General features: G+C 36.5%; 61 protein-coding genes and 3 long non-coding RNA genes across 147 annotated transcripts; 36 read left to right on the top strand and 28 right to left on the bottom strand.

Annotated features, from left to right (window-relative positions):
• Window positions 1-966: 966 nt before the first annotated feature.
• LOC126869436 (actin-binding LIM protein 2) lies at window positions 967-31,711 on the top strand. Of its 14 annotated transcripts, XM_050625971.1 has the most exons (16): window positions 7,496-7,955; window positions 18,288-18,448; window positions 18,851-19,016; window positions 19,827-20,064; window positions 20,472-20,790; window positions 21,967-22,038; window positions 22,678-22,864; window positions 23,033-23,292; window positions 23,372-23,633; window positions 23,714-23,800; window positions 25,080-25,184; window positions 26,252-26,349; window positions 26,566-26,635; window positions 27,424-27,464; window positions 28,806-29,009; window positions 29,273-31,711. In XM_050625971.1, the coding sequence occupies exons 1-16, from the start codon at window positions 7,865-7,867 to the stop codon at window positions 29,384-29,386; spliced, it is 2,475 nt and encodes an 824-aa protein (XP_050481928.1). In that variant the 5' UTR covers window positions 7,496-7,864; the 3' UTR covers window positions 29,387-31,711. The 14 variants fall into 14 exon arrangements, 13 of the variants coding, with proteins under 13 accessions (XP_050481921.1, XP_050481927.1, XP_050481928.1 ...); XM_050625964.1 differs by lacking the exons at window positions 7,496-7,955; window positions 26,252-26,349 and adding an exon at window positions 967-1,168 and having other exon boundaries at window positions 25,080-25,180; window positions 27,424-27,506; XM_050625959.1 differs by lacking the exon at window positions 25,080-25,184 and having other exon boundaries at window positions 27,424-27,506.
• On the bottom strand, window positions 30,971-36,478 carry LOC126869445 (26S proteasome non-ATPase regulatory subunit 2-like). The gene is made up of 12 exons (XM_050626004.1): window positions 35,644-36,478; window positions 35,351-35,527; window positions 35,092-35,278; window positions 34,714-35,013; window positions 34,555-34,637; window positions 34,241-34,476; window positions 34,044-34,182; window positions 33,565-33,966; window positions 33,406-33,496; window positions 33,052-33,339; window positions 32,779-32,973; window positions 30,971-32,693 (listed from the first exon to the last, which is right to left on the bottom strand). The coding sequence occupies exons 1-12, from the start codon at window positions 35,982-35,984 to the stop codon at window positions 32,484-32,486; spliced, it is 2,649 nt and encodes an 882-aa protein (XP_050481961.1). The 5' UTR covers window positions 35,985-36,478; the 3' UTR covers window positions 30,971-32,483.
• A 154-nt stretch (window positions 36,479-36,632) lies between these two features.
• On the bottom strand, window positions 36,633-74,758 carry LOC126869437 (facilitated trehalose transporter Tret1-2 homolog). 5 transcript variants are annotated; one of them, XM_050625977.1, is made up of 7 exons: window positions 61,914-62,012; window positions 55,557-56,010; window positions 44,861-45,050; window positions 44,430-44,601; window positions 44,072-44,344; window positions 42,569-42,877; window positions 36,633-40,219 (listed from the first exon to the last, which is right to left on the bottom strand). In XM_050625977.1, exons 2-7 carry the CDS (start codon window positions 55,786-55,788, stop codon window positions 39,794-39,796), a joined length of 1,602 nt encoding a protein of 533 aa, XP_050481934.1. In that variant the 5' UTR covers window positions 55,789-56,010; window positions 61,914-62,012; the 3' UTR covers window positions 36,633-39,793. The 5 variants fall into 5 exon arrangements, with proteins under 5 accessions (XP_050481934.1, XP_050481929.1, XP_050481931.1 ...); XM_050625972.1 differs by lacking the exons at window positions 36,633-40,219; window positions 42,569-42,877; window positions 44,072-44,344; ... (1 more) ...; window positions 44,861-45,050; window positions 61,914-62,012 and adding exons at window positions 69,188-69,450; window positions 69,553-69,755; window positions 70,020-70,325; ... (1 more) ...; window positions 71,863-72,035; window positions 72,608-72,875 and having other exon boundaries at window positions 55,563-56,010; XM_050625974.1 differs by lacking the exons at window positions 36,633-40,219; window positions 42,569-42,877; window positions 44,072-44,344; ... (1 more) ...; window positions 44,861-45,050; window positions 61,914-62,012 and adding exons at window positions 69,188-69,450; window positions 69,553-69,755; window positions 70,020-70,325; ... (1 more) ...; window positions 71,863-72,035; window positions 72,115-72,265 and having other exon boundaries at window positions 55,563-56,010.
• A 3,218-nt stretch (window positions 74,759-77,976) lies between these two features.
• Window positions 77,977-89,754, bottom strand: LOC126869442 (protein Star-like). 4 transcript variants are annotated; one of them, XM_050625986.1, is made up of 6 exons: window positions 87,904-89,754; window positions 82,583-82,774; window positions 80,668-80,881; window positions 79,852-80,016; window positions 79,537-79,728; window positions 77,977-79,373 (listed from the first exon to the last, which is right to left on the bottom strand). In XM_050625986.1, exons 1-6 carry the CDS (start codon window positions 87,975-87,977, stop codon window positions 79,188-79,190), a joined length of 1,023 nt encoding a protein of 340 aa, XP_050481943.1. In that variant the 5' UTR covers window positions 87,978-89,754; the 3' UTR covers window positions 77,977-79,187. The 4 variants fall into 4 exon arrangements, with proteins under 4 accessions (XP_050481943.1, XP_050481946.1, XP_050481944.1 ...); XM_050625989.1 differs by lacking the exon at window positions 87,904-89,754 and adding an exon at window positions 85,997-87,886; XM_050625987.1 differs by lacking the exon at window positions 87,904-89,754 and adding an exon at window positions 83,292-84,596.
• A 4,865-nt stretch (window positions 89,755-94,619) lies between these two features.
• Window positions 94,620-115,806, top strand: LOC126869439 (serine/threonine-protein kinase 32A). 3 transcript variants are annotated; one of them, XM_050625981.1, is made up of 12 exons: window positions 94,620-95,077; window positions 98,333-98,494; window positions 98,584-98,827; window positions 99,781-100,903; window positions 102,013-102,068; window positions 103,148-103,316; window positions 103,753-103,950; window positions 109,878-109,967; window positions 110,152-110,318; window positions 110,696-110,976; window positions 112,381-112,593; window positions 113,454-115,806. In XM_050625981.1, exons 4-12 carry the CDS (start codon window positions 100,855-100,857, stop codon window positions 113,617-113,619), a joined length of 1,389 nt encoding a protein of 462 aa, XP_050481938.1. In that variant the 5' UTR covers window positions 94,620-95,077; window positions 98,333-98,494; window positions 98,584-98,827; window positions 99,781-100,854; the 3' UTR covers window positions 113,620-115,806. The 3 variants fall into 3 exon arrangements, with proteins under 3 accessions (XP_050481938.1, XP_050481937.1, XP_050481936.1); XM_050625980.1 differs by lacking the exon at window positions 98,584-98,827; XM_050625979.1 differs by lacking the exons at window positions 98,333-98,494; window positions 98,584-98,827.
• A 6-nt stretch (window positions 115,807-115,812) lies between these two features.
• On the bottom strand, window positions 115,813-119,252 carry LOC126869440 (methenyltetrahydrofolate synthase domain-containing protein). The gene is made up of 5 exons (XM_050625982.1): window positions 118,600-119,252; window positions 117,972-118,357; window positions 117,540-117,886; window positions 117,217-117,448; window positions 115,813-117,132 (listed from the first exon to the last, which is right to left on the bottom strand). The coding sequence occupies exons 1-5, from the start codon at window positions 118,616-118,618 to the stop codon at window positions 116,743-116,745; spliced, it is 1,374 nt and encodes a 457-aa protein (XP_050481939.1). The 5' UTR covers window positions 118,619-119,252; the 3' UTR covers window positions 115,813-116,742.
• A 219-nt stretch (window positions 119,253-119,471) lies between these two features.
• Window positions 119,472-121,794, top strand: LOC126869441 (isocitrate dehydrogenase [NAD] subunit beta, mitochondrial). 2 transcript variants are annotated; one of them, XM_050625983.1, is made up of 6 exons: window positions 119,472-119,587; window positions 120,067-120,126; window positions 120,195-120,404; window positions 120,491-120,882; window positions 120,958-121,147; window positions 121,229-121,794. In XM_050625983.1, exons 1-6 carry the CDS (start codon window positions 119,546-119,548, stop codon window positions 121,457-121,459), a joined length of 1,125 nt encoding a protein of 374 aa, XP_050481940.1. In that variant the 5' UTR covers window positions 119,472-119,545; the 3' UTR covers window positions 121,460-121,794. The 2 variants fall into 2 exon arrangements, with proteins under 2 accessions (XP_050481940.1, XP_050481941.1); XM_050625984.1 differs by having other exon boundaries at window positions 120,067-120,130; window positions 120,199-120,404.
• Window positions 121,795-121,876: 82 nt separating this feature from the next.
• On the top strand, window positions 121,877-123,641 carry LOC126869444 (vesicle transport protein SEC20). 3 transcript variants are annotated; one of them, XM_050626002.1, is made up of 4 exons: window positions 121,877-121,953; window positions 122,086-122,207; window positions 122,521-122,965; window positions 123,044-123,641. In XM_050626002.1, exons 2-4 carry the CDS (start codon window positions 122,127-122,129, stop codon window positions 123,229-123,231), a joined length of 714 nt encoding a protein of 237 aa, XP_050481959.1. In that variant the 5' UTR covers window positions 121,877-121,953; window positions 122,086-122,126; the 3' UTR covers window positions 123,232-123,641. The 3 variants fall into 3 exon arrangements, with proteins under 3 accessions (XP_050481959.1, XP_050481960.1, XP_050481958.1); XM_050626003.1 differs by lacking the exon at window positions 121,877-121,953 and having other exon boundaries at window positions 121,981-122,207; window positions 122,521-122,676; window positions 122,794-122,965; XM_050626001.1 differs by lacking the exon at window positions 121,877-121,953 and having other exon boundaries at window positions 121,986-122,207.
• Window positions 123,434-125,965, bottom strand: LOC126869443 (hippocalcin-like protein 4). 10 transcript variants are annotated; one of them, XM_050625996.1, is made up of 5 exons: window positions 125,613-125,965; window positions 124,484-124,636; window positions 123,911-124,280; window positions 123,641-123,839; window positions 123,434-123,547 (listed from the first exon to the last, which is right to left on the bottom strand). In XM_050625996.1, exons 2-5 carry the CDS (start codon window positions 124,602-124,604, stop codon window positions 123,500-123,502), a joined length of 738 nt encoding a protein of 245 aa, XP_050481953.1. In that variant the 5' UTR covers window positions 124,605-124,636; window positions 125,613-125,965; the 3' UTR covers window positions 123,434-123,499. The 10 variants fall into 10 exon arrangements, with proteins under 10 accessions (XP_050481953.1, XP_050481947.1, XP_050481948.1 ...); XM_050625990.1 differs by lacking the exon at window positions 125,613-125,965 and adding an exon at window positions 124,709-125,606; XM_050625991.1 differs by lacking the exon at window positions 125,613-125,965 and adding an exon at window positions 124,718-125,606.
• A 29-nt stretch (window positions 125,966-125,994) lies between these two features.
• Window positions 125,995-127,934, top strand: LOC126869447 (uncharacterized). 2 transcript variants are annotated; one of them, XR_007690932.1, is made up of 3 exons: window positions 126,017-126,449; window positions 126,804-127,096; window positions 127,205-127,934. It is a non-coding gene; the product is annotated as an uncharacterized LOC126869447 (long non-coding RNA). The 2 variants fall into 2 exon arrangements; XR_007690931.1 differs by having other exon boundaries at window positions 125,995-127,096.
• LOC126869435 (phosphoinositide 3-kinase regulatory subunit 4) lies at window positions 127,212-134,154 on the bottom strand. 3 transcript variants are annotated; one of them, XM_050625957.1, is made up of 18 exons: window positions 133,958-134,154; window positions 133,522-133,702; window positions 133,295-133,438; window positions 132,967-133,121; window positions 132,697-132,887; window positions 131,863-132,602; window positions 131,483-131,791; window positions 131,030-131,413; window positions 130,624-130,947; window positions 130,227-130,556; window positions 130,002-130,152; window positions 129,788-129,901; window positions 129,523-129,715; window positions 129,292-129,457; window positions 128,944-129,214; window positions 128,525-128,855; window positions 128,270-128,432; window positions 127,212-127,496 (listed from the first exon to the last, which is right to left on the bottom strand). In XM_050625957.1, the coding sequence occupies exons 1-18, from the start codon at window positions 134,047-134,049 to the stop codon at window positions 127,212-127,214; spliced, it is 4,524 nt and encodes a 1,507-aa protein (XP_050481914.1). In that variant the 5' UTR covers window positions 134,050-134,154. The 3 variants fall into 3 exon arrangements, with proteins under 3 accessions (XP_050481914.1, XP_050481911.1, XP_050481913.1); XM_050625954.1 differs by lacking the exon at window positions 127,212-127,496 and having other exon boundaries at window positions 127,566-128,432; window positions 133,958-134,146; XM_050625956.1 differs by lacking the exons at window positions 127,212-127,496; window positions 132,967-133,121; window positions 133,295-133,438; window positions 133,522-133,702; window positions 133,958-134,154 and having other exon boundaries at window positions 127,566-128,432; window positions 131,863-132,595; window positions 132,697-132,843.
• A 1,187-nt stretch (window positions 134,155-135,341) lies between these two features.
• Window positions 135,342-142,414, bottom strand: LOC126869650 (uncharacterized). The gene is made up of 8 exons (XM_050626482.1): window positions 142,007-142,414; window positions 140,737-141,865; window positions 140,494-140,672; window positions 140,191-140,428; window positions 139,947-140,116; window positions 139,722-139,856; window positions 138,291-139,652; window positions 135,342-136,079 (listed from the first exon to the last, which is right to left on the bottom strand). Exons 2-7 carry the CDS (start codon window positions 140,995-140,997, stop codon window positions 139,604-139,606), a joined length of 1,032 nt encoding a protein of 343 aa, XP_050482439.1. The 5' UTR covers window positions 140,998-141,865; window positions 142,007-142,414; the 3' UTR covers window positions 135,342-136,079; window positions 138,291-139,603.
• A 124-nt stretch (window positions 142,415-142,538) lies between these two features.
• Window positions 142,539-148,215, bottom strand: LOC126869524 (glutamic acid-rich protein-like). The gene is made up of 9 exons (XM_050626174.1): window positions 147,975-148,215; window positions 147,549-147,710; window positions 147,293-147,467; window positions 147,113-147,214; window positions 146,771-147,040; window positions 144,709-144,734; window positions 143,246-144,283; window positions 143,005-143,140; window positions 142,539-142,905 (listed from the first exon to the last, which is right to left on the bottom strand). The coding sequence occupies exons 1-9, from the start codon at window positions 148,136-148,138 to the stop codon at window positions 142,699-142,701; spliced, it is 2,280 nt and encodes a 759-aa protein (XP_050482131.1). The 5' UTR covers window positions 148,139-148,215; the 3' UTR covers window positions 142,539-142,698.
• On the top strand, window positions 145,185-153,806 carry LOC126869647 (uncharacterized). Of its 4 annotated transcripts, XR_007690966.1 has the most exons (6): window positions 148,645-148,856; window positions 149,104-149,605; window positions 149,838-150,433; window positions 150,501-151,694; window positions 151,771-152,780; window positions 153,667-153,806. XR_007690966.1 is itself a non-coding variant. In XM_050626474.1 (5 exons), exons 2-5 carry the CDS (start codon window positions 149,113-149,115, stop codon window positions 152,458-152,460), a joined length of 2,973 nt encoding a protein of 990 aa, XP_050482431.1. In that variant the 5' UTR covers window positions 145,185-145,397; window positions 149,104-149,112; the 3' UTR covers window positions 152,461-152,886. The 4 variants fall into 4 exon arrangements, 3 of the variants coding, with proteins under 3 accessions (XP_050482431.1, XP_050482430.1, XP_050482432.1); XM_050626474.1 differs by lacking the exons at window positions 148,645-148,856; window positions 153,667-153,806 and adding an exon at window positions 145,185-145,397 and having other exon boundaries at window positions 151,771-152,886; XM_050626473.1 differs by lacking the exon at window positions 153,667-153,806 and having other exon boundaries at window positions 151,771-152,886.
• Window positions 151,771-157,086, top strand: LOC126869648 (cilia- and flagella-associated protein 91-like). Of its 3 annotated transcripts, none has more exons than XM_050626479.1 (8): window positions 151,771-151,879; window positions 153,770-154,053; window positions 154,117-154,325; window positions 154,415-154,763; window positions 154,851-155,179; window positions 155,276-155,497; window positions 155,576-155,871; window positions 155,948-157,086. In XM_050626479.1, the coding sequence occupies exons 2-8, from the start codon at window positions 153,774-153,776 to the stop codon at window positions 156,183-156,185; spliced, it is 1,923 nt and encodes a 640-aa protein (XP_050482436.1). In that variant the 5' UTR covers window positions 151,771-151,879; window positions 153,770-153,773; the 3' UTR covers window positions 156,186-157,086. The 3 variants fall into 3 exon arrangements, with proteins under 3 accessions (XP_050482436.1, XP_050482435.1, XP_050482434.1); XM_050626478.1 differs by lacking the exon at window positions 151,771-151,879 and adding an exon at window positions 153,521-153,666; XM_050626477.1 differs by lacking the exon at window positions 151,771-151,879 and having other exon boundaries at window positions 153,726-154,053.
• A 486-nt stretch (window positions 157,087-157,572) lies between these two features.
• LOC126869651 (F-box only protein 28) lies at window positions 157,573-159,077 on the bottom strand. The gene is made up of 3 exons (XM_050626483.1): window positions 158,832-159,077; window positions 158,505-158,753; window positions 157,573-158,441 (listed from the first exon to the last, which is right to left on the bottom strand). The coding sequence occupies exons 1-3, from the start codon at window positions 158,916-158,918 to the stop codon at window positions 157,680-157,682; spliced, it is 1,098 nt and encodes a 365-aa protein (XP_050482440.1). The 5' UTR covers window positions 158,919-159,077; the 3' UTR covers window positions 157,573-157,679.
• Window positions 159,078-159,215: 138 nt separating this feature from the next.
• Window positions 159,216-166,793, top strand: LOC126869644 (importin-7). 2 transcript variants are annotated; one of them, XM_050626471.1, is made up of 19 exons: window positions 159,216-159,426; window positions 160,086-160,164; window positions 160,241-160,391; window positions 160,508-160,666; window positions 160,783-160,939; window positions 161,041-161,405; window positions 161,481-161,626; window positions 161,725-161,888; window positions 161,963-162,082; window positions 162,163-162,489; window positions 162,568-162,754; window positions 162,843-163,066; window positions 163,153-163,245; window positions 163,343-163,569; window positions 163,676-163,881; window positions 163,968-164,240; window positions 164,335-164,478; window positions 164,581-164,677; window positions 166,748-166,793. In XM_050626471.1, exons 1-18 carry the CDS (start codon window positions 159,343-159,345, stop codon window positions 164,646-164,648), a joined length of 3,174 nt encoding a protein of 1,057 aa, XP_050482428.1. In that variant the 5' UTR covers window positions 159,216-159,342; the 3' UTR covers window positions 164,649-164,677; window positions 166,748-166,793. The 2 variants fall into 2 exon arrangements, with proteins under 2 accessions (XP_050482428.1, XP_050482427.1); XM_050626470.1 differs by lacking the exon at window positions 166,748-166,793 and adding an exon at window positions 165,051-165,446.
• LOC126869652 (NEDD8-conjugating enzyme Ubc12) lies at window positions 166,461-168,274 on the bottom strand. Its single transcript, XM_050626484.1, has 4 exons — window positions 168,005-168,274; window positions 167,216-167,310; window positions 166,952-167,158; window positions 166,461-166,792 (listed from the first exon to the last, which is right to left on the bottom strand). Exons 1-4 carry the CDS (start codon window positions 168,105-168,107, stop codon window positions 166,652-166,654), a joined length of 546 nt encoding a protein of 181 aa, XP_050482441.1. The 5' UTR covers window positions 168,108-168,274; the 3' UTR covers window positions 166,461-166,651.
• Window positions 168,275-168,768: 494 nt separating this feature from the next.
• Window positions 168,769-172,686, top strand: LOC126869649 (FAS-associated factor 1). 2 transcript variants are annotated; one of them, XM_050626480.1, is made up of 12 exons: window positions 168,769-169,048; window positions 169,689-169,757; window positions 169,839-170,121; window positions 170,197-170,374; window positions 170,463-170,739; window positions 170,801-170,903; window positions 170,969-171,114; window positions 171,184-171,338; window positions 171,412-171,607; window positions 171,669-171,772; window positions 171,932-172,244; window positions 172,401-172,686. In XM_050626480.1, the coding sequence occupies exons 1-12, from the start codon at window positions 169,010-169,012 to the stop codon at window positions 172,479-172,481; spliced, it is 1,944 nt and encodes a 647-aa protein (XP_050482437.1). In that variant the 5' UTR covers window positions 168,769-169,009; the 3' UTR covers window positions 172,482-172,686. The 2 variants fall into 2 exon arrangements, with proteins under 2 accessions (XP_050482437.1, XP_050482438.1); XM_050626481.1 differs by having other exon boundaries at window positions 168,770-169,048; window positions 171,932-172,257.
• Window positions 172,687-172,828: 142 nt separating this feature from the next.
• Window positions 172,829-177,020, bottom strand: LOC126869645 (exosome RNA helicase MTR4). The gene is made up of 10 exons (XM_050626472.1): window positions 176,826-177,020; window positions 176,620-176,721; window positions 176,052-176,294; window positions 175,762-175,969; window positions 175,415-175,681; window positions 174,510-175,338; window positions 174,264-174,436; window positions 173,764-174,195; window positions 173,137-173,674; window positions 172,829-173,045 (listed from the first exon to the last, which is right to left on the bottom strand). Exons 1-10 carry the CDS (start codon window positions 176,939-176,941, stop codon window positions 172,888-172,890), a joined length of 3,066 nt encoding a protein of 1,021 aa, XP_050482429.1. The 5' UTR covers window positions 176,942-177,020; the 3' UTR covers window positions 172,829-172,887.
• Window positions 177,021-177,423: 403 nt separating this feature from the next.
• LOC126869504 (uncharacterized) lies at window positions 177,424-185,156 on the top strand. The gene is made up of 8 exons (XM_050626136.1): window positions 177,424-181,125; window positions 181,758-181,953; window positions 182,125-182,340; window positions 182,422-182,768; window positions 182,840-183,579; window positions 183,836-183,872; window positions 184,795-184,864; window positions 184,974-185,156. The coding sequence occupies exons 3-7, from the start codon at window positions 182,153-182,155 to the stop codon at window positions 184,827-184,829; spliced, it is 1,347 nt and encodes a 448-aa protein (XP_050482093.1). The 5' UTR covers window positions 177,424-181,125; window positions 181,758-181,953; window positions 182,125-182,152; the 3' UTR covers window positions 184,830-184,864; window positions 184,974-185,156.
• A 485-nt stretch (window positions 185,157-185,641) lies between these two features.
• Window positions 185,642-187,386, bottom strand: LOC126869509 (46 kDa FK506-binding nuclear protein-like). Its single transcript, XM_050626143.1, has 4 exons — window positions 187,203-187,386; window positions 186,936-187,025; window positions 185,876-186,764; window positions 185,642-185,801 (listed from the first exon to the last, which is right to left on the bottom strand). Exons 1-4 carry the CDS (start codon window positions 187,210-187,212, stop codon window positions 185,720-185,722), a joined length of 1,071 nt encoding a protein of 356 aa, XP_050482100.1. The 5' UTR covers window positions 187,213-187,386; the 3' UTR covers window positions 185,642-185,719.
• Window positions 187,387-187,581: 195 nt separating this feature from the next.
• LOC126869505 (microfibrillar-associated protein 1) lies at window positions 187,582-189,848 on the top strand. The gene is made up of 4 exons (XM_050626137.1): window positions 187,582-187,923; window positions 188,091-188,767; window positions 188,844-189,013; window positions 189,092-189,848. Exons 1-4 carry the CDS (start codon window positions 187,827-187,829, stop codon window positions 189,525-189,527), a joined length of 1,380 nt encoding a protein of 459 aa, XP_050482094.1. The 5' UTR covers window positions 187,582-187,826; the 3' UTR covers window positions 189,528-189,848.
• Window positions 189,849-189,999: 151 nt separating this feature from the next.
• LOC126869502 (exocyst complex component 1) lies at window positions 190,000-194,597 on the top strand. The gene is made up of 12 exons (XM_050626131.1): window positions 190,000-190,693; window positions 190,780-191,328; window positions 191,510-191,664; window positions 191,746-191,973; window positions 192,089-192,325; window positions 192,394-192,634; window positions 192,712-192,929; window positions 192,997-193,187; window positions 193,272-193,639; window positions 193,736-193,881; window positions 193,961-194,155; window positions 194,227-194,597. The coding sequence occupies exons 2-12, from the start codon at window positions 190,881-190,883 to the stop codon at window positions 194,377-194,379; spliced, it is 2,580 nt and encodes an 859-aa protein (XP_050482088.1). The 5' UTR covers window positions 190,000-190,693; window positions 190,780-190,880; the 3' UTR covers window positions 194,380-194,597.
• A 161-nt stretch (window positions 194,598-194,758) lies between these two features.
• Window positions 194,759-195,701, bottom strand: LOC126869521 (uncharacterized). Its single transcript, XM_050626172.1, has 3 exons — window positions 195,505-195,701; window positions 195,013-195,173; window positions 194,759-194,938 (listed from the first exon to the last, which is right to left on the bottom strand). Exons 1-3 carry the CDS (start codon window positions 195,548-195,550, stop codon window positions 194,864-194,866), a joined length of 282 nt encoding a protein of 93 aa, XP_050482129.1. The 5' UTR covers window positions 195,551-195,701; the 3' UTR covers window positions 194,759-194,863.
• A 139-nt stretch (window positions 195,702-195,840) lies between these two features.
• LOC126869523 (uncharacterized) lies at window positions 195,841-198,633 on the top strand. The gene is made up of 2 exons (XR_007690940.1): window positions 195,841-196,223; window positions 196,315-198,633. It is a non-coding gene; the product is annotated as an uncharacterized LOC126869523 (long non-coding RNA).
• On the bottom strand, window positions 198,143-203,654 carry LOC126869512 (GTP-binding protein Rheb homolog). 3 transcript variants are annotated; one of them, XM_050626150.1, is made up of 6 exons: window positions 203,426-203,654; window positions 202,469-202,589; window positions 202,035-202,106; window positions 199,001-199,208; window positions 198,754-198,883; window positions 198,143-198,679 (listed from the first exon to the last, which is right to left on the bottom strand). In XM_050626150.1, the coding sequence occupies exons 2-6, from the start codon at window positions 202,515-202,517 to the stop codon at window positions 198,590-198,592; spliced, it is 549 nt and encodes a 182-aa protein (XP_050482107.1). In that variant the 5' UTR covers window positions 202,518-202,589; window positions 203,426-203,654; the 3' UTR covers window positions 198,143-198,589. The 3 variants fall into 3 exon arrangements, with proteins under 3 accessions (XP_050482107.1, XP_050482109.1, XP_050482108.1); XM_050626152.1 differs by having other exon boundaries at window positions 203,461-203,654; XM_050626151.1 differs by lacking the exon at window positions 203,426-203,654 and adding an exon at window positions 202,906-203,046.
• A 2,137-nt stretch (window positions 203,655-205,791) lies between these two features.
• On the top strand, window positions 205,792-208,249 carry LOC126869516 (uncharacterized). Of its 3 annotated transcripts, none has more exons than XM_050626165.1 (5): window positions 205,792-206,363; window positions 206,743-206,801; window positions 207,009-207,176; window positions 207,446-207,570; window positions 207,653-208,249. In XM_050626165.1, the coding sequence occupies exons 1-5, from the start codon at window positions 206,349-206,351 to the stop codon at window positions 207,730-207,732; spliced, it is 447 nt and encodes a 148-aa protein (XP_050482122.1). In that variant the 5' UTR covers window positions 205,792-206,348; the 3' UTR covers window positions 207,733-208,249. The 3 variants fall into 3 exon arrangements, with proteins under 3 accessions (XP_050482122.1, XP_050482123.1, XP_050482121.1); XM_050626166.1 differs by having other exon boundaries at window positions 205,792-206,377; XM_050626164.1 differs by having other exon boundaries at window positions 205,792-206,490.
• Window positions 208,250-208,417: 168 nt separating this feature from the next.
• Window positions 208,418-211,040, bottom strand: LOC126869513 (uncharacterized). 5 transcript variants are annotated; one of them, XM_050626156.1, is made up of 4 exons: window positions 210,905-211,040; window positions 210,196-210,264; window positions 209,093-210,099; window positions 208,418-208,777 (listed from the first exon to the last, which is right to left on the bottom strand). In XM_050626156.1, exons 3-4 carry the CDS (start codon window positions 209,338-209,340, stop codon window positions 208,522-208,524), a joined length of 504 nt encoding a protein of 167 aa, XP_050482113.1. In that variant the 5' UTR covers window positions 209,341-210,099; window positions 210,196-210,264; window positions 210,905-211,040; the 3' UTR covers window positions 208,418-208,521. The 5 variants fall into 5 exon arrangements, with proteins under 5 accessions (XP_050482113.1, XP_050482114.1, XP_050482112.1 ...); XM_050626157.1 differs by having other exon boundaries at window positions 210,909-211,015; XM_050626155.1 differs by having other exon boundaries at window positions 209,093-210,264; window positions 210,909-211,015.
• On the top strand, window positions 210,971-212,130 carry LOC126869519 (NADH dehydrogenase [ubiquinone] 1 alpha subcomplex subunit 12). The gene is made up of 3 exons (XM_050626170.1): window positions 210,971-211,220; window positions 211,452-211,534; window positions 211,794-212,130. The coding sequence occupies exons 1-3, from the start codon at window positions 211,117-211,119 to the stop codon at window positions 212,033-212,035; spliced, it is 429 nt and encodes a 142-aa protein (XP_050482127.1). The 5' UTR covers window positions 210,971-211,116; the 3' UTR covers window positions 212,036-212,130.
• Window positions 212,131-212,839: 709 nt separating this feature from the next.
• LOC126869517 (outer dynein arm-docking complex subunit 4) lies at window positions 212,840-220,102 on the top strand. Of its 2 annotated transcripts, none has more exons than XM_050626167.1 (3): window positions 212,840-213,775; window positions 214,638-214,782; window positions 219,176-219,632. In XM_050626167.1, exons 2-3 carry the CDS (start codon window positions 214,651-214,653, stop codon window positions 219,476-219,478), a joined length of 435 nt encoding a protein of 144 aa, XP_050482124.1. In that variant the 5' UTR covers window positions 212,840-213,775; window positions 214,638-214,650; the 3' UTR covers window positions 219,479-219,632. The 2 variants fall into 2 exon arrangements, with proteins under 2 accessions (XP_050482124.1, XP_050482125.1); XM_050626168.1 differs by lacking the exons at window positions 212,840-213,775; window positions 214,638-214,782 and adding exons at window positions 217,485-217,706; window positions 219,977-220,102 and having other exon boundaries at window positions 219,176-219,497.
• Window positions 220,015-222,241, top strand: LOC126869510 (exosome complex component RRP42). 3 transcript variants are annotated; one of them, XM_050626146.1, is made up of 6 exons: window positions 220,015-220,230; window positions 220,342-220,538; window positions 220,717-220,882; window positions 220,965-221,159; window positions 221,315-221,470; window positions 221,880-222,241. In XM_050626146.1, the coding sequence occupies exons 1-6, from the start codon at window positions 220,174-220,176 to the stop codon at window positions 221,904-221,906; spliced, it is 798 nt and encodes a 265-aa protein (XP_050482103.1). In that variant the 5' UTR covers window positions 220,015-220,173; the 3' UTR covers window positions 221,907-222,241. The 3 variants fall into 3 exon arrangements, with proteins under 3 accessions (XP_050482103.1, XP_050482101.1, XP_050482104.1); XM_050626144.1 differs by having other exon boundaries at window positions 220,016-220,230; window positions 221,891-222,241; XM_050626147.1 differs by having other exon boundaries at window positions 220,018-220,230; window positions 220,346-220,538; window positions 221,891-222,241.
• Window positions 222,242-223,381, bottom strand: LOC126869515 (uncharacterized). Of its 5 annotated transcripts, none has more exons than XM_050626160.1 (4): window positions 223,243-223,381; window positions 222,703-222,965; window positions 222,511-222,612; window positions 222,242-222,432 (listed from the first exon to the last, which is right to left on the bottom strand). In XM_050626160.1, exons 2-4 carry the CDS (start codon window positions 222,949-222,951, stop codon window positions 222,301-222,303), a joined length of 483 nt encoding a protein of 160 aa, XP_050482117.1. In that variant the 5' UTR covers window positions 222,952-222,965; window positions 223,243-223,381; the 3' UTR covers window positions 222,242-222,300. The 5 variants fall into 5 exon arrangements, with proteins under 5 accessions (XP_050482117.1, XP_050482115.1, XP_050482119.1 ...); XM_050626158.1 differs by having other exon boundaries at window positions 222,703-222,971; window positions 223,243-223,341; XM_050626162.1 differs by lacking the exon at window positions 223,243-223,381 and adding an exon at window positions 223,179-223,235 and having other exon boundaries at window positions 222,703-222,971.
• LOC126869507 (phosphorylated adapter RNA export protein) lies at window positions 222,974-228,362 on the top strand. 4 transcript variants are annotated; one of them, XM_050626140.1, is made up of 5 exons: window positions 223,407-223,551; window positions 226,223-226,299; window positions 226,558-227,173; window positions 227,241-227,516; window positions 227,584-228,362. In XM_050626140.1, the coding sequence occupies exons 2-5, from the start codon at window positions 226,249-226,251 to the stop codon at window positions 227,847-227,849; spliced, it is 1,209 nt and encodes a 402-aa protein (XP_050482097.1). In that variant the 5' UTR covers window positions 223,407-223,551; window positions 226,223-226,248; the 3' UTR covers window positions 227,850-228,362. The 4 variants fall into 4 exon arrangements, with proteins under 4 accessions (XP_050482099.1, XP_050482098.1, XP_050482097.1 ...); XM_050626139.1 differs by having other exon boundaries at window positions 223,409-223,551; window positions 226,071-226,299; XM_050626142.1 differs by lacking the exons at window positions 223,407-223,551; window positions 226,223-226,299 and adding an exon at window positions 222,974-223,118.
• Window positions 223,903-226,064, bottom strand: LOC126869511 (oligoribonuclease-like). 2 transcript variants are annotated; one of them, XM_050626148.1, is made up of 5 exons: window positions 225,386-226,064; window positions 225,084-225,163; window positions 224,851-225,012; window positions 224,539-224,762; window positions 223,903-224,458 (listed from the first exon to the last, which is right to left on the bottom strand). In XM_050626148.1, the coding sequence occupies exons 1-5, from the start codon at window positions 225,462-225,464 to the stop codon at window positions 224,329-224,331; spliced, it is 675 nt and encodes a 224-aa protein (XP_050482105.1). In that variant the 5' UTR covers window positions 225,465-226,064; the 3' UTR covers window positions 223,903-224,328. The 2 variants fall into 2 exon arrangements, with proteins under 2 accessions (XP_050482105.1, XP_050482106.1); XM_050626149.1 differs by having other exon boundaries at window positions 224,310-224,480.
• A 1,145-nt stretch (window positions 228,363-229,507) lies between the features above and the next one.
• On the bottom strand, window positions 229,508-236,555 carry LOC126869501 (uncharacterized). 2 transcript variants are annotated; one of them, XM_050626130.1, is made up of 15 exons: window positions 236,329-236,555; window positions 236,079-236,249; window positions 235,717-235,988; window positions 235,458-235,633; window positions 235,187-235,386; window positions 234,784-235,101; window positions 234,526-234,718; window positions 234,322-234,447; window positions 233,185-233,850; window positions 232,958-233,114; window positions 232,338-232,893; window positions 232,028-232,256; window positions 231,067-231,813; window positions 230,091-230,198; window positions 229,508-229,925 (listed from the first exon to the last, which is right to left on the bottom strand). In XM_050626130.1, the coding sequence occupies exons 1-14, from the start codon at window positions 236,406-236,408 to the stop codon at window positions 230,148-230,150; spliced, it is 3,942 nt and encodes a 1,313-aa protein (XP_050482087.1). In that variant the 5' UTR covers window positions 236,409-236,555; the 3' UTR covers window positions 229,508-229,925; window positions 230,091-230,147. The 2 variants fall into 2 exon arrangements, with proteins under 2 accessions (XP_050482087.1, XP_050482086.1); XM_050626129.1 differs by lacking the exons at window positions 236,079-236,249; window positions 236,329-236,555 and having other exon boundaries at window positions 229,508-229,719; window positions 229,808-229,925; window positions 235,717-236,005.
• A 189-nt stretch (window positions 236,556-236,744) lies between these two features.
• Window positions 236,745-238,187, top strand: LOC126869522 (uncharacterized). Its single transcript, XR_007690939.1, has 3 exons — window positions 236,745-237,222; window positions 237,400-237,625; window positions 238,086-238,187. It is a non-coding gene; the product is annotated as an uncharacterized LOC126869522 (long non-coding RNA).
• Window positions 238,188-239,609: 1,422 nt separating this feature from the next.
• Window positions 239,610-243,554, top strand: LOC126869520 (ejaculatory bulb-specific protein 3-like). Its single transcript, XM_050626171.1, has 2 exons — window positions 239,610-239,994; window positions 243,266-243,554. Exons 1-2 carry the CDS (start codon window positions 239,811-239,813, stop codon window positions 243,457-243,459), a joined length of 378 nt encoding a protein of 125 aa, XP_050482128.1. The 5' UTR covers window positions 239,610-239,810; the 3' UTR covers window positions 243,460-243,554.
• A 152-nt stretch (window positions 243,555-243,706) lies between these two features.
• LOC126869506 (cyclin-dependent kinase 10) lies at window positions 243,707-246,185 on the bottom strand. The gene is made up of 6 exons (XM_050626138.1): window positions 245,998-246,185; window positions 245,418-245,572; window positions 244,730-245,330; window positions 244,336-244,632; window positions 243,997-244,130; window positions 243,707-243,927 (listed from the first exon to the last, which is right to left on the bottom strand). Exons 1-6 carry the CDS (start codon window positions 246,005-246,007, stop codon window positions 243,892-243,894), a joined length of 1,233 nt encoding a protein of 410 aa, XP_050482095.1. The 5' UTR covers window positions 246,008-246,185; the 3' UTR covers window positions 243,707-243,891.
• Window positions 246,186-247,032: 847 nt separating this feature from the next.
• On the top strand, window positions 247,033-250,271 carry LOC126869503 (BTB/POZ domain-containing protein 9-like). 3 transcript variants are annotated; one of them, XM_050626135.1, is made up of 10 exons: window positions 247,033-247,864; window positions 247,925-248,077; window positions 248,138-248,327; window positions 248,461-248,683; window positions 248,743-248,875; window positions 248,950-249,087; window positions 249,155-249,285; window positions 249,347-249,475; window positions 249,549-249,738; window positions 249,851-250,271. In XM_050626135.1, exons 1-10 carry the CDS (start codon window positions 247,535-247,537, stop codon window positions 250,046-250,048), a joined length of 1,815 nt encoding a protein of 604 aa, XP_050482092.1. In that variant the 5' UTR covers window positions 247,033-247,534; the 3' UTR covers window positions 250,049-250,271. The 3 variants fall into 3 exon arrangements, with proteins under 3 accessions (XP_050482092.1, XP_050482091.1, XP_050482090.1); XM_050626134.1 differs by having other exon boundaries at window positions 248,449-248,683; XM_050626133.1 differs by having other exon boundaries at window positions 247,034-247,864; window positions 248,428-248,683.
• Window positions 250,272-250,843: 572 nt separating this feature from the next.
• Window positions 250,844-254,483, top strand: LOC126869657 (ankyrin repeat domain-containing protein 13C). Its single transcript, XM_050626494.1, has 9 exons — window positions 250,844-251,601; window positions 251,707-251,748; window positions 251,841-251,945; window positions 252,033-252,164; window positions 252,403-252,614; window positions 252,708-252,839; window positions 252,939-253,100; window positions 253,161-253,561; window positions 253,683-254,483. Exons 1-9 carry the CDS (start codon window positions 251,478-251,480, stop codon window positions 253,696-253,698), a joined length of 1,326 nt encoding a protein of 441 aa, XP_050482451.1. The 5' UTR covers window positions 250,844-251,477; the 3' UTR covers window positions 253,699-254,483.
• A 1,151-nt stretch (window positions 254,484-255,634) lies between these two features.
• Window positions 255,635-257,270, top strand: LOC126869664 (thioredoxin reductase-like selenoprotein T homolog CG3887). Its single transcript, XM_050626503.1, has 4 exons — window positions 255,635-255,938; window positions 256,087-256,216; window positions 256,291-256,474; window positions 256,558-257,270. The coding sequence occupies exons 1-4, from the start codon at window positions 255,805-255,807 to the stop codon at window positions 256,668-256,670; spliced, it is 561 nt and encodes a 186-aa protein (XP_050482460.1). The 5' UTR covers window positions 255,635-255,804; the 3' UTR covers window positions 256,671-257,270.
• Window positions 257,271-258,512: 1,242 nt separating this feature from the next.
• Window positions 258,513-261,626, top strand: LOC126869659 (PPP2R1A-PPP2R2A-interacting phosphatase regulator 1). Its single transcript, XM_050626498.1, has 5 exons — window positions 258,513-259,434; window positions 259,537-259,600; window positions 259,809-260,209; window positions 260,299-260,439; window positions 260,525-261,626. The coding sequence occupies exons 1-5, from the start codon at window positions 259,319-259,321 to the stop codon at window positions 260,844-260,846; spliced, it is 1,044 nt and encodes a 347-aa protein (XP_050482455.1). The 5' UTR covers window positions 258,513-259,318; the 3' UTR covers window positions 260,847-261,626.
• Window positions 261,627-263,129: 1,503 nt separating this feature from the next.
• LOC126869656 (anaphase-promoting complex subunit 7) lies at window positions 263,130-265,919 on the bottom strand. Of its 2 annotated transcripts, XM_050626493.1 has the most exons (7): window positions 265,879-265,897; window positions 265,571-265,704; window positions 265,075-265,398; window positions 264,601-265,010; window positions 264,035-264,449; window positions 263,610-263,884; window positions 263,130-263,473 (listed from the first exon to the last, which is right to left on the bottom strand). In XM_050626493.1, exons 2-7 carry the CDS (start codon window positions 265,637-265,639, stop codon window positions 263,251-263,253), a joined length of 1,716 nt encoding a protein of 571 aa, XP_050482450.1. In that variant the 5' UTR covers window positions 265,640-265,704; window positions 265,879-265,897; the 3' UTR covers window positions 263,130-263,250. The 2 variants fall into 2 exon arrangements, with proteins under 2 accessions (XP_050482450.1, XP_050482449.1); XM_050626492.1 differs by having other exon boundaries at window positions 265,571-265,919.
• A 368-nt stretch (window positions 265,920-266,287) lies between these two features.
• LOC126869661 (ubiquitin-like-conjugating enzyme ATG3) lies at window positions 266,288-270,117 on the bottom strand. Its single transcript, XM_050626499.1, has 6 exons — window positions 269,897-270,117; window positions 268,946-269,134; window positions 268,336-268,605; window positions 268,050-268,199; window positions 267,810-267,937; window positions 266,288-267,722 (listed from the first exon to the last, which is right to left on the bottom strand). Exons 1-6 carry the CDS (start codon window positions 269,966-269,968, stop codon window positions 267,560-267,562), a joined length of 972 nt encoding a protein of 323 aa, XP_050482456.1. The 5' UTR covers window positions 269,969-270,117; the 3' UTR covers window positions 266,288-267,559.
• A 48-nt stretch (window positions 270,118-270,165) lies between these two features.
• Window positions 270,166-275,930, top strand: LOC126869655 (myosin-8). 5 transcript variants are annotated; one of them, XM_050626486.1, is made up of 13 exons: window positions 270,211-270,469; window positions 271,334-271,517; window positions 271,808-272,445; window positions 272,691-273,203; window positions 273,288-273,508; window positions 273,577-273,739; window positions 273,997-274,288; window positions 274,477-274,709; window positions 274,816-274,959; window positions 275,053-275,217; window positions 275,278-275,435; window positions 275,566-275,698; window positions 275,809-275,930. In XM_050626486.1, exons 1-13 carry the CDS (start codon window positions 270,464-270,466, stop codon window positions 275,884-275,886), a joined length of 2,928 nt encoding a protein of 975 aa, XP_050482443.1. In that variant the 5' UTR covers window positions 270,211-270,463; the 3' UTR covers window positions 275,887-275,930. The 5 variants fall into 5 exon arrangements, with proteins under 5 accessions (XP_050482448.1, XP_050482447.1, XP_050482443.1 ...); XM_050626488.1 differs by having other exon boundaries at window positions 270,213-270,461; XM_050626487.1 differs by having other exon boundaries at window positions 270,214-271,214.
• LOC126869665 (uncharacterized) lies at window positions 275,340-277,117 on the bottom strand. The gene is made up of 6 exons (XM_050626504.1): window positions 276,887-277,117; window positions 276,681-276,813; window positions 276,504-276,627; window positions 276,307-276,424; window positions 276,008-276,093; window positions 275,340-275,657 (listed from the first exon to the last, which is right to left on the bottom strand). The coding sequence occupies exons 1-5, from the start codon at window positions 277,017-277,019 to the stop codon at window positions 276,074-276,076; spliced, it is 528 nt and encodes a 175-aa protein (XP_050482461.1). The 5' UTR covers window positions 277,020-277,117; the 3' UTR covers window positions 275,340-275,657; window positions 276,008-276,073.
• Window positions 277,118-278,410: 1,293 nt separating this feature from the next.
• On the top strand, window positions 278,411-279,766 carry LOC126869663 (ER membrane protein complex subunit 8/9 homolog). Its single transcript, XM_050626501.1, has 5 exons — window positions 278,411-278,660; window positions 279,032-279,108; window positions 279,170-279,239; window positions 279,300-279,394; window positions 279,483-279,766. Exons 1-5 carry the CDS (start codon window positions 278,451-278,453, stop codon window positions 279,652-279,654), a joined length of 624 nt encoding a protein of 207 aa, XP_050482458.1. The 5' UTR covers window positions 278,411-278,450; the 3' UTR covers window positions 279,655-279,766.
• Window positions 279,767-281,364: 1,598 nt separating this feature from the next.
• On the top strand, window positions 281,365-283,803 carry LOC126869666 (nuclear receptor 2C2-associated protein). The gene is made up of 3 exons (XM_050626505.1): window positions 281,365-282,970; window positions 283,171-283,261; window positions 283,473-283,803. Exons 1-3 carry the CDS (start codon window positions 282,933-282,935, stop codon window positions 283,749-283,751), a joined length of 408 nt encoding a protein of 135 aa, XP_050482462.1. The 5' UTR covers window positions 281,365-282,932; the 3' UTR covers window positions 283,752-283,803.
• A 195-nt stretch (window positions 283,804-283,998) lies between these two features.
• Window positions 283,999-290,510, bottom strand: LOC126869654 (sterol regulatory element-binding protein 1). Its single transcript, XM_050626485.1, has 8 exons — window positions 290,271-290,510; window positions 289,171-289,758; window positions 288,852-289,083; window positions 288,372-288,766; window positions 287,302-288,234; window positions 286,876-287,183; window positions 285,130-285,285; window positions 283,999-285,052 (listed from the first exon to the last, which is right to left on the bottom strand). Exons 1-8 carry the CDS (start codon window positions 290,368-290,370, stop codon window positions 284,699-284,701), a joined length of 3,066 nt encoding a protein of 1,021 aa, XP_050482442.1. The 5' UTR covers window positions 290,371-290,510; the 3' UTR covers window positions 283,999-284,698.
• A 244-nt stretch (window positions 290,511-290,754) lies between these two features.
• Window positions 290,755-294,252, top strand: LOC126869658 (lipoyl synthase, mitochondrial). Of its 3 annotated transcripts, XM_050626496.1 has the most exons (8): window positions 290,755-290,893; window positions 290,965-291,132; window positions 291,236-291,541; window positions 292,981-293,137; window positions 293,220-293,277; window positions 293,381-293,536; window positions 293,613-294,148; window positions 294,199-294,252. In XM_050626496.1, exons 2-7 carry the CDS (start codon window positions 290,974-290,976, stop codon window positions 293,971-293,973), a joined length of 1,197 nt encoding a protein of 398 aa, XP_050482453.1. In that variant the 5' UTR covers window positions 290,755-290,893; window positions 290,965-290,973; the 3' UTR covers window positions 293,974-294,148; window positions 294,199-294,252. The 3 variants fall into 3 exon arrangements, with proteins under 3 accessions (XP_050482453.1, XP_050482454.1, XP_050482452.1); XM_050626497.1 differs by having other exon boundaries at window positions 290,787-291,132; window positions 291,239-291,541; XM_050626495.1 differs by having other exon boundaries at window positions 290,789-291,132.
• Window positions 294,238-296,037, bottom strand: LOC126869662 (proteasome subunit alpha type-1). Its single transcript, XM_050626500.1, has 5 exons — window positions 295,864-296,037; window positions 295,377-295,627; window positions 295,102-295,261; window positions 294,812-295,021; window positions 294,238-294,514 (listed from the first exon to the last, which is right to left on the bottom strand). Exons 1-5 carry the CDS (start codon window positions 295,864-295,866, stop codon window positions 294,305-294,307), a joined length of 834 nt encoding a protein of 277 aa, XP_050482457.1. The 5' UTR covers window positions 295,867-296,037; the 3' UTR covers window positions 294,238-294,304.
• A 361-nt stretch (window positions 296,038-296,398) lies between these two features.
• LOC126869410 (60S ribosomal protein L21) lies at window positions 296,399-297,448 on the top strand. Its single transcript, XM_050625900.1, has 2 exons — window positions 296,399-296,517; window positions 296,923-297,448. Exon 2 carries the CDS (start codon window positions 296,938-296,940, stop codon window positions 297,415-297,417), a length of 480 nt encoding a protein of 159 aa, XP_050481857.1. The 5' UTR covers window positions 296,399-296,517; window positions 296,923-296,937; the 3' UTR covers window positions 297,418-297,448.
• Window positions 297,449-297,769: 321 nt separating this feature from the next.
• Window positions 297,770-301,520, bottom strand: LOC126869405 (ubiquitin carboxyl-terminal hydrolase 46). 2 transcript variants are annotated; one of them, XM_050625887.1, is made up of 8 exons: window positions 301,267-301,518; window positions 300,824-300,904; window positions 300,510-300,726; window positions 299,987-300,067; window positions 299,602-299,894; window positions 299,396-299,533; window positions 298,143-298,286; window positions 297,770-298,050 (listed from the first exon to the last, which is right to left on the bottom strand). In XM_050625887.1, exons 1-8 carry the CDS (start codon window positions 301,267-301,269, stop codon window positions 297,943-297,945), a joined length of 1,065 nt encoding a protein of 354 aa, XP_050481844.1. In that variant the 5' UTR covers window positions 301,270-301,518; the 3' UTR covers window positions 297,770-297,942. The 2 variants fall into 2 exon arrangements, with proteins under 2 accessions (XP_050481844.1, XP_050481845.1); XM_050625888.1 differs by lacking the exon at window positions 299,987-300,067 and having other exon boundaries at window positions 301,267-301,520.
• A 156-nt stretch (window positions 301,521-301,676) lies between these two features.
• LOC126869399 (condensin complex subunit 2-like) lies at window positions 301,677-304,760 on the top strand. The gene is made up of 2 exons (XM_050625875.1): window positions 301,677-302,176; window positions 302,437-304,760. The coding sequence occupies exon 2, from the start codon at window positions 302,441-302,443 to the stop codon at window positions 304,529-304,531; it is 2,091 nt and encodes a 696-aa protein (XP_050481832.1). The 5' UTR covers window positions 301,677-302,176; window positions 302,437-302,440; the 3' UTR covers window positions 304,532-304,760.
• A 742-nt stretch (window positions 304,761-305,502) lies between these two features.
• LOC126869409 (cysteine-rich hydrophobic domain-containing protein 2) lies at window positions 305,503-308,019 on the top strand. The gene is made up of 4 exons (XM_050625898.1): window positions 305,503-306,055; window positions 306,397-306,607; window positions 307,328-307,444; window positions 307,768-308,019. Exons 1-4 carry the CDS (start codon window positions 305,937-305,939, stop codon window positions 307,816-307,818), a joined length of 498 nt encoding a protein of 165 aa, XP_050481855.1. The 5' UTR covers window positions 305,503-305,936; the 3' UTR covers window positions 307,819-308,019.
• Window positions 308,020-310,502: 2,483 nt separating this feature from the next.
• LOC126869404 (probable G-protein coupled receptor 139) lies at window positions 310,503-314,509 on the top strand. Its single transcript, XM_050625886.1, has 8 exons — window positions 310,503-311,310; window positions 311,443-311,599; window positions 311,703-311,893; window positions 312,036-312,208; window positions 312,282-312,498; window positions 312,560-312,742; window positions 312,814-312,997; window positions 313,102-314,509. The coding sequence occupies exons 2-8, from the start codon at window positions 311,499-311,501 to the stop codon at window positions 313,430-313,432; spliced, it is 1,380 nt and encodes a 459-aa protein (XP_050481843.1). The 5' UTR covers window positions 310,503-311,310; window positions 311,443-311,498; the 3' UTR covers window positions 313,433-314,509.
• On the bottom strand, window positions 313,490-319,556 carry LOC126869403 (uncharacterized protein B0303.7). Of its 4 annotated transcripts, none has more exons than XM_050625882.1 (6): window positions 319,161-319,556; window positions 318,585-318,669; window positions 318,255-318,381; window positions 317,422-318,177; window positions 317,090-317,353; window positions 313,490-316,720 (listed from the first exon to the last, which is right to left on the bottom strand). In XM_050625882.1, exons 1-6 carry the CDS (start codon window positions 319,180-319,182, stop codon window positions 316,583-316,585), a joined length of 1,392 nt encoding a protein of 463 aa, XP_050481839.1. In that variant the 5' UTR covers window positions 319,183-319,556; the 3' UTR covers window positions 313,490-316,582. The 4 variants fall into 4 exon arrangements, with proteins under 4 accessions (XP_050481839.1, XP_050481841.1, XP_050481840.1 ...); XM_050625884.1 differs by lacking the exon at window positions 319,161-319,556 and adding an exon at window positions 318,822-319,154; XM_050625883.1 differs by lacking the exon at window positions 319,161-319,556 and adding an exon at window positions 318,846-319,154.
• Window positions 319,557-320,385: 829 nt separating this feature from the next.
• Window positions 320,386-346,755, bottom strand: LOC126869406 (tribbles homolog 2). 3 transcript variants are annotated; one of them, XM_050625889.1, is made up of 4 exons: window positions 346,250-346,755; window positions 343,354-344,069; window positions 332,064-332,365; window positions 320,386-323,349 (listed from the first exon to the last, which is right to left on the bottom strand). In XM_050625889.1, the coding sequence occupies exons 2-4, from the start codon at window positions 343,642-343,644 to the stop codon at window positions 322,899-322,901; spliced, it is 1,044 nt and encodes a 347-aa protein (XP_050481846.1). In that variant the 5' UTR covers window positions 343,645-344,069; window positions 346,250-346,755; the 3' UTR covers window positions 320,386-322,898. The 3 variants fall into 3 exon arrangements, with proteins under 3 accessions (XP_050481846.1, XP_050481848.1, XP_050481849.1); XM_050625891.1 differs by lacking the exon at window positions 346,250-346,755 and adding an exon at window positions 346,049-346,210; XM_050625892.1 differs by lacking the exon at window positions 346,250-346,755 and adding an exon at window positions 345,211-345,356.
• On the top strand, window positions 345,635-388,735 carry LOC126869407 (probable RNA methyltransferase CG11342). The gene is made up of 3 exons (XM_050625893.1): window positions 345,635-345,878; window positions 386,918-387,134; window positions 387,666-388,735. The coding sequence occupies exons 2-3, from the start codon at window positions 386,928-386,930 to the stop codon at window positions 388,218-388,220; spliced, it is 762 nt and encodes a 253-aa protein (XP_050481850.1). The 5' UTR covers window positions 345,635-345,878; window positions 386,918-386,927; the 3' UTR covers window positions 388,221-388,735.
• Window positions 346,837-390,852, top strand: LOC126869408 (chromatin complexes subunit BAP18). 4 transcript variants are annotated; one of them, XM_050625896.1, is made up of 5 exons: window positions 346,837-346,982; window positions 389,083-389,278; window positions 389,609-389,700; window positions 390,239-390,337; window positions 390,432-390,852. In XM_050625896.1, the coding sequence occupies exons 2-5, from the start codon at window positions 389,261-389,263 to the stop codon at window positions 390,703-390,705; spliced, it is 483 nt and encodes a 160-aa protein (XP_050481853.1). In that variant the 5' UTR covers window positions 346,837-346,982; window positions 389,083-389,260; the 3' UTR covers window positions 390,706-390,852. The 4 variants fall into 4 exon arrangements, with proteins under 4 accessions (XP_050481853.1, XP_050481852.1, XP_050481851.1 ...); XM_050625895.1 differs by lacking the exon at window positions 346,837-346,982 and having other exon boundaries at window positions 388,874-389,278; XM_050625894.1 differs by lacking the exons at window positions 346,837-346,982; window positions 389,083-389,278 and adding an exon at window positions 389,285-389,437.
• A 155-nt stretch (window positions 390,853-391,007) lies between these two features.
• On the top strand, window positions 391,008-394,443 carry LOC126869402 (major facilitator superfamily domain-containing protein 1-like). Its single transcript, XM_050625880.1, has 7 exons — window positions 391,008-391,517; window positions 392,620-392,896; window positions 392,964-393,380; window positions 393,459-393,770; window positions 393,848-393,960; window positions 394,038-394,276; window positions 394,348-394,443. Exons 1-7 carry the CDS (start codon window positions 391,379-391,381, stop codon window positions 394,390-394,392), a joined length of 1,542 nt encoding a protein of 513 aa, XP_050481837.1. The 5' UTR covers window positions 391,008-391,378; the 3' UTR covers window positions 394,393-394,443.
• A 400-nt stretch (window positions 394,444-394,843) lies between these two features.
• LOC126869400 (ATP-dependent RNA helicase DHX33) lies at window positions 394,844-406,926 on the top strand. Of its 2 annotated transcripts, none has more exons than XM_050625877.1 (7): window positions 394,844-395,681; window positions 396,725-397,342; window positions 398,435-398,667; window positions 400,444-400,794; window positions 404,002-404,200; window positions 404,866-405,034; window positions 406,166-406,926. In XM_050625877.1, exons 1-7 carry the CDS (start codon window positions 395,455-395,457, stop codon window positions 406,340-406,342), a joined length of 1,974 nt encoding a protein of 657 aa, XP_050481834.1. In that variant the 5' UTR covers window positions 394,844-395,454; the 3' UTR covers window positions 406,343-406,926. The 2 variants fall into 2 exon arrangements, with proteins under 2 accessions (XP_050481834.1, XP_050481833.1); XM_050625876.1 differs by having other exon boundaries at window positions 404,758-405,034.
• Window positions 406,927-422,632: 15,706 nt separating this feature from the next.
• Window positions 422,633-428,499, bottom strand: LOC126869397 (uncharacterized). Its single transcript, XM_050625870.1, has one exon. The coding sequence runs from the start codon at window positions 426,268-426,270 to the stop codon at window positions 423,205-423,207; it is 3,066 nt and encodes a 1,021-aa protein (XP_050481827.1). The 5' UTR covers window positions 426,271-428,499; the 3' UTR covers window positions 422,633-423,204.
• Window positions 428,500-448,007: the final 19,508 nt, after the last annotated feature.

Genomic DNA, 448,007 nt, shown 5'->3' with positions numbered 1-448,007 from the left:
GCACTTGACCGCATGGTGCAGCACCTGTACCTTGAAACAACTAGATCTACGGGCGTGAGCATTCTCATTTCCTTTCCGATGGAAGCATTAAAAAGAGAAAAAATTGAGAATCAATGATCTTTTTATCGCTAACGATATTGTCATTATCGACAACGGTAATGTTCAACATCTATATAAATCTCTACGGTTTTTGAAGCTTACGTTATTACATGCTGATATCGAATATTCCACGAGAATTACAAAATATTAAGCTATATTTTCAAATAAAGATATAGACAGTCGAATAATATCAATCTATATTTAAATAAATAATTGTATCCTATAGCATATTACAAAATCATAGTCTAACCGTATTTCCTATTCGAATTCATTTGAAATTCAATCACCGACATTATCCCATTATATTTGCAAAAATGCAAATGATATTCGTTGTATTAATGAATTATTTATCCCGCGTAATACGTAACAATAAATTTATAACGTCGTTCGAACATTATGATGTCAATTAAGAACACATTAAATATATGTACTTACTACATCGAAATTTTGAACTGTAGCGAAATAGATCGAGATTACGCAGGAAATCGTTCAACTTGACCATTTACTGGCGATGAAACACGATCCAATAAGCCGCCAATTCGTAATTTCACAAATACAGAAAGTACGAAATAAACGGAAACGTTACTCTTGTTTGGCGCCATTTTGCGAAAACATACGAATAAAATTTCAATCTACAATAGCATAATACAGGCTTGCTTTATTTTGTCGTTGCACCTCAATTTATTAACGACTTTCTTAGAAATACATGGAATAGGATAACTACGAACAAAGGGACAATAAAATATCGCTGAATTTATCAGTAGACGAAACGTTAGAAAAATTTTCCCAAAATTTGTCCGACGCGTACAGTTAGGCGATTGGAATCGTAGATACGGTAGTGAAGACGATGGACGCGCCTGCGCATTGTCGCGCTCGCTTGCCACTACAATGTCGGACGTCGAGCGTTCGGTAGTAAGACGGTCTCTTGCGTTTTTCGCGATTTCCTAAGTGAAATTTCGCGGCCGTGTCGTTTCTATTCGTAACCGATATTATAATATGATCGTGTAACCGATCGTCTACGACGAACCGCCGTTAGAAGCATCGTAGCTTGTGCCAGTCGGAAAGATGGGTGAGTAAAAGGCGGAAACCAAGTGGTGAATGCCGGCTAGCTTTTCTCTCTCTCCGCGGCTTCGCTATTCTCGGCGAACGTGTGTGCGTGGCTCGTGTGCTTCCCGTTGCCAAAGAGTTGGAAACCGTGTGCGTGCGGGGTACGCCCCTGCATCGTGCGGTTTCCTTCTGATTTTCACGGTCTTTTCCTCGTGATGAAGACGTCGAATGTTTTCTGAAAGGATCGTATCTCTAAACTCACTCGGGGGGCTATAAATAGGTGGATCCATCGGTTTGACGTTTCCTAGGGTGAGCCCCCCCTCCGACGTTTGTACCTCCACCGACTGTTTCTCCTGTTCATTTTGTTTTCCCGCTATTTGAGAGTGACCTGCATTCTCGAGTGGTGCTGGCTCGTATCCGATCTTCATCTAGGGTTGCCACCTTTACAGCGATTTTCACGGGAAAGTCCACTTCTCTTTTCTCCTAGTCACGCTTTTTTCCACGAGCTTCATTGATTTAACAGAGGCAGAAAAACAAAGTAACGCATCGCGTGCCATTCAGCCTTTTCAACGTGCCATAACTGTTGCGTAATGCCGCGCGTTTAGAATACAAATGTTAATTTCTACAATTCCCGGTCTCTTCGACGCCCAATATACACGAGAGTTTCTCGCAAAATACATGGAATTATTTCAAGGAAATAATCTATAGCGTCGTTGGTTCGCATAAGACTTTTCGACTCTGCTATTCTCGTGAACCTAACATATATATACATATATATAATAGGCAAGTGGAGATTGTTTTTTTCCAAACGACATAAAAGCATTCTTTTCGTTGATCGTCTGAAGCGTAAAATATGGACTCGAGTCGAATTCTGTCCGTAGTCCGTGTGCGCGTAGCAGCTATTGCAGGACAGAATCTGAGGACGCCACGCTCGTAAATTTGCTCACGCAATTATGCGTTCTACCCACGCAACCGTACCTCGCACGATGTGCCGTGTGTGCGCTTCAATGCCTATGCAACGTCGAGAGGAATAACGACGTACTGCAACGCGAATTTCACGAGCTACAGTACTGCATTCTGCGACAAAGGCTACGCTACTGCCCATTATTTTTTTTCTCGTCTTTCATTTTACTTCGATGCTACTCTATTCGGTTTCGCTTTCTCGATATATTTAAATACACTGATTTCAATTTATTCGATCGTCTACTACGTAAACGGGTCAACGAGAGGGAGGCTTATCGTTCGTTAAACATCGAATTGAATATCAATCCTGCACATACGAGGCGAATATAGCGGCGCGCTTAATGAATCGTCCCGCTTTTTCTAAAGTAATATGTAGCGTGGCGTCGTGCGCGTCCATTGCCTTTAAATATTGACTTTCCTCGAGTATAATCGCCATATTATCTGTGCCGCAGGAAATTACACTCGCCATTAACGTGCTTAAATTTTGTCGCATACTTGGCATATTTCGACGTCGTTACGTAGCTATCTTTATCGCGTACTATATATCCTACGTATAGCACACCGTCGAGAATATAGCGTATAATTAGAAATAATTCACGTTCAGATCGATGTTCGTATGGAACGACTTAGGTCGATCACCCTGAATTAGTCGGTCCTTTTCGCAGAAATCGAGCTACGTTTCATCTCGCGCCTATTCCAACCAAGTTTTAAATAATACGCCGATCCACGAGTAGTATTGATTTTTCTTTTCTTTCGCGTCCCTTGTATATTGACATACATTTGGTACAAGGGTCCTATCCGTGGAGAATGTCGTTAACTCCGTTGCCGGCTTTCAGTGAAACTGCAAGCGCTGCAGATCGATACCCGCCCCCTCGTGCCCGATTCACGCTGCGCCAGTAACCGGAAGGGACAATCCCGTCGAGCGAAATGCATCGAAATTGGCGTGGTCGTGCACCCTTTTTAACGCAAGCGGTACACGCTGTGCATACGGTGGATCTTGCACGAACGACCACTGAAAATCTGAATGCGTCAGAACCGTGCCACGTGGAGTCGCGCAACTCTTGGAATCTTATCGCGGCACCGTAATAAACGGTAAATAATCGACGAGGAAGTGGTTAAACGCGAACAAGTTGATCGAAACTACGGAATTAAGCCGTTTTTATACCGAGATTACGTTCTTCTTGAGAAACCTGATTCGAAAATAGAGCAAGTATGGCTGCAACAATGTTTCTATCCGAAGAAAGAGACAGATCTTTGCCGCTGCGGTTACGCGAGTTACGTGTCGGGTGCGTTCGAGGGAATCCAATTTATACAGGGTGACCCAATTTTAACGATTCCCATAAATCCTGTAGATAGTTTAGGAATTGCGAATAAAAGAAAAGCAACGTCTTAGGAAATGTAGTATTGCGCCAGGTTTTGTCCTCGGGCTTTGTTCCAACAGAAAGTCGGAGATTCAAAAGGATTTCATCTACCTCGGATAAAGGGCATTCACCCAAATCGATATTCTACCTACCTCTAGTCGTATTCCGGAAAGGTTACTGGTAGGTGGAGGTCCTTCGAGGAAGTCACCGGAGTGGATATAACGTAACTCCTTGATTACACAAGCCGTGAATTGCGACGAGATATTGTTTATTATCCCATAAGCAGATACGGTTACGTCTGAATATTAATTCGTCACGTTCGTCTGCGATTCTCCTTGTTGCCCACGGGCAAGTGGTAGGAAAAAATACGTGTTCTTTTTCTACAAGCATCTATATATTATGCTATATTAAAATTTCGCGCTAAATTCCTAGAGTATATATTTCCTCTTTATCGAGAAGTCGCTAATAACCGTTGCAAGCTACTAGAGTCTCCGACACGAGCAAAATCGATGTTAAATGTCAGGGCACACGGCCGAGGCTAGCTGGAAGCAACCGTTGAAAAAGCAGGAGAAAGCAGGAGTGTGTACGTCGAAGCGAGAACAAACGAAAGTTGTCTTCCGAAGCTCGATTCTCTACTCTCGCTGCATCGATCGATTAAAGATGCCGATTAAAATGTATAAATTCGTAATACGTGTATTCGAATAGATACGTGTATTTTTAAGCCGCGGCTTGATCAACCGGTCGAATTGCGAACAAATCGAGAAAAATAATTTATCGCGTACGAACGAGCTACGAACCAGTTAGCACGAGATGCGAATGCTGCTCGATTTGCGGAGGGTTAACGCGTATCGAATTCGCGAAACGCGGAAAGAAAGAAAATCACGCGAGTCTCTGACTTGCTATTTAATTGTCTTATCGTGGAAACGAGTTGAGCGTGACAAAATGGTAACGCACGAAGGACTTAAGTCTTCTTAAACGGATTGACGTTTTCTACGTACGTACGCTCTTCTATACGATCTTCTCGCGCGTTGTTTAGCCTGTTGAAAGCATTATAAAGTCGATGAGATAACGGAGACGTTATTGAGTAGAGATTTCCGACGTCTCGCTTTTTCGCGAAGACAAGTGCACGCGCGATAACGTATCGAACGACGATCAGAGTTACGAATGGAAAAAATGATGGCGGAGTAAGGACGGACCGGTCGTCGGAAGCGCGGCCTTTCGATAACGACTGGACACCAGGTAAGAAAGGAGGTTTAAAAAGCCGCTACGCGACTCGGTCACGCAGGTATCGACACTCGACGCGCATCACGCTCTGCCGTCTTATTTTTCTCTCTCGTTTCGCGTTTCTTCGATTCGTTGCACGATACCAGTCGTCACGCATTCCTGATCCGCGCCCTGATCGATCATGCCCCGCTCATCTTTCATCCACGCGCTTCGTTCTTTCTCTCTCTTCTTACTCTATTAACAGAATCGTTGTACATTCAAGGCGTTTGTCTCCTCGCGAAAATTTCTTAGATTTGTCTTTACGTTATAGTTACATGTATATCGTTACGTACATTACAGATTCGTAGACGATTCAAAAGGCGACAGAGAGAATTTTCTAAGCGTAGTTTGAAATTCACGGTATATGAATATAGACAGGTAGTATCCTCCCACCTTTCATAATGGTCCTTGTTACGTCCAGTGACTCTTTATATAAACCAGAATCCATCCCTCGGTCAAGACTGCAACCAGCCTTGCAAATAAGGCGTCATAATCATAAGAAACTGTCATAAGATTAAGAGCTTCTACTTTACTATCGATGCCCTTAAGTACTATACAAACATCTTCGAGTCGAGACGTTCCTTACGATTATCGTTCGATCAGATAGAAAATGGGGAAAGCAAGTTTTTGGGATAGCCAACACAACCTTATTGTATTTTCATCTTTTGATCAGTCGCTATCTCCGTTGGTTTTCCGTTCATTGATCGGTCATCGTCTTAATTTGTTACCTGCACTTCGCTGAGAATACATCTACACGCACCACGCCTAACTACTTATATCTACGGGGTTGTTAAAATAAACTGTATATTTTAATCTGTTAACTGAGTGTTATCGTGAATTCAATCGCCAGTATTGTCCTAACCGAAATAGGCGATCGACCGAATCGTGGCGAACAGTCTCGTTGCATCGAGACACCCTGTATTTATGTATCACTCTATAAATGAATGTACAGTGTACACGCGTGGCGCGTGCGGGAACGTACACAGGTGTTCGATGACTATAATCAAGCATCGCAAGCTGTTTCAGTTTACAAGCGAAACGTACTTCGTCGTCGAAGTACCGAACCTTTTCTTTTATGACTAATCCGTTAATTTTAATCGTTTGAACGATCGATGAACGTAGTGCGTCGAACGATCGTCGTCGAATATAGAACGCAAAAATCGAAAAAGACATTTAACGGATATATGTACATCTAAATCCTGTATTTCCAATCGCCATTGCGTAAATTTTATATTTGATCGCGAGGTATTTATTAATAACGTGTATACGTGCCTGTAACGCATACCAGTACTATCTGAAAGCAGATAAGCCCCGGTCGGTATAGAATTCCCTCTTGTTGCATATACATCTGGTAATGTAATAACACGGTCGCGTAATTGATTTCGAGATAAAACACGGTCGTATCGTGCGCGAGCTATGGCCAGCTATTCGAATCTCGTTTTCATCCTTGATCGAGTTTCTTCTCCAAAATGGAGATCCATCGACCGAAATGTTAAAAATTGGGCCCATCAAAGCGACCGAATTATCGTGGAACTTTGTTCGTTTTAACCAACTATCGAGAATCCACAACTTTATCGTCTGACAATGAACATTCGTCGTGTATGGCAGCTGATTGCCGATGGTCGAAATTGCACGTACAAGTTTCTGCTTGTTTTTCTCGGCAAAGAAGGGTAAATAGAAATTTATGCAAGCTCTCTTGCGTGTTCGTTCGTTGGTCCTCGACCTAATGACACCGCTCCCCGCGCCGCCTGTGTAGTTCTGTCGTTACCATACGTGACTCGATGCTGCAAATAGTACCGAGAAACGTGAATGAGAACTGCAAAGTAAGATTATCATATTTTCCAGTCCTACCGTTAATTATTTCAAGAGGACGCGACGCTGGTTATTATTCCGCTGCTATGCTAGCACGTAGGATTTCTTTTTCGTGATACGCCGCGTATTTTGATGACCCTCGCATGTAGACATCGTGTAGACCCGTTGCTTCCTCGGCAGTCGAAAAGGCGATTAGGATTGCCACGCTCTTTTTAAGCGTTTGATCACAGCGTCGTCGTAATCGTATCCGTTATCTTCGTTTACCCCTTAAACGCGATAATTGCCCACCCGTACATGGAGCTATGGCAAGTTATTTTAAGAAAAAAAAACGAAATAGCGACGCGCGATGCAAGATACTCCGGTTTTGAAATAATCCGCGAGGTATCGCCCGATTAAATATACCTGCACGCTGACTGGAAACAGCTCGCGTTCCATTAATAAGCCTTCCATTGCAAATAATCAGCGCTTTGGTGCTCGCGGATGATTTTACATTTCGTACTTCCGCCGCTATGCGATATCCAATGTTATTTCGTAGCATCTACTTAAGGCAATACGAACAAAGGCATCCAGTCCTCCGTTAAAAGGGATCTTTGCTTTTAAATCATTTTCTTAGAAACGCGTCGACAGGCAAGAAAGACAAGAAACATGGAAACACCACCGAATTACGTAACAGTCGTCGGGTTTCGTCGGTCTCCGAGCGCAAAGACTTCCATTTACGGCTGGACGCACGAATTAATCGTGGCGAGATGGACGCGTCGATACACAGATATTTTCGGCGTGGATCGAGCAGCCGAGATCGTCGATGTGCACGCGTGCAATCACGGCGGAGGGACGGCCGTGAAAAGTAAACGTCAGTCTTGCCGCAGTCGGTTGACAATCGGAACTCGACGCACGAATCTCAGCGCCTTCGGTCTCGATCGCTCTCTGCCGCCGCCGCCGCCGCCGCCGCTCTCGTCAGTCAGTCGGCGATCGGCGCTCGTGCTGTTGGTTTCGTACGCTTCGGTGACTGCAGATCTGTTACATCGATCGCGATCGCTACCCGTCGTACGCGCGTTCGTGCGAATCTTTCAAAGTGTCGCCGAGTGTCTCGAAATTGTAAATTTTTCGTTCGAAAGTTCTGTCCCGCCTTGTATTCGTTATTTCCTTTTGCTCCTCGGGGTGATCGTATCGAGGAGTTTGATAGATCCTTCGTTGCTTCCAATCGTGATACGGATCGATTATCTTATCGCAGCCCGACGAGAGACGAGAAGAGGAGAAGGTGTAGATCGCCTTGCGGGATTATCGCGAATATTACGCGATCATCGCGAGCAGCCGATATAATGAAGTCGAAGACGAGCGAGAATTTTATTGCGAGTGAAAGTAACGGGGTCAAGAGGGACCAGCAACTGAAGCAGAAACAGCTCAAGAGTGGTAAGAGGTTGTTTTCGCATCGAATAAAAACTGCAACCCGAGACAATCGCGCTTGAAAATGACGCCGAGTTATATTTAACGGTACGAAAAATCGCGTGCAATGGGTGTTTGGAATCGAGCCGTTTTGCCTTCGCGATCCTCCGATCGTATCGAGCAGCGGTGTTCTTCCGCTCTGATTAAATTGAAAAGATCGAAAACGTTACTCACTCCCACTCCCCCTATCCCGATATTATTCCGCAAATATTTACCTCGGAACAAGCAAATATAATATACTCGCGAAAAAAACTTTCGCGAGCGTTGACTCGGTCGCTGCCTTACGATCTAACTCCAGAGTTCGGCAAAGGGACCTTGAATTTCTCGTTAATCGATCGACCACGATAGGCAGATGTAATTGCGTCGATTCGCAAAATCGCACGTAACGCTCGACCACCGTGTGACATCATCCGCGATTCTTAGATAACGCCGAGAAGATTTTGTTTTTGATGGAAAATGCTCAAATTTGAAATCAGCGACGACAGGATATTAGACGCGATAGCGACTGCACGATTAGATAAGGCGACGAATAGCCAAGTAGAACATTCGCCGATCTCGAGAAAGAATGGAAAACGATAATGGCCACTCGCATAATCGACGTTTTCCTTCGAGTTCGCTCGCTGACACGCGAAAAGTTCATCGGTACGGTCCCTTTCTTTCCGTCGTTTCCTCGAACGGCTCGTCACGATTTTCTCCCCCCCCCCCATGTTCGTGACGTGACCAGCAAAAAGAACGTGACTGCTCAGACACGATCGATGCATCTTTAAGCAGAGAACACCGATGAAAAGCCCCGAGAAAGGAGTAACAACTTTCTCGTTACTCGCACAAACATAAATAATCCCGTGTTTCGAGATTTTTTCCCTCCTTCGAAATTCATCTCGCGAATTTTAATATTCCTTCGCGTTAGTTTTCCATCGACTCGTCGAACATTCTCTCGTTAAAGATGTTAACCTAAGGTAGGTTCCCATGTTGCGCACGGTGTTTCCCACGTGCGAAGCACGGTTCGATATCGTCTAGCGCGTAATTGTTTCTCATTGATTAGAAATTAATGGAAATCAGAGAAAGACGAGAAAGCTGCACCACGTGACTCCTTCGCATCGTGGCTAGTAATTATCGCGATATCGTTTCGCTAATCGCTCGGCAACGCCTCGATGAAAGTTAAGTGGCCGTTGTATACAGGCCACTTTGTAATTCAATTCTTCGTGCATTCGTTTCTCGTGGGCTACCGCCCGATCATGTTCGATACATTATTAAATAGTTGTAACACACAGCCACGATGCGGTTAATTGCACACAAAAGATGCATCGCATCCTGTTGCATAAGCAACGAACGATTACGGTGTTTCGCTACGCGATGCGTCCTTTTAATTACTTCGGGTTACAGCGAACGTGCTTCGACATCGATACTCTGCTACTATCGTTTCTTTGTCCTTTTGGAATTTTCGAATTTTCAAAAAGCGTTTACTCGTATCTTCTACTTGTATCTGTCGGAAATTTCAAAACTGGATATCGACGATAACGCTTTGGACTATTATCGAATCGTAACGAACGATTTAGTGACGCATGGTTGATACTGTTTGATAGGCTGTGCAAAAATACCGATAACCGTAGAACGAGCGTTTAAAAGCCTTTGATAAGGTGGAATCGCCGCGACGGAATCTTAGTCTGTACGTAATCGTAGTAACGGTTGGAAAATACCGCAGTTATACGGACCAAGAAATTCGTAAGTCGAATCTTTCTAATAACTCTTCGATGTTTTGGTATCGAACGACAACGGTGTGGCGCCTACGTTCGTCTAACTCGTGCTAGCTTTCCGTAATATTCGACGAAAATTTGCAAGTTGGTTTCTGTTACTCGAAAACGATGCGTAATTATCGATAGTAATTCGTAATATCCATTAGATACGTTCGATCGTCGGTCGATTCGTGTGTGACCCAGAGTGCATTAGGAGAAAGAGCCGGCCACTTAGGGGTCGTCGTGTTTGACCCCACTTTACGACATCCTATTTAGACCACTTATGAATCATATTAACATACCGAAGCGGAGAGGAACGTACGTGGAACGGGTTACACTCTGGATGATGGATTGCCATTACGAGCCGAATCGTGCGACATCGTGGAGCGAGCGAAACCGGTTTCCTCCTGCGTCGAGGGAAAAAAATCCGCGTGGTTTTCAGTGGTTTCGTCGATCACAGTAACGTTATCTAACATCGTGGAACGGTGAATTGGCAGCGTGATATCGAACGAACGTGAAACGAATCGAACGTAGAACGGACGTTGCTGAGTTCAAAGTTCCTTTTTGTCCGGACGCGTACATCCGTGGCCTTAGGGGATCGATTAATTTCCTCGAGACCAGAGAACAACCAGGGCACTCGTCTTACTTCGTTTCGTTATTGCTGCGACCCGCTTTAAGGGATGAATCAAGGGTTGAAAGGCGGTAAAGTCCCGCGGTTTGTTTAAAGTAACCCTTGTTACAAAAATGGATACGAGAGAATCGATCGGCTGCCATTTATACGAACCTTCCTGTAGCCTCTATGTCGTCGTGCGTCCCTTGCAAGTACACGAACACCACCAACGCGCTCGCGCGTCTTAATCAGATTAAATAGATTCTAAACCAGTCCGTGTATTTATACCTCAACGGAGCAAGATTCGTTAAGGAGAACCGAGTACCACGTTGAACGAGTAACGTAACGGAAATATAGCACACGAGCAGGTCTTTGACCCGTGGAATTAATAAACAAGGAATTTAGGATCGGGTTTTCGGTAACCTGGAAACACGGTTTCGCCCGACGTCCCATTTAAACGAGCTTATGAATCGTATTAACGCGATGAGGTGTACGTGGGACGACGCGTGTGTGGGTGAACCGCAATTGCGTAACTTTTCCTTTTTTCCAGATCCGTGTTCCGTCGTTTCGAACACGTAATTATTTACGTCAATGAATTCCCATCGTGTTGGAACGTTTAACGGGATGTCCGAAAGAGCTCGGCGGCGAACAACGAAGAAAAAGTCCAAGACACGAGCTCCGAGTGTTCGTAGGTGCCGTAGATCGTAGAATCGTTGTCGACGCTGGTTCCGTTCGATCGTCGTTCGTTAAAAATTCTGGCCTCCTCCTACGAACTCTTAGCGGATTGCGCGCGATTAACGCGCTGGATTCCACGCCAGAAATGTCTGCGGGGACTATCGAGCATTGTTTCTACGCGGCGCGTACAAATGGCACGCGCGTTCGCCGTCGCAGAACGTCACACGCGAGAATGGTGACAGGTCGAGGAAACGGATAAACGTGCTCCATTTTTGCCAAAGCGATCGTCGCTTTCGACTATTTCTCCTCCATCTTATCGTTGCTTATCGCCGCTTTGGCTTGGAATCGGAACGAGGTCGTCTGAGATTACTCGTAGACGGGATTTCTCGCTCGTGCGCTGGTATGCGTTGCTTGCGGTAGCTGGTCCATCCGATTGTTCCAATCAATCGTCCTAATATTATAGCGTTTTGAAATATTTCTGCAAAGTATAAATGTGTCGAGGTGGTCTTTTGCGCATATCTGACAGAGCATCGGCCTCGTTACTAACAGTCGGTGCGAACGATAAATAAGGCCAAAGGCCTTCCATCATCCTCACGACGATATCACAATGATACTGTACAGTTTGTATTCGTCGTTCTTCCCGTCATTTCGTTCTTCACGGCCATCATCGTGACTAACCGTAATCAACCACTAATAGTTTCACGGCTACAATTGAACGGACCTCCGTAGAAGTTCCGTAAAAATTACGAACGGAATGTTGGTAAAAAGTATTTTAGGATCGTTCTAAACCCGCTACGATTCAACGAGTAACAGCTATCGCGTGCTAAAAGGTTAAATCAATGGATTCTACGGGGGTGCTATTCGCGCGATCTTGCGCCGGACTTGCTCCGATGAGTAGCTTTTAATCCTACACGAGCAGTCGATCGAAAGCTAGCGTAAATTTAAGGCGCCAGTGACGCGTGGTCGTGGAGGGTGTGCCGTTTCGACGGAGCAAACTCTGTTTATACCATACAGAACACGCCTCGTATCGAAGTTTCTCGCTAACAATGAGTTTCATGGCGGACTCGCGATATCGTATCGTATCGTATCGATGTGGAAATTGCAGCTTTGTTGCCAAATGGAAGCAAATAGAGAATCTTCGTCTGTGAAACCGCAAATAATTTCTGGCGATATTGTTCCTTGATTCTGTGCACCGTCGCGTTTCAACTATCAACGAGCGGAGCAGGTAGATGGAAATTGCTCGTCATCCAGCCCCCCCCTCCCCCCTCCCCCTATAGACAGTTAAAATCGCTCGCGGAAAATACAGCCGCGTGAGAATTGCCTTTAACTCACGTGACAGCACGGTGACGTCAAATATACGAACGGCGAGTCGGCATGATGTCATCGCGTATTTTTAAATTTGTCGCCGTGTGAACGTGGTAAACACGGATTTTTGACAATCGTACGTATTTTTGGATCTATTTTATCGCGATCGATAAAAAGAGTGGAAAGAATTTTGGACAGGTGCGTTTGCAATTTCAATTATACTATATTAATGGCAGGAGTTACGTCCGAACGCTTATCTTATCTCGACTTTTCGATAAATACTTCGATAAATATTTCGATAAATAAACGGTTTGATCTGACTCGCGATTCGACCACATCATTCCGTTTGAGTGTATCCATGATTTGGCGATTCAGCTCGGTGTCACCATGGCTAAACGAGGCTAAACGAGACGAGCGAGAAAGCTTGATTTATACATCCGGAAAACGAGACCGATCGTCTCGCCGTAGCGAAAAAATGTCACGTATCTCCTGACAAATCGACGCCTCTTTGATACACTCGGTACGATGTAATTATTTGGCTCGCGTATACGTACAGGCAGATTCAGAAGTTATCTAAATTTAACTTGAAAAGCTATTTTGTACATTTACCACAAACACGCTCGTTAGGTTCTACTCTCCAGGTTTGCAAAATGTTACGCGTTGCACTGCACGAGGTAACGGCAATAAACTATTCTTATCTGCGTACGTTCTACGTGTTGTTACACGCGAAAATATAATTTCCTCGAGTCGTTATATCGCGTGAAAGCTCGCACCGACGCGACCAATTAAAATTGGACCTTCTATTCGTCTCCGATGGCCACCGAAATCCGGCGGTCTCATCTTTGAATCATCTCGTATTTTCGTTCGGATGATGGCATCGCCTTCGCCGTCGGCAGACACACGAGTTTCATACGTGAAATTTGCACACGAATCGTAGCCGCATTTTTTTCACGAAAGAAAAGAAACCCAAGTATCCATCGATCCATCGAGAAAGCGAATTGCGAAATAATCGAGTTGCTCCTGCCGCGACCGCCAACTGTTCCACCATACTCAACGGAAATAAGGTTGTTTGCATAACGATCGATCGACTCCGAACGACGAGATAAACCAGTCTTCCTTCTTTTCCGGTCGACGAATCTTAGGTTTCGTCGCAGTCTCGTTTCTTTTTCCTACGTAACAATATTCCAATTCGTAGATAGATGGAGATAATTGATGAACGCCGTGTACACGGAGAAAGGAGGAACGAGGGATTTCTTGGCGTTCGAAACAACTTAACGATGAAACGGCTCCTGACAGGGGACTGAATCATTGAATCAGTAGAACCGGATTCTCTCGTACACATGGGAAAGTTCTTCCATCGGTTCGTCATCGAGGCTGTCACGCGAACCTCGAAGCTCTATACCCAGTCTAACGAAGATTAATCCTAGATCGGCATCCTTGCATCATAGAGTCGATTCCCCCGTAATTTGAATCAAGTTATATACTTGATTGTCCTTGCCTTTGGTTTATTTAGTATCTCCTGCGTCTTAGGTGACGAGGACCACGCATGGAATTTACCGTATAGACAATAAAATACGAATCAAAAGTAAATAAAGTGTAACATAAAGTATCGTGATTTAACGATAGGACTAATAGGAGAGCATTTCCAAGGTAAACCTTCGAGATCGCTCGGATTTACTAGATGTACGTTAATTGAATGGTCGTTGCGTTTCCCGAGGCGAGAAAGGAACGTTTCATTTCACCGCGAGGAAGCCGTGAACGACGGAGAAAAAGTTGCGGCGTGAGTCAGCCCGCCGCTCGGACTGGTCGTGTGACGATCGTACTGTTATTTCCTTTAACGCGTTTGCCGGTCGTTCTACTACCCGAGCAAAGAGGTACTTATTTACGTTCGTGGTTGTCTTCTCGCTAGTCATCGTCGTATACGGAGCTGGTAGCCGGATATTAAAAAGTAAAAAGGAAAGAGTCGATCCAAGTTGCGTAACCAAGCATATCTCGAGCTGTACGTATATCCGTTGTTCCAACCTTTGTCTTCCTCGATGACAACGCAGACGCGGGGGATAGATCGCGTCGTTACATCAAGGGTGGCTAGTTTTAGCTTGTCCAAACATCGAGTCGGAGGTTCACGCCTTAGGAGAAACGTGGCGCTACGTTGAAATAAACTCGAGCAATTGGCACCACGCGCAGGATGTTGGAAGGTGTAGCGTTATAAAGAAATTTATTTTTAGCTTGCTAGGAAACTTGGTATATATTACTTTAAGAATACCGTAGGAAGCGCAGGAAAGATATCGCGGTACAGATAAAATAAAGTAATTAGAATTATACGAACGATAGAGCAGAGATACTACGATAATAGTTTATTCGTGATTCGTTCAACGTGGCACGTTTCTTTCAGACTCTGTTCTCTTTGAACTTTGACTCTCACTCCCAACTTCGACGATTCCCGCTGACACACGACGCGCATGCGACTAGAAAGACACCTAGCACTTGCTTTACGCGCGTTTCTTAAATCGCTCGTCGATCGTTTCCGATAGTCTGTCATAAGCGTCCTCCTCTCCGTCTTCTTTCGTCCGTTCGAATTCTCATTCCTACGATACCGAGAACTGGAACAAATTCCTACTTTATACCGAAGTTTCAAAACTCGACCCTGGACTCTGGAGAACGTGGTAATATACCGAAAACCTCGAAGTTTATATCGTCGAGGACGCGATACTACGTTAGAAACTCGCCGATCCAAACCACAAGGGAACGTAATAATACCTGAGAAACAGTAAAGACTTGATTTACGGAGAACACTGTGTCCAAGGATGTCCTAGATTCGGTTTACAGCAGGAGATAGTAACATCTCGACACCTTACGACCTTGGTAAACTACTCGCGTCAATGGCGTCTAACTTTTTCCGGTTAATCTGCTCCGTGAGACCGCTTATAAGCTTTACGTAATCGAACCGTGCACATCCGAGTATTTACTCTCTAGGTCAGCACAGGTCACGTCGATATAAAAAATCTGGTCGAGTGGTACGAACGTAAGCGTATCGTTACGCGATCAGCGATCCCCGTTCTCCCTTCTCTCCCGCCTTCCTTCCAAGAAAACTTTCTTCTTAATCGTTTTATCGAGAGGTTTCATCGGTCGAACGTTGTCTTGACGCACGGCCAAGTATTTGCCACGTCATTCAAACGTTAATTACGATCGACGCGAGGTACACAGTGATTGGTACGATCGCCGTTAAACGGCGTATCGAGCGAGCGTCCAATTAACGTAAAAACCGGGCGGCCGTGCCGTTTTTGCGTTACCAAGCACGTGGATAATTGAAAAGTAGACGCGAAACACACCGAAATGTCCATTAACCGAATGGAAAGCGGCAGACGTTGAAAATCATTGCGAAAGATCTTTGCATCGTGCAGGTTTTATCGTACGCGACGGAATCCTTCTTTCGAACCGACATAGTCTTGACGACCACAAATTCACGACCGCGTTCGAGACTACACCTGGCCCGACCGCTTCCAACGCTGGTAAAAGAGTCAGACCTTCACCCGGATTCGATACGCGGCTCGCGTGTAAGCGTAAGCACTCCGACAAGTGCTCCAGCCGCCTTTTTCTTCGTCCCCCTCCATCTTTTTCGCTTTTTTTATTTTCGTTGTTCTCTCGCTTTTTTCTCCATTTTTTCCTCTTGCTCTTCGTGTCGCTTCGCAGACGGCACGTTGACGCACGCGGTAAGCAGGCTTTGAGTCACGCTTTAGAAGTTGGACGACGAACGGATTACGCGTGTAACGCGCCATATTCGAGCGATACGTGCGTCGCGTGCCGATTGCACCCAACTCCATTGAACAAGCCGATCCGCCAGGAACACGATCATCTTACGAGTTTCGCGAATCGATCGTGCTCCGGTGTATGCGCGGGTGAAACAACGGGTAGCTTGACCGATCCGACTGAAAATTCACGAGAGACGCGGCAACTTACCTTTATACATCACGACAGATCTATCCGTTAGTTTTTGAAATAATTAGAAGAGAAAGAGGCGGTAATTGTCCGTGTGGAGTTAGGCCGGTAGAAAGGTAAAAGAGAAATCGCGCTCGATCGCGGCAGATAAATGGAATTTCGAGACGCGCAGGACTTTGTTTGAAATTTTCATCGTTCTCACAGCTGTTCTCCGTCGTTCGATTATTTGATCGTTGCGAATTGGCGATGCTGGCATAAACGTTGTTGAAAAGACTGGTATCTAGGACGTTTGTATCGCGCAAGAATATCACTGCTATTACCATGATCCAATTAGAGAGCTGCCGTTCACAAACGATAAGAATCAAAAGCTGTTTTTAAAGAAACGGCAGTCGATGCAACGAGAACGTTTCCGCTTCCTAGAAACAAGTTACGGTAGAGGATGTAAAACCCACGAGCAGTTCCACTCCATTTGCTATTAATTGGCGTGACGGGTAAATTTCAGAGCTATCCGTCCGAGTCTGGACAAGTCTGGTCGGTCAAATTTCTTCGTAAAGAACGCGACTATTATTCGGACAGAAATGGATAAAACGAAGGAGTACTCGTTTGTGCGCGACTTTTATCCCCGACGAGTGAAAGACCGACAGTCGTAGATAAAAGTTCGGGCTGGGAAGAGATTTCCTTTCTCCTCGCGAAAACAATGCGTCGAAGAAATTAACGGTCGACGATAACGAGACCGGACCAGTCTGGATTCGAAGCACGGACAGTCTTTAGTACATAGTATATATAGATCGTTTGCTCGAGATCGGTTGCGAGGACGATCGTTGCACGTGGCGCGAGCTCGTTGTGGTTATGGTGTTCATCGAACTAAGATCGATAAATTGAGTTGGCGGCACAACGTTAACCCTAATAAACGCGGTCACAGAACGACACCCGTATCACCCTTCGCGGCATTTCGCGATCGCGATAAAAATACCAGGCAATCGGCCTGTCAGACATCAGCCCGTTAGTCATTTCGCGCGATTAACCATCCGACGTTGAATGCAGAAACGAGCGAATGTAGAAATAGTTTGTTTTTGATTTGCTGGATTTATAGCGTACATCCTGATTATCGCGGAAAATAGTTCTACTATCGTTCCAGCGTACAACGAGCCACGTGTACTGTTTGAGTTCCTAGAACTCGGCTGCTTTGTACACGCAATACGGACCTTTTTCTCGTTTCACCGTCGTGGATCGAGTCTTAAAGTATTGGTTGCGAATAAAGGGCGAATCTAGAAATGCGAGTGGAGATTCGAATGCGCGTTGGTACGTGCAAAGATCGAATCTCGTACGTGAGAATTCTTTAAGAGAGCAACATGACGAAGAAGAGTCAGAGTTGTTGGAGAGTTGTCAGAATGTTGTGGAACGGACGTCGTGCGGACAGCAACTTCGTAGTCGCATAGTGAACGCTAGCAAAGAACGTTTCGTTTGGTCTGTCTGTTGCGAATTCTCAACTAACCGGCGGTCAGTGAGGTTGCGACCGGTCGGTTGGTATCGCGAACCTTGAACGAGATTTAAGGCTCAAGGTGGAGGTAACTTAAAGATGCGCAGTGGTATTGTATTCAGTTAATTTATTTGCACTGTATAACGAAGAGTACGACGATCTGACGAAGACTATTGTAAAACTTCTTCAAGAAGCTTAGGCTGATCCTTACATACTGACTCCCGTCCCTGGGTTTTCCTTCTTACCATGGCTTTTATGCGATGGAGATCTATTCCTTCCGATCTTGCAATTGCGTACCCTCCTGGCCGCATATCCATTGGTATAGTCGATTGATGCGGGATGTTTACTTCAGAGCGGATCCATCGGGCACTTAGGCACTGTTAATTAGCCTCTTAACGAGGTCCTCGTCGTAAGGTTTAAAACTTGGCAGGTGTGTGTTGTCCGAGTGAAACGGACGGCCACTCGAAATCCCGAACACTATCCACCGATGCTGCTACAGCTTAAACGATTCCTTGTATCCTGTATCTCGTATAAAATCGCGCCGTTCTTTTTCATTACAGGTAAAACATTCTGTCAGTCTTGCAAGAAGAAGTGCAGCGGGGAGGTGCTACGAGTGCAGGACAAGTATTTCCACATAGGGTGTTTCAAGTGTGCTCAGTGCAACGCGAGCTTGGCACAGGGTGGCTTTTTCGCGCGCGAGGGCTCTTACTACTGCACGAAGGTACTGGAACGTACGAATAAGAAACCAAGGCGACGATAAGAATGACGTAGAAAGCGAGAGGACCGCGATTATGTAGAGCGCGTTATGTAGTAACTCGAACCGCGATAAATAGACTTCTTTGCTTTTCTTCTTGTTTCCCGTAGTTTTGCCTCGAAATATTTGACAAAGAGCAAAAGGACGAAACAGTCGCGGTATATCGCGTTACAGAACGTTGCAGAAATTCCCAATAAAATCTCCGCGCAAGATTCGCTAAAAGCTGTTCGTTCGTTCCGAGTATTTATCTTGGCAAATACGCAAATAAAGCATCGCGTCCGGTGCGACGACGAATTTCACGGGCTGTCTGCGCGATACGATGTCCGGTGAATAGTCGGTAACGGACTCGTGGGTTTGTTAATTTTTCAGGATTACAGAGAACGCTGGGGGACAAAGTGCGCAGGTTGCGGAGAATACGTGGAGGGCGACGTGGTCACCGCAGGAGACAAGCACGCCTTCCATCCGAATTGTTTCCATTGCCAGCGGTGTAGGCAACCGTTACTCGGCCAAGGGACCAAGGTGTCCCTCGTTCAAGGTGAGCTTCCTTTCAGGATCAGCGAAACGGTCGTACCTCGTAAGGAGTGCGAGGATCGAGTTCGTTGCTATTCGATCGGCGCAATTGGAGTACCGGTAAACCTGTTAAAGCAAATTACCACTTAGGTGTATATCGCCATCGAACGAGGCTACGCTCGCGTGGCCTTGTAACGATTACGCGGCGAACGCTTAAAAATATGCGTGCGTCGAAACGAGCGTATCGCGAGTTAAACTTGCCCCGTTTCGCTTCTCCCCATTGTTTTCCCGTGCAAATATTTATGCGCATCTTTTACCATTGCTTTATCGATCTGGCTGGTCGAGGATGCCGATAAAGCTGCGTATTTTTAGAGCGCTAGTTCCACAAATACACGCACGAAGCTTCGATTCTCTGTTTCTCTTTCCGACCTTTCAACTCCACCGATTACAAGCACATAGAGCGCGTTCAGAGAAAATTGGCCCTCGAAAGGACACGGGGAAACGCGTTTATCGATCATCGTGAGAACTTGATCGATCGTAACGATGCACGGCGGCCAAGCACGGTCGTACGGTCGGTTATTTATACGCGAAAATACGTAAATCGAACGACCGAACAAGCCACGAATGCTTCTTCTCCGCGAGTTGACGTTAAGCCGCGTTGTTTGGACGCGTACAAACGATGAATCAGCCGCGAAGATACGGCGTGCATGATCGTTGATTCGTGTTCGTTTCTCGAATAAAAGACAATAGAGCGTATGCGTCAGCGAGTCGGTCGTTCGCGGTCAGATCGTCGACCGGATCTGTCCAATCTCGACTAACCGAGCGTTATCTATAGGTCAAGCTCTGTGTCATCGATGCGTCGGTATCCCGGTTCGAGAGGCCTCGACGCCGGTCGGCAATAGCTCCGCTACCAGAGGATCCGGAGACGGGCCCTCCGACCCCGGTGCCTGCGCTGGTTGCGGAAACCAATTACGGGAAGGTCAAGCTTTGGTCGCTCTCGATCGACAGTGGCACGTATGGTGCTTCAAGTGTCACACCTGTGACACCGTTCTTCACGGAGAATACATGGGAAAGTGAGTGGAAAAATTGGTTATCCGTTTCTCATCCCTCGAACACCCGCTTTACATTCCGTATCTCCGATTTATTATTCCACGATCACTTCGATCGTATCGAGAGATTTCTAATTGGAGATCGTAGAGCTTGTAAAATTTTCATCGAATAGATAGGTGTAGTTTACGTAGCTAGGTGAAAAAGAAACTAGAGAAAGCACGATTTAGAAAAGAGGAGCTCGAGCAGCGTTGAAATTTCGCTGGTTTTTGATAGCCAGAGTAAATTGCCGGGCATTAATATTTACCTAGTGCGCGAGATTAGGATCGGAGAAAGCTAGTCACTGGTCAAACGTTAGGTAGCCGAGTTCATCCAGAACGTCCGCCAAACACAGATACCGGTACCAACGAAATTCCTCCGCTTTGATTAACAGAGATGGAGTGCCTTACTGCGAGAAGGATTATCAGAAGCAGTTCGGCGTGAAATGTGCCTACTGCAACCGTTACATCAGCGGAAAGGTGTTACAGGCCGGAGACAATCACCACTTTCATCCGACCTGTGCTCGTTGCACCAAGTGCGGCGATCCTTTCGGCGATGGAGAGGAAATGTATTTGCAGGGTGCAGCCATATGGCATCCCCGTTGCGGTCCGGGTCCTAGCGGTCCGAACGGTATCGTGAATGGTCACGGCGAAGCTCACACGCCACAGCATCGAGAGTCAGAACGGATTTCCAGCAGCGCTTCGGAGATGCAGGTAAGACCGCGAGCATCCAAGGGATGGAAGAAGCGAAAAGTTCAAGACCGTCGGCCGTTTCGCTATTTTCATCGAGATGACGATCGCTTTCGATCGATCGTTAAGAAAATAGGATCGTGGTTTCCGAGTTTTACTTTATCGTAACCGCGAACCGTTAAATTGGAACTGGCGAGAACTGTATATTGTTTCTGTAAAATATTGTATCATACGTGTATATTCGTTGTTACTGCGTGTTCGTTTGTGTATAGATGGTGGTCGGTCCGTTTGTTTCCTCATTTTATCGTTGTTCGTCTTGATCACTGAGCAGCGATTGTTTTGCCATTCATTTTTCACGGAATCATTCACGCGTCATTGAACTTGGTAGAAGAAGCGCACACCATTAGCATTTTTCGTGCGGATGTGATATCTAACGTCGCCCGCTTCTATACGTTACGTTATAACGCCGTGATCAATCGCCGCATATCACATTCATTTCGAACGTCGACATTCGTAATTGCACGTCGCTGTCTACGTCCGCCAATTGCATTTTTTCCTCGTTCAGTTGCATCGTACACCGTTGAACGACCTAAATCGTGTCCGTGCGCATACTTGAATTTTGAGGTTTGCTATATCCGATCGTGTAGAGGAGACAAAGAAGTAACCAAAAGAGGAGGAAGTATGTTGCCTTCGAGCCGATTCTGGCCCGAAAAAACACGAAACACAAAGTTCAGCTTGCATCGTGCTTATATTTGGACTGTTGTACAACACGTATTCGTGCGAGACGTTTTTTTGCTGCTCGGTTAATTTTTCTGTTCGATATACATAGCCATTTAGAGTAGATCGTTCTAGAACCTAAATTTTCTATCTTTTTTTACTCGTAACCAGCTTTGTGTATAGCTTCGTTTCCATTTTATTCGACGATATACATACGTATTACGTGGCTTTTAACATGCATTTGTTCCTTAACATGTCGTACTTTTGCCGCACGCTTCGATGTCCCAAGTTTTATATACACACATATGTGTGTGTGTGTGTGTGTGTATATGTATCTGTATATATATATATACACACATATATACGTACGTACATCAACAGTTTACTATATAATTTTTTATCTTTTTTATTATTTTTCATTTTTATTATTGCTTTCTTAATTGTTGTTTCCTTTTTTTTTTTTGGCACGGTCATTGTGTATAGTTTTCATTGCGGTCACGCACGCCAAGCCTGAACGGATCACTCTGCAGCCCTTACAGCAGCCTCAGTCGCAAGGTATGCCATGTATCTCCTAGCCTAGCACAAGTACTCTCTCAAGAGACACCTTCGATTACTTAATAAATACTACTTTAAAACGGTTCGTAGATCTCCGCGATTTCATCCTGTAACGGTTAGTTTCGTTAACGGTTTGAAACCTTTCTTCGCTGGTGGTGGATGGTGTAGCACCCTCCGATATTTTCCATTACTCGGTCATCTTTTTACTTTAAAACGATCTCGAGTAACTACGATACATACGACTTTGGATAAACCTTCCAACGGCAATGCATAATTTCCAACTAACCTTGTATCGCTCCTCTGCCCAGCCTTCGAACGATATTAGAGTGTCTTGAATATAACGGGGCTTCCAGTCAACAGAGATACCACGTTTCATCAAAAACCTTTCAAGATGACGTCATTATGTCAATTTATTCGCAAATCCTTGACGAAGCTGGCGTATGCGATCGTACAAGGTTTTTTAGTGGTATTCCTAACAGCAGGTTATCTTGAGAGAGAATAGAAGCGCGTTGAGTTTTTTTTTTTTTTATCTTCATTTGCCGAGTAAATAGCTAAAAATTAGCCGTATGAGAGACGCTTTACGATCCATCGAACAGAGAGAACGAGTTTAGCCGTGATAATATACGTTAATTGCCTCAGTATTACCCTGCGCGAACTGGCAGTCCTGGACTGATATTGCGAGAGTACGGACGTGGTCCATCCGAAGACGTGTCTAGGATTTATACTTATTCGTACTTGACCGAAACGCCGAGCCAAGGGTACTTGAGACGTCCGATACAGCCGTACGACAAACCACCGACTAGCCCACACTTTCATAGACCTAGCTGTAAGTATCTACGTTTCTTTGTCTTAAGATCGAATGAAACGAAATTCTACTGCGAACGAGAAAAAGAAAGGATAATCGATTCTCTGGCGCAGCGTAGTGAAATATAGAAATTGGATAGTGGACGATATACACGCGTCGCTAAAATAACGTGTCATCGTTTTATTTCAGCGTCACGTTCGATAAGAAGCAGTGGCGGACGCAGCAGCCGATCTGGAATGCGTGCTCTGGTCGATGCTCTCAGCGAGACCAGGCCCAAGTCACCGGCCAGTCAAGTAGATAATGACGAGCCAATAGAGCTAGCGCATTATCCGGACGCCATGAAACCTCCTCCTGGAACCAAACCGCCGATCGAAAGAGACGATTTCCCTGCCCCACCTTATCCCTATACAGATCCTGAGAGACGTAGGCGATGGTCTGACACTTACAAGGTATTGCCGCGGACGCCACTTACTTTGTAAGCTTTCTACGTGTTTTATTCTCGATTCGACGTTTCATCCACGATTTCAGGGTGTACCTGCATCGGATGACGAGGACGAGGTGGACAACAAGACGTATATAAAAGAGGTGGAGGAGAAGCTAAAGAAAGAACAGGACGAGCTAAGTAAAATCGACACTGGAATAGCGAAGGTGTTCTTGCAAGATCGTGAAAAGGATCGGGAAAATTTGAGACACAAGGCCGCGAACGTCGATCCAAGAAACGCATCGAGAACACCATCGGCTGCCAGAGAACCGACTTACAGATTACGATACGAGAGTCCGGTTGGCGCTTGTAAGTTATCGCGATTCACTTTTTACCCTCTCTGTCTGCCCCGGTGCTCGTACTTAAATTGCATAAATGTTTTCGCGTAGCGCCATCGAGAAATATAGATCACGCCCGACCGTGGGAGGACGACGATGGTTTCAGTTACAGATCGAGTGTAGGACCCAGCTATAACGGTAAGCTTCTTTCAGATTCATATTGAATCTGGTCGTCGTTAAATATTTATATATATATATATATATATACATATATATCTCATGATCGTTTCATTAACATTAAGTGATAATCTCATCTCATACATGTCCACACGTTCGCACATAACACTAACATTTACCACTCTACCGTTTAATGCAACATCGGCTCGTTAGATTTCGAGGCGATAGCGGGGGGGTGGGGGCCAGCGAAAAAAGATCGTTCCTTTCGTATCGCTAAAAAAGAAAGAAGGATAGAAAGATATAGAATAAAAAAATAAAAAATTTTCTCTATCGTGAATCGCAACGTAGCAACGTGCGAATCTTGCAGTGGGAAGGGGTGATGATGCTCGATTAACGAACGATAACACGCAGTACGTGTAAACTACTCGAGCAGGAGTTTATAAGTTAAGTGGCATAGCACCAAATACCACAGCACACACTGGGCGTCCATTAACGTGACAGGTGATGTATTTATTCCGCTTCTGCATGTGGTCGGCATATTACCTTCGATGTGCTTGCCTCTTCTTATCTCTCTCGATTATCTCTCCATACGCCAATTCGAGTAACGGAAATAGTGTGCGTGAAAAGTTCATCCTCTTTCAAGTAGCGTAATATCGATTCCCATTATTTCATACGTGATCATTCACCGATGTTTATATCTACGTATACCATAACCTAGTCAACATTTTTGCTATTCCTCTCTTCCCCCTTCTGGCATGGTAATATCTGTTACAGATTCCACTCTTGGCAACTTCATTCATTCATACACAAACACATATCGCTCCAAACTTCATTCTCTCTCTCTTTCTTTCTCTCATACCTTTTTGGAATGTTTTTTCTTTTTTTTTCTTTTTTTTTTTTAATTACTACACAATGTTGGAAGATAATCGTAATATACGCTCAGTACGCTATTGTACATTTTCAATATCGTGCTATATACATATATGTACGTATATTTGCGTGTACATATTTTCGTTTGGGCGCATGAAAGTTGTATCTCTTCGGCATTGCATTACTTTGTATCGCTTTGCGTACAGGAAAAGGAATATTATCGTTACAGTACGTATACTTTTCGATAGTAGGCTGACGTATTTTTGCGAGATATTTTAGCCTGGTAGAACTGGCAATATCTTCCAATGTTGAGACATTCAAAGAAAAGTCGATAGGATTTATCGCTATCTACGTTAGCCAACACCGCTACCTGTATCATCGTGTCTCTATTTGTGTTTTTGTGTTTGTGTTGTGTTTGCGTGGGCGGCAGTTGGGAGGTCATCGGCACGTTCCCCGGCTCCCAGAAACTATCCACCCCTTGGTACTCAACGCGCCTTCACTCTTCCAAACGCCGCTAGGCACTATCATTCGGTGAGTCCGAGAACTTTCCAATTTACCTACCGTTGATCTCAAGTCAAGTCCAAAATTAGCGTACACCGTAAAGAAAGGAACAGAGATTCTCTTTCTCTTGTCAGACAACGTGGCAGTGTACTGCAAGCGAGTTTCATTGGTCTGAGATTCGTTTTTTCAGCGAATCGTGAAAAGAGAAAAAGAAAACAAGAAAAACGTACGAGACTTCTTAAGAGCAGCCGTCGCGTAAGAAAGATCGAGAGAAAAACGCTTTCAACCGACGCGATGATTCGTTGACTTGTCTTCACGGGAGGCATGCTTTTTGTTCTCTTAAGCTTATTTGGAGAAACATACGTTGATCGTACTTATACACATAGGTGCTGGCTTCTTCGTACATACGTATTATATATTTTGTGTGTGTATGTGTGTATATATATATGTATACACACGTACGTACATATATATTTATATATACATATTCTTTTTAAATCTTTTTTCGTTGTACACACGTACGTGATACCTTGCACAGTATTGAACGAGAAATAACGCTTGTGCACTTTGAACATCGGGTACGTTCCACCATCTTGCCGTGGAGATGCGATATAAACAGGTCGACAAAACTTGAAGTTAAAACTCGAACGAAGAGGGTACTACTTATCTTTACACAGTAGTAAGATTTCTTTACTTTTTTTCTCTCTCTCTCTCTTTTCTATTCCACCTTCGACGATTTTCTTTTCTATGCCTCCCCTTAAAAGGAAGATCGTCAAAGAAAAACTTCGATCCTTTTGTTCGCGAAGCGAGATAAAACGTATATAAGATAACGGAGTAGAGTGAAATCCCTCGATGATTCAATCTTGTACACGAGCGAAACCGAGACAACCTCTGTAATTATTTTAATTATACACAGAATGTGTGTTTTTCTCACTTTTTTCTTCTTTTTTTATTTTTATTTTTTTTTTCTTTTTATTTTTCTTCCCCCCTTAATGAAACGTATTTTTTGGCGAACGTTGGGCATTCGTATGGGAATGAACGATTCCATTATTCCCGTTGACACTAATCAGTAATACTGTCGATTGACTGATTTGAAACCAGTTGTGAGCTCCCTTCGGCACATCCCGAAGCCAGGGTACGGTCTGGCACCGCGAAGTCACACCTTCTCCTCGACCGGCGGTTCTGTATCTGCTCTCCCTGTAAGTCTTGCACCGCGTCACAATCGACGACCAAACAAAAAATCTTCTTGCACCGTTGTTGCTGATATTTACAAAATAATAAAGAATGAAAAAAATAAAAATATATATATATGCTGTAGAGATAACGATACACGTTTTAATTATCGTATCCGTTGATTATATCACGGATCCCTGTGCCTCGGTTGTTTCTAAGATTTACGCTTTTCTGTCGTCTAGGGTGATTATTCGTTCAGTGGGATGGGAGACAAGACGCACAGCACTGATTTCTCGTCTGGCAAATCAGATAGTGAGTAAACCCAGAAAGGAAACCAATCACACATAACATATACGCAAACACACACACACACACATCTTGCAGTTCTCTTTTTCGAAAGTACAATCAAACTTTTCAGTTTGTACATGCTTTTTTTAAATTTTTCATTTTTACTTCTTCTTTCTTTTAATTCACGAGTAGAAAGAGCTCGTGAGAATGACTATTTTGTTCTCGATTATTCTACCTGATTATACGGCTTTAATATCTGAGCATGCTTTACTAATGCATCATTGCTCTATCATAGACACTATCTCTTCTTTTTTCTATCTTGATTTAATCATTACGCCTGAGTATCACGATTCGAACGGTACGATTCCGTGTTAGATTAAAGATTGCATAATAAGATTTGTTTGATCCATTAACCAGAGGAGTTTATAGTGTGCCCAAATGACAGTACCTCCTATTCGCCAATAACGCGACTTAATGACACGATAACTCTTTGATCATCGACAGCTGGTACATCGTGTAGCTTAGAGACTGAATTCAAATCATATGTATAATATAATCATGGAACATTCGCTTATAGTTATTTGATCGAATCGATCGTATTCCCGATCGCATTCCTCGAAAGTTCAACTGGTTTCGTTAACCCGTTGACGTAACGTTATCTCTTATGTTTTCCAGTTTTCTTTTTCCATCGATATGGAATACGATCGATCGCGTTCGATCGATAGAAAGAAAAGATTGTACTTAACATATCGAAATGGTTTGTGCAATATGGTTTGACATGGTTTTCTTTCCCATTTTTCCCCCAATTTTAGTATCGACAGGCAGCATCACGGATGTGGATCGACGGGCATTGGTATGTACCACAGCCCCATACTACTCCCGGCGAATTAGCATGGTTTGTAGCTTGTTTTGCATATGAATTATATTTAACAGCATATTAACCACAGCCGCGCATTAGTCGTAACATTAAACACTTTCGTGAGTTCTCGAGACACGGATGGTTTGCGTAGAACTGAGAAATCGAGCGTCGGCAAAATCGTTCGACTAGACCGGTCGGATTAAACGTATTTGTACATAACGAGCACTGCCGGTTTGTTCATATATGTATAATATAACGTTTGTACATACTAGATTGTACATTGATCGACGCATGCACATGCTGTATATTTGCTGCGATATTCTTTTTTTAATCGATCTTTTTTTTTTTTGCATCTTTTTGTACAAGTTTTTTTTCTCGCCTTGGCATATTTGAAGTTTGCATTTGATTTCGTATCTTGCGAAAGAATCGGACACGATCGCGAGATTTTAGCTGAACGTTCGCAATTGTCTTAGTATAGACCGAAAGTTGAATCGGCTTGCTCATTCTTTAGACCGATAGATCCATGACGTATACGTAGTTCGTTATTTTCTTTTATTATTTCCTTATGATAACACGATGTGAGTTTCGTGTGCGATGATCGTGATCCTCGAACGCGTGTACGAGTTTCGAAAATAGATGAAATCTCGAATAACGCTAACGAGACTGTCGCGTAGTTGCGCTGTTCTCACGATTTGACTGCATATTCTGCATCCATGGCATAATTTGTGCGTACGTGACGGAAAACGGAACTATACGCCTAAACTGAAATTAACGTGCACGAGTTTGTGCGTGTGTGACGCGTGCCCCGATTGCTTTCTTGTCTTTCTGGTCTGTCGAAAGTATTTAAAAAAGTAAAAGAATAAATCGTGCAACAATTGTATCGACTAGTTTAATGCACATGCACGCAACGATTTCCTATCGTAAAGCAACGAGTCAAAGGATTAATCCGTAAAATGCCAGTTCCTATCGTTCGTTTCAGTCTAACTATGTGGTCATAGTTCTGTGGTCTGTCTCGTGTTAAGTTGCGTCGAATCGGTCATTAACAAACGCGGTGTTTTGCCAACTTTTTTGTTGCTGCGATATATCGATTCTTGTAACGTGCAACAATAGGTTCGTTGCAGAGATGAAAGATTCTCGCAAATTTTTCAGAACGTGTACGTTTCTCTCTCTTCTTTTTTTTCTTTTTTTTTTTTCTTTTACCGTATCGATTCAAGCGGAAAATCAAAATTGAAATTTCATGCGAGAAGCTTTTGAACGGCTGCACCGCTATTAACGCTCATCACACGTCATAATGAATCGCGTTACGACGAAATTAACGATCGAATGGTGCTTCAGAATGATGGTGGAATGCTGCCATCATCTACCACGTATACAGGTGGCCTAGGTTCGGTAGTCGGAAGTCACGGGGGCCATCACGTAAGGAGATCACTGCCAGATATGGGAACGGCGCCGTCCGAACCGCCGAAACTCTACCCTTACCACTTGCTTGTCATCACCAACTACAGGCTGCCCGCTGACGTGGATCGTTGCAATCTCGAAGTGAGTTATTAAAACGTTTAACTATAACCGCTGAGTCTAGAACACGTAGAATTCCTTTTGGAACGCTAGAATAACGCTTGAATTTCTCTCCAATAAATTCCTCTTTTACTTTGTAAAAAACTGAAGTATAGGACCTAGAGAAATTGGTGGATGAATGGATCGAATGATCGTGACTGACGAAGCGATTATCGAGTAAATAGAAAATTTCTCATCCGGCACGAATAGAGACGATTATTTTACCGATGTTTAATTGTGTTTTGCAGCGGCACCTTTCTGACGCGGAATTCGAGGCAGTTCTTCAATTTACTCGTGCCGAGTTCTATAGACTACCGCAATGGCGTCGTAACGAAATCAAAAGACGCGCCCGGCTGTTTTAACCGGCAACAACCACGCTACGTGTTCTACTTATTACCTTCATCGTGTCACGACTGTGTTATCGTGTTATAGAGTGTACATTCCTTCAGCGTGATAGGTGTATAACGAGAGAGAAGAAAATGAGGAACACATGTTCGGGGAACCAACGATCCGTACTGGTCTTTGATCGCGAACATCGATATCAAATCATCGTCGTCGTCGTCGTCGTCGTCGTCGTGGATGAAAAACGATCGAGAGAATCTCGATCGTACGCTCATACACTCACAAATAAACGTATAGATGCGTACACACGCGTATAAACATGTGTTCGACGTCCACACGATGGCGCAAACTCATCGACACAAAGGAGCGCACTACAATTCGATGTCAATTTTGTTCTCTCAGCAACGAATCCACAGGCAGCTTGACTCTAATCATTGACAAACTACTTCATCACCCTGTGACTTCGGTGCTTCTTTCGGGACAATCTTCGCTGTTCATAAGAATAAGGGAGAGAAATATGTTTATCCGTTTCTGTGCTTAACAAAAAAGACCTGCCGTACGTATAAAAGTCGAAGACGAAACGGAGAATGGAAACAAGTTGAAACCTTCAAACGCTTGATCCGACATTATTAACGAAGGAAGGTGGTACATCGACTACTGTTATCGATGATCGTTTCAGAGGGAACGATTTGAGAAAGAGAAAGCTGTCATCCTGTATCTAACATGTACACTTTCATGACCATGAATTTCACGGTTTGAAAAGTGAAAACGGTAGATGGGTAATAATTTTAGCGAAGTAGCTGAATATAAGGGTGACAAACATCGTCTGAGGTTTTATCATTTAACAGGAACATCGTCTTGTAACTTAGAGTTTTTCCCCACGAATGTCGACGTATAAAATAGCGCGGCGGGAAGATGTGCAAGATTTAAAGCGAATAAAAACCAGAGAAATGGTAACACTATGTAGCTGACATACATGCGTTGTTGTAAATAAACGAATGAACCAGAAAGGATGAAAGAAGCAACGGAAGTACGAGGAAGTATATATATATATATATATATACTTATATATGTATATATACGTTCACATACGTATATACACCATTTTGAGAATTCGCTTGAATCACAGAACACATTTACTATTTGCAAAAGGTTATAACACAAACGCGCTGCCTGCTATCATAGGAGCTATCACTATTATTATTATTATTATTATTATTATTATTATTATTATTATTATTAATTTTTAACTATTATTATTATTATATTTTACTATAAGCAACATGAAAAATTTAAGATACATGTAAGTAGATAGGAAGTTCAGCTTGCCGGATGACGTAATTATCAACGTATTTAAATACTATCGTTAATTTTGCATGTTGTTTCACTATTTCAACACATGCGTACAGACGACGTATCTGTTGGCAAACTACTATACATAGGTATAAGATTTTCCTTAACTCGATTTCCCTTGACTCGTATCGACGATACACGAAAAAGAGTTCTGCAGTGCGATTAGAGATATATATCGCGAACGTATTTACGTGTATTTGGATAAGCGAAAATTATGGAGAAACGGGAAAATAAAAAAGGGGGAAAAAATAACATTTATCACAGACAGTTGTTCTACCTTATGCGAGTATGTCAGGCGGCAAGCTGAAGACGCGAAAGAAAAGGTGTGCGTACGTTGAAATGCAACCGTTAAATTTGATCCAACGGGATACAAATTTTTGTACGATTTCGTGGAGCGTAACGTATATCTGAACCGGTCGCGACTCTGCAACGCAATGAAAAACGTAAGAAAAAAAAAGTAAATAACGATGGGGGGGTGGGTGCGTTTTCGATCTGGCGGGAAAAACATACACGCGGGGATGTGCGTCCTTTGAACGAGCTGAAAATTACATTTTATTCTACATTTCGCCTCGCCCTGAGTCATACGTGCCTATATATATATATATATATAAAAATCGGCGGAGATTTCTGAACACGTGAAGTCGCGAGAGAGCACTTTCGATAAAGTACGCGTTGCGTACGTTCGTGAAATTTCTTGCAGTGTTTTTCTCACGGCTTCGCTACGAGAAGATGGGAACGTGCTCCATGATCTTGTGCAATGCGACTTTGCGAACTCACCAGACGAAGAGAAAAATAAACAAAAACTTTAAGGAGAAAAGTAACCATGTACTCTGCGTGAAAGAATATATCATTTGTGTGTATATTTAGCAAAGCAAACGAAAAAGGGACAGGAACAGAGAGTTCTCTTATCCGCGTGATATCGTTTCTCGTTTCCTAGTTGTCCGCTTTTGTACACACTTTCAGAACCAATAAACTGCAATATTCCTCTTTCATTTGCAATGTTTTATCGATAGAAGCCAAATTTCGATCGTTACTCGAGCTTACTTTCGTTTCTTTCGTCGATCGTGCATCATCTTTTACGTTTTTTCATCTCGTTTTCTCTCATACGTCTCGCTTCTGTTTAATTCCTTTCTGTCTTTTCGTCCTATTGCGTTTTACCGGCTCGTTTTTAATCGAACAAGAGTCACGCGTTAACGATGTATTTTAATTTAGTGACCGCTGTCAGATCATGGTGCACCGTGTCATATATTACCGTGCAATGCGAACCAATGTATATTTCTGTTGTATAGAGCACATTGCTTCCGCTAGTCCCTCGAATTAAATGAACGCAAACCTACGCCTAGTATTCACGCGGTCTCTTCGCATTCTTATCGATGCATTCAACGACGCGATCGAACCTTTGCTCGTGTCACTTGCGTACTTTCCACGTCTCGTCGTTGTCAAAGTGATGCGTTACAAACATGTGTGGTATCGATCCGTTATTGTACAAGATTTTCTTCAAACGACTCTTCTTTCTCGAAAATTTTACTCCTACTTTTTATTAAAAACAGCATGGAAAATTATACATTACGATATATCGTATAAACGATTCGTCGTTCGCACTTTGGTTCCTAGTAATTTCTTCGCCTTACATAATACACTTCTGTCGATCGTATTTCTTATTACTATCTCATGAAATAAATAAATCACTTGTCCCAGCGTTGCCTTTCGCAATCTGCCGTGTTCTTTTATTATCCACTATCTTCTATTATTCCAGCGGAAAATCTAAGAAACGTTCGATTTCTCTCGAAGAATAACGAAGCCCTCCAAAACGCTGGACAACGCCTCGTACTCGTCTAGAGCAAGTTCTGCTCTTTCTCCGGAGGAAAGCAACGTTGGCGTCGTGTGAACGTATCCACCAGAGATGGATTTAGGATTGCCAGCTTTGCCCACGATGTCTACAGCCTTTCCAACCCTCACAGACACCGGTAGACTCTGATCAAAATACAATCCGATCGGTCTCGAATATTCGCGTAGCGTTAAATTATCTTTGCCCACGAGGAAAATGGTCAATACATACCTGCAAATTTTCATCCAAGGTGACCAACCATCTAGGTTCCATCGCAAGCGCCAGACAATACATCAAATAATGTGATTTCGACAGGATCAGATTTTGACAATCAAGAAACGCCACCAGAACTACCAGTAATCCAGCTAAGGCGACCTTGTCCAACACCTTGGAAGCGTATCGCAAAGGAGATATCGACAACGTACCCTGATAAACAATTTTTTATTTACTAAACCAATCGTTCGTCGATTAAGATCGACACAATTTTTAATCGGTCTTTTTTACTTTGCCAAGATGGACCAAGCCTTGGGAAATTCGAACGAGGAACAGGTGCGTGGGGTTCTTCGCGTGGTAACAGGCCAGTTGCCTCAGCATAGTGGCGAGACGCGCATTATTCGTCCCAGCACCGACAAGACCGAGAGCAAAGATCGCATTGTTAGCTACGTCAGAATCGTTGTCGTGGCTGTATTTGTTCAGTACATCCAAGACTGACAAGTCTGGATTTGACAAAAAGGATAGACCTAGAGCGAGTGGCATCGCGCGTCTCGCAGCCGTGGGACCGTATCTTCCTATCTGAAGAACGATCGTTCGTGCAAACAGACTGATCGCTTTTATTCGCGTTTAAGGACTTTTTATCACCTGTCCGAAGATCCTCGAGTCCTCTTTTCCCTCTCCTAACCCAACGGCAGCGACACCCAAGGTAGCTATGGCCTGCGTCGATCCAATATTCCTGAAGAGTACGCAAGAAATTGTAGAAAAGTGCCGGTAGATATTAACGATAGATAAATTTCCGATTACTTTGATCCTGCATGCTTCTCTTCTAATTTCTCTTTCGTTCTCTTCTCAGAAAATTCGACGATTCGAGACCGCTGATCGCAGCAGCAGCTCGTAGGACTGTTAACCGGGGTGACGGGAACGCCTTCGCCGTTCGCCGGTTCCGAACAAATTCGTAATAGTCCTTGAACGATCAATACATCTCCTGTACCGGCATATGCACACACCTGAGACCAATGAAATATTTTCGAATCCTGAAGATTATGATAGATCATAGAACATTTTAACAAAGAAGAAAGCATTGCCTCCAGCATAGTCTGCGCAGCAAGCTTGTAGGGGTCAGGTAAGACTTCGAGCGCAGCTGAAGGTGCGTCTATGATGTCGCGACAACCCATGTAGATCATACCCAGCGCCAGCGGTAGAAATCTACAAAAACAAGGTCAAACGAACCCTCGTTCGCACGGTCGTGAAACGTATTTGATAGATATACTTCTGTCTTTAACCTGGAGTAGGTACTAGACAGCTTTTGAGGTGTAAGCTCTATCAATCTCTGCAGAAGCGTCGACGAGGCTTCAGCGTCGGCAGAGCCAACGTTTATCAAACCTATCGCGATTGCTCCGAGAGACACAATTTCCATGGTACCTAAAATTCGTTAATCTCCAAAATATCTCTTGGTGGGAGTTAATCATCGCAAACGTACTTGCTTCGTCTACCAATACTCCGGTTAAAAGTTCCGTAACATCAGACCTCTGCGAGCCAGCGTAGGCCAAACCCAGTCCTAAAACTGCGCCGATTCTCAGTGTAATGTTTTCGGAATACACGTAGTCGCTGAGGAGCGCCAACGCTGGATCGCATTCGTTGCGAACACCACAGTTAACCAAACCTATCGCGAGCAAAGCGCCTGCTTTGATGTTGTGATCGTTGGTGTAGAGATACCTGCGAAGTAAGCGTATCTTAGACCGCGGGCGTTTGTCTATAAATCATAGTCGCATTACGATAAGAGACGCGATTCACTTGTCGATCGGTACCAGACCACCGTCTACGTCCCACATGTGTATCAGTCCCAAAGAAGCGGTTGCCGAGAGCATTCCGTGCTCCTGTCAAACAGTTTTCTTCGATTTGAGCTGTTTCGAAAGTTTCTAGTTCAAGAGTCTCTGATATTTATGCAAAAACCTTATTTTTATAAACCCAGCAATCGGCGGTGTTCGCCATCAGTTTGTCCTGACCGAAGCCAGCGTGAACGAAACCGGAAACGAACGTAGCTGCTAGATTGGCCCTGGCTGAGTCGTATTCCGCTCGTCTCAGGGTATTAGTTTCCAGCCAGGTTTTGTAAATGTCATCCGGATGTTTGGGTTCCAGAATGTCGAGTTCCCTCGCCAGCAAATGATAATGATTATTGACGTGACTGTTGCTTAAGATAGCTTCGATATCCTTGGCATCGCCTCCTTCGTAATCCTTCTTTAATGGATTCTCCTGAACAGCGATGAATTATGCGAATGGAAAATAGGGTATCGCGTATAAGAATAACTCACGTAGAATCCGATGAATTACCCTTTGTCTTACGAGTATAAATGACAATTGTTTTCGCATTAAGTCGTCAGGGCAGGTGGTGAGACATTTGTGCACGAGATCCGAGTCTCCTAATTGAAGGGCCACTAACATTGCTTTGCAATATTCTTGAAATCGTAGATAATGGTCGACCACGGTTTGCAATATTTGTCTTCTTTCGATATCCTCGCTGACCGTTCGAAAGTGATTAAAAAACGGGATATAGATGCTTAAATTTTAGTTGTCGTTTCGGAAAATTCACCTGTAGGCCGCGCAACTCTCCAGATACCGACAAACCCTCTCAAAATTCGTATTATCCAAACTTTCGTTTAAAAAGTTCAATTGATCGATCTCCAAACATAGATCGCATCCAGGTATTTCGGCGTTGTGCTTCATGTCGAATTTTATGATACCGTTTACCAAAGGAGTAAGCTGCGTTCTACCATAAAGAGAAGGAAACAAATAAATAAAAGATTCCATTTCGTTTCTCACAATCCATTCATTTTATATATCGTCGCCACAGATATTATCACATTTCTTCGTATCTAAAAATACCTGATACGGTCCTCGTCCTTTACAAGAGCGTTCGTCCACTCGTCTACAATTTCAGCTTCGAGCTGTCTGACGTACTCGTGACCCCACTCACCAGGATTCGTCACTTCACCGTCGGTGCAATATCGCAAACATTCTTTGGAACCAGGCGTGGCTCCAGCCATCGATAATACGCTCAATACTTCCGCGAATTGCCGTTTCACATCCCTCCTTCGAATCCTTTTATGCGCGTTCTTCATATCGTTGTACGAGTTCTTCAAATACTTGAGAGGTTTCGGTACGGAAGTCATCGATGTTGTCGAGGTTTGCATCAACAATCGAAGTTGACTCAGGGATATCAACATCGCATCTTCGTCTTTCCCCTCGAATTTTAATTAAAAAATGCGATCGATGTGACACCGAAGGTTTGAGTTACGATTGGATTTGAAATTGTTTTAGCAGCTAACGCTTTATGAAATGTAATTACATGCGTATCTATGACAGTTATTAGGTTAAGAAAGCGAATTGCATATAGCGTTATTGTTACCATCAACACGTCGACCAACTGGTACAGCTCTTCTTGCAAGCGTGCGTCTTCCTCGTTCTAACAAATGTTTCCTCGATTAGAGACGAATGAAAAACTTGGTATTTTTCTTTTTTTTTTTTTTTTATTAATATGGTTACCATTTCCGACTCCTTTTGCGGACCGAGTTTAGCCATCGTTGCAGTTTGCAAAATCTCAGTGAACCGTTCTTAACGGAGAATTATTTTTTACATCGACGAGATTCGTGAAAATATTTGATGACGCTTTCTCGACTCTTCGTGTAACGGATTCGATTCTCTTTTTTTTCGCTTGTCAGTTACACAGAGTAATCAAGGCCCTGCGAACCTCTCGAATTTCAATCTTTGCGTCTGACACAAACAGACTCGTACTACTAAAACAGTGGAAAGGATGGGACGCAAGATCGAGGTACAAGAAAGAAAAGGAGGAAGAAAAAGATTTCACCTGTTACTTAACGAGTAATACTTTAAAGTTATAATTTATTTAGTTGTAACAAAAGTATCGTAATTACACTATACGTTTAATGCGTAACAATACGTACATACGTATATATATATGTACATATATACAGTTGCATAGGATATATATATATATATACAGTATCGTCGATAAGAAGTTCCTAAACTTGATTTCCTTTGTACCCTGATTATTTATTTGAACGTTATCACATTCTCTCATTGCTTCGTACGCGATATTCCACGTGATCATCATACTCTATTTTAAAAATCTACTTTGCTGACAATCGCGTGGAAAATCGTTATCGCTGGATCTGTCTAATCGCTTCGAAGGCCTCGCGAACAATGCGCGTACTTCAATCTTTTTTTTTTCCTCCGTGAACAGTACAATTTCCTCTAAACATGACGTTACTTAAATTAAAAAACAAAGATAATAACAGGTTCTGCGAGCGCTTCTCTTCTCGATCCAAGTGGAAATTCCATACACCGGGTAATTCGAACGTCACTTGGCCGCGGTTCTCTTTTTCCTGCCATATTCTTTTGTTTCTTAATCGAGTTTTTAAATTACGTTTTACACGCGCGTGCAATCGGGTCATCTTAAGCATATCTTAGGAAAAGTCTTATTGCTCTTTGAAATAGAGGAACATTTCAGGAATGATTCTGCAACGTCTAGCTCCGTTTTCACGATCGGAACGAAGAACAAACGCATCGGAAGTCATTGCTGCGTACAGATTCGCGCAAAGGAAAATTAGTTTCTATCAATGACGACGATTTCGCATCCTCGAGAAGTTTACCATGGACGATATGTTTCGTCCCATACTCGGACGATTCTGACCTCGATAAAATCCGATCGAGGCGCTCGACTTTTCATCGCGATGAATATGTACGCAACGACCGACTCGATCGATCGTCGATCGTTGTACACGCGGTCGGTCGTTCATTCTCCCTTCGTTATTTCCAGTGTCTTTCTTTTCCTTCGTTTCGCTAACGCGCACGCATCAACGAATAACCGCGTTTCGTTACACATCGCGTTACCAAGCCGATAATTTTTCCTCTCTTTTTTATTTTCTGATCTTTCCGCGCGTATCGTTCGAGATAGGTACATCGTGCTAGGCTCGATGAATCGTTTTCTACCTGAAAGATATGTCAAGCTCGATTAACCGCTACTCGTCGATATGTCTCGTTTCTCCGACCGTATACCTTAAATGTCGCGACCTTGTTAGAACGGTATATATTTGGCAAATCTTTAAGGCTATCGCGTAAATGCAAATACAATTGTCGTTCCTAATCGTTAAGAAAAAAAAAGAAAAAAGAGTGTTGCGCACACGCGTATCGCCGATGCGTGAAGGATATCTCATCGAGGAAAATTCTTGCGATCTTTTTCATACTATAATCCGAAACGAACGATTCAACGGAACCGGTGTTAATTGAAGTGAGATATAAGTAAGCACGTCCGTTGCTAGATCGCGCGAATAACAGAAAACGAACTCTATCGATACTCGAATAAAAAATAGTTACGTTACGACTTACTATAGACAAAATTATGCTTAAGAAACCAACGTTTAGACTTAACATCGCGCAACGAATGCTCGCGAGATGCCGTTTATAACCAGGGTGAGAAATTCGTCGAAGAAAGAAACGAAACGCTAAAGGAAGAATGATCTCCGAACGCCACCGCACGAAAAAAACAAAGAAATAGGAAATGTGCGCGCTAACGTTAAAACGTGTCATCGATCTCGCTCGGTTTTGCCCGCTGCTACGGAAACACGTTGTCGCTTGGTTTCTTGGTCACAGAAATTATGCATCGGCCTTCCTAAGAACGGGACGAGAGTCGTCCAAAGTATAGCGCAATAGTTTCAAGAAATAATTTTCCGTAGAACGATCTTCTCTCGAGTTTCGTTGTTGCGTTTAAAAGTCTACTCTTGATTAGAAGGATAAAGACGACAAGAAACAAGAAGGAACGCGAGTCTCCACGAACGTTCCAACAATCGCGTACGAAATAGGAATGTGCTCTCTCCCTGTCTGATCGTTCGTTACGATAAGATTCGCTTCTCTAATTAATCTTCCTGCATCGTCCCTAAACGCAATTAACGCGTCCCGCTCGTGGAAACTCCACGACTCAGCGGTGAGCGACCAAATACCGACTACGTCATTTTCTTTTCTTTTCTTCTTTTATTTTTTCTTTCAGTTTTATTCCGCCTGACGCGCACGAGCACACCACACGTCTCAGATAAAGATCGATCGTTTTCGCGGAATTCCCGCGTGCAAATCGCTCGTCCGTTCCGCTTTACAATCGTACGATTTCGCGACTGCATCGAAGAACGATCGTCGAAGACTCTTTTTCTCATCTCTGCGCCATCTTTCTCGCGATTCTACGGAACTTACGCGATCGAAAACGGAATACGCGTCGGTGCGATCGTTTCATGGTCGGTGTAGCGGATCTCGTCCTCGCATCTATACGTATCTAACGCGGCGTTGAATTATTAAATATTATGGTACTTGGAAGGATCGGATAAAATCTTACGTACAAAGGAAACGACGCGTACGTTAAACGGCTAGGGCTTGTCAAAAAATAAATACATTCGTTAACTACTATCGCGCGTACGAGGCGAGAAACGCGCAGTAGGCGAGTACCGTTCATTAGCTGAGCTGTTCGTTCCTCGGAACATGGAAAAAGTAGACGTTATTCGTTCTATCGCTCGACATCTCCACCTTGTTTACGTATCGTTTGAACAGATTATAGAATGAAATAGGACACTCGTTCGAATCTCTGTCGCGTTTCCCTCGTCGTTCTTTACGATCGATAACGATAATATCGGATCGAATGCGCGCCGACGTCTTATCACATACGCGTATACCTAAGACCTAAAAGTCACGAGCGTCGTCGTTCCGGCCCGTTTCCTATTCTAACGATAGGTTAGATTCTAACGACAAAAAAAGAAAACAGTATGGGATCGTCGCGTGTCGCGAGGATCCAGAATCGCCGTGATCCATGGTCTTTGGCAGTATAAAGGCGCGCTTAACGTATATACGTAGTATACAGAAATAGGAAGAGCAAGAACCGTTCGACGAATACGATTGGTCCGATACGCGAACGAGGGTGAAATCGAATCTCGAGATCGTTCTCGAGTCACCACCCGAAACCGCAATACTGTTTTCACTTTTTACTCGAGCTTCCGAACTCGGGTATCTCCGAATGTTCGACGCCGCTCAACACGTCTTGAATCTCTTGCAGGCTCTTTCCCTTCGTCTCCGGTAATATCAGTACCGTGAACAACACGCTGGCCACGCAGAATACGGCGAAGATCCAGAACAAGGCGAATTGGCCGAATACATCCTGTAGATTGTTAGCGAACTTGGTGATGAAGAAAGAGACCAACCAGCACACGCACACGGTGATTCCGGAAGCCTTCGATTTCACGTTCGATGCGAACATCTCACCCATGACGGTCCACGGGAGGGGACCCCAGCCTATGCAATATACCGCGATGAAGATGACCAGCGACACGATAGGAAGCCACGATATGGCGCTGACGTCCGACTTTGTAACATCTTGGAGGAACATGTACAGACCCAGGGCGATCTAGAAATCAAACACACATAGCTGTAAATAGGAAACTCAGGTGGCGGGATATTTGGTAAGAAAGATAATCAGCGCGGCGATGCTCCACTCGCTTCGAATAAACTTCAACTCCGATCGTTCGGACGGTACGCGTCCGACGATGCTCGAAAGGCGGGAAAAAGAATTCGCGATCGGCCGATTATCAGATGATTATCAGAAGATCGGCGCTGTCGGTAATTAACCGCATTCCAGACATTTCCGGACGCGTCTCGTGTCTCACCGATCGACTTCTCTGTCTCGTCGTTTTTTCTTACCTTCGTCATCCGTTCACCGTTATTACGAAATTCAGAAAACAGCGTTGTGGCTGGCGAAGCAACGATCGATCCTGCGTACGCGTGCACGTAACGAGGCATTGACATTGATCGCGGCCGCGGATCGGTGCAACAATCTACGGCTATGGATAATTAACTGCTCGACCTCACGATTCCAGATGCGTGAAGTCATCGGAACGACCGACGATTTCCGTGTCGACGCGTCGCTTCTTTCTGTTTGCGGAAATTTTCTTCCAGGCACGCGTTGCGAACATTACGGTAAACGAGCAGCAAGCGTAATTTTATTAATTAATTGATTCAAATTATTAATACCTATATCCGTATAGTTGGAGGTTCAGCGAGCTGTTCGACGTTGAAAAAGAACGTTCGTTCCGTTTAAAAAAAAAAAAAGCAATCAAGGATTCATTGGCCGTGGTAAATCAGTAGGATGTCGAGAACGCGTAGAAGCGTAAGAAAAGCCTCGATAAACGTGCGTGAAAAACCACTTGTACCGCGTTATAGAAAATTCAATCGTGGATTCCAAAAATCCATTCGTCGTCGAGAGCGATTTTATTGGAACGCGTGAAATGTATTTTCGATAATCGAAGATAAGCGAAAGAAGTTATCGCCTTTGTTTCGTGTAAAAATTGGATCGAGAATCGAGCGACGAAGGTGGATCACTGGGGCGACCGGTGAAGAAAAGAGCGAACGAAGGTCGTGCGTTCGTGTTGCACCGTTGCGATGGAATGCGACGCGCATCAGAAGTACATCTACACGCGATCGCGAGGTTACATAAATCGATTTGAATAGGCGTCGCAAGGCCGCGATCGATTTGTTGCCGCTATTTTGCAATACCTGCGAAAAGTACGCAATGGACAGTGGATCAAGGCCACGGAAACGCGATACAACGACAAATCGTTGCAAATTCTCCACGAGGATCTGGTAATCTCTCTCTCTCTCTCTTTCTCTCTCTGTGTGTCCCCTTTGTTTCGACGATTCCGAATTTTTCGAACTGCAATCGTGATTCAAAACGATGGAATGTACGTTCTGGTTGTTTGTGCAACTTGTCGATGATACTAATTGACCGATAATGTAATTTTAAAAGAACTGTCAATCTATCGTTGAAACAATGGGACTTGTCATTGAGATGAGAGATAAGACCGATTATATATGCCGTCTCTCCGACACGAAGAACAATAGTTTCGACTTGCCAGAGACGTAGATGGGTCCGCGTGACATTGGAATTTTTCCAAGCAAATCACGATCTTAGAACGTTTCGGAATGAAATCGCTATCAATCGTTATCACTGTACCGGAGAAGTCGATCAAACGCCAGACAAATTCTAACCGCGAATCTCCGCGGCATCGCTGATATTCCAGGTGGAATAGTGGGGAACATGGCGCAGGTACTTACGAAATACCGCGAAAATTGCACGTTACGTAACTCGATTAGGTAACTGTTCGAAAAACGTGGTTATGTGACCGTCGAAACGCATCGTCACCGACGAGTTGTTTTATAATCGAGGTGGCCACGGAGCGAAAGCGTAACTCGGGGTCCGCGTTATGCTGCCTGGAATGACAATCGATCGCGTTTCGTACGTTTTGAACGATCGCGGAATAATTTGTTCGCCATTAACCGATGCTTCCAAGCGTTAAAGTAGCCTTTACGAAATATCGTTACGACACCGGAGGGTACGAGACCCGGTTAGCGTCCGGAGAATCGTGCCTCTCGCTCGTAGCTGTCGTTCGATTCCACGTGCACGCGTTCGATCGAGGACGATCGATAGAAGCGTTTGCAATTTTATATTTCCAAGTCGCGAGGACTAACATCTCCATCGCCTTGTTTTTCGATAAACACGACTCACGCGGTAGCATCGTAAAGAAATACACGGCGATCTTAATTGCGGCGAAAGCAATACGATAACGCGATAGCAAGGGAGCGACAGTACGTTCTTTGTACGATACAATTGCTACTTCCGTGGAGTAACGTAGCTATGCGACTAGAACGTAACGCGATAAATTTGTACGATAAACACGGACTTTGGAAATATTTCACTTACCAAGGAGGCAATCTCGCCAACGCCGGACGTAATGAGCAGCATTCTCCTACCAAGTCTGTCAACGATCACCGGCGTGACCCCGGAAGCAACCACTTGCACACTACCGACGATCAGAGTCGATATGGAGTCAGGTAACGCACTGTGCGCAGCCTGGAAGATGGATCCCATATAGAAGAGGACCACGTTGATGCCACTGCACTGTTGGAACGTCACGAGCAAGCACGTATATATCAAAGCTTTAAGGTTCGCCTTCACGTTGAATAAATCGCTGATCTTCGCTTCGCTCTTGAATGCTTCGTCGATGGCAGCCTAAACACCAAACAAACAGATTACGATCGACTATCTATTTATTCATTCGAACCATATCGCAAACGCTGATGTTAGTCGCTTTCCGTACCAAAAGAGTCGAATCATCTTCCATCGACAAATCCAAGAAAAATTTGCATTAAGGGCTTGATAAACAAGTTGCGCGCAACTTGTCGCGAAGAAGTGTGAAAAAGTTGAAGGAAAACGATGGAAGAAGAGATCGAAGAAACGATGGACGACGAAAAAAAAAAAATATCGGTTCGGCGACCTACCGATCGAGATCCATTAGAAATTCATCGAATTTTAACAACGCGGTCGCAAAAATCGAAAGATCGAACGTGGATACGCGTGACGATCGCGTTGCTGCGGCATGTGACACGTTAGTCAGCCGACTACGCAATAGGGCATACTCGGTAGCGTATAGAGGCACGTTGGAGGTTGCAGGAACGCTGCTCCGCGCTGTCATCATTGACGGATCAAGGAACGACCTTACCCCCGGCCTCGTTAAGCAAACGTCACCCGAACGCCGCACTGATACGACGTTGCGCCGCTCGCTCGCGCTTTACCACGCGATCGGTCTTATCGTGGCGCTCCTCTTATCGACTCTCGCCCTCCGCATCGATTTTTGGTAAAATTCCTGTGTTTATGCGAGACCTTGTTATCAATCCTTCCGATTCTTCTTCTTTCGTCATACAAAACTCTGTTTATATTTATCGTTTGCTGGTTGCTCGTTGCTTCTATAAACGATGCAAACTCTTGCGACGGTTTTAAAACCGTGCAAACGTTATTCCTTTGTATCTATTCTCCTGCACTTTGCCGTTACGTACAACAAGGTGCTGCATATTGCGTATTAATATTCCTGCGTTATCGGATTACGATTATTCCTAACGCAACCGCGCCTGGTCCATTTAACGCGCCGGAAAAGATCTCGAGGCCTCGTTCAATTTCGTCTCGCATAACGACGGTCATCTTGGTCGGTGTTGCGACATTCAGGCACGTGCTTCGTATGTACGAGCTTCTCTCGCGATCAACGTGACCTTTCCGACGCGTGCTGGCGGAAATTGTTCTAGTCTCGACAGCACACGGAAATAGTCGGTACCGCGCGGAAATAGAATTCAACGGACGACAACGACAACGTTTCTGAACTACTCTCGGATCGTATTTTTTTTTTTTTTTTATTAATTTTCCATTACATACCTGCATTTCGTCGGCTTCCTTTTGCACGCTAGCGGGAGACTTGCATCGTAACCAGGCCAAAGCTTTGATCGCCTCTTCTCTCTTGCCGATCTTCAGCAAATGGTACGGTGATTCGGGCATCATGAAGAAACAAGCGACGAATACCACGGGTATAATGCCGCAGAGTATGGCAAACGTCAGATACGACACGAACGGTCCGATGCAGTACGCATAAAGGAGACCGAAGCTGACGAACAGTTGCAAGAAGGATCCTAGAGCTCCTCTGACGGACGTCTACGTAATTGCAAACAGGATGGAATATCGATTAGACGCGTTATAACGAAGCACTCGGATTGGAAAGAGTGGATGCGACGTTTACCTCGGCGATTTCGCCGCAGTACATAGGAACGACCGTGAAAGCGAACGACAAGGCGAAACCGAGAACTATTCGTGCCGCGTACAGTTGATACACGACGCCAGCCGTTGCCACTAGGATCCAACCGGTCAGAAATGGTATCGTACTGAGTAGCAGCGTCATCCTCCTACCGCATCTGCGAACCGATTAGATCGGATTAGACGAACCGTCTTGCGTTTACGTTTTTAAAACGGTGTGCGAATTTCGAGCGTTAAGCGTCTATACGCGCGATAATTCTGTCGAAAGACGTTCGAAGCTCGATCAGCCGCGTGGTCAAGGCTTCGAGTTGAAAGCCTTGGCCAAGTTTGACCACTCTTTAGAACGTGCTAGGTCTATCAACCAGTACACGCGATAACAGATAATAATACGATTGTTCCGTAGAAATCGCGATGTACCTTTCCGCTAAATATCCAGCTGCGAAACTGCCGATCACAGCACCCACGGAGACCAACGAGCCGATCCAAGAGTTTTCATCCGGGGTTATCTTTCTGCCGAGAGGATTGTCGTCCACGCTATCCTGTAGCCTAGGTAATATCGGACTGGTCCATCCTAACAAAGCACCGGCTGCAACGCAGCACAAATTTGCTGAAATCATAACGTTCGTTGTTATTAATCTCTTCGTCCGTCTGGTGCAACGGCATCTGCGCGAGAAAACGACACGACATATTCGAAAACGGTACAGACGATTAGTTAGCCTCGTTTCGCGCGATTCAAGATGTACGATTAACGAGGGTAAACGATAACGAACCATCTCCTCCAAGTATATATTTTTCGCGTGCGCGATAGTCACGGTTAAGTTACGTCTGCTGGCAGAACGACCGCTGGTCACGTTTGTCTCTCGCGATTCCCGATTCTCGTCGTGATCCGTGCGCATAATCGGCGTGCGACGTCGGAGACGAGAACAACCAATGTTTCGAACAGATTTACGTGAGAGAGAAAGGGACGGAGATTAGACGATGCGAACGCCAGGCACGTGGAACAATTTGCCAACGACGCCATCGGTAACGCGTTCAAAAAATATACGAACAACGGCTCGCACGTCCGATAAACTCCGACCGGAGAATGTTTTCGTGCCCGCCCAGATCGAATTCTTTACGAAATTACTTTTTCGTCTTTCTACGGAGTCAACGATCCTTCCGAGTCGTCCACTTAGAATCGCGCCGTCGCTTTTACTCTCGCTTCTTCGCTCTCTTCTAATCGCTCGTTGAACGTCTCCTACGAAACGAGAAGCAAAAAAATGATCGCGCTGTACTCTCTGTCAACGCGCGAGACAAGAGGAGAGCGATTAAATCGATACGCGATAGCAAGGTGATTTTAACGCCGGATCCATCTATTACGTTAATTATCGTTCGTACTATCGCTTTCGATTATCTGGTCGTCTTCGACGCTTTCCGTGTCTGCCCCCCCCCCCCCTGCCGTCCCTCTTTTACCCCTGTGGCGTTCGACGCGAGAAGTTCGATCGTCGATACGCGAAATCGAATATCTCCGATCGTACAACGGTCGATCACTGGCAGAGCGAACCGATAAGAAAGAATGGAATCGCGAACGCGGCTGCATTTCACGCCTGACTCTCTGTCCTCGTTGCGGAGATGATATCATCGAGAATAACATAAATCAGGAACGTTTTGTCATGTTATGCACGTTCGAAAACGTCCGATGTCTAACGCAACACTAAACTTTACTACATACGTACACGGCCTAGCTTAAACCTACGCTTATCGACGTAATTAGAACGTTTGATTCGTCCGCTGTGGGATCTTGGTATTTTCGAAGATGAAGCTTCCGAGTCCTCGACGAGAGAATTCGACGCTCCTGTTAGCGAACGACAGCGAGCATTTTCATAGGCAAAATGTAACGCGATAGCTTGTATCTTGCCGCCTGCTTTTCCGCCGAAACGCGGTTACGAGGATCGGTAGTTCGAGGGCGTTTCGCATGATCGGCAATTTCAAAGACAACGCTCGAGAATCTCGGCACACCTGCCCATATAAAGATACGAGAACCCGACGTCCAGTGGAGCACGGTGTTCTTGAATCGAAGAAATTGGATGGAATTGAACGAGACTACGTTAAAGCAGATTGACTAATCGAATTAGACTGGTTAAGATAATCGGCGGATGAATAGTTTAAGTCTTTATCCAGCGCTGTAAAATCTCGATTAAGTGCGACTGGTCGATCATGTTACGAGGAATCCAAGGTAGCAGAAGTCTCTCGTTGCGCTACTGTGCGTAATTGAAATGGACATCGAACGTTAGAACGACGGAACGTCGGAATATCGCCGGTAAAACGAAATAAGATAACTTTTTCTAGGAAATCGAAGAAAGTGTCAAACTAGACAGAGTCTAGCGATTTCGAAGTGGCGATCGAAGGTAAGGAACGAAGGAGTCCGAGTACGACCGTCGTACGCGACGAAACGACACGTTAAACGTTGTAGCCGAGAGCAATGCAACAGGTTTACATAATCGCCGCGGAATCGCTCTTATATCATCGGATCGCGTGCGACATTGCAACGCGAAATAAAAATAACCAGGCGTGTTCCTCGCGACGAATGGTTGCGCCGGTCGCCGCGTGAAAAATCTCTTTCCGGGATATCAACATCGGACATCGTCGACTTGTTTGTTCGCTACTAGGTCTGCATTCTTGGATCTCTAATAATCGAAAAACGAGATAATCCATGTTTGCGTTCTTCTTGCGTAAAGTATCTGCCGTTCTTCTGTCAAAGCATCGGAGATATCATCGTTTATTCGAAAACGCGTAGAAGGAAAGGACACGACTCGAACGCGATTCGTTCTTCGAAGGGGATAAACGTGAAAAGGAACAAATCGTTATCGATCGGCGAATTACCGCAACCTCGTTGATCGTTCTAAATCGTTTTAAACTTCGCGTAAATGGATCGATTAATTTCTTCCGTTCTACAGCCGCGGGAAACGTGCAACGAAATAACAAAGAAACTTCACCATCGAAACGTTTAATTACCGTAATATCGCGAGCGGAGACGATATACTGCCGGAAGCGGCGTTCGGATCGGCAGGAATCGTCGTATTAACGAGTCCGTCGAATCTCGTGTTTTAATAAAAATAATCAACGATAGGATCAGATACTCCGCGACGCGTTTCCTTCGTCGATATTCGTCGTAAAAGAAAAGCGAAAAGAAATTCGATTCTTTCGATCGATCGCGAACGAATTTATCGATTACTTGATTTGAACAGATGTCTCGCCAATTGGCCTGCCTGCCAATTACCATTGGCATCCGCGACCAAACAACTTGTTCTATCGGCTTCTTTAAACGACGATGACTTAATCGATGCGCTCTGTCAAACATTTCGATCGTCATTGAAAGGTGAAAAAATAGTTTTCGTCGGCGATTACGAAAGAGAAAGAAACCGATTCGTTTGCTTTCGATCGTCGCGATTCTCCGTCTATCGTAGTTAGTCTATTTCCTTCGAATCTGGATTTTTCAACTGATAAACTTGACGGAAACGATATCATCTGTGTACAGAATGGTGGCAAGCTGTTATTAACGCGCTGAATCTTTCGTTTGTCGCTACGTGGTAAATCTGCGCTCTGGCAAACATAGATATCGGTTCAGATACTCGTTTATAGACACGATCATCTTCCACCACTGTATACGTTAATCTCGTACAGTGCTACAGATTATAGTAAATCGTCGCGCACTCGAAAATCTTTATCGTTCTTCCCTAAGCGCTATATCGTACGAACGATTCACGACTCGCGCATGCTTCTTCTATCGACTGACGATTCGGAATGGCCGAATTTTGATTTCCCATGGTTTTTTTAATTTCTCGTCGTCGACTCTTCGATCGAATCGAAATGACATCGGCGATACGTCGCGAGCCATTTATCGTCGCTATTTTTGTCCAGGGACAAGAAGGCCGCTATCGGTGACAGCGGAGAAACGATGGTCGTTGGTGCGTGATTTATCGATAACGAAGCTCCTAGGGGCGTCTAGAAACTACGTCGTTGTAAATTTATGCGATTAGACAAGAACGGAGTCGTGATTACCGTTGAATGGCAAAACAGTAGCCGGCGCTAAAGAAAAACAGAAGCAAAAGCAGAAGCAGAAGGGGTATTGGAACATAGGAAATTTTCAAGTCGATAAGAATTCTCATGAACTTGAGAACGTTGCGTTATCAAGTTGTACGATATGCTTCGATGAAGTATTTCGACGACGAAAGAAACCGTTTTTTTCCTTGCTTCGAAGAGGGGTGGAAATACCTGTGCGTCGAGTTGTCACGTGTATCAACTACGGCTAGATAATACGCGAGCTAACTTTGTCAACTCCTGTGTGGTAAAAAAAGATAAAATAACGGCGATTAATAGTCGAAACGATAGCGGTAACGTCACCGCTACTACAACGAACTCTCTATCGTGAAACTAGCAAATTCAGCGATGTTTCCACTGTTTCCTCGCTATATTTTGCATATCCAATTAAGCGTGTTTACAAATTGCGCAAACGCGGATTTCCATTCATTTTTCCGCGATAAAATTCTAGATCCTTCGAGGGATTTTTTTCCGATTCGAAGCTTCTGACTCGCAAACACAGTCGTCTAAACATAGACGGTATTAAACAGCCGCGAAACTAACGTTTTCAAACATTCGCCAACGCGTCGTTAGCTTGAAACGCGACGCACAATTCCCATCGCGAATAACTCGCGGTGGGTGTCGATCGACGAATCATCTCGCCAGACCGCGGATAAACTTTCATCGTGGCACGGTCGCAGGAAACGGACCGCAATGCGAATTTTCGTTTTTCGTTCGTTTTCCCGTTATTACGTTCGTAACTTTGTAATTCTACGTATACGTTAATTTTCCACTCCTAGATTACTGGAACGAACTGAACGTGAATAAATATCGTACGTCTGGCGTCAAAATCGTATTACCGCTGGCAATAATAATTATTATAATAGTTGTTGCTATAGAAAGTTCTGAACGACGATCGCGGAAAAACAGGAAATTGTCTCGATAGCGGCATTAGAAAGTTGGTCGTTTCTCGCGCGAGAGTCTCTGATTGTCGCGTATTTTTAATTAAAAAAACAGTCGCGATAATGAGCGGGTAGAAAGCAAGAAAGTACGGAGCAATGGTCGTAACCAACCGGTACCTTTAATAACGAGGAAACGGAACGCGGTAAACTCTCATTCGCGAATAAGCAATATCGTCGAATAAATGGAAAATACGAGCAATTTAAATTGCCAATCTTTCGTCAAAGATATTTTACGAATAAGCGAAAGTTTCTGGCGGCAGGAGAAATTGCTTAGGCGCGACGTTGTTTCGATATCGTTGGAATACGTCATCGATGGGTGGATCCGTATAGACTCGATGTTTTCATGCGACTGGATTAAAACGAGAAAAACCAGATTATCGTAGATTTATCGTCGTCGGCTTTATTATTCGATTCCTTTGGTTCTTCGGTCTTGCGGAATCTTTTTTCTACAAAAATAGCGCGGGAAAACGTAAATATTTTTATTCACGGAGGCTCGATCGGACGAGCGCGAATTCAACTTTGATATCGAACGATGTCTGACCAGCCTCCCTTGACGCAGTGCTCTTTCGTCGCGATAAAGCACGAATCTTTCGCAAATTATCTAAATCCACTACGATATTGACTTTTCACCTTTCGCCGACGTTCGTCTCGATCCTCGCTCACAATTAACCAGATAACGCTATCGATGAATTTAAAAGAAACTCGTGAAAAATCCTAATTCCATCAACAAAGATTCTAGGGTAAAATCGGCATTCCGTTTATTCTTGTTTATTATTTATACCGCGCGGTAGAGGATAGCCGCGATCGACGAGGTTCCAGATCGAAGATCAAGCGAAAACTACTATCTAGAGGCTATATTAGATTTATCGCGTTATCAGTTCCAGGTAATAACGTGAAAATCGCGACTACCAGAAATATAGTTATCGTAGGTATCTTTTCGCGATCCTGGTCGAATTAATTTGTTTCTTTTTCTTTTTTTTTCGTTCGAAAGGGAAGAAAAAGGTTCGAAAAGTATTATTCGTTGAAACTTTGCTCGAGCTCGAAGACGGTCGACTTATTATTCGAATCGGTACGATATCTTTGCGTGGCATCGATGCGTTTTAAGACTGTAATTATATCTTAAGGCGATATATGGGGCAATTGGACGAACGACGAGCATATTTTTGCAAACGGAACGTCTCGTTACGAGATTCGAGAAAACGTACGTAGCGTGGAGCTATTCCGTTTTGTGGCAAACATTCGTGATCTTTGACACGAAGGAGATATCGCTACTCGAATGTTTAACAATAACGAGAGATAAGAATTTATAAGGTAACGAGGAAATTGTTGGAATACACGTGGCACGATACGCGCCTCTGGTCGAGTAAGATTCGTCACGTCGAACGGGCAATTGGCATCATCGAGGGAGCGAGCTTCGAGTCGCGTGAGAGAGACGAGCGAAGCAGGTGAAAGTGACAGGGCATACGATCAAATTAATCTACGTATACCTCGCCCATCCAACCTATTAAGATTCGACGTATTAAGTACTCGATCGTCTCGAGATTTGAAGATAATCGCAATTGAATTAAGAGCTCTACGATTACGATTTCACGATGCGTTGTCGTTTGCGAGCTTTTTTCGGGATTCCTCCGACTGGAACCGCGCGCGATTTTCTTAAAGTTAGTTAAAGTCGAACGCGGCAAATTTGGGAAATATGGCGCGAATCGAAGCTGATCCGGAGAACTTGGACAATCTCGCCGGAGTTTACAGATCGATCCTGCGAACGAAGCTCGACGCTTCGCAAGTTGCAAACCGCGTTTTCGTGAAATTTTCTATTCGGTAGCGGTGATTCGCCGGTTTTGCTGCAACCTTCGAGAAATAGTAAATCATAATTATTCGTAACGCCTTAGAGATAACTGATCTATTTTTTCGAATGCTAATAAGGGTGAACTAGCAGGCTATGTATACTAATAAGCAGAATCGTATTTATTCCGATGAAGGATTACGCAAGCAAGCACGCTTTTTTAACCAGACCACTATCTGGCTATAATTACGTCTTTATCGAGCCAACTGACACTATCATTATTTTTAACGAATCGTCGCGGTAGCTCGTCATACATCTGGCATCGATCCTGTACGATCGACCGGTAGTTACTAGTCGAACAAAGCGCAAATACTCTAGTCGACCGATCGATTTTTTGTTTTCGCGCTCTCGACTAATCTTCGATAATCAATGCATTATCTTGAAATCCGTTATGTAAAACTCTCCGTTCGGATAAGATAAAAGCACGTGGGCAGGGACGAGGGAAAAGGTTTTTAGAGCTTAGCCGTCGCGATCCGACGATTTTATTCGACGCGAAGAATCGATTTGTTCGATGCAGAGAGGCGACCATCGCGTGGCACGAATTTTCCGAGCGCATACATCGGCGCGTAAATCTTTGCATAAGGCGGTAAAAAATTACTTTAACGCGCGGATTACGAAATGAAATTTAACGACTTGGTCGAAACGAAGGACGCGCGTCTCGTTTCTTCGAGATAAACGCGAGCCACGACCGTCGACCACGCCGCAGGAGAGCCTCGATTTCTCGAATTCTTCGCGGCCTTGCTGCAACGCAACAACGTTACGACGATGCGTAAAACGGGAAAAACCAAACGAAAAGCTGCTTTCGTGGCAGTTCCCAAACGATTCGATTTTCCCTAAGACGTTGTAGGGCGTCTCTACCTATGTAGAAGGAGCGAAGGCGTAGCCTCGTGAAAATGGATAAAAGCTCGCTCACGGATCGTTAAAATCGGACGATGTGGGCGGACAAACCTTCGTAGGTCAATATTCAGGCGTGAAAAACGGCCGTTCGTCACCGTTTAAAAAATCTAGTTTTAGCTGAAAAATTTCCAACGATATTCGAGAGGACGACCGCAAGATTTACGTGGAAATTCATCTTTGAAATATTCGGGACGTTTGACGCTTATACGCGAACGAGATAGTCGATACGTACGGTATAGGAGGGGGGGGGGGGGGGGACGAACCTTTTACGAGATTTATATCGGTAGAGCAATCGACGCGAGAGAACGTGATCGAGAATACGGTCGAACGAAATGCGAAGATTGTCGCGTGCAGGACAATGGGTTTACGTGGGAGCAACAGTCGCGAGGAGAGGTTCGTGTCCTCGAACGGCCGCGAATATTAAACGATTCGCATCCGGCGTCCGTCCAAATTGAATCACGCCCGCTGAAGATTCCAATCAACTCAAACTACATCCTTGTTAGTCACAACATTGGTAACAATTCGGTCATCCGATACGTAAAACCTCGAAACAAATCGCGCCGTTTCCAAGCGTTTAGACTCTTTCGTCCGATATTTTTGTCCGTGATTTTTCAAACACTGTAACTGGCGATTACTCTAGATTCGGCTCTCTGTTGCGATCGTTCCGAGCGCTCGAAAATTTTGCCAAATCGCGCCCGTATATTCGTCGAATCGACGCACGAATCGATACCGCGTGTTCGCGTTTCTCTTCCACTTTGTTCCAACTTTGAACCAGCGCCGACTTTGCCGCGTTCCCTCTCTTTCCTCCAGTTTCGTTTCTTTCGTTTATCGCGTCACGCTATTTCCTTCGCGCCTGTCACCTACGAGAGCCGCGTTAAAGATAAACGGCGTTATTTTCAGTCACGGCATACCGATTTTCTTCCTTGACACTCGTACGGTGCTATTCGAGGTCTTCCTTCCTCGATCTGTTCTTATTATTCTTTCCGTTTCTTTCTTTTCTTTTTCGTCGCCTGAGAGATTACATTTCGATATATTTAGAAAGACAGTCACTAAATATACCGAGAGAAGGGCGAAGAGGAACGCGAAAGAGAAACGAAAAACTATGGACTGTCGATGTCGACCGGTTGGATCGGAGCAATGCCAACAGTTGTTGTTTCTCGTTCGAGTCTCCATCGTCGAGCGTTTGTCCGATTTTACGTCGCTCGTTACGAGAGGCTGATGGAATTCGTCGATTCAAAGTACAATAAAAGAAGGAGGGCGTGTAGGATGAATCACGGGAATGCAGATTATTTCGAGCGAACGTTTTCCGCTCGAACACACGAAAACGATACGATGTTCGTTGGACGGCGTGAACTATCCGAATACGTATTTTCACAATGAGTTATAGAAACGCGAGAAATGGTCCGTGAAACACGTGGATGCCACCGTTCTGTCGCCGACAACGTTATCTCGTCGTTTTCAACGGTCCGATCCACGTAACTCGACGGCGAAATCTATTCCTCGCTAAAGCATCGACCATGCGATTTCTACGTGGAATCTCTACGTCCGCCTACGCGCACGATCGTAGTCGGGAAGAAAACGAAGCGTTGGGAAACCGAGATTTTACTTTATAATTACGTATAACTCGATGGCTACTTGGATCGTGGCGGCAAACATTTAAACAAATATCGCCGATTGTCGATAAACGCGACGTTGCATAGTCTCGCGATACTCTCATAAATTTGGACTCTTGAACGATCTACGCGTCGTTTCCAACGGAAGCAAAAGTCCGACGTCGAGAGTCGTGGAATCGCGATACTGTTCGTCCCTGCTCGATCGCAAATTCATATTTGCTTAGCTGTCTGGTATAACGTACGCCGGATTATTCGACACGCGCTTCTCCTAGAGGAATAGAACTCTAGAATTTTCAATTCTCATTTTCGCGTGTTTCGTTCGTTTTAATCGAGAAAAATTATACGAGTCGTCGTGATCTACCGAGAGCCAGAAGTAAACGTCCGCTAGGCTCTACCCCTTAATAGCTACCATAGCGGTAATGATAATAGGAATCTTTGAAAAAGACACGCACACGAGGAAGAATATATCCGTAGCATGACGTCGCGTATTCTTGCGACAAAGTCGGTGCGCGCGCGTTTCCAGCCTATATGGCTTCGAAACGCACGCGACCAGCGAAAACGCGCTCTCGTCCGATCGTCTGTTTACATCGCTTCCTTGTTTTGCGCACGAACACGTAAATTCACTTTTGTTTGTCCGTCCATACGTATAACGCGCTATACTTTACGCGATCGTTTTGCTCGAACGTCAGCGATTAAGTAAGAAAATCGTTTGCTCGTTACGCTGTTACTTCGTTTGGGCTATTTGTTAATTATCGAGCGAGGAGTCGAAGATCGTAAGATAACGGTTTTGCCACCTGTACGTGAAACGTTTTTAAAGAAAATTTACGCACGTTACGAGCGAACTCGTTATACCGTCATCGTGTCACCGTGGTATCGCGGTATAGCATGATAATAAGTCAATTACGATTCGATTCGGCCGTTTAACGTTACGACGGTGAAACATTCAGGAACGAGCGATAAGAACTAATTTCATAAAGTAGCAGTCGCTTCGATTCTACTCTACTCGAAGATCGCGATTCTTTCTCTTCTTGCCACGAAGAATCACCACGAAGCACCAAAGTTTCTTCTTCTCGAAGCGTTGTACGATGAAAGGCGAATCGGTCGACGATTAACGGAGAATTACACGTAGAATCGATCTTTCGTAGTAGTTCGTCAGTGGAATCGAGTCCGTTGAATTTATCTAATCCGTATCTTGGAAATCTTACGTCGTACAGATATTATCGACGTTCGACGGACTCGTTAGCGCGGTAAATTTCTTTCCGCGGCGTCCGATTTATCGAATAAACTTTTCCACGAGTATGTCAAATTCTACGAACGATACGATACCTCGCTGCTTTCCAACTCTAGACCGCGAATACCGCGTTTCGTTCGCTCGAAAATTCGAGTAACCTTTGAAAACATCGAGCTTTCGATACGCGCACCTGATAATTACAGATAATCATTGAGCTGCTTATCGCTAAAAGATTTCCACGCTCGTCGACCACGTCGATTTCGTACTTTCGCGTTCCATCGAAATCCATCGATTTTCGAACGAGAATTCCACGATCCCTCGAACAGCGGCGCGTCGTGCGAAAATGAAACGCTTGCCAACGGAAAAGGTGGCCAACGACGAGCGGCTCCGGGGTCGCTAAACTCGGGTCGACGGACGGCATCGTCGATAGATGCGACTCCCCGAGAGAGTCCTGGCACGCGGATCGAACGTCCGCGTTTAGCCATTGAGAAAAAGGGTTGGAACTTACCCGCTGCAGCGGCGAGATACTGAAGCAACGTCGAGCCCTTCTCCGTCATTTCTGCGGCAGGACACTGGTCACCGATCGTGCGATACTTGGGTAAGCTACCACCGAACTTTATGGGATATTTTCCAAGGGTGGGTGAATAGTACACCGTCGAAGTGCAACTCGTTGGTACAGGGCTATAGGCATACTCTTTATAGCGCCCCTCTATTTCCTCCTGGACGTGGGTGGGGGCCATTTCTCTCTCCTTTTCTGTTTCTCCCTCTCTCCTTGCGCGTCGCTTCAGCCCGTTCCTGTCTCTCGCACGTACACGGCCCCGTTCGATAAGCCCCGCTCCACCTCCTCTCCCTTCCCTCGTGCTTCCTCCTTCCTGCGAAACGAGCTTCGTCGGTTCGTCCTACTCTCGCACGCTTCGCGATTCTCCCTCCAGCTAGCGACGACCAGCAGTCTCCTTCTCCGGCTGAAATTGCAACAACCGTATACCGTGAGTTTTCGACCCTGCGGCCAGCTACGGATCGTGCCAAGGTCGCGCGATCGTCGGTCGATACGGTCGACCGACGGGGTTGAAACGCCAACAGGCGCCAAGCGGCGCCGATCGTTTCGCTTTTTCACCGCCACGGATAGTCGTGCTGCTATTCGCGCGGCTATCGAACGTGTTAAACAGGCTGTACGAAAATCTATGGTTCTGGATCGGACGATTACTTCGCGTGGTTGTTGCTTCGCCTACGTTTCCCGTTTCCAAGCTGCCAAGCTCGTAAAGCCGGACGCTTTTAACGCGAACGTTAGCGTTAGCGTCGCCAGGCCGAAGGTCAGGGTCGTGCAACCTGCAATGGCCTGGCCAAGTTAACGATCGTCCTACGTATTGTCGCTTACGTTCCATCGCGGATTCCATCGTCTCGTCGATCGTTACGTTGTATTATATAATTATAATTACGGAACATTTTTTCTTCGCGTTCGTTATCGTTTGCGTATCTCGTCGATCTACGCAGCTGTCCGAGAGAAATTTTATCATCGGAAAGAAACGAGTTCGCTCGAGTAAGAAAAAGAGCCGAGATCGGGTGTGTTTCTCGGTCGTTGGAAACGCGATGCAAAATCGCGATATAAAGAGAACGACGCATAATTCCATCGTTTTCGTTTCGCGCTTTTGCAGGACAACCTACTGAACGCGATAGCCCGTTGATCTTTGATTTTCTCAAGGAAACTCGAATTAGCCAGAACAGGCTAAAAATTTATATCATCGTGTCTTTCTTTACCATTCGGATGGAAACTTTGCAAGCGAATCTAAGAAAAAGGTTGCGATAGACGCGTAAAAAAGAAGTGCCGTCATCGAGAAATCTTCGCTCGTCCTTCTCTGTATATCGCTGTTGGACGATCGCGATTGTTCTCCGTATCTGCATTATCTAACGTATCGGATTTTTCTTCGGGTTTCGAAACGTTTGTCGCGATCGAACGAATACGTCTGTGGCGTAACGGCCGCGAATTAAGTCGGTCAGCAGCGGCGGTTAAAAAGACTTTACCCTTCGCCTATTACGCGCCCCTAGCATCGGCGCAAAAGATCGATACCAAATCGGACTGCACGTGTACCACGGCAGCTGTACTCGTGCGAAAGGGTTGGACGCGAGCTAACGGGGTTGGAAATACGAATGCCAAACGTTCAACGTCGCGATACACACGCTGTCACGAACAGGTTTCGAAGGAAACGATCGAATTGGAGTGCTATATATGCTAATCGTTACGTCGAACGACCCTCTACCTAGACCAGGCCATACACCGCGGGCCAGACGGGAACCAGATGTCCGCTCATCCTTACTGCGTACCCTCGATAGTCTGAAAGACCCGTGGTAAATCCCAGTAATTCGCTAGCTAAGGTCCTTCCGACCGAACAAATCTTTTTTCTAAATCGCTTTCTAAAGAGTATCGTCACCTACGGCTTGACACGGGTACGACCCTTCCTAGTCCACCGAGCTTCGTTTATCCAATCAGAAGCAACGTACGCTGCCCTCGCTTTCCTGACCAAAAATGTCACGAACAAATCCGACGGTCCCGTGCGCTAGACACGCCCGTCGCTAGCTTTCCTTCGACACAGCGTCGTCGCTGTACCTTATTTATTCTACAACTTTAGAATAGCGTCAGTAACGGGTTCTGCCTTTTCCCTTTTGCTACGTCAACTATAACAAAACTCTAAGAGCCTTGCTCGATCACCAACGAATGTCGTGCCAGTGTATCGCATCCGTATACGTCAACTCATTGTCGACGATATATATCGTAAGCAACGGTGTAACTCAAGCGTTAAAAATAAAAACCTTATAACCCTGTGAATCACAGTGTTATACCCTCCCAACCACCCCTATTATCTTAACGGAAATCAGGGGATCGATCGACTCGTGGTGTCGATTATTATGATCGTAACGGGAATTTGCGACTGCCGTTGACGCGTTTCCTCGCGATTGCGTCTCCCCGCGATTAATCGAAAATACACTAACGTACGAATGCAGATAGTAGTAGGGTGGACGTAAATCGACGATAGAAGAGAAGAGAAGAGAACGACGGTCGCGTATGAATTCCATTAGCCACGTTGAACGATCGTCTACGTACGACTATTAAATAAATAACGACGCGTTCCTTTATATCGTTTATATAATCTTTCGACGTCAATGATCGCAGTTTCAGTTGCGTCAATGATCACAATTTCCCGGATGTCGAACTTTATTTTATCTTTGACCGACGTTTAGCCGACTCGAGTTGCATCGTCCAAGACGGCTGCGTGTCTTTGCTACTTCCTCGTCCTACGCGTCTATCCATGCTCATTTCAGTTTCATTCACACTCGCAACGATCGTTCCGCTCGTCGATTTTCATTCACGCGCTACGCGAACACTCTGCAGCGTACTACAACGATTTGCCTAGTACGCGAAGCGCGTTACATTCGTCTCACGTACAAGCTTTTCTCGTACTCGTTACTCGTCGCTGGTCGTTACGATCGCTCGACGAGATCGAAGGAAAATCGAAGCGAGATGCTGCGTGTTACCGTGTAACGCTCGCAGTGTAAGGCTTGAAAAAGAAACAAAAAAAAAAAAAAAGAAAGAAGAGTGAAAGTTTATAAACGTAAAGAACGGCGTTCCGACGATAGTTTGTTTTAAAAACGAGGCGAGTTCCATCCGATGTTTATCGGAAAGATCGATAAAGATGAAAGAGGAAAGGTATCGGTACGCCGTGATCAAACGAGCGGGGTCTTCTGTGCTCGTACGTTCGGAACCTGGGGCCGAGTTAATTGATTTCTAGAATCTCGGGATTACCGAAGGTTGCATCGACCAAAGTGCTGGCAACGAGAAGGATGTTACAAGAGCCGGAAGCGTTTTTTCATTAAAAATCCGCTCCGTTGGTTCCTATCCCGGCAAAGAGTCGATAGAAACGAAGATTTTTATTATAAAATCTGAAGCAAGTTCTCTGCAAAAAAATGTTAATTTCTCGTAGAATCCGAACAGAAACTCGTTTCGTTCTTTAAATATTACGACAAGTGCTTTGTACGAAATATTTTGTACATTGTCGCGTATTACGCGTAGCCTGAAAATTTTGTAAAATTGTACGCATACATACGTACACATACGTATAAATAAAACGTTAAATGTTTGAAATGTAAGCGCGGAACACGTAACATACGTAATGTTGTACGTTACACGCGGAATGTAACGATAAGGAGTACGCGCAACGCGTGTCCTCTTCGTTCGAATGCCGGCGCCCGACTGCCGCAATTCGGAAATCCCCTCCACAATTCGACGCCTCTAAGCAGACGCGTCGCTGCGTTCTCGGTTTTCGCGTCGTTCGAATCAATTTTCGGTAATATAATTATTTTCGTTACGCGAAATCGTATCGAGGAACAACATCGACCTCGATACCGTCTGCTCGCGAAATAAACGTTCTACCGGTATTTGCAACGCACATGCAATGCTAAAACATTACGTAATTTATTTCGTTTTCTTAGTCATTTTTTTTAGACCACGATGTCTTAATTACACGATAATTAGACAAAGAAACAACACTGGCGTAACGTACAACTACAACGATACTCGGAACGTCGATGGTAAAACGGAGTATCGTATATTTACACGACAGGCGCGTCTCTCGAAGAAAAGGTAGCTACGCGATTAGATCGTCTGTTTTCGTTCTTTTCTGTTTTCTCATTTTTCATACGCCCACTCGCGATATGTACAACGCTTCGCGAGCAAACATAACTGTAATAACATCGATGGTGTTTACAAGAATACGCGCGACGCTTTCGTACAAGTATTTTCGATATCGATCGATCTCTATCTCGGCAGCGTTCCTGTCCTTTCGCGTGTATTTGTTTAAATACCTTCAACGACGAACGTTTTTCGGCTCGCGATACTAGTTTTAATTCGAAATATTCGTTCCGAGATAATTCCACGCCGATTATCGAAATTATCAGAATGCCGCGAGTGCTCGAAACAGGGCAATTAAAAGCTCTTGGTTAATTTCCAAATCTCCGGTATCGTTCCCACCACCACTACCATTCGCGGTATCTATCTCGTTCCAAGAAGTTTTTTCAGCGTTACGCGACTACCATCGCGATACCACTTAAATGGAAATGCGAAAGAAAATCGCGAATTATGTTCGACAGATTATCTACAACTCGAGAACCACTTATTTGTCACGGCCATTATCTGCTACCGAAAAAATGTTATCGGCCGATAAGATGGAGAGGAAACCGCGTACGAGAAATCGCGCGAAAGAAGGGTTCGTGGCTGGAATATTTGGTCGACGATGACGAAATCGCACCCGTGCTCGACCCTCGAATTCGCGTACGCGAATCGTTAGCTCGGATCGATGAATCGTGCTCTACGACCGGAATATGACCGCCGAAACTCGCACCAGAGATTATTTCTGCCCGCTAACCGATCGTCCGCTCTTGCGGATAGAGGTGAAAAAAGAAAATAACGATTTGTTACCGTTCCGATCTGTTCTGTTCTTTCGAACGCGTTCGATCTTGTATTTGATCTCGACCCCGTGTTTCGTATCTTCTGTCGTTTATTTGCAGCCGATATTAAACCGTTTCGCGAAGACGAGCTTTCCACGGAAGATAATCGAGGATCGCTTACACGCATTGCGAAAACGTGCGTCGAAGAAGATATTTTACAATTACGAATTCGGTTATCTGCCATCGTACGCGTTCGAGTACTCATTTAGCCTTAAAACGCAAGCGAGTTGTTAAATATTGCCGATTCTATTACCGATCGATCAAAGATTCGTTTGTTGCCGTTGCCGTAAATCGAATTCGAGGCTCGAAGCAACGAGCGGAGATCTTCCCTTTTTCTTTGACTTTCGGACGGATCGTCGGGTGACGCAAACCTCTAGACATAGGTGGAGCATTGTTGAAAAAGCGAACGACTCTGGTAATTTCAAGACCACGTTGATCAAAGCGAGAGGTAATCGCGCCGACGCCAGGGACGAGGCACGTCGTCGATCCTGAATCGTTGTACCGCGCGATCTATTTCGTTCGGTAATCGTTACGTTATCGGAAACTACGTGACCAATTACGAATCGATTCGAGGAAGACGATGCTCGAAGACGATCGGTGCTATAATTCCGACGTTTCGCGATCTGCTACGTTTCCGTTGGTTTATCGTTCGTGTCTTTCGTTTGTATAGGTGCGTCGATAGTAGGCGGTACGATTAAACGACGATACAGACGCGCGAGCAAAAGAAAGAATCTCCGAGTAATCGGCACGTTTGTTCGCAGGGTTCAACGGTTGCGATTCTTTTTACAAACGATCGCAGGTTTCTACGAACGATCAGTCACTGCTCGGAAATGAAATTCTCGTACGGTGGAACAAAAGCGTCGCGAGAACGTGGATCGTACGTCGATCTGAAACTCGCTTGGACACGGAGGAACGCGAGGCAACGAGTTTTCCTTCGAAGTGCTCGTACCGGCGATCGTCGAATCACCGGAATCTTCGTTTCGCAACCTTTCGTCGCTCGATCGTGAACTCTTGGAGAACGCGACGGGTAAAAACGTTCTTCGAGGATCGTTCGTCCTCGACTTCGGGGACGCCGATGGGATCGGAGTTATCGATTCCGGTAGATTTCCTGGCGACTGGAAAGTCCTATTTTTCGTTGGATCCAGACTTGCCCAGAAATCGATAAATCTTCCACCCTCGAGTCTCCCAGCGTCGCTGTGTATCTCTACGTGGAGAGAAGAAACATAACATAACGCGGTGGCGCGTCAGCCAAGAAATATCTCCAATCGAGATTCGGGAAAAGAATCGGGGAAAGGAAGATACGACGCGAGAAAAGGAGGGACGCGAGTTTAGCGCGAAACCAGAGAAAATGAAAGAACGATCCACTTACCGTCAAGGTGGGCGCACTTTGTCAAAATGGTATTTTCCCTAAGAAACACCCGTAATAGAGACACTCGATAATCGTTATACAACGAACTGGAACCGTTCTTTATCCGAGAATGTGTACCATCGGACACACACGGATAAACGTTTCTCCACGCAACAGTCCGCGGAATATAGCCGTCTCTGTGACTGACCCTCGATAACGCGACGATCGCCACTCCAACTGAGCGTAGATCGAGAATTAAACGCTAATTAACGTCTCGTCGTTCGGCTAATCCGCCCCACTCGAAAAGGTAAATATGGCACGAAGATGGTTTCGACGGTTTAAAATAGGACAGGATGATCCATTTGGCGAGATCGCATCTTGCGTCATGTATTTTTAATTACGCATGCACGAAGAAATTTCGATACACGAGAGAAGCGGATGATGCCGGCGTCGAATCTCGTGACACGGCGCGTCTTCTCCTCTCGTTGCCATCGGTATTTTGCCTATGCACACCGAGAGACGCAATCCTCGAAACATCGGTAGAATTTCGTTTTGCAATTCGTTTTTAACGGTATCGTACGTGTCGCAGCAGAAGCTTATTTGTAGCTCTATTATTTAAAAAGAAAAAAGAAGGGAACGAAGGATAGATCGAACGTGTGTTCTTCGATAAAAATAAAGTCTAGTTATCGCCTGCGCGTATCCCACGCAGCTTCCTCTCTGCAACGTCGTGAAATTCGACGCCGTACAACCACCATTCGATCCACAGTCCCAGATCGCTTAATTAGAGCCCCGTTCCCAAAGATCGCGACACCGTTCTTATTCTTATTCTTAGCCTTTCCGATCGGCGATCAGCCGCTAAGAACGCAACGCGTTTATCGACCATTTACACCATTGCCATCCTGAATTATAACAGAACCGCGAACAAACGTAATCTTATCGATAATCGTATGGAATTACGACCTCGATCCAACGCCAGTTTCGGCGAAGGAGTAAACGAACGAGCGTACGAAACGGCTGGCAGATTGTAATCGAATCGAGATCATTAAACGTCAACCACGCGCGTTGACACGAATCCTGCCGATCAACGACAACTACGAAAACAAAATCGTCGTATCGATCATAGTAGATCAATCGCGCGTTTTGTTTTGAAATTGATGGATTAATTCGCGTCGACCACTCGAAACGAGCGATTCTCCACGAGAGATTTTAATGAAATTCGCGCGATATCGCTGTTTAAATTTGTAAAACGGCTCGTGCTGCGAATTTCTTCGTACACATAAGCGAGATAACATCGTCCGCGGATAAAATCGGTTACGTACGATCGATCGTGTCAATCGTATCTGCTCTCAAAGCTTCGAAAGCGCCGTTTGGATTTAAAATGTCCAACGACAAAGACGACAAAGACGACGAATAATCGAGCGGATCGTTGTTTCGATTCGATCGAAGATCGTCGTTCGTTCTACGCGACTCGCTCCATGGCGACGTCAACCTATCGCACGAACCGAGAGAATCGTTGCAACCGTTCGCCGTCCTCTTCGCCTCTACGGCGTTGTTGCTTTCCAATTCGAGCTTTCCATCCGATTCGAAACGTCGTAAATACGAAAAAGTATCGAGCTTATCTGAGCGTTAGTCATAGTAGTGTCAAAGTCGTCGAATACCTATCTAACATCACGATTTTGTCGAAATACGTGAAATATACGAAATATTCCTTAAAACTTCAACGATATTAGATTTGGAATAGGTTTTACTAGATTTCGGAATACGTTTCGACCGCCGTACAACGCGAACTCGAAACAAAGAGGATCGAACGACGAAATGTAAAATCTCAAGCTGAAAACGTCGCGCAAAGTACGGTGGCGACTCGGTGGCGAATTATATAATCTAATCTACGGATCGAGAAACGTCTCCGAGACGCTGAAAACCGTAGGAAAGGGCGGGCGTTTACGGACATCGATCGATACGCGAACCTTGCCTCGTAATCAGCCAACATATACGCGAATGGTAAAAGCGACGCGACGCCGATGAATCGTCCGTCGCCGTTTACTCTTTGTCCTTGCTCGAGACGTCACTAGAGTCCCTCGTGCGACGATCGATCGGCTATATTCAGCCGCTAAACGATTTAAGAAATTTTTCCTATCGTTCGACGAGAGACTCGTGCCAATGATTACGTTGGCCGGCGAAGTGCCGACAAGCTACGTCGATCCGTCGAACGTCGAACGTCGAACGTCGAGTATCGAGAGAAGCAAACGAAGAGGATCTCTACTTACGTTTCTTTAACGTCGACGGCGTCTGGTTCACCGGCTAAAAATTCACTCGCGAAAAATTCCTAGTCGTTGCCAACGATCAAAGCTCCTACCATCTTCGGGCCTCTTTCGAATAAACATAGAGACTGTGACTGTGGCGATACGATGGGCGAACAAGAGGATCGCGTTTTTCGACCGCTGCGTCCAGCTGGAGACTCGTCGGACGACGTGACTTCGTGAACGTTGACTCGATGACAACGAACTTTGATATCGCCTTCCTTATCCTCTTTATATTCATGAAAATTTGTTCTTTGGGAAGAAATAACGCACGACGATGAGGCGACAAAGGCACCGTCAGAGGGGTGAATAAATTAGAAGAGAATTAAGGGAAGTTATAACGAGACTGTAAACTCGAGAGTATAATAGGACAGGTAGACGAAGTTCCTGCTGCATATTAAACGATATATTCACCGAGCAGCCAGTATCTATATCCAGTTTTCGACTCTTCCAAAATTTTAATCGCGATCTCTATCGAATCCACAACTTCCTAAACTCGTATTTTCGTAATTATTCTCGCTTTTCGTTAAACGCTCCGTACGTTGCAAATCGTTTAACACCGATCGAAACGAAACGGTAATTTACTCGCTAAACGATGTTAAACGTTTTTCGGTAACGCGCTCGACGAGCTAATCGAACATTTCGCGTACTCTCTCGACTTTCGTAAATTGGTTGCGTTTCCGCGTATTCGAAAAATATTTCGAAAAATTAATAGGTCTCGGTTTTCATGGTCGGATGGTAACCGTTGGCACGCTATTTACGGCGGCCAGCGATATAGGACGATGGATCGAAAAGTCGGTGCAACGGAATTTGCATAAACACCTCTCCGTCGTCGCAAAAGCTTCTTCTCCGTTGACTTTCTCGCGAATATCGTCGCGGATATCCGCGGCCCTGCCCTTCCGCGAACTACCATACAGCGCAATAAGCTTCCACGCGAGCAACGAGGTTCGCTCGGCGTTGCGGGAAACACGTGAATTTCGATAATTAACGGTTACTTCGTATCTAGCGAAGAATGTTGGATCGATACGATATTGCTTTTTTAGTCCTTCGAGTACTTTGGCGTCGAGTGTCGATAAATCGACGATTCGATCGCGATAAAAAATGAGGCTGAAAAGATTGTAATAACAACTGCGAAGTAAGAAAGTACGAGCTGATTCGAACGAGGAAAATAAAACTACGCAAGTGGCAAGTAGCAATTAGCTATTATCTATCGGGAATCGACGTATCTCGTCTCCCTTCCCCTCCAACGAAGTTTCGTCCAATTCTTTCTTTCGTTGGATCAAGAATCGCTGGAACGAGGAACATCTGAAAATTGCGTCCGCTGTTTTCAACGAGAACGCGTTCCCTTCTGCCCTCGCGTAGCCACTTTTATCGAGGCGGATACCTACGAGGCGTCTACGTGCATTTACAACGCAAACGGTGCCCTCGACCGTTTCGGAACCGAACGAAGACGACACCTCGAAATTAATCGACACGCGCGTATTTTCTTGCCACCGCGTTTTTTCATTCCCAGTTATCGTTCGCGCCGACGGTTACTCCGTTAACGTTCGTCTTGGACGAGACCAGCGTTTAAATGACTTTTTGCTTCAACGAAGAGCGTAATAAGGAAGATACCGGAGGAGGAGAAGAAGGAGGAGGACGACAGAAAAAAACCGTTTAACTTTAAAAATAAAGTCTTTTAAAGAAGAGGTATAGCCTTTTAACGACGTATCACAGTTTGCGTTCCGTGTAACATTAACCTAGCTCGATGGAATATTTCGCGAATAATTTAAAAATCGCCACGTTACTTAAGAAGCTTGAAACTTTAGAATCGAGAATATTTACGTGGAAGCAAGAATACTTATTCCCTGGAAAGGAAATTACCTCTACGTAAAACGCTCTCGGCTGAGTGCATTTCTCTAAAAAAAAGAAAAACGATTCTCCGATTTCTATTCCCGAATTAAGAATTCCATTCGCAAACCGTGTTCCAAAGCGATCTCTAAAAAATCCGCCGAAAGCGCCAACCGATCGAACACACGCGAAACGCTTGACCCGAAAATTTCGTCGTGTCAAACTCTCGATGCTTCTCGAGTACGCGTACTCGATCACGTACAATTCCACGGAGGTACCTCGTACCTCCGCATGCCCGTTCCATTCGCATCACGAAATTTCGCGGCAGCTCGATCCTCGATTCGAATCTAATACAAACTCGATCGAAAGTTAGTCCAAAGCTAAGCTAAAGGTAATCCAAAGCCAGCCCGATCCGGAACATACTTACGATCAGGTTACACGGACGGTTACGGAGAAGGACGACGATCTACTACGCGGTATCGAGCCGAATGTTTCGGCAATTGCTCGTTTTTCGACACGCGCAAGTTCGATCCTCGCTACATATACAGCGGCTAACGAGTCCGCATGTGCGAAAATCGTCACGTTGCGTGGAAAGTTTCTTCTCTGCCTGGTCTATTTTCGTTGGCAACGATCCTCGAACTCGTGACCGCGCATGGTAATTAAGGTAGGTTGATCTTTTCGGGGATTCCTTTGAAAAGAACGAAGAGGAGAGGAAGGGGAATAATGGCAAAGGAAGCGAAGAATAGCAGAGTGAAAGCGAGGGAAATCCAAGTACCGGGTACTTGAGTCACTCGGGGACTCCTTCGATTCGGTAATCCTCTCCAAAACGCCATTAGACGTTACGGGACCGGTTTCGACGACCGACGTTTCCCGTAACCGACGTTACGCCATCGAAACCATTCCGGATTTCTTCGAGGATTCCCGTCGAAAGATGCTACGTTGGATATGCGTCGTATACGACGGCGTTGCTTCGTATTTATCGGAATAAAATACCGAAATCGATTTCGATCGCCAGAGCGCAGCAACGAAACGTGTTAAAGTCCCGGTAGAGACTTTCTAATTGGTCGATCGAAGGTACTTCGACGCAGCGATGCTCCGTACGATAAATACGTACGTCGCGTAGCATGGAACAGAAGCGGAGAACATTTAGGAACAGCCTGACAACGCGTAAACCGTGGAGCGGAAAATTTCTCGATGACACGCTTTCTCTAGGAAATTGAAACCAGTTCCAGTTTTTAGGCGCGATCGGTAGTTGGTGTACGCGGTGACGTAGACCACCGGTCACCGCCGACTCCGATAACGATAACTGGCGATCTGCTTTCTTTGTTCCTCTTCGTTTACGTTTTCATCGGAAAATTTCGATCGCTGCAATTACGTCGCCGTGCGAATCGTAACTTTTGCGAGACTCGCGGTATCGCGGTTTTACCGCGTGAAACAAATAAACGCGCCGCTATAATCGCGTGGATAGGTGCTAAAAATCGGAAAATTGGGAGCGCAAACTATATCTCGCGATCGAGGAACACGAAGCGCGAACATCGAGTAACGTAAGCGATCGATGGTTTCTCGACTTTTCGTCGTCACTCCGATTGCTTGGAATATTTGCACAGACACGGAGGCAATTGCACGGACTAACGGGACGATTGTCGAGTACCTGACGTCATTATCCAACTTTCTCGAGTACCACGAACAACCTTGGCCGCCGTTCGATTCGTTCGGATAAAATTCGCGTTTTCAAATTTCTTTTATCGTGATTATCTATACATCTAGCCGTGATTGCGTTTTAACGACATCGAGAATTACTCGATCTAACGATCGCTGTATGAAAATATTCGCGAGCATATCCGTGATTTCGTTCGTTTATTTCGATTACGTTGCTTGGCGGCGATTAACTCGCAATTATCCTTTTTCCGTTTTCCGCGACAGAAGGAAGACCGACGAATACAACGAAGAGGAACGATCACAAAGGAACAATAGCTCGCATACGAGTTTAATATTTACGCTTTATTGTACGCAGCGTGACTGTCTTCTTACATTTTTAATGTTATAAATCTTCTTATACGTAAGAAGGTAAAAAAAAGTCGAAAAAGTCGTGTACGATTCGTCGATACGATCGTGTCGGAAAATGTATCGTAAAGGTGGAAAAAGGAGAAATGGGAGAGAGAGAGAGAAACAGAGGCTATAAAGAATCACGCGTCGATCGCTCGATTAGCAGACTAGACGATAGCCTCGCAGCAGTTATCGTGGTTATCGGCACGAGACACTCGTCCCGCGGTCGCCGTATCCGTATCCTCGATCTCTCGAGGAAAATGTAAAATAAAAGACGATAGCGCGAGATACGTGGAACGCCCGACGATGCAACGGCGAATCTTTCCATCGTGAACGTCATTCAGATAATCGTCCACTGGCGATAACGATGTCGGGCGTGGGCACGTTCCACGACCGCGGGATCGACATTACGAAATTAAACGACCGAAAAACGAGAAACTCGGCGTTGCTCCTTGTCGCTGGGGTCACAGCGAATCGTCGCGATTGATTCGCCCGAACGAAAATAAATCGCTTACGAGAACAACGATCAAATATGAATCGACGATGGAGCACCGTATCGAACGGATACGCTTTCATACGGGCAATAAATACGGGGACGTGATAAAAATTGCAAGAGGCAAAGCGTCGACGGTTGGCAGAGGCTATGTCGGAGCTTTTTCGGACGTCGGTAATTCGATCGACTAGAAATTACGGTCGTAGGGCATATTCGATCGATCGCGTTCTCTACCACGACGTCCGCGTTCGTTTCGCGCGAAAGCATCTCGAGCGCTTGATCGCGTTGCTTGCAACAGCACCGCGCGATTGATCGATAAACGAAATAATTAAATCGATCGGATCCGTCGGACGAGTGGAGATGTTACGAAACTCCGTACCATTCTGATGGTGATTTTGTCGGAAAAAATAACAACAAATCGATTTTAGGCGACGGTCGTGCGCCATCGATAAACGAGATCGACGATAATACGACGTTTAAAAGCGATGGAAAGACGATTCGAACGCTTCGAGTGGATGAATGTACGAAAAGGTTGGAAATATTTTTCTAACGTTAAGATCGTCGTCGATATCGCTTTCAGGCGATAGCTTTCAACTGTTGAACCGATTTATCCACGGTAGGGCCACCTTGAAGTTCGTCGTGGATCTGTTGGTAGGTTTTGCCCTTGGTTTCCGGGACCAGGACGTGCGTAAACGCCGTGGCGCAGGCCATCACCACGGCGAAGATCCAGAACGTCATGTCGGTACCTAACTCCTTGTTCATCATCGGGAACGTTTTCGTCACGATGAACACCAACAACCAGTTTAACATGACCGCGACGCTGGAGGCGACTGCTTTCGTTTCCGCGGCGAACAGCTCACCCATCAACATCCATGGTACCGGACCCAATCTAAAAATAACAGATCCGTTTCATCGGACCGACGTTTAAAAGTCTTTCGTCGATACTTCGAACTTTCGATCCGAACTCGTCCAATTAGCAAAATCGACTTACCCGATGGAGAAGGCGACCATGAAGACGATCAAGGAGGCTAGCGGCAGCCAGCCCAGCGAGCTCACGTCGTTTCCGCCGTCTTTCTGCTGGAAGTAATATCCAAGCGCGATCAGGCTGACCGACATAATGCTGGTGGAAATCATGAGCAGCGGCTTCCTTCCTGCTCGATCCACGATCAACGCCGCGACGCCTGACATTACCAACTGCGCATAGAACAACGTTTACACCGTCAACGTCTCTCGCGAACAGATCGCTTCGTCGATTCGCGGCTGGAACGCGATCACACGAGTCTCTTGCGGCAAACTGGAATCGAATTTCGTCGGGCAATCGGGTCGCTGCGACGAAAAGTTCCCTTCTCCGTTTGTTGCAAGTGGCGCGAACCTCCGAGAACCGTATTTTACCGAGTTTCCCAAGAGTAGTCGTACGATACGAAGATCGATCGAGGAAATACGTTAAAGCGAACAAACCTGAACCAACGCGACGAGAATGGACGCCAGTTCCGGCGCCATCGAGCTTCCGGATGCCTCGAAGATCATCACCGTGTAGAAGATGACGGCGTTTACGCCGGAAGCCTGCTGAAAGAACATCATACCGAAGGAAGCGATCATAGCCTTCTTGTTAATCGGGTCTTTCGCCATATCGCTCAGGCTGGGCTTTTTGCCCGCGCTGGCCTCCGCTTCCTTTTGCATCTCGTTCAGTTCCTGTTTCGGATCGTAGTCCTCTCCTCTGAGCACCGACATGGCCGACGTGGCTTCTTGCTTTCTGTTTTGATTCTAAAAGCATCGACGGATCGTCAGCGAAAGTCGACGTCTGAACGTCGTAGCCGCGAAAGCCGCGAAGATAGAAATTCTTCGTTACTAACCACCAACCAGACGGGAGATTCGGGCATCCAATAGAAGGTAGCCAAGAAGAAAGCGACGATGAGAGCGCACACGAGGGCTAACATGGTGTAGTTGAGAACGCTTCCGAGGATAAACGCGACAAAAATTCCAACGGTGAGGAACAGCTGAAACAGCGCGCCCAGCGTTCCTCTGGTCGAGACTTCGGAGATTTCGGAGATGTAGGTTGGTCCGAGGACGCATCCTGCGCCAACGCCGATACCGACCAAAAATCTGGCGATGTAAAGAAGCTTTACCTCGGTCGCCACAAGGATGATACCCCAGGAGGCCAAGAACGGAACGGATAGCAGAAGAAGAGACTTTTTTCGTCCCATTTTGTCGGCCATCGATCCCGAACCTAGAGCACCAGCGATGGCTCCCAGTGCCAGCAGAGAGCTGATCCAGGAACCTTGTTCCTTGGTGATGACCAGCCACGAATCGGCTGCGTACAGCTGTGGAAGCACCGGCGAGGTCCATGCCAGAGCCGTGCCCACACCGACCACCAGTATACACGCTGGAAAACAAAGCTTCCGTTAAAACGATCGCAAGCAAGTTCAAAGAATTCTTCGAAACCGTCTGCCCGATTTTCACTCGCAACTTTTATTTCGCCCACCTGACGCTCGTCCATCGATCTCACGGTTTACGTAACTACGCAATTATCTGCCGATAATTGTACCTTCTACCGACACTCGTGTATTACACTTAAATTCAATTATAAAATTGCGTCACGTCGAGGATACGACGAGGCACGGCCAGATAACGTCGAGTAGTTGCCAGAAAATTCGTATCACGAACGTGCGTGGCGAATACGAAGCAGGCAACTCGTACGTGTAAAATAAAATATCGCGATAATCGATCGACCTTACGACCGACATCGAAGAGACGCGTTGTTCCGACCGAACGATTTCCAGGATATCTTCGAGTCGCGAATCGCCGACTCCGCGGAACAGTAACCCCGTTGTCTCGCGATCGGTTCCAACGAGAACCTGTGTTTTTCCACTCTACGTTTTATCAGTATCGCGTCATTTTTTCCACGAGTATACACAATCGATTTTCAAGTAAGTTAGTTCGAAGCAAACAGAAATCGAAGGTAAATGGAACGATAAAAACGAGCAGCTTTCGAATCTTGAAACTTTTTAATGGAAAGTTTCAAAACGGTCGAAACGAATGGCTAACGCGTACGTTACCTACCTTTCTTTTTTTTATATTTTATATTTTATAATTATATACCACGAACTAACTTCGTTAATTACATCGACGCTCCGACGAGACCGTCACTCTGCCTTACCAACTACCCCGCTCCCGTTCCATCGAAACGTCTGGCATCTCGATAAACTCCGAGTTACGACGAGCGTAACGAAGCTGCGAGAAATCGTAAAAGAAGAAGAAAACGGAAAAGGTTAAGGTGGATTGGCCGTTTCCGTGGAAATACCGGAAATAGAAGCGAGGTACTGCCACAGCTTCCTGCTCTCCTGGCGGACGGCCGCGTCGTTAATCATTCCCGTGCCTTCCATTTCCTTCGAATTAGCGTTCCCCTGGTCGATCGGTGAATCTGCACTCGAAGAACGCCACGTACCACCACCACCACCAGACCGAGACGATTTACTGAAAAATCAGCGATTCGACGATTGAGCGGCCGTTCGACCGTATCGAATCGTAATCGGTGACGAGCTTCTTCCTTTACCTCCTCTTTCTCTCGATTCTTTCTTTCTACCTCTCTGCTGCGAGAAAATTCGAATCCTTCGACGCGTAAAACGAGCACCGTTTATCGATGTTGGAATCGACGCGACGAACACTTTAGGTAAACCGCATATTTCGGATAGAGCAGAGACGATCGAGTGAAACCGAATGATCTCGGTGACAGCGAGGGGCCAGCATATATCGCACCCGCCACTATCTGACCATCATTATCACTAGTCTCGTTTATTATCGCTTACGATCAAAGTGAAAAAAAAAACAGCCGTAGAAATCACGACGACGTATCGATGTTTACAATGAATCGGAGCGTTAGCACGGGTTACGTTCGTCGATTTCCAAGAGCCGAAATTTCCGTCAGAAGAAGGAGAATGTAAGAACGAATTAAAATTCGGCTCTCTTATACGCCGAATCGGCGAGGAAGATCTTTCAGAAAGGAATTAAGAGCCGGTGGTGCGCTTCTCGCTTAATTTCGCTGGTACCTTCTATACGTTGAATTTTCAGAGAAACGTCGTGCGAGGTGGTGCAGGTGAAAATTCCACGGTAGTCTCCACCGTCTTCCATTATACGCAAAATAAAATTGCGAGCCGCTGTTTCGAAACATCAACCGTCGACGAGCAACGTTTATCTAGGTACAAGGTGTGGTACCCTTTATGGAAACTTCTGCTTGAATTCATCGGAAACACGACGTTGGATCGATGGATTATACTATTGTGCCATTGGTTAACTAGCATACGATGTAATTCGCAATTTCATTTGCATTCGACGAACAAACGTGTACACGGACGGTTTATCGATACGTACAGAGTATATTCGACTCTCGGTTTGGCTAGGGGGTTCCAATTAAATCCCGATTTAACTAAAAGCCTACGATTCGAAAAACGTACGACATTAGCCGAACGATAATTACCGATGCAACGGCACGTTGCTCGTCGATATCTGTTCGTATCGATCGCGATCAAAGCGACGATCGTTTCAATTGCATCGCATAACATGTTTGTCATTTTCGTCCTTCTCGTGCTCTTGATTCGAAAGAAATGCGTTATCGTGCTTTTTACGTCGTTTGTAAAATACAAAATAAAACATAAACCAAAGTGTAAAAATTCTTTCTACGCTTATCTTCTTCTTTTCGCAAGTAACAGGTGATTCCTCCCTCTTTGATCGATAAAATTACGTTCCTTTTCGTTAAACGTTAAAATATCAAACATAGCTACCGTGTCGTTTAAATCGCCGCTTTTCCATAAGCTTGCGCTTAATTTCCACTAATCCGAGTAAATCGGTCGGTAAACAATTTTTAAACGCGCCTCTTCGATCGATTCCTCTAAAATCCTCATGGATCAACGTTATCTCTCGATCGCGTTTCGAATCGTCGTCGATCTAATCGCAATTCGACCATCGACAGAAATTTTAGTTTCTTCCGTCGTGTTTCTCGCAACTTTTCCCCTGCTTCTTATTTTCGCGAGTAACGTTAAGACCGTGCCAGGCCGAAACTCAAACCTTCACCGGTGGAATCTCCAATTATTTCCAAATATATTGTCCTTTAATGTTAACTTTTTCCTATACATATAGCCGTCTTTAACTTTACAGCTCGGCTTTGATCTTCGACTTACGAACCAATTTACGTTCGATCATTCTTCTTGTACACTTTTGTTCGTGTATATTTGCTAGCCCCTATACCGATGATAATCTTAAAATGAAATTTAAATAACGAGCTTAAAATTTTCCAATCAGGAAACCAGAAACAGCTGTAAGAAAGTCAGCCCTTTGACGCGTTTAAACGCACGAAACGAAGCGGGCGAGTGGAAAAACGTCAAACGACCCGTCCGCGATGTTCTTACGCCGAAAGGAACTCTGAAAATAGAGAGTCTAAAGAAGATCCGAACATCCAGCCTGGACATAATTGCAGGGAAATTCGAAACGAAAAGGTACTTCGACCTGGCCGCAACGCGAACGTTACGCGTAGGGACCATAATTCCGACGAACGGTGACCGCGCAGACCTCGTTATTCGGCAATTATAAATTGGTTCGCTGGCACGTGTAGCAACGACGAGCGATACGTTATCTCCGTAGATCGAGGTTGGTCGAGCCACCGCAGGAATTTAATTATTCGAACGAAGCTCGTCAACGTGGACGTGCTCCGCTTCCGGATACCGCTGCACGTTAACGGGAAGACGTAATTCTCGGCAACGTTTTACGATAAAGTTCATTTCGAAGAAACCGATTATACCCGAGAGAAGCAGAAACGGCCAAAGTAAATTACTCCATGGATGTTTCATCGATGATAAAACGGCGCGTAATCGTTAAGCGTAAGCCCGCTATCGATATTTGAAAAGAGCGTTCTAATCGAAATATAATTGCAGCGTTATAATCAGCCCAAACGCGAACAAAAGCGATTAAATGGGTCGATTTATCAAGCGGTCCGATTCGATTTCATCGGTTAGAACGTGCTTGCTTCGCCGTCGAATCACCGTTATCGGTTTCTCACAGTGCTCGAAAATCGCAAATCAGGAACTCGCGTCGCACCTTGGCTACGAATCATCGCCATTACTCGATACTCATTCCCTTTTCTCGAGCGGATCCGCGAAAAAATGAGAGAAACAAACGGAAGCGAAGTAAATCGGAAGGCGTGAAAAATAAGACGCTTCGATGTAATTAAAGAACTCTGATCGTCGGTAGCGAGCGGCGAAGTCGCGAGTGATATACGAGCAGCGCGATAAATCAAACGGTTGACAATGAAACTTTATCTTAATTCGTTTGGAATTCGTTAAAAGAACGGGGAAGGAGCACCGTCGATAAATCTCGGTTTGATCCCAAACGATAACAAACACTTGCGCGCGCCGTTTGCAATCTTTATCACGGCGATGATACGGCCAAAGAAAAGAAAAGAAACTACCGAAGGCAAACTTTCCGAGATAAACCGACGTCTTATCAGCGACATCGGATTTTCCCTCCGTGATTAAACGTCCAACCATGATCTTGCGTTAAACTATAATATACGGTAGTCGCTACGATCTGGTCACGATCTAAATTAAAGCACCCTGCAGCGACGTCGATCGATTAACAGACAGATCGACGGAGTTGCATCGATCGTTTCGCATTTGCTTTCCCTAGCGTAGAATCGAGCCAAGGATAACATCGAACACTCGCCAATTTATTTTCCTTTATTTTTACCTTTCGTAACATCGATTACGCGGCTTTTCTCCTCTGTGATTCGTTTAATCGTTCATTACCGAAGCTGTATACATATCCTACTGACATACGTATAAACAAAGTGGTAACAAACTACTCTGAGAACGCGATAGACTCGCGAATTACGCTCTTAAACGTACGCCATTATACGGAAATCCGGAAATCGAATATCGCGTCTACCGAGCCTTTAAACGATTTTGAAGTGGAACGAACCGCGGTAACCGCTACCGTTAAGTTCACCTTCGCCAGATCTCACCTTGCCGCTTTAAAAAACTGTAAAAACTGGTTTCCGACTTCGGTTCGATCGGATCGTTCCATCGTACTTGTTGCGACACTCTCGTCGGAAAATTTGCGTCGAAGCGCGAAAAAGCCTCGCAATAGAATAATTCAGTGGCAACGTCCTCGAGAAAAAAGTACTCGGGTATCGATCAAGTTCGCGATCGATCGCGAACGCCCAATCGCGAGATACGTTCGCGATACGAATCAAATTTTCCTCGTTATCGCTGACGCGTCTTGCCGTCAGTCTTTCTTCGTTTACGTCGATTTATTATTTTCAGTTTTACGGAGAAGCGGCAGAATGATCGATCCCGGCAGAATGTAACAGCTTCCCGTCTCGGAGTTCGTGTTCGCTAACTCGGAATTTATCGCGAACGAACGACTGGCCAGTTTTTATTGCCTTGTTGCGCGCTTCCAGGGAAAACCGTGTTATTTCGTGGGCTGACCCACTTGCCGGTGATCGATTCGGATCGCGTGCCGCAACAAGGTAACGAAAAGTCAAAATGAGAAGTAGCGCGTGGTCTGGCGAAAAGTTAATTAATTAAAACGCAGGAAAGGCAACGAGGATGATGCCGGCGAGATAGAACCTCTTCCGTTCCACGTTCTCTGCGTGGCTAATGAAAAAGAATTATACGTTGAATGACGCGATCACAGCTGACCTGGATGATGCTGCATCCGACGGTAATTTTCTCCGCTTGTGTCGCGAGAGGCAACGTATAAAATTTCACGACGATCCACCACGTAGATAAATGTGTAATAATACGGTGAGCGATAAGAAAATTTTAACGAAACAACCGGCAAAACGTCCTTTCCCTCTGACAAGTATTTCATCAGGATGACGGATCGCTGGAACATTCCACGTTTCCCAGGAAACTACTCGCAATGAGAATTTCTCTTCCCGAAATTTCTTCCCGAAGTCTTGTTTGGACGATCGAACTCCCAACGATTATAAATCGTTCGTAAAGCACACGGAGGACTATCGTCAAAGAAGGATCGTAATCTTCGATCCGAGTTTTCAACGACTCGAAAACCTTCCACGTCGAATCGTAATCGTTCCTTCGGTGAAAAAGAAATCGCTGGGAAAAGTCGAGTATACCGTTTCCAAGACGGTTCTCCGTTTTCTTCCACTACCTTTCAAGCGTACGTACAAGAATCGCAAACCGTAGAGATATTCGCGAGCTACGTCGTCCCATCTTCCTCGCAGAACGCTCGAGGCGACCATCGCGTCGAGACGCTTCGTCGATGAAAACGCGGTGCGGTAGGAGACGTATTAAAAATATAACCCGCGCGATTTGTCGCTAAATTGCCATATTTTCTCCGATGTATTCGGTCCTTGAACGTGCAAAGAAGAACGGTACAAGTAGCGTCTTTGTTAACTTTACTTTAGTGGTTTGCCACTTTACTATTAGAACGGACCTTGTAAACTTTTCCCACGGAAGACAAAGAAGCGAGAATTTGCGTGGTTCGGGCCATAGAATGGAGCAATTAGCGCCGTCTATCGAATGAAATTTTCCACGAGTAGCGGAGGACGGGTAAAAGAAGCTTAACGAAGACCGTCGTTTTTCAAAATTACTGATTTTATTTTAAAAAACAAAAATACACTTTTCTTCATTGGAATATAAAAAAAACGCGAATTTCCAAAATATCTACGCATATTCTTCTCCGAAAGAATCGGCCCGCTTCTCTCGGAACGAAATAACACGCGTTACAAACATCTTGTTCTCGGGGTGCTTTCGAGGTGAGAAAAAAAAAAAAACAGCTGAAGAGGACGCGTCTCTCGACTGGACGATCAGGGAGGCGGTGGTTGGCAGACCTCCGATAACGTAAGTACAAACGAGCGAAACCCGTACGAGTGCGTGTACGAGTGCGTACGTGCGTCTATGTGTCGGATAATTGCAAGCGCAGCTCGTAATTCTCGACCAGACCGACAGCGACGGGTCGTAGGTCGTAAGGCGTATTATCGTATACCGTCTGTCGTATCTGGCCGAATACGAGCCGAACATCGCGAACAACGAACGTTCCGTCGAAATAGGAACGATCCGTTTCCTTCGATCGAAACCATCGGACGAGACGCTGGTCGAAAATAAATTGCCATTTGCTCGACACCGGTGACCATGGCCAGACGACCGATAAACCCTGCTAAGTTTATCGCGAGAACAGCGTAATTAAGTAATCGCGCTCCCTGTAATCGGCTATCGTTTTGCTCGAAGCGCCACGCTGGACGCGTTCGTACCATCGGATTTCCTCCGCTCCTACGATGGTCTTCGCAAGAAGCGTAAGAAATCGTTTCAACTCGAAGAACCTTCCTATCTAGGTGGAGTTCGGAACGGCAAACTTCTCGAGATCTGTCGTACGAAGGTCTTTCGTACAAAATGGCAAAAGGTGGCCAACGATCGTATCCCTGTCCTAAGAGAAAATAGAACGAAAGCGATCGCTTGCTTGCGGGTCGGAGAATAAGCCGTAGGCCAAGAACGGCAACGACCATCGTGAAAAATCAATAAAGAAAGCGAGCAGATGGCAATTTTGAGCTCGAATATGATTGGTGTCGAGTAACTTGGAAACCCTGCCCGCCCCCGCTTCTACCCCCCGCTCCCGCCCTACGATAAAGAACCTACTTTATCCTGGTCGTAAAAGCAACGACTGCTGGGATCCTACGAAAGACTCGATAAAGGGGCACGGCAGAGCAGCCCTTGGTAAGGAGCAGAGGACAACAAGTTTATCGTATCCTAGTATAGCTTAATTAAGTATCGACTTACGTGCTAATAAGGCCCGTGGTGTAGGTAATCAAATCCGTTATCACTGTGACAGAGCTCGTTAAATCGCGAGTAACGATCGTTTTTGGTGGGTACTACTAGTAGGTCACGATGCTGTCGATCTTTGACAAAATAAAGTCTACGTTATTCGTAAAACGTGCCAGTATCGTCCTGATCCGACGCTGGCTCCACGTTAGATTAAAACGAATCTACGCTAAAATACGAAAATACGAAACTAAATACGCTTGTTTCTCTCGATTCTTTTCCTTCGTTCGCCGTAAAGCAAAGCGCGTACGAGCTTGTCCGCACCAAAAACGACGATCGATCGATCGTTGAATCGTACGTTCGTACGAAGGAGATTCGACGCCGGAGACTCTGGTCGATCAGCGTCGTTGTGGATAACTATACTTCGGGGAAATAACTCTCGACTCAGTCTTTGTCGCGGAAAGAAAGATAAACGAAGAACGAAGAAACGGCTAGTCTATTCGTCGATACTAGACGCGTATCGATGTATATAAACGGAGGAAAACGAAAAATCTTGGTCGTTCTACGATCCGATACGCGCACGCTCGGTAAGAAACATATTTTTATAGAAAATAAAAGGTACGTTCGACGACGGAGTTCGCGTCTCCTTTGATTCGACGACGAAGCGAGAATCGTTCCGGCGACCCAGATTTCGTTCGATCGTTAAAGGAAAGTCACGAACGCCGTTCCGCCAACGATTTTTCATTTACTCGAAAGAAAGATATTTCTCGTCGCTGTTGGAGCCCGTGTTCGTTTAAAAACGCACGAAGAAACGTAGAACGGTGCTGCGTCGGTGGAAAACAAGCCTAGTCAAGCATGTTCAAATCTTAAGCAACGCGTTGTACAAGAAGATCAAGTTCCCCGTGTCGGTCGTGTACATCAGCTTGTATCGTCTGCTAGTCATCTTATCGATCAGGCTTTTCGTCTCGGTTTCGCTATGATGAGGACTCCAGCGAATAGACACTACGGATATCCTGGTGGTCTCCCAGGGGATCGTATCCAGAACCTGCACAAACACGATCAACGTGAAAAGAAAATATTTTCTTTGGACGGTAACGATCCACGCTGGACGACGGAAAAGTTAAGGAACGGACCGTCGTACGAAAACAGGAGAAAATATCATAAAACGTATTGGATACGGAATTTCGGAAATCCCTAACGATATTTACCTGACTGTCTTGCGCATCCGGACTATCTAGACTCAGGTAATCCAAGGTAGTGGCACTGTACGCCAATAAAACGCTGTACAAAGGGAAGCATTTCAATCTCGTGGTCGGGAAACCATCGTCCGACGGCACGAGGCTGTTCGGCCCTTCGCCCAATTTGGTAACTTGAACCTCGGATTCTTGATGATAGGTAATCTACAAATTCGAACGAGCTCGCATAGAGACAAAAGCGTCGTCGTAGGTAGATTAGAATTAACGAGATTTGTCTGGATCGGCGGAGCGGATACGAATCAAAGAACATTTCGAATATACGCTCACTTCTTTGGTATCCTTGTCGGTACTGAGGCAAGCGTGAAGAACTCTGGTCTTTGGATTTCTGGTGCTTCTGTGCGCCTCGAAGAAGCTTCTGGGATCAGTCAGGATCAGAACGCCTTTCCAACTTAAGTTACGTTCCAACCAGCCCGTACTGGAAATGGCACCTATCTGCGAAACGAAATAATTCGTATAATTCTTAAATAAATCTCGCGATAACATATTATCTGCGTATCCGAATTCTAGACAGGCGATCTTTTCTCCGCCTACTCCCTTCTCCGACTTTAAGAGCGAAAATTCTAACGAAAATGCTTCGGACGTAAGAAGTCGATAAAAATAAAAGAAATTAAAAAGGTCGCATCGACGCGATCGAATCCTTTTCGGGCTCTCTTATCGTCAACCTAAAGCATCGAACGCGCGCACAGCCAACTGCTTCGTGCCATCTCCTTGTTAACGGTAGTTCTATTCGGCAGAAATTCAATTAGTCGTCGAGTGCTCCGACTGAAATTTCGACTCGATAAATATAGTCCCGTTTAAATATACGCGCTACTTAAATATTATTCTAGTTAGCCGAGTGGCGAATCGAAATATCGCGTTAAAATAATCAAAAAGTACGCGAAACCGCTTGAATTCCTCGCTGATTCGTAATAATAAGATAATAAGATGTCTACGAGACGAAGCTCGACGGGGAAACAAATTTTCCTACTTTGACTGATATTCGCTGCTTATTAAAACTCGGGAGGAAATCAACCTCGGAGGTAAATTAGCTGACGGCACTCGTGGCCGTCGTCGGCCGAACGAACGAGAAAGATCTCTCCTTACCCTGCTGATGTACTCCACGTACACGCCCTCGCGTTTTCCCTCGGTCAGACCCGCCACGTACCTCTCCTGCGTGGTTTGAGTGGCGTTCGACGGATCCTGCTGCGTGGTCGGCTTCAATTGAACCTCTCTGATGTACGCGACTAATTCAGGATTGTCCATCGAGACGCTGTTCAACACGTAGTCCCTGGTCATGTTGGCGTCGAACGCCTGCCTCCTGCAACGAAACGTCCGCTTTAACGTAAGTACACATGGACGGCCGAGCTCTTATTAAGCCCGGCATGTACACACGTGGTTGATGAACTGTTTCTCGTTTAGGCCGTGTGTACGTTCTATTGACGGACGTTCGAACGCCTCCGCGAATGCGTCTATACCCGTTTGTTTATCGGGGAAGCGACTACACGGACGTCGAAAAGTTTCGAACGATCGTATCGTTGGACGGATCGTTCGATTCTTGCGCGGAAGTCGAGGGCGTAATTTATCTGTTCGTACTTGTCGGATTTAGCGTAAAATCTGATTTGCTGGAACTCGGAGATCCGACGATGAATCGCGATTCGCGTGGGCCACGTTATTCGCGTCATCCGCGTCTATCTTTATTTCACCGTTGTTACGTTCCGCCGTTGCATCGAGTCAACGATAAAACGACCCGAGTATACGTAGACGATCGCCAAGAATGCGAGCTCTTTAATATGCAAATATTTTCGAGTACGACGCGGCTACGTAACTCGTGGACGCTCGAGATTAAAATTCAAACGAGTACAGCGAATTAATTACGTCGATTAATTAACAACGTTCGATATTAATAGCGATCCTGTTTCGAGTAAACGTTGAACGTTCTTTCTTTGAAAGACCCGTGTCGTGCGCGGCCTTTGTCACGAGGGTCCCAGGGAAAGGATAATCGTCTCGAGCGACCTAGTAATTAACTTCGTTTAACAATCGTATTTCTTTAACGCGACTGGAAACGTGCTCTTTGCAGATCTCCGGAGATAAGGGACTGGCTGTTTCACGCGTCTCGAACGAGGTATCGACTACTCGCGAGGTATCAAAGGTGTTTCCACGCTTTCTTTTTTATCTACTCTGGCATTTACACGCTAATATTACTTTTTGTATCGAAAACGATGCAACGTCGTCAAAACGAAACGACGCAATTAATCGAATCTCGCTCGAAGGCAAACAACAACTTGTACATCGCGCTTGTAAAGTATATTTTTTTTTCTCTTTTTTTTTTTGCCTGAGAGACGAATCGCGTCATAAAAGTATAAATTACGAGCGAAATTACACAAATACCTCGTCAATCGGCGTTGATAACAGTTGAAACGATCTTTATCAATTATCCGGATTACCCGTGTTTTGATCCGAATCTCGATGAAAGCCTGCGATCAAATATTTAACTTTCTACGATAAACGAGCTCGAAAAATGGCCAGACGACCGGTCGGTTTCGCGATGGACCAACACGCATGCGTAATTGTGGTAGACATCAATCGAAATCAGCGATACGGTCCGCGATTTGTCGTTCGTTTTTCCCTGATTGCCATAAATTGACACGTGGATTACTGTAAATTTCAACGAACTGGATACGGAATATTGAGAGAGAGAAAGAGAGACAGGGGGAGAGCAACAAAAAGGGACACTAAACATTCTCGCTGGACTAACGGGGATGAGCGACGATAGCTTCAGAAGCATCCGAGTTTTTCATTTTACGGCGTTGTAAAATTTGTACGCAGCTACATGTACGCTTTCAAGGTACGGGACAACGAGGGTAAGAAAGGAACCGTATTTAAATTTTGAAGATCAACTTTCATATTTCTTAAACGTACTAAACGGAGCGACAAACGAGATTAAAGCATTCGCAGAAAACGAGCAACGACCGGATACTCTTTTCCTCCTGTTTTTAGCTTCGTGTACGAAGAAACTTACCTCATGGTCGTGGCCTCGCTCCAAAGGAGAAGCAAGGTCATGGCAGTGGAAAAAGCGGCGAGAAACGCCAAGCAGGAGGCCACTCTTCTCCAGCAGCTTTTCTTGTAGTTTGCTATCGTGCTCCCTGACAGAGTCGATCCCGTGGATGACTGTAGAACACCGGTCACCGGAGGAATCCCTGTAGGAGCCATTCTGCAACCATAAGACCGTTTACCCTCGATGCTCGATTATATCGTACCGTAACGCAAAAAAAAAGCTCGAGAAACGATAAAAATCCGCTTACGAACGATCGTTCGCTGGAATATATTCGCGAATGGTACTTCCGATCGAGCAAGGTACGTTCGATCAGAAAAATCGAGTCGACCGAGAGGAAGAGTTCGATCGAATCGAGCCAACGGTCCGTAACGGTGCTGATAATTCAACGTCGTAAACCGTGGTATAATTCGATGCTTATTTCGTACCTAGGGGGAAGGACGATTCGTCGAATCGTACGCGTGGCGGTTCGTAAAAATTTTACGTCCCTTTAAATTCCACGAGAGTTTACCGTCGTAAACGACTGTGCCGCAGAGCCCGCGGCATCGACCTTTCGGTTTGTCGTTTCCTATCTACGAAAGGAAGCCTCGAGGGCTTCGATGTCACTCGATCCTCGCCAAGCCTCTATTTAAGAGTACTATTCGAAGTTCGTTTGCCGTTTTCTTCCCAAATATACCTACTCTTTAACGTTCCAACGTCTAAGGACTTTCGGCGCTCGGACGAATTTAAAAGGAACATAAATGTACAGAACGCGGGAGGATGCAGCGAGGGAAGAAATGCGACGAAAAGAAAGAAATAGAAAATAGAAAACAGGAGACGCGGAAGCGAAGGAAGACCAGAGCAAAGGATAACGTTTCAACAAAGTCTCTCGACACGCTCTATTCGTCTAGTCTACGGAGTTACGGAGCCACTTGCGAACCACTCGCAACGCGTGCCGCCTTACGTTAGTTCGGACCGCGATACGATCGTCGCGTGCACGAGGCTTCGTTGCAATTTGACTTAATGCCGTGTTTAAATTCACCGGGGAACCAGCTGCTTGCATAGGTACGTACCTCGCAGCGCTGTAATAACCAGATAACGGGCACGAGATCCTGTTGCAATTCGAATTCGAAAGGGAACTCGATCCGAGCGCGGGAAAGGACGAACACCGACCGGGCAGAAGGTAAGATTCTCGAAGAGTTAACTCATTCGCCGCGTTATATCCGCGGTAAGCGAAGTATTCCGTCTGTCTGTAATTCCAGTTATTACCGTAACGTCAAGCTCGACGACTTTAAAACGAGAATCGTTTCTAAGAGTGGAAAATTCTAGCCGGGTGTACTCTCAGAGAAATCGTTCTATCCGCCGGACGAGTAAATTCAAAGTAAATTTACCCTGCCAGCGTAGTACGATATATCTGCGTCTCTTCGTTTTTTTCATTCTCCATGGCGGCGACGAGTGTCGTTGCTTGGAGTTTCACGCGATGCACCGTGCCTCGAACGATTATTATAACGCAAGACGTACCCAGTCGACACACGCCATAGTCGTAAATATAATCCGAAGGATCGTCCCGCTGCATAAAAGTGCGATCGATGGCCGATCGTACTTATCGACTACGCACGAGTGTACATGGTCGTCGCGGACGCGGGACGAAAGAACAAACCAGACGATCTGCACGGAGGATATTCATCTACGCGGAAGTGAAATCGACTTTTTCGATCGAGATTCGAGACGATCCGGTTTCTGATGTCATCCGTGTTACGCTCACCGTGCGAATAGCTAAACTTTCACACGATGCCGTAACGCAACCGCATCTTAGCTGATGCAACTATCTTTCCCTCGCAACGTGGCCCCGTTTCTCCATCGATCCACGTGATATCACGATATAATATCGTTACGACTTCGTTATAAGGCGCTATAGAGCCGTTCTAACTGCGAGAAAATGGCAATCAATTCGTTCCATCCTGCAACGTGCGCAAAATCACGCGATATCTTCGTCGGCGAAGCTTACCACGGACAAGCCTTTGGCCGTTGAATACGAAGAAAAGTAAAAATTCCAAGGTTATCGTCCAAGAAACTAACAATTTTGGTCTTCGCTCGCGATCTCGATACGAATTTTGCCAATGAAAATGTCACGCGTCGTTGTGCGAAGATTTGTACGGAGAAATCGGTTTGTCGTACAGAGAGACTTATCGAGGGAATTTGATCTACCGTCGGAACGATCAACGAAGTGCCAGAAATCCGAAAGGACGACAGCAACAATACGCTCGGTTATCGGTTGTCGTTTCTTCCTAGCGATGTTCCGTTCCTTCGTAACAGATTACGCGTCTCGTTTACTCCATTCAGACTTCGTTTCAGCAATTTTCTTCTCGTCTGTTCGAGCGAGAGCACCGAGGGAAGGACGACGGTCGGTCGAAGCGAGCCTCGTTACGCGGAAGGATGTTAACGCGGAAACGGTGTTACCTCGCGTTGCAAAATGAAAGAGACTAATGGGGGGAAAGTAAGTTGCGAGTAGCGACGAACGTTCCCTATTGTTTGAACGGACTGGAAAGTCGTCGTAGGCAACGTTATTCGACCAGAACGCGGAACAAACTGAATTTTTAAATCCGTTGTTTTAGACGGAAGCTCGTCTTCGAAGTAACTACGGAACTCTAGCGAATATTACAAAAGTTACGTTCCTCCCACCGGAGAAGTCTTCCAACTACCAAACGTTCCATATTCCGGCAATCGTGAAACAGAAGCGCGGACATTCGAGTAACCGTGCGCTTTCTAAGCGAGTTTCCGCAACTCCGGTAGCCACCGATCGGAACCAACTTGCCACGCGCAAACCTTCGGATACGATATTCCGCCAGAAGAATACCAACCCTTCCATATCTCCGAAAGCCACGTATTTCGATATTTGCGAGTAAACCTTGTTTCGTACGAAAGACCATAGAAAGAAATTTATTTCCGTATTTATCCTACGTCTCGTATCGTCAACGCTCGCAAACCGATTTTTCCTCCGAATCTTTGGACAAGATGTCATCGATGAATCGATTCGAAGTAGCGCGCATCGCGTAAAACCACGCGCTTTGTCGCGGCCTAATTTCCACAACGCGACGATAGTTGACACGTCAGAGAGCGTTTTACGCGTTGAACGCTCCCTGAATTAAACGACCCAATTTTATTGCCGAAGCTCGAGCGCCTTGCTTCGATCTTCGCATATTCCGTGCATCGCGTCTCGACTTCTTCGTTCCGATCGTCGATGGACGTACCGAGTTGCGAGTTCTAGCGCTTAGGGCGACGACGAAAGACGCGCGAATGGACGGAATATAAAAGGCAGCTTTGCGCTTTGATCGTCGGATCGATCGGTCAGCCTGCGATCGTTACTCCGACGGTGAGGTGTAAGCAAATACGAGTATGTACCCAGGTCTGTTTGAATACCGTTAGCAACGTGCATCGTCCCGTGGTCGTGGTCGATCCAACGTACGCGAAATCCGAGTTGTTTCTGCCGTGATAGTCGTACGGCAAAAAAGAGACAAAGTTACCGTTTCAAAGAAGAATATCGTAAACGAGACCTCGGTTAATCGCAGATACAGTCCTTCGACGGAGGAAGTGTCGTCGAAACGCGTACAAAAGTCGACGCCCATTCGCGGAACTGACGCGATTGCGACGAAAATTGGAGCGGCGACATTTCGATTATCAACGCGTCGTGGAAAACTCAATTTTCCAAAGTATCGCGGGGATGTTGCGCGGCGAATTTGCCGAGTTCGATTCAGCCGTACGAACGCGTGACCGTATTCGATTGCCGTTACGCGCACAATATCCGATCAGAGATGACGTTTTGCTACCGCGCTTTACAAACGCGATAATAACGATCGCGACGGTAATTTTATCAAGCCTGTTCGCACGTAAGTCAATCGTGAATGGGAATTTGGCGACTCGCGTAGATAGTTAGAGCGACGAATTACGTAGATTCGAGTCATTAGACGCGCGTCCTCGTTTTCGCTCCTACTACGCCTTGCGACCTTCGCAAAGATCGCGAGACGCATCAGACGACAAAGACGACAAAGTACGTTCCGTGACGCGCGCCACGATTATGGAAAATGATAGATATAAAAATCCGAAACGATACGGAAGATTCACTTCGGAAGACCCTTTCGTACTGCGTTGTCATTGGAGAGAGAAGAAAGAAATTTATTCGAGCACGAAGAAGGCTCTATCCTCCGACGGAGCAACTCCGCCATCGGGAAGAAAACGTCGAACAACGACGATTATTTTTCCCATTTCCCCCCTTTCTATTTGGCCGTCTCGTTCCCGATCGACTTTTTCCGCGTATTCCCCAGTTCCGGTGGATCGATGGTCGTCGAACCGAGTCACGAAATATTTACGAATTTCTTCGCGAGAGGAGATATCGGGAAAACGACGTTTCTTGCGAGTTTGCCTGGCAATGGTATCGACGTCAGCTCCATTCGTCGCGACCGGAGTAAACTCTATTTCACGGTTGTCCGCGCTCGAAACGGTAATGTCGCGTCGAAGATAGTAATAAATAGAAATTTGGAAATCGGACAGGCGTGCGTGCGACGCAAAGCGCGTCGATTGAAAAACCCGTCGAAGGTGAAGGCTACGAGGAACGTTTGGCGCCATTTCTCATCCAGAGATTCCTGCTCGGTCGAAACGATTAGTTAAGCGCGACGCGGGGAGAAATAAAATCATGGTAGAAGGAACAAATTGGAAGGAAATTGTTCGTGTAAAGAGGAGAATCGTTCGAGAAGCACGGGAATAAGAATCCGAGAATTTACGAACTGGAAGATCTCGTTGTAACTGGAATATTCGAGCGAAAACTTTGAGCTTAAAAAGTAGAGAGGATGAGATAAGGGAAAAGCGGCTTATTATCGTTGATAATTGTAACGAAGAGATATTTGCGCGAGTAAACGATATATATCGATATGGTGCGTCGGTGCGTCGGTAAAGAAAGGACCTAACGGAACTTGTTTAATCAAAAGGAAGTACAGCACATAGCGAACAAAAGAAAAGCACGAAAAAACGACGTCGACGTCGGCGAAAACGCGGCTTTCTACGATATCGCTCGTCTCCGTTCCAGTCTCTGAATCGTGCGTATAACGCGTACAAACTGAAAACAACGATCTCGAAGTTAGTCCGGAGATGCGAACTGGTCGACGAAGCGTCGCGGCAATTTAATATCGAGCGGAAACCAACGTAGATCGTGGACGAAAGGCGGCGGACAAAGAGCCGAGACACGCGCATCGTCGACGAGTTTCTCCGACTCTGCGAAATTTCCCGCAGTTAGCTGATGTATGTAAACTACGTACTTGGCTTTCACAGGTTCCATGCCGGTCCAGAATAATTCGCCTGGCGGGAAGGAAGATTCAACGAGGTACAACATTCGCGTGGCTCGTGTCTCGCATCCCGTACGTAACGTGACCGTCGCCCGGAAGACATCGACCAGGCTGTATCACCAGGCCGACCTCCTGCACATCCTCCTCCGTCGATGCCTCCACGTCTCGCCAACACTGCACTCGGCCGGTCGGATTACGTTTTTCTTCGCGCAAGATTCGCACGTTGAAACGATCGTCGATAAAAGCGAGTAGGAGCGTCTGCTCGTTTCGTGACTCGTCGAGACTCTCTCTCTCTCTCTCTCTCTCTCTCTGTTTACAAACCGCCGGATTTTCTGACGCGCGGGGAAAAACGCGTCGACCGTCGCTCTACTTTTTCCCTTTCTCTCGCAAATCGATTCACGAAATCCTGAAATACCTCCGCCTATCGTACTTGGAACGCGCGATCGTTTCACTTCTTCACCACATCGATCATCGCGAAAGCAACTACCGTCTCGATCGGAGTGAAAACCGCGTCGTTAGAAACCGGCCCTTACGAACGTTCCCCACGATCCTTGTACAGTCACGTAACTTTCTTCTACGTATATGATATACGTATACGCGAGACAAGCTCGCGCGAGCGTATCGACGAGCGTGCGGCGTCCGATCGACTCGCGGATTCGAGCAGCGTCGAGGTCGAAGGAGTCGCGGGAACAAAGAGAAACGGCGTTTTTAAGGCGGCGAAGAGAGCACGGGTCCGTAAGCGGAATCAGCGAAGGAGACGCGGAGGAGCGCGCGTGTGTACGAAAGTTGATTAGCACTCGGTGTGCCGTAGAAGGGACGGGAAGCAACGAGCGTGTGTTGTCGTCGAATGTCGCACTGCAGAGCGGCACACGATCCACAGCCGTCCCTGTCGCTTCTTCCCTCCTTATTTTCCTTTCTTTCTTTCGTTCTCTTTCTCTCCTCGACTCTCTTTCCCCCCTGTTGCCTTTTACTCGGTCTCGCTCTCTTCTCCCCCCTTCGCTCTCTCACTCTCTCACTCTCTCACTCTCTCACTCTCTCACTCAATCTCTCTCTCTCTCTCTCTCTCTCTCTCTTTCTCTCTCTCTCTTTCCCGTCGTCAATCCTCTCCCACTCGCGCGCGTTTCGCCGGCTGTGCGTCCCGATTCCCGGTGCAGACACACGACGACCACGACGACGACCACGACCACGACCACGACCACGACCGCGATGACGATCGGTCCGTTTCGCTGGCTAGTGGCTAGAGAAACTCGGCAAAAGCCGCGCGTCGCTTCTCTTCTGTCTTCTGCGGCGTTCTCCTCTTGAAGAAACACGCGGCCGTCGCTGCGTGCGATCGACGAGGCACGACGACGATTCCTTTCGTTCGCACGGAGAAGGAAATGCAAGCGTATATGCCCGTCCCGTGGCGAGAGCCGACTGCCCTCCAGCACCTGGAACGGCTGACGGTAACCGGGTACAATGCCTCCTATATCGAGTGTCCTTCTTTAAACACCAGCCCGCCATCCGTGTCCTCCTCGTCTATCCCCTTCAATCTCGCCGTCCCTCTCGCTCGCTTTTACGAGGACATTCCGTGCTCTCCGCTCTCCTATTAACGACCAGGTAGAAGCCAGTGGTGCTCAATAATCCCATACGACGGTGTTTCTCCTACGGTGTTCTTCGGTTCTGCGTAATTACGTACGTAGGTAAACACGGATACGTATTGGATCTGCCAGATCCAACACTAAGCGAGTCTTTCCCTCTACGCTGCCTTCTATCCGCACGGGGTGTAGCGACTCCGGTGTAGCTCGCGTCGAAGGGTCACGCGGCCAGCCTCTACGCCGTTGGTCATCGCGTTCTACGCCTCGTTCCACGTACATGTCCGGTAGCGTTCTAAAGGCGTTATCGATCCTGCGACTCGTACTCGTAGCCGCCTTTGTGTTACACGCTCGACGGCCGCAATCCCGACCGTCGCGCCGACGAGAACGGTCGCTTGGTTTCTCGATCGATCGGATAGCAACTCGTCTCGTGGCTTTGCCAACGATCGTTAACGCTCTCGAGTAACGATGGAGAGACCCGTGTGCAGGCACCGATTCGATCGCAGCCGGTTCCACTCTCGTCTACGATTCGCGAAGGCAAGTTTGAACGATCGCTCGGACGAAAGATCGTTTCAATGGGATCGCGCGACAGTTTCGGTCAATGGAAGGTTGAAACAGTTTTTCGTGATTTCCCTTGTACCTTTGACGTTGTAAGGAGAATACTATAGAGACGGCAGGTTCACTTTGAGGTCGTAGGGTTTGCGGTTGTGGAATATTAAGTTACTCCGATGGAAGAGCAAGTTTGCCATTCGGCATTTTAGCTCGGCGTTTATTTTTTACGCTACGATATCCCTTTTAAGAGTAACTTTTCTGGATAATGGAAAGATAACAGTAGTTTTTTTTTTTTTTTTTTTTTTTTTTTGTAAAGAACGTTTCGTTCGGCGCACGTACGTCCGTGAATTCTCCTTGCACGTTAAATAGCAAAGCTGCAAGACCAAATTTCCTTTTTTTCAAGCGACTCTCGAAGGACTCTTTTGCTTTCCACCGTGCGATCTTCGTTTTGTAAACAAAGCGACTGGAAAGTACGTTTGCCCGCTGCTAGGCTTACGATTTAAATCGCCGGGAAGAAATACACGTAGAAGGGCGCTTAAGAGACGGTATTTCTCTTCGTGCCGTCGAGAAACGGCTTCGTTTTCGGATCGATTCGACCGAAACATCTTGCTCCGAGTCTCTGTTTTCTCCGGACGGAGGATATCCGTACACGGCCGATCGCCGATGCATTCCGACTCGAAGCATTTTTATCGAAGCGCGGCTGTACCTTTCGGACGGTATTTCGATAAAACCCATTTCTCACGAGTCGGAGACTATTCTAAATTAACCATCCCGGTTGATTGAACGGCAGAGGAACGGCCACCTTCACCGAGTTCCACTCGAGGCGTAACTGCAAAAATAAATGGGCCGCGCCGTAAATAATTTCTCGGCCGCAGACTCCTCTTTAAAATAGAAACCTTCTTCGGATCCTTGCTGTGCAACGCCGTCTTTTATACCGATGTACAGCACGTTTCAAAAGTTGCAACATTTTCTCGGAAAATGCCTCGAAGGTCGATGTAAGATTCGACGCGAAATAAGAAACTCGGCCGCTTTTCGACAAGAAAATAGGAAAACAGAATTTATACGAAAGTGGTAAAAGCTATCGTTTATTCGACGATGGCAAACCGGAGCAACGCGCAGGGCTGATCCATGGAACACCTGGTAGCCCTAACGAAGAAACGTGTCTGCGGTGAAATCTGAAATTCTTCTACGTACGTTCGCTCATCGAATAACCGCGTACAACGGAAGGTTAAATAAAGATCTATCGCCTCGCAGAACCCATCTTTAACGCGTCCACCGCGTGCTTGTCGTTCCTAGTTGACACACAGCCCTTTCACCGTGTAGAATACGAATTAAAAGCTACGAACTTCGAAAGAGAGGATTTCACAACGTTTCGAATAAAAGTTTTGTTGCCTATAAATTTCACGACGAACGAGTAATATTCTGCGATATAAAAATCGACTTTATATACGCGTCGTGTATGAAGATTACGCGTCAGCTTATCGGCATATCCGGAGAAGGGAGGCAGCCAGAGGTTAATCGCGAGAACAACATTTCGTGGAAATAACGGTTTAATCGTTGGCAGAGGTAGCCGGAGCACGATGTTCATCGAGGCACGACGTAAAGAGGGTGCGAGTTATGCGCGCGAGCATGCACGTCGAAGAGGAAAAGTCAGGCGTTCCACAGCGTGAAAACAACGGCCGATCGAAGTGAAAGGAAGAAACAACGTCGTCGAGTTATACGGTTCGAGCGTAGACGACCGCGTGTGGGCGCATGCAAAACGCGAATTACTATTGACCGGACAGGACACGCGTGTGTACGTATAACGGAAGCGGCAACGGCAGCTGCGATAACAACGAGAAAGTTGGATGTCGGGTTTCCGATAGCTTCGACCAGATTCCCCGTTTCGATGAAACCGAACAGAAGCAAACCACGTCGTTGTTTCTTGAGCGCTGTTTATCGTAGCGTGGAAACGCCTGGCCGATCTCAACACCGCTCGAACGTCGCTCGAACATCACCGTTGCTTCGCGCCGCGTTTTCGTCGTCTTTTCCACGTCGTACGGGAAAAGAAGCGAAGCGAAGCGAAAAACCAAGTAGCGAGATCTCCGGACGAGACAATAGCCTCTTGTGATAACGAGAGAAAAATATGGGCGCTGTTACGCCTTTCAGCGTCTTAACAACTCCTTCTCGCGACCACGGAACGAACAATGAAATACGGTTGCGCTTTCATCCAGACTTTTTCTTATTATCGAAGGGAAATATTTTATTTTATGACAGCAGAATATATGGCCTTAGCGATATTAAAGATAATGATGGAAAAAAGGCTGAACTCGGATTAGCGTTCAACTCGAATATCGAATATTTCACACTCTGGGGGATAAGGTCGAAGGTAAAATTACTTTTTGTCGTTTATTAACGACCAGAATTTTTTTTTTTTTTTTTTTTTTTTCACCAGTATCTTGATACCAGTATCGGATAGGCGAACCTCGAACGTAACGCTGCGTCAGGTTAAAACGTATTCGAACGATATATCGCGACTGGAAAACTAGAGAGATTCGTTTCGATCGTTTATGACATTGAAACAAAAGCGACGAATAATCGCGTGCCGTCGCGTTCGAAGCGGAACAGTCCGATGAAAACCGAACGGAAGAGTCGCGTCGTTCTATCGTACGTAGCTCACCCTCGATCCGATCTCGAGGATGCAGATCGAATCGAAGGAAGAATAGGGTCCTGGTAAGAGAGTTCGATTCTTCGGCGAGTTATCCGGTCTCGAAAGTTATTAAGACCGACGTCTTGCCGGTTATTCGGACTTACAGCGATCTTCGGCGTTACTTTTTATCGCGCGCCTTTTATTTTCGGTTCTATTCAATTTTTCAGTCGCTTTCATTCTCAATGGATATTTCTGCGAGTTAGCACGGTCGACGGAGGGAATATGATCGAAGTCCTACGAAAGAGGCCAAAGGAAGTATATAGCTGTGAATTAATGCAGCGGTGCTACCAATTGATGCAGCGACGCTCAGGGCCGCAGCCGTATTTTACCATTTTCTTTATATATGTCGGACTCGCGAGTATCTAGACTTTCGAACATACAGCCTTACATCGTGTTAATTATTTATCGATTATCCTTTTAACACTAAGGAGGCGATAATAACTATTGCACATCTTACAAGTAGGTTAGCACGTAAAATCCTTAAGGGCTTACTACGTTACTTTAGCTTATCGAAGAATTATATATCGACTTGAGCGTAAAAGTAGTACGGACCACTTACCGGCAACCAGGTGCTACTCCAAGTTGAGCGTCGCTCGTCCAAATTTATAAAAGAACGAGGTGGCCACCACCATTTGGCCACTTTAGATCAAACTCGTTCCTACGTTTTCGATTTTTGCGAACATCGAGATGCCGATAGCTGGTCGGTCTGTGCTGTCCAACCGACTCGCGATCTACTATTCGCCTTTACGTTTCCTTCGAAATCGTTCCCGTATCCTATTTCCTGATTTATAGCGGACGTTTCCGAGATTTTCTTTCTCCTACAACGCAGCCGCAAGCATGAAATCCTACCGTGCAAGAATCGCCAGATGCGAAGCCGATCTATCAGCGGTGGCAATTTCAGGAATGAAAAGCATCGCGTCTTGCCGAACCACCGACATGAGGTTTTAACGGATGCACGAATAAAAAGTAGCGGAGAGATAAGAAAAGGCGAATAAAATGGACAAAAGGACAGGTGAAAGCAGGAAGAACGCGTGCTCGAGCGAAAACGTATATCACAGAAATCTGGGAGTGGCGAGTTCGAGTTGGCTAGAAGTTTAGCAACGATCGACGATGCGAACACGAGGCACGATATACACGGCCGATGATCCATACCCGTGCTCCGACCTTATCCAACGAACGAAGAACGTTGCATGGAAATCGGCAGGTTCCAACGTCTATCAATGCCGCTATTTGCTTAATTCGAGACTTCGCTACATTTCTTTCATCGACGCTATCACCGAGAAAAGAACCGAGGAGAAATTCGCATTAAATGTGAAACACGAATTCCAATGTTTTTCTGACTATTAATATCCATCGCGGAGCTGTGGCCGATGGGTCTTTGGACTCATCTATCAAGTCGCCGAGCAAAAACATACAGACTCGTTTAAAAAGACAGAAAGGTGACCCCGTAACGAGAAAATACCTGCGGCCACCGAGGAATCGTTATCGACAGGCAGGAATCGTTATCTCTCACTCGCAAAAGAGCCCGTTTCTCGTAAAACAAAGCTCGACCTTATACAGGCTATCGTCTATATAAAACTATGATCTACTCTTGCCGAAGAGCCCGTAGCTTTCTCCCTCTCGATATCCCTCGTTATATTTCTCGCAATACATCAAAGGACCCCTCGAACGATCTCGCCAAATCACCCTTTCAATGTTCCCGTGCACACGACAGTTTCCACCAATTTCCATCGATCAATTACCCACGGATTCTATCTACGATGCCACGACTACACGGAGATGATACGCGCGAGAGGACGCGCCGCACCGCGCCGCCGAAACACGCACAGCACGCGCGAAACGCAGCCACGAAGGCGGCGTCTCGGCGCAGACGCCGCAGTAGATTCGCGTACTCGAGCGTCGTTCCGTTGAACCGTCTAGGAACATCGACACTCGTGCGGCGACCGCGACCGCGACCACGATCGCCACCGTCGCGATTTTACGGACCTTGGCGATTTTTTCACGCGCGGTTTCGCCATCGATCGTTGCGTCGATCCTCCTCGTCATCGTCGTAGTTCGGCTGCCTCCTTGTCTACGATGATCCATCGCGCGCCACCGGCTCGCGAACGAACCACGCTCGATCGTCAGCGCGCGATTTTCTACGCTGCCACGAAGAATCAGCCGCGAAAGTCGTCTTGTGCGCGCCACCGCTGACATCGTTGTTCCGGTTGCTCGTTTCGTTCGAGTCAGCCTCGGCAGCTGTCTCGGATGTCTCTTTGGTACGGGGGAAAAAGTTCTTCCGCAGGAAGATGTCGGTGAATCTGTTTCTCACGATTAAGAAGTCGTAGACGAATCAGTGAGTGAACGTTATCTCCATTTGTCTTTTCTTTCGCTTCGATTATAGGATTCGGGCGTGCTGCTGGCAGAAACGAATGCCGTTGATATTCGTAACGCGGTTCGGACACGTACGAAAGTCGCGCAAGGAAAGTTTGAAGAAAGGCTGAAGATAGCCGATCGAACGAGAATACGCGTCGATAACGAATTAAGTTCAAAACTTGATGCCAGAATCGCGCGATCGAAATTCGAATGAACGTTGCGCGAGTTACATAATCGACGGTGGTCGATGGAATCCGATTAGATCTGTTCGTTTCGACAAATTTATTCGATCGGAATCGGAGCGTTTTACCTGGTTTACCATTCCGCTCGATTATTCCGTCGCGTCTCGAACCAACTCGACAACGTCGCGATTCAGGTATCGAAAATTCTTTCATTTCGCGTTTTCACGTTTCCTATCGTCTTAAATTTACGTTCGCCGAACGGTTCGTTTAGCGGCAACTTGCTGAGAAAACGGGATCGATCCACGTTCGTATCAATTCCCTTCTTCCTTGTCGAACATGATCGATCGATATCGTCCCGTCCTTTCTCGCGAATATATTTACACGATATTATCATAATATTATCGCGCGGATAATTACGCGCTATTCGAATGTTTTCATTATGTTTTCATCGTTACACCACGTTATTACACGTTGCCTCGTTTACGACGTAACATCGTTCCGTATTTCGCGTATCATGGTGCATCCAGGTGGATGCGAAGGCAAAGGATATTAGCGGTGAAACAAGGTTCGCGCGATACTTCGTAAAAAATACTCGCCAACGTATTTTCCAGCGAATGAGACGAGTTAACCGTTCAATGGCATTAAAGAGCATCTTGGTTCTTTTTGTATCGCGTGATAAAACGAGGAACGACACCAAGACCGGTGGAAGAAAAAAAGGAAAGACGTATACGAGTCGGAGATTTTACGTCGGTATGAACGTAAATAACCGTCGTTGCTTTAATAGCAGCACGTAGGAAAAAAGGTTCAAACGTGTATCTGGCAGTCCTCGCATAAAAAGGGACACGCACAAACGCGCAACCACGCGAAAGCAAGGAAAGCGGAAAAAACAGAAAATCTAGACACCGCGAAATAAAAACGAATCGGCGACAATTTTTTTCCCCACATCGGCCACGATGTTTTCGACGTGCAGGATTTTCAAAAATCTCGCCCGTTCGAGACAGTGTACGAGCTAGAAAAAAATCCCGTTCTATCGCATCCGCGTGCTACATCCCGTGCTATATTGCGAGTGGACGAACGAACATAAACGAACATAAACATAAGCGATAATTGCGAGTAATATTCGACGTTTCGAAAGAATAGAAGGATCGCGTGCAATTGGAAACGCGGAAGGATAACCTCGAAGCGAACGAGGCTGTAACGATCGCGTTAAATAACAACGAATCAGTGACCAGACCGGGAATAAAACGATGTGCCTATTGCTCTAAAAGAACGAACGTGGAAAAAGAGAAAAATTCAGCCGAAGACGTTGTCACAGGATGCTTGGAACGTGAGTGAAAACCGCGAGTACGGACGGTAGCGGCTTAGAAGGGTAAATTAAAGAAAAGCAGGAAAATTCGAAAAGACGAGTACCGCGGCTCGCGAGATGAAATTGATTTTGCTGGGTTCCGAGCCCGGCGAACCTCAAAAGTGACTGTAACTTGGAAACGGGGTCAGACCTAACCCTCTTTTTTCGCCGTCTTTTTGTCTTCAGCTGGCTTTTCGAACGATATGCACCGAGCACGGTACGTGATCGTCGGCATTAGCACGACCAACGTCGCGTTCGTTAGCCGTACGAACAAATTGCCAGTCCGCGCTTCCGACGCCGCGAGACTCGTTCGTCCCGCTTACGATACGCGCTTCCTTCGGCTGCCTCTTTCGCTCTCTGTTTCGCTTTCCTTTGCCTCTGATTCGCGAGAATACGTTGGGCGGATAAGCGAGGACGAAAGGTAGCGGGAAAACGTTGCTTCGCAAGAACGCGTTTAGATAGCCGCGCGAAAATAGTGTCGAAGTTTTTTACGAGACACCGCGAGAGAGGGTGGTCGATCGGATCAACGCTGGTATCTCTTGGAATTAGGAAAAGGTCGACGTGTACGTGGGAAATACGTAATTGAAACGAAGCTGTATCCGCGTGTATTTCACGAACGATCTATTATATTTAAAAAAATGTCCGTGACCAATTAAATAGCCGCGATAGTTTCGATATTAATTGCTTGTATCTCGTGAAATCACAATCGCGTGCATTTATCGATCAACCGTAAACAAGCAGAGCGTTTAATTAGATAATAGAATGGCATGGACAGTTACACGCGTTTTCACGTTGGCCTGTCTTCGTACCGCAACTTGCTCGTGAATAGATCAGAAACAGGCGGGACAAAGGGTAAAACTAGGACGATCGTGAATTGACAACTGCCGTTTACGTTCCGCGATATCCTGTAAATTATCGAGCCGTCGGACATTTCGTCCACGCTCGTTATAATCCCGTGGCAGAAATAACGCGGGAATTGATCAGAGGACGCGAGTTTTACGAAGAAACAAAGCCTTCGAACGATTGAATATCGAACAACGTCAACGTGCGTACGTGTATCGTGCGCGTATATGCAATCGAAGGAAAATATAGCTCCATTTGAAAGATTATATTTTCAAAATTTTTGCGAATCAAAATCAAAATTTCTATTCATACGCGAAACGTTACGGGGGTGGCGCGTCTTCTCGAATAAAGAGACTCGTTCGACGTAGTCCAACGACGAGACCTACGAAACACGGTGGTCATCGAAAGAAAAGTTCGCGATAAGAAATCATAAGGTTGCTGCTTTTTCCCTGTTTCGTCAATCTCCGGTTTATTACGATCTCGAGGAAACGCGTTTCACCGTCGAGCAAACGATGAGAAAGAAAAAGAATAACGTACATGCGCGTCGCATGTGGAAGCACCGTAATATACCGTGGTCAATAAATTTTTATTTGCCAGAACAACGAACAATGAATCTGAAGCACGAAGGGAACAAACTCGTTCTGGAACGAAAGGACGAAAGGAATTGCATCGATTCTACGTGTCATAACGTCGGGAATTGCGACGGTGTTTCGTGGTCACATCGATTCCTTCCTAAAGGAATAGATTGCTCGAAGCTGTAAACGTTGCTGTTCAAAATCGTCGTATAAATCGATGATTCGACGGAGATCTTCGTTTCTTCGTGTATTCGGCGACGCCCTTTGATCAGTTCCATTAAAATTGGCAGAATAATTGGACTCTGGAGTGGAGAAGCGGAGGGAAATAAATAAAAGTCGAAGAAGAAAGCGAAGCAAGGGAGTGAGTCGGCTGGAAATCGAAGTTTTCGATAATTGGCCAATTATCAAAAATTTCAATCGACCAGAGCGAGGATACTCGGATCGTTTTCTCGGTAAGAAAGAAATAATTAGCGCAAAGATGCTACGATTCTTTCGTTGGATCAAAGGAGACGAAAGAAAAGCTTTGTTTCGTACTCGCTAGGATTGCAGCGGAATTAACGTTGACCGCGTAGCCTGGGTGAAAGGAGTTTGAGATACGTTCGGTGTCGGGTATCGAGCGTTATCTTTCGGAAAGACAGGCAACGAAAAAACGTTGAAAGGATACGACAAAGGGATGGTTTTTGCGGTAGGGGAAAGTTACGTACGAGTCAAAAGTTACAGTTTCTGGAAATCAATGGCAGAATCGTATCAGCCGACGTCGGATCAAAGCATTCGTCGCGTTAAAGGTACTATCTATTATCTCGAGCGTTTCGTTTCAATGCTGTTACTAAACAACGTGTAAACTGTAACTTCGTGCTAAGAAATGTTGGCCGACAATTTCTATGCGAACAAAGACTATGTGATCCAATTTAAGATGGGATCCGAGTTAGGGAACTTTCCCCTATGTCCTTGGAAATCTCCCTTTGAATTTCACGATACACGGAACTTCCGTTAGTCTGTTGCTTCACCGACGGGAGAAACAAAGTAGAGGAGAAACGGTAGTTTGTCAAACGAAAATTAAGGGTGTATGCAAATTATATATACTCGTCCTTTCGTCCCTTTCGTTCCCGTTGGACCGAGTAATTGCGTTTACGATGCTTCTTCTTTTCACTGGAAAATTCGGAAAAATTGCGCGAGCTTCTGTCTGAAACATAAGCAAGGATATTCGGCGGAACGTTCTTCGATTCGTCTTGTTCGTTCGTCCGTTATACCGCGATAAAAACGACGCGAATTAACGAGATTTTCGAAAAGCAGCGCGTTCCAACCGCCGGAAAGGCGGAAAATTCTCGTCGTTTGTAAAATTTTGTCCGTATTACAGGATTTCGCGATCCTTTATTCGCAGGGGATTTCTCTCGAACCAGCATGGTTCGTTCGCTTATTTTCCAAGCGTCGAAGAATCGTAATAAACGAAATTCAGCTTCCGAACACTCGTTGCCTTTAAACGCAATCGTCTTCTCTCGCGATCCCACACTCGCGCGCTGTATTCGTCGATCGTTGTGAAAAAGCAGGCTGTAATTGGCGATAAAGTCCCGGGGAACGATATTTCGAACGATTTCCAGTTGGAAACGGCCAGTTCTCTCGCGCAAGGATCAATGAAATCGCGATTTTCGTTCCGCGAATCCGCAAATTACCGATTACTTGGCCGATTAACCGGTTTCTACGGAATCTGTCCCACCGATAAACGTCTACTCGCTTGCAGGCCACCATCCACGAGCCATCGACCGTCATCACGGAACAGCCATCGCGCTTCCGCCGCTTGTTATTCCGTGAATTAACGGCAGGTCACCGTTAATTAATCCACGAATCGGCGCAGCGGTAATTAACGCCGCAGCCTTCGTCGCTTGGATCGGTCGATCGATCGCCCAAGATCTACGCGACTTCTCGACGAATCCCTTCGAGACCGGCAACCAGAAATTGCGAAATCTCGAACGGAAAGTCCGAGGTGGAGGCAGTTAGCGATAAAAGGGTGCAAAGACGTATATACGTATTAGGAGGGACGAGGACGAAACGGCGACAGACAAATCAAAGCGGAGGCGGTGGAAGAGCGCGAAAGCGAGGGAAGTAGGGTTCGAAAATCGAGCAAGAAGTTTCGCCAAGTGTCTAAACTCGGCGAAATTGGACGTAAAGCGACGACGAACCGGCAGAGACAGGTAACGGGATAGGAAGTTTGAGAGGCGACGCTGAAAGGGTCGTCAGAGCGGTGACATATTTCAGCGACGCGGCTGTATCTGACGAACTCGGAGGGAAGACGAGGGCGGGGAGGAATAAAAGGCGAACGTCGAAAAGCGACGATATCGAATCGAAGGAAAAGCGCAACGGTAGTGAAAAAAAGTAAACAGCCCTGTGCGGGAAGTGAAAGCCGTGAAAGCCGTGAAAGCCGTGAAAGCCGTGAAAACCGAGTGGAAGAAACAAGGTGACGAGTTAAGAGCAACGAAAGAATCTCGACGGAGAGAAACGACCTTCGGGCTAGAGATCTAATAACAGGGAGACAGTAGGCTGGAGAGAATACGAAGAAAAAGAAACAAGATTAAGTGGTTGGGGCAACGAAACGACGACAAGGGGGCGGCGGCAGAGGCGGAGGAGCGAATAAAGACAAGAAATCGACGGTGGAAAAAAGAAGACGTTCGATCAAATGAATAACCGAGCCGTGAGTGGGTGGAAGCATGAGAATTCTAAGTGGATGTCTTTTCTCGGCCCGATCAAAGTATTCGGCTACACGTTACACAGGCCACCGGCACTCGCGTCACGTATCCAGATCCACTGAGGGGCAAAAATGGGTGCCAACCAGTCGACACGGAACGAGCCTACTCCTGGGGAAGAAGGTAAGCCTTCGACTTTTTTCCGTTGAACGTGCGTCTATCGTTAACTACGCGGCGAAAAATCGTCAACGTAACGGACAAACGTCGAATATTTATCGAAATACCACTTGCAGAGTTCGCGATAACGTTTTATCGACGTTTCCGATTCCGCCAGGGCAGAAAGTCAACGAAACTGTTACGTTCGATCGAATCGATTTGCATCAAATCGTTAAACTTTGCCAGTGGATCGCTATACGTCGAGAAATCTCTCCTTCGTTCGATTCGATATTCGTAATAACCGTTATATCGCAACGAACGGAAACCGTGCAGTCGTACGACACGCACACGCGCGCGAGATGCGGGCGAAAAAGGCAACTTGCTTCGGGAGCAAGGTCTCCGGAGAGAAATAGGAAGGTGGGGAAATAGACCTTGTCTTTGCGTTCGAATTAGTGAAATTAAAAAATGAAATCACGCTAGATTCGCGAGTTTAACGTGGAATAGCCCCGTTAAAGAACGGTTTTATTAAAACCACCGCCTGCTTTCTAAGCTTCTCGACTTTGGGGTAGCTTTTAAGATCGCTCTGAACGAATTTTCAAAGACGATTGCCTCCACGGATCTAATTAGAGGAACTAGGGAAACGAAGAGAGTCGTTTTGCCGTCAAATGCGATACGCTAATCGCGTCTGGTACGTCGGACGTCGACCATCTACTTAGCATTTAGGCATTGGATCGTTGGCGTGTCGGCGACGCAGAAGGTCGAAAGTTGTTCAAATTTCTCCCGTCGCCGGATATTTAGCCGGGAAACGACAGATGACAGGATACGCCGACACGATTTTAGGAGGAGACCGCCTGGCCGCTACGTCAACGACTATAAACTTCCTGTGACGGTTTTTCGCCTAGTTTACACAGCCACCGCAAGTTCCGGTGCTCGTGTGCGCAACTTTTCGCTCCATCGGTCCTTTGTGAACAACATCGCTTTGTACTACGATGCTACGTAGACGCTGCAAACGTTCGATACGATTCGCCGGTTCTATCGATGAAACGAGATTTCGCGAAACCGTTTTGTTCGTTCCTTTTTCTTCGAGCACAGGATACGGTCTTTTATTATTAATTCCACGCCGTTTCTCGTTTCAGTGAACTTCGATCACTTTCAGATCCTGCGAGCCATCGGGAAAGGAAGCTTCGGAAAGGTACGAGAGACAAACATAACTCTGACTAAAGTTATTGGCACGCTCCTAGCACGATGGCTTCGTTCCTTTTCTTCCGAATCGTAAAAGTCCGTTTTTGTTCACGGAATCCATAATTCCGAAATCGTCCCCTCGAATAATCGAATTAACGTAGAGATAATAACACCGCGATGATACCTGCATCGGTTACCGAGCCGATATCCGATTAATATACATCGTTCAACTTGTATCGTTATTTGAAATTCGACCGTTTAAATTTCAATGTACGTATTGAAATTTTCACGTTGAAATTTGCCAAACGAAAATGTTTCGATGCGAATAAATTTCCGTTAAAAATTTTATACCTGTGCGTACTCGCGTAAATCGAACCCGATCGCTGGAAAAAATACGATGCACTTGATCTGCGGACGAGATAACGCTCTGCCCCCCTCCCCTCACCCAGGCTATCTTATATCCATGCCAATTATACGGCAAAATTCTATTCATCCGAATTTCATTTATCGGAGAAAAATTTCGATTAACGCTCGATTATGTAAACGAACTTCCGCCGACCGAGTCGCAAGTTTGGATAAGTAGAAATCATAGATGATAACGAGAAGAGTGAGCGAACTCGCGTTACGCGGATCAATTGTCTCCGACAGATTTAGATAAATAGAGTTGTAGCGCAACTGCCTGTAAACGTCTCTTCCTCTCGTAATTTATCATCACTTACATCCACCACACGTGTACCGCAATACGTTTGTCATCGAATCGCGTTACGACGAATCAGCATTGCAAACTGCATCTACTTCCACGTTTTCCTATCGACCGCGAAATTTCGCCCGCGAAAACGTCTCTACCCTACTACGTCTCTTACTCGTGCAGACCGTTCGCGATGAAGAAACGTCGTCGTAACTCGTCCACCGTTCATTTTCAACCGTAACAAAATTTCCACCCACCGTCGATGTCGCTTCTCTTTCTCCCAAAAGTATCCATCCTACTCCAATTAACGCGCGCTTTATCGTCTGATGCGAGAATCGGCCGGAAGCGGCCTCGTAATTCACCGCTCATCCGGTAACGGGCAATCAATTATTCCTTGATAGGTGTGCATAGTGCAGAAACGAGATCGTACTGGAAACATGTACGCGATGAAGTACGTGCACAAGGGTGAGTGCGCGATGCGGGGTGCGTTGAAGAATGTCGCACGGGAAGTGGAGATCCTCTCGCAGCTGGAACACCCCTGTTTGGTGAACCTGTGGTTCAGCTTTCAAGGTAAGCCGATCGTCCGTCCGTCTCTCGAATACCGTCAGTGTCCTTCCATCGTTAATATCGATTTTCCCACGACGAACGGTACTAAGGGCATTAGGCGAACTAACTCGATCGACGATCTTTCTCCCTTGGTTTCCGCTTGTTTCACGCTTGTTTTCCTCGCTTCCGCTGTTAACCACGAAATTCCGCTATTAACCAGAAAATCACGGTTAAGAGGACGCAAGTACGACGGTTAAGAGGATAATTTACGGAGGTCTCCGAGTTTCTTTCATCGTGTCGTTTTATCGAGATTGAATTTTCCCTCGTCGATTATATTATCTCTCGCGTAGACGACAATCGGGCTAAAAAAGAAAATCTGTTACGAATAATTGCTCCGATAAACGTTAATCGGCGTAAAGAGAAAGATGAAAGAGGAGACTCGCTCTTTTCTCTGTTTCAGACGAGGAAGATTTGTTCATGGTCTCCGATTTACTGCTTGGCGGCGATCTCAGGTATCACATCCAGCAAGAGGTCGTCTTCTCCGAGGAAAGCATAGTGCTCTTCGTCGCCGAGATCGCTCTGGCCCTCGATTATTTGCAGAGTCACAAAATCGTACATCGCGACATAAAACCCGATAACATTCTGTTGGACGAGGAAGGTACGTGGCAGCCGTCGTATAAAAGACATTAGCCGGGTGCCAGGTTTCCTTCGCGCGAACCTCGACGAACCGACGGATCTCGCCTCTCTATTCCGTACATCCGCCGTGTTGGCTGCGCCAAATAATTCAGCGATTCGCTGCGGGATCTTTCGCTTCTCGAAAGAGGGAATCTCGCGTAGAGTCGCGAGGAACGTCGAACGCAGGAACCAACGAGAAGCCAACCGATTTGCCAACATCGATTTTCGAGAGAAAATGCTCGTCGAGGGGCCGACTATTTCGCTTCCCTCCTTCTTCGCAGGAATCGCGGCAATTTGTAAAATAGGAACGATATCGTTTCCACGCTTTAATCCCCTTTTAACAACGGACAATTTCAAAATTGCCGACAAGCCGGGAACGGTTTAATAGGACGTCGATCGCTTTTAAGGGAAATTTCACAGAGTGCTCTAATTCTACCTAGGTCACCGAATTAGGACCACTCAAAACTTCCAACGTTCCTCGATTTTTTTAATAAAATTGAAAGGTGCAAGCGAACGCTATACACGCAACGGTAAAGTTTATTAATCACTCGAGCCGTAATACGTACGCGTAATTTTTGCATCCGCGTTCTCGCTCGACGATCGGCAACTGTATTCGATGATTTATCGTTGAACCTCGAACCAGCCAGATCGAATCGAAGCGAGTCGTGACCGAATTTAATCAATTTCAAGCACGCGAAAGTCCATTCTTTTCTTTCCGATCGAGTCAATAGCGAATGTTGGTCGTTCACCACGTAAATTACACGCAATTCCGAAACTATCGTATTATCGACTGACGTAGGGTTTATTGTTAAAACGACGGCCACGCCCGCAAACCGATCAAATCACGTTCCCGAGATAACACGAATTACGTTATGCTCGTTCTACTCCTACGGACTACAAATACGTCGCTCTGTGTGCAAATTCCCCGGTACGTACTTAAACCGCGACCAACCGGCTTTCTACCGATTTAACGTGTCCACGGGCTATTAACCGACAAGGAATTACCGCGCAACACGGGTACGCGATGTCAAGGGACTAAAGAATTTAGCACGTAACCGAAAATTACGACGTATCATCGTTGGTATTCGTTAACTTTGCCGATGATCGCCAGCACGAAACGAACATAAACGAAGAAACGTAACGCGGAAAGATAATGTTTTATTTGCGTTCGTTGACGTCTCGTTGAAATATAAATTCGTGGTCGTACCAACGAAATTACGTGCTTGACTCGACAGTCTTTCGCGCAATTTTTTACAACACCAAGTACCTCTAATCTTTATTTCCAGTCTAGACGAGACTCCGCGGTATCTCTGCATCTCGGTAAAACAAAGCTTCGGTACGTGCGAGTTTCTTCGAGACATACCAACGAAAAGTATAAGAAAACCGGGGACACCGTTCGTTCCCAGAAGAAAGAAGAAAAATCGATATAACGGCCGGTACAAAGAATAGATAAGAACAGGGATAGAACTCGATAGCGAGAAAGTTAAGAGCTTACAACGGTAAACAGTGTCGGCGCCGGCAAACTTTGTATATCAGCGTAGTGGAAAATGGCCCGTCCGACGATCCAATTTGTCGCTCGAAATAATTAGATGATCGACTACTCGAATGACTTTGTCGTTCATCGAGGTGTCCAATATTCTTAGAAGCTTCCGCGTATAGGACTACGGACGGTGTTTCGTCATCGTCGGAATACGCCTCGCGAAACGAATTCGTCGCGTCGACGGACGACGAAAGGCAAACAGTTACACGAACCACGCGGGATTAACTCCATCGATCTACTCGCGATTAAGACCGCTAGATTTACTCACGATCGTCGGGCTCGCGACAAAAATGTCGACGCTCGGATATCCGCGCGTATACACCGCGTTCGTTCCGCACCTTTGTTTAAAGACAAGAGCGTATAACTGCAAAACAGGGCCAAACGACGATTCCCGGCTCGCGGAAGCTCTAACGCGTTTCTTCTCCAGTCTTTTTCATTGCATTTGCGTTTAATGCTTTGAAACTCGTCGAGAGCGAAAATCGTCGAACGATTTCGAGCAAAGACACGCGCGCGATAACCAGGATGAAAATTCCCCGTGAACGTTTCCTGGAACGAGGTCCCGTATACGTGTAACTCGACCGAAGATCCATCGAAAAGCCCTGAAAAGAGCGCAAATTTGCCTTAAGACTCTCGCGTCCCTCGAACGGGATACAAGTTACGTTTCGTACGAACGAAAGCGAAATAAAGGGGCAAAAATGTGGATGAAAGTTGGCTCGGATACACGGCGAATTACAAGCGGTAAACGCGGAAACATAGCCACTCTCTTTTTAAATAAATGCCATCGAAAAGAAAGGGAGGAACGTCGGATTAAGCGAAAAGAATTTGCTACGCTCGAAACGCGGTGCTTCCGCCGTGCTTCTTTTTAATTAGCAACATTTAACGCCACGCGTTCGTTGAATATATTCAACGTCGAGTTACCTACGACGCTGACGACCGGTATTCGAAATTCCGTAAATCAAGTGCCAGCATCGTAAGCGAACGTACGCTTCGTTTGCTCGTCAACCGAACCGTTTACGCTTCGTTTCCACGTTCGTCGATGACAAATGCATCGTTCGAACAATCCGTACGTTCGATCGAAGCAGATCGCGAACATTGGATTGCTTCGTCGATGATTCCGCAGCTGATCGATCGAATTTTCATCGAACTTTGGGAAATTCACGTGGAAGAAAAATATATGGTAACTATAGAGAATGTGCGTGTATGTGTCGCCTCTTAGTTGTAAAGAAAACTCGTTTAAAAAAGCCATTCCTTTAAAATGAATGACATAAACGAAAATCGAGGAATGTTTATTGGCACTTAGATTTTCTTCTACAGAGGCGACCATCTTCTAGCATTATTAATGGCTATTTAGAAGGGGAAAATTCCATTCTTAAATTCTATACTGCGGCATTCTCGTCGGTACGTAAAACAATTTCCAATGAAAAATCCAAATTTTTCAATTTCCCCGTTTACAGCGTTTCCTACGAGCATCCTCGAAACATACTAAGGCTAACAAATTACCGTCGAATAACGACGACTGGGCTGAAGTTTAGAACTTACATATTGAAATCCGAATGATATTTGCCCTTAAAAGCAACGTTGAAGATGATTCAGATTTTAGACGATATCCGTGGCTTCGTCTCGGAGATGTTACAGATAAACAAGAAGCACCTTGTTAGTTAACTCACCTCGAAGTTGCTTGATTACAACAAACGCGTCTACCCTTTCGTACGATGATTTCAATGGAAACATAAATTCATGATATTCCACGCTGAGTGAAGGAACCAGCCTCTGTGTTTTGATATTTCGTCGTCGACCGACGTGGCACCGACCCGCGGTACAAAAATCAATAGCATTTACCTCTATAACGCTGCATGATAATGTTCGACTGGACAACTAGTTTATCGTTGACGATTCGGAATTGTATTTTGTCGTGTTTTGTAATTTCAGCTTCGGTGGAAGGGCGCGATTTAAAACGAAAAATCTGCGACCGAACGAATTTCTCCGAACTTGACGCAACTTTGACATATCTTTGACGATGAATCGTTGACAAATAGCACGATCGTTACACGTTAGACAACGATGCAACAGCGGTAAATAATTTGAAGAAGAACGTCGCATTACCAAGCTTCTATCGTCTTACTTCGACGAGTATCACGCAGTTTTCAAATTCGATGACGATTTTTCGCGCCGAGTTGGCGAATCGCCGATCCTTCGCGAAAATTCATCTTTTTATTAAACCGTCGACTAATATTTCTTCTTTGGAACGATAAGGAAAGAGACAGGAGTTGAACGAGTTGGATGAAACTCGAAAATCAAAGTTTAAAAGCGGTCCGTGAAAGAGGGAAACGGTCACGGGATTCTAACAAAGTCTGGAAAGAAGTTGCTCGTACGAAGGTTCGTTTAACCTCGTGCTCACCGAACAAAATATATTTCGCGTCTAAATGAACGTTCGGTAGCTTATTCCACTTTCGGTAGACGGACAATTTACAAAAGCGAACAAACTAATTAAAATCGTCGTTCCGTTAATACCAATCCGCCGATGCTCGACTCGTCGGGATCCGTTCAATTTCGGATTCGACGTCGATATTCGTATGCGCTAAAGTTAAACGATCGAGCGACTTGTAGCATAACGACGAATAGATCTTCGATCAGTTAGCGTTTGTCCATCGAGTTTCGTTACAAACTCGTTGAATTCCACGATGGAGAACCGCTTCTGATTTCTCAGCAAAGGTCAAAGAACGCCTACAATAGAGAACCGCGTTATATTCCGGTGACGTAGCAGGCCGCAGATCCGGTCATTTTCCTCTCTTTCTCCCTCTTTCTCTCTGTCTATTAGTCGCGACCACGGACAGGCTGACTCAGCCCATAAATAATTTTACGCTTTCCATTCGACCTCCGAGGCCATGTGCTTCGGAAATTTTACCTTTCACCCTTTGACCGTTCGGTACGACGCCGGAAAAAGAGCTCCGCGACTATCGCGAGAACCTAACTACGCGCGTCCCGCTAAAGGTTCGAAAGACGGACGATTCGATTTAAACGAAGTTCAATTTTGTCGCGAAAGGTTTTCTCGTCCACCGGGGAAATTTTCTTCTCCGTTACGAAGCAACCATGCGACTCGGGTTTTCAGGCATCCGTCCATCTAGCAATAATCTACGTTAACGGAAAAAGAGAATCTACTACCTACTTACTTAAACTTTTCGCCACGAACCGGCACTCGAGAAATACTCTAAAAGAATTTTCAAAGTTGCCAATCCTTCGCCTATAACTTAGTATTAAATATTAAATATTAAACGACGTATGCCTTTTATCGCGATCGAAAGAAATTGTATTTTAAAGTTTCAAGGGATCGTTTCTCGGTTGTTGGCATAGCTAGATTTATAATTCAAAGGCCAGGCCCGAAGAAAGAAGCGGTACGATGGCGTCGAGTTGAAAACGACTGGTCCAAGGACACTCGTATTCCCCGTAGAAGGGTAACCCTAATTTCCTGCTGCATTTATCCGACAGCTGTTTGTGCCTCGGAATTGCTTCTGCATCATTTAAAATTACCGGGGCCGGCTGTCGACCCGGCTCGCGTTTCATCTCGCTCGCGCCATTCCCGCCCCTATTGTTCGTGAAAACGTCCTCTACGCGCGAGGCGCGTTATCCCGCCGCCTTTTAACTCTTTCATCGATCAATGACCGAGCCGGTGAACCAGGCTGTTAAAAATTCTCCGTAGATCGCGTTTCATTCGTTCGCAGAAACGCGAAATTTATCTTCGCCTGTTCGTCCCGGCAATTTCTTTAATTTTGTAAAACCACTAAATCGATTCTTAATCGTAACGTACGATCGTTCGCGTTAACGTTCGAGCCAGGAAAAAGAATGGTAAATTGGAAATTGGCGAGAAGGTAAGAAAGAAGATAAAGAACGAAAGGAAGAGAAACGAATAGAAAGATGTGGTTCGTGTGCCGCGCTGTTAAAAATAGGCGACAGTCTCGACTGTCTCGTACGCTTTCAACGATATTTTACACGTGTTTACTCTGAAACTTCATATTTCTTCTCGTAAAGGTGGTAAAACACGAAACTCGGCTAACATAATGATTCCACGCGTAAAGAATTCCGGATATTCGACCCTCCAAGCTGGTCCTTCGAGTCAAGCATATGGCATCGTTCGCGTCAGATGTCATACGACGGATAACGAACGATCGCTAACGATCAATGGCTCACCGACTAATCGGATTCGCGCTATTATTGCTCGGCTAATTCGAAGAGCTAAAAGGGGAATAGTAAAATCGACCGGGAAAGGAAAGACGACGATGTAGTGGCGCCACGAGGCTATATCGAACGTTGCTCGATTGCCCGGTCTCTGTTAGACGTAGATGCTGCGATTATAGGTTTATTGTTCTGCTTAGGACACGCGCACGTGACGGACTTCAACATCGCAACGGTATTGGAGGATGGAGAATTGGCTACGTCGATGTCGGGAACAAAACCGTACATAGGTATGAATCGATTATACGTATTCCGATCGATAGATGGATTCGGTTAATCAAACGTGGTAAAACGCGACGATGAATAATTCGTGGCGAACTCTACGAACTACGAACGACCGAGATAACGATTTTTCTATCGTCGTTACCTTCGTGTCGCTTGGATAATATTTCTTCGAACGTTATTCCGAGACAGCTCCGGAAATTTACATGTGTTCCTGCGAGGAATACGGCGTTCTTGGCTACGGTTTTGCCGTAGACTGGTGGAGCCTGGGAATTCTTGCTTGGGAAACTCTCGCAGGAGAACGTCCTTACCCTCTCTGCTCCACTACGACGCACAGAGAGGCTTTGCAGATCATGCAGGTAAAATTGCCGATCAAATCTTTCCTTCTCTCTGCCTCGTCCTTTGGTATCCGTTCTTTAACACCGCGAAATATCATTGTTCCGTGGTGTTGCGCATCTTCTCTTCTGAAATTTATACATACGCGAAATAAATCGTATTTTCGACGCTTCTCCGTGTCGAACGTCGCCTCGTCTTGAAAAGAGAAAATGTCTGTCGGATCGAGAGTATCGAAACTATTCGCGTTCCTTTAAAAACAAACGCGTTCGCGAAAACGAGTACGTTCGAAAGCGATTAAAAGGAAAAACTTGAAACGTTATTCCGTTGTACGTTGATATTCGATAAGCTTCTCAGCTCGAGTATATCGAGCATACGTTGAAACGAAAGGAACGTTCTTCAGAAAGAAAGACCGACGCCCGTTGACTGGAGCTCCGCGATCTGCGAGCTTCTGAACAGACTGTTAGTCGTGGCACCAGGCGCGCGAATATCGACGCTCAAGGAGCTGAAGCAAGTGAACGCGATGAGGGAACTCGACTTTGACAAAGTGTTGAACAAGCAGATCAAACCCTCGTTCACGCCGCCGAAAGATCACCTGAACTGCGATCCGACGTTCGAGCTGGAGGAGATGATCATCGAGACGAAGCCGTTGCACAAGAAGAAGAAGCGTCTGGCGAAACAAAGGTAAGCGTGTCGCAAAGAAGAGGAGGTTGATCGTCGGATTCTAGTCGATGTCGCGTGATCCTGCCCCTTGCCGAAAGGAGATTAACTTCAAGAATATCGATCACGGTGTGTGTCTCTTACTGCGTTCCGATATTCGTCTTTTTTTTATTGGAAATCGATCATTTTCGCAGCAGATCCCTCGCGATAATATTTATTTCGGTAACGGTAACAACGGTTCTCGCAGAACTCTATTAGAATAGTATCAATGCCTCGTAGTAATGTTACCGACGATAGTAATAGTGGTAATCGAAATAATAATCCCTCGTAACCACATTGATCGTTCACAAATCCATTTCCAGTTTCACTCTAAAATCTCTTCCCCGGTTGTAATTACGATTGTAATTCGCTGGAACCAAATTCGCTCGAAACGAACGAACGAACGCGATATCCTTAAATTCGATCCGCGTTGTCGTATCGGCTCGTTCTCGATTCGATCGAACTAATTATTGTCCCATGGTTTCGATTCTTACGTAACAAAATATTTTACCGAAGCGAGATCGAACTGGTCCGAAACTGAAACGGTAGCGTGAACGCGTTTCTCCATTTACCGTCAACCGTTACGTTTATTTACAACCCGCGATTTTCCCAGTGTCGTTCGGCAAGCCGCACGGTAAGCCGAACAGCGATTCGAAGCGATAAAAAGTTATTTTTTAGTCGCTTTTGGCCAATACGCTTACTTATCTTTACAACTGTGTCGAATTTGTCAGAAATAACTGACCGTACGTGTTCACACGTGTGTCGGTGAGCGTCAGATTTCCGGTTTCCGGTCACGGTCCGATTGCGCGGTCCAATAAACACGCGTACTGGCCGAAAGTCTAACGTATACAAATAAAATAATACACAGCAGTACGTAACAATATATAGCAAGACGCGATAGTGAGCGATAGAGAGCGGTTACCTTGCCCCTGTACGCTGTGCTCCCAACTTACGCACAGTACGTACTTTCCTGTACGAAATTCACGATACGCCGGATGATTCCTATCGCCACTTATCGCAACAAGCAGAAACATCAAACGCGAAACGGTATCTCTTTTAGAAATTCGAGCAAACTGAAAATCGAGTAACAGGAAACGACCAAGAAATTATTCTTTATTAGCTAGAATCGCCGTTGTTGCGACACAGTGCGTCGTGACAATGGCGAAAAAATCTGTCTCTGAACAATCTGAACCGATCGACGATAAACTCGTAATCGGACGGATCCGAACAAGTTCGATCTCGCTGGAGTAAAATATCTTTCCCAAGGATCGGTCCGATCGTGAATGCCTATAATCGAACGAACGAGATGATAGTTCGATCGCATTGACGACTTTCCGGTTGACGAATGGACCAGCAGAGTGCTTGTGACTTCTGACGTTTGGTGCACAGATCTCTGAAAGTCGATCATCTGCCCGAGGACACGGCGATCGGGCTCGCGGAAGGCGCCGGACCGAGCGTCGATTTCAGACGATTGGCATTCATCCCGGAGTACCGAGTGTATAATCGGGAACGCGAGATGGAGAGACAGGAGAGGGAAAGGAAGGAGAAACAGTGGGAGGAGGATTTGAACACTGCCATGAAGGGTGCCGAAGAGAGACTGAAGTGAGTTAAGCCGCTCGTCTAATTACCGCACTACTCCGTCGCGATCGTCGTTTCTTTTTACTCTCCTAAGAGACGAAGGATGGAGGTAATTCCGAGGTAGTTAGGAGAGAATTTAATAAGAGGGATAAATGGGGTTTCGTGATTGAAGATGATGGCCCGTACAAGCCGCGGAGAGAAATAATCGCGTAGCAGAAAGACGAATTGCAACGTACACGTGGACCAGTTTAATTTTCGTTTATCGATTGAAATGGAAAAGAATGCCAGATTAGGTCTTGGGAGATTAGATATTATTACTTCCCTTCGTAATGTAATAAGAAAGACTAACAGCGAATAATTCGTTGCGAAATTCTGCTTTTTTTTTATATAGTCTCGAGTTTTATAGTTTCGCTATGTGTCGATGAAGAGAAGAGAATGGTACTTTTCGAATTAGTCACCGTGATCAGGGAGCTCGACTACCGTACAATGTTACCGAATAAACGATCGATGCTTGTGGCGATCTTTGCAAATTTAAAGTCGACGTAGGAGGAAATGCATCGATCGAAAGCACCCTATATCTGCCTGTACCTCGAAAGTTTCGATTTCGCTTTCTACGATACATTTGGAACGTGGCCAACTGCGAAAGGAGCGAAGCTTTCCGGTGTACAAAGCTCGAACCGTTCGACCGATATGCTTTTCAATTTCACGACACAAAAGCTGATTTCCCTTTGTTTTTAAAATTGCAAGAATCATAACTCGGAAATCTGAAAAATTGTCCCTCTTATTCGAGAAAAATTAAGCGACGCTCCTTTCGCCGTGTTAACATTTTGTATCTTTTCGTATTTGTAATTATTCGAAGGACAATTTTCATTTGATAATTATAGGACGAAACAAGAGCCGGTACATCGAACCGGAAACCGACTGAGCGTCTCTACGACCAGCGTAAAGACACGCATAAACGCATCCCCTAGGCAAGGAAGACGCGCCAGCACCGCAACATCGTCGGATATCGACTACATCGATGCGAGTCCTGAACCTTCCACGTCGTAAATTTCTCCCGAACAATCTGTTGTGCGCGAAAAATAAACGCCGACGCGTATTCTCGGGAAGAACATTCTGCGACAAAGTGATCGTCGTTGGAAATCACATTCGGTTGCCGATTTGTAGCGTATCGAAGAATTTGAAAAGTTCTCGATCGTGGTAAATTGATCTGGTCGTCCGAACTATGGATTTGTTCGGTTCGATGACTGGTTAGAAAGTAACGTGATAATCGATAAGAGTAAGATGATCGCAGATCCAACTTTCCGTCGTCTTTTCGTTTCGTTCTGATCTTCGTAGAAGAAACGATATACTCGAAGTTTATGATAAAATATAGAAAAAAATTACAAAGAAATCAACGTTTCTCTACAGATAAGATTTCTTTTTCGGAGAAACTTAACTCGTACCTCGAACGATTGATCTCACGCCTCTTCTTCGTCTCTCATAAGGAAAAGCGTATCGTTTATTTTTGTAAAGAACGAAAGAAGAAACACTCCCGACCAAAAGTAAAGCCTTTCAAGGACCATTTTGCCAAACCGAAAACTTAGCGCAAAGATATAAGCAGGTACTGGGGACATGGTCTTTCTTCTTCCTCGAACTCACCTTTCCCTTGGAAAGGGACAAATTTCGAGCAAACGCACGGTCCAAGAAATACTCGGAACAATCTTCGTACGACTCGCACGTTTTAATCCATAGTTTCTACCTACGTGCTGTTTAACTTCCCTCGTAGAATGTTACGGAAGTTCGTGTAGTCTCGATTCCCATAAATTTTATAACGTTAAATGAAGTTAACATCGTAAGATAGTAGCGATATACACACGAAGACTCGTATCGTTCGAATGTTTTAGCAATTTACGATTAACGTTACGAGGATCGCGCGTTGTTTCTCGATTCGTATCCTTATCCAATGATACATACCTGCCACACCATTTCGCGTATACCTCGTGTCTTGTATAACAACAGATCAACGATCGCTCCTCTGATAATCAACCGACGAACACCAAGAACAATGTAATTTTATAAATAGTCGTTAAGAAAGAATCCTACGCTGTAACGTGAAATTAAACGATGATTGAACGATCGAACCACTCGAATCTTGTCTATCCCTGTTTTCTCGGCATGGTGTATCGATTATACAATCGCGACCAACGAAAATATTTTTCTCTTTGTTGGAACGATCAAACGAGGAAATACGATCGCTTCTCTTGGTACACGATCTCTCGTCGCACAGGGTACACGTTTGAAAAATGAATCGACGATAAGGAAAAATAAAGTGTACGTTACGTCATGAGGTTCTCGACGCTGCTGGTAATTGGTATTTGACAGAAAGAAAGAATTCTCAATGGACATTTGATATTAAAGTAGAGCACGACCACCGAAGGAAGGAGTGTCAAATAATCGATAGAGGCAGCACCGTTCCGCGGAAAGGAAGAGAGCGAAAAGTGAAACAACAAAGCTAGTTTTACCACTTTCCGTTTCCGACGAAAGAGGCCTTTGGTCTACGACCAGTTTAAACAATCTGTAAAAAGCTGTGTTGTATAAATGCGAAAAGAACGATTCGAGTTCTTAATTTGTAGCGTTCAAATAAAAATAAGATCTTAAGAACGTTTATAGGAAGATAACGATAAGGAAAGATCGATACTGATAAATGTCGTGATCATAAGGGACAAACAATTACGTTTACTTGACAAGGTATTATGGGAAATACAGCGATAGAAAAGGTAAAAGTAAGTACGTGTTATCGGGACGAGATCGAAAGAAAAATTACAAAGCAAACATTAATCAAGATTAATTTGATTCGAGAGTGGAAAATTTTTATCGACAGTACGAACAGACTTCTTCTTTTTCCAATCGATGGATAAGATGAAAATTCTGTAGAGTCGTCGCAATCGACAAAATAACTTCACATTTTCTATTTATTTGTACATGTCTTTCCCGATAGTCACAAACCATTAGATTCGAGTTTAGAAAACGGGACAGATGAAATAAAGAAAAACGAAATTTCATCACTTTCTTGTTATTCAAAAATTTCATTTATTTATTATCCAATAAGAAATTCGAAAAAAAAGTTTGACTAGCGGATTTTTTATATCGTATAACTGAGATAATCGTATAAAAAAAAATCTCTGCTTCTCTTTCCATCTATTTGCGTACTAATGATTTCTATAAAAGCATTAGTAATAAAAGAATTATCAATAACGCTGGTAAAAATAATAATTGCCTATATGTATTTGTGTTCTAAGTATAATTAATCATATCTGTTAATATCACAAAAATATTGCCATTTTCTCGGCTACCACACTCACGTTATCGCTAGTTACCTCTCTTCATTATCCAATTTTTGGCAAAGCATATATGCCTACAACGTACAGCAATATCAAAATATTCTTTCAGAAAAATAGAATATCTAATAAATACATAAACAAAAAGTATTGGCTTTACTTTCGTATGCCTCGCATGTTACCTACAGATTAGCTAAACTATATTTGTCAGTCTGTAATGTCAGATAAGCGTTATCAAGTGCTAGATATGCATCTTACATGATTGTTTATCTTCGTGTAATATATTTTACAAGAAAACGTTTAAATCCGCTATCTTTAGCGTTGAATATCTTTTATATGATCACAGTAAACGTAATTCGAATTATTAATTATTAATGATTATCATAAGCTTATCGATAAAAATAATACACATGCAATTTTTATCGAGAAGTAGTTCACCCGTATAAATATAATACACACTTCAAATTTGGATTCAGTTGAGCAAATCTGGCTCGACTTCCGAACGAACCACTAATTTTCCTATGAATTTTTATCCGATGCAAACTATCAAAAATAGGCTGTTATAAATTAGATATCTTAACGATAATTACACATACTTAATTTGTTATATACAACACGTACGATTATTTTGCACTTATTATGTATAGAAAATACATTATAAATTATTTATAAAGCTTTGTACACTTTGAACTTGTAGTCAACCATCAATTTACAGAGTTAGTAGTCGCTGACAGAGCAAACGCATTTATAAAAAAAATATGCGTCGAATGCCGACAGGGATTGTACAATTACTTGGAATAGTAAGTATTATTCTAAGTAACTGCACATTTTCTAAAATGTATTCAACTGTTTTCTAAACCGAAGTCACGTCCGTGACTTCGATTCTAGATATTGGTTTAGCGGGTTCTACTACTATGAAATCGTTCACATTTCCGCTAGATTTCATCCCAATACATAGCTGTTGTAAATTTGTCATTATTGAATCAACCTGTATCGGTTGTTCCGATAAACTATTATTCTTTCTAAGTTTATTGAAGTGAAGATAACAAATCCCGCGATATCCTAGCCAGGTTATTTCATTTGGTTTTATACCACGCTCCAATAATGCATTTTTCAAATCACGTATTCTGGCACCAGATGAAATATTTGACAATTTTAAGGAAAATTCAAACTGAGATCTAGACTTCAGTCTTAGATTTTTACGACGTTGCTGCATATTCCTATCGTTTCTTTCCACTTTCTCCTAGAATATTGCAATAAATATGTATGATATATGTATAATTTACTAATTAAATATATGTATACATCGATTACAAATATTTCTTACTTCTGCAACATCGGAAAATACATTATCGCCCCCTGATTCGAACTTATTGAATGCACGTTTTTTAGGAAAATGTGGTTTTACTTGTTTCCCTCTTTCTTCATTAACGTCGTCACCACTTGACGCAACTTTTTTTGTTTTGAAACGTCTCTTATTTTTTATGTAATGAGAACGATAAGACTTTTGTATTTCTATGTCTGAATCCTCCTCCTTCAGAGTTACTATTTTGCCTTCTCTAAAAAAAAAAAAAAAAAAAAAAAAAAACACAGCAATTTAGTATATTTACGCGTAAACATATAGTATCAATTACATCTTTCAACGCGTACTTTTCATCCATTTGTTTTAATTGTTGTAATACCGGCATAGATTTAATTCTTCTTTCGCTAAGCATATGCCACATAATACAACTAGGCTTCTTTAACTTTGGATTTACTATTATTGTTTGTGTAGGTGTAACGATTATATCAACAGGTACATCGTATTCTTTAAATATTTCAGCTGGAAGACTATCAAAGACTTGACAGTCATGCACAGTCGTAATAACTATAGTATCCTGTGTGACTGCACCCATCCTCATCATCGTAGCAAATTCTAAATCTGCAAATCCTTTGCCTTTACCAAGTCTGTATCCATCACGGCTTACACACACTGATCCCAATATCACAAGGTCTATCTGACGATAAATAAGGATAATGTATAAAACGATGAAAACAGATCTAACTAATAGCAAATTTCTGTTACAATAATAAATCATATACCTTTATTTTAGAATCTACGCCAAGTGGTTTACCAGCTTCCGTCAAGCCATGAATTTTTGATAATGTCCTCAATTCATTTTTCGAGCAACCGGCGATTGGTGTAACATGAAGAAACAAACCAGTTCTCAGTCTGGGAATTGGAACTAATATTTCCTTATTAGCTTCTAATGCTAAGAATCTTACAGGTTCTTGGGGTTTGTCTGGATTTATCTTTATAATTTTTGCCTCTTTGAAAAATTCCAAATCTGCCAAGCGCTGTGCTGCTTCGGCAGCACCTTTGAAATTCGGTATACGATCATAAACAGTAAGAGGAAAATTGACTAAATCATTCTTCATCAAATAATCCCATACTTTTTGACGAAAACTATGCTTAGTTACTTCTGGTGCTAAAAATTTATCACATTAATGATTTTTACAATATTACACATATTCATTCTTACTACTATTTCTCTAGAAATTAAGACTAACAATTCATGAATTCAAAGCAAAATTTATTATTCATGACTCAAATTAATGTGTCATAAATTCCTATTTCTAAAATCATTTAATATTGTTACTAATATGATGAAATTAAAACATATATATGTATAATAAATAAATATTTATAATACATCAAAGAATTACTCACGCAATTGTTCTTCAGTCATTTTCGTAAAATATTTTTAATGAACTTTCACCGAATATCGATTGTAAATTATAGTAACACTTTTTTTTTATAAAAACCTATATTGTAAAAATAGATTATATGATTTATCTGCAGTCTCTTTTATTCTTGTATTTATTTCTATGGAAAATCATGTCGGCAAACTTGTCGTAATGAAATCCACCAGAATTTTTTTGTACGTATGAAATTTCAACCTCATCGAAAAATTTCATGCATATACATTTCAACAAACGAATCTTATATAATTTTGTGAAACAGCAAAATAGGTTATCGTATTTGACATTTCCGATTACAGGAAAGAGAACAGATACAGCTGATATAACTACACAAACATGTCAGGCGCGAAACATTGGACTATCGTGAAGAAAGAATATTTATCCTTTTCTGTCCTATTGTACAATGCACACAAAAAGTTTGTGCACGATACATGAGTTGATAATTCCATTAACATATTGCCGTAATAAAAATGTCGAATGCAGTAAGTTTATAAAATAAACAAACCAATGTAGAATATATAAGCAAAATAGAGAAATTGTTTAAAATTACTAGCATTGTCCGTTAAGTTTAATATTCATGAAACGTTTATTACATACACTCGTACTGCGATAAAACACGAATTAAAACGATTTCAAATGGCAGGGTCGTACACACAACACATATATTACACTTCCTGGGCACCATTCATAAATTGCTTAATATTAACTTAATATTAATATTTTCAATGAAAAATCGAAATATATAAATTATACTTTTTTTAATAATCTTGTTGTACAGTATAATTAGAAATACATTTATATATTTTTTGTTTTGTTTTTCATTAAATTTCCATAATAATTTTCTAGTTTGATACATTACTGGCGCATGACGATAAGAGTAAAATAGACTAGACAACTAGGGTCCATCGTGAAAAATGGCTCTACTCGCGAGGAACTTCTGCAAAGTATTTTCACAGGTAATGTGAACGTTCAATTAAACTATCACGATTTCTCCTTTTACAAGATCAATGACATTTTATAATATTACAACTATATCAAAATATCGTTGAATATTGTTCATTCATTTAATCAGTTACCAATGACTATTGCAAGGACATTTCATACAAAATACATAACTTCTCTCAAAGATACCTGAAGATATTCTTTAATGGTAAATGCAATTTGAAAAACTAAATAAGTAGCTTGTAGGTGGAAAATATTAAGATAAATGGACTAGTTCGAAATTCAATTCACAAAGTCGGCTAAATGATTGACTTTAATAACCGTGTTATTTAATCACTACGTTCACGTCTATATTGTTATAAATATAACTTCTCAATGGAATATATGTACCTTAATTACACGGAGATAACAAATTTTGTTTGCATCATTAAATTATATTCATCTGACTTTGTTTATACCTTTTATTGATTACAGCATAAAATATTATTTACAGACTGCTCAAAAAGGAGCTGTCAGATGTTTGCATGTAGGAACAGTACATCGACAAGAATCTGTATGTATTAAGTAACCTTTCAAAAATGTTTATCGTATGTATACAATATTAATGATCTTTTCTTTTAGGCAGTTGAACAGGAGGGAAAGGTGAAATGCACGCTTATACCAGGAGACGGTGTAGGGCCAGAATTAGTAGTGTCCGTTCAAAGTGTTTTCAAAGCTGCAAATGTGCCGGTTGAATTTGAACCTTATTTTCTCTCAGAAGTAAATCCAACTCTAAGTGCACCCCTTGAACAAGTATCCAATAGTATTGCAAGAAATCGAGTATGCCTGAAGGTAGTTTTATATTTGATACATTAATAAAAATATTAGTAATTAATGGTAACAGAGATATAGGTTTTAATATCAATTATGTTTCACAGGGTATTTTAGCAACACCGGATCATTCTATGACTGGGGAACTTCAAACTCTGAACATGAAATTACGTAAAAGTTTAGATTTATACTCAAATGTCGTACATGTAAAATCTTTGCCTGGTGTTACGTGCCGGCATAAAAATGTAGATTGTATTATTATTAGAGAACAAACAGAAGGAGAATATTCTGCATTAGAACACGAATCTGTAAAGGGAGTAGTGGAATGTTTAAAAATAGTAACTGCAGTTAAAAGCCAAAGGATTGCAAAATTTGCATTTGATTATGCAGTGAAACATAATCGTAAGAAAGTCACTTGTGTTCACAAAGCTAATATCATGAAGCTTGGTGATGGTCTTTTCTTAAAATCATGCCAAGAAATTGCTAAGATGTATCCTAGGTAATTATGAACATCTTTCACTTCATAAATTATCATTAATCACTTATAATTGTCATATGTTCAATCCAACTTTAGAATTACATTTGAAACAATGATTGTGGATAATTGTACGATGCAAATGGTATCTAATCCACATCAGTTTGATGTAATGGTACTACCAAATTTATATGGTAATATCTTGGACAATGTGGCATCTGGACTGGTCGGTGGTGCCGGGGTGGTTGCAGGTGCTAGTTATAGCCCCGAGTGTGTTGTCTTTGAACCGGTAAGGTCATGGGTATAACATGTAGAAATGATTAAATTTAAGAAAAATTAGAGGTATTGTGAAATTTGGTTCATTATGTAGGGTGCAAGACACACATATTCAGAAGCTGTTGGTAAAAATGTTGCAAATCCTACTGCCATGCTTTTGTGTGCTGTTAAACTTCTGCGCCACGTGAATTTAAAACGTTACAGTGAACAAATTAAGGATGCATTAAATCGTGTTTTAAATGATGGAAAAGTATTGACAAAGGATTTGGGCGGACAAAGTTCTACAACAGACTTTACAACTGCTGTAATAAACTGCCTTCGTTAATTTTTAATCCATATTAAATTTGAAAAGACCTGTGTAAAATAGAATCACATACAATAGAGGCATTGTGCTCATTTCATGTTGTCAGAAGTATTTAATATAACTATGTTAAATTGCATAGTATTATCTCATCGCAAATTTTATGTAACTTAACTGCTTTGGATATAAGTTAGAATCTTATTTAGAGAGGGTTATATGTTATAAATAGAAAAGTATAACATTTTTGTGTCGACACTATATTTATAACTGAGATTGTGTTTGTGAACAGGTAATGCCAGTTGTATGATAATAGTGTAATACTCAAATTGTACATTAATAAATTATACTACCTCATATTACTTTTATGCATTTTACAATATAGCCTTATTATGTATCTTTATTTGCATTACTTTATGTAGGTAAGATATAGAAATTTATAACATTGCGCATGTAGAAGAAACAAAAAGATGTTAATTTAATGGTTACAAATTAATTCTGGTAATATTAAGATCATCACAGTTAAGTACATTAAGCCCATATATATCTTTCGAGTAAAAAGTTTTACGCCAAAAAATGGCCCATGTATGAAATTTTCATTTTTCGTTCATATGTTAATCAGTATTAAAGTCACATTTCTCTTTTACATATAGTAAGTGTCACGTAAAGGAACTGTCAAAAAACACGTGCCTCGATGGACACCGAGCACCATGCAATAGAATTTATTCGTCAAGATATCGTAAAAAATCACCTTCAAGTTACAGCTGTAATACAAGTAAATATTATTTAAAATAAAATCTTTTTTTGTAGTAGTCACAGCATAACCTGATTTGTAATATCATAACGTCAAATAATATCAATGAAATATATATATATATATATATACACCTATAACATTGACAAATTCGTCGTAATTATGTTTATGTTTGTAATTACCATCAAATTAATTATAAAGAATTCATTGATACAAATTTTTACTGTAATACGCTAACAATAACATTATTTGAGGTTAAATAAAAGGCCAGTTATGGCTATATTTTTATTGTAATTTAATTAAGAAAATTCATTGATTAATATGAATTTTTCAGGATATCCAACAATGTATTGGCCCTTTGGAATTACTTAATAAATTAAATGCAGAAGGCAGAGCAAATATAGCAGCTTTAAAGTCATGTATAGATAAATTAATATCACTAGCAGAGAGAGAATCCTCGGAGAAAAAGAAAGTAGAATTGCTGGCAGAGGTAGATACTTACAGGCAGCAACTCAATACTTCTTTAGCTGCATTTCGTAAAGCCAATGTTGTTAGCGTATGTGTGATAGATAAGCTCGCTAAAAAAGAACTGCTCTCCATGTCTAAGGAGCAGCAAGAAATGCTTTCCATACCCGAAGAGGAGCAAGCTGCTATTCGTAGGAGGCATGACAAGCGAAATCTAGCAAATACATCGAGTCAACTTTCTGACAAACTTTTAAGTATATCTAGACATTTAGCTGAAACGACTCAAAAAAGTGCGGATACATTGGATACACTGAGTATGTAGTTTATTTCTTTCAATGTATTTTAAGTATTAAGATATAATTTTTAATTCATATTACTTTAAACCTCTTTAGTAATATCATCGGATAAAGTTACCACTACCAAAGACGAGTTAGAACATCAACAACAAGTTATAGTTCAATCTGGAAAACTTTTAGGCAAATACGGTAGAAGGGAAGTCACCGATAAAGCTTTAGTAACATTGGCATTCGCATTTTTCCTTGCCTGCGTTTTTTACATTTTACAGAAAAGAATATTTTGAAAGTACGAACTATTGTACATAGGAAAGCGAAGATATATATCTTTCATGGGGAAAGAGGAAAGTTGTCTCTTCTGAAGTATTGTTGAATTATTAGTAACTTTATGTATAATTATGTATAACGTTGTTATCCAACTTTTGGGGAAGCTGTTTTGTAACTGCACCATTTTATCATGCAAATAGGAATATTTATGAAACAGAAAACTTTTCAAGCTACCTTCTTTTTTAGTATTAGCATAACTTGGAAATTTCAATGTATACATATATGTCATCACCAGAACTGATTAAATATTGCCAGCTGTTTTTGAATTACACTATCCTGCAATGAAAATATATTATAAAAGCTTGAAACCAATATTTCTGTGATATGTTTTATGAAATTAAGCAGCGAACATTATATAGTTGACTGTACATTTTTACAAATACTCATAAATTCTTCCTGAGATATAACTCCATCCTTATCAACATCCATCTTTTCGAAAACTTTGTCCACGTGTCTGTTTGCCATCCGTTGAATAATCTGTCCGTTATGTAGCATCTCATAAATTGCGGACATTATAACTAGCATTTCCTTTCTTGTGATATAGCCGTCTCCGTTTAAGTCATAAAATCTAATGAGAGGTAAAAGTAGAAAGTAGCATTAAATGTGTCGTAAACTATATTAATCCGACTGAATGATCACCTGAAAATCCAGGAGAGTTTTTGATCTACGTCGCCATTAATAATTAAAGCAACTTCATTAAGGAGATCCGCGAAGCTAACGATACCATCCCTATCCTTATCAAAAGCGTTAAAAACGATTTGCGCGTATTTCGCCGGGTCTCCTAAAGGAAATAGTTTTGCGTACGCTGGTTTCAGATCGTTCGTGGTTACGGCCCCTTTCGGACAATGCTGTTTAAAGACTCGATACAGCTTTCGTATCTCATCCTTCGAAAATCCCGTTTGGTACGTTAAATAAGAGAGCCGTTCCGGAAACACGTACAGCGGTTGTTTCTCATCGTCTTGCATGTTCTCTACGAAAACGCAGTGAGGTTGAACACTCGTCGAAGTTTCTAAAAGTATTGAAAATACTCTTATACGATAATTTTTCCACTCTGTTAAAATTGTGATTGGTATTCTAGTATCAAAGTGTCAACGAGGTAACAGTGCCGCGATGTAATCAATCGAAGTATTTTCTATATATAAATTTACGTCGAGAAATTATTAACTTTATATCGCGCTTCTTTATCGTATGTCCAAATTTTCAATGACATACCAGTTATCTTTCGGATACTCCTCTTCATCTTCTTGAAGCTCCGTTGCATTTTTAACGAGAGGCTTATACGATCTCTAATCTGCTCGATACTCTTATTATCAATATTGAGACTATTAGACATTATCGTGATACGAATATGGTCGTTAAAAATTTCTAGGATAGAAAAAATGTTTGCAATGAGGAAAAAGAGATTTGTTTATTTCAGAATGAAGATAGATGTATTACTTGGCCTACTAAATCTTTAATAGCTTCCATATCAACTACAGAGATGACTTGAAAGGGAGGAAAAATTGCCCGATTAATGAAATTCACGAGAAAATCAAAATGCAGAAGCTTTCTGGATCAGAAGTAAAACAGAACTGACGCACATAGTGCAACTGAGTTAACAGGAGTTGGTTCGAGGAAACTGCTGTTCAAAATATTTAGACAATTTGGCATATCAATAGCTCTAAACCTAATAAATGAATCGCGAATTCTTCGAACATTGCGTTAAAAATAATTCTTAACCATTAACAGTTGCACTGACTGTATCGCCGGTTTATGTTATTGTAGAAATTCAAAAGTGCAGATTACGGCAATGATACTCCAGGATTCGAACTCGAAAGAGTAACATCTATCTCCTATCCTAAACGCAACAAAACGTAATTCATTTACGAAAAATGATGTGTACATTGGATCATCGAACACATCCTATTTCTCTCTGTCTTATGTCTTATTATAGAAGCTATTTATTCGTGTATATTCAAGCGCGCATTACGCGCGGAATACTAATGAACGAACATGCATAAAATACACCTTATTCCACTCAACATTCACGTTTTGTGATTCATCTATTCCTATGGAAAGGTATACTTTTCTTGTCAGCGAAATAGAATCATCTAAGAAGGAAATACGCGGAAATGCGGAATAGACGCGTAATTTATCATTCGCGTAAAAAATTAAACGCACTTAATTTATCAAAATACAATTGACGTAATCAGATACGGTTCACCGTGACCCGCATTCGTTTATCGTTTGTTCTAATTTAGAAAATCGGTAACAAGCGCGAAAGTTGAATCAGACTCGCTCGGAGACGAGGAAACCATTCGAGGGTCACGAATTTCTTAGCGCAAAACTTGAGCGTACTTACTTTCTCTGCCAAATGCTATTAATAGATCGACAGCTTGGAAACCAGCTATTACGGTAATAGGAAATAGTAACGGCTAGTCATGGTGAACCTTAATAAGAACGATTACGTGCAACTCGGTTCAGTCAAAGAACTACGTGTTTGCATGGTAATTTGCTATCTATCAGGGGCAACCGATGCACTTCAAAACTGTCACATGCGACTAAACTACCATTTCTTTATTAATAGAATAATGATTATTGTTTTTCTCGAATATATTAAGATTATTACAAGAATATGCATATAAACATATTAGTGCATTTCTATCAATGTACCTATGCCATTGTACTTGTAACAATATTATATCAATATTGTATCAAATTTGTATCAATATTATATCAAAAGCGTTAACCTTGACATAGGAACACAGCAAATGTAGGACAGTTCACAATCAACGAAATTATCATCTGGTCTGTAATATAATCTCAGTACAGTTTCGCGAACGAGTCAATGATAAGCTTATAACGTCTTCGTGGAATAATTGTGCCTAATTAACAAGTTGGAACAAATAAACGGACGCAATAATAGATCGACTTTTAATGATTCTTTTATAATGGTAATTTAAACATTGAGTGCCTGTACTTGGAGAAATGTGCAATTGCATTTGCTGCGCATTGACATTCCACGTAAACGAGTATCTATAATTAGTCGGTATCCCTTATATTATCTCGTATTTTATTGTGAAAGAATTTGTACACACGTAGAATACGAAAAAAGATGATACGAGCCGTGAATGCGAAATTTGTTGTAATTCACATCAAACAATAAGCAGATGAAGCCTTCTCCAAGTTCAATGCGACGGTAAGACGCATGTCGTTTGTATACGAAAATTCTATGGCGACATGAACTAATCAGTGAAACATAATATTTTCGATAAATCATGACGCGATAAGTATAATCTTTACTTTGACATTTGCTTTTCTCACGCGAAAGATTAGAAACGTTAGTAAAACGAAAACTTCGTTAAATTTGAATACAGCTTTTTAAAGCAACGAATTTGGTCCAATTGTTTCGTTTGAAAAATAGGAAAAAAAAAATCAAACGGAACTCGTCAATTTCTGTGGACAGTATAATATGAAACAATGAGAAGTAAATGTGTAAATGTATACGTGTTTACAAGTATACCATTCAATATATTTTTTTGCCGGGTGGTAGGATCGTGTTGGTCTATAAAACAGCAGCAAGCATCCAGCATCACTTCATTGCGAGAGTGTACTTCTTACCGCGAGTACAGCTCAAATTCTTTCGTAAGTCTGAAAAAAAAAAAAAAAAAGAAAAGAAAAATGTAAATAGTTGGATATTGCGTAAAAATAAATTCTTGCCGGTTCAGTCAATTACGTTTGAACAGCGAAGAAAAGTTGAAGGAGGAAGTGTCGCTAATCAATTTGTTCAGAAAGTGTGAATTTCGAAAGTAAAAATACAAGACTACCGAATACACATTATACGTGGTAATTGTTTGTCATTTAACTTTTTAAGATGAGAATCCATAGCACCGATCCTATGTTCTCCATTAGTACGTATTCGCGTATATGTTCACTCATTTATATTCTTTCCAGATATCCGTTAGCCCTTAAAGCGAAGAATTTCGAAATAGCGCAAACAAAATGAAAATTTTGTTCGTATTTTTATTGTTGATTGCCGCTGGGTCTGCAGCCCCTTGGGTTGAAATTCTTTTCGGTAAACAACCAGATTATGATTATCAACTACCACCGAGTTACAAGAATCAACAATACAGACGGCGACAAGGGAAAGGAGGGAAGGAAAGGTGGAAAGAGATTTGTAGGACGATAAATCCCAATCCTTACGCATTTCCGGGTCAAGTTCCCTATCCTTCTGCACCAGTTTGTCCTTGGTAACCAGATAAATTCGTTCAACGAAGGTATGAAGCATGAACGATTGAACTACATCATATACAAATCCATTAAAAATATGAATTTATTGTAACAATATATCAGGGAATACGAAGATATTCACTGGTTATGAGTATTTCAGTCGGTATACAAGTTTACTATGTATAACCAATGACATGAAAGTACGCAGTCGTATATACCTGCCGGTATAAATTATATATCAAGGGATTCCTGTTAACGATACTTTTTTGTACATTAATCGTATGCGTTAGTACATCTTCCTTTGTATTATGTCCACATGATTAGTTGTTGTTATTACGCTATGTAAAACTAAATGTCATTGATTTACCGCCTTTGTATATTACAGTACAACAAGCTCTCTTTCTCCTTTCTATTTTACGTAGAAAAATAAATCATTTATATCTCACAAGAATCATCGCTGTATTAAAGTAACTTAAATCTTACGTTCCATTTAAGAAATGCATTATATATTATAATTATCACTATCGATGAGCTTATATACGTTATCTATATATTACATATTATGTACAAATAAAATCACAGTATTACTGTAGCACGCAAGTTCGGTCATAAAAATCTCGATGTCTGGTAAAAATGTTTTCCCCAGAATAAATCTGTGATACATTAAAAAAATTTGTACAACGCGTGCAACTTTGTAACGTGACACGATGAAATGGAAAACAATCATTTCCAAACTTGTATTAATCCATCTGTACTACCAGTAAGAATACACGTGTTAGACATAGCTACGGCGGAAATAGTGTCGTGATGTCCAGATGGTGGAGTTTCTGGACCTTGGCCACCTTCTTCGGAGTTTCTTGTTCTAATACTGCTTCCTCCTCCGGATGATGGAGTTGGACCACCTCCAGCTAAGACTTCTTGAACGACATTGGTTCCATCAATTAAACGTTGTCTGTAAAATGTGAAAATATATGTAAATCATATTCCATTAGTCATAATATGTAAACAGTGTTATTTTAAACAAATTCTATTACAAATACTAACTCATATGCCAATGAATTTGGAGGAGTGACATCATTAGCAGCAGGCAATGCAACATACGATTCGTTGGGTGTGTTTAAGTCCCAAAAACGCAATCTCATATCAGTACCACCAGCTAACAAGAAGCCTGAGCGATCGATACATCCAGAATACATTGCACATACACTATGACCACCTTGCGAGTGACTAAGTGGAGGTGCACTTGACGCCCAGAGAACCATTTGACGAAAATCAGTTTCGAGATTCCACATTGAAATTTCGTTGTTTCCTTGAACAGCCGAAATAATCCAGGAATGTTCTGTGGGATGAGTAATTACCTTCCTCACCCTTGCATCTAAAATCAATTAGATTTTATAAAGTTCGAGGATTATTTGATGCAATACATTTTATTCTATACGAATTTAAAACAATAGTAAATTTACTTGTAGGGTGTTTAATACTGGTTATTGGTAATTGAAACCGCAAGTCCCAGCAAGTATGTACGCCAGAACTTGTACCAAGGGTCAACCATTGTTGATAATTGTTTACACAAAATGAGGTAATTACTCCATGTTTTAGGTCATTCTCTAAACGCCATGTTGTACCAGGACACCTTAAATCCCACCCTACCAATGAACCATAAAGTGATGCATAAACAAGGACTGATTGTGAACCAGAGTCTAAATACTGTAAATCAACTGCACATCCCTCTTCCTAAATACAATAATTCAAGGTTCCAGTATTAATTTATTTAAAAATCCGAAAATATAAAGTAAGTAACGTATAATCACCTGAAGATCTAACTGTCTGGTACCGATAACGCTCATTTTACTAGAATTTGATTCAATTCGTAAAACAAATACAGTGCCTGATTGGCTAGCAGAACTTGCTAATGATTGTCCCTGATCACATATAGCTAAGCCAACTAGAGGACCACCTCTATGCATGTAAGTTTGCCTAATGGAATTAAAATACAAGATACATTACACTTAGTCCGATAGCACATTATATAAAGTTCTTACCTAGAACGATTAGCGATATTTCGACCTTCCATTCTACTTGCATCCCATATCTTTATGCATCCATCTGCAGAGCTACTGGCAAATAAACTAGTATCCGGTATAGAAACTAGCCTATTTACTGCAGCTCTATGTTCATGGAGATGTGCGATTGGTACCCCTCTAGGTCTCCATCCACTTGGTAATAATCTTGAACCTTTTTTTAATCAAAAATAGTTATAGTACCGATACTGCGCTTGAAATATATATTTCTATAATTATTAATTACCAGCTTGCCACGCAATGTTATCAGCCCAATGCTGTGCTCTTAACGCTGCAGCATGTTGTTCTTGTTTTCTGTACGTTAGTTGTCTTACTTCTAATCTACAAGGTGCACACCTGTCTACAAAATTACATTAAATTTTCTGTATGTCTTGTAGCAAAAAATAAATAAATAAATAAGTAATACTTTAACGTCCAAAAGTATTTTTGAAAACACATACATTGAATATATGAACGTTCATGAAGAGAATGGTCATTTATACTATTCATGTCAGATAAACTATGTTGTGGTGATAAGTGGATATCCCCTCCATGTAAACTTTGACTAGGACTTCCATTACTTCCTGTCATATCTGACATTTTAACAGTGTGCTATATTATAAAAAAGATTTACTACAATTCTATAAAAATTTAATTATGGACATAGATCATACGTTTCTAATTACCTGAACATTGTCCTGAGCTGCGAACATTGTACGCCATTCTTGATTCATTGTTGCATATGTGCCAACACTATCTGATGTTCTACGATCTAATCGTTTAAATGGCGGAAGACCTAGATCACCTTTTGTATCAGGATATAATATTACTATGTGATGTCGTATCTTGTCCTTCATAGTATTTAATTCTAATTTTCCATCTATCGATTTAGCTGTACTTAGCTTCGCATCCATCGAATTTCTATACTTATTGATTTTCATTAAATGTGGTTTCATTATTAATAATTGGTCTTCAACAGTTTCAGTCATTGACTCCGAACTCAAACGTCTGAAAAGCTAAGAAGCATCGATTAGATTTCTTGAAAATTGCAAAACATATTTACAAAGAAGATCTTTGGCTTACATTCCGTAATGAAGTACTCATTTCACTATATTGTGGTACTATTCCTGTTACTGCTTTAGCTCGAGCAGTTTGTCTTTGTTCAAGAACTTGAAATAGTTCCTCCACATCGTTGTATTTTACAAGGGAATCATAAACAATTCTTGGTATAGGAGATACCAAGGCTTCTAATAACAAAACTTCTTTTTCTATTTGAATTAATGGATGTTTTAAGTAGGGCTGTATTATTGATTGAACTTTGCACTGAACATCTACTAAGTTAAGTGTTCTTGCCGCTGTAGATATGAAACCAACAGTCGCATGTCTTATCCATAAATTTGGATGCACCTACAAAGGAGTTTAAATTCAAGATATTGAATAGGAAAAATTGCAATCCTATAATTATTAGTATTGTTAAAACATAACTTACTAAAAAGACCATGGTTTCATATAAAAGTTGATAAAGAGCAGACTTGTGTAAGAGACCTAATTCTGTGAGAGTTGCCATTGCACTAATAGCCTTTGTGGTTACGAATTCCTCAGGATCTGCTAGTCCTTGTTGAAGAAGAGGCATAAGAATAGGACTACTATGCCAACCAACGTAAGCAGCGACACCAACAATACATTCGAAAAATGAACCTCTTAACTCTTTGTCTTCCTTATCATTTAAAAAAGTAATTACATGACTAAGCAGAATATCATTGGCCTTTTGTTTTCCAAAAAATACACATAGTTTATTTATTCCACTTTCCATTAATGTTTGTTTTACTAAATTCTGAGGATCCGTTAATAGCATGGACACAGATTGTTGCACCTAATAATTATATATATTTTAATATATATATCCTACATAAATATTGTTAAAAATAATTTTATTAATTACCATTTCGTGCAAAGTTTGAAGCTCACTATCATAACTTGGTTTTGGACCTTCTTTGTTACCTAAGTTGGATAAATGAGCATTTTCTAAATAACGTAATGCAATGTGCGCTAAATGTGCAATATTTTCTGCGTAAGCGGCTCTAACAATTACAGCTTCATCTTGTGTGATATGTGCTAAACCAGGTAAAATATATTCTGGAAAGATGTTCACATCTGATGGTGGAATTGATTTTACAAGATGCAAACATTTTGTCAAAGTGTGTATTGCTGATACCCGTACACGTGGAGCAGGATCATGAACTAAATGAAACTGTACAATATATTAGATAAACTTTGTTAACAGTTATTCGAGTTTTATTCATTTCATATTAAAATACTTACGATGTAAGGCAAAATTCGATCCAATATTGTTTCATCTGATGTGTTTTCAGCAAGCTCAAGTAATATTTCTAAACTTTGTAATTTAGATTGAGAATGATGTAAACCTCGTATGCATGAAGTAACGAGCTGAGTAATAATAACCAATCCTTCAACAGGTTCTGAAGACAAAACCTTTTTCTCGCTCTTCAAATCTATTTTTCGCCTTTGACTTTCAACTAATATAGCGTCCGATTGCTGATCTGTTTGACCGTTACAATTAGACTTTTGAATTTGGACAGTTTTTGGATCACTTTGATTTAAATCGCTCTTGTCAAAACTTTGATCACTGTCAACATCTATGATAGTATTATCTTCACTGTGACCAGAATCGTCCTTAGTTGATTCCACATTGTTTTCAAAATGGTTATTCTGTGTGACTTCTGCTTTTCTTATGTCACTCTTCAGTTTTTCATTTTCCTCCGCTTTTAAAATATTAATGATATTACCAATATCTTTTTTAAGTCTATTAATTTTTTCGTCAGGAGATAAAATTGGGGCAGCGGAGAAGATAAGCATATATGGTTGAAGAAATAAATAAAAATATTCTGGAAATACTGTTCCACGAGCTTGAGCTAAATAAATTTCAGCGCTTTTTCTATTTGCTGGATTCCTCTCCAACATAGATGCAAGAAGTTCACGTATTCCTGAATCTTCTATTGTATCCAAATGCTTGCTCACTGAATATTCATTGTTTCTATATGCTTAAGATATCACAATAATGAAATTCTTAAATATTTTATTGAAATAATATTATATACACAACTTATATACAATCTTTATGTATATTACACTCACCTAATAGTTGAGAAAAGTCAAACGGTGGATGTCCTTCATTATATAATTCTGTTAATGCACAGCCTGCAGAAAAGATATCCATCATTGGATGTAAGTCACCTGTTTTTAGCTCTTGTTCTGATAATAATAATGTATTGCTTAATTCTGAAGATAGTGTTTTCACAAACCGTTCTGGAGCTATGTAACATGTTCTGAAATAGGTGAATGAATCATTATTTAAAACAATAATATAACAATGATTATCAAGGATTATGCTATTTGATTGTGTACCTCCTCCTAGAGGTGTCAAAAAAGTATGAAAAATCAGCAGGATTATCTTCAGGTAGATAAGTCGGCTTAAAACTTGCAAAATCTGTGAGTAAAATCCAGTTCCAACTGGTTATCATAATGTTTTCTAGTTTAATGTCACCATGACAGACTCCAAACTATAGTCAAATGAGAAGTAATATTTTAATTTTGTTGTTTAATGTTCTTTCAGGACAGGATTGCAGTTATGTTCATTGTTTAAACATAGTTAACTGACATTTGATAATTGTCTAATGTAATAGTTTCAAATAACATAACTCGTTCATTTAGGAAATTTTAGATATTATCTTACCTTATGAGCTTGATGTAAAGCATACAAAACTTGAAAGGTAATCCATTTTTTTTCTATGCTTGTTAAAAATGGTCTAGTACTAATTCTGTCATAAAGGGAATACTTTACATATTCCCTCATTATTGATCCTGATTTTTCTGTGAGCTTATATAAACACATATTTATTTATAATTATATGTTAATCTATAATATACGGTGGAACGTAAATACTATTTAAAAATACTTACAATCATTCTTTGAAAAGGTAGGCAATTTACGGCAGATGCTAATTTAGACCTAATTTCCTCAAGCTTTTCTTTATAAGAAGAGAGTGGAAGTGTTGGATCATGAATAGCAAAAACTTTAACTACTATAAGACCCTCTTGGCTCCTGGCTCGGGCGACTTTAAAAAATCTAGTACTTCCTAAGCTGTAGACACATGAAGATTAATTGCAAAAACCAAATGGGGATATATAAATATAATTTATATGTCATTTACATGATTCATCATTTACGTTCAATAATTCTGCCTTATACAAAATGCATAGAGATATATTATATTTCTCCTATTAAAAGATATTTCCAAGATTCTTTAATTTAGATTAAATATGTTATGAAAAGCTTCAACAGAATATAAGTTGGTGAAAAGTTAGTCATTTTATAGCATTGGATTAAAATACTCACTTTACATCAAATAATAAATCACTATGGTCCGTCAAATAATGTTCGACTGGAAATATTTGACTAGGCGCAATACCGACTAATTGATTTCCCATTTTGTATATCGATGTTTAGTTGAAATTGATATATTTGCAAGCAGCATCCATTTTGTGCCAACTTCAAGCGCTACATCACATCGCAATACAGCCATACATAAGTTATATCGCAAAAATTTCCTAGGTGTAACGCTCTAATTGTCTTCAATTATTTCAATCAAAAACCCTATAATTAGACTTCTATTATATCTAAACGTTATAAACATTATATTTATTATAGATCACAAATGTTAAGAAGTAGAAAATATGGTCGACTTATGATAATATTGACAATAATATTAGAATAAAACTTGCCGCTATATTCGCAGCAAAATATCTACATTATCAGTTGAGTATATTAAATTACTTTTATACTTAATACTTTTATACTTAATTACTTAATATACTCTTTAGTATTAAATAAATTCAATCGATCGTATTCTATTCATTATATTAGTATTCATCTATTATTATTCTTTATATTAGTATTCATCTATTAAAATAAATTTGATAATCAATACGTTTTTGTATCATACGAACTGTGGTAATGTTCTATCATTCTTGTATCACTTCCAACATTATCGATTTAACATAAAACATAGTTATAATATTGTTAGTGTTGGGAACTAGAGCTGGGTACATACGTGGATACATATATTAAAAATTACTCGTTTTGAGAATCAAAATTAGAAGAGTTTCGAAATGTAAATAAATCAAATAAGTATTTGTAATCTTTTCAAAGTAATTTTGTTCCTTATTATGCAGACTGTGTACATAAGTACACATTTATCACAGTCCTCAAATAAAGTTATTTATGATTTCGTATTAGCATTTTCGAAACGCGAATGGTTCTTTGCGTCGTATTAGCTTATGCGCTATCACGGTTAATATATCAGATTTAACATTTGTTTACTGTCTGGTGCCTGTTAAATATTTTGCACACAGATTCTTTAGAATGTTGAGATCATATTCCGGTTGCATACGGTTTCGCAATTATTATGTATCATTGTGCGTTAATTTTAACAATTTCTCCAATCCGAACAATTAGATAAGATCATTTAAATCGAATTTCAAAGTTAAAAGATCCAGAAAAATATTTTAAGCCACAACAAATAACAGAGAATTATGACTTATATGAGGGCTATTAAATACAGCATCTAATTTTCGGCTCTTTGACTAAAAATGCGCGCCAATATTTGATAGATGCGCGCGCCGATACAAATAACTTTTTGGCAACGCGAAACATGTAAACCGGATAAAGAACTGCTGTTGTTTTAACCGGTAAAGAAGGGGAAAATATAAATGTAGGAAGATAAAAGGTAATTAAAAATTGTATTATGTACAGTTTACATCGTTCTCAATGATAAAAAAAACATTAATTTCTGTTTATCGCAAGAAATAATCGAGAAAGAGATCTCATACTGTATAGAGAATGTTCATGATACGTTGACGATAAGCGATAAAATTTACATAAGTAAATAAATTTCTTTAATCGTGCATTTGTTCCACTTTTATCGTCGATAATCGTTGAACATAGCTGCGTCCACAAAGAGAGCAACTCCATGACAGTGTCTATTATCACCATACTGTCGATGGATAGCTCTCTTCATAGCGCGCGCCTTTTGTCGTTATCCTTCGTTTAAATCACTTCCTTGTGGCACCTAAAACCCTAAGAGTTTTTTTTGCATTTTATCAGCAATATTCTTTACAGCTATAGAGATTTTGATTTTCATAAATTGTATCGTCCTTAACGATATAAAACATTTGAAACGATGCTTCTATTAGAAGAAGAAATTTGACTCACATAAAGCATTTATATCTTATACAATATTAAGCAAGAAAACGCTGAAAGACAGAAAGTGTCGCCGTGGTGGAATATAACATGAGCATAGCAGCTTTGCTTGTTATCAAGGAGGTGCGAGTAACTTCTTCCTCTTTAGCGTTGCCACCTGATTGCGCGGTAAACATAACCTCCGTGCGTTAGCTCGTGCCATGAGTCGTTAACACTTCCTTTTCTTCTTCGTTCCGATGCGTTTGCCGAACGTTGAAACCTAAAAATACATTAAACTGCAAATCAAGATTCAATTAAGGCGATCAGTTCAAAGATCACGATATAACCTAATGATAAATTTCAAGTAATAACAAAACGTACGATACGCAGGGTCGCACTCTAAATTGATCGATAATTCTATCAATCCGCGATAAGTTCGAATAATTCGTTGTTTCGATAACTGTTATCAGATACCACTTAGTTAAAAAATCAATTGTGACTATTTTAGAGATATTCTATAATATAAAGAATCCTAAAGGAGCTAACAAACATCTACAGATCGAGGGAAAACTATACATTTGCAAAATACACTTACAATTGAAATTATCGTGAATTATCAGTATCCGTATAACTATACCGTAACAGTACGTTTGCTGTAATTAACGAATAATAACTAATTTCCAAATAAACTAAAATGAATAAACGCGTTAATTTTCCCAAGGTAGCACCATAGACTCAAAATCTTTATTTATTCAGTTGACATTTTTACTGATTCTGAGCAACTGCTTAAACAGACAAACATTTAATTATACTGGAGTTTAATTGTATTTATATACTATATTTTTCTTTTATTCCTTTTCTTATCATCTACATGATTTTCACAGGCAAAACCATGAACATTAAATCAATCACATGCAATAGCTAGGACGTTTATGATACCTTACCAAAGAGCGTCCGTATTCGTATGAACTTGATTAAAATAATTAAAAAATCGATAATACAGAATAATATGGTAAGTAGCTTAGCACGCAGCCTTCAACTGCGAAAATCTCATAATTATATCATAAGTCTTAAGTTTGTATTACGTCACAACAAAATTTATGCCTTTCCTCGTTATTTCGTTGCACAAAGGAAAACTAGACAAAGTTGCATAATGAAACGTTCAGCATCTTCAATAATTGCTCAGGCACATATCATATTCTTTTTTTAAATATTCTTCTATCGCGTACCCGAAGAAGAATCAATAAAAACACGTTTGTTAAATCTGACGACAAATATCGAATATCACCTTTGAGAGAAGCCAACGATTACACGTTATCAGTAGACGATGCGATAAAAGCGATAAAGAGTTGACTTGTACAGAGTACAGGTATTACCAAAAATCCTCAAGTAAAAGGATTTCGTCGCTCAATTTGCAAGCGACTTGTGTAATCTCGAAATACGATCAAATAAATTGAAATCTTTAATTACTTTCATTCTATACTTTATTCGAAATAATAAATTAACTGAACTTATTAACAGTTTTTCCTGGGAAGATCCTAATAAAGATTAGTTTCAACAAAGATAAAAGAAGATGGAATTAAGCAATACACTGATTCTCTTTATTCCATCGTAGTCTATTTACCGACTTTAATGAGTTTCACGTTATCCTCTTATTTGCGCGCTTATTTGCGAAAAAGTATAGTTTTATTAACATGCCAACGTGTAAAATATTTGTGTGCTTCGCTCGAAGAAATTGAATATTAAAAGCATCGTTCTGAGATTTCTCTCGATTCCGATATTATAGCCATCTAAACAAATACGAGGCACGTTTAACATCGTTATCGCGGTAATTGTAACAATATCATTATCAACGCCAATGTATCTTCTGACGTGTTCATCAATTAAAATTACTATTTCGGACAAATATTCATCCAGATTCCTCGATCAGATGTACGATCCATCTACGACGTTATATTCAATATTTTGCGAGAACACCGTCATCACGATGAAAATACGAAATCTACGAACACTAACCGTGATATCGTAACAATGCGATATTTTCGCTTATCAAAGTATTTCTTCGATAGACAATGTCGCGAAACAAATATCTTGAATGCCTGAGAAACAACGTTATCGGGGTCGTTGTAAAATGTTTCATTACCGATGCCCGTACGTTACATAATCATTAGTTGAAGCGCGAAACTGACGTCGTGTATTCTCTAGTAGCAATTATATCCCTGGAATTTACACATGAAAAGACCACGGCACGAAGAATTCCAGCTGTAGGTACTTGAGGTTGCAGGAACTTCAGCAGCGATGGACATGAGCGCCTTCGACGAAATAAGACTTTTTCCCTTTTCTTCGAAATTCTTTATACAAACAGTCCTCAAACGTATTTACCAATTTCTATCGCATCTTTTTCATTTCTAATACAATGACATTGAAGTAAACTACTTCCGGTATCTTTAGTCTACTTTGAGGCAAAGTTTGTGGCGGCTCAAAGACTTACCTGATCGGTACCCCTGAGTCCCAAAACCGTGAATGATCACGCTAGACTTCCGCATGAACATACAATCCGCTCGCAGCTTCTTCTCGTTGCACGTCATCGTGTGAGGAAAACGTAGTGAGGAATAACGAAGATGTGAAAGGGGCGCGCAACGAACCAACGAGACGGATAATATAATAACCAAAAAACAACTCTTTGCAGAACAAACGAACGAAGAGGTTCAAGAACGAGTGACGTGGATGTCTCTCCGGTGCCACTCATATACTCTACCAGCGCTGATCTGACGTCACGGGTATGCTTCTTATCAGGTAGAAGCGCCAACACCTGTAAGCTCGCACCTGTATGCTTGAGCTTAGCGTCGATGGGAACGCCCTGAACTGAATTTTCTTACGAAAGATATTTCTGCACCAGAGATGCTACGATCGATGTATTTACTTGTAAGATTTCTTAACGCGAATCTCTATAAATATCTTCGTGGCAACATGCAGTCAATCGTCAGTTAGGTTTTCAAAAAAAAAAAACTCCATTTTTAGATTCGGATTCAGAATTGGATTTGAGAATAGAGATTTCGTATAAAATATAGTTGATGGAATAGGATTTCTATTTAGAGGGTTAAAGAAAAGTATAAAAAAAGAGTTCCGCTTGAGCCAAAACCTTCCTTTTCTTGTGAAAGTTTCTACGAAGATATGGGAAAGATGGTAGTATTACTTTGTTTGAACTATATCATATCATTCGAAAGGAAAAGATATACTACTACTTAGAAATAGTAGTGCATCAGTCTTATAGTTCCTTATAGTTTTCTCTTTAAGAAACTTTCCTTTCATCCGATAATTGTAATTGAAAGAAAAACGATAAAGAAAAGTAAATAAAAGAATTGTTTTTAAACATCTCGTTTTTCTAATTTTTAGGGAAAAGTATGAATCTTCCGATGTAGAATTGACGAACGATATCAATGGCAAGAGTTGACGCGTTTACAGTGGTTTAGAGCAAACACAGGTTTTATAAAAGGGGAAAAGGAGGAAGAATAATGAGAGATAGAAACGAAACCGTTGCTTCCACGATGTCACGCGCGTTTACGTGGTGCGTTGCACCTTATCTCGTGTCCTAGTTACATCATCGCACACAGTTTTGTAGTTCTTACACAATTCCATTCGGAAGGAACTAACAAACGTCGATGATCAAATTATGATTCACCGGTGGAACCATTATACTTTAATTCATGATGTACAATCGTAATAAATTCGTTGAGTTTCGCTCCATTAAAGTTATCGAATGTTTTAGACTCTTAGAAGGCTATCGAAAGTTTTCAATTTCGATTAAACTGTAATGGTAGAACGACTACCAATGGGAGGCAGTGGTTTGCTTCTGAAAAGAAAGATCTTCTTTAATACTACTTTTGATACTTTCGTTTTCTCATGTAGCGTTCTTAAATACCTGCAGGCTTCGTGAAAAATTTTTCTAACTTGTTCGTGCATCTGCTTATAAGTCGCAAGGTCCTCAGCTTTGTCCTGTTGCACAGTGTCTAATCTAGCTTTCAACGCGAGGCATTCTTCTTGTAATAACTCCACTCTACATGGCGTTAGGAATTGTTAAATATATCTATGATTTATATATATTTATATGTTTTGTTTGTTTTTAAATGTTGCTTTTAAAGCTTACTTGAGCCGCATTTGTTCAGCATTCATTTCTTTATCACTAGCCTTCGACAATTTTGGTAATTTCGTTTTATAGCCAGTGTCAATTTTAACAATCCCTATTCTTTCTGTCTCCAATTTTCGTATCTTTAATTCCAACTTCGCCGATTTATCTTTCTCATTACGTAACGTGTTCTACATATATAATTCACCTAATTAAAAGTTCAAGCAACAGATAGAAAAAAAGCAATATAGCGTTGAAGACTCACAGAAAGAGTGTCAGCATAGTTTCTCTCTTTGTCCAGACGCCTGTTGAGGATTGTTATTAACTCCAGCAGTCTCTCTCTTTCAGCTTCAGCAGCAAAAGCCAAAGTCACATATTCGTTAGGTTCGCATGTACTTCGAGCGCTATGAGGAGGACCACTGTGGTTCAAATTACTTAATAACTCTTCAGGTTGTGCAATATTTCGAGATTTAATGTCCCATACGTTCGGGACTGTTCCATTTCTACAATAAATAACACATTTGTATAAAAGTGTATTTATACCTAATTTTCTCCAAGAATAAATTACCTCAACTTATCTATCTCGATTTCTCGTTCTTCTAGTCTTCTACGCAACCGATCGATTTGAAGTTGCGCCGACTGCAAATCGTTCTTTAAGTTCGTGTACTCACGTTCGAACTTCTCTGCTCTATTTTTCATATCTATCTCGCGTTCTTCGTGTTTTATTTCGGTAGTTTTAAGCCGATTCTGTTAATTTCGTTTTCATTAACTTTAAGAGGAACGATCAATTTCAATATCGTCGTATACATACATTGAGTGTCTCGATTAAATGATTATCATGAGATCTCTTCTCATTTAATATGGCAATATTTCCTTTCGCAACATTCAACTCATGCTCCAGCACTTTTATTCTTGCCTTCGAAGCCTCTAGCTTCCTCTTGTATCCCTCAACGATGACTTCCGTTTGCCGAAGTTGCTTCGCTGAATCTTCTATTTGTCGCCGCCTCTCTTTCTCAACATTTCGAAGATTTGCCAAATTTTTCCGTTCTACAGACACTAATATACAAGACATACAGCTTATAAATAAAAACCTACAACTCCGGAATTTCGTTTTAATACCGATGGATGTCTTTTGCGTTCCTTCGTATTCCGACAATCTTGATTGTAGTTCCGTTATTTTTTGCTGTAGCAGGTGAATCTGTTCAGCTCTCCCTCGCCATCCAGATTGATTCAATAAATTATTCAAATTCACATTTACACCAATTTCGCTGTACAATAACTAAATTTTCAACTTTAAAAACTATGTATTGCATGCGCGCTCGCTTGTCTGTGTCCTATGTTTTTTTTATTTATGTATAAATTTTCCGATAAAAGTTTTAAAAACAATACCTTATGCAATTTATTAATCTCTTGTTTAAGACTGGCACAAATATTTTTGGATTCATAGAGCTTTATTTGAGTCTGTTGTAACTTTTCGTACAAATGTTTGATTCGATCCTCGTCCCCCTTCGGCTGACTATTCTTGGTACCTTTGTCAAGGATACCATCCTGTATCTCGATCATAATACGACGGAACGATGATGGAAGAATGTAACAGTATAAAAATGTCGTGTACGACTGAAAAATCTTTAATATAACTCACTCTTCTGAGAGGAGTCATCAGTTTTCGAATGTCTCCTTTCATGTCGCTCATTTTCTAATTCTGTTTCTTTGTTAGTTAAATGCACTTTTAGATTTTTGCACTTTGATTTAAGAACTTCAATCTCGGCTATCTGTTCTCGACATTTTCTGCTGAGCTCGATGATCTTTGCTGTTGCTACTTCGTGAGGTTTTCCTAAAATTGTTGAATGCCCCCATTCTGCAATTCCTTGCTTTTTGTGAATTTTCTCCTCCGTCTCTTCGAGTGCCCGACGCAGACAACCATTTTCAGCAATTAAATCCTGTTATTTATTTTGCGATATTAATTTCACTTTATGGTGAAATCGATTTTTTTTTTTTATATATATATATATATTTAATATATTCTATAAATGTCATTTTGAAAGAATGATAAATGTATAAACTGTATTTATCCTAATTACCTGTATCCGATTCCTTAAAAATAAATTTAATTCTTTTGGGAATATGATGTGATCAGGTAAAATTTCCTGTGATGTGTTAAAGATATAAGTTCCTTTTACACTTATTTTACAATTATAATTATTTTATAAAATACTCATTGCAACGAATTCAAAAATAGTACCTCTGTTAATTCTTTGGGCCATGGAATCGTTACGTCAAAATCTAGAGAATTATTTATCTCATCTTGCAACGTTTTATCTATTATTTCTGATTTAGACATTTTTTATAACTTGTCAAAATTCGTTTCTAACCTTTCTTTATTATAAATTGAAGCTACAGTTCCTCAGTTACAATATTCAATATTAGAATTCCTATAAAAAAAAATAACCACATTTCTTTATATATTTACTAGATATAAATTTTGTAGTAATCTCTTTTTATGTTAACATATGAAGTTGAACTTTTGTTCCGATAAATGTATGATGATTTTATTCCGAAGTAGACGATAATTTCATGCAAGTTGGGTTTAGTATCATAAACAAATTAAACATGTTCTAGTAGATAAAACTTTTATCTGTATTATCCAACATGTAAGTCTTTACAATCAGTGATATTGATTACATAAAAAAAACTTAATTCTAAATGTCCAAATAGGGAAATAGCGAAGATAGATTTAAACATTTATTTCAAATTACTTCTATTGATTTAACAATTATGTTTTCACCGTTCGCATATTTTGCTTTCCCTTGTTATTTGCATATTTCTGATTATATCTGTTCCTTCCACCTGCAAATTTTCCTGCCTTTTGCAGAGCATGTAATTTAAAGTTCTTTGCAACAGCTGTTTTCCTGTCAGGTCCAGAATATTGCACATTTATCCTTCTTCCATTAACAAACGAATGATTTAATGAAAGTGCTTTCTGTTAACAAATAAGTATAATAATGTGTAATTAAATATATACAGATGGTTAATTCTAATACTTAAGATAAACGAAGTATTAATTACTACATAAAATTACCTCATAATCTGTATTATTGGCCAGCTCGACATAAGCGAATCCACGTGCTGTGTTTGCATCTTTCCTAGGTATCCTAATATCGACTACTTCACTGACCTTAGTTAAGAAGTGTTTTTTAAGTTCTTCGTTAGTAATACTAAAATATAAGAATTTAATTATTAGAATATGTACATGAATATATATGTATACGCTTTGCATAAGAGAAATAGAAATATATATGTATATATATATATATATTTACTTATATGGCAAATTTCCTACAAAAAGGACATATCTTTTCTTCTTGCCATCTTCTTCTACATTTGCAGATTTACCTTTTCCTTTTTGTACATTACTTTTTTTAATTTCATTGTCTTTTTCTTGTTCATTATTCTTGTTTTCACCCTTTTCTTCCTCATCGCCATCGTCGTCGTCATCATCATCATCTTCTTCTTCTTCTTCTTCATCATCATCATCGTTGTCGTCGTCGTCATCATCATCATCCTCATCACCTTCTTCTACATCAGTTCCATCATCATCTTCACTTAATTCATCATCTATCTCAATATCATCTTTATTTTCCTCATCTTCTTCATCATCCTCATCATTTTCCTCATTCTTTTGCTTTAAAAGAGTTTTACTTTGTTTAGCATTTCTCTTTTTACCCTCTTTATTTGATTTCACATCCACTTTCTCCTGCATCGACTTTGCATTTTGCATTTGTTTTTGTTTCACAATTTCTGGCTTTTCATTCTTTCCCTTTTCTACCTTGCCTACTCCCTCCTCTACCCGTAACCTTTTTTTAAGTGCTGCTAGTTTCCTCTTAGCACTTCTTGTGAGTTCCTCTCGTTTTTCTATTAATCCAATTCTCTTTTTTATGTTTTCAACAGATAAATTAGATGGTAACAAATGTGTTTGCGACAATCTATTTTCTTTACGTTTCTTACGGTATTCTTGTCTCAATTTCAATAGTTCCGCTGTACTTAATGTTTTCTTCTTACTATTTTGCAAACTAATTTCATTTGTTTCCTTTTTCTTAGGATTTTGAACAATTCCTAAATCATTATTTTTCTTTTCATTTTTAAATTTCTTAGATGAATTCTTAGTAATTTGCTTATTTGGTTGCCCATTTTGCACAGTTCCGTTTTCTGTTTTTTTCTTCTTAAAATCTTTATTGAGATATCCTGATGTTTCTGTTTTTTTTTCAGTTATCTCAGACACGCTCGCTGATCGTTTTTTTATATTTTTAACCATATTTGCTTTAGCCATTACTGCCCTATACGATATAAATACTGATTTGCTGTAAATGAAAAATAAAGAAATCAAGGACGCGATCATCTTTTACGAAGAAAAGAGCTAAATCTTGTCTCTGATAAATATACTGAGAAAAAGTTTTATCTACTTGTTATGTATAATTTCCTATTCAACATATTTCATATAGTATATATATAATTTATGTTTCAATCATTTTAATTAAAACATGATATATATACTTAATATTTTAACAAAATATGAACTTGTATGCATATATATATATATATATATATATATGCATATATATATATGGTTAACAATATAATTGCAACTAAAACTGAAATTACTACTGCAAATCCATTTAGTTTTTACATTTACTTTAATTAATAATCAATAATTACTTCGATTAAAATAACATATAAGATACAGAGATACGTACTTTGTTAGTTTTACGAAATTAAACCAACTTACCTATCAAAACGTGGTCGTGCCTGCAACTATAGAGGTTAGCTTTAGCACGCGTCTCTCATATATCTGCTTAGAAGCGTACAGTTCCGATTTCGATTTGCAGAAATTACGCATGCGCGTTCATATTTTATTATACTTTTGTTATATATTATGACATTTATTTCTTAAATTATTCATATTTCTTAAAAACAATATTTTTTAAAGTGCAAATAACGATATATATGTAATTAAATAGTGCGTAATTAAATAAAATAAAATCTTATATTTCCACGTCACTTCCGTTATAAGAAAGGTTTGGTTTTGTTTCATATGTATATATGTATTTTTATAAATAATAGCAATTTTTATAAAGCATAAATAATTTCTTTTCAAATTATTAGCGCAACTATTAACTAGATAGTGTTTTTATATATGTATAATGTAATTAGTAATATCATTGTTAAATGTGTTTAATGTATATATATTATTTAATATTTAAACGTGGTACTTATAAAAGTACAACTGCTTTTTTTGTCTAAATATTTTATAAGCATAACAGGAAATTTCAATCTATGAATTTTAACAAACAAGACATAATTATTACATAATGCATTTATTAGGCAGTTAGCATTACAATTTTTGTACTATCTAGTTGAAAGTTGTTTCCTCATATAACAGTTTTTATGTAAACGTGTAGTTCCTATGCAAAGAATGTAAGCAGTATTACTTAAATATATGTATATCTGTCTGAAATTTAAACTCCAGTTAATATATTCATTGTAAATTAATTTAATACAACAAAATGTAATTAAATATATTTATGATCAATAATATTATTTTCTCTTGAAGCATGTATATGTGTAACACGCATGGAAGACATTTAATACTTCTAAAATAATTACAACGTATGATAAACTATTTTTAGATATTATAAATGCAATGTGTCTCATATATTTTTATTAAGCTTATGTTTTTGACTTGATTTAGCATATGCCACATGTACAATAACCTAAAATTTCGTTTCGTATTAAATAACCATTATAATAGTTGAATACAATGAGTTACATGTAGTTATTAAAAATTATTTACAATTACGAGGTTTGTTGTTATATTAATATCTTTATTTCTGTATTAGAAAATATAAAAGAAAGTGTAACGATTAATTAAGACTACGAAATTTTATGAGTACAATTTACAATATATCAAAAACTTATAACTTGCAGTCATAATTTTATGAAATAATTTAACTCGAACGAATTTCTTCTTCTAAGAAGTGCATTTAGCGTTGTATACAAAATTTGCAGTTTTATAAAAGCAGAAAATACATTGTACAATACAATCATATAAAAAATGTTAAAGCTATCTAATAAATCCTTAACTATATAAGAAATCTGAAAAAATAAGAAAAATGGGAGAAACAGTGTATGTATGTATAAATAATACATGGTTGTTTTGTAATATGGTATATAGAATTTATAAATAAAAAATTTGTACAGGAAAAAATATATTAATTACTTAAAATTAACTATGTTAACAAACATTTAGATTATTTTATGTGAAAATTCTTAAAAAAAATGTAATGAAATGCTGTTGAAAAAAATAATCATTCTATCATTTTATAATACCAAAAGTTTAGTAAAAATAATAGTAATACAATAATAATTGTGACACAATATCTAATACGTACAAGCAAGGAAAGATTCTTTGTATTTGGAAGCGATGATATTATAAATTTACAGTAAAATATTCCGAATCTTACTTTTTAGTATTATGTGTGATTAATGTTCTATAATGTTAAAAACGATACCTGAGGTTAGTTATTTTGCATTTAAAATTTTTTATGCAATATTGAAATTCAACTGTCATATTTGAAAATATTTTGTATGCTTCATATAACTCTAAATTATTAATACAATCGATTATTTCCATCTTTGCTCAAACCCTTAACATTTTTTGACACACATAAAATATTTATGTATTGCTCTTGCTATTCTCATTTACCAAAATGGATTAACATTAAAATGTGCTATTATTTGTCATTTTTACCAGACATTAGATATTTACATACAATAAACTAGTATGTCTAATCAGCTTTACGTGGCTTACGTTTACGAACATTTGGACTGCTTGGTTCAGTTTTGGAATCTTTATCTGCATCTTTTTCTTTTTCTTCTGTCTCTGATCCCTCTTGCTCTGATTCCTCATCTACTAAATCATCCTTAACATGTTCAACAATTTCTTCATCCCGTATACTTTTCTCTTGCATAAATCCACCCGATCCATCTTTTTGTTTCTTTTTGTTTTGAAGCACCACAGGTTTCGGTGGATATATAAAATCAATCAAGCAAACGATAAACTACAAGATATAAGTAACAGTTAGTTTCACTAGTTTTAGTTTAAATGATTCAATTTTATTATTCAAGCTTACCAATCCCAATATTGCACCTGAGACAATGGTAGCAATGGCAATAATCAAGTAACTTCCCCATGTAGGTAATCCAAAATCTTCCATAAACCTATTGTGTATTCCCTATAAGAATAATCAAATTGTTTTATAATGCATTTAAAATTTATATTAGTCCCATTAACATTTAATTTAAATCTTCACCCGCAATACTTGTGAGATTTGAAAGAATTGACCAATAACAGACATCTGAATAGATGTTGGACTTTTCCAGCCAGGAATTGGTTCAATCTTTTCCCAAGTTTTCTCAGACACAAATTCAATTAATGAATCTTTATCTCTAGGGCTCTTATACTGTCTAAATATACCATTTTTAACACTAGAGGAAATATTAAAATGTAATTAAAAATATTTAGAACTTTAAATCATATTATTCTTTTTCCAAAATAAAAAATCTTACTGATATATTGTTGGCAAAGCTGTAACCATAAACCTTCCGCTAAGTCCTGGAGAATCAGTCACATCAACTTTTCCTACATTGATATTTAAACTTTCCTTTTGTGCAGCAAGATGTTCCCAAATTGGTTCCAATGTTTTACAAGCAGGACACCATGGAGCATAGCTAAATCACAAAATAGTCTAGTTATAAATACATATATTACTTTAAAATACAAATAGGTTTCAATAAAATATTTCTTATAGCTTCCTCCTTATATCTCCAATTTGCTTCCAATAAAATTTTTCTTTTGTCTTTTATAATACTTTTATAAAACTTATAGATTTTATACAATTTCAAATAAAACATTAACATACGTATATACAAATGTTTTCAATATGACTTTCGACACGCCATCAAATTTAACGACATTGAACCAATTCAACTTACAATTCCACCATCCATTCTCCGATGAGCATACGATCCCAATTTTCTTCGGTAAGTTGTTCAGCGAAAAAGTTCTTCGACGATGTCTGAGCATTTGCATTTACGAGACCCAAAGATAAGCAACAGCATGTGATATAAAATGAAAAATTGAATTTAGTGTACGACATTTTATGTTAACTAATATCCACCGGTGATACACGCTGCCGGTCACTGGAAGAAGCACGAATTCAATCTGTTATAGTTGGTAGTTGGTAACAATAGTAACCAAGTTTCTTTTATGATGTAGAATGTAGAGAAATATTATATCAGATTTAATACCCTAGGAACGAATGATAACTATAATTAAATTTTTTAATTATAGTTTAATATATTGGTATAATAGGAAAGATGAATAGTTGTCCTCTTGGTCCATTTAAATTTAGATTTAAAGATATATGTATAATATAACTCCATAATATTCCGTCTTTTTTTTTTTTTTTTTTTTTAAGAGCTGCCTTTTAATTTAATCAATTAAACATTTTGGAATAAATTCTCTAATTTATAAGATCAAATTTATGTATCTTAAAATTCTTAATATAACAAGTTCTATTAACGTTACTTAACTGGTAAACTTTTTCATGTATAACTTATATAGATTATTTGTATAAATTACAATATTCAACAAATTAATTATGCTTCTTAATAATGTTTCAAGTTATCAATTACTAAAATTGTAAATGTATCTCAATGTTAATGTTCAATACGAATATGAGTATGAATAACCCTTAAGTATAATATGTATATTTATTGCATCATTCTCATACGACGTCTCTGAAAAATTTAGTGAACAAATTTTATTTGCTTGTTATTTGAAACCAGAATCTTTCAAAAATACGTAAATAAAAAGTATGTTTTAATTTTACTGAATCTCACATTTTGTTATTTTAATAAGTGTATTCCTATCGTATATTTATAAATATAATAACGAATGTAAATATCTTTTGCCTTTAATATTCAGGAACATAAATAGTTGTGTATTGTTAATGCATTTTCTTTTATCATTTTATTAATTATATTACATCTATTTGGAAAAAATATACGTTTTTATTATATAATTTATAAGTAGTTTTTTAAGAATATAAAAATTTTATAGGTGAACAATATGTCTGCTGTTTATCCAATTTTACCTAAATTGGTTGAACGAGATGGTTTTGATGATGAAGATTTAACAGATATTGATGATGAGGTATTCATTAGAGATGGAAAAAATGGCTTCAAATTAGATGATGATTTAGGAGTTAAACAGCCTTTAATGGCACCTCGTAGAAGACGTAAAAGGTCATATAATTTTGCGACATATGGATTATTAAATAGGACTGGCTTTGGTCTTATGGGATTAATAATATTGTTAGGCTTAATTATATTATGCATATATGCCATAAATATAATTCCTGGACGAATGTCAATCTTGAAAACTTTGTTATCACGTGATCTTAAAGATTCATTACATGAATCTAACGAAGTACCATGCACATCTCTTGCATCAAAGATTTTATGGACTAGATCATTTCCAAAATTAACATCTGAATCACCGATAAGAAGCAATGATGTTAATGGTGATGGAGTTGAAGATATTATTATTGGATTTAGTACAGGTTCTTATCTCTGAACAAGTGTATTTCAGCTTAATTTCTTAAAATAATTTTTTATGTGTTTTAGTAGTATTAAATTTTTAGTATATTTACCTTTTGATTTACAGGTCTTAGATTTATAGTTTTATGATTTTGCCAAATATTTCAGTTTTTGAGGTATATCATTTTTGTAATATATCTAGTTGTAATATTTACATTTAATTATAGTAAACAGTAACATTATTTTGATATACAGGACTGGATATGATGGACATTTCAGAATATATTTGTGCATTCTACTTTGATGGACAAGTTCCATGTTTTGGCGGAGTTCTAGCTTTAAATGGAAAAACAGGAGATACCCTTTGGGTACATTGGACGACTCATGCTATTTTTTCAGTTGATTGTGGTATAGACTTAACAAATGACAAAATTAAAGATTGTATTATATGTGGTCGAGGTGGAATACTTCATGCAGTTAATGGCTATAATGGAGCTAGTATATGGAAAACACCAGTTCGAGATTTATCAGTTTCAGAAGAATGGAAACTCTCAGATATCTATGATGCTAAATTTATTGCTGATGTTGATGGAGATGACATTGGAGATATTATTGCATCACACACTATACAATCAAGAGAAATTCATTCAAGTGAAATTCTTATGATATCAGGAATCAATGGAAATATTATACACAGTTCAGTTTTACCAGATACAGAGCAATTGTTTTTAGCACCTCAGAAATTAGTCCATCCAGATGGAGAAAATATTTTTGTCGTTGTTACTAGTAGTAAAAAACAATCGGGTGGATTGTACGTAATTTCTCAAGCGAATTTAATGTATAATAACTTGGTAAGTTCCTTAAATATTTAAAGATAACTTATAAATAGATTATTATACAATTATATGTATGTTATAGAAACTACAAAAACTTCACCATAACACAGGAAAAGGAACTTTGCTACCTCCAATTTTGGTAGATGTAACATTAGATGGAATTGAAGATATTGTTGCTGCTATGTTTAACTCTACAATAATAGTTTATAATGGATTAACTTTTGAACCTATTTGGAATTATACAGTACCTAATTCTGAAATAATAAGTATACCGATTCCTGGTTACTATAATGATGATAATATTCCAGACTTTATGGTAAAACATCAGATAGGTTCGGGTTTTCCAACATATTACTACACAGTTGCAACAATCATAGATGGAAAAACTGGCAAATCTTTATTAGAAAAACCAATAGAAGATAGTTTAAGTAGAGAAATGTCTGGCCTATCTGTTACCGTTGAAGGATTTGGAAATGATTGGTTTTTATATTGGTCAGTTGATTGTCTAAACTATGAAGGAATTAAAGAAAATTATCAGTTCTTAAGAAGTGAAGATTTTATATCTGAATCACGCGCTGATGTTTGTAAACTACGGTTTAACTCTACTTTAATTACAAATTTATATGCTTTAAGCCAACATGTTGGACCACCTGGTATATCATTATATTTTTCTGAAGACTGGAAGTCATTAGAATATAATAATTCTATGAATGTTAGAATAGAATTACCTGAAAATACACCTTTTGTATCTGAACGATCGCCAAAAATATATGAAGATAAAAATAAAAAAGATAGTTCCAAACAAGAACAGGAAGATTCTCATGAAACTTACGAACAATACACACAACAGAAAAAATTTACTCCTATTGGTAGACAAAATAATGTTTTGAAAAATGAGAATGAATGGACTCAGAATATTATACAAACAAGTAAAGATTTTGATTTGTTATATGATGAGAATAATAAAATTAACATACAAAGAGAACAGCCAATAGATTACCAACAAGAAGATGAAGTACGAGAACAAAGAAGCGACAATAATCTCAAATTTACTAATCAATTTGATAAGAGAATAAATAATTCTATGCGAAAAAATATGCGTAATGATGAAACGGACATTACGAATAGTAAGACAAGTACACATGAAACCTCTCATAACTTAGACATTGAAAACAATGCAAGTGATGGAGAAACTAAAATATTAAGTAAAAGAACAATTAATTTGTTGCATTATGACGCAAATAAAACAAAAGAAACAACTGATCAAACTTTTATAGTAAGGCTATTAATTTGTAATAAGATTATTAAAAATTATATTTTATAGGAAAAAAGTACAGAAAAATTTTTTTTAGGATGTAGAAACCTACACTCGTCAGATTTTTAATGTTGCACTAAAAGAAGAAGAAGAAGAAGAAGAAGCTGTTGCTATAAAAAAAATTCCTAAACAAAGATCATTGGAAGGTCAGAATAAGAAAAAGGATACTGGCATAGATTTAAAATTAAAATTAGAATATAAATCTGGATCAAAATTAAAAAAACAAAAAGAAAAGCGGGATATAAAAGCTAACAATCAAATGTATTCAGTACATGGTATACAAAAACAACCACCAACTGGAATATTATTACCATCTATTTTAAAAACAGAAGGAATAAGTTCTATTGATTTAGTATTCTCTACATTTTGGTTACCGTCTTCTGAGGCATCTGTAATATTAGTTCAAGAAGATTTTAATTGTATTCATTGGAAAACATTGCTTTCCGAAAAAAATTTTCAGTATAAACAAAATGATGATATTATTAAAGAATGTTTAGGTGAACGAGGTATCAATTATAAAGCAAATCTGGAAACGAGCAACAAAAAAGATTTAAAAATTTCCCTGGGACAAATGACAATATATAGGATGAAATTAGAATGTATGTGTCCAGAAGATATGTTACCCAATCAAAGTTGCAAAAATATATCTTTGCATCAGAATTGGCCTGAATATTTAGGTTCAGATGGAAATGGATATTTTAAATCATTTTATAAAACAAATTTTTAAATAAGATAGTTATGTTTTCCATAAAGAGCATTAAATCCATTAAAATATTAATACTATTTTATATTTTATTTTTTAATAATAAATATATATTTCTTTTTTATAGGAATATATAAAATTTATCAGAAATATTAGATTTTAAACACTAACATTATAAACAGAATTCAATGAACTACAACTATATATATTATTATTTTTTTAATATATATTTATTATGTAATAAAAGAAATCATTATATATACAAGATTGTAGTACCTACAATGTGGTGCTAACATTCTAAAGATACGATGTTATTGCCTAACTGATATGTCACATAATGATATGTACGTATGTGTGTCTATAATTTATATAACTTACATATGTATAAGTTATAAGATTGTCAATTGTTGTAATATTAATTTATGTACAATATATTCTATTTCCAAGGTATTTGTAATGTTTAACATAATGATATGGAAAATAACTTATCGGTTGTTATTATGTGTAAAATACTGGTATTATATGAAACAGATATCACAACCAGTGTAGTTTTATTAAAACTTGCTAAAAATATTGTTTATTACTGATATAGTAACGGAATAAAACTCTACTATATGATTCTAAAAAGTCTGAAGCTAGGTGTTTGATCAATATCCATTTGATATAGAAGTTTTTCCTAAACAGCTAATATCAACTTCTTTTTAAAAAACAATAGTATATTTTTTATATGAACTATTTAATTAATTAAAATTAAGATACTAAAATAATTTATTTTAAAATAGAGTATGTAACTGTTTAATTCTAAAGATGCCTAGAAGACAAATATTGAACCGTAAGTTATATATTTTATAATACATATGTTATTAATTAAATTTCTATGATCTTGCTATATATTTATATATTCAGAATCTTCATATACTGCATGTACTAATAAACCAAAATTTCAAACATCCGACATGCAAAACATTTTTATGGATGTGAGTTGCTTTATGATATTATTCCTGTTTTTTCTGTTAAATAATAGTAGTACAAACTTTCATACTTATAAATTTGCAGAACATATACAAAAATGATGTGCGTATATATAAAAATGAAGTAAAAAATTTAGAGTATAGCTTGAAGGGACAATGTAACAGTGAGAAAGAAAATTGGATTGCAGAGTTTAAGCAAGTTAATATATTAAATAATGATTTAGAGTAATAAACTAATGTTATAATTTTTAATTTACAGGTAAACCATTTATATAAGTTAAAAATCAATATTTTTATACATTATGTTATAATTAAGAAATGAGTGTGAGCACATACAATTGCTTTATGTCTGATACTTATAGGATAATGGCTGGACATAATAAATTAACCAAAATTGAATACTGTAACAGTTTTAAATGTTTTTATCGACCAGTTGTACCATTTTTAGTATCAAAATCACAAAATATGAATATTCCTGTACGATTCAATCATGATATTTTAAGTAACATAGTAACAAATGCACAAGAACAATGTTATACATTTTCACCTAAATTAAAACCATTTAGAAATATAGGAACCCAAACAGATTATCGGGATAGTGACTCACAAACTGCACCTTGGGATCCACCGTATAAAATTAAATCAGGTATAATATATTAGACATACTTCATATTTTCGCCTGTTGATGAATATTAACATTATTTTCCAGGCCATTATCCTGAAGCATTATCAATAGCACATTTATCTTGGAATCATGGATTACAAATTGGAATTCATGATTTAGAAATCATTAATAGAATGAGAAGAAAAAGAGCATGGGAAGGTGTTCTTCCTCCTATGGATACACCAGCAAACATAAAAAAGCGATCAGCTATAATAAATGCATTAGAAATAGATGAATGGGCATTTAGAGAATCAGTAAATATTTCTTAATTCATAAAATATAGACTGTAATTATGTTCATCTCTAGAATAAAATGCTTAATAAATACAATTTTTTAATTTTAGGAAATTCAAGCAATAGTGGATTATAGGCTTGAATTAATGAATGAAATATCTAAATCACAAGAATATGAAAAAGAAAAAAAGATTCAAGGCCGTTTGGATAGATGGACAAATTTTTTATCTATACGTAGAGATAAAGAAATAAACTCTATTAAACACAAGCTTAGAAGAGAATTGAGAAAACTATATAAAAGACAACAACAAAAATCGCAACCTTTTAAACGTGATATCATTAAAGAACATGATGATCCATCTTCTGAATTGTATGCCCCACAAATGCGTTATGGCGAACATCCTCAAAGAAGACATGAAGTAATAGAAAAAGAGTTGTTAGGAGAAGGCTGTATCGAAAGTAAAAAGAATATATATATATATTAATATTAAGTAATATTATATCTGTATATGATATTTTTTATATTATATTTATCAATTATTTTAGATGTAACTGAAATAAATACATTGCCAAATTGGCTTCCAACATATGAAGAATTAAGTGCATTAAAGCCAAGATCTAAGTCAGCTGATTTATGTATCAGAGCAACAAGATGGACAAAAGAAAAGCTAAGTCAATTACATAGTGACCTGAAAGCAAATAGATCAAGTACTAAGACAATAGAGGCACCACTATTATTGAAACGCAAGTATAAATTGCCATCTCTACCTTCTACACCATATAGAAAAAGCACAGAAGATATAACAAATAAACGTCTGCATCAGTTGTCTATACTTATTCAAAAAATAATTAAAGGAAGAGCCATTCAATGCATGGTAATAATTAGAAACTAAATGATATGAAATGAGACTAAATAAGATATTTCGATTAATACGATAAAAAATTTCGATAAAAAAGTGATCATGTTTTAGATGTTCGAAGGCCGCAATAGATGTAGGGAATTAATCGAAGAATTACAATCATCTTATGGATTAGAAGAACATAGTAAAAAACAACATCAAGAAGAAAAAGCGCATACGTTAGAATTGCAACATTTACAAAGTGAAAAATCTATGCAAGAAGATCGTTTATATGAAATTCTTAATTCTTTAGAAGGAATGACTATATCGGGAATGCTAGATTTTCTTAGCAAAGTACAATTCATTTTGAGTTGCGATTATTAAAAACAATTAAATACAATTTTTATAATATTTCTCACTCTTATTTTTAAGGAATTAATAAGATTAGAGGATGAACGTCGAATACATGCTTTTGCATTATTGGCTGAAAGAGAAAGAGCAACGAGAGAAGCAGCAGAAGCTGGAAGACGTCAATTAGAATATAATCGTCGCAGGGAATTTGACGAAATGTTTAGGCAAACTATGAAAGTTAATCAAGAATCTGTGGAAAGTTATTTAGAAGATATAATAAAAGAAGGCATTGAATGGATATCTGATGAAGCAACTAAAGTATATATTTCGGAATTGTGTGATAAAATAGACATTATATCAAAAGCTGCGCAGAACAAGTATGATGAATATTATACATTTTATAAAATATTTTTGTGACTAATATATTATATTTCCTAATGCTTTATATTTCAGTGCAACAAAATTATCAGAAGAAGAAATGGTTGCTAATATGATTTATAATTTTGTATTACCTGAAGTGGAAAGAACTGCTGTACGAAAAAATATAAGAGAAAAGCAACAAGTTTATTTGCAGAATGCACATGCTGTAATTTATGAAGAGATATTCAATTTACCACTTGTTGAAGACAAAAGTTTATTAGATAAAGAATCTGAAGAAAAACATGGCAAAAAGATTGAATCACAGAATTAAATATCTTAAAAAATTATAGTAAATATTATTATTCCTTAGAATATTTTATTTTCGATCTTTTGTTATTTCATGTTATATTACATTATTTTAGTTAGAAATATGTTCAATAATATACATTACACATACGGAATTAAAATGAACACTTGTAATTCCTTCAAAAGATATTGTAATAATTATGTAGAGTATTATCTCAAGTGTATTTTCGCATATAACCACGTATCACAACATAATATTTACAAAACAAAAATACAATACAGGACACTTTAATTATTTTGTATTGTTATAGATAATAAAAAAACAATCACAATTAACAGAGAGTAAAGGCACATGAACAAATATAATTACGTACACTTAAGTAGAGCCATGATGCAAATGGGTTAATATTATTATTTACACGTCATTGTAGCATTTAAAATCTGACACTTAAAAACTTGCAAGTCGAAATATGATGAGAATAAGTTGGAGTTGCAGGTCGATATTCACAATTAAAAGTCGGAGCGTTAAGGGCTAATATTTTAGTTGATAATTAATATCTACATTTTAATGATACATTTAAAATAACATATGAGTCATATCATGCTGCGTACAATTATATATTTTAATATGTTTATTAATTGTATTTTAAATTTTTACAATAATTTAATATACAATTCGTTATATTTATACGTATATTTTTTTTGTTTAATAATATGCTTGCATCAAAATAGAGAACATCACACATTTCATTTTTCATGTGTTTGTATGTACAGTATTTTCCGCTCATAGACGCAATGTTATTCCACCAGTTTTTGTAATTTTTTACATAGAGCGAGCGTTCGCGTCATTTTTGATCTGTGATCAGGCTATTTCCACAAACAATGAAACGTCAAAATAAAAAAAAGTGACATTTTTATATCTTTTACTTCGTATTTATCTTAATAAAATGTCTGAAGTGTTTTTGGCGAAAATTATAGCTGAAAACGTGACCATATATGAATGAATTTAACATAAAATAACTATCGAATCTTTCCTTTCATTTCACTCAGATTTTCAGACTCTGTTTGTCACTCTTGTTTCTAATATAAATATGTAAGTATTTAAGAAGCGTGCAAGCCAAAATCAGACAATAGCCAGCAATATGTATCTACTTTCCTTAGTATAGTAATAGACGCGACGCGGTTCGGAGTGTGCTTCTATTAAACGAGGACTATTGTATAAATTGTACAATATTATCTATCTGAATTAAAAAGATTTGGTTGTATGTTTATTTATTAAACACAGTATCGCTTTAAAATAACATATCATTTTTTGCATACTACATTTTTATTAAATATTTCGCTATTATATTTTCAAATAATTTTAAATTATATTGTAAAAGCAGTTGTATAGATTTGATTTAAATATGGAAGAAGCTTAAACATTTAAGTTTATTCAGTTATAACATACAAAATGCAAAATACACATAGAATAATAATTTTTTTTTGATATACAACCTCATTATGTACAAATAGTAAATTAATGTGAAGTTGATGGATATGCTTCTATAGCATTACCTGCAAGAAGATCGGTCATAAATTTTTTAAATTTGACATCCTTCGCATCGTTAGATGATATTCTTTCTACAATTAATTTACGTTTCTTTGCTTGCAGTTCTTTTGTTTGCAATGTATCAGTTTCTCGTTGATTAATCATATCTATATGCTTTCTTTTGCAAGTTTCTATAGAATCAGGTTTTTGTGTTTCTTCTCTTGCACGACTTAGTTCAGCTGTTAAATCAACCATTTTTTGTTCCCACTCTTCAAGATGTTTTCTCATTTCAGCTAATTGTGTATCTTGATCATGTATTTTCTTTGCCTGCTCTTGTAATTTTAAGCTTTGTAATCTCATTTGGAAGCCTTGTCTTTTCATTCGAAGTTTCATTTTACTAATTTGACCTTTTATAGACAGAACAGATAATTTATTCTTTTTAGCACGACTATAAATTTTCTTGAAAGTCTGATTCAATCTTTCTGAACTAAAATTGTGTGGCAGTGTTACACTGTTTGAACTTGTAGTATGATGAGAAATCATTAAACTTCCACTTGGCAATTCATAAGAACCTACGTTACTAACAACTGAAGTACAAATACTGTGTTTTAGATCTGGTAAAATCTTTTCATCGAAATGTTCCATAGCCATGCTACTAATATCTCTTAACTCTTGAAGTATTTCATGAGCCCTGGGTGGAGTTTTGGAATCCCGAATTAAACGAAGAACTCGAAAAATTTCATCGATTACCTGATGCAAAAATATATATTAATTAAACATATATCAAAAGAGCTGAAATTATCAATACTCTACCTTTCCAGGAATAAAACAACACAAATTAAGATCCACATATTTTATAAAAGTCATGGATAACATAGATATTCTTGTTTCGATAGCTGTTAATATATCACAATGACGTGCCAAAGGATGACTCCTTCTTTCTGATTCTCTTCGTGGTAATTGACTTTTTACTGCACGCAAACATTGTGCGTGATATTTTTCCATCAAATTGAAACCTCGGTTTAATAACTTTTTACATATCCGATCAAATTGTTTACAAACCTGTTACAATTTTTTTAAAAACTTAGTATATAAGTCTTAGCAAACAATAACACACAAGAAAGATAAAAATAATCTTACAATTCTATATCGAGAAATATCATCGTACGAAAGGTTAGACAAAATTGTCTCTAAAACAATGTCAGGCAGGTTTATTAATTGCAACATATCACTGTTCTTGTTTTAATTAAATTCTTAACACTTTCACTCAAGTGAAATTTTAAAAATATTATTAAATTATATCTTTTTCAAGTTAATGCAATAGTAGTAAAAATGGTGCAGCTTTAACTATGGTGCATACAATTACGATTACAATGTTTTGACCGACCGATGACCTATAAACAAATATAGCTATTGCACATGTATCTGTTTATAACGTAGTTTGCTATCTACAATCTTGCAACGTAATGAATTTGCCAGTTCCCTTTCTAACTCTTATACAGTTAATGGCCGGATATAACGCACATCAGTTTTGGCTGCCATATTGTTGTGTCACGTGATGAGGGAGTAGCGAGGTGAATGCGCCGGGTCGAATTCGTGACGAAGAGTTAAAAATTTGGACATCACCGTCTACTACGAAACCAATTACAAGATGGATGTACGAAAAGTGACAGAATTATTACGAGCCACGATCGACCCAGAGCAACAGAAGCAAGCTGAGGAGCAGCTAAATCAGGTCGGTCAACTTATTGAAAACGTGCTTAAATGACCGATACTCCAACAGAAACATGTGCTCCATTCCTATCATTTTCCTTCATTATTATTCATCTTTTATATTTTCTTCATTATTATTCACCTATGTATATGTGTATACATATATAATTCATTCTTCTAAAACATATTCAGGAAAATAAATTTTTTTATCTTTGTTAGCTAACAATTTCATTTTTTTTATTAATTTTAATTTTCGAGAGGACGGCATTTAACCAAACTCATAATTATGTGGATCTAGAAATTTTTGTTATATATTCTTCCATGAAGTAACATAGATAAATTTTTTAACATTTTAAAACATTATTTTACTGTCTATCAATTCTGAGATATTTACTTATTACTTAATTATTATTACTTAAAAACATTCTTTTTCATTTACAAGATACTCCTAATTTGTTATAATTTAATACTATTATTTATTAACGCTCTTTCTCTTCATTTGTACTATTGAATGTATGCATCATAGTGTTTATATACTCTGTTGAACATTAATAAAAATGAACTATTATTTTATATTTCAAATTATAAAAGATTATATTATAGTTACATATAATGATTTACATACAATAATAACTACACTAGACTAGATTTATAATTTAGAGGATTCCATAATGTTTTCAGATTCACAAAATTATTGGTTTTGCACCAACACTACTTCAAGTTTTAATGACTGCAGAGGAAATGTCTGTAAGACAAGCTGGTAATTAATAAGATTAATCGCTTAAAAAAAAAAAAGAAAAAATTAGTTAACTAATGATAACTTAATACCAATTTAGGTGTTATATATTTGAAGAATCTAATTGCAACAAATTGGGCTGACAGGGAAGATGAAAATGGGTCAGTCAAGTTTACTATTCATGAACAAGATCGTGCAATGATCCGTGATGCAATTGTTGATGCTCTTGTACATGCACCAGAACTTATTAGGTAAATTTTTCTATCACAATCACATTTTCAATTGTAGAAAATATACAATATATATATATATGTAACATGGTATCTTTATAAGTAATCTTAATCAATATATTCTTTTGTCGATTTAGAGTACAATTGGGTGTTTGTGTTAGTAATATAGTTAAACATGACTTTCCTGGAAGATGGACACAAATAGTGGACAAGATCACAATATATTTACAGAATTCAGATGCTTCTTGCTGGCCAGGTGTTCTCCTTGCACTCCATCAACTTGTCAAAAATTTTGAGTATGTCTTATTGGACTTTCTTGTTCAAAGAAAAAATTATTACCAAAACGTGACATATTACATATGTTTCAAATTGCAGTGATAATAGTAGAAACATTTACTGGTATATTTTTTAGATATAAGAAGGCAGAAGAAAGAGGGCCATTAAATGAAGCAATGAATCTCTTGTTTCCTATGATTTATCAATTGATATTACGACTTTTACCAGATCCTTCAGAACAATCAGTATTGCTGCAAAAGCAGATATTAAAAATATTTTTCACCCTTACACAGGTATACATTTTGCTTTTATAGATGTTAAACATATTATTCTGTATAAAAGTATATGTAATCACTTTTTTAATTTCCATTATAATTTATGATTTTTCTTTCAGTATACACTTCCTTTAGATTTGATTTCAAAAGAGGTTTTTTCTCAATGGATGGATGTGGTACGACAAGTAGCTGATAGACCTGTTCCACCTGAGACCAACAATCCAGATTTGGATGACGATGAACGAGCTGAATTGCCATGGTGGAAATGTAAGAAGTGGGCTCTTCATATTTTACGCAGAATGTTTGAAAGATATGGAAGTCCAGGAAATGTAACTCATGAGTACAAGGAGTTTTCTGGGTGGTATTTAAGAACTTTCAGTGGAGGGATACTTGAAGTCCTTTTGAAAATTTTGGACCAATATCGAAGAAAGATATATGTATCACCTAGAGTGATTCAACAATCAATTAATTATATTAATCAAGGGTAAGCAATAAATTCAAACAATAATTCTATTATGTTGCAAGCTACAGTTTGAAAATTCTCTGTTTTAATGTATAGAGTAAGCCACGCATATTCATGGAAGTTTTTGAAACCACACATGTTTGAGATAATTCGTGATGTACTCTTTCCAATACTCTCATATTCTGCAGCAGATGAAGAACTTTGGAATAATAATCCATATGAATATATTAGGGTCAAATTTGGTGAGATGATTTATTTAAAAATAAAGTGTATCCTCTTTGCGTATACTTTGTCTTTTATTATTTTATTTTAATAAATGATATAATTTATTACTTTCTAGACATTTTTGAAGACTTTGTGTCTCCAGTAACTGCAGCACAGACCTTATTATATTCTGCGTGTAAGAAACGTAAAGATATGCTCCAGGAAACTATACAATTTTGTGTGGAAGTACTAACTAGTCCAAATGCAGACCCTAGACAGAAGGATGGGGCATTGCATATGGTAATTATCTTTATGTGAAAAAGTATTTTATAAAGTAAAAAATATAAAATATTCTAAAAATCAGTTTTCTTTAGATTGGGAGTTTAGCGGATGTATTATTAAAGAAGAAAGTTTATAAGGAGCAAATGGATAAAATGTTACTACAATATGTTCTTCCAGAATTTAGTAGTCCTCATGGACATATGCGAGCGAGAGTAAGTAATCCGTATATTATTATTTATTAAAATTTATTGATTATTTGATTTGTAATCCTTTTATAATTATTACACTCCAGGCATGCTGGGTATTGCATTATTTCTCCGAAATAAAATTTAAGCAAGAACAAATATTAGTTGAGGCTGTTCGATTGACGACGAACGTTCTTCTGACGGACCAAGATCTACCTGTTAAGGTAGAAGCTGCTATTGCTTTGCAAATGCTTCTTTCTGCTCAAGAGAAAGCAAAAAAATATGTAAAACCTCTAATTAAGCCTATAACCCTTGAATTATTAGCTATTGTACGAGAAACAGAAAATGATGATTTAACAACTGTTATTCAAAAAATTGTTTATATATATCCAGACCAACTTATGCCAATCGCAGTTGAGATATGTCAACATCTTGTGAGTATTATTCCTTTATTTCTTCCCTTTACAAAATAAATTAAGATATTGAAAAAAAATCTTATTGATATTTTTTAGGCTGCGACTTTCAGCCAAGTGCTCGAAACAGATGAAGGCAGCGACGAAAAAGCTATTACTGCCATGGGATTATTAAATACAATAGAGTCTTTATTAAGTGTAATGGAAAATCGACCAGATATCATATTACGATTGCAACCAACAGTGCTTCAAGTTGTGGCTCATATCTTTGGAGAAAGTGTCATGGGTAAGGCAAATAATAATAATGAAGGCATAGATACTAAATGTAATATACACTTTATTAAAATGACTGGTAATGTATTTTTTTATTTTAGAATTCTATGAAGAATCTCTTTCATTAGTTTATGATCTTACGATAAAAACAATATCAGAAGATATGTGGAAAGTTTTAGAAATGATATATCAGTTATTCCAGAAAGATGGCTTTGAATACTTTACTGATATGATGCCTGCTCTTCATAATTATATTACAGTTGATACTCCAGCATTCTTATCAAATGAAAATCATATATTGGCTATGTTTAATATGTGCAAAGCTGTACGTTGATCATGTTTTTATAAAAATTGAAAAAGACGTTTTTAATTTATTTTGTTAAAAATTCATTTTTTATTTGTACATACTAGGTATTAACAGGGGATGCTGGAGAAGATCCAGAATGTCATGCTGCAAAATTATTGGAAGTCATAATCTTGCAGTGTAAAGATCATATTGATCAAGTAAGCTACACTCTAGATGTATATTTTAATGTGCATTTTAACCTAACTTTATTTTATAAGAATATGACAAATTTCATATGTAATGTTATTCTTTTAGTGCATACCTTCCTTTGTACAATTAGTACTAGAACGTTTGATGCGTGAAGTTAAAACATCTGAGTTAAGAACAATGTGCTTGCAAGTAGTAATTGCAGCACTTTATTATAACCCAGCACTTTGTCTTGACACAATGGCTAGATTGCAAGGAAATTTTAGACAGTCGACAGAACCAATTGCTTCACACTTTATTAAACAATGGATTCACGATACAGATTGTTTTTTAGGGTAAATTATTTTAATTGTTCAATAGTGATTGCATTTTTGTTCTATAATTAAACATTATAAATATTAATTGATACATTTTTATAAAAACAATATTTACATTATTTAGGTTGCATGATAGAAAGCTCTGTGTTCTTGGATTGTGTACTTTAATCAGTTTGGGTCCTACAAAACCACCAGCAGTGAATGAATGCGCCCAGCAAATCATCCCATCTTTGATTCTACTTTTTGATGGACTGAAAAGAGCCTATGCAGCTAAAGCATCTGACGCCGGTGACGAAGAAAATGAGGAGGACGATAGTGATATCGATGAAGGTAGGAATTTCCATTTATCCTCCTATATCTCTTTTCATTCATTTTTATTTTCAAAAACTAATAGTGCTGTCAATATGTTTATATAGAGGTTTTATCATCCGATGAAGACGAAATCGACGATGCTAGTCAAGAATATTTAGAAAAGTTGCAGGAGAAGGTGACAAGGTCATCTACACAACATGGTTTTAATGTATCAGCTTCAATTCAAGATGGACATGGTGATCACAGATCAGATGATGATGGTGATGACTCAGAATATGATGCTAATGAGGAAACTCCACTTGAATACTATGCCACACCTTTAGATTCAGATGATATGAATCAAGATGAGTACATTATTTTCAAAGGAGTAATGCAAAGTGAGTAATCACTATATTCTTATGCTTCCCACATATTTGTACCTCCTTCTATTTGTTGAATGAAGTACATACTCAAACTCTTTTTTATTTACAGATATTGAAAGAACAGATACAGTTTGGTATAGAGCATTGACTGGTCATTTAACTGCAGAACAGCAAAAGGCATTACAGGAAATTATTCTTTTAGCAGATCAGCGTAAAGCAGCCTTTGAAAGTAAAAGAATCGAACAGAGCGGTGGTAAGCCTCCCTTTTATTGATATAAAATATAGGTATAATATAGGTGCTTTTGAGATGCATTGCACTAAAATAATATACATATATTTAATATTTTCGTTTTAGGTTACGCCTTTCATTCACAGACTGTACCTACATCGTTCAATTTTGGTGGAACGCTTTTAAGCCGATAGACACCCGATCGTTTATATTCTTAGCTTAAGTAAGTAAATAAATTGTGAAGCATCCAAGTCGAGTATCCTTAACAATGCAGTACATGTTCCCACTCCGTTAAAACCGAGTTGCACACGAGTTGAATTCAACATGAAAAAAGCTCTCATTTTTGTTTTTTTCTCTCCACGTTTTTGACTTTTCATGACTATATCTCGGTACATACAACAATGGTAGCATCCTTTCGAGCGTTTGGAAATCCATTCCACGATGGAATCTGCGGAGAAGCACGCTTCTTCTCATAACATAATAGTAAAACGTAATTAATTCTCATAGTAGAAAAATGCATCTAGGATAAATAAAGATACTAATTTGTATTTTTTTATATGAAAGATATTTTTGATCATTGTTATTTCGATTTCCAGATTCCAGGGAATATGTTCTGATCTCGATTTCCAAATCACTGTGCTTCTTCGCCGAGCTCACGCCAATCCATCGTTCAGCGCGATCGAATCTTTTTTTTTTTGTACGAGAAAGAAAAAGATATGTATGAAACTAAAAATGGAAGGGTGAAAAGAGAGAAAGAGCGCGTGTATGTATGTGTGTGTTTGAAAGAGGAAAGCAGACGAAAAAGGAGAAAGTAGTTCGATCGCTTTTGAAGCGCTCGAAAAAGTGCCTTCAACATGCTCGACGCGGATGGGACCTAACTTAAACAAAGCAAATTGGATCGAGGCTAGGACGCTTCTCTAGTTTATAAGTTTCCTAAACAATGTACTAGAGTATAATAAATTAATGCTAATTAAAAATGAAGACTTAAAGAACTTAACAGCCTTAATTTCAATAACATTAATTGTAATAATATTTTCAAAAGAAGCATTTTTAAATTGATGCAGAATTATATCACTTTGTACATTATATTACGAGTAAAAGTCATGTACAAAGTTTATGACTTACTAAGTTTCTAATTTAAAGACATTAGTTAAGCTAAGTCCTGTTTTGTAAAAATTGTATAATGCTTTATTAACCATTTTTTATTCATTTATTTAAAGGAATAAAATAAAATTTGATAACAGTTCCGCATAGTAACATTGGTTATCATATCTGACTAGAAAAATGGAAGTTGTATAATTAGGAACAGAATTGACTAACAATTAAAATGCAAAATTTTTTCGTTAACAGCCTTATATTCCACTTTCGATCGATACATAAGTTAAGTTACGTGATTTTAAATGAAGAACTTAGCAGGATATATACATATATCCATTTATGGAAAATAATTTATATCCTGCGAAGTAACCCTCAGGGCGGAGATACATTTATAAGAGGAGCTGCGATGATTGAAATTGTAGATACATTTGCTGTTGCCTATACGCATATATATATATATATACACATACATTTTTATAAATTTTATATATATATATATATATATATATATAATTTATAAAAATGTATATGTATATATATATATATATACACATACATTTTTAAAAATAAGATTAGAACAATTCCAGTTTTAGAGATACTACGAAATTTTCATTTGCGTATAGAAGATTGTAGTTAAAAATAAATTTTTAAATACAAAATAATTATACGCTTATTTTCATGTTTAATCTTGCAAAAGGCGTATCTAGTAAAGCAGTAACTTCTAATCATTAATGGACGTACTTTCAAAAACAACTTTAATAATCGTTATTAGCAATATGTTCTGTTTTCATTATATATACTAACGAATTAACAGTTGAATAAAAAGCTTGCAAGTGTAAATACAATTTCAATTCTTTGTTACATTTGAAAGAAAAAAAAGTACAGAAAGGAAAAAAGTATCCCACAACTCCGAGAAAACAGCACATCGGTGGTATTTTTTACCGATGGTTTATTGACCAAAGGTACGAAGCACTCATGAAGACGCAAAGAGGCCCGTTAAAACGAATGAGATGGATGAGAGGAACACGTTTAGAGCATGAAGGAGTTCTACTCTCGATCTCTTTTCTCAATGTGTCCTCGGATAAAGTGAACGTTAATGTCACTTGAGACACCGTTCGAAATAAAACGCGCCAACATAACCACCTCTCATTGCTTTTGCTACATTCTGCTCAAACGCTCTCCTATTATTTTGCAGGACCTCCGCAGCATCTTTATTCAATGGATCTTCTGGATTTGGTTCCTAAACAAATAATATCTTTTCATAAAAATTTCTTTGCTCAACTATATACAAAGATGTAACATATAACGAATTTGATATAAATTAAATAATTAAGCATTTATGTAGAAAATTCTCTACTTTGTTAAAGAAAATGTAATAATTTTATGTTATACTAAATACCAAGAAAAGATATTGTAATCCATAGACAATAGAATTAATTGTAAGGACTGGTTTCCAATCTTCTCTTAAAATATTTAGACACACATTGCCATCCAAGTCAATATTAGGATGATAAACTTGTGTTTCACATTTTACTTTAGGCGGCTCATGTGGATAATTTGGTCCAACTTTAAAGCTGAAGACAAATCTGCCACCTCTATAAAATCCCTAAAAAATTTTTAAATCATTACCAAGTTGTATATATAAAAAGAAAAATGTTCTTACCTCATCTGGACAAATAATTAGCTTAAAGCTGAGAAGGTCATCTGGATCAGGAAACTCCGTCCCACATGTTTTTGGAAGATTAAGTTCATTTATATCTACATAAAATAAAAATTTCTTAACGTACATGTTAAAGAATAGAAGAAAAAATATATTTCAATTATTCAAATTACATAAGGTTATTTAAAGGTCAAAATAGTGAACAAAATATTTTTAATCTAGGATAGTCTTAAATATTATGCAAATATTAATATTAATAACAAAAAATATAAAAACAAATCAAATCACATTACCTTATTTATTAAGGAATTTTCTTTATAATAATCTTGTAAATAATTCTTTGTTGCTTCATTGGATATAACCATATATTTCTATTATTTATTAAGTTAACTTTTTAAAGTTAAGTTAATTTAAAAATTTTTAAGTTAAAGTTAGCTTAATTTGTCGAAACGTTATAAATAATATTTTATAAACAAGTTATAACATTTTTGTCCACAAATCAACATCTTCAAGAAATACGGAAATAAATCAATTTGTAAATTCTGCATATATGTATACGCAAGGTAAATGAAAGCAAAGAACTAAATATATAATATACGCGTAATATGGTATCAATAAAAATGGACAAATATTGACTGTTACAAAATTTAAAACTAACTACAACGTTGAATCTTAACAAAACTTTTAATCAGCTTTTAATCGATACGTTTTAGTCTTTATATATTAAGTTGGATTTATAGTAACAAATACAACAGACATTGCAAAGGAGACTATGAGTAACCATCAATAAACCTTTTGTGATTCTCAGTTGTGCTGCAGATGCCTTCTTTTGGGTGCCAGCTTTCGGCGACTCGCCATCCTTTTTCGCCTGTTTTAATGAGAATAATTTGATCATGATAGAGTGGCGGTGCCCGGCGTGGAAGGCACAAAAGTCTTCTTCCTCGATCGACCACGCGCGCAGCTACGATGCACGCAACAAAACTTTTTGACAATGGAAACAACTACTGTAAATTTACGACTGGTTTCACGTGGACGGAACAGAACTCGATTCTGTTACGATCACGGTATTAAAGTACCATTTTTCATACAGTAAAGCCTGTATTTCATTTATGCATATATGCACGTGACATGTTCCAAATCAAAATTAAATAATTAGTTCTTTTCGATTAAGACAAATTTTTTGCAATTATGTTTTTGATATTTACCTATAATAATGTAGATTATGGAATATTAATAATTTATTTTATCAGTTTTGAATTAATTTAGTGCCTCATAATTTAGAGGAGCGTAGACTGAAGATTAAATGTTACATAAACTACAAAGCAATTTATGAAAATCAATTATTATTATTATTATTAAACGCTTATAATAAGTAAGATATATTATGATTTGAAGATGTAGAATGTCAAATGTTTATATTACGTTATCATAAGCATAAACGTATAGAAAAGTATTTCGCATGCATTTCTTGTTGTTCAAATATGATTGGAGATCGCTTGTAACGATTTGAGATTCTACCAATCATAATAGTTCACATATATTGGAAACCTTTATTCGTGCAATGAATATATCTTTCTTGGTATCGTTGAATATACGAACAATTATTTGCTGCTACAAGGGAAAATGTATAAACACTATATACCTAGATGGTTCAATGTTCGTTTCGAATTAGAGTGAGGTTTAAGACGTCAATGGCTTACATTAGTTGTGCATGTTGCTTGTAACGATCAAAAAGTAACGAGGTAGCGTTTCGCGATCCGCAAGTATTTTTTAAGTGTGACAGTAAACGACGACACGATGGCTGGGATCCGGGATGAGATTTTAGCTAACTTTCAGGTAATATATTGAATGATTAATTATTCGCCAATATTAAATACAAAATAGAATTTTAGGTTATGCTGTATGCATTAATGACATTGACAGTAGTAAAAAAAGTGCATAAATATAAAACAATATTTTCGTTTGTTTTGTCTTCGATCTGTCAAAATTTTAGCGATATTTTAAAGTATATAAAAAGATAAGCATACACATATATAGGGTGGACTGAAAATCGTAGTACAACCAAAAAGAAAACGATTCTATGAGAAAAAGTACGTAAAAAATGTAGTATGAAGTTTTCTCCTCTGAGAATTTTCAAAAAAATTCTCACAGTTCGTTTTATTAAAAAAAAAAAAGAAAAAAAAGAATGATTTTAAAAATTGGTCAATTTTCATATATTATTAATATTAAAACAATATTCTATGATGTTTAATTCTGTATATTGTTAAACGTCTTTTCACATTCTTTTTGTTTTTGTATTATTGTATTTATAGATCATAAAAACGGATAACAAAGACTGTAAAATTACAAGTACAGAAACAAACTTTAAAAAAGAATTCTGTTGTTAATTAATTCAAAAAATATTTTCTCTATTTTATATTAATATTTATATTAATTATTTGTGAATATTATAAATAAATGTAAACTATTCTTTTAGGCATGTACAGGAATTGATGATGTTGGTGATGCTATTAAATATTTAGAAGAATCAAATTGGGATTTATTGGTAACTTTTTGTATAAATTCATTTATGTATTATATTTAAAAATGCATTAGAACTTAAGTGATATTATATCATATCATATAGGTGGCAGTAAATCAAGCTATGCTTCATGCTACACAACAATTACCTTCTGAAGTAAGTCCAGATATAGAAATGATAGAAGAAATTGAAAGAATGCCTCAGGCACATTCATTATCATCCCAAACCAATTGTGATCCTAAAAGTAATTCCAAAGTAGAAGTAACAGAAAATTCAAAACCAGGGACAAGTAAACCTAAAAGTTGCGAAAGAGAAAGAACTCTTACATTCCATATTAACCATCTTAATAATGAATATAAAATAAATTTGTCTGAATTTTCATCATTAAGTAAGTGGTTAACACTTTATTATATTGTTTGTATACAATAATTAAAATGGGAGTTACACATACATATCTTTTCAGAGGATCTCAAACAGCTTATATGGGTACAAACAAATGTGCCACCTTGCCAACAACGTCTGTATGGGTGGAAAAGAGAGCCAAAATCAGATTATAGATCGTTACAATCATTAGATTTACCTAAAGAAAATACATTGTATATGTCTCCTGCAACAGAAGATGTTGATTTAACAACTGATATGTAAGTAAATTTTCTAAAAAATAATCTGTTTAATTCTATAAAATATTTCAATTTTATGTATAATTACACATATTTATTACTTTTGTAGAGTGAGTTTATCAAATCGAATGACTCAAACATATACTTTGAACATTAAAAATGAAATAAATAAGGAAACATATAACTTGAAATTTCCTGGAACCAATACAATTTTGGATGTAAAATCTGGCATTTATTCATTAACAGCTGTTCCAGTTCGAAATCAACAATGGAAAGGCTGGCCAAGTTCAGTAAAAAATGATAATGTTATGTTAGCTCAGAGTGGAATTTCTTATCCAGAACATGATCTATCTGTTAATGAAATCCCCATAAAAAAAGAAAGAAAGGTATAGTAATAATTAAATTGCAAATATATATAGCTTTAAAATAATACTTATGTACTTACAGGAAGTTATAGACCTAGTTGAAAGTGACAGTTCTATAGATGAAGATGATATAGAAGATGATGTTTTTGTAGATAATGTCAGATCTACAAAAACTCAACGTCTTAGTACGTACATTAAATTTTTTAAATTTAATTTTACATTATCAATAATTTATTTAATTTATTTTTAGTGCCAGAAAATGTAACAGATGAAACAATAGGTACAATGCATTTTGCAGAAGAATTTGAAAAACGGTATGGACCAGCACATCCAGAATTTTTTACTGGTACATTTAAAGATGCCGTTAAAGAATCATGTTTAAAGCCTGCGAAAGAGGTTTGTAATTGATAGAATTATTTACTTTAATTAATATTTTATATAAAATATCATTTTTTAATGTTACAGAGAAAATTGTTAGCTGTATATTTGCATCATGATAATAGTGTATTAGCAAATGTATTTTGCACACAGTTATTAAGTTGTGAAGCAGTACTCCAAGTTCTCTCAGCAAATTTCATTGTATGGGGTTGGGATATTACATTTGAATCCAATAAGCAAAAGTATATATAACAACAAAAGATAATTTCTTAATAACATCAAAACTTTTTCTTGCAAAATGCTTTTAATTTACAGATTTCTTTCATCTGTAAAACAAACATTAGGATCGTTCGCAACATTAGCTATGGAAAATATAGATGTTGATACTCTACCTGCTCTTGTAATTATAATGAGAGCTAGATCAATTACAGAAATGTTTACAGTAATACATGCCAATGTCGGAGTAAATGAACTATTAACGAATTTAATTCACGTTGTTGAAGTATTTCAGGTAAGTGAAAATTAATATATGATGTTAATATAATCTCTAGCATTACATTTTTTCAAAATAGGAACAAAGACGTACCGATATTGGTGTTGAAGAAGAAAGACAAGCTAGAGAAAGAGTAAAACAGGAGCAAGATAGAGCATATCAAGAAAGTTTAGCTGCAGACAGGTACATTAAAAATATACATATAATATTTTGATAAATATATATATATATATATATATATATATATATATATATATATATATATATATATATATATATATATATATATATATATATATATATATATATATCCAAATTGTTTTAATTTCGATATAATTCTAGAGCGAAAGAAGAAGCGAAACAAATGCAAGAAGAGCTAGAAAAACAACGAAAAGAACAAGCAGAAAATGAAAGGTTGGCTGAAGAAGCGAGAAAAGAAGCTCATAGACAAGCAGTAGAATCAAGTTTACCTCCCGAACCACAACAAAGTACTGGTGATGGAGTGCTAAAAGTACGAGTGCGGCTCCCAGCTGGGAAATTTTTGGAACGTAGATTTCAGTCTGATACACCATTACAAACGCTTCTTAATTTCCTTATTGTGGAAGGTTACCCAACAGAAGAATACAAAGTTCTATGTAGTTGGCCTCGAAGGGATGTAAGTAGATGATGTAAGCACTTGAGTTCTCACTACGTAAATGTGCTTCTCATTTTATTGAATTAAACGTGGATAAATGAGCTTTTTACATATGTGTCATTACTTTGTAATAGTGAAGTTAAAATTTATTTAATGTTATTTTTTTATTTGTTTCAGTTAACTTCTATGGATTCGAAATTAACTCTTATGGATCTAAAATTCTGTCCTCAAGAAACAGTAATTTTAGAAGAACGATAAGTAACTTGTTGTAATTAAATTAAAATGTAGAAGTTAAACATCGCAATATTCTGAAAGTGTTATTTATTTAACAAGTTTTGAATAGTTATCAGTTAGTATGAGTTCAGTTTATTGTGTAACTACATTTTTATGCTGTATTTTTTCGTACTATTCATTTGTACGACAAATGTAGTCTTATATTATAAAAAAAGGTTCTTTCCATGCATGTGCATTGTATATTTTAAATTCCTAAAAATAAATTACATTTCAAAAAACCTCAAACAAAAGTAGCCTTTTGTTTGTTGTTACCATGATTGCAAAAAGCATTAAAGATATATTAAAGGAGTTCAATTTGTAACAAATATGAATGGAATTTGTAATAAAAAGATATATTTTGAATAATATTTAATTTTTTTAAGAATTTATATTATAAATATAAAGATGCAGCAAAAACGATATCACGCTTTATAAGTTTAATTGCTTCGCTAAATTTATTCTCTAAATCCGTATTTCCAATGTTTTTTGCTGCTTGACATAACTGTCTAAGAACTTCTTCCGAACGACGCATACATCTTATGATAGAGCCTAAAATAAATTAAAATTGCATTATTCTCTAAAAATAACATGTAAAGGCCTTTGATAATCTAGTAAAAAAGAACAACAATTCTAAACATACCTTCAAATATGTCTGTCATTTTGCAAATTTGCAAAAAGGTAGCTCCTTTACACCAAGCGTATACAACGTCCATTAAATACGGCTTGAATCGTTCTACATATGCGTCTTCATCTAATTCTAAATTAGCTTCTGTAGATACCTTTGCTATCCTTCGAGCTAAATCTTGCATTTGCCTGAGTGGACCACCTAACTCTTCAGTACACTTAGGCATCTCATTTGATTTGTCATCACAAACAAAACAACTAATTAACGCTACCATTTGCGGAACACTTAGCGAATTAAACAAACCATTAAAAATCATTTCTGTCATTAACAATTCATCAGCTCCATTCAGCTCACAAGCAACTCTGCCTTTTAGTTCTATCACATCTGATGCTGTACAATAGGCCATTCTTCGCAATACTCGTTTCCTACATTTTAGTTCATCCATTTGAAGTATTGATTTGGCTTGTTTTAATTCTAGCTTAGCTTGTTTTAGCTGACTACTTAAATCTTCTTTATGTAAAAATTGTTCATATAGAGTATTTACATCAGGATCCTACATTAGCAGAAGGTAAAATATTCATTATTAATGTGAGGAATTAAAACTAAGAAAAAATATGTAAAAACAAAAGATGACTATTTTACCTTATGCAAAGGATGAGCATATAATTTTTCTTCTAATACTTCAATTTTTTTAACAATATCTTTGAAAGCTTCGTCTTCAATATGCATATCTGTAATAGGATTCAATAATGGTGGTCCATCAGGAAATCTTTTCTTTACTTCCTGTATCGTTTTTAAGACACTTTTCCTGTTATCAGATGGTCTTAAATCCCTTGGATAATACAATCTAAGTGAACTAATTTGAGAAATTAATGTGTGTATAACAGGAACTACTTCCACATCACCTTCTTCTCCTTCATGACAAGGTATAGGGCAACCTTCCTTGGAGTCTTTAGAAACATGAAGTAATATATCAATAATAATAGCAGTGCTTTCTTTCATTGGGTTTTTAGGGTTTTTCTTTTTAAAATTCACAATAATACCCCAATCAAACATTTCATTTTCATTTTTTACCTACAATTATCGATATAATTATGAAAAAAAAATGATTTAAAATGTAAATAATATATATAAATACATACTTTTACTAATCTTCCAGGTTGTAAAAAAGGAAGCAAATATTCTGGTTTTGTCAAAAATGACCTAAATTCAGTGCTAAGATGGTCAAGTTGCTCACGTATATCATGATAAGAAGATATATGGTTATATCTATCAATAGTCACTGCATTATATGCAATTTGCAAATCCTTCGCCTCTATAATGATATGCAGAAATAATATTTTATTCTAAATCATAATATTTAATAGGCGAAAAGATAATCCACTTACTGTTATATAGGTCTGGAATAGATGCTTGATTTTGAAATTGATAAAAACTCCTCTCAAGCATATATTCCGGATTAATTTCTTCAACTCTCAAAAGGTTCAAAACCATGTTATAAGTTAAATGAAATGCTGAATTAATAGGATCTGGTTTTCCTTGTACAATTGCTTTACCAACGACAGGACTAACTTGTTCATCTATCATTAATATTACTATTCCTTTCTCGTCCAAACCTCTTCTGCCTGCTCGACCAGACATTTGTATGTATTCTCCGGATGTAATCCAACGAAAGTCTTTACCATCAAATTTTCGCGATGATGTAAATAGAACTGTCCGTGCTGGCATATTTAATCCCATAGCAAAAGTTTCTGTCGCGAAGAGCGCTTTTATTAATCCTTCTCCAAACAATATTTCCACAGTTTCTTTCAAAATAGGTAAAAGTCCACCGTGATGAATACCTATACCTCGTCTTAAGAGCGGTAATACATTTTCAACTTGTGGCAAACGTCGATCTTCTTCGTTAAGAACATCCATAGCATTATTAAATACCTCGTCTACTAACTTCTTTTCTTCTAACGTATTCAAATCTAATTTAGCCAATTGCATTGCATATATCTCACAATCTTTTTTTGAAAAACTAAATATAATTACAGGTGCGAAATTTCTTTCCATAATCATTTTAACCATTTTAAAAATATTTGTTTGCCCAGCATTCGATGGACGAATACCTCCTTTACGTCCTTTAGTATCTCCTTTAGCTGCATCACCATGATGCAAACAAGCCATTGCTCTGTTAAAATTTTCTTCTTTAAATTGTCCCGTTTCATCTACAACCTACATATAAATATAAATATATAAATATATGCTGGTTATTTCATCACAGGCTACTTGTTTATTACAGTCTACAAACCAAGTGGATACCATCACCTCCAACAGGGAATATATAATGTTGTAAAGGAGTTGGTCTATAATCTGTATAAACAACATGGCATGGTTGCTTATGTAAATGTGCAACCCATTCTACAAACTGTCTGGCATTAGGTATAGTAGCAGAAAGAAATACATAGTGCACATTGTCTGGTAATAATATTAATGTTTCTTCCCAAACAACTCCTCTTTCTTTGTCACGCATATAATGAATTTCATCAAAAATTACCCATCCAACTTCCCGCATTACCTAAATATTAAATGCGCTATTGAGATTCTAGATGGTAAGAATATTATTTACATGTAAATTTAAAAAATATTTTAAAAAACCTCAGATCCTCGATAAAGCATATTCCTTAAAATCTCAGTAGTCATGATAAGCACACTTGCTGTTGGATTAATTGTAACATCTCCAGTTACTAAACCTGCATCCTCAAACTCTTCAAAAAATTCTCTGTATTTTTGATTACTTAATGCCTTTATAGGTGTTGTATAGATAACTCTTTGTTTATCTCTCAACGAACACGCTATTGCATACCTACAAAATTTTGCACATTATTTATTATTAACAATACATAGATTATTTAAAATATATCATTTTTTCAAATTCTAATACATACTCTGCAACAACAGTTTTACCAGCTGATGTATGTGCGGAAACTAAAACAGATTGATTATTCTCGATGCATAATATTGCTTCCTTTTGAAAAGGATCCAATACAAATTTGTACTCTTTTGCTGGTTTGCCTTGTTTATTTTCCAGGGATACATATTCATAATCTGGTGGAACTGCAACTTCGTGTGTACATGACTCAATCGTTTCTATCGTATGTATTTTGATACGTGATGTTAATTCTTCTATACTATAAAAATTTGAAAATTTGAAAATATATTATTCAAAGATAATTATTAAGCGAACCAAATAAAACTTTGCAAATAACTTTTTGGTTAGAGGAACAACTACAGTACAGGTTGTTTGCAAAAAAGTATTTAATACTTAAAGAGCTTATAGTACTCACTGAAAGAAGTAGAAAGATGTTTAATCAACATAGACTCTAAAAACAATTCTTACGATGTAAATTTAACTTTTATTATTTAGATGTATAGTTAACGGAAGCATTGAATAGACACTTTTTAGTGCTCTTGATAAATACTATAAGCCCTTATTTTTAACACCTTGCATCTTACTTTAAATCCTCCAATACAGGATCAGGTCGTAATTTTTTAGAAATAAATGCATCAGAATTATTTTCAAGTTCTCGTTTAGTTCCACCTTCTGCATTGGTTCCCCTGTGTGCATATCATTTCTTTTAATTAAACAAATTGCTTGAATTTACTTTCAGAGTACATACATACTTATATTACGAAGAGGTTATGTAAACGTTTATACTAACTTTTCGTTTAACGATGCGTTTATATCTTCATTTCTTGGCTTTATTGGAGTTGGAATCACTTCTATATCTTCTGTTTCTTCAAAAACGTCAAACAAGTCTTCGGTAAAATTAGCCATTACAAATATAAATTTATACTCTAATCACAATTTACATAGATTCTTTACAAAGCTTACTGTTTACATCTATCGACATTCTATATCGATTATTAAATATATCGAAAAAGTGGTCGACTATTAAATATATCGAAAGAGTGGTCGACTATCGATTAATTTAAAATTTCAACAAATTATGTATTTAAAACTTCATACTTTTAATATAAAAGAATTTTTAATTTTCAATAAAATAAAGTGCTTTAATTAATTAGAACATAAAATATGTAAGTAGGATCAAAAGTGTTTTTATTATGAAATTACAACTTATATATACATACAATAAAAAGATATCGTAGAGTATATTGAATAATTCATTTCAAATATACATCAATTTTCTTTACATCAATATTTACACTAATATCATCATCATTTTTATTTTTTAAATAAATCTTATTTAAAAGTTTTATAAGTTTTATAGTATAAAACATATCAGATCAAATAAAAAACAAAACTTTTGTAACTTTATTTTATTTTGCTATAGGTGGCAAAATAATGTATGTATCTGCTTAATTAATTTAGGCAACACAAACAGCAGGTAAAATGGATAATTTGTCTATTCGTTACGTGATTCCGGACGTGATAACACGTTGAAAGATAGAATGGGACCCTCGAATGGGTCGAGTTTATATGACGAAGAAGCAGGACTTTCAGTTTCTTTTAGGCGTTCGCGAGTGGAACGTCGTGAGTGTAACGGTCACGCTGGCACGCGCGTGAAAGTTTTGTATTCCGAGCGCCCAGCCTCCTCTATGCACAAAGTTTATTGACGCAGGAAGAAGATTGAAACAGATACTTAAAAGCGTATGTAGATTTTCGAAAGCAATGAATAATTTAAAATTCAATTTTTATTCAATGATTTTATAATTACTATTACAATTGTAATTCTCAGTTAGTTACTTTTTTATACATCTTCTACTTTATATCAACATACATATTCTTCTTCCTAGTTGTTCTTAGTTTCTCAGGTAGAGAATAGTTTGTACTGTAAATCTTTGTGTGATAATGATGTAATATATCGAATAGTACGCAGTGAAGTAAATAGTTAATAACTAAGATAATCCTTAAATAGTTAGATAAGCGGAGTATGCAAATATACATATGTATGTATCGGAAGAATGTATGGTTAAGAGCAGGGGTGGACTGGGACGTAAATTTTTACCGGGACATTAACGACATGACCGGCCATCCATTCTTAGTTCATTGATTAAATTTTACGTATAACGGCCCCAAAAACCCGACCGGCCCACCGGGAATTACCCCAAACTGCTCGATGGCTAATCCGTCCCTGGTTGAGAGTGCATGGCAAATAACAATAACAATTACTGTAAATCGAGTATCATTTTTTATGAAAATTATTTGTGTCTTACAACGTTGCAACATTTTACTCATAGAGATTTAACTTATTCTAAACTGTATGTGTGTACATATTTTAAAGAAACACGAATATATAGATAATGAATCTTCATAATAGAATCACCGTGTAAATTAATCGATTTGATCATAGAATGTATTAATCAATATGATCGAATGGTTTATATTACTATGTTTTAACAACAAATCGTACTTAATCGTATATCATAAGAATACCTGCAGTATTACACTTGCGATGATGTTACTATTATGTGATATGTTGTTTCAACTACTTAGCTCCTCTTGTTTAGTAATTTACTTTTGTTTTCAATTACGATAGTTCAACTTGATAGGATAGGGTTCTATGGCGATATACGAATGATCTTTTTCTTTTAAATATTTAGTCAATTGATAATTTATGACAATTGCAATTTAAGTGCGTATATCACCCTATCAACTAAAAATCAAAGATACCATGAATTTTAATAATATAGCAAGATAACGAAACAACGATTTAATTAATAGAAGGTGAAGTAAAATTTGTATTGCAAACAAAAATTTGCGAAGAATTCTACAAGTACGCGATACTCTGTGACGAGAATTGCGAAATGGAGTGAGTTTCAACAGAATGGCCATATGTTAGAGTCGAAGGATGAAGGTATAAGAACATGAAACGATCAATGGTCCACGAGTCATCGTGCCGTGGAGCCGTGGGTCGAAAAGTCAGGGCCTGTTCAGAGTCAATTTTTCTTAACCAATGAACGCGTCCTCTGAAGGAATTTTAGTTGTTCATTTTCATAAACCATTGATTTTCGCTCATTTCTACATTAAAAATTTCAATGTATCATAATATCTCATAGTATTAGAACTTGATTAATATTTTAAGCATTTTTAAACAATAATCTAATCATGGAACGAATTGTGAAAAAAAAAATGAAACAAATCATGGAACAACTTGATAACAAGTTACTCGATTTTATTGGTTATCCCTCTGAAGGTTAATTATGAATATTCTCAAAATTATATCGCGTCTTTTTTTAGTTATAAAAAGCATCTTGTGCGATGACATCTATTTCATTGATAGTTTGAATAATTTAGGCTCTTTTTACGATAATTAAATTTAGTAAAAAAAGAATATAGAAAATAATGAACATCTCAGTCAGATGGAAACTAAATCACGTGTATCTTTTTGGGTAATGCATCGCACGTTGACTACCGAAGCACGTACACACATGGACCAGTAAAACTGACGTAATCCTTTGATTCTTCGCTGAATATGCAGGTACACTCATTGCCATGGAACAATTGTTATTTTTGTACTTTCTCCAGCGAAAAGAAAAGCTATAGGTATTACCCTCTGGCTATTTAGCCGATTCCAACGGCCAAAGTTCGTATATCCGTTCAATGATACGAAACATAAATCTGCATATATGAAAGTTGTGGTTTGCCCGGGGCTATTTTGCCTTTCTTGTACCACCGAAAGAAAATTTTTATCGTATGATCGTCTTCTACTATATTGTTAACCAGTAATCTTAAACTTTTATTTCATATTTTACAATCATACAATACACACAATAATACTATGTTAATATTTATAAATTTCTCACTTATCGCTAATTATTGCATTATTTGCATTCTATAAATTGCAAAAAATAGTTACTTTGTAAAAAAACAAGTAAGATAGACAGAAAGACGGAAGATCAATTGATTATAAATTCTATACAGCACTTTCGATGTCGTCAAAGTAAATAGAGAAAATCTTTTTTTTCGAATATTTACATGCTTAATTTATTATTTCCTGCGAGTTTGTTGATTTTATTGTGTAAGAACCGTAATCTAGCATATACGGCGTTTGAAAAAGAAAGTGTGTTTCGATTAATTCCTTTTTGTACATACTTGTATTTCTGAGGATCTGTTAGTCAATTAAAAGAACAAGTTCGGTCCTCTCAAGCGTAGATATGTAGCGTAACAGAGTGAAGTAGCGGGTATTTATTTTCAAGCTGTGGGGCGGTACGTTTTCATACGACGGTCCTGAATGAGTACGAGTGAAAGTTCGTGAGTTAAATATTTTTTGTAACTTCGTTTTGCAGATCGCTCATACGTATGTACGAGCTTCCTATAAGATAAGTTACAGCACGCTATGTTCGCTTCTTAATGAGGAATAAAGCGTATATAGTTATTTATATATCGTAAGCGCACAAAAATTAATCGTAGAATTGAGAAAAGGAACAAAAAAAAAAAAAAAAAAAAAGAAAAAAGAAAGAAAAAATGGAGAAAGCGCACATATTGTTAAATGAATAGAAAAATGACCGTAATGGTTTAAACTACAATTTGAGCCAAAAAAAAAAAAATTACAATTTGAGTTCAAATCGAGATTTGAGAAGAATAAATTCACAATCGAACATTTAATGATTACTTAATTAAATGACCCTAATCTAATAAACGTTTATACGTTTTTCTTTATTTCAACTTTATCCCTTCTCTTTTTGAACATGCAAACTAATTGATATTTACCGAATTAGGTAGGTTTGTAGGTTTAATACAAAACTTTTCCGATTATGCAATGTATCTAAGAAATATTAAGTTTCTGACTGGAGCTGCATTCTTCTCCAAACACAGGACTTTTGTAACGTCAATCGACATTCTAGGGTGCACCGTGTAATACCTGAACACCGGGCAGTGAGTTATAGTGACGTGAAAGTTTCCGACTGGAAGAAGCGGAATGCGGAGTGCTGGGCGCTACGGTGTGTACACTGATCCATGGTACTAGCACAGACGAGTACTCGTCTGTGGTACACTAGGTAATTGTATGGCTGATACCATGTTTATTATACATGTTATGCGTACACGGCTACTTCTGGTATATTAGTCCGGCTGACCGATTCCCGTATCGGATACATATTTCATTTCTATGGCTTGATTCATATGATGGTTATATTTTAATATTGTTCTCAAGAAAATAGTTGATTATTTTATGAAGCTTAAAGAGTATAAAAATATAAAGATTACAAGAAATATTAATTAAACGATAACAAAATTTGTTTTCAAAAATTCGTTGTGTAAATAATTATTGCAAAAATATAATATTATCTTATATTTTCATCAGTCTGTAAAGAATGTCCTATATAACGTAATACTCGTTTCACATTGTCCAATTTCTTACGTGAACATGACGAATGTGAAAGCGACCTTGAAACTTGGGTCATCCATCGCATCAATACTAAGCAGTATGTCCGATAAATATCTAGCTAAAAAAATTGTTATCTGATAGATTCGATCGTGTAGCTAGAATTTCAATGAAAAATTAAGTTGCAGTATTAATTTAGTCAACCTGTAGATAAATGACGAATTAGAATTGGAAATTTCTTCTGTACAGTTTCAACAATCGATGAAATAATACATCGTAATTTTTCATCATAATTTTGTATTATAGATTCAGTGAGTATCAAGAAGAAGGCAAAGAATGATGCTGAAATATTAATGATAATGGAGGAACTTAAGAATGAAAACGCGTGGCTATTAGCCCGCGGGCGATTATTCTAAAAAAGCATGCAACGGTGGTTACTGGCCCTAGATGAACCTGCATCTAATCCATGCGGTAACACCGTCATCAGCCACGAACCATCCGGGTACGAATACATAAATTCGTACGCAATTTATACCCGTATGGCATATTCAATTATTTTTGAAAATCATAGTTGTTTATCTGTATTAATGTTAATAGCTTTTATTGATGGCACCGTTAAAAGTACATACAAGAATGTGATAGTTTTTTAAGACTTCGTGGGAATTTCGTATAGGTGGTACTAGGTTGGATCGTAACAGGGGATGCTGGAACGCGGGAAGTTTTGTTCCAGTGCCGCAATCGCAACGGCCTTGGCAGTTTCAGGTGGGAACCAAACTAGCTCTGACAGTGAAACTACTAAATTGTCTTTATATGCGGCGAATGAGCGATTCACTTGCAATCCTGACAATCTGTACGCGGTACCACGAATTGGTTTACATGAGATAGAATGGTAAGTGAAACTTCTTCTTTTATCACTTTTTAATTAAATATTTTGAAATACTGATATAAAGCAGAAAAAATTATTCTTCAGGATAGAGGCTGACTCGCTAGAGGCTGATGTTTCAAGATTCGTAGCCGGTTCGTCAACAGTAACAACGACCACAACGCGAAATAATCTAAAAAAATGTTGCCGAACTTCGACCAGTTCCGGTTACTCCAGCCATTCTCCGCCATTGTCGGCTGGTTCATATTCTTGTTACACATCAGCAGTCTCCGGTCAGAGTCTTTTTCGAGGAATACCTTTAACAATGAAGGATCAATTCAGCGGAGGTCTTGCTGTAATTCACGAGAGCGAGTCGATTCCACGTCCTATTTGGCCGACTGCATTTCCCAATCCGCGCGAACTCTATCAGAGCGAAGAAAATCCCGAATATGATAGTAAGCAAATAGATTCTTTTTTTCTTTTAATGTCTTATAAAAACAGTAAAACATGTTGCGGTTTATAATAGCTTTGTACACATGTTACGGATGCAGTTGCGCATATACCTATTCATATTGCGATTGGGATTATGAAAAATCTGCAAGTATATCAGCACACGATGTCCTCCTTGAATTATCTCAAACACTAAACTCTGTGATAGAAGGCAAAAATGCTATGACACCAGAAGAGATCTTGCACAATATCTCGTATAAGGTGGCCCAAGGAATTGGTTTGAAAGGAGGACTTTATGAGTACGTTTACCATAATTCCTCTTTTTTACCAAGCAAACGATCGTTCTTAAACGACAAGAATTCGTGTCTATTAAGTAGCAATAAAAATTCGTCGTCGAAAATCAATCCAGTAAACTCAAAACTTTACGATAATACACGACACCTTTATCTGCACAATCCATGGTACACTTGCTTATGCACTTGTGAACATACTCACAGATTTTTGTCGTCTTCTAAAAATGACAAACAAACCAAGACGCACGATGGATCAGAAAACAAAGAAAATCCACCGGTTATACTTTTCATGGATAATCATTGTCAAAGAACAAATTCAGAATTAACACTGCAGAACAATAAAAACACATTTGAGTCGCACGTTTGCAAATGCTTAAATCGTTCAATTGCTCTCGATAAAAAAACGAAAAACATATATTTGAACCGTTGTATTAGAAGTGATACGAAAGAGGCGATCAATATTAATGAAGAAAACAAACAGGACCGGGATAAAGTTATTTCTAAGGAACCAGAATACTCTATGGTAAGTCTATGTGAAATACTTCTGAGCTATAAATTTAACGCATATTGTATAATCTTTTAACCGACTTCTTTACTCGATGCACAAATCGTTACAAATAGATCTAACTCTTTAGAGATAAAAGCAATTACTGCCATATAATAGATTCATTACCTGATTCACCTGTAATGTATATTCCTTTTTGCACATAATAACGTTAAGAGCAAATAACAGTATTCACAATGTCAATGTAACCAACGTATCAAGACTGATGTTTCAGCAGTTGGAGTGCAGTGACGGTGATTCATTCAACAAAGGTAGAATCTTCTCATCCAACAGAAATAATTGGGATTATCGTGTGCGAGGATTTGCCGAAGACTTAGATTTCACGCTCGACGTTTCACGAGCGGAACGCTTAGGTCGTGTAATTGCAAAAGCAAAACGAAAACGACAATGGTGCAGAGCTCTGACCGCCTTCTTCGGACTAGTCTTCTTTGTTTTAAGTGTCGTCATTGTTTCCTTATCAGTAACAAAAGGACGTAAAGTATTTGGAAGCATGTAATTCGATTTATAAATCGTAACAACTTAATCAGAGTACTTTCGTAACTCTAGTAAAAATACTGACTGACACTTGCTTTATATGCTTTTAGTACCTTATATTGTTAAGCTAAAATAATAGGATCTAAATCCTGTTAGCAATATATGGCTGTGACCATGTTTTCTTATGTATGAATATTAATATGCAATGTATATCCAGATAAAGTAATATTAAGTAATATAACTAAGATAAACGATAAGACATGAAAAATTATATGATTAAAAATTTAGTTAAATGAATAAAGAAAATTAAATTTATAAGAGCTTAGCTGATTTTTCCTTAATAGCATGATTATCTGTATTTTTTTAATTCATTTTTACTTAAAAATAAAATTGTTAAAGATATATTAGGTACTTTAATGAAGGAAACATTGGCTTGGATATAGAACATTATTTTAATTGTTGAAGTCAATCATTGCGCATGTTTTCACGTACGTGAGTATACAGTATACGTATAACACAACTACCGTTAAATAAAATTCGATAATTTGAAATATAGTAAAAAATAATACATACCGAATTTAAGTTTTGATAAAAATATTATTCTTTTATGCATAAAATAATAGAATAAATTGTTATGAACTTAAATATTTAATACTTAATCGTATGATATAAAGGTTATATCCCTCTGTATATTTTCAGATTATCTCAATTATTTACTTGCTCGATTATTTTGAGTAATAGAAAGAAAAATACATTTGTTTGACTTAAGGTACGAATTCAATTTTTATTTACATTAATGATGTGAAAGTAGCTGTATAGAAAAATATAATTTTTAAGTTAATCAGTAGTTTAGTATATAATAACCTGCATTGTTCCAGATTTTATTCTAAATTGGCTTAAAATGGTATGTATACCATGTGTAGCTATACCAATATTACTCATTATATGGAGATTCTTGATACAGCCATTATTTATAAAATGGTGGCAGTTCAGAAACAAACAAATAGAATTAACAAATAATGAACAACCCCCGCAACTTGTAAAGGAATGTAAAAATGGAGTTTGTACATTATCATGGACAAAAAATTAAGACGAAAATTCCATGAAAAAGCATTGAAATGAAACTTGTCTATAAACACAATTATTCCGAATATAATTTATTGTATAATATTAAACTTTATATTTGTTTACAACTTTTTAAATAACCATAAGTATATTATGCATATACATAATATACATCTTGTGCAAAGTATTTATTATATTTAGGATGTTCATGTTATTACGCCAAATTCATGGGAGATTTAAAAAGTTTGTTCAAATTATTGTGTTACCTATATAAAAGATAATAAAATTTTATCCTCTTCTGCTTTTCTCGCAAATCTATTACTAATAATAATTACTGATACTAATACTAGAAACAAATAGCTCGTCATCTTGTATATCAATAACATATAGTTATATGAAAATGTAATTTTACTTTGTATTCCAACACAGTTATTTATGTATTCTTATGTTGTATTTTCAAGAAAATTGAAGTTTTGTAAGATAATGAAAAAGGGTATTACATTTATTAGTTTAAAATACATTATACATCACTTAACAATACTTAAATATTCATAAAAGTTTAATGTACATTCCGAAGTTCCACTTCAAACATCAGTGTACTATTACCAGGAATAACAGGTGGCGAGCCTTTTGCTCCATACCTATAACAAACATGTAAAACGTAATATGAATAATATATTTAAATTTAGTTCACAGATAAATGAATGATACATACGCCATAGCTGGAGGTATTGTGATCTGTCGTTTTCCTCCTACTTTCATTCCCTGAATACCAACATCCCATCCTTTAATTACTTCACCTTTCCCAAGCCTGAATTTAAAACCGTCTCCTTGTGTTGTTGCATCAAATTTCTTTCCATTTTTTAAACGACCCACATAATATACAGAAACCAATTTTCCACTTTTGGCAAGAACACCATTACCGACTTTCAATTCTTTTATTTGCACTCCACCTTCTACTACCCTTGTTTTCTGGTCACTTTGGGTATTTATTTCATTTTGTTGCTGTTCCCTTTTATCTTTTTTTTGCTTTGCCTCTTTTCCATTTAGTATTTTCTTTTTTTGTTGTTGTTGTTTATTTCTTTTATCTTTCTGTTGAGGCTTTACTTTCTCTTCCTCTTCCTCTTTATCTTCTTCTTCACCCTCCTCATCCTCATCTTCATCTTCATCTTCATTTAATAGTGATTCTTCATCTCCTTCTTCAGAATCATCAGAATCATTTTCTTCATTCATGCCATCTAGTTCTATATCCTCATCAGAAGATTCTGCTTCAATTTCTTGTTTAAGACGCTTAGTATTTTTTTCATTCTTTAAGGTATCTATAGCTTTTCTTTTTGATTGTTTGTCAACCAACTGTGGTACCTGTTCTTCTTCTTCTTCTTCTTCGCCTTCTACGTCCTCTAGATCATCCAAGTCCAAATCTTCATCAGGTATTAAATAACCAGTTAAATGTACATGACCATGGCCATGACATATAAATGCTATTGTACTTCCCTCATGAAAATTTAAATCAAGTGGTACTTGCCACGTTGAGCTCTTTCTCAAATTGCATAACAAATAACTAGTACCTTCATAGTATAACATCACTTGTACCACACCGTCATCTATAATAAATAAAGTATAAAATGACATACTATTATTATTTAGAAATATAACAAATTTCAATTTTTCAATTACTTATTTAAGATTTGAATAACATGCTAGATTATTATTCAAATTTTAGAACGATTATTTATAAATTTAAATTTAGCATAAGACGAATTTATTAATATTACCGGCTTTTTGAAGATTTAAACTAGCCATTGATACATGGAATGATTTTTCAACGGTCTGTGTATATCGTTTATTTGGTTCCAGTATTAAACCTAAAAAAAAAAATTATAAAATTATTATTAATATTTATACAAATTCCTTTTCGTAAAATATTGTTTTCATAAGGAGCAACCGTTTTTCGAAACCACATGGCGACACCATTTTAAAACACTTTATACCGGTAAATTTTGGAAAACCATCAGATAATTCTTAACCGTGATTATACTTACCCCAAAACATTTTGTCTGTGTAACTTTTGACTCTTATTCCAGTAAAATGAAATATCAATTATAAAACTTTCTATTTTTTACATTCAAATACAGATACCAAGTGCCCTTTACGACCTCGCGCCAACTACTAATGAACAACTAAAAGACTTCATACAGCGCCATTACCTACAAATCAATTTCTGTCACGAACTAATTTTTTTTGTAGATTCAACACCATATTTTAATAACAGCGATTAAAACTTGATGGATTTTAGAACATTTTCTTATCCTTGAAATTCTTAACTTAATAAATAACAATTCTTACTGATAATATCACGTTTTCACTAAAATATTTTTACTTAATTTTTGTACTTGAAGTAATATTTCGTAATTTCATTACGATCATGTTACAGGCGGTACGACATAGAGTTTAGCAACGATTTACAGTTTACAGTCATAGAATCATATGCATTTTTGGCATGGCCTTAAAGAGTGGTCGATAGCACATCTATATCATATATATTTTTAAGTGTAAAATGTTTGACCACGGTCAGGTGTGTTTGACTATTATTGGCAAGACATAGATAGAGTATAATTTATAATATCTTTAGACTGCTTGGAAAATTTATGTTGTGAATTAGCAAAATGATGATGGATTATTTTGTTACAAATAATTCTTTGGCACCTGCGCCAATGGGAATTCAGAGTACTGCTGGTGCCGTACCTGTAAAAAATGATAAAGGTTAGTAATTAAATATTGTAATTAATATTTAACTAACCATAATAATTATCTTCCTCTTTCGTCTAAAAATAGTAACAATAATATAAAGATAAATAGTAACAACAGTTGTTTCTGTGAATTATGTCTTAAGTGTTACAATACCTAAAATATTTTGTTTGAATTTATAGGTGAACTTTCTATGAAAAAAGTAAAGGTACATCGTTATGTCTCTGGTAAACGACCTGATTATGCACCAGCTGCTAGCTCAGAAGAAGAGTCCGAAGAAGAAGATTTCTTAGAAAGGCGTGTACATAAAAGTTATGAGGAAAATGAAATTTCTATAGATACCCCTACACATTCGCAAGTGAAAATATGTGATGAAGATGATCCACGTATAAGAAGATTGACGCGTTTAGAAAAGCAGAAGGAATCTAATACAGAAATTCGTGCAGAGAGACATAGACACATACATGAACCAGAATTAATTGAAGTTGAGCCTGAAAGAACTCGGGAAAGGATAAAGTTAGAAAGTTCAGATTCGTCAGAAGATGAAGAATTATCAGATTCTGAAATTGAGAGAAGACGCGAAGCATTAAAACAACGGGTTTTATCAAAAAAAGAAAATGAAGAAGAATTAATTCATGGAGAAGAAGATGAGAGGTCAGGTGATACCTCAGAGGAAAGTTCCGAATATGAAGAATATACAGATTCAGAGGAAGAAACTGGACCAAGATTGAAGCCAGTTTTTGTACGTAAGAAAGACAGAATTACGGTAATGGAAAAAGAAAAAGAAGCAATGAAACAAAAACAAGCGGAAATTGAAGCTAAAAAGTTAGCAGAAGAACGGAAACGACAAACATTACGGGTAAATCTAATTATATGACTAGTAAATAAATCAATAACTAATAGTGATTATCTCCTTTATTCTATTTATTACATAGATGGTAGAAGAAGCAATAAGAAAAGAAGCACAAGTAGGTAAAACCACCAGTGAGCATGAAGGAAAACTTGAAGATGTTTGTACAGATGATGAGAATGATGAAGTTGAGTATGAAGCTTGGAAATTGCGAGAATTAAAAAGAATTAAACGTGATCGTGAAGAAAGAGAACAGTATGTATCGTTATTACAATAACAATTATTTGATATATATAAAAATTTTTATAATATTTTTTAAAACATTTCTTATAGACTTGAAAAAGAACGACTTGAAGTTGAACGAATACGTAACATGACAGAAGAAGAGCGGAGACAAGAAGCGCGCTTAAATCCAAAAGTCATTACAAATAAAGCAGCCAAAGGAAAATATAAGTTTCTACAAAAATATTATCATCGTGGAGCTTTCTACTTAGATAAAGAGGATAATATATTCAAGCGAGATTTCTCTGGTGCAACTTTGGAGGATCATTTTGATAAAACGATTTTACCTAAAGTTATGCAAGTGAAAAACTTTGGACGCAGTGGTAGAACTAAATATACTCATCTAGTTGATCAAGATACTACTCAATTTGATTCACCATGGATCTCAGAAACAGCACAAAATTTAAAATTCCACAATAATCAAGCTGCTGGAATGAAGCAAGTATTCGAACGACCATCATTAAAAAAAAGAAAAAATGAAAATTAATCAGGATACGTTAAGAATTTTATATTATATTAGAATTAGTAACATATTGTAAAATTGTTTTATTTAAATCAAATTTTTTTTTATTAATTGGGGCTTTTGAATACCTTAAATATGTAACAATGTATAAATACAACTCTTAGTATATCTTATAATCTTGATTTACTTTTTTACATATCAAGGTTTTTAAAGCATGTTATTTAAACTTATTTGTACTCATGAAAATGTTTTATTTTTCCAACAATAATTACTTTTGAAGGTACCATGATAATATTCGTATCATCAATAACAGTTAATTTCCTGAGAAAAATATTATATAATTGTTAAATAATTCTAACAAAGATGAAGTATTAGTTATTACTAATGATACTCAGGAATTGTCTCTTTTAGAATATATTTGCTAATTTGTCTATATTCACTATGTTATATTTGTCTAAATAAAAAATATACATTACCACAAATAATAATAGTTACCTATGGCAAAATATGTTTAGATCGTTAAGTTATTTTTACAAATGTGATTTTTTATGTATAATGCATAGGATTTTTATTACAATTCAAATATATTGACCAGGGTTTAATATCTGCAACTTTCATAAATATAGTTTAAAACTAAGAAATCTAAAATAATACGTTAAATATCCATTTAATGTCATATTGATCAATAAACATTTAAAATAACTTCTAAAATGGTTAAACATTCTGTTACCAAGTATTGCATCACCAAGAAATTCTAATCTCTAATAACATTCAGTAATATTATTCAGTGTATATGAAGAATGTGTAAAGGCCTAAAACATTTAAGTCATTTATTTTAAATTTATGTTTTTCAACTAGGCTAATGTGCGATTTAGTTTTGAGCATTGAAATACAAATCTCTGCATTTAATAAAACACATTTTGAACTTGGCTATGTACCTACTGTTGGTAGTTGGTAGCTGGTAATTGGTAGTTAGTAGAGGTTAGTACCAGGTATCTACCAGTTAGTACTTACATTTGTCAGTAAACTAAAAAACTGGCAAACAAGACATTGTATTTGACAGATTCGTAGACAAATCAAGTGATTGACTTTGATATAAAATATGTAAAATTATATTCTGCCATAAATTTGTAACGAATAATAAATTATAAAAGATATGTGACTGAAATTAAAGTGCACTAACCTAACAGGTATTAATTCTGTAATAATATTTGAAAAATATTAAAGATGACTAAAGTTATATAATTTTGTTATATTCTCAATTTGTTTATTACAGGCCTTTTAAATTAGCGAATTTACTTATAAATAACGTTTTAAAGTGATATTGCTTGTATATTATATAAACTCAAACTTCAACTTCAAACTTCAACTTCAGTTATGGCAGCAATAAGACATACATTACAAAGGGAAGTGTTTACACCTAGTGATGAAAAATTATTAAGCGTATGTTATGTCAGTAAAGCATATAGAAAAAAGAAAATGAGCTTTTTGTGCTTAACTACAACTACAGATTCACCTTCATCTTTACTTTTATACCAAGTAAAAAAGAATGATAAAAATGTATTTAAGAAGAAACAATCATGGCCTTTAAGCGATATTCAAATTGTGGATGGTGTTAAAAATGATTCTATGGATATAGAATTGCACATTGATAAAGTATATAAATGGTCAGTGACAACAGCACAAGAACGAAGGACATTTATAAGTAATTTATATACTTATTCTTGCAATTTAGCCCAAAGGCCACAATTTAAAAATATTCCAAAAGAATTACTTATAGATCCCAGTTCATTAAAGGAAAGTGATAGTATTACTTTCACACCAGGTAAACATTATAGTTTGCTTGTAATTAGCTTATTATTTATTTATATTTTAAATAATATCTGTTTACATATATATGATTAATTGATATTACTAAGTTTATATGAATTTAAAGTTTAAATAGATATGTAATGTATAATATAGACAAAATAATTTCAGTTATCCTAATATTAAAATATTTTTAGAGCTGTTAACATCTCCTATTTCATCTGATTATCAACCTATTACTGAAAAAGAAGCTGCTGATTTAAAACAATTAATGGAGGATTGTGAATATGCAGTCTCTAATGCGGAACTTTTTATGGAAACCCTTTCTAAGGATCTTTCAATTCTTGATGGGGTAAAATTATAGTTTTAGTGAATTATAATTCTTATTAAGAGAAATCTCAATTCAGAGGGAATTTACTTTTTATTAATACAGGAAAATGTACAATCAGTTTTGGCATCAGAAGCCTGTGTAACTCAATTAATGAATAGTATAGAAGCAGCAATAACTGAAGCTTCTATTGTCGAATCTCGTCTTGCAGCCTATGATGAGGCCCTTGGTAGAATTAGGGAAGTTATGGCACGTGTAGGTCAAAAAAATCAGGCGATTCATACAGCTAATAATAATGCACGGCTCCTCTTAGATCAATTGAATACAGTAATAGTAAGTAATTTTTACTTTATTACATTTTACAACTTTTTTTATTTGTATAAAATTCTTATTCTGTAATTATTTTAATCCCAATTCTGTAATAATAAAATAATTTTAATCCTGTAAGTCACAATTAGATATTTCTCCAACTCACCAACGTGTTTTGAGTGAAGCTGAGCTTCCAGGAGAAAAAGAAGAACTTAGCCAAGCAGGTGCTGCTCTATTAAAAGCAATAACAGCTCCTTTACCACCCGGACTTGATAAATTAAGTGCAGTAACAGAACAAAAAAGACGACTTGATAAACTTAGAGTAAAATTTTCTGTAATTGTTGCTAGACATTTAAATAATCTCTTCATACATTTGGTATGTGTGCCTATGAAAGTAATACAAAATTAAAATATCATTGATATTGAAGTATAATATTGTTATAGGGCAATGATGTTGGAGATATGTCTACGTCAATGACAGATTTAATTCTTCCAACACATCAAGCAGTTCATCATGAACTTGAACCATATACAGAGCTAATGCAATTATTAAGAGCATTAGATAATAAGGCTTTTATACAGTTAACTAAAGTATATACAGATACAATGAGTAAACTATATAAAAGGGATTTAAAGCGATTTTTTGAGGAAGCAAAAAATAAACTAATTTGTAAACGCCTTCAAGGTATATATGTTACACTTTTTTTCTTCATTGTTAATAATAATAAATTTTCATTTTTTACAAGAATGTACATTTTTAAGCAAATACATCAAAGTCTAGTGGCCAAAAAGTAGAAGATTTACTGAATCCTGCACCTATTTGCTTATTAAGTGGTGAAACATGGGCACCAGTAGGGGAAGGAAATCTTTTAGACTCGGTACTTGATTGTCTGCTTTCTCAAATGCAACCGGTCTGTCTCGCAGAACAAGCATTCTGCATTTCGTTTCTACAATTAGATTCTGTTCTTTCTCCATCAAAAGTATGTAAATTGTTGTTACAGATTTATTACAATATTCAGAAACTAAGTATCTATCTAAATGTGTTAGAGTAGTGAAATGGAAGAAACAGATAATGTTAGTAATGGAGCTGCAAGTCCTGGATCAGTGACTTCTACAGCAAGTAAAAAATTAGAAAGACAAGTAAATGAAGAAGTGCGTGCTACAATGGCGGCTATATTTCCATCGCTAGAAACTGAATTAAATAATTTTATTGCCTTTCTGGATAAAATCGATAGTTTGTAAGTATTTTATAAAATTTTTATTTCTACAATTAATTTTTGTTTAATTTGCTTACAGAATAATTAATGCAAAAAGTATTTCAGTTGGTGTATGTATGTCTTGGTACGTTTGTCACAACATGTTATGTCAGCGCAAGACACTGGTTCATTTTTATCTATGACATTTGCTTCTGCTCTAATTCAAGTTAAAAGAGCATTTGATAAATTTATGCAAACACAATTACAATCAATTCTCTGTGATACTAAAGTTAATCGCAGAAATAAATGTGGTATTTTACCATATGTAGAGAATTTTGGACCATTTGCAAGAACGGCAGAAAAAATCTTTAAAAATTCAGATAGAAAAGTTGATCTTGAGAAGTGGTATACTAAATTAGTGAGTACAATGTTTGAAGCTATTGTCATCCATAGCAGAGAACATCATAAAACTCCACAAGAGGTTATTAAAATGGGTAAGATAAATCTATTAACTTTATACTTTAATTATGATTGTGTATGTTAATAATTAAAATTATTAGCGCTAAATAAATAATTGTGTTATATTTTAGAAAACTTTCACCATTTATATGATCTTCTATCACAATTAAAAATACCTATATTTGACCATGAACGAAAGGAAGCTAAACAAAAATATCAGGATGCTTTACGTGCATATGTTACACAATATTTTGGGAGACCCCTAGAAAAACTGAATGTTTGTGACTTAAATCTTTTTTCTTAGCCTTTCTATAGTATTTCTTTTAATTATTATAATGTATAATATATACTTACAGCTATTCTTTGAAGGCGTGCAAGCAAAAGTTGGTGCTGGAGTTAAAGAATCTGAAGTTAGCTATCAAATGGCTTTTAGTAAACAAGAACTTAGACGTGTCGTAAAAGAGTATCCTGCTCGAGAAGTTAAAAAAGGTTTAGAAAATTTGTACAGAAAGGTTGAGAAACATTTATGCGAAGAAGAAAATTTATTACAAGTAAATTAAAAATACGAATAATTTATTCATTTTTCTGTATTATATTTTATATTGTATAATTTTTTATTTAGGTTGTTTGGCGTGAAATGCAAGGTGAATTTATCGCGCAGTATATATACATAGAAGAGCTAATTCAAAGGTGTTATCCAGATAGTATGGTAACTCTTGAATTTACTATACAAGATATTTTAGAATTTTTTTCAGAAATAGCTCGATCTCATTGAAAAAAATTAATAATTTACTAGTTGTAAAATAAACGTTTCATAATATATATTAATATTTAAATTGAAATAACAATAACAAAATAATGTAATTTCTTGATAAGAAAATGTAAATACTTAATTTTCATATGAACTATTTAGATTTTTGTTCAGTTTGAGTCTTCTTGTGAAATAAGATAAATAAAACAAGCTTATTTATTTAATAAAATTCAATCTATATACTTCTGGTATTTTTACTCTTAATAATTTTTACATTTCTTAAAAATGTAAGAAAATTTTTTTAATGTAGAGATATTAAAAATAGAGAAGATATATGTATCTTTTAAGGTAAATGTTAAGTTACTAAACTTTATTTGTAAATATAAATTAAAAAAATGTAATATAGGGATTATATATATCATAAATGTTTTACTATTACTTTTTACAATAAAGCAATCATACAATTGTTATAATTATTATCTGCTATAATATTATATTTGAATTCATTTTATTTAGAACTTTTAGGCCTATCTTCTGGTTTTGGTGGACGGAAGTTAAGCCAAAGCAATCCAGATACCCTACCCTAAAAATTAAGATAATATAAGTAAAAATAGTTTAACAAAATTTAAAACAGTAATCTATTTGATATATGCATACATATGCTATAGTAGCACCAAGTATAATGATACCAGCTGCTAACTGTAAGTTATATTTTTGTTGAGCTTTAGCATGTGATTGCTGCCACGAGCCTTGTGGTACAAGCACTTCATCCATACTTGGTGGTCTAAGTTCATTAGGTACATGGTATGATCTTACACCTTTAATGTTATATATGTTATTAATAGAAATATAATAAATAATAGAATATAGGAAATCATTATTAAAATAACTTTTCTCTTGGCTATAAGTAATTTTATGCAAAAATAGAAAATCTTTCTCTTTATTAAATACCAGAAAGTATCAAAAGAATTAATCAAATAAATTACTAATGATAAAGTTAAGAAAAGTGTATGTATATATATAAGCTAAGCTTTGTAATTGCTATTAAACATTTTTCAGCAATATCAAATTCTCAATGTTATATAAGATTATTCAATAATATATTATCTTGGTGTCATGGAATAAAACATAGTAATATTACTAGCTTACCATTTCGTGTATTTCGGACAATTGGTTGTAAAATATGTCGTAACATCTTTACTGTTATAAATTAATTTTTGATACTTAAACAATACGTAGATCCGCCGACAGCGACGAATGAAAAGACAAATAGTATGTACCAGTATATACTATGTAGGTTGGTAAAATCATAGAGTAAAATACGTTCAATACCTATAATTACTGCGCATCTGCGCATGAAACTGTCATAAGCATGCGATATTTAGATACGAAAACTGCTTGTCAAAACTGTAACGCCGTAGCCCGCGCTTAATACTGTTTGTTTCGAATCCGAATGGAGAATACTATCGGGGTAGGTGTATTCTAAGAATTGCCCAGGTTTATCTCTTTTTCGACATGTTTGACTCAGGATTAAGATGCGTCGGAATCACTATCATATAAACAGACCTGAACTCTGAACATTCCTATATCAAAAGCGGAGAAGACATTTTATATTTCAAATTTTTTATAGCAACCGCGAGCTTGCTTTCTGTCTTAATTCGTAAACTAATTAACTAATTCTATATATCGTGAATTATCTAATTCATAACTTTCGAAATAATTTGTGACGATCAAGGAAACCCATTTATTGGTTATCCGTCAAAATTCTAATCTTCTAATCACCATTGCAATTGGCTTTCTTTATGTTAAAATGGAAGGGATGGGAAAGCCTGCACGCACTTGAGTAGCGACATCCTGAGAAGGTGCAGGTAATTGTATGGTGTTCATTTTATTTCCCTTGCATAACAGGTCATGCATCGGCATGCATAACAGGTGTTCGTTCGTTTCTTTTCCATCAAGAGCTCATCGGCGGCCGTTGCCGAAACAATGCAGCCGTTGACCACCAGATGCCCCTTTTTTCAGTATCCATCTTTTATTGACATTTTGAGTTTATTTTTCTCTTGGATTTGAACAACATTATTTCTCAGAGATGGGTTACAGAACGTACAGAAATCGTAAACAACATTACGTTGATTATACTGCAAAATTTTTATTTCGTCGCCAACATAATTTTGTATAATCAAATAACTGAATTTTTTATATGATCTTGTCAACATATTTCAAGGTCAACGAAATCTGTGTGTTTCTTTGTATATATGTATATATGTTTTATAACATATATAATTATTGATAAAATATATATTGATAAAATCCATAGTCCACGTACAATAAATAATAGTACATAATAAAGGGACAAAACACAAAATAAAGGGAATACTCGAGTTATGTTAAAATATCTTGACTTTCTGGCCGAAAGTTGCAAGTTCGATTCTTTTTATCAGTTGTTTATAGCGGAATTGTACCAGGATTGTATCAAAAAATTCAAATTCCTTGATTATATGGGTTTTATCAAATTCTACAAGATTGTATGTACACTCTTGGGAGGCTAGTAGGGGGAAAAAGCTATATTTCTACATTAATTATTTTACACCTTGGGGTCATAGTTGAAGGATTGTCTGTTGCCTCCTCCTTTCTACTAACTCCGATCTTTGATAAGTGAACAGTTTGAATAGGGAATAAGGTTGTCCGGAGTCGTGATAATGAGGGGGGGGGGGGGGAGGTGTAAGCCCCCTTCAAGGATGAACCGTGAGGCAGTGCACGGAGACGAGGGGGGCATCGTAACGTTTCTCGGGGACCAGATATTACTTACGTTTTTCCTGATCCGCTGAAGCAGACCACGATGGAGGTTTTAGCTACAAACATATCTATGATTTTAGTCATTAAAAATCTGAGACTACCCCGAATCTTCCCCTTAAAGGGTTCCAGTGTCTATGAAAATTTAGAAAAAAGATCACAGATCGTGAAATCTTTCATATTTTCTTCCTCCCTCCGCTTCATGCTTCATCATTTTCCTGAAAAATTTGATAATTTTAAGAATTTGTAATTCTGGTAAGCAATCATCTTATGCCTATGAAGAGAATCGGACATTTCTCAGTTCAAAAAAGCTCTTTGGATGTTTTCCATGTCTGGAATTTTCAGTTCAAGGTTCTGCAGTTATGTATAAAATCTTTTAAACAATCAAATGTTCTTTGGAGACAAAAAGACGTCTTGAAGTTTTATTATAATTTACAAAGAGTTATTTCCTTGAGTTCTTTCTCTATAGTGAGAGTTAAATCTAAATTATTTGTAGGAATTGGAATAAGTGGTAAATTCTGTTAAAGGTAGATGGGGCAAAATAGACAAATGCAAGTAAGAAAATGAGATGAGAAAAAGTAATAAAAAAGGAGTAAGTAAAATAGATAATTAACTGACTAGAAGTTTAGAAAAAATGAAAATTACAAAAATTGGTTACAGATAAGTAATAAAGTACATCAGGTAAAGCGATAATAGATAAATGACGTAATTTATGTATCTTTTTTCCATATATTTATTAGTTTTAATTTATTGAAAACAGTTAATTTTTTTTATATTTCTTATTCTCATAGTGAGTAGACTTCGATGCAAAAAAATTAATCTTTAATTTCTTAGCCAAGATTAATTTTGCAGCACCTTTTGTGGCTTAATTTCTACCAAAACAAAAATGTAAAATCTATTTGTAATAGTCATAACATACTTTTTATATATCTGGCACATATATTTTATATAGATATTTGTATATCTCAATAAAAAGTATTAATTTACCAATGTGTAGAAGTAAATATTTTTATTATACATTTTATAATGATTTATTCCAGCATATTTGAAAAAATATAAATGTTTGAAATGTTACTTACATAAATCCAAGTTAATAGTAATTTTATCTCTAGAACTGAAAAATTGTTTCTAAAATATTAAATTTCCTTATATGTACTTTTGCAGAATAAAACTAAATACCGACAACTCAATTCTCTTTTTGTCAAATGGTAATTGCGAAAGTGAATAATAAAAATACTTATAATCACGTATATTCTCAAATAGACGATATTTATAATATTTTACTTATACAGCAAGAAGAAACATATTTGTTTTACATTCGCTATTTTATATTTTTAATATTATTACACTTAATTTGTTTTTGGACGTGTATTAATATAATGCCAATTCTGTTATTTGGTTTTATACATTTACATCATATTATATTTCCAGCTAATATAGCTCAGGAAATAATGCAATTTGACTTTTCTTGTACATTACCATCTGCTTTTTCAATCTCAATCAATAACGTATGAAAAATATCTGCAACAGACTGAAACAAAATAGAATTACATTGCAATCATCCACATGTAACAATGTAATTTAAAAAAGATGAAACAAATTTACCTCGTTTTGTTTTGCACTTGTTTCTAGGAAAGCAGCATGCCAAGAATCTGCTAATCGCTTGCCTTGTTCTGTTGTTATCATTCGGTCTACATATAAATCCGTTTTATTTCCTACTAATACAATTGGGACACTGAAATTCATAAAAATATATTTTATTAAAATTATATATGCTATACATTTGTAATTATATACGCTATCACGCAATCCTTTTATATGAGTTAATAAAGTGAATAATAATATAACATACTGGACTTTTCCTGTTATATCCAATAACTTGTCATAAATAATTTGTACAACTTCAAAACTTTTAGCACTCGTTATGCTATATACCAGGACATAACCATGGATATCCATAGAATACTGTGTAGGAAATATACTGTACTCATCTTGACCTGCTGTGTCTACCAACTTAACTTCATAGTCTTGACTATTTACTCGTGTACTTTTTGTAAATGCTGGAAAATATACAAATGAATTGTATTAAAAAATAAGTCAAAATAGGCAGTAGAACCGACATCTTTCAAATTTTTATATCAAATCTTATTTCTTTTTTGTAAATTTTAATTGAAGAAGCAAAGGATAAATTTGATGATAAGATGTAGGATGCTACTGCGTTAAATACATTCAATTATAATAAATAAAAATTGTAAAATACTTAAATATATAAAAAACAAGAAAACTAATAACTGACGAGTTCATGCATATTGCCAACAATACATCATGCTGTACTCGAACTAATTTGTGTTGTGTTAATATAATTCATAAGGTATGTGTACAAACCGCACATAATGTAAACTAATTCAGACAATAAAATACCTTTTGTACCCGAACATTATTTATAGATAAGAGTAATTTATATGAAATAAAATTGAGAAGCATTTCATGAAAACCAAACCAAATTTTTGAAGATCTTGAAATTTCTGTTATGTAACTTATGACTTATCTATTCTGAATTACGAAGTCATTACATAAATACCATTATATTTGTAAAACAATAAGCTTATCGCTGCTCTGTATTTCTTTTTTATGAGTATTAAGTCACATTAACCATTTTTTAAATTTCATATATGTAAATAATAATACGCTGGTATTACATTATTATATATGTTGATTTAGAAAAAAATATGACTATTGCGTAACACTTTTGCACTACAATTGCGATTGCAACAATGTATAAAATATGCATTTTCCATTGTAGTATCTTAGAAAGAGCAAGAATTTTTATATGCAGGATAAAATCTTTAACAGTTCAATAAACAGAAATTCTATTATAATGCCATAAGAATAAATATTAATATTTTTTCAATTATTCAACTATTATAAATTTTAAAGTTTTAGAATATAATGATATTATTAAATGAAAATTAAATTTACTCACATTTAAAATAATAATATTATCATTAAATTCTATTGCATATAAAATAAATAATATGAAATCATGAAAATTATGTATAATATCAGCTTAATACTTTAGTTATTGTAAATAACAGTATAATTACTAAAATATATAAATAGCTTAATATGTTAATATATCATAAAAATTGATCAAATATATATATTTTAGTATTGTACATGGAAAAATATGTTACTAAAATATCATATTAGATATAACATGATATAATATTAGAATATCTAAATAAATATAATAAATAAATATAATGAATATGTAGATGTTCTAATATCATCATGTAAGATTAGAATATATAAATGCAATCGAAATTTGTCTATATTCAACATAAAAACTGCAATTAAATATATGAAGTGTACAAAGTACATATACTGCTCTGAATATATACAGGGTGAGTCACCTAAGAGTTTAAGCTGAAATATTTTCAATACTACTAATTATTTCAGAAAATGTTCTAGATGAGAGTTGAATGATTCCAAGGGGAGTATATTTTGATGTTATTAGTTTTTTTGTAGGTGTATAGAGGTCATGTAGAGGTCAACTCTGTCTTTTTAAATGGAATTTAATTTATTTTTTATTACATTAGACGATACAGCGCAAGACTCCTTATAGAAAGTTATTAACCTACTTATACTAAAAAACTATTAGTTTAGTAGATATTTTAACTTTCAGTTTGTAAAACTTACTTTATGAAAGACAAGGAAAGATGTAAGATACTACTTTCTTTTTTTCCTGGGACCCTATTTGTTTCCCTTATCTTTCATACAATAAGTTTTATAAACTAAAAATTAAAGTATTTATTAAATTAATAATTTTTTGACATAAGTAGGTTAGCAATCTTTTATAAAGAATCTCACGCTGCATTGTCTATTCTACTAAAAAATATGATTCCATTTAAAGAGACAGAGTTGACCTCCACATGACATTTATACTCCCACCTACAGAAAAGCTAATAACATCAAAACATGTTCCCTCTGAATCCATTCAACTTTTATCCGGAACATTTTCTAATATAGTTAATAATATTGAAAACATTTCAGCTTAAATTATCAGGTGACTCACCTTGTATATTGTTCGAGTTTACAGACTATATCGAGTTTAAAAGTGTTGGAATTTGCAAATGTAGCTTACACTTTAGAACAAAGGGAAACTTTCAATAATTCTCTATTAATACAATTATTTCTCAAATATGAAAACTAAATTTTAGAAAATTATATATATCATACATTAAAAAATTTTATTGCAATGCAAAATCATTAAAAGTAATATGAAGAATAATATACATGTTGTAAGAAATTAAGACGATATGTTGGACTGTATGAAAAATTAACATACCAAATTTTTATACTAAATAGTTATGTCAAATAGTATTCGATATAATGATTTAAATAAATTCATAATATAAAAATAAATACCATGTGTTACAAAATCAAATAAACCTGTATTCGTTAAAATTTATCTTTTGTTTTAAAATGTAAACTGCGTCTATAAATAATTATAATGTCTTTTTAAAACTCTCTTGTATAATTTCTTTATCTCTTATATTTTCTAAAATTTTCTGCTAAATAAGAATGAAATAGCTTAAATATTTTTATACAATTATAGATTACCAACTTTCCATATTATAAATAACTATAATTGGAAACATTAATCTAAAAAATTGATAATTAATTATAAGTTAAACATATTAAACATATTTTAACAATTATTGGCTCATTGAATTTAGTATACCAATTTGCTCATTCAATAATAAGTTTTCATGAATCTCTATTATTTACAGCATGAATTACTAACAGAATGTGCAGAAAATACTACTAACAATGTCATTAGAAATCTTTGAAGTAGCGTGTAAGACGATACAGGTACTTCTTACTATTTTCTATGGTAGGGTCATATGAATCCACAAACTGTCCCTCGACGAATTGTATGCTCAGTGACGACTTGCCTATTAAGAACAATAAAAAAAAAAAAACAATAAGCATTGAGAATACAAGAAACATAAATTTTTACATACATAAAATGTTTGTATGCGTTTATAAATTTGTATAAATATATAAGTATGTTTACATATATAGCAAATAAGTTACATTATTAGATAAATAATTACTTTATAAAGATATTAATTAGTATAACAAAACTAATGTAAGTCTAAAACGTTCCATATTTTTATTAGTCATGATATGATAATCATTTAATTTTCAAACACACTATAAGATAAGCAACTAATCATTGATGTAAATAATAATATTTGTTAACAGATCAGTTGTATATTAAATTATTTCAATTACAATAATAATTTTTCATTACCTACGGATCTATAACCCATAATAGCTATTTTCCTTTGTTTTGGTGGCATTTTTCAGCATTTATAAACAGAAACGCTGCAACTGTAGTCCATAAAGGCTGGTGCATGCTCCAATTAGAACCTCTACATAAAATTAAAATAAGAAATGTGAAAAATTATTTTTTTCGAATAAAAGAATATATTCTTATATTTGAACTAATTGTTAGATACTACTATTATTCTAGAAGATTATTATAATAAATTGATTCTATAACTTATTTTGTACCAAAATAATCAATTTAGATTGAAATAATTTATTTTGAGTTATAAATTATTACATTAAAGGTTATAGTTTAAACTATAATAAACATATTAAAGAAATTAGTTTACAATAAAACATATGTCTAATAACATAGATTGTGATTAAATAGATAATTAAATAATAATTCTATGAATATACTTGATTTTAGTATACTTGTTTCCTTAAATTGTTACTTAGTTTGATTACATCATAAATGTTTTGAAAATTAACTACGACATTTCCAATTATATATAGAATTATCGCCTATATTTGTAATATTTCATTTCATAAAAATTACTAATTGTAATTCGAATTTCAATAAAAGCTAAATAAAGGAATCATATACATGAAATATGAAAATAATGAACGACTCTTTGTGAAAACATATTTTTTATAAAATTACAGTCATTAAATAAAATCTGCAAAAGCTGTGTGCGTAAGTAAGAACGCATTTAAATATGTATTTAATATATGCGTATTAAGCATAGTTGTATGTACATATATAGTATTCTTTACATCATACTCTGTTTACGTATTTATCAATTATATAGTAAATGTTTCGTTGCGTTGCAATAATCAAACTCTTTTATTTTATAACATGAAAATTGCACTCATAAATAGACTTCTCATCGAATTACGTATTATTTAATGCACATGCAAATGCACATGCACTACTCACCAAGAAAGAGGAGGTATATACATCAGTATACATACATTATGTGCGTTTCATGTTAATCGACATATTGACTCCTATTATATATCAAGTATTTAAACAAATAAAAGTTGATATTTGTCTGAATATGATGTCTTAAAATAAACTTTTCAATACTACTGGAAATATTACTATCTTCTTATACGCTGACGCGATAGTTTCGTACTGATATTTTATATAGTGTCACGTCTCTCGAACGTGTATAGACTTAACGAGTGACGGTAGTTCAACAGTAGCCGCAAGATGTCTACTATCTCCTCACAAGTACATAGTAAATTATTCGTTATTCCAGTATTCATTAATTTATATACAACTTCCAAAATTAATTTCAATTTTATAGGCACAGGAATAGAATAGGACCTATTAAATGTAATTCGATTGAGCAGTTTAATTGGTGGTCTTGAGAAGAAACCTTTCCTTTTTGTTCTATCTTTCTCCTTTATTTCGCGGTTCATCCACATGTTTTGATGCTGAAAGTCCGATCTTAGGACTCGATAGTCTTAGATTTTAATCAAATTCATAGGGATTTCCTTTTAAAAAGTTTTTTAATTAATTCTAATTTTTCTTATAATATATTTAAATAATTATATTCATAAACATTGCATTTATAGTATCATATATTTATAATATACAATGCCGCAGAGGGCATTAAGCAAAAGACATTAACCTCAAAGAAGAAAGCAATGGAATCCAATACCGAGGATAACACCGAATATATGCAATGCTGATATTAACTATAAATTTATAAATTAATAAAGATAAAAGCAATGATTTAATAAAATTAAAATTACATGTAATATTTATATACTGATCTCTCAAGAAATGTTTATTTTAGGGAAAACTTTAATGTTTAAATTACATATAACATAGTATTAACACCTTGTATTGGTGACCATGTTTAATAGTTTACAATATAACACTATTTACTTCTTTATTGTGAAAAAACAGAATAAATAAATATTTCCGCGGAAGAAAATTTCTTGATTTCGTTATCTATTGGCAATGAAACATATCTATTTTGTAAGTTTGAAAACAAAAGTGAATTCTATTTCTTACATTTTCCATGTTTTTTTAAGCCCTGTTACATCTTATTTTCTATGTTACTTTTTAAAATACATTATGAAAATCAATTAAGGGAGACCTATGAAATAACTATAAAGTACACCAAGAACACTTTATGATTAATTTTTTTTTTAAATATTAATATTAATTCTGTTTTCAATTTATAAAACAGTTTTATCTATTGCAATTTTTCTTAAATTCCAATTTGTTCATGTTATACTTTTGATTTATTATTTGTTATAATATAATACAATTATAATATAATTTAAAATAATATTAATGACAATTTTTATATTTTAGCTATGCTAATCCATATTTTTGGTATATGGTCTATTGAACATACGTTCACATACATACGATACGATGTGTATAATGCAGTGTGAAACTTTTATTTCGTTAATTATATCGATAATTTTTTTATATTAATAATAATTAATGAGTTTATACTATAATTTAGTGTAATTAATATATATACATTGAATTAGTTGATTTTTGAAAATATTTAAAATAAATATTTTAAATGAACTTTCACAAGATAATGTCTGAATTATATTTTGTAGTTATATTATTTCAGTGCAAAATGTAAGCGAGAAACTATATACAAATCTCTATTTCATTTCATCATTATAAGAGTTCTACATTTTAACATGTAATGTGTATTAGATATGAATAGATAAACTGTAAGTACATACATGTAGTATCGCGAGCGAGGGGCCTAGGAGTTGGCGGGTGAACCGCGTGGAATGTCGCGAGAGCCGAGGCGTTCTTTTCGATCGCGTAGTTTTGGAAAGAGGAGGCCTACGTGATCTTGGCCACAAGCGGTTGCCACGGGACGAGAGACGAATCAACAGTGATTGCGAGTTGCGTTGCCGAGAGAGTGTTGATTGCGTTTATGAAAGTCGAATCGTTGATTAATTATTTAGTTGTGCTGATTATTATACGTTTGCTGCGATTAGTTCATGTTAAACAACTACTGTTTTTCTGTCTGATTAACACCTGTATCATCCATTTATTGTAAATATATTCCATCACGATATTACATACATACCTACGTTACACGAAAAATCAAAAGTGAAACCTGTCCAGCAATAACACGTCAATATCATAGATACGTCCTCTTTATGTCACGAAGCTTTCTCTAGATCATAGATTCCAGAACTGATTCTAGAACAAATTTCGAAAAAAAGACAAAATTATCTTTCTTTCTTACAGTCCTCTTTGATTTGAACTGATGTTTTCTTCTTCTTCTCCTTTCTCCTCCTTTTCTAAAAAAATACAGATTCTTATTATATATATGTAGACAAATTATACATATATGTATTCGCAATGAGTGCAATCAATCTGATGCTTTTATAATTGATCTTGTACTTCCTAAAATGAATAGGTATACTTCTTACTACTTTATAAATCAGCGAAGAACACACGTAAAAAATTTTATTTAGGACAGTTAATGTACGAAATAAGAAGGAAGCGCATCGTAAATCGCTTTTATAACGTTTTCGACTGATATTTTATAGAATCAGGGAATATATACATATATTTTTTATTGTTAATTGTTGATTTTCCCTGGTTTAAACGGTGATATGTCCTTAATTATGAATAAAATGGCTACAATAAGTTATTTATTGATACTTTGAAGTCATTTACAACATTTCTTATGACTTTCTTAAATTTATTAAGGAGTCGATTTCTCCTTGGAATTATTACTGACACATATTTGCTTATGTACATAGAGCATACAATAAAATAAAAAATAAGTTCGCATAAAGCTATATATGAAGTACGAAGAAAAACTACGCAGAACAAAATCCTCGGGGTATACACAGGAATGGAAAGCAAGCGGGTAGATATAAGGAGGTCGTGTTTCATTGGCACACTCAGTTTATTACTCGATCTACATAGCAGATCAGACCGTATTATAAGAGCACGCAAATTAGCATTTCACAATGAAAAGTGAATTATTGTTGCAAGTAAATAATAAAAATTCTAAATAATATGTTTATTCTATACTTTAATCATCAATACTTAAGAAAAATTCGTGTCGATAATTCTTTCCTTTATAGATTTTTATATTTCTTGTGGGCAATATAAAAATTATAAATTCGAAAAATGTAGCTTTTACTTTCAAGATTACAGTGATAATTTGTTGTTCCAAATTTAACATATACATCAGAATACTTAAAATTTAAAAAATATAAATTAGTCTTCTTAATGATTTTCAGTTTATTTTAGTTTTACCGATATTGCTAGTTCCTATGTCTGAAGGATTTTTCTTCGAACAGTAAGTAAAGTTAAATTTTAGTCTTGTCGATGATAAAACTTATTTTTTTAATTAAATTTACTGTTAAATTAGTGTCATAGTAATTTTAATTTTCATTTATTAAATATATACATTCCCCCTAGATTTACATCAGATGTTAGTTATAGTGTGTTTAATAACGATATTATATGAAGAAAACAGATCGTACATTGACAATTTGTATTTCAGCCCTAAAAAGCTATTAATGGATTTGTTTCAATCGTCAAAAGAAAAAAAAGAAGCAAGAAAGAGGCCTCATATAGATCATTATCATGTACATTATTATCCAGTAACAATCCCTATATTTGAACCACTGGTGAAAGCACCTAAAAAACATAAACTGGAAGAAATATATCAGTAAATATGAATTATATTACAATTAAAATATAGTGTAATTAAAGTGGTTTAAAGCTTTTGTAAAATGTGTATATACTTTTACATAATTAATTTTTGTTCTGTGTTATTTAAGATCAATTTATTTCATAGTGTACACATTCCGTTTGTTAAAACTTTAATTGATAGTAGAAAAATAACTTTGATAAATTACTTATTGACGAATAATTTTGAATTTTTAATAAAATAATTGTTTAGGATTAAGAAATACATATTTAATTAAAAATTTTTAGCAACCAACTGGAAACGATTGGGTGGTCCAGTCACGAATATAAATATATTCCTGAACCTAAAATTAAAACTTTTAGTTTATATGATTCGTGGAAAAATTCTGTGCCCTGCAAAAAAGAAATTTTAGGTAATAATTGGAATACTTTTAACTTATTTTCTACTTTTTAAACGCTTGCGATTTAAACAATGTTTATCCAATAATGTTCCAGAAACAGATCTTTTTGAAATAATGAACAACAGCGAGGACGAAAATGTATTGTACATACACCCCTCCACTCACAAGTATTAAAATACACAAAAAAAGAGTACCTAAAAAATCATTAGAAAATTATTAAAATCTTTAAAAGTTATTATCTCGTTTGAAATGTTAGATTATAAAGAACCTATACATATATTCGATATGACAATAAAAAAATGCAAATTATCTGTATTAAAATTAAATCTTTAATCAATCTTGACATTACTAAACATTTTATTAGACATATTTAGTGTTATTTAGTCTTAGTTTAGTAAATATTCTGTGAATAATAAGTGCCACATTCATAATATTTAGGTTTTTTATACTGATATTTTTGACACTGATTATATTTGATACTGATTTTTATACTTAAGGATTTTACAAGATAAAAATCTGTTGACGTAAAAATCTTTATTTTTTAAGTTTACTTTTGTAAACTCTAGCGTGTCAAAAATATACCTTATGATGTTGAATATGTATCGTAAAATTTATTAAATACTGCATTATGCGTTAATTAGAATTAGAGATTGGTTCAATAAAATAAAAATATATTTTTATTTCCTTGTCACATGTAGAACTAATAATATTCCTAACATGATTGCATGCTATAGATAATATTATTAATTTTTTGCTTTTTAAATTGTTTTATTTAGAAAGTATAATTTTGTTAATAACATAATACAATACTTTTCAATGTATTAATAGAATATGTTGTAAAAAGAATAACAGCTAGAAATATGGTGGCACAATATTTAGTACTTTCAATATTCTATTATCTTCTATATTATATACAATTTTACAATTTTAATTTAATTTTAAATACATGATAATTACAATTTTTCACACATAAAGTTTTAATTTAAGATATCTAGGATCGTGCATCTTTTCGGAAAGCATTTTATAAGATATTTTCAATAAGCGAGATATATTCGATGGTAATGGCAGCTTTCTCTTCTCGATACGCGTTTCTTGTTGCTCCATATGATCCTGTAAGAGCTTGGACATAAGGAGCAACATGTATTTGCGATCGGTTAGTCGTACGATATGAGTTCCCATCACTTTTTCTAATCGGGATTTTACCGGTGGATAATTTATTCTAGAAATAACAAATGAATAAATAATATTTAAAAAATAATGAAAAAATTATATAAATCACAAATACACGAGTAGTAACAAATAGAGATTACAGGTCCAAAATTTATAATTGCATTTTAGTATAAATTTGTTACAAGTAGTTTGACAATATCATTCGATATTTTGTTTCTAATACTTTTTTAGACGTAGATACGAAAGATTAGAATTAATAATATCTATATTATAAATTTATAGTAATATAAATTCTATAAAAGAACAAAATGATTTTTAATTGAATGACAAGAAATTAACATAAGCGGTAGAAATTATAACTTACGCATATCTTACGTGTTCTGTTTCCCACCATTGCAAAGGAGCGTCATAAGGATCTATAGCAGAGATAAATGCTATTTCTACATCTTCAAATACCTTTCTAGGTTTTTTCGGGGCTTCCACTTTTCTCTTATCGAGTTCGATCTTTTTATCAGCTTTACTAATAATTTTATTCTTATATTTCTGCTTTTCTTCATGGTTAGCTTTTTTCTGATATCTAGTTCGCCTTTTTTCTACTGTTGCAGTTTGCATACTAAGATATCTGTTTCTATCTTCGTTTTCTTTATATAAAGCTATCGATTTAATTTAATCATTATATGTTATGTTTTCTAATTGATATAAAACATAGTTCGTTACATTGACATCAATATGGTTAGACTAAAATTTTGAAAATGAATATAGAAAATTTAAGAAAAAACAAACGCATTCAAAAAAAAATATCTCGGACTATGAATTTAATTAGTAATTTTGTTCTTTCAAGTAATAAAAAAGAAATTTATATAAATAATAATAATAATAATAATAGTACTTTATTGTATATTAGACTTTATGTCTATTACAAGGAGGTTCTTTGGCGTAGCAGATTGATTTATTTAGTATATATTTTCTTATCTTATGGATAGTTGTTCTAACCATTATAACATACATTAGAGGCTAATGTAGTATGCATAATAATAATGTAATATATATGTATCCATGAGATAAACTATAATACTTATATATTATAATATAATATGAAAATATTTCATTTTACTTGTGATATTGTTCAGTATTTATTTTTTAATGCTGGTATTATGAGATCATTGTTATACTATTTGACTTGCATATTCTAATTTTTCTACTAATATATAGCATTTCAAGTGTTTTATTTTCTCATTTTTATGTCTGAACTGATTATCCTCATGCCAGCTTTACAGCTGCTTGGATGTACATACTGCACTAGTTTTCATGTTTCTTGTATATCACTCAACACAATCATGACTTAAGGAAGTCATCCATTTCTCTTTCTCCCTAAGGCATTACTTGTATCGTTGATGATTGCATTGTATTTGACGTAATTGAGTATCGCACACACGTTATCAAGATAATTTCTCTTTATTAACCTACCTTTGTGTTAACTTGACCTAGTTCCTTACGTTTAAGGTAAGAAATTTCCAATTTTTGCATGTTCTAGAGCTGGTGATTTAAAAAATATGTACAAAATAACTACACACATTTAAAAACAAATGCTTTTATGATAATAATCAATTTATATATTTCCTATTTACGATCTTCAAAAGATTTAAAGGTTCCAAAAATTTTTAAAATAATATTTTAATTTAATATGTCTCAGATATCGAGGCATAATGCTTATTATAATCTCTTCTAGAGTTAGTACATGTTTCATATATTTTGTTTCCATCTCCATTTATTTCTTGAAGCTGTATTATAATTTATTGTATATATATCTATTAGTACATTTTTGTTGCTTATTTAATATTATAGTATTTCTATTAATCGACGTAACAAATTGAAATACTTTACATTAATTTTTTAGAGACAAATGTATGATTAAACTTGAACAATTCCCGCGCTTACAACGTTAATCGCTTCACTATTAAACTATTAACTGCTATCAGATAGTAAATCTGCTATTAAGCAGCTTTTCTTCCATATAAACAACATGAAATTATTTTTAAATTTCATACAAAATATGTTGTTACTCTTTGTTTAAAAAATCATATTCAACATTCAAGATTTTTAAAATTATGACAATTATAAATAAAAATATTATATTGCACGCATATAAGATCGATCATATATAAATAATACTTACATACATGAAATTTCTAAACAATATTTGTATTTCTATTGTAGAAAATACGTATAACGCATATTGTATACAACTATAATTAACCTGAAAGATGTTTATTTTGCGTAGTTAAGGTATTACTATGGTCGTACGTCATATTACTCGTACTTATAATTGTAAGGCATAGTCGGTATATGTGACTGTGTTGTAAGGTACGTAAAAATATCTTTAGAAACATGGCGAATATCGCAAAGTTTGTGGGGCTGGACAGAGCTTGTAATTATTGGCGTACAATAAAAGCAAATGGTGGTATTTTAAATTCTTTGTTCACATTATACAGGTTAGCATAACACAATTGTTATATATAATATTTTCTTAAATAGTATTTATATATGTCAATACTTTTTGTAATTATCTATAGAATTGAAAATTTCTTTTGTAGTAGTAAACCTAATCTTTTAAATATTTATGATTGTGAGATTATAGATATTTATTTTCTGTCTTAAGTTCAACATAAACATATAAAAACAATTTAACATCACAAATAACATTATGTGATATTACATTATAGAGTGGATGAATTAAAAGCTGGTACTTTAGTAGGTGTGGATAAATATGGCAACAAATACTACGAAAATAATTCACACTTTGTTGGTAAGTTCAAAAAATGAAAATTCTTTTCTTATTTGTTTATAGTATGAACGTGTAAAATATTTCAAAAGATATTGTACTATTATATACTGAGATAGACAAATACATATTATATACTTACTATATTTTTAAAGAAACACAGCTTTTTTAATATAATTAAGTATAATTTAAGAACATTATGTTTATAAACAAAAGTTGACCATTATACTAAACAATGAAGTTATCTGTAATTAAAAAGTTTCTGTTATGCTCATTACAACAGGTTCTAATAGATGGGTAATATATTCTGAAGAAGTTAATATGGATTATGATGGTTCTCAAGTCCCAGCAGAATGGTTTGGATGGTTACATTATAAAACCGATTTAATCCCTACTAAGGATCCTAATCGACCAAAATATTCGTGGATGGCAGATCACAAACCAAATTTAAGTGGTACCAACGAAGCTTACATACCTTATACTACTACAAAGCCAAAAATTATACCATGGAAACCACCGCAGTAATATATTTCCAGTGTAATTTGTCATATAGATTTGCATAGAGTAATTATAATAAAGATAATATGTAATTAAATGTAAATAAATATAATGAAACTTAATATTTATATTTATTTAATATATTATTAATTACTATCAATAATTGAGTTATTGTAGCTTGAAAATATTGTATCTGACTATAAAGTCTTCAAAAATTCTGCCGTCTGTTCTTGAAAGATATGTATTGTCAGAATTTAATGTTAAATGAAATATTGTATTATTTATCGGCATTACATGTGCCCTTTCGGGTCTTGAGGGACTTTTGGTGTTATATCCTTATATCTGCTTTTATGGGTAGTATGACATAACATAGAACATATAACCTTAAGACCTAATTATAACTTAACATAACCTATATGTTTACATATAAATATAAATATCGTCTTGAAATCTAAATCCTATTTGGTCTCACTTGCCACTTATTGCTATGTCTATTTTTGGCATTATACTGACACAGTACTTTGCTTTTCTTTATAGTTAAATATTGTGTGATTATATTTTATAAATTTTAGTTTAGTTTTTTTACTTTGATTACTATTATATTTTATTATATATGTTCTATATATACATATATTTTATTATATTACATAATAATTATTTAATAAATATAATTATCTGAAAATTATCATTTGAATTTGAATTATATTTTTATAATTACTATCATATTTTACTATTTTAAAATATTACTATAAAATAATATTACTGTTACGAATATACACAAATAATTTAGTTATATTTTTACTTGGAAATAATTTTCTAAGTATATATATGTATATATATATATATATACACGCACATTATAAATAGTTCATTATTAACGAATTAGCAAATTATCTTAATCATTAGATTTCTCAGAAGAAAAAAGAATAAGATCTAAAGGTACAATCTCGCTTATCCGAACAAGTCGGAAAACAATGCAGTTCAGATAACCGAGCAGTCCTTATAGTAAAGATTGACTAATTATTCCATTAAGCTTTTCTTATTAACTCGAATAGTAGAATTTAATAGTAGAATTTAATAATGTCATTCTTTGACATGCAGATAGTTTCTAAGTACAAAATATAGATTGTATATATTAACATATCCATTATCAAACTACGTGTTTGTGCGTGTATAATTGAAATAATGTTCGACTATACTTCGGATAATAAAAACTCAACGTTAACTTGTTCATATAAATGAGGAGCTAATAAGTGAGACTCTACTGTATGTAAAATACTTGTTCATTTTTTTCGTATATATACATACTTTACATATTAACGTTTAAGTACATTTATAAAAATTAAGAACATTTCTTGATAATACTAAATTAATTTATGAGAAATGGTTGTTTTAGTTACTGTGACTTTTTGGTAGAGAATATAATTAAAAAATAAGGAAGTTAGTACTCGAGATATGTTTATTGATATTTCTATTACGAATTTTAAAGAAAAGAAAAAGTCCTAAAAGAATAGCCATCCTTGTTACTTGTTACTACTGTCATATTGATTAGTCTTGATTACTAAGAGTAGGGAGACAGTACAAAATGTATAGACGGAAAAGTTTCGGTCGTAAGTTAAGAATTAAAGATAGCCTCAGAAAGTTTGCGTTATTTATTTGAGTAGGGATTTATCTCCCTTGAACTTCGCAAGTACTAAATATACAAATGTGTATACAATTCAACTGATTAAAAAGGTTGTTCTGGCAAATGAAGATCGGAATTTAGGGGTGAGCTACATATCATATATTAATAAAATATCTCATATATATATATTTCTTTTTATTTATATCTTCCCTCTTATAGACGTGTATGTCTGTTTATTAGAGGAATATTCTTGTTCTTTAAATGAGCAAGTTTATTGCTATTTAAACGAATAATTTATTAATTATTACGTCCTAAAAAATTGTTCATTAAAATTAAATACATACATTTTAAGTTTAGCAAATCTTTTATTTAATTGCTTTTCAAGAAAATAAAGTGGAATTATTTATTAATATGCACTATAATATTTGAGAAACTGTTAATCCCCCACAATTTATGATTTAATAAAATTCAATAATTTATGATCCTTCTTAATATAGCGAAAAGCATTTCTTTCCATATTGGATCCTGATAAAAATGTTCGATTTTCCCTATTATTTTATTTATATAACATAAATAAAAGAAAAATTGCAATTTTTTCATAACTGGTTAATTTCAAAGTACGACAAATTATGTAACTACAAACTAGATGAAATTAAATTTATATTTATGAAACTATTTCTATAATTATAACAATAATAAATTGTATATATTTTGCTGAAACATGAATTGATTATATATCTCAAGTGAGTGGGTAAAAGAATAAATTTAATACCTTTTCTGCATTGCTGTCTTTTGCTTACGACTCTAATAGTATACAGTACATTAGCTGAGATTTTAATAATATGTATATCCAAAATCTAACATGTGATCTTACGTTGCATTCTAGATATTATATGTGCTTCTCTGTAAAACTAATAATTCTAATTTATACTCTTTTGCTCGCGCACCAGAGGATATCTATATGTATAATATATAACTAAACATTTAACAAAATACACATTGTAGGCATTAAATTAATATGGTAAATCATCAAAAAGCGATATCACAAGCAAAACATTTCGCTTCCATAAAAAAGAAATTGTTAGTAAATGAAGCGATGGTCCACGTAAAAAATGAAAATTACCATAAGGCCATATACCTTTACAATAAAGTAAGTTTTTTAATTTCACGTATTTGAACACATTCAAAATATTATCATTTATAAATGAATAATTAATTATGAGAATTGATGTATCGAAGTGTAGTGAAGAAGTAAATAATCAGCTCAAGAGTTGTTAAATTATTTGCAATAGTCTAAATTATATAGTAATTTCTAACCCCTGTAACTTTTTAATCCTTTTGCTTCGCTAATAACCCATGTATGCGATTGGTTCAATTGTATATAAGAAAACAAGAAAGATGCTAAAATATTAAATTTAAAGTTAAGTTTAAGGAATTGAAATGTATTATAATTTATCTTTGTATAATTGGAAATTTTGATAAGTACTAAATAAATACATAATCAAAATCATATTTTCTCTGTAGGAATAAATTATTTTTCTTTTACATATGCGTATAACATAAAATATGTTGAAACGGTATATTTTAAGTAATATTACTACATTTTCTATTAACAACTGACAATTATGTATTAATTGTCAGCTTATTGTTTGAATTATTTCTTTAAAGTTATTAATATAATGTACTATTAAAAAATATACACATATGAGCTATTAACAGATATAATAATGTGATCGAATGAATATTATCATTGATTTTCTCCAACTTCATTAGGACAATAACTACCGATCTATCTTTTTACTAATTTAATTTTAACAAGAATATTTATAGAAATATATAATATTTATTGTATATTTGTATTGTTATTAATAATAGAGAAAACAACTCATTTTATAAAAAAAGATACCTTACCCTACCACTTACGATTACCACGCTCTTATTATACCGTTAAAAAGAGAATATCACATTATTCTTAGACCTATGTATATAGAGAGTATTCGAAAATGATTTATCGTAAGTGACATAGCATTATTCTACACCTCTGGCTCAGTGAAGATTTGCAAAAAAAGTAGCCGCCAAATTGACATAAATCACGAATTTCAGGATCAAGGTCAGTTCGATGACTATTTTTTTTGCAAACCTTCACCAAACCAGAAATATAGAATAATGATACTCATGACAAATCATTTTTAACACTCTGTACATATATATATATATATATATTTATTTATTTATATATTTGTATAGCAAGGAGATATGTACAATACCAGAACAATTTGTTCCGCAACAGTTTGCCCTTTAAATTTTACTATATATTATTACATCGAAACAAATACACATCGATTTTTTTACTAGCAGATATTTATAGTTAAAGAACTATTACAAAATTATACAAGTAGTAGAAAATATAATAATAAGCATGTTTAATGTTAATAAAAAAAATAGTGACGATTAAGTTTACATTAAATAAGAATTATAAAATAATTCGATTATTAAGAACGATTTTAATGTAATCGGTATTGCTTTTAAAAATATGAAAGAAAGAAATTTTTAATTGATACAAAGATTAGTAACATATGATTTAAAAAATGCGTAGCAAATCAATAAAATTTAGAATTTACTAACTATAATTGCTAACATGAACTTATTAAATTATTTCAAATAATATTGGTCGCGACTTTATCAATGAATCCATAGAAATCGTTTAAAAAGGTTTTCAGTTTTTCTCGTATTAGTTTCTTGTATCTTATTAATTTGGTTATAAAACATACATATATTATTTTATCTTTTATAATGTAATACGAAATTCTAGCATAGTAAAAAATTTTGACGTAATTACAACATGAATGAGTCTTTATTCTAAGCGGAAAAGCCGGAAGTAAAAAATGCTTCTCTAAAATAACTCAGAACTTGATACTGTACAATTATGAATTTTAAAGATCAATTTCTACCGACGAAATTTGAATAATATATAATAATAAAATTTGAATGTCACAGGATAAAATAAATACTTCCTGACAACACAAACTAAAGTAACTTGAAATTCCTTTGCACACGTACGATCAGTGATTTTTACATACCGAATTTGCCCGCATTGTTGACTGTTTCTAAGGAAACAAGGCATCTAACCAAGGTGTCGATAACCACACGTCTATTCCACACGCAAATCACACAAAGTAGTACATACTTACCTTGCATTCTAAGCTATTTTCGTGAATGAAACGCGCTTAGTGAATTCGTTCTGTCGGTTTCCATTTACTATTTGCAAAAAAGGGATCGAAAATCGTCACAGTGATATTTTTAAATATTTTTTTAACATAAAATATTTTTTACACAAAAAACAAATATAAATTACATAAAGAAAAAAGTATCAAAAAGCGATTTTTCTTTCTTCTCGTATTTGTTATTATAATCTTCCTTTTATTTCCAACATTATTTCATCTTTAAAAAAGAGGGAAATTAATCCAAGATCAAACGTAACAAAAATAACCAACGATGGGTGAAGTACTTGTATCAGAAACTACGGATACCCAAGACGATATTGATTCGAAGATTATGGATATACTGAATCCAACGATACATCACCATGATCTATTACAAAGCTACGTGCGAGTAGCCGCAGAAAGCGTTTCAAATTTGAAACAGTTCGAAGAATCGGAAGATTTCGATAAGGTTCCATCTTTGGGAACCTGTCCCGACAAAGAGTTCATCGATAATGACGATAAAGAAAGCCACATTAATGATGATAAAAAAGATAGGAAAAGTAATAAAAAGCAACGGGAGAGTAAATCCAATAAACTGTCAGTCGAATCAGAAGTGAACATTCAAAAGAAAAAGAAATGACGCCGCCTAAATAATGGTACTCGCCACCAGGAAGAAGTATACACTGATAAGGATCGCGCTGCCGCGGTAAATATGGGAACCAAAGATATTAAACAATCGTTAAAAATAAAGCAGAAACAGGATCGTAATTTACAATTGCCAGAAGACACTGGGCCCAGAACTATGTTGGCTTTAGGATTACGTGAAATGCGAATTGGCGATGTTAAAGTCGCAATGAATTGTATCAACAAGGTTCTTTTTAATTCTCTTTTTAATCGGATATATGTATGTATGTAATTATAAGGGTGGTTGGTAACTGATGGTACAAGCGGAAAGGGGGTGATTCTACGCGAAAAAAGAAGTCGAAAATATAGAATAAAAATTTTTCGTTTGAGGCTTTGTTTTCGAGAAAATCGACTTTGAATTTTCGCTCGGTACGCGTGCGGTGCGATAACGGATCTCACTGTAGATCGTTGTCTCGATGGAAAAATTAAAAAAAAAATTTTTTTACATTTTTTTATTCTATATTTTCGACTTCTTTTTCCGCGTAGAATCACCCCCTTTCCGCTTGTACCGCCAGTTACCAACCACCCTGTATTTTCATTTTTTGATGTTTTGCTATTCCCCCCCCCCCCCCCCCCCCCCCCGCCCATTATCCACTTGCAAAGGAATTTCAAGTTGTATAAAATTTAATCATCTAAAATGTTTAATATTTATTATATGTAAATATTTCTCTTATGATATATTTTGTGTATTTACATTCTATAAAAATTGCATTAAACATAAACATTACACTGATTCATAACGTCTGTTTAAAGTCGTGTAATTGATTTCGAAAGGAATTTTGTTTTAATAATATTATTATATGAGTTTAACCGATCTCTGAAAAAGTAAATAAAAATTTGTTTTCTATAATAGAATTAAGAAAGAAATTAGGACACAGTAAAATATTATATTAGTTTCTGTATTATTATCTTTATTTATTATATTTATTTTATATCTCGCATTTGTTTAAAGATATATATGTAGATATTTAGTACAAAAAGCACTAAAAATTAAAAAAATAGCATTTAAGAAAAACTTAAGAATCTAATCAAGGGTCAAACAAAAATCGATCAAGAAGCTCATATTAATATTATAACATCGTACTTTTATCAATTATTCTTGTTATTAAACATTCACATAAACATACCTACTAGTCAATTTATTAAAGAATATGTATGTAGCATTTATGTGCAAAATTATTAATAAAAATGTAAATTTCATTGTTTACAAATACATTTACTTATCACAACATTGTGAAACATTAAACATACATTGACAATGCATAATAAATTGATATATTCATTTAATTAACACTTTTACTGTAACATACATTTCATTTAATAAGTTGAATAAAATTAACTAATAGTAGATAAAACTGTTTGCATTATAATAGAAATAGCGAATTATTAGTAATTGTCTTTATCAATTAACGTTTAAAAGATACAAAATATATCACTGTTCCATTATAGTGCAATTCTCTAATATCTTCATCTTATTAGATATTATACAAAGTAATAGAAGATAATTAATAAAGTATACATATATACATACTATTCTTCATTAAAAATTATTACACACGAAATATTTATATATATCTGTTAACTGTTTGTTTTTCACACTATATTTTGAGCACAATGTAATTACATCATATAATTAATATTATTCTTCTCTGCCAGGCATTAGATCTTGAGCCAAATGATAACAATGCATTAATAGCACGAAGTAAATGTCATCTTTTATTAGGAGAGCCCCAGAAAGCACTGCAAGATGCTGAGAATGCATTACGATATAAAATGAAAAATGTCAGCATGGCTAACGCAATATACTGTAAAGCAGAAGCTTTATACTGCATTGGTGATTTTGAAATGAGTCTTGTATATTATTACCGTGGCATGAGAATACGTCCAGAATACGGACAGTTCCGCCTCGGTGTTCAAAAAGCGAAAAATGCGATACAAAATATACTACGTAAAAATTGAATGTTTCTATCATAAAAACGTAATTATACAGAATACTTGAAATAACATCTTTTTAAATCGACGATTTTTATAAGTTTAGCGGTTAATCAACCATGATAGAAACTGTTAAATATGTTTACAAATATGTACAATAAAACATTTATATATACTTAAAATATAACGTAAAAATGTAGAAAAAATTTTATACATACATACATACATATTATATACATATTCATTTATTTATTTATTTATTTATTTATTTATTTATACTGAATATAAGTAACATTATTCTTTTAAAATGAATGTTTCATATATAAACTAGTGATAGTGAGATATATTATACAGTATATAAATCAATTTGTTTAATTATAAATAAATTAATTTTTCTTTCCTTGATAATAATTAAATAAACATACTTAATGTCATCAACGTATTTAATATTTTTCGTAATTTTATAATTTCATTAAATAGGTAGTACATTTATTACATTAATATTACCTGATATTACCATTACAGTAAGAAGGAATAATTGCGTCGCTTGTATGTAGGTTAGATAGTCTCTTTAATTGCATATACACACATGCATATAATAAAACACAACAAAATATTACGGCGACGGGACTATTTATTATATCCCCTTTCTCGGTTTGAATGCTAACATAAAAGCATATTGAAATTTGTTTATAAAACACGTAAAAACGAAGTATTTTATAATGGCAGAAACTGTTTTAAGTTCCGGTGAAAAAACTTTCATTCTCCATGGAATAGATGTAAGTTAATATAAGAATCTACGTATATATATATATATATATATATACACACATATTTATTTTTATAATAAAAGTTATTTTGTCATATTTTTACGATTCTATAATCATAAGGCAGACTTTAGAAATGATGGTAGACGACGATGCGAATATCGATCAATGGAAATTGAAACTAAATTAATGCCACAAACACATGGATCAGCAAGATTACGCATAGGAAATACGGATATACTTGTTGGCATTAAAATAGAACTTGATGTACCTCACGCTGACAGACCAAATGAAGGAAAATTAGAATTTTTTGTTGATTGGTATGTAATGCTTCTCATAGTGGTTATTGAATATTTGATGTCCTTTACTAATGTCCAAGTAATTATTTTATAAAGTGAAATCCCTTATATTTCTAATATGAAAATTAAATAGATAATTTTATAGTAGTTAAAAAGATAAATATATGCTAATTATTTCATATTGCGTACTATGTATCAGTTCTGCTACTGCAACTCCAGCATTTGAAGGAAAAGGTGGTGATGATTTAGCAACTGAAATAAGTAACATTTTAACAGCTGCTTATCAAACGCGTAATGCTTTTGATTTAAGAACATTATGTATTTTACCTCATAAGAAATGTTGGAAAATATATGTTGATATTTTGGTAAATAGTGTTTATACATTTAAATAAATATTATAAGAACAATAATTTAAATATTTTATACATACATAATGTATATACATAGATTCTTCAGTGTGGTGGCAATCTTTTTGATGCAGTAGGAATTACAGTTAAGGCTGCATTAAATAGTACAGAAATACCAAAAATTACAGCTGCGACTCTGGATGGTGGAGAACCAGATATTGAATTATCAGATGATGCTTATGACTGCATACAATTAGATACCAGCAATTATCCAATTATTGTTACACTGTGCAAAGTATGTTTCTATCAATTTATATTATATATTTCATAATTTTTATATTATGAATATTAAAAAAAAGAATTTCATATTGAACTTGAAATATGAAAACTATCAAATGTTTGTATATATATACGTGCATATTTTAGACTATTATTTAAATTTTTCTACAGATTGGTGATAATTATATCGTGGATCCAACCTCGGAAGAAGAAGTATGTAGTGCAAGTAGTATTGTCATGTCTGTATTACCAAATGGTAAAGTTTCATCAGTGATTAAGTTGGGTTATGGGAGCATTCAGTCTAATACTTTTATCAAAATGTTGCAAGTAATTATATTGTTATTTATTGTAAATAAATTAATCCTATACACATATATGTGTAAGGTTTAATAGGATGCATAGTACAACAATAAGAAATAATAAGAACAGTAAGAAATTATTTAACGTGCAAAAGCGAATAAAAAATATAGAATAAAATTTTCTCATTTAAACCATTGTTTTCAAGAAAATAAAATTTGAAAAATCGTTAATTCGTTAAGTACATATGAATTTATACTAGACTAATACTAAGTACATTAGTAATTAACTACAAATGTACTAGACTATTTCTTGTCTATATATATCCAAACTTGAAAAAATTTTCTCGAAAAAAATGTTGTATACAATGTTGATGTCATCTAGTTGTACCATGCATTCTGCCACATCTTGAATATGTATATATCAAAAGTAACAAAAGTATGTTTTCAGATGGGTAAAAATATAGGATTACAATTAAATAAAAGTCTTATGAAAGCACTGAAAAAAGAAAGTCAACTAGGACAACGAAGACAAATATTAGGATTTCTTAGATAAATATTCGTAATAAATATAAGTATACCTTTAATCCTAAATATAATTTAATTTTACGCATAAATGTATTGAATTGTTTGTCATTCTTATATTTCATGTCTTTTAAATAGCTTTTTCTTTTTTATATGTATTTTCAATCTATTAAATCTGTACAAGTGAACAATTTGTAAGTGAAATAAACGAGACATTTTATTCAAAGAAAGAACAATAAATAAAAAATTATAATAAAGAAACATAAAACATACAATATATCTTGAATCATTATTTTATTATGTTTAGATACTACTTAATAGCAATTACAATAATTCTTATATGGGAGAATTCTCAAAACCATATGTAGCAAAAGTTTTTGGCTTCTCGAGACCTTTGTAATCTTTAGTTCCTGGAATTCTTGCTTCACGTGTTGGTCTCACCATCCAACCAGATTGTCGTGTCCAATTCTATGAAAATAAATATTTTGGTATGATACTTAATATCAAGATGTTCCATTTGCGATATACTGAAAAATTATTTCTTACGCCTGTGTTATATTTGTAGTAATACCGTACGCCATAAAGTATAACAAGACCCATCAAACATTTTGCTGTGACATAACGTACAGCCATTGCACCCTTATTACCCTATAATTAAATATAATATCAAACAAAAATAGTATCAACTAATGAAATTACTTTTGATATATGATCTAGCTAAAAGTTTTATTCTTTTACCATAAGAGGAGTTAATAATCTTTCAAATGCATTTAAAGGTATTCTATAGAATCTTCGAAGTGGATTATAATAATGCCTATAATATTCCTTTGTGTTTAATGGCTCTTCTGGTGCAAGAATGTGGCTTTTAAGATACCGAGCTCTCCATGCACGTTCTTCTTCCGTCATACCAATCAAACGTTCTCTTTCACTCACTAAACGGCCACCAACACTCATTGGTTTTACACCGCCACTAACTGAAGATGCCATTGTAAACAAATTAACTGAAACTATAAAATTGTAATGATATAATAGCCAAATAATTGTAAAATATTGAGAATGCATTTATCAGTAATATTAATTACATAAAATACAAAATATGAAGAAAAGCAAAACCTGATATTTATATAAAATTTGCGTCTTTACGCGCGTATAAAGTAAGTACGTAATACTAATTTAACTTATATAAAAATTAAAGCATACAGTAGATTACATACATTTATAATATAACTATTATAATACAAACTATACAAAATACACAAAATAATCAATTGTACTTACGTAATTGTTGATATATATTAAAGACAATACTTATATCCTATAAAAGTTAATCGCAAATTACGTCATACAATATGCGATTGAATATAACCTTTAATTTCTTTAACAAGCATGCGCATTATAGTACAGCAATACAGTCAGTATGATACGCATGTGCAGTTTACCAAGAAAGAACTCGAAGAAACGTAAACCTGATTTTAAATAAAGTTTTCATCAGTGATAGAACTTGAGATATTTAGTTGGTATACAGTTTTACGACCAAACAGTTAATAATCTACATTTTCAATATTCAAATTTTAAAAGGAAAAAACAGTTAGTATGTTTATAACGTTTATCTCAAAGTTTGGTATTTACCAATAACATTTGCAGCGCAGATTCGAATTCTTTTAATGTATTTTACTTTGACATATTTTTTTCATCATTCATGATATTTTACATTACATAAATATCCTCTTGCTTGTACTAATGCCTTAAATTTAAGTTTGACATGAATAGATATATTATAATGATATTCCATTTAATTAATTTTTTTATAAATTAATTGATGTAATTAAATATGTGTTTACAATATACATAAAAAATATAATGCCTTTTATGAACTGAAATTTCTGATTACCATCTTTTATGTTTACAAACTACATAGAAAAAAATTATTTTATAAAATTCTTAATTTTTACAATTTTATTTTTTATTTATATTTAATATTTTACAATGTATTAGGACATTACAAAATAGGTTATAAACAAATAAACTTTATTAATCATAAAATTTCCATGGGTAAATAAAAATTAGAGTGATAATTAATAAAATCTAGAAGTTATGTATATATATGTCGGATGAGCACAAAGATTAAGGTTGTGGGCGTCAAATGAATTGTTACAGTTCTGACAATCACGGCGATTAGGCACTCGCGACACTAGTGACAATGTCCTCAGGTTCGATAACGAATCCGCGGTCAACGGGATGATAGATGAAATATACAGTTTTCTATTATCTTTGACATTTGTTAATTATTATCTAATTGTACTGCTTCTTTATTATTTTGATATTACTGATTGTTACTTTTGTAAAATAAAATTCATGATCATATTAACTTCTAATACATAGATCGAATATATGATCTTTATAATATTGTAATTCTCTTATACTTTCTTTTACATCAGGCAATGCTCTATGAACATGATTTTTTTTAAAAGTAGGTACATTTGTATTCCATCTCCTGAAATTAAAATAATTATGTACTATTATTTCATTAGATATATAAAATATAATATAAAAACAAGTATTCCTAACACTTACTTAATTAATTCTTTAATAGTAGAAGTATCAATAATTCTATAATGTAAATAATTATTAACTAATGGCATATATTTATACAAAAACATGCGATCCATGTAAACTGAACTTCCTGCTAGTGGGCATGTTGCTTCTTCTTCAATATATGTTTTTAAATACTTTAGTACAATTTGTTCAGCATTTTCTACTGTAGTTTTACTTAAACGGGACTCATTGATTAATCCTGTCTAGAAATATAAAATATATACTTATAAAGGTTTGTATATCATTATTGAATCTAGCTACCTCTGTTACAAATTCATTTAGAATGTTTACTTTTTGATGAGTTGCCAGGCACCAGTCATTCATATTGTTTAATATTTCATCTGGCTGATGTATAATAACGTTTAGATCCTTGCTTACAACTTTTAAATCTTTATTAGTGATTAAGCATGCTATTTCCAAGATTTGAGATGTATTTACATCAAGGCCACTCATCTGAAATATGTGTAACATAATATAGAAAAACGTACTCTATAGTGTAAAATTATTTAATGGTATTAACATACTTCCATATCTAACCAAATAATGTAATCATTCAAATTACTTTTTCCCATATTTGTATTCATGAGTAGCACAGGTGATTTAGCTGTTCAAAGAAATTTTTCATTAGTTTTAGAATATATGGAAAAAATTATACTTTTTTTGCAATAATAATAGCGAATTTGTTTTTATTTACATTGATTATTACATTATTTATTGTATTATATTTTTGAGGTATTTATCCCAAATTTAATAAATTGTTCATAGTAAAGTTTGTAACAAATAAACTATATTGAGGATGATACAAAGTATACAAAGTTCAAATTACCAGTATGGAAATAACGAGGAACAGTTATTCGAAGACAATTTTTTGACCATTTCAAACAATATGCAAAAATCATCTTCATTTATAATAAATTTTAATCTATTTCAATTTCATATATCGTATCATGCGTTTTAATAGACGAAATTTATAAAATGTATAAATTCCAAACTACGAGGAAGAGATCACAGAAAGCACACGCAAGTGTATAAAATTCAACTATATAGAGATATTAGTAATGGTAGATATAACAAAATTCACTATCGAAAGATAACTACAAATTAGTATAATAAAGTGAAATTCAGTTCCTATTTTGTTATTAATCGTATATAACAGAGTATTACTTATTATTTGCTTATTACTTTTTTCAATTTTTCTATTAGAAATATAAGAAAAAATGTTTATAAATTCATAATATAAAAAGATTTTGATATAAAATATTTGGACGTTTTGTAAAGAAATTATAAGAAATATAATCAAGTTATTAAAAGAACAAGTTCAAATTTACAGTATATGTAATTTCTTAAAATATAGTCTACTAAATAATATATAAAATTTACAGTAAAAAATCCAAACTTTCTCAATTCTATGTTAGTAAAACCAGGATTATTAGGCTGATTTAAATTTATCTTCTTATTAGAAAATCTTATGTTAGTAAGACCTGATAAAATAGAATCAAATTGACCTATAGAAACCACTAAACAGAAAAGCAGAGAATACACAGCAGTGGTGGCGGCAATGACGGAATTGTGAAAAAACTATCTTTAAGATTTCATAAAAAAAAAAAGACTCCTTTGGAGTTATTGGATGACCATAATTTTATTCAATAATTATTTGTTAAAGAAATCGTAGTTTTTGAGAAGAATACTATGGAAGCAGAACCTTTAGAACTTGAAGATGGTGAAGTTATAGATGATGAGGTGAAATATTGTAAAAGTTTATATTTGACAGGAGTCTAACCTATTATAACCATAAAGACATTGCGTTCTAATGTTAAAATTCATAGTTGAATTAAAATTATTTCAATTGAAATATATTATTTGAATAATATAAATTTTCTAGACTTTGCAATTGTGATACTATATTTCTTAAAAGCATTTTTTTAAATATTAAATGTAAAAGTTATTTTTATGACGATGAAGTATATTCGTTAATTTTTATAATATATTTTTATCTAGGCAAGCGATATCGAAACATATAATGTCCTAAAAAGACCTCATGCAGTTCCAAATAAAGAAGAAAATGTAAAAATGGGCTATAGCGACGAGTCTGATGATTCTGCAGATACTGAAAGTGATTCTGATTCAGATTCTGGACATATTAAAAGTAAAAGACCGAAATTAAAACTGAAACGATCTAGAAATATGACAAAAAATTGGTCAGACAAAAATGATAAATATAAAATATGGTGTCCTCAGTTACAAGAAGAATCTTTAACAGAAAATCTAGTATTATGTGGTGTAACTAAAAAACAAAATCAGGATCGTAGTGTTGAGAGTTATAACATTCCACACCATTATTCTTTTAATGGGACTTGGAATATGGAGCACCGCAATAATAATAGCTCAGAAGATGAAAAGGATGGGGAAAGAAGGCTAACAAATAAAAGGACAAATTCTGATAGAACTAATGTTAAATTGAGATTAGGAAAGAAACGTAATTCGATGGACATAGATAATCAGAAAGGAGCTGCTAGAAAAATAGCAGATTTAAGTACAACAGTTGAATCAACTGATTCAGATGTAGCTACTGACATAACATCAAAACTTAGCGAGAAAAAGGATCTTCTTATAAGTAAGAAATTTGTTGTTACCTTAAATTAATGTATGTATATAGTTATTTAAACTTGTACACTTTGTAGGGAGGATTGTAGATATAATTGGTAAAGAAAAAGCCATTGATTTCTTTCAAAAAACTAAAAAGATTGAAGAAGGGGGTGGTATGTTAATAATGAATGGATCTAGAAGAAGAACTGCAGGAGGTGTATATTTGTGGTTAGTAAAAAATGATGAACACATCCCACGAGAAAAAATAAGTGAGATCTTTTATTATGATAAAAAAGAACATGCTGAACAAAGGAAAGCTGATGCTGTTACAAGAAGACAGAAAGCACAAGAATTAATAAAGTGTTTAGAAAGTAAGTTATTTGTTATATGATAAGAAGAATCCTTTCTTAATAAAACTATTTTTAATGTTTATTATAGATGGTTCAGAAAAAGATCTTCCTGCCTTGCTAACAAAAGCAGAACTTTCCACAAGAGAAATAGCAGAAGAAGCAAGATTAAGACGTGGAGAAGGTATGGATAGAATGCCAGTCGATTCTGATCGGACAATGACTAATCCGCCACCTAGTCCTGTAACAGATGATCCAGATCATTCAGAGCATCCACTTGTACAAAGGCATGTTCAAAGTTATGGAGATGATTTCCTTGATATTGGAATAGACATAGACAGTATGGAAGTACTTTAAAATATTATAATTTCTTTGTAACAAATGTATTGCGCAAATAATTTGTACAAAATTGAGAAAAGTTCTAATCTTTACAAAACATCTATATACATAGATTATGTGAATATAGTTCATGTAATTTGTACGTTTGCCTACAGTATACACAGATAAAATTTGTGGGCATGATCAAATAATCATGATCAGTCCAAATCTATTGCAACGACGTTCCACATTGTGATAAAATAATTTATCAAATGTACATATTATGGTAATATACTTTGTTATTTTCTCAAACTTTGAAAAACAAAAAATATTTGTATACTCTTTTTTTATGTTTCATTTAACACATTTCTATTTATTATTAAGATAGATGTAAAAAAATGTAAGAGACGTAACAAAAATGAAGTTTCATAGAAATTACAGTAACATAATATGTAAATATTTGTGTTACACCATTTTTATGAAATTTTCATCGTTGAAGATTGTTTTTTGTACATAAAAGTCACTATGGAAATAAATATTAGATTATTTGTACTTTGTATAATGTATTGAACAACTTATCTCATGTACAAAATTTTACTTTAAATATTATGTGCATAATAGTTTGTTTCTTTGCTTATCAATGTTCTACAATATATAAATTTGAGAGATTTAATTAAAATACCTTGATATTGGTTAAATTCTTTTCAATGTAGCAACATGATTATATATTTCAAATAAATAGCTATTTAATTATTTTATTATTAAGATAAATTCACTGTTATATTACAAAAATCAAGTAAAATAAGACTGAACTATATAAAAGTTTTATGTAGTTGGATGTTTAAAATTCTAATTTTGTATTAAATGCATTGGTTATATGGTTATATAACTTTAAATGTGTTAACTACTTTTTGCTTTATCAATTTTATAGATCAGTACCATAATTTAATATATTTGTTTCACATATCATTGCTCTAGTTTTTAACCGTTCTATCTCCAGTAGTTTAGTAAACTGAGAGAACTAAGTCCAAATTTTATAAGGATTAATATTGTGTATCATTAGGACTAAAAGAACTGAATATTTGTTGCCTTCTAAGTAGAATTTTCATAATACTATCGCAAATTCGTATTCTTTATACCAATGACACATATGTGGATTGATTAATTACATTTTTTTTAAAACAGGAGTTAGACGGATTACATACTCTGACGATATATCTGTTACAAAATGGCACAGCATAGGGGGAACAAAGATTTATACATTTATATAAATAAATGAACTTATTTTTCAAAATTTTATTTTTTGAAGTGAATAAGAAATCGTAAACAATAATTAAATGTAACTACACACACTAAATTAATAATATTATTTGATATATATATTTATTCTTCCATACATATATATTTACATATACAATTAGTGCTATGACACAATATAAAGAAAAAACTTCTTGAATCTATGTAATGAAACTTAATGTAATGAATATTTTTTAAATTTTAGGTTATTGAAATATTTCATATATCAATAAATACGGTTAATACAAAAATTTGTAAGGTATATACTTTTGTAAATAAATTTTGTATATATATGTTGTGTCTATGTGTTGTATACATAAATATAAATATATAATTTATGAAATAGAACTGTTTTATGAACTACACATGTAAAAAACTTTAATAGTATTTTAAAAACACGATTTTCATAAATTAATTTCATTTATTTCTATATAAGATTTTATAAAATTAAGAGAAGTATAACATAATCTATATAATTTTATAACTTAGTAGCTTATGACTACTATTCTTCTTGTAACTATGTTTTAACACTATATTCAAATACAAATATGCGAAGTATGTTTTCTTTGTAATAATAGTATTAGTGTAATACTCCATTGTTGTCTTTTTCCTCCTGCAAAAATTTGAATACACTAAAAAATTTTTGACGAAATTAAAAAATTAAAGCTTTCAATGCTGCAAATAATCTTATAATTTTATACCATGTACTGCTATCCTCAGTTGAATATTTTAATTAATATATTTGGTTTACATTTCGTTGTTATGGCATAGTTTGTTATGCAAAGTGATTTTTGTCACTGATGGGAGCAAGTCTATAATCTATAACAATAACAAGTTAACGATTTATGTCAAAATATGTAGGTATTCTAATAATCTTGTTGTTATTATATAATAACAATAAAAAATAAAACAATAAAAAGAGATAATATATGTATTTAAGGATATTACATTTTATGAAAATATTTTTTACTAGCATATACTTACCCAGTGAAAGTTTGGAATAAAGAGTAATAACGTTATATCCTTTTTAACTAAAGATAATTACATCATCTTCTTTAACAAAGAGAGCAGGATTTCGCATCTTTCTCTAACCTATAGAATGACATTAGATACATAATATACATATTCAAAATATATAAGCATCAGAATATATAAAAAAATAATATATACTGGTGTGAAAAATTAAAGGATCACAAAATTTTTGGCGAAAAATTGTCGATATTTATATCAATTTTATATTAATTGCTATAACTTCGTGGAAGAAAATTGTATAACTTAACTTAACTTAAGATATTTAACTGGCCTTATTTTGAAACTTGAAAATTCCTCATAACCCTGTGTCCATTCTTTTTCAGAGATGTTTTTATATCATATAACGGTTGAAAAAGTGCTTCTTTTTCTCGCAAATTTTAGAAATTCAAACAATTGTACAGAATTTACGTTTTAAGATGACTTTGTAAAAGGAAGTCTACTTTTTACAACAATTTATCAAAAGTTGATGTATGATCTTTTGTCACCGTACATTACAGACGTAACACTACGCCGTGCAATCTTATCATGATGTACTTTGAGCTATTCCAAATCCAGCGGAATACTTCCTATTTAAAGTGCAATAAGACGGCAACCAAAAATTCGCACATCAACTTTTGTTAGGTTGTTGTAAAGGGGATTTTCTTTTACAAGGTCATCTTAAAATAAATCCCGAAAAAAATTTTTCAAACTCCGTACAATCGTTTGAAGTTATAAAATTTTTGAAAAGAAGAAGTATCTTTACTTTCTCACCCATGATATACTTACAAACATCTCTACAAAAAATGAACACATGATTATGAGAGAGCTTTAAAATGAGCTCACAGTTACACATAACAGTTACAGTATAACAGTATAACAGCTTAAATATTGATAACTTTTCATTGAAAATTTTATGATCTTTTAATTTTGTACACTAGTGTAGACTCACTTGATCAATTGTACGATTTCCTAATGTTTTACTGACTAGGATAAGTGAATTCTCAGAATATTCTTTTTTTACAGCTTGTAATAAGATCATATCTTCCTGCCGTGTCCATGACTTTGTATTTACATTGGTACTTAAATCAACAGAATTTTTTATCTCATCGGATAAATCAACCTTGCTTATGCTATCATTTGACGTTCCTATTTTCGCATCCGATGTATTTTTTGCTACTGTTTCTTTAGAATTTTTATAATCAATGAATAAGCATCCTTTTTCACCTAATTTCATATGATCACTAACATTTGAGTCTATGTATTCTACTTTTATTTCTTGCTTGTCAATTTGTTTCTCTTTTTTATTTTTACATTGAGATATGCGTATTTTTTTTGCACTTCTATTTATATGATTTATTTCACTTCTGGGTCTTTTAAAATCTTTTTTCTGATCTGTAGATTTTGACGGCGATTTTATAGCTTTTTTAGACTTTATAATTAATTTTTCTCCTTCTTCGTTTTCTTTGGTAGGTGAATTTTTTGCTATAAAAGATTTCTGATGTTGTTCATCGGTATGAAATTCATTCTTTGAAGACTTTCTTCGTTGTGTAGATGAAATAGATGAAGCAAATTTATCAGTAGCTTTTAAAGATATACGCGCAATATTTTCCAACTTTTCTTCTTCAGCTCCAGGGAAAATAATTTTTGCAGGTCTTAAACCTTCAGATGTTTGAAGGTAAATTTTTCCATTGAGGAACTGTATTTTTTAAATGTAAATCATAAATTTTTGTATTAAAAATATGTTAAACAATTTCAAATAATACATATAAAATATTAACTTTTATTTTAAAGAAGCTATCCACAAGTAGTTAATATGTGTATGTTTATTAGTTGTAATTCATCTTTTCACTTCTATTCTGTATTTGAGACTATTTTAAAAACTATCAAAAAATAAATAAGAAAAAACATACCCTTGTGCCACAAGACACACAATGTTCAGAAATATTTTTAGAAGTGGATTCTTCATCGTTATGACAACTGCATTTGCAGTTTTCTCCACCATAAGGATCTTCTTGAAATGATAATACAGGCAATTCTATATTTTCATATAATTCAGGTGCATCTTCAGTATAAATTTTACTTTTATCATATGGTCCCACTGGACATGTTAAGTTTTCAAACATATGTGATGCAAACAAACTGTAAGATAATAAATTAAATAAATATAATTAGATAATTTTTTCTTATTAATATATATAATAATATTATTATTTATGTTACCTTTCTGGAGGTTTAGCAGTGGGTAATATTTGTAAAAATAAATCCATAACTAAAGGATGTCCCTTAAATATGGGACTCATAGTTGCATGAACATGTTCTAATGTTATCTGTGGATCGGATGAAAGCTGTGTAATAGCTTGCATCATTTTTGCTATTCGAGAAGGTTGTTTAGCAAAATATATTTGAGCTACTTTAACAAATTCGCTCATCTTTTGAAGCATTATATATTCCACTGATTTATCCATCATTGCAGCTTGATGTGGCCTCAAAAACAACAAAAAGTCTGTACAAAGCTCAGGATATTCTCGTAATTTTTCACATACATCTCGATATAAAGTAATAGTTATTGCATCTTTATCTATCGCAGATTTTTCCATAATTTGTTCATGGTGCAAAGATCTTGATGGACTCGAGAATGATAATTCGTTCTCCATTTGATTAATGCTATCTAATTTGTCATAATAATCTAAATATAATTTTATCACAGATCGTAATGTTGCTGGATTGTCAGATTCTAATGCCAAGTGCAATTTCTGAAGATATGATGCTGCAAACTCTATATAAAATAACATAAGTAAATTAAAATAACTCAAGTACTTTAAACTTATTAAGACACATACTTGAACCTCTTTCTTCTTCGTTTAATGGATTTTCAGATTCTAAAAGTCTTTTAATGTTTTCTAACTCTCTAGCTTCTTTAGCTTTCTTTCTACTAATAGAATCTTTCTTAATAGTTGTGCTAGCTAACATTAACTCTGCAATTTCATCTTCATTATCCTAAAATAAGATATAAAAATCTTAAAAACGTTAATTTTATTTCACTAAAATTAATAACAATTTTACTCACAAGTTTAGGCGAATCAGATATTTTCTCTATATTTTTATCTATATCATTCTTTTCTCTGGATTTTAAGGCATTGCAATTAGATGATAAACCTTTTGGTCCTAAAACTTGGGCCATTAATTTCATATTTTGAGCACTTCTTGTTTTTGCTAACCTAGGAGTAGTTTTTCGTAATTGAGGTAATTCTTGTACTATTTCAGAAGACTTTTTAGAAAACTTTGGATGTTTTGATGTAATTGAATTTGTAGGTACATCATTCCGAACTTCTTTTAATTCACTATCATCTGTTTTTTTCTCTTTTTCTTCTTGCATAGTTATAACTTTTAAAGAGCTGTTACGATGCAATGAACAATCTGTATTTAATGCATGTGTATTATGTATTTTAATATTTACTTCATTGTCTGATACATTTTTAGAAATTTCACAATTAATGTTTCCACTTGTGCACAAATTATCTTTCAATGCATTTTTAGTTGTTGTCTTCTGCTTTGTATTTGCAGGTAATATTTTTGGTAATATATTAATAGGTGGGTTTTGTGTACACAAAATGTGAGCTTTGGAAACAGAAACATGGTTTCTATTTCCATTTGTAAGGCAATCTTTCTTCATAATATCGTTATACGAATTAACCATATGTTTTTGCTTTAAGATATTAATTTTCTGCTGTGTCTATAAGAATACATATGATATGATAAATATACAAAAAGGTTTGGGAAAAACTTTAGGGGTACGTAGTGTCTTACTGACAAAAACACTTTGTAACTGCAATCACTTAGTTGCCAACCCAATATATGCTCCTAAAGTCTTTCCCAAATTTTTGTACAGACTATATACACACAAGAGGCATTTGATATTATCTTGATTTACATCAATATTATTATCTGTAGCAAAAAATGTTGTAGATAAGTGTCGAACAGTCTTAAAGGTGGCACATTTTTGTGTTAACTTTTTGTTGCTGGAATCATTCACGCTTAATCTGCAGTATTTTTTTCCAAAGATAATAATAGTAAGAGAGATCAAGATAATCAGGTACCTTATTTTGCGGAAAAGATAACTATATTAAATAATAAGAAAATATAATAACGTAGAATATCGACTACGTATATAAACATTTATAAATATTTTGTATGAAATACTTACATTATTACAATAAGTTTGCCAAATTACAGGTAATAGATTTATTGATTGATCTTTGGGTGCTTTGAGATCGCATTCTAATGTTATGTAATGTATTGTTCTAGGAGCACAACCCTTCTCAAAGTAATGCTGTGGAAACATTTTTCTAGTAAAGTTCTGTTATATTAAAAAAATATGTTATATTATTTGTAGATATATTATATTTACTTTTATTGGATTTGCATTCTTTGTGTATCGGCGTTTTCCAATGTGATTTAATAATCCTTCAGGTTCCCTGCATGGCACTAAATACTGATTAATTAATTTCACTGCATCTAATAGTTGGAGTTTCTTACTTTTTAATTTCTTTGATTTAGTGGCAACAAAAGGGAGAAACTGCTCCAAACCCAATGCAATTAAACTAGAAGACAGATTTCCATAAAATATATATACTTTTTTGATACTACATACATATTATTTACATACCTCTCTTCAGATTTTAAATATGGAGGGCGTACAAATTTATTTAATTCACTTCTGAATGGTATTTCAGGCAAAAGTTGTGGATACATTAGGGCTTTACTGTCCATAAATAGCTTTTTTAATTCTGGATCAAATTTAGGAATACACTTATACCTATTTTTAAGATATATTCTTTTTATTGCATCCCCATCTGCCATAGCTTTTTTGAAATCTTCAGAAAATTTGTTATCCAAAAATTTATTTTCCCAATCAGATACTAATTTTAAAGCATCCGGTAAATTTGCTACATTGAATGCAGAATTAGGGCCATTACTTAAGTACCTAATAAAAGTAATATAAATTCAATATATACTTAATACACTATATATGTTTAATTTAAAAACTGCTTACTTAGTTGTAAACTTACTTTATACTATTTAGATTTTCTTTGCACGTTTTTGACTGAGAATGCAGATCTGGGTGCATATATGTCATAGCAAAATGTTGTACCATTAATTGTACATGTTGACGAAATTGAACTGCCAATAACTCGCGTTGATTTGGATTCATTAAATTAGGAAGTTCTGGTTCTTTATAAGTAGGTAATAAATCTGTTACAGAACAATTCTAAACCAAAATTAAAATTGCAGTAAAATTATATTCTTAATTAAAATATAGTTATCATATCATGGTCTTACCATAAAATTGTTTTCAACCGAAACATTTTTATTTTCTGGAGACCTTCTTGTTTTTGAAATCTCCTGATCTTCTTTCGGAAATATATCTATAAACTCAAATAATTCTGCAGTCAAATTATTTAATTCCTTGCGCGTAACATTTACAGCTTTATCAGCTCTTAATTCTTCTTTATCCACTGTAAACATATTCAAATTATTTTAATAGCCTGTATAATTTAAGAAATGTATAGTATATAATCATATTTTTTATCATACATACAAAGTTCTGTTTCTTCGTCTTCTAAAATATTATATTCTGGATCTGCTTCCGAATCATCTTCCACCATAGGTTCTTGAGTGAGTGGTTGAGTAAATTCTTTTAAGAAATTATCCCAATCTTCATCTTTTTCACAATCCAAATCATACATATCAATGGTTATATCTGGAGGTATAAATGCTTGTTCAATCTGTTCCAAAGGTGTTTCGCTTAAACAAACTTTGGATCGTGTTCTTTGACCAATACTTTCTTCTTCTGTTGGCACATAAGGAATTCTAAAAATATATAATATTAAAGTAATTAGAATTCTATTAATGTATTATATTAATATATTATTTAAAATTATCTTAAGTACGTTAATTTACCCAGGGATTTTAAAAATTCCTTCAGGATCATGTGATTCTTGTTCTGGATTGTATTCTTCATCAGAAGAATCTTCTGGTAATTCTTCTTCGATTAATGCTTGTACTTCTGATGAAGTTTTCTTCACTGGAGTAATTGGCCATGGTATATTAACTTGGGCTGCTGCTAGCTCTCTATATTAATTAAGATACAATTGAGACATATTTCCTAATTCTAGTATATAATTATAAAATATATTTTATCAAACTATACTTGGTCTTTGCTCTTGTCAATCTTGGCTCAAAAGCTATATCATCCTCTGTATTATAAAGACGATTTTTAATCATTGCCATTATGTATATTATTAACGTCTCGTTTCTGCATGGTGGATCTGGGATAGTTTGGTCTAGTACCGACAGAGGGCTTTAATTCTTATATGTACATAAATGTAATCTAAAATAACTTTAATTTACGTGAACTTATGTTTTTATTGCGCGATCTAAAATCTAAAAGTGGATCGTCTGAAGAAACGTTAGAAGAAAAAAAGATGAATTTTCTTCTTCAATAGTATTTTGTTTTAAAGATTCCTGCACACCGATATATATTCGATATATACCACTATATTTTCGACTTTTTTCGCGTAGAATCACCCCCTTTCCGCTTGTACCACCAGTTACCAACCACCTTGTATATTCTTTTCATAATACAAATACAAACCACCATTCCATTAAAAAGTAGACGAAGGCCAATTCACAATAATTATTCCACGATTATTAAAATCATTAAATCACTTAAATCGTCTTCTTAAAATTCGAAAAAATTAACTTCAATTTCGCGATCGGTATGCTCTTTTCGCATGTACAATACATTTACAAATAACTTTTTTATTACAATTGTTACCCTGAAAATAGTGTATGTGTAAATAGAACATACATTATTATATAATAAATATGTATGCTCAAGAAGAAAATGTTGATTCTTTAGTTCATCAGGAAAAAAATATCTATCCTTACGCAACAATTTATCAATAAAAGATAAAATATGAAATAATTTCGTGTTCAAAATATACATGTACAATCTTGTATTTTAAAAGTATATTAAACAAACGAAGAAACATCATCAAAGTTCACCTTCGATCACTTTGCTTTGTCGTTTCATCAATAAAAGGTATGCATTGTTAATAAATAAATTTTATTATGAAATTACGATAATGATATTTGTCAAGCAAGAGATAAATTAAGCGGAATCAACTGTTTTTCCTCTTAGCATGCAAATTTTGAAGGTCGTATTCAGATTTAATAATTCGTTCGTATTACATATAAAATATTGTTACGATTCTTACAGCTTTGTTGCCAGAAGCGTTGAACAATCATTGTGAACGTTGTACACCTCGACAAGCTGCACTTGCACACAAATTGACAATATTTATGCAACGAAATTATCCCAATGAATGGGAATCGATTATACGCCGTTATGAATTGCTCAAGTATTTTATGTAGGATGAAAGGATATCATGGAAAACAATATTTGACGCTGCAACAAATTCTTGAGAGATTCTATAACTTTGAACGTAATTAACTTTATTATTAAAAAGTTTTAATATAACTCATAATATTTCATAATATCAAACATTTGTGTTTGTAAGAATTGTCATATATAAGAAGAAAAAAGAACAAGGTAAAATGTATTTACCATAAATTTCTATATTATGTACTTACCTACACCCAATGTTAGAAATTTCGTATTTTCGATATCAGTACTTATCGGATCATATACTATATATGATTTCGTACCCTCCCTGATTTGTCTTTAAATTTTCGTACCAACTGGCTACAATCAATCGTAATTTATTAATAAATATACAAAATTTAGAAATATGAGATATTTCGTTGTCGTGGCAGATATATAAGATATATCTCACTGAATGGTGCAAATAGCCATTGTCTCGTCTCTTTCTTAGATTTCTAACGATCTTTCAAAAGTCAATATATCTTTGCAAAAATTTATAAGAAATTATATTATCGTTACAGGTACACGTTCTTGCAGAACAATTCAGAGGGCCGATATATTAAGTAAACTTTAAAATCTATAACGCATCATATTACGCATATATCGCTTCTTACAAACGATCAATAGACTTTTATAGCTTTTATACATGCCGATGATTATCTTGTTATACATATATGCCTATCTTAGATGTATCTAGATAACGACGGTGGAATAATTGTTCAAAATGAAATTTGATCAAAATGAAATGTGTATTCGCGTCAAACAAAGTCTAAGGGACAAGATAGAAAGTTTATACATATTATAATCGACGTATAGTCGGTTTACGATACAGTCGAATGATAAAGTGGGTTGAAGTTGTGATACGGTGTGCATTTTAATTAATCTGATGATTGTAATGTCGAAATGAATATATGTCTGTACACGATATGAACGGAATATTTTGTAAGTCATGGATCAACAGGTAATAGGAGATTCTACGAATAGGAAAAGTAAACGTCAGGTAACGAATACATAATAACACATGATATATTCATTTAAAAGAATATATTACTTTTTAAACTTACATAATCGGTGTCTTGAAATAATATTTATTCTCGATCAAAAAGATCTATTTCCCAAAATACGTTGTAACTTTGTAAGAGATAAAATATAAAATTACACCAATTAATTAAATCGAACGATTTTATTACTGCAATAATTAGTATCTATTATTCGATTATGATTATCTAGATATCTATTCAATTATCCGAAGATCCTTTAATCGAGAAAGTTTATTCACTTTTTGATTTGTTTATCTATCGTACATATATCGAGATGGGTAAATTATAAGATTTCCAAACGTAAACCTTGTTATAGCATTAACATCGTATTTTTATTGATGATCGTCCTTGGCAAGGTACGCAACGTAAATACCCGATGGTCATCCTCTAAACACGGCAAAGAATAATCTCTTCATTATTCTTGATAGCACGTTGTTCTCGCTGTGTTAACTATTTCTATCACACTGCTCAACATGTATTCTCAAACGTCAAACATTCCTCACTCCTCGTATACGGAGAGCATTTTATATAATTTTAGACAAAATAATTATTAGAGAATTTTCTTTTAGAAGAAATTGATTGCATATTGATATTAACAAATTTATATAACAGATGGTTTTAACGCGATTAGGTTCAATTATCATGTATATTCACGACATTTCATAGAACAAGCAATAGTCCAATAATACGTACTTTAAAAATTTATTTAAATTTGTTTTCGTCCATTTATCTAATTTCTCGGTAGATTTAACACCGATATACGAAATTAATTAGCTAGTTTGAAAACTTTAAACAGGTGAAAAGTATATGACTGATATATATAAATGATAAAATATATTTATTTTATTTATCGGTATTATTTTTTATATCTTGATGCTTGTATTCAATCGCTACTGTACAACGTATGCGTACGTTCCATGGAGTATAAAATACTCAACTAACGCGTTTATCTACTCCCTCCAATGTCCTCTGTCTTCAGCTATATAATTCGACAACTTGCTTCAACTGTTACAAAGAGCGGTTTACTTTCCGCTGTATAGGGTAGCTTTCAAATAACATTTGTTTTTAAATTGCCATCTATTACTTCGTTAAACGGAACGTAGTAATCTGTACATTTTTCTATCTTCATATCGCTTTCGTTGGTATAATCGTCATAGAGTTTTGCATTTTAAAATTGAAGCTGGAAGAACGCGCTTCAATTACAATATGAAGATTTATCTCTTATTATTTGCCTTGGTCGCAGTCGTTTGTGTAACAGCGGAAGATTATACCACAAAATATGACAATGTAGACGTGGACAGGATCCTGCAAAATGGTCGTATCCTTACCAATTACATTAAGTGCATGCTGGACGAAGGACCATGTACCAACGAAGGCAGAGAATTAAAAAGTAAGTACATACATTTGTTACTTCTATCTAGTGATATAGCCCCGTTATAGATCATTCGAGATTATACATTTAATTAATAATTTATTAATTTATTATACATGTAAAATACCTAATTAACAAGTGTAAAAACAGTAGAAAGCTATACTTATGTGTATAATAGTTTATACTAAAGTACGATTTATTTTAATATAAAAGTACTAAAATTAATTACATATTTGTGCTGCTCATATACTTTTCAAATAATATTGTTCATATTTTTATGTAAAGATATTATTTATATTCATATCTATATAAAATTCCACGGAGAAATTATTTCTGTATTAAAATGTCAATGAATTTTAGTTCAGTTTATAACAAATGAATTATTAATACATGGTACTAATTTATGTAGATATTACTGTATAAAAATGTGAGAAACGAAGGAAATGACATTTCATAAATATCCTTTCCTATCCGTTATTAATATTTTTATATTTTAAATGCAACTACGTTAATGATTTTACTTTAATAGCACTTAATATCGTAAAGCATACGAAACGATAGAAAAACATTCATTTTCTAAAACGTGACTTCGAATATAATATACTCGTAATATACTGTAGGTATATATGTATATCTTTTTTTTTTAAGTGCTTTATTATTTTCTTTCTTTTTCGAACTTTTGCAACTGATCAATTCTAAAATAAAAAAGAAGATGTACATAGAAAACTACAGAATTTACAAGTTTGTAAACAGACATAGATATTTTTATAACTAACGAAGCAGTTTTATTTAACTGCATGACCAAAAGTCACACCGGTTTCTTTCCGAGGTTTCTACGTGCATCTGCTGCAACGATTACGACAGAGTTCAATTCACTCTCCCTCTCTTTATTACATAAGTTGCTTTGAACTTTCTCGTTTTGATTACATCGAACTCTCTTAAGTAACGTCTAAGTTATTATTATACATATGTACAGTATGTTCGGTTTAAATGTATACACGCTATTATGTTTATAATAAAATATAATTGAAAATATCGAAAATGCGAAAAAATATTTTTTAAGAATTATTTGATTTCATCAAGGTAACTTAGTGGAAGGTTTGAATCTTCTTTAGATTGTTATTTACAGAGACATGAATATCAGCAAAGTTTTTTAAGATGCATTATATATTTTTATTATTGTCATCTTTTTTATTAAACAATGTTAACGAGTATATTTAAACAATAATTTATCGGATATTTTTGCGAAGACATCGTGCAAACGTTAAATACGATTATTATTTAGTCGTAGAGGAAACGAAAAGAGAAAAATTAAGAGCGAGGGGGAATTAAAAAGTGTTGAAATCTGAGGAAGATTTCAGAATAGGATGGAGAGAAAAATTGTCGTGGAATATTTGAAGGAAAAGAAAATGAAAGAGAGGAAAATGTACCTAAAAAGAAATAGATTGAGACAAACAGAAGAGAATGGATCGATTAAAAGGGGGAAAGAAAAGACGTGAGAAGAATGTGAAGAAAAGAGAAGATGAAGGTTCAGCAACAAATGCGACATAGCAAATTAGCACAGTTGTACATACATATAAATAATCATAATTAGAATGTTAGAACTAGCAGAGTATCTGAATGAAGAGAGAAGAGACGGAAGTCAACGACTAGTGATAAGGGCGAAAATTTGGTGCGGAAATTTGGAAAAGTGAAATAAATATTGGGAAGAAAAGGACGGAATTGCGATTTGTCCGAGGACAAATTCCGGACTTTGAAACAGTTGATGAAGGATTGTAGGAAAACAGACAGAGAGATCAGGATAGAGAAAGCAGTGAGCGAAAAAAGGGATGGGAAAGTAGAGGAATAAGATAGGATTAAGATAGGATTGGATAAGTTGAAGGTAAAGCAAACGAGAAAAAAGATGTAATTATAGCAAACAAAAGAAAAGAAAAAAAATATATATATAAGAAAGCGATAGTATAAAGTATTGTTAGAGAAAGTAATTAGAAATATAGTTAGATAATAGAAGATAAAAGAGTAAAAATGAGAGACTTGAGCGAATGGGAAGAGCGAAAGGTTAAGATAGAATTGTAAGTCAAGGATTTTGTAAACCAAGCCCATTTTTCAGTCATGAGACTGAAAATAGAGAATATTGGTATATTAAGTTTAGTTAATATCTCTTGTTCGTAACACTTGATTCGTAAGATGAAAAACGATTTCTTTCCAGGCGATATAAATATTTATGTTATTGTACAATTTTTACTAAATTCGTAACAGTATTTCACATAAATTGTACAAGATGCAATTAATTACACTGTTACCCCGATTACAAATGTACGAATAAGAAACATCTAATTGTTTTCCATCTTACAGATTACACGTTATGAAAAACAAAATGTTGTCCGAATTTCATATTTAAGTCGAATTTTTCATAATAATATCCGATAAGTTATTATTTAAACATTCTCGTTATACATACACATCATTGAAATCGTTTTGAGATGTGTAATAAAATGGCAATTACAATAATATGTATATGGTTCTAGTCTAAAAACTTTTAATTAATGTTGACATCTCTGAAATAACAATTCAGAAAAAAATTCAGACATTCCATTAAGTTTCCTCCGCGAAATCGAACAATTTCGACATGAAATACCTATTTTTTCAATAACTAGAGAAATAATAATACATATACACATAAACTAGATATACTGTATACATATATTGAAATAACTTTTGTTCTAATAAGTCCTCTTCTTTCTTTTTTCTATTACAATCCATTTCCTTTAAGTTGAAATATTATAAATTAAGTTGAAATTATATTGAGTTGAGTTTAAAAAAAACAATTTTGAGTATTCCACTAAATTTGTGCTTTTTAGATAATGTTTATATTAAAAATAATATTAAATAGTACTATAGGAAGACAAAAAATTGTTAGAACTTATTTCGTATTGTTCTTAAACAAACACAAGAGTAAAAATCCGTATCCTAACTTTTACCTATGTATATACAATTTGACAAAAATCATTATTATTTCTTGCTTGCTCTCTCTCTCTCTCCTTCCAATATGTAAATTTATATATATTATTCAGATTATTATGGTTTATTGTATAAAGGATCAATTTGCACATGAGAAACAATTATAAATAATTATAAATAATTATATAATAAAAAGTTTTATACTATTTAATTGTCCTTAAAAAATTATAATATGTATTATTGTATTAAGACTTCATAAAATAATTGTATAGAGTTTTTATAATTGAATTGGAAAAATTTTAAATAATTTACTTGTTTATTGTTTCAGAAATTTTACCCGACGCTTTATCTACAGGTTGTAGTAAATGCAATGAAAAACAGAAACATACAGCGAACAAAGTAGTAAATTATCTGAGAACTAAAAGACCGAAGGATTGGGAACGACTTTCCGCAAAATATGATTCAAGTGGCGAATATAAGAAGCGTTACGAAAATGTATTACAACCTACCAAAAACAGTTGAATTTATATCTATAGATCTAAACAATAAATTTATGAGGAGATTTGTACAATAAAACTATAATAACAAAAGTAATAAAATAGCTTAATGTATACATACATAGATTGTTGATAATAATTTTGTTACGTTATGTTAGTGAGCTATGATGTTTATTAAATACTTTGTCTCACATGCTGAATTCATGTCTGATCGAATATTTTTGTCGTACTATAAATATAATTAAATATTTAAAGTAAAAAATGTGTGTTCATTTTCTTTTCACGAATACATGTTTTTTTAAATATTTTTTGAGTATTTATTAATATAGTTTATTTATTTCAAAGTCTATCTGTGAATGAATTCATACATTGAGAATGAAGGATATAAATCGAAATGAAATATTTTTAAATCAATAATGTCGAGATTTGTATCGCATTCAAAAAATAAGTACATTCTTCATTCAACTCGCCTCTTCTTGACAAGTGAACCAAGCTGAAAAAAATATTAATTTCAATTTTAAGATGTCTTTTCAAAACATGATGAAACACATAAAGGTCTTACAAGATCTGAAATTGCAGGTAAATTATTTGTTTGATCTGTAACATTCGTCTCTGGTTCTCTAGCCTCTTTTGGTGGAGCAGTTTTTTTCATATTTCTATGTTGTGGAAAAGTGGGCATAAGTTTGGGATCACATGCTAAAAAAAGATTAAATTAAATGGTAATTAACAATTTTAAAATATTATGATAATTAAGAATCTCTAAGTATTACGATAATAATATACAGGATGGTTCACCAGATATTGCTACTTCGATTTACGTGACTGTTGTTATTCGCTGGAAGAAATGTATAGACAGTAGTTCTGGTGGATCACCCTATACATATCATTTTCTGTGACTTACGCAAAGGAGCTTCTTTGAAGTAGCTACTTTGTAAACATTCTTCTGCAGTGGCTCTCTTTTTTGGATCATACATGAATAAGAAATTTAATAATCTCAAACCAGCGGCACTTAACCATGGAAACCTTTGTTTCAAATTATTATATGGTTGCTGTTTTAATGTAAAGTTCTGTAGCGCTGGAAGTGTATTAAACTCAGGCCAAATTGCTTCACTTGGTGTGCCTAGCAAATCAACAATTAATTCTAATTGTGCAATTTCTGATCGTCCAGGCAATAAAGGCCGATGCCCAAGTAGTTCCCCTAATAAAAGCATGTATACGCATAAGCGAAATTTAAATTATTATATTAAATCTTTAATGTTATACATAAATTAGAAAAAAATATGAAAATACTATACCTAAAATACAACCTGCAGCCCACATATCGACAGAAGTTGTTTGAGTTTTAGCTTGTAATAACAACTCTGGTGCTCTATACCATAATGTTACTACCCTAGGGGTCATTGGCTTTAAAGGTAAACCAAACCACCTAGCTAATCCAAAATCAGCAATTTTTACACATCCTTTGTCTGTCATAAGGAGATTTGAAACTTTCAAATCTCTATGTACAATAAAATTATGATGTAGATAACGCAAACCCTTTAATACTTGTAAAACAATACATTTGACTTGACTTTCTGAAAATGGAGCTTGCATATTGTCCAGTAGACTTGCTAAGTCTTGTTCGCAATATTCCATAGCAAGAAATATGCTTTCTAAACTTCTCCCTACTACCACTTCTCTTAAATGTACAATATTTTCATGACGACAGGATAAAAGAACAGATATTTCTCTTAAACCACTGACTGGAAGGCCATCTTTTTCATGTTCCATTCGTACCTTTTTCAAGGCTACAACTTTATCATTTTTTGTATCCCTTGCTCTATAAACAATTCCATAGGTGCCTTCACCTATACGATTTAATTTTTCAAATTCGGACACAAATCTGCATTTACCTAACTATAAAAAAAGCAATAGAACATCATTTATTACATTGTAATGAATATAACTAAAGCTATAACAAAGATGGATAAACTAAGTAGTTACAATATCTTGTTCTGGTATCTCCATTGGCTTGCCAGTCAAGAATGATGTTAATACTCCTCTTCTAGTTATTGGTGCTGATGGATCAGGACCAGATTCAGACGCAGTCTTTTTATCAGTATCATTATTTTCAACTGATTTTTTCTCCAATGTTTCGTCTAAAAAATTATTAAAATTTCACATCTAATATTTATTTTCTAGTATCTATTAGTATTTCATGCCTATTAATATCATTTAAGGAACAGCTTAAGACATTGGAATACTTTGTACATTGTACTTTATAATATAGTAATAACAATTATATAGGAAACACTTTTTAGAGTTGACAATTTCATTAATAAATTATACTTGAACTGGATCAAATTTAAGTTCCATTATTTGTTTATTTTTGCCAATTTTTTATCTGAATTTAAAATTTAAGCAACATTATGCCAACCTCAACGACAAAAATCATTAAAAAATACAATTAGTTTAATGTACAAATATCATATAATTTCAAATAATATGTAATAACAAAAAGATCGAATTACTTAACCTAGCATAATAATGTTTATATGTTGATTGTAATCAAATAAAATTGTACCTTTTGTCATTATGCAATATTCTCAAAAAGATATTTTCTCAACTATACTTGTTTTCCTCTTTAACATTCGTGTTTCAAAAGGCGTAGATGTAAAAACTCTCAAATACTAACAATTAATTGACCGGGTAATTTTCAATAATTCATTTGCACCATTGGAAATATAAAAGATAGATTCGACAGTCCATAGATATTAGGACATTAAAGAACTACCATTATACGCTACCTTGTGTTACATCTTACAAAACAGGATACCTTAAAAGTTAATGTTTATATTATTAGAAGTATGTAAATAGAAATAAAGATAATTAGATATATATATATATAATTATTCCATTAAAATGTTTATAATAATATTGAATTTTTGATTATCTTATGATAAATTTGCAGATTTTGTAATCCTTTTGAAAGAATATTGCGCTTTAATAATAAAAAAAGTCATAAATATTGTTAGTACGTTTTCTCTTTTATAACTTGGATTCTATGCACTTTATCCTTGCACATGATACCGTATCGAGTGTGACTGTAAAATATTTCCATTATCAACAATCCGAGAATGGAACGAAACCATCAGGAAAATTCTTGATTGATAAAGCGGAACCTAATCTAGTATTGGATCACAGAGAGAAATTTTTCAAACTTAAGAAGAAAAGCTTGAGCAAAGAGCTTAACAAAAAATGTTTCAACTTACTAATTTTTCGTATCATGAATAATTACAGTACCGAGCAAATTATCTTCTAATAAAAGTAATCTTTACAATTCAAGTAGTTGCTTTCAATTTTTCGCGCACTTCGTCAAACAACAGTTAGGATGGTCATGGCGGTGTTCCATGAGCATTTGTGATAACCGTTAAAATATGTAACACATATATCATGTGTGTAATTTATGTTATTATTTAAATAGTTTTAAACATATTAAATTTGTATTTTGCTTATGGTATTCATATTTTACGTATTGCATTGCCTTCAGACCATAATGCTTTCACAATGTAATATTGCATATTGCATTTCAACGTTTGTCTATCTTCAGTATTTATAAGTCTATGATATTTATGTTGTGATCAATAGATACCATTGGTAAAAAATAGATAGTACAAAATTAAATGTAAAATATAATATTTTTATAAATGGGATGTGACTTTATTTTTATGTTATAATGATTTCTCTGAGATTTATTTAAATTTATAGAAATTGTTTACCCATAGAGAAAAAAGTTAAATACGCAATTTAAACGCAAAATCGTAGTATACATACTGCAAGCATGTAAATACAATTAAAGATTAAAAATTAACCTTAAATTTAAATTAGAAGTTAACCTTACTTTTGCTGTTTAATAATTATAAAGTTTCTGTAAAATTGATTCTACTTTTTGTTTCTTAATTAATGTGAGTGCATGAGTATCGAGAGAAGTATTATGCTATCAACGTATCTCGATGTTGACCGGGCATTGTATTTATCAATAAGGAAAACCTTTTAAAAAAGAAAAATAATTAGGGAAGAAGGAATTGCAATTTTGTATTTAAAAAATCAAAACCTAAAAAATGAGTTCTCACCATGAATTAAATATATCAATAGAATATCCAATTTCTGGTGACATAAATCATATTAACACACTTTCTGAGGATATTGGTGCTCTCTATCTCTCAGATGATTATTCAGATGTAACTTTAATTGTTGGTGGACAAAGATTTAATAGCCACAAAATCATTTTAGCTGCACGTAGCCAATATTTCAGAGCTCTTTTGTTTGGAGGTTTAAAAGAATCTACACAACACGAAATTGAGTTAAAAGATGCTAATTTGACTGGTTTTAAAGGCCTACTTGAGTACATATATACAGGACGAATGTCTTTTACAGACCGACGTGAAGAGGTATTAATTGTCACTTATTTTCATTATCATTTTTAATCAACAAATTATTATTGTTTTCAGGTTGTGTTGGATATTCTTGGATTAGCACATCTTTATGGATTTTCAGAATTGGAAGCTTCCATATCAGATTATCTTAGAGAAATATTAAATATAAAAAATGTCTGCCTCATATTCGGTGCAGCACTTCTTTATCGACTAGAATTTCTTACCAAGGTATTGATATCATATCTAAAAATACATTTGAAAATATCCACTGAAAATAATCTATTCTAGGTTTGTCATGAATACATGGATGAACATGCATGTGAAGTAATTCAACATGAAAGCTTTTTGCAATTAAGTGCTGATGCTTTGAATGAACTTATCTCAAGAGATTCCTTTTATGCGCCAGAGATTGATATCTTTTTAGCTGTACGAGCATGGGTAAATGCAAATCCTGATGCAGATGGCAAAACTGTTTTAGGTAAATATAAAAGCATTAAAAATAAAAAATCTGTTTTAAATATATTTTCAAAATAATTTCTATATAATACATTATTCAATTGATTAGACAAATTTTGTAGATAAGGTACGATTATGCTTAGTTTCAATCACAGATCTTTTAAATGTTGTTCGTCCAACTGGATTAATTTCTCCGGAAGCAATCTTAGATGCAATAGCTGCAAGAACGCAAACACGTGATTCAGATCTTAATTATCGTGGTCGACTACTTATTGATGTAAATGTTGCTCATCCTCTACATGGTGCTCAAGTCCTACAGGGTGAAATGCGTAGCTATCTTTTAGATGGTGATACAAATAATTATGATATGGAACGAGGGTAAATTGATAAATTCATTTTCCAAATTATTCATTTAAATAATACTGTTCTTTTATTAGGTATACCAGACATACTATTACTGAATCACGAGAACACGGTATTTTAGTCAAGTTAGGAACTCAATGCATCATCAACCATGTAAAAATGTTGCTCTGGGATAAAGATATGCGTTCATATTCTTACTATTTAGAAGTGAGAAAAATAGATTAAGTACTAATTTTCATGTTTAATTCTTCATAGTATAATTATTTCTTACTGTTTTGTAGGTATCCATGGATCAAAAAAATTGGGCTCGAGTTATTGATTATACAGAATACTTTTGTCGTAGTTGGCAATACTTATACTTTGAACCAAGAATAGTTCTTTATATTCGTATTGTTGGGACAAATAATACCGTAAACAAAGTAAAATCATTATTAAAATTACATGGAATGTTTTTCTATTGTATAATTATAACTTTTGATTTTAAAGGTTTTTCATCTTGTAAGTTTTGAAGCATATTATACAAATCATACAGAAAAGCTCTATAATGGTTTTGTTATTCCAACACGAAATGTTGCTACTATGGATCAAAGTGCAACTGTTACAGAAGGTGTTTGTAGGTATGTAAGTTGTTGTGTATAAATGTATTTCATTCCTTTGTAATAAATTGTTTAAATATAGATCTCGGAATGCTCTCTTAAATGGTGATACATCAAATTATGATTGGGATAGTGGTTACACATGTCATCAAGTTGGATCTGGTTCTATTTTAGTACAACTTGGACAACCGTACATTATAGATTCTATGCGGTATATATTATTACATTACCTATAACAAATAAGAAAATATGAAATTTTCTAATCAATATTTATTTACATATAGATTATTGCTTTGGGATTGCGATGATCGTTCGTATTCTTATTATATAGAGGTATCCGGTAATTCTTGGAGTTGGGTTCTAGTTGGTGATAAAACCAGAGAAGCTTGTCGTTCGTGGCAAACAATACACTTTGAACCTGCTCGTCCTGTCGTTTTTATACGTATCGTTGGAACACACAATACAGCAAATGAGGTAATGATTGCATGTTCATTTGGAGTAGTGACGTTAGAGAGCAACGAAACTATTTATAATTAAACACATTTTATACATATCCAAAAGTTATCCAAAACATTTTGCTTTTTAGGTTTTTCACTGTGTTCATTTTGAATGCCCTGCTCAAACAAATGATAAAGTTGTAGGTAAATCATTGATGCACAAAGAAAAGCAATTAAAAACTCACGATTCTACGATTTGGTCAGTGTCACTAACCCCAGAAACAGCTACAGAAGCAGTTAATATTGATCAAGAAGAAATAAATTCTACAGATAGCAATATTTTTTAAGACATTAACCATTTGGGAACAAGTCATTATGCAAAATTTCATTGATAGTTAAAGAATTATGAACTAAGTATTGTACTTTCGTTTTTTGATTTGAACTTCCTATATATTAATGGTTTAAGTGCTTGTATAGTATAGAGATATAAGTATCACATAATGATATATAATTGTAAAAATAATTGTAAAATAAATTTTTTAATTAAAGTAAATTTTTAATTTAGTCAAATGAGCCTTAGTTCATTCCTATATGACTAAAGAAAAGAAGAAAACTGGAAATCGTTTGATAATGCTTGTTAAAATTTATTTAAAGTATTTAATAATGTAATAAAAGTTTATTGATTAGAAATAGATCGAAAATAACCTAAACGGTATTTTAATAGTTACTAATTTACAATAATATAATGATACATATACATATATATTTTCATAAAATTAACAGATAAAAGCAGAAAATTGATGGATATATACAAATATTAGAACTTATTTTTATGTAATTTTTAACTTATTTAAATATTTGAATTATATAATTAAAGCATGTGTATATTCGATTAATATCGTATTAAAATTTTGAAAATGTCCCTAGCAATTTTATCTTTGTTACTTGATTGTATAATTTTTATATAGTATAATATAAATTGTAATAAGTTTACTATAAAGAAATATACAATCTCATAATTCTCAAAGTTGTCAATTTTTCAGATTTAATTTATGTTTATGTTTCAATTATAATAATTTCGTCAACATAAGATGTTTTCATTGATGCATTAACACATAACCAGATACATAGATATATGAACATACATTACAATGTATAAACTGTACTAGAGTGTGTAAGTAAATACCATCTTAATGTGGTGATATTAATGCAGTATATTTGTACCACTTAGGATAAGTAATATTAAAATAAATTGCAATTTGATAAAATTCATTTTGATAACAAACACTTTGTAATTGTATTATAAGGAAAACGTTAAATGAGGTGACCAACCTATTTACTTTGATTATAAGAACGACCACCTAGCGCAAATACGAATAACACAGGGCAAATAAAAACAGCGGCAAAAGTAACAACATTGGTAAAACAACGATAATATAACGCGATTTAAAAGTTCTTCATAAGTATATGAATATCCTAGGCGTCATATCATGAAAGAAAACATATAAAAGTATCGATGTTTAAATGTAAACTTGAAACATATTCAATCAAATATAAAATTCATTCATTGATTTTATTAATTATTAAACATATAACGTCAAATAGTGAACTTTTATTCATGAATAATTTTCATGTAATGAAAGTTTTGATATGATTATTCAATATAACGTGCCATATTTTGGAAATGGAATACAAGGAAATTATTATTATATCAAGAGAGATTCGATTAGATAAAGAAAAGAATCATTGTTATTTTGGCTATCATTTTCTCAACAAATGGCCATGGCTGAGAATTTGGAAAATGAAAAATATCCTTTACACAAATGCATATTTCAAGGGGACGTTAAAGCTTTAAGTTCTTTAATCAGAACTTACAATATCGCTGAAAAAGATACACAAGGTTAACACAAACATTATAAATTTAATAATTTTGTTAACAATATATTTGTTGATAATTGATTTTACTTAAGTATACATTATAAAACAATTCATTTTCTTTCAATAGGAAATACTCCTTTACATTTAGCTGTCATGTTAGGAAGAAAAGGTAATATATATTTCAAATATACATTAATATACATAAATAATTATTTAATATACATTATTGATATATATGTAAAGTTTCAAATAAAATTTTAGAATCAATTCAATTATTACTTGCACACGGTGCACCTGTAAAAGTAAAAAACTTAGCTGGGTGGAGTCCACTTGCAGAGGCAATCAGTTATGGAGATAGACAAACCAGTTAGTAAAAATAATAGCAGGCTACTTATCAGAAAGAAATAATTTTAATATTAGTTATATATATATATATATGTATATATATTACAGTATCATCACTTGTGAGAAAATTAAACCAACAAGCTAGAGAGCAAATGGAAGAAAGAAGGCCAAATTTACTTGCAACATTACGCCAAATGGGAGACTTCTATATGGAATTAAAATGGGATTTTCAAAGTTGGGGTATTTAATGTTATGTTTGAATTATAATTAAGTTGCAGATGCTTGCATGCAAATTCATATTTTTATGAACACTGAAGAAATAGGATTTATATGTATATTACGATAAGAATACTTTACTTTTTGGATATGTGGTATATTTTTGCATATTCTTTTATATTTAAATTTCCCATAAATTCATAAACATTCGCAATCAATTTATAATAATTGTAATAATCTACAAGTATCTATAATTTTCCAGTGCCACTTGTTTCTCGTGTACTTCCTTCTGATGTTTGTAAAATACATAAAAGGGGAGCATCTATCAGAATGGACACTACTTTAGTAGATTTCAATGATATGAGATGGGAAAGAGGTGACATATCATTTATTTTTAATGGTGATAAAAAGCCAAGCAAATCATTGGCAGTACTTGATAATCTGGCTAAACGTTATCAAACAGTGAGATATGAGGTCAAATTGCTTTTTATTAATTAACATCTGCAACTGAATATCTTTCATTATGAATTGTAATAATGAATTTATTATCACTGATTCATTTTTTAGGAAACAGAATTGGAAATACAAGATGAAGTCGATATTCTTATGTCAAGTGATATCATGGCAGCACAAATGTCAACAAAAGGTATTACACTTTCAAAAGCTCAGACAGGCTGGATATTTCGTGAAGATAAAAGGGTAAGGCCAGCATTGTTGGTTTTGCCTATGATACTTCTCCTCCTTCTCCTGTTCTTTTCTTAAAATTTTTTTGAGATATATCTCAAATATTTAATAAAGGAGATGGTAGGGCCTTTCCACGCGGAATGTTACCAAATCGATGGAATGGTTTTGGAAAGTAAGAAACGACGAGAACATTTAAGCGAGGAAGACTTACAAAAAAATAAGGCTATTATGGAATCATTAACAAAAGGAAGTTCACAAGGATTTGCTAATGAGAAGGTAAACAAAGTAGCAGAATTTTCTTTTTCTACTTAAATATGCTAATTTATCAACTTTTAGCCTCAAGTTAGAAGAGCTTCATTAAATCCACCACCAGAATCAAATATTACTTGGGAAGAATATATTATGGCTCCACCCGGTCAATCTCCACTTCTTGGAAGAAATCTTGTTTACAAGGAAAGCAGTAAATCATTTAAAGCAACAGTTGCTATGAGCCCAGATTTTCCACTGACTGTCGATATGTTACTCAATGTTTTGGAAGTAATAGCGCCATTCAAACATTTTAGTAAATTGCGAGAATTTGTTCTAATGAAATTACCACCTGGTTTCCCTGTAAAAATTGATATACCTATTTTACCTACGGTGACAGCAAAAATCACTTTTCAAGAATTTGCCTTTCGGAATGATATAGATCCCAAATTATTTAAGATACCACCAGATTACCTTGAAGATCCTATGAGGTAAATTTAAAAACTTTTTATAGTTTCCCTACGTAATCCATTTAATTAAGTAGTGTTTTTAAATTTAACTATTTCATTCTTTTCCGAAATATTTACTTATAAATTTTATAAATTTCATTAGATTTCCAGATTTATGACAGCTTCGCGCGTTGGAGATAACTCAAGTCAATTATCATATTAAAAATGAAGCCTTTTTTTCTCCAAAAAACTATTTGAAGAGAATTATTTGGCTTTCAAACAAAAATTTTATCAAACATATTGCTGCCAGACTGGCCTCTTAAAAAGTTACAAAGTACTTTTTACAAAGAAATTGTTCTTTTGAATATGAAATATAGCAAATAGCAAGTATTTTTGTTGATAAAACTACATAATAAGTTTGAGGGTTGGTATACTTTATTTACAAAATTGTATACTAAATTTAATATATGGAAACAACTTAATAAACTTATGCACATTAAAATTAAGAGATACATTGTACACTATAAAGTGCATAAAAAATAACTCTTATCCATCTTGCTTTTTCTCAGCTCTAATTTTGAATTTTTCTTTTCCACGTTTAGTAATTAATACTTAAAAGAATATTTTGCAGTTTGCAGTATTTATTTAAAGAGGCAATTTTTATCTTTTTGTTAGAGAGAGTATTATTAATTAGTAAAAACTATTGAAGAGGAGTATTATAAATAAATATTTTCTAAATATAAAGGCCAAATGATGCATCCGATTTTACTGCATTATATTGACTTTATCATTTCCATAGTCTTTGAAAAATAGCGAAGCGGTTTATTAAGGTTACTTTAAATGCGACATCCTGCACATACCTAACATTTTGCTAGTAATCTAGCATTGTAATACATACTATATGATTCATGTATGTGTGTGTTTAGTTCAAAAATTTTTAAATAAAGATTATAGCAAATCATAATGTTGTATACATTATTTTAGTTTTGAATTACTTTCATTAAAAATAATTGTTTCAAATCTAATTTGTAGTATGTCACTAGATAACAGAAATTACATTTAATTCCTGAAAGAAAAAGTGAATTTTTTCTTACTACGTATGCTAAATATACTGTGTTATATATATATTATATCAGAAAGAAACTGATTATATTATTTTATTTACTATATACTGTAATCCTAAATTCGTGGTACACTTAAAGTGAGAAAGGTTCTATAGCTCAAAGTAAGAAGGAAATTGAGAATATATATATTTTCGAGAAGTCCAAATTTGAAAACTTGGTAAATATACATATATATGAATTTATCCAATCCCAGATAGACAAGGATAGATCATTTCGACAAAAGGTTACTCTAGGTATGAAAATTAGTTGAAGATATAGAATAAAGTTTTTTCATTTAAGGCCTTGTTTTTGAGAAAACCGAATTTGAGAATTTGTCAATATATGTGTACCAGACTCATTCTTAACCAAACATATTCAAATTTTGTTTTTTCAGAACAAGATCTTAAATGAAATAACTCCATTCTGCATTTTCGGTTTATTTTCGTATGTAGAATGATTCTTGTACTCTTGTCTATGTTGAGCTAGACTACTGGACAAATTTAAATATACTTGACAAGTCTCCAAATTCGATTTTCTCGAAAATAAAGCGTTCAATGTAATTTTGTTACTCCTGGTTTTCGTTTTATTTTGCGCTATAAAATCTCCTGTGATTTCAATTACATAATGAATTTATGATCATAGTGTATATGTATAGATTAGTGAATAATAAATTACAAAAATCGTAAGAGTACATATGTATGGTCCTAATATAATTATATGTATTTATTGGAAAACACCAAATAAATTAATTTACTCATGAATCTATTATTAAAAATTATTTTATTTTCACTCTGCCTTGAAATCTAATGTATTGATATGGATACTTTAAAAGATATATTGTAAATAAATCTAATAAAATTGATATTGATAGAAAGTAAATAAATATTTTCAATTCTATTATAAGGCCAAAGATTTGTGAGAAAACGTCAGAGAAATACAAAATAATGTTTAAATTAAGTTAAATTAAGAATTCAATGGATCTGATAAAATTGTATAGATAGTTATGTTTTACTCGATTCGGTTCAACTCGGTTCGATTCGGAAATGCACTGCTTAACAGCAGATAGTGACTAATCGGTGTAGACAGGTGTAGACGAGTATTAGTTGGCGTCTTTTAGAAGACAAAAATATAGTTGTTTCGATAAAAATTTAAACTATTGATGAGTTTTCAATGACTTAAAGAATGCTGCGTCGTATGAAATTAATTTTGTGTTTCTGCGTTATTTTATGCGCATTAGACAATAAAGCTGATGACAATCAAGTTTCATTAACCAAACTTGGTACAAAAACGGGACCGACGTTAAAATTCTTCTATTGGTGAGTTTTATAAATTTAATTGTAAAAAAAAACAATAATTTTACTTTTTTTATTCGATATATTTTGACATATATATTATTTTGATGATTTATTTATACGTTTATAATTTCATTAATAGGCTAATAATTTTTATTTTTTCTGCTTTCAGTTATTCATGTGGATATAGAAAAGTTTTTGAAGAATATGTCAATATCCTTCAGCAAAAGTATCCAGAATTAAAAATTGATGGAGAAAATTATATTCCCTCTCATAATAAAATGTTCATTGCTAAATTATTGGTAATTATATTTTGTTTTTATAACACGTAATATCTGTTATTTATTAATATGCTATGTTTCCTATTTTTATTTAGAGTTTTGCAAAAATTTCACTGATAATTTTAATAGTAAGTGGGCTTGATTTAGGACAATCACCAACATCACTGTGGCAATGGTGTCTAGATAATCGGTTTTATTCCTGTATAATGATATTTTTTATTTTTAATGCCATAGAAGGACATTTCATATCATCAGGAGCTTTTGAAATACATTTTAATGGTAAACAATGTTCCTATGAATTATAATAAATATAATTATACAGTATCTATAAATATGTATCTAAGTTATTTATTATGTTCTAGATGTTCCAGTGTGGTCTAAACTGGAAACTGGTAGAATACCACAACCATTAGAACTATTTCAAATAATAGATAATCATTTAAATATGCGATATGCAGATATAGATATAGAATAGATTAATTTTAATAAGAAATCCAATGTGGCATTTTTTTATTTGTACCAAACGTTAAGTAACTGTGGTTATGGAACTTTCATTGCTGCAACTCTATAATTGTTAAGAACAATTACCATCGTTCGCGTATCTTATATATGTATTTTCTTATATACCTTGCTATCTCAGTTTAGATGAGACAGTATATTTAAAACGGATAGAGTTTGCATGAGGGAAGCAGAAATAAAACCTTTTAATATTGCTCAAAACTATTTTTCATTCTCCATCTTAATTTAGAAATTAGGGAAAGAAATACGTGATATTACTTAATTATAACGGGCATAAAAGTAAATGTTCAGTACCTTAAAGTACATATTAATTGAAAGATATTTAACCCTTTCGCCACGGTGGGTACTAGCCATCACTGCGTCTCTACGAGCGGGCCGCCATGCCGCCGAGTGTCACCGTACGAGCGTCTCGCGTTTTTTGTTCTCCCAACGTGTTCGTTTAAAATCTTGGAGGATTTCGTTGAAACAACAGAGAACTTGAGAATGTATTGGATGAAGGAAATGTTGTTGAGACCTCGTTCTGTACTTTAAAAATAAATCCTGCAATAAATCTTCACTTTGAGTTGTTTATTGAAAATTATATAGCAATGATAGAATATAATTTTGAATATTGAATATAATTTAGTAAAAGTAAAATACTACTATTGTATTATGTATATATATATCGTCGCCGTGGACGCGGATAGTGGATGCCGGATATAGCTGGCGCCTGTCGCGAAAGAGATAAAATTTTTATTTAAAAATATACAAAATTCATTTACTCTCATTAATATTTTGAAACTATTATCTACTAATCATTATTGTTTTTAACATTAATATATACTCTGTTATATCACAGACAGGATTTTTTAAACTTAAGATAATAGACTTTAATAATTGAATATAAAATATGTAGAAAATAAATAAATGTTCCCGTTTTCATAAGTAATACTAAATTTTTAATTATAAAACTTATATTTTTGGAAAAAATTAATTTTTAAAATTATAGGAGTTGAAGATATAATAAAACAAATATATATGAATATAAATGTTATTTTTTTAATGATTACAATTTTTTATATAGATAGATACAAAAAATAAGTGATTGTATTACAGATTATATTATGTTACAGAATATAGCAATATATATGATATATATTACAGAATATGTCGTTAATTTACTGCCCTGTCATATTTATAACATTTTAAAAGAATATAAACTTATTTCCTGCGGTGTATCTTCGGATATCTACTTTTGAACCACAATAAGTAAAGCTATTGATAATTATACGACATGGTAAATAATTTTATAATTATAATTATATAATTCAACAAATATCGTATAATTACTTATATCTATTGCGTAGACATTATATCGGTAAATCAGTTTTTAGATTGTATATTTTTGAAAAAAGCTATTTCATTATAGAAATTAAAAAAATTATTTTAAGGTATTTAAAATAATATAATTGACATATATTTATAATAGATATACTATTATATATATAAAATAAAATATATCTTATAAAAGATATTTGAACTAACACGATATATAAATTTTAAGCAGTTTTCTCTCTTTTTCTATTGAAAATACCACCATTAAATATCCTTTTGTTTTATACGCACCAACTGCATATATTCATAATGACGAGAAAATTATCTGCTTAAAATTCGATTGTATATACAATCATCATACCATTCCAGAAACGTATAGCATTATATTCAAATTATTTCTTTCTTATTTGTAGTAAACATTTTAAATTGATTCAGTGCATAAGTATTATTGAAAATACTTAAATGTTGCGCCTTTTGGAAGAAAGAGAGAGAAACTATGATTTTAGAAAAGGATCATTGAAGATAGCATAATTCTCCTCCCTTTTTCTTCTTGCTAATATTTTATATAGTAGTTAGTTTTACAATTCGATCATGTACGCTTAGACTTGTAAATTTAACGAGAGCTCGCGGCTACCAGCAAATTCAGTGTGCTTCCTAATCATGAAAGATTTTTTCTAAGGAAGCAAAAGGATCATAGCCAGATCTGACATACGCGTGCTTCATGATAAGAAACGATAGGTGTTCGACGGCCACTCGAAGAAATCACAATTTAATTGTAGTTAGTGGTATCGTTGAAGAATTAGGGGTTACGAAATTAAATCACCTTATAATTTGTAACTTGGTTTCTGTACGGTGGTACAAGTAGGAACTAAAAATCAGAAATATCGGAATTTGTCTATCTACCTTGCTATTTCGTACTTTTGCTATGTACACTTTCAATTTGACAAAGCCTACGTTTTTATAGTTTTTTTATTTTATTTTATAAAGCAAAACATAGATTATAAATATTTTGCGTTAACCGCGCAACAAAAAGTGAAACGAAAATCGGAGCGGCAGTGTTTAAATGAGAGCTCAAATGCGGCATCTTCTTAGTTCTTGTGCTAAAAGACATAATTTACTACTATTGAAATATCGAATAGCAACAGCAGGAGAAAGCGCAATATACGTTTATTTTGTGCCAAGAATTATTTATTGATTTACTTAGTGGATTAGATTGTTGCACATCTTCAATGTACTTCGGGTCCTTGACAAGTGTCTCTAGACAGATGTATCAAGAAATAGTTGGTCTAGATGATCATGGATGTTGACTACACAGTAATTAGTTTGAAACGGTCTAGCAGTGCACCCATGATCAATAAGATCACTGCAACAATGTCTGTAACATCACCTTCCGCTTCTGCGCCAAGGTATTTTGTATTAAGCTAATGAATGTAATCTAAGTGCCAAATTTAACTATAATCAGTTAATCAAATTATACAATCGCAAAATAATAATTTAATTGCTTGCAGGGATGTCCCATCAAATTTTAACATATTTTCAAATTCACCTCGTACACGACGCTTCAGCACTAGTGTAAGAATGAATCTTGTATATGTGCAATGTCCATGTTTATTATGTATTACTTTAAAATTACAAGAAAACGATTATTTAAAATTAAATATAAATGTGGTTATCATAGAGTAATTAGCTTTATTAATAAGAAAATCATTTGCTGACTATAGTTTTGTGATACCTTATACCACTGACTCTGTTTTTAATGATAAAATAATTGTTGTTTTAGAGTCCTGGAACTGTTCCTAGGCTAACACCACGTGTAAGTCAATTGAGACAAGAAGAATGCATTGATGTTGCTGGTCGTGAAGCAGCACATGAAAAAGAAATACACAGTGCCATGCAGATCTCTCAATCATGGGAAGACCTCACCATAGAAGCAGAAGGATTGTCCTTTAAAGACTCAGAATCAGCTTCATTGCAATTTAAGATAGAATCACAACCAATTGCTAAACGAATTCTTGACCCCTTGAGTATCAATTTATCTGTAAGTGGTTCAACTACATATTCTTCACCATCACCAACAAGAACTGGTTTTGGTCAAAGACATTGCTATTCGCCTGGTGTTCATGCAGCTACATGGAAAAATAATCTATCACCTAGCCCTACTAGAAAAGCTTTTGCTACAAGGTTATTTTTTTTCATGTGTATTATACTTCTATATAATAAGGTATAGTTTATTGGTATGGTCTTATCAATTAACAATTTTGTGTTTGAAGACGGAGCCTAAGTCCTATTGCAATACGACCGAGTTGTTTGGCATCAGTTAAGAGAAAATTTGAATTAGATGATTCTGGAATGGATCAGTTACAACCTCCTGCAAAACGTACTTCCAGTTTGCTAACTTCTGCTGCATCTAGGTAATTTTATTACTTAAAATAAAAAAAATATTAGATTAATGCTACAAAGTCATTAGTATATGCAATGCAATATCTTTCAACATAGGTTGGATGTGGCAATATCTAGTCTACATCCTGGAACTATTAGTTCAGTTGGAACTCCAGAGTCTTGTTCCAGTCTTGACTCTCTTGGTTGTTCTTTTCGACCTGTGCATAGTCCATCACCTGGTCCAGGTGCTCCTTCAATTGTTAATGACGATCCATCTTCGTCATCGTCGTTTTCGTCTTCGTCTTCATCTTCTTCGTCTTCCTCATCTTCTTCCATTACCTCTTCTTCTACCACTACTTCAGCGGAAAGATTGAGTGTACAGGTCAAAACTTTTAAAGAAATACAACACAAACAAACTACACGAGAAAATAATGGATAAAGGGAAGCATCCAAAAACACTTTAAAAGAGAAACATGTAACATTGCGACGACAAACTTATTCTTGTAAGTAGTAAAAGATGATCATTAGAGCAATGAATTTTATGTATTAAATTTATCTATAGATCATTTTTTTACATTTAATGCCTATCTACATTCTGGTCATATCTATTTATTAATTTTCGTATTGTGCAAACTGTTTAAATGTGTATTAGTTGCATCACAAATGATGCTTTCATTCTTGTTAAGATGCTTATTAACATTGTCAAATAAGGTTGAAGCAATGAGATGCATATATACATACATGTAATATGAACGCAGTTCTAAGACCAAAGCGAATTATTTAGGAAAATGCGTGCTTCCTACCTTTAAGACTGAATTCTGCGTTTTCTAAATACATCGAATCTAAAAGTTCTCCTTTGCTTAGGAAGGATACATATACATATGTGACGTTGGCTATTTTAATTTCATATGATAATTAAGCATACATAATTTCAGTTGTGACCTTTTTTGTCAGTGAACAATCCCGCCAATGTGCGTATCCTTTGTGCGATCCTTCTTTTCAAAATAAGTAGACAAATAAGCATAAGTATGGTGTACATCGATTTATTAATTCGCGCATTAATAGTATTATTGATTCTATGAATCTCCAATCCTGTATAGTGTGTAAATAAACTATCTGTAGTATGTACTTTTATTCAATGTATACAATATTTCTGAAAATTAATAATGTACAAGACAAAACAGTACTTTTTGGACAAATAAATGCGAAAGATAAAATACTTTTCTGCTTTTCTCAAAATAATATAAAATTTATTAATTTATTTTAAAAATATACGAATAACAAATAAATATAATGAGTGTTTCCTTAAAATTATTTATAATTATTGGTGAAAAATAGTTAAACAGAAAAATTTAAATATTACATCGAGGTTATTGTACATAAAAGTAAAAGTAATATTTTTTATTTATATTTATGATACTTCCTGAGAAGTGTTAAAACAGAAAATAAATATTAGTATATATCGCATTTATATGGTCATAAATTTTTATTTTATATGTATGTATATTGTCACTGACACTGTTGATCGCTTATTTAAAAATTCTGTAACACTGTTCTAAAACATTAAAAAAAAGATCTCGGTTCCTAATATATATACTATTAGTTTTCGCGTTATGAAGCTATTTTACAATACTGCGTGTCTTATTTAAGAATGATAAATTAATAGCTTAAAATTCAATTTTGCCAATTGGTTATTTTTGTAAATAAATAGTAAATGCAATTAAAAAATTGTAAGAATCCTCTATGATGCGTTACGAAATGTTATAAATGTTTATACTCAATCTAAAATTAATTAAACAAATCACTTTGCAATTATTTTAAAGAACTATTTTAAAGAATTACAGTTCAAGAAAAATGTATTTTAAAATTGTAATTTGCTGATTACTGATCTTATCACTGCCTTTTGTACATCAGAGGAAAATTATTTTGATTTGTACTTAATTTTTGCTCCTTTATTTACAGTTTTCATTCCCCTGAAATAGTCTTTAAATCTTGAAAGTTCAAAATCCCATTATTATTTAAAATATAGCCTTCTAATCATCTATCCAATGATACGTTTTCATTTACATGTTTAGTAAATGGGTAACATTGTAGATAGTATATTCAAATCTACTAAATTTTCGTATACACATTTTTTAGTTTATTTACTGTTAATTTTTTTAGTTCTAAAACGGACAACAGTTGTTGCAGATGATCAAATATATATTATTATTAAATAAATAAATCGAATATATATTATACATATAATTTGAATTAATAAGTGATACTATGTTAAATAATATAAATTTTGAAATATTACAACATATTTAGACATAATTATTTATACGTCATTTTTAACACTGTCATAACAAGATTATAGAAAGAACATTTTTTCAATTTTTCGTCCTATAACTTTTTTACATATTTGTCTCTCGTATGGTGTAACAAATTTTTGTTAGATATATACTGTTGTTACTCAGAACTTAAAAAAATAGATTTAAGAAGTAACAAATAAAATATCTGTAAAAAAGAAATTGATATATTTTTGATAAAAAATTTCTTATTCATATGAGATGAATAGAAGTTATGAAAACAGTAGCACTAGTCCTTAAAGACATGATTTAAGGAATAATTTGTATATAAAATTCTTGTAATAAAAATATTTTTCCACATTTTCAATTACTCAAAAAATGGTAGTAAATATTCTGACAATTTATAAGTAAATAATTGAGAACATTGCACGTAAGTAATAAGACAAATGATCTTATTTACAAAGAAGTAAAGTAAGAAAATTTAATACATGTAATTACAGCTCCAACTTAATTATATTGAATCTATTTAATCTTATAACAAGATTTTTTTTGTTATTGGCTATTTGCTTCAAGATCCATATCTGACCATACAGCTTCAGTCTCACTTTCATCAGGTGCTTCATCATTGTCAGTATCCGGTAAACCATCACCAACATCATAGGTTGTGTCTGTTTGTTCTTCACCCACAGTCATGTAATAAGCTGTATCCAGTTTATTTGAAGAGTTGTCTAGTCTGTGCATACCTTCCAAAGCTCTTCTATTGTTTGGATCTAGACTAATTTAGAACATTATGTTAGTTTATATTTACTATACTATAAATTTTCAAATGGAAACATGTGTTAGACATTATACTATACATTATCTATATACTATATCTATTAATAACAAATGAATAAATTGAAAAAACCTACTTTAAAGCAATTGCATAATGATCCAGAGCTTTCTCTTCATTGTGAACTCTTGCCCATAAATCTCCAAGCATCTGATGTAATTTACATGCTGTTTGTATTTCTACCTGTCTTTCAAGTAATGCAATTGCAGCTTCCAAATTCATTTCTTGTTCATATATCTCAGCTAACAGATATACAGCAGGTAGATAAACTTCATCTTGAAGTAATGCCTTTTCCAAAAGATTCTTTGCCTTTCCAACAGAAACTGGATCTTTCATGAGTACAGATGCATAAAGCTATAAAATATTACTTTTTATTTATAATTAATATTCTTAAAATGTATATGCCTAGTTTAATATGCATTAAATTAAGTAAGGTATTGTTTATAATTTCAAATTGTATATACTATTAAAAAATAAACTACCACAATTAATTGATATAACTACCGTGAGAACTCTTGTAGTGTGTCCAAGTTGTTTACAAGATCCACTGGCGATATTGATAGCTTCCCGCAATCTATGCATTCCTACAAGACAATCTACCAAACCCTTATGTGGTTCATAACGATACGGTTTCAATTGTACTGCGTGCCTAAAGAAGAATAATGCATCTTGGTATTTCTTCTGTTCTATCAAAATGTTCCCTCGAAGAATTGTTGCTTCTATATCATTTGGATTTAAATTTAAGGCTTGTGCTGTAAACGTATTTGCTCTACCAAGCTTTCTAGTAGCATAAAGAGAATATGCCATGGCAACATATACTTCTCCACTGCACTCATTACTTGCTGTTATTATTGGAATCAGTCTTTCAAGTTCCTTAACACTATGTGTTTTATATAATACTGCAGCATAAACATCAACCCTAAACGCAAACAGAAATTCAAAAAGTATGTGTTTTATACATTATAAGCCTATTAAATTAATTTAATTAATTATAAAATGTTACAAAATATAGCTGTATAATTATGTGTAGTTATAATTATGACAGTATATACCCATAAAACTCTTATTACCCTTTCATAATATCTGGTTCTATAATTCTTGCTCTTCGTAAGCATAATAAAGCATTTTTATCATCTCCAGCATAATAATAGCATTCTCCCATTGTTGTCAATAAATTGAAGTTATCCCTTAATAGACTAACATTATCTAGAGACCTCAATGTTGATACTGCATGAGTATATTCTCTATTATGTATATGTGCATGAGCTTTGATCCATGTATTCAACCAGTCTAAATTTGACAAACTGGACGCGCAACCTACAATTAGTGAATTTACTTCAATTCCCTTTACTCCAAGCGAAAGAAGACCTTCTGCAGCTTCTAAGGCTAATGGACATTCTCTTAAAACTTCCTTATATGTAGTAATTGCAGAACGTTCCATTCCTTGTTCGTGAAACATTTTTGCAAGTGCCATGTTTACCTTAAAGATAAAAACATATTTACACACATAATTAAACATTAAAATTAAAATTTATTTAAATTACCTTTGGAGTTCTCTGTTTACCAGGAATGCTTTGCAGCACTTGAAGTGCTTCTTGAGGATTTTTTAATTTTATTAAACATAAATGGATTTGAAATTTTATATCAACATCAGTTGGTAGATCTTTTTGTCCTTCTAGAGGCTTTGTGGCACCTTTAGATTTCAATAAACACTTACGAAATTGCAAAGATTTTTTATACAGTGCTTCAGCTCTTTTATATTTCCCTAAGTAAAAATGAGCATCCGCATAATAAACGTAAATGTGGAATCTTCCATGTATTGGCAACAAATCTGAATTGTGCTCACTTAATGATAACACTAAATTTGCCTATAATATGGAGATAATTATATTAATTTATTAAGATACTTTATAAAACACATACGAATTATAAAACACACTTATTATTTGCATTTTTTACTAATAAGTGCAATTTTATTCAAAAATTTATTTTTTAATTTCAAGAAAAAGATATCTTTAATCATTTATTACATTTACTTACAAGCGAAATAACATTTGAATATAAGGATTGCTCGTAGAGGAGCTTTATTTGATCGTACAAAGTCGACATTTTCTCTAAAATATTCTTTAAATTACAAAGTAGCCGAAGATCTATCACCAAAGACACTTCTTAACCTACAAGAAATGGAATTGTGAAAGATAATACAATCAATACTATATTAAGTGTAATATCATATTAAACTCAATATAGATAAGTTATAAAATATGTAAAAAGTGTTTTTAAGTAAAATCTTTATTCACAAATTCCCAATTTGGCAATTGACATTTAAATACAAAATGTACAAGTACCGCCATTTCAAAATTGAGCGGAAACAACGACCTCTGATATAAAGATTTTGAATTATTTGCCATGCAATTACCGATTTAGAACATAGGACATAATGACATAAAAAAATTGATGTTAAATAACATCTTTGCTATTTTTTTACTGTAAAATTAAAAATAAAATAAATAAAATATAGTTCTTAAAAAAAATTTTGGATATTAATTGATATTAACAAAAATATCATATATTTCTATGGTGGTTCTAAATAAGAAAATATTTGGAAAAGGAATAACATATTTCCCATTTTTATCGCAAAATATATATATTTTCGATTTTTCTCCTACAAATATACATATGATTGAACAATTAATAATTCTTTCCGTAATTAATATATGAATATATCTAAATCATTGAAATAAAAACAATCTGCTATATAATATATCATATTAATATTAATATTTTTATTAACAATAATAATTAATAACTCTACATAATTAATTAATACTATTTCAAAGTTTATTATACATTTACTTTGAAATGAATTGAACCAAGCGAACTGTCTCCTAGAAACAGAAATGCAAGTTGATGTAAGTGCGCGATGGTGGGGATAAGATGGTTTATCTCGTCACCTCGCGCGCTTGGACAAAAAAGTGGAAAAGGAGCTTCAAACCATAGCGACTGATGATATCTTCGAAAGTCTTTCATACGATAAGTTTTACAAAATCAAAGTTAAAATATCTATCAAACTAATAGTATTCCGACTTAAGTAGACTAATAATTTCTTATAGAAAATCACGAGCTGCATCGATTAATGTAAATATATAAAAATATATTATTTCATTTAAAAAATAAAATTTATCTTCACATGACCTTTACACGACTACCTACTGAAAAGCTAATAACATCAGAATATGCTCCCCTTGATGTCATTCAACTTTTATCTTAAATATTTTTGGATATAATTAACAGTATCGAAAATATCCCAGCTTAGACTCCTAGGTGACCACTCTGTATATGCTGAATAGTTAAAGATGAACAAATTTCCATTCCTATTCTATTATATTAAAAAAAATATTGTATTTTATTAAAGATGTTTTTTATTCAAAAGTATTCAAACATGTTAAATTCATGAAAACCTTAAATAAAGCAGACATAATAAGTACATACATATATGGGCTTGTAATACATATTATTACAGCATTTCTATCACTGCTGTTACTGACAATTACCTTAAATCTATCTGTCAAATAGATTTCATGTAGTAAAAATATTTAATGGGTAAATAATAATCTTAATGAAATACGAATTTATTTATGAATTCAGTTCTTTCATATGTATATGTTCTACTTTTTACTATTGATATATAACTTTATATATGTTCATATATATATTATCTTTTAAATAAAAGATCTTTATACATGAATAATTTAAAATAGTTTATAACTTTTAGAAAATACTAATTATTTTGTTTTTGTAACAATGGTAAAATAACAAAATAAAACGGTACAAGTTTTCGCAAGTAATACATAAGATCAGCAAAATTTGATTTTATATTGAAGTGTCTTGTGCACATACAAGCTTATAGTTTTCTGAATTGAAATGTATTTATTATATGCTTCACAATGCTTTTCATTCTTTTATATATTACGCTTATAAACTAAAATCACGTTTATCCTTAAGGTAAAATGAAAATTTGTAAAGCTATTAACCAGAGGCGTTTAACATAAAATTTTGTGTATAATCATATTCAATTGTAGGAATTACAGATTGCACAAATTTGAGAAATATTATAAGATACATATGTACTCCAAGTTCACGACCACCTTCCATTACAGTTTCAATAATCTTCTTCATTACTTCAGCATGTCTGCATAATTTTATTTTAGTAAGAATCTTATGCTAATAGAAATAATAATTTGAATAATCGTTAATTTATTTACTTAAAATTAATTACCTGCAAGGATGAACTGAAGCCATTAGCGGTCCAGGGATATGAGGATGTACCTCCATTGTAACAGTCTTTTTGGCATGATCCTGACTAACGTCCTCATACATTTCTTCTACTGTTAAAGGCTTACGATTCTTTTATAAAAATGATTATATTAGAAACTAAGATCTTTTTATATTCTACATATAATATTTTTACAATACAAATAAAATACATAAATATACTCTTGGTAAATGAACTACAAACCTCATCATATCCTGAAAGCCATAATCGAGGAGTTTGATAATATTTATCATATGTAATATATAAGTCATATGTACGTGTATGAATAATTTCTCCTTCAGAAAATGATTCCCATTTCTCATTAGCTGGTTTCTTTGTAATTTTTGCTGCATACTATTTAATTTAAATTTTATTAAATTGTGATAGTTTCAAGTCTTAAAAATTAAACATTGTTGAAATGTAATAGAACAATTTAACTAATATAAATATTCATTAATTATAACATAATAACTATCTAAAATTAAAATACCTTATCCTGTTCGTCTAACATTCCACTGACTTCAAAAGCTTCCATATCTGCAGCATCTCCATCATCATCATCATCATCATCATCCTCATTATTATCTCCATTATTTTCCTCTGTACCAATTGACTGGGAAAGTTGTGTTTCATCTAATGTCATTTCGGTTACTCTTTCTTCAATTCCACCAAGGCTCGAATCATAATGATGTGTGTCAACCCAACCACCTTCTGGATCATCTTCTTCTATAATACACTCTTGTTCTTTGCTGTATTCAATCTAGAATATGATCTAATATTAGAAAGTTATAATACATCAATTTGTAAGTATTAATTAAAATCTTTTTCTTATATTCAGTAAATAATATAATATCTTAAGAGATACTCGAAGGTTACAATGTTAACATATCTGCATGTGGTTAGATTTTAGTTAGTAAAAATGAATAATCATCAAATTCTTATTATTTTTAATAAATACTATATACATATTATATATAATATAAGTGTGAAATTATTGGTTTTAAGAAAATTTGTCTTGAAGAAATTAATAACTCTTTTGTTTATAACTTATGAATGAAAGATATATTAATTATGTTATATTTCTTCGAAGACAATAATACCTGTTTACATCTGCGAGTACAAGGAACATTACGTGTCAATAAAAATTGTTTGGTTTTAGGAAGATAAGATTTTATTCTATCTTCATCGCCAGTAGCCCACTGCCATGTTGGACAATGATGTACCAAATGATCACCTGCTGCCACAAACTCCTCCGGTGTTAATACTCCAGTTTCTCGAAATTTACTTTCCTTTAATAATATAAGTTATTTAATACAAACGGAAATTATTCTAATTATATAATATATATTTTATAATAACAGAGATAACAAAAGGTTACAAGAAACATAATTGGAAAAAATAAAGAATTGTATAATAAAAAATAAATATTATAAATGTAATAAAAATTTGGTAAATTAATTGAAATTATTATTAAGAGGATAGGAACTGGATACAAGTATTTAATGCAATAATAAATAAATAAAATCAGGACACAATAATATATATTAAAAGCTATATATAAAGTTGACTTGAGAGCACTATAAAAACAAAGGTCTATACACAACAAAGATATTTTAAAAAATTCATTTTATTTTAATCTGATACTTCTTTTGTTACATTGAAAATTTATATGTTATAAAGTATAATTTTATAATTATTGTATTGACAATATCATAAATAAACATAATTGTTTTCTTTCTCTACATTTTTATGTTGAAAATAACAATCTTATAGATATTCATGTCACAATTTTATAATTATAGTAAAAGAATAAATCAAATAAATTTTAGGTGTTTATTTAAAAATCTACCACTTTTAAGTTTTATTATGAAAAACATATAATAAACTTATTACATTATATCATAAACATATAGCAACATAACGTAAACAAATGATTAAATAGTATATAATAATGACATATTCATTACACAAAACTTTTATGTAATATATTTTTTACTTATTACTTTTTAAGATATCTGTTTTGAAGATATCATATTTATATACAGGCATACCTTTAACACAGGGGTTAAGTATTCGGCAACACCAAGCGCAGTACCTTTTACAGAATTAATAACACTCTGCATCGCTATTTCGTGGAACAAGAAATTCAGATTTCAAAAAGAATAATTGTTGAAAGCAAACATTCGTATGATATCAACAGTTTCCAACGTATTATCGATTAGGGCAAACATAAGAGTCATATATGCGGTACCAAAAATCTCCACTTTCCATTAAGTTCCCCTACTTACTATCTTATGCTATTTCCCCACTTTTTGATACACCTAAATGAGCATGCGTGTAGAAACGACTGACAGCAACTTGTAAATGTATTGATAAATAATTGTATAGTATACAAAATTTAATAAAAGTATCTTAAATATTTGTATGGATTCAATAATGCACATAAGTGCGATATCATAAAAATATCTTTTATGTTGTGTATTCCTCAGACCTGTATAGTAATCTCTTGATAAATCAAGTTAAATTGTTGAATGATTTACCACAAATTTTAAATAATTTTATTATCTTACATTAAAAAGAAATATATATGTAAATGTTTAATATACACTATCAATTGTATGTGTGTGAGTTCAGAAGTTATTTTTGAAAAATATATCTTTCAAAAATAGAATATTGATTTGTTTAAAAAATTTGTAGCAAAATTCAAGAGTAATATAAGGATAATGTATTTTCATAAAATTAAAGTTTTATTAAATGATTATTATATTTCTTGAAGTATATTTTTGTAGGCTCGTTACGTATGCAATTTCTTGTTTTATGAAGAACAGAATAAATGATAGTCAAACGATGCTTTATTGTATGTAACAATTAGGACTCATTATTCCAACTAGGATTTATTACCTTCTGTTGAATCTTTTATTGTTTCAATGTTGTTTTGTTCAAAAGTAGTATCTGCCTTTTTGACCAATTACGTTCTTTTTTCTTTAACTACTACATTTAGCGCGCAATTCATCAGATTGTACATTTTATCATTTGATGAAAATTTATAAAATAGTTTTCCAATTTTATTGGAGAATTCCAATCTTATTAAGATATGATATGCAATAGAAAGCGTCGATTGTCAAAAACGCCATGAATTTTTCGAACGATCCAATATGAAAAATATGACATATTTATTTTTCGCTAATCTTTACTATGTATCCGTAGAAACCATTCATCTGAATGTAAATCAATTTAAATAACACAATAACATAATTTCAAGAGACAAATACAGCTAATGACTCACACATTTCATATCGTTTAACTTTGAACTAATTTAATAACTAAATTAGTGATCTACAAATAAATGAAAAAAACAAAAAAGCTTAAGTAATTAACTGACATTTTTTAAAAGTGTTACTATTTTTATTTCATAATATTTTATTTTGTTTTATTGTGAAATGTTGTTAATAACTATTTATATTTAATTTTTATGTAATTTCACACAGATGGTTGATCGCTCTGAAACTTCAAATGCAAATTTAGAAGATATTACGAAAGCATTAGAAGATATGGACAGTTTAGATATAAAATTATTTAATGACACATTTAAAAACTCAAATTCCAACAGTGTTCTCAAAGATTTTAATATACAGTCTGATGGAGAAATTAAAAAAAAAGTTATATTTAAAGGTGCTTTTTATATTTGTAGTAGAAATAAAACATAAGCCAGTGATTTATACTTTATTACAATTTTATCATTAAAAAATTTAGAATTCTTTTTTAGATTATACAAATCTTTTGAAATTTTTATTTAAGGGAAGAATCAAATTTTTCAATTTTATATACATAAATGTAATTTATTTTTATCTAAATCCAAATACAATGGAGTAATTATATCTTAGTGACTATGATCTGAATGAATATTTCCTTTAAACGATTCATTTTGTAAATAATTATTTAAAAATTTTGTTGATATATAGATTCTAATGAGGATGATTTATTAACTGATTTGTTATCTGATGAAGAAATTTCTGTAAAAGAAGAAAAAAATCTGTTTACATCTAATATCAAAAGTAACTTGATGGAAGATCTTTTCAAAATCAAAAATCCAGTTAGATCTGCAAATATTAGATCAAATAATGAACTGGGGTTTCATTTTGAGCAAGCAGAAGCTAATCGATTGTCTTCACAGAAACTACCTGATTACTCAATTTCTGAAAATAATTTTGCTTCTCAAAATGAATCAATCAAAGACAGAAACACACAAAAGTTGAAAAATGTATCTCGAAATGAAGAGGACATTTTAACAAGCTTAAATGATAAATCTGATGTAATAGATAAAACAAGGAGATCATCTTTAAGAGAGCATCTATTTGAAAATCAATCTAATTTATCAAATGTTATGGATTCTATCATACCTAAAAATAATAAGAAAATAGAATTAGAAACTATGGCTCAGTCTACAAATACTATACATGAATCAAAATTGGATACTACTAATGTATCTACTAGATCTTTTACAAAAGAATCTCGTAGAGGTAGGAGAAATACAAAAATCGTGAATGATCCCCTTGGTTTGCTATCAGCTGATCAACTGCTGGATCAAAGTCCTGAATTGGTAATTATATTTAATTATTTATAGTATTTAAGAAAACATATACATAATTAAATTTAAAATAAAAAATATAAATAAAAAATATCTAAAAAAAAATAAATGTATAATGAAGTAAGGAGAACAGTACAGGAATGTATTTTATATGATATGAGTAAACATTTAAAGGAAAGACTTAGAATCATTAAATAGGAGTATTAACAGCAATATTGATGGTATTTACAATATTAAATATATTTTTTACTTTTAAGGTATCAAATGGAAATGTACCACCTAAGAATTCTATTGTACAAAATACCAAAACAGAAAAAGATTTACCAGAATGGTTAGGTGGTTCAAAAAAATTAGAAGATAAAAAATCAGAAATAAGAATGGGAGCAATAGCTGAAATTGATAAAATAGATGCTTCTAAACAAAATGTTGAAATTCACGATGCAAACAGTACAATAAATTTAAAAACCTCTGGCGCAAATGATTTAGGAGATGCATCTATTTTTCCAGAACATTTTACACTGTTGTATAGTACACAATTAAACCAACAAAATGCACTTGTAAATATGCAACAACAAGAACATGAATTAAGAACAGCAGCAATAATTTCTCAACAAAACGAACAATTAAATAAAATATCAAGTGCTCAACATTCCATGCTGCATAATCAAGAGGAACAATTTAATGCTCTTCTAAAACTACAATTTGAAAAACAACTTTTATTGGAGAAGCAAATAAAAATGCAGCAAGAACGTATTAATCAATATATTCATGTAAGACATATGAAATATAATATTGAATATTTACGTGTGAAAGAATAAGTGCAATTTGAAGCTTTCAATTTTTTCTTTCTTAAGGTTTTGATGACACAGCCAGGAGCAGTATCAAGTACTACATCAATTTATACAAGTTGCAAATCAGATTTATGTGAAGATGAAAAGAAGTTTGTAAATGAAATAAAAGATATGAAAGATATAATAAAAAGACTGGAAGGAGAAAAATCAAAATTAGAGAATAAATTATCTACCATAGATGAAAAATACAATAATGAAATATCATTTCAAGCAGAGTTTTATGAGTATGTTTGTTATATTATATATTACAGTAAACTGTTTTTAAAGTAAAGTAACATGATTTGATTTTTAGAAGACAAATTTCATTTTTAAAGGATTCAATAACAAAATCAGAAGAAAGAGTTAAACAGGAAATAGAATATTTAGAAACAAATTATATAACAAAATTTGAAAAGTTAAGAGATGAAAAATTACAACTAGAAAATCAATGCAAAGAAGAAATTCACAATCTAAAGGTTAAATGTTTTATTCCACTTATTATATCTGTAAATACAAGTACATTTATAATATTAATGTGTTATTTTATTATATTATAGGTATTAATACATTAATAATTATTATTTTAACTAATTTGAGTATTTTATAATTTTAAATAATAAAATTTTAAAATTTGTTTCTCTATAAATGTAGTATAATTAATAATTATTAGAAAATATTAGAAATTATTAATATAAATGAAGGAAAATTTTACAATCTAATATTTCTTAATTAGAACAAACATGCTCAACACATAGAAGAACTTTGTAAACTACATTCTGAGAATGTAACACTATTGCAAAGGGAATATTATAATATAATAGAAAGTATATCTAAAGCTAAGCAAATAGAAGCTCAAATGATAGAAACTGTGACAACTCGGAAGACTGACATAGAGGATATATTACAAAAAGCTAATGTTATTATTGAGGGTATGGTAGAAAATAAAAATAGATTAGAAATTAAACATAATGAAATAATGGAATCTGAAGCAAACATTTTGAAATTACAGGAAGATGACATAAAAGGTATATTCAGTAAATGATAAATTTCAAATTTTTTAATATTCTAGTATACATTTCTCATTTAATATAAATATACTTGTAGTAATACAATAATGATACATGATGTTATAATTGTTTATTTATTCTTTGTTTATTAATTGTTTTGTTCGTCAAAAAAGGATCACTTTTAATCTTTTTATTAATATTTATAGCTCAAAAACATGAGTTAAAATATCAAAATAGTGTCTTAGAAGAACATCGTAATAAATTTTTAGAAACAACAGAGAAATTTGACACTCACCTTACACAACTTATAACTGAACTTCAAAAACAAAGTACACTATATACTCAAGCAACAGAAACACTTCAGAAAAAAACAACAAATCTTTTGCGAGAAAAAGAATTATTCGAAGAAAAAATGAAGTGGGAACGAGACTATATGCAGGTATAGATGAAATAAATTAAAAAATTAAGATCACTAATGCTATGCTGTTTAGAAGTGATATTCGAAAATATCAAGCAGTATACATGTAGTTATATTATGATTGTAGGCATTAAAGGAAGCCTGGATAAAAGAACAAGAGAAACAATTAAAACTGCTTGCAGAAGAAAAAGAAGTAATAGCAATTGAAAAAACACACTTAGAAGTTTTAAACAAACTAAAAAGTAATAGTGGTGAAACTACTAAAGTAGAGGTACAAGCAATTATACAATATTAAATACACAAATTTTATATTAAAAGTGAGATAAAATATAAAAATTTACACATATTTTAATCACAACTATAGTTGGAAACTGCTATTAAAACTGCACAGGACGCAAATGCATCTGCTAGCCGAGAAAAATTAAAATGGCAACAAAAAATTAATGAGCTTAATGTTTATAAGCAAATTCTACAAGATAAGGAAAACTTACTCATTTTACATGCCAAAGAACTTGAATATCTTACGCAGGTAATATTTTTAAAAACATTTAATTCTCCATTACTATAAATTAATTTAAACATTTTATAGTCTGCTTTAACTAAAAAGGAAGAAGGAGTAAAAGCTTTAAAAAATGCAAAACGTTTAGAAAATCAGAATAAAGAAAAATTTAATCAGCTACAAATACAAATTCAAGCATTGATGGAAAGAGAAAAAAAAGTTGCAACTGAAAGATATAATGTTACAAAGTAAGAATATTTATATATTTGTGTATTAAGAGTACTTCCTTTTTTTAAAATTATACATTTATCATTATTTTGTTATAATGATAAATATTATAAGTTCTCTTTGTTGCTGCTAAGTGTATTTATTTTACAGAGATAAAATTAAAGGAGTCTTATCTGCTTATGAAACTGAAAGACCAGAAAGGGATGTTTCACATAACTTTCAGAATGAGGTAATACCTTCCTCTGGAATACAATCAAAATCTGAGATCACTACAGAATTAATGGTACATATACATATATACATGTATATATATAAATGTATACTACTAGTTTATTAAATTTTAGTTTATTGTATCTTATTAATTGTGCTATCTAAAATATTTATTTGTTGCAGAGTATTGTAGATCCAAATTTAATTATGTTGAAATTAAACATTGATGATGACTTTAAATTTATTAATAAATACATGTAAAGCTTTGAATTAATATTTTATAAAGATTTTAAAATCATAATTTATACAAGACTTTAATATTTGCAACCAATATCTTTAATACTTAAAAATAAAGTTATATACAAATATTTAAAAGTATTACCTTATTGCTGTAAGGAGTAAGGAGTAAAATGTATTTTTCTCATTCAAAGTGTAAGACATTATTTGTTTAGATATCCATATCCCCATCTATAAATAGATAGTTACATAATAGTTTAATTATTCACAAATTTAAAAATCTTGTATAAGTATCATGATTTAGATAATAACTTAATTATGATTTAAATATTTATAACTACCAAAGCAATCAATAAGTAATAACTTTTAATTAATTAAAAAGTAAAACTAAGATACCAAAAAATATTTTTTACATTTTTTATCATCTAATCACATAAAACTTACCATTATTAACTAAACAATACTCCTGTAATATATCTGTATTTTTTTGCAATGTTTTTACATCTGTAATTAGAGACTTTATATTACAAAGTTCACTTCCTACACTATTTGTACAAGATGTCTGCAAAAGAATATATATGACACGTTATGGGTTTGAGATCTTCATTTTTTCCTCTATAATGAACATGCAATAAACCTACAATATCATGAAGAAGATTTGTAGAATTAATAGTACTTTCTTTGTTATTGGTATCTAGATTTGTATATATATTTGGTAATTTATTTATAAAATCAATCCCCTCCGATAAAAACATTATTGTTTGCCTAAAAAGATCAAATTTAGGAAATGATTTGTAATGATAAAAAGATAATAATACCGATGATAATTGTGAGAAACTGGTAATCCTGGAATATTCTCTGAATTATGAATAAGTTTATATGTGGAATGTTTGTGTATCGTTAAACACTGAAGATGTTTAATAATGTTATCTTTGCAATCGTTACGTTCATCTGTAATAGACATATTAAATTTTAATTCTAAAATTATTAAAAACAATTTTTTGTTTGATACAGAAATAAAGACCTTTTATAGTCTGCAATGTATTCATCAAATTACTGTATTCTGTAATTTGCTTTCTCTCTTCATTTGCGAATTGTTCATCACGAACAACTTTCCTTTTATGCAAAAGATTAATAACCTTTTCAATATTTTCCATTTTAAACCACTTCAAGAAGTAAACAAAACTACAAGATACAACTTTAAAAAATATATTCTTGTTTATTACCAACTTCTACAAATCGCGGTTTATATGACCATGATTACGTATTTCTGCACTCACTAAGGGAATTATTTTTACATAGATTGGTACCTATGAAGTTCTTGAACATTCAAAATGCAATTATATCATTCAATCATCGAATCAATCGAATTCAATAAAAATTCTTTCTTTCTGGGTGTTTCTATCCTAACTTCTCTTTCGAGGTTCGAGGTCGTGCACCAGATCTTGTTTATATAGATAACATCATGTAACAAAAATATTTTGTTTGTAACATATTTTATTTAAGAGACGGGACACTATTATGTTTTGCTATATAGATATACAGAGTATTCCATTTAACTCTGCTACTCTTAATTATTTTCTTATTTGTCACGATACAAAGAAGTCTTTCGAGAGAAAGTTACTATATTTCAAGCGGGAAATTAAGCGGGAAATTAGAGTGAAAGTCATTTCAATGCCATATTTTCTGAGATTCTACTAATTGTAATGATTTTTTAAATGGAATGACCTATTTTTCCGTTTACCATTAAAAATTTAAGGACAAAATATATCTAATCATGTTCTGTGCCATGAATTTGGAATGATTTAAGCCAAAAGTTTTATAATTAAAAGATTGATGGGAGCCTATGTAAGAAAGAATTGCAAAAACAAAATAAACCCTAGAATTATGTTATTTATTATTTCAATATGTGCTCAAGATATTGCCTCTCAAACTCAATACATTTATTTAGTCATAAAACTAATGCTTGTCCATCTTTATTGTATCCAAAGAAATATTTGTATAATCATTGGAAATACATTTTCATGTTTACAGCCATTGTCAGAACATCTTTGTACACGGTATTTTTGATCATGCCCTACATCAGTGGGATAAAAGTACTTCGCCGCATACTCGGTATGAGAAAAATTGTACATGTACAAAATAAAAATATACAAAATTCAAATTTTAGCAGAATTTACGATATTCTTATTGCTGAAATATAAGTTGTATAATAAAATTAAATATCTCCTTCAGAAAATAAAACGTTTTTAGGAATCGTACGTAGTTCAATCTAAATTTTTAATTTATTGCAATCTAAAATAATGAAATTTGGAGCTTCCCAATAGAGTATTATTTATCATCTGAACTACGATTTTTTGTCACCTGCATTCTTCGAATAATATATGTATATGCATTAGATATGTTCCATATTTCATGTACGTATAGACAATTTTATTTCGCTTTTTATATTTTGTGCCGTCAAACACAAAGCCGAGAACGCATGGTAGCGATATACATAAACATATGTATATAACATATGACTATATATATGACTGGTTTATATCGAATTCACTACTATCGATTCTATCGTTTGTTGTTGAAGAAAAATGGCAGATATCTCGTTCTCTAGTCGTGCATATTGTAAGATCATCTTACACGCTGCTAAATATCCACATTGCGCAATAAATGGATTGTTATTAGGCAAACAAAATAGTAAAAGTGACAGTAAATCTGTCGAATTACATATTGAGGATGTAATTCCACTGTTTCACATTTGTCTTCATGTCTCACCTATGGCGGAAATTGCTTTGACCATGGTAAATATTTAAATATGGCATAAAGTTCACTTTACTTAATTAATATATGGTAACAGATAAATTAATTTTTATTTTAATGAATTATCTAGATACAGTATATTTAATAGATTCAACTTATGAAGTAGTTATGTAAAATATTAAAAATGTTGTTACACGAGTATTTATCGTTTCGAAAGTACTAACAATTTTTTACAAGTTTATAAATATATCTTTTATAAACTTGTAAATATATTTTATCACAACTATTTTAGTTTATATCGTAAGAAACATTTTAATCATTTAAAATCTTAATCATTATAAAATTGTTTAATATGATTCAAATTTCTTTATGATGTAAACATTAAACTAAAATGGAGAAAAAATATTTTCAGGTTGATCAATATGCTATTAGTAAAGGTTTAGTATTAGCAGGTTACTACTTAGCAAATGAAAACATAAATGATTTGAGGTAATTTAATCTTTTATTTGAATTTTTTAACAATAATTTAATTATGCAACTTTTAATACAGTACAGATAAACCTGCTCATAAAATAGCGGATAAAATAGCAGAAAATTGCGGCAATACTTTACTTGTAGTGGTAAGTTTTGTAAAAAATTGAACTAAAAATTGTCTTATTATCTTTTTTTCATATTATTAGGTGGATAATAAAGAAATTACACTTGCTATGAGCTCAAATCCCTTGAGAGTTTCACAATTTGTAGATGGCAAATGGAAGCTTAAAGATGTAACAGAGTAATTAGTTTGATATATTTAATATTTGTTTCAAATAGTTTTTAATGTTTATTGTTTAGATTGATACACATTGTTTTGATTTTTACAGTATATTATATGATAAAGGAGTAACTCATACAGATGTATTATACTCCCTACTAAAAGCAGAAGAATATAGAAATCTTGTTGATTTTGATAATCATCTTGATGATATTTCTCTTGATTGGCAAAATTGTAAGCTTAATAAAACTATAGAAGAGTTTATGGACAAATATAAATAAACACATTTAATTAAAATGCAATTTTATGAGAATATAATTTGTAAATATTCTCAAATACACTTAGGAACATTTAATGTAAATAAATTAATAAATAAGAATGTATTTTAATATATTGATGTAGAAATATTTATCTCTATCAATTTTATGATGTACAAAATAATACTAAGAGCAAATTATTTACATTTATATTTTATATGCATATCTTTATATATTCTATCACTCTATAGTTATTATTATAGCTATTAATTTATTATGAATAAAATTCAAAATCAGTACAATCATACAACATTTTTGAGTTAATTTCTGGTAAATGTGTTTAAAGCAAATATATATATAAAAGCAGTAAACACATCGGTTTTATCCATTGTTGTATTTTATAAAACACTTTTAATTCTTTTTATCATTTGATTTTACTTTTTAAGACCTATATTATTTTTCAATCTTTTGAGTCTAAAGCAATTAATTTACTCTTTATATAATCAATTTTTTTTATTTTTAAGTGATTACTGAAAATGATTATGTTATATTTATTACAATAGTAGAATTTAGTAATAAAATTTATTTGGACATACATACGTATATATATTTCCTAAATTATCGCCATAAATGAATGGGAAAATGATAAAAAAGTGAGCCGAAAAGTGCGCACTACTAATTATCGCCTCTACGTTCAGAGTTCGTACCGGCCATGAAGATATGAAGATATAATACACAAGTCATATGTCATACATATGTTACCGTGTAAGGGATACGATATGACAATAGAAAGACAACGCTGCATAGAGACCCTTTCCTTCAGTCCTTGTCTAATCAAGAATGCAGACTAATACCGTTCGCCGGTAACCGATCGGTATACACATACATATTTTCAGTGCGAATGTGCATGTGTTATTAGACAAGGACACAAGGAGCCTCTATATTCGTAAGAGAGCTTAAGGAAATTGTTGAAGCTGCAGGATATGATGAAAATAAATTTAGAAGTTAATACAAGTGATACGTCTGATTTGTATACAAAACAGGCTTATGAAGTAAATGTAATAACTTTTTTTATGGTAGGCACAGCATATCATATTTCACAGCTAGGTGACTTTTCAGATATCGGGTGCTTCCTACTTCTCTATTTGCTTTGATTTATGTTTTTCATATGTTTTGTATAATATAATAATAGAAAATGAAAACGATGAGTAGCATGTAATTTATACTAAATATCAATAAAAGTCCTAGTACTTATGGCTAACAGTGTATGTTTGCTTTAGCCGTGCTCCATGTCATGTACACATTTCTCCTCCGCTACTCATCGATACAAGCCACCGACGCATATTTCCCAACCCGGACACAAAATAAGCGATCCACTAACTACTAGAGGCCCTTATTCTCAGTATCCATTTTTTGGCTGTATTATGCCTAGAAGTATTGGTGACCCTCTATTCATCTTTGATTAAGAACCTTACCCCCACCACAGAAATCGCCAAACGTGTGTATACGACCGTGCTACCACTGTTTTTCGATTGTTCTACTTGTCAATTGTCAATTTAAATTTGTTACGACTAGTGATGTGCTTATGTATAACAGAAACTGAACAATTTATTGAGACTATCAGAAAATATCCATGTGTATGGGATAAAGACGCAACGGTGTACGAAGACAATGAATTAAAAGGAAAGGCCTGGGAACAAATTGCAGCAAAACATGGATTGCAGAATGGTTTGTATATTCAACCCTTTTGTAACACAGTGCAAAAATTCTGAAAATCCTCCTATAACGCGATATTGTTGTAACATTGTTTCTATATAGCAAGATTTAATAAATTTGGACAACCCTCTGAGTTGTACTAACCAACTGTGTTATAGGAAGCTTGATGACTGTATTTTACAATTTATACAGTAATTATACTATAATCTAAAACTGTACATACTTAGTCTTAATACTATATATTTTTCTTAACTTATGTTAACACAACAACTTTGTTTTTCATAAAAATCCTTTTTAATACATCTACATAGCCTGCTTACTTTTTCTAAACTTCTTTAGTTTAACAGACCATATCAATGGTCATATTCATGTAACCTTAAACTTATATGATTAGTCTGCCAAGATATGGCACCAAAAAGTAAATTAAAGAACTGCATAAATATATTTCTTACTTGAAAAGCATCTGCACTGGCATTTTTACCTATCCTACCAGATTGGATTAGCTGACAATGTAATATTAAGAGTTCTGATTGTTTCACATCATATTTAGAAATAAGGGGTTTTCTGTCATCGAAGAATTATGTAGGATACATGTGACCTTCACGATCTTGACAACTGATTCCACATTATATTTAAAGGAATAATTATAATATACTTGCAGCTTTGTACTAAAATCCCGAAAATATTTTTTACACAACTATATAATAATAAAACTATTTTTGTATGTTTTATACTGCATTAATTTCGTCACACCATTGTAGTAATGATGGTAATAATAAAAAATTTATAACTATTGACATTTGTTCAAATTATGCATTTCTACTAATCTTGGTGCGCCGGTCACCGGTGACCCCCATGGTATTGAACGTGTTAAGCTTTAAATACTATACATCGGAGTGTTACTACGTTACTAAACGACTGTCTCCGCTGTAGTATAGTCGTCGTCGACTATCGAGTAGCCAATGACGCAATACGAAAAATATTGAGCTGCAATATACTGTATATATGCATATATACATGTGACATACACATATAATCGATGATCAATCTGATCGGACGAATAAGAATATAAATAATTAAGGATATAAGTAATTTGTAAAAGAAGATCGTAAAAACTTAAACCGAAATTTGTTACTTTTTCCAAGAGTTATTGGAATTATATAATACTTCAAATTATATTGTATAATACATTAAATTATAATAGTTTTAAATGTATAACATTTCTTGTTTTATAAATTGTTTTTTGTTTTTTGAATTTGTTGATATATGTACATAATAGCATAGTACCTGTGCATAAATGTTATAGACTTCTACAGATTTTTAGAAGGCATGTACATCAAATTGATTACTTCTTAAGAAGTATATGTACATCAGGAATCAAAGGCTACATCTTTGCTGCATTTTTTATTGCTTATTTTAACGCACCTCCTCACATTTAAGCTGTTTGGATTTGAGAATTGACTTTAAATATTGTAGTAGTATATCGTGAAAACTGGATAGACAATACTCAACATAAGTTCATTCTACTTAACCTTACATTCAATCGAGGTTAAGTTACACATGTATTATATTAGCTTTATTTTAGTATGACGTGTTTATTGAAACAATATAAATTCGAGTGTCGGTGAGCTATTATTTAAGATATATATATACATATATATATACATATTGTGATTAAACTACTCAAATTTTTTGTAATATTTTCATGGTATATATCTATGAAAAACAAAATATTTTCATAAGATATTAGTCACGATATGTAAAATAATTAGAAATTTGTTTTATATAAACAAAAGTTATATTTATCATATGTTACTTATCTAGGGTTAGTTCAGTTTTGAACAAGAATAATCGATCTTATGGGAAAAATTACATGTTCGATAATTGTCCTGAAACTTGTTGGAATTCTGACGCGGTAAGGAAATCTTTTTTTGTACTTTCCTCCTATATTGTTATGTATTAATATATTCCTTACCTATTATTTTGTTTTAAAGTAATACATTTTGATGATGAAGTGATAAAATAAATCTTTTACAGTTTTTTTAAGTTATACTTAAAGAAACATATGTATTAAATAAATAATTCTTACATATATTATTACTACTAGTACATATTGTATGTTACAGGGAACTCTTCAGTGGATAATTATTGAATTTGAACAAGAATATAAAATAAGTTCATTTGAAATTGAATTTCAAGGTGGATTTGTTGGCAAAAATTGTCATTTAGAAGTTGGTAATAAAGAAACTAAATTTCATGAGTCGTTTTATCCAGAAGACAAAAATACGATACAAATTTTCATTTTGACAAATCCAGTAAAAGCAAAAACTTTTAAATTTGTATTTAATGAAAGTACAGATTTCTTTGGTAGAATTATTATATACAAATTATCTTTACACTCATAAAATATTGTAGCAAGCATTATTTTTTACAAAAAATAAATGTAATTAAATATTACATATGTCTTTTTGACTAAATTTTTGATGTTGTAAATGAAGTGAAAATTGATTTAAAAAATAGATATCTATAAATAAAGAAAAGATGAGGAAAACATTATAATTTAATTTCCGATCTCATTTATTTTTATATAAAATTGTTCTTATAATTTATTTTGAATATTTAAAACAGTGTGTATTTAAGATAGTTTATATATTCTATTAAATAATAATTAAGTTTAATCATTTCTTAATTATAAAGCTACATTTTGTATGTTAATGTATTAGTTTTACATGTAGTATATATAGAGATATTTATATCAATTTATATCTCTTAAACCCCAATTTATATCTCTTAAGTAATGAAAACTTATAATAAAATTATATATTTTGAAAAAACTCAAACATATCATTTACAGACTTCAATACCATCATATTATGCACACACAGATATATATAGCAATGACAGACGCATTAATTAAATTACAAAATAATTATATTGAAAAGGAAAATATCAAATTAACACAAGTTATCTAAAAGTCTTAGTTGCGTTAAGAATATCATAATTTCTGTTTGTAAATATTATAATTTATGTACAACAATCTTGCACAATGTGCATTGATATAAATTAAATCAGCTATTCAACTTAAACCCTGGAAACTTTTTTTTACTCTATACTCTATGTGATATCATAATACTATACACTATATACATACATAACTAGTGCATATTTATACTTTTTGCCTGTCTTTTATTTTAACGTTTGTTTTAGTATAACGTGAAATAGTACAAAAAGAGAAACCATGTTAGATCCGTTAATTTCTTTGCAAACTTTGTTTACAACAATGAGTCATGAAAGAGACAAACCTATGTAAAAGACAGGATTGAATGAGGTATATTCTTATACTTGTGATATATCAGTTAGCAGAAATAGCTGGTCCTAATTGCCTCATTAATTTGTAACATTCTTGAAGTCTCTTTCTATCACCTACCCTCTCAAGAGTTTTAGCAGCTTCTGCAAGCATGCCTGCACGTTCTCCAGGAGAGGCTAGTAATAGTGGAGGTAGATGTCGGCAAGCTAAACATAAAGCTACCGCATGTTCTCTTTCTCCAGTATATTGATCTTGCGAACGATCTTTTCCACAGATAATTGAAGAACGTGAATTTCTGTGATGTAAGCTACGGTCTAACAATATTTGAGTTTTCACTGGTGTTGCTCCCGCCATTATACGTGTTGTGGCTTCATAAACAAATACTCTTGCTAAAGTAGACTAAAAAGTACATGACAATTGTTAAAAATAATAATTAACTTATAAATTATAATATTAAAATATATATGTAAACTTACTGGAATATGCTGACATAATTGTCTCAAACAAGCTAAATCACGTTGAAAACCTCCAAGAGATATATTTGTAGTTAATTTTTCTAAATCATTATCTAATTCCTGCCAAAGTGTAGTTCGCATTTCAAGTAACCAATCACAAATCCACAATTGAGTAAGCTAAAAAAATAATCAAAGCTAATAAGGAAATTATTATTAATTTTGTAGATTTGATTGATTTGTTGGATTCAGGAACTGTTAAGTGCTATCTATTCCCAAGAAAAAGTTTTGATTCCATTTTCTACCATCCTGTAAAATATTATAAGCCAAATTCTCAGAAATCATTTCATTTCTTTTTAAATTAAGGACAAAGGAGTTGCTAAATCATCTGGTATGTAAAAAATTTTTTAGGAAAACTATTATACATAGGTAAAGAGGACCCCTTTTCAAATGAAGTGAGATATTAACATTTCTTTATTCGAATAGCTCTTATTAAATGGAATAATATTTAACTTGAATATTTTTTTACTTTGCACAGTTAAAGAGCTATGGCGAAAAATACATACTTCTTTTAAGAGAAACTTCAGAAGGTAAAAAGAGAAGAAAGGAGGGGAAAAATATGTATATAAATGTATTCTAAAGTGAGAATTATTTTAATAAATGTTTAAAATGATGTCTTTAGATTTCTAAACACCTATTAAGTCTTTCATAAATACTATTTTAAGCATTTTATAGCATTAATGAAATAATCAATGTATGCGCAGTAAATACTTTTATGATTATATTTTCCTTCATTGTAAGAGTACTATCACTTTATATTTTATGTATCAGCATATTAAATATTTAATCATCATATAAGAAGATGATTAAATAATAAGGTTCATCTCTCTAAAGAATTTAAAATTAACATTGTTCATAAAATATTTCAAGAAATTACCTTTCTATTATCAAACAAATAGGTAAAAAAATATGTTTATAAAAAGCTCTAAATGTACCTAGAACTGCATTGAATTATTTATTAAATCTCTTTAATTGTGCAGAATAAAAAGAATTTTTTCAAGTAAATGTTACTCTGTTTGATAAGAGTTACCTAAATAAAGAAAATGAATACCTCATTCCATTTAAGATAAATGAAGGAGGCTGCCTTTAAACTTTTCTTAGTAGTCTTAAAAAAATGTATTGCACTTCAAATGATTACCCCTCTATCCTGTTTAATTTAGGAAAGAAAGAAAATATCTACAATAGAGAAAACAGTCTATAACATTTTATTTGGTCTACCCTATATATATATATATATATATATATATTTATCTATCACATATGACGCTGAGACCTGCCACAGAAGTTGCACTGTAGAAGTATTGCATAGTTATATTTCATGCAATGCAACTACAATGCACACTTGTAACAAGTAAGCAATTGCATAAATATATACTATAATATACTTAAAGTTACTACATATATAATTTATTATTTGATCATTTTCTTTTGTTTTATGAAAAAATGTGTAATGATATTCATTTTGAGAAGATAAATAACATGAAAAACAGATTTTTCAAAGATCATAAATTTCAAAAAATATAAAAAGAATTAAATATTTTATTTCCGTATTCAAATCATATGTTATATAATTTATTACTTCATAATTTCTAATTTCATTATCTATGTAAAATAAAAGCATTACAAAAAAATATAAGTAATTATAATAATTTTTGTATAAAAGAATTGAATATATTAATATATTATAAACATAATATTTAAATATCTTACCAAAACGTTTTGGGATGACTGTTGCTTGCAATTATAATAAACCAAACATTGTTCAAGCAATATTCCTGCCTGATCAATAAAACGCATAGAGACTGATTTAGTAGTCGCTTTTGCTGCTTGCAAAGCATTCAAAACAACATATGGCAGTGGACTAATACTGTTATTATTATTGCAAAGTTGGTAACATTTTTCATAAGGAAATTTGCTTTCAACAATGCTCCATGCTTGTGAATCGTCTTCTTTCAATCTCCAACATGCTGCTACATATATAACTGCTCCCCACCATAATCCAATTTCATCTTCGCAATCTAAAACATTAATTCACCAAATTCTATTTATTAGTTAAAGAAAAAAAAGGAAGGAAGAAATTTAATGCCATCCAATACCACCAATGAACTCATTAAACAAGATTTTATTTAAACTTACGTGTAACTGTAACTTTGTCAGTACATAAAAATCCAGCATCTATTCCAGCAGAAGCCATAATAGTTTGTCCATATTCTAATATTGAAGATAAATGAGCATCTCCAACAGTACCGGTTAAAATACGTAAACAATGTCCGATTAAATAATCTCTATATGCACGTGAAGCATATGATAAAGGATCAGCTTTACTAGTTTGAGAAGTAAATTCATTATCTGGTTGTTCTCCATATTGCCATTTTTGAAATGCTAAAAATTTAGCTCCTTCATCACTCATTATCCACTTTAATTTTGGTGGAACTGCACATGATGATAATAAAGTGCGCGCCTTGCCCAAATAATATTTATGAATAAATGGAAATAACGAGTGCTTGAAACACAATGCAACATTGATATATATTTCTGCTAATAATGATTTTGGAATAGTTTCTCCAGTGGCTTCTGCATAATTCACTGCAGAAAGAGCAAGATACAGAGTTCCACTCTTTGATCCTTCTGATAAATGTAGACATAACATATGCTGATAAATAATAGCCATTTCCATAGCTGATATCTCTGCTTGTTGTCGTGTAGTTTTTTCAGAAAACCATTTATGAGTATACAAAATCCATTTTCCAATCCATAATTTATGAAGAAGTTGTCTTATAATTTGCCACATAGTTGCAAGCCAAATTTCTGCGCGTGATGACGGATATGGTCGGCCTAAGTATTGCAAACATTGATGTAAATCTCGGCATGCTTGACTATATTCATTCTTCGATATATTGAATTCTGCTTGACGTCTCCATCGATGAAGTTCAAGGAAAATTTTACTGTCAGATGGTAGTATTGGATCACCATATAGCAATAGTCTGCAAAGTCCGCCAATTAAAAGTATAGCATTTGTTAGCCATAAAAACACATTGCTCCACATTGGATTTTCAAGATCTGATTGATCTACAAAAAGGTTAATAATAGTATTACTCGTTATACATAGTAACATATATAACAATTAGTATAATGTGATAACATTATTATTATTATTATACTGTATATTATAATGTAATAGCATTGTAATTATTATATTATGATACCTTGATAATTAAGAATTGTACGACCATCCAATTTTGTGTTTATATAATCAGAATTGAATCTTCCAACATTATTTATCAAAAAACCTAAAGGATTAAATGCTAAAAAGAGGAGCATAAATCCACAAATCGTAAGCCTAGTATGATCTCTCATGCCTTGATTTGTAAGAACAGATGCTGAATCAACATTTTGTAACAAATCTGGATCATCTTTTATAGATGAAGGAGATTGAGGAGATAATGGTGCTGGTGCTGGAGATAAAGATGATTCACTTGAATCTGATCTAGGTGGTGTAAGTTCACCGCATACTAATAAATCGCGCAAATTTTGCCTTTGAGCAGCCAATTTTAACGACATATTTTCTGCTTTTAATCTTGCATTAGAATTTTGAAGAAACCTAAAATTTTCATTGTTTCTAATAAAAAGTTTCGTCAATTTATAACAAATATTTTAAAAGTCAAACACATATTAACATAATATACCTAATATAATCAATAGTTTTTCTCAAAATTGCTGATTTATTCAGTTTAGCATCTACTCCAACAATGATATTCTTCAATTCAATGATTTTATCATTAATTGATGTTCTGTAACGTCGTTCTATGGCATTATGAGCACTACGTTTTACTTCTTTTACTCTTGGTACACCTATATGTGTATTTGTACTTAATCGATTAATCTGTACCTTATCAGTATCTAATACAACTGGAATACCTGAATAAAAATTAGAATATAACAAATTTAATAAAAATTAGGATATAATAAATTTAATAAAAATCTCATGATGTCATATATTCTTACCAGCAGTTAAAACTGTTCCATTAGCAGTATTTACTAAGGTATGTATCTGGTGTGGTACAGATGTTGAACTAACAGCTTGTGATCCCCTAGAATAAACAACTGATTCTGATTTTATAAGTTTAGCTGGTAAAAGCAACTGTCTTTGTTGTGTCACTGGTGCTATAGTTACAACAGGAGACTGGACACTGAAGTTTAGGTTTTGTGGTATAGCATATTGTGAACTAAATACTGTAGGTGCTGGTGTGACAGATATTCTTTGTGCTCTATTTTGTATAGAAGTTATATCCTGTAATTGTGGTCGTTGCTTTTGTTGTTGAGATTGTTGAGTAACACAAGGAACTTGTTGTGTATTTTCTGTTATTGCTGGAGCTAATATTACATTTCCACTTGGTACAGATTTGATAATATTTGGATCCTCATAATCATGAAATTCTTTAAAATCTTTTAGTTCTTTACTATTATTAAAGTTTAAAAAATCCAATCCCTCTGTATCCATGCCTAAAGGCTCTTCCAATTGTGATAATAATGCATCGTCGCTAAATAAATTTTCATTTTTCAACAATTCACTTTCACAGTTTGTAAGAAGTTCTGTAATAAAAAAGATTTAAGATAGTGATGTAACATATACAAAAACAAAATCTCTCTCTCTCTCTCTCTCTCTCTCTCTCTCTCTCTCTCTCTCTCTCTCTTTTCTGTCACATGTAATAACAAATAAAATAATATGTAATGATATTTTCATATTAATCATATAAAATGTTATAATTACATTAAAAAGATATGCTGTTGATTACAACTGTTGATATAAATTAAAGACCGTTTAATTCATTTCTAGAAAATAATTTGACTACAATTCTTTAAATAAGTAAATATATATAATAAACGATTATAATCATATTCTTAATTTAAAACAAATTTATTATTTAAAAAATTATATAAAATCGCATAAAAATCACTGAAAAATAAAATTATATAAAAACAAATGGGTAACAAATAAAAAATAAAAATAATATAATTTAAAAATATGGGGAAATTACTATTTCATTATAGCTTTTAAAACAAAATGATAAAAAATATTTTGATAAATATTAAATACAACATACCATCGATACCAGTTACTTCATTCAAATTAAAGCTGTCGTTCGATTGAAAATTAGAAAAATCGTTATCTTGTGTAGTAGTCCACCCTCCAGGATCTGCCATTGTGGCGTAATATTTGTCAAATATTTATTTTCACTAAATAAATTCAATGATTAAAACAAAACGAAGCACTGATATGTCAAACGTAATAACTAACAAATTACGAAGTCACCCGACCTTTACCGCGTCCAATCACAGAAGCTCTACAGATCGGATGATATTACGTCAGTATGTGTTGCTAAACTAACAAAATTTATTGTAGAATATGGACGGATTTTTATGAAAAACGTTACTATTAATATTTTTATTAAATCTTTTGATGAATAACAATGTTTATGAAATGTTTTATAAATAATTCTCTAAATTATCCATTTTAATCTTCAAATTAAAAACAATAAATATTTTAAAATATTCTATGATCTTAAAAAATTAAAACCAAATACAAAAATAAAAACATAAAAAATATGTAATATATAAGTATAGAATCTTTTATTAAGATTCTTTACTATTTGATAGGAAAATTTTATATTTACTTTAAATTCATAGTTATAAGTAAATATAAATAAATAATTACAAGTTTGAAAACGTTGGTGTATATTATAAAATTTAAAAAACTACTACAAATTCAAGTATTTATTAAGCAATTGCAAATGTTAGTTTGTACAGATGTTCATTATCGTATTTGATAGTATTCCATGCTATAAGGCTGATTCCTTTTTATTTTTGAGAGGTTATTTGAATGTTCATTTACAAGCAAACATGTTTCAAGCTTTTCGTAAGTCAAGTCGAGTAAAAATATCTACTGCTTGTAATTTTCACTCATCAGTATGTATTTGACAAATAATATTGCTAATGATAGTATTACTAATGCAATATTCATAATATTTGATATTTTTAAATATATACTAATATTGTTTATGTACCAAAGCAGTTGCAATGTGTCAAAGAAAAAACTTTTTCTCAAAAACTAGCGGATGGGCCTAACTTAGAACATTTTATTGCTGGTACCTACAAAGAATATAATGGAAAGTTGAAGTTAGAAAAAGGTGATAAATCTCGATTGAAATTGCCACCTTGGCTAAAGACAGAAATCCCAATGGGTAAAAATTATAGTAGAATAAAGTCACAATTAAGACGATTACAATTAAGCACTGTATGTGAAGAAGCACGATGTCCTAATATTGGGGAATGTTGGGGAGGTGGTACACATGGAACAGCAACGGCTACTATTATGGTTTGTATTATTAACTCTATATATCTCATTGTTTTGTAATTTTGTTTAAAAAGGTGATTTAATTAAAAATATACAGGTTGTACACATAATTGATGCTATGATTTTTTGGTTACTTCTGATGGTTTAACAGAAAAAAGTTCTAAATAAAAATTAATCGGTGTCTAGCCAATTGCAAATTGCTACATAAAAAATTTCCAAAAACTTGTTTTTGTGATAAGATATCAAGATCACTTTGATGTTCTTAAATTTATTTTTTCATTTTAAATTTATTTTTGGCTTTATGTTGTTGTAGCTGATATTCAGAGGAGTTTAACGACCTATTATACCATGGCTTTAAAATGATCCTCGAAATTTTTGCTTAATCAGGAGGAATAGAGAATTGTATATGTTGAGAATTATTTTATAGATGGAATATGAATAACATAAAATAGGAAGAAACATACCTTGATATTACACTATCTCTGTATGTTCAATTACAACAAATGCTTGAATTATAGCCCATAGTTTTGTAAATATAATCCTGACTGATGTAATAAGTTTGTAGTAGGTGCTGCTGTCAGAATAAATTTGCATGCATGCTATATAGATTTGCTGTTTTAGATCCTTAATAGATTTGTTTTCTGCGGAGTCATCTGTAGTCTAAAGGTCTATCCTGAGTTTATTCAAAATATCAAACATCTAGAGGAGTGAATCTGTACAGTGTACATGGAAGTTTGCTCTGATAGCATTATAGTAACAATTACTACACATTTACGGCATCGGTCCAAATTATATTTACAAAACCATCGGCTACAATTCAAGTATTTGTTGTAATCGAACACATGGAAATAATGTAATATCAAAGTATGTTTTTTTCTATTCTATGTTATTCATAGTCCACCTATAAAATAATCCTTAGCATACACAATTCTCCATTCCTCCTAATTAAATGGAAGTTTGGAGTCAAGGTCATAGTATAGTAGATTGTTGAACTCATCTTGATATCAGATACAACAATGTGAAGTCAAAAATGCTGTGTCACTTAAAAACGACAAAGTAACCTTAATACCTTATCTAAAAAATAACTTTTTAGAATTTTTTTAAATGGCAATTTGTAGCTGGCTAAATACTAATTAACTTTTGTTTGGAACATTTTTTTTGTCAGATCATCGGAAGTATCCAAAAATTAGTGGCAACAATTATGTGCTACAACCTGTATAAGCTAATGATTATGTGCTTTATATTAAAAGTGATAAAAGTTAGCAAAATGTAAATTTATTCATCATGCACAACATTTCATAGTATAAATTTTCACATTGCTATTTAGTAATTTCATTACGTAATACTTTTACTAAAATCTAATTATTTGTTGCAATACTGTCAAGTGACAATTGGGTTTTATCCAAAAAGGTTAATTAGTTATATATGAGAATATAATAGTGGAAAACAATTTAATATAGTTAATGGGCGATACATGTACCCGTGGTTGTCGTTTTTGTTCTGTAAAAACATCACGCACACCATTACCATTAAATCCAGAGGAACCAGTAAATACGGCAACTGCAATAACAGATTGGGGTTTGGATTATGTTGTACTTACATCGGTAGACAGAGATGGTTAAGTAGTTTGTACATTTTTTAATTTATGTATATACCAAAATTATTATGTTTCTTATGTCAAAATTATATATTGTAATAGATTTAAGTGATGGTGGAGCTAGTCATATTGCAGAAACAGTGAAGGAAATTAAAAAAAGGTGCATAATTTTATCACCTTATTTTGTCTATTATTATAACAAAGTACTTTGCAATTATATATTAAATAAATATTTTATATATGTGCTTTTTATATTTTTGCAGAAGTAATATTTTAGTGGAATGTTTAGTACCAGATTTTAGGGGAGACAAAAATTGTGTTAAAATAATTGTAGATTCTAATCTTGATGTGTTTGCTCATAATATTGAAACTGTTGAACGTTTAACTCCATTTGTTAGAGATAGACGAGCTGAATATAGGTAAGGTACATATTGTAGCTTTTGTAACTTTTTTTTAGTAAACTTAGAAATATATGTATTTTCGTGTATTTTTTAGACAATCGTTGAAGGTATTAGAAACAGCAAAGGAATGCAATCTAGAATTAATTACAAAATCATCGATAATGTTAGGATTAGGGGAAACTGATGAAGAAATTGAGCAAACAATGACAGACTTAAAAGAAGCAGGTGTAGATGCTTTGACACTTGGCCAATATATGCAACCTACAAAAAGACATTTAAAAGTAATTGAATATATTACACCTGAAAAATTTAAAAAGTGGGAAAATATTGGAAATGAACTAGGATTTTTATATACTGCAAGTGGTCCATTAGTGCGTTCATCATATAAAGCTGGAGAATTTTTCTTAACAAATATATTAAAAAAACGTAGAAACAAACAGATTGAAAACCAATAAACATATTTGTTTTAATTGTAATTGAAAATACTTGTGTATTCATGTATAATAGTACAAATTATTGTATATCTGTACATAAAGGAATACTATCAAATCATGTAGATAATTGTAATTACGTGGCTAAAGAAATGTATTATATATATTGAAAATTAACAAAATTTTCATGATTCATGTTGTATTGAATCATGTTTCATGTTGTATGAATTTTCATGATTCATGTTGTAGTTCCTATTGTTGTATTGAATATGATGAGGAAAAATACAATTTTTAAACGTAAAATGCAAATTCATTTTAAATGTATACATAAAATATGCTATAAAGTAAATTATTTTTAATCTGTGTCCATTGCAACTGTAACTTGTGGGTCTTGTGGACCTTCATCAGAAGGTGGAGGTTGTGGAGGTTTAGAATCTTGTTCTACATCTGGTTCAGTAGGTTTACTACGTTTGTCATCTTCAATTTGAGATAAATAGACAGAAATTGCATCTTCATCATATATTTTAAAATCTGTACCTTTTCCCACTACTGCGATAGAGACATTCTGTAATAAAATAATTTCTCTTATAATATATCTTACATAAGATTTAAAAAATACTTATATGCTAAATTTATAAGAAAAATAGGAGAGAAGAAATTTTCACAATTTTTTATACAATTTCCATGGCCTTTTGCTGAATACGACTAAAAACTCGAAAACCATGACAAATTAAAAAATTTATTAAAATCATTTTATTACATATAAAAAATGGTAAAACTTTGCCTTCTTTTACTTTTTTCACAAATCTACTACTTATGAAAGAAACATTGGAAACTAATAGAATGAACATCTTTCATTTACCTTTACTGATAAATCAACTTCATTTGGCAATGTATCTCTTAATGCACGAAGACCATGTTTTATTAGTTCATCAAGATCACATGATAAAAGTTCATTAAGATGTTTTTCTAAGTATGTACGAGCACTTTGAGAACGTGCACCAATAGCCATTGCTTTACAATCAAAGTAATTTGATGATGGACATGTTTGATAAATATGTGGTCCTTGATCCTTTAGAAATATTAATAATACTTTAATAACAATTTATCTTTTGCTAGATAGTAATCAACCATTTAATCACATCTACCTACATCATACCCAGCAATAAGTAAACCTACTCCATATGGTCTTCTATCATATCTTTGAGTACATGTTTGCAATTTATTTCCCAGGGATGCAAGTAACCGACTTACAGGTAATAGATCATCATGAGAATATTTATAATTTAAACATTCAGTTCGCATATATCGACTATAAACAAATAAATAAAAATTCAAATCTTAATTTAATAAAGATTTTAAAACAATGATTATATTTTTATTAATAGTGACACAATATAATTGATATATTATGGTTTATGGTGTACCTCAACATCCTGGCATCAGCTGTTAAACCTGAGATAGAAATTCCCATATGTTTATCTATGGGAAATATCTTTTTCTGATGAGCAGATAACTCAGAAGAAGCTCTTTTCAGAGCAATAAGGACTGCATGAGTTTTATTTTTAAGTCCTACAGTAGCTGATCCTAATTTCACAGCTTCCATTGCATATTCTACTTGATGTAAACGTCCTTGTGGACTCCAAACTGTGACATCACTGTCGTATTGATTCCGGAACTGAAAAATATGAAAAATTTTTTATTATTATTTAATGTTTTATATTAATTAGTTTTATTCATTGTAGTTGTTATATGTTAAAATGGAAAAGAATATCAATATATAATATATACATAATTTAATTCCACGTACAAATTAACCCTTCTGATGATAAATATAGGTCCGCAAATGCCATAATAATGATGTGATATACTATATTATTATGTTTCGTGAAAAGAACTATGTAAAATACATACCATTATTGAATGTTATTTAATTGTAAATATAAAATGCTATTTATTATTTAAATTATTAATTTATTTAATAAATAACGTAAAGTTGTAAAATACTTATGACCAACAACGAATCTTTTTCATAAAACAACTGTCATGCAGCGGTATTATGATCAAATAAATAATAGAGAGGACACTCCTTTGCTATCAGCTTGATAGTGAAAGCGCTATCTAGTAAAGTTCTAAACTATCATAATTTTAGTTTAAGAAATTAGTAATCTCTATTTATAAATTTATAAATTTATAAATCTCTAATTTATAAATTGCTATAAACGCCTCTAAAATTATACTCGAAGTTATTTATTATTATTATAAAGTTTATTTCATTCAGCGTAATTATTATATGTATATGGTTCATTTTGTCTAAAAAATTGTATCAAATGTGTTAATCTTGAAATTTATTTTTAAGTTAAATTAGTGGAGAATTAATGAATAAAACTTCATTATATCAATTTGTTATTATTATAATAATAAGTATAATGAACGAACTTCATATAACTAAATATCGAAGTCGACTATGTATCGATTATTATCGATTCTTCTGCAATAATAATAAGTATAAGAATACCTATCTTAAATTCTTTTTTCGAAGAACGTGGATGGTTACGCTAGTCTTTTGTAAGTTAAGACAATATTTATGAAAAATTTTAAAAAGCTTTTACGATATTTGCTTTATGTTTCATTTTTTATAATTATAAAATTTCTTAAAATTTTGTTCGCTATGTTTAACTTTTATCTGCATGAAAGAAAAGCTGAATTTCATTCTGAATTGTTTTTCTAAGAAAGTGCACGTGACTGTATTCGTGCATATGTTAATAAATTTTGTTTTAAATTTTGATAAAAATTCTATATTTCATCATTTTATTTATTAAAATTTAATATTTTGATCATCTATGTTGCTATATAAATTTATATAAAAAAATATTCTAATCATTTAGTTAACATAACCAATTTTAATTAATGATACTTTTGTGGCTGTGTTCAATTATTGCAAAAGATTTAATACAAATACATATGTTATAGGCAGAATCAGTTGATATGACAAATTCAAAGGGATATCGCAGAGGAACGAGGGATTTATTCTCCCGAAAGTTTCGCAAACATGGAACGATTCCATTGTCCACATATATGAAAGTGTACAAAGTGGGCGACATAGTTGATATCAAAGGCAATGGAGCTGTTCAAAAGGGAATGCCTTATAAAGTTTATCATGGGAAAACTGGACGTGTATTCAATGTTACTCCTCATGCTCTTGGTGTTATTGTCAATAAGAGAGTCCGTGGACGAATTATTGCCAAAAGAATTAATGTTCGTATTGAACATTTAACTCATTCTAAATGTAGAGAAGACTTCTTGCAACGTGTAAAGGATAACGAAAAACTTAAGGAACTAGCGAAGGAGAAGAACATAAAAGTAAAGCTAAAAAGACAGCCTGCTGAACCTAGGCCTGGACACATTGTATCAGGACGTGAAAATCCAATTTCACTTGCCCCTATTCCATATGAATTTATTGCTTAAAATTGAAATAAACAGCTTTTGAAAAAATCAGTATCATTTGTATATGTATTTATTCCCCATGTATATTTTAAATATAGTTTTAAATATAATACTTGCAATGAAAACTTTATATTAATCTACATGTATAAAAATAGAATGCAATTTTTGTTAACAATGATTTTATTTTCAGTAATATATTTTTACATGCGTATAGAATTTATCGTTATCTTTAACTGAAACAAAATATTTTATGGACTAGTATTTTTTTCATCACAATTAAAATACATAATTCTTCTGAGAATGAGTTGTTTTGTATCTACAAAGAAAACAATTTTCTTAGAGTGTTACATTAATTATTATGGTAGCCCAGGAAGCTAATCGTTTTTTATATATTTTACAAACAAGATATAACTGATTCTATACATATTTTAATTTATAAATAATCTAACATATAATATTTTTAATTTTATACATTGTACTTCCATAAAATACGAAATTATCGTATAGAATTTGTTTAATTTAATCACTATATATTTGTAGTAAGTTCTAATTACAATCTATTGATTGGTAGAATAGGATATAGCCAGTTTCAGAGCTTTTCTGAATATCTGATGTAAGTCCGTAAAAGTCTTCTATTGTAGATGCATCAATTTTCTAAAATGAAAATTTAGTAATATAAATATTTATATAAAGATAAATAATTCTTACGTAATGTAAATACTTATAATGTAAATTATAAGACTTACATCAACCATATCATCATCAAAAAGTAACCAGAACCCATGGCTTTTTACTATTGAAATATAGTGTCCTCGGTTAGGCCCACTGCCACAATGTATCACAACTGCGACCAAATCATATAATCGATCCGGATTCACTGCATCATCACTCTATAAATTATTATATGCATAAAAATATAGATTAGAATGTTAGAAGGTTAAAATAAACAATCAAATATGTCGGGTTTACATTAGAATTAGAGTTAGGGGCGTGAAACGAATCTTCGTTCGGACTACACGATGTCGTTAGGCAATAGTAATCAATGTCGAAGACATTGACTAGTGCAAATACGATTATTATAGAATTGGACAAGTAACCGTGGTAATTAGATACTCGAGGAACTAGTGACAATGATTTTAGGTTCAATAACGAATCCGTGGTCAACGGGATGATAGATGAACATACTCACAATATCTAAGTCGAACTCTTTGTTAAAACGTGGAATATCCACCGAGCGTACAGACACAAAGTAACTCGCTAATACGACCTCACGAGAGAATGACTTTCCGTCGCGATGATGCTGCGGAGGAAAACTATGATGGGGTGCGTCTAAGGACACGAGATCATCGGATTCGTCGAGGATAGCCTTCGTTCAGAAGGCGAGGGAAATTGGCGTTGCTGCTAATTGTTCAATCTCCATATCGGTGGTTACAAAAAGATGCTAGCCGCCCTCGAGGGAAGGTTGCTAGTGGGAGACGTCGTTCGTGGAAAAATAGGTCTTTCCTGTCTTCCCGTAACTGGGACAAAGACTGTTTATCTGTTTGAAGGATTTTAGGTAACTAGATTTTAGTGTTTATAACGGCCCTTGGGTTAGCCGATTACGTACTGCGGAGACGCGTCGGCATCTGGTAAACATCATACCTGAAGAATAGGATCTGCATGTGGCAAGCCATGGGACAGAAACTGTTGGAATGTTTACTGTCGCGTGCCGCTACAAATATTTCTTTTAAGGAGAGCTATAGAATTACTTTGTACCTTTGTTAGACAAAGCGTTCATCCCGTGACCGCGGCTACGTTCGGCGACTGGCTGTCGCCTTGAGCCCAAGCTCACTATCACAAATTTCAAACAAATTCAATCGGATCGAAAGACGATAATTGTTTAATTACGCCTATGATAGAATCTAGATTACGGTGTTAGGGGATTATACCGAAATTCCAAAGGGGAGGCTTCAATGTCCTTTCATCTCCGACAAATATATAACAATTGCAAACTACTTACCGTATTAAAGAGCCGGAGCTCTAGAGGAAAAACTACCCTGTGAGAAACTTTTATGTGACGATTATATTGCTCCACATATTTAAATCTCTTTAGATGCAATGCTAGTATCATTGGTAATTTTTTAACCCTCATCCGTTTCTAGAATAAAGGAGTATTGTTAAATTCCTTCCTAAATTTTATTAATTGTAAAACTTTTCTCCAAATACCTGAGCTTCTTGATAACTACTACAGTGATCACATTTGAATTTGTTGTCGCTACAAAGTGTCTCAGTATTTGAGAAACATCTGAGGCAGTGTGTGATTGAAGTATTTTGGTCTACATCAACTTGTAAATCAAAAAAATCCTCATCTTTGCTAGATACAGTCTCACAATTAAGGCAGCGTGTTTCTGATGTCAAAATTCCTTGAAATATTTCATGAACCCATGTAGGCTCTGGTGGTGAACCAGCGTCACCTGCACCACATTTTCCTCCTGTTGGTTTGCTTTGACTTCTCTCCGCTGGAATATTAGACACATAAAATTAATATTGTAAGGATCTGCTATTATATACATGTACGTATGCATGTACATATGCAAAGAAATTTGCATACCTAAAATAATTTCATTTATGTGATTTATCAAAAAATTTAAAAATTCATGTGCATCCTGCTGCATATAATTATCAAATTCCTCTGTAAAAAATTATATACATACATTATAAGTAGCATGCATAAACATTTTAAATACTTAAATATTTTATAGAATACAGGGTGGTTGGTAACTGGTGGTAGAAGCGGAAAGGGGGTGATTCTACGCGAAAAAAGAAGTCGAAAATATAGAATAAAAATTTTTCGTTCGAGGCTTTGTTTTCGAGAAAATCGACTTTGAATTTTCGCTCGGTACGCGTGCGGTACCTTATAACGGATCTCACTGTAGATCGTTGTCTCGATGAAAAAATTTAAAAAAAAGAAAAAAAGAAAGATTAAAAGAAAAAAATTTTTATTCTATATTTTCGACTTCTTTTTTCGTGTAGAATCACCCCCTTTCCGCTTGTACCACCAGTTACCAACCATCCTGTATATCATTATAATTACAAAATCAATTTTTATATTAGAAATATGTCTTCATATTAACCTTTCTCTTTTCTCAATCTGGCAATAAATTTTTTTGGAGCAATAGATCCAACTTTCTTTTTTTGAGTTGCAATACTGTAGAACAAATCTGCTAAACATGTTAATAATGTTTCCTTGGTTCTCTTATTTCTAGCTTTGTATTCTAGAACTTTTTCTCTAAATGGTCGACAAAAATATAAAGCTTGTAGTACAGAATTACTATAACAGGTATTTCCAAACTATAATAATATAAATATTAGTATTAATAATTTTAATACAGAGAATAAAAAAGCAATTTTATAATTTTTAAATATTTCTACAATTTATTATACTTACATTAACTAGACCAAAATAATGTTCATTAGGAGGAAATTGATCAGAGCCAATATCTTTCTCCAATTGTGATATATTTGTACCCTATAATAATTATAATATATAATACATAATCATAAAGAAGTGATAGCGATAATAGAAATTTGCAAACAAATGTTTTATAATTAACATATACATATACATAATATAATTTATAACACTGGCATATAAATAAGCTCTGATGAAATTTCTTTAAATCCTATCATGATTTTAGAAATAAATTCCTAATTTTGTATAATTACAAGTTATTTCTTATTTTATTATGAAATTCATTTAAAAAAGATATAGTGTATGACAATTTAAAACAAATATAGATTGAGTATAACTGATGGTATTCATATTGATGTCACACAATGACACAAAGTTATTAAATATATTTATTGATTATAAAATTCATTTCAACTTACCATTTTATGATTTAATAACTGTTACTGACCACTGACAAGCAAACAGCATGGATTTTGATGACGGAACCTCCATGGTATTCTAATTTACAAATTTATTGTTTAAATTATTATAATTGCATAGTTGTCCACGTTTTTTTACGATAGAAATGAAAACAACAATATTTCTTATATATGTTCACGTGTGTTCTTCGACGTTTTCATTAATATATACTCTGAACGGTACTTGTCTCGAGTCTCGATTAAATTATTAGTTTTCACGAAATTATCAGAAGTTATTGATGTGTGCTCAAAAGCATTAAAAAAGGTATTGATGTTGATTCCTGAAAGCGGTTTTTCAACGAAAGATGTCTCTACATAGGAAATATATTCGGTTATTCGGCACTCTACAAACAATTACTTCATGATAAAATCTTCTGAATTTGATATCCGTGGTTTTATGATCGCTACTTTTGCAGTTATTTCGCGCCAATTTTTTTAGAATTTTCGAGAAATAACAGCTCAATATATTTTTATGATATATTGTATTTTGTATACGTATATTGTATTTAAATGATACACATAGAAATATTGTGTGTTTTCAGATATATTATGAAGTATGAGCTCATTTCATGTAACTATTAGCATCAACTTGAAGAAAGTAGAGCGTTGATGTTATACATATGTCGAACGTAATTGTATTACTAATTAAGCTTTTGAAACGTAATTGAACATTAGATAGAAAAAAGAATAAAATAAAACGTTATTAATTTGTGTGATGGTCTTCATCGAGCTGTTTTGTTTATAATTTTCAAAATACATGTTTTTTTAAACATGTCTTAATTTCATTATTATTCAATGTATAATTATGAAGGAAAAATGTTATTGACAATATACATATTTCTATTTTTATAATCATTGTAGAATGTCACAGGTAATATATGAACAAACATGTTCTTTTTATTATATGATCTTATAAATCATTTGAATATTTAAGGAATATTCATGTATTTTTAAAAGTTTGGAAAATTGATAATTGTATATAATTTTGATTCATTTACTTACATAATTCAATCCATTTTTTATAAATTATTTTAAAGTTACATTTTTAAGTAAAACATCACAATTCATATAAAAAAATATATAAATATTAAAAGGAGTTATTTTATATACATTTTTCTATATTTATTGTAGGAATATGGATAAAGAAGTACAGCTTAATATTCATAAAATTCCAAGCAGCAGGATGACAGCTTGTAAGGGTATAAATGTATTAATGGATTCTACTATACATTCCTCTCCATCTTCTTCTTCTCCATTGCGACGGAAGTCTGTAATTCCTCAAAAAATAAACAGTTTTGCTTTATCAGAAAATGATGATGAAGCAGAACGTTTGGCTCGTCGCCGAGAAATTACTGATACTGTATCATCCATTTCTACAAGTTTAAATGATAGAAGACGTTCTTTGGGACTTGGTTTTCTAGTGAATATGCCAGCTTCTCAAATGGCAGAACGTATATCACAGTGTATAAAACTTGGTACAGAGAATAAAATTAACACCAAAAATGCATTTAGCTTAGAAATGATTGATTTTATGACATATATGATTAAGAAAAAAGATGCCAACATGTCTAATTTGCAAGTAGCTAGTACATCTTTGGATGTAAGTACTAAAATCTATGGATATCGTGTTGATGGTGTACATATGGATATACTCAAAATGATTGATGGACTGGAAAAACAAGACAAAGACAGTAAAAATCAAAATAATATGGAAGAAATGGATTGTCAAGAAGCAACAGAGAATAGCCAAGATAAACGAAAGCAAGAAAAGAGAAAGAAGAAGAAAAATAAACAAACAATATTTGCCACTGTAGAAGCTTTAAAAACGAATGTTGAAACTGAGAAACCTTCTTTAATAACTATGGAAGCAGATTTACAAACCACAGATATGTTGTATCAAGTGATGTTGCCAAACCATGCAAATTCCAAATTTTATCTACATCCTTATAATGATATTTTAATAGATACAGTAAATAGCAAAGACTTGCAACATAAATATACAGGGTGTGATATTCCAGAAATAAGAGATCTTTCAGACATGCAAATTGGTGCTCCTTTATTCTATTTTGATTTTCTTAGTTGGACAATAGATGAACCAAATGAGGTAATTGCAGAAGAAAATAATGGGAGCAAATTTCAATTTGATCTTGATGATAACTCAGTACATGACAATGAACATGTATCTACTGGTATGAATTATTTTGATATTGAAGTGACAGAAGAAGAAAATGTAGATAGATGTGCTATTATACCTAATCAGGTAGAAAATATTGTGGATTTTTGTAAAGTTTTAACTAATACAGTATCATCAAAAGTTTCAGAATATTCCTTTATTCAAAAAAGCTTAAATATACATTGGGCTGGCCCATCTCACTGGAAAGCAACTAATTTTAAAAAAACTTTATTTAGTAATAATTTTGAGAATCTATGTCGTCAAGCACAAGCAAAGAAGAAAAATAAGGAAATGGAGCTGTGTTATGATGATAAAACGATAGAAAACATGAATACTAAATTTTTACCAAGTCAGTTAACTAAACTGCATACTAGAACTGTTAAAATAGAATGGAATGAAGAAATATTAACATTACCTCCAGATAAACATTATGATATTGTACAAGCTAGTAAATTATATCTTCATACAACAACACTTAAAAATTCAAGAAATGCAAATAATATGAATGTTACTACTTTATCTAATAACATAGAAAATTATAATTATATAAATGCAAATGATATATCAAGCCATTGTTCTAACAACCATAATGAGGAATATGAACAAAATAAAGAAAATGATACAGTTGATAATGATATACAATATGAAAATGAGGGTATATTTGGAATACAAATGCCTTTTACTGGAGACAATCTAGTTGCTATACCAAAACTCACAAATAAGTTGTCTATTGCTTATTGTGTACGTCCCAAAAAAGTTGACATGAGACAATTAAAATATGCTATTTGGAAATGTTTAAAAGATAATACAGAGAAGGATGTACAAGAAACAGAGAGTAGAAAAACGATGCAACAAGATAGAGGTAACAAAATGAATAGTAGTAAATATTTTAGTGATATTTATAAAGTATTGCCAGATATATTAACTAAAACTAATATCGAAGCTTTAAGCTTTCCAATTTCGTTTGTATCTTTATTGCATTTAGCAAATGAAAAAACATTAAAAATAAATTCTTCATATGACATGACAGATCTTATTATAGAGCAAGGATAAATATATTTATATAAAACTAAAAAAATTATAATATTTATAATTACGAGATTATAAAAAAATGATATAAAATAAGAATTGAATATAAATTGAGAAGATTATGTAATTAACAATTAAATAATATCTTGCTCTGAATAAAATAGATATGTGTGTGTTAAATGTTGATTAAGTTTTATATTAATACAATATTGTCATAATGCGCAATAAATTTATTATATTTTCAACAAGCCTAGTACTTGATTATTTTCAATTTTATATTAATATTCTCCGAAATTCTTCTATTGAGTGACAATATTAAAAAAGTAATGTTAAAGGTAAAAAAGATTATATGTAAAGAATGAGGTTTATAAAACAGCATGTATTTAAATTTTAATAGTGCATGCAAAATTCCTGCAATACCATCTATTAGATACGTATTATAAATTGTCCAACGAGTTCAGTTCACGGTCATATAAACAGATCTGTATATTGCTATTAAGATATCAAACGGGTGCCAACCCAATATTTGTGAAGCATCAAACGAGTACTGGTACGTTCATACGATGTCAAACGGTTATCGATACTCGATGGCTTCGTGAAATTCAAACTGGTATCGATTTTTTGTGAAGTATTAAACAGGTTTTGATTTGATACAATATTGGTTTGGAATTACTTTAAGACTATTGCATCTAAAAATGATACCAAATACGTAAAATTTCGAAAAGTATCTTCTATTGAGTACTTTGGATGAATCGGATTGATTGAATATGATTAATAGCAGATTTCTATTTCCATGAATAGAATTACGATCAAATAAGCAAGTCTCAACATTCGCTAGGGGAAACTGTCACAAAATTGAGTCGTGACTGGTGAAAAATCAACATGCGAGGTTTTCCTATGTGCATGCGTGATATGCTATGTTTTAGACAGAGATAGAGATACTCTACTCATCTCTGTCTATCTCGCAAGAATGCGGACTTTGTTGACCTTCCATGTTGATTTTTTCTTTAACTAGACACGACTTAATTTTCGGACGGTTTTCCCTAGGCTTCAGTATATGAATGTCGTTTACCTAATCTACTAATAGAAGCCTGCGATATTAATTCATTTCTAGATTATAATGTTGGCAAACCTGAAATCGCATTGAATGAAAAATTGATGAGCTGTGGCCGCTGTGGGTATCTGCAGTGCGCGTTGTCTTGTGTTGTGAATGTTATTGTAAATAACTTTCAACTGAAAGCTTGCTGCTTGGCCTATTACTCCTAACCGTGAAAATGTTTACGCAGAACACTTAAAGTCAACGTGTATGCGTTGCAATTCCGTGTTAAATATACATGAAGAAGAGCTGCATTTCAATAGAATAGACGTCGTTCTGTCTTGACGATATAGTCGTGTTGCTCATAGAGCGGGAACCATTAAATATTGCACAATGGCAGATTTCGATGCAATTTATGAAGAAGAAGAAGAAAATGAACAAAATTTGGAGGAACAGTACGTGAAAATGGTGCCAGATCCTATAGTTATTCGCGGAGCTGGCAATATGACTGTGTAAGCAAATTTCTGTTATCCTTTATATCTTTACATGCATAAACTCAGTATTTCATTTCAAGAACAAAGAAATCAAAGCTGTGAACTATTTTTGTACTGAGTGTGATTTTATCTGTATTTACGACAATCCTACTTTTGTATTAAAAATAATACAATTAAAAATATATAATGTAAGACATGATTGCAGGACATAAAATTCAATAAAATTTGTTTTTTATGATTTTCCTGTAATCTTATTTTTATAACAAAGAGCTCAAGCGGAATAATTTTTTGTGTCGTATAACTTGTGTAAATTACTTATAAGTGAATTAATATACTAAAATTATAAATATTTATTTTAGATTTGGACTTAGTAATCGTTTTGATTCAGAATTTCCAAATGGCTTGGTATCTCGTATTGCTCCAGAAGAATTTAAAGCAACTATTATGAGAATAAACAGTGTACTGAAAAAAACATTACCGGTTAATGTTAAGTGGTTATTTTGTGGTTGCGTTTGTTGTTGTTGTACATTAGGATGTTCTCTTTGGCCTGTTATTTGTTTGAGTAAAAGGGTAAATATTTAATCTTTGTAAAAAATATACTTGTTTTGTGTAAGTTTCTATCTATGATGAAATTCTGTAATAAAACATATGAGGGCGCTTGTAGAAAAAAGGCCTTATAATCGATTTTTGTGGGACTGTTTTATGGGATATGTTTTAATTGCTTTGTTTATGTCTATAAACAATTGGAAGTTGGACTCAGATCACCTTCAAAAAGATAAAAAATGTTCAGAAGTGAAGAAAAATAGAGAAAAACTTGAAGTGTTGTTGCTAAAAGAGAGAAATTTATATAGATCGCTTAAAGATGGCATCATGGATAAATTACTATCATAAGGGCAATGTTGGCTAACTTACACTAGCTAAAGATTTATCTAGTCTAAACTAATATACCTATATGAACCATTGCAATGAACATTTGAGTGAAAAGCCCCCCCCCCCCACACACACACACCTTAATAAAAATTTATTTTAAAAATGCAATATGTATTTATAAGAACTATTACATTTTTTTAAATTTTTTCTCAATTTTTCTTTTTTGGATGGTTTTATTTTTTTTGGAAATGATCTGGACTCAAATTCTCAGTCTTTTTAAATTAATTAAATTAAAGCAAATCCTATTAAAGTAGATGCTGAGACCCCTTTTCTGTAAATTAACCAATATATGAAATATAAAATGAGATATGTAATATATATATATAATAATATAAACAATTTTTATCTTACTATTTATAGACACAACATTCTTTAAATAAATTATTAGAGTGGGAGAATAGTAGACTATATCACACACTTGGATTACATTGGAGATTAGCAAAACAAAGATGTGACACTTCATCCATGATGGAATATGTAAGTAAACATAAAGATAAATTAAAATTGTTATATTTTTATATTTCTTGTTTTAAGATTTAATCTTAATTATTTAATTTGTATTACAATTAGTTTCTCTATTTAAATTCATAGAGATCAAATCTATTATTATATTATCTATTTCTTAAGGAAGGACACATATACACACAAATTTACTTTTTTGATTATGTGAATAGTTGAAAGCTTATTAGTATAAACAAGCTTGTACTTTTAGTTACATCATCGTCTGAACTAGTCTTAAGCATAAATCCAATATTTATGTATAAACACACACTTATTTGTTTTCACCTTCTATATTTCAGGTTCTTTTAATTGAATTTATTCCAAAGATACCCATATATAAACCTGACTAAAGAAAAGATCTGGATACTTGTATGACTTATGCACATAATAAATTAGTGCAACTCTAAGATGTAAAAAGCCAACAGCTTCTGGCTTAATTGTAAAATAAGAGAAATTAAGTGTCATTACAGAAGGCACTTGTGGGATGCTTATTTTTGTAAATATTATATGTAGGATTGCACAGTACAATACTGAGATATGAATGCGGATCAGTTATGATATATTAGTCTTATTCCCTAACATCTATCTTAACAGGTACAAAATCACAACAATTTATGTACTCATCTTTTATAAAAAGAGATCGATCTGCTTTTGATTTTCAGTTATTTAGTGAAAAAGAATATTAGCAAATATTTATCAGTTTGCACAGAAAAAATTACAAATGGGATTATAAACGTATTTTAAAAGCACTGCTTGATATCTAGTTTACTAGTCATTAAAACGTAACTATTTTGAACAATTTTTGTTATCTTGTTAATAATTTTTTAAAACCTACATTTCAATTAGATATTAAGCTTTCAGGTAAGAAATTAATCTGATATAGTACAACGAATAGTTTACAAAGTATTTGTGATTCAAGGGTGAGAAATAACTATCACATAGCCCTTATACTATTAAAAAATACAAAATACAAATACTCGTTTGTACATATTAATGTATACAATATAAAAACTTGTTTTGTCTATAGGTTGATTTCTTACCAAGGTGATATTAGAGAATACGATACATACAAATATGTGTCTGTTTTACTTTTTGACATGAATTTAATATAATTTAAGATGGTAAACATATTGTTGCTATCAAGAGATGATGATATTACCTTCAATCGAAATATAAGTCTTTTTACGTATAACGTGGGATAAACTATTTTGCATTAGAAAAAAAGGAAGAATTAATTTTTTTGATTATTCATAGCCAGTTTTACAGAGAATGACTGGTTTTGAAAAAATAAAAATACAATCACTGTACAGTATTAAAATTCATTCAATTATCAATCATTACATTGTTTACTTAAAATTTTAATGAATGTTTTTGTTCTGTAATATTGTATATCACATTATATGGTTCTGTACAGGCACTTCTCTATATAGAAACTCTATTTTATAAGCGAAAATTTTCGTTGATACATAAGAAATAAAAATAAGCTCTGGATATAGATATAATGAAGTATAGAAAAATTGTAGAAAAATGGATAGGACATATGTTAGAAATTTGGAAAGCATTAGAAGTATTTTTCTTTCTATTCAGTGGCTGTGATTGAGAATACAAGACTAGTTTTCAACTTAAACATATATCCTACATATGTCTCAAAAATCACATACATCTGAGTTTCTAGCTTAATAAACACAATAAATATCTTTCTAAGGGATGTACTTAATTTGCAAAATTATCAATTATGATGCTTCACATTATAACAGTAATTTAGTATCTGTACAATAATTCATGTGAACACCAGTTTGGGAACATAATTTTTGACTTACTAATAAATAAATATAATGATTATTTCATTGAATATTATGAAACAGTAGAAGCTGTATTAGTTAACAATATTATTCCATTCCAAATTATGTGAGTTATGTAAATTGTTGATACTTCACTTGAGATGTACTGTGCAATGGAACCATGAATGTAAATATCCTTGATGTTTTGTGTGTTTAAAAAATATAATTAATGTAGAATTGTGCAGAATTGATAACTGTAACAGTCAACATGCTTTTACACTGTACATTAGTAATTTATATGTTTGTAATTATCAATGCTTATTCATTCGTTTTACTCCCTCTTTCCCCTTTTTTATTTGGATAGTGCAAGTATTTCTTAATGTTTGTAAGTATATGAACTTAAATGTTCTAAAATCTGTGTTTTGATAAACAAAACATTGAAAAATTGTTTACAAATAAAGAGATATAGATTTATTTTTTCATTAATTGATGTTACTGTATTTAATAACTCAATGGAAATTAAAAACTGCATTTTTATTTTCTTCACACAAACACATATAAGTGGAATGCATAGTTAATTTCTTGAGTTGTACTTTTTTGTAGATAAATTGTATTGCATATATTTACATATGTGATTGTAAATATGTTATGAAACTTACATATTTAAAAGGTAAAATGCTATAAATAATTAATAATTTTAAGGAGGAGAATTCCATAATGAAAAAATAATAAAATTGTTTTGAAAAGTACATTGGATTTGACGAATTTACTAGTACATGAAGAAAAACATTATTGTTAAAAAGAAATTATTCCTTGAAATATAGGTGAACTTATTTACATATTGGTATTATCATAGACGATAGAAAGGATTGATGTGAAAAAGACAGAAGAATATCAGATATGAAGCCAATTTATATAATACAAAGATACAAAATTTATGAAACGAAGGGGATATATTTTTGATAGGCAGAACAAATGATTAAAAGTAATGTCTCTAGGAATGTAATGTCATCTTTGTTGTATTTACCATAGTACATTAAGTGTGTTTCATAAGAATGTAATAAAGAAATTTTTAGAAAATTGTTGAAAACAAATAGAATTTTATTTATTGAACCTAATGAAATAAGTTTTCAAAGAAGTATAGAATACATAGAAACGTTAGAAAGCTTGTTATGAATAATATATATGATTTATAAAATATATGATTTATTACTATTACAACAAAAGAAAAATAGTGTTCAATGTTTTTACAAAAATTACTATCAGTCTACTATAATTTTAATGTGCCTTTCTGTTGTGGATTATCTGAATTCTATATGTATACACTATATACAGAAAATATATTGCAAATTATATTTCCATAAAATGATGATAATTACTACCCAACAAATATATCTAATTATTAAAATAAAAATTCTCATTAACTAACTCTGTCTTTTGTATATCAATATGTATTAAATTTTTCATTATATTAATTTTACATTTAACTACTGCCTATAACTTAAATTAATAAATAAAATTACAACTTAAAAAATAAACTATTATTTAGACCTTTATTAAAAATTCTTTATCAATAATTCGTTGATAAAAAAGTAAAAATTCTTTTAGTGTATATCAGATATTTTTTAGCTCTGTTAAAGGAATTTTCTTTCAAATATTATTATTTTTTTTATAACAAATACATTATTTTACAATATTTAATTTTCTGTATAAGAAACCTTTTCTTATATGTATAATAATATTAATTTCTTCCATTTTATCATATTATTGTGACTATAGTTTAAAAAAGGAACTTGTCAGAAAGTTAAAAAAAGTATACATATATACATATATATTTTACAAACTCTCATTAGTGGATATGTAGATCTGTATTTAAGTGTACACAAAATGCAGGTCTGTTTCTAGTCATATATAAGTCTTATAAGCTGTTATCTGCATTGAAATGATATTTGCTAAGAATAATTCTATGTTATGATAATTGACGACAGGTGCCTTTGCAGATCTTAATGAGAAGTAAGACATCATTATTAGTCATGGTAGTGAAAAGGTGTTTGACAGAAGGTGGTATATAAATTTTAAGTAAAAACATATTTTTTGAGGCTTTCACGGACTAAATTATCACAATTAATACTTAACAACATATTATTTGTAATATATATTCATCATTAAAATATGTAAAATATATATTTTTAGATATTACAGTATAAAATTTTGTTGTATCTTCATAAAGTACATGTATATGTATACAAATGGTTTCACTTACCAATATAAATCTGCAATCCATGTTAATGTTAAATGTATTGCTACAATCAATAGAGTCTACTGAAATTTCAGTAAAAGATGAAGTCAGGTGAGAATTTTATAAAAATTGTGAAATGTAATTAATTAAAAATATAATTAATAAATAAAGATTATTGTATGTTTCCATCTACATGTTTATATTTGTTATATAGTTCTTACATTAAAGGAAATTTAACATGCCCATTACCAATAACAACTTTGGATTTTCTCTACAATTTTTCACAATCCGATTTAGAAATTGTATGGCCTTGTGAAATCCGTTTTTACTGGTTATCATTACAACCATTTGTTAAATTTGTACGCTTTTTACTTGGCTACGTAACACCATTTATTATAATGCTTGGTGAGTAAAAAAAAAAGAGAATATTTTTCCATCTTACTATTATATGATAATTTGCAACTTTATATATATATATATATATATATATATATATAAAGTTAATATGATTTATTGTACTGTAATAAATAATTTATTTTTCACATAGGTGTAATGTTAAATACTATTTCTTTTGTAATATTAAGTACACCTATACTTTGTGAATCAAATTTGTCACTTTATTTAAAGGCACTTGCCTTATCTGATAATGGAGCATTAGTATTTAATTATGCTGTAGGTATTGCAAAGTCACATTTTATATTTGTTAATAATCTTTTCATGGTAAGCAATTATATTAGATAATTACATATATCTTACGCATATAATTAGAAACTCAAGTTTATCATTTTTTTAGGCTAGTAGATTTCTATGCAGTTTGAATTCTATTACTATGGAATTCTTTCAATTTACATCTACTTGGCTAGTTGTAGTTCTCACATGGACACGAGTATTTGCTATAATGTTTCCTTTTGGAATATATGGTCATTATAACAATTCTTCGGGAACAATAACTATTACTATTTTGATATGTGTCAGCTTTATAATATCATTAACAAAATTGTATTCAGGAGGTAAAAATTCAAATTTCAGTACAATGTGTTATGTCAGAAATGTATTTCACTTAATTTACAGGCTACGAAACAGACAGTGTTTTTGAATTTATACCATGCCAAAAGAAAATAAAACCATGGGGTAGTGCTATGTATTTTTATATTGCATTATCAACTTGGTTACCTTTACTTTTTATATTTATTGGAAATATTTTACTGATTATACTCATGAAAAAAACTGAAAAAATTCACTGTCAGTTAACTCGTAAGTAAATTATTTAAGTAAATTTGTGTAATTAAAGAAAAACGAATACATTTCATGACGTTATTTCTTAGAAAATTTCAGACATAAAACAAACAAAGTACATCATACTTTTAGAATATTATTTGTAGTATCAACTGTTTATCTAGTATTACTATTACCCCTTGGTATAGTTGAAACTTTGGAACTTTATTGGGATGTCATTTTGATTAAATTTCCCGGTACTGAGATGAAAAGAAAAGCGGAATATATACACTGGTATAGATTTTAGAATATGCGTATAATATATGCTTGCTCGTTATTGCGTATGCGTTTAATATAATTGATAACTTTGTATCTTACAATTATTAATTATTTTTCAGGTTAAAAGAAAAAATGTTATTAAAGTGGTGCCGCGGTTTATGCTTTCATATATATCATTGGAATTTTGCAATTAATTTCTTTTTATATTGTCTGACAGGTGAAAAATTTAGAAACATAGTCATACAGACATTAAAACGATATAAAATTGTAATCTTTTCAATCTTTTCTAAACATATCAACAAATGTATATTGTGTTCAAAATATCCTACACATTTAAAACCCGCACAGTCTCCGAACGTATTACTAATAAGAGCTATCACGCTTGGTGAACATCCTACCTCTGGAAGTGTTTCTGCGCAAAATAATAGTACCACTATTGCAAACACTTAATGTAAAGAATATATAAATCAAATTTATAAAGACTGTTAGCATTAAACATTGCAAAAATGTTTGTATATCCACATATTTTTATTGAATATGTACACTGTTATATATTTCATGTCAAATTTTATCACTTTACTTATATCACTTTTGGTAGGAGTATTTTTCCTTGTTTATATTTTCACTAATTTTATTACATATTTTCATAATTTACAAAACTTGAATTTTCTATTACATATTTCTAGAAAGTATATCATATTATTAATATTATGTATCACATTAAATAATTTATTTTACACACATGATAAAAATGATGTATGTTCTTCTAAAAGAGATCACAATGACCAATCGATACGAAATTTGAGAGAGAGAGAGAGAGAGAGCACGAGCGAGAGAGAAGGGGAGGGGTGGATCCCAAATTTAAAATTTTAGCTGTGGCTATTTATTAGTTTTTGAGTTATTAATAAAAGCTTCCGATACTATATATTGAATGGTGTCTATATAGATGTTGCTAATTATTAATCAACCGTCTTCGCTGATAGTTGTTCTCTGGTACCTATTCTCAATTGTCAAATAGCCGATGATGCAATAGCGATATCACTTCAGTATCTATACGGTGTCCCCCGTAAAATAGGTTATTGTAGCTTCAGTTGTCCAAAGGATGTTTTATTTTCTATTTAATTATTTTTTGAACCGATTAAGTAATCAAATACTAGCCGGCCGCTGTAAGGCGACAGGATATCTTTATATATAGTTTGATAACTAAGGTTGATCGCTGGTTATGTAGTGCACACACGACACGCAAACACGCACACACACGGTATATTAACCCGACATTTTACGACCACGAAGATTAAAACGTAACTTAGTCTAAAAACAGCGAACGGATTTTAGATAGGACACCGTATACATACTGAGGTCGATATAGCTGTTGCGTTATCAGCTACTTGACAATCAGCACTCGACATTCGACGACGACTACTACAGCGAAAACAGTTGCTATATATATGTATAGCATCGAAAGTCTTTTTATCAATATTTCGGAAACGAATAAATATAAATAAATAAATAAAAATTTTTAAATAAGATCTACATCCCCTTCCCTCCCTCAATCCCTTCCAAATTTTATGTCGATCGACCACTGATTTCTTTCAGAACTAGAGCCAAAATAATTACTAATGCAACCGAATATCACATTGTATATGCTAAAATAAGTTTAGAAACTAGAATTTTCTACTTTATGTTCATAAGAATGAAGATATAACAAACTATAATTATTATAATTGTGTTTGTTTAAATTTATTTTATAATTCGGATATCTGGCTCCAATATAAATTATAAAATTGACAAAATTATTGCTTGCTAATACTGCAATTGAAATCTTCTACGAAATTTCCAAAAATTTTAAAATAATTTACTACATATTACAACTGAAGAACATCTATTTATATGCACACACGTTTTAGAATATATATCTTCTTTTTTTAATTACTAAAATATGCACAAATTTGGTTTGCAAATATGTTTCATTGTAATAAATGTGTAATTAAGTATTTACATTACTATATGCGATATTTAAGTATAATGAATAATTTAAATTTGACATACTCAGATTCTATATATATGCTCAGTATATGTGTAGTATATGGATATTGCATATTCATATACTAAACATAAATCGAAATATAATTTAAATACATATTATAAAATACAATTTGATATATGTAACATATTTAAGTATGAAGTTAACATACACATGTATATCAATAGAAAAATTGTTGTTACCTTTTTATTACATTTACTAATTAATATGTAATTTTGATCATTCTAACATAATATAGGATACGTTAAACAGAATAATTGTTGAAACAATAATAGTGAAACATTACAGGTTTAATTATAATCCTGCATTAAATCTAGTAAGTTTTAAATATTTTATGTACATATGAAAAAATATAATTATTCGTTTTACATGTTAATTATATTATGTTGCATATTGTATAAATATTTATTTGTAATTATTATTTATTAAACAAATATATTAACTTATTAAATTTATTAATAAATCTAGGATTTATCTACACTTAATAATCAGTTAGAGAAATTTACAAATAAATGTTATTCAAAAATATTGATAATAGAAATGTTACTTTCTCTATTACATAAGTAATAACAACTTAAATAAAGTTTAAATTATAAAGGCAAATAGGATTTGCTGAAATTTGATATTGAAATATCTCAATTTCAACTTTGTGCGTAATTATATTGAAATTTCTGTTAAGAAATAGGAAATTATTACAAAGTTTCATATATACATTTTTTCATATTTTTGCACTAAGTGCATTTTAATTTACGAGATGATCTCTCTAGTTAAGCCAAAGACAATATTGCTGACCATTTCATAGATATACATATTATCTTATCATTTGTCATTACAGATTACGTATATGTATTGACGCTACACGTATATAACACCAGAAGAGCGTTAACGTTAACATCATTACCAGGAATCGGTACCGCCTCTGTTTAGGAAAGAGGCTATCATGTGTACTTATACATATACATATATGAGATGATAAACGATTGTACACGCTTGGATGTACGATTGGCAGCATTGTCTTTAACTTAATTAGCAGAAGAGTCATGCTGTATAAAAATATATATTACACAATTAAAGAATAATATTAATGCTTGATATTTGAATACTTTGACGATGGTAAAATACGTTTTATTTGTATTACTAATTTTCTTCGGGAAAATAATATTTAAGACATATCTATAAATATTAGTGACGTAAAAATTAGTTACTTTTGAAAAAATTGAAAAGTAATATTACTCTATCCTTTTGATGGTAAAAAGCTTCAAAATGTAAATCTTTCATTTTCAAAAATCCAATTTAAAAATCTAGTAAAAATATGTTCTTGAAATTCTTTCTTTCTCTTTCACAAGGCAATGCATACTTGCATATAACTCAGTCTTGTTGTAAATAGAAATTCTACAAATTTAGTCTCCATTTAGTATCTATGACTGAATAAATTCTAAATTTTTCATTCCCTGCTTCATGAAAATACCATTACAAAAATATTCGTAAGAATAAAATTAGTAATATAGAAATCACTGACATGTAATCGTTTATAATACGAGAAAACATGCGAAACATTAATTTTCCAAGTGTAAAGGAAGATTGCATGGGATTCTATTTACGTAATTTACCGGAAATTGTCCTTTTCGATCTTTACACTCACCATATAACCAATCTTGTGATATCCTCGATAAAACTATAATTTTTTCTCCTTCCTACAACATATATATGGATATATAAATAAAATGAAATTAAGATAACTATTATACAGTAAGATTGAAATATGTAAGTGTAGTCAATGTGTAATCAGTAAACATAACGGGATTTTTCATACTTCAGCGGTACAATAACCTTGATAAAAAAAAAGTGCAGATGAGCAAAATAATTAATTTTTAATGATAATAAATAGCAGGAGAAAATAGATCGTCGTTATTCTTTTCTGCGTATTGAGAGAATATTTATATTAATTTGTATTAATCATATTAATTATAATAATGTATATTAATTTAAGAATGTAATGTAATATAAGAATGATGTGTAAGCGAGCAAATGATAATCGTCAATTTTGCATCAAACTAACTTACATCAAATACTAAATCTTCTGATGTTTCACCTTTAAAAGGGTAGATAGCGGTAACTATATTGTCTGGGACACCAGGCAATGGTACTTTTATATCAATAAAATTAATAGGAAATATTCCTTGTTGATTTCCTACTCTACCCTCCATCCAATCTTCATTAATTTTCTTAATTAAATATATTATATCACCTTGCTTGAAAGGCAAATCGTCCGCATGTATTAATGGAAAATCATATAGAGCAATGCCGTAAGGTTCTTCATTGCTGACCTAAAAATAGAACAATAATTATTTATTTTGATAAAGCAATAAGTATGGAGCGAATTATAATTACTTACTGAAAGATCGTTATTTATTTCTGCTAAATATTCCAGAGGTGGTGCAGGTGGTGGTATTGTGGGCATCGGAGGTGAAGGGTTATCTTTAGAATCATTTTGCCATGAATTAGATAAATCTAATGTCATTGGTTTAGCAGAAGGCACTATTTTGTTTGAACATCTTGAGTCAATTTCGATGTTGTTAATCTTTTGCTGTATTTTCGTTTGTAAAACTTTTGGAGCTGGGGGTTTGGGTGGTTTCGCGCGAATTATAGTTGGCATTGATTGAGTACTTTTCAAAGATGTTTGATTGAAAGATGCTTGGTTATTTGTATTAAAAGCAAAAAAGCTTGCATCCCCCACATGTTTTCCAGATTGTAACGTATTATGATTAGTTATTTCCAATGGTCCAAATGGATCTGTTATTGAATTAATTTTCCATGGATCATTTTGTGATGCTTTTTTATTAGATATTCCAAAAAAATCAAAATCATCTTCAAAGGCACTTTCTGTTTGAGATGTGTTCCCACTACTTGTAAATGCAGATGGATTTGAGTTTCCATCACTGCCAAAGCTATCAATGCTAACACCGTCACTACTTGATCGAGTCGTAAATGTTGGAGATCCAGGTGGACTAAAATCTATTAGACAAATTGGTCCATTTGTGTTTTCTGATTGTAATATCGTATTGTGTATTTGACTATTTAACTGTGTTATGCTTGAATGTTCGCTTTTCTTTCTTCCGAAAAGATTAGTCAAAAGTTCTGTAGGCCTTACCTATTCGAATACAATATAAACAGCATTAGATAATGTTTATTAACTGTAAAATGTTAATTTAATAGACGTCTACATACTGGCTTTTTTGACTTTTCCTTTTGTGTATGCGAATAATTTTGATTAAATTTTGGCGGTGGTGGCCGAGGTGGTGGCTTTTTCTTCTGAATAGGTTGTTGCATTAACGAAGATCCAAAAACATTGTTTCTATGAATATCAAAAGATAATTAAATTTTGTAGTGAATTCGATAATGTTTGAAATCCTACATAAACTTATAACATGCGCCTTGCATGAAATCCAGTCATTACATCATATATAATATACTTACATTTGTGTAACGAAAATATTTACTACGGAAATGGCAAAAAGTATAAAGAATCTGTATTAAACCACATAATATCGAACTTACGTGCTATTCCAAATAATGTTTCTTTGTGCCGTCGAATTTGGATTAATCGGTGGACGAGGGGCAGAACGTGTAGGAATTCGCATTTCTGAAAGCAAACCATGAAATGAAGCAATACCTCGGAAAAAAGTTCGTTGAGATCTAGTATTGCAGCATACAATGCACGAACAGATACTTATTCTATAGATTCTTTTCTATACATTCATGCACACAAATGCAAATACGTAGGCACGAACATACAGGGGAATTTACGAAAAACAATACCCGTATTGACAACAATGAAGCTTCTGCGTTCCGATTATACGCCCACTACCAAGTGTCAGATATCTTTTGACGCGATATGAATTCAGAGGCGCCACGATAATAATTAAAAATTTCACGAATGGTAGTGTACATTGGATTTGACGTACGAATGAAAAACATGACGTAGTAATGAAATTTAATTATAATTTCAAACATATGGATAAAAAGTTATATTTGTATTTTATTATATACATATGCTTTCTTCAATTAAACAGATCAGTTAATTTTCTTCGAGTGATGGTTATTACTATCGGCAGGTTCGTACACAGTACTCACCTGTTTTTACGTTTGCAGCCATTTTTCATTCAACACGATTGCAACTATATCTTATATTACGATGTGATAATACGTTTAAAAGAAATTGATTAAACAACTAACTTCTACAGTCCTATAGGCGAATAATTTATATATCGTTGGAAATATTTTGTTTAAAGATTTAATGTTAATAAAATAAATAAACAACTGTTTCTTCCTGTTTCATTTTGTTATTTTTTAATGATTTCACTTGCCAAAGAAAATGAATCATTATACCAGTAATGTTTCATTTTTGTAATTAAAAAGGACCCGTTTCTCCTTATAAATGTTATAACTACCAACGAAACTGTTCCTTAATTATACGCTTATCGTTTCTCATGTGTATAGGCATGTGACTGCTTTAGAATTAGAACAATTACCAAATAATTTATGACGTATCAAGCATTTATTTGAAATTTGCAAAATTACGATTATAGATTACCATTAATGTCCCTAGATTTTAAAGTTTCTAGGTACGTTAATTTTATTACAGTGGTTATACTACTGTAATTTGCTCCATTAACCTCTATGATAGCTTAAATTGTTATTTATTTTTCGTAAATTTGATCGTATAATATAAAATATATCTTTTTATTTGTATCTCCTAGTATTTACAATATTTCAGTAAGTTTTATATTTTACTTTATATTTTACTTTAAGTACATGCATACATGTTTTAATTTACATAATATATTCGTACACAATAACTCCTGTTACTAGCGACATCTGAGTCATATGCAAATTACAGATTTTGCAATACCGAATTGTACAAAATGATAAATAAATCTTTATACATACTCGTTTTATCGTATGTACGTATATGTAATTATTTTCATTATTTAAAAAATGTAATAAAATATTTTGTTATTAAATGTCTCGTTGAAAATAATGCATCTGTAAAAATAATTGAATCTACTACTTTATTTATTACTGAATGAAATATTTAGCAAAAAAGATTAGAACTAGATGGAAATATGATTTTCTATCTATATTTTCTAGAACTTTGAGAAATTTAGTAGTTTCGCAACGTTTTGATTTGACCATCTTTTAATACTTCAGTTGCTTTAAAGGAAAGTATACACGTATATACATACATGCATACAATTATATTACATTTATATATATATATATATATATATATATATATATATATATATATAATCTGTTTTAAGGAAAGATCTTTTTTAAGAAACATACACCGTTGAGCAAGGATTTATCATAAACGCTATATTTATTTGCCTATGTACATAACTTTTATTATTGTTCCTAATGAATATTTATTAGGATTTAGTAGGACTTAATGGACTGGATTGAACTTATATACATGTTTTAGCGTCAACGAAACGCTCTTACCATTGTACCCTGACTCAAATGATAGAAGAAATCATGCACTGAAAGCGAACACAGGGTGTATCCAATGCACGAAAAGAACTGCGTTATAAAATATAAAGGAAAAAAGTCTCTTATACAAACGTTCGACACATACACTTGGTTTGCACTTAACTTTTCTTTCGCAGGATAATTGTAGAATAATTGTATAGATATGAAATAATTCTTTATACTTTCTGTGAATTAAACCATCTGCGAGGATTAGGGGAGTTTAATCGTTCGAGTTCTTATAATGGTATATAGCTTTACAAGAATATTGTTTTTCGAAGGAGGAAAAAACATGATAATACGAAATAGAAAACAAACGATGTTAGCGTTTATGCACCGATAAATTCTAAGTCTATTTAAAATTTACGTACAGCATATACACAAAAGCTGTCATGTTTCGAATCGTCTCAATATAATTTTGTTTATATATAAGATAAAAGAAATGGACATGGATCCCTTTTACACGAGATCCGAACCAGGCTGAATGAAATAACGAAACAAAATGAATTTCTAAAAAAATAATTGAATAAACAATACTTAGAACTTATCATTAGGCAGGTAGATTTTGCATCGTTAATATTTGCTCTTTGTTTTCTTAATGTTGCCGGCAAATATATGTACTTACGTATATTTCTGTTTCAACAGGGAGCACGCATATCTCAATTTTTTGCACGAACAGAACGTAATACACTGATTTTTTAATATTTCAATTGGTTGTATATACGTATAAAAGTGCATGAACAAAGACTTACGGATTTAATATAAAGAAAAAATAAATAAATAGCTAAAAAAAAGAAAATTATACAAGAATGATACTTCTTGTTAATAATGTATAAAATGTTTTTAATGGTATATATTGAATTTCGAAAGAACGGACAAATTAAATTGAGATAATAAATAACTACTCGTAAGTCTTTGCTAACAATCAAATTTACTCAACGATCATTCCGTTAGACCTCTTTTTTAATATTTCCCAACCAAAATGGTTGTATGCATGTATCAGCTTGTATATTCTAGGCCGTCCTCCTTCGTTATATCGACGACACAAAATGTCAAAGAAGAAAAGAAAAAGGAAAAAAAAAAAAGAAAAAAAACGTGAAAGAAAGGAAAGAACGAACGATTTGGAATCGGAACTATCCCTTGATGCGACAGCTAATGGTTAACCCTTTATTTGGTATTCATTTGTAACATGGCTTTTATGTGTAACTTACGCACGCAAGTACTATAATATACGTAAATATGTACGTGTATGGAAGAAATATGGTGTGGTCATAAGTCGGTGAAAGATCAACTTTTTGTTATCAAGTTTATATACTCGTATAAATATATTTTCCTAGAACGAGCAATTCCGGTTTAACTTTCTTTCCATCTAAACCGTAACGTTTAAAACACAATGTTACAAGTCTGTAAAGAGAACTCTTAAGAATTATTTAAAAATTCGGTCTTCATATAGGAATGCCCGTTGTAATTCGCAAGCGATGGTATATTACGTATTTCAGTGAGAATTTTGTGATAAAGTTGAAACAACGCATATTTTATCTCTAGTTTTCGAACTTTCTGATGATTCTTAAAATGTCGATGGCGTGTCGAACTACTACGAACAAAAGAAATTTTGTACTATATTGTTAATAGTTAATTGTTAATTGTATTACAACTAATAGAAGACATACATAGGTAAGACGCGTTGTTCTTTCTTTCGTAACGTGTAAACAATTTTAAGATCGCACTATATTTCTTCCAAGGAGAATTACGTATTCATCACATATGAGAAGGGGGAAAACGCATGGCAATTTTATCAACATTTGCGTTAACACTGTATACTAAAGCAACAAGTGAGTTACAAATGCTCGGTTGTATCAACGGGCATGGGTTTTTTAAACTGCATAACCCGAGAAAATATAATAAAACGCAGACTTCGTACTTTCGCTTAATCCTTATGTGGAAGACATTTCTTAAATATCGTTTTTCTAGTCGACCGTTATCTTCCCTGTCTCTATACGAGATATTCCGTAACTTTTGATTTCTTATTACTCGCTCCTCGCTATTTGTCTTCTTTACCGGTATATTTGCTACATATATAATAGGAACGGTAGGTCTTGTTTTGCTCGTTTTTCTCTTCGATGCTGCGTGCAAAGTAACCGAGCGTTTATATCTAACTTCGACATATTTAATAGAAAATAAAAAATTAAGATATAAAAACTAAGAAAACAGAAAGTAGGAAACAAAAGCCATGTTAAATTGGGATGAAATGCCCTCTGCGTACAGAATTTCCGTCCAAATAGAGGATTAACGAAGAAAGCTGGGTCCAGTGCACGCGGAATATATCTTTTTCTCTCGGAAGAGTCAGTCTTGAGGATTGTTAGGTAGCTCTGGTACGATCTGATCCTGACAAGAAGATCTGCTGGACGCGAGGCAGACTCGTAACGGTTTCGCGAGCCATGGGTGTCTCGGCACGTCCTCCGCGTACGGCCTCTCGGACGGTTCCTTTCTCAGCAACGAGCGGATTAGACACCGAGCACGTGGGCTTAGACCTTCTGGTACCGCGAACTGGCCACGTGAGATTTTCGCAAACAAAGACGCATGCTCGGCGTCGTTAAACGGATAACGACCGACCAGCATCGTGTACAGGAGTACGCCAAGCGACCAGATGTCGGCTGCCTTCCCGGAATAAGCTCGTCCCGAGCGTAGTACTTCCGGCGCTACGTATGCCGGACAACCCCGTCGATCGGTCAGCTTGTCGTCATCACCTTCGACGATCACCGCATCTTCCAGACTTTCCAGACGAAGTCGTGTTCTAAAATGCAGAGAATCGAGATGTTAGTACGTATACGATCCGAGTTTATATAGATTTGAAACGACATCTATGATATCCGATCAGCTAAACCACTTTATATATAGACCAGATAGATGTAGCGAAAGTAAGAGAGGATGAATTTTTTCCTGGACCGGATCAACAACATTCCCCGAATAAAATCGCTATCCGTTTTCCGACAATTACATCGAATTTAATCCAATTACGTCCAATTTAATGGAATTTAAGCCTAAACTACCGTATATAAGGTGATCGTTTATACATACATCCTCTTCGATATCTGCCATCGACTTTAACGTTTAGCGTGTATGTTTATTTACTTATCGCTAGTGATTCTGATACGTCAACGAATACGTACGAGATGAAAGTAACTCGCGCTACATTGCTGTCGACTGTCAGATAATACGCAGCGACCGGCTGTCGCGCCGCAAATGTTAGATAATACGTAGCATGAACATTTGAAGAACGAATAATTAGTTATTCTGTGTAGATACAATTTTTCAAGATTAAAATAATTAACGTATTTTGCTGGACGACGTTCTATACATAACGAAGCAATATCAAATTACAAAGAGATAATTTTCAATCGCAAAGGGAATTTATCTTAACGAAACGTGCGGACGAAATGTTGTTTCTTTTTTTTTTTTATTATGTATCGATTAAAGTTTTATCGCATAAATTAGAATTTGATCGATCGGGTTAGAATTTTGTAAAAATTGTACGCATCGAGTTAAAAGAGATTTGTACGCATAATATTTGAACGGAAGTGTGAGAAGCAACCGGTCGTAAAAACCTTAGCGAGTAGCAAAAGAAAAAGAAGAAGCGAAAATAGTGAAAATGACCGCAGCCGGTCATATTTAACGGTTAAGTGCGATGCTTCTACGTTCTTATTTCGGTTTCATCAAAAACATCGCGCTTTATTCTCTTTATAGGTACATCCTCTGTGGATGCGTCATCCTCGAAGAATAAACCGAGATCGTTGTCCAACTCTCAGCGCCGTATCGTCGCTCGCCATCGTCCGAATAATTTATACCGAGTCGATGATCGCGCAGAACAGCGAAGAAAAAGGTGGCAAGAAGACGTGGAAGCAACCGCGAGAGCGTGTGCAACATTTTACGTACGGAGGTATTTTCAGTTTAGCAACGTCGTGAGGAGGACGTCGCGATTGAGCCATCGTCGCGTAATCCACCGCACGATACGGCGAGACGTCGTGGAACGAGGCAGAACGAAAGCACTGGTGAAAGAAAGGAGAGTGTGCGCGCCCGGAGACCGTATAGCCAGTTGATCAACCTGCAACGCGGAAGTCGCGGAACGCGTCTACGTAATATTCCCGACTCTTGAGTAACTTTAAGCTTTTCACGATGCTCCTTCTCACGCGTTCATTACGATATCCGATCGATATGCAACGAGCATAACGACGAGTAAATATCGTCCAGTATTCGCAGCAGTGTCGATTATGTAAAAATCGTTTCTTGTACTGCTTTCGCCGATAAAATATGGAAAGGACTAGAAGGTTACTGCCTCGAATCGATGAATTTAAACGTATCTATTTATAAAACTCTTCTTTTAAAAAAAGCGTTCGACTCACCAGTCGACCGTAAATTTTCCCAATATAGAGGATTAAATTGGTCCGATGCATCGCTTAAAGAAAGGGCAGGAAGCTGGATATTTCGGAATGATTCATTTTTAGCTGCAACTATTATCACCGATCTTCGTACTTAAAGCCGTGCTATGATTCTCTCAAGATTTATTTTTTTCTTCCACTTTATACGTTAACTGGGAAGAAAGTTAATCGACCAGAGTTTTCTCGATTACTAACGTTTTGCGCCATATGGATTATGGATTTTTGTGCTTAAAAAGAACGGTTGTATAATGAAAGTTCGTAATAAGATTTTTGTAATCTCGCGAGTATTCGGAACAAGCGTCTATTTTATTCGGGGATTTAAATTTCACAATTTCAGTTGTTTCGTCAGATCCTTCTTTTCTCAACAAATCTCGTCGTTTGCAAATTATTAAAAAAAAAAATAGTTTTAAATTTCAAATAAAATCAACATACAGTGCCGACTATAATATCGTGTGAACGATATCTTGATTCGAACGAAACGTCGTTGTAATACCAAGCTGCAAAGCGGAGGGAATTTGGAGTCAAATTATTGCCAACAGTAACGTTCTTAGAATACATTTAACACAGATTGGCCAGAGTGCGTGTACGTAATATTCTCGAGTCTTGAGCAACTTTAAGCTCTTGATGCTCGTTCTCATATTGGCCGAGATATTTGGTCGATATGTAATGTCGTAATCGTTTGGGAAGTGCACACGCGTGGAGAACAAAAACCGTAATCGATGCCACACGATGTTTCAAAAGACAATTAAATACCACCTAATTCATATAATCTAATAAAATTTATTTCGACAATCCGATTCATTCGTTCACAATTTACGTCCTTTCGTTAGATTATTTCCACCTTAAAAGATACGCAGTTTACAAAATCGTAATCGTTCGAAGTTGGTAGAAAACAAAGTTGATTTTTCAATTCGTCGATACAAAGTATCGCGGTAATTATTTTATTTATACGAAACTGTAAATGCAACGAATTGCACAGTTAATTAAAACTCACTTTACGTTGTATCGAGTTTACGATTTTATCATATATATCAAATTTCTTGTATTTGTAAGTACTTTAGATTTCCTGACCAACTTCCCAACGCATCTCTTACACCGCCTTCTATGAAAATAAAAATCTTGTTTCCCCCATTTCTGTTAGCGTATTCAAATTTTGATAACCTCTACGAGACAACTATCGAACGCATCCTAATCTTAAAATTCAAACTTTACGTTGCGCAAGTTCTCCCAGTACCGGATCGAGCGTTCGAACACCTACATCTCAGAGCCGACGTTTTATTTTATCGCGCTAGAAGGATCGGTCGATTCGATGGACGGCTATACCCGTTAAGCTATTTGTAGTAGCATCTTTGAAATAAAATGTCGAAATCCAATTCGGTAGTTACGTATGGTTTAGCGTAGGGTCGGCACACTTTCGTCTCGAATCATCTCTCGTCTCGATTTGCCTCGGAGGGAGAAGAGAGAAGCGAGGAAAGAAGGAAGAGAGAGAGAGAGTCTGGCACGATCTTGAAAATCCGAGCGAGTGTCAACGGCCTCGCGTGTCGTTTCCTGCAAGGAACTCCGTGTCGCCCGCTTCGATCGCCGCGCGTGTTCTCCGCTTTGGACGCGGTCAGGATAGGCCGCCGCGCCGCGTAGCTTTCTTCGCAAACTTTCACTCGTAAGTAAGCAAACGACGACGACGACGACGACGACGACTCCTACGACAGGCTGCTGGGTTCAAGAACCCCGTGTCGCGCACACCGTAAATTCTATCGTAGTGATTTCCTCCGGAGACTCGTTTACTCTACGATAGCGTGCTTGAGAAACACGCGTTTCGTCCTTACTGGTCTATACAGGCTGTGACAAAAAAAAAATTACTCGAAACTTTGCGTATAATCTTGCATGTGAAAACGAGGAACAAGGATCGTCTTGTCTCGCGTGCTCTTTAAATCCTTTTCCATAACCTTCCATAACAGACAAATTCGACAACAGACAAATAACAGACAAAACGAAAAAGCTGTATACCAATCGTATAAAATAATAACGAATAGAGATGGCAAAGATCGCTGTAAGGATAAAAGGATCGATACAAAATCCTTTTTTGTTAGGAATTCTTGAATTAAATTTAGAAGAAACGTAATTTAACTTTACATCCGTCGAAAACATTGAAACATAATTGACTTTATGAAATACAACTGAAAATATAAACCGCTGACGTTTGAAGAGAGTTGTGTAAACGTTGAGACGAATCGGTCGCTTTGTTCGGAGTAATTTTCTAGCACGTGCGAGAGGTAGTGTTATCGAGTTATAAAACTCGAACAATTATTTTCTCACTAGCGTAGCATATTCGTAATTTATTCTTTTCATTAGATACACTATACCCCGATGTTGCGATATTAAAACAGCTTTTTAAATATGAATTTAAATTTCACACCGATTCGATAGAAACGATAAGAGAACAAAGGCATCGATAAAATATCTTACGTTCGGTTCTTGCAACGCAAGTCGCGAATATGTTAAAAAATTGAAATTTTATAAAAAAATTCCCGTTAAATTTAATAGAAAGCGTAAAAGTTGACAAGCACTTTAATCGCAATGTATTAGCTATAACGATAAATTTATTTTAATTCCGTTTGGTTACGATAATCGCGTACTATAAAAATTTATTTGCTACAAAAATGATTTTTAACGGATTAAATATTACGAATCTTTCGTATCGCGTTTGTACGTTTCTCCCTTGATATACGTACTTTGTTCGTCGTATATTTCCATCTAACTATTTCTCGATTTTCCGAATATAATAATCTCGTATATCCCAACTTGATAATTCGACGATAGTTTTCCAATCTGGTAATACGATCGAATTTAAGAAGAAATATATATATGCTGTATCGGATCGATTAAAATCGGATTTCATTAATGCGTCCATCGATACGGTAAACGCGCAGACAAGCTCGAGAGACTTGCGTCCGAAGGAAACCGAAGGAAGGAGGAAGGTTCCTCCTAACGTTCGCTGACGTATGCATCTCTTTCGTATTATCGGCTAGTTCGCCGAGACACTCGAACTCCGTAAAAAGGCATATCCGGGAAATGGTCGATTCGATCGATCGATCGGTTCTTGCTAGTTGGAGAGACGGAAGAAGGAACGACGCGAGTGCTAAGAATTCTCGTGGAAATGAATTTCTGGTTGGCCTTCGTCCGGTTTGTCCGAAAGGCAACCGAAGAAAAAGCTCGAACGAGAGAAAGAGAAAGAGACGGCGAAGAACTTTGCACGTCGATGACTTTCGTACGACGTTGTGCACCGGAATTAGACGCGAGGGCGTCGCACGTCGACTAGCATCGATATACATATCGCGTCGATACTTATTCGACCAACAAAGATCTCAACTTGTAAGGATTATCGACGCGTATCCGCTTGGCTCGACCGATCCAAGTTGCCGGTGTTGTGTCGCACACGCGCATGGCGATAGCTATGAATGCGCGATGGAACGTTCGAAAGCCAACGTGTAAGTACGTTCGTTGTTGGCTTTCCTTCGAACATCGGACGAGTACGGGAAACGACGAGTATCTCTTTATAAACTCATTTATAAAGCTGTTTCATCGTTAGAAATTTGTTGACATCGGACATACTCGTTTTCTCTTTATCGTTATTACAGCGCCTTGCCAACGAATTTACTTAAACGACGCCGCTTATTTTCAGCGGTCCCTGGACCGAGAAACGATACACACGATTCACGTGTTTCCTCTTTTGCTAACAACTTTATCGGATAAAGAAAATATGCAACGAATTTTCGATACTGCGAGGAAAAAGGTGATGCAAATGCGAGACGAAAGGAAACACAAGGATATTTGCATAAGCGTGATTGCAGCAAGATACAAGGATAGTCGTTACGTATCGGTATTGCGCACTACAACCATCGTGATTATATTTGTAACAAAACGACTGACACGAAACCGATGCATATCTATCGGAAATGCATTTTTAACGACACTCCTTTGTAAATCCATTCCATTACCGGAAGCGTTCACCTCGAAAGCGCTTTAAACTCGACGGGATAACACACTTTTCCAATTTCTTGCTATAGCAGTATATCGTTGTTTCGTTTCTGCATATACAATACGCTTATCAATCGTGACAATTGCTATACCTAATTTTATATCTTTTACTACTTTACGGAGAGTTAAATGAGATATCGATTAACTGGATAAGAAACGGGTTCGTAATATCAGGAAACAAGAAGACTTAGAATTATACCTACTGTATACATTTTATCATTTTTTAATCGCAATTATATTTATTTCTAAAGAATTTCCCCGTTGAAATTTGAACCTATATAGCCGACTATGTACAGAAATGTCCACTTGTTGTTCATTGATCCAGATACGGATTCTTCGTTGCTATTTTTTTGATTTTGCTCGGTTTTCAAGCTGGTCGGAGACAAGAGTGCGAAGAAGGAACTGCACAGCTGTTTCACGATGCGCGTCTTAGCTTTGCAACTTGAAAATCATCCAAATACAGTCGCGAGTTCGGTATGATTTTCATCGCCTCGACGATTTCGTTAGAATAATTTCATAATCGTAAAAGTAGAAAAATCGAAAATTTTCATCTACCCGTCTCACGTTGCGTCAAGTTACACGAACATCGTTATCGTTCGAATCTGAAATCTTGATATTTCAAAGTATCTTTGCTCGACTTTCTCAAATTACACACCGTTAACGATCCAAGCACATAAAGGAAAAATTCACACGTCGCGCGGTAATTTCAAGTGTCGGAAAATTTATCGCGTCCGGGGTTAACGTATCTACACGGTGGAAATGCAATTATGCGCGCAGGAAGACGCATCGTACACTGTTATAGTTCTGGATGCCGCGTCGCGTCGCCGAGTTTCTGAGAGGTGGAACGAACCACGCGTTTCCTAATTATACCAGCGTTTCAAAATCTCCCCAGTCGATAAACCAATATGCTTTTCTGGCTTACGACACATTCCCTCCGTGCCCTCCCCTCTATTCCCCACTATGATCGCATCGGCCCTTCCTCTTTACTCGCGACATGCAACCCGCTGCCTCGCCGCTCTTTCCTTCTCGCTTCTCTCCTTATTTTACGCGAGGGAGCAGCTCACCGAGCGACAGGAATGCGAGCGCAACGCGCGATTGGCCAACGCTGAACCAACAACGCGCACAACACGCGGCACCGGTGGCTTTCTCCTTCTCTCGGCCTTTATCGCCTCCATACGCTATGCACTACATGCGGGAAACACGTGCATACGAAATACGGGCCAGGATACGACCAAGTTGTAAAATCGGTCGATAGTCGGCCGGTAAAGTAATCGCGTTTCGCGTGTCGGAACAAAGAAATTGACAGAAACGAAAGCGCACGCGGAACTTGAAATTTCGCTCAAGGCCATATAAAGAAACGTTTAAGTTTAAGGAATCAATGTATTTTATACGCATTTCACGGAACAAACATTTATATATATATATATATATATATATAATGTCTCGATCGTTTGTTTGGTTGGAACACTCGCGTGTAGGTGCGTGGTATCGCGCGAACAGTCACGTTCAGCCGCGGTAACACGCCTTGCGAATAGCTTGGCGTGGCATGGCGTGGCATGGCGTGGCATGGCGTGGTCCGGTGTGGCGCGATCCGTTCGTTCCACAAATTCATTCCATGTATTCTGCATATATTGTGCAATTGCATATATACAATACGGTGTAGTACGTTATCGAGATGGCATCCTTCCGCGGGAAGGGTTACGATACGTGAAACGTAGAAGGCTACGGTGCAAATCAGGCTTCGCTAACCAAAGGTTTGGTGTCGTGTGACACGACGCAATGGCGACACGTCGCATCGTGGAAGGTTAGCAGCAATTGTATAACAGGACGGCCGGATAAAACTGGCTACTTCCACGTTCGAATCGAGTCAAAATAACCTACTACGTTAGCAGCTTTATAACAGTTGGTTGGTCGATCGGTCGAGCTTGAACGAAGATCGTTACGTTGGACGAAAGAACGATGTTGCAGAGTGTTTCCAAGGTACGCGATACGGAGTCTGTCGCAAAACGTTGTATTACGAGTAAAATCATTTTTATGTAAATCGTACAAAGTATTTATTAGAATCCGACGCAGTCTCGTTTATAACACGATCGAAACCTCCGCTAGGAATGCAGCAGCGGCGGCGACAACAACTTGTCGAATTTCCAATCGCAATAAATAATCGGATTGAAATAAAAACAAGAAAATAGGACGGAATTCATTAAGCGTCCAAGGGTTGCGTATTGTGCTGGCGCGTATCGGCCAGTGAAGGGGAAATTAATTTATGTAGGCGTGCAAGTACTTCTTTTCCAAGATATACCTACTGTGTAACCGATGGTGCAGAGGAATTACAGGCGAATATGGAAATGAAACGAATACGAACTGGTTTTCCATGGCTCTGCAACGCGCCTTCTCTCGCTCGCACTAAGAATGCCACGAACGATACGTAGGCGTGTATACCGTGTATCGTTAACGATCGTATCAAATTAACAGCTAGTTTGTCCAGACTGTAATATCGCAGCGTTTAAATCAATATCATAGCACATTTGTAACGAGAATCACTAACGCGCGCACGTGTAATCCGTTTGTAGCAAATTTCGGATCGAGCGAAACATTCGAGACAGGACGGTCCGGACAAATTAATATCACTCTGCGATATCATTTCGCTAGAAGCATCGTAGTTACGTAACATTATAAAATCCTTTACAATCGCTGTATAACGATAATTATTAGAATAATATCACCGACATATCGAACGTTTATTGTTTAGATAGTTGTCGTTAAGCTTTTACTTGGATTACTTATTCTTATCCTACGTGTATATAGACACGTTAAAGAGCTATGTAACCTATGTACCTTTCGCGCGAAATCTCAGAAAATAATGAAAATAAACTTGCCCCGAGTCAACTATCGCATTTCGGTTAGATCGTTAGACCGACTTAATTTAATCTTAAGACCGCGACGGTCCGACTTTCGATCCAAGAGTGTCCGATCGATCGATTTTATTATCGAGATACAAATTATTCGACCTATTTTCAAATCGTTTGTGTGTTTTTACCTTGCTTCGTCAGCGAAAACGAATTTCCTGAGTTTTAAATCTCTGAGCACGACCCCGTACTCGTGGCACGTAGCTACGGCCCTGGCTGCTTGCCGGAACAGTCGCCTCGCCTCTGGTTCCCGCAGTCTCCTGCGCGCCCTTACGTAGGCGTGCAGGTCACCGTGATGGCCCTCCAACAGGAGGTAGCGTCGACCTCCAGGTGCTTCCACCACGCCTGCAACACCGCTCGCCGCTCCGGTACCTTCTAATCGAAGGTGCGCCTGTAGTAGTGCCTCGCAACCTTTGTCGCCCACGGTCAACGCCTGAAATTCAGGAAAATCGTTGCGTCACTCACACCTTCGTCGTCCCATACAGCTTGCCGATGGTGATTAGGAAATAATCTTCCAGGAAGGACAAACGATTCGTGCTTCACGCTCGTGCTCTTGGCTTTTACAACGGAATTAGTCAACGGAATACGTGCTCAAGATTACGTTATCGTTCAAATCTATTCGAACACCTACCACCCTGCTCTTAGCAGAACTTAAATTAATTATGAAACTGGCAGTAAAGGAATTTTCCGCGAGGAATTTTCGTTGTACCGTCGAGGAATTAATCGTTGTACTTATCGGCGTATAGTAAAGCGTATTTAGGAAACGAGAGATCTCGAAAAGAATTTACAGAGAAGGAAAAATACCTTTTCGATCGACTCGAATTAACGTGCTTGAACGTATTTTAACGTGGCAAAAGTAACATATTTTTATCGGATCGACAAATACGATAATACGTAAAACGTTATTACTTCCTTCTATACTTTTGAAATCACTCGAAAGCAAGGAGAAAGGAGAAAGGAAGAGAAAGAATAAAAATCGAACGATTAATTTGAGTCTAGATCGTCCTTTGTATCGAACTGTCCTACTGGTTCGGTATATGCAAATTTTTCATCCACATACCGAATAATTTTTGCCACGTTCTCCATAACGAGCACGATATCTGTCATTCCGCTGGATAATTGTACGTTAGCATTGGCCGGCTAATACGGATATCCGCAGCGAGCAGACAATACAAATATCCGGATCCCTCGAACCAACTACATCTCTGCTAACGCGCGTATGCTCGCCTTTCCTTTGCCGTTGTGTTGATTTTTTCCATCGTTAGACAATCCGTTTCCGCTGCTCTATCACTTTCAGCTTCTTAATTTATCTTTCGATAATATGAATCCGTCAGGACGCAATCAGGCGCCGTCAGGCGCATACGCGTCGTAAAACGTGCCGTTTCTTTTAATCTTCGTTTATCGCGAACTGGCGCGATCGCAAGATGGTTTGTAATTACGATACCCTAACGATGATCCAGCGATGATCATCGAAACTCGTCGATGGTTATCCGTTACATTTAACTTAGACTTAGACTTAACTTAACTTAAAACTATACACCTAAGTACGTATCTTTACGAACATTATCGAACTTTATTTCCAATACTTTCGACCACGATGCGTTTTAATTAATAACTCGGAAAGAAGGGAAGCAATTTTTGAGAAGAACTCGATACCGATATTATCGCTTAATCGCACGTTCGTACGCGAATGTCCGACTCGAGTCGATCATGGTCAACGTTCAAGGTGCTGAGCGGAACTGCATCCGGCTACCCGGGATACCGAAGCAGCGGTGGGTTTTTCTTGCCAATGGTTAATCGGACTAATTGAGATCGAACTTGCCGGTTCATCGATCAACGTTGAAACGACAACTGGTCGAGACCAGTTCGTAAGTTTATCTTCGTGCACAAGCTAGCAGGATAGTAATTATCTTTGCAAAGATTCGATGGAAACGAGATTCTGCCCCATATCTTTTGATCGTTTGCGACGATGCGCGTGTCGCGTGCAAGAGACATAGAAATACAAGAAACGCTCCTTCTTCTCTCATATCGAATCCGAGTTCGTTCCGATTTCTTTTAATCGAGCCATCTAATCCTTTCTTCGTTGTTTATAATAATTCGTGTAAAAATTGTGCCGTATAATTTACTCACGCTACCGAGCGTACTACGCTTTGCATACATGTTAAAACAAACTTAATCTCATACGTACCAAGTTTATATCGGATTTGAACACGTATCGGGATAAAATCGGAATAAAATCGGAATAAAATACGGTATCGGTAGTTTTCCAACCACTTAAATATTATTTTACCATCTCGCTTCCGTTTAACAAGATTAATAAAATCTATTATATGCACGCAATATACAAAATCATAGGAATTTGCTTACAAAACTACGTTAATATTAAGCAAGAAACGGAACTGACTTTACATAATTAAACGCAGGAACGCGTGTCTCGCTTGGGTCAGATGAAAAATGGGTACGTGATACGGTGATACGTTAACGGGCCTTTACAGAGCAGCTCGATAAAGGGGCACACGAAATCTTGGCTACTTTGGAAACTTTGTTCGTTCGGCCGTTCATCTCGCGTGTCGAAACCTGACACGGTTTCGAAACTTGGGTCCCATTAGTTTAATAAGGGCACCACCGCGTTCTTTACGAAATCGTCCGCTATACCGATCGATCGTTACTTTTACGATATTCCAAGTTCGTATAGCGCGCGAGTTTCGCACGCGATCGAAACGACATTTCCTCGATAAATTATCGATCAAACGTTTACTTTGCGCCAACTAATCGATTACGTTCGTACTCGATACTCGTCGATACTCGTCGATTCTACGAGCACAAGATCGGAATTTATTTTACGCTAATCGATTTTTTCAGAGGAAAATTATCGCGGTAATCGACCGCGTTAGCCCTCTTTCGTCCTCGCTCTAACGCGATAAGCTTTTTCCCAAGGCCTTTCAAATTTGCCTTTCGATCGCATCGCGTGCCTTCTATTAGACACTGGCATCGAACGATCTATGGTTTTCGTTGCGTATGGGTCAACGATCGAGAAGATCTCGGGTAGAAGCAAAATTACTTTGCGTTTTACACCTTTAATCGTTGAAGCAAACAACGAAACCTCGAAAAATAAACGAACGGATCCTTTGTTTCCAAACGCGCTTCCAACGAAGCAATTGCCACACGATTTCCAACGAATTCTTCTCACCAGAGCCGACTTTTCTTTACAAAATTCGCCGCACAAGTGCCTCCGATTGCGACACGTCGACCGCTTAATCGCCGTGTAAATATACCATTCTAACGTACACGTGGTGAGTTTTCAAGCTCAGTGGGGGTAAAAAACTGAATTTTAAGTTGAGTTTTCGCCAATGTAAATCTCGAAATCATTCGCACGCGATAAACGTGCCGAATAAATTACGGGTATTCGATTTATCTATGGAAAGCGTATCGCGAAGATGAGCCAGCTCGATCGTAGCTGGTTAGACTAAAGAATTCGATGGTTCAGACACGGCCGGTACAGTAAGCGGGTAACGATGAATTTAGATTTTCGAGTCGATGCAAATTTTTAGATTTTCCGATCGAGCAGACCATGGCCGGTCGCGGTTGAAATTTATACTTTGCAAAATCAGGATGTTCGATGATAGAAAAGGAAAAGAATTTCTCGAAGGGCCGAAGAAGACGAATAAAATCGGTAAATTTCGCGTTTCCGTCAAACGTTAGCAACCAACTACGCGCGTAACATCACGGTAGAAGACTTTCTCGTCGTTGTAGCGTTAATCGTGTATTTTTCGTTTAAAAGTCAGAGTTTAAAGAAAATCTATTTTTAGTAACGCTCGTATAATTCGATCGATGAAAACGTTACGCGTCGTATTTTCGGCCATATTCTTAACTATGTATAAAGGATCCGTGCCACTGTGCATCCACGGGGAATTCCGCCTGTCTAACGAGCTATCCAAACAACTGCACGCTAAAGAAACACGCGTCCAGATCGATTTAGTCGGATAAGAGCGAGTGGCGGGGGCCAAGGTTCTTCCGTTCTCCTAGTCGACCAGAAAATCTGAAAATTTCAATCTATTCGATTAAAGCTTTTTACCACGATGCTGGCCGTGTCTGAACCAGAGTCTTAAAGTTTGAAACTGGATTCAATCTTATCTGGTATCGGATTGAAACTTATCTACGAACCAAGTTGTCTAATCGAGCGTGTCTTTGTTTTGAAAGTTATCGTTGTTAAGACGTCGTTTATAGGCTACGGAATTTTCCGTATATTACGAGATTTCGTAATTATGTATCAGCTAGTTAGGAAGAAAAAAGAAAAGTAAAAGTTTTTTCCTTCGTAACAAATACATCTGTTACCGATACATAAGTATCGACAGTACCGATTGAAATCGTTCTCGCAAATACGCGTATCGATAAAAGTACGCGTTCGGTATCGTACGACGATTATAACTGGAATAAAAGAAGTTCGCAAAACTAAAAGTACTTTCCACGCGAATGCCATATTATTACGAGATACTTTAGATACTTTCGGAAACGGTGGAGAAACCGAACGGTATTAAAAATCCATTATCTCGATATTTCGTTGCATTATTAACGATATCGGACTACGACGCGCGTTTCGAGCATACTACATATACATAATTACGTTTAATGCGATACGGCGATAACGAACAAGCGTGCACGAGTATACATTCCCATCTCGATAAAAGTCTGCTTTAATTTTATCGCAAGCTCTCGTACGCTTCTCACTGAATTGCACGAGTAAAGAGTTTGGAACTTGTAATTTTGACGAGTTTAACGATAATTCCAGAGTCGTCTATTTCTCGCAACCAACCACGTAGGTAGAACGTCGTTGGTATTACGCGCAGATAGAAGAAAAGCGAATATTTGCCAGAACGCGAAGCCGATCGCGAGCTTCGTGAAATAATCGAACAGTCGAAATAATCCTAAACTTGGTTAGCTCTATGCCGAGGTAGACCCGTGAACGCGTTCGGTAGAAGGTGGTCGCGATTGCGCAAGCATATCACGCAAGGCCCGATGTAATCGTCGATTAAATTAAACGGCCCCGGCTTTAGAAGCGATTATGAATAACGGGCAGTGCTCGGTGATACGAGCAAGTAACGACGAGGTGAGGCAAGGTGCAGCCTTGTATTTGTTCGCCAGGCACACAGTGATGTAAGCGGCGCATTGTATAACACGATGATTGTAAAATGTTAATGGAAACGTGGTGGCAGCTGCTCGCATTGTGCCTTCTCTCTCTTTCTCTCTCTCTCGCTCTCACTCTTCTCGTATCAGAGAGTTTCACGTGGCGCCTTTTCGTCTGTCGAACATCGCAATTATTATCAGGAAGAAGGAGATAAGGTCGGCAGAGCGATACCAAGAGAAACGGGCTTTCGTAAATTACGAATTATTTATGGCCACAGTTCGCTCGCAGCTGGCGGACGAAAGAGAAATTTTAAGTCTTTCCACGTGCGGATGGAGCAAAGCGACAGACATAGCAGTACTACTACTCGATTACGATACCAGGGAACAAGCGCGAACGTTTTGTCGTTGTTTCAAACTATTCGCTATTACGTTGTAGTTCAGTATACGTAGTTTAGTGGCTATCGAAGGCATTTACGTGCGTATTTTAATACGCGATAACGCGTACGTGTATATTATTTGGATCGGTTCTGCAGATACGTTTTTCTAGTATTTATCTGCTGTTTTACGAGTCATCGATCGGAAAGCAAAATAAAAAGCAAAAGAAAAAATTAAGTAAAAACCTGGAAATAATCTGGCGATCGTTTAGCCAGCTGATATCGATAGAACGATACAGGCGACGCAACTAGAAAATTCTAGTTTCTTTGGTCACGTGGATTCCTAATGAAGCGAATGATCGTGACTGTTAACGAAGTACGTACATACATACATATATTACGCGTACCTTCTTGTAACCGACTGGACAATGCGAATCGAGATCGCAGATATCGATACGTTATCGCGCTGTTAAAGCACTGACTACACATTTAACGATAATACAGTCATACCGTATCAAACGATACAACGACACAATTTACTATCTAGCGTTTTTAGCGTTTTAGTATTCTACCGTTAAGCGTAGATAGATCGAAATATAGAATTTGGTCGTACGAAGGATAATGTCGATGAAAGGCGTCCATTCATATCGATGAAACAACTTTCTATTACGATAAATAATTCGACTGAAATTATTGGACGACGCGTGTACCGTTCCTGTTCGCAAGCGCAACGCTATCCGGAAGATTGGCGGCAGGCGACTAAACGCACGAAAACCTCAAATAAATTACTCGCAATTACAGTAGCTAGTTATTACGTCACAACCTCGCAACTTTTATTCATACGTATAGCGGAAGCGACGACCGCCGTACGGTCGCTTATTTCGATGCAACGTGTCGTAGAAAACAGTGGTCCTCGATTCAGATTTCGCATTTCTCACGCGTACTCTTAAATTTGTGCACTATCGACGTTTTTATATTTGCTCGTGCTTCCTGTAACCTTCGTGTAACGAAAAGTTACGCCGATTGAAAATGCTGACCGAGAGCAGCAAATGTTAATCTTATTCCACGCGCGTAACCTTGTAACCCCGTTGTCACCGATAAAAAGCGTTAAATCCATCGTAAAATCAGAAAAACTGGACACGCGCTGCTTCTTTTTAATCCTTCGACTGCGAATCTATCGAACGATCCACGGGTACGACTATAAAAGGGATGGAAAAGCAACGAATAGTACGTTCTAATCGAACTTTGGAGAACCACTGTCGGATGCTTGCTTCGTATTTACATGATAACTCCGGCATGTACTGCGGCACAAAGTGGAGAAACGATAAAAATCCTTTCACGAAATTTTCTCTACTTGGGTTTCTTTTCCGTTTAACGGACGAGAAACGGACGCGCGATCGCCTCGAGCTTCGTCTATTCCGATCGCTTTACGGCTCCGTAATCGTTGTACGATATAATATCGTCGATACAGCGACTACGGAATTTCCTAAAAGGCTCATTGTGCGATTACGAACGAGTCAAATAACCGTTTAAGATGCCAAGTCTCGAAGGATCGACCGAATCCAGGATGCGAGTACGCACGCCGAATCGCTAACGATGATTTATCGTTTTCGTAAGCCGCTTCTCCATAGACGGTTTGATCGTCTCTAGGAGAAACTTACGTAAAGAAGAAATAATCGTGCGTGCTTCGACGATCACCGGTACATGTTACACGGTATACTCTTTCAGGGACATCGCGAACCAGGAAGTTGCGTTTACGGTTTGCTGAGAACGTTTCTACGAATTTTTGCCTATCGATCTTGATCTCGTTTCAATAGCCAAGAGAGCTTTCGACGTTAAGAGAGAGAAAAAAAGAAAAGAATTTGTTCTTTAATCTTTCGTAACGGGATATTCGTTTGCGTGTCAAAGGAAAAGATTACGAATGGGTGGATCGATGAGAAATTTCTTTCCTTTTCCCTTTTTCCTTTCTGTTAACCGTAAACGGTATACTGAAACGTAAATACGGGTTGTTAGCGGCTGTCGTCGAGTCGAAAATCCAAAGTAAAAAGTCGACGTTGCGTATGGAATGTTTTGGACCGTGTTGCGCGATAATTTAGCAAATAATAATAACAACGACGTCGACGAGTTACGAGCTGTGGCGCGTGGACTCCGCTTTTACCATCTTACGATATTACGATAAACGGAAGGATCAGGCGATAGCACTTTTCGATCATCCCTGTGGAATTCCAAGTGCGTCTCGAGCCTGGGATAACAATAATCGTCGTTCGAAGGTAAAACGTTGCGACATATCGCAACGGCTGCGTCCTTAAAACAGCGACGTTCATTAGAAATGCAACAACTATGGGATTTAATTGCGAGAAATGCGGTGAAGGTTGACGCAAGAATATACCGAACAACTTTTCTCAGAGAGTGACACACGCGTTCCTACCGATGAATCTCTTATGGCACCGATGACAATAGAAATAACGGTTGGCCGTTTCGCGAGAAGAAACACCGGATATACCCGGAGGATCCGCTACTTTTCCTTCTAACCGTACCTACAGACACGCTCTAAAAAGCGTGACTTCTTTGCAACGAATATCGCCTCTCGATTGTCACCGGCTGCTGTCTCTACTTCTCCGGTATCGTTGTCTTTAGTCTATTTTTTCTAGCTGGATCGTTCCCTATTATGGATTTACTATGTAGAGTAAAGCGCGAAAGAGCGTTATTAGGTCGTTCATGTAGGCTGTTAGATATATCCCTCTAAGAAACGTTTCCACATATACTATTCTACTAGGTTTTACTATTCCACTTCGTTCAATTCGCACGTTTTTTGAAAGTATCGAAACGCGAAACTAGAAACGTTCGTCTACGTACTATAAGATGCACATGGGATCATTTTCGACAAATCGGAAAAGCCGAGGCATCGAGAATCGGCTTAGCGAACACAGAGAATAATATATCGTGTTTATGGTAAAAATAAATGCGTTAGAAGATTAACTATTCCACGGCATTTTCAAAACAAACTGCTGCTCGATAGCATCCGCGATCCCGACGGATAATTTCCGTTTATTCCCAAAAGTAAACGTCCATTTGGTAGACGATCTAGTTCGAGGCAACTGTTCCCGACGAAACGTTACTCCTATTACAAATACGATTAGAATACCTACCGGGTTCGCACGAAATATGATAATCGTTCCAGGAAGCTAGAGATTAATCGATCTCGTACTCGATACTCGTCGACCACTCGATATCCACTCAGTGTCCAAGTATGTATGTATGTATGTATGTATGCATGTATGTATGTATTTTCTAGGAAAATCGAGTTCGATGTTTCGTCGATTACACTTAGTAAACTGCTCGTGGAACGAATACTCGAGAAACGGATATTCAAATCGAATCTTTTCCACGACGAACGTTTTAAAGCGATCAAAGTTTCCTCTTTGATCGACGATACGCAAATAAGAATCGTCGACACGTGTATTCTCGTAAAGAAGAATGAAACGACCATCTTACACGGCATACGTGGCAGACCACGACGCGGTGGCATTGACCGATAACGCGTCGACCATTCCCGATCGGCCTAAATCTCAAGCAAATACGCCCCTAAGCCACGGTTTAGAAAGGCGATTATCATCGATACATCGCGTAACGTTTTACTGGACCTATGTTCGCACGTTGTTGCACACCTGCCTTCGAGTCTTACGCGACGCGACACATATCCTGCAGGCAGGATGCGCGTTTGCCCTATCAAGGATAAACGGCCAACGCGTGTTTCTCTTCGTCAGGCAAATTGTACGAGAAACATCGCGCTCGACGCCAGTTTCTGTACATTCGCACACCGATTTTACGATTATTACCGAGAATATCATTTTCGACTTGCATTTTGTCCGATTTATCAGCAATTTGTCACAAGGTAAGCGACGAATATCGACCAGTCTATCGACCGTTTAACAAGATGAATTAATATTCGCTATAAATTTTAACCAACTTACCGACTTCTAACCCTTTCGAAACACGAGACGATACGCCGCGAGATAATTTCTGTGAAAGTGAAATTCCGTTATCTCCCGCTACGTGCGATATTTCGTTCGAACGCTTACGATTAATCTATTTTATCTTCCAAATCCCAAGGCGTAATTCGTTGTTTAAAAGCTAAAAAACGCGAATATGGGATACTTAAACTTAACACTATCGACGCCTACGATATAAGTATGGGATATAACGATAATGTCGTTGTCAGAGACGCGTAATCACTCGCGTTACTAGCAGGTGGGAACGCGATCTTATTCGTCAAAGCACGATGTTTTAAAAATTAAGTCGATATTTCGTTGGATTACGTTCGTTCGTTTGTCCTTTTACGATCAAAGATAGCCGAATAACGGAGCTTTGAACATTTTCCAGTAAACCATAGTACCCGATAGAAATCGATATAAGATACATCGTATATTCGTGCTTTCTGATTCGCATATATCCAAGTAGATGCGTATTTTAATTTACGATACGAGTCGTACGTCTTTAAAATGAAGCTTTCTAGCTGTACTTTGCTTTTCGTGGAAATACCACTTGTAAACTTATAAATCTGTACGACCGAGAAAGGCGAAATAGAAAACGTTTTAAAAAATATAAAAATAAAATTATTTATACCCAAACTTCGCGCGCAACAAGTTCTATTAATTTTGTCCAAAATGATACAGCATTGGCAATTTTCAAGACACGTTCGCTCTTGTCATTCCTTCAATTTCATTTTGTACGTTGCAACGATGCAGATAAAAGAAGCAAATCTGCAAATCTTTGATATTTCTATCCTTTTGTATTACGTTACTGCCTTCGCGCAACGTACTGTAGATAACTCTAAGAATGTATCTACTTTTCTAAGAGTAAATCGTCGGTAAATACGTACGTATGTAGGGGACGATGGTTCGATGAAAACACGTAAAAGTTGTAATCATTGACGGTACTTTATCGAAATAATTGATGATCGGCCACTAAAAATTGCATACGCGACAATGACCGATTGACCGTTTTATCAGGGACGGCCAAAATACGTACTTCGACGATACTTTGAATGGCAAATGTAACTTATTATTTCCGCGAACGTTATTGTCGTCCGAAATGGAAATTAACAAGCGTTGCATTCCAGTAACATCGGATCGGTTGGCTCGCCTTTCGTTCAGTCTGCATTCAGACGATTTACGAATACAGTACGCACGCGAATAAATCTCTCTTTTAGAATAATTGTGAAATATTAAGATTAATGTATACAATTTGTAGAGTTTGAACGATACCCGTATTTGAATAACGTAGCAAGATATTCCGAAAAACAATGCATCCATCTTTAAATATTTTATTCGAAATATCCATAAAAAGTAAATTTCATCATTGACGTATATCGACATTTTTTAATCTTAATTGGTTGCAGTTATTTTGTAAAAGTCACAGCGAGAAAGATTACATCAACCTTTAACGCGTAACGTGTGTTTTAATGGTACGTTTGTTCTGATCTAACGACACCCGATGTACGCTCATATTATATCACGCGAATCACGTTTTCCGTGAATTAACCCCTTCGCCGATTTAACTCTCCTTTCGGTCTATCTCGATAAAAAAATTTAAAATCCGAATGATCCGCTGAAAAACATCGACGACCATATTCTCGATAAAATTAAACAGCGACGTTTAATTGCAATTTATATACCTATGTATATAAGAATAATACGGATCAACGGGGTTGGAAAATCGAATTGTCGTTACATTTCTACCTTACGTAATCAAAACACTAGCGTAACGATCGATTATTCGAGATAGCTTAAAACTTACGCCACTATCAACTGTACAACGCGTCACGCGCATGCAAATGGTAGAAGAATGAAAAGCCGGATATTTATCAAACGCGTTTACACTAAACACGAAGGAAAGGAACGAAAGATCGTCGAATGCTCACCTTTGCGACGAGCTGTTGACCAGTGTGTACATCGACGCATCGGTATAGAGCGCTGCCCTCGGCCGGTCCAAGAAGCAAATACCGATCACCGAGTATGGTAGGTCCATGATGATCGGTAGGCACCGGTTCGTAACTAGGAAAGACAACCGCTGGCACCGAGTTTGTCTCGTCGTTTGTCGGTTGTTGACCGATGTCCTGACTATTGTTCGGACAGACCAGGAACTTGCCATTGTTGGTACGAGCCACTTGTAGATGAAGAGAATGCTGTCTAACAGCGGCTGTCACTCTCATATTGTGCCGTTTTCACACACGCACTGTTTTACACTCGCGACACTACCACCTCCTTTTTCCTTGTCTTCTTCCCTTCGAAATAGTACGTTTTAATGTAAACGAAACACGCGTCCGTGTTTAAAAGTTCGATCGATTTTTATGATTATTCGTAATTATTGTCAATAAACCGTTAAAGCGGATAAGCTTTTTGAACACACTTCACAAGATTACCGAACGCGATAGCTGCGACGATTGTATCGTCGATTGTAACGAGCCGATTTGAACGTTTCTAGGCTTGATCGGTATAAACGCGTATATAGCTACGTATTAATTATTAGATAAGAATATCACTTGTGCTTAGGCCCACGCAGCGTTGCTTCGTGCTACCGTTGGGTCCTTGGACGGAGATCTTCGTGGGTGACAATCGGTCACTTTACGGGAAAGCTCTGTAACAGATAAGAATAAAAACGAGTTTTCACACGATGCACTATTTCCCGTTCAAACATGGTATAGTATGCTATAAGAATCTGTACCGCTATAAATCATCGATTTCATCGATTCTCCGCACCTACTAACGATAATCTCTTTAAAGTTGTACAAATGGCAGAAAACCGTTTGTCGCTTTCGTATAAATTAAAACGCTGTTAACTCGTTGAATCGAATAATTATTGACATTCGTAATAGGGATTGAACGACAGGGGTTCCGTTTATCCTCTATGTGATTCACGGACAATTTCAAAAGATCGTGTTTCGACACTCGTCCTGCCTTGTGCGCAATTTCTATAGAGAAGGGGATATTGTAAGGTCAGGGATATCGCTGTAAGGCGGTCGTTGCGCTGTAACGTTCTAAGCCAGCCAAAGAAGCCAACTGGCAGAAAAATTATAAAATGTGATGCAAGAAAATCTCGACAGAATTATTAACGCTGCTAACGATACAACGAATTTTTATCGATTCCCTTCTCCTTTATTTACACCTTTATTTACCATTTGTCATATTATTTCGTTTCAGATACGTACACACGTATTATTTCGATACATAATATCTGGATTTCGCGTTCATTTTCTGTCTTGTTAACTTGCTTTTGCCTTTGGTGCCATAACTTCGGTTATGACATCTCCTCGGCATACGATATTTCGAAAATATTCATAAAATTTGATTGCGAAAGATTGCAAAATAATTGTAAAACGCCTTTTCGCAAGCTCTATTGTAATTTCAAGAAGCATCCATCTGCTCGCGAAGATCGGTTTTCCAACTACAATTGTTGTGATTCAACGATATGTAAATTTGGCGTCCTTGGCTGTATGCAACGTAAGATACGCTTCGTATATGTATGTAAATCGTAAGAGTATAAAGGTATGCAAAAATTATAGGTTACCGCTCCTTCTCATTTTAATTTCTGCTTACCGATGTTTCCCAATGATGCAAAATCAAAAGGTTAATCTCGAAATAGGGAAACGATAGACCGGCGGATAATCACAGATAATCAAGATCAGAGCTTACTCGATCGTTCGATTTTGTTCGATATCGTTTGTACGGATGTCGACTATCGATATTCGCGAAATCGCGCCATTACGATATCAACGCACTTGCGCAAAGCTTCTACTACCCGTTCCAAAGATCAGGAAAATGTGTGCGAGAGAGTACAACACGTCCCCTGGTTCTCTCCATGGAAGATAATCTTGATCCTAATCCGTCATTTCTGCTCGACGATTTACCGAGACGTGCTTTTTGTCTCGAATTACTCGAACGTTTGGAACGTTTGGTAAGATCAACGGCGTAACGATTGGTACGGGAGCCCCGTGCTGGAACTCGCGTAAGCGTCCCCTATGTCCATGTTTATTGAATGAACGAGGATCTGACGAAATAGCGAGCTCGGAATTAGTAAAGGATTGCGTCCATACGGTAGCGCGTGTCGAAACGCATGTATATGTATGTTGTTCGTACGCATACTACCACCGAGTAGATAGCAGATATCCTTCGGTAAGGTCAAAATGGCGGAGTTCCACAGTTGTCACGACGATACTGCTAGCACCGGTTGCATTAATAGCGCGCGAGAACGTGACGCAATACCGCGAAATAAATTGCCTAATACGTCTCTGCTCACGCAGTCGGTGGGTCGTACCGGCGTTTAAACGATTTCCTATACGAATAAGAAAGAAAGTAGACAACGACGGTAAATTAGACGTCGCGAAGATCTCTGGGGTTAAGCGGCGAAAATTTATTCAAACATCGTATCGAAATACTAGACGAAAACGTTTGTACAGTTTACTGGCGCCCAACAGTATGCTAGCCGCGAGTTTCGATTGTCTAATCCATTGGTTGTTGTGAAATCGTTAAATTCTGACAAATAAACGTCTCGATAGGAAAGCTAGCAAGGATTACACACTGGTATATATATATATGTATATATCAGGGCAAGCGCACCAAAGTAAATATACGATACAACGAAGAGGCTGACATCGATCCGGTACGCGTCGGTAATAATCACTGCACTTTGCACTGTACTCGCGTGAGGCTGATACGCTAAATACGTGTACGCGCGCACACACACTTCTCGATGTTATTCCTTTTTCTTCTAAATATATTTATCCTGGTCTACGACAGCAAGGTGAACACATGGATTACCTTTGTATGTTCTTCCTGTTGTCGCCGTGCGTTCCTGAACGGGAGGCTGGGGTGGAGAAACGGTCAGATGTAATCCGAGTTTCCCCCAAAGACGTTGTTGATAACCGCCGTCTGCTCGAAAAGCGAACTCCCCGAGACTTTTACCGGGCGTATTGGTTTTTCGAATAGCGCGCGCGTTGGATAAAACCTGGCCTTCTTCCTGGATGACGGTCGGTCGTGGTGGTCTTTCTTCTATTCGCGGTTCTCGGGATTCGTGTTCGGACCAGCCGTCGTTGTTACCGTTTCTCTTTCGTCGGACAGACTACGAGAACCGAATAATTCGAGAGAAACGAAGAAACGTGGAGAGCTGAGCGGTTACGAACGAGGGAGACTGTGCGGTAAAAGATTTATATCCCGCGCAACGGACGGTCCAACGTTTTGGGCCGGCCCTCCGCTCAGAAACGACGGCGGCAGCAGGGCGAACAATCACAAACCAATCGCGCCATTGTGCAGCAAACGACTAAAGCTGCGGTCGTCGTCTCGGCTTAACGCTTAACCCGACAGAATCGGTTAGTACATGGGTGGGGGAAAGAGACGTAAACGCGCATGCGTGTTTGACAGATTTACAGTGTCGGCGCAAGTACGTCGCGTTGTGCGGTGCCCTCGCGTGTTTATCGTGCTCGTGAAAACGTGATTCAAATTTAGATGACAAATTACAAAGAAGGACGCGTTCTTTTGTTTCCAGCTTCCTGCGGTGAGTTACCTCTTTTTTCTTAATCATCGGACGACGATACGGTTCAAGGGACTAGGATGTATCGCGTGGATACGAAAAAGAAATTTGTTTATTGTACACGCTGAAGTTGTATCGGTACGGTCTTATTTTCTCCCGCATAACCTATATTGATTGTAAATTTCAGTTGTACATTTCAAGATACGAATATGGGTTTTCTATGGTTTCGGTTACGTTATCGATACAGCATTTCGTTATTTAGCTCTTATACGCCTTACAGTATATCCTTCGTTTACGCTTAATTTGCATGATGACGCAATATGCGAGAAAGTTACAAAACATCGTACAATAACGACGAAAGAAAATATCGAGAAAAGTTTGTTCCTTCGGAGCATGAGATAAAAGGGCCTCGACGGCTAGAGCTGCGCTACTGGCCACATCAGTGCGTACGTGGGCATCCTAAACCGCGACACGCGGTCATACACGTAAACTTTTTGTACGTTTACAACAGACTATCCATGACACTAATTGCTTCTACGTTAGCTTTTGCGTTACTACCGCGTTACGAGTCGCGTCGATCGAAATTCGTTATATTGAAATTTTCCATTTTCCGACACGGAATTATGTTTCGTCTTGAGAACAAAAGTAAAGGATATACATACTTATTATGTAAAAGTCTTTAAGGCTAACAAGTAGGTGGTACGACTGGTTATTCTAAATTCCGTATCGAATTCTCTTTCAATCGGTGAAAAGTAGTCGGTGAAGGAGTAGACACATTGGAGGTATTCGTTTCGCATAAACGACGTGTCCTTGACCTACCTTAACGTTCCTTAGCAACCGCTGGAGGCACGCTTAAACAATCGGTGGCAACTAAGGGCACGTAACCTCACCCACGTATACCTCGCCATGACGATGACCGTGAGAAATCGTATCATCGTTGCACGTACTTTTTACCACATAGAGATACAAGTACGTCGTTCTCAGGTCATTTCTTGAAATACATTCAGCCTCGCAGCTCTCTTCTCTTATAGATGCGAAGAAAAAATACTAAATACGAAGATAACCTGTTTGCTAATTGATAACGACGTTATTTAACAACCTGTATTTTCATATTTTGAGATAAGAAATCTCATTATTTCAGAGGTAATTTTATTTTTACTCGATTAGCGCTAAATTTAATAAATTTAATAAATAAATCCACTTTTAGTCGATTTTACGTTAGTTTAAAAAAAATTCGCTTCTTTTTTCCCTTTTTTTTTTTTTTTTTTTTTATTACCTTACAAGCAATTAAATCCATTTCGGAATAATACGTACTATACGTAATAACAGTAGAGTAAGCTTGCCAAAAAATGAAATCGGGACGAATTAAACGTTTTCTTTCAATCGTAAAGACTTTTAATTTAAACCAGTTTTGCGTATTAAGGATATCGATAATAATATCCCGATTGTCTCGCTTAGGAAAAAGCTAAATACATTCTGCCGCGTTATAACATACTGAAAAACGTTTATTGTAAAAGGTATATTTATGCACGTAAATATAGACGCTGGTCCGACGAGATACGGCGGATTGCGTGGTGGATCACGGCCGGAGTCGGAGCAGGCCTTCGAATTTCCAAACGAGCTCAGGCCCCAGACCGGATATTGGCCAACATAATGCTTTTTTTTAACGCACTCGATTCTGCCACTTACGTGGGTGCCGGTTGCTTCGTTTCGCGGCTCGATGATTCAAGCCGATCCATGTATGTCAACGAAAAACACGGCGGCTCGCCGCGTTCCGGAAACGATACATCTCGATAATATGCGTCAACCGTCCGATAACGTAGTTACGTAGACGTGTTTTACAAAATTTTGTTTTTAATATCGTTTATTATAAGTCGAAGTTGCCCAAGCGCTCGTACGTATGAAACTCGAGAATCGTTGGACATCTTCGATTCGAAGTAGCCACGTAAGCGATGCAGACGTTTTCGATTCTTCTTTCTTAATGGTCCGAGCAATAATCAACGTACTGGATTTTCGGGTACTCACGATCGCATTCGTACTTCGCACCTATGCTTCTTTCACCCGTGTCTCAAAGGGAACCGCGGAACATGACTAGAAAGAAATCTCAAATGATAAGCTTGTGGCGAGCTACCTTTTTCCTACCTATCCGACAGTAGAAATCTCGCAACATTCTTTTTCAATATCCCGCGATTTAAAAGTAACGACGTGTGATCGTATTACGTACTTTTATTCTCGCTACCGAACCGAAAACGCTTCAAGCTGAATAATGTTTTGAAATCAAGTTATTCGAATTCAAACGTATCTAATCCGGATAAAGACTAAGAGCAATCACGATATACATGTGTATATAAGCGTACGTGTGTATGTATTACGAAAATGTTCTCTTCTCCGTTCGGCCATCGATTAGTTTCGCATCCTTATTTTATTTGTCGGTTTGTCATATTTTTATCTCGCACGTTAATTTAACGCCTGTTAACGACCTATGAATATACAAGCGGAGCTTAGCTTTGCCAATTGAAATGTTAATCGTAGTTGATTCCTGTTTCTAGAATTTAAATTGCGATTTCGGTCCTTTCGATTCTCGCGCGATATTTCGCCAGCTATCGGCGCAGAAATTTTATCTTCGTATACGGTTTGAAACGTCTTCAAGGCTAAGGTATGTTTGTTACGAACAGAATTTCGATAGCGTTGCTCGCAACCGCCGCGCCGTTCATCTTCCAGGCCTTATTTTCGACGATAAAAAGAGTTTTGGATGGTTTTACGAGTCGCTTGGGCCTGACGAGTTTTTCATCGTTACGCCTAGTGTTTTCCATCGATTCCCCGACGCATTTTCGCATACGTACGTCTTCCTGTTTCTGTTTCGTCTGTCTTCGTTACCTTTCCGTCAAAGATTATTTCTAAAACAACTTACTATTTCGATCATTCCGTAAAAAGCCAACGATTTACTCTAGGAAGGACGATACTCCGCTCGAGGAATCGATAACTCGGCCTCCGATAAATCGTGATAAACGATGTTTAGAATCGTATCTACCGTAGTACGAAAGTTGCGTAAATAAAACGGATATTAATGAATTCGGAAAGTCATCGACCAACCGTCGTGATTGCGAAAAGTTATCGTTGATTCGAACGAGTACACTGGACGCGCGACCTTCGTTCTTTAACGACGAATCTCTTTTTCCCTTCTTTCCGATATACGTACACACGTATCGACCTCGTGAAAATATCCAAAAAAAAAAAAAAAAAAAAAAAAAAAAAAAAAAAAAAAAAAAAAAAAAAAAAAAAAAAAAAAAAAAAAAAAAAAAACAAACAAACGCAATTGCCCGTAAAAGTCGTTAATAAGAATATTCTCGCAAATGGCAAGGTTTGTCGCGAGTTACGCACAGAACGAGAAAAGTTGTCGAACTATTTATGTCGAAGTTCTTGTGGAAATTCGATCGATTAATTATCTATCACGTCATCTACAAACTACTTGTTTCTGTTTATCCGGTCTACAACTCAGAAACTGAACTGGTTGAAGACTGGTTAAAGAACTTTTAAAATATTTTACATTCGCGGTATTATAATATTCTACGATATACTGTACGTATCTGTAACTTGTAATTATATCTGTCGAGAAATAGATAAACAGCGGCATACTTTTGTTTACACGGTCTCCGAAGCCGAAACGTAGAAGCCGTTCCGGCGTAAACTAACGATACCTTACCATAGCAGCCGCGATTCTTCGAGCAAATTAACACTCGAAGTCGAGTGGACGATTTGGTGGATCGATCGATCGAAACGTTAAAATCGTATTTTATACCACTGAAAAATTTTCTCTTGCGAACAAACCTGCGCCAACGGCAAAATCTAACACGGTTTCCAAGTATCTATATAGGTTTACAAATTTCGCAGATATTTGGTGGGCGAACCGATAACGATCGTCCGGTAGATAGGTGGAATATCGGTGGAGAATACGCGACACGTCGCAGCTTGTCGATTAGCTTAGCCGCGGCTCTTTGCGAGGCGTGTACACTGTGCACGTACCAAAAAGATCGGCTTGATCGTGATTCAATTATACCCAGGAACTTACTCATCGAAAGGTATGCGACGCTGACTCGTTCTTCGAAGACAATAGGACACGACGACGAAAATATCGTTGTCTCGATGATTCAAAAATTCGTCAACTTTCGTAAATATTTGAAAGATTTGTGCAACGGTTGCACGATTTCCTGTGTCACGAACACTTGTTTTGGAAAAGTATGACTAGTTGTAATCTCGTGCTACGTATTTACGCGGCATCGCGTGAGATCTATTACCGATTATTATACGTAGATAAAGCGAGTTAGATCGTTGCTTATTAGATGGTCGACGAACCAAGATCTCGCGGCATTTGAACCTTTGATCGATCAACTGCAACGACCGAAGAACGTGACAAATCTTTATCTATGGTTAGGTTGATGTAAAACTAGACTCTCGTTGCATGCTGTTGAGAGATATTTCACGAGAAATTGCGTAAGATTCGACGACATCGTTCGTAGCGCTTTTGTTTTTAATCGGTGGAGTTTAGACAGCGATGAAGATAAAACGAGAGAGAGAGAGAGAGAGAGAGAGAGAGAGAGAGAGAGAGAGAGAGAGAGAGAGAGAGAGAGAGAGAAGTACTGTCCTTTCTCGAAAGAATATAATTGATTACAATTTTTTTTTTACTTTATCCTACGTAACTTCTATGACGAATAGTTTGCTTTGATAACAGCATAATGACAAGTCGAACAAATTTACAAACTTTATAACGGTATACTGAAAGTAGGATAAATCTAAGATAAAAATTTAGAAGAGAAAACACGCGACTAACGTTTGAACCTTATGTAGCAAAGTTCTTCCATCCGATTTTTTGATTTTTATAAAAATCGTATACCGTCAACTTTATACGTAATAATAGAGAGTCTCTTAAGTACGCTCGTTTCTCTTCCGTACGTATATTCGCTATTTGCATTTACATTTATATATTGCCTGTGTAAGGTAATATGTATATGTCGGGTTAGGTGTAGCTGATCGGCTTCCTTCCTAGCGTCGCGTATTCCCCTGCTTTTCGTTCCGCATCCTCTTGCGGCACGCCGTCGCTCTATACCCGGAGGCCCCACACTTGGTGGCACTTGGACCCGAAGTCCGATGGCCTGCTTCTTTTAGTTCCGCGGTCTTTTAGTACCACCAGTTACCGACCATCCTGTATATCTACACATATATGTATTTATCATGTAAACTAGAATAAAAAATTGATCCGTATACCTTTTTGACTTTACAAAATATCGCGTCAACTCTATAGAAAGTGGTTCCAGTAATCCTGGATGTACGGAAAAATATCGGGATGTTTGCCAACTCTTCGTCATTTAAAAATAAAACGATGTATCGTTCCGTTTTAAAGAGTATCGTCGTACTTTATTGAATTTTTTCACAAAACATCTCTCGAAAGAGATAACGAAATAAAGATTGTTAGAAAGAAAGAAAAAAGCGCGAGACATTCAAATCGTACTACTTACGTACCGATTTTCAATATTCGATATCGCGCGGAAGAAACTGTAACGAAACGACACGTGTAACGTTACGACGGAACCTTTATAGCGTTCTATCCTAATTTCGTACAGAGACCGTAGAAAGCATAAATAGCAAAGAAATTATACTTTACACGGTACGATGAATTTTCGCGCAACGTACATTTCCCTTGTCTCGATACTGACGTATGTTACGACGATAAATTATAAAGGGAATTGCGTGTAATCGCATTTAGAAAATCACGCTTGAACATTTTGTTCAAAATCTGCAAATGTTACCGAATTTTTGTGTGGAAAAAAAAAACGATGGAAAATGGACTTGATATTTTGTACGATTCGCATCTTTGCCTCTGAACCGGTCATCGATGTTAACAATTTCCAAGATAACGAATTTCGTGATCATCGTCGTTTGGCGAATTTTTGCAATTTCTTTCGCAATGGCTCGTACGAACGGTCGATCGGACTGCAGACAGCAGTCGCGCGGCCATTCTCATGGTAAACGAGCCGGACGTACGATTATGTTCACGGTCGAAACTATTTTTGCGGATGCCTCACGAGACGGGCCGATGCGATGGAGAGGAAAAAGTAATGACGTAGGCAATCGTTGTAAAAATTGTTACTTCCGACGACTACAAGCTGACGCGCTTTTGTCGCTCGAGACTTTTATAAATAACGCATGGCTGATCGAATATAACGTTTCGATGGAAAAGGGACGAACGGAGACGCGATGCCGATGAAAAATCGTCGATTAATTTGTCAGAAGAAAGGAACAAATCGATAAATCGATACAAGTGCATTTTGCGTTAAAACGTTTGCTCCTATTTCAATGTTCTACGTTTTATCGGAAGCTTTCGCGTTACTGGTACGACGTAACGAACTTTTCGAAATATTTGTATTATTACCTTGAATGCAATTTATCGTTATCTCACGTTCGTTTTATTCGATAAGTCGTTATCGCTCGATTTATAAAATCCCGAAAAGTATCGCAAAAGAAGAAGAGAGATACGTAAAAAAGAAACGCGAATGGAACGTCCATCGAAGAAATGCGTACGATCGAGAGCCCGATCGTTTGAAAAAGAAGAAAGAGATCGTTACAACGCGATCGATCGACCACCAAACGCGACGCTCCGATAAAATAATCTGACGCAAGGCGCGAACGATCTTTCTTCTTTCTTCTATCGCTCGTCAGAAATAAGAAAAATAAGCAGGCAGATAAATTCTACGACAAAAGTTACATTTTCATTCTACAGTTTAAATCGATGGCGAAAACGAAGGAACGAATAAAACGGAATACGATTCACGAGTCTCAACTCGGAGGTAACGACTCGGAACTTTCCGGCAAATTCTCTCCGCATTTTTCCTTCTCGTTAACTATCTCGTTACAAATCCGCGAAAGAAAATACGCGAATAATTTCACGTTTTAAAAACTCTAAACTAGATTTCCACGGTGTATCCGATGTTCCAATATAATGTTCCAATCGAGTCCTTCGATTCTCCGTTATATCGCTTTGTTTTCCGCTTTTTCTTAATTTTACCAACGAGACATTCGAGACAACGCGTATTTTGCGTTATCGCTGGCAAATTATGCACGAACGCGAACCTACGAGGAACAAAGACGCGGAACGATATTATAATTATCTTCGTGGCTGTTTCTGACCTTCGATTACAAATTTTTACCGATGACGCGCGTAAAAGCGGACAATAACGATTACGGTTACGAAAGAAGTTGGGTTAAAAAACTTAACCAACAGCAAGACGACATTTGCATAGGAAACGTTTATATCGTAAACCTTGTCGCCTGTCTATTACGCGTCTGGATCGGCAAATTTATAATCCACGATTTTTTACACCGCTGGCAGTCGTACAATTTCTAACGTCGTTGTGGGACCGATACTCGAGTTAACCACTACGATACGTTCGAGAATATTTAACTTGTTATTTTCGACGTTGCTTGGCATTGCCGTTTAACGCGTACGGTATTCAAACATGCCGTCTCATCGGAGAATACACTGGTGATTTTTTCGTTTGCAAACCCGGCGTCGGGGCGGCCATAAATCGCGAGGAGGGAATTATCGCGAACAAAGGAGAGGAGGTTTGCAACGGCTGCACGAAATTGTGTAACGAGCCGAGTACAACTTTACCACGCAATATCAAAGGTCTGTTACTACGCACCTTGCCGCTACGTGCGATATAGCATGCGTCCAGGCAGCGGCCGTTCGATCTTTCGTTCCGTCGCGGTGTCGCGTCGCGTCGCGTCGCGTCCTTCCTTTAACGCACTAAAATTCACACCTGTCAGGCAAATTAGTAGTATACCGTCGTTTCGTTACGTCGATGGACATTTGTGCGGGAAAATCATTTTAATTCTCTTTTATTTAATTCTTCGTTTAATTCTCTTTCGTCGTTACAACGTACGATCGTGCAATAGTTTCTATACGTTTCGTCAAATATCGATTCGTTCTAATTACGTAACAGCGACTTTGCGTAACGTACTCGATCGCTTCTCGCTAAGTTGCCAAATTTTCCAAGCAAACTTCTATAATTTTATTTCGATCTTATCTCTGCTACCGAACTACGCAAGTAGTAAACGATTACTGCAAATCCTTCTTCAAGTATCGTCCGTCTTGTCGATCGCACGATATCGACTCGTGCCGATCGTAATACCTATATCTCGTTGCCCGCCACTGCATCGCTGAATTTTACAGATAATTAGTCTTAGCAATTTCCAGTCTGCGTTTTAGTCGTCCTAGTATCTAGCCCCATCTTTCTTCTTTACGTTGACGAACGTTAAGCGTTCTTTCGTAAAATATCAAATGCACGACTTACGCGTGACAATACGCAGTCCTTGCTATTTTACGATTTACCGTCAGATTTTACATATAAATAATTTTATTTTATCTTTGCTTTGTTCTCTATTTGTTTGCAACGTATAGGACGTCCAACAACGATTCCTATAATATCGAAATATCGATTCGATAAAACACGCTCGATGACTTCTTTTTTTTAATATCGATTCGCGCCAATTACACGAGACGCGGCGCATCGCCCCCACCGTGCAAGTCGCCGAGCTTGCTTTTCGTAAGAGGGAACAACTATCGTGGTGCAACGTCTCGTTTAATCAATTCGGATTGCATCCGATTACAAAAACTGGCTTTTAGATATCCGATTCCACTGAATCGTATCGTTCTCCTTTTTCGCAACTCGGAGCGCAACGTTCTGTGTAAGCGGCTATCGAGCGAACGTAAATAACAAAATAATCATAAATACTAGTCTCGATGTTCCGTAAAAATCTCCATCTTTCGCGATATTACAACGGTTATTGCGATCATCTTTGTCGACGTCGCGATACGATTACGATTCTACGCGAAAGTATCGCCAATTTATACATAGATAAATAGGTAGGTAGGTAGGTACGTAGGAAATTATCAGCGATACTTGGCAGGCTAGTAACGATGATTTATAATACCAATCCCGACAACTGCCATTTCTCTTTTCCTCGATGTTTATTTGCTTTGTAATTTATTACCTGTTTATTACCTGTACCAACCTGGAGTTTTACATCGAAAAGTATTACGCGTCGTATTAAACGGCTAATATAAAGATATACGACGGAGTCAGGTTGGCACTTTGGGGCGTTCTACGAACCTTTACTTACTTTACCGTCGCGGATGTGCTTAGTGTTTAGCAGTGCGAATGTGGGCACTACAAGAGGCTATGAGTAACGGCAATAGGATGTCCGAGATGATGGTGACAACGAATCCAAGTTCGATAACGAATCCACGGTCCACGGGAAGACCAGTATCAGCGTGACTTACTCGGCAATTCGCTCAACGACTAAGTAACTGAAAACTCCCTGAATCCAGATGATACCTACCCTTATATACTCCTGTCCCCGTTTCTCGGGTCAATCCTTGTCTTTAAGGAGATCATTCCGTACCTCTGTCAGGTACGCGGCCCTCCCGTGACCGTGGCTACGTCTGGTGACCCGTTATGTCACCTTAAACCCGAACCCATCGTCGTAACGCCAGGTTGGAACATTAAAAGTTGTTTTCCATGTCGTTATTTTTATGGCTTAAACATTAAAATCTTGACTATGGTGATGGAAGGTTTTTTCCAGCATTCCCGACGGAAAGTCTCGCTGTCCTTCCCTCTCCGACATATAAAATATCATCGCATGTAATAGTTTTCTTCCGTTTTCTTTCCTTCTCCTCCGTTCTCCTCCGTTTTCTTCCTTTCGCATTTTATCCGACTAAATGAATCTCGAGTACGCGATACCGCGAAACACGATATTGCCCTAACCAATTAATCCGATACTTAACAAATACAAGGAACGCTAAAAGAGAAAAGACAGCCGAGGAGGAATTTTCATATATCACGGGTGAACATTCTTTTTACAACGAAATACTTTTGGCGAACGTTAAAAGTTGCATTAAAGATCGTATCGAAGGTATATTTTTGCAAACAAAGACAGAAAGATTTTAGGTATTACGACGCAACGATTTACGAAAGACGCGCGAACCCGCGAGCAAGAAAACGCGTTCGCGTGGTGATTCGAATATGCCTTTTCTAGTCCGCGATTGCATCACGCCGTGTAACGCGTTTGTGTAACTTGGGACATATTTCGTTCGACGATGATCGTTAGACGTCGGAATATAAATCGAGATTATGACGACGATTGGGAAACTGTAATCGCGTTAACGAATCGGACACGAAGAATCGTTAGCTTGGAAAACCAGTAGATCGATGGAACGTGGTCGTAACGTCGGTATTGCCAACGACTGCCTCGTATTATACGCGTTACGCTTACCTAAGATGCTAATCGAACTTTGCGTTTGCCACCTATTTTCGTAACGATCCTCGACGTATCATCGGCCAAACGAGTTCGTTATACGCGATACGTTATACGAGATAAATTATAATTTATCTCAAAACGTATAACGAAACGACAATGGTAAAAATATTTACGTCCCACTTTGACAAATCGTATTTCGAATCTTCGAAATTGCCCACTCTTATCCGTGTTGTCTATGAACGAGAGGGAAGTCGTTCGGAGAATCGAAATATCCAAGTAGAAAATAAATACGTAGGCTTAAATAACGAGCGTTAAACCAAGTTTTCCGGGACGACCGATAAGGCGCGTGATATCGCCGGAAACGGAGCCTCGTAGCACGGCCAGGGATTTCCTGTGTATACGTTCTTTCTCCTGACGCGCGGACGAACCTCCATCGAGGACAGATAACAGTCATGACACGCCATTTCCTTGCCAGCCAGTCTCGAATCGTCGCTTACGAGCTTGGTGGCCATCGATGGCTCGTTCGACGAATTTTTCTCCGTTTTTTTTTCAAGTAGTAGCAACCTTCGAACACGTCGAGACGTACGAGAGAGACGTACGAAATTCTCGTACGCACAGTCTAGAGATTGATCTTTTCGCCTGTCTTTGAAAAAAGTCTCGATGTAATCGATTGATTTTTCTACGGTTATAGCACTTGGAAGATAACGAAAGAACGCTGCTGTCCTATTTACGTAATAATATACAGCATCTGCGTAATAGTTTCTTCGATCTTAAAAATTAAAAAGATCTCGAGAGGTCGGTCTCCGTTTATTCCCTTTATTTCTTCCGATGGTAAAATAAAAATATCGATTTTCCAAATACTTGTACGAGCATCGTACGAAAAGCACGTGGAAGAGCACGCGGAAAGACGATGGGAGGATAGATACGAGCGAGTGTATCAAAATATACGCGTAACCTTCTAATTTACCTACGATACGATGGACGAGTTTTCCGAACAAGCCAATACGTAGAATGCCTTTAAAGCGAAGCACGGTGACGGCGGAAGCCGGCTCCGCGACCGCCGATCTTAATCGAGCGAACGTGACCATTTTCGAGTCCATGACTCGCAAAGACACGTCTCGAGGCTCCTAAAGCAACCTCGATTGTTTAGGGGTCGTACAAGCGAGTATCTTTATCGCGATTACTCTTTGAATATCGATTAAGACCCCAAGTCCTCGACGATCCTGCTTCGGTTAACCGTTAGACGTTAGGTGGTCGATGGGTTACACCGTTCTAACTGTTTCATTATAGGCAGATGCAACGTTTCCGGTGTTTTCACGGAAACTCGATCGAGTAACTAAAAGAGAAACTAAAAGAGAAAGGTTAATTTTTGTTTCAATCGTAGAACGGTAGTTGGAATCGTTAGATTCGATCTTGTCGAGTATATATACTATATATACATATATCAATTTTAACGGACATAATTTGTTTGTTTTGTTTTGTACTATGTAAAAAGAACTTGGTTTTGTATCGTTGTCGTAAGAGAGCCGATTACGGAGTCAAAAATCATTCTGTCCAACGAAAGCTGAAAACGTGCGAAATGAAAAGGAAAATACACGTTTTCGTTCGGTGGTGAATATGTACACGCGTTCGAATCATCCAGAGATCAACGGTCTTTTCTTTTCTCAAAACAAACTCTCTCGATGAAAGATCGCGCGTGACCTCGTCAACGACGTACAAGTTGCAAAACCAACTAATATCGCGATTCGTTATCGGTTAACAGCGAAGGGGATAGTTGCGCGATTCCAACGAAAAATGCGATCGCTCGAACCATCGTGGACGTTGCCTCACGGTGATATACGTGCTAGGCGTTCTAGAGAAAAAAAACTTGCCTGATAAGCCGATAAGTTTATGTTTTCCGACAGGGACAAAGGAAGATACGCGACCGAGTAAACGAAAATCTTTTTCGCTCCTTATCTTCTCATCCTTCAAAAATTCATCGACATCGAAAAGACGAGAAAGATCGAGGTGTCGCAACGATGCCTCCGACTCGACCAGCACTCCACTACGCAACGACCATTACGATCGACTTTGCTCTAACGCGCTATACTTTGCTTGTTCCGGCATTTCGCGCATATCGGTGCTTCCAAGTGTCAATTTCTTTGATTTATTTGCCTTATTCGGTACTGTTAGCTACGAACGGGTCGATGATTCTTCGAAGTTTCTTAATCTCCGCGTACGAATTATTTCTAGAACGCAATAAGATAGATCCTCGTTGCTCGATCGTCGATTAATTTCATTATCGGTTACGTCAGAACGAACCTTATTCCTTCTGCCAATATCTAGAAAATCGCAACTCGCCGAACGTTTGGCCCAATTTTGAACGGAACGCGTCGACAGATTTCGAATAGGATTTTTCAATCAAAGCGTAACACGACATTACTACGCTGTATTTTCCACCGATTTACTACGATTTTATTTATCGAGTACGTCCGTTGTTAGTACGATACGTACTCGTGGTAAAGCAACGTTCGGCTATACAAAGACGGCTATGTTTATCTTTTGTATACTTGTGTGTCCGCTTTCGTCGGTTGAGAAGAAGTCGGTATTTACGTATTGACGTATTAATACGTGGAAAAATATTGCAAACGCGCAGAGAGGTTACAGAAGTCCGATCGACGCGAAGATCGCAGACGAGCGAAACAGATACGATCTCGCTCGGCGATCATCACGGCTTATGGCCACGCGGCAGCCGTGTACCTTCGTAGGCAGTCCGAGGAAGGACGGATCTCGAAAGCTCGCGAACGACCTCGCTCGAGCCGGATCGTCGCGTTTGACAATGGCGAACGAAGCCATTCACCGTAACATCCGTGGACTTGGAAGCGACCGCGCTTACGACTTCGTTTCAAAAATACCTACCTAATATACGCGTATACCGATGCAAGCGTTCACGCGACGACGATTCGACGGCTATTCGCTATTCCGAATCGGACGTCGAGATTTCGCGCATTCCGAGATGGAAAATCTCGATCGCCGGCGATACCGTTCGTGCGAAGGCGAAACCTTGCGACGGATTGCGTATCGCGTCGTTCACACGGCAGATACGGTATCGTCATCGCTGTTTCTTCCGTTCGGAATACGTTGGACGACGGTGTAGCGCGCTTGCTAGATTCGACGTTCGATATTTCGCAATTGAGAGTTATCGAGAACGTTGTATAATTATCCTATCGATGGGATCACGGTTTCCAAACGAATACGATATATTTGGATATTCGTGAGGGAAAGCGAAAGCCCTTTTCGCGGATCGATCAACCGCGCGTGCAGCAACGTGCGCTTCAGCGACCCTTTGGTACGATTAAAAGTCAGCGGATAAATAGCAATGCAGCATATCGTCTCCGGTAAAGCGAGTTTGTATCTTAACTCCAAGTCAACCGTGATAAGTTTTAATAGTAGTGGTAGTTATCGTCTCAAGTAAAATTAGAATTTATATTTTGGTTCGTAATTACGTACGTACGTGTATGGATCGGGGTCACGGCTTTTATAAGAGAAAATCTTTCTCTCGTACGTATCTATGTACACGTTAATATCGCGTAATTCCTGATTACGATATTTATCGAACACCGTCCCTGCCTGATGATTTTAGTAATATCTTTAAATTCAATTTTTAAAACTCTTCTCGCGTGCTTTTCACACGGTGGTCGGTTATCGTACAATTACGACGTAATACTATGAAAAGAACAAACAAATCTTAAAGTCGAAAGGGATTAGATACCTGTATCTAATTCTAGCGTTTTTAATTCGTGCTACGATATAACTTTGTTTTATTTTTTTTTTTTTTTTTTTTTTTTTTCGACGAATCGAAGACCATCGATTATCCGAGACCGTGCGTTTCTCGCACAACACGGCGTAACGTCTGTCGATTTAGCTATCGACGTCGTATCAGTGTCAAATCTCCGTGAAATCTGTGTCGCTTTGACCTTTGGTCCAATTTTATCGTAACAATACCACCGTTAGAACGAGCGATAAATTTCAAATCGATACCGCTCGATATCGTTAGAATATTACTAGGACAAAGGTTTTATTATTAAAATTAGAAGGTTAAAATATCGATATTAAGGTTAAAACGTCGATATTGAAATATGTCTCGTTAATTGTAACATTACTTAACGCGAATCGATCGATAGTTACAAAAGTTTACGGATTTCTAGCAACGATGCGGTATTCCTATCGGCTTGGAAGACGAATTCGATAAATACAGAAGGAAACTAGAAATTCGATTTCATAAATCGAGTAAATTAATAAATAATTTAAGCCAATAGCAGATAACAATGTTTACAGCGAACGTTTCTTTACGTTAAATCCGAGATAAGAAGTGCTATAAGCGTTTATAGAGCTGTAACGAGCCAGTGCTTGTTTGTTGGCACGCGCGCGCATCCGAGATATAGCGACGCAAATCTGTGTTCCATGGATGGAGATCGATGAAAAAGTGTCGCTGTAGAGCCTGCATTGCGCAAAATGTACCTACGTTCGGGAACCGTTCCCTTCGAAAAGTACGACGGTTCGTGGAATAGGAATTCACGAATTTCGAACGTAGGAAAATTCGTTTCCTCCGCTTTGTATTTAAATCGTTAATCTCGATATTCGATTTACGCGCAGTGAGAAGGTTCGAGGTAACCGAACGTTAATTCGACTTTTTCGACACAGACGTATTCGTTTCTGGTGCAATGGAACGATGCCTATGGCGAGTACGCGAAGCGCAAATATATACCTGCATAGATCGATCGCGTAAACAGAGTCTCGTCCGAACACTTACGGATAAACCGCGACGCGTTCATTCGTAAATCTGCGAAGGAACAACGCTTTCGTTTGGTTTAGTCGTAAAATATAACAGTAACGATATGTACTTTGTTGCCGTGGACGAAGTCTTGCCGTTATTCGTGTTTTCTCTACTTTTAACATTCGTCGTTGCGTTACACGTGTGTATCTTTTTCGATATATCTTTGATCCTGAAAGACAGAAAATATAAACGGCCGCTACGCAGCTGTATATTGCTTATCGTATCCGAAATAAATTTTTCGCCTACGTATGGCAAATTTCAGGCGGTAGATCGATGAAACGCGTAAGTTTTTTCATTGCAAATTGCTATAGTTGTACAATCGCTGGAAAAAAAGGAAAGGGAGTGAGAAACGCGAAGGATTAATCGGTAACGGCAAGAGTAAAAGTAATACGATTCGGAAAGTCGGGGAAAAACGAGGAAAGATTAACGAGCCAGCCCTTCTGCGATTTAACTTTCGGGTTGATCAACGTCGATAAAAGGCGAACGATCGTTTCACATCGATCGAGCGTTATATTTGCAGGCGAGATCGTTCGCCGTTACTCGGCAAAGGTCGAAGAATGCGAGCTCGCGAGCAGCCTTTTAATACGCCACTGATAAGGGCCCGTAGTTCCAAGAACGATTATTATTGTTCCGATGCTTCTTATTTCATTCGGAGATAAGAATCGCGGCGTATTCGTCTTACGAAAGATTTCGATTAGGCGGTCCGTTGCGAAACGATCCGCCCGATATAACTCGGTATCACACCGTAAAACGACGAGTTTCGGAAATCCAGCTACCAACGCGATTTTTTTATCTCGTCACGAGTACGCCAGAATACTCCGATTCCATGGGGTAAAGTATAGACCTCCAACTCGATCCGGCCTGAAAAATTTGCCCTCCGAGTTTTTAATCGTCCGGATAAACGTCGAGAAGACACAGCGAAGGAACCTGCCAATGTTCCGATCGCTTTTCCCGAAAACCTTGGCGAGGCTATTCGAATCGGTACGTCGATATCGGTACGCGTTCTCGGACCCCTGGTCACGCTGCAACGCTACTGCTATCTCCGTCGTTTCCGATCGTACTCTGCACTCGCGCCAGCGGTAGCTGACGTTTACTCGCGATCGATGGTCCGTTGTATCCGATGGTACGTCTCTATTTCCAACCGAATGAAATTTCAAAACATCTACGTGTATTCGATGAATCGTCGACTGGACAGGACAGGAGCGAACGATCGTAAAATAAATCGACGATATTCGACTTGATTCGAACAACTTTGATATAACCGTGAGAATCTTTCGGCCAATCGCTGCAAACGCTATCGCGAGGACGAGAAACACGCCTTTTGTAGGATGTCTGTTTAAAAGATCGAAGCGTTTAAACGTTTCATAAATGATACGAATGATACGAATAACATAAAAGATACGAAGAGTACCGGATTATTCGTTTAACTTAAACGTTGTATTTAATTTTCGCTTGCGTCGTCGACAACAAGTTGATAGTCGCGTTGTTGCTGAAACGCATCCGTCCGCGCACAGTCGATTCGCGCAACATACGCGTACCTGACAAGCGGATACGAGCGTCTCGTATTCGTGACACGAATAAGTGGTACGAATTTGCGTATCCGGAATGGATACGGCGATTCGCGAGATACACCGCGAAACGGCCTACGCATCCTGCAACGCGGAGGAATACCGGTCTCTAAAGTCCGGGACGGGCAGTAGACGAAAAATTCAGGAACCGGTTCGCCGGCATTTTCGCTCGTGTCCAGGGCACGTTCGCGAAAGGATAAATAGTCAAAGGGAGAAGCGAGCAGGAAAAGGAAGAGAGTATAGGAACGGGTAAAACGCGCCTGTTTCTCCAGCGATGGGAACCAGACGCTTCGAATCGTTCTGCGAACCTCGAATTCTGCGAATAATCCAGTCGCCGAACGAAGGGTCGCCGCACGTTCGTTATCCGACGAGATCGAGACTACGTCGAGTCGTCTCAACGACGAAAAAGACCGGTCGAATCGAATTCCAGCGAATTTTAATAACAGAGTGGTTGTGAAATCAGCCGCGATTCGCGCGGTTTTCCATTTGAGGAAAACGAAAGAATCGTCGGTTGCGTGGAAGTGCGATCGAAAGATCGAGCTACGATACAAAACGGTCATCCCGTATCGATGCCGATCCCTAGCGAGTTTCGGTGGAAGGAGAGGAGATAACTTGGCGGCGAAGGCCTCGAGACGGAGGAGGAGAATAAGGACGAAGGAACTTGAGCAAGGATACACGGACCCTCCCACGCGTAAGCGGTGCTCGCGAACAACGGAAAGGCGGTACCGAGATGACAGCGGCAGATATCCTGCCGGTTCGTCCCGCGAAGGATATCCGGTGACTTGCAGTTATCGATCCCGGAACCGCTCCATGCTCCTATACGTTGTTTTCTCCTTCCACGATCGTGCTTTCTCCCGCGGACTTTGGGGAAAAGCGCGCTCCTTCGTCCCGAAGCGGATCCGTGGCCTTTCCGAACCGCGGACACCTGCTTTCTCTACCTTCGATCCCGGCGCGATATGCTCGACCGTCGTTTTTCGTAATTCGCAGCGTCCGATATTTCACGGAACATCGCGAAACCATTTGCCAAGCCTGCTTTACGCTATATCGGCGTTTGGTAACCGCCAACGACGTATCACTTTTTCGCGTTTCCACGTCGAATCTCAGGCCGCGTCTAAGCGTCCGCACCGGTCAAAGTCGTTGGCCAACGGCAAAACCATCGAATCGTCCACATTGGAACGAGCGGATTATCGGAAACGGAAATCGGAAACAAACTGCTAGAAATCCGCCGTTTGCCGTAAACTTTTTGCGAGCTGTTGGCGAATACGGTCGCGTCGTTTTGACGAACGCTGCTTGTAAAAGATCCCTAACGGTCCAACGGACACGGTGGTGTCCGGAGAGATGGATCTCCGAGCGGATACGAGCAACTTTTTACGCGAGCATCGCACGCTACAAGAAGGGCACGCGTTCTTCGCGAAGAGGAATTATTTTTTTACACTGTTATTCCTCGACGTACGAAGGTAACATTAGATTCGATGGTACTTTCGTACGTATCGTCGACTTCGATCCGCTATCTTTAAATTTACCTTCATCTTCGAATCTATCGATTCCTCTGATTACGCAGTAACATTGTTGGCGATGTTGTTTCCGTCTCGAGTGCCACGTGTTGAACGTTGCCACTCGAAACAGATACGAACAGTCCGTGTCAGCAACTTATCGTTGCACTTACTTATCTTTGCGTCCTTCTTTCTCCGTCAAAACTAACAAATGTGAATAAGTATCTGTTCGAAGAGGCAACGTTCGATGCGTGACACTCGAGGAGCGAAAAGATCGTCAACCGTTGGCAAAACGTCGAAATTCTTTTCCTTCTGGACGTTGAACGAAGCATGCTTAAACGTATCGGTGCTAAGCGTAACAGCGTGTACGGCGAAATATCGGTAAACGTTAAACGTTAAATAATCGATAAAATTGTACGAAATTAACTTACACGACAAAGCGTCTTAGTAGAGAAAATTATCGATGATCCAAAGCGCGTTACTTCGTGCGATCGCGAAAAGTCTGATAACGTAAACTCGTTTGTCGTCAAATTTCGTTGATCCAGCGCTTTAATTTTTTTTTAATTACGTTCGTTTCGTTCTCGTGGACAGGCGTGCACGCATCTCCGTTATTATCGATAATTTTATCAATATCGTTCGCTACGCGACTAAAACTATTACGATCTATAAGTTCGCGGTATAAAACGACTTTTCGTAACTCTGATCATTTTTTTTCTGCGATAGCATCGTATAGCTTGAAGAACACCGTACGGATCATTCCCGAAAACGATACGACGACGTAAAAATTTTCTCCGTGTTCTTGGTTTAGGAACGGATAGACTCTTGGGATTTGTAATATGCCACGTGCGCCGATGCGTCTTCCTCGGTGACACGGCTCGCACGCGTTTCCACGGGGTTGCGGTTTTAAACCGAAGCGAAACGAGTCGGATCTCTCGTTCGCTTTCCTCGTTCGTCGGCATCCTCTTCCTCGTCCGGTTTCCTCCGGCCAGCTGCTCGGCTGTGCAACGGAAAATAGACGCGAGAACCGGGCAGGATGCGCGTATCCTTTCGAAAATCCGTTTTACGACGAACGTTCCCTTTTACCACGATCCGTTATATCGTTGTTCGCTGCAGATACAACGATCGTAACGATCGGACTCGTTGAAAAACGTTTCACTTTGTTGCTGCAACCTTTTTTCTACGCTTTTATTTTATTTCGTTTTAACGTCTTTCACCGTGCAATTTTTCGTTATATACATATACGTATATATCTCTTTATACATATATATATATATATATATATATATATATATCGGTTATTTATCGCCAGAAAATCTTTGAGTTTCCAGCCGATGCTGCTCCATGTTTCTCGACTCGAACGTTTCGTATTTTTTTCATGTTCCGATCGTGTTGAAACATCGCGTTATTATTTATCATATTATTATATGTATATTATTTCTATCGTCTCGCGTTATCTTGCAATAACAAATATCGATCGATCGTGGATGAAATGTCGAATGCGATTCGAATCGAAGAAAGTTAAATTTTCGTCGAAGGAAAACTCGTTGGATCTGCCTATCTCTATTCGAGTATTTGTACGTATTACGCGACAGTTTTCCTATTATAAAAAAAAAAAAGAAAAAAGAAAAAAAAACCGTGAGACAAGGAATTACGAAGAATCGCGTTGCAAGTAATTCCCGGCTGAAAAGTCCCTCTTTGCCAAGGTTTGGCCGTATCGAGAAGCGTCGTTGAAAAATTCCAAGCAGGATTCGCCGGGAATCCATTCTCGTCCCGCAAACTTTCCGTCGTAACGGGACGGGATCGTGATTTCACGTTCTTACGTAAATATCGTTGTACCAATGGTAACGCGTCTGTGACGTTGCCTCGATCGAACGTCGACCATTGCACTCGAACAGGCGGAAACTATCGCCTCGGTATGCGTTCACCGATTCATAGTCGACAATAAACGTTGCTTTATCGTAAGCTCGCGAATCTATACAACTATTTTATCGGTAATGGCCATCGGGATTGCGTCAGATCGTCGTTTCGAGGAAAAGTACAGGCGAGAAATAAAAAATGTAGGTAAAAAGCTATCGTTCGACGTAGATCGCGCGCTTGCCTAGGGAGGAACGACTCCGTTCCATCGATCGCTAATCATCGATGCGGATATATCGATTACGTATCTGGTGACACGTGGCGAATACCAGGAATAAATTCCTCGATTTCGGTCTCCGTTCCGCGGAGCGAACGAGTCTCCTCTTCTTATCGATATCGAAAGAAACTTTTTTTTCTCGACGGATTAGGTACACTATCGGTTACGATTATTGAATCGGACGATGTTTGGTAAAAATTGCACGCGTTTTACCGCTTTTATTCTGCCACTATTTTATTTCGCTGTAAGTCTGTTATCTCGTTCGTATCTTATTCGCGCCTTGCGACGTAAAGTATCTACGCTTTGTCCGAAAGCTAAGTAAAACGGAGAATTTCGCGATCGACGATCGAAATCGAAACACGTTCGAAAGGCTTTTCCAAAAATACCTATTTTCGTAATCGTAATATTTTCGAAGGACGACCGAGCTGTCGGTAACGGCTGTTACCAAATGGTATATACGGTCGTCGTCGACCGAGGAAGAGAAGGCATTGGACGCGAGGACGGACGCGTTTGAAAATCAGCAGGCCGATATTGCCCGTAGCGGATAGTAGTCTGGCTGGCCGGGACTGACAATGAACGCTCGATTCGTCGATTTTCGAGGACGCTTCTCCGAGGGGAACGAGCGAAGCGACAGTCACGAGAGAATGCCGACCTCGACTCGAGGTTCGCGTTGCCGTGTCTTTCGCAGCGCCGTCCCCACCACGCGCCGCCGTGTTTACAGCTCGCTTCAGGAACACCAGCCGATGCAACGTTTAAATATATACCACGCATCCAACGAGCAACGTTTTTCACACCTACGTGCGTATGACAAATGACGCAACGGAGAGGCAAAATCTGATCACTCTACGTGCTTTCCTTTGCGCAATCGTTAGGCAACATTGCGATATCGGCAAGGGAAATAGCAGCCATTTGGATTTCTTTCGTACGCAAGGTGTTTCAGCGTTGTAAGATGCTGGTTCGGTGGACGCGGTCATCGCGCGTGTACGTCTGTCCGCGCGATGCTGGCTCAAACTTTTCGGATTTCCGACTACAGTTTCACGGTATATCGTATACGCGTATATAACGTATAACGAAGATAAGAAAGAAACGACTAGGAACGAATAGGTAGCTGCCACCGTACGCAAAGGTAAAGTTTATTGGCGCGAGCCTCGCGTTTTACAGAATTCGCTCGAAATACGTATTTGCTTCGTAAACTCGTGCTTAAAGAAGCTGCCAACTTTCGGATATCTGGAAAAATTAAATCTAAAAGCCAGCTGGTTACTACGATAAGAATGTCGTAACTGGTCGATAACTCTCGATATTCTACTCAATAAAAACAGCGTCGCGATCAAAGATACGCCAAGTTTGGAGCACTAACTTTACCTTTGACGGTAAACGATATTTCATTAAAGATTTTATTAAAAATTTTCAAATTATATACGCTCGTCGTCTTCCAGTTGTTTATTCTTCCTTTTGATTTTTTATTATTCTTCCTTTCGCATATTCCACTTTGTTTTTCTACGGTTTAAAACGAGATCGAGAGAGCGTTTTCGATTCTCTTTACGACTTTCGCCAATAGGAAATTATTTAACGGCTGTTTGTAATTCGGTGTATCGAGTATCGAGGAACGCGTGAAGAGCTAAACGACAAAAAGCAACGAACAAAGGAAACCGAACGTCGTAAATATGCGTATAGCAAGAGCGTCGATTACGCGTAGTTACGAAACCGACGAGCCGCGGCAGACGAACAATATGGCCGTATAGCGGCATCACGCCACGCGCATGCTGTCCATTGCTATTTTCCCCATCGGTTCGAGTCGAACAACGTTCCCACACTTTTCCTGGATCGTTGCTTCCTCGGAAACATCTATAGAATCCGACGCTGTCGGAGCAAATTCCTGCCAAACGAATAACTCTTCGTAAAAATGTTAAAATAGTACGTAGAAGAAAGTAGTTTTCTTTCTTAGTTTTCTTTCTGTCTTTTAACACGAAATTCCAAGCTTCTGACGCTTTTAGTTTTCGCTCCTTTTCTTAAACTCACTCGGTAGATACGGCAAAAACAGACGATAACCTTTTTTTCTTGCCGTTATAAAAAATTCCAATTTTATTCGTCTTATCTATCCTTTCGTTGAACGCAAAATAACGACGCTGCCACATCAGCGTTACATCTCCACTGCTGGAAGCAAACGCCACCGATACCTACTCGGAGTAACATCGTGCGATCAGAAAGTTCCTGACAAACCGGTAATCCGATCGTCGCGAAGCTCGAAGGTTGCCACGATCGCGTTCGACGGTTAACACCGAAGCGGTTTCGCGAGCCTAGGAGGAATCGCGAGTTCGTCGCTCGAAAATATACCGCAACGAAAATCCGATGAAACGTCGTCGAGCTGCTGAAAAGCGTATTATAGCGTCACGTGGACCCTTCTCCTCCGTTACTGCGACATCTTGGTCCACGCTCGACTTTGCGTCACCTTCCCGCGTAGCTGCGATACCACGCGAATATACAGGGTGACTGGTATTTCGATTCGACTGGGATTCGAGGTATTTCAGACTTTTCGGAGACTACGATTCTCCGCTAGATCGCGGATAGGTCGCGCTAATGATCGCTTTATCTATGTAACTTTGTCGCGTAAATCGACATATCGAAAACACGATTCGATTAAACCGAAATTTGCGAGATTTTAAAAAGTAGCTTTTGCCGTGACTCGCGAAATTACCACGACTTGGTAATCGTCGATATGCCTGGCAATTATTATTTCGTCTCTTTTGCAGATCACCCTGTATACGTGTAACGCAACCGTACGCGCAACCAACCGAACCGACTCCTGCGTAATTGCCGCAACTGTATCGGCTTCGTAACGACTTTTAACTAACACGCACATGTACGGAAAAGAGTCAACCTCTTTCATATCGATAACGATGCAAAAAAAAAAAAAAAAAAAGAAAAGAAAAGGAAAGAATCGGTCGAAGAATCGATCGAGTATTTGGTATTACGTATTGCGTATCGGATCGAAAGTACGCGCTACTTAAAATCGTCTCGTCTTTCGCCAGTTATACGGATATTAGACAACGTGATATTTAACTTCTTAAATGGAACACGGGCGGCGAGTCGAGCGGTCGATCAAATTGGAAATATTTCGGATACAACGATTCGTTCGTCCATCGGCGAAAATTACGATCGAATCAAAGAATCGAAAGAAATCGACATCGTGTAAAAATCAAACAAGGTTGTCGTATCGTTTGTATGAAAAATATATTACCGTTATATTTGGATGAAATTTACGACGATAATAAATTTAGTATTATTTAGTTTTTAATTCCATATTTTGAGTTTCGGTTTAATTTCGTAACTTGGTTTCCTCGTCTTAACGATATTCCATTTTAATTATCGCCGGATCTTTTAAAAAATTCTTGAGAGCTACGTACCGTTACTTCCTATTTTTCCGCTCGTCTTTTCATTCTACGGTTATTTCGTCGATCGTAAATCGACCAAGCTTGGAATAAATCGAAAATACGACTGAAATATGCGACTTTTTTTCGGCACGCGACTTAATTCACGAGGAAGTAAGCGTGAAAGCTGATGGAGTCGATCGATTTGGTTTGCGCGTATCTCGTGTAGTAATCGAGTCGGAAATGTTCTCGACGATACTTTGATGGGAATCGAATTGTTACGAATTAAAATTAATTTCAAACGATTCGAATTATTCGTAGTTGTAGTTGGTAGAGCGCCGTTGACGAAAGACGAGTCACGCGCATAGGACGTTGTATATTCCTTTTACCGACCAAGTTGAGAATTTCGATCGAGGCACGGTTTTCGATTTAATCGAGGTTGCAATTTCTTCTCTAAAGACAGATAGGAAGAAAATTAGCGATACAACAAGAGGATGCGTTTTACCGGAGACAGGCTAGGAGAGAGGCTCGCAAGATTAAACTCAACGATCGGAAGTTATCGCGCGTGATTCGATCGAACTAAAGTGGAATAAAGTGGAAAAAAGAAAAAAAATAGAACGAAATAGAGTAAAATAGCGCAAAATAGAACGAAACGGAATTTGAATGGAAGAATTTTCAAAACGTCGAAATTTCGGTTTTAAGGAACGAAATTTTTAACGTCTCTTGCAAAATATCCACTATACGAAAATACCATTGGATCGCTGTAAATTATCGAAAACGTGATTACAAAGCATAGCACCGATATCAAAATATTTTCGACTAATTTTCAAGTTATCTTCGTTGCAACTTGACTACGGCGAACGTTTATCTAATTTGCTCAGATCGTAATTCCCGAAAACGTGACTGTAAAGCGCATGGAAGCGAACGGTTCGTCACGTTCGTGTTTCTCTGGTAATGTTCGCACGCATTGCGGAAGCGAAGTGCTGCAATCGTTTCTTCGGTAGCGTCGTATCGTACGCTCATTCATTCCCGTTGGCGAACTGTGGCTGGTCTGGCCGGTTCTACCTGGCCGAACGAAGGCCAGAAAGAGAGAAGCGCGTGGAGGAACGAGAGAGAACCGAGGATTGGTAAATCGTGCGTCATTGATGACGTTCGATCCTCCGATCGTCCTCGACTATAAACTATCTTCTCGTACACGGTACCGTGCAAAAGTCGTCCTACACCGATTTAAGGATATTATTCGGGTATTGTCTTAGCTCCGTCGTTATCTTCTAAAAACGATCGAATCGACGATTTGGCAATTGCCAATTGGCTAACGTACTGGGACACGTAGTCAATTCGTTTAATTTCTAACGGTATTATCGTAATATTTAATATCGGCGATAAACGAAAAACAAGAAACACTTAAATTATTGCCAAAAGTATCTCTTTGCGATGTATCACGCGCTCGATATACTGTTCGATATTGGCGATACGGCAGTTTCGAGAGGTAACCGCGTCTTATTTTCCACCAACTCACCGAGCGCATGATCTAGAACCTTGCGCGAAAATTCTATTTCGAGATCGAATTCCGAAACGAGCGGAATTCTTTGCTTTATTTATTAACGATTTTCCGTTCGTCGTTTTTGTTCAAACAAAGCGTGATCGTTAAAAGAGGAGACGCGTTAGCGACGCGCAATGGACTTTTGGTATTGATCCCTGAACCACGTTTACCTTGAACGTTATTAATTTCGCGAGACGAAAAAATATTGGCCGTGTTCATTGAGAAACGGGGGACGAAATGGAAGGAAAGGAGACGAGGCGAGGCGAGTTTCGCACGAACTCGCTCTGTTGCAACACGCTGATGCAACCGGACGAGTAGAACAAAAATATGAATAATTGCTATCATATTATATGTATATCTCATTGACTATTGTGAAACAGCGCTGCGTGGGTTTTACGCTAGCGTGCATTCCGCTCGCGAGAATTAGTATTATTCAACGTGATCTCGATGCTTGGTTTGATTTTATCGTACAATAAACGATAATTGATTTATTCGCATAACCAACGGTTTCTCGTCCGTTTAAAAATTTGTTGGAAATTTGGAAGAAGACGCAAAAGTAGATTATTAGGTGGCAACGAAATTGCATTTTCGAACAACAGCGACAGAGAGAAGACGAGGAATTTGCGGCAAAGGCGCGAGAGAGAGAGAGAGAGAGACGATGGATTTTATGGATCTCGTTATCACGGTGGTTTCTCAATCGGTCGCCTCGCGCCGTGGCACGTGAACAAATCGAGCCAATCCCCGGCCCGTAGTTCACGAAGCGGCTTGTTCTTTCGTAACCGCGGAGAACTAAGGATCGGCACACCATTCCGCGCGATAAAAGCATCGTCCAACCTTTTTCCACGGCACAGACCTTCGCTCGACGGTCCCCAGACACGTCGGATTCGATCGGTCAGGACCGCGCAACCGCGCAACCGCGCAACCGCGCACTTTGCGATATCGTCGATCTCGAGGTCGGCCGGATCCTACGTTTCTAACGTAAGCTAACGAATCGTTGCTCCATCGTCGCGAGCCACCAAGCTCGCGATCATTGCTGGAGTCGTACGAAGCGAAATCTCTCCGACAAACGTGCCCGCGTATCGTACGTTTTGCGGCTTTTTCGCCGCTTCTGGCCCAAGAACCAAACGTTCGTACGTCTTTCCGCGTACGTCGCTCCTTTCTTCGATCTTTATTACAGTCTCGAAGAGAAAAATGCGGCGAGAGGTTTTTTCTCTTCTTAAGAAGGACGTTCTTCCGAAATCTCGAGTCGTTCGGTCCGATTTTAAAAACGTTACTTCCCTTGAAACGGTGTACTTCTCTCTCTCTCTCTCTCTCTCTCTCTCTCTCTCTCTCTCTCACTGTAGGCATATCGTCCGTAATGTATCCTGTCGTTGCGAAACCGACAACGTATCTATCTCGAACGACCGTTAATTGTTATTTCTCTCGTCGGAACAGGCAGTTGCGCTCGATCGTAATTTATTTTTCACGAGCAAACGAAAACGTATCGTAGGGCGATAAATTCTCTAAACGGTCGAGCAGTACCAGGTAAGTAACCCTTTCGCTGCGACGGAATCGTACAAAAAAAGCCGTACAAAAAAGTATCCATATCTAATCGGTCATTTTTCTCAACATTTTTCAAGTGCGTGTCCTAATCGGATCTATATTTGTCGTATATCGTACACTGATTTAACATGCTAAATGTATTTTATATAAATTCGCTGATGTAATTAAGTGGTACGATGAAAATAACGGTATCGACGACTTAACTAATTACGGTTGACGAATAAATATATTTTATGATAATTGTTGGGTGGCCATGTCGTCGTTATTTATTCAACGTTATTTATTTATGTCTCGTAAATCCTACGTTTACATCGTATTTGCGAGTGTCTCGCAATCATAAAATTGTTACAATCAACCGCGTAAGCCTGTAATATGATATTAAGTAGCAAAAAAAGAAAAAAAAACTCGTAAAATGCTAGTAATATGCAAAAGAATAGAATAATTAGTATTTTATATCCTGCTTATCTTTTAAGTTAAAACAAACGGGCTGCCATTTTCATCTTCCATCATGCAGCGAACCCGATGCAGCGATTTATTTTTTACGATATAAAAATTGTTGCCTTAAGTTCTTGATATTTTTGGTATCTCCATTTCACAGACGTTTCGCTTAACGTACGCATATTGTCGCAAATAAAAGCGTGCAAAGCAAATAAAATTTGAGGACAAACGGATGCGGAATAAAGATGCGATTAATACAGGGAATGGGAAAATTGGATCGGTAAGAGACGAAATCTGCAAGGACAGGGAATTCGAAAGAATCGATAGTCGAACTTGACATCGAACGAGGTTTTCCTCGCGGCTCGGAGCACTCGATAAATTGCATTCGCGACGTATCCTTGCCGGGATGACCCAGTTACACGCTCGAACCCCTTGAAATCGTAATCGTACGAGAATTTATCGATCGTGTCCGAAGGCCGCCGAGAGAATCTTTTCCGCCGATCCAACAGATACTAGTCCGTGTATCTCTGTTCGATAGAGTCGAACCGAGCGGGTAATTCGTCGAGATCGCGACGTTTTCGTCGTTACCTCTTCGTTCGAAAAACGTTCGAGAAACGCGACTACGATTACGAGCAGGTTTCTTTCTTAGAGAATTTCGAATCGCAGCCGCGTGTTTATCTCGAGCTTCTCGTTCCAAATTTTCTTGTATCGCGAAAATTTCGATCGATTCGCGCGTGTACGTTCAAAGTTCGAAATTACCACGAGTCTTAGACTTAAAAATCTTAGAGGTTTTAAACTTTCGAAAACTTGGCGGACTTGATCACGGAGGTTACTCGATATCCTCTGTGTTCGACATCCGCGTACTATTCGCCAGACTTTCCACGCTTTTATACCGAATCGAAATTTTGAAGAAACGAGTTTATCTCGCGGAAAGCTTCGTAATTTTCAACCTTTGCTTCAACGTACGCCGCGTATGTCGCCGTTCGTTGGTACCGGCAAGTATTGGGAACGTTTGATAAAAATCGAATTATTATCGCCTTATCGAATAATTATTATTTATTATCGCCTTCGTATCCTGTCTACTTTCCGATATACCGTTTGAAATATTTTTGGAATTTTTTCACAAATGTAACGGCTAGGCGTCCTAATACTTGTACGAACTTTTGCATCGGCGTCGACTTTCATTACCTCGCTGTTCTTCCCAGCGACTATAAGTATTCTTTCCCCTGGTGAAGAACTTGATGTGTCTTCGTCCGTGATCCAGTTTTACTCGTTCTTCCTGTGGACCGTGGGATTTTTAACGACGAATTAAAGACAAACCGGATGCAACGTATGTTTCACCAACCCGCCGACATCTACGGAAATTGCAATTGCGTGATTTCAGACGTTGCACCGTGACTTTCTAAGTTGCCCGTTTTTTACATCTCTTTCCGTCTATATCCACTTTACGTCCAAAGACCTAACGAATCGTTTTTTATTCGGAAAAACGCTTTCTTCCGTTTCACCTAACGGAAATCGAAGTCGACGGTCTGACGCGATATCGTTCAGGACAATCGTCATATATGGTAATAGACCGATCTTACGTCTATCTAGTAGCTTCGTAAAAAATCAGTTAAATTCGACAACGAGATACAACGCGTTTTTAAATTTATCGACCACATCCAAGGGATAGTATACGCGGCTAAAGAGATCGAAATTACGCATAGAACGTTTACGATGACAAATCGATAAAAAATAGCCGAATGCTCGATAGCTGCGTGTTCCTAGAAAATTCGTAAGATACGCGTACACTTATTTCGATATCAACGATATGAAACAACGTGGAATATAGTTTTCATTGTAACGCGGTGATTTCTCAATTCACTACGAGTTAAACGAGGCGTTTCCAAAGAAAATATTAACCATTGAAATCGGAAAAATAGAAATAGCGGTTCTTGTCGTTTTGTCATCGAGTATCGCGCGTTATGTAATTCTCATGAACGTAAACAATACAATAACGGTTTCGAGAATGTCGGACGCGTCGACTTATTCCGCTGCAAAAAAAGTTGGGAAATGTATAACGAATTTACAATCGATCATCGAACGTACGTACGAAGGGAGAAGACGGATATACGTGTAGTTATGTCTGCCGTTATGTTCACCCGTTAAAACTATGCATTTTTCATTACGCAAATAGTCGCGTTTCTCTTTTGCGCTCGACGCTTAATATTATATGTTAATTACGCGTTTAATTAATACGTTTCCACATCATAGAATCGTTTCTCTCTCTTTCTTTCTTCGAAAGATAAATAAAAATTTCCAGCTAATTTCAACGAACGTGAACTTTGACAAATTCGGAAAATAATATCGCATTAAAATCTATTCGTTCAATTTGCCTCGAAAAATTCCAATTCTTTGGCGAATAAACGTACCATCGTTGATACTGCTAAGATAAATTAACGAGTTATGCTTCGCTATACCGAGAGTATACGTAGAACACGCATGTAAGCGATGTCACAGATGTTATCGCGAAGCAGACATTACCGTAGCATTTTTCCTTTTCACGGAATACGACGATCGAGAAAACAGAGAGTGCAATGGTCTTGCGTATCTGTAACGGCGTCTCGATGACTGCAACTATGTTTCTTAAACGAGAAACGCTCTCCCAAGTTCTATTAAAGTCGCTGACGCGGAAACGGAAATGTTCTAGAAACCGGGGCACTAGAGTGCATCCTCGTTACCGCAATTCGTATCGCGTATACAAAACGAGCGATAAGCGTTTCCTTGCAACGACGCGTGTCTATGACATGGAAAGCTTTAAAAGTTGCGCGAAACGGTATCAAAATCCAGCCGAATCGAATCGTTTGTCTTTCGTCTGATATCCTTCGCGATACGCACAGAGTCTCGAAAGCGTTCGCCAAATTCTTCGTTCCTACGTTTCGAAGATTTGTTAGACGCGTCCTACGTTTCGACGGGATTGCTTTTTCTTCAGCCATGGCACTACTATATCGATGGCATCGACTGTAACATCGAGTACGACGAAAATGACACTGACGGATGCCGTCCATGCTTTTCCAGCTATTTCGACGGTCGAACGTCGGCGACAATTTTCACGCGAAGCTACATCCGCCGATTATCGTTTGCATCTCGATTTTGAGTCGCGCGTGATCGAACATAGATCGATCTCGTCTTCGATCTTCGCGCTTTCGGTCTTCAAATTATATTACGGTAGATATTTTGAAGATACAATTCCGTTATACGTATCTGTACTACGTGTATCGTATCGCAACGCGTTAAAAACTTGGAAAATTCAAGATTCCATATTTACGAATAGATTTGCCACGAGTGCGTGATCGAAGCGACTCGAGGTACGCTTTAGAGGCATATCGCGATCCTCGACGTTGATACGTAGCGCGTGGCGCGCCGCGAGTTAACCGGAGTACAGGCAGGCGAGATACCAATCCTGTACTAGAAAATTTACTTCGATTCTTAAGAACGTTTCAACGAGCGTCGCGCTTACAGGTCTCTGGGTAACTGGCCGTTCGCCGAGTTCGATAATCTCGAGCGATGTACCGATCTACGTATATCTGTGCGAACAGGTAGATTATCGACGATATATTTTCCATAGGTATCCATTCGATAACGAACGTCAAAGGACCAAACGCGAGCTAATAAAAGTAAAACGAGATTATCACTCACCGGTATCTTCTCTTCGTTTCGTCAAGTACGGCAACGATCCCAAGTACCGCTTCCTTATTCGAAATTCAACGTCGCAAACTACATACTATATATACGCAAACGTATAACGTAGTTTCTCAATCTCTTCGATACGGCGCTTGGCACATACCGTCGTACGTATGCGACGGTTGGACTTAGCGCCAGACACATGTACCTACTTTCGTGTAACGCACGCCTCTTAACAAAGTACCGTTCGTCTCTGGTAACGAACTGACGATCGCGCGACCGCGATCGTCGGACTGGACGCGACAATAATCTATAAAGATACGCCGGCAACTATAACAGCACGCAATAACGTTTGAAATTGGAAGAAAGATTTCAGCGTCTCGATACGTTCCCCCCAATTTCGACAAAGTCGCAAGAAGAAACGATCAAAGATCATTCTGCTCGTCGATGGAAAAAGAACCCTACGTTGTATCGATGGAAACAACGCCGGTGCTATGTCCGCGCGTATACTTCGATCGCGTGCCAACGAACAATAAATCGGGAAACGTCGGTGTTATCGATTTCGCGACAAATCGCGTCAGATTACGACGACGCACCTCGTGTCACCGGGAAACGATAAGCGACCCAATTACGCGACGATATTCCCACGTTTTCCACCACTGTGCCTATTTTATCACGCTAAGAGGCATGCATCTGCATATACGTGTATGCGCGTCGAGTTATAAATAGTACGGTAAGTACAAGGTGCGGGCGTTCCGCCATATACAGACTACATGGGTTATAATAGTTCAGGTGTATACCTTTTATAGCTATATCGGCTTCCTCGTACGTACGTGCTAGTAGATACGTAAGAACCACGTTTTCAAAGTAATATGGAAAACTGTATTTTTACGTAACGCGTTACGTTAGAATCGTTCGTCGCGTTCTATGAATAGGTAGCGTGGCGATTTTTTCGTCGCGTCCTACCGATCCGCGTTACGGAGGAATCCACGTTACATCCGGATTCACCGTACAATAGCCGATAACGAGCGTAAGGATGGTAGGAGCGGCTGAACAAACAGATTTCAATCGTATCCAGCTCGGTCGAATTAGAATTCCTCGGCTCTTATTCCGGATATGACAGTGTCGCTTATAAGACGAGCTTCCGCCGTAATCCTACGATATATCGTATTACCAGCCAACAACGCTTACTCTCTTGACGATCTTACGTTCGAACGTTCGGAGAAGCGCGTCTCGTGCAGTAATTTTCGACGCAAACGTATTTTTACGTCGTCGACGTTTATTCGATATCGAGACATTCGCGAGAAAAAGAGTCGAGTTAAAAAGATTCGTTAAACAGGTACGTTCTTTCGCCGAGGAAACCGCGTACAAAATAAAAAATAGTAAAAAATAGTAGTTGAACGCTGAATGTTCGATACTTTGATTCGAATATGTTAAGTATATGCGTATCGTCGAACGTACAGGATGTTCCGTTTGAATCCAACGTCTAAATCGTTTCTGCCGCTGCGCAAGATAAGAACAAAAAAAAAAAAATAAATAAATAAATATATAATTGTAAGAGGAATTTAAACGGTTTCAACGCGTATATTTAATGGTGATAGAAAACGATCTTGCCAAGGTTATCTTAAGATTATTCCAAGGTCATCGACATTTCCTTTTTTTTTTTTTTTTTCTTTCGCGTACTGACACGTTTTCTACGAATCAACGTCGTGGTCCTCGTCGAACGAAATTCGGCGATCTACGATATCCTGACCTTGAAGCGATCTCGAAGAAAAAAATAAGTTTACATCGGATAACGTTATAATAAGTAATAAATTAACTAATTCTATTGGCTTATTTATTACGTTCGGAATTCTCGTTATCCGTATCAACGTACTTTTGCACAAAAGTATATAACTCTGCGGTAAATCAACGGAAAATTTATTTCCTCTTCTTCGCTGTCGCGATACGCTGTATTATTCGACGGTAAACTTTCGAGCGATCTTTGATCGAAAGTGAATCGTGTGGTTACACTGTTCCGAAGGAATTGTACCGATCTGGAAACATCGTGATTCAACAGGATTCGATAAACAAGGTATTTTTGTACGTGAACTTTGCGACAGCTAGCTAGCTAACTGGCAGATATCGAGATAGTTAAATACGCGTAACGTGCATTATCGTCCCATTATCGTCCTATCGCAATGTGCTCGTTCGATCTAATAAATTAAACTGATTTATTATATCTACATTATCGCGAATCAAGCTCGCCGCTTCTCTTCTTCGAGGTCGCTTCAAGGTTTCGACGTCTCGGGTCGTTAAACCTGTCTCAGCGTCGATCGATACGTACGAAAAACAGACGTCGATGCGCAGAGCATGGATTTAAGACGCGATTAAAGCAATTTTTTTATTTTCGATTATCGGATCGCAACACCTTATCTTTAAGTGCTGTAATAATTTAGATGTTCGACTCGAGTGAAACACCTTAGATCGAGTATATCGTAGCGGATCGAACGTCACAAAAATATCGAGTAAATGATGTTTCAAGACGACGCGATGCGACACAGATACTAACCCTATTTTAGGGTTATTTAGGTTAGATCTTGCGAGCGATTAACTACGTTCCAATCTGTATAACACTGTAAACAAACGAGATATTTCGAAATAGAAAAGAAATTGGTTCTAGTTGATCGAACGTACAGTGATTATTAAATTTGCGGTCGAAGAGTTACGTTTTTTAAATTATTCCTGTCGTATCGCTAATAAACGGATAGACTGACGTAATAGCGTGCTTGATAAAAGTTTCTCGACTAAGAGGAGATTCGTCGATTTTGTTTCCTTTAAATAAATGGAAAAACGGCGAAAACGCGACTGGAAGGATCTAAGGAATCGCACTCGAGCCTTACAATTTTTTTTTCAATAAGGTCCGTAAAACGTTTACGAGTAAATACAACGAAAATCTCTATTCCGCTGAAACTTCCGTTTTACGGTTTTACGAGTGCCGAGAAAGGACATCCGCTTTAACAGACCTATACTTGTAGAGGATTAACGATCAGGCCCGACCCTCCCGTCTGCGACAAACGCAGCACGGTAAACTGCCGAGGAAAGAAGATGATAAAAGCGGTACAACTCGAACACGAACGAAGTCGTGTTTGCGGAGAATCCCCGGCAAATGGGTTCGAACACGTGCTTTCCGTATACGAGACGTTCGATACCGATTTTCTCCTCCATCCGAGGTGACAAACACGTGCACGCATCCCCAGCCCCTTTATCTCGCTTCGACCTCCAGCGGCTTAAAAACGCCGCACCTTTTGTCGTCTTTAGAGATCGCTGGTTCGTTCCGTCCGATAGGAAAATCCGAGAAAAGCGGATTTCCTCGGCATAGAAAACGCTGGTGTTCGATTCGCCGGATACGAGAGGATCGCTTTACGCCCAACTTCCGGCAACGTTTCACCGTACCTGGTTCGAAAGCCGACGACGGGCTTTCTTCGGATATTTCGGGCCAAGCGACGAAAAGGGATCAAACGAGAGATCACCGGCGTCAGCTGTCCCTCTCGCGAACCATTCTTCGTCATTCTCAGCCCATCCCATCCCATCCCATCCCATGACAGAAATACGTATCTATTCTTTTGCCGCGCGGTCATTATGCCACGTGGAAATGTAATTCGCACTCGCGAATCCGGCTTCCCGATCTTTCTCGCTCGTCCACGGTTTCTTCTGGTCTTGGTTTCTCTATCTTTTGGTCAAAATTACCAGTTAACGACTTATCGATCTATACGAATGCCCGATCATCGATTATATGTATACATATGTGTTGTTGGAAAACAATCAAGCGAACTGGAACGGTAGCGTCACTACACAATGGCGTTGATAGGGATTTTATCGCTATTTCCAAACGTTCTCTACTATCAACGTGATTCTCGAATACGATGCTAGGATAGATCAAAAGTAACGAATGCTGTTTTTTTTAAATAAACATAGTAAAAGTTACGGTCGAATCGTACGAAAAAGGAAATAACCACGTACGAAAGTAGAAGAATTTATTACCAAGATACAATTTCACGTTCGATACAACGCGCGCATAAAAATACTTGGTGATTTGGAACGTGTTATTTTCGTTATTAGCTGTTACTTACAAATTCCTGCAACCAACTCGTGCTACGTTTCGACGTAATTACACGCAAATTATCTCGTCAAGTTTGCCGGCGAGTTCCAATTATACGCACTAACGTATCTGTTTACGTTACTTCTGTCATTGGGTACAATGACGTGCTCTACAAGGAGCACAAGCCAAAGAATGTCGCAACGTGTTAGAACGTCTCGAAGTGTTTCTCGCTTCGGTATCAAAGATGACGGTAACGAACGATGACTAATAACATCGACCGTGCATCATCCGATAGAACCGACGAGTTCGTACGAGTTCGTACGAGTTCGTTCGGTTCGTTGTCCTTCGTAGCTGAAAACTAGCCTGTTTATTCGCATTTCGCGAGTTACGCGTCTCGAAAGCACGACAGTTTGCTGAAATACGAAAAAACGTTTCGTCCGACGTACCGAGCGATCGTCCAAAATAAATACGATACGCGTGAATTTACCTTCTTACGTTCGTCTCGTACCTATTAGCTGTAATTATATCGTTAGTATCGTTAGATCGAAGAGGAAGTTTGTCACGCGAGTCGTGTACATTCGATGTTGAGAGGCTTTATGACGGCAAACGTCAGACGCAATTCTAAATACGCCTGTACATCTACGGACAAGGTCCGAATTCGGAAGAGCGATCGTCTCTCTTTGCGGAACATCGTTGCAACGACGAACACTCGTAACGCTATATTCTCGTAAAAACGCGGATCAGCAATGCAAACGAGAATGTGCACCTCCTGTCACGTTATTCGCGGAAAGGTAAGATGGCGATGACATTTTCTCAAGAAACAAAACGATGCATCGAGAACAACGTGCCGCGTTTCGACTCGCTAGAAATTGTCCAGAGACACGAAGTAGATGGGTATTGGCAAATATCGAACGCGGCCGTGTCACGAGCACGTTTGGCTTCTGTACGAATTGCCAAATCGCCTCCAACCGGCTATGGTGTGTTGCCAAATCCTTTGGATCGTGTGTTAACCTGGTACGAAGTACGGACTACGAGTTACTTAGAGACGGGATAGGGTGACTAACCGGTATAAATTCATGTACTTTGCGGCTTTCGTAAGAATTACAGGTTTTGCACGATGCTTGCGATCAGCGATAGCATAATTTCAAAACTAAACGGTCCAAACGATCGATTAAAATTGTACGGTGAAAGAGACACGGTGAAAGAGACTCGGTACAGAGGCAGATATAGAACTAGAGTTTCGAGGATCGAAGGGAATCGGTGGCGACATTTTTGAAAACACGAGTTCCGCGTCACAATCTCGAACTGCCTTTCTCAGCTTCTTCGTAAATTATCGACCGAGAGACAAAGGGGACTCGACGTTCGCAGCTTTCGATAAAAGATTTCGGCGGATTGAGATTTAAAGCGTTTCCGAGTACGTTTCATCGACTATACACTCGTTAACCCTTTCTAACGTTTCTTAACGCGCAAGTTAAACGATCGTGTATTCGCATTTCGTAAGCCTCGTTTCGTTTCCTTACTGTGTAAAATATAGCGCGCTGTTGTACATTACGCGAGTAAATGTTAGCCATACCGTCACCAAATAATCTATTTATATCGAAAATACGAAAAGTCAAGAAGGGTAGCCATCGTACATATGTAAATCAGAATAATAGCGAGGGGAAATAATTCTCAGGTCTGGAAAGAGCGATCGATATTATATTTCCGAAACGAAAGAATGGTAAAGGTTCGAGTACTTTGACGATTTTCACGGATACCGATCGCTATTGTATTTTTTAGTAGCCTATTCCTTTCAGCGGGGATCGTGCCCATTTTTCTGTTTCTTCTGTTTTACCTTTGAACGCGTTCTTTATCTCGTGTCATCGATTCTACGATCGTCGTCGATACGATTCGTCGTATTCCGTTTCTATTCCGAAAAAAACATCGATCGTTCGATCAGATCAAACCGGACGACAAAACGCTTAACGTTGTTGGAAGATCTCGTCGAAACATTCTACTGTTCCTATTATTATTTTCTACGTTTCGGATTCGAGCGAAAAGGTGCGCGATCGGCTCTGACCTTTCCTGCCAGCGAGTAAACGAGAGGGTTAATCCGAGTTTTGCATACCCCAAGTAATTTTCCAATTCATTAGCAGCGCGTATTATTACGCGTTGTGCGCGTTAAGCAACGAGTCGAAGGAAAAAGGCGAGACGCGATACGAGTTGCGGCAGCCTGTTCCTCGTAAGGTATTCATCGATCATCCGAGGTCACGTGTCTTTTTAAATGGAAATATGCCGAGAATACGGTCGAAGAAGCCACCTTCCTTTTTGTTGCACGAGGTGCCAAATTTTCGCGAAATTTCGATGAAAGAGTAACGTTTCTCGTACAAACGTTCTCGCGTTTTACAAAATCCACAAAGTATCTGGTTTCAGAAAACGGAAATGCTTTTAACGAATACTTGCTATTAGCGTAGCCGGGCTATTTACTTGGAATATCGTATTCCTATACGATAGCCGAAGGAACGTACATAGAAAGTTACATAGAAAGCATCGTCGCTGGATCGCCGCGATGCAGAAGAGAACCGAAACCGAGACGACGACGCTGAAACGAGGCATTTTCTCGTTCTTCGATCCCAAGTAATTCTACTCCGATGTTCGCGCGAAATACGTACGCGTGCACGTACACTTCGATATTTGGTGGCCAATGCGGCCTGTCTGGGTAGGCAGAAAAAACGTGGCCTCTGCACGGGACTCGATACTCCCTGGCAGCTTGCCTGCTTTAAGGTCTAAGGTATCCATCGTATAATCTTGGTTATCTCGTACCGCATGCCTCTGCACCACCGGTCTGCAGGCGCATCTGCCATAGCCGAAGAAAGAGGAAATTGCCGCGACCAGGCCCATGATCCGTAGAGAATGGACGTCGTGTTCTTGGACCGCACCGGTGCGCGTATGCATCTAACACCTGCCTCTGCGAGTTATTCCGCTCCTGCTTTTATTTTTCCCTCTTCTTCTTCTTCTTCTTCTTCTTCCTACTTCTGTCTCATTCCTATCTTTGTCGATTACCTTATGGCGCTGGCTACTGACTGCGAGTCAGGGAGAGAGAGAAAAAGAGAGAGAGAGAGAGAGAGCGAGTAACAGAAGTAATAACACAAAGAAGCAGGGCTCGTGCTGCTCGTCCACCCGACACATCGGTTATTCGATCTTTGTGGATTTTATGGTCAACCCGACCATATCCGAAATCTCTGGAAACTAGCCACTCGGGAATTCCTCTCGTACGATGCGTCACGAAATTTATACAGTTATAGTCGCTCGATATAGAAAGCGTTTTTAGCTTTCGATTTAGTACGAGGATCTGATCGTTGTTTTACTTAGACGAAGACGACGTCCGCAAGAAAATATTTCGTAAGGGGCACGAAAAGTAATAAAAAGTAAGATGTGACGAACATCGTGTACACAGATACGTAGGTTACTCGTAACATTAGAATTATCCATCGTATAATTTCAATTGCTTTATGTTACTTTATATTTCTTTGGTCGCTTCTCCCGAAACTGTCCTTCGAAGAATTTTTTAACGTATTTGCCTTTTTTCGCGCGAACGACGCGATAGGCTTACAAATAGGCTTACAAACGACGAAGAATTAGATTTCTTTGGCATCTATCGTTAAACTTCGGAAGCTTTGGCAGTCGATCGTTATCTTATAACATGTATGTTTTTATTAAATTATAAAATCATGACAAAGAAATTTACAGGTAATAGTTGAAGGAAGAAACATCTTCCTTAAATCTACAACAGCGAGACACGAATCCAAAAAATATTGCAAGTAACAACGTCGGGAAAGTGAGTTTCTCCGCGAATGGCAAGACAATGTATCATCGATTTCTCAGACCTTCCTCGTGGCCGAGAGCACGAGCACGAGCACGAGCACAGCGATCGAAGGCTGCATTTATTTGGGTCGTGGACACCGGTGAATTATCTCTTCGATCCTTCCGCTCTTACGACGCCTCTGACCCCCATTCCTTCTTCGTTATCACTCTTTATCACGTATTTACGACCGTCTTGCGGTTACTTGTGCATTGTTTTTAACCGATGCTCGCCAAGTATTGCGAAACCACCGTCCAGACGGTATTACGTGCTAAGATCGTTATTACCAACTAAACATCCTCGTCCTCCTCTTTCGTTCATCGATCTAATCTCACGGACGATGAAGTTTCGATAGAAACCGACGATCGGTCTACCATCGCGTTTTATTATCTTACTGCGTTTCTACTTCTACTCTGTCCTCTTGAAGCTCGATCCAAATAAAAGTAGAAATATCCGTGAGATATTACAGTGGCGATACTTTTCGACATACTTCTCTTCTTATACGCGCAAGATTGTGCGTTATACCGATATTTGAAAAGAATCTACCTTTCTTGAAAAATGTTCGACAAAGAGCGCTATTCTTATGCAACTATATCCGAACATCGTAGTTAACGCTTAATACACACATACGAATATGTATACGCGCGTATACGAAGCGTATAACGATAAAAAAAACTACATCTTCGTTCTCGTTGTTAACTGTCGTAATTTATGAAACGTTTTACGACGATGGAATTACACTTTTTACAAGTCTCCTTTCAAATAAATTTTCTAACGGTCTCTTCTAACTTTTTTTTACGTATAACAACGTCTTTCGTTAAAGGTGAATCTATCCGATGTTGGCTAATTTGTACGTAAAAACATTATAGACGCGTTTTATCTAAAAACATCGAAGATTATTACCGAAGTACATGCAAAAGTGATATTAAAACATCGAAGGTCCTTCCGAGCCGTATATTACGGCTGTGATAAGATAACATTTTCTAGGGTTCTTGGTAACTCGTTAACAACAAAAATACACACAACACGGTACGCTTGCCATTTTTTTAACCCGTACGAAACAAGGAGAACATTATGCCGTTTTACCGAATATCTTTCGACATCTTTCTAAGCAACGAGCGTTTAAAGTAGGTTATGGCGTTTAATTATCAATTGCTTTAGATTTCGGAAAATGTCGGAGAATGAAGCGCGATCTCCGGAAGAAAAGGAAAGACGGAGAGGTAAGACGGATCCGGGCGCTAGCAGGCACGGCAACTTCATGAATTATTACCAATTCCATCCTGCGGAAGAGCGCGTGCGACAACTTCCGTGTGGCGTGTGGCACTCGACCCATCCGGACCGGAAATACGTAGGCCTAGACGTTGGCTGTAACGCGGGGGTAAGACTGAAACAGCTGTCAGTCGAAATAGGACGAGTCGACCGTGATCCGAAGTTACAAACGACAAGCGCCTAAATTTAGACGGTGTTGTACCTTTTCGAATATCGCTCGGAACATAGTTTCTTCCTGAAATCCTTCCGGCCCTATGCTTTTTAGCAACAGGAGAAATATTCGCTTCATCGGTGATACTACACGCATACATTTAATTTACCAATGACTTACTAGAGATTGCGTCGATTAATATCGAAGCTAACGGTCGATATCGTTGTCTATATCGTGAATAACTAGTATTTCATTTTTATATCGGATAATTACACGTTATACCTTAGCCTTCTTAACAGAAGCTATTAATTTAGGCAATATTTAGGCAATATTAGGCAAAATTCTCAAAATTCCATAGAACAAACGTACTTTGGTCGTATTAGTAATTTAGTGGTACAAAATCAATTCACAAAACGATACGGGGCCATAGAAGAGGTTTCTTGACCAGAGAACGAGCGTAAAAATCACAAATCGTATTAATGGTTTCAGGATTTAACAGTCGCGTTGCACAACTTCCTCGAGAAAACCTTATCTACCGATCAAGATCTACCGAAGGAGATTTGTTTGCTCGGCATAGACCTCGATCCTATCTTAATCGAACGGGCACGGAAACGCAATCCACGGCCGAATCGTATCGTTTTCGAGTGTCTCGATTTTTTGATCGAGGATCGTAATGGGACACTGGACAAGTATCTTCGTCGATTGGAAAAGTCGCGCTTCGACGTTGTGTTCTGTTTCTCCGTTACGATGTGGATCCACTTGAATCACGGGGACCAAGGACTGATGGAATTTTTGCAAAAGGCTTGTTCGATCACAAACGTGATCGTGATAGAACCTCAGCTTTGGAAATGTTATAGAAACGCGTCGAGAAGGCTCAGACGATCAAAGGGTGAAGATTTTCCATTATTGAAGACGTTGAAACTCACTGGCGATCCAGTAGCGCATATTGAACGCATATTGACTGAATTTTGCAATTTTCAAAGAGTCACGGTTACCAAGAACAATGAGTGGAAACGGAGTCTATTAATTTATAAAAGGATGTGAGCTATCGCTTCCAAGATCGATGAGACTCCATATGTTAATTGAAGTCAAACGACCGAACGACGATTTTTTCTTATGCGAATGCGATTGGAAACATTAAAATACGATGGTTGAAATAATTTTTGATAGCTTTAAGTCTCTCTCTCTCTCTCTCTCTCTCTCTCTCTCTCTCTCTCTCTCTCTCTCTCTATCATAGGTCCGGTAACTGTTTTTTAAATATATTTTATTATTATATCACGCTGTATAAATATATTTACAAATATGCGAGATATTTAATATTTTCTTTATTATAAACAGTGTGTAATTATTCTTAAATATCGGTTTTAATAATATCACTTACAATATTATATTTACAGAAGAAGAGTCTGAAATTTAGAAGATTCTTTTGCCTTGCACTGGGCAGTAAGATATATTGTATTTTTTTGTTTTTATTATAAATAACAGCTACCTTTGAGATATACATACGATGTATTTGGAAAGCAAAGATCTAATATTTGGGAAATTTTCTTTCACATATACCCATCCTATTTTCTATTCTGTACGATTAAACCTAATTTATTAAATTAATCTCATTATTTTCATACACATTGTTGTATGTTATATTTATAAATCAAAATGAATCAGCGATATGTGTACATATCGCTAAGTTAATTCGAAAAGTCAGTTTTATTCCAACAATATAGTAGAAGTATAGTAAAGGTATAGTATAGTCCACCACTGTAGTGACGAATGATAAGTAATCGCGCGAATATCGAAATATTTCAGTACTACGTGAATCCGTGCATTATAAATATCGAAATTACTATATTATGTTTTCGTAATTAGTTCCTGTGTAATATGACGAGAATCGATATGATTATTTCAGTTAAAGGCAACAATCTTCGTTAGTTTGATGAGAAAAAAGGAGCAGAAAGGATAAGCAGCCAAAACAAGTTGAGGTTATAATTGTTAAAGGGAAGGATTCTGAGAACGACGCGAGATGGCAATACCGTACGAATGTTTGTTCCGCTGATGGTGAAGTACCAGCATAACAACAAACTGACATGAATTCTGCGAGCAAGGTAAGCAAAAAAGCAACCATTGTCGCCGATTTTAGGCAGTTTCCCGCCATATAATATTTAATGGTCGTTCCTCCCCACCGCTCGTCTTCCTTTTTCTACGTGAGTCACGTGCTTTTATCCTCGAGTACTCTAGCAATGGAGTCTGTAAGCGGACACAAGGTTAGGTTATGAGTGCTTCTAACATTTTTCTTTTATTCTTTCTTCGATAAAATTGTTTGATAGACGAGTATAAGTTGTATTTCTCGATGAAAATTCCTGAAAAAATAAATATATCGCTATTAATCATATGTCTGACGAATTAATCAACATTTTAAACGTTATCTGTTTTAGGTTGGTGAAATTTTCACCGCAGCCGGGGCAGCATTTAACAAGTTGGGAGAATTAACGATGCAATTACACCCTACGACTGACTCGCCAGCAGGGTAATTAAATAAAACACATATGTATTATCGCCTTTTGTCATAAGTAGCGGCAATGCCCGTCTAATGCTTTCGCTTAAGTTTATATGAAACTATGTACTCTAGAGAAACGCGGGAGAATGTCACGTGGTTTGACGTATTTAAGCATTAACCAATCAGAAACGTAATACTGTGCATCTACAGCTTTGTCCAAGTACTATATTAGCGTACATCCTTTGAGTTTGAAAATTTTTATTGCTATAACTTTATCATTCGTTGCGATTAAGAAATACACGAAGATATTATTAACTTCTCTTATGTTATATTTAACCTACGTTATATAAGGATAACTTAAATATTGTTTACGTTTGTATTCCCTTTAATACGTTTTACAAATTGTCAATGCACGTGGATAAAAAAGGTATTATAGATTTTACGCTTACAAGTGTAGTTGGGAATTAAATAATTAAATACTTTGCATCACTATCGCTTTACCATAAAAAGCATAAAAAAGATGGCTGGCCGTATTTTTACATAACTCCTTGTGTCGCTTAATCTGTAGTAAATGGACTGACGAGGAAATTGAGATGCTCCGTCACTCGGTAAAGACCTTCAGTGAAGACTTGAACAAAATAAGTGAACACATCAAGGGACGAACGGTGTAAGTGAATAAGGCTGCATCGAGCCCACGGCTGTTCCTCAATTTCTATGCGTCAGTCTCGACCCAAAATTAACCGGTCGTTTCGGCGTTCTAGCTCTCAAATTCGAACAACGCTAAAGAAGAAAGCTTTTGAGGAAGCTGGCGTGCCGCTCAGACAACAAATGCTTTCTCAACAGTCGACGCAACAATCGGCAGTTCAACAAGTATCGAAGCAACAAACAGGAAATCAAGGATTAATGGGGAAATCGTCTGAAGTCACGTTGAACATGTTAAATGCGCCGGAATCGGAAGTGGATGTTGAGGGACTACCAGAGGAGTGTCAAGTAAAGCTCGAGTTCGAAGGTGCGACGGAAGAAGTAGCTTCTTAATGAGCCGAGGTTGATCTTTCCATATGTAATTTTTTTTTATCTAGATTTCTAAATATAAGATAATTTTCATATAATATACGCGCTTAACGTTAAGTAACAAATATGTACCTTCAATAAATTATGTTTCTCAAATAGATTTTTAAAAGTAAGCTACGATTATTTACTTCGTGACATTCTTACCGACCGATCATCGACTAGTGTTTTTAATGAGGGCGCCACAAGCTGAAAAACCAGCGTCACAGACGCGTCAAATTGTTGGCAGCAATTCCGACTGATGCCGATGTTCGTCTATCCCATCGAATAGAGATTTTTTTGTCGATCTTTTGGTATTCTCTGGTTTCGCGCACGATCATGTAGTTTCGTGACTTACGTTACGTTAGTTCTGTTGCGTGACGCATGCGATTGACAGATTAGCGATGCGACGACTGACAGAGAACCTAACTTGTTCAAGTAGTTAATCGGCAGCACGCACGAGCTGATCTCCTATTGCATTCTCTTTTTCTTAATCGAGTCGCAGCTATCTTATTTTACAAAGAGATTAGCTCGTGTGTGTTCGATCAGTGTGTGATGGATCGGTACGGTGAACTCGAGTGAACATTTGCAATTCGGGGCACCTGTGGCTGTGCCAGACGCTTGTAAACACGAAAATATCGCTACGACTGGAAACGTAACGATGGAAGGAGGCATATTAGAAAGTCCAGAGACCACTTTGGAGAGATCCGATGATGAGATCGCCTTACAAGGATTCTGCAGTCCTAAAAAGCCACTGTACAAAGTTCTTGGCCTGGCATTGATGTGCCTATTAGGCTTTGGTACGACTGTCACTGTTATTGCTCAATTATCTTTACAACGTGATCAAGTAGCCATTGTTCATTATTTATGTCTGATCGCTTTTGTTTCGGTACATTATGACCTCATTAAATGTTTAAACTCGAGTTTGAACTCAGTTATCGGGATGACTAATATCTGCTATTTCTTTCCGATTAAGTTTTTCGTAAAGTAATTTCAATCGCAGCCTGCAATAATTTTATTTATTAAATTTTATAATATGCCGATTTGATATTTTTTTTCACGAACATTTAAGCCCGTACTTTGACGTTTATTATCTGCCACGTATCATAATGAAATACTAATGAACTTATAAAACTATAGGAAGCGTAATTTTTTTCAATTGTTATTATCATTACATCGAAAATGTATTTAATTATGAGATTCTCGTTATTTGACAATAAACTAAACAATCACGTACATTTGATTATTCTAGTTTCCTCTATTGCCATCGTATTTATGCAACGTTTTTTTAATGATTTATATACTTCATTTATACATTTTTTTGTAATACTAGGGAAATAAGCTTTTTAAGAAATAATGTAAAATTGTACTCTTACTTTTAATCAATGCTTATTACTTTTCTTTCCTATTGATTTGCAAGAAACTATTTCGAGTAATTGTTCTGTGAAAATTTTATCAATCGTGCTTTAGTTACTTTCTATTGGTTTTCCAAGTGACATAAAATGCTCAATACACGTATACAACGTAACATGCATTTATGAATGGAATAAGATAAGACACCGTCCATTTTGCACATGGCCCGAGACAAGCCGCATCATCTTGTCGGTATTCTTTCGTCCGCGATATTTTACTTTTTCCCCCCACTTGTTGATGTTTCCGATACCAACAAGACATGTAAAATGCATTTGCGCGAGTTCGAATCGCATGTATTCGGTTGGCAACTAAGTGATTGCGGGTTTTGTCAATACCACCTAATGACAAAATCCGCAATCACTTAGTTGCCAACCCAATATATTGGTCACGTTTCTCGAGCACTCTTAAGCGATCAATGATTCGCTTATCATGCGACTGCATCTCATTATCTGCGTATCAATTAATCGAACGGAATGCTTTTATTTGCAGGTTCTTACTTCTGCTTTGACAATCCTGGTGCTTTGCAAGATGACTTTAAAGTCGACTTGCAGATGTCAACTAGTAAATTTGTTTTATTGTATTCTATTTACTCATGGCCAAACGTGATTTTATGTTTTATTGGCGGATTTTTATTGGACAGTGTATTTGGCATACGTTTAGGAACAATTATATATATGGGACTTACGCTGATCGGTCAGATTATATTTGCAGCTGGAGCTATGGTTAACGAGTTTTGGGTGATGATGGTTGGTCGCTTTGTTTTTGGGTATGTCTTTCTCTATAAGCTTGGAACAGCTTTTATGATTCTGGTATTAATTTCCATACCTTTGCAGCGTTGGCGCAGAATCATTGGCCGTCGCTCAAAATAATTATGCCGTTTTATGGTTCAAAGGAAAGGAACTGAACTTGGTGTTTGGTTTGCAGCTAAGTTTCGCTAGAGTCGGATCAACCGTGAACTTTTTAGTAATGGAACCGATTTATAATTACGTGTCTCAATACTATAAAGGGCCGGAATGTATCGGCATTGTTCTCTTTCTTGCTGCTCTTACCTGTGTGGGTTCTATGATCTGTGCATGTTTACTGAGTATCATGGATAAGCGTGCTGAGAGATTATTAAGAAGGGGAGAGGGGCAAGAAACCGAAGTCGTTAGTTTAACCGATATTAAAGATTTTAAACTAATATTTTGGTTGATCGCCGTCATTTGCATTGCTTATTACGTTGCGATATTCCCGTTCATCGCATTAGGAAAGTAAGTACGACTAATAAGGAATTTGTATAATTGTATTTTACGTAATTACATACTACGTTAAGTTATTCTTTCCTTTAGAGTATTTTTCGAACGAAAGTACGCGTTCGATCCATCAAACGCGAATATGGTTAACTCTCTCGTGTATTCCATATCAGCTATTGCGTCTCCCATCTTGGGCTATCTTGTCGATAGAACTGGGAAGAACGTTTCTTGGATGTTTGTCAGTATTCTTGCAACTATAGTAGCTCATGGACTACTCGCATTCACATATATAAATCCTTATGTATGCATGATTCTTATGGGATTAGCATACTCTATGCTTGCCAGTAGTTTATGGCCACTGATCGCACTCGTTACCCCAGAATATCAGCTTGGTACTGCTTACGGAATGTAAGTAAAGTTTAACGCACTCTTTAGATATCTTTGAAATATTTGACAGTTAATCTTACAAAATCCTTTATTTACAGTGCACAGGCTGTACAAAATTTGGGCTTGGCTACAACTTCGATATTAGCTGGTATAATCGTTGACCGGGGTGGATACTTCATGCTTGAAATGTTTTTCTTGGGTTGGCTATGGAGTATGTCTTTCCTTCGCATTGCTATTTCGATGAGATCTAAATGTCTGTATACTAATTTCTAATTAACGCTTTAATAGTTTCGTTAATAACCGCTGTTGCAATCTGGGTGTCGGATGTAGCAACTAGTGGTGGCTATCTGAATATGACGCCAGGTCAGAGAGAAAAATACGAAGAAATTCGACGTACACCGGAAAGTCTCGAAAGAGAAAAGTTACTGGCTCCGGAATCAACTTCTGATTTATCGACTGACGATCTTTTACAACCACAATCTGACATTAGCATTAGAAATCGTTATCTCTGTCGCATTGGAGGAATGGTAATCATGCAATCTTGTTTAAAACGATTTAAAAATACTTTTAATACCGTTAATACGTTGAATACTTTTAGGTACCGCCTAACGTGAAAACCCCAATTCACCGGCTATTACGATGATGCATTTTATTTAGATGAATTTAAAATATAAATAGCTATATTCATTTAAAACCTCGGTAAAAGAGTTGCTCACTGTGTCTTCCTCTTACACAGCATTAATCTGTGATAATTTCGTAATCTATACGTTTGAATTATAGCTCGAATTACATATAATTCATTTGTAACAGATAGAAAAATAGATTTTACGTCGACAAATTAATACGCCAATGATTGACAAGTGGCAAAGATATACTTATATATCATTTGTTTTTGGCATTTATTGTAATTACGAATGTTAATAATAATACGATTTTATGAAACACCATCAAATAACGTGTTTTTAACACGAACAAATCAAGAATTATTTTCTACGTCTTATTTAAAAGAAAACCTACATAAATATTTCAAATTACTTATCGTTTAAGACTCGTAACACGTAACAATCGTGGCATATAAGAGTACTTTAACGCACATTTAGTAATGTACAGTTAACTGAAAGCAAAAGTTAAGAAGATTAAGTTATCATGCATTGATCGCAACGTTATTGTAGTATACGTTACGCTATATTATACCGTTCTTCTTATAACAATGGAAGCTTTTTGTCATACAACTGGAATAACAAATAAAAGTTTATGAATTTGCTTTTGTTATAAAATGTGTCATAGAAAAGACGTATTAAAAACATTTTTTATCTAAGAAACGTTTATTATTTTCTTGGCAAAAGTAATTTTATACGTAAAAAATAGTTCTCACGCAATTAAAGAATACGTACTGCTGAAAACAAGAAATTATCGTTTCTCAGGCAAATTTTCTTTAAATACCGTATACTCGTGTTTTCTACCGAATAACACGCGAATTCATTGTAAATCATTGCACACGAGAAAAATCAATTTGATTAAAGTACGAATAATTTTGTACTCGAAAAAGAAGCGTTTGACATACGACGAGGCGACGCCATTGGCTGTGACGCCTGTCAAGACTCGAGACGCTTATTTATACACAGCTGTAGTGTGCAACACGTGCGTACCCGTGAGCACATTTACTACTAGGAGTATCGCGGTTTTTACTTTAATTTTCGTCGACATGGGGGTCCACGACAACGCAGATTCGAAATATATCGTTATGGGTACTTCGAGTTTCTCGAAATTAGCACCGAAACGTCCTACCACCGTTGTATTTAACGAAAGTTCGAGCAAAATCCAAAAATTCGAGGATAATCAACAAAACGTTCAAGCAGAAAATGTGGATAAAGGAAATATTAGTTTACAACAACAAAGGAAGTCTTTACCGGTCTATAAGCTTCGCAAGCGGTAAGTTACGTGTTATCGTTTTTCGTTTTTCGATTGATTTTTTACCGCTATACTTTACTCCAAATATCGTCTTCAAGGTAGACACGCAGAACATCGTGAAACAAAATGGTGTATCATCGACTATGCAAAGTTGATAACTCGGTTCCTCGTCGTACAGATGGCAGCGTCATACGGAACTAAAAACGCGCGTACAGAAAATAATTTGAAAAATTATTTGTTATAAATATCCCGGTACATACTAATATCAATATGCAATATTACGTATATATTTGCCAAACTGTATAAATATATTCGCCAATATACAAAATATACAGAGTATAATTAAAGTTAAACGATTCTTTACAAACTATTTGTAAGATACCGTAACATATTTTTGTACTAACTTAAAAAAATCTTGGCGTTACTTGTATTAGTATAGAAAATTTTAGAGATCCTTGTGAATATTTTAAGCGAGTGTTATTAATCAATATATTTATATATCATAATTATAAATAGTCAGTATATTCTAAATAATGTAAAAAAAGTCGATGAAATTTATCGATATTATTTAGCAACATTTTTATCGAATACTCAATTCCCTGTACTTAAACATCTTTTGGTATTCTCAAGCAAAACTGGATTTAAATTGCAAGGTTACAAATTTTTCAAAGTACGTAGCTTCCAGTAGATATAAATCTGTTTTATCTTCTCTTACTTTTACTTTTTTCAAAATTTTGCGAAAAGATAGAAGATTCGGTTTCCTCCAAGCAAGTGTTATTACTAGTAAATGTTGTGTCACTAAATCGAACGACATAATAGTTTAACTATTACGCAAACGGGCAAAGTATAATGCGGACATGGAGCAATTCTTTCGCCTACGTCCATAGTTTATTAAAGTTGTATGTATTTGGTATAAATTCATATAACTTTAAGATAAAAGTTTAAGATAACTGAAAGATAAGTCAATAAAACCATTCGATCTATCGATACCTATCTATTTTTTCGATCGCGAGACGACGTGGTTTCCACGCGAGCTATTAAACTGCCTTCGACGTTCGTTTCAGGCTACTCGAAGAGATTCGCAGAAACAGCACTCTAATCGTCATTGGCGAAACGGGAAGTGGCAAGACAACGCAAATTCCCCAATTGCTGCTCTCGTCCGGCATTGCAGGCACTATCGGTTGCATCGGTATCACTCAACCTCGAAGAGTAGCCGCGGTGAGCGTGGCTCGCAGAGTCGCGCAGGAGCAAGGAGTAGAACCGGGTAAATTGGTCGGTTATTGCGTACGTTTCGAGGACGTGACTTCGTCGCAAACGAGAATCAAGTATCTGACTGACGGAATGATGGTTCGCGAGGCGATGACCGACGAGATTTTATCGGATTATTCGGTGGTGATCCTCGACGAGGCTCACGAACGCTCGGTGCAAACTGACGTATTGCTCGGCGTGGCGAGAAGGGCACAAAATTTACGAAAGCTTAAGAATCTGCCGCCGCTGAAGCTGCTCGTAATGTCAGCTACGATGGACGTCGATAAGTTCAGCAAGTATTTCCAAGCACCGGCAGTGTACTTAGAGGGTCGTCAGCATCCGGTGAAGATTTATCACGCCGTCAAGTCGCAGGAGGATTATGCGTTCTCCGCCCTTGTTACAGCTTTCCAGATTCATCGCGACAGCCCTGCTAAGTAATTTTTTTTATTCGCTCTCTCCCTACCTTTACCCGCGTAAAATATGTCAAATATTCTCCACGCTGTAAATCTTTTATAGTTTTCGTTTCGCAATATCGATCTTTCTACGATACCTGCAGGTATGAAGAGAAATGACAAGTAAGCAGCAGGTGATTATACAACGTAAGATGTGGAATTTCGTTTCTTTTCCTACAACATTGTATATGTCACGCTATGCAGCGTGTTGTATAATCGATACATGTACTACCGTTCGCAAGTTATTCGGTACCTGGTACCTAATCTTTTACTTGTTTAAACGAAAACAAGAAATACGCCTATATCTTTTTAGCTTCGCGTTTATCTCTAACGAATGGTCGACACCTCGCAAAATCAATTTCCATCGATTATCGATAGATGCAATTTTTATTCAACTTCTCTTACACATACATACACACACACATACACACACACACTATGTATTTGCAATAATATAGACGGTAGAAAATTTAAATTTACGACGGTAGCTTTAAGCGCATAAGCTGCTTACAGTATAGGCAGAATGTTGCCAGAGTGAAATGAAAATTACATACCTCTTTTTAAATGGAATCGTACGATTTTGAAGCAGCTCGTTGCTTCCTATAAATAATTCTCAGACTGCAACATTTTCGGTCCAATCACGCGGCTTATCGCTTTACTTTGTACGAAATCGTTAATCATCTTTTCGGATAATTCGCGTTTAATACACGAAAGACCACTTCCCGAAACGACGATAATTGTATCGAGGTTACGAAGACTCTGTGACACGTCGTTTCGTATCTCTTTCAAGTTTAATTTAAATAGAACTCGATCGCAGCGTATCGAAGGAAGATTACGGACTACTTGTTACGAATTTCCTCCAATTTTCTAGTTAAACGCGTTCCGCGATACGATGATAGGAATATCGTGGAGCGTAAATTTTTCAGCTTAGTAGGCCATTTGCAAGATGCCCGTGTATTTGCATAACACCGTTACTTTTATTCGATCAGAGGTGAGCAGGTTCGAATACGAAGCCCGGGGAAGTGGGTCAGAAGGAAACGAACGATTTCCAGAAACTTTTTGTCTCTTTTCCAGCGAGGATATTCTGGTTTTTCTAACCGGGCAAGAAGAAATAGAGGCTGCGGCTGCGAGCGCGAGACAAGTAGCTAAACAATTGGATGGACAGGGTTATCCATCGTTGAAGGTGTTTCCACTGTACTCGGCTTTGCCGACGCATCAACAATTGGAAGCCTTTAAACCATCCGCTCCTGGAATGAGAAAGCTGATTTTGTCCACCAACGTGGCCGAAACTTCCGTTACCATCGGCGGTATGTGCGAATCAACGAGATTACTTTATTTCCAATATTTTCTGCTATCCCATCGTCTCTAATCTCTTCTAAAGGCCGAGTATCTTTCTTCGCGTTAGAAGAGCTCCAAGAACGTTCTTTCGCCAGATTTGAATCGATACTTTGTTACAACGTACGCGTACGCTTCTTTAGTCGAGACACACGGACATTTTTTTGATCGATCTTACGATATATGTTTTAGAAAAGGGGAGGACGAAGAAAATATTCTAATCTTCGATTTCATTGATCTCTGTTAATTCGGATCTATTTAATTCAGAGTGTTTTTCGATTTAATTCAGAGCGAAGAAACAAAAAGGAAGAGTAGAAAGGAAGTTAAAGGTAGATCGAAGCTAGAACAGCGGAAGATAGCGTTCGTATACGCATGTACGACGATATGATCGTCGGATTCATGTCGATTACGGATAATGATGAATTACGAATTCGTTGGAGTCCTTTTATTACGTCACGATTAAATGTAAATAGAATCGAAATTTCGAGGAAGATAACCGAGGCAGGTAATTTTGATCATTTGCTTTTGTCATTTATGCGGAGCGTTATATGCATATTTTCATAGAATACAAAGGGAGACACGAAATCAAGATAGAAATTTGTTATCTGTTTCTGATTAAAGGATTATGCAGGCCGTTTCGTTCAACTAGAATATCTCACGAGGGACTCGATTTTACGAAAACACGTTTTAACGAGAGCTGTTTGGTTCGAAGGTGGCATCGTACGCTGCAAATTACTTTTACGTAGACGCAGAAAAGCGGTTCGTCCCTACGAGAATGTATCGACCTGTGTATGTCGGAAAACTATTGGTTCGGCAGACGTTTCAATTTTAATTTGTCAAATTGGACGTATGGTGGACGCGAGGGTATCGTTTCTTCGAACGTCCTGATAGTCGTGCGACGTTTTCGAACGTTTTATCTCGAACGGTAATCCTGGTCGATCCCGCGAGCTTCGTTAGCACGATGCCGAGATAGTCGGCTTTCGTGTTTTCCGCGCTAACGCGAACCCACTTTCCACGCTTTGCGCAAAAACCGACAACGATGGATCCTCGCCGTCGAACGCGGGCATCGCCGCGGTAGCAAACTAAACGCAATTACGTTTGCGTTAATAAGGCCGTAGAGTCGGCCGTCGAAAGCGTAAGAGCGGCGGTATATCATCGGACGAAAGTCTGGCTCGTGTCAACGCGCGATCTTGCGTAAGACGATTACGATATAGGCCCGGGTTTAACCGCCTTTGAGAATCCATGTCGAGCGTACGATCTTCGAACGACAAGGAAATCGCGCGACGCGAACGTAACGATCGAAGCTATAACGAGATTGCGAATTATTGCCTCTTCGGCAAAGATTTCCGGAATAGAGTACATCGCGTTAACTATGTGGACGATGCCTATCGTTTTGTAAATTAAACAATTCGTCGTAAAAAGTAACTTTGATTGATCAATTTTTATTGGCTACGCGACTGGTAGATGTGACTTTAAATAACGAAAAAGAAAAGGGCGTTGGAAGAAGATGGGAGGGAGGAAGAGAAGGAGATCTTCCTACAACGGGTTCCTATTCGACAAACAGTTCACTAGAGAGAGAGAGAGAGAGAGAGAGAGAGAGCAATTTTATCTTGCGCGTGTAGCGCGATCCGCTAATATCGCGAGCCGAAAGCCGGTACGCTCGTTCGCGATAGACTCGCGATCACGTTGGCGAGAGGAATCGGCGACGTTGCCGATGCACACAGTGATTTCCCGATAAAATTACGCAGGAATTCGACACGTGATCGACACCGGAGTGGTGAAAGCGAGAACTCATCACCCGACCACCGGATTGGATGTGCTGAGGGTGGAAAAAGTCTCAAAGGCACAGGCCTGGCAGAGGACCGGCCGAGCTGGCCGGGAAGCGGCCGGCAAATGTTACAGAAACTACACCAAGGAGGAATTCGAGAGGATGAAGGAGATGCCTGTGCCAGAGATACAAAGATGTTCCCTCGCGGGAGTAGCCCTGCAGCTGCTTGCTATCGGGGTTGACATCACCACCTTTGATTTTATGGACAAACCACCGAAGGAGGCCGTTGACGTTGCGGTGACCTGTCTGGAAAAATTGGGCGCCGTCAAGGGTGAGTCTCGTAGTTTCAACGACGGAAAAATTACAGATTTACGCGTAAATTGATCACTCGTATTTCCATACGACTGATTTTGAGTAAAACACGCGATACCGGCATAGATATTCTCGTTGCTTGTCTCGATCTCAGAACGCGTGAATTTCGCTAGATGTTTTGAAAGGTACCTAGTAAAGAGAGAGAGAGTATAGTTTTTTGATGACGACGGGATGGATTGCACGAAGGTCGATATCGCGATACTATTTTATTTTTGTTATTATTATATATTTATCTCGAATATCGTTAATCGTATAACATCGTCGTTATCGAAATCGTATACCGCATACATATGTACATATGTATACGTATCATACACGTGTACGTACATTCACGTCATAATAGGTCGAATAGAATAGAGACAATACGTATGAACAAGCGTTTAATAGTCCGATAGTGTTTGTTATTTAATGAATTCGAGTCGCTTTAAAACAGGTAGCAATTACTTCGATAAAATCGGATAGATATTCGCGATAGACAAGATATTCGTGAAATGTCAGATGAATATTTTATAAAAATATAACGTACTCTCAACTAATAACGATCCACTTAAACTTTTCGAGTATTTGAAGGAAAATCGCACAAATAATTGATACTCGTCGTAAATTTAATCAAACTCGTAAATCAAACTTTTATTCGTGCCACGAATGTTACGCAAGCAATAGTTACTTGTAAAATTTGTTTAGTACGATAGATGGAGGTACTCCAGACCATGTACAAAGTTCAATATGCGAAAATTAAACGCAAAGCTACGAACGTCTGTTCGTAGAATTTGCGAAGAGAAACTAGATCGGTCAATTAAGTTTCGCACTATGGTTCGAGTTTGAGTTTCTCGTTCGCGAGATCAGATTGCCGCGCTAATTGAACTATCCGAATCGTTGGAAGATTTCTTCTTCCTAGAACGATTCTTCGGGATTTGTAGTCTTCTTAATCGATCTCGATCTCGATCGCGTGAGAAAATTAACGTCAAATTACGTAAACGCTATTTCAACTCGAATCTTACGTTTGCTCGATCATTCTGTCTCGTCGATTTTCAGAAATTATATGATTTTTTAATTTAGCGTAAAGCGTAAACGATATGTTGCGCGATATTACTCTTATGTATAGCGTTAATTAACGTTAGTATACTATATTGTACGGTATAAAATTCTATATACGTAAACATCGTAATTTCGAAGACACGTAGCGTATCTATTTCCGCGTACATTTAAATATTTCGATACAGATATTTTTGAAATTTTAAAGGCTATTACGTACATCTAATTCTTCCAAGTACGATATTACACGTATATTTTGAACTTTACGAAACTTTACCGTATCGTCTTCGTTGATCCTAAATATAATTAAATTAACGAGATATTTCTATATTATTAAATAAGGGTATTACGATGCTATTGGTCTTTGGTAACATCGATATCGTAATTTAATTCAAATAAATTAGCATTAATACCGAAAAATTGTCAAAAAACGTTATTAGAATTCCCGATACTTTTAACCACAGATAAGCGAAGCGAAGCATTCCACGTAGAGGTATGGTATTCTATATAGAGAAAAACAACTTAACTCTCGAGTCTTTTAATCCGTATCATCTCTCAGTAGGAAAACGACTAAAAGAACGAAAAAAGAAACGAAAAGTTATGAAAGTAGTCTAGCCGGGTAATTAATTACCGTTTTTAGGTAAGATTCGTCGTGCGTTCCACCGAGAATAAGACGAAGCGTCAAGTGGCATTCCGTATCGATCTTCGGATTTTAGCTGTTCCAGAATGTGCAAGACTCGCTACTACATCCTCTGTAATCTCATTTTCTTCGTATCTCGCCATTGATTTTTCCAACGACGATACAAACTGCGTTTCTAACGCAGAGTATTCGTATCCTCGTAGGTATCGAATTCAAATTATCGCTGTTCGATCATGGACAAACATCCTAAAATATAGGGTAATAATTCAGCTTTCGATCGATCTTAGGTTTGTTGAAAAATAGGAATTCGTCGTAATACGAATGGAGAATTTGATCAAGGCTGATGGTTTCTTAAGTGAAACGGAACGAAAGTGCATAGACGGTCCGTCGTAGATGGAAGTCCTTTGGCTTTCGCGTAACAGTCTCATCGCGATCCTAGATATACTCGTACGTTGCTCGCCTATACGTGTTTGAATTATACGAGTTTGAATTTATGTACAGCGTGTACGATCGAACCGTAAAATTTTGTCGGAATATCTCGTCGCTCTTTTTTGCTTCGTTACGTCGCTTAGCTGTTTTTGTTCAGTCGTTCGCTTTACCGACAAATTATCGCTACATTTTTATTTTACAGTTTTGTGAAACAATTTATTTTGCGAGAAAGATCGAACAAGGTGGTAAGTTACGTGTAATATAATAAAGTTACACGCGTATGGACTGTATCATCGTAGACGTGGAATTTCTTTTTATCGGTACGACAAATTGGGAACCGGAATTGCGCTGCAAACTCTCGAAAAGGAAGATTCTGAATTTCAAATAAGCGACATCAGCTGACGGAGGAAATATATCCCCGTCCGCGAAAACAATACGTTCTGTCGCTTTATTTCTTTTTAGAACAGCGATATTTCATATCTCACGCGTTGGTTGTTATCGTAACTGTATCGCGTATATCTAAAACGAAAATCGCTGCAACTTTATTCGACGTCGTTTATGTTGTCCGGAAGAGTATAATTCGACCATATATATCGTATTTCGATGCAGTCTTTTTACGTCTATTTGTCTTCTATCGATCACGGGATAGAAAAGTTTCACGGTAATCGAAGGATATTTTACAAATGTATCGAAAGCTGAAATTGATTCGAACGAACTGTAAGACGATATCGATCGTCACCATCTATCTTTTAAGCAAAGTAACGAGTAACTTGCGTTTACCTTGATCGTAGTGTATTTAATCGTACATTTAATCGCATATATTTAATTAGTTTCGAGCTAATCGCGATTCGTTCGAACTCTATTCGCGCTTAAAGAAAGAAATTGACACTGCTGGAAGAGGTCGCTACCTCGCGGAATATCAAACGGGTATTTAATTTTTGAGAAATGTTCGTAGCTGCACCTCGATATCGGTGTATCGAAAATACGTATCGAAATATCGTACGTACGTATACGTATATGTATATAAGATAAGACTTTTTCGTTCGACTTTCATGGGAATAGGTTCTCCACCACAGCTGACTACTCTTGGAAGAACAATGTCCTTGTTTCCGTTGGATCCACGGTTCACTAAGGTGATTCTCGCATCCGCGGAGCATCAATGTCTCGAAGAAGCCCTCACCGTTGTCGCTCTATTGTCAGGAGAGTCTGTCTTCACCGATCCACCTGCGAAAAGACAGCAAGCTTACGTCGCTAGATCAAGGTATCGGGTTTTATCGATCTCTGGCCTCTGTTTCATCGAATATCGTGTCGTAACGCGCTCTTTCACCGGGCTGTTTTTTTTTTTTTTTTTGAGAAATTTTACGAACCAGTCGTTTCGCGATAACGTCCGTAGATGCATCCTCTAACGAATAAATTTCCTCCTGACACGGAGGAAATCGTAGAAGCAAACAGCCCACGAATTTCACAGTTCAGCATGATTTTCTAAATATTTTCAAAGTAAAGTAACCTAATCCGATATCGTCGAACTCTTCACGATGTTATCTATAGCGTTAGGTAAAACAACTTGTTCGCAACATTTTCGTCGTCGGATTATGCCGAGTCTTTGTCGTCGGCTTTGCGTCTTTAAAATATTTTTAAAACGGGAAACAGCTACGAGTTTCGTGAAAACGAGATTTCACGGTACAGCGATCAAATATTTGTCAAAATAAGTATTCACGAATCTAGAGCAAATTCCGCGTATACCTTTAAACGTCAAACAGATCCGTCTACGATGCGATCGATACTCGCAGCTTGTTACGCTTCTTTCGTTCGTTCCAGATTCGCCTCCCCCGAGGGAGACCACGTCACGTTGCTGAACGTTTTTCGCGCGTACGCCAATACCAAGCAGAAGAAGGTCTGGTGTCACGAGAACTTTCTGCATCACAGGAATCTGGAATACGCCGCGGAGGTGCGACAGCAACTCGCCACATTGGCGGAACGTGCGAATTTGGAGAAGGCCAGCTGCGGAACGAATACCGAGCGACTCAGGAAAGCACTCCTCGAGGGTCTCTACGATAATCTCGCCGAATTGCAGAGGGATCAGACTTACATCACCGTGAGTTCTTTTTATTCTCCTCTCTCTTCTTTTTCATTCTCATAGTATCGCAACGATCGTCGATTTCGAGGCCGCTTGTCCGAATCCAAGGTTCGTTCGACCAACTTTTAGCCAGTGGAAGTTTGTCGTCGAAGTAGGTCGATCGAGTACGATACCGTACGTAATTATTCGAACCACGAAAGTCTCAAACTTTTCTCTCCGATTGTACCGTAAGGTAAATAAATGTATCCCATTGATGAAACGCAGTCGACTTTTTTACGAGAATAATCGGCAAATAGAAGATCGTGATTATACGCGGTTTAAGCGTGGTAGTTGGAGATATTTGCCGACGTCGTTGATAGTTGGCGCGATAGAGAGGAAAGGCGTTTGAAAGAAACACGGCACAGGTGGCAGTTTTTGCATTGAAAAAGTTGCTAGCAACGACGAACTCAGATACAGAAATCTGTGCGCTTTTAAATATATACACATACAGAAGACAATTTTTCTGCCACCTCTAGATAAATACGGATATCACGTACTATTTTCTACGTTTATCTCGATTTTGCAAAATCATATATATTATAGGCAAATTTCGGTTTCATACTTACACCCCTGATCATTTTTAGTTCAATCGATTTGTAATATTTTACGAAGCGATTAAAGTATTTAGAGCGCGGTAATAAATAATTTTTATCGAATCGTAGGAATTTTGTTCGCGTCTGTGATTTCTTCGATCGCGCTTCTGTAAAGCGTGTGTCGCTTTAATACGTTTTGGGTATCTTGTCGAGACAACGTGTAGATAAAGCGACTTTATTTACGTCTTTCGATAACGTTACATCGAGGAAATTTTGTCGCGTGGTATCGTGGCTTGGTTTTTAACGGGTCAATCGCGTGCCACTGGGCGTCGAACGATCTTTTTTAACTTGTTGCGACAAAGGAAAGCGACATCGTAGCGAGACGGAAAAGTTTACGGTGCGAGAACTTTTTAAACGGACGAAATCGAAGGCAGAGGTAGTGTTATTTCGTTGTCATGTCGGAAATTTGAAGCTTAAACAAGTTCCTTTGGAGTACGAGGCACGGTTTAAGTAAGCTTTCTCTGCCGGTGACTTGGTAACTAGAATTTAGGAGTAATTGGATTGTTCGTTTGCGTAGGTGAGCTCGAAGCAGCCAGTCGCCATACATCCTTCCTCGACGTTGCACGGCAGCAAGCCACCGTTAATATTGTTCACGGAGGTTGTAGCCACCGGAAGATGTTACCTCCGCGGTTTGTCTGTCATCGACTGCTCGTGGCTGACCGAAAAGGGCATCGGAGTCGGAAAACACGATTAAACGGAATGCCCTCCGTTTCTCTCGTGAAAAAAAACTTGCAAGCTTCGTTACGAGCGTTCCCGTTTTTGTTCCGGATCGTTGTAGAATCGGGAAGAATCGACGCAACTCGTTTTCGTACTCTGTATAGTTCTTTAATAAAGACGATCGTCGTCTCGTCGATGATGCCACGTGGATACGTAAACAATTCGTCCCTCCTTTCGCCCTTCTTTACTCCATTTTACTTATCCATCTATCTTGCATTTTAGTTTGTATCGTTTGCCGAGCGTTAAGACAACTTGGAAAGTAACGTATTCGTTGTTTCGTCGTCGATCATAGAAAGATATCCGAAGATTTACGTAAAAAGATATACGGTTCTGGTTCGGTTTTCACGCTTATCGATCGTATCTCTTTACGCTTCGAAGATCTTTATCGTCACCGATAGATTCCTTCTCCGGCACGATTTATATACATCGAATTATACGACGATAATTACAAACATTAGCGATGATTAATAATCATTAAAAAAATAGGGCATTGACGTACAGCTTAAATCGACATTTATATACTTTTAAATAACCTTTTGAAATATAAACTTTGACTAGTTACATACTTCGTTTATATCTTTAAGTCCAGAGCGTTTCCCTTTTCGCGTAAACGCAACGGTTTGTTTTGCAATGAAATATTTTTCATTTGATCCTTTTTTACGTGGTACTTAGTCGATTAATGGCGTTACTCGTGCAATACGATATCGGTTCGTTACGTTTCGATACACGTCCGGGACGACTCGTTCAATTTCTTCGCGAATGTTTCGCTTAACCTGTCGAGTCGTTGTCGGATTGCCACGAAGATTCGTTTCTCTAATCGAGCGAGTCAGGGTACGACGTCTCGTTGGGTATGCGCTGTACGAGGTGTGCCACCGTTCGAAACGATCCATTCTCATCGTTGGCCGCAAAAGGTCTATCGGAAGCGGTTCGCTGCTGATTTTCTGGCAACTCCGTCCCAACCACAGCGCGGTCCCGTTTGCTTATCCTTCCACCGGCGAATCGAGGGTGACTCGAAATCGGTAAATCGGCCGAAAACCTAGTAGCTGTACGTCGTACGATTAATAAGAACGTTAATCCGACGAAACATATAGGTTATTCGTTACGTTATATCGATACTGACATTTAACGATAAGAAACGTATTAATTTCAGCGATGTTTATCTCGTGTTTAAACCCGGTACATACATATACACGTGTCTTACGTGTGCCGGAAGGGTTGAAGCTAGCGGCAGCACTTGGCTACGTTCCGAAGTCATTAGTGGGAAGCTAAAATCGATTAATCATAGCCGTAGCGGCAACCCGGACATCCATATCGCCCTGGCGCGCGATCCTGCTTTACGCACAGCGAAAGAAAACGGACCACAGGAGGGATTCGTTGCGATCCGGCAAATACGTAAATCTGGCTGATTTCCCGAATCGACGAATCCCGAAGACGAGTAAGAAATAATTCCATTGGTTAGAGTTATGCAGCCTTCCAAGGGTAATCGCGGTTTCGTCGTGCGCGATTCAGACGATCCCGGTTAATTCGCGAAACGGTTAATTAACGCAACGAAAACGGTTTTGCGCGACGAGAGCGAATAAGCAGGACGCGGAACACGGTCGTCGCACCGCAGTTCGGTACATGTCGTCACAACAGGTGGCTAGCTCGACGAAATATCGTCGCGATCTCATGCATGTAAATGCTCCGTTACCGACTCCTGTGTACTTTTGACGGACGCGTATAATAATCGTCCCTTTTTCCTGCGCTTACGCTTACGAGTACGGACGATGAAATACGGTTTAAGCAAACGCATCGACTGGTCGACGCTGCTCCGACGTCGCATATTTGCATCGTGTATCAAACGCAACAAAGTCGCACAGCTGCGTTGAAAACTTTCTCCGTAGACTCCTCGGTCCGTTGAAACCGACGTAACGAAATTGGTTAAAAGATGCCGAAAGATAACGTTTATATAATTCGTACGATTGTACGTAGAGGAGGCTATTTTATCAGAAAAAAAAAAAAGAAAAAAAGGAAGGGAGAGAAAATAGAAGCGTGTATAGATTTTCGCAGTATCAAATAAACGTTATCGCGGAATAATCTTGTCCTGAATTATTATACACGTTCGACCATAGTATATTATATCGACACGATGTTTCCATAATATTAAATTTATATGTTACTATACTCCGTTGTACTACGTTTTGACAATTGTACATCACGCTCTTGTTACTTATAAATTAAATATTATCAATCAGATCGTAATTACGTTATAAGTCAGACTAATTGGCGATATATTAATTAACGAAATAGTCTAATTATTCTACGCGAACGGAAATTAACATTTATTAGTAGGATAGGAGGAATAATTTAATTTAAACTAGTATAGATACGTACGTACGATCGATATGGTTTTATCGACCTACGGCTAGTTTATCAAACGGAACGGAAAAATAATTTCTCTTTTTCTTTTCCAATATCCAAGTTGGTTGGTTATTTATTTAAGCTGTGTATCGCGTATTGGTTATTTCTAGGAATTATTTGCTTCGTGCGGTATAGGTATAGGTATAGGTATAGGTATAGGTATAGGTATAGGTAATCGTGGGAAGCGTACGAAGCACGCGGTTCGTCGTATCAGCGGTTGATTTCCGGTAGAATTGAAATTGCGTTCAGCTTCGACGACGCACGAATGAAATTATTTAACGGCCTTTACAGGTATTACCAACGTAGATGCTTACTTGTTGGCATTAACGCATTATGCCGCGTACAACGCCGTTCTATAGCCTTGCGTCAATTATCACTTAACGGGAGAATATTGAATTTTCATCGCGCGAGCCGACCATCGTCCAATGGCGAAAGAACGGCGTTCCATGCGTAATTACTCGCGCCGTTGTCTTCTTAATGACTCGCGTCGAGCTAAGATTTTAAATCCTATCTTTGGCGTACGTGTACGTTTCGTTGTAAAATATTTCACGACGTTTGTCGAAAGCGTCGGAAAAGTGATCGACGACGTTGGTATAAAAAGGGCCAGTTAATGTCGTTCATTACGAAAATTTCAACTGCAAATATTTTAATATCCGTGCGACGGGTACTTTTAAATTTATTTAAGTCGTTGGAATAGACGAACGTTGGCTTCGGTGGTTCGCGGTTCGTACGAAATTTTAATACGAAACGAGGTTTTCAATATCTTATCGTCTTAACTCGTTCCTTTCCTAACTACGTAATAAGGTAATCGTTCGACAATTCGCTATGAAGCGCGAAAAAACAAAGGTGTAAACGTTTTCATTTAGATTTTTAATTTAACTATTAACACCGTTGTTTCTCGCAATACGATCTTAGGAACGACGTGGCGAAACGAAGCTGATCGGCCAACGAGATAAGGTAACGTAACACGAGCGACAAGTTGCCCGTTGTCGCTGCTTTTATTCCGCTGTCTCTTCCTGCCAAATTTCGATTCGATCGTCGACGTAGAACGCCCATGCCGCTTCTCGTACTCAGAAATTCCCATACCGTTCGTATCGTTGCCATTTCCCGAAACGAAACAAAGCGAGTCTTTTAACCGTTGTAAATCGAGCATCGTGGAAAATACGAGATCGCTGGCGACAATTACGCGGATGAAACCGTCGTTGAATAATTCGCACCGGCCGTAGGAACCCGCGTCGTCGTCGGTGGTGGTGATGGTGCTGCCGCTGTTGCTACCGATGCTATCAAGTTATCGTTCGTCTTCGCCTCTTAGGTCGTCGTCGTCGTCGTCGTCGTCTCCTTCCAGACACATAGCCGTTTCTCGAGCTTCTCGTCGTCGAGGAAAATCGCATTCCTCGGTGTCGCGTGGTATTAACCGTATCAGCGAGCTCTATCGTATAAGGCTCCCTCCAACTCCCACGCTTTCTGTCTCGATTTTGCTCGGAATATTACGCTTCGTCGTGTGCTCGTCACCCCATTTACCGAGAAACATCCCCTTTGTTCCGAGACACGTTCCACGTAGAGAGAAGAGCCACTCCACCTTGACGAGCCGCTCGCCTCGTGCTCCGTGGCTGTTCCATATCTACGGAATGCTCGATAACCATATTATTTTCCGCCATTCTTCATCGATGCCTGAGAGAAAGAGAGAGAAGAGGATTCTCATATCCGCCGCTGCCGCTTTTGATCTTCTCCCTCCGCTTCTACGATCGCGTCGCACGGGCCACGTCGGTATTAAATTCCGCAAGCTCCGGCCGGTTAATCGAGATACGCGAGTCGAACGGGAACCGAACTTTTCGATTTATCTCGCGTCCACGCGGACGGATTTAACGGATAGGCTTCTCCGCTCGGAGGTGATTTGACCCGGTCGCCCGATAACTCGATCGCGCGTCGTTTCCCTCGCCGCCGATTCCTCTTCCTCGTCGCTTTTCTACGCTGCGACCGCTCGATGAACCGTACATCGTCGTTTTCTCGTTGCAACGTAGAATACGCGACGAAAAGAACGCGGTCCTAATTTTCTTTCGTCGCAGCGATGCGAAGCTCGCCAGATTTTTGGCGCGGAAACGGAGCTTGTGAAACGATATTACGCGTCGAAAAAGGCAGTATCGAAAGGTTACGTCGTCGACAAAGAGTCGTTGGTTTATGCAAAGCACGAGTATATAATGTAAGTTCCGAGGGCAAATTGGAAATTTAAGAATATAGAATTTCAGATCCGACGGAACATTACATATTCATAGGACATTAAAAGTAGAATGCGAAATTTTCTGGTTAAGATTGCACTATTTCACTAAGTTTAATAGGCTTTATTCGATCTGAATATGTATAGGCTATGAAACTATCCAAACTATATAGTACAAGCTACACTACCACGCGAAACGATCTATGTGAAAGTTGGCATACGCGCGAATAGTCGATGATATTGGCAGAATTAATGAAAAGCAACGGTAATAATTAAAATAAAACTTTAGACTATCGGACTACGTTTTCCGTTTCGTTGTTATATTACTTTTGGCCGACAGACGTATCGTATCTACAAGCGATAATACAGGAACACGTATATCGATAATAAAGTCGAAGGCAGACTTTTTCTCGACCGTTCTACGTGCAATACGAACGCAGGGAATACAATGGGAAGAATTTCCATACGTTCGTGGCTGCAAATGGTACGCCTTTAAATTACTGCCAATTTTTCATTTTCGGAATATGTATAAAAATAAAGCGCACGAGTAAAAATCTGCCGCTAGCAACCACGTTTTCATATTCGGGTTGCTGGGAATTATTTCGTTTTTAAAACGCGTGTAAATCGATGGTTGCTCCGTGCTGTTTTTAAAACTTCCTTTATATCGCGGTCAAACGAACGCGAGTAAATAATATTTGCCTTAAAGTATTTCGCGCGAATCGGCGAAAAATTGCAAAAATCTTTGCTATACGTATACGTATACTGCTACTTACCTACGATGCAACTTTTCCATTCGAAACTTAATTCAAAGTTGATCGACGAGAAGCCGCAAATCTCCTGCTTTTGGTCGTATATCGATACGACCAGTCGTTGCCGAGCTACTCTCGTTTGAATCTTTGGAGCGAAGCGTAATTTCGTTGCACCGGCATTGTCTTATTCGCACGCGTTCACCACGACCTACCGCATGCTCGACATCTGCGCGCTGGTCAGCGACGAGCGCCGAGTCAGGGTCTTTTTATCGTTGCTAAATAGCGCCGACGTACGTATTTCCAGGAAGCGAACTGGGTCGCGTCGTTTCCAGGAATTCGGCCGCGCCATTCAGAATCTCGTGCATTTTAGTCCGTGTTTTGCGGTCTTCTATCTTGGGACATGGACGGTACGTAGGTGTCAAGGCAGGATAAAACGAGAATCTGATAGCCTGACTTTTTCCATCTTCCCGGAAAGTTTCCGAGAAAACGCATACGTTCCTTGTGGCTTCTACGTTGTATTAAATTCGTTCGGAATTTACTTTGGGATACGTTAAGGCAAAGTTCGAATAGTTTCGACGACATCAAAACGATATTGGACGATCGTAGAAAAGAATTTCTCTAGCTTTAGAAGCAACGAATGTAAATGATAATCTCAGATTTACGAGAAACACGTCGTATTCTCCCTAGAAAAGCGACACAACTCGACCAACATATTTCTGCGAGAGAGAGAGAGAGAGAGAGAGAGAGAGAGAGAGAGAGAGAGAGAGAGAGAGAAAAAGAAGAAAATGTCGTTTGACCTTGTTTTACGAGTTACACCTGTTACGTCATTTTTCCCGGTAAGTTCAATTACCAAAATGACACGTTATCGCACGAGACGGAGCTTTTTACATTTTTGGAAACCTAACATTTTTAACTAATACTCGATGTTTTCTTACGTCGAACTTCGACGGTAAAGATGCAATTGATCGAAAGAAGGTATCAAGTCCCTTTAACGGTATGTATATAGAAATAAGATTTGTAATCGACGAAGTAACGTTTTCTCTAGTTTGGCCGTTTTTTTGCATTTTCATTTGATTCTTTTAAATTTCGTTCAATTTTTTGGAGGAGGTCATTTGCCCGAAGAGTTTCGTATCTTTCTGGAAATTTTTTAGAAGAGGAAATTCCAGGGTAATCGACGTCACCTTCGTCATATTCGTTCAAGAAAGTTTTATCGGCTTTCGCATCGTCGAGCAGCTTGCCGTTCGAACAATCGGATAATGCGTATCGAATTAATCGAATCGATCGTTTCAGCGAAATATGCAACTGCGACAGCGTGTAAGTAGAGAAAATTCCACTTTTTTCCGTTACCTTTTTACGACAAGAGTAAAATGTACGAACGAATTAATGCAATTTAATTAAATCTTTTGAAAGAGCTTTTTAAAGTTTCTCATAAAGATAAAAGAGTAATACGTATCACGCGTAAAATTTGTATTTCATACAATTTCCTACGTTCGATTAAATGAAACGTTCGCTAATATTCACGAACTTTTATCGAATCAACTATTAAATCGAATTATCGAAAGTACATCTGTTTTAACGGGAACGCGTATTTTTTATATTTTAAGAAAAATTTCCTTAATGGGATATTTTTTGTACGGCGTCCAAAAAATTAAACAAAGATGGCAAATCTAATTATTATTTAATATTTTGCTGGCGATAATTACATCACGTACAGGATCGCGTACAGGATAAGTATCGAGTTACGCTCGTTCTGCTAACAACCAGGCAAATGTGAAACGTAATAACGTAAGCGCTGTACTTGTTACACCTGTGCAAAGTACGATATAAATTTGTGCGAATTTTAGCTAGCTTTGATACGACTTTCAACGAAAGAAGAATTATACGCGAACGAAACGAAATTAAAAATTTTTCATCAAGAAAGTCGGTAGTAGGAAATCATAATTGTATAATGCTACAAATGTTTGTTCAAATTGCAGCAACGGCGCAAAAGCGAGATTAAAATGATGAACGTACGTACGCGTATATGTGAGAGGCCGTTTTCCCATTCTTATTTACCCATGCACGAAGGAGATATCGAACGTACTTTCTTGTTCTATCAAACGAATTCGTTCTTATTATGGCGTGCCATAGCAAAAAATCTATATTTCCAATCTACACGGTTGCTTTGTATTCGTTTGATAATTTATCACGTAGAATATCTCAAGTAATTGTTATTATCGATATATCGTTCGTCTATTATAAAATGTATCTTTGCGAGTAAAATGGACACGTCCATTCGAAATCGTAGGTAAGAAATAATTAGTGCAATTTTAACGATTAATTTTTATAGCTAAATAGCCGTTAGAACGGAAGAAATAATATATTAAAAGATGTCGTGGCATTTAATTAATTTTGAACGCAACGCTTTGTCATGTACTGGCTAGCCCTTCTTCTCAGCTTTCAAGAGTTATTTTATTATTGAAACAACGGTCCCGTTATTTATCAGCGTCCTGCTTTATCGCGCAAAACACAACGGGAAAATTTTCATCGAGTTTCCGGTATAATCCGCCACCAGTCTCGCCCCCTTTAAACATCGAACAAAGAGTTTGATATTCGAACAATGATACGTTTGGCGGCAAAGCCGAACGAACTCTCTACCGCGGATGATAAATCGCGTGTCATAATCTATACGTTCCTATACGTAAGCAACGAAACTTTCGTCAGACATCCGTCTTTCGGACGCTCATCCGACCAAACGAACTCGTAATTATCCCAACAAACACCGTTATTCCTCCGAGATACGAGACATCGCGATTCTTTGAAAATTACACCGATAGCGAACGTAATTTTGCGCGTGACGACAAGAGTCGGAGACAGCGAGCGAACAACGCTATCGTTAATAACGCGCAGATATTACGCGAAAACGAACAGATCTTCGACTCTGTGAAACTATCGGTTGGAACGCGATATCGGCAACGTGAACTACCGCCAATCGCGTACGCGAATCGAGTGACGCTCCTCCGAATCGATATCGAAGCATACACGCGGTAGCGATTAAGCGAATTTAAAGCACACGTACCGAGAATACCAATGTTCTTTCCAACAAAGTTCCGACACCGTTTCGATTACCAGATTAAATCGCAAAACGCTAGATGCAGTGCGCAAACCATAGGTATACGTCATAACGAACGGACATGGGACGTTAAATATCGGATAGGAAGAATCGTCGAATCTATTTTACTCCTAAGAGAGTAATTCTTTCGATTATTTGATCGCAGCGTCGTAATTTTGGGTCAAAGTTGCGGCGGAGAAAGTGGAACGAGGGAAAGAAATCTTGATTCTTTACTAGAAAAACGAAGAGCTTTCAACGTTAAATCTTTATTGGTGAGAATCATGGCGGACATTACAATTGCAAACATCCAGTAATTTAAGCAATCGGCTTAAAATTCGACCGCGTTTCCACTTTGATTTCGTGTATTCGCGTTGCTCCTCGTGAAGTTTCTCGATTGGCTCGCGCGTGCAACAGCGATCGAAACGCTTTCGGTTGCAACGCGAGTCGTGCGAGCAATTACTCGAATTTTAATTGCCTTGCTTCAGCTACCGGAAAAAGTTAGGCCGGAAAAAGGATCCTACGACCGGTGCCTTTAACGACGATGTGAATTGAAATTATAAAGTTTTCTCTATCTAATGTTCCATATTTAAACAGCCATTGAAAGCTTGTAACTGACGTTAGACCGTTCGGTAGAATAGTTACGTGTATCACGAAAGATCGTACAAATTTTCTTACGTTAAATCGTTAAGCAGTATAGATAAATTTTCACATTTTTTATAGATAAATGCTTTACGGTATTTATCGGGCACCCGACATCGATATAAAGAGATGCTAAGAATATTTGGATGTGTTAAAGGTATTTTACGAGGTGTTTAAAACGACGATCATGCCATTCTCGACTATACGTGAATATTTCATGGCGCGCGTAATCTCGATTTACACAAGAATCTTATTTCCTAGGCATAGGCGTTTAATCTTCGCTCGTGTTACCGAATGTTCAAAGAATAGTCGACGAAAGAATGACCAAATGTTTAGAGAAATTTTACGAACGTTCTCTTCTTTCTTATTCCTTGATGTTATACATGGAAAAATTATTACTACTTTTTACGATCGCAAGAACGACGCTTGCAAGATCGATGTAAAATATAACGCGACGTCAGTTTCCTTTTAAATATCGAAATTATCTTTGCATATTTTTACAAAAAACTTATTTAGAAATTTTAGAAATTTTCGGCTAATAATATATATATGCGTATGTATATAATAGCAAGGTTAACTGGCTCCGTGTGTTCTATCGAAACCGTGTTACAGGGATATCGCGTTATAGGAGGGCTGTCGCGTTTCTTGTACCGTTGTATATCGAAACCACGTTCTCAGAATTACCGTGTTATAAAAGGGTCGAGCGTATATATCTTTAATGCGATACGTCTTTTTAATATTTCAAAGCGCTAATACATTATCGCGGATAAATTTGTTTAGAAAATAGCTTCTGACAATTTGAACGCGATAAAAGTAGTTACGTAATTATAAAGCTATTAACAGAAGTAACTAAAATTGACCGACTTCGGTACATACTAGAAATAGCTTCTTATACCCAGCGACCTATGTCTGACCTAACTCAAATCTATACTACTTGCGCCTGTTTCAACAGTCCCTTAAAATAGATTTCAAGCGAACTACGAAATACAGGGATAATGGCATTTCTCTTTCTCTCGTTGTAATTGTTCGAATATTAATTATTTTCCAACGTTACCCTCACTTTTCAACAATGTTATTCGTACTACTTTCCATATATTTTCCATACGACATTCTTTCACAGATTCCATATATTTTAAGCAGTTTCGAATAGAACGAAATGATACGAAATATCAGATACGAAACGAAATAAGAGTTCGTGCTCGTTATGGGACGTCGTCCCTAATTTTGTCAAATCAATGGATATCGTACATACAAATAGCGTGGATCGTAATTTCAAACTAGTCCAGGAAACTAGTCGTTGAAAAAGTGAGTTTAACGCAAGATTTAATATATATACATATATATTAAATTACATTATATATATATATAAAACGCAAATATAACAAAACGCAAATATAACAGAACGCAAACAATCCACTCGCAATTCTCTCAATGCCATTCGTCGGGACACGATTTTCTAGCTGCGACACAGAGCTGGCAGGATCAAAAGAGATATAGGCTAGGGTAGGATTAATTACCCCGTGGTTCAAAAGAATCCCGGAGGCTGTCGCGTCGGTTAGTCAAGAAGACCATTCAGCTGACGTGAGTTGGGTGTACATAATACACGAAAGGAGACAAATGGAGATAGCGAGGGTTCTATAAAGTTGGGAAAAGAGGCCTGGAATAATCGCGGCAACGTGCATGGCATACCGGACAAGAACGAACAGGAAACCGCGAACCCTATTCCGTTTTTCCATTCGACGTCGTTCGACGATGTCTGTGTACACGGGTCGCGTGATTAAGAATTAAATATTTACGAGTCCGACGATGGCAGGAATTCGAGTCGCTCTGATGACGTCGCGACAGGTTGAATAGGGGTATCTGTGAAAAACAGAGAATTGAAAGGGGCCGGAAATAGGCGCGTGCTTCCTCGAGGAGACACGAAAGCGTCGTCGGTATCCCTTTCGTCTTTCTTTCTATAGATCGCCACGGGGGTCGCGCGTGTCCGCCTTTCGTAAGACGATCCTTAACAGCCCCTTAATAATGAATTCCCCTCTGAATGCTGGCCCGTGGTGGCATCCTCTCCTCCGTTCACCAACCCTTCCTCCTGTGTATTTACGCGGCCCTTTTTCTTTAGCGGCTCGGTGTACCGAATGTGTGCCGGTGACTGCGAATACGAGCGTGGATGATTACCGGTGAATGACGGACTTCCGGGGCCGCGAGCTAACTTTTGCTTTCTGGGTTCTGCAGTTTCGTCTTCCTTTCTTCTTCTTTTTTCTTTCTTTTTTCCTTCTTTTTTTTTTTTTTTTTTGCTAGAGAATGCTAGAGAAGGAAGATGAGATGGACGGTTAGTTTACACGTAGATGCGGTTGTTGTTTGAGTTTCTTTCTTTTTCCTTTTTCTTTTCTTTCAAATAGCAATAGATGATTTAAGCGGAGAAGGTATTCGCCTCGTAACGATCGAAGTAAGATTTATCAATACGTTTGCTAATTCCGTTCGTTCCGATTGGACACCTTTTTTATCTCTATAAAAACTTTGTTACATCGTTTGTACATACGCGTTAATAAAACTATACGAATAAACTTATACGAGACGAAATATAAAGCTAGGCTTTTTTTTCTAATCCAACATACGTTTATCTCTTGTAATCGTAGACATCCGTAAGCGTCGCTGATTTTATCAAGGATCTGCGAAACATCTCCGATTCCTTCTCTAGCCTGCGACGCGTTCAGCGCCCAGAAAGACCTAATTTATAGCTTCGTACATAATTTATAAAGCTTGTGTCAAGCTTCTCCTAAGTTTACCACGATAGACTACGTGCACAACGTGTTTCCGTAGCAACGCGCATAAAAACTCGAGTCATCTTTACGCGCTGTTGCGCGGGAACGAATCTTTGGCTGTTCCCTTCTGTAGAGGGGAAAATATTCGGCCGATCGGGTTCTGCTAGACCGAGATTTGAAACCCGGTTTCTCCGCTTATCGGCCGAGTACTTTTCCAATTAAGCTAAAGCCGTCTACATTTCGCACATGATAATACCGATCTAAGACGTATCTAGAGTTACTTGGAATCAGTCGGAGAGGTAAACGACGTATCCCTCGTTCTTGTTATATCCAATTCGTTCGTACACGTCCACGTACGATATCCCCCGAAAGAATATCCTCCCCCTTTCCGAGCTACTCGTCGGTCGATGCGACAGCCGGATATACATATAAACGTGAACATGTAAACGAAAATCTCCAAGACGAAGGATGAACGAGAAGGCGGGTGAGCGAAATAAACGCGTTCCTTGTGTATCATGGTCGTTCATACAGGGCATAGTTTTCGCCGCGTTTAATCAACATCTTGCTCGTGCTATACGCGAGACAATGTCAACAAGTCGTTTGAGGGAAAATAGAGAGAGAGAGAGAGAGAGAGAACAAGAAGGTTCCCGTTCCACGCGAGTTCCGAGCATACTACATAAATGATCGCTCCTATCTCTCTGCCGCTTATCATTTTGCCTTTCATCGTCCTTCTTGTCTCTTTGACGGGTCTTAGATTCTCTCTCCCTCTCTCTGTTTGATCTTCATCGTACTCTTCGTTCAGGAGCCCATTCAGGACTTTCAATCCTTTCACGAACACCCGACCATTTTCTTGTTCGCGGGTTATTCAGGTCTTGGTAAAGAGGGCGCGACGTCGGGTCGTCGAGTTTAACGAATCAAAGGAATACGATTAATATCGAGTAGGTGTTTGTTTGTCGCTCGAGTGGTATACACAGGCTGGCAGAAAAGATATTTGTAAATTAGATACCGAGGCAACGAAGAAAGTTCGTGTCACGAAAATCTTGTCCGAAAATTTAGTAGCTGCTAGGTTCGTAAATCGATCGATCCAAAGTGTATAAAACTTATACTAAATTAAGCATATCTTTGTATTCAATGGATTTACGGGCTCGTTATTTAGAAATAGAAACGCGATAGCGAATAAAGAAGAAAGTCTTGGTATTGTCCTTTATTCTTGCAGTTTTTATCATCAGTGACACCCTACGACGATCGTACCGCGAACCTGTTGTCCTATTTGAATAAATTTTCACGCTCGCCGTATCATGCCCATGCATGGTTACGTTTGGAACGTAAATATCGTCGAGATCTATTTTATTAGCATAATGCGACGATAGCGGCGCAACTTTCAACAGCTTAAATGTCTGCATTATACGAACGGCATAAACGTACCTGATATCTTCCGCGGATATTCAAATTCTTCTTTTTCAACTTTATGAATAAAGAGCGTTGAAACAGACTTGTCGATAATCCGTTAAATTTCCATCTTTGATTCTGGCGTAAGCAGCGATTCTTAAATTTTATTCTTCAATTTTACAAATGCTCTACGTAAAACGCGTAAATAAAATCGATTTTCAGAGTCGCAGATATTTACTTGAAAACAGTTTCATCAGCTACATGAAAACGTTAAAGATACTCGCGTCGTCTCTCTTGGGAGCGGGTTCTATCGTAATCTTTAAATCGTAACACAACTATGCTTGTAATTTCACAGGATTAGCTTTAGACGCTAATACCGTTATGAAGTCCATCGCGTCAAGTAAATTAAAAGTTAACAACGAATTACGGGAAATAACGTTCACGATTGTCGATACGTGTGAAATCTACGTATATTCTGCTCCAAACGTGTTCTATACAGTGTCCTAGCACGGTGTATCGTACCAAGTTCCAAGTTATCGCGAGAATTTGATGGCCACAGTCCGCAACGTCGAAGCTTACGCGCACCGCGATAGAAAACGAAGAAAACGGTCGATCGATATCCAATAAACATCGGAGGACGGAGAATCGTTTCCGGAATTTCCTACCGAACGCGCGTTTGTCGAATCGTGCTTTCCTATATCGCGCATTGTAAATAAATCGCGATTATCGCGAATAAACAATTATTACGCGGGGAAATCACCAGCGACCGCGCAACGATGTCTATAGTCGAATGCGATACAATCGCACCGTGCTCCACTCTCACTGTTGTTCGTCCGTGTTTTCGCGGAAAATATATCAAGATATTCGTCGCGCAGCCAACGCAAATGCAAGTTAACGACCGCTACCTGCTACCTTTCGACATAGGGCTGTACTTACCGTTAGAAGAAAGCATCGATAGAATCACAGGGAAATGTACGGCGATTGGCAATTATACTTTCGTCGAAACTGGCCCGATTCTTAATCGTTAGGTCAACTACGTAGAAATTCGTCGACGCGTTAAAATTTGCTTCGCGTCCATCCAATACGTTGAAACGTAATTTCGTGTCAGCGCGAAAACATCCAGCACCGAATACGATAAAAATTCTACGAGATTGAAGTACTCGTCGTACGATCCGATATTTGGAAATAGCTTGGGCTGTTGTTCGTCTTAATTGGTGGTTAATCGAGACTTTGGTCTATACGATCTACCTTCGATTCCGGCGGAATTGTTGGAATAGCTGAATATTCAGCTTGAAACGTCGTTTTCAAGCACCATCGCGTCCTTGCCTCAAACTCTCGGACTATGCGTCAACAACGTCCGCTTAACTATCAACTATCAACGAAGACCTAGTTACGGTCTATATAAAAAGAGAAAAATGATCGTAGAAACGCGGTTATCTTGGCGAACTTGGATACCTGGCTGATTTCGCGAGATATCTACGGAATTCGTCAAAGAATGCGAACAATGTCGTCAAAGTCGATCCGCTCGTGAACCACAGCGCACATCGACGTTGCTTCGCTGTGTCGATACTGTCGAGAGGAGAGATCAAGGCGCGACGTAGCAAAGAAAGGAAAGAGACAAGGAGAAACAGAGGGAAAGAGGGAAAGAGGGAAAGAGGGAAAGAGGGAGCTCGTAGCAGCAACAGGTGGCATCAAAAATTCATTCGCGATGCCCGTTATCGACTACGACGGACAGCTGTTTCTGGGGATCGATCGCCGCTCTTAATTGTAACAGCGAACGGTCCACGGCACTCGCGTTATCGTCGACCTGTTAATCGTGCCCTGTCTCGCAGAACGGGCTTCTCCTTCGATCGTGTCTGATATCTCGGTCGATCGACGGCGCCCGACCATAGTTGCGTTGGATCGCTGAACGCGATCGGTCAAGACATAACGAACAGAATGGATTAACGATTACGATCGACGAGACTCTCTTTTATAACATCATCGACGCGGTTTGCCTATAAATCGCGATCGTACAACGAACGTTGGAACGCGAGCATCTTCTATTTCGTACGGACGCTATAGTTTGAATTTAGGGCTAGAACGAGAAGAAAACGTCGTGCGAAAGCAAATTGTTGGTTGAGCGTTTGGCAACGGTGCTCTACTACGTGAAGTTTTATCCTTGTCACGCGCAAAATGGTCTATCCAAGCTACGATCGAAGAGAATTACGGCTGGGGGTGAAAATAAAAACGGACAGGTAGTAGAAACAGGTATCCAAGGCCAAGTTTCGTTTGTCATGTCGTTAAAGAATCATCTCGTATAGAGTATCGTATACTTTTTTGTATATCGATTCTTTTTTCGTAGCACAAGTACAGCCATCGGATTCTTTTACAGGGATTCGTACGATCGATTTCGGACTCTCTGTATTTTCAGATTTCAGGAGCTGGTTGACCCGACTACCGAGTCTTATCGCCGGATAAGAAAAACGAAGGTCGTCCCTCTAGCGAGGCTAGCAGGCGTGGTTTTTGCGTTTGTAGGTAACGACGCTCTAGGGGTAGTATTTCGACGGTAATCGCAAAGTCTTTGATGGCGTTCTTTCGAGAAAGTTAGTTCGTCAAATCGCGCGTTCGTTCGCGCCTGGTTTTATCGAATAATCTTGTTCTCTGATATCGCCAAGTACAACGAAGATACGCGAATCGAACTCATTTGAAATATAAGTGCAAGAGTGAGATATACATAGGTAAAACGATATATATGTAGACAAATATAGAAATACTTAATGAATATAGAAATCTTAGTCTCCTACGTTACAAGTTAGCTTTCGATTACACACTTGTTAGTTAAATTAAAGAAATATGTCTAACATTGCGTAACAAATAACACGTTTGACACTATGACAAAGATAAAGACACTCGGCTACTAATAAGTAGACGTAGAAACGAGGAGCAGAGAGTTCGATATCTAATTATTTTAGCCTTCCAACGAGCTATCTTCGTTCGATCATCGATAATTCGCACTAAGAATCAAGAGCTCGATCGAATAAGCGGAGAAAAATAATTCGGCCAATTCTCAAATAAATGCAACGATCCCGGTAACAGGTTATTTTACGAAGCTATATTTATACGAGTTGGTACGAATCTAACGCTAAATATAATCGAGAAACGCAACGATCACATGCAGCAATCGTACATGGTACGATAAAAGCTACTACCACGGTAATGTAACGGATTCCTTACTTATCCGTTGTTTTAACCTTTATAAAGAAGCACCTGGTAAATCAAACGCCGTAACTAAGGTGAGTCGTAAAATGTATGCTCAAAGTACTCGGATATTTCGTTCTTCGAAGGAAGATGTATCGAATTCGGTACGCTTGTTCCATCTTCCCGCGAGTATGATAAAGTTTGATTCGCGCGAACAACGTTACCTAAGTAAGATGGTCGATCTATAAAATACAACTTAAATCAAGCAAACAATCGTGACTCACCTTAGTAAATCCATTTACCGATCTCGTATCTAACGTCTAAAGCCGTATTCGCTTGGCCAAATTGCACCCGCTCTACTTTTCGCTAGTCCGGCGAAAGAAACCATCTCTGTCTCTTTCTCTCTTTCGCTTCGCTTCACGAATCTATCCAATGAATAGCCTTGCCCAGTAAATAGTCCTTGGTGCAAGCGAGCACGCTGTTCGAGTCCACGTAATCCATCAGCTGTCTACCCACGTTCACGAAGAATCCCAAGGTCCTTAAAAAACCCATAAACACTTGGCGAAAATAGAAAAGCGCGTCGTGCGCTCTATTCGTTTCACGTGTCTCGACTTTTGCCATCGAGGATCGTCGACCTTGATCCTTAGTCGTCGACGATCGACTGCCGTAATCCCCCATAAATCGTCGGTAGGTGACGGGAAATAACGAGGGATCTCCCTCGGGACGTCGAGTAGCCGACTTTTTTCCCGTTCGTTCGGTAACCGACGTCTCAACGATGTAACCGTGATCGTTCCTTCGATACCGATTATCATCGTTCGTAGTGGACGATCGTTTCCAGGCGTTCCATTCTTTTCGACTTTGCAGCCGTTTCCGATTTTTCCTCTCCGATTTTAGGCGAACGAGACCGCGTTCAGCTTCTTCGACGACAATGGGCGATTCGCGGCTTATCGCTAGACCGCTATCTTGGTATCGCTTCGAACGATATACCGTTTCCTTCGGATCGTCGAATTCAGTTCCGTACAAGCCTTTCGCGTTTCCTTCCAACCACCCTTCCTCGCTTCTCGATAGATTTTTGACGCCGTTCGTCCAAACATCGTCGTTGGACGTCGCGTACCTCGCGCCGAATCTCGCAATTTCACGCAGAGTCGTCGGGTTATAGAAAGAGGCGCGTTTGCTTTTCGACGGAGACCGAACGAACCGGCTTCTAGTTCGATCCTTTGCGTCACGTTTACGACGTAAATTTCGCTGGTAATTGTCCCAAGTATTTTGAAACGCGAGATTCGACGGACCGAACTCTCTCAGGCGGAAAACGTCGCTCGGTTTCCTACTATTATCGACTCGCTTGCTCGTCTCGGTGTTCTTAAATCTCCGATTCAACGACGCGATCTCTCCGAGAGGCAACGAACGAGATCGTTTCGATGGCTCTAGTCGCGAGAGCGTACCGGAAGTAACGCGATTCGTCTTCGAGAATAGAAGTTTACAGCGTCTATCCACTCGGAGATTCTCCGACTTTCCGCTAAGATCGCCTTCTGCTCGAGTTCTTTCAAATTCCGCGTCCATCCGCGCCATCTTCTCCGTTTTCTCCCTCGGGGACGAGCGATCCTCCCGATTCTCTGGTTGTTCTTTCGTCGACGAAGATGGAACGAGCAACGAGACTCCTCCGACGTCGTCGACGATTGGAAGCCAAATACCTTTCTGACAGACACAGTTTATCGATCTCGAATCAGAGCCAACAGCGTTTCTCCGCTCGTTCGGCCAAACTTTCGCTTTGCTGGTTTTCGAGCGTACGTCGGAAGTTGGCTCTTCGACGGCCAGTCTTTTTCCCTTTCGTCTTTCAAAAATGCTGCTCTTTGATGTATTTGAAAATTTGTCCACGTTCGAGTTTCGAAGCAAGCGCGACGGTTCGATGAAACGTTTGTTCGCGAGGGCAGAGTAATCGTGCTGCGTATCTTTGGCAAATGCCTGTTCGATCCGATCGGTTGCAGGATCGATATCCTTCCATCCGGAACTCGAGCATAACTCGTTCGATTTAAACTTCGTCCTGCTAGTTTTCGACCGTGTATTCCAACTTGCGAGTTCTCGAGCAAAGGCATTGCTAGCGATCTTCGACGTTTCCGCGATATTCGCGTCTACGGAGTTCGATATTTCGGAGGGACGTCCACCACGACGCGATGCATTCCTAGGAAATCTTTCGTACTTTACGGGATCGTCGTTCTCAGGATTCCGAGTTTTCACGTTTGCTTCTAGTTTTGCTTCGCCGGTTCCCGAATGCGTATCGAAAGTCGCGGACTTTTTAACGGAAACGTTCCATTCGGTAGTCTTTGAATTCTTCCGCGAAACTTTGGAAATTAGTTTCGAAGCTACCGATTTCATAAAGTTCGCAGGACCGTTGTTCGTGATAGATCTAGAAATTGAATTTTTTCTATTTCGCTCGTACCTTGTCACGCTAGATCCTAGACTCGCATTTGAAACTACGTGTACAGATTTCTCGATAGGAGTCGCGTCCCTCGCACCGATATTCTCCAAAATCTCCTTTTCCCTCGTTGAATTCAGCGTTTCGCTGTAGCTAGATTCTCGCCTATCGATAGGAAATTCGATCGATCGAAAATTCACGTTCGTTCGCGTCCAGTTTCTCGACGATGCGCGAACGCGCTTGTTTAAGATTTTCGAAATTTCATCTTTCTTCTTAAAATTGTGCCTTCCATAGGATCGCTTATTACGACGATATCCTCTACCACCTATCCTCGTACGATTTGCCAAATTACTCGAGAACTCGGCGAATCTCCGATTCGATCTCAATTCGGACAAGTTATTCGATTCGGACGCTACGTTTTCCGTGTGTTTCGAGCACGGGCTAAACTTCTTCTCCCGAGTCTTCGAAATTTCTCTCTCCTTCGTAGATTTTGGCGTTTCTTTGCCGCTGTCCGCCGTCAAAACGGCAAGTTTCCTTTCTGTATTGTTGGGAAAGTTCGCGCAACTCGTACAACGATTGTTCTTATTACGCGTGAAATTCGATTCGAGTCCGTTCCATCTCGACTTATACTTTTGCGTTATGAGCGAGTACATTGTCTTGGAATTTCTCGACGTGTCCAAAATTTCCTCTTTCTTCGTAGAACTCTGTATCGCATAAGATCGTTTGCTACGATAACGTGTCCCGCGGTTTTCTATCGCGATAACTCCCCAATGGTTCCAGGGCTCTTTTTCGAAACCGTCGTTTTCCACTGGTAGAAAATTCGATGGGTCGATCGACTGGGACGACGGGATCGTGGCGTTCGTCGCGTCTTCCTCGTGGTGCAGAAAGTACTCCGCCCAACAATAGCCGAGAGCCACTTCCTCCTCGTACATCTGGTAGATTCTACGCCAATATTTAAGCGTTCCCCGTATCAGAGCAAAGAGATCCATCATTTCGCCGGCTTCCGCCGGCGGCAGCGGCAGCGACACCACCAGAAGCCACAGCATCAGAACCGGAGGAATAGACGACATTGATCCTTATGTAAATCCACCGACGGTAGATATAGAAATAAACGGTCGGAACGAGCCTTGTCAGCGTCTCTTTTTTTCGCCACTCGAATCACGGATCGCTCGACTTTCAACCAGCCTGTCCTCTCCCCCTTTCGTGTCCCCTCTCGTGTCCCCTTTTCCCCTGCCACTCATCTTGCTTTCGTCCGGTTCCCCGATGACTCACGATTCCAACCTTCTTCAACGTGCGTAACTTTAGGCGCTCTCTTTCCAGTCTTTCCAGTCTTTCCAGTCTTTCTGTGCCAACGTTCGTCCTTTAATTACCCATTAATTATTTACCTTAATCGTTTGTTCCTCGTAGATCGTCGCTTAATCGAGATATCGTTCGCGCTCGTTGATTTCGAGAAGGAGTTCCAAGATGAATTTTTTTCATGTTCGCACATCATCGTCGTTTCAGCCTTGAAAAAACGTTTCTCCTCTGATACTCTGATCGTTTGTATTATACCTCGTCGAAATTACGTGTCGAAATTACGATCGTTAACGTTACAAATTTAGTTTCTAAATCGATATCTGTGTTGGTCGTAAATTAATATTTTACGGTTCTCGACTTTGAGGAGAAATGTTTCAGGTCACTCGATAGTAGCGATCGTTTCGTAGAAATAATCGAACGAATACGTTCTCCTTCGTGACTTCTCTGTTGCATCGCGTGAAAGAGAGTAGAGCGGTATACGACGTATAACAACCAGAGAATTTCGAATGTTAGATAAATTGGCTTGAGCGTTGAATCCTATTGTTTCTAATTTGAAGTTTATCGGGTTTTAAATGTCTCGAATAAAAGTTCCGATCAATGGAGAGAGCATCGAGTTGAGAGGTGGAATCTTGCTGCTTCTTTTTACGGGTCAATCGTTATACTTTATTTCCGAGGATATCGACTCACCATTCGCTGCTTCCATATTTCTACGTTTCTCCGTTCGTTCGTCTCTACGGTTCACGTTGCTCGTTGCTGTAAAGTATCAAACAACGATGAAACTCATTAGTCGGTAGTTTGACGAAGAGAATTTCTAAATCCACACGCCGCGATATCTTTTTCGATAAAAAGGTAATCGACGCAGAAATTAAATTAATAACGGTCTTTATACATAAATCGATATACGCAAATGTTAATTAGATTATCCAAACGTTCAAATTCGATCGATAGATATAATCGTTGGATAAAATCTTTACGCGAGATGATATTTCGTCCTGGATGATGGAAAAACGATCAGGTAGATAATTTCTGTTCCACTTTCGTGGAAATACCGTTGTTATTTCCTTTCTGTAGATATGATTTTCTGTCTATTCGATGCGAAAGATTCGCGATACAGTAGGAATTTTCAACGAAGCATCTTTTGTCGCACGACGATGTACCGTTCGACGAACGTGTTCCACGTTCTCTGTTTCCAAACAAGTTTATTTAGAAAATTCCAATCTAAGAATTTATACTAAGATACGTCGACATACTCCGTTCGCACTCCATCTGCATCTGCGAATCAATACGCACGAATTTACCATTTGCCTGTACCATTTTCTTAGCAAATAAGCGTCCTAAATTAACCAACACTTTTCACTACAAATTTCGGCACGTTTCTCATCACGATCCTTTCCATGTCCGTTTCTGTACGATCACACCGAATCATTAAACCACCGCTAAATTCATCGGTAAACGATATTCGCAAAGATTTGCCGAAAATCGAGCGATTCGTTGATACGCTATAGGGTAAAAAAAAAAAAAAAAAAAAAAAAAAAAAAAAACACCAACTAGCAGCTTACACGAAATTTGAAGTATCTTTAGAGTTCGAAAATAATCGGACGGTGTCGAGGTTCTCGAAGCGATGATTTTTCCGAGCGTTCAGGCGAGAAGAGGGTGCGTTTCCAGCGGAGTTTACTCTTCCAAGGCCGAACGACCGACTGACTGGGTTTTACTATACGACCAGCCTCGTACGCACCTTGATAATTAACGTCCGCGCCAAAAGTGTGGAAAGTGCGTAACCTGCCCCGTAGGATTCCACCGGTCTTTCCGCTGTCTTTTCAGCATCTGTTGGTTTAAACACGTGCACAGGTTGGGCGCAGAGGCACAGATAACGGGACACGTTCGGCAGAAGGACAACACGTAACCTGCATTCCTCTCGAACGGCGCGGCGCTGGATTCGATTTCGGGATCGATGAAACGAAGGTAACTCGTTTCACGACGATTCCCTAGGTTCCAAAGCCACGATCTCCGTCTTACTTTTCACATTTCCGATAAAAAGAGAGAAATTCGTGCCAAAGAGGCGTATCCGCTGCTACGTTTCTACATTCATACATTTAACGCGCCAATTAATTAATTACGTATATTTAGATTTATACGGAGGAGCGTCAGCCGTACATTGACTTTGAATTCACACGCGTTTGTCAATGGCAACGATCGTTCGCAATCCTTTTGGTTGCAAAGTTTCACGCGTGAATTAATTAACTGGATATCTTTGCATTTACACGGAGGCGTGTCAGCAGTGAACCCATAAATCGAATAATCGATGTTAATTTTTATGCATGAAATACGAGATATGTAAATTAATTAATTAAATTTCCCTAGAGTCACACAGAGGCGTATGTCGGCGATAAATAGCTGCGTGGTATCGCGTAAATCGAAAAATTGATCGTAACGCGATTGATATTGATCGGCTACGCGAATTCATTACCTGTTTTCAAACTATCGCGCAAGCGTGCCAATGGAACTAATCTTTACCACTATTTTCACGACCAATTTCACATTATCCGATTCGTTCGATTAACATATTTAGTAGCTGAAGATAGGGCTAGTTTTAAATTTAGAAACGACAAGCGATTAGCCGTAGCTGGATTAGTTTTAACGCCAACGTTGTCATTAACCAGTCTTCTACGATCATTTTGCTTCAACCGATCAAAGAGATCCGTCGATTCGATTGAATTTGCGCGATGTTGGAAATTTGAAGTACAATTTTTGCTCGACAAAAATCCTCCTTCGATACATAAAAATCTACGTAAATATCTATATTTTTAGTCCGTCTATTCGCAAATGCTTTTTCTTCTTAACTTGGTCTCCGGCTAGGTATTCGGTATTTTTTATAAAGCTGTTTTTAACAAGCGCGCGGCTCTTTGTAGTTTAATCGTTTGTAACGCTAATCGGTACGATTTTTCCTACGGCAATATATCGATCAATGACGATTTCAATCGTCAAGGAAAAAAGTTACGAAAAGTTTGAAAATCCTAAACAAACGATATAAGACGAATACTCGATAAGGTTTAACTCGACTTTGACGCTTAACTTTTCTCTTCCGAATCGTTTAAGAAACGATATGGCACCTAAGAAGCGATCGAGAACGTTAAACGTTACCATATGTAAATTAAACATTCGACGAGCGCGCACTACCGCCTATTATACACCGAATATTTCATTCCTGGCACCTAACATCGTCCTCTTTTACATTTAATCATCCATCGGAGGAATTAAAAATCACGAAATGCTTTGGAATTCGAAACGCGTTATGCTAATTCTACGTTTCATCAAGAATGCTCGCTTACTACGCTAATCGTCGATTTGTACGATCATTTCGTTGCATTCTAACTTCGTACGTCGACTAACTTCGACTTTTCTTTCCTCTATTACGAGAAAAGTACTGCTATGATGTTCGTCAGAGTCGAAGTTATCCTACACGTCCTTTCCTTTTCTTGTTTCATTGTATACTATATAATGCTAGACAATCGAATGTAACCTGGCAAATAAAATTTTATTATTTAATGACAGTAAATTGTACGCAATCTGGCAAATAGAAAACACCAGGTGTGATAAGCGAGTAGAGGACGTGGTAAAAAACGCACGAATATGTCGAGTAAGGAGAAAGATTGCATGTTTGCGGGAGGAAAAAGAAAAGCGGAAAGAAGTACATTGACGGAATGCATGTAAAAATTATATAGCATCGTTACGAGGAAGTTGTGTACTACTGACTGGCAATACCGAGTTCTATTAGTCGGAATACATTTATTATTCCATTAAGATTCCTTTCGTCGTTCGAGGTCGTTTGCCGATTACTTTGCTTATCCTCCATTCCTGCGTAATAATAATTTTCCTCCAGTTGGCTGTAAACGTTTCTATCTGTTTTTATTATTTTTGTTGTTTCAAGAATAATGCATCGTAATATTTTCAGCGTCGACGACCTTCGTATCTTTTATCGCTATACAACAATTCGCGTGCATAATTCGCGTGACTTGTTGCTGTATTATTTTAACGTAGCCGGATACTTTAACACTTTTCATATTAACAATATCGTTTATGCTAGTATTACCGATACTCTCGTTCTCTATCGATACATTTTTATTCTATCTACATCTCCTTTCCATCGTTTTATTGGCGAGATATTATCATAATTTTGATATTTATTAATCGAGTTAAACTCTTATCTCCTATTAATTCGAATATCGTTGCCACCAGTTGCTTCCATCCTTCGAAACTGTTCGTTCCAATTTCTTTTTTTTCTTTTTTTTGGATTTATTAATTAACAGTCTCGTTAAACCCTGTTATTACGGGTCAATGGATCCACTTTTATCGTCGTCCTGGCTTTCTTATGTCCTTTACCATCCATTTTATTCGCTTGCTTCTCGTATCTTGTTAATTAATCGATAGGCAAGAACGACGCTCTAGTACTCGTTTAAATTAAAAATTGTACACCTTTCATCGGTAGCTACGTATGGAGTTGTAGAATCATAAAAAGTGGTACTTCGTTCCTTCTTTTATGTATTTTTTTTCTCTATTTTATTTTTACGTTAACTCATGAATTCCTTATAATCTCACATCTTATATTTTCAACATATACATTCGAGATAATAACTACTCGACTTTCCAACCTAATAATATGATAAATTACAATAGTATAGTATAGAAACGAATAGTATAGTCTTGGTATAGAAAGTTGTTACCAAAACGTTTCGATATTTTTATTACTCTTATTATTAGTTCAAATTTAGTATCGTCTTTGATGAATTTTATCTTCGTTGCATCTCAGAATCCAATTTCTTAAATCACAAGCTACGAGTCTCTTCCGACGAGCTTTATCGTCCGTTGCGGAAACATTCGGAAACCTTAGATCCACGTAACAGAGAATCTATAAGTCGTTGGTAAGTGTTACACTCGGATCAAGTAATATTTCAACGCAGAACAGCGCGGTATAAGCGTTCGCAAGGCGGATAGGTTAAATGCCGAAGACCGTTATTTTTCGATTCGCCATCTGTTTCGATTTTTTCATCGACCTTCTTTCGCGATTCCCACGAATTAATCCACGAGAAGGTCCTTAAAATCATCGAGCTTGCGAATCCCATTTTGCCCCTTTCCGAGAATCACAGCTGCTTCGTGATTCATCGTTCTGGACTTGATGTCAAGAGGCTGCCCGCCCTTTCCAGGGAAGTTTACGACGGCCAATCTACAGCTCGGAAAGATCTTTTTTTCCCCTCTTCTCGTCGGCGCGCAGACGGAACAGAGAGGTCGATGGAGAACGTAACCACGTTTAGCCCCTTATGAAATACCGGTGAAAATGATAGCTCTTCTGCCCTTTCTCTCCATTCTCTTCTTCTTTAACGACCTTTTTCTCCAATCTCTGGCGCTTCTTTTTTCTGCCGGAACTGCTCTTTGTTTTTACATAGCGCCTTTTTTCTCTTCTAACCTTTCCTTTTTTACTCTTATTTTCTATTAAAACGTACGTAGATGTGCAGGCTGTTTTAGGTTTTTCCGACCAAATTTCCACCAGCACGCAGAATACGAGTATAAGTAGGCCGTTCGAAGCTGCTTAAAAAGTCGTAACAAAAGTAAGAAATACGAAGAGAACAGTAACGTAATTACCGTTACCACTGCCATACGCGGCAATAGGTCTACGATCGATGTAATCAATAGTCGTTGCTGGTACTCCATTTTAAAACGTTTACCGTTTCTGCGAGTAGAAAATTGGCAGCGATGAAAAAATTGAATTTATTATCCCAAGAAGTTTTATTACTTTGCTTTTACCTTGATAAACCGATCGACCCTCGGTTTAATTCGATATTTCGCGATATCTGCTCGATGTATTTTTTATCCACACAAGAGGGTCTAGTTATTCGTTTTGTACTTTCTATTCATCGCTATAAAAAATTTAGAAAATTGCTTTTCTCGGAAATCAATCGAATGTTACGTTATTCAGCCTCGTTACTTTGCACGATGTTTGGGCACGCGGAATCACCAGGATCGTCGAACAACAAGAAAGAAAGTTATGAAATTGAAGATAGCGATAATATCGTTCCATTTGTCGAGAATTATCATTCACCGTCTTTGCCTTTATTCCCCTTTCTTGAAAAACTTGTTCCACTCCGTCTTCTACCAGGGCAGTTACAGCGTCATCCGCTGGTCGGGAGCGACGGGCGAATCGAGCGATAAGGGCGATTTCCAGGAGCGATCCGGGACTTTTAAACATAGCGACACTTTCCATTTAGCCAGTCGCGGTCAACAAAGCGATTTCAGGTTCACGTTGTTATCGCGAATAAAGTTGCAACGCGCCGGTCCAGAACGAAAGGGTGGTTGCGAGATGTGCTCCGACTTCGAACACACCGGTGTCTTGTCTTCCCTCGAAATCGATTGGCCCCGAATCGACGATTACGAGTGCTATTATCGCTGCCGGAATTGGCTGCCGGGATTAGCCGCCGGCACACGTTTTACACGTACGCGATGACTTTCTTAGATAAGCGATAACAGCGTTCCAGATAGCGCACCGAACGGCGAGATTTGGTGTTTAGCTAGCAGATTTCTGGTCGATTACGGACCGGAGATACGGAATTACTTAATCGTTTCGAATACTTTCTTCGGCGATTTTGCGGATAGGCTGATTTCGTGAGTTGACGAGTAATCGGATTAGAGCATTGGAACATGGAAAGCTTGTTTTTTACGGTTATTTCGAGCTTATTTCGAATGGTATGACAACAAGATCTTTAGCGACGATGGAACCAGTCGATCGATATTCCTTAAGTACTTAATCGCTATGGAATTCTAACTAATTACTAATCGATACAGTACGTATAAATACGTAATACGTATTACGTATAAAGTATCGCAAGATATTGCTTTCTGTTTAATAATTTTTATTTCCAAGCATATTATTACGTTATATTTTAAACGGCGAAGTCTTATATTTGAAGGTTTAAGTCGTTTATAATCACGCAGAGACTGTAATAGATATAAATTGTGGTTTTTAAACGTTTGTTGTGATAATTTAATGCCATTAGCATCGTTATTTTTTATTATTTTATATAAAACTCTGGCAAGAGATAATAATCGCGCGTAAAAGGCCGTGAATAGTAGAGCGGATGCGGCATAATCCTAAAATGCAATTCTCCATTTTCTCGTCAACGTTATTTTCCCTACATAATCGTCGGCATGCGGTAAAACCTGTTTCCTTCAGATCTGTTTACTTTTTTACCGATTTCTGGTTTAGTTGATAACACACGACAGTCAACTGACAACATCGAATGGCTAAATAAATATCTTGTACTACATTTCAAGTTTGACGATATAACAGGTAGATATGAAACAAAAGCGTCGTGTACAATTGTCTCATCGTCCATTATACGTGGCAAATAATTAAATCATGGTTAGGATAAATCATCAAAATATTCGAATAACGCGTATCCTTCCGCGATATTAATATTTTTTCCAATTCGATTTTACATCTATCTATATATATATATATATTTCACGTTCTTCCTCTCGTTCAAAGCGCGCACTCTGGATAAATTGATCGGATATTTAGGTAATGCGTTTTTGCGGCAAATGGAACGAAATACATTAATTATATAAAGCGAAATACGCGTCAAATTGTTTTATCGGATACGCGTTCGGAACTACAACGAAAACCGAACAAAGTCAATTACTTTTTGATACAGATAATCAACGTTGTGGCTAAAAATTGAAAAATTGCGAATGTTACGAAATATTAATCATCCGACGAGAAGACGAGGGAAGAGCATCGTCCCTTCACCTCGCAACAGATTAACCCTCCGTAGGCGAGCGTAATTTTTCAAATTAAATTTGGTAAATTTTTGCGTGCAGGTTACTCGTATCTAAGCAAATTTTTATACTTTTAAAAAATGAAAAAAAAAAAAGAAAAAGAAAAATGCTTATATTTACAATCGTTGGTTAAGTCGGACGTTCCGGTAAAAGTAAAAATTCGATGTTGAGAAATTTAAACGTGAAATTTCTATGAACGGTTCAAGTAATTTCTAATTCGAAAATCGTACTATCGTTGGAGGCATCGTTGGAGGCGTACGAATTAAACGAATAAGACAACGAAGCATTATTTCTCGAGAAAACAAGAAAAAGTTCTTAAAGATGTTTCAAGATAAGCTAAAAACACGAAATAGCGAGGTGTGTACGTTATCGTTTGTTTGTTTGCATCTCTGCATAGAATTTATCTTCTCACCTCTCTTAACAAAACGATTACGAGTCGTTTCGTCGATAACGCGTGTACACCGAGGGAGAAGAAGGAAATTGCGGCAGCTAGGTGGTAAAGGAGAAGAAAAAAGTAAGGTAGAGAGGATAACGAGCATAGTTGCCGTTTGTATCTTACAGAGGGACGCCGCAACAATGCACTTAACAGTTTCAGAACGTTGGACGATGGACGTTCCGAGATTTCTTCCGCTTATTTCCTTCGTATTGTGCTTCTTGTTTCGACAGCTATATCGACGTTCGCTTATCCAGCACGAGTTTAACCGGCTTCGCGAGCCTTCCAATCCACCAAAGATAGATTCGGCTTGTTTCTCATATTTCTGCTTAGCAACCGCGCCATGGTACGGAACGCTCCCTAAGGATAGCCGTCCTGGCAGCTGTTCTAAAAAATTTAAATTTCTATTCTCAGAGAATTAGCATGCGATCGATCTTCTCCCATCTATAGTTTCGATCGACCAATTTCTTTAACGAATCTCTATGTAAATTTCATACGATCGTAAGAAATCAAAGTGGCATTACGACGTTGCATATATGCTAGGCGAGTAGACGTTTTAACAACGTTACACACCGATACGATACACCGATGCAAATTTAACTCCGTCTTATTGAAAAGCGAAGCATTCTACCGATCGATCTTAGTCTTTGATTCTTTGTAACGTGCAACTATAAGCGGTATTTATTCGAGCTTAGTATTTAGTTATTTGGCGGAAATGAAATCCTCTATCGAGCTCGTCCAGTCTAATACGGAATATATCGAACGATAAAGATGCTATGAATTTCCGAATTCGACTTAACGCGTCGCACAACGCGTTCTTGATAGTTGTACAACAGCTTGTTAAACGTTCCGCGTGTACGAATGAAATATTCTGTTTTCTACGCATACAAAATGAACGTAACGTTGTTAGATATGTACGTAATATGTAACAACTGTAATTCTGCTGTAATTAAATTGCACCGTAGTCGTCAGGGGCGTGTAAAATAGTAACTTATTCGGGAGAAAATTCACTAGAGATTGATTTTTGCGATTGGTTTCCGTAAAGCGAATCTGTCTATTCACGGATATTCCGTTCACGAATTCGTCCACCAAACTAGTACACACACCAATACACGTACGACTGAGAAACGGCTATAACGTTCGCAACACGCGCATGCACGCGTACAAAATGAACAATAAGGAAACCAGAGACTTACGCTATACATATCAATTATTTTTCAGGGATTTGCGCGTATTGGATGCGTTATATGCGTGGTATAGATACGTTGTCGAGTCTAAGAAATCACGCTCTACTATTTTTACGTAACCGATCGTTCGTTAAATAAATAACGAATATGTTTCTTTAAAAAAATGAATCAGACCTAAAACGATGGTCTAACGCACGCGATACGGCCTGTCGCTGTTGCGTGGATTGCTCCAATTAGATTTTTCAGACGAACGATTCTCTATCGCAGACGAGCAAGGCTTTTTCGAGATTGGCGCCGCGGCGAACGCGACGCTTCAGAAAAATTGGACAAAAGCCTGAATCGAGTCGAACGTTTCGAGCGATGGAAATACCAAGTATACGATCCCTTTGCCTATCGGGGAACGACGAATGCTGAGAATAAAAAAAGCTTCGTTATTTACAAGCACGCGATAGAATTGCTTCGAATATTCTAATGTTGTCTCAAAATACCTGCTTTGGCCTTCTTTCTTCGAACGCGCGAGTCATAAAATTGCTTACGAAAATCCTCGTGTTTTGTTTCTTTGAACGGCACACGTACTTTTTTACGATTTACACGAAGAAAGCTGCCAGACATACCTCTCGTATTCCTTCGTGTACGGAACTTTGTCGCGCTTCAGGGATATTTTAACCGATTTTTCGATTTAACCGATTTGACGAACAATCGAGCCGATATCGAACGCGATATCTTCGTTTTCGTCCTATTTTCATCCGTGGAATTACCTAATGTGTAGCTTTCGTCCGTGCTTACGGTTTACTCTTTCCATCAACGAAGCATCGTTCGTTTAAAGTAACGAGTAACGAGATTCTTGCATAAATGCACAGGCATCTAAACTGTCCCGAGGCGTTAATCGACATAAGCTTGCACGATTACGGCAGATATAGGAAAAGACGTAGAAGAGGGAAAGTAAATCGAATGGGGACTGGTGGTACGCAAGGATGGAGGGAATAGGTATTTCGACGAGTTAAATGGTAGGCAATTTCAAGAAATTGTGGCTTCGTTCTCGAATCGATGAGTACTTTTCTTCTTCTCCTGCAGGTGGCTTCGTAGATAAGAACAGTCAGCAATGCGTCAATAGAGAAGAGACGTTCCTTCGAGTCGTTTCTAAAGCGATCTGCATCGATCCCGCTATCTTTCTCCGCTGTGCTCGCTTAACCCTTGCTCTCTCGGATAAACGTTCGACTAAGAGATCTTACGGTCTAGTTTGGATACGACCAAATTCGAAAACCGTGAAAACAGTTATCACAGTCGTTAATTAACAAGGGGTTAATTAACAAGACGATTCTTAGATATTGTAATCGCATCCGGAGTTCACCGCTAGCTTTAAATACTTGTGATTCCACTACCGCGCTTGCGGTACCACGTACGTTTTAGCAAAGTGGCACGTAACGCGATCCCGACGACTTTCTTCCTTCCACTTATACTGTATTTCGTTCCAGAACCAGTGACGGAAGGCATGTTTATCGCGCTTGGCGAAGCTACCAGCTACCATATACCCCGTTACCAATTTCGTGGAAAGATGTCTTTCGAAGGCTAATTTTCGATCTTTTAAAAACAACGTATTTTTCTTTCTATTTCGTGCCAATAACACTCGTGCTGTACATCGTAGAAAGGGAAAATTACCGCGGGGTTCAAAATATTAGACGCAACTGCTTTGCGAAGGGCGCAAAGGGATTATTATTACTGTTATTATTTAATATCGTAACAATGTATAGTACCATATTTTGATGCACTTTAAAAGAAACGTGTTCTTTTGGTTGCAACTATTCGTATATCGACGTGATTTATCGAACATAGTTTAATCAAGGAATTAATTATTTCATTTTTACAGTCAAATATCGATCAATAAAATTACTTTAATACGAATAATCGGCCGTGAAATTACCTCTTTGGAAAATGATCTTAACACGAGTAACTCGAATCGATCGATCGATTTTGGCGCGATCCAAAATTCATACGACGTTCTTTCCATACGTCTTTCAAAATTTATCTCGTTCGTCTCGAGCGAAGAAACAAATATACAAATAATCGTTTCTTTTTGTTCATTTCCGAAATGGGACCGAACATCGACCGAGCATTTCACGTCATCGTCATTAATTTCACTTTAAGTCCCAGTTACGTTACACGTTACACGTTACACGTTACACGATACACGATACACGATACACGATACAGATGCGACGAAAAGGGAAGCACCTTCCTCTAGTAACTTGACCCATGCTAGCACGACATTTAGCCACTGTCCTGATGAATATGTACCATTTCCGGTCGAAGCGACACAGTCCATTCTCACGGGAGGGATCTTGATTCGCTCTGCTATCATGAATTTTAATACGCCACCGCAAAATCTCGCGAAATCGTGAAATCTCGTTCAGCTTCGATCGATTATCTCGGTATCGACGAGGAGATTTCACGCTAAACGGTGGACAATATCGAAATCTATTCGAGCGAAACACCGACGTGCAAGTCTTTATCGGCGAATAATCTGTCGAGCCCGTGACGTATAATTTTTATAAACATTCCATATAAAAAGCAGAATTGTTTCTTGAATACGTGTATTGACATATTTCTCGTAATCCTAATGCTGTACCTTACGTTTTTAACACGACAAGGAAAACACGAGGTGGCAGGAGATGAAAGAAAGCGAATGTCCTTATAAATACCAAATGATACCAAAATCGAATTTCCATCTTTTCGCTTTGCACGATCATCGCGGACGATCCACCGAAAGATACTGTTTTCATCCGTGTTCCATCCAAAGTGACCGCTGAACAAAGTGGAATCAAACTCTACTTCCGATCGATCGAACTGGTATAATACGCTCCGGATTTTATTTTTCACATTGCCCGTCGACGAATCGTTCACGACGATCATCCAAAGTGAAAAGGCGTAAGTACTTCTGCATCTTCTTTTCTCGACCTATACTCGACCTCGACTTCTTTACCTATTTATTTATGTCCGGATATGCGTATATTCGTATTCACGGTTTAGTCAATTCTAGAAACAACTATCGTTGCAAGTCAGTTCAAATTAAACCGTAAAAAGTAACCCCGCGAAGTAGAAGTCTGATCGTACTTTAACTCGGTTCGCGAGACGCGTGTTTGCGAATGATCGTGTTGTACGTAAGAAACGTGTACAGACAATTCTGCCGTAACACGACCATGCGATTGAAAATCTGCGAGTAAAGTAATTTGATATCTCGGTCACATCGATTATCTCGTATCCTCGCATTTATCTTCCTCCCATTCTATCGCCTTTCCATCTTTTTACCCGTTTTACTTATTTTCGAAACTGTCGCCTATATACTCGTACGCGATAAAATAAATACACGATTATACAGAAAAGGGCATGCATCACCGACTTCATTCGGTTTCATGTACGTATCTTGTCAAAGTCGATATTTCGAGTAATTTCATTTACGTACACGTACCGTACACGTACCGTACGTATCTGGGAAACGAAAGGGGCGGAATGGCGGGCGCTTATATCGCAGAACATTGACTTTGACAACGTGCGTCAACAACCTTATCAATGTTAAGACTCGCTCTAAGGCGAGAAGCGCTATTTTCCACGCAATCATCGCAAAATATCAATTAAAGCTTATCGTTTACGATAATATTTATTCCGACCACATTCCCGTTCTTGAACGTTAACCCTTGAATTCTATCGATCAATCGTAAAAATTCCCAGGCATGGGTCATCCGATAATGGAATTCGTTGATTCGATGTTATTAATGAAAGATACGACGAGATAGACATTCGCGGTGTATTTATTTTATAATTATCCGATATTCAGTACGCGTCAAACGTTCGGTAGACGATCGAATACGCATCGATCGTTCTTTTATGGAATAATATGTCACTTTCGTGATTCAGGAGAAAGATTGCTTTCGTTAAATATTCCATAAGAATCGAAAGATGGAAGGATCGAACGATCGAGAGATCGTAGTATGTCAAAGGCACACGATGCAACGATGTTGGAAACATTGTAAAATATTATCTTATTCGGAAGAAATTATATCGTTTCACGTGAAAATGAAATTAGTTGCACGCGAAGATTTAATTTTAATAATTAATTATTATTACTATTCGCTTTTATATAAAAATTTGAAATTCTACAATTTATAATCGACTACTAAATCTTTGATTTCGACACTTTTCACGAGGATGACCAATTTAGCAACGATCGATAGCAACGACCGATCAAACAAAAGTCGGAGATCATAGATGAAACGAAAAACTGATTTAGTACATACGTAAGAAAGTGTTGAATTTTTCAACGTGTTTGTTAATAAAATTAGCGCTAAATTAAAATGTACTATTGATACGTAACTTAATTACTACGTAATCGCTGGAGCAGATAATAACTTATCGCCTCATCGAAGGTAATAGAGCATGTGATTAATTAGCTATTGCGCTTTTTATGTAGCCAATGATCGTTAGATCTTTCGATAATCGGAAGTAACGTTTGTTTCCTTTACGATGTTATTTATAGCGGTAAAAGAAATATTAATATCGCACAGTGTAAATTTTATTATTTTTTATTATTTTTTTATTAGTTTTACTGGTTACGAAAATAACTAGTGTCAGGAGGATATATTTTTATTCTCTTCCATATTCGTAACGGTGAAAATTATTTTTTCTGACGTCATTTTTCTCCACGAATGTGAACTGTTTACTACCATAAAAAAGAGTATTATTCGAAAACATAAAACATTCGTTTTAGTTATGCGAAAGTAGCGAATTGGAAGTATGCTTGTAATTACATAATTAACAACCGGAACAAAAAATTGCAAAATACCAGCAAGTACCACAGATTAATTAAATTAATGGCTCTATACATATTTTATACATTTGCATCACATTTATATCACTACGTATCTCTAATAACGTCCATATTTTCTCGTGCTTGTTATTTTTCCTAATCGTAGAACGCGTTCTCGACTCTCTGCCACTCTCTGGTCGAGTTATCCAATTCTGGATAGATCGACTGTTTCATTTCGTTATTCGATCGTAAATAGGAAACTTTCTGAAAATAAATTTTAATAGAAATCTCGTTGATAAGGATGCTACTGTCCCCTTCTCGGGTGATTGCAACTCGGTTATTATTTATGTTGAAATTCTAATAATTGTACTCGCACATTTTGTTTGCAAAAAAAAAAAAAAAAAAGAAAAAATAGAGATGTTTACCGATAGGAATAATGTTAAAAGAGGAGAAAATTTGGTAGTTGGTCGAAGGAAGGACGAAATATATTAAACGAGTCGTATCGAAAAATCATTTTACAGTTGAATATTTCAATTGGAAATACTTTGAATTATTCCAGAAATAACGAAATATACGTTTGTCGAGAACAAATGTAAATTCTGGGATTTTATTTATCATTTGGATCATTGTTGCGTCTCATTTGAATTGCATTGGATAATATGGCTGAATGAATATTATTACGGTTATGTGCTATATTAAGATAAGCTTTTGAAATGCGTGCAGTTAGATTTCATTGCTGTGAACCTTGATTTAACATGGTCGTTGAAGAAATAATTAGTTCCGTTATATATGATTTAATTCGTTTTATTCGTTATATATAATACGAATATGTTTTAGTCGTAAGCGCCTAAGCAATAACAAGAAGCAGCAGTTACAGTAAATGAAACGTCAGGGGTAAATGTAAATGAAAAAGGAGACGTGAGATTAGGGCCACTGCTCTGGTTTTACTTATTTTTTTTTTTTAACGAAATCACAATTAAAGAAAGAAATAGCAGAAAATAAACGCGAAAAGCAATAATTTTACAGCACAGATATATGGAACATCGAGAAAAACAAGTTTACGAGTTTCGACAAATTTCATATCGACTTTTGACACACGGTTTTAACTTTGCGATTCTCGAGTTTCTTTCTTTTTTTTTTTTTATTACTCGCGTTGCATTCGACAACTTCCTTATCCGTAAATAGTATGGGAAATAAGTTTTATCATGTTTCAAGAGCGCGAAGATGAATATTAAGATATTTATACAAGGGCTCTTTCACAAACCTAAAATCTGCACAGCTAAGGAGCAGGAACGATTATGCATTTTCCTCTTCTCGTCACAAGAGCTTGAACTTCACGTTGCATAGGGTGATTTAAAGGAGCACTGGACCCGCTAGATATTGATTTTACGCTCACCGTGTTTTCCGTTCAAACACGGGCTCGTCGAAGAGAAAGGAGAATAGATCGCGATTTCGTTAAATCGGATCCTGCCAACTCTCGCCCACTTTCTCGAGATCTAGTCGCCATTGCCACCTTTCTATCTGATTAAATTTATCGATCTTTCTTCAAATTCTTAGCATCGTAAAATTGCAAAGAATTCTATATTCTTAATTCTATAGCCGATTTCATCGAGTTTATCGATGAATTGTTTAGAAGCTTTGAAAGTTTCGAAAATTTTCAATTAATAAACTCTAATTCTAATTCGTAACTTTGCATAGTTGACATAATGCACAAAATTGTCTTTGTTTTGTTAATAACGTGCTTAACAAAATTATAACTTTAGACGATATCGAAACAATATTAATAGGTAAGGTAAACAGGGACAAGAAGATCGATTGTTTTAATTACAGCGATTTGACGATTATATAATAGTTGGAAATAGTTCCTAATAATTGATCGAGTTTGAATATTGGCGCCAATTAAATATCCTTGGAAGGAAGGAGCCATCTACGAAATAGCAAAACCATCGGTACTTTATTACGTATTAAGATAGAAAATAATAATTTTACCAGACGTTGCACAGTTTTATTCCTATCATTTCGTTTGTTCATTTATATTTTCAGCTATGGAACACGTACCTGCCGTTATTTCGAAGAAAGCGACCGACCATCGTTTGTCAAAATCGAATGTCGATAAGCTGATTTACTATAGATAAATACAGGAATCCGATCAAGTGCACCATACTGATGAGAGTGCACGAATACGATACTACGGTCAACTGAAACCATCACGATTGGCAATATATTGAAAAATTATCGAAATCGCTGGATTGGCTCTCCCTGTTTGTAGATGCTTACCAAATATCGTATTGTATTTTATTGTAATTCGTAATCAATTCCCTTCGGCAAACTGATAAAGAACGTTCTCGTACGAACCGATAAAGAGTAATAAATTGCATAGAGCAAACTTTATGACGTTAATGTTGTTACTGTGCACGGCTCCGTTTTATCGCGTAAATGAATCTTCACTCTTCCAATAGCGACGAAGATATTACATTGTGCAGATACGTCGTTTTACCCTTCGTATCGCCACCTTTCTTTTGGCGCCAAACGTGAGCGCGTGGTTCTCCCAGAGTTGCTCGAGAGTCGCGATTAATCACAGCATGAAACGCGATACGTTACGTAAACATTTTTTATTCTTTAGCTTCACGTGTCATTTTTACGATTTAACGTACGACTGTAACAACATAGCGATATGCCGCGACCAGCGACCGTCTTCACATTTATATATATTTTATTATATAATGCGTACATATATACGCATATTATGTACAATCCAGGTCTCTGTAGTTTACTTTTATTTTCTCTAGGAGAATATTCCATTATCTAGCTTACTTGTAATTACTTATAATTAATTAAATGATTATGCGACTCTCGTTGTATCGATTGTATTTTGTAGATATTACGTTAAACGTTGAAATATAGTATTAAAAGTTCTTTCTCGTATGGCATACGATAAAATACGCCAGAAAGCGTATAAAATATCGTAGTTTTCTCTAAATTAAATGTCGATAACATAATTAACGTCAAAGTAGATGAAAGGAGGAATTATTTGAGCACAGTAAACGCATCTGGCTGAATATTTAAAAAAATAGATCATACGCGATGAGAGGTATTCAACAGGTGTTTAAAAGCCTCTAAATATTTAACAATCGTATCGTTGTATTTTATTTCGCGGTATCTCGTCCAACTATCTATCTATGTATATTTTCATGAGTTAACAAAGTATCATTTAGCAAATGATTATGATAACGGAAATAAAATTATCCGTAAAAGGATATTATAACGTTACACACTGAATAAAATTGGCAAAAAGAGTAATTCCGAAAATTCCGCGACCAAATCTCATTATCTCTTTATCCCTTTATCTCTTTATAATTTTGTTATATTCTCTCTTCGAGCACCGCGTTATAAAGCATTTCGTTGATAAATACCATAGATAGAATTGGAATAAAATATTTCAATCGATAATGTACTTAAAAAATTCCGTCTTTTTCCAACTTGAAAAAAATAGACACGTCGGAGCATAAAATCCTCTTGAAGAGAAATACTCGGGGCAAACACGGCATTAACGTCGAACCGATGAAATAAAAATTAAACTACATCGCATCCTCCTACCCTTTGCGATAGTTGCGCACTCGCGGATACAACCGTTTTTAATCAAGACGATCTTCTTAGCGAGCAAACAAGGAACGGTCAATCTCCGCGTTATCCTCGTTGTTCTTCCTTTCCGTTACCATCTTACCGATTTCTTTATACGTTAGAGTTAGAGTTTTGCGAACGAAAGAATTCGCGATTTCTTTGAATCTAATTAATCCGCGACGGGAATCGATCGAACACCTCGAGAGTCGATATTCGAGAAATTTTTTTTTCGATTTTCCATCTCTCGACCCGGTCTCGAACGTTTCGTTCGGTCGCCTTGATAGAGACGAATCGCCTAACGAAAAAAAGACTCGATGGTCCCGGTTCTTCTTTACTTCTAGTTTAAGCGTTTTTGCTCCTATGTTTCGAAAAAGTGGACCGTTGGCTTCGTCCCGCGACATCTTACGAAGGATCGTTGTCGCATTCGGAATCGATTTCCGCTTGATGCATGTATATCGTTAAGTAGTTGGGTCTAGAAGAGAACGAGAGACTTTACTCTTTGTCCCTGGTGTGAGATTTAGCGAAATTGGATGTTGGAGATTGAAAATCGGTTCCCGCGTCAATGATAAACTGCGTAATCTGGTTAAATTTGAAAGAACGATTTATAAATTGATAAAATGATAACTGCATATTGGAAAGTAGATTCTATCGTCGAGGCACACGTATTTATTATACAAGGAACGAAGAAATATCACGCGGCATCGAGTTACTGATTTTTATTGCCTTTTGCGTTACCTTTATTCGTGGCTAAAAATATACGCGTCATACAACATTTACGTATTTATATACATAACGATATATACATATGCATATACAGGATCGCCACGATTTTTCGGACTTTTTCGCTCATCTGACGAAAAAATGTTTCCAACGTGATCTAATCCGTGCTCGGTCAGCGACAAATTTCAAAAATAACAATTTTAAAGCGCGTAACTACGCCTGGATACGCCTAAATTGTTGCGTAACACAGGTAGCCTTGAAACTTAACATTGGAAACTGAACAGGATTGAAATGAAAAAAGGAAGGGGGGGGGGGGGAGGGGGAAACGCGACGGTTTAAAGGGACGATCGGTGAAAATCGAAACTGACTTTAATCGGAAAGCTGGAAATTAAACGCGGGTAAATAGAAACGTAATTCGAATTCGGCTTTTGTTTTCGGATGCGCGTGAAATTTGAGCAAGGTTGTGAGTAAATTGGCAGCACGGTGAGTTTTTTTTCTCGTACCGTGAAAGTAAATTGCTTCTGAGTTTTTCAGATAAAACGTGAATAAAAAGCGGCGCTAGTTGTAGTTAAAATGGAAGAAAAAATATAGTCGATCGTTAGAATAGCTGTCGGAATACTCTCGCGAAAAGTTTATTCACGGTATTGATTTTTAGTCCGATCTCGAATTTCTTGATGATCGATAAGGTTGATTCGTTGCCGCGGTTACTATTTACGTATATTATTAATTCGTTAATACTATATCAGCCAAAACTCGGCGAGTACGATAAAAATTCTTACGGCATCTTATTCCCGTCTATACTCATCAGCCAGCGGAGGCAATTCGACGTTTTATAGAGCGGAATATCTTTACGTGTTCGTTCGGCTGCATTTGCATTCCATGTTCTCGCTTATCGATCCAGAATGGCTATATAGTTTCGATCGGTTGAAAACCCGTTCTTTCTCGTTTTCTTTTTTAAGGGGGCGAACTAACAGAAGGGGGAGGAAAGAAAGCGGCGCGTCGAGAACGAAAAATGGGGTTGCTCGTAACCGAGCTTCTCCTCTCCTGCCGCTGGCCTGACGCGAGAAGAAAGCGTAAGCTTTCGCTCGTTAAAATTCCTAATAACGTAAATAACGGTGACGCGATGTCGAGGATAACGAGGCAATTTCCGGCTACGTTCGACCGCGTTCGAATTCTGCGATTCTCTCTCGTCGTTCTCCAGCAACGAGAGGCCGTTTGTAAGACACAAACTTGATAAAGCTTCGCTTGTCCTGAATTTGTCCTACGTTACTTCACGCTGATTGCGGTTTAAGCTGTATCCTCCAACGTCGATGCGGATTTAACGCGTATATCGAGCCTCGTGTACGTCGCGTTGCTTAGCGAACAGAATTCTCGCGGGACTTTTAGTTTACGAGCGATCGGATGCATCACCGATCGGTTCAAATATTTATATTCGGTCTTGTTGCCTTGATCTCTGGTTAATCCGTAGATCGTCGAACGCTTTTCTCCGATCAAGCAATTACGTATATCGCGTCGATACGCGGTCGAAATAAAAAAGCAAAAGGTTTCAACAGCTTTCAGTCGATGAGGCTGAATAAATAAAAATAATTAGGAAATATCTTAGAAAATATCGTGTTTCATAAGTGGACAAAGAATCAACACGCACTGTACTTATACCTGTACTTATACTTATTTCAATGTATTCCTATCGCGCGTTCATCCACGCGTTCCTCGATCGGATAACCTCAACACAGATGATATCGTGTTAAAGTTATACGATAACGTTACATCGGTACTTTATATAAATAGCGATGATTTTCCCTTAAATAATCTTGCAATCCATAAAATACTGGAAAGACGCGGCACCGCAACGCTCGCATAAACAGCCAGGGAAAATTGTTAGCCTTCCTCGGAACCATCCATTCGATGGCACGATAACAACTATTCCCTTCTTTCTACCATTCTGCCAGTCATTTCGTCCCTTTAATAAACACGTAATTCCTCCTCGAAGATCGATGTCAGAGTTCCGACATGCTCATCCGCTTTTCCACTATTAGGAAAACCGCAAGTCAGACTAGCTCGATTCCGTTTAACTTATCCGGACGGTTTCTTTCGTGTTTACGAATCTCAGCGGCGAATTATTTACCTCGGAGACGGAGTCGGAAACAATCGTGGCCTGCGTGCGAAGATGATCGTCGGTGGTGATTCTCTTCGAAAGTGCAATTGATCGCGCAGGCCAAGTATCAGAGAATGCAGCTGTACGGACTCGAGGCGTACGTGGTGGACCGTTCCACCGTTTCCAGTCAGAGAGAGGGCTGTCTGTTGCTGCCAGCTTAGACAAAGAGAACATCTCTACCGTCTCTATTTTGACCCTGGTTTCTACGCGGACCGTCTCTGTATTTCGTCTGGTTCGGCTCGCACTCGACTGGCATGCGAAAGAGACGAAGGCGCAGGGGTGGCAGCAACAACGGCGAGCAACGTCGAGGGATGGATGGACGAGGGTGGAAAACACGAGCCTCTTCTCTGGAACAGGGAGATGCCGTCGGACGAAAAGGAATCGTGGCTTAGGTAGGAGAAGGCGAAAGTAGGAGGAGAGCGGAGAAGCGGTGTTCTCGATGAAGGAGATGGAAGAGAATCAACGAGCACGCGAAGATGGTGTCGAGAAGAATCGTGGGAGGCAAGTGTGACGGTACAGTTCGAAGAGGAGGAAGAAGAAGAGAGAGAAAAGAGGAGGAGAATAGGGAGCAGTCGAAGAGAAGCAAACGGGGAAGATGGAAGAGGGAGAAAATTGAGCAGAAGAGCGGCAGAGAAGGTGAAAGAGGGAGGAAAGTGGAAAGAGGAGGAGGAGGAGGAGGAGGAGGAGGAGGAGAACCGGAACGACCCGGGGGTTGCCGTGGCGTTATCGACCGGACTGGTGGTCGGTACGAAACCAGGCGTCGGCGC

Source organism: Bombus huntii, chromosome 9, assembly GCF_024542735.1.
Source record: "Bombus huntii isolate Logan2020A chromosome 9, iyBomHunt1.1, whole genome shotgun sequence".
Taxonomy (NCBI): Eukaryota; Metazoa; Arthropoda; class Insecta; order Hymenoptera; family Apidae; genus Bombus; species Bombus huntii.
The sequence above is the reverse complement of the archived record's forward strand: the minus strand, read 5'-3'. Positions and strand labels throughout refer to the sequence as shown.

Excerpts from the sequence above, each read along its gene's own strand:
- LOC126869436 (XM_050625971.1), top strand. The coding sequence starts at position 7,865 with ATGAAGTCGAAGACGAGCGAGAATTTTATTGCGAGTGAAAGTAACGGG. Across the intron at positions 25,185-26,251 it reads TAGGCACTATCATTCGGTGA|TTGTGAGCTCCCTTCGGCAC; the intron begins GTCCGAGAACTT and ends ATTTGAAACCAG. Across the intron at positions 27,465-28,805 it reads ATGTGGATCGACGGGCATTG|AATGATGGTGGAATGCTGCC; the intron begins GTATGTACCACA and ends ATGGTGCTTCAG.
- LOC126869445 (XM_050626004.1), bottom strand. The coding sequence starts at position 35,984 with ATGTTGATATCCCTGAGTCAACTTCGATTGTTGATGCAAACCTCGACA. Across the intron at positions 35,528-35,643 it reads AAGGACGAGGACCGTATCAG|AACGCAGCTTACTCCTTTGG; the intron begins GTATTTTTAGAT and ends TCTTTATGGTAG. Across the intron at positions 35,014-35,091 it reads TTATACTCGTAAGACAAAGG|GAGAATCCATTAAAGAAGGA; the intron begins GTAATTCATCGG and ends ATCGCTGTTCAG.
- LOC126869437 (XM_050625972.1), bottom strand. The coding sequence starts at position 72,729 with ATGTTTCGAAACAGCGGCTCGCAATTTTATTTTGCGTATAATGGAAGA. Across the intron at positions 72,036-72,607 it reads GAAAATTCAACGTATAGAAG|TAAATCGTCTCGGTCTGGTG; the intron begins GTACCAGCGAAA and ends CTGATTTTTCAG. Across the intron at positions 69,756-70,019 it reads TTCTCGTCGCGTTGGTTCAG|TTGGTAATGTCAGGCGTCGC; the intron begins GTTTGTTCGCTT and ends TTCTATGCGCAG.
- LOC126869442 (XM_050625986.1), bottom strand. The coding sequence starts at position 87,977 with ATGTTGTACCTCGTTGAATCTTCCTTCCCGCCAGGCGAATTATTCTGG. Across the intron at positions 82,775-87,903 it reads ATGGAACCTGTGAAAGCCAA|AATGGCTCCTACAGGGATTC; the intron begins GTACGTAGTTTA and ends TTATGGTTGCAG. Across the intron at positions 80,017-80,667 it reads ACGTGGAGTACATCAGCAGG|ATAGGTGCCATTTCCAGTAC; the intron begins GTAAGGAGAGAT and ends TTCGTTTCGCAG.
- LOC126869439 (XM_050625979.1), top strand. The coding sequence starts at position 100,855 with ATGGGTGCCAACCAGTCGACACGGAACGAGCCTACTCCTGGGGAAGAA. Across the intron at positions 102,069-103,147 it reads GGAAAGGAAGCTTCGGAAAG|GTGTGCATAGTGCAGAAACG; the intron begins GTACGAGAGACA and ends ATTCCTTGATAG. Across the intron at positions 110,319-110,695 it reads AGGCTTTGCAGATCATGCAG|AAAGAAAGACCGACGCCCGT; the intron begins GTAAAATTGCCG and ends AACGTTCTTCAG.
- LOC126869440 (XM_050625982.1), bottom strand. Across the intron at positions 117,887-117,971 it reads GCGTAGATTCTAAAATAAAG|ATAGACCTTGTGATATTGGG; the intron begins GTATATGATTTA and ends ATTTATCGTCAG. Across the intron at positions 117,449-117,539 it reads TTAAAACAAATGGATGAAAA|AGAAGGCAAAATAGTAACTC; the intron begins GTACGCGTTGAA and ends TTTTTTTTTTAG.
- LOC126869441 (XM_050625983.1), top strand. The coding sequence starts at position 119,546 with ATGGCTCTACTCGCGAGGAACTTCTGCAAAGTATTTTCACAG. Across the intron at positions 120,127-120,194 it reads CAGTACATCGACAAGAATCT|GCAGTTGAACAGGAGGGAAA; the intron begins GTATGTATTAAG and ends CTTTTCTTTTAG. Across the intron at positions 120,405-120,490 it reads GAAATCGAGTATGCCTGAAG|GGTATTTTAGCAACACCGGA; the intron begins GTAGTTTTATAT and ends TATGTTTCACAG.
- LOC126869444 (XM_050626002.1), top strand. The coding sequence starts at position 122,127 with ATGGACACCGAGCACCATGCAATAGAATTTATTCGTCAAGATATCGTA. Across the intron at positions 122,208-122,520 it reads AAGTTACAGCTGTAATACAA|GATATCCAACAATGTATTGG; the intron begins GTAAATATTATT and ends TGAATTTTTCAG. Across the intron at positions 122,966-123,043 it reads GGATACATTGGATACACTGA|TAATATCATCGGATAAAGTT; the intron begins GTATGTAGTTTA and ends AAACCTCTTTAG.
- LOC126869443 (XM_050625996.1), bottom strand. The coding sequence starts at position 124,604 with ATGTCTAATAGTCTCAATATTGATAATAAGAGTATCGAGCAGATTAGA. Across the intron at positions 123,840-123,910 it reads AAACTCTCCTGGATTTTCAG|ATTTTATGACTTAAACGGAG; the intron begins GTGATCATTCAG and ends ACCTCTCATTAG. Across the intron at positions 123,548-123,640 it reads TTATGAGTATTTGTAAAAAT|GATAGTGTAATTCAAAAACA; the intron begins GTACAGTCAACT and ends TTTTCATTGCAG.
- LOC126869435 (XM_050625957.1), bottom strand. The coding sequence starts at position 134,049 with ATGGGAAATCAATTAGTCGGTATTGCGCCTAGTCAAATATTTCCAGTC. Across the intron at positions 130,948-131,029 it reads ATGAAACCATGGTCTTTTTA|GTGCATCCAAATTTATGGAT; the intron begins GTAAGTTATGTT and ends ACTCCTTTGTAG. Across the intron at positions 130,557-130,623 it reads TGAGTACTTCATTACGGAAT|CTTTTCAGACGTTTGAGTTC; the intron begins GTAAGCCAAAGA and ends GATGCTTCTTAG.
- LOC126869650 (XM_050626482.1), bottom strand. The coding sequence starts at position 140,997 with ATGTCTTGTATATTAGTGTCTGTAGAACGGAAAAATTTGGCAAATCTT. Across the intron at positions 140,673-140,736 it reads ATTTAATCGAGACACTCAAT|AATCGGCTTAAAACTACCGA; the intron begins GTATGTATACGA and ends CGAAATTAACAG. Across the intron at positions 139,857-139,946 it reads GCTGAACAAATGCGGCTCAA|AGTGGAGTTATTACAAGAAG; the intron begins GTAAGCTTTAAA and ends AACGCCATGTAG.
- LOC126869524 (XM_050626174.1), bottom strand. The coding sequence starts at position 148,138 with ATGTCGTACACTAAATTCAATTTTTCATTTTATATCACATGCTGTTGC. Across the intron at positions 147,468-147,548 it reads GCTTTGCCAACAATATATCA|TGTTAAAAATGGTATATTTA; the intron begins GTAAGATTTTTT and ends TATTTCCTCTAG. Across the intron at positions 142,906-143,004 it reads CCAATAATACAGATTATGAG|AAAGCACTTTCATTAAATCA; the intron begins GTAATTTTATGT and ends ATTTGTTAACAG.
- LOC126869647 (XM_050626474.1), top strand. The coding sequence starts at position 149,113 with ATGTCTGCTGTTTATCCAATTTTACCTAAATTGGTTGAACGAGATGGT. Across the intron at positions 149,606-149,837 it reads TATTATTGGATTTAGTACAG|GACTGGATATGATGGACATT; the intron begins GTTCTTATCTCT and ends TTTGATATACAG. Across the intron at positions 150,434-150,500 it reads ATTTAATGTATAATAACTTG|AAACTACAAAAACTTCACCA; the intron begins GTAAGTTCCTTA and ends TGTATGTTATAG.
- LOC126869648 (XM_050626477.1), top strand. The coding sequence starts at position 153,726 with ATGAGTGTGAGCACATACAATTGCTTTATGTCTGATACTTATAGGATA. Across the intron at positions 154,764-154,850 it reads AGGAGAAGGCTGTATCGAAA|ATGTAACTGAAATAAATACA; the intron begins GTAAAAAGAATA and ends CAATTATTTTAG. Across the intron at positions 155,872-155,947 it reads TCAAAAGCTGCGCAGAACAA|TGCAACAAAATTATCAGAAG; the intron begins GTATGATGAATA and ends TTTATATTTCAG.
- LOC126869651 (XM_050626483.1), bottom strand. The coding sequence starts at position 158,918 with ATGTTGCAATTAATAAACCTGCCTGACATTGTTTTAGAGACAATTTTG. Across the intron at positions 158,754-158,831 it reads ATATTTCTCGATATAGAATT|GTTTGTAAACAATTTGATCG; the intron begins GTAAGATTATTT and ends AAATTGTAACAG. Across the intron at positions 158,442-158,504 it reads GTTGTTTTATTCCTGGAAAG|GTAATCGATGAAATTTTTCG; the intron begins GTAGAGTATTGA and ends TTTTTGCATCAG.
- LOC126869644 (XM_050626471.1), top strand. The coding sequence starts at position 159,343 with ATGGATGTACGAAAAGTGACAGAATTATTACGAGCCACGATCGACCCA. Across the intron at positions 162,490-162,567 it reads TTGAGATATGTCAACATCTT|GCTGCGACTTTCAGCCAAGT; the intron begins GTGAGTATTATT and ends GATATTTTTTAG. Across the intron at positions 164,479-164,580 it reads AAGAATCGAACAGAGCGGTG|GTTACGCCTTTCATTCACAG; the intron begins GTAAGCCTCCCT and ends TTTTCGTTTTAG.
- LOC126869652 (XM_050626484.1), bottom strand. The coding sequence starts at position 168,107 with ATGATCAAATTATTCTCATTAAAACAGGCGAAAAAGGATGGCGAGTCG. Across the intron at positions 167,311-168,004 it reads ACAACTGAGAATCACAAAAG|ATATAAATGAACTTAATCTT; the intron begins GTTTATTGATGG and ends TATTTTATGTAG. Across the intron at positions 166,793-166,951 it reads GATTACAATATCTTTTCTTG|GAACCAAATCCAGAAGATCC; the intron begins GTATTTAGTATA and ends TTATTTGTTTAG.
- LOC126869649 (XM_050626480.1), top strand. The coding sequence starts at position 169,010 with ATGGCTGGGATCCGGGATGAGATTTTAGCTAACTTTCAG. Across the intron at positions 170,122-170,196 it reads GTCTGAATTTTCATCATTAA|AGGATCTCAAACAGCTTATA; the intron begins GTAAGTGGTTAA and ends ATATCTTTTCAG. Across the intron at positions 172,245-172,400 it reads GTAGTTGGCCTCGAAGGGAT|TTAACTTCTATGGATTCGAA; the intron begins GTAAGTAGATGA and ends TATTTGTTTCAG.
- LOC126869645 (XM_050626472.1), bottom strand. The coding sequence starts at position 176,941 with ATGGCTAATTTTACCGAAGACTTGTTTGACGTTTTTGAAGAAACAGAA. Across the intron at positions 175,970-176,051 it reads GGTAAAACTGTTGTTGCAGA|GTATGCAATAGCGTGTTCGT; the intron begins GTATGTATTAGA and ends AAAATTTTGTAG. Across the intron at positions 173,675-173,763 it reads ATGCTCATCCTTTGCATAAG|GATCCTGATGTAAATACTCT; the intron begins GTAAAATAGTCA and ends CTGCTAATGTAG.
- LOC126869504 (XM_050626136.1), top strand. The coding sequence starts at position 182,153 with ATGCTGGAACGCGGGAAGTTTTGTTCCAGTGCCGCAATCGCAACGGCC. Across the intron at positions 182,341-182,421 it reads GGTTTACATGAGATAGAATG|GATAGAGGCTGACTCGCTAG; the intron begins GTAAGTGAAACT and ends ATTATTCTTCAG. Across the intron at positions 183,873-184,794 it reads CGGTGATTCATTCAACAAAG|ATTATCTCAATTATTTACTT; the intron begins GTAGAATCTTCT and ends GTATATTTTCAG.
- LOC126869509 (XM_050626143.1), bottom strand. Across the intron at positions 186,765-186,935 it reads TTTAAATCTTCAAAAAGCCG|ATGACGGTGTGGTACAAGTG; the intron begins GTAATATTAATA and ends TATTTATTATAG. Across the intron at positions 185,802-185,875 it reads ACAATACCTCCAGCTATGGC|GTATGGAGCAAAAGGCTCGC; the intron begins GTATGTATCATT and ends TGTTTGTTATAG.
- LOC126869505 (XM_050626137.1), top strand. The coding sequence starts at position 187,827 with ATGATGATGGATTATTTTGTTACAAATAATTCTTTGGCACCTGCGCCA. Across the intron at positions 188,768-188,843 it reads GGAAACGACAAACATTACGG|ATGGTAGAAGAAGCAATAAG; the intron begins GTAAATCTAATT and ends TTTATTACATAG. Across the intron at positions 189,014-189,091 it reads GATCGTGAAGAAAGAGAACA|ACTTGAAAAAGAACGACTTG; the intron begins GTATGTATCGTT and ends CATTTCTTATAG.
- LOC126869502 (XM_050626131.1), top strand. The coding sequence starts at position 190,881 with ATGGCAGCAATAAGACATACATTACAAAGGGAAGTGTTTACACCTAGT. Across the intron at positions 191,329-191,509 it reads TAGTATTACTTTCACACCAG|AGCTGTTAACATCTCCTATT; the intron begins GTAAACATTATA and ends AAATATTTTTAG. Across the intron at positions 194,156-194,226 it reads AAGAAGAAAATTTATTACAA|GTTGTTTGGCGTGAAATGCA; the intron begins GTAAATTAAAAA and ends TTTTTTATTTAG.
- LOC126869521 (XM_050626172.1), bottom strand. The coding sequence starts at position 195,550 with ATGTTACGACATATTTTACAACCAATTGTCCGAAATACACGAAATG. Across the intron at positions 195,174-195,504 it reads TGTCCGAAATACACGAAATG|GTGTAAGATCATACCATGTA; the intron begins GTAAGCTAGTAA and ends ATAACATTAAAG. Across the intron at positions 194,939-195,012 it reads TTGGTGCTACTATAGCATAT|GGTAGGGTATCTGGATTGCT; the intron begins GTATGCATATAT and ends CTTAATTTTTAG.
- LOC126869512 (XM_050626150.1), bottom strand. The coding sequence starts at position 202,517 with ATGCCACCAAAACAAAGGAAAATAGCTATTATGGGTTATAGATCCGTA. Across the intron at positions 202,107-202,468 it reads TATGGGTTATAGATCCGTAG|GCAAGTCGTCACTGAGCATA; the intron begins GTAATGAAAAAT and ends TGTTCTTAATAG. Across the intron at positions 199,209-202,034 it reads TGACCCTACCATAGAAAATA|CATTTACAAAAAGTACACGA; the intron begins GTAAGAAGTACC and ends TATATTTTCCAG.
- LOC126869516 (XM_050626164.1), top strand. The coding sequence starts at position 206,467 with ATGAAAAGTGAATTATTGTTGCAA. Across the intron at positions 206,491-206,742 it reads AAAGTGAATTATTGTTGCAA|TTTATTTTAGTTTTACCGAT; the intron begins GTAAATAATAAA and ends AATGATTTTCAG. Across the intron at positions 207,177-207,445 it reads AAACTGGAAGAAATATATCA|CAACCAACTGGAAACGATTG; the intron begins GTAAATATGAAT and ends AAAAATTTTTAG.
- LOC126869513 (XM_050626156.1), bottom strand. The coding sequence starts at position 209,340 with ATGCAAACTGCAACAGTAGAAAAAAGGCGAACTAGATATCAGAAAAAA. Across the intron at positions 208,778-209,092 it reads ACAGAACACGTAAGATATGC|AATAAATTATCCACCGGTAA; the intron begins GTAAGTTATAAT and ends TGTTATTTCTAG.
- LOC126869519 (XM_050626170.1), top strand. The coding sequence starts at position 211,117 with ATGGCGAATATCGCAAAGTTTGTGGGGCTGGACAGAGCTTGTAATTAT. Across the intron at positions 211,221-211,451 it reads TCTTTGTTCACATTATACAG|AGTGGATGAATTAAAAGCTG; the intron begins GTTAGCATAACA and ends ATTACATTATAG. Across the intron at positions 211,535-211,793 it reads AAATAATTCACACTTTGTTG|GTTCTAATAGATGGGTAATA; the intron begins GTAAGTTCAAAA and ends TCATTACAACAG.
- LOC126869517 (XM_050626168.1), top strand. The coding sequence starts at position 217,548 with ATGGGAACCAAAGATATTAAACAATCGTTAAAAATAAAGCAGAAACAG. Across the intron at positions 217,707-219,175 it reads CAATGAATTGTATCAACAAG|GCATTAGATCTTGAGCCAAA; the intron begins GTTCTTTTTAAT and ends CTTCTCTGCCAG.
- LOC126869510 (XM_050626144.1), top strand. The coding sequence starts at position 220,174 with ATGGCAGAAACTGTTTTAAGTTCCGGTGAAAAAACTTTCATTCTCCAT. Across the intron at positions 221,160-221,314 it reads TTATTGTTACACTGTGCAAA|ATTGGTGATAATTATATCGT; the intron begins GTATGTTTCTAT and ends ATTTTTCTACAG. Across the intron at positions 221,471-221,890 it reads CTTTTATCAAAATGTTGCAA|ATGGGTAAAAATATAGGATT; the intron begins GTAATTATATTG and ends GTATGTTTTCAG.
- LOC126869515 (XM_050626160.1), bottom strand. The coding sequence starts at position 222,951 with ATGGCATCTTCAGTTAGTGGCGGTGTAAAACCAATGAGTGTTGGTGGC. Across the intron at positions 222,613-222,702 it reads GATTATTAACTCCTCTTATG|GGTAATAAGGGTGCAATGGC; the intron begins GTAAAAGAATAA and ends ATTTAATTATAG. Across the intron at positions 222,433-222,510 it reads ACTACAAATATAACACAGGC|AATTGGACACGACAATCTGG; the intron begins GTAAGAAATAAT and ends TTATTTTCATAG.
- LOC126869511 (XM_050626148.1), bottom strand. The coding sequence starts at position 225,464 with ATGAAGATGATTTTTGCATATTGTTTGAAATGGTCAAAAAATTGTCTT. Across the intron at positions 225,164-225,385 it reads TCCTCGTTATTTCCATACTG|CTAAATCACCTGTGCTACTC; the intron begins GTAATTTGAACT and ends TTCTTTGAACAG. Across the intron at positions 225,013-225,083 it reads TTATTTGGTTAGATATGGAA|ATGAGTGGCCTTGATGTAAA; the intron begins GTATGTTAATAC and ends CACATATTTCAG.
- LOC126869507 (XM_050626140.1), top strand. The coding sequence starts at position 226,249 with ATGGAAGCAGAACCTTTAGAACTTGAAGATGGTGAAGTTATAGATGAT. Across the intron at positions 226,300-226,557 it reads GTGAAGTTATAGATGATGAG|GCAAGCGATATCGAAACATA; the intron begins GTGAAATATTGT and ends ATTTTTATCTAG. Across the intron at positions 227,517-227,583 it reads ATTAATAAAGTGTTTAGAAA|ATGGTTCAGAAAAAGATCTT; the intron begins GTAAGTTATTTG and ends TGTTTATTATAG.
- LOC126869501 (XM_050626130.1), bottom strand. The coding sequence starts at position 236,408 with ATGGCAATGATTAAAAATCGTCTTTATAATACAGAGGATGATATAGCT. Across the intron at positions 236,250-236,328 it reads TTGACAAGAGCAAAGACCAA|AGAGCTAGCAGCAGCCCAAG; the intron begins GTATAGTTTGAT and ends TAATTAATATAG. Across the intron at positions 235,634-235,716 it reads AGACGAAGAAACAGAACTTT|TGGATAAAGAAGAATTAAGA; the intron begins GTATGTATGATA and ends ATATGTTTACAG.
- LOC126869520 (XM_050626171.1), top strand. The coding sequence starts at position 239,811 with ATGAAGATTTATCTCTTATTATTTGCCTTGGTCGCAGTCGTTTGTGTA. Across the intron at positions 239,995-243,265 it reads CGAAGGCAGAGAATTAAAAA|AAATTTTACCCGACGCTTTA; the intron begins GTAAGTACATAC and ends TTATTGTTTCAG.
- LOC126869506 (XM_050626138.1), bottom strand. Across the intron at positions 245,331-245,417 it reads AGATACCAGAACAAGATATT|TTAGGTAAATGCAGATTTGT; the intron begins GTAACTACTTAG and ends CTTTTTTTATAG. Across the intron at positions 243,928-243,996 it reads TACCTGCAATTTCAGATCTT|CTTGGTTCACTTGTCAAGAA; the intron begins GTAAGACCTTTA and ends TATTTTTTTCAG.
- LOC126869503 (XM_050626133.1), top strand. The coding sequence starts at position 247,535 with ATGAGTTCTCACCATGAATTAAATATATCAATAGAATATCCAATTTCT. Across the intron at positions 247,865-247,924 it reads TTACAGACCGACGTGAAGAG|GTTGTGTTGGATATTCTTGG; the intron begins GTATTAATTGTC and ends TATTGTTTTCAG. Across the intron at positions 249,739-249,850 it reads CACACAATACAGCAAATGAG|GTTTTTCACTGTGTTCATTT; the intron begins GTAATGATTGCA and ends TTTGCTTTTTAG.
- LOC126869657 (XM_050626494.1), top strand. The coding sequence starts at position 251,478 with ATGGCCATGGCTGAGAATTTGGAAAATGAAAAATATCCTTTACACAAA. Across the intron at positions 251,749-251,840 it reads TGTCATGTTAGGAAGAAAAG|AATCAATTCAATTATTACTT; the intron begins GTAATATATATT and ends ATAAAATTTTAG. Across the intron at positions 251,946-252,032 it reads TTATGGAGATAGACAAACCA|TATCATCACTTGTGAGAAAA; the intron begins GTTAGTAAAAAT and ends TATATATTACAG.
- LOC126869664 (XM_050626503.1), top strand. The coding sequence starts at position 255,805 with ATGCTGCGTCGTATGAAATTAATTTTGTGTTTCTGCGTTATTTTATGC. Across the intron at positions 255,939-256,086 it reads ACGTTAAAATTCTTCTATTG|TTATTCATGTGGATATAGAA; the intron begins GTGAGTTTTATA and ends TTCTGCTTTCAG. Across the intron at positions 256,475-256,557 it reads TTTTGAAATACATTTTAATG|ATGTTCCAGTGTGGTCTAAA; the intron begins GTAAACAATGTT and ends ATTATGTTCTAG.
- LOC126869659 (XM_050626498.1), top strand. The coding sequence starts at position 259,319 with ATGATCATGGATGTTGACTACACAGTAATTAGTTTGAAACGGTCTAGC. Across the intron at positions 259,601-259,808 it reads CACGACGCTTCAGCACTAGT|AGTCCTGGAACTGTTCCTAG; the intron begins GTAAGAATGAAT and ends TTGTTGTTTTAG. Across the intron at positions 260,210-260,298 it reads AGAAAAGCTTTTGCTACAAG|ACGGAGCCTAAGTCCTATTG; the intron begins GTTATTTTTTTT and ends TTGTGTTTGAAG.
- LOC126869656 (XM_050626492.1), bottom strand. The coding sequence starts at position 265,639 with ATGTCGACTTTGTACGATCAAATAAAGCTCCTCTACGAGCAATCCTTA. Across the intron at positions 265,011-265,074 it reads GTAAACAGAGAACTCCAAAG|GTAAACATGGCACTTGCAAA; the intron begins GTAATTTAAATA and ends TTTATCTTTAAG. Across the intron at positions 264,450-264,600 it reads GAACCAGATATTATGAAAGG|GGTTGATGTTTATGCTGCAG; the intron begins GTAATAAGAGTT and ends GTTTGCGTTTAG.
- LOC126869661 (XM_050626499.1), bottom strand. The coding sequence starts at position 269,968 with ATGCAGAGTGTTATTAATTCTGTAAAAGGTACTGCGCTTGGTGTTGCC. Across the intron at positions 269,135-269,896 it reads ACTTAACCCCTGTGTTAAAG|GAAAGTAAATTTCGAGAAAC; the intron begins GTATGCCTGTAT and ends ATATTATTAAAG. Across the intron at positions 267,938-268,049 it reads GGCTTTCAGGATATGATGAG|AATCGTAAGCCTTTAACAGT; the intron begins GTTTGTAGTTCA and ends TTTTTATAAAAG.
- LOC126869655 (XM_050626486.1), top strand. Across the intron at positions 273,204-273,287 it reads GTATTAATCAATATATTCAT|GTTTTGATGACACAGCCAGG; the intron begins GTAAGACATATG and ends TTCTTTCTTAAG. Across the intron at positions 274,289-274,476 it reads ACAGGAAGATGACATAAAAG|CTCAAAAACATGAGTTAAAA; the intron begins GTATATTCAGTA and ends TAATATTTATAG.
- LOC126869665 (XM_050626504.1), bottom strand. The coding sequence starts at position 277,019 with ATGGAAAATATTGAAAAGGTTATTAATCTTTTGCATAAAAGGAAAGTT. Across the intron at positions 276,814-276,886 it reads TACATTGCAGACTATAAAAG|ATGAACGTAACGATTGCAAA; the intron begins GTCTTTATTTCT and ends TGTCTATTACAG. Across the intron at positions 276,425-276,503 it reads CAAATCTTCTTCATGATATT|ACATCTTGTACAAATAGTGT; the intron begins GTAGGTTTATTG and ends ATTCTTTTGCAG.
- LOC126869663 (XM_050626501.1), top strand. The coding sequence starts at position 278,451 with ATGGCAGATATCTCGTTCTCTAGTCGTGCATATTGTAAGATCATCTTA. Across the intron at positions 278,661-279,031 it reads CGGAAATTGCTTTGACCATG|GTTGATCAATATGCTATTAG; the intron begins GTAAATATTTAA and ends AAATATTTTCAG. Across the intron at positions 279,395-279,482 it reads AAGCTTAAAGATGTAACAGA|TATATTATATGATAAAGGAG; the intron begins GTAATTAGTTTG and ends TGATTTTTACAG.
- LOC126869666 (XM_050626505.1), top strand. The coding sequence starts at position 282,933 with ATGACGTGTTTATTGAAACAATATAAATTCGAGTGTCG. Across the intron at positions 282,971-283,170 it reads CAATATAAATTCGAGTGTCG|GGTTAGTTCAGTTTTGAACA; the intron begins GTGAGCTATTAT and ends TTACTTATCTAG. Across the intron at positions 283,262-283,472 it reads CTTGTTGGAATTCTGACGCG|GGAACTCTTCAGTGGATAAT; the intron begins GTAAGGAAATCT and ends TGTATGTTACAG.
- LOC126869654 (XM_050626485.1), bottom strand. The coding sequence starts at position 290,370 with ATGGCAGATCCTGGAGGGTGGACTACTACACAAGATAACGATTTTTCT. Across the intron at positions 289,084-289,170 it reads TGGAACAGTTTTAACTGCTG|GTATTCCAGTTGTATTAGAT; the intron begins GTAAGAATATAT and ends ATTTTTATTCAG. Across the intron at positions 285,053-285,129 it reads AATTATGTCAGCATATTCCA|TCTACTTTAGCAAGAGTATT; the intron begins GTAAGTTTACAT and ends TGTACTTTTTAG.
- LOC126869658 (XM_050626496.1), top strand. The coding sequence starts at position 290,974 with ATGTTCATTATCGTATTTGATAGTATTCCATGCTATAAGGCTGATTCC. Across the intron at positions 291,542-292,980 it reads CAGCAACGGCTACTATTATG|TTAATGGGCGATACATGTAC; the intron begins GTTTGTATTATT and ends AATTTAATATAG. Across the intron at positions 293,138-293,219 it reads TACATCGGTAGACAGAGATG|ATTTAAGTGATGGTGGAGCT; the intron begins GTTAAGTAGTTT and ends ATATTGTAATAG.
- LOC126869662 (XM_050626500.1), bottom strand. Across the intron at positions 295,262-295,376 it reads GCTGATGCCAGGATGTTGAG|TCGATATATGCGAACTGAAT; the intron begins GTACACCATAAA and ends ATTTGTTTATAG. Across the intron at positions 295,022-295,101 it reads TACTTATTGCTGGGTATGAT|GATCAAGGACCACATATTTA; the intron begins GTAGGTAGATGT and ends ATATTTCTAAAG.
- LOC126869410 (XM_050625900.1), top strand. The coding sequence starts at position 296,938 with ATGACAAATTCAAAGGGATATCGCAGAGGAACGAGGGATTTATTCTCC.
- LOC126869405 (XM_050625887.1), bottom strand. Across the intron at positions 299,534-299,601 it reads GTAGTTATCAAGAAGCTCAG|AAACGGATGAGGGTTAAAAA; the intron begins GTATTTGGAGAA and ends CCTTTATTCTAG. Across the intron at positions 298,051-298,142 it reads TTGATGATGATATGGTTGAT|AAAATTGATGCATCTACAAT; the intron begins GTAAGTCTTATA and ends TTTTCATTTTAG.
- LOC126869399 (XM_050625875.1), top strand. The coding sequence starts at position 302,441 with ATGGATAAAGAAGTACAGCTTAATATTCATAAAATTCCAAGCAGCAGG.
- LOC126869409 (XM_050625898.1), top strand. The coding sequence starts at position 305,937 with ATGGCAGATTTCGATGCAATTTATGAAGAAGAAGAAGAAAATGAACAA. Across the intron at positions 306,056-306,396 it reads GGAGCTGGCAATATGACTGT|ATTTGGACTTAGTAATCGTT; the intron begins GTAAGCAAATTT and ends TATTTATTTTAG. Across the intron at positions 306,608-307,327 it reads TTATTTGTTTGAGTAAAAGG|ACACAACATTCTTTAAATAA; the intron begins GTAAATATTTAA and ends TACTATTTATAG.
- LOC126869404 (XM_050625886.1), top strand. The coding sequence starts at position 311,499 with ATGGTTTCACTTACCAATATAAATCTGCAATCCATGTTAATGTTAAAT. Across the intron at positions 311,600-311,702 it reads TCAGTAAAAGATGAAGTCAG|TTCTTACATTAAAGGAAATT; the intron begins GTGAGAATTTTA and ends TTTGTTATATAG. Across the intron at positions 312,209-312,281 it reads TTGTTAATAATCTTTTCATG|GCTAGTAGATTTCTATGCAG; the intron begins GTAAGCAATTAT and ends TCATTTTTTTAG.
- LOC126869403 (XM_050625882.1), bottom strand. The coding sequence starts at position 319,182 with ATGGCTGCAAACGTAAAAACAG. Across the intron at positions 318,670-319,160 it reads GGCTGCAAACGTAAAAACAG|AAATGCGAATTCCTACACGT; the intron begins GTGAGTACTGTG and ends GTTTGCTTTCAG. Across the intron at positions 318,382-318,584 it reads AACATTATTTGGAATAGCAC|AAACAATGTTTTTGGATCTT; the intron begins GTAAGTTCGATA and ends TGATATTCATAG.
- LOC126869406 (XM_050625889.1), bottom strand. The coding sequence starts at position 343,644 with ATGAGAGTGACAGCCGCTGTTAGACAGCATTCTCTTCATCTACAAGTG. Across the intron at positions 332,366-343,353 it reads GTCAACAGCTCGTCGCAAAG|GCGTTGACCGTGGGCGACAA; the intron begins GTGAGCATTCGA and ends CCTGAATTTCAG. Across the intron at positions 323,350-332,063 it reads GTTTTCGCTGACGAAGCAAG|AACACGACTTCGTCTGGAAA; the intron begins GTAAAAACACAC and ends TCTGCATTTTAG.
- LOC126869407 (XM_050625893.1), top strand. The coding sequence starts at position 386,928 with ATGTCGGAGAATGAAGCGCGATCTCCGGAAGAAAAGGAAAGACGGAGA. Across the intron at positions 387,135-387,665 it reads ACGTTGGCTGTAACGCGGGG|GATTTAACAGTCGCGTTGCA; the intron begins GTAAGACTGAAA and ends TAATGGTTTCAG.
- LOC126869408 (XM_050625894.1), top strand. The coding sequence starts at position 389,339 with ATGGTCGTTCCTCCCCACCGCTCGTCTTCCTTTTTCTACGTGAGTCAC. Across the intron at positions 389,701-390,238 it reads ACGACTGACTCGCCAGCAGG|TAAATGGACTGACGAGGAAA; the intron begins GTAATTAAATAA and ends CTTAATCTGTAG. Across the intron at positions 390,338-390,431 it reads CACATCAAGGGACGAACGGT|CTCTCAAATTCGAACAACGC; the intron begins GTAAGTGAATAA and ends TCGGCGTTCTAG.
- LOC126869402 (XM_050625880.1), top strand. The coding sequence starts at position 391,379 with ATGGAAGGAGGCATATTAGAAAGTCCAGAGACCACTTTGGAGAGATCC. Across the intron at positions 393,381-393,458 it reads CCGTTCATCGCATTAGGAAA|AGTATTTTTCGAACGAAAGT; the intron begins GTAAGTACGACT and ends TCTTTCCTTTAG. Across the intron at positions 393,961-394,037 it reads TTTCTTGGGTTGGCTATGGA|TTTCGTTAATAACCGCTGTT; the intron begins GTATGTCTTTCC and ends ACGCTTTAATAG.
- LOC126869400 (XM_050625876.1), top strand. The coding sequence starts at position 395,455 with ATGGGGGTCCACGACAACGCAGATTCGAAATATATCGTTATGGGTACT. Across the intron at positions 395,682-396,724 it reads GTCTATAAGCTTCGCAAGCG|GCTACTCGAAGAGATTCGCA; the intron begins GTAAGTTACGTG and ends CGTTCGTTTCAG. Across the intron at positions 404,201-404,757 it reads GCTTACGTCGCTAGATCAAG|ATTCGCCTCCCCCGAGGGAG; the intron begins GTATCGGGTTTT and ends CGTTCGTTCCAG.
- LOC126869397 (XM_050625870.1), bottom strand. The coding sequence starts at position 426,270 with ATGTCGTCTATTCCTCCGGTTCTGATGCTGTGGCTTCTGGTGGTGTCG.